The 576716-nt window shown below is 42.1% G+C and overlaps 8 protein-coding genes and 5 pseudogenes across 20 annotated transcripts in view; all 13 read left to right on the forward strand.

Annotated features, from left to right (window-relative positions):
- The first annotated feature begins 23556 nt into the window (after window positions 1-23556).
- Window positions 23557-26144, forward strand: LOC309390758 (protocadherin alpha-5-like). Its single transcript, XM_081950462.1, has one exon. The coding sequence runs from the start codon at window positions 23644-23646 to the stop codon at window positions 26017-26019; it is 2376 nt and encodes a 791-aa protein (XP_081806588.1). The 5' UTR covers window positions 23557-23643; the 3' UTR covers window positions 26020-26144.
- A 14074-nt stretch (window positions 26145-40218) lies between these two features.
- On the forward strand, window positions 40219-42858 carry LOC309390755 (protocadherin alpha-3-like). The gene has a single exon (XM_081950459.1). The coding sequence runs from the start codon at window positions 40379-40381 to the stop codon at window positions 42824-42826; it is 2448 nt and encodes an 815-aa protein (XP_081806585.1). The 5' UTR covers window positions 40219-40378; the 3' UTR covers window positions 42827-42858.
- A 17349-nt stretch (window positions 42859-60207) lies between these two features.
- LOC309392169 (protocadherin alpha-5-like) lies at window positions 60208-63527 on the forward strand (the record flags this gene model as incomplete). The annotated part of the gene is made up of 3 exons (XM_081953174.1): window positions 60208-62139; window positions 62437-62713; window positions 63447-63527. The coding sequence occupies exons 1-3, from the start codon at window positions 60353-60355 to the stop codon at window positions 63525-63527; spliced, it is 2145 nt and encodes a 714-aa protein (XP_081809300.1). The 5' UTR covers window positions 60208-60352.
- A 12673-nt stretch (window positions 63528-76200) lies between these two features.
- Window positions 76201-319403, forward strand: LOC309390752 (protocadherin alpha-5-like). Of its 8 annotated transcripts, none has more exons than XM_081950450.1 (4): window positions 76201-78590; window positions 294716-294774; window positions 297413-297501; window positions 317244-319403. In XM_081950450.1, the coding sequence occupies exons 1-4, from the start codon at window positions 76230-76232 to the stop codon at window positions 317552-317554; spliced, it is 2820 nt and encodes a 939-aa protein (XP_081806576.1). In that variant the 5' UTR covers window positions 76201-76229; the 3' UTR covers window positions 317555-319403. The 8 variants fall into 8 exon arrangements, with proteins under 8 accessions (XP_081806576.1, XP_081806577.1, XP_081806578.1 ...); XM_081950451.1 differs by lacking the exon at window positions 76201-78590 and adding an exon at window positions 91998-94529; XM_081950452.1 differs by lacking the exon at window positions 76201-78590 and adding an exon at window positions 103806-106325.
- LOC309391634 (protocadherin alpha-5-like) lies at window positions 128609-130978 on the forward strand (the record flags this gene model as incomplete). The annotated part of the gene is made up of 1 exon (XM_081952304.1): window positions 128609-130978. The coding sequence occupies one exon, from the start codon at window positions 128609-128611 to the stop codon at window positions 130976-130978; it is 2370 nt and encodes a 789-aa protein (XP_081808430.1).
- LOC309391635 (protocadherin alpha-C2-like) lies at window positions 249553-264808 on the forward strand (annotated as a pseudogene). Its single transcript has 4 exons — window positions 249553-250471; window positions 255062-256135; window positions 258354-258601; window positions 264578-264808. The product of its transcript is annotated as a protocadherin alpha-C2-like (transcript).
- Window positions 319404-353041: 33638 nt separating the features above from the next.
- On the forward strand, window positions 353042-365113 carry LOC309392170 (protocadherin beta-1-like; annotated as a pseudogene). Its single transcript has 3 exons — window positions 353042-353807; window positions 363395-363904; window positions 364752-365113. The product of its transcript is annotated as a protocadherin beta-1-like (transcript).
- Window positions 365114-365117: 4 nt separating this feature from the next.
- LOC309392172 (protocadherin beta-8-like) lies at window positions 365118-365684 on the forward strand (annotated as a pseudogene). The gene has a single exon. The product of its transcript is annotated as a protocadherin beta-8-like (transcript).
- A 57356-nt stretch (window positions 365685-423040) lies between these two features.
- On the forward strand, window positions 423041-488169 carry LOC309390759 (protocadherin beta-16-like; annotated as a pseudogene). The gene is made up of 2 exons: window positions 423041-425363; window positions 487880-488169. The product of its transcript is annotated as a protocadherin beta-16-like (transcript).
- LOC309391636 (protocadherin beta-14-like) lies at window positions 429203-431520 on the forward strand (annotated as a pseudogene). The gene has a single exon. The product of its transcript is annotated as a protocadherin beta-14-like (transcript).
- A 9626-nt stretch (window positions 488170-497795) lies between the features above and the next one.
- On the forward strand, window positions 497796-507828 carry LOC309390757 (protocadherin beta-16-like). The gene is made up of 2 exons (XM_081950461.1): window positions 497796-500193; window positions 507708-507828. The coding sequence occupies exons 1-2, from the start codon at window positions 497833-497835 to the stop codon at window positions 507744-507746; spliced, it is 2400 nt and encodes a 799-aa protein (XP_081806587.1). The 5' UTR covers window positions 497796-497832; the 3' UTR covers window positions 507747-507828.
- Window positions 507829-522785: 14957 nt separating this feature from the next.
- Window positions 522786-525215, forward strand: LOC309392173 (protocadherin beta-16-like; the record flags this gene model as incomplete). Its single annotated transcript, XM_081953177.1, has 1 exon — window positions 522786-525215. The coding sequence occupies one exon, from the start codon at window positions 522786-522788 to the stop codon at window positions 525213-525215; it is 2430 nt and encodes an 809-aa protein (XP_081809303.1).
- Window positions 525216-562339: 37124 nt separating this feature from the next.
- The window catches only part of LOC309391637 (uncharacterized protein), a 105362-nt gene continuing 90985 nt past the window's right edge, over window positions 562340-576716 (forward strand). Inside the window, exon 1 of the mRNA XM_081952305.1 lies at window positions 562340-564891. Coding sequence (XP_081808431.1) covers window positions 562474-564891 — 2418 coding nt within the window. The 5' untranslated portion in view covers window positions 562340-562473. The remainder of the gene's footprint in view (window positions 564892-576716) is intronic.

Genomic DNA, 576716 nt, shown 5'->3' on the forward strand with positions numbered 1-576716 from the left:
TCCGTTTCTTTCGTTTTGGTTTCCAAATCCAAAACCAGTTGTTCCACCTTACTATCCACCTTAAGAACAACTTCTGACAGCCCCGTGGCTATAGCTTGCATGTTTTTATCAAGCTGGTCATACCTTTTTATAGTGTCCTGGACCATTTGTTTAACCTCTTTAATCTCTTTACCTATAAAGTCCTTCAAATCCTGGAGATTTATTGTAGTGCCTGGGGGAGCTGCCCCTTGTTCCGTTGCCATTCTTAACAAAAAAAAAGGGAAAACACTTCTTTCCAACTTTCTCACAAAATGCTCTTCCAAGTGGATCAGGTTATATGAACTAACTTTAGAGTTGTTAAAGGTTATTTCAGCAGTTCCACCTTTACTCCTTTTCCACCTCCAGCTATCAGCAATCAGTTAACTTTCATTTTCTTTAGGCTTTCAGCTGTAAATTAACGCCATTTTGAAGCCTTTGTTCTGAATCCTTTGTTCTAAACCCGTGCCTTTCAGATTCAGCAGTACCATTCTTTAACAAAGTTTTTCAAACTTAAAACTTAAGATACTTGCAAATGTTTCCTTCTTGGGTTGTTCGGAGTTAAAGGCTGTTCACGGCGTCTTGCCCCACTAAAACATTAGCGGAGGATCCCAGTAGACCGGAACTTAAAGCAGCTGCAAAGGGGGGCTCTCCTTGCCCACACCCCAGAGGCTATAAATCCTTCTGGGGGCTACACAAGTGGCTCTACCCACCAGCGCTTGCTCTCTCCTAAATTCCTGAGGATTTCGGAGTGTCCAAGGCGTTTATGATGTTTAAAAAAATGCCTCTACAGGCTATTGAGTCGACAAGCTCAAAAAAAGCCTGCCTGCGACGTCCGTAGCACAACACGGAAGTCACTCCCCAGCTTTGCTTTCTTGACCGCACCCCTCACTCGGCTCCTGCAAAAGAAAGTGCCATTTCGCTAGGGGCCCACGGAACAACAGGCGTTCATGGCCCTGAAGCACGCTTTTACGAGGGAGCCGATCCTGAAGCATCCTGATCCCCATCGCCCCTTTGTAGTAGAGGCGGATGCGTCTGACATCGCGGTGGGGGCGGTGTTATTGCAGGATCACGCCCCTGAGTGTGTTCTGTGTTGGTGAGGGAAGAAGGGAGGTCAGAACACATGGCCTAGGAGGACTCCAGTGTGGCAGCAGGCCTGACTGTCCAGGCTGCTGCTGCTGTTCCAACTGAGCGGCGCAGGTCAAGTCACACCCACCAATGTGCTGCCTACCTGTGTGACTATGTCAGCTAAAATTCTTGGATTGGGTAACACTATTCTGAGAGGGGAGGGGATGTTAATAGGGAGTGAAACCTAGGGCACAGGCTTCACTCAGGTCCACTTTCCAAGAGGGAAGTGAGAAGGTTTAATTTCATTGGCTGATGCTATCAGTGGGAAAATAGAGCAACCTGAGTGGTTGGGCTGCCAGACAGCTCCCTTTAAGTGAGGGAGCTGTCTGACAGCTGGCATGCAGAATGTACCAAGCCTGAAATAAAGAGCTGTAGTCACTATCCTGAGTCCTGCCTCTTCATTCAACCCCATTAAAATTTGGATTTGGCAGAGAAATATTCAAGTAATAAACACATGGTGAGATGTCTTTGTCCATGGGAAGATAGACTATTTCTGATAGAGAAAAATGTGGGGTGGAAAGCATCACCACCAGATGAATTTGTAACTGGCTGACAAACTGTATTCAACGAGTGATCCTTAATGGTACTACATCTACATGGAGGGAGGTAAGCTGTGGATACTTAGTGTAAATAACCTAAGACAATATCTTCAATATCTTCATAAATGACTTCGATGAGGAAATAGAAGGAGAACTCAGGATCCAAAAAGATCTTGAACAATGGGCCCTATACAACAACAACAAATTCGTTATCAAAACACAAAGCAATTAAACAAGGTTTTGTTAAATTGCAATATGTATCTACACATGATCAAATTGCTGATATGCTCAACAAACCGCTTCCAGCAGCTCAACACAAGTATCTGCGGAAGAAGATGTGCCTTATTTGATGTTATCCACTCAACTGGCAAAAGAAGGGGTGTCACTGCGTTTATTTGGTTTGCCAGTTGTGCCTACATTCTGAGTTATACGGCAGAATGAACTGTCTCTTATCAGCAATGATTTACTGTGCATGTCATTACATCATATACCTTCTTCCTTCCTTCCTTTGTCTGCATGCCAGGCAGACAGAGGCTCTGCCAAAGATGTAATTAATTTAGTTAGTAAGTTTGTGTTTTTACTTTATTTACAATTAAAATGTTTTTTATTAGATTATGCCTCGAGTTTATTTCGCTTATTTCAAAGGTATGCTTTCAAGGAATGCCAAGATTCACACCTCATTAATTCAGGGCAGAATTCACACCCTGACAGTTCTTGCCTATCATTGTGTCCCAGTGACGTGCGGTGAGGTTTATGGCTGGTGAGGCTGATGACATCATCAGGAAGGCGGGGAATGGGACCACTTGTGCTGGAGGCTGAGGCTGCCTCAGCCTCCAGCACACGTGATCCCATTCCCTGCCTTCCTGAGCGTGCTCCGCCGGCTCGCACTTCACAGTCCTCAAAAGTGACTGGGGAACGACAAGAACCTTCCTGCCTCTGCTGGACTTTGCAGTCCAGCAGAGGCAGGAAGGTTCTCGTCATTCTCCAGTCGCTTTCGTGGCTTCGTCATCCGGGAGCGCCGACAATGTTTCTGCCTACACAGCTCGCGGGCGCGGACGGATGGAGGTAGCCAGAGTGGCGCTGAGGTAGTCCGGCGGGTGAGCGACCGAGGACCTCCATCGCTCTCACTCGCTCGCTCTTTTGTCCGCCCGGACAGCCTCGGCATCGCTCTAGCTACATCCGTCCGGCCGTGGCCGGGAGCTGCGGAGGCAGAAATGTTGTCAGCGCTCCCGGATGACAAAGCCATGAAAGCAACTGGGGAACAACGAGAACCTTCCCCCAGTCGCTTTTGTGGCTTCGTCATCCAGGAGCGCCGACAACATTTCTGCCTCTGCAGCTCCCGGCCGCAGCCGGGCGGATGTATATAATATTATATATATATATATATAAACATAACATAACATAACATAACATAACATAACATAACATAATATAATATAATATAATTTCATGAAGAGAGGTGAGGCTCTGCCTCCCTTGCCTCCCCTGACCGCACATCCCTGTTGTGTCCTTACCTGTCACAATGCATGTTATGGCACTATTGGAGCCCAACTCCAAGGAGGACATGGAACCTTGGCTGATGGAGGGGATGGGCATAGCCCCTATGGCCCATGAGTAATGATATGAGGATGAGGCAGTCCTGGATCCCTCGGGCCTTGGAAGAGAATGCAGGGAGGAAGAGAGGGCACAGGCAGACTGGGAAAGGGGGGAAAAGATGGAAAGAGCAGACAGTGCAGTAGAGGAGCAGCAGCATTCTGCAGAAGAGCAAATGCTTCCTTCACCTGATCCCTGAGTGCAGAGAATGGAGAGGAAGCAGAGTCAGTACAGGGCAACCCAACTACTCACGAGGATCACCTGGAGAGTAGCATGTAAGGAGATGCCACGGGGAGGGGCTTTTGTTGGGAACAAGTGTTGTATTTTGCAGCAATACTCTCCACCGTTTGCTCCAGATTTTTTGCTGTTTTTGATGGATATTTGATTCTTTGCTTTGAGGTCGGCAGGCGACACAGCTCTGCTCCAGTTTTTTGCTGTATTCCTTTAAAAAAAATTTTTTTTATTCAACCTTTTTTAACTGTGTATATGTGTATGTGTATGTGTATATGTGTATATGCAAATGTATATATACATAATACCTTTTAGCATTATTTGATATGTTTATGGGTATATACAGTTTTTCACTTTACTATTGTTCCTAGGTACTCTTTAGGTACTTATTTTGTATCTAATTTCTAGCCAATTGTACCACCTATTCCAGATCTTATAATATTCTGTTTCCTCTCTATCTTTTAATTCCATGGTTAATTTAACCATTTCTGCACAGTCAAGCACCTTTTTTATTATCATTGTGTTCGAAGGAATGTTTTCTTGTTTCCAATTCTGAGCAAAATTAATTAAACTAATTAAAAGGCAAGTTTGGTGGCCATCACTAAAAAAGGACATAGAGAGCTATGTAGTTAGCTGCCCTATTTGTGCGGCAGCTAAAAGACGCCAAGGGAAAATCCCAGGACTCTTACAGAAGGTAGCTGAACCTTCAGCACCCTGGAAAAAGTTTGCTAAGGACTTCATTGTTGGACTACCAGAAAGTGTGGGGAATACTGTCATTTGGGTTGTAACAGACCTGTTTTCAAAACAGCACATTTTATACCTTCCAAATGATCCCAACTGCCAAAAGTCTAGCCAAGTTATTCCTGATACACACTTATTGCCTTCATGGAGCCCCGCAGAGAATCATCTCCAACAGAGGGGTCCAATTCACCTCAAAATTTTGGAGGTCATTTTAAAATTTACTTGGCACCACCCAAGAGTTGAACTCATCGCACCATGCCCAAACCAACAGACAAACTAAAAAATTGAACTCAGTCCTAGAAAAATATCTAAGATATCTTATTAATTTTAAATAGGATAAGTGGACTGATCTTTTACCTTTTGTGGAAGTGGCCTTCAATAACGCTGTACACTCAAGCACTGGTTTCACCCCGTTTAGAGTAGCAACAGGCCAAGATTTCAGCCCCATGCCTGAACTACCCACAGAAGAACCCACTATCCCCTCACTTAAGGAGTGGATAGACACATTACAAAATACGTGGCCAGTAGTTAGATTAGCTTTAGAGGAAGCTAGAGTGGCTTTTAAAATGCAAGCTGACAAGAAAAGAGTGGAACCCAAACCTTTGCACGTTGGAGATAGAGTATACTTATTTACAAAATTCTTGAAGTCATTGCAGCTATCAAAGAAATTAGGGCCGAATTTCATTGGACCTTTCCCTATCACTAGAGTCATCAACCCAGTAACAGTAGAACTACTCCTTCCAAAGACACTCAGGCAAGTCCACCCAGTATTTCAGATTAGTTTACTCAAACAAGAAGTAATCTCACCACTCAGACCACCTGCACCTAACACCATTTATTCCTATCATGATAGAAGGCGAACAACATTTGAAATTAAGGAAATCTGTGACTCTAGGATCCACAGGGGGAAAACTCAATAGTTATTTGTTTGGAAGGATCTACCTTCATCCCAAAATGAATGGGTAGCTAAACACCATGTTAGGGCTCCTAACTTATTGAAAAAAATTCACTCCCAATACCCTGACAAACCTTGTTAAAATACTATGATGGAATTTTTGTTTCCATCTTTTCACAGATGGGTCTCTCCTTTTTCTAAAGAACGGCAGCATGTCAGATCCCTAAAAGTGATACTGCCATTCAACTGGGAGGAGGGGTTTTTTGGAGTCGATTTATTAACAGTGCCTGTGACAACTGATATTTTACAAACTGGTTTCCTGGCGCCAAAGTGCCTTAACCTTTTGGGAGAATGTTTATGATGGCCATGTGGGACGTTGCACTTTAATGTCTAATGGAAGATAGCCATGGGAATGAATGTTTATTCAGTTCTCAGGGTAGTTGATAAAGGAAACATCTTCACTCTTCTGTACTGGCTAAAATCTGCATTATAACTAATGGGAGGGGTCTCTACTGCTTTAATTCTACTTGCCTAAGGGGATTCAGATATTGCTTTGAATTCAATGGCTGCCATTCTACTTAATTAAAGGTTCCTTTTGAAATACTCCTTTCAAGAGTCTTCACTTTCTTAAGTTAAGAGAGGAGCACTTACACAAAGCAACATCTCTGCAAAATGGAAAACCCGGAGAAGCAACATTTGTTCTACCAAGGGGACTCTGGAAACCATGTCCGAGCACAACAGCAAAAAAGGGGAAGCTGAATGCTGGAGGGAGACATCAACCCCCTCACCCCCAACAGGAGGTGGAGGAGGCAGGACAGAGGGTAATCCAGTAGAATGCTATCACAAGTTGGGGAAAGAACTTTGGGAGATCAAAGGAGGCAGGAAGAAGGGAATCCAGTAGAAAGCTATCACTCACTGGGGAAAGAAATTTGGGAGATCTGAAAAGGCAGGACAGAGGGGAATCCAGTAGAATGCTATTACACACTGGGGAAAGAACTTTGGGAGATTGGAGGATGCTGGAAAGAGGGGAATCCAATAGAAAGCTATCACAAGTTGGGGAAAGAACTTTGGGAGATCAAAGGAGGCAGGCAGAGGGGAATCCAGTAGAAAGCTATCACACACTTGTGAAAGAACTTTGGGAGAACGGAGGAGGTTGGAAAGAGGGAATCCAGTAGAAAGCTATCATGCGCTGGGGAAAAAACTTTGGGAGATATGAAAAGGCAGGACAGAGGGGACTCTAGTAGAAAGCTATAACACACTGGGGAAAGAACTTTGGGAGATCTGAGGAGGCAGGACAGAGGGGAATCCAGTAGAAACCTATCACAAGGTGGGGAAAGAACCTTGGGAGATCTGAAAAGGCAGGAGAGAGGGGAATCCTGTAGAAAGCTATCAAATACTGGGGAAAGAACTTTAGGAGATCTCAGGAGGCAGGACAGAGGGGAATCCAGTAGATAGCTATCACATGCAGGGGAAAAAACTTTGGGAGATCTGAAAAGGTATGGCAGGGGGGGAATCCATTAGAAAGCTATCACACAGTGGGGAAAGAACTTTGGGAGATTGGAGGATGCTGGAAAGCAGGAAATCCAGTAGAAAGCTATCAAACACTGGAGCAAGAACTGGGATAGCTGAAAAGGCAGGACAAAGGGGAATCCTGTAGAAAGCTATCACAAGATGTGGAAAGAACTTCTGGAGATTGGAGGAGGCAGGATAGAGGGGAATCCAGTAGAAAGCTATCTCACACTGGTTGAAGAACTGGGAGATCAGAGGAGGCAGGATTGAGGGGAATCCTGTAGAAAAATATCACAAGGTGGGCAAAGAGCTTTGAGAGTCCGGAAAAGGCAGGACAGAGGGGAATCCAGTAGAAAGCTATCACAAGGTGGGCAAGGAACTTTGAGAGTTCTGAAAAGGCAGGACAGAGGGGAATCCAGTAGATTGCTATCACATGCAGGGGAAAAAACTTTGGGAGATCTGAAAAGGTATGGCAGAGGGGAATCCATTAGAAAGCTATCATACACTGGGGAAAGAACTTTGGGAGATCTGAAAAGGCAGGACAGAGGTGAATCCAGTAGAAAGCTATCACAAGGTGGGCAAAGAACTTTGGGAGATTGAAGGATGCTGGAAAACAGGAAATCCAGTAGAAAGCTATCAAACGCTGGGGCAACAACTGGGATAGCTGAAAAGGCAGGACAGAGGGGAATCCTGTAGAAAGCAATCACAAGGTGTGGAAAGAACCTCTGGAGATTGGAGGAGGCAGGACAGAGGGGAATTCAGTACAATGTTATCTCACACTGGGAAAAGAACTGGGAGATCTGAGGAGGCAGGACAGAGGGGAATCCAGTAGAAAGCTATCACAAGGTGGGGAAAGAACTTTGGGAGATCTGAAAGGCAAGACAGAGGGGAATCCAATAGAAAGCTATCTCACACTGGGTAAAGAACTGGGAGATCAGAGGAGGCAGGACAGATGGGAATCCAGTAGAAAGCTATCATACACTGGAGGATTCTACTTCCGGTTTCTGGATTCGACTTCTGGTTTCTGGATTCTACTTCCGGTTTCTGATGACGAAGGACATGTTGTCCTCCGTTCGCCATCTTAGTGGGCTCCCCCTGATTTAGGGGGGGGCACAGGGTGCCCTGCAGGGGTGCCCTGCTAAAGGGGCTGCTTGCTGGAGCCCCCTGGAGCGGTGGCAGCCGCAGGTGGGCTGCTGGCATTGCCCTAGGTGCCGGAAGGCGTAGGTGCATGCGCGCGCCTTCGTCCTGAGGGGATCGGAAGAAATGTTACACGTGAAGGCAACAACTAAAATGCGGTGAGAGGGGAGCTCTCCCGGGGTCTCTTCTTTTCTGAACAAATAAGTAAATAAGGATTAGCAGCTTTCTTAAGACTCTTCGATCTTGGAAAAGTGTTAAGATTGGAGGTGGGGATTTCTTCCCCCCCCCCTCGGAAAAGTGGTTTTACACGATCTCTCTCTCGGAGGAGAGAGAGAGAATTGGGAAAAAACTCTTGATATTCACTTCTTTCAAGCAATGGGACAATGACTTTCTAGAACAATTGCAAAAGAAAGAATGTGAGCTGACTTTATAAACTATACATGGAAACTTTTTGAACTGTTGTTCTCTGACCCCCTGGGAGGGCTGAACCAAAACGCCGTTTCTTCCTCCTCTTCTATTGCCGCTACAAATCAACTGTCTCTGGTGAAGATTTGAGGGAGACTATGATAACAATGTTAGCAGACTATATTAAAAGAGATAAACAATAGCTAGGGTGGGATATTGATCTGATATATAGAATTAATTCAGCATATGCTAGAACATACAATGTTCTAAGGGAAGTTCATGTTAAATTTTTTAGAAAGACTACAAGAGATGAGATCCTAAGGGTTCAAAGGGGGGAACCTTTAGGATATAAGGATAAAGAAATAACCATTTTAAAACAGATACCAAAGAAAGTAAGAGATAAGAGGAAAAAATTTTCCTCTTTAGCTAAAAAATTGTATGAAAAAAAATATCTGGTTTAGATGGCTAATACCAGAAGGGTTGTTGATTTTCTGAGAGGGTGGTAGAGTGAGAATCAATACAGTGATGGAGGCGGAAGCCTTCATGGAAAAACACAAGACTCTTCTAGACGGAGCAAGAGACAGTACGCAAGATATGAAAGGGGGAGGGGCCATGGCTCTGCCAGCAGATTGGGGAGAGGAGGCAGCAATTAGGCTCAGGTCACAAAAGTGAACTGAAATTGCACTGCAATTGTTGATACAATGAAATGGTTAGAAGTGATATAAAGTAAATAATGGAAGATGTTGAAGAATTTGAGGTAAACTTTAACTGCTAATATGTATGTAATAATGATATTTTTAATTTTTTTTAATTTTATTGTTTTAATTAGACAGATAACACACACACAAAACATTCTTCAATACATCTTCCAGCTAGCATGTCGATTGGTTACAATTAAATTCCGTGCATTACTACAATCATTCTTTATATTTCATTCAAATTGAATTGTGCATTTTAAATCAAATATCTTTAGACCGTCAAAATACCAACATTCTCCTTTAACTGCATTTGTTTGAAAGTACTTTTATCCAGAATCATTCGTATTTATATTATCCAATGAATAAGCATTTTAACACCGACAACAATCTGTAAGAGCTACCACATTCTGCTTGTTTATCGCCTAGGATTCTTATTTCTTTCCTCCATTTATCCCATATCTGATAGAATTCTGATTCTTCTTTTCCCTGGATTTCTTTAGTTAGCTTGTCCATTTCAGCACAGTCCATCACCTTTCTTATTATTTCATCTTCACTTGGAGTTAGCTTGTTTTTCCATTTCTGGGCATAGGCAATCCTTGCCGCCGTTATTATATGCAATATTAAGTACTGGGTTTCTTTTTTGTATTTTGTAGGCGGTAATCCTAGTAAGAAGATTTCTGGTTTCCATTCTATTTTAACTCCCGTTATTGCCTCCAGCCAGTTTTTGATCTTTTTCCAAAACTTTTTAGCCTCCTCATAGGTCCACCATAAGTGGTAATACGTTCCGTGTATCAATTCGCATTTCCAACATTTTGGGGATGTATTTGACGATATTTTAGCTAAGCTTGTTGGTGCCAGGTGCCATCTATAAAACATTTTATACTGGTTTTCCTTGTATGTGACTGAGAGTGTCATTTTTAAGTTTGTTCCCCAAAATTTTTCCCATTTGTCTAATTCAATATTGTGTCCAAAGTTCTGTGCCCATTTTATCATTTGTTCTTTCACAATTTCCTCTTCCATTTTATATTTCAGGAGAAATTTATATATTCTCCCTACCATTTTTCTATCTGGGCTTTGGATGATTTTATCCAATTCGTGTGATTCTGTTTCAATGTCATATAATTTGGTATCATTATTGTATTTAGTTTTGATTTGCAGGTAGGTTAACCAGTCCACTTTCATGTTCTGTTCTGCCAATTCTTCCATTGTTTCTAAGTTTCCCTGTCTATCGATTAAGTCTCTATATCTTAGTATTTTGTTCCAATCTATAAAATTTGGGTGAGTCGTCCTCTCTGTCAGTGATAGCCAATTCGGGATTTTCACGTAATGAGTTTTTTTTTTTGAGCCATTTTTGCAATAATGCTCTTCTAATTAAGTGTTTTTGAAAGTATTTGTGCGTTTTATTTTTATCATCCCATAGGAAAGTGTGCCAGCCTGTTTGCAAATCATGGCTTTCCAGGGTCAGAATTCTTTTATTCTTTAGCTCTATCCAATCCTTCACCCATGTTATTGATACTGCCAATGCGTATAAGTCCCAATTTGTTAATGCTAAGCCTCCCCTCTCTTTGCTGTCTTGCAATGACTTTAGTTTGATCCTCGCTTTTCGTCCCTGCCAAATAAACCTAGTGGTTATGTTATTTAACTCTTGAAAGAATTTTTTACCTGGGTTAATAGGTGCGGCTTGCAACAGGAATAAGATTCTTGGTAAAATATTCATTTTGATTGTTGCTATGCGTCCCATGAGTGATAGTTGAATATTTTTTCCAATTTTCTAAGTCTTTCTTTATTTGTATCACTAATTTGTTATAGTTATCATCTTTAATTGTGGAACATTTTGCCGACACCCAGATCCCCAGGTATTTCACTTTCTAAGCTATTTGCATATTGGTTATTATTTCCAGTTCCTCTTTTTGTTTTTTGGTCATGTTTTTGGTTATCATTTTTGTTTTGTTTTTATTGATCTTTAATCCTGCCACTTCACCATATTCTTCTAATTTTTGAATTAATTTTCGACTGGAATCTAATGAGTCCTCTAGTACAAATACTAAGTCATCGACATAGGCTTGTGCCTTATATTCTTCATTTTTGATTCTTAAACCTTTTATTCCCTGGTCTTTCCGAATTTCATTTAGTAAAATTTCCAAAGTCAGTATGAACTGCAAAGGAGAGAGGGGGCATCCCTGTCTGACTCCCTTTTTTATTTCGATCTTCTCTGTTAATTCTCCATTCATCAGAACTTTGGCTGTCTGGTTATTATAAAACCCTTCTATCATTTTTATAAATTTTTCACCGAATTTCATCTCATCCAATACTGTTATTATAAATTTCCAAACTACATTGTCAAATGCTTTTTGTGCATCAAGGAAAACCAGTACCATTTGTTTTTCTGGGTGAGCCTCATAGTACTCTATTATGTCTAGGATAATTCTCGTATTATTTCTAATGTGTCTGTGAGGTAGAAATCCATTTTGGTCTGGGTGAATTCGTTCATTTAAAACCTGTTTGATTCTTCCTGCCATAATTGCTGCGAATATTTTATAGTCAGAATTTAATAATGAAATTGGTCTGTAATTTTGAATTTCTTGTTGGTTGGATTCTTCTTTTGGGATTAGCGATATTATTGCTTCTGTCCATGTTTCCGGTATCTTGGCTTTTCCTAAGATTTTATTAAACATGTCTACCCCTAATTCTTCCAGTATTATTTTATTATTTTTGTATAGCTCCACCGGTATTCCATCTGGTCCTGGTGTTTTATTACTTTTCTGGTTTTTCAGAGCTGATTCCACTTCGGCTAACGTTATTGGCCTGTTTATCGCCTCCCTTTGCTCTTTTGAGATTGGGGTTATCTTTGCTGTGTTTAAGTAATGCTTTATTTTATTTTCCTCCATACTGTCTTGTGTGTATAATTTTGTGAAGTATTTATGAATAATTTTCTTCTTTTCTTCTGCTTTGTATTGAATCCTTCCCTCCTCGTCTTTCAATTGGTATATAATCCTTTTTTCTCTTTCATTCTTCAGTCTGTATGCCAGCCATCGTCCAGGTTTGTTGGCTTGTTCAAAATAGGTTTGTCTGGCTGCTTTAATTTTCTGCGCTAATTCCTTTTGATTTATTAGGTTGAGCTTATGTTTGATTATCTCTCTTTTTTCTTTTTTCTTTTTATTCTTTGGGTCTTTCTGGAGTTCATCTTCAGCTTCCATAAGTTTCTTTTGCATACATTCTTGTTGCTTTTTTTGATTTCTAGTTTTCCTCACCATATAGGCAATCGTAAGGCCTCTTATGTATGCTTTCATAGTGTCTCAGAGATTTTGTATTGAGGTATCTTCTCTTTTATTTATTCTAAAAAATTGTTTTAGTTCTTTCTCCAGCATTTGAGTGTATTCTGTTTTGTTTATGACGCTTGAATTCATCATCCATCTTTTTCTTCTTCTTTGACCTTTCCATCTTAATTTTATTGGATTATAATCTGCCCACTCATTTGGTTCTATTTCAATTTCATCTACTTTATTGCATAGTCCAGATGAGATCCAAGCCATGTCAATTCTTGATAGTGACTGATGGGGGTTCGAATAAAAATTATATTGCTTTCTTGTTTTGTGCCTTTCTCTCCAAATATCGTGTAATTTGTATTCGATTGCCATCTCAAAGAAGGATTTGGGCAGCGTATTTTTTTGGTTTTGTTTTTCTTTTTGCTTTCATAGTCCATTTTTTTGTCCGCTATTGCATAATAGTCCCCAATTAAGCAAATATTTTCATATTCTAATTCGTTTATTTTGTTGTGTAGTTACCCATAAAATTCCTCTTATTTCTGATTTGGTGCATATATGACTATTAATAGTATCGGTTTTTCTGTTGTCTCTAATTCAGTCATTAGTATCCTGCCTTCTTCATCAGCATAGACTTCTTTGGAATTTATTTTTTCCTTTATATAGGTTGCTATCCCTCTTTTTTTTCTGCTAGTGTTGTGTATAATTTCCTAGTTTTTTTATTTTCCAATAAGTTCTTATGGTCCCTTTTAATATGCACTTCCTGTATGCAGATTATATCTACCTTTAGTTTCTTCAGTTTGTTAAACATCTGCACTCTTTTTTTTGGTGCGTTCAATCCATTCAAGTTTATTGAGATAACTGTTATTTCCTGGTCCATCTTTAGATGGGGTTTTTCTTGTTACTTCTAGTTTGTATCTGACTCTTCCCTCTCTCACCTTCTTTTTCTGCTCTCTCTCTTTCTTGCCTCTGTTCTTCTTTCCTGTTTCTTTCTTTATCTTCTGATGCTTCTTCTTGGCCTCGCCTTTCCCTTTCTAGCTCCTCTTTACTTCCTTGTTCTTCTTCCCCTGTACAATATTTATCATAGAATTCCTGCGCTTCCTCTATATTCTCTATCTTATATCTTTTCCCTTGCCATGTCACCAGTACCCCTTCTGGTATCAGCCATCTGTACATTATTCTGTTTTTATTTAACTGGTTTGTTAGAAATTGGTATTGTCTACGTCGTTCACGGATTCTCCGTGGAATCTGGTTAAGTGTGATCAAATCTTTTCCCTGGTATGTAAACGTCCCTTCTCTGGTTTTTTTGTATACCTCATCTCTGGTTGTTTTTTTGGCAAATCTTACATGCACTTCTCTTGGGAGCCTGTGTCTTCTGGCATAATTAGTATGCACTTGGTAGGCTTCATCAATATCTCCTCTCAACTCATGTTCTTTCCTCTGTAGCATTTCGGCAAAGATTTCAATCATCTTCCCTTTCAGAAATTCCTCCTCTTCCGGTATGTTTTGGAATTTTAAATAGAATGCAGCTCTTACATTTTCAAGTCACATTATTGATAACTCTAATTCTTTATTCAATTGTCTATATTCTAGCTCCATTTTTCCACCTTCTGGTCTGTTTGTTCTAATTTTGTTTCAATATTCTGGATTTTCTGTTCATTGATTGCTAAGGTGGTCTGTATCTTTTCAATTTTATCATCCACGGTTTTAATATCTCCTTTTAGTTCTCCTATTTCATTCTTCACTTCTTCATGATTCCTCCTTGTCTCTTCATGGTTTGCAGCTGTCACTCCTTGGTTTTTTATAAGCATCTCTTGTATCATTTGGAGCATTAATTGCATACTTTGCAATGTTGGTGCTGGCCCTGTTGTTTCTGTCATGTTTCCACCTTTCTCCAGACCTAGTGCGCTCTCAATTGATCTTTGGTTTGAGGAGGGGGGTGTTGCCAGAGTCGTATTAGATGTGGTTTTTAAATTAGCTTTCCTGAGGTTGCCATTTTTATCCCCCTAATTATCCTTGTCCACACTTGCATATAAGTTCTACTTTGCTTCTACTTTATAAACAGTATCAATGTTATCAGTCTTATCAATCTTATCAATAATTATCTATCTCAATATTTAGTAATAATTAACCTTCCTTGATATCACGTTTCAGTATCTGCACATTCCTATGTATTATTCCATTCTATTTAAATCCTTAATTATCATATATCTTAACGTTATATTCACACCGTTTTCTTATACAGATTGATATCTCTCCAGTGTAACAGTTATAAGGGTAATAGGTAATAAAAGGTTACTAATTTTTCCAGACCGCAGGGTCCAGTTTTGATACACTAGATGTCCCCCTCTGCTCAGTATCAATGTTAGTGTCAGTCAGTTAATATAACCAGTCCAGCTGCCAGGGGAAATAAGGGTGGGTGGGTGGGAAGTGGGACCCTCTGATCGTTCCAGAAGAGCAAGAAAAAAAAGTCAGCAAATCAACAACCAATCCCAATGTTGAACACTTCTTTTGTACTTTCCAAGTCTTTTCAATAATTCCCACTTCTGTTATCCATGCCGGGATTTTGCTTTCTCTATGGGCTATTTAGTTCAAGTTATTTACACTGTCAATTCACAGTTCGTAAATCAGCTCTCACAGCTCCTCGGCAAAAGTCTAACAAAATCTCCTTCTCAGAGCCTCCTTCTTTCCAGCTCACCTTACTGCCAGATATGTGTTGTTTCTCTCTTCTTTGGGTTGTAGTAACAAATACCTCGATTTTAGCTGCTGTGTATCTTTGCTCCCATCTTATGTGGCCCCATTGTTCAGTCGTGACAAAGTGGCAGAGTGATTCTTCATCCGTTTAGTGGGTTTCTCCTGCCGCTGGGAGGATTTGCCTTATCATCCCAGCGTCTTCAGAGTTTCCCCCTTAATCTGTTGGTCCCTACAGGATCGACAGCACTCAAATATGATCCCAAACAAAGAAGTTGGAATTAAAGATCAGGAGAGCTCCCATTCCTCCACTGACGTCACCACAGGAAGTCCAATAATGATATTTTGATACATACAAAAATAAGAGAAAGATATGAGATCACAGGGGAGCACCACCTTCCGTATGATGTAGCTGTCAAAAATTTTCTCCATACCTATGTACCCTTTCCCCCAAAATATTTGTAAAAATCAACAAAAAAAAAATTCAAAAAAAAAAAAAAAAAGAAAGCTATCATACACTGGGGAAATAACTTTAGGAGATCTGAAGAGGCAGGACAGAGGTGAATCCAGTAGTGATATCACACACTGGGGAAAGAACTTTGGGAGATCCGAAAGGCAAGGTAGAGGGGAATCCAATAGAAAGCTATCACACATTTGGGAAAGAACTTTGGGAGATCGGAGGAGGTAGGACATAGGGGAATCCAGTAGAAAGCTATCACGTGCTGGGGAAATACCTTTGGGAGATTGGAGGAGGCAGGACAGAGGGGAATCCAGTAGAAAGCTATCACACACATGGGAAAGAACTTTGGGAGATCAGAGGAGGCAGGACAGAGTTGATTCCAGTAGAAAGCTATCACAAGGTGGGGAAAGAACTTTGGGAGATCCGAAAAGGCAAGACAGAGGGGAATCCAGTAGAAAGCTATCACAGACTGGGACTTTGGGAGATTGGAGGATGCTGGAAAGAGGGGAATCCAGTAGAAAGCTATCAAACGCTGGGGCAACAACTGGGATAGCTGAAAAGGCAGGACAGAGGGGAATCCTGTAGAAAGCTATCACAAGGTGGGGAAAGAACTTTGGGAGATTGGAGGAGGAAGGACAGAGGGGAATCCAGTAGAAAGCTATCACAAGGTGGGCAAAGAACTTTGGGCTTTCTGAAAAGGCAGGACAGAGGGGAATCCATTAGAAAGCTACTACATGTTGGGGAAAGAACTTCAGGAGATTGGAGGAGGCAGGACAGAGGGGATTCCAGTAGAAAGCTATCACAAAGTGGGGAAAGGACTTTGAGAGTTCTGAAAAGGCAGGACAGAGGGAATCCAGTAGAATGCTATCACACAATGGGGAAAGAACTTTGGGAGATTGGAGGATGCTGGGAAGCAGGGAATCCAGTAGAAAGATATCAAATGCTGAGGCAACAACTGGGATAACTGAAAAGGCAGGACAGAGGGGAGTCCTGTAGAAAGCTATGGCAAGATGTGGAAAGAACTTCTGGAGATTAGAGGAGGCAGGATAGAGGGGAATCCAGTAGAAAGCTATCTCACACTATGTAAAGAACTTGGAGATCAGAGGAGGCAGGACTGAGGGGAATCCTGTAGAAAAATATCACAAGGTGGGGAAAGAACTTTGGGAGATCTGAAAATGCAGGACAGAGGGGAATCCAGTAGAATGCTATTACACACTGGGGAAAGAACTTTGGGAGATCTGAAAAGGCAACACAGAGGGGAATCCAGTAGAATGCTATCACACAGTGGGGAAAGAACTTTGGGAGATTGGAGGATGCTGGAAAGCAGGAAATCCAGTAGAAAGCTATCAAACACTGGAGCAAGAACTGGGATAGCTGAAAAGGCAGGACAAAGGGGAATCCTGTAGAAAGCTATCACAAGATGTGGAAAGAACTTCTGGAGATTGGAGGAGGCAGGATAGAGGGGAATCCAGTAGAAAGCTATCTCACACTGGTTGAAGAACTGGGAGATCAGAGGAGGCAGGATTGAGGGGAATCCTGTAGAAAAATATCACAAGGTGGGCAAAGAGCTTTGAGAGTCCGGAAAAGGCAGGACAGAGGGGAATCCAGTAGAAAGCTATCACAAGGTGGGCAAGGAACTTTGAGAGTTCTGAAAAGGCAGGACAGAGGGGAATCCAGTAGATTGCTATCACATGCAGGGGAAAAAACTTTGGGAGATCTGAAAAGGTATGGCAGAGGGGAATCCATTAGAAAGCTATCATACACTGGGGAAAGAACTTTGGGAGATCTGAAAAGGCAGGACAGAGGTGAATCCAGTAGAAAGCTATCACAAGGTGGGCAAAGAACTTTGGGAGATTGAAGGATGCTGGAAAACAGGGAATCCAGTAGAAAGCTATCAAACGCTGGGGCAACAACTGGGATAGCTGAAAAGGCAGGACAGAGGGGAATCCTGTAGAAAGCAATCACAAGGTGTGGAAAGAACCTGTGGAGATTGGAGGAGGCAGGACAGAGGGGAATTCAGTAAAATGTTATCTCACACTGGGAAAAGAACTGGGAGATCTAAGGAGGCAGGACAGAGGGGAATCCAGTAGAAAGCTATCACAAGGTGGGGAAAGAACTTTGGGAGATCTGAAAGGCAAGACAGAGGGGAATCCTATAGAAAGCTATCTCACACTGGGTAAAGAGCTGGGAGATCAGAGGAGGCAGGACAGATGGGAATCCAGTAGAAAGCTATCATACACTGGAGGATTCTACTTCTGGTTTCTGGATTCTACTTCTGGTTTCTGGATTCTACTTCCGGTTTCTGAGGATGAAGGACATGTGCCGGAAGGCGTAGGTGCATGCGCGCCCCTTCGTCCTGAGTGGATCGGAAGAAATGTTACACGTGAAGGCAACAGCTAAAATGCGGTGAGAGGGGAGTTCTCCCGGGGTCTCTTCTTTTCTGAACAAATAAGTAAATAAGGATTAGCAGCTTTCTTAAGACTCTTCGATCTTGGAAAAGTGTTAAGATTGGCAGATTGGCGTTTCTTCCCCCTCTTCTATTGCCGCTACAAATCAACTGTCTCTGGTGAAGATTTGAGGGAGACTATGATAACAATGTTAGCAGACTATATTAAAAGAGATAAACAACAGCTAGGGTGGGATATTGATCTGATATATAGAATTAATTCAGCATATGCTAGAACATACAATGTTCTAAGGGAAGTTCATGTTAAATTTTTTAGAAAGACTACAAGAGATGAGATCTTAAGGGTTCAAAGGGGGGAACCTTTAGGATATAAGGATAAAGAAATAACCATTTTAAAACAGATACCAAGAGATAAGAGGAACATTTTTTCCTCTTTAGCTAAAAAATTGTATGAAAAAAATATCTGGTTTAGATGGCTAATACCAGAAGGGTTGTTGATTTTCTGGGAGGGTGGTAGAGTGAGAATCAACACAGTGATGGAGGCGGAAGCCTTCATGGAAAAACACAAGACTCTTCTAGACGGAGCAAGAGACAGTACGCAAGATATGAAAGGGGGAGGTCTGAAAAGGCAGGACAGAGGGGAATCCAGTAGATTGCTATCACATGCAGGGGGAAAAACTTTAGGAGATCTGAAAAGGCATGGCAGAGGGGAATCCAGTAGAAAGCTATCACAAGGTGGGGAAAGAACTTTGGGAGATCGGAGGAGGCTGGAAAGAGGGAATCCAGTAGAAAGCTATCATGCGCTGGGGAAAGAACTTTGGGAGATATAAAAGGCAGGACAGAGGGGACTCTAGTAGAAAGCTATAACACACTGGGGAAAGAACTTTGGGAGATCTGAGGAGGCAGGACAGAGGGCAATCCAGTATAAACCTATCACAAGGTGGGGAAAGAACTTTGGGAGTTCTGAAAAGGCAGGACATAGGGGAATCCAGTACAAAGATATCAAATGATGGGGCAACAACTGGGATAGCTGAAAAGGCAGGACAGAGGGGAATCCTGTACAAAGCTATCACAAGGTGTGGAAAGAACTTCTGGAGATTGGAGGAGGCAGGATAGAGGGGGATCCAGTAGCAATCTATCTCACACTGGGTAATGAACTGTGAGATCAGAGGAGGTAGGACAGAGGGGAATCCAGTAGAAAGCTATCACAAGGTGGGGAAAGAACTTTGGGAGATCTGAAAATGCAGGACAGAGGGGAATCCAGTAGAAACCTATCACAAGGTGGGGAAAGAACTTTGGGAGTTCTGAAAAGGCAGGACATAGGGGAATCCAGTAGAAAGATATCAAATGATGGGACAACAACTGGCATAGCTGAAAAGGCAGGACAGAGGGGAATCCTGTACAAAGCTATCACAAGGTGTGGAAAGAACTTCTGGAGATTGGAGGAGGCAGGATAGAGGGGGATCCAGTAGCAATCTATCTCACACTGGGTAATGAACTGTGAGATCAGAGGAGGTAGGACAGAGGGGATTCCAGTAGAAAGCTATCACAAGGTGGGGAAAGAACTTTGGGAGTTTGGAAAAGGCAGGACTGAGTGAAATCCAGTAGAAATCTATCACTCACTGAGGAAAGAACTTTAGGAGATCTGAGGATGTAGGACATAGTGGAATCCAGTAGAAAGCTATCACAAGGTGGGGAAAGAACTTTGGGAGTTTGGAAAAGGCAGGACAGAGGGAAATCCTGTAGAAAGCTATCACACACTGGGAAAAGAACTTTAGGAGATTGGAGGAGGCAGGATAGAGGGGAATCTAGTAGAAAGCTATCACAAGGTGGGAAAAGAACTTTCAGAGTTCTCAAAAGGCAGGACAGAGTGAAATCCAGTAGAAATCTATCACTCACTGAGGAAAGAACTTTAGGAGATCTGAGGATGTAGGACATAGGGGAATCCAGTAGAAAGCTATCACAAGGTGGGGAAAGAACTTTGGGAGTTTGGAAATGGCAGGACAGAGGGAAATCCTGTAGAAAGCTATCACACACTGGGAAAAGAACTTTAGGAGATTGGAGGAGGCAGGATAGAGGGGAATCTAGTAGAAAGCTATCACAAGGTGGGCAAAGAACTTTGAGAGTTCTGAAAAGGCAGGACCGAGGGGCATCCAGTAGATAGCTATCACATGCTGGGGGAAAAACTTTGGGAGATCTGAAAATGCAGGGCAGAGGGGAATCCAGTAGAAAGCTATCACTCACTGGGGAAAGAACTTTGGGAGATCTGAAAAGGCAAAACAGAGGGGAATCCAGTAGAATGCTATCACACAGTGGGGAAAGAACTTTCAGAGTTCTGAAAAGGCAGGACAGAGTGAAATCCAGTAGAAAGCTATCACTCACTGAGGAAAGAACTTTGGGAGATTTGAGGATGTAGGACAGAGTGGTATCCAGTAGAAAGCTATCTCACACTGGGTAAAGAACTGGGAGATCAGAGGAGGCAGGTCAGAGGGGAATCCTATAGAAATCTATCACAAGGTGGTGAAAGAACTTTAGGAGATCTGAGGAGGCAGGACAGAGGGGAATCCAGTAGAAAGCTATCACAAGGTGGGGAAAGAACTTTGGGAGATTGGAGGAGGCAGGGAAACCCTTGAGCCAAGTCCCCTCAAGGGTTTTTAAATTTGGGCTCAAAAAATATTTGGCCTCCAAAGCACCCATTTATTTGACAGCAGGCTCAGGAGTTTTCCTCCTCTGGGTGCAAAAAGCTTGATTTTTTACAAACAGCAAGATATACCATTTTTAAGCATGAAATTCCATCCTGATTGAAGTCCCCTCAAGGGTTTTTCATTTTGGGCTCAAAAAATATTTGGCCTCCAAAGCATTCTTTTTCCTGACAGGAGGCTCAGGAGTTTTCCTCCTCTGGGTGCAAAAAGCATGATTTTTTAAACAAAGATTTCAACTCTTTGCTCACTTAGGATATATTCCTCTTCTTGACTCATCGTTGAAGTATGCTGGTAGCTTCTCCTCAAACCTTTGTGAACATTGTCCCAATTTCTCCATACAAGCTAATGAATTCGGTTCCACTTGATTGTCTTATCTTCTATCATATTGGGAGAATAAGGGCACATTATTCTGTTTGGACATAGTGGCATTTTCAGTAAGAGCAGTAGTAAAGTCCTGTTGAAGTGAAGTATGGACAGGCTTCTGCTGTAGTTGCTCTCTTGACTTGTAACTTTCTTCTTCCATTTCTACTTTTATTGGCAGATTCTCCGAATTAAACTCTTGATCTCTCCATCTTGACTCCAGTTCCTCTCCTTGATACTTGGAATTTTCCACTTTGATCTCTGCTCCCAGGATGCTCTCTACAGAGGAAGGGAAAGAAATGTTAACAATGCGGTTACTTGCTCCCAAGGTGTTTCTAATTTCCTTCTGAATGGTGTTTCCGTCCAATGAATATCTTTTTGGCTCAAGGAATGTATTAAAATTCATCCTTACCAATAAGCACAAACATCTCAGCCTTCTGACCCAGACCCAGTCAAGTTAACAGAACCCAAGAAATAGTGCAATTCTATTTTATTGATCTTATTTTATAGATTTTATTGATTGACATTTCAATCTTTCCCAATCTTGTCAACTTTAAGGTATGTGGATTTCAATTCCCAGAATTCCCGCCACATTACCACGGAGACATCTTCGGACTGGGCTGGCTCTTCAGCTTTGAAACAGAGATGAACACCGCCCCCTAGAGTCAGAAACAACTAGCACTTATGTGCTTGGGGAAACTTTACCTTTTTGTACTTCTATAACCGTCTGGTTTGGTACAGCAACCAAACAGGACAGGTACAGATTTCAATGGATAGTTAGGATTGCCGAAAATCCCACCACAACTAGCCTGTTTTCCACTGAGGGCCTAATTATTGCACGGGCACGAAGAAGGACTGAGAAGGAGGACTGAGAAAGTTTCTACAGATCCCCTCACATCCTGGACATAAACTGTTCCAACTCTTCCTCTCCCTATAGTTCTAACACTATAGGCCAGTGCATGCCAAAACAACTGGACACAGTCGTTTTTTCCCCCTCATGCCATCACTCTGCTGAACATCTAATTCCCACAGCACTATCTTATACCTAAGTAGATTTACCCATGTGGTATGGCTGTATTATTTTTATCCTTCTCATTTGTTCCACCTTCTTCTCATGTTGGTATCATTATTCTGATTATTATCACTTTATTATTCTGATTATTATTATTTTATTGTTCTGCATGTACACTGATAGCTTATGCATTGAAGACAAATTCCTGGTGTGTCTAATCACACTTGGTCAATAAAGTTATTCTATACTTTCTAGTATATGACAATAGTACCAAATTAAGGCCAAAATAAATTACTCTATCCACCAGTGATAAGGTATTTGTGATTTTTTTTGCTATGAAAAATAATGTAAATTAGAATTTTGTTAGTTTTACCCTGTTTCCCTGAAAATAAGATCTCCCCGGATAATAAGCCCAATTGGGCTTTTGAGTGCATACACAAAAATAACCCCTCTGGCGAAAATAACCCCTCCCCAAAAATATTGCAACACAGCAGCAGCCATGAGGTGACCACTCTCACCGCCTCCTGCACCTCAAAAATAATAAGACGTCCCCGAAAATAAGGCCAAGCACTTAATTCGGCGGTCAAAAGAAAATAAGAGCATGTCTTATTTTCAGGGAAGCACGGTAGTGGGCATTACTACTTATTACAGCTGTTATTTAAATTATCTGACACTCTAGAGTAGATTTCTGACTTGAGGTTTTGTTCTGTTAAAAAAAAAATCTCCAGGTCCTTTACATGTAGAAAAACATAGAGCAAAGCTTATGGTTTATATTCAGGACAAAACACTGACCAAGGTGCTTCTGTTAGAAAATTTATTTTTCTTAGTTGTCACTTCATCTTTATATCAATTACTCTACATTCATTCTTTGAGCTCTGAGCTCTCCCTCTCACAAATTATTGTTTTACCATCCTGTCATAACACCAGATCCCCCCTTTCCTTTCGTATATTACTGACGAAACCCAAAACTGATTTTGGTTGCTCTTAGTTTCCTTGGAACCTAAAATACTTTTTAAATGTTAGACTTTCTTATTTTCTTTTTACAGACTTGTCTGCTTGCTAATAAACCTATATGATGATAATGCCAACATTCTATTTTCTATACATGTTCTTTCAGTCTTATTTCAGACCAAAGCTTCCTATGTATCCACAATGTTTTTCTAAATTGCACCTTTTTTTTCTCATTGGAATAGTATGCAATTGTATCAACAAAATCTTAATTTTGAGATGTTTCTAAATATCCTACACACCCTTTGACCTGAGGATTTCTTCCCATATTCTTGGGCCTACTAAATATGTGGAAATCAAGTATCTACTGTATGTATGATAAGACACACATTTCTCTCTGTAGTGCCTTGTTATTTTTTCCTCTCATTAGATACTTCTTAACAGTATTGAATCAGTATGCTGAAACTAAGCTATTACGCTTCTTGGGGCTCATTCAATGATTAGAAGAAAAATGACAAAGTTACAGTAATACAGAAATATATAAATTAACTCCAACCAGTCTATGGAAACATATATGCTTATCAATACTGAAAGTTTATTAGAAATCTGTTGTGAATTAAGAACGGAAATCTGTTTCATCCATTTGAAATTCAGTCACAAGAGGTCAGTGTTTCCTAAGGAAACCTTCTAAGTGAAACTGAAAATGCAAAGCCCCTCCCTTAAAAGGACAGACATTCCAGCCAGCTAGATCCACAAGGGAAATATCAAACAACAGAAAAATCTCAACAAGCCAAGATTCAATCTATGAACCAGTATGGCTGGGGTAGATGGGCTCTGCTCCTGACACCTTTGAGACAAGATATTTAGAGAAAAAGAGAAAAGCTTGCTGGTGTTGTGCCTCTGTCTGCAATGCTTACCTGGCTGAAGGGGCTGCTGCAGCTACTTCTACTCCACACCGCCTGGAAAATGGGGAGCGGCCAGCTCCATTATTCTGTGCTGGAGGAATCTCAACACGGCACCTTTGTGGGCCGCATTGCCCAGGATCTGGGGTTGGAGGTGAGCGAGTTGGTGCCTCGGATGTTCCGGATGCTGTCCAAAGGAGAGAAGGACTATTTTGAGGTAAACCTGCAGAATGGGATCTTGTTTGTAAATTCCCGGATAGACAGGGAAGAGCTGTGTGCCAAGAATACAGACTGTGTCCTTCATCTGGAGGTGATTGTGGAGAAACCTCTGAGGTTCTTCCATGTGGAGGTTGAAATCAAAGACATGAATGACAATGCTCCCATCTTCTCAGCCAGGGAACAGATCCTGAGCATAGCAGAATTGATAACATATAGGATACGATTCGCCTTAGAGAGAGCTTCTGATGCAGATATTGGTACAAATGCTCTGTTAACCTACAAGCTAAGCCGAAACAACCATTTTATTCTTGATTCAGGAAATAATGAAGATGTCAGCAAATCTGTAGTTCTTGTACTGAAGGTTCCACTTGACAGAGAGGAGAGCCCTGTGCATCATTTAGTACTGACAGCCGCTGATGGGGGTGATCCAAAACTCACAGGAACTGTTCAGCTAGTCATCAATGTGCTGGATGTCAATGACAACCCTCCTGTGTTTAACCAATCTGTTTACAAGATAAAGGTGCTAGAAAATACAGATAGCGGATCATTAGTTATTAATCTAAATGCTACAGACTTAGATGAGGGTATTAATAGGGAAATCTTTTATTTTTTTAGTAATAGCCTCCCTCTAGATGTCACACGGCTCTTCAGTATAAATTCTGATACTGGGGAAATCAAAGTGATTGGGAAATTGGACTATGAAGATATTAATTTCTATGAACTTCAAATTGTTGCAGAAGATAAAGGCAGTTCTCCATTATCAGGACATTGTGAAGTTTTTGTTGATGTATTGGACATGAATGATAATATTCCAGAAGTATTTGTGAATTCTCTTTCTGTGCCATTGCCAGAGGATTCCACTCCAGGGACTGTGGTAGCTATCCTCAGTGCTTCAGACAAGGATTCTGGAATCAATGGACAAGTAACCTGTGTACTACAGCCTTCTGAGCTGCCTTTCAAAATAGAGTCCACATTCAAGAATTACTATTCCCTGATTGTTGGAGCACCTTTGGATAGGGAGCAGGTGGCTGAATACAGGATGGTTCTCACAGTGGAAGATCAAGGCATTCCACCACTGTCTTCCAGTCTCACCCTTGTAGTTCCTATCAGTGACATAAATGACAATGCACCTGCTTTCCCACAGCTGTTCTACACAGTGTTTGTGAAAGAGAACAATCCCCCTGGTGCTCACATCTTCACAATATCTGCTGCAGACCCAGACATAGCTGAGAATGGTCTGATCACTTATTGGATAGATGAGAAGATTTGGCCATTGTCAAGCTACATCTCTGTACATTCAGAGAGTGGAAAACTCTATGCTTTGCAGTCCTTGGACTATGAGGAGTTGAAACTACTGGAGTTCCAGGTGAGAGCCAAAGATGCTGGACTTCCTTCCTTATGTGGCAATGCAACTGTTCAAGTCTTTGTGATGGATGAAAATGACAATGCACCTGTTGTGTCAGGATCATCAGAAGAGAACCTGATTCTTCTCGTGGTCCCTGTGATGGCTGGGCATATTGTAGGCAAGATCCATGCCTTGGATGCAGATTCTGGATACAATGCATGGCTAAGATATGAACTAGCTGAAGAAAGCATTGGTCCATGGACTGTAGGGCAGTATAGCGGTGAGGTGAGTACCAAATATTCTCTGGATGAATCAGAAGGCAGCAAAATCCAGAGTGTGTTGGTTCTTGTGAATGACCATGGAAAACCTCAACTCTCAGCCACAGCTACCCTGAGTCTGTCACTTGTGACAAGTGGTCAGACAATCAAAATGGATATTAATCTTCAAAGATCAGGGAAAAGCTTTGTGCCCCTGGTAGACTCAATCAACGTCTATCTGATCATTGCCATCTGCTCTGTTTCCAGCCTCTTCTTGCTGGCCACTCTCATCTACATGACTCTGCGATGCCACTGCAAGTCAAAGGAATCCATGGTTTATGACCCTGGCATGGCCACTCTGGTGTGCACAAGTGAAGTGGGCAGCTGGTCCTATTCCAATCGTCACAGCCACATCCTGGCAGGTGTGAGTGCAGAGGCTGGTGCCAAGAGTGACCTTATGATTTTCAGTCCCAACATTCCTATTTTTGCAAATAATGGGGAATTTAGGAATGGGACAGAATTGATCCCAGATTCAGCTAAAGAGGTGAGTTTCTGGTTTTGAAGTTGTTGATAGTAATTCAAAATTGTATTTTTGTTTTATCACTTTAGGATCAAAGTGAAAACAGAATTTTAGAAATTCCTGTAAATTTATTAAAAAGAAAACTGAAATATCACATTGACATAAGTATTCAGACCCTTGACTCAGTACTTTGTTGAAGGACCTTTGTCAGCAATTGCAGACAAGATTCTTTTTGAATATAATGCAACAAACTTTGCACACCTCAATTTGGGTATTTTCTGCCATTCTTCCTTGCAAATCCTCACATGCTCAGTCAGGTTGAATGGTGACAATCAGTGGACAGCCATTTTCTGGTCCCTGCAGAGATATTCAATAGGGTTCAAGTCAGGGCTCTGGCTGGCCACTCTAGACACTCAGAGTCGCTCCTAAGTGACTCCTGTGTTGTCTTGACTGTGTGTTTAGATCATTGTCATGTTAGAAAGTAGACCTTTGGGGGGAAGGAGGAGCCACGTCGTGATGACACAATGTGCGGTATCGACACTCTGAGACCGCTGTTGATACTTTTGCCGCTGGATGGTCCAGCTGGACCTAAACCATCCCGTAGAAACAGTGACCATGAAGACAAAGCCTTGCTGGTCTCAGGGACATAGCAAAGTCCCTGATTGACCCAAGGGAAGTTCTTCAAGCCGGCGGTAAACAGGCAGCCCCTAGGTTGATGAAGTTGGGATGCTCTGGAAGGAAGTGAAAAGAGAATGTGAGTCCATCTGGTGAGACCTTTTTTCTATTTTGGAAAAACTGCCCAAAGAAATCTTTTTTAAAAAAAGCCAAATCAGATCCTCAAACAAGAATTAAGCTGCAAAATTAATTAATACTGGATTGCATTGGAAAGTTTTTTTTCCTTGTAACCATATTTTGTGGATTGAAATGCTCATAACATTGTTGGTTTCTTCTCTTAAAGTGAACGGATCAATCTTTTTTTCCCCTCTGCTCTTTGTTACTTTATTTTTAGATTTCTGGACTAAAACCTTCCTTTTTGTCTTTAACAATCCTTCCTATTACTTGTTATTAAATTTTATTAAAGAACTTTATTTCATCTAAGCCTGAGATAGTGAAAGTGGAAAGTAGCAACTAGCCACTCGGAAGTCGGAAGCTGAAGTTTTTGAAACAATGAATCTCTCTTTTTTTTCTCTTTGTTTTCACTGACTTTGTAGCAGAAGGGTTTGTAAATTGTTTATGTTTATTTGTGCTTAAATCAACCTAAAATTTAAAAATAAAAGAGGCTTGGAAGACTAGAGTGGCAGTGGCTATTAGTTTTTCTTTTCTTTTCTTTTTTCTTTTGAAACATGGATCAACGTTCAGAGGAAGAAACCTTAAAATTTCAAAATATTTTGGCTGGAATTCTAAATTTATTGGAAGGATACGGGAGAATTGAGAAGAAGTTGGAAAAACAAGTATTTCTCACATCAAAAGATTAAGGGGCTGGAGCCCCAAAAATTAAAGGGGAGAATGAAGATATAGAAGATAAGAACAAGACAACTGATGATTTTATTAATGGAGCAAATGTGGGTGAAAGTGGAATGAAGGGAACATGGAAGAGGGATTTCGACGAATTGGAGCTCTACCCCAGATTTCAAGATACAGAAGAGGAAAAAAGGGTAATGATAATGGATTTAAGAAAAGAAACTCTTTCAGAAGCACGATTCATAACCAAACACAAGCTAATTTTAAAAATAATTGGAGGGCAACGAGATTACCTGAGTGATCTTCTAAGCAACAAAGTGTGGAGAGAAATCTATAAAAACCTTATAAAAGAGATAAAAGGAAGACTGACACCACAATTGGCAAGAGAGATAAGACTGTTTTCTTATTGGAAAGATACAGGTTGACAATGAAAGTTCTTAATAAAAAATTAATTAATCTTGGTTGAGCAATAAGTAGGAATTTAGTAATTTTTATATTGTTTTAGATTGTTATTAAATGTTTAATTGTTAACAATTAAATAACTATAATTAACAATAATGGAATGATAATGGATAGAACCTAATGATATATATTATGTACTGTTAAACTAGTAAAAGAAATCTGGAGATAGATTGCCAATTGTGACCTGGGAAAAAGACCTATAAATTTTATCAACAAACTTCTATTTAGGTTTTGTCATAAAGGTGTAATGTTTTTATTTTTTTTTTATTTTTTGGTTGTGACGAGAGGAGTTGGGATATAAATAGTAAAGGACTTTTAGCTAATTATAATAACAACAAGGAAATGTTAATGGATATTGTTTAATAATATATACATGCTTTGGTATTGGTAAAAGCAACTTGAATATAATATTCTAAACAGCGGAGGGAGGGGGAAAGCTTAGAAACTTTATTAATTGTTTTTTTTACTCAGAATATGTCATAAAAGTGTAATGTTATTGGAGGATTTTTGAAATAGCTAACAAGTGCCATTATGTGGTTGTGTTTTTAAGTATGAATAAGTTCAGGCAGAAGCACGTTCAAATAATTCTAGTCAAATGAAAATTGTGATATATTGCTGGTAAAATATATAAAGATTTTTGATTTTAAGTCTATAATCTATTATGAACTACAAATAATGATTATGGAAGAAATGCACGAAAGTTATTTGTAACCAATCGACACGCTTTCTACAAGATGTATTGAAGGATGATTCTTTTTTGTGTTTTTGTTTAATTAAAATAAAAAAGTTCTTTAAAAAAAAAAGTGGACCTTTGGCCCCGTCTGAGGTCCTGAGTACTGTGCACCACATTTTCATTGAGGACATTCCTGCACTTTGTTCCATTCAGCTTTCCCTCAATCCTGACCAGTTTCCCAGTTCCTGCTGCTGAAAAACACCCCCACAGCATGATGCTGCCACCACCATGCTCCACTGTTGGGATGGTATTAGGCAGGTAATGAGCGGTTCCTGGATTTCTCCAGACATAATGTTTAGAATTGGGGCCAAACAATTCAATCTTGGTTTCATTGAATCAGAGAATCTTGTTCCTCACAATTTGAAAATCCTTCGGGTACTTTTTTTGCAAACTCCAAGTGGGTTTTCATGTGTTTTGCACTGAGGAGAGGCTTCTTTCTAACCACTCTGCCCTACAGCCCAGATTGGTGGAGGGCTGCAGTAATGGTTGTTCTTCTGGAAATCTGTTCCATCTCCACACAGGATCTCTGGAACTCAGTCAAAGTGACTATTGAGTTTTCTGTCACCTATCTTACTAAGACCCTTCTGCCAGATTACTCAATTTGACCAGACGATCAGCTCTTGGAAGAGTCCTGGTTGTGCCAAACTTCTTCCATTTGAGAGTTATGGAGGTCACTATGCTCTTAGCATCCTTCAGTGCAGTAGAAATTTTATTGTAGCTTTCACCAGATCTCTGCCTTGCAATAATTCTGTCTCTGAGCTCTGCAGGAAATTCCTTTGTCCTTATGGCTTTTGCTCTGCTACAATATGTGTTGACAGCTGTGAGGCCTTTTATAGAGAGGTGTGTGCCTTTTCAAATTATGTCCAATCAATTTACCACAGGTCGACTCCAATCAAGGTGCATATCATATCATCAATGATCAAGGGAAAAAGGAGGCACCAGAGCTAAACTTCACATGTTGCGAAGCATCTGAATAGTTATGCCAATGTAATATTTCAGTTTTTCTATTTAATAAATGTACAAGCATTTCTAAAATTCTGTTTTCACTTTGTCATTATGGGGTACTAAGTGTAGATCACGGATGTCAAACTCAATCACATCTGGTAACGGCAGCTGAGGTATCACAATGTTTTTTGCCTTTGCGGAGCCAGGGTGGGTGTGACCTGTGTTTGATGCATCTGGGCTAAGGGCAGTCAATTTGACACCGCTGGTGTAGATTAATAAGAAAAAAAAAGGAATTTCAACAACTGTAGAATTAGGTTACAGCATAACAAAACTGAACGGGGTCTGAATACTTTCCTAATGCTATCTATCTATCTATCTATCTATCTATCTATCTATCTATCTATCTATCTATCTATCATCTATCTATCATCTATCTATCTATTTATCTATCTATCTATCTATCTCTCATTTTACATTTACAATAACAGTCGGTAATACCTAAAAATGTGAGCTTTTAACACATTTGCTAAATCAGGATATTGAGTTGCAAATCTATAGTATTTTTTGTAAGGAAATACGTTTGGAACAATAATGGTATTCAAAGAGATGCTTCAAAATCATATTTTATTTAATAGTCTGCATGATATGAATATAAATAATTTTTATTCTTCTAATGTTCTTATATTAATTCTATACGGATTCAAGAAATGTTTCTCAGACTTGGCAACATTCAAATATGTGGAATTCAACTCCCATTATTCTCAGCAACAGAAATTGGAAATGAAGCCCCTACTCTTTTAAGCTGCCAAGGCTGGAAACTGAAATACTAACCTGTAGCTCATGAAACGGTCAACCAATATATTCTAGAAATCCATGCAGAGTTTTTCAGGACAATTTTTATCAGGCTAACCTTTTTAAAAAATTAAATAACTTCTTCAGCATATAGATATGTTCTGCCACTGCCTTTGACTAAAAAGTTTTTAGCCTCCCAATTTAGCCCATAACCCAGATGTCTCCAGTTGCTCCTTAATCCAAATACTCAAAATATGCAGATGTAACAATTAGAGAACCCTTAGGCTTCCAATAGAAAATGTGTGAAATCTTGCGAGATACAGTTCCAAGACTATCTCCTGATGATTGAGGAAAATAAAATTTAAAAAGTTCTGAAAAAAGGTGGATTGAATCATTTCTTAAATAGACAAATCCTTATACAAAATGAATTGAGTACCATACAGCAGGAGGCTTAAGATCTTGGCCTTCAACAGTTAATTGAGGCAGATATGGAAGTATTACCTTTATGGTTTGCAAATCTAATTAATTTGTTGTGCCTTTTGTCAGAAGTTCATTTATTTGATGACTACAGAAGGCCAATGTTTGGAAGTAAAACCCAGCATTTGCTCAATAGATCTATTGTTGATATTTCAATTATGGAAAAAAAATTAAATGCTTTTTGGTGAAAGTTGGGACTTCTGTTTTACAAAACCAATTTCTATTTTTTCTTAAACAAGTCGAATTAAGGCTTCTAGACATCTGTGAAGGCCGACTTTGAATGGAGAAAAAATAGCAACAACCTCTGCATAGAATAGAACAAAAATAGGCTGGTGGATGAGGATAGAAGATGGAAGTTAGATTTAGAAAGAGGCAGGACTATATCTCTGGTAACACAGTAGAGAAGCAAAAATATATTGCTGATTAGCTTCTTTAAAGATAAAATGGGCAGGATATTGCTTAGTGCTTCTGCATCTGATTTGCATGAAGGTATTATCACGTAACAGCATTTTCAGCCTCAGAAGACAGTAAATTATGTAGGACAGATAGACAGAAGGTTAGCAGAGCACATCCATAAACACCAACTAGTAGTCAGAATAGAGGATGAAAAGTTCTTAATTTCACAACATATGGACAGACCCAACCATAGCTTCAACTGGGAAACTATGAACTTAAACCAAGTGAAATCCAAAAATGCTACAGAATTTGTGGAAGCTTAGCACTCAGACAAATCAGTCAAAGAGATAAACCACAATTACACACCATCACAAGAGACAACAAAAAGTACAGAAGGAAAAAGCCTAAAACACATTCTCTCCAACAGCCAACACACCCAGATACAATAAGCAGGATTAACACCAGAGAATGAAACAGAAAACAATATCTTAATCAAGGAACGACCTAGGATGGGTGTCAAACCGGCATCATGTGAAGGCCATGCCCACCCCAGCTCTGCAAAGGAAAAACATTTTGATACGTTACTATACATACAGCATATTCTCTTCTGTTGAAAGACAGTAGTCAGCAGATAAAGCAATATTCACTCTTGACACTCACTCTTGAAAACTGAACAAAAAGATACTTTCTGGTTGATGAAGGCAGGATAAAAGAGTATTTGAAATATCTGGATTACTTTAAGATGCATAGGTTTCAACTCTAGAATTCTCTAGCCACAGCTATGGGTAGAGAATTCTATAAGTTGAAGACGGCAGATGTCAAAGTTACTCAGGTTGGGAAACACTGACATAAAGGAGGGCCTCTTGGAAGACTTGAATATTCCTTAGCCAGACGATAAGTCAGAGGTACCTCTCAGATAAAAGTTCAGCCATGTCTTGGTGAGGCTGATTATCTGCCTTCAGGAGAAGATTAAATGATGGAAGATGGAAGATAGTCACTGTCTATATGGGAATCAATAATAAAATCTCCATAATAGGCAATAAGTCTTTCTCATATTAATATACAATCAAGGTAGTTGCCGCTCTGCGTAGAATAAAATGAGTGGTCTAATAATATAAAAAGAAAATGGGATGTTCAAATGTTGAAGAACAGACTAATCACTGAATTCCCTTCTAAAATGAGAATTATTGGATGCTATTATTTCGGAGTTTGTGCACTCGACTTTCCATTTGGATAGTTACTGTATTTGTGGGGCAGTCAGCAAGATGAGGAGGTTGACTTATTCTACAAAGCACCTGAGTATAGGATGAGAAGCACTGGATGGAAGGTCATCGGAGGGAAAGTCAACCTGGAACTAAGGAGCAATTTCCTGAGTGACAACAATTAATCAAGGGAATAGTTTGTCCCCCAGATTTGTGGGTGCTCTATCATTGGAGATATGCAAGAAAAAAATCAGATGACCATTTGTCCAGGATGCAATAACATCTCCTGCCTTGAAGACCTCAGGTCCCTTCCAGCCGTATGAGTCATGGTTTTCTTGCCTTGAAGACCTCCGGTCCCTTCCAGCCGTATGAGTCATGGTTTTCTATAATGGTTTTCTATAATCATAGGTACAACGGCTGTTAGAAATCTTTCTGTAAGGTAGGAAGATATACCATATAATATAAGATGCACCAAGGTTTTGAAGAGGCAAATTTTAAAAAAAGTAGGTAGGTAGATTGAGGAATAGAGAGGGAGAGAAAGAGAGAGAAATCCAGTAGGTAGATAGGGGGAGAGAGAGAGTAGTTAGGTAGGTAAATAGATAGAGGAAGAGATAGAGAGAAAAAGAGAGAAATACAGTAGATAGGGAGGGAGGGAGAGAGAATAGTAGGTACATGGGTAGATAGAGGGAGAGATAGATAGAGAGAAATACAGTAGGGAGGGAGGGAGGGAGAGAGGGTGTAGGTAGGTAGGTAGGTAGAGGGAAAGAGAGAGATAAATAGAAAGAGAGAGAGAGAGAGAGAGAAATACAGTAGATAGGGAGAGAGAGCGTAGGTAGGTTGGTAGGTAGGTAGTAGACAGAGGGATAGAGAGAAATAGAGAGTGAGAGAAATGCAGTAGATAGGTAGGGGGAGAGACAGTAGGTAGGTACATAGATAGATAGAGGGGGAGAGAGAGAGAAATACAGTAGATGGATAGGGAGCTAGAGAGAGTTGATAGGTAGGTAGATAGATAGAGGAAGAGATAGAGAAAAAAGAGAGAAATACAGTAGATAGGGAGGGAGGGAAAGAGAATAGGTAGGTACGTCGGTAGGGAGAGAGAGAGAGAGAAATACAGTAGGGAGGTAGGGAGAGAGAGAGTAGGTAGGTAGGTAGATGTTTTTAGGTGTATTTATCCATGTGCTGGAGAAGGAAATTGCTGACAATTAGCAGCACCTAAGACTTTGTTTCTGCTGGCACAGCACTTGATCAATCTAATTTTCATCAATTACTTTAACTAAAGAGCTTCCTGAAAGGAAAAAAAAGTTTTTGCACTCTGCAAACCTCCCAAAATGGCCCGTTTTTCGCGAAAATGGGCTCGTTTTTTTTCCCAAAAAAAGGCATGAATAGCCGGGGGGGCTTGCACAGTGCTCCTGAGGGGGTGCAGGGGAAACGGCCTGTTTTTTGCTCATTTCTGCCCTCCCCAGCCCCCAGGAGCTCTCTGAAAGCCCCCATAAGGGTATTCACGGCTATTTTGGTGAAGGGGGTAGGGCTTTGGGAGGCAAAAAATGTTGTATTCAGTATATAAGACGCACCCAGATTTTCAGCCTCTTTTTTGAGGAAAAAAGGTGCGTCTTATACTCTGAAAAATACGGTACATTGATTAGAAAAATATTTAGGGGCCCAATTTTTTAAGTCAATGACCAGCACTAAAGAGTCACAATGAATGAATGAATGAATGAATGCTTGGATGGATGGATGGATGGATGGATGGATGGATGGATGGATGGATGGAGATCAGGTATAGAATTTGGAGGAAATAAGAATGTTGACCTTTCCAAGAGCTTGTCTGCTTTTCTGGTTGTATGTTGCAGAGAGAAAAAATGTACAGAGGTTATCCAAGAGTTCTAAATCAAAATTGTACAGATAAAATTGGGCTCACTTTATTTAGCTTGCCAGTCTGCTATGTTCCAAGATAGTTACTGTGCAGCAAGGTAAAATGATAAAGGTCATAATTGGAGTTAGCTACATTGTTGATTTGGAGGCATCTGATATAGCTACTGATAACACTGAACTAGTTAATTGACAAACTACTTAAATGTGAGCTTGATGGGCTGCCTACCTAAGTGACTAGCTAGTTTGAAACCTTTAATTTAATAAGTTGATCAACAGCAACTCACCTGACTTGAGGCAAATATGAAAGGTTGGGCTCCTAGATCACTATTTGGCAGGAAAATAGTATTAGTATTCTCTGAAGAAGGGAAAAATACAGAATACACTGATCGAATAGTTGTTAATTTTGAGTATTTGCCATTGTAAAAGAGTAATCTCTTTAAAAATCTATAATTCTTTGTACATATAGAAATTATCAAAAGACGGGAGGGGAGGGGCCGAAGTCGCGATGGCACGATGTGCAATCTCAATGCTCTGAGATCGCAGTTGACACTTTTGCCACTGGGGGGTCCAAACGGATCTAAACTGTCCCGAAGAGACAGTGAACAGGAAGAATACATCTTGCTGATCTCAGGGAAATTGCAAAATCCCCAAAAGAAGCAAGGGAAATTTCTTCAAGCTGATGACAAAAAATCTAGCCAAGGCTATGTAAGTAAGTAAGACTATGAAACTATCAGCAAAAATATGGATAACACTGCTGACAATTAAAGATAAGTGGAATAAAGAAACAGAAAGAGGGCATTAGGATTATATGAAAGATCTTACAAGCAAGGAGTTGCTAGGAGTAGTCCATACAAAGCTGATTAAGAAGAAGCTCAGAAGATTCATACCACAAATGGCAGAGGACATAAGATTGTTTTGTTATTACAGGTTGATAGATGGAAGAGTATAATTTAAAATTACTAGCTAAACCTACTGAAATTTAGTGATAATAGGTATAGTTAAACAAAAAATTGATAATGATAATACTGTATACAATGTGTAGTGTTATGATAAGCAATAATTGGATATGAATATTGAGTGATACCCGTGAAGGGAAGGCTAGAAATCCTTTTGGATTATATATAAAGGTCAATAAAGGTCTCTTTCTTTGTCACTTTCTAGTATATCAACAATTACAATAATATTTCAGATATATTTATTTTTGTGACCTGAGCCTTTTCGATATTGCTCCCTCCTCCCTGCCCCCAGGTGAAGCCATGCCCTCCCTTCTCCATATCTTGTACATTGCTGCCTTTTTCCCCACCTACGCTATCTTCGTCCTCTGGGAGGGAAAAATGTTTTTTAATAAAGGCCTCTGCCTCATCCACTGTTTTAATTCTAATTCAGCTTCCCTCCCAGAAAATCAGCATTCCTTCTGGCAATAACCATCTTAACCAAATTCCTCTATTGTATAGTTTCTTTGATAAGGAAGAGTACTTCCTCCTTTTTTCTCTAATCTTTTTTGGAATTTGCTTAAGAATGGAAATTTCTTTATCTTGGTATTTTAGAGGTCCCTCCCTTTGGGCTCCTAGCACCTCGTCTCTCGTGGTCCTCCTGAGAAATTTAATGTATACCTCTCTTGGAACATTATGAGTTCTGGCATATGCTAAATTAATTCTATAGACCAGGTCCATATCCCACCACATCTGCTCTAAATTTCTCTTAAGATATTCTGCTAAAATTGTGCTCATAATATCTTTAAGATCTTCATTTTCTGTCTCTGGTAGATTCTGGAACCTGAGAAAAAAAGACATTCTTTCCAATTCTATTTTGGCCATAAAGTTTTCCAGTTCTAAATTTCCCTTTCGGACCTCCTTAACCCTTTCCTCCATCCCAGCTGCCCCTTCCTCTAGTACCGCAATCCTCTGTTTATTTTCTGTTGTGTTATGTTGTACCCCTCTGAGTTCATTTTTGGGGTCTGCCACTTCTTTTATCAGTTCGTTTTGTCCTCTCATAATTTCCTGAAACATTTGATTGACAGATAATTCTTTTGAACTCTCTCCAGCTGCTTCTTTTTGTAGCAATGAAGTAATTTTCGGCTGCTGGGTACTTGGGCTGGAAGTCGCCGATGCAGGAGCCGAAAGTGACTTGCCCGTTGGTGGTTTCTTAGGTCCCATTGTCTAAGTTCAGAGATGGTGAATCTTTTACAAAGAAAATGGCGTCACTGGAGCACGCAGCCGGGCTGGTCCAGGGTAGCAGGCAAATCCGAAAGTAAAAAGTTAGTTCTCCTTCACTGTTCCAAGACACAGAGGTACACCAGGAAGGGAAAAACCAAATAATCAAATCGAGAAAGTCCACGAAGCAGAAGAGATCCGGAGCAACCTCAAGGGAGATATTAAAAGATACCAGAAATTATCATTTTTTCCCCAGGGTGGTTTCAAAAGGCAGACTTCATTTATAAGTACAGAAACAAGAATGGAGAGGAGCCATCTTGACTCCTCCTTTCCGCAGGGAGAAGAGTAAAAGTTTTAATTTTTAAAAACAGCTCAGCAAGCACTCTTGCAACTGTGATTTCAGTCTTTCTCATATAGTTAATTTGAGTGGCAAGTCAGCCTTTGTTCTCTCTCCATTCCGAAATGGAGAGAGAGAGTTTGAATGCCGCTTTATCCGAGGAGGGGTTAGAAAAGAAAAACTCCCCCGTCCAATCTTCGGTTTAAAATAGATTGAATAGAAACTTACAATATCTTGCTGCTTGTCCGTTACCGATAGTTGAAGAGATTAGGAAGGATCCTCCACAAGCAACATTTCAGCCACGCTTCCTTTGATTAACTTATTTCCTCCGGAGACTATTCAGCGAAGGGGCAAGCGTGCCTCCCCTTCTGCTCCCCGGCTCCTGGGGCGAAGCTGGAAAACCCCCCACCAGCTGATGCCGAGTCTGGGGGGTTCCAACAAGCCGCCCTATGGCAGGGGTCCCCTCCAAGGCCCCCTGTGCTCCAAACGGAGCCCACCAAGAAGACAAGCAGCAGACGAAATGTCCGTTGCCTGCAGGGACCGGAAGTCAACTCCTGGATATAAGGATTTAATGTTAAGGGAGGATTTTATAAATAAGTAAATGAAATGCCAGTATGCAATTATGTACTAAATTTTGCTATATTATATGATGAAGGATGTTTAAACAATTATAGTCAAATAAAAGTGGAGGTATGATGATGGTAATATGTATAAACATTTGAGTTAAGATACTAGAGTTAATATATACCATCATTATACTTGATGACGGTAGAAGAGATGCACAAAAACCTTTTGTTACCAACTGATACACTTTCTACAGTATGTAAAGAAGGAGGATCTTTATGTTTGTTTTGTAAATTAAAAATAAATTTAAAAGTTTTTGAAAAAAAAAGAAAAGAAATTATCAAAAGACGGTATAATGGAAAATCAGATACTAAAACCATATTAAAAATAAAGTTAAAGGTTTCCCCTATCCAGTCATATCTGACCCTACGGGGCAGTGCTCATCTGTTTCTTAAGTGAGGGAGCCAACATTTTTAAAAGAAATTTCTGTGGCCATGTGACTAGCACTATTATATGACAAAGGTGCATGAAACACTGTTACCTTCCCATGAAGTGGTACCTATTAATCTACTTGCATTTGCATTCTTTCAAATTACTAAGCAGGCAGGAACTGAGGCAAGTAGCGGGAACTCACCCCATCACACAGTGCTTGGTCTTGAACCGCACCGTCCTGAAATTACTCTTTCTCAAAGCCACATTAGATAAAATATGGATATTAAAACAAAATGCAAAATACTGTGTCAAGGGAGGATGCCAACTTGAAAATAAAAAGGAATTTCCTGACAATGAGAACTATTAAGCAGTGTAACTGTGAAGTTCCCAGAAGACAACCTAATTAATTTACGAGCCTCGAGACAAAGTTCAAAAGAAATCCAATCATTTATTAGGATAGACATTCTGGTGTGAACTCCTGTGGAGCCAAAACTGCTTTCGCTTAATTGCGTTTGAACTTTACCCCTGTATCCCCCACCTTCTGTCCTGCGTCATAACTCATATTCTCCAACTAGGCTGTAGACATGAGATCTGACTCGGGCTGAAGGCATGCATGGAATTTTCCCCCTCCATGCCAGCCTGATAATAGTCATGGCAACATTTTAGAAGTTGACATCAACAGCGTCCCTCCTGGAGCTGAGGGTGCTCCATCAGCAATACCAGCAGAGGTATAGAGGAATAGATTTTACATCCCTTTGTCCAAGGTTTATTTATTTATTCATTTGTCAAACATGTACAAGTATGAACATAAACATGAACAAAGGAAGTAAATACAGATAAATGGCGACAGTCCGACAGGGACAGTAGGCACACTGGTGCGCTTATGCACACATCCTTTACGGACCTCTTAAGAATGGGGTGAGGTCCACGGTAGACAGTTTGAGACTGAAGCTGTGAGGGTTTGAGGTAATAACAACGGAGTTAGGTAGAACATTCCAGGCATTGACCACTCTGTTGCTGAAGTCATATTTTCTGCAATCGAGTTTGAAGCAGTTTACCATGAGTTTGTATCGATTGTTTTCCCGTGTGTTATTGTGGTTGAAGCTGAAGAAGTCGTGGACAGGCAAGACATTACAGCAGACAATTTTGTGTACTATGCTTAGATAGAACCTATAAAGAAGATGATATGAAAACTCTTGCCTTGGGCAGGGGATTGAATTAGAAGACCTCCAAGGTCCCTCCCAATCCTGTGATTCTAAATTAGATTTTCAGATTATTATTTTAAATTATAACACAATAAAGTCCATTTCAGACAGCTGAAAACAAAGGGGAAAAGAGAAAATTTGAACATTGTGACAGTTTAAATGATTATAAGTTGAAGTATACAAAGCAAAACATATCACATATTAAAACAGGAGAATATGTAAAGAGCATAAAAAGAAAAAAATATGACTCAGTTTATGAAAAATAAATTATTAAGATTGCTAGACAATTTTCTCAGAGCAATATTGGCTGCAAGAAATATGGTAACTATTTTAGAACATGGGACTTCTTCCCAAACATTTTTGAAGTGTGAATACCGTAGCTCTAATTATTAATTATTAATATAATAAGTTGTTCGTGCAGAAATATATTATACACAACTGATGACGAATGGGAAACCATAGTAGTTAGTGGTAACAAATTCAATTTTTAGGGCAACACAGTTCATCAGTTGTCTTAAATCTTGTCAAATAAGTTGCTTTATGTGCATTGCTGTTGAAATTATTATGTCAGTAACATATGGCAATCAAAAAAGGAATATATTTCTATGATTATTCTATTCGTCATTTTAAAATGTACTCAATGGGAGACTCATTTAGACACCAAATTAAATATTTTAGAAATCTGCTTTTCATCTATCAATTATTTCTTTTATGTACCTCTGAGCTTCTGATATTTTATTATTCCTCATGTTGCTCAAAATTCCTCAAAAGGTTTGAAGCCAATTCAGTATTCCCTCAGTGGCATCATAGTCACATCTTTGAACAATGGATGACATCATAAAAGTTGCAGATAATTACACATCTTATTCCTGTCCGTACTAATAAAAGCACTAAGCAATAAATATATGCAGTCACATTATAAAATTTACTTATTCTTTTTTAATGACTATATGCTATTTAATTAACCTTCCATATTTGATTTGATTTTTATATGTATGGTCAGGAATGTACGCAAGCACTGCATGGATCTGTGCATGAAGACTGGATAATTATTAGAAATTTGTCATGAACACAGAAGGAAAATCTGTTTGTCCATTTTGAAATTCAGTCACAAGAGGTCGCTGTTTCCTAAGAAAACTCTCTAAGTGAAACTGAAAATGCAGACCCCTCCCTTAAAGGGACAGACATTCCTGCCAACTGGATCCACAAGAGAAATATCGAACAACAAAGAAATCTCAACAAGCCAAGATTCAACCTATTAACGCATTGCCAGTATGGCTGGGGTAGGTGGGCTCTGCTCCTGACACCCTTAAGGCGAGATATTTAGAGAAAAAAGAGAAGAGCTTCCTGGTGTTGTGCCTGTGTCTGCAATGCTTACCTGGCCGAAGGGGCTGCTGCAGCTGCTTCTACTCCACACTGTCTGGAAAATGGGGAGCGGCCAGCTCTATTATTCTGTGCTGGAGGAATCTCAGCACGGCACCTTTGTGGGCCGCATCGCCCAGGATCTGGGGTTGGAGATGAACAAGCTGGTGCCTCGGATGTTTCGGATGCTGTCCAAAGGAGAGAAGGTCTATTTTGAGGTAAACCTGCAGAATGGGATCTTGTTTGTAAATTCCCAGATAGACAGGGAGGAGCTGTGTGCCAAGAATGTAGACTGTATCCTTCACCTGGAGGTGATTGTGGAGAAACCTCTGAGGTTCTTCCATGTGGAGGTTGAAATCAAAGACATTAATGACAATGCTCCCATCTTCTCAGCCAAAGAACAGATCCTGAGCATATCAGAACTCTCAACATCTGTCACCCAGTTCCTATTAGAAGGAGCATCTGATGCAGATATTGGTACTAATGCTGTGTTAACTTACAAGCTCAGTCCAAACAACCATTTTGCTCTTGATACAGGAAATGATGATGAGAGTAAATCTGTAGTTCTTGTACTGAAGGTTCCACTTGACAGAGAGGAGAGCCCTGTGCATCATTTAGTACTGATAGCCATTGATGGGGGTGAACCAAAACTCACAGGAACTGTTCAGCTAGTCATCAATGTGCTGGATGTCAATGACAACCCTCCTGTGTTTAACCAATCTGTTTACAGGATAAAGTTGCTGGAAAATATAGTCAGAGGATCATTAGTTATTAATCTAAATGCTACTGACTTAGATGAGGGGATTAATAGGGAAATCTCTTATTCTTTTCATGATAGTGTAGCTGTAAAAGTCACAAAGTTATTTAGTATAAATTCTGATACAGGGGAAATTAGAGCAATTGGAAAATTGGATTATGAAGAAAGCAAGTTCTATGAACTTCCAATTGTAGCCGAAGATAAAGGCAGCTCTCCATTATCAATGCATTGTAAAGTTCTCATTGAAGTTTTAGACATGAATGACAACATTCCAGAATTATCTGTGAATTCTCTTTCTGTGCCATTGCCAGAGGACTCTCCTCCAGGGACTGTGGTAGCCATCATCAGTGCTTCTGACAAAGATTCTGGCAACAATGGAAAAATAAACTGTTTCCTCTGGCCCACTGGAGTACCCTTCAAACTCGAATCCACATTCAAGAATTACTACTCCCTGATGGTTGGAGCACCTTTGGATAGGGAGCAGGTGGCTGAATACAGGATAGTTGTGACAGTGGAAGATCAAGGCATTCCACCACTGTCTTCTAGTATCATCCTCTTAGTGCCTATTAGTGACATAAATGATAATGCTCCAGCTTTCAAACAACCGTCCTACATAGTCTTTGTGAAGGAGAACAATCCCCCTGGTGCTCACATTTTTACAGTATCTGCTGCAGACCCGGACATAGCTGAGAATGGTCTGATCACCTATTGGATAGATGAGAAGCTCTGGCCATTGTCAAGCTACATCTCTGTACATTCAGAGAGTGGAAAACTTTATGCTTTGCAGTCCTTGGACTATGAGGAGTTGAAACTGCTGGAGTTCCAGGTGAGAGCCAAGGATGCTGGACTTCCCTCCTTATGTGGCAATGCAACTGTTCAAGTCTTTGTGATGGATGAGAATGACAATGCACCTGTTGTGTCCGGATCATCAGAAGAGAACCTGATTCTTCTCGTGGTCCCTGTGATGCCTGGGCATATTGTAGGCAAGATCCATGCCTTGGATGCTGATTCTGGATACAATGCATGGCTAAGGTATGAACTGGTTGAAGAAAGCAATGGTCCATGGTCTGTGGGACAGTATAGTGGTGAGGTGAGTACGAAATATTCTCTGGATGATTCAGAAGCAAGCAAAATCCACAGTTTTATGGTTCTTGTGAAGGACCATGGAAAACCTCAACTGTCAGCCACAGTCACCCTGAGTGTTTCACTTGTGACAAGTAGTCAGACAATCAAAACAGATATTAACCTTCAAAGGTCAGGGGAGGGCTTTGTTCCCCTGGTGGACTCAATCAACGTCTATCTGATCATTGCCATCTGCTCTGTTTCCAGCCTCTTCTTGCTAGCCACACTCATCTACGTGGCCCTGCGTTGCCACTGTAAGATAAAGGAACCCATGATTTATGGCCCTGGAATGGCCACCCTGGTGTGTGCCAGTGAAGTGGGCAGCTGGTCCTATTCCAAACGGCACAGCCATATCCTGGCAGGTGTGAATGCAGAGACTGGTGTCAAGAACGATCTCATGATTTTCAGTCCCAATATTCCTGTCTTTGCAGATAATGGGGAACTTATCAATGGGGTGGATGTGCCCCCAGATTCTACTAAAAAGGTGAGTCCAAGTCTTGGAGTCCCTGTCATCCACTCAGCATCTCATTTCTATGCTTATAATTTTGAATTAGTCTTCGGGCAATATTATTTTTGAATTGTTAGACTTAGACACTGATGGTAAATAAACTGAATTACAAATCATTCATACTTTTTTATGATGAAATATTTTTTGAATTTGAGAAACTATGGAAAAGTGCAAAGAAAGTTTGTAATTTACAGTAAGTAAATTTGTCTTATAATGAAAGTAAATAAGTAGGCTCTTCACCTGATATTATTATTTTGGCCTGCCAAGCTTTTCTTAATCTTTGTCTTGTTTACAGAAGGACATTAATGAATGATTTTTCTTTTGTTGATTGTTTTATTACTTGATGGATCAGTTTTCAATGTGATGCCTCTTTTTGTGAAAATATTTGTGTCTGCTGCATAGTAGAGAGGATTGGAAGAGGGAAATCCTTGCAATCTTCAACAAAATAAGATTTGGGAATCTAAGGTTTTGGCATTCTGACATTGGGGGCCTTAGCAGTGTTTTCCAACCTTGTCAAGTTGTAGATGTGTGGTCCTGAGCTTCCAGAATTCTCAGCAAAGGGCAGCTGGCAGAGATTTCTGCCAGCTGCCCCCTGAGTCTGCAATCCTACATAGCTGAAAATTATGTAGCTCAAGGAATTTCTCTTGTATTCTGAGAAGCTCATAGAGTGGTAAATGCTAAAGATCTGCTTGGATTTTTCAAGAACATGTTAAATGGAAACTTTATTTGTTAATAAGACAATTTTCTCAGTTTAGATGTGCCTTACCAGTCCTTTAATTCTGTGAGGTGTTTTTATCTTTGCAATCTCTTTTATAAACCTGGGATGTCTTGGTAGTCCCCCATCTATGTACTCACAGTTCAACTTTCTTGAGATCAGCCAAAGTCAGCTGGGTGTTGCATCAACTTACTGAAATTGTAGGGATGATATGAGCATCTTACATACTAATTTCACCAAGGCATTTGACAAAATATACTGTAACTTTCTGATTAATAAACTTGTTAAATGTGAATTTGATACCTTGCCAATTCAATGAATCTATAGCTGATTTGAAATGTATATTCAAAGCATGATCATCAAAAGCTCATCAAAATGTAGGCAAGTATGAGCAGTCAAACGTCTGTGGCTTATACTTGGCAACAGATCCCAAATCTCCCAACTTTACATCATTAAATTTGTTTCCCTTTAGCCAGGGAAGGAAGGAGAAAGGGATACCATCAGAAATATAACATTGACCAGCATTTATATTATACAAATAAATATGATAGATCCATATTTTAATATGATGATGAATTTATCTTTCCCACATAATTCTAGCCATCTTGAGGGCACTATTTTTTCCAAAACTATTGTATCATACATACAGACATTAAACCAAAATGCAATAATAGTGGGGTAAGCTCAAATCATGTGTACTTTGGTACCAAGTTATATATGATTGCTCATTCTTCCCTACAATGGCGTTATAAAAAAGGCCAAAAGTGATTGATGATATAGTGCCGTTTATTGTGCCCCTTATGTTGGATGGCACTCAGCAAACTACTTAGCTAGTTGAGGATCTTTTGGAATACTAATGGTGTTTATGGTGTAGCTAGATTAAAGAATCCATGATATCGAGTTGCTGATATTGCTCTGCAGGAAAAGAAATCCAATGTCTAAAGAGAAGCTTACAATGGGAACATACAACATGAGAAAAAAAAATAGTAACCTTTTTGGCATCAGGTGCCGAAACGGGAGCATGCATGCGCATGTGCCAGAAACAGGAAGAGCAGCTACCCAGTGCGCATGCACGAGGCGGGCAGCTGCTCTTCCTGTTTCCAGTGCATGCATGCACACCGACCACCTGATCTTCCAGTTTCTGGTGCATGGATGTGCACTGGCCAGCTGTTCTTCGCATGTGCATGTGCACCAGAAACTGGAAGACTAGGTGGCCAGTGTGCATGGACGTGCTGGAAACCAGAAGACCAGCTGGCCGGCGTACTGGAAAGCAGAAGAGCAATGGGCGATGGCTTGCGTGCCCGGAGAGATGGCTCTGTGTGCCACTTCCGGCACATGTGCCATAGGTTCGCCATCACGGTTTTAGGTAATAGAGAATTGAAATGAACTGCAATTGAACATGTTCAGTCAGCAAAATCATACAGCTTACTACTAAAAATATGCAAAATAGAGAAAAAGAAAGTTGCTTTCATAATCAGGAAGAATATAAGAAGAATATTACTTAATTATACTGCAACCAATGATCAAATAACATCAATTAAATGTCATGGACAATTGTTCAATGCTCATGTATGTCAACATTTGGAAAATGTCTAACTTGACAGGTCTGTTCCCCTTCCCCCCACCGCACAAAAGAGAAAAATAGTCTATCTTTGTGGTTCATCTAGGCCACCCTGAACAGTAACACGTTGCAGCAGTGCCAAGGCTGGGCTTGAAATAGAGGCCAGGGCCTCAACTTCAATTCTGGCACCATCAATGCCACTCAAAAAAGCTATCTCGTGCTGTCCCTAAGGTGATCAAAACTTGGGGAACAGTATGATTACCCTGTCACCCAGCACTTCCCAGCATCTGCCATGTGCCATGTACCTTCCAGCAGTGTTCTCTTTCTGTTGACAGGCCCCTGTGGCTGCCTAAGGCTGTTTCAGGCACACAAGACTTCTTTCTTGAGGTGATTTCAGAAAATGTTTTTCTGGACTTCCGGTTCCAGCTGCTGACCCGACGGGCAGGCTCTGCTCGCCCCACGCTCTTCTGGTGGGCCCCCCACCGCTTGGGGGGCACAGGATGCCCCATAGAGGCTCCTGCCGAAGGGGCAGCGTAGCGGGGGATCCCCTGAGTCAGCGGCAGCCGGGGGGCCCCGCATCACCCTAGGCACAGGGAGGCATGATGGGGAGGCGCTGCGGCGTCTTCGGGAGGAGGCAGCTGGAAGAACGTGCGATTTGAAGGACGCGGTTGCTGTGTGGTGAGGCGGAAACTCCCCCCCCCGTTCCCTTGCTTGTTCATAAGAAAAGGAAAGAAAAAACTGCCAGCTGTTTTTAAAGTCGTTTTCAACTTGGCTGGAGAGGCGTGACTGGAGGGAGGGGGGTTTCCCCCCCTCGGACAGGCGGCTTTAAAACCTTTTGCTCTCGGCCCTAGAGGAGGAGGAAGGGAGAGAGCCAACTAATGATTTCACGCCCATAACAAAGGCGGATTTTGGATTTTAACTTTATAAATGAGGTGATGATCTGAAAATTTTGGAAACTTTGGAAACTTTTTGTTATGCCTCTAAACCCCGAAGCTGGCAGGGCAAGATGGCACACTTCCGTTGTCTTTATAAACATTGAAAATTGACTCCACCTATAGAAGTTCAGGCTTCCTGTCTTTGTCCTCTGTGACACTCAGACAAATCTCCGGTTGAATTGCATTTCCCTGGAACAAAGGGCTTTTTTACTCTACTGCCAGAAGTAATTAGAACAATTTCCTCTCTGCTTGGACTCCTAGCCTCCTGAACTCTCTCGGCGGTTTCCCTCCTTAATTTCCTCTCTGTATTGACTTTGAACTTTTACTGCTCAATATAATGCCACCTAAAAGACCACCTCCGGGGAAGCCAGGCTTTGCTGTCTCCACCCCCACATCTACAGTTTCAAGTCCGAGCGGACAACAAACGTTAACATCATTGATGCAGCCTAAACCTGCTGAGACGGACTTTCAACAGATGTTCCAACAAATCTTAAAGGGACAGGAGGACATAAAAAGTGAACTAAAGGAGATGAGCGAACAGCTGAAAGCGAACCAAGACCAGACGAGTAAAAATACACAGAGATTGGATCTTTTGGAGGGAGGGACGGCTGAGATGAGGGGGGAGGTGCAAGGGGTGCAGAAGGGGAATCAGGAGATTGAAATCCACCAAATGAAAACAGAATTTGAAAGAATGTCCAAAATGTAGTGGAGGCAGATGATGAAGATTTAAGGGACATCATGACAAACATCTTGGCTGAATATATACAGAAAGAAAAACAACAGATGGGGTGGGAACTGGATCTGGTTTATAGAGTAAACTCAGCATATGCTAGAACACATAATGTTCCTAGGGAGGTACATGTTAAATTTCTCAGAAAGACCACAAGAGATGAGATTCTGAGTGCACAAAGAGGGCAAGTGTTGAAATATCAAGATAGAGAAATAACCATTCTGAAACAGATCCCCAAGAAAGTGAGAGAGAAAAGAAAAAATTATTCGCAATTAGCCAGAAAGGGGTGTGGTTTAGATGGTTGATGCCTGAAGGTATGCTAATTTTCTGGGAGGATACTAGAGTTAGAATCAACACAATCATAGAGGCTCAGGCCTTTATGGAAAAAAATTAAGCACTCCTAGATATACCTGATGATCTTATACCCGACATACAAGACACGGGAGGGGCCGGAGCTCTGCTGCCGGGGGGAGAAGGGGCAATACCAAGAAAACTCAGATCACAAAAATGAATAAGGAAATCAGCTTTATACAAATTGAAACTTTTATATGAATTTACATGCTGACAAATTACCACTATGTAATATTGAATTATTTGTTTAAATGAATACTATGAGTACGGGGGGCGGGGACACCCTTCACACATTGTAACTGCCAAAATTTGTAACCTACTCCAATACCCTTTTCCTTCTTATTTTTTAAAAAACCAATACAACTTTGTTTAAAAAAAATGTTTTTCTGCATTCTCTCCAGACTCCAAAAACCACACCAAAGCATGCCCCATTCTTATGCAATATTTGGAGTTTCCAAAGATTGCGCAAGTGCACTTACCTCTCACACTTCTGGAAGGTTCAAAAGTCATAAAGGAGCACACCCCATTCTCATGCAACCTCCACAGCCCCCCAAAATATCAAAAATAATTGTTGCCATGAATTGGTAATTGCTGATATGTCAACCAAAATTATGTGTGTCATCTTTGAAGACATATCATAGGTTCCCCATTGTTTCCCATTGATGATTACTCACGTTTATGCTCACAAAACTGATGCAGAAAAAGGGGAGGTTAACAAGTTTTATGGGCACATTCAATTTGAACATTCAATAGAACTTGCAAGCAAGATGTGCTCCTTGTGAACACTAATGTCAAGGTTCCAAATAGCATTCAAAAGTAAATCAGAGTCCGAGGCAAAAGATATCTCAAAGTTCCAATTTATTGAGAGAGCCATATTGGCACATCTGGGAAGCTTCCTAGTTTTCCCACCCAGTTGAAAGTTCAAGATCTTGCCCCACACCCGCAAGTCCATCACATGGTCCAATCTTCCACTGCCATGCTGGCAGTTCCACCCATCCAGTTCCAGCCAGGTGCAGAGACAAAGGAGACCTTGGCTTTCTAGAAAGAATTTTGTTATGGCTACATATCATCCAATTCCGTATAATCTCCCCTCCCATTCTTCCATTTTCCCACAATAGAAAATGCATAGTGGAATAATACAAAGTGTGGCAGGCCTGAGATCCAGATGAAGTATGCAGAGATTGAATTGACTACATCACAGATACAAGGAGGTAGAAGAGCTCAGTTATAAAAACAAAGACTTGGTCACTTTGGTGGGAAGGTAACAACATTCCTTGCACTTTTGGTGTATAGCCATGCCAGCAGCAGAAAATGACTTAGGACAATAGCAATAGTACTTAGACTTATATACTGCTTCTCAGTGCTTTATAGCCCTCTCTAAGCAGTTTACAAAGTCAGCATATTGCCCCCAACAATCTGGGTCCTCATTTTATCCACCTCGAAAGGATGGGAGGCTGAGTCAATCTTGAGCCTGGTGAGATTCCATGTCCCAGCAGAAGTAGTCTGCAGTACTGCATTCTAACCACTGTACCACCGTGACTCAGTATGCTAGCTCCCCCTGTCAATAAATGGAGAGAAGTTTTGACAAGACTGGTCAGGGAAACTTTTACTGCATTCCAATTTCACCACCTCCACACCTATATACATTGACATGTCCCAATGGAGTATGCTGAAATTGAATTGGTACAAGGAGATGGAAGAGCTCAGTTATAAGAACAAAGAGTTGGCCAGGGGCTGACTATCCTATTTAAAAGTAGAACAGAATTGCTTTGCAGCCCTGAATGTCAGAGGTACAGCTGTGTGAAAAAGTCCTGCACGCTTTACAGTTTACAGTTTATGACATTTTTTGGATAGGCCATTGATTTTATCATATTTTATACTAACTGCTATGCAAATATTGTTATGTTTAAATAAATATTGGTGATTTTTAAGTGAAAAGCAGAGGCTTTTTGCAATTTGGTGCTGTTTGGATTTTCTTGCATTTTTTTGCATGCTTACAATGCATGCTTAAAATGACTATGAAAATAGGTTAACCCAGTGGCATAGGTGTTGCAGTTACTAAGGCCGATGCTAGTGTTTTGTTAACATTTTTATTGTTTGTGGCCCTGAAAAGGACCGTTTAGGAAACCAAACATGGTTACTAATATGAAATTGGCCAGCCTTTATTGCTTATCAACTGGCGGCTTCACTTTGGCATAGACTGTATAAGCATTTGCACATGATCTTTGGTGACAATGTGGTGCCAGGCTGCAATAATGTATTTAATCAGCTCCTGCTTGGTCTTTGGATGCTTCTTGCTTATTTCGTAACCAATCTTGGCCCACAAGTTCTCAATTGGGTTCAAATCTGGGCTCTGAGCTGGCCAATCCAGGAGTCAAACACCATGCTTCTTCATCCACTGCTGGACGGACTTGGCTCGATGACAAGGAGCGTTGTCATCCTGGAAGTAAAAGTCCTTCCCTACAAGTTGCTGAGCTGAAGAAAGCATGATCTTTTCCAGGACTTCAACATAATGCTTAGAATTCATGATTCCCTGCATGATTTGTATCCCACCAATACCAGCGATACAGCCCCAGATCATCACATGCAGTGGATGCTTCACAGATAGCTTCAGGCAGTATGGCCTAAATTATTCAGCTGGAAATCTTCTGACATACTTATTGCACTGATTCCAAGTCATGTAGAAATTGCTCTTGTCAAGATGACCTTGGTCCACTGTTCGTTGGTCCACTTGGCATACTTCTTGGCTCACGCACGGTGAGTGTCTGTGAGCAAAGGTTTACTTCAAGCCCTGCAGCCTTTGAGCCCTCTGGCAAGCTGTCTGCGACACACTGTGCTTGTGTACACTTTTATATCACATGTTTCACCTCAAATTCTTGCAATCTGAGGTGAGCTTCCTGCGTTGCAGAGACCGATCTTGCCGTTTTGTCGACTTTCTTGGTCTTCCAGAGCGGAGCCTGTCATCAACTGAACCAATTATTTGGTATTTTTCAACCACTCTGCTCACCGTGGTGTGATGGCATTTCACTCTCTTGGCTATTTCTGTACCAGAGTAACCTTCTTCATGAAGCACATTGAAGCAATGTGGCTGCTCATTACTGGTGAAAGCAAAGGCCTTCATCCTCGTCCGCAGCCAGAGCTAAATTAAATTTCTTGATGCTTTTCATTCTTATTTATAGTCAGAGAGTATGACAACATTGATTGGCTCATAGATTTAGCCTCTGTGTATTTTGATTGGTCAGCCAAAGTTCGCTGCTGATTGGCTACTTTCGATCCTAACATTCTCGAAAATTCAAGTTGTATTTGTTTTAGCATATAAACTCACTCAAAACCTTTAAAAGACTTTGGTTATGTTAATAAATATTATGCATCTCAATCTGACTACAGAAATTTTCATCAAATTACTAATTTTTCCCTTGCCATATGAATGCAGAAATATATTTTTGCCACTGTTTAAATGGAGTGATGCGTGATAATATTGGTAAAATCTAAAATAAATATAACGTCGTTGGTAAGACATCAGTAAGAAAATATCACATCTTAATAAGGTCTTTTTAATATAATTCCATACAAGTACAAAATTGTTTTGAAACAGTTTGGTTTTTGTATTTGTCAATGTAACCTAATTGTATTTAGACTTTTTCTCCACCTTAAAACTTGAATCTTTTGTCAATGTTTCATGTTCTTGAGAAGCCATATTCTTAACAAGCATTTTTGTTTTCTGCATATTTATTTTGAAGCCTGCTAAACCTCCAAAATCATTTAGCTTCTTCATCTAGTGTTTTGAGGTCTTGCAAGAATCTATAACTCAGTCATCAGTGAAAGCTCTTTATTTATAAATTTCTTTTCTGATTTTTATGCCGGTTATGCATTTATCCTCTCAGATACCATTATTCAAAAAGTCCAACACTTGCACAAATAACAATGGAGATAGAGGGCATCCGTATCTCACATTCTTTTGAATATCATATGTTGTAGATAAATCTCCATTAATGATAACATTTGCTTGCTATGATGATTATATCGCATTAACCCCTTGGATAAATTTCCCCCAAAATCCATATCTTCTAAAATTTTAAACATAAAGTCCCAATTTAAGTTATCAAAAGCTTTCTCTGCATCCAAAAATATTAAGCTGCTTGCTTTTCAGTATGAAATTGTAAATATTGAATAACATTCAAAACAGTACTCACCCACTCATTGTCTCTCAATTGTCTTTCTGGCAAAAAAAAGTCAGATTGGCCTTTGTGAATGTAAGACTAGAAATTTCTTCAATCCTTCTGCTAGTATTGCAGTAAAATGTTTATAATTCTTGTTTTAATATTGAAATTGGTGTATATTTTTTTATCCCCAGAACATCTTGACTCTCCTTTGGTAATAACACAATATTAACTTCTTTCCAAGTTTGAGGCGTCTTTACATCCTGTAGTACACAATTCATTATATCCTTAATATAATCCATTATATCCTTTATTAGTTATAGGAGTTTCCCCTCAAAATACTTGTTATACTGGCTTGTGAGGCCATCTGGACCTGGAGTTTTACCCGTTTTCATTTTTTAATAGCTTCTGATATTTCAAAGGTAGTTACTGGAATCACACTGATTCTTTTTGAACTCTCACTACATTTTGCTAGCATCAACCATAGCATCCTTCTGGCCTGCCTGAAGGGATTGATGTTGGGAGGTACAAATTGCAAGGGTTTCCTCCTTTCCCTGAAGTTGGGTTCAGTTGCTGTGGACAAGAGAGATGAAATTGAATCTGAAGCCTTTGGTGGATTGGGTACCTCAGAACTCTGCTGTGTACTCTTTTCCCTTGGGTTTACCATCTACATGAAGGCACTACGTGAAGGAAGTATGCAGTGTGGCACACCAAGGCTCTGTTTTAGGCCCAGTACTCTTCAATACCATGATCAATGTTGTGGATGAGGGAATAGATGGGGAAACTCACCAGGTTTGCAGATGACACCAAGTTGGCAGAAATAGCCAACCCTCCAGAAGATAGGCTTAAGATACAGAACGATCATGACAGATTTGAACATTTGGCCCTATCTAACAAAATGAAATTCAATGGTGAAAAAAGTAAAATTCTACATTTAGGCAAGAAAAATCAAATTCACTAGTATAGGTAGTACCTGACTCAATAATAGTAACTGTGAGAGGGATCTTGGAGTCCTAATGGTCAATCACTTAAATATGAGCCAGTAGAGCGAACACAGTTCTAGGCTGCATTAACAGAGGAATAGAATAAAGATCAAGTAGGACTTCTGGTTGTACCTCTGGCGCCCTTGGAAGCCTGATCTGCAAGCTCTACAGTCAGCTCCGACCTCTCCCTGTCAGAGGGTCCAATTTTGGACAATAGCCACCCTGAAGGGGTGGTGAAGTAAGGTGGGACCACCTGGCAGGTGGAGGAGAACCGCATCTCTCCTCCCTGACTGAGAAAGCCCCCTCATCTGAAGACAAGGAGCAGCGGCAGCCAAAATGGCTGCCATGAAGCTGGAAATAGCCTGAATACCCAAGACTCTGCTGGTGAGGAGAAAGTAAATGGAGTATGATCTGGGTGAGAAAATACTTTTTATTGGAAGTTGACCCCAGAAATCCAAGGAGGAAGCATATTTAAACCTATTTGTTGAAGCTACAAATGGGCACATAGGAAAAATACTGAAGAATTGAAGAAGGAAAAAATTGCTTTTTAAATAATAAATAGAAACTTGGTTCCTCAAAGCTAAAAGGTGTGATATTGAGAGCATTTTAAAATGCTGGAATTAAAATCCCAAATTTCTCCTTACAAACATTACTCAATTATCGGATTTATAATTAAAAAATTATTTGAATAATTGAAAAATAATTGAAATCAAAACTGTTAATAATTTCACAAAGAAGTTGAAGCAAATAGAAGCAAGAGTGACATTTGCTGACGAAAAGGGAAATATGAAAACTTGGAAATAACTATTCAAAAAGACTGGAAATATGTGTTAAATACAGACCTACTCTAAGACCACTTTGGTCTTAGATTTGATTATTAACTAAGGACTTCAGTTAAGAGCCCCTGAACATCATTGAATATTATTTAACATATACGGTAATTTGAAGAGGTTGAAGATCAACCTCCTGATGAATTCAAATTGTTTGGACTGACTATTGATGAGACATTTAAAATTGTGACTTGGAAGTTTTGGCTTTTTGAATTAATGAACTCTGGACAGTGGATTAAAAAAAGAGATTGACCAAACACAGATGCAACATAAGATGGAAGTGAAGAGAACCTAAACAGAATAGAGCTTTTTCAAAGCATTGAGAAAATATTTGATCATGTAGACCAAAAATTGGGAAATTTAATACAAAGAATAATGGACAATGATCAGGACAAGGAAGAAAGAATGGAGCTAACCAGAAGAAACAGAGGGGAAAGTGGTGAGAAATCAGCAAGAAGAAGATAACAAAGATGAGAAGTTGGCAAAATGAATAGTGATTAAGGAACTAAAAAAGGAGGGAAATAATGTAAAAGGTTTAAAAAGGGAATGGGGGAAACAGGAAGAGATCTGAGGAAAAGAGATAGGAAGTAGAATGGATAGTTCTGGAATTAGACAGTGGGAAAGGGTAGAGTTGAGGGGAAAAGTTAGATTGCATAGTCAAATAGAGGGAATAAAAGACCTAATGGACAAATATGGGAGGAAAACTAAAAAGAAAATAAGATTAAAGCTTCGGAAGTGGGTAAAAGATGAAGGATAAGGGAAAATAGAGTAAAATAATATTTTCATGAATATATTTCAGTAATGTGCATTAATATCAGAACTATACAGGTTGGATTATTATTTTAGCAGTGTGATAGATATCAGGATAATATTGTACAATAAAAGGATATGAAGAATAGGAAAAATAGATTTTGAATGACTGTACTACTAAATATATATAAAAATATGAATAACAGTGGAAGGTTAAAATTTAACAATGGGATATTAGGAAAATATATATAAATATATGTTAATCTAAACATGTGTATTAATAATAGAATTATATGGATTGAAGAATTGAAAGAATATGAATAGAAATACCCTAAATGTATAAATGATCGTGATTGATATTAAAACTGTATAAGGAGTTATTGAAAAATGGAAGAATGAAGGATGGAGCTTTGATTTAACTAAGGAAATATGAACAACAAAATAGGTGGAAAAATGTCTTTGAATATTATAATGATATAAAATAGGGATAGAAAATAGTGGGGGGAAATAATAATTATATATTAATATGTTAAGATATACAAAAGGACAGAAAGATGGTTCAGAAAGGAAGGGTGATAATAAAAGACATGTACTGTATTTTTTGCCCTATAAGACTCACTTTTTTACTCCAAAAAAGAGGGTGAAAATCTGGGTGCGTCTTATACACCAAATGTAGCCACCTGGGTCATCTAAAAATGGGGCAGGCAAACACCAGTGAGGAAGAAAGCGATGACAATGACTGCGTGGATCTGTCCTTCCTCATTTCTGATAGCAGCAAAGAAGAGGAATTCTTGGGGTTCGAATAAAAACATTACAGCCTTATTTTTGTTACTTTCACTGTTTACTGACTTTACTGACTGTTAATGAGAGTAAAGATAGTTCTTAATATGTTACATGGTTGACATAAAATTGTTCTTAAACTGCTGTTAACTTTATACAGTTGATATAAAATATTTTACTACAGTATTTGGTTCAGAATCTTTTTTTCCTAGATTTTCCTCCTTTAAAATTGGGTGCGTCTTATAGAGCGAAAAATACGCTATATAAATGTATATAAATAATATGAAACAATGGAAATGAAATGTAATATTTAGGAATAATAAGACTATGTTTATGTGTACTGAAATATATATTACCCAATTACCACACCATTCACACAATGATATGTATAAAGAATATAAGAAAATAAAAATTTGATTAAAAAAAATAATCAAGTTCAAGTAAAGTGTTATCATTTTATAATGCTTTGGTAAGACCACACTTGGAATACAGCATCCAGTTTTGGTTGCCACAATCTAAAAAAGATGTTGTGACTCTAGAAAGAGTGCAGAGAACAGCAACAAAGATGATTAGGGGACTGGAGGCTAAAACATATAAAGAACGTTTGCTAAAATTTGGTATGTCTAGTTTAATGAAAAAAAGGACTAGGGATGACATGATAGCAGTCTAATATCTCAGGGGTTGCCACAAAGAAGAGAGAGTCAAGCTTTTTTCCAAAGCATCTGAAGGCAGGACAAGAAACAGTGGATGGAAACTAATCAAGGAGAGAAGCAACCTACATTGTAGGCACAATTATTAGGCAAGTGAACATTTTAACAATATCATCATTTTTATGCATATTTTTCATCTCCAAGCTGTGTAAATTTGAATGCTTAGTGGATATAAGCATATCAGGTGAAGTATATTTGTGTAATGAGGGACAGTGTTGCCTAGGAAGATCAACATTCTATATCAAGGTGTGCATAATTATTAGGCAACTTTGAGCCAAAAAAGAGATTTAACTGACTCTGAAAAGACAAAAACCTTAAAAGTCTTTCAGAGGGATTTAGCACTCCTGGAATTTGCTAAGATTTTGGGGCATGATCAGAGAACCATCAAATGTTTTGTTGCAAATAGTCAACAGGCTCGCAAGAAACCTGCTGAGAAAAAAAGGCATACATTAACTGCCAAAGATTTGAGAAGAATCAAACGTGAAGCTACAGAACTGCAACCTACTTGGAGTGCCCAGAAGTACAAGTGTTCAGTTCTCTGAGAGATAGCCAAGGTAAAGAACGCTGAAATCTGACCACCACTGAACAAGACATAAAAATTGAAATTGCAAGGCTGGCCAAGAAATATCTGATGACAGATTTTTCAAAGGTTTTGTGGACTGATGAGATTAGAATGCCTAAGACTTCCCCCACCAACACTGAAGCGGCAAGTCACTAGAATATAAACTTGACAGCAAACAGCACTGATTACTAGCACTGATGATGTTATCTAGTTAGGGTAGTGAACCATATGCAAGAAAACAAGCAAGCTCAGTGAGCACCAAGGACACCACATTTCAACCCTGAGCTACAAATATTTTCCTTTATTGTTTTAGTTATATGTGTCCATTTTTTTATATTTGATTTTTTTTTACCCTTAGTTTGTCAAAGAGCTCTTTGTGCAACCATACTAGTCTTTTATGGTGTCTTTTGTTTTTCTTTCTCTGTGGTGGTGTTTTTGCTTGGCCCTTCATTAACTCATTTTTCAGGGTTTCCCAGACAGGAAACAGCGTTTCCCTGTTTTTTTCTTTTAGGATTTCCATCCAGGGAATTATTTCTAGTCTCTCTTTTAGCTTGTTGAAGTTATCTCTTTTACAATCTAAAGCAGTAGTCTCACTTGGTTCATTTCCTTGTGCAGCAGTTGTATTATGGTGAATTCAAGTATAATATGTAGCTCTCCCCTAAAAGTTATTATAACTTCCATTCCCTTAACCATATGGTCCCTATTAGTAAAAATTAAGTCCAGTATAACTGTCCCTTTAGTTCCCTCTTCTACCTTTTTGTGACAAATTTGTCAGCTAGGCACACTTGGAAACCATTTAATCTCCCACTCCCTGCAGAGTTTCTTTCCCAATTAATGTCAGGGTAGTTACAATCCCCCATTACTATAGAGGTGTGTTTCCTGCATACTTCAGCTAACCAATAAGCTGAAACAGAATTCCCCATCTATTTCCTCTAATTGGTTGGCTGGCCTCTAGTACATATGTATATCAAAGTCACTTTTTGGTACTCCCCCTCTCCCTCCCTCCTCCCACATTTCTTTTGTTAGGCCTGTTTCTTTTGAGCAATTTATATACTTCTAATTGTGTATTCCAATCATGGTTGTATCCCACCAAGTTTCAGTAATAGTTACAATTTCATGTTTGCCTTCACATACTAGGATTTCAAGCTCTCCCTGTTTATTCCCTATTGTATGAGCATTGGTATTTAGACATTTGAGCCCTTTATGGTTGACCCCAGTGTTGATACTCTTCTTGGATTTTTTTGTCCTCTGAGTGACATGTTGCCATCAGGCCTTCTCTAGGCATTATTTTTCCTTGTTGTTGTTTCTTCTTTGCTGTATTTTGTTTAAATATAGACTTTTGAATTCCTCATTTTCATGGATGAAACTCCAAGTGGCTAGATGTGCCTCTAGACCAGTGCTTCCCAAAGTGGGCGGTACCGCCCTCTGGGGGGCAGTGAGATGGCTTAGGGGGTCGCTAAGAGGCAAGGGGGCAGCAGGGGGCGCTAAGAGGCAAGGGGGCAGCAGAGGAGTGCTGGAGGTGCCCCCCTCTAGTGAGCCATTTAGAACCAGTTCGCTCACTCACCCCCGCCCATCCAGAAGCTGCTCGATCACTTGCTCGTGCCGCCCATCGGCACTATGCTATTCCTGCCCACCGCTCACTGATTAGCTGGCTCACCAATCGCCCTGCCTGCTTAAGAGCCCTATCTAAACCCAGTTATCTTTTTTTCTGCTTGGCCTTCTATAGATAGGGCTCTTAGAGGCGGGCGGGGCTAGCAAAGTGCAGACGGGCGGGGGGAGCGAGTGATCAAAGAGAGCCCCTTTGCCTCCCTTCACTCCCATTTTGTCTTGATGAGGTTGCTGCAGCTGCCGGGCGCAAACGGACGGAGGTAGCCAGAGCGGCCAGAGAGGGCGAGCAAAGGAGGATCAGGCAGGGTACCGAGGCCCCTTCGGGAGGCGAAGGGGCCTCGGTGCCCTGCCTGATCCTCCTTCGCTCACTCGCTATTTTGCCTGCATGGGGCGCTTCAGCAGAAGCCCTTTGCTGGCAGCCAGACCTCCCCTCCCCAGGGTGATGGGCGGTGGTTTGCGCAGTGCGGCCAGCACTAGGTGGTAAGCTCCCGCCACCGTTCCCACCCCCGCGCCTATGCTTGCAGGCAGCCATGCAGCCCTGTGCTATAAGCAATCCAGGGATCGTTGCAAGGCTGCTGAATCCTAAGGGAGATGTGAATGGAACCAAAATTTGAAAAACAGGTGAAATTCTTTCTGGAGACCAGAAGCAAACACACACACATAGACACAGAGAGAGAGAGAGAGAGAGAGAGAGAGCAAAAGTGTCTGGTTTTGAATATACTCCTCCCTAGTGCTTGAGGAAAAAAAGAGGAACATTTGGATATACATTTTGAATTAACTTGGAAAGAAAATTGCTAAAATCACTTTTAGCTGTGTTCTGCATTAAGGATTCATGTAGTAGCATTTCTTGTTGAATTAGCAGAGTAATATTTACAACAGCCAGCTAAGATAGTTTTATATGTCTTATAATGTGTGTGGGTAGAGGACTTAGGCATACGTGCAATGTTTGCCTGTGATTATATAATAAATTCACAGCTTATACATTTGAATTAGATATTTTTCAATTCATGATAACCTATACTTGATATACTTGTATTCAATACATAAGGTGTTAATTATGTCAATGGAAGAGATAGGAAACTGCATTAGTGATATATATGTCAATGCGTTGATTTGTACTACAAATGTTTAGCTTAAAGAAGTTATAAGGAATCACAAATATGAGTGTGGAAAATGTAATGTAGTTGTGGATGATCCTTTGCATGAGTTGTATTGGGAAAAATTAAAAAAATCATAATAATAATAATTAAAAAAAGAAAATGATTCCCCAAAGAGGTAAAAGGCTACATTTTGCTAGAGTTATTCTTTGCTTCCAAACTGTTGAGAAAGGGGATTGGACTCCATTGTCTATATTTCCCTTTCCATCCCCATGGTTCTTTAGTGAAAATTATAACCCAAGAACATATAGATCTGTTAAAATGTTCCCATTCTCACTTTCCATATTGGGAATCCCTAGGTACCATGCAATAATCTCATCAAATAATTCAAGCAAATATTGGTGACATTGAGCTGAAGCCAAAGTTCAAGAAATCGTACCAAGAGTTTTGGTTACAGAAAGAAATTTCTGATCACTATCCTGCGCTATGGACAGTAGTTAAGAAGATCCTTGTTGCATTTCCAACATCATATTTAGTGGAACGTGGCTTCAGTGTGGTCATCCAACTTCTCTCCAAGCAAAGAAATTGACTCCAGATTACTGAACGTGGTGATTTAAGACTCCTGCTAAGTGACTTAAAACCAGACATTGGAAACTGGTATCACTTTATCAAGCCCATCACATTAAGAATTTACTGAACAGTGAAGTAGTTACTAAATTTTACTAAGTTTACTATGTTACTAGTTACTAAGTTTCTTGATAAATGACTATCAGACTTTGAAAACCTGCTATCACTGGATCATGTTCAACAATTTTGTTGAATTAACATTAACTACAAAGGTTTTTAAATTGGATTTTGAATAAATGTGCAATTAATTGTTACAGTTTTGAATTTTACTGTTACTATCTTCCTTCCATCGTGCAAACCGCCCAGTCACATGACTCCGCCAGCCACGCTCACCAAGCCACACCCACAGAACCGGTCATAAAAAATGAATTCCACCACTGGGTGGGGGGCACTGAGGATCAGTTTGCAGCACCAAGGGGGCGGTGGACTGAAAAAGTTTGGGAACCACTGCTCTAGACTATACACTTTCTCCTCTAGCAATCCCATCAAATTACATTGGATTCAGGTATAATTTGAGGTATAATCCTCCACAGGCAGGAATATAAACATAACATATATCTTGCAGTTCTTCTGCTTTCATAGCATTAAAATACCGTTATGAGTTTCTTTAGAATTAATGTTCCAATGCTTGTGATGTTGGTCAAAGGTCTGCTTCAAATGGTTTGCAACTTCTTCAACTCACCCGGTGCTCATCTATTGGGAGCAATGGGAAAGATGGCCAGAAAACCAGACAAATATCCATTCCATTATAATGCATTTCCATGGAAGCACCAAGGGATCAATATAAGATCTAAATTAATACAATAGTTAAAGAACAAAAGAAGAAGAACTGCACATCGGAGATACATGAAGGCTTCAAGCAAGCCATTGAAGCCTTAAGGAAATAATATCACAGAGGCTCAATGAAGAATGGAAGTCTGTTTCCTCATTTTGAATTTTGATCACAAGAGGTCACTGTTTCCTAAGGAAATTCTCTAAATGAAACTGAAAATGCAGAGCCCCTCCCTTAAAGGGACAGACATCACTGCCAGCAAGATCCACAAGGGAAATATTGAACAACAGAAAAATCTCAACAAGCCAAGATTCAGTCTAAGAACCAGTATGGCTGGGGTAGATGGGCTCTGCTCCTGACACCTTTGAGATAAGGTATTTAGAGAAAAAAAGAAGAGCTTGCTGGTGTTGTGCCTGTGTCTGCAATGCTTACCTGGCGGAAGAGGCTACTGCAACTTCTTCTGCTCCACACCGCCTGGAAAATGGGGAGCGGCCAGCTCCATTATTCTGTGCAGGAGGAGTCTCAGCACGGCACCTTTGTGGGCCGCATTGCCCAGGATTTGGGGTTGGAGGTGAACGAGCTGGTGTCTCGGATGTTCCGGATGCTGTCCAAAGGAGAGAAGGACTATTTTGAGGTAAACCTGCAGAATGGGATCTTGTTTGTAAATTCCCAGATAGACAGGGAGGAGCTGTGTGCCAAAAATGCAGACTGTGTCCTTCATCTGGAGGTGATTGTGGAGAAACCTCTGAGGTTCTTCCATGTGGAGATTGTAGTCAAAGACATGAATGACAATGCTCCCATCTTCTCAGCCAGAGAACAGATCCTGAGCATAGTAGAATTGACAACAGCAGCTGGTACCCGATTCCCGTTAGAGAGAGCATCTGATGCAGATATTGGTACTAACGCTTTGTTAACTTACAAGCTCAGCCCAAGCAACCATTTTATGCTTGATTCAGGAAATGATGAAGATGAGAGTAAATCTGTAGTTCTTCTATTGAAGGTTCCACTTGACAGAGAGGAGAGCCCTGTGCATCATTTAGTACTGACAGCCACTGATAGGGGTGAACCAAAACTCACAGGAACTGTTCAGCTAGTCATCAATGTGCTGGATGTCAATGACAACCCTCCTGTGTTTAACCAATCTGTTTACAGGATAAGGTTGTTAGAAAATACAGCTAGTGGGTCATTAGTTATTGCTCTGAATGCAACAGACTTAGATGAAGGGATCAATAGAGAAATCTCTTATTATTTTAGTAATGAAGTACCTTTACATGTCACAAAGCTCTTTAGTATAAATTCTGATACTGGGGAAATCAGAGTGATTGGAAAATTGAACTATGAAGATATTGAATGCTATGAACTTCAAATTGTAGCAGAAGATAAAGGGAGTTCTTCATTATCAGGACATTGTGAAGTTTTTGTTGACGTATTGGACATGAATGATAATTTTCCAGAAGTATTTGTGAATTCTCTCTTTGTGCCATTGCCAGAGGATTCCACTCCAGGGACTGTGGTAGCTATCCTCAGTGCTTCAGACAAGGATTCTGGAATCAATGGACAAGTAACCTGTGTACTACAGCCTTCTGAGCTGCCTTTCAAAATAGAGTCCACATTCAAGAATTACTACTCCCTGATTGTTGGAGCACCTTTGGATAGGGAGCAGGTGGCTGAATACAGGATAGTTGTGACAGTGGAAGATCAAGGCATTCCACCACTGTCTTCTAGTATCATCCTCTTAGTGCCTATTAGTGACATAAATGATAATGCTCCAGTTTTCAATCAACCATCCTACATAGTCTTTGTGAAGGAGAACAATCCCCCTGGTGCTCACATTTTCACAGTATCTGCCTCGGACCCGGACATAGCTGAGAATGGTCTGATCACCTATTGGATAGATGAGAAGCTCTGGCCATTGTCAAGCTACATCTCTGTACATTCAGAGAGTGGAAAACTTTATGCTCTGCAGTCCTTGGACTATGAGGAGTTGAAACTGCTGGAGTTCCAGGTGAGAGCCAAGGATGCTGGACTTCCCTCCTTATGTGGCAATGCAACTGTTCAAGTCTTTGTGATGGATGAGAATGACAATGCACCTTTTGTGTCAGGATCATCAGAAGAGAACCTGATTTTTTTAGTGGTCCCTCTGATTCCTGGGCATATTGTAGGCAAGATCCATGCCTTGGATGCTGATTCTGGATACAATGCATGGCTAAGGTATGAACTGGTTGAAGAAAGCAATGGTCCGTGGACTGTAGGGCAGTATAGTGGTGAGGTAATTACGAAATATTCTCTGGATGAATCAGAAGGCAGCAAAATCCAGAGTGTGTTGGTTCTTGTGAAGGACCATGGAAAACCTCAATTGTCAGCCACAGCTACCCTGAGTGTGTCACTTGTAACAAGTGGTGAGACAATCAAAACAGATATTAACCACCCCAGGTCAGGGGAAAGCTTTGTGCCCCTGGTGGATTCAATCAACCTCTATCTGATCATTGCCATCTGCTCTGTTTCCAGCCTCTTCTTGCTGGCCACTCTTATCTATGTGTCCCTGCGATGCCACTGTAAGTCAAAGGAATCCATAGTTTATGGCCCTGGCATGGCCACTCTGGTGTGCGCAAGCGAAGTGGGCAGCTGGTCCTATTCCAATCGGCACAGCCACATCCTGGCAGGTGTGAGTGCAGAAGCTGGTGCCAAGAGTGACCTTATGATTTTCAGTCCCAACATTCCTGTTTTTGCAAATAATGGTGAAATTAGGAATGGGACAGAATTGATCCCAGATTCAGCTAAAGAGGTGAGTTTCTGGTTTTGAAGTTGATAGTCATTCAAAATTGTATTTTTGCTTCATCACTTTCGGATCAGTTTTGATATTTCTCTATGTACAATATATTCAGAAAGTATTCAGATCCCATTCACTTTTGTCAATTTTCAATGCTGCAGCCTGATTCTAAAGTTGTTGAAAAACTTTCCCCCCCTCATTAATCTACAGTTGATATCTTATAATGACAAAATGAAAACAGAATTTTAGAAATATCTGTAAATTTATTAAAAAGAAAAAACGGAAATATCACATTGGTATAAGTATTCAGGCCTTTTGCTCAGTGCTTTGTTGAAGCATCTTTGGTAGCAATTACAGCCTAAATCTTTTTAATTATGACATGACAAGCTTTGCACATCTGGATTGGGGGATTTTCTGCCATTGTTCTTTCAAATCCTCACAAGCTCGATCAGGTTGGATGGTGACAGTCAGTGGACAACCATTTTCAGGTCCTCCAGAGCTGTTCAATAGGGTTCAAGTCTGGGCTCTGGCTGGGCCACCCTAGGACATTCACAGACTATTCCTAAGCCACTTCTGCATTGTAATGGCTTTGTGCTTAGGATCATTAGAAGATGACCCTTTGGCCTAGTCTGTGGTCCTGAGTGCTGTGGAACAGATTTTCATTGATGACATCCCTGTACTTTGCTCCATTCAGCTTTCCTCAACCCTGACCAGTCTCAGTCCCTGCTGCTGAAAAACACCCCCACAGCATGATGCTGTCACCACCATGCTCCACTCTCGGGATGGTGTTAGTCAGGTGATGAGTGATGCAGGGTTCCTCCAGATATAACATTTAGAATTGCGACCAAACAGTTCAATCTTAGTTTCATTGGATCAGAGAATCTTGTTCCACACAGCTTGAGAATCCTTCAGGTGCTTTTTTTGCAAACTCCAAGTGGGTTTTCATGTATTTTGCACTGAGCAGAGGCTTCCGTCTAACCACTCTGCCCTAAAGCCCAGTTTGGTGGAGGGCTGCAGTAATGGCTGTTCTTCTGGAAATCTATTCCATCTCCACACAGGATCTCTGGAGCTCAGTCAGAGTGACCATCGAATTTTTGGTCATCTTTCTTACTAATGCCCTTCTACTCGATTGCTCAGTTTTACTGGATGAACAATAAGGTGACCAACCGTCCTCCTTTAGGGAGGACAGTCCTTCTTTTGTAAGTTCTGTCCTCCCTCGAAAAGTGTCCTCCTACATGTCCTCCTTTTCGATATTTGAAGACTAATCTGTTGCGCGTTATGTGACGTATTTGTATTTGACATGACAATTCGTCAAGACTCGGTATAGTGCGGTATAAGACGCGATTATGAGACGCATGCGCTCCGCACGGGAGACCTTGAGAGAGAGCGCCGCATGCAAGTGGCTTCGTTTACTTTTTACCGAAACACAACACGGCACATACGCACACAGTAGACTCACGGCACGTCGGCAATTGAATGACTCACGGTAATTATTTCTTTCTCAGTGAATATTCAATTATACAAAGGTAAGTACAATTCACGTTTTATTAAACAGTTTTTAATGGTGTTTTTTTTACTTCATCGCAAGTATATTGAACAGATATTGAATCTTGTGTTGAATTTTTATCTAAAGAAATGCTAGACATTAAAATAGACGACAATTGTCTCTTTGAAGAAATTAGAAGACTGAATGTATATTTAAATTCTGAAAAATTAATACAATGGGAAAATCAACATGTGTAAATTGATAAAAGATGGGTGGATATTTTCAGCCATTTCAAAAATGAACATATTCCATGTGAACATTTATTTATACTTGTTCAATTAACGTTGTGCTGCCCTGGAACTAATGCAGCAGTTGAAAGAGTTTTTTTTTCAATTGCCAATGATTTTTCGACAAGTGAGAAATCGAGATTGAATGTTGATACTCTACCTACAGCATTTGCCGTAAAATTCAATATGAAGGATATTTCTTGTTCAGATATTTCCAACATATTATTAGAAGATGATACATTGACAAAAAATATTAATTCAATGGAAAAGTACTCATTCAAATAATAATTAAGAGGCATGTAAGCATAATTACAATATAAAATGTTGCAAATGTTTTTATTATGCATATATCATATTTTAGTGTATTATTGTTGCAATGAATAAAATATTTTTTTTTTATTTACGATATATTTTTTCCAATTTATTTGTCCTCCTTTTCATTGTAAAAAAGTTGGTCACCTTATGAACAACTCCTGAAAGAGTCCTGGTTGTGCCAAACGTCTTCCATTTGAGAATAATGGAGGCCACTGTGCTCTTAGGAAACTTCAGTGCAGCAGAAATTTTATTGTAGCCAGATCTGTGCCTTGCAATAATTCTGTCTCTGAGCTCTGCAGGAAGTTCCTTTGTACTTATGGCTTTTGCTCTGCTACAATATGCGTTGTCAGTTGTGAGGCTTTCTATAGAGAGGTGTGTGCCTTTCCAAATCATGTCCAATCAATTTACCACAGATTGATTCCAATCAAGGTGTAGAAACATATCACCAATGATCAAGGGAAATGGGAGGCACCAGAGCTAAATTTCACAACTTGCAAAGGGTTTGAATAATTATGCCAATGTAATATTTCAGTTTTTTCTTTTTAATAAATGTACAGGCATTTCTAAAATTGTATTTTTACAATTGTGTTTGTCATTATGGGGTACTGAGTGTAGATCACAGGTCAGGTAACGTCACCTGAGGTATCACAATGTTTTTTTGCCTTTGCGGAGCCAGGGTGGGTGTGGCCTGCATTTGACAAATTTCAACAACTGTAGATTCAGGTTGATAAATGTGATAAAAGTGAAGGGGGTCAGGATACTTTCAGAATTCTCTCTCTCTCTCTCTCCGTCTCTCCCCCCCCTCCGTCTCCCTCCTCCCCCCCTCTTTCTCTCTCTCTCTCTCTCTATCTATCTATCTCTATCTCTATCTATCTATATCTATATCTATATCTATATCATCTATATATCTATCTATCATCTATCTATCTATCTATCTATCTCTATCTATCTATCTATCTATCTATCTATCATCTATCATCTATCTATATCTATATCTATATCTATATCTATATCTATATCTATATCTATCTATATCTATATCTATATCTATATCTATATCTATATCTATATCTATATCATATCTATCTATCTATCATCTATCTATCTGCCTACCTACCTACCTACCTACCTACCTACCTACCTACCTACCTACCTACCTACCTACATACATATATATATATATATATATATATAGAGAGAGAGAGAGAGAGTTACAACTCCTGGTATGCCCAAATATGGGAGGAAGCATACTGCTTCCTTTCTCTGTCTATCTAGAGAGAGAAAGGAAGCAGTATGCTTCCTCCCATATTTGGGCATACCAGGGGTTGTAACTCAATACATACCTATTTCCCTGGCCTAGCTGATAAGGAAGAGAACCTGTGGCTTAGTGGCAATTACATCGGCCTAATATGCAATACAGCCCTGGTTCGATTCCCAGTAAGGGTATGGCTAGCTGATGAGACCTAAATAGATTGAAATAGATCTATACTAGTCTCCCTTTATTTATTTATCAGCACAAACGCAACATATATATATATTCGTAGATTTTCACGGGTACAGGTATGCAGGTCTTGGCATATTCGGGTAAGTTTGAGAGTATCTTGGTGATGTTTCGACGAGGTCCCACTCACCATCTTCAGGCTGGTGCCTTCGGCTTCGTGTTTATGTGAGCAAAGCGTGATCGGAGCTGTTGTCTTTCTATAAATATTAGTGTGTGTGTGCGGAGTGCTGGCTTTGTTGCTGTAAGCCAGTGCTTCTCAATTATTTTCTGTCATGCCCCCCCTAGGAAGAAGAAAACATTTCGCCCCCCCCCGCGCGACTGTAAATAGTATAATTTGTCTATAAAATTGTTATAAGTACACCTCTGCATAACATAGCACACCCGTCTTTCCTCGTCTCCCACCGTAGTCACATGCTTTCTTTCCTCTTTCCCTCTTACTTGTCTATCCTTCCTTCCACCCTCCCTTCCTCCTTCCCTTCCTTCCTGCCTCCCTTCCAGTTCCCTCCTTCCTCTTTCCCCCTGCCTGCCTGCCTTCTTTCCTCTTTCCCTATCCTCCTATCCTTCCTTTCTCCCTCCCTCCTTCCCTGCCTCCCTTCCAGTTCCATTCTTCCCTCCTTCCTTCTGCCTCCTTCCTGCCTGCTTGCCTTCTTTCCTCTTTCCCTCTTGCTTGTCTATCCTTCCTTCCACCCTCCCTTCCTCCTTCCCTTCCTTCCTGCCTCCCTTCCAGTTCCCTCCTTCCTCTTTCCCCCTGCCTGCCTGCCTTCTTTCCTCTTTCCCTATCCTCCTATCCTTCCTTTCTCCCTCCCTCCTTCCCTGCCTCCCTTCCAGTTCCATTCTTCCCTCCTTCCTTCTGCCTCCTTCCTGCCTGCTTGCCTTTTTCCCTCTTGCTTGTCTATCCTTACTCCCTCCTCCCTTTCTTCCCTCCCTCCCTGCCAGCAGCTCCTCCAGCATCCCAGCTGGAAGCAGCAGCACAACAGTCGCCGTTACCAGGGGCGAAGGGGTGGCGGTGGCAAGATCGGGCGACCTCCGCCCCTTTGTCCCTTCCCCAACAGCGGCTGTTGCGCTTCCGCTTCCAGACGGAATGCTGGCGGTGGAGCTGCTGGCGGGGAGGTGAGCTACCTGCATAAAGACGCCGCCGAGGGCATGGCAGAATATATCCCGGCTTGAAGTGGCAGCGCTGGGGACTGCTCAGAGACTCATCAGAGCCACGGGCTGGAGCTGTGCAAAAAGTCTGCTTGGGCTGGGGGGGGAGGGAGGGAAGCCTGGGACAGCCATGCTTCCCTCCCTCCCACCCCCGCCCGAGCAGGCTTCTTGCACAGCTCCAGCCCGCGGCTCCAATGAAAATCCACAGTCCGAAGTGCTGCCACTTCCAGGCGGGATATATTATGCCTCGCCCACGCCGCCGCCGCCGCCGTTGCACCCAGATGGAAAGGGAGCCTTCGCGCCAACCTTTACGGAGCCTCGCGCCCCCCCAGGGGGCGCGCCCCACTATTTGAGAACCGCTGCTGTAAGCGAATTGGTTGGCTATGTTGTAACATCTTGATTAATTGATGGAGTTGATGTTTGCAGATTAGTTGGCTGTTTTGTAACATCCTGTGTGGTTGAGATACTGGCTGTGTGCCTATTGTTCTTTTGTGTTGTAATGACCTGGGTAATGGGCTGTGTGATGACATCCTGAGCTCTATTATAGTGATATCCTGAGTCCTGTGCTGCAACCTCCTGGGGGAGGGGTTGGCTGTGTTGCAACATCCTGAGTCTTTGCGTTGTAACCTCCTGAGTTCTGTGATGTAATGTCCTGAGCAGATGGCTGTGGTGTAAAATCCTGGGCTTTGGTTTGGCTCCAAGTTTGCTGTCTGGCCATGTGTTCGTGGCATGTGTCAGTTTGCTTTGTGTGGGGGTCGGAGGGAGGTGCAGTAGTTGGTGATGCCATTGTGGTTTGGCTTCTGGATGGTGGTTGCATTTGGTCTATGGGATGGATTTGGGTTTGAGTCTGGTGAGGGTGATTGGTGATTGTGTCCTGTGTTGTTCTGGGTCCGGTGTTGGTTTTCATGGCTGGGACTCGTTTGTTGACTAGGGCTAATTTCCAGATGTCTGGTAGGCGGGAGGTATCATCACGTTTATTCATGTTGTGGGGGTGTTTCTCTATTTCGATGGCTTCCATAATTATTGTCTTGTTGAAGTATTCAGTTTTGGAGATTAATTTGGTTCTTTCAAAATCAATTTCATGTCCTTTAAGGTGCTGGAAGAGGGAGGAAGTTCTTTCTTCTTTTCTGACTGCATTCTTGTGTTCTGCGATGCATGCCTTTATTATCCTATTAGTTTGTCCAATGTATGTGGCTGGGCAGATTTTTCATGGTATTTCATAGACTCCTTGGTTTTCTAGCAGGATCTTGTCTTTGGGATTTCTTAAGATGTTGGCTATTTTTTGGTCAGTGCCGAAGGCTGTCTTGATATTGTGTTTGTGGAGAATTTTGCTGATTTTATCTGTGGTACCTTTGATGTAAGGGAGGAGGGTGATGCCGTTGTCCTGTTCTGTGTCTCGGTTCTTGGGGAGTGTCTCCTTTTGGATTAGGTTAGTAATTGTGTTTCTTTGGAATCCATTGGAAATCAATACGTTAGTGAGAGAATGTAATTCAATTTTCAGGTGGTCTTTGTTGGCTAGGCGTTTGATTCTGGAGAGGAGGGTCTTGGCTACGGAGTTGATCTGTGCAGGGTGGTGATGGGATTGTGCGTTTAAGTAGCGGTTGGTGTGTGTTTTTTTCCGGTAGATGGTGTGTCCTAGGGAGCCATTGGGTTTTTTGTAGATTAGGACATCCAGAAAGTGAAGTTGGTTGTTAGCTTCTATTTCCATAGTAAATTGTATTTTGGGGTGTAGGCTGTTGAGGAAGTTGTCCAGTTTTTCCTTCCCGTGTGGCTAAATTACGAAAGTGTCATCTACATATCTAAGCCAGAGTTTGGGTTTGTGTTCAGATTTATCCAAGGCGTTGGTTTCAATATGTTCCATGTATAGGTTTGTGATGAAGGGTGAGGGGGTGATCCCATAGGTGCTCCTTCTATCTGTTTGTATCTTTGTCCATTATGGATGAAGTATGTATTGGTTAGGCAGTGGTTGGTCAGATCTAGCATGTGCTTAGGGGGGTTGTATTTGTTTTGGATAGTTGCCAAGGCTTCTTTAATAGGCACTTGGGTGAAGAGGGATATGACATCAAAGCTCGCAAGGAGGTTGCTGGGTTGTAGGTTTTGTTTCTTTATTGTTTCTATGACATGGAATGAGTTTTGTACGTGTGAGGTGATGGATTCTGTGTAGGGCTGAAGTTGTTTGGCAACAAATTTGGCAAGATTCTGTAGAGGTGAGCCTATGGAGCTCACTATGGGTCTGAGTCGTATTCCTTTTTTGTGTATCTTGGGGAGGCCATAGAGCTTGGGGCATCTGGATGATTTCTCTCTGGGGATATTCTTTGCTGGATCTCTTCACTAATGGGAGAGGCTTTTATTTTGGATTTGGTGGTTTTTTTCCAGGTAGGTGGTGGGGTCTGTGTTTAGAAGTTTGTAAGCGGGGTCTTGGAGTAGGTTGGATAGTTGGATAGTCTGTAGGGTGGATAGTCTGACTACCAAGCCAAACTATCCAATCTACTCTTAAGACCCCACTTACAAACCTCTAAACCAATACATTCTAGAAGTCCATGCTGAGTTTTTCAGGACAATTTTTATCAGGCTAACCTCTTTAAAAAACTAAAAAAAAATAACTTCCTCAATAAATTGGTGGGAACAGGTAATGTTCTATTATGTTTCCTTGAGAACAATATAGATATGTTTTGCCATTGCCTTTGGCTAAATTTTCTTAGCCTCCCAATTTAGCCAATACCCCAGATGTCTCCGGTTGGTCCTTAATCCAAATACTCAAAATATTTAGATGTAATAATTGGAGAACACTTAGGCTTCCAATGGAAAATATGTGAAATCTCTGAGAGTTACAGTTGCAAGACTGAGGATTGAGGAAAATTTAAAAAATATGTTCTAAAAAAGGTGGATCGAATCATTTCTTAAATAGATGAATCCTTATACACAATGAATTGAGTACCATACAGCAGGAGGCTTAAGATCTTGGCCTTCAACCGTTAATTGTTGCAGACATGTAAGTATTGCCTTTGTGGTTTGCAAATCTAATTAATTTGTTGTGCCTTTTGTCAGAAATTCATTTATTTGATGACTACAGAAGTCCAATGTTTGGAAGTAAATCCCAGCATTTGCTCAATAGATCCATTGTTAACATTTCAATTATGGAAAAAATTAAAATGCTTTTTGGTGAAAGTTGGGACTTCTGTTTTACAAAACCAATTTCTATTTTTTCCTAAACAAATGTATTAAGGCTTCTAGACATCTGTGAAGGCAAACATGGAGTACAGAAAAAATAGCAGCAACCTCTGCATAGAATAGAGCAAAAATAGTCTGGTGGATGATGATAGAAGATGGAAGTTAGATTTATTAAGAGGCAGGACTATATATTTGGTAACACAATACAGAAGCAATATATATATATATATATATATTACTGCTTAGCTTCTTTAAAGATAAAATGGGCAGGCTAATGCTTAGTGCTCCTGCATCTGATTTGCATAAAGGTATTATCATGTAACAGCATTTTTAGTCTCAGCAGACAGTATTATGTAGGACAGATAGGCAGAAGATTAGCAGAGCACATCCATAAACACCAACCAGTAGTCAAAATGGAGGATGAAAATTCTTTAATTTCACAACATATGGACAGACCCAACCATAGTTTCAACTGGGAATCTATGAACTTAAACCAATTAAAATCCAAACATGCTACAGAATTTGTGGAAGCTTAGCACTCAAGCAAGTTAATCATCAACAGCCACAAAGAGATAAATCACAGTTATACATCATCACAAGGGACAACAAAAAATAAGGGAAAAGCCTAAAACACATTCTCTCCAATAGCCAACAGTAATCAGGAATTAACACCAGAGAATGAAATAGAAAACAACACCCTAATCAAGGAATGATCTAGGACAGGTGTCAAACTGGCATCATGTGCAGGCCATGCCCACCCCAGCTTCGCAAAGGAAAAATGTGATACGTTGCTATACATCCAGCATATTCTCTTCTGTTGAAAGAGAGTAGTCAGCAGATAAAGCAACACTCACTCTTGACACTCACTCTTGAAAACTGAACAAAAAGAAATGTTCTGGTTGATGAATGCACGATAAAAGAGTGTTTGAAATATCTGGACTACTTTATGCAGGGTTTCAACTCTAGAATTCTCTAGCCATGGCTATGGGTAGAGAATTCTATAAGTTGAAGATGACAGATGTCAAAGTTACTAAAGTTGGGAAACACTGACATAAAGGAGGGCCGCTTGGAAGACTTGAATATTCCTTAGCCAGACGATAAGTCAGAGGTACCTCTCAGATAAAAGTTCAGCCATGTCTTGGTGAGGCTGACTATCTGCCTTCAGGAGAAGATTAAATGATGGAAGATGGAAGATAGTCACTGTCTATATGGGAATCAATAATAAAATCTCCATAATAGGCAATAGGTCTTTCTCATATTAACATACAATCAAAGGTAGTTGCCGCTCTGCTGGCTGGAAGTAAATTCTCTCAATGTCTCCCCTGGAGTCTGCCTGTTAGTATCTAGGGCCCAAATATCACCTCCGGGTGGAATAATCTCCAACCTTCAGGCTAATGTCTTGAAGCATTGTACAATAAAATGAGTGGTCTAATGATATAAAAAGAAAGTGGGATGTTCAAATGTTGAAGAACAGACATTGAATTCCCTTCTAAAATGAGAATTACTGGATGCTATTATTTCTGAGTTTGTGCACTGGACTTTCCGTTTGGACAGTTACTGTATTTTGGGGCAGTCAGCGAGATGAGGAGGTTGACTTATTCTACAAAGCACCTGAGTATAGGATGAGAAGCAATGGATGGAAGGTCATTGGAGGGAAAGTCAATCTGGAACTCAGGAGCAATTTCCTGACAGTGACAACAATTAATCAATGGAACAGTTTGCCCTCCACCCCAAAGTTGTGGGCGCTTTATCACTAGAGATACACAAGAAAAGATTGGATGACCATTTGTCCAGGATGCAATAACATCTCCTGCCTTTGGCAGGGGGTTGACCTAGAAGTCCACCAAGGTCCCTTCCAGCTTTATGAGCCATGGTTTTCTATGCCTTTTTAATCACAGGTACAATAGCTGTTAGAAATTTTTCTGTGAGGTGGGAAGATATACGTTTATTAGAAAAATATTTAGGGGCTCAATTTTTTAAGTCAATGACCAGCACTAAAGAATCACAATGAATGAATGAATGAATGAATGAATGAATGAATGAATGAATGAATGAATGAATGAATGTATTCATGCTTGGATGGCTGGATGGCTGGATGGAGATCAGATACAGAATTTGGAGGAAATAAGAATGTTGACCTTTCAAAGAGCTTGTCTACTTTTCTGGTTGTATGTTGCAGAGAGAAAAAATGTACAGACGTAATCCGGTTCCAAGAGTTTTAAATCAAACTTGTGCAGATAAAATTGGGCTCATTTTATTTAGCTTGCATGTGTGCTATGTTTCAAGATAGTAACTGTGCAGCAAGGTAAAACAATAAAGGTCATAATAGGAGCTAGCCACATGGCTGATCTGAAGGCATCGGATACAGCTACCGGTAACACTGAACTGGCTAATTGACAAACTATTTAAATGTGAGATTGATGGGCTGTCTACCTAAGTGACTATACCTGGCTTGAAACCTTTAATTTAAACAAGTTGATCAACAGCAACTCATCAGACTGGAGGGAAGTATGAAAGATTAGGCTCCCATGACCACTACTTGGCAGGAAAAAAGAGCACTCCTGATTTTATATGGGTTAAACTAGTCTCCATTTTTAAAATTCATTTGCTATACATGAAGAAGAAAAACAATATAAAATCCACTGATCTAAGTCTGTAAATTTTGAGTACTGATAGTGTCCCCAATAGTGAGTATTCTCAGTTAAGTTGTTTTATGTGCATTGCTATTGAAATTATGACAGTATGATTATGGCAAGCAAAAAGGGAATAAGTTAAAAATATCCCCAATGAAAGATTCATTTAGACATAAAATGTTTTGGAAATTCATGTTTTTCTGCTTTTCATTTGTCTAAATTATTTAAGAACTTCATATTCTAGGCAAGAAACAAAAAAAGTAAGATGGACAGTATTTCATATGTATTTCTACCTTTTATATATTTCCTTGGTACTGATGTTTATTCTACTTCATTTTGCTTATAACTAGCTAACATGGTTTGAAGCCAATTCAATGTTCCTTCAATGACACCATGGTACTGTGCATCTGTGAACAATGGATGAGATCACAAAAATTACAGATAATATAAACCTCATTTTTTTCTTTTTAAAACATTTTATTATATGATAGAATAAAATACAAAAATAAAAAGCAAAACAATAGGACACAATGGGGAGGAAAAGGCAAAAGAAAAGTGAGGAGGAGAGGGAGAAAAGAAGAAAAAGCATTGACTTCCAACTCCCTCTGTTGCAGTAAAATAAAGCAATTAACATCAAACCTCAATTTTTTACTTTTCCATAGTAATATAAACTAGCCGTTTCTATAACTAACTGTAAAACCTATAATCAAAGTTTTTCCACCTCTAATACAAAGTCCAGAAGTAATCTCCACGTAGCAACAAAAGTACCTATATTCTTTTCTTTAAAACAGCCCACTTAGCCATCTCTTCCAACTCCCTCATCTTCTGTAGCTATTTGTCCATGATAGGAATTGAAGTGTCCTTCCATTTTTGTGCATATAGTAGTCTTGCTGCTGTTAACATATATAAGATCAAAATTCTAAAAAATTTTGCCAAGTCTTTTTCCATTAAACCCAAAAGAAAATTTATGGTTTCAGCCTTATCTTCATTTAAAGAATTTTCTGTATTAAAATATGAATCTTCAAAATTTCTTTGCTTTATCATATGTCCACCATAAATGATAAAAGGTCCTTTCTTTACTTTTACATTTCCAACATTCATTTGAAATACCTTTATACATTCTAGATAACTTATTCGGTGTTAAATACCAGTGATACCTCATCTTATATATTTTTTCTTTTAAATTATAGTTTAGTGTGAATTGTGTTAGACTTTAAGAACAGTGGAATGCTTGCTTACAGAGATTTGTAAACTGAACCAAATCAAAGTACCATATTTCTTTAAAAAGAGAATACTACATTGCAAATTGTTAATTTTTTTCTCCTATTAGTCACTTAAGATGAAAACCTTTCGTCCACATATTTTCCCTGTGGAAACCTGGAGGCCATCTTTTTCTTTGGATCTTCAGGACTGCCACACTTAGTGCTGTGGGAAACTAGGAGGGGGGGATTGCATGGAGCGGTAGAGATATCGAGCCATAACAACCTTCTTTTTTCTGGGAGTCAAGGACGTTTAGCTTGCAGCTGGAGTGGCATGACTAGGAGGCATCTTTAGTTGGGACGGTGGATTGATTGGACCATGTGATGGACATGTTTGTGCAGGGGAAGGGATTTCGGTGGGGAAAACCCAGAAGCTTTCAGAGTTGGGTTTTCCCAGATGTGCCAACACGACATCTCTAATAAAATGGAACTTTGAGGAACTTCAAGCCTTGGAGTCTTCTTCGGTTGAGGGTGTTACTTGCAACCCTGACATTCCCATTGTTCAAGCATCACATTATATCCAAAGTTTCTTGCCCACTGAATCATACAATGTTTTATAAGTTCACTTTCCAAATTCAGTTTCAGTAACATTTTGTAAACTTTAGCAATAATATGCTCATCACTACCACACAGTAAGATTTCCAATTCATTTTTAATAAAATCAAGCCAATGATGCTTTTTATCTAGTTTAATTTTTTTTCCAGTTGTTGATATGTAAATCAACAGCAAATGTAACCTTCTAAATCTAGCTCTTTCCTCAACTTTAGGGTAGGATTACCAGAGTTGAAAGATATTATTTTACCATAAATCCACCAGTCTGTCTTCATCACCATTTTTTTAAAAAAAAAGCTTCCTGGAGAGAAACCCAAAGAGGCAACTTTGTAGAAAACCCTGTTTTATATTTATTCCAAACTCTTAGTATAGTAATATCTAGCAAAATGATTATTAAAATCAACATTAACTTTAACTTTCTCATACCATAGATAACTATGCCATCCAAACTTAATTCATGGTTTTCTAAATCAAGTAGCCTCTTGTTCTGGAGGTTCACCCACTCTTTTAACCAGGCCAGACAGCATGCATCAAAATATAATTACAAATCGTACCAAAATTGTGTTTGGTAAACCCAAGCCCCCTCTTACTTTAGCATCTTGCACTAACTTGTATCTAATTCTAGGATTTTCCCTTTGCCATATAAACATGGAAATATCCCTTTCCTAATGTCTCATTCCTATCCTTACAAATAAAAATACTAAACAATGAGTACATGGAGTGACTTAATATCATAATTAATTATACTTTTTTAATGACTGCAGGGGATTGACCCCTTATGTTTGGGTTGCTTTTTATATGTATGATCATGAATGTACTCAAGCACTGCATGGAAAAGGTATATGTATCTGTCCATGAACACAGGATAATTATTAGAAATCTGTTGTGAATACAGAATGGAAATCTGTTTCACCGGTTTGAAATTCAGTCACAAGAGGTCACTGTTTCCTAAGGAAACCTTCTAAGTGAAACTGAAAATGCAGAGCCCCTCCCTTAAAGGGACAGACATTACAGCCAGCAAGATCCACAAGAGAAATATTGAACAACAGAAAAATCTCAACAAGCCAAGATTCAACCTATAAACCAGTATGGCTGGGATAGATGGGATCTGCTCCTGACACCTTTCAGACAAGATATTTAGAGAAAAAAGAGAAGAGCTTCCTGGTGTTGTGCCTGTGTCTGCAATGCTTACCTGGCCGAAGGGGCTGCTGCAGCTGCTTCTACTCCACACTGTCTGGAAAATGGTGAGCGGCCAGCTCCATTATTCTGTGCTGGAGGAATCCCAGCATGGCACCTTTGTGGGCCGCATTGCCCAGGATCTGGGGTTGGAGGTGAGCGAGCTGGTACCTCGGATGTTCCGGATGCTGTCCAAAGGAGAGAAGGACTATTTTGAGGTAAACCTGCAGAATGGGATCTTGTTTGTAAATTCCCGGATAGACAGGGAAGAGCTTTGTGCCAAGAATGCAGACTGTGTCCTTCATCTGGAGGTGATTGTGGAGAAACCTCTGAGGTTCTTCCATGTGGAGGTTGAAATCAAAGACATTAATGACAATGCTCCTGTCTTCTCAGCCAGGGAACAGATCCTGAGCATAGCTGAAGTCATAACAGCATCTGGTACTCGATTCCTCTTAGAAAAAGCATTTGATGCTGATATTGGTACTAATGCTCTGATAACATACAAGCTCAGCCCAAGCATCCATTTTGTTCTGGATGCAGGAAATAATGAAGAGGAGAGTAAATCTGTAGTTCTTGTACTGAAGGTTCCACTTGACAGAGAGGAGAGCCCTGTGCATCATTTAGTACTGACAGCCACTGATGGGGGTGAACCAAAACTCACAGGAACTGTTCAGCTAGTCATCAATGTGCAGGATGTCAATGACAACCCTCCTGTGTTTAACCAATCTGTTTACAGGATAAAGTTGCTAGAAAACACAGTCAGTGGGTCATTAGTTATTATTCTGAATGCTACAGACTTAGATGAGGGGATTAATAGGGAAATATCTTATTCTTTTCATGATAGTGTTGCTCTACATGTCACAAAGATGTTTAGTATAAATTCTGATACTGGGGATATTAGAGTAATTGGAAAATTGGATTATGAAGATATTAATTGCTATGAACTTCAAATGATTGCAGAAGATAAAGGCACTTCTCCATTATCAGGACATTGTGAAGTTTTTGTTGATATATTGGACATGAATGATAATATTCCAGAAGTATTTGTGAATTCTCTTTCTGTGCCATTGCCAGAGGACTCTCCTCCAGGGACTGTGGTAGCCATAATCAGTGCTTCTGACAAAGATTCTGGCAACAATGGACAAATAAACTGTTTCCTCTGGCCCACTGGAGTACCCTTCAAACTCGAATCCACATTCAAGAATTACTACTCCCTAATTGTTGGTGCAGTCCTAGATCGAGAGCAGGTGACTGAGTACAGAATGGTTGTGACAGTGGATGATCAAGGTGTTCCATCACTGTCTTCCAGTCTCACCCTTGTAGTGCCTATCAGTGACATAAATGACAATGCACCTGTTTTCCCACAGTCGTTTTACACAGTCTTTGTGAAGGAGAACAATCCCCCTGGTGCTCACATATTCACAGTATCTGCCTCAGACCCGGACATAGCTGAGAATGGTCTGATCACCTATTGGATAGATGAGAAGCTCTGGCCATTGTCAAGCTACATCTCTGTACATTCAGAGAGTGGAAAACTCTATGCTCTGCAGTCCTTGGACTATGAGGAGTTGAAACTGCTGGAGTTCCAGGTGAGAGCCAAGGATGCTGGAATGCCCACCTTGTGTGGCAATGCAACTGTTCAAGTCTTTGTGATGGATGAGAATGACAATGCACCTTTTGTGTCAGGATCATCAGAAGAGAACCTGATTCTTCTCGTGGTCCCTGTGATGCCTGGGCATATTGTAGGCAAGATCCATGCCTTGGATACTGATTCTGGATACAATGCATGGCTAAGGTATGAACTGGTTGAAGAAAGCAATGGTCCGTGGACTGTAGGGCAGTATAGTGGTGAGGTGAGTACGAAATATTCTCTGGATGATTCAGAAGCAAGCAAAATCCACAGTTTTATGGTTCTTGTGAAGGACCATGGAAAACCTCAACTGTCAGCCACAGTCACCCTGAGTGTTTCACTTGTGACAAGTAGTCAGACAATCAAAACAGATATTAACCTTCAAAGGTCAGGGGAGGGCTTTGTTCCCCTGGTGGACTCGATCAACGTCTATCTGATCATTGCCATCTGCTCTGTTTCCAGCCTCTTCTTGCTAGCCACACTCATCTACGTGGCCCTGCGTTGCCACTGTAAGACAAAGGAACCCATGGTTTATGGCCCTGGAATGGCCACCCTGGTGTGTGCCAGTGAAGTGGGCAGCTGGTCCTATTCCAATCGGCACAGCCATATCCTGGCAGGTGTGAATGCAGAGACTGGTGTCAAGAGTGATCTCATGATTTTCAGTCCCAATATTCCTGTCTTTGCAGATAATGGGGAACTTATCAATGGGGTGGATGTGCCCCCAGATTCTACTAAAAAGGTGAGTCCAAGTCTTGGAGTCCCTGTCATCTACTCAGCATCTCATTTCTATGCTTATAATTTTGAATTAGTCTTCGGGCAATATTATTTTTGAATTGTTAGACTTAGACACTGATGGTAAATAAACTGAATTACAAATCATTCATACTTTTTTATGATGAAATATTTTTTGAATTGAGAAACTATGGAAAAGTGCAAAGAAAGTTTGTAATTTACAGTAAGTAAATTTGTCTTATAATGAAAGTAAATACGTAGGCTCTTCACCTGATATTATTATTTTGGCCTGCCAAGCTTTTCTTAATCTTTGTCTTGTTTACAGAAGGACATTAATGAATGATTTTTCTTTTGTTGATTGTTTTATTATTTGATGGATCAGTTTTCAATGTGATGCCTCTTTTTGTGAAAATATTTGTGTCTGCTGCATAGTAGAGGGGATTGGAAGAGCGAAATCCTTGCAATCTTCAACAAAACAAGATTTGGGAATCTAAGGTTTTGGCATTCTGACATTGGGAGCCTTAGCAGTGTTTTCCAACCTTGTCAAGATGTAGATGTGTGGTCCTGAGCTTCCAGAATTCTCAGCAAAGGGCAGCTGGCAGAGAGTTCTGCCAGCTGCCCCCTGAGTCTGCAATCCTACATAGCTGAAAATTATGTAGCTCAAGGAATTTCTCTTGTATTCTGAGAAGCTCAAAGAGTGGTAAATGCTAAAGATCTGCTTGGATTTTTCAAGAACATGTTAAATGGAAACTTTATTTGTTAATAAGACAATTTTCTCAGTTTAGATGTGCCTTACCAGTCCTTTAATTCTGTGAGGTATTTTTATCTTTGCAATCTCTTTTATAAACCTGGGATCTCTTGGTAGTCCCCCATCTATGTACTCACAGTTCAACTTTCTTGAGATCAGCCAAAGTCAGCTGGGTGTTGCATCAACTTACTGAAATTGTAGGGATGATATGAGCATCTTACATACTGATTTCACCAAGGCATTTGACAAAATATACTGTAACTTTCTGATTAATAAACTTGTTAAATGTGAATTTGATACCTTGCCAATTCAATGAATCTATAGCTGATTTGAAATGTATATTCAAAGCATGATCATCAAAAGCTCATCAAACTGTAGGCAAGTATGAGCAGTCAAACGTCTGTGGCTTATACTTGCAACAAATCCCAAATCTCCCAACTTTACATCATTAAATTTTTTTCCCCTTAGCCAGGGAAGGAAGGAGAGAGGGATACCATCAGAAATATAACATTGACCAGCATTTATATTATACAAATAAATATGATAGATCCATATTTTAATATGATGATGAATTTATCTTTCCCACATAATTCTAGCCATCTTGAGGCCACTATTTTTTCCAAAACTATTGTATCATACATACAGACATTAAACCAAAATGCAATAATAGTGGGGTAAGCTCAAATCATGTGTACTTTGGTACCAAGTTATATATGATTGCTCATTCTTCCCTACAATGGCGTTATAAAAAAAGGCCAAAAGTGATTGATGATATAGTGCCGTTTATTGTGCCCCTTATGTTGGATGGCACTCAGCAAACTACTTAGCTAGTTGAGGATCTTTTGGAATACTAGATTAAAGAATCCATGATATCGAGTTGCTGATATTGCTATGCAGGAAAAGAAATCCAATGTCTAAAGAGAAGCTTACAATGGGAACATACAACATGAGAAAAAAAATAGTAACCTTTTTGGCATCAGGTGCCGAAACGGGAGCATGCATGCGCATGTGCCAGAAACAGGAAGAGCAGCTACCCAGTGCGCATGCATGAGGCGGGCAGCTGCTCTTCCTGTTTCCAGTGCATGCATGCACACCGACCACCTGATCTTCCAGTTTCTGGTGCATGGATGTGCACTGGCCAGCTGTTCTTCGCATGTGCACCAGAAACTGGAAGACTAGGTGGCCAGTGTGCATGGACATGCTGGAAACCAGAAGACCAGCTGGCCAGCGCACTGGAAACCAGAAGTGCAATGGGCGATGGCTTACGTGCCCGGAGAGATGGCTCTGCGTGCCACTTCCGGCACATGTGCCATAGGTTCGCCATCACGGTTTTAGGTAATAGAGAATTGAAATGAACTGCAATTGAACATGTTCAGTCAGCAAAATCATGCAGCTTACTACTAAGGATATGCAAAATAGAGAAAAAGAAAGTTGCTTTCATAATCAGGAAGAATATAAGAAGAATATTACTTAATTATACTGCAACCAATGATCAAATAACATCAATTAAATGTCATGGACAATTGTTCAATGCTCAGGTATGTCAACATTTGGAAAATGTCCAACTTGACAGGACTGTTCCCCTTCCCCCCACCGCACAAAAGAGAAAAATAGTCTATCTTTGTGGTTCATCTAGGCCACCCTGAACAGTAACACCTTGCAGCAGTGCCAAGGCTGGGCTTGAAATAGAGGCCAGGGCCTCAACTTCAATTCTGGCACCATCAATGCCACTCAAAAAAGCTGTCTCGTGCTGTCCCTAAGGTGATCAAAACTTGGGGAACAGTATGATTGCCCTGTGACCCAGCACTTCCCAACATCTGCCATGTGCCGTGTACCTTCCATCAGTGTTCTCTTTCTGTTGACAGGACCCTGTGGCTGCCTAAGGCTGTTTCAGGCACACAAAGCTTCTTTCTTGAGGTGATTTCAGAAAATGTTTTTCTGCATCCTCTCCAGACTCCAAAAACCACACCAAAGCATGCCCAATTCTTATGCAATATTTGGAGTTTCCAAAGGTTGCACAAGTGCACTTACCTCTCACACTTCTGGAAGGTTCAAAAGTCATAAAGGAGCACACCCCATTCTCATGCAACCTCCACAGCCCCCCAAAATATCAAAAATAATTGTTGCCATGAATTGGTAATTGCTGATATGTCAACCAAAATTATGTGTGTCATCTTTGAAGATATATCATAGGTTCCCCATTGTTTCCCATTGATGATTACTCATGTTTATGCTCACAAAACTGATGCAGAAAAAGGGGAGGTTAACAAGTTTTATGGGCACATTCAATTTGAACATTCAATAGAACTTGCAAGCAAGATGTGCTCCTTGTGAATACTAATGTCAGGGTTCCAAATAGCATTCAAAAGTAAATCAGAGTTCGAGGGAAAAGATTTCTCAAAGTTCCAATTTATTGAGAGAGCCATATTGACACATCTGGGAAGCTTCCTAGTTTTCCCACCCAGTTGAAAGTTCAAGATCTTGCCCCACACCCACAAGTCCATCACATGGTCCAATCTTCCATTGCCATGCTGGCAGTTCCACCCATCCAGTTCCAGCCAGGTGCAGAGACAAAGGAGACCTTGGCTTTCTAGAAAGAATTTTGTTATGGCTACATATCATCCAATTCCGTATAATCTCCCCTCCCATTCTTCCATTTTCCCACAATAGAAAATGCATAGTGGAATAATACAAAGTATGGCAGGCCTGAGATCCAAGAGAAAAAATGGCTGCAGGCCAGACAACTAGGATGCCAAAGTTGGAAAAATTAAGGAAGAAAATTGGGTTGGATTGTATGGCCTAGAAATCGGAAATGAAGTAGGAGAGCCAGATTTTATCAATTTCTGTCAGTCCAAAGATTTTTTTCCCTTGCTAATATCATCTTCCAACAACAGTAAAAAAATTCCTAACACTATATTCATACTTCCCAGATGAAGTATGCAGAGATTGAATTGACTATATCATAGATACAAGGAGATAGAAGAGCTCAATTATCAAAACAAAGACTTGGTCACTTTGGTGGGAAGGTAATAACATTCCTTGCACTTTTGGTATATAGCCATGCCAGCAGCGGAAAATGACTTAGGACAATAGCAATAGCACTTACACTTATACACTGCTTCACAGTGCTTTATAGCCCTCTCTAAGCGGTTTACAGAGTCAGCATATTGCCCCCAACAATCTGGCTCCTCATTTTATCGACCTCGAAAGGATGGGAGGCTGAGTCAATCTTGAGCCTGGTGAGATTCCATGTGCCAGCAGAAGTGGTCTGCAGTACTGCATTCTAACCACTGTACCACTGTGACTCAGTATGCTAGCTCCCCCTGTCAATAAATGGAGAGAAGCATTGCATCTTAGTTTTGACAAGACTGGTCAGGGAAACCTTTACTGCATTCCAATTTCACCACCTCCACACCTATATACATTGACATGTCCCGATGGAGTATGCTGAAATTGAATTGGTACAAGGAGGTGGAAAAGCTCAGTTATAAGAACAAAGACTTGGCCAGGGGCTGACTATCCTATTTAAAAGTAGAACAGAATTGCTTTGAAGCCCTGAATGTCGGAGGTACAGCTGTGTGAAAAAGTCCTGCACGCTTTACGGTTTACGGTTTATGACATTTTTTGGATATGCCATTGATTTTATGATATTTTATGCTAACTGCTATGCAAATATTGTTATGTTTAAATAAATATTGGTGATTTTTAAGTGAAAAGCAGAGGCTTTTTGCAATTTGGTGCTGTTTGGATTTTCTTGCATTTTTTTTTGCATGCTTACAATGCATGCTTAAAATGACTATGAAAATAGGTTAACCCAGTGGCATAGGTATTGCAGTTACTAAGGCCGATGCTAGTGTTTTGTTAACATTTTTATTGTTTGTGGCCCTGCAAAGGACCATTTAGGTAACCAAACATGATTACTAATATGAAATTGGCCAGCCTTTATTGCTTATCAACTGGCGGCTTCACTTTGACATAGACTGTATAAGCCTTTGCACATGATCTTTGGTGACAATGTGGTGCCAGGCTGCAATAATGGATTTGATCAGCTCCTGCTTGGTCTTTGTATGCTTCTTGCTTATTTCGTAACCAATCTTGGCCCACAAGTTCTCAATTGGGTTCAAATCCGGGCTCTGAGCTGGCCAATCCAGGAGTCGAACACCATGCTTCTTCATCCACTGCTGGACAGACTTGGCTCGATGAGAAGGAGCGTTGTCATCCTGGAAGTAAAAGTCCTTCCCTACAAGTTGCTGAGCTGAAGAAAGCATGATCTTTTCCAGGACTTCAACATACTGCTTGGAATGCATGATTCCTGTACAGGAGTAACCTTCTTCATGAAGCACAATGATGCAATGCCGCTGCTCAGTACTAGTGAAAGCAAAGGCCTTCATCCTCGTCCGCAGCCAGAGCTAAATTAAATTTCTTGATGCTTTTCATTCTTATTTATAGTCAGAGAGTATGACAACATTGATTGGCTCATAGATTTAGCCTCTGTGTATTTTGATTGGTCAGCCAAAGTTCGCTGCTGATTGGCTACTTTCGATCCTAACATTCTCAAAAATTCAAGTTGTATTTGTTTTAGCACATAAACTCACTCAAAACCTTAAAAGACTTTCGTTATGTTAATAAATATTATGCATCTCAATCTGACTACAGAAATTTTCATCAAATTACTAACTTTTCCCTTGCCATATGAATGCAGAAATATATTTTTGCCACTGTTTAAATGGAGTGATGCGTGATAATATTGGTAAAATCTAAAATAAATATAACGTCGTTGGTAAGACATCAGTAAGAAAATATCACATCTTAATAAGGTCTTTTTAATATAATTCCATACAAGTACAAAATTGTTTTGAAACAGTTTGGTGTTTGTATTTGTCAATGTAACCTAATTGTATTTAGACTTTTTCTCCACCTTAAAACTTGAATCTTTTGTCAATGTTTCATGTTCTTGAGAAGCCATATTCTTAACAAGCATTTTTGTTTTCTGCATATTTATTTTGAAGCCTGCTAAACTTCCAAAGTCATTTAGCTTTTTCATCAAGTGCTTTGAGGTCTTGCAAGAATCTATAACTAAGTCATCAGTGAAAGCTCTTCATTTATAAACTTATTTTCTGATTTTTATGCCGGTTATGCATTTATCCTCTCAGACACCATTATTCAAAACGTCCAACACTTGTGGAAATAACAATGGAGATAGAGGGCATCCTTGTCTCACATTCTTTTGAATATCGTATGTTGTAGTTAAATCTCCATTAATGATAACATTTGCTTGCTATGATGTTATATTGCCTTAACCCAGTGCTTCTCAATTATTTTCTGTCATGCCCCCCCTAGGAAGAAGAAAACATTTCGCGCCCCCCCCCCCACGACTGTAAATAGTATAATTTGTCTATAAAATTGTTATAAGTACACCTCTGCATAACATAGCACACCGGTCTTTCCTCGTCTCCCACCATAGTCACATGCTTTCTTTCCTCTTTCCCTCTTACTTGTCTATCCTTCCTTCCACCCTCCCTTCCTCCTTCCCTTCCTTCCTGCCTCCCTTCCAGTTCCCTCCTTCCTCTTTCCCCCTGCCTGCCTGCCTTCTTTCCCTCCTGCTTATCTATGCTTCCTTCCTTCCTTGCACCTCCCTCCCTTCTGCCTGCCTGCCTTCTTTCCTCTTTCCCTATCCTCCTATCCTTCCTTTCTCCCTCCCTCCTTCCCTGCCTCCCTTCCAGTTCCATTCTTCCCTCCTTCCTTCTGCCTCCTTCCTGCCTGCTTCCCTTCTTTCCTCTTTCCCTCTTACTTGTCTATCCTTCCTTCCACCCTCCCTTCCTCCTTCCCTTCCTTCCTGCCCCCCTTCCAGTTCCCTCCTTCCTCTCTCCCCCTGCCTGCCTGCCTTCTTTCCTCTTTCCCTATCCTCCTATCCTTCCTTTCTCCCTCCCTCCTTCCCTGCCTCCCTTCCAGTTCCATTCTTCCCTCCTTCCTTCTGCCTCCTTCCTGCCTACTTGCCTTCTTTCCTCTTTCCCTCTTGCTTGTCTATCCTTACTCCCTCCTCCCCTCCCTCCCTGCCAGCAGCTCCTCCAGCATCCCAGCTGGAAACAGCAGCACAACGGTCGCCGTTACCAGGGGCGAAGGGGTGGCGGTGGCAAGATCGGGCGACCGCCGCCCCTTTGTCCCTTCCCCAACAGCGGCTGTTGCGCTTCCGCTTCCAGACGGAATGCTGGCGGTGGAGCTGCTGGCGGGGAGGCGAGCTACCTGCATAAAGACGCCGCCGAGGGCATGGCAGAATATATCCCGGCTTGAAGTGGCAGCGCTGGGGACTGCTCAGAGACTCATCAGAGCCGCGGCTGGAGCTGTGCAAAAAGTCTGCTTGGGCTGGGGGGGGAAGGGAGGGAAGCCTGGGACAGCCATGCTTCCCTCCCTCCCACCCCCGCCCGAGCAGGCTTCTTGCACAGCTCCAGCCCGCAGCTCCAATGAAAATCCACAGTCCGAAGTGCTGCCACTTCCAGGCGGGATATATTATGCCTCGCCCACGCCGCCGCCGCCATTGCACCCAGATGGAAAGGGAGCCTTTGCGCCCCCCTTTACGGAGCCTCGCGCCCCCCCAGGGGGGCGCACCCCACTATTTGAGAACCGCTGCCTTAACCCCTTGAATAAATTTCTCCCCAAAATCCATATCTTCCAAAACTTTAAACATAAAGTCCCAATTAAGTTATCAAAAGCTTTCTCTGCATCCAAAAATATTAGAGCTGCTTGCTTTTCATTATGATATTGTAAACATTCAATAACATTCAAAACAGTACTCACTCACTCACTCATTGTCTCTCAATTGTCTTCATGGCAAAATGTCACATTGGCCTTTGTGAATGTAAGACTAGAAATTTCTTCAATCCTGCTGATAGTATTGCAGTAAAACGTTTACAATTCTTGTTTTAATATTGAAATTGGTGTATAATTTTTTATCCTCAGAACATCTTGACTCTCCTTTGGTAATAACATAATATTAACTTCTTTCCAAGTTTGATGCATCTTTACATCCTGTAGTACATAATTCATTAAACCCTTTAGTGGCTGTAGGAGTTGCTCCTCAAAATATTTATTATACTGGCTTTTGAGGTCAACTGGACCTGGAGATTTACCTATTTTCATTTTTTAATAGCTTCATTATATTTCAAAGGTAGTTACTAGAATCACACTGATTCTTCTTGAACTCTCACTACATTTTGCTAGCATCAACCATAGCATCCTTCTGGCCTGCCTGAAGGGATTGGCACTGGGAGGTACAAGTTGCAAGTGTCTCCTCCTTTTCCTATAGTTGGGTTCAGTTGGTATGGACATGAGAGGTGAAATTGAATCTGAAGTCCTTGGTAGATTGGGTACCTCAGAACTCTACTGTTTACTCTTTTTCCCTTTTGTTTAACATCTAATGAAGGCACTGGGTGAGGTCCTCTGCTGATTAGTGGTCAGATATCATCAATACATAGATAAAAGCCAATTATTTAACATGACCCCAGATTGATCAGGCACTATGGTCTGAAGGCTGTGGGAGACTGGATGGGGAGAAAAAGTTTAGGCTCAACCCTGATAAAACTATTTAGCTAAGAGTTTGGGGACAACCTGAAGCTGCAAATGTTTCATTTTTACAAGTGTTCACTTAACAATCATTCAGAATTATGATGGTGCTGAATGAGGGGACTTACAACCCATGCTGAAAATTTTAGTTATTGTAGCATCCCCACAGTCACATGATTGTGATCTGGGTGCTTGGTAACACATTCACACTTACAACTGATTGCAAAGTGCTCCATGAACATGTCATCACCATTTGCAATCTTTCCTGCTCTCTCCCCCAGAAATTCAATGCAAAAGTCAGAAGGGAAGGTTGCACCTACCAAGAGGATTCCCTCTCATTTCTGAGACTGGCTGAAAAAAGGTCTAACCCAAAAACCAAGTAGGATTTTTAGCCATGGAGGATTTAGAGCCCCAGAGAGGAGATACTGGTAGTAAGAAAAGGAATGCAGAGTACCTCACAGGGAGAGGGCCTGGGAGATATGGCACAGGTCTAGTGCTGGTGGCATGTGAATATCTCCCCGCTGAGGGAATGAAAATTCTCCTTGGATTTAATGGGGATTTTTTTATTATATAAAGATTTTAATTTTTTCATTTTCATAACAAATAACCACATGTATACTATTACGCAACCAACATCATATTATATTATTAAATATTTACATCAATTCATCTTACCATCAACACCCAAAAACAATTATTGGCTCTTCTGCTCTTCCTACACCATATTTGTACCTTATCCATCACTTTCTTCTCCCTCTCTCCTCCTCCCTACCTCCTTTCTTCCCTCTGTCATCCTTCTCTCTTCCCCTTCCTCTCTCCTTCTCCTCTCTCTTCTTTCCACTCCTTCTTTCTCTCCTCTTCTCCCCCCTGCCATCTCTCCTATCCCTCTCTTCTTCCCTTCCCTCTCCTCTCTACTTCACACTCTTCATTTACTTGGTGTATTTCAGCCTCTGAGTGAGCTCCATTTTATGTTGATGGTATTTGTAATTCCTTTTCAATATACATATTTAATTTTAACATGTATCTTCCTCCTTCTTTTTTAAAAGAAAAAAGTATACATATATAGTAATTATATTTTTAAACATCTCCCCCTCAGCCTATTTTCGGCTGAGATATAGACCTGGTTACAATTCCCAGCTATTCTCATCATTATATTTATATAATTATGCATCCTTACGTGCCCCAAATTTGTAGTTCTGTCTTTATAATCTCAATACTTTCCCATTGTAAGTATATTTCATGTTCCCTCTCAATTTTCCATATCTTACCTTAGGTTATCCTTAATTGTCTTTAAATAAAAATCCTTACTGTTCAATGTTCATTACAATTCCTTTAATCTACTATATAGAATAACAAGCGATACGCATCTCACTTTGTTCATCGTCTTAGGAGTTCTATATGTGTCCATATTTCATATATTTTAACCCATACTTAATTGTCCTTCCATTGTCATATTCAATCAATTAGCAACTGAGTTTAATTATCATGTATAAAAGGAATCACATACCTCTGCTTTACTTTCACCGTATAACAGTTTCATATTTGTCCCTATTCCATATATTTTAACCTTTATTTTATTATCTTTCCATTATCATATTTAATCACTTAACAACTCAGTTTTATTATCATGTATAGGAGTAAACCACATATCTTAGCTTTATATTTCCCATATAGCAATTTCTAATTGATTGATTTTTCCTAGTAAGTCTTTTGTCCCACTTCTCTATTCTTGTCTTCTCCCTTTTCTGTGTTTTGACATGTCCACCCTCTTCAATTTTCCCCAAGTAACTGTCAAACCCAGTGAAATCTTTTGTATTTCCCTTTGCTGGGGCATAACCCCCCTCTTCAGTTTTTCCTATGCCATTGTCAAACTCAGTAAGATCTTTTGTCTGCTTTTTATTTCTTTTTGTTGAGACACATTATCCCCTTTTCAATTTTTCCTATGCCACTGTCAAACCCAATGAAGATTTTTGTCTGCTTTTTATTTTCCACCATTTCTACCCCTTCATTATCCCCCCATTACTTTCTTCACTTCTTCCTTCATTTCCTGCTTTTCCTCAATATCTGACTTCAAAATTCTATTTAGATTTGATTTTAATGATTTATGCATATTTTTAATAATTTCATGTAGTTCTTCAAATTCCCACCTTTCCATAATATCCAGTTCCAAAGTTACAGTTAGTTATACAGTTATTATTTCAGAGTTCTGGTCCACCTTAAAGTTCAGCTGATGTGGAGAGAAAGGGAGACGGGAGCCATCTTGATCTTTTGTTCTTCCTTTGGCAACCAAAAAAAAACCCCGAAAAAAGCTTCGTACTTTCCCAGCTCTTAATTTTATTCTCCCCTTGTTACCTTAATGTCCAGTTCCAAAGTTACAGTTAGTTATACAGTTCTTATTTCAAGGTTCTGGTCCGCTTTAAATTTAGCTAATTCAGCTAAGGTGAAGATTAAGAGAAGTGATCCTTTGTTCTTCTTCCGGCAGAAAAAAAACCCTTCGTATTTTCCCAGTTCTTGATTTTCCCCCCTTATTGCCTTTCACCTCTACTACTTAATGACTCACAAGATTGCTTAATGACTGCAACTGGGATCCCAAGATTATTGTTGTGGAATAAAATGGTGTCATGATGTCTTGCTTAATGATTGCTTCACTCAACAACAAAGATTCCAGACCCAATTGTGGTAGTAAATAAAGAAACACCTGTAGTCCTTACCCCTTGGGGAATTTCTAGGACTCATGTCTCCTACTTAAGGATCTGGTGGCAGGGGCACACCTTAGGAGAAATCCAACTTGTATGTCAATTACCTGGTGTGCTGCCCCACTCACTCACACACACATGTAACTGTGGTTTACTGAGTTTGTTAATGTTCCCCATCAATTCCCCTTCACCAAGACTCAGAATTGCCCCAAATAAGTCTAGCCACAAGCAGGCCAAGATTAATCCAAAAAGCAATGGGTCAATAGTCCATAAAACAAATTGCTCAAACAAACAGCTCTGCCAAACGAACTTAAATCCACCAGGCAAAACTTAAATGCACACACAAAATCTCACTTGGCAAGAAAAGTTTAGAGTGTCCAAGGCACAATTCCAAACATGGTAAAACAGGAAGCACGATGATTAAACAGCCAGCAAACCAACATCTTCTTCCCAGCAACGCGTCTCCCTGCCTGCTGTCATAAATAGCCAGCTTTCTGGTACAGCCCATCAAGATGGGCAGAGCCTTTTCCTCCCAAGTAGTCTAGTTAACCTCCGTTGCCCCTGCCTTTTCTCTGCATTGTGTGCTCTCAGATTAGGTACAGAAGGCAGTTCCTTCTCCTCTTCACTGGCCATCTGCCCCTGCAAGAGTTCCCCAGCTGAAGCCTCCTCCAATTCTCTTGGCTGTTCAGAGCCATTAATCAATTTAGTTCCTGATGTGCCAGGAATGATCTCATCCTCCCTTGAGCTGAGGAAGAATCTGAGGAGTCATTCAAGGGAGACATCACACTTGGATTGGGAAGTTCTTCAGACAATTGCTCATACCTGGTTGCCTTGCATGAGGACTGCTGCAATCCAAGGTGCTGGTTATTACCTGTAAATATCTTAATCACAGTCATGGTCTGGTCATTTTCTCTGTCTTCTATCCAGCTGATATCATTACACAGATTTGAACATAGAAAATCAAACACAGAATCATGAGGCTTGAAGGTACCGCAGTGGTCTTCTAGATCAACCCCCTGCTCAAGGCACGAGACCTTATACTATACTGGAAAACGATTGTCCAGTCTATTTTGAAAATCTCCAGTCATGGAGCACCCACAACTCTGGGAAAAGCTATTCCAGAAAATCTATCCTTTTAGGTTGAATAAGCTTCCACCCATTACTTCTTATTCTGTTGTCTAGTGCTTTGGAGAATAAGTCAATCCCCTCTTCTCTGTGACATGCCTTCATGTACTGAAGGGCAGTTATTATGTCCACCCAATTCGTTTTGATAGGCTAGTTATAGCTACCTCCCTCAACTGTTCATTGTACAATTTAACCTCCAGACCCATTATCATCTTTGTTACTCTTTTCCGCATACTTTCTGGGGTCTCAGCAACTTTTTTGTATCAGGATGTCTAGAACTTTTTGCAGTATTCAAAGTCTGCCTATAATGTAAGTTGGTATTCTATCTGTAGTGATTCAGATGCTTAGCTTCCCACTTCTCATGAAACTGATTGTTGAATGTTAACATAATGCATGTGCAGAAGCATTGCACGCATGCACAAGCAAACTAGTAGTAAAATAAATTGAAACCCACAACTGGTGTGGGTGTGTAAAGGAAAAAACAATTAAAAATTCTTATTTGAGGTTATTTAATGGCATACTCATTAAGTCACTTGAAATGAAATAAAAAAGACAATGTTTGAATTTCAGTATCTTTTCCTTCTCAAAAGATTTAGTACAAAATTAAATAGGGGTCATAAGAAATACATGTTAGAACTAATTGTAATATACGTTACAATTAATCTAACAATTAGATTAATTGTAAAGTAATCTATTGTAATTGTAATCTATTTCAGGAATAAACCAGTTAAGACATCACATGAGTTTTGGGAACTTGCCCTGCTTGTCATTTGCCTAAAAGGTTCAAGAGCTGCATATCCAGTCAAGACTCAGAAATAAAACTAGAAAAGTACTTCTGCTTTCATAGCATTTGAATTAATGTTCCAATGCTTGTGATGTTCGTCAAAAGTCTGCTTCAAATGGTTTGCAACTACTTCAACTCCGCCCCCCCCCCCCATCTATCTGATGCTCATCTATTGGGAGCAATGGGAGAGATGGCCAGAGAACCAGACAAATATCCATTCCATTATAATGCATTTCCATGGAAGCACCAAGGGATCAATATAAGATCTAAATTAATATAATAGTTAAAGAACGAAAGAAGGAGAACTGCACATCGGAGATACATGAAGGCTTCAAGCAAGCCATTGAAGCCTTAAGGAAATAATATCACAGAGGCTCAATGAAGAATGGAAATCTGTTTCCTCATTTTGAATTTTGATCACAAGAGGTCACTGTTTCCTAAGGAAATTCTCTAAATGAAACTGAAAATGCAGAGCCCCTCCCTTAAAGGGACAGACATTACTGCCAGCAAGATCCACAAGGGAAATATTGAACAACAGAAAAATCTCAACAAGCCAATATTCAACCTATAAACCAGTATGGCTGGGATAGATGGGATCTGCTCCTGACACCTTTGAGACAAGATATTTAGAGAAAAAGAGAAGAGCTTGCTGGTGTTGTGCCTGTGTCTGCAATGCTTACCTGGCCGAAGGGGCTGCTGCAGCTGCTTCTGCTCCACACCGCCTGGAAAATGGGGAGCGGCCAGCTCCATTATTCTGTGCTGGAGGAGTCCCAGCACGGTACCTTTGTGGGCCGCATCGCCCAGGATCTGGGGTTGGAGGTGAGCGAGCTGGTGCCTCGGATGTTCCGGATCCTGGCCAAAGGAAAGAAGGACTATTTTGAGGTAAACCTGCAGAATGGGATATTGTTTGTAAATTGCCGGATAGACAGGGAGGAGCTGTGTAACAAGAATGCAGACTGTGTCCTTCATCTGGAGGTGATTGTGGAGAAACCTCTGAGGTTCTTCCATGTGGAGGTTGAAATCAAAGACATGAATGACAATTCTCCCATCTTCTCAGCCAGGGAACAGATCCTGAACATAGCAGAATTCATAACAGCATCTGGTACCCGATTCCCATTAGAGAGAGCATCTGATGCAGATATTGGTACTAACACTCTGTTAACTTACAAGCTCAGCCCAAGCATCCATTTTATGCTTGATTCAGGAAATGATGAAGATGAGAGTAAATCTGTAGTTCTTGTACTGAAGGTTCCACTTGACAGAGAGGAGAGCCCTGTGCATCATTTAGTACTGACAGCCACTGATGGGGGTGAACCAAAACTCACAGGAACTGTTCAGCTAGTCATCAATGTGCTGGATGTCAATGACAACCCTCCTGTGTTTAACCAATCTGTTTACAGGATAAAGTTGTTAGAAAATACAGCTAGTGGGTCATCAGTTATTGCTCTGAATGCAACAGACTTAGATGAAGGGATCAATAGAGAAATCTCTTATTTTTTTAGTAATAGCCTCCCTCTAGATGTCACATGGCTCTTCAGTATAAATTCTGATACTGGGGAAATCAAAGTGATTGGGAAATTGGACTATGAAGATATTAATTGCTATGAACTTCAAATTGTTGCAGAAGATAAAGGCAGTTCTCCATTATCAGGACATTGTGAAGTTTTTGTTGACTTATTGGACATGAATGATAATATTCCAGAAGTATTTGTGAATTCTCTTTCTGTGCCATTGCCAGAGGATTCTACTCCAGGGACTGTGGTAGCTATCCTCAGTGCTTCAGACAAGGATTCTGGAATCAATGGACAAGTAACCTGTGTACTACAGCCTTCTGAGCTGCCTTTCAAAATAGAGTCCACATTCAAGAATTACTACTCCCTAATTGTTGGAGGACCTTTGGATAGGGAGCAGGTGGCTGAATACAGGATGGTTCTCACAGTGGAAGATCAAGGCATTCCACCACTGTCTTCTAGCATCACCCTGTTAGTGCCTATTAGTGACATAAATGATAATGCTCCAGCTTTCACACAGCCCTCCTACACAGTGTTTGTGAAAGAGAACAATCCCCCTGGTGCTCACATCTTCACAGTATCTGCCTCGGACCCAGACATAGCTGAGAATGGTCTGATCACCTATTGGATAGATGAGAAACTCTGGCCATTGTCAAGCTACATCTCTGTACATTCAGAGAGTGGAAAACTTTATGCTTTGCAGTCCTTGGACTATGAGGAGTTGAAAGTTCTGGAGTTCCAGGTGAGTGCCAAGGATGCTGGAATGCCCATCTTGTGTAGCAGTGTAAAACTTCATGTCTTTGTGATGGATGAGAATGACAATGCACCTGTTGTGACAGGCTCATCAGAAGAGAACCTGATTCTTCTAGTAGTCCCTGTGATGCCTGGGCATATTGTAGGCAAGATACATGCCTTGGATGCGGATTCTGGATACAATGCATGGCTAAGGTATGAACTGGTTGAAGAAAGCAATGGTCCGTGGACTGTAGGGCAGTATAGTGGTGAGGTGATTACGAAATATTCTCTGGATGAATCAGAAGGCAGCAAAATCCAGAGTGTGTTGGTTCTTGTGAAGGACCATGGAAAACCTCAATTGTCAGCCACAGCTACCCTGAGTGTGTCACTTGTAACAAGTGGTGAGACAATCAAAACAGATATTAACCTCCCCAGGTCAGGGGAAAGCTTTGTGCCCCTGGTGGATTCAATCAACATCTATCTGATCATTGCCATCTGCTCTGTTTCCAGCCTCTTCTTGCTGGCCACTCTTATCTATGTGTCCCTGCGATGCCATTGTAAGTCAAAGGAATCCATAGTTTATGGCCCTGGCATGGCCACTCTGGTGTGCGCAAGCGAAGTGGGCAGCTGGTCCTATTCCAATCGGCACAGCCACATCCTGGCAGGTGTGAGTGCAGAAGCTGGTGCCAAGAGTGACCTTATGATTTTCAGTCCCAACATTCCTGTTTTTGCAAATAATGGTGAAATTAGGAATGGGACAGAATTGATCCCAGATTCAGCTAAAGAGGTGAGTTTCTGGTTTTGAAGTTAATAGTCATTCAAAATTGTATTTTTGCTTTATCACTTTTGGATCAGTTTTGATATTTCTCTATGTACAATATATTCAGAAAGTATTCAGATCCCGTTCACTTTTGTCAATTTTCAATGCTGCAGCCTGATTCTAAAGTTGTTGAAATTCTTTTTTCCCCTCATTAATCTACAGTTGGTATCTTATAATGACAAAATGAAAACAGAATTTTAGAAATATCTGTAAATTTATTAAAAAGAAAAAACGGAAATATCACATTGGTATAAGTATTCAGGCCTTTTGCTCAGTGCTTTGTTGAAGCATCTTTGGTAGCAATTACAGCCTAAATCTTTTTAATTATGACATGACAAGCTTTGCACATCTGGATTGGGGGATTTTCTGCCATTGTTCCTTCAAATCTTCACAAGCTCGATCAGTTTTCCCGTTCACTTTTGTCAATTTTCAATGCTGCAGCCTGATTCTAAAGTTGTTGAAATTCTTTTCCCCTCCTCATTAATCTACAGTTGGTATCTTATAATGACAAAGTGAAAATAGAATTTTAGAAATGCCTGTAAATTTATTTAAAAGATTGGCATAAGTAGTTAGATCTTTGACTTTTTTGAAGGACCTTTGACAGCAATTATTCCCAAGATTCTTTTTGAGTATGATGCAACAGGCTTTGCACACCTGCATTTGGGCATTTTCTGCCATTCTTCCTTGCAAATCTTCACAAGCTCAGTCAGGTTGGATGGTGACAATCGGTGGACAGCCATTTTCATGTCCTTCCAGAAATGTTCAATGCGGTTCATGTCAGGGCTCTGACTGGCCACTCTAAGATACCCACAGAGTCGTTCCCAGAGGTCAGTTGCTGCCGGTTTGTCTTGGTTCAGCCAAACCAGTAGTGGCCTGTAGCAGCTGAGAGCAAACTGGTATGGTGGCTCTTTTGGTCTGCCCACTCGTGCTCTATACCTGTTTTTATGGCAAAAGGCAAATTGCACATGCACGCATCGTGTGCGGTGGCTGCATGAGCCCCGACAATCGCAAGGGCAGTGGATTGTGCACACGCACGCATTGTGAGTCAGACACGCATGCTAACGGAACACATGCAGGCGTGATCAGTGAACTGGTAGTGAAATTATGTGCAATCCACCACTGGTCATTCCTAAGTCACTCCTGTGTTGTCTTGGCTGTGTGTTTAGATTGTTGTCATGTTGGAAAGTGAACCTTTTGCCACTCTAAGATCCTGAGTACTGTGGAACAGGTTTTCATTGGGGACATCCCCAATGTACTTTGCTCCATTCAGCTTTTCCACAACCCTCACCAGTCTCCCAGTCCCTGCTGAAAAACACTCCCACAGCATGATGTTGCCACCACCATGCTCCACTATTGGGATGGTAATAGGCAGGTGATGAATGGTGCCTGGGTTCCTCCGGACATAATGTTTAGAATTGGGGCCAAACAGTTCAATCTTGGTTTCATTGGATCAGAGAATCTTGTTCCTCACAGTCTGAGAGTCCTTCGGGTGCTTTTTTGCAAACTCCAAGTGGGCTTTCAAGTGTTTTGCACTGAGGAGAGGCTTCCGTCTAACCACTCTGCCCTAAAGCCCAGATTAGTGGAGGGCTGCAGTGATGGTTGTTCTTCTGGAAATTTGTTCCATCTCCACACAGGATCTCTGGAGCTCAGACTGAACATCAGGTTCTTGGTTATCTTTCTTATTAAGGCCCTTTTGCTCAATTGCTCAGTTTCACCAGGTGATCAGCTCTTGGAAGAGTCCTGGTTGTGCCAAACGTCTTCCATTTGAGAATTATAGAAGCCACTGTGCTCTTAGGAACTTACAGCAGAAATTTTATTATAGCCTTCCCCAAATCTGTGCATTGCAATAATCCTGTCCCTGAGCTCTGCAGGCATATCCTTTGACCTCATGGCTTTTGCTCTGCTACAGTAAGCATTGTCAGCTGTGAGGCCTTTTATAGAGAGGTGTGTGCCTTTCCAAATCATGTCCAATCAATTTAACTTACCACAGGTCAACTACAATCAAGGTGTAGAAACGTGTCATCAATGATCAACATAAATGGGAGACACCAGAGCTAAAATTCATGTTGTGTTGCCTTACTCATTCACACTTACACATTTGTGTGGTTTACAGGAGGTTTCATTTGTCTTCTCCCAACAGTTCTCTTCACCCGGCTTTATAACAGTCCCGACCAAAGGCAGCCACGAACTAGCGCAGATTAATTCCCCAGGCAATGGCTAATTAGTCCATAACACAAATAGCAAGCTGCTCAAACAGTGAGTCCAATAAACAAACATAAAGCTCCCCAGGCAAAATTTAAAGTACATCCACATTTGCTCACTGGTTATAGATAGCTATCTCTCCCCACTTCCCCCTATGCATTATAAACTCATACAAGTATGAGCTTATAATGCATAGGCTAAATCAGGATTGCAAATCTATAATATTTTTTGTAAGGAAATATGTTAGGAACAATAATGGTATTCAAAGATATGTTTCAAAATCATATTTTATTTAATAGTCTGTATGATATACCGTGTTTCCCTGAAAATAAAACAAGGTCTTATTTTCTTTTGACCCTGGAAATAAGCTCTTGGCCTTATTTTTGGGGAGGTCTTATTATTTTTGAGGTGCAGGAGGTGGTGAGTGTCACTTCGTGGCTGCTGTTGTGTTGCAATATTTTTGGGGGAGGGCTTATTTTGGGGGAAGGGCTTATTTTAGCGCATGTGCTCAAAAGCCCGATTGGGCTTATTATCCGGGGAGGTCTTATTTTCAGGAAAACAGGGTAAATATAAATAAAATTTATTCTAATGTTCTTATATTAATTCTATGCAGATTCTAGCAATGTTTCTCAGACTTTGTAACTTTCAGATATGTGGACTTCAACTCCCAGTATTCTCAGCAACAGGAATTATTGGAAATGAAGCCCCTACGCTTTTAAGCTGTCAAGACAGGGAACTGAAATACTCATCTGTAGCTCATGAGTCAACCAATACATTCTAGAAGTCCATGCTGAGTTTTTCAGGACAATTTTTATCAGGCTAACCTTTTTTAAAAAATTAAATAACTTCCTCAGTAAATTGGTGGGAATAGGTAATGTTCCATTAGGTTTCCTTGAGAACAATATAGATATGTTCTGCCATTGTCTTTGGCTACATTTTCTTAGTCTCCCAATTTAGCCAAAAACCCAGATGTCTCCAGTTAGTCCTTAAACCAAATACTCAAAATATGCAGATGTAATAATTGGAGAACCCTTAGGCTTCCAAAAGAAAATGTGTAAATTCTCTGGGAGATACAGTTTCAAAAATATCTCCTAAAGACTGAGGGAGAAAAAAAGTTCTCAAAAACGTGGATTGAATCATTTCTTAAATAGACAAATCCTTACGCATAATGAATTGAGTACCATACAGCAGGAGGCTTAAGATCTTGGCCTTCAACAGTTAATTGAGGCAGATATGGAAGTATTACCTTTATGGTTTGCAAATCTAATTAATTTGTTGTGCCTTTTGTCAGAAGTTCATTTATTTGATGACTACAGAAGGCCAATGTTTGGAAGTAAATCCCAGCATTTGCTCAATAGATCTATTGTTAATATTTCAATTATGGAAAAAAAATTAAATGCTTTTTGGTGAAAGTTGGGACTTCTGTTTTACAAAACCAATTTCTATTTTTTCTTAAACAAATAGAATTAAGGCTTCTATCTAGACATCTGTGAAGGCCGACTTTGGATGGAGAAAAAATAGCAGCAACCTCTGCATAGAATAGAACAAAAATAGGCTGGTGGATGAGGATAGAAGATGGAAATTAGATTTAGAAAGAGGCAGGACTATATCTCTGGTAACACAGTAGAGAAGCAAAAATATATTGCTGCTTAGCTTCTTTAAAGATAAAATGGGCAGGATATTGCTTAGTGCTTCTGCATCTGATTTGCATAAAGGTATTATCACGTAACAGCATTTTCAGCCTCAGAAGACAGTAAATTATGTAGGACAGATAGGCAGAAGGTTAGCAGAGCACATCCATAAAAACCAACCAGTAGTCAGAATAGAGGATGAAAAGTTCTTAATTTCACAACATATGGACAGACCCAACCATAGCTTCAACTGGGAAACTATGAACTTAAACCAAGTGAAATCCAAAAATGCTACAGAATTTGTGGAAGCTTAGCACTCAGACAAATCAGTCATCAACAGACAGACAAAGAGATAAACCACAATTACACACCATCACAAGAGACAACAAAAAGTACAGAAGGAAAAAGCCTAAAACACATTCTCTCCAACAGCCAACACACCCAGATACAATAAGCAGGAATTAACACCAGAGAATGAAACAGAAAACAATATCTTAATCAAGGAACGACCTAGGATGGGTGTCAAACCGGCATCATGTGAAGGCCATGCCCACCCCAGCTCTGCAAAGGAAAAACATTGTGATATGTTGCTATACATCCAGCATATTCTCTTCTGTTGAAAGATAGTAGTCTGCAGATAAAGCAACACTCACTCTTGACACTCACTCTTGAAAACTGAACAAAAAGAAACTTTCTGGTTGATGAAGGCAGGATAAAAGAGTATTTGAAATATCTGGACTACTTTAAGATGCATAGGTTTCAACTCTAGAATTCTCTAGCCATGGCTATGGGTAGAGAATTCTATCAGTTGAAGATGGCAGATGTCAAAGTTACTCAGGTTGGGAAACACTGACATAAAGGAGGGCCTCTTGGAAGACTTGAATATTCCTTAGCCAGACTATAGTCAGAGGTACCTCTCAGATAAAAGTTCAGCCATGTCTTGGTGAGGCTGACTATCTGCCTTCAGGAGAAGATTAAATGATGGAAGATGGAAGATAGTCACTGTCTATATGGGAATCAATAATAAAATCTCCATAATAGGCAATCAGTCTTTATCATATTAACATACAATCAAAGGTAGTTGCCGCTCTGCTGGCTGGAAGTAAATTCTCTCAATGTCTCCCCTGGAGTCAAGCCTGTTAGTATCTAGGGCCCAAATATCACCTCCGGGAGGAATAATCTCCAGCTTTCAGGCTAATGTCTTGAAGCATTGTAGAATAAAACAAGTGTCTAATGATATAAAAAGAAAGTGGGATGTTCAAATGTTGAAGAACAGACATTGAATTCCCTTCTAAAATGAGAATTACTGGATGCTATTATTTCTGAGTTTGTGCACTGGACTTTCCGTTTGGACAGTTACTGTATTTGTGGGGCAGTCAGCGAGATGAGGAGGTTGACTTATTCTACAAAGCACCTGAGTATAGGATGAGAAGCAATGGATGGAAGGTCATTGGAGGGAAAGTCAATCTGGAACTCAGGAGCAATTTCCTGACAGTGACAACAATTAATCAATGGAACAGTTTGCCCTCCACCCCAAAGTTGTGGGCGCTCTATCACTGGAGATACACAAGAAAAGATTGGATGACCATTTGTCCAGGATGCAATAACATCTCCTGCCTTTGGCAGGGGGTTGACCTAGAAGTCCATCAAGGTCCCTTCCAGCTTTATGAGCCATGGTTTTCTATGGCTTTTTAATCACAGGTATAATAGCTATTAGAAATCTTTCTGTGAGGTGGGAAGTTATACGTTGATTAGAAAAATATTTAGGGCCCCAATTTTTTAAGTCAACAACCAGCATTAAAGAATTACAATGAATGAATAAATGTATTCATGCTTGGATGGCTGGATAGAGATCAGGTACAGATTTTTGAGGAAATCGGAATGTTGACCTTTCCAAGGGCTTGTCTAGTTTTCTGCTTGCATGTTGCCGAGAAAAAAATGTATAGAGGTTACCCAGTTCCAAGAGTTTTAAATCAAACTTGTACAGATGAAATTGGGCTCACTTTATTTAGCTTGCCAGTCTGCTATGTTCCAAGATAGTAATTGTGCAGCAAGGTAAAACGATAAAGGTCATAATCGATTGGCCACATTGTTTATTTATTTATTTATTTATTTATTCACATTTCTAAACCGCCCCCTCTCCCAAAAAGGGACTCGGGGCGGTGTACAGTCCACTATAAATCACAGATAAAATACAAATATAAATAGGGTTATAAATATATGTATGTATGTATGTGTGTGGAGGAGGTTAAAATTAAGAGTCCTGTACAGAAGAATAAATAAATATGAAGCTAAAAGCCCTAAAAACAATTAAAACTAAAACATTACCCTTAAAATAACCAGATGAGAATATACTACCAGGAGTTCATAGATGTAACATTTATAATCATGCCAGGCCAGCTAGTCGGAACAGGTGAGTCTTCAATTTTTGACGGAAGGAGCGGAAGTCCGAGGTGGTTCTAATGTCGGGGGGAGGTCATTCCAGAGGGTTGGGCCCATCACAGAGAAGGCTCTACTCCTCGGCGCCGCCCGCTGGCATTGCCTAGTGGACGGCACCTGGAGAAGGCCCTCTCTGTGAGAGCGGATTGGCCGCAGGGATGTATGTGGGAGGATGCGATCCCGCAAGTAACTAGGTCCTGAGCCATGGAGCGCTTTAAAGATAGTAATCAGGACCTTGAAACGCACCCGAAAAACCACAGGTAGCCAGTGCAGCTCGCGCAGGAGCGGTGTTACGTGGGAGTATCTAGACCTCCCCATGATAACCCGCGCGGCCGCGTTCTGGACTAGCTGCAGTCTCCGGGCGCGTCCCAAGGGAAGCCCCATGTAGAGAGCATTACAGTAATCTAGGCGAGACGTCACCAACGCATGAGTGACTGTGCGTAGGGCATCTCGGTCCAGTAGGGGGCGCAATTGGCGCACCAGGCAAACCTGGTGGAACGCCCCCCTTGCCACGGCTGCCACATGGTCATCCATTGACAGCCGGGCATCAAGGAGGACGCCCAAATTGCGCGCCCGTTCCACAGGGGGCAGTAGCTCGTCCCCTATGGCCAGCGATGGAGTCAGCTGGCTGAACCGAGGTGCCGGGAGCCACAGCCACTCAGTCTTGGAGGGGTTGAGTTTGAGTCTGTTGTCCCCCATCCAGACCCCGACGGCTTCCAGACACCGGGACATCACTGCAACAGCCTCGTTGGGGTGGTTTGGGGTTGAAATGTACAGCTGCGTATCATCAGCGTACAGATGGTATTCAACCCCAAAACCACGGATGATCTCGCCCAGCGGCTTCACGTATGCATTGAACAGAAGGGGCGAGAGAACCGACCCCTGCGGCACCCCACAAGAGAGTGGCCTCGGGGTCGATCTCTGCCCCCCTGTCAACACATATTGCATCCGGCCGGAGAGGTAAGAGTCGAACCACCGTAACACGGTGCCTCCGACTCCCATCCCCTCCAGCCGGCGCAGAAGGATACCATGGTCGATGGTATCAAAAGCCGCTGAGAGATCTAATAGGACCAGCATAGAGGAACAACCTCTATCTCTGGCCCTCCAGAGATCATCAACCAACGCGACCAAGGCTGTCTCAGTGCTGTGCCCAGGTCGGAAGCCGGACTGGCGTGGGTCTAGATAATCGGATTCATCGAGGTGACGCGGAAACTGCTGCGCCACCACATTCTCAACAACCTTCGCCAAAAAAGGGAGGTTGGAGACTGGACGATAATTAGCTAGCTCCATTTGGTCGAGTGAAGGCCTCTTGAGTAAGGGCCTCACCACCGCCTCTTTCAAGATGGTAGGTAAGGATCCCTCACCCAACGAGGCATTCACCAGGCCCAGAAGCCAGCCTCGTGTCACCTCCCAGGATGCCAGTACCAGCCAGGAGGGACACGGGTCCAATGAACATGTGGTGGGTCGCAGCCTTCCACGCAACCTGTCTAAATCCTCGGGGGCAACAGAGTCAAACTCCTCCCAGAGTGGACTCACAAGACTCACTGTTGACGGCCCATCCAGACCACTGGAGGGGGCCCATCCGCTCCGGATCTGAGCGACTTTGTTCTGCAGATATTCTCCAAACTCCTCTGCTCTACCCTGTAAGGGTGCCCCCCGCGTTTCTTGCACCAAGAGGGAGTGGGTGACCCTAAACAGGGCGGCAGGGCGGTTATCCGCAGACGCAATAAGAGCGGCACAATGTCTACGTTTGGCCGCTCTCAATGCCACAAGGTAAGTCCGTAAATAGGCTCTTACCTGTGTTCGGTCAGACTCGGAGCGTGAGGACCTCCACCTGCTCTCTAGACGTCTCCTCTGGCGCTTCATCACCATTGTTGATTTGGAGGCATCCAATACAGCTACTGGTAACACTGAACTGGCTAATTGACAAACTACCTAAATGTGAACTTGATGGCCTGCCTACTAAGTGGTCCTGTAACTGGCTTGAAACCTTTAATTTAAACAAATTGATTAACAGCAACTCATCTGACTGGAGACAAATATGAAAGGTTAGGCTCCCATGACCACTACTTGGCAGGAAAATAAGAGCACTCCTGATTTTATATGGTTTAAACTAGTCTCCATTTTTAAAATTATTTTAATATACATAAAGAGGAAAAAAATACAGAATCCATTGATCCAAGGCAAATTTTGTAAATTTTGAGTAATGACAGTGTTCTTGGTATCGTCAATAAAGTTGCTTAATGTGCATTGCTAGTGAAATTATGTCAGTATCATGTCAGTATTATTATGGCAAGGAAAAAGGGAATAGATTTATATGGTTATTGAATGCTTCATAATTTAAAAAATATTCCTAATGAGACTCATTTGGACATAGAACTAATTATATTGGAAATTCATATGTTGCACTGCTTTTCTTTTATATGAATTATTATAACTCCATATGCTAGGCAAGAAACAAAAAATAACACAGACATTTTTTCATATTTATCTCTTAACTTTACTTGACACTGATGTTTATTATCCTTCATTTTGCTCATAACTAGCTCAGATGGTTTGAAGCCAATTCATTGTTCCCTCAATGGCACCATAGTACATGAGATCACAAAAGTTAGAGATAATTACAGGTCTCATTCCTGTCCATAAAAATAAAAGTACTAAACAATAAATATATGGGGTGGCTTAATATAATATTTAGTAACACTTTTTTACTGACTGCAGGGAATTAACCTCTTATATTTGGGTTAGTTTCTTATATGTATGGTCATGAATTTACTCAAGTACTGCATGGAAAAGGTATATGCATCTGTGCATGAAGATTGGATAATTATTAAAGATCTGTCATGAATACAGAAGGAAAGTCTGTTGCTCCATTTTGATATTCAGTCACAGGAGGTCGCTGTTTCCTAAGAAAACTCTCTAAGTGAAACTGAAAATGCAAAGCCCCTCCCTTAAAGGGACAGACATGCCAGCCAGCCAGATCCACAAGGGAAATATCGAACAACAGAGAAATCTTAAACCAAGATTAAACCTATGAACGCATTGCCAGTATGGCTGGGGTAGGTGGGCTCTGCTCCTGACACCCTTAAGGCGAGATATTTAGAGAAAAAGAGTTGGGCCAGCGTCTGCAATGCTTACCTGGCCGAAGGGGCTGCTGCAGCTGCTTCTGCTCCACACCGCCTGGAAATTGGGGAGCGGCCAGCTCCATTATTCTGTGCTGGAGGAATCCCAGCATGGCACCTTTGTGGGCCGCATCGCCCAGGATCTGGGGTTGGAGGTGAGCGAGCTGGTGCCTCGGATGTTCCGAATGTTGTCCAAAGGAGAGAAGGACTATTTTGAGGTAAACCTGCAGAATGGGATCTTGTTTGTAAATTCCCGGATAGACAGGGAGGAGCTATGTGCCAAAAATGCAGACTGTGTCCTTCATCTGGAGGTGATTGTGGAGAAACCTCTGCGGTTCTTCCATGTGGAGGTTGAAATCAGAGACATTAATGACAATGCTCCCATCTTCTCAGCTAGGGAACAGATCCTGAGCATAGCAGAATTCATAACAGCATCTGGTACCCGATTCTTCTTGGAGGGAGTCTCTGATGCAGATATTGGTACGAATGCTCTGATAACATACAAGCTCAGCCCAAGCAAACATTTTGCTCTTGATACAGGAAATGATGAAGATGAGAGTAAATCTGTAGTACTTCTATTGAAGGTTCCTCTTGACAGAGAGGAGAGCCCTGTGCATCATTTAGTACTGACAGCCACTGATGGGGGTGAACCAAAACTCACAGGAACTGTTCAGCTAGTCATCAATGTGCTGGATGTCAATGACAACCCTCCTGTGTTTAACCAAACTGTTTACAGGGTAAAGTTGCTAGAAAATACAGCTAGTGGGTCAACAGTTATTGGTCTAAATGCAACAGACTTAGATGAAGGGATCAATAGGGAAATATCTTATTCTTTTCATGATAGTGCTCCTCTACAAGTCACAAAGTTGTTTACTATAAATTCTGATGCTGGGGGCATTAGAGTAATTGGAAGATTGGATTATGAAAAAAGTAAGTTCTATGAACTTCCAATTGTAGCGGAAGATAAAGGCAGTTCTCAATTATCAGGGCAATGTAAAGTTCTCATTGAAGTATTGGACGTGAATGATAATATTCCAGAATTATCTGTGAATTCTCTCTCTGTGCCATTGCCAGAGGACTCCCCTCCAGGGACTGTGGTAGCCATCATCACTGCTTCTGACAGGGATTCTGGCAACAATGGACAGATAAACTGTTTCCTCTGGCCCACCGGGATACCCTTCAAACTCGAGTTCACATTCAAGAATTACTACTCCCTGATTGTTGGTGCAGTCCTAGATCGAGAGCAGGTGACTGAGTACAGGATGGTTGTGACAGTGGATGATCAAGGTGATCCACCACTGTCTTCCAGTCTCACCCTTGTAGTGCCTATCAGTGACATAAATGACAATGCACCTGCTTTCCCACAGTCATTCTACACAGTCTTTGTGAAGGAGAACAATCCCCCTGGTGCTCACATCTTCACAATATCTGCTGCAGACCCAGACATAGCTGAGAATGGTCTCATCACCTATTGGATAGATGAGAAACTCTGGCCATTGTCAAGCTACATCTCTGTACATTCAGAGAGTGGAAAACTTTATGCTTTGCAGTCCTTGGACTATGAGGATTTGAAACTGCTGGAGTTCCAGGTGAGAGTCAAGGATGCTGGACTTCCCTCCTTGTGTGGCAATGCAACTGTTCAAGTCTTTGTGATGGATGAGAATGACAACGCACCTGTTGTGTCAGGATCATCAGAAGAGAACCTGATTCTTCTCGTGGTCCCTGTGATGCCTGGGCATATTGTAGGCAAGATCCATGCCTTGGATGCTGATTCTGGATACAATGCATGGCTAAGGTATGAACTGGTTGAAGAAAGGAATGGTCCATGGACCGTAGGGCAGTATAGTGGTGAGGTGAGTACCAAATATTCTCTGGATGATTCAGAAGGCAGCAAAATCCAGAGTGTGTTGGTTCTTGTGAAGGATCATGGAAAACCTCAACTGTCAGCAACAGCCACCTTGAGTGTTTCACTGGTGACAAGTGGTCAGACAATCAAAACGGATATTAACTTTCAAAGGTCAGGGGAGAGCTTTGTTCCCCTGGTGGACTCGATCAACGTCTATCTGATCATTGCCATCTGCTCTGTTTCCAGCCTCTTCTTGCTAGCCACTCTCATCTACATGGCCCTGCGTTGCCACTGTAAGACAAAGGAACCCATAGTTTATGGCCCTGGCATGGCCACCCTGGTCTGTGCCAGCGAGGTGGGCAGCTGGTCCTATTCCAATCGTCACAGCCACATCCTGGCAGGTGTGAGTGCAGAGGCTGGTGCCAAGAGCGATCTCATGATTTTCAGTCCCAATATTCCTGCCTTTGTAGATAATGGGGAACTTATCAATGGGGTGGATTTGCCTCCAGATTCTGCTAAAAAGGTGAGTCCAGCTCTTGGAGTCCTTGTCATCTGTTCAGCATCTTATTTGTATGCTTATAATTTTGAATTAATCTTGGGACAATATTGTTTTTGAATTGTTAGGTTTAGAAACCAATGGAAAATAAATTTAATTTCAAATCACAAATATTCTAAAAAATATTTTACCATTTTGAGAAGCTATAAAAAGTTGCAAAGAATATAAGTAGGCTCTTCACCTGATATTATCATTTTGCCCTGCCAAGCTATTCCTGATTTTTGTTTTGTTTACAGATAGACATTAATTAATGGTTTTTCTTTTGTGGATAGTTTTGTTATTTGATGAATCAATTCACAGTGTGATGCCGCTTTTGTGATAATATTTATGTCTGCTGCATGGTTTGGAAACTTTTTAAACTTTATTAATCTGTCAGACACACAGATCTTTATACGTTTTTTCATATATTGTTGATAACTTTAGAAATGGAATGTATATTATTATACAGGGGTAAACAATTGGATAACAGTAATGTAATTGCAATACAGAAATTCTAACTGTTACCTGGGTAGTCCTATTCCTAGAATGATAAAATATCATATTATACTAGAGATATCTACTCCAAACTGGAATGGCCTTGTCAGTCTAACAACCATTAGGTGGATCCTTTTATACTTTTTCTATTGCAACACCTGTAGTGTTACATTTTTTGAGGTTGGAAGGAATCATGTAATTTTGATCAAAGTCCCTTCCAATCCTTACATTCTATAATTAAAATTTTCGAGAATGGTGACAAATTTGCATGTGTTTTGGGACTGAGAAAAGATTATGTTATATGAAAACCCAGATCTTTATCTTATGTAGCTGAATGAATAAGCCAAGAAAATATATGAAATATGAGGAAATTGGAGGAGGCCAAACTTTACAACTTTCAATAAAATAACATTACGGGTTCTATAGTTTTGACAGCCTGACATTGGTACTGATACTACATTGGTATCAACAGTGTTTTCCAGCCTTGTCAAGTTGTAGATGTGTGGTCCTGAGCTTCCAGAATTCTCAGCAAAGGGCAGCTGGCAGGGAATTCTTAGTTTGCAAACCTACGAATCTGAAAATGATGAAGCTCAAGGAATTCTTGTTGTATTCTGATTAGCTCATAGAGCAATTAAGCAATAAATACTAAAACACTGCTTGGATTTTTCAAGAATATATCAAATGGGAACTTCATTTGTTTAATCACACAATTTTCTCAGTATAGATGTGCTTTGCCAGTCCTTTAGTTCTGTGAGGTATTTTTTTTTATCTTCGCCATCTATTTTATAAGCCTGGGATGTCTTGTTGGTTCCCCATCTATGTACTCACAGTTCAACTTTCTTGAGATCAGCCAAAGTCAGGTGGGTGTTCAATTTATTTTTTTCAATGTAAATTTCAAACCTTTATTCCCATTTGTTCCCATTGTTCAAGCATTATATTATGCCACAATTTTTTTGCCCATTAAATCATGCATTGGTTCACATATTCGTTCTCCAAATTCAATTCCAATGACAGTTTATAACTGTCATTATAAACTTTAAACTTGTATTTGGCCAAGTATTTCACACCACCCAAATTCAGTCCCTATTAAAGTCTGGGCAGAGAGGCAAGACAGAGAGAGGTCAACATCAATCTTGGGAATTCCAAAATACTAACGGCCAAAGAAACCAAGCCCTCAGCTAACAAGGTTAGAAGAAGATGAGGACAATAAAAAAGAATATTTAAATCTACACAACGGAAAGTTTCAGTTCATGGATGATGAGGAAGAGCTAGTCCACCAGGTTGCCAACATTTGCCCAGGAGACCAAGAGCTGATACTAAAGAAGATTGAAATAATTAGTCTAATATTGAAATTGGCAACTAGTGCAACAGAAATCTTGAATGTTTTGCTTCCTTGTGGAATTGCTATCAAGTTAGGCTTCTGAAAGTACTCAAGCCCCAATAAATAAAAAGAGAAGGTGTACCAGTCTAAAACAAAAAGAAAAGGAAAGGGACATCCAACAGGACATAACAGTACAACTTCAAATTAACTATCCAGTAGGACAACTATACAAGGAGAAGGAAAACCAGAGTCCCCACCCACTTGAAGAAATATCAATCTTAGAGCAAAAGCAGAGGAACACAGGCAATCAAGATAAAGAGGAACAACAACAAGAAGAATTGCATCTCACGAGGAGAAATGTCAAACCTCACAATAACTGTGTCTATACAGGAAGCATAGTTAATATCAACCCTGCTCCAAAGTCAAGTTGACATCTGCATTCTTACTACCTAGCCAACCAACTAAGCCAGACCACCTTGCCTCCAAGGTTTGCACAGAGGAATCCTACTGCTGAGCACACAAGAAGAGAATACAAAAATTTTATAAAATTAAAGAAAAAAAGTTCTGCCACCTTAATTTGGACAGAACTTGAATTGACTGCTAAAAGTCATAGCTCAGCAATATTCTGGCATTCAGTAGCAGGAGTTCTAAAGGAATGGAGATTTGCATTTGATATACTAATCTCTGCTGAAAAATATGAGAACTACTATCAAAGTCTATTTGCCTGTACTGAATAAGTAGAGAAACTGCCTCTAAGCAATGAACAAGTACCCCTGAAATCCTTCCCCCTCAGCTGTCAGTCTCTGTAAAAGAGATACAATCTCTTATTAAATGTCTAAAGAGCAACAAAGTCCCAGGTGAGGATTTTCTACCAGCAGAAATATTTAAGAACTTTGCTGATTGTGGAGTCCATTATTGGCAGGTCTTTTCACATATATAAATAACACCTGCCACATTCCAGTTGGCTAAAGATGGCAATAGTGGTTCCCATATACAAAAAAAGAGAATAAAAAGGATCCTAGTAATTATAGACCCATTAGCTTGATCAATATTGTAGCAAAAATATATGCAAGGTTCCTTCTGAACAAAATGGAAATCTGGGCAGAGGAAAACCATATTTTTGTAGAAGAACAAGCAGGTTTTAGAAAAAGGTGATGTACCATTGACAACTGCTTTGTTCTGAACCATCTAATTGCCAGATATGCCTACATCAGGAGACCCCTATTTGTAGCCTTTATAGATCTTACAGCTGCATTTGATTTGGTAAGTAGAGATGTACACTGATAGCTCTTAAAATTGAACCTAGACTACTAACCCTGATTAAAGCCCTATATTCAAATACTTGTTTGAAAGTGTGGTATGGGGTTAATGGAGCCCTGACTAACAGGATTCACACAAGCAAAGGGTGTGAAAAAAACAGGGGTAGGGGCATATTTTAGCCCAATTACTATATAATTTATACATCAATGACTTGCCAGGATTAATGAAAGACCCTATGATGCACATGCCAATGAGCCTAGATTCTAGTTTCAAAGCTTGCTTGAATCTATTACTTAAATTAAAGAACACAGTTACCTAGGATTCCTAGTACCACTAATCAAAGCATATAAAGCTAAGGTAATCCCCTATACCAGCGGATCTCAACCCTTTGGGGGTCAAATGACCCTTTCACAGGCGTCTACCTAAGACCATCGGAAAACACATATTTTTGATGGTCTTAGGACCTGCGTGCCAGTGTTTGGAGCCAGGAGAGTGGCGGCAGTGGGCAGCGGCAAGTGCTGCCTTGTGAAAGGGAGGGGCTACCTGACAGGAGTGGTGGTGTGAGGACAACCGGCACCCAGCCAATTGCGACATGAGGGGCACTGGTGGGCAGATCGGATGGCTGTGCTTGATGAGGGCAGGGGAGGGGAGGAGGGAGAATGGAGTGCCTGAGCACCAGCGAGGCAGCGCCCTGAGAGGTGGCCGGGCAGAGCTCGGTCTCCCAGCAGTGAGGGGAGGGGATGCTGGGAAGAAGGAGTCGAGAACCAAGGCGGGAAGGATGGCGACAATGTCCCTTCAGTCTGCAGCCTCCTCCTCCTCAGAGACTCGGAAGTTCATGTGGGTGCTCTGCAGCAGCTGGCTCCAGACGTTCCGGTTTTCCCTTTTCTGTAAAAACTTCTGTCCATTCACAAGGAGACCTCTTCATTTCCTTCCGGCGATATCTATGAATGAATGAGTGGTTGGAAAACTTGGGGGCAAGAGGATTCCAGGAATTTAGGGGTGGAGGGGAAAAAAGGTAGCCATCACAAAACATCTTCAGGAGCCGCTTTGAAAAAAAATAAAGCACTACATCTTATTAGTTTTAGGTTTTAAGCTTCCATGCTTAGAATAGAATGGAATGGAATAGGAAAATGGAATGGGAATAGGAATGAAATAGGAATAAGATAGAATAGAATAGAATAGAATGGAGTGGAGTGGAATGGAATGGAATGGAATAGGAATAGGAATAGGAATGTTTATTGGTGAAGTGTGATAAGAGACACAAGGAATTTGTCTCCAGTGCACCAACTCACAGTGTACATATAAACAGCAAGTAATAGGTCATAGGTCATAATAATAGTTACAATCATTAATTACAAACAGCAATTGATAAATCATAAAGAACCAGTAGGCCAAGATGAAAAATAGGAGTGGATATCCAACCTAGTACTGTATTTCTCTTTGACTCATTTTTTTTACTGTCTGTCTTCTCTATTTTATTTTTATTTTGTTATCAACTGAAATGTTTCATGGACTTTTTGTAACAAGGTTAGTGGTTATATTATATTATATATATTATATTGATTGGCAAACCATTTCACAATATATAATTACATATTGTTTTTGTGATTAATCACTATGCTTTAATTATGTTCAATTTGTAATAATGAAAATACATCCTGCATATCAGATATTTCCATTATGATTCATAGTAATAGCAAAATTACAGATGAAGTAGCAACAAAAATAATTTTATGGTTGGGGGTCATAACAACATGAGGAACTGTATTAAAATATCACGGCATTGGAAAGGTTGAGAACCACTGCCCTATACAGAGCTGAGGTTTGGGTTTTACACTCTAGTACATTTTTAGAACAAACAGTGTCAGCACCTAAGATGTATTTTGGGTGTGGACCCTAAGACATCTGCTGCAGCAGTCAGACCTGTATTGGGAATTTACACAATTCACACACTGTCTAAAATTAGAGCTAATAATTACCGTATTTTTCAGAGTATAAGACGCAGTGGAATATAAAACGCACCAGGATTTTGAAGAGGCAAATTAAAAAAAAGTTTTTGCACTCTGCAGACCTCCCCAAAATGGCCCATTTTTCGTGAAAACGGACCTGTTTTTTGTCAAACAAAGAGGCATACATAGCCTTTAGAAGGCTTATAGAGTGCTCCTGGGGGATGGGGGGGGGAAATGAATAAAAAGGCCCTCTTTTTTTGCAAAAACAGGCCCATTTTTGTCAAAAAAAGGGGATACCTAGCCTTTAGGAGGCTTATAGAGTACTCCTGGGGGCTGGGGAGGGCAAAAATGGGCAAAACAATGGCCCATTTTCACTCATTTTTGCCCTCCTCAGCCCCCAGGAGCACTCTGAAAGACTCCTAAAGGCTATGCATGGCCATTTTTGCAAAGAGGGTGGGGTTTTGGGAGGCCAAAAATGTTGTATTCAGTGTATAAGATGCACCCAGATTTTCACCCTCTTTTTTGAGGGAAAAAGGTGCATCTTATACTCCAAAAATATGGTACTGGCTCAAAATTAATGAAATGGAAGGGAAGCAGCTGATGTCACAGCGAGATCTGACATGCGGGGTGAATCTCCATGCTCCTGTGCCGAATTCTCCCATTGGTGGACTTTGAAAGGAGCAAAGCCTCCCTGTAGGAGAGACGAAGCAAGGAGGGGTGCCCTGTGAGGTCCTGGAGAGTCGCAACTTTCCTGCCTGACCCAGGGCTTTTCTTTCCCTCTCAGCCATGACAAGGAGAAGAGGCAGCCTAAATGTGGCTGCCAGAAAGCTGGGGCAGCTGACGAACATCTAAGACTGGTGCTGGAGCGGAGTTAGTGAACAGTGACTGGAGCTGGGTGAGAAGATCCCTCTTTTTTGGTATTTAGTCCCTAAACTTAAAGAAAAGAAGAAGAAAATCTAGGAAAAGAGACCCTTAGAAATTACCTTTTGGAAATGGAGACAGATAATCTTCCTAAACTATGTCCACTGGAGCAGATAAAATTGCAATCACAAACCCTCTGGGTTACTAAAATATATAAAGAGTTGTGGCCCTCCTTCCCCCTGTGTTAACAGGAGAACACAAAAAAAGTTGCCCAAAGAATCAGGGATATAGAAGCTCAAAACAACTTAGCCACACTTAGTAAGGCTGGTAGTCTGAAATGGCTGAGCAAATATTCCAAATGGACAACTATTTAAAATCACAATTGCCAAAACATCTCAGGGAGAGATTTACCTGAGCAAGATTTGAACAGCTTGATACAATGGTTAGATTTGGGAGATTCCATTCTATCCCATACAATAAATGGATATATATTTGTGGAGTGGAAAGAGTTAGAAGATCTGACTCATATATTATTTGATTGCTGTCTGTATAAGGGGCTGAGAGATAAGTACCATGATCCACATATTAAACATAAGGCCCACTGGGAGGCCCATATTAGAACAACATACCTCATGTGTGATCAGAATTTGAAAACGAGATTTAATAAGCACAATTTCTGACTAAAATGGTCCGACTGAGATTGGCATATGTGGATCTGATTGGGGTAGATTGCAGGGGTGATACAGAAATATAATTTTATGTCATTTTATTCTATTTTACATATCTATGTATTAAATTATTGTATTTTGCTGTATTGTATCCTACTCTTATTTTAAATCGTTTGTACAGGATTTTATTGGTAATATGTATTTGAACCTTGTACGTTGTATGACCTATAAGCTAATCAATCAATCTATAATATATCTAACTCATCAGTGAACATTCTCAATTTATAAACTTCTTTTCTGATTTTTATGCCCGTTATGTTCTCATCTTGTCAGATGTTGCTATTCAAAACTTCTAACACTAATATTTATAACAGGAGAGATAGTCTCATATTCTTTTGAATTTCACATTTTAGTTAAATCTTCATTAACAATAATGTTTGCTTGCTATGATGTTTTTTTGCTTTTTACAAACATACAAAATACACACAGAGAGCTTAGACGTACACTACATTTACACAATACATTGGAACTTCCTGTTCCTTCTAATAGCAGTTTCAAATCGGTACAATTCTCATGTTATTTCCCCTAACATATTTCATTTGGGTTTCACCATTTTTAACCCTCTTATTTTACTCATCTATCGGATATATTGGGTGAGTACCTCTAATAAATTTAAACTCTCTTGAGTGTGTGTGTGTGTGTGTGTGTGTGTGTGTGTGTTGTATTTGTGCTGATAAATAAATAAAGGGAGACTACCGTGTTTCCCCGAAAATACGCCAGGGGCTTATTTTATTTTGACCCACGAAATATGGCCTTGGGTTTATTATCGGGGGTGGGTGGGGTGGGAGTCTTATTTGCGCCAGCCGAGCGAGTGGCCGGCACTGCTCTGATGTGTCCTGTTACCGCCCTGCGTCGGGCTGGGCTTTCTTTGCGAGGGGGACAATCTGGGGAGTGAGAGAGTTAGGAAGCCGGGGCTGGCGTGGGGCCAGTCAAGCGTCTGATTCATCCCCAGGGGTGAGCGTTTTGCCTCCTCTCTGCCCCGGCTTGGAAGCTGCAGAGGAAGCCTGCCATGCCCGGCGAGGGGGGGAGAAGAGACGACAAGAGAAGGCAGGTCTCGCTCCACACCTCTCACTTCTCCTCCACCCCACCTGCCACCCCTCTCGCTAAAGAGACGGTGGGGAAGGGAAGCAGCCTGGATTCTGTTAGCATTGGGGCGGGGTGGGAGGAGTTGGGCTGCGACATACGCGTCCTACCCAAGACTTGCAGCTCCGTCGTGTTTCTCGCTGTTTTGTCCAGGGAAGCACCCTGTAAAAAAAAATCTCGCGAGTTCAACTTCCCTGGGCAAAACAGCAAGGAACACGACGGAGCTGCAAGTCTCGGGCAGGACACATGTCTCGCAGCCCAACTCCTCCCACCCCGCCCCAATGCTAACAGAATCTAGGCTGCTTCCTTTCCCCACCATCTTTTTAGCGAGACGGGTGGCAGGTGGGGTGGGGGAGAAGTGAGAGGTGTGGAGCGAGATGTGCTCCTCTTGCTGTCATTTCTCCCTCCCCTCCCCGGGCATAGCAGGCTTCCTCTGCAGCTTCCAAGCCAGGGCAGAGAGATGACAAAGGGTGAAACGTTCACCCCTGGGGATGAATCAGATGCTTCACTGGAGAAACGGACACACGCCAGCCCAGGCTTCCTAAATCTCTTGCTCCCCAGATTGTCCGCCTTGCCAAGAAAGCCCAACCCGATGCAAACGCCGCCTCCAGCCACCTCTTCATCCTGGTGAAACTACGTTTTTAAAGGATGATCTGCGGGGGGGGGGATTTCCTGCACATTGGCAGTGGCATCTCCTCACAGGGCTTCTCCCGATGTCCCAGGGGCGAAGCAACATCCCATAAAGGAAGGCATGGAAATCCATACAACTGGGGATGTCAGAAGAAGCCTTGTGAGAAGACGCTGCTGCCAACATGCAGGAAATCTCCTCCCCCTCCCCCTTCAGATAGTCTTGTGGGCTGGCCGGAGAAGTCTTCAATGAAATTCGCTCTGTCTGTGCCTCTGCAGGCAGCAGTATCTCCTCGCAGGTCTCATTCTTCCTTCTCTTTGGCCGATTCTCATATATTTTCAAGCAAAACACTGCCAAGAGAGGGAAGTATCTCTTCTCCCTTCCTTGCCAAACTTTGAGTGTAGACGTAACGTTTCACAAAGCTCCTTAATCCGCGGCTGTTGGCTCCCTCGCTTTGTGTTTTTTATACACATACCGACATACCCACCCTTCCTGGGAATGCCGTTTCCCAGTCCCAAGATTCCGTTTCCAAGGAAAGAAGAGCGCTGGACTTTCCCCCCTGCCCTGACTCCTGTCAGCCTCAACTTTGCTCCTGAAACCCTGCGGGCCACTTCTCTGCTTGAGCTCAGCCGAAGGGGGGGTTGAGGGCAAGGGCGAGATGAAGCTGATTGCTTCCCCTTTGCCTCCTCTCCCAAAAGCAATCTCGGGCGGAGCCACTTTTGCAGCAGGAGACTCAAGCCGGCCTTCTGAAGGGTACTGTAGCAGCAGCTATCCACAATTTTTTTACCCTTATTTTGTCCCGATCCACGTGGCTCACTGGGCCACGTGGGTCGGGACGAAATAATGATTTAAAAATTGTGGATAGCTGCTGCTACAGTACCCTTCGGAAGGCCGGGGCGAGGAGCGTCGGGTGCATTATTGGCCTCCTGCTGCTTTTGTGGCCGCAATCGATGGCAAAGGCAGCTGCACCTGCCGGAGGCCACGGCCTGAGCAGCACCCGCAAATCAGCTGTTTTTTGAATGGAAGCCGGATCAGCTCAACTGATCCGATTAAGGAGCTGAGAAGCGCTGAGGTGACTAGGGAAGGGAAGGGCTTCCTTCTGTACTTGCCATGGCACCCTTTCACTTGGGCTTATTTTCGGGGAAGGGCGTATATTTACACCCACCTCAAAAACCAGGCAAAAACCAGGCGTGGGCTTATTAGCAGGACATGGTGTATTTTCGGGGAAACACGGTAGTAAAGATCTATTTCAAGCTATTTAGCTCTCATCAGCTAGCCATACCCTTACTGGGATTTGAACCTGGGCTGTATTGCATATTAGGCAGATTTGGGCATACCAGGGGTTGTAACACAAATACATATATATATATATATATATATATATATATATATATATATATGTATGTATGTATGTATGTATGTATGTATGTATGTATGTATGTATGTATGTATGTATACATACATGCATATGTATGTGTTGTGGCCCAGCCGGTGCCGCTGCCACCAGACTCCGAGAGTGATAGTCCATACGAGTCAGCTCCAGAGGAGATGGGCGATCCTGGACAGGATTCGGAGGCTGAGCAGGAATCCGAGAGTCTGGTCGGCCACCAGGTGGCGCCAGAGGCATGGAGCAGCGGTGAGAGCCAGAGGAGGAGGACTCCCGATGCCCTGCCTTGGAGCAGCGGGGAGGACAGTGACTCAGGACTTAGCAGGGCGTTTCTAGATGCCCGTTTCCGGCGCGTCCACAGACGCAAGGAGCGTGGGCGTAATTATAGGCAGTAAAGAGCTCTCAGGTGCTGTTTGGGAGACGCCCTTTTTAGGTTATAAAAGGGTTGACTCTGGAGAGGCTCTGCGTAGCAGTCAACGAAGGACTTATGCCAGCAACTCTAGTCTGGGATCCTGGCAAGCTGGATAGCTGCTTTTGTGTTCTGTCCCTGTGAGTTCTGTCTTGGTGGCTTGCTGCCACGAAACCTCTTGTCTGTTCGTGTAATAAACCTTGTTCCCTTGTACTGTTCCGGAGTGTGTGTGCTGTGTGGGCAACGGAGGAAGGGGGGTCAGAACATGTATGTACGTATGTACGTACGTACGTACGTATGCGCGCACACACACACACACACACACACATATATATTCTCCTTAACTTCTATTTTTGGGTTATATTGGCTTCTTTCATTGATCCTTGTTTCTTTCCTCCATCCACCTATACCATTTTTCACATATCTGATAATATTCTGTTTCTTCTTTTCCCTGGATTTCTTTTGTTAATTTGTCCATTTCGACACAGTCCATGACCTTTCTTATTATTTCATCTTCGCTTGGTATCAATTTATTTTCCCATTTTTGAGTGAAGGCAATCCTCGCCACCGTAATTATGTGTAAAATTAAATACTGGATTTCTTTTTTATATTTCGTTGTCAATTTTCCTAGTAAAAATACGTCTGGTGTCCAATCAATTTTGACTCCTGTTATTGATTCTAGCCAATTTTTAATCTTTTTCCAATACTTTTTAACTTCCTCACACGTCCACCATATGTGATAATACGTTCTCTGTGTTAATTCACATTTCCAACATTTTGGTGAAATATTTGCTGAGATTTTTGCTAGACTTGCTGGTGCTAGGTGCAATCTGTAAAACATTTTGTACTGGTTTTCTTTGTATGCAACTGATAGTGTCATTTTTAAATTTGTCCCCAAAATTTTTCTCATTTATCTAATTCAATATTGTAGCCAAAGTTCTGTGCCCATTTTACCATTTGTTCTTTCACAATTTCGTCTTCCATTTTATACTTCAGAAGAAATTTATATATTCTCCCTATCATCTTTCTTTCTGTGCTTTGAATTATTTTGTCTAATTCGTGTGGTTCCATTTGGATGCGGTATAGTTTAGTATCGTTATTGTGTTTAGCTTTGATTTCATGTTTTGTTCTGCCAATTCTTCGACTGTTTTTAAATTTCCTGTCCATTAATTAAGTCTCTGTATCTTAGCACTTTATTCATATCAGTAAAATTTGGGTGCGTCGTCCTTTCTGTCGGGGATAGCCAATTCTGGATTTTCACATAGTGTTTTTTTAAATTTTGAGCCAGTTTTGCAATAGTGCGTTTCTAATTAGATGTTTTTGAAAGTATTTGTGTGTTTTGTTTTTATCATCCCATAGGAACATATGCCAATATCCTTGCAAATCATGGACTTCTAAGGTCAAGATTCTTTTATTTTATAACTCCATCCAGTCCTTCAACCATGTTATTGTTACTGCTATAATGTTTGCTTGCTATGATGGTTATATTGCCTTAACCCCTTGGATAAATTTCTCTCCAAAATCCATGACTTCCAAAACTTTAAACAGCAAGACCCAATTTAAGTTATTAAAAACTTTCTCTGCATCCATAAATATTAGAGCTGCTTGCTTCTTATTATGAAATTGTAAATATTCAATAACATTCAACACAGTACTCATTCATTTTCTCTGTCAGCCTCTGTTTTGGTTACTTGCTTATTGCTGCTTTGCTACGCTTGCTTACTATCGGCTGCCATAGGAACTGGTGGGGCATGGTATTGGGGAAGGGAATAATATTGTACTGGAGGAGTCTTGTTCTCACCATCTTCTGCGCATGCTGGTGGCTGATGTTTGGACTTGGTCAAGGCCAACCGTCTCACATACCAACTTGATGAGGCTGTTTGAAGATGCACCCCACATGACACCTTGGGGAGTTGCAGATTGGACACTGGATTGGGGAATTGGGGGGAGGGTGCTGGGTAAACATTTGATATGTATATGTTCCCCTCCCTTTCTGGCTCAGATCTTGCTTTCCTTTTAGCTGCTTTCACTTCATATCTAGTAAAAGTATTTTATCTCTATTAACATGGAGTTGAGGTTTTTCTTTCTTGGATATTGAAGGAGGCATGCCTGACATTAAGCAAGATCACACTTCGCAACCATCCCGGAGTTAAAAGCTTCCATGGGGGGAACACCCAAATGTCTAACCCCTGCAACAAGCAGGAGAAGAGAATGGCAAGGGTCTCAACCATTCAAAAACCAGAAGATGACTGGCAGGCAGCGGAAAGAGAGGAACTCATGATGACCCATGCTTTACACCTTCTTCAGGAGGCTTGGGAACGATGCCGCGTCCGTGTAAGTCTCACTGGAAGGGAGAGTGGATTAGCCGAGCAGGCAGAGGGGGAGCAGAAGTCCTGGTTAGTCCTGAAACGTCCCTGGGAACAGATCCCGGAGCTGGGCAAGAGGGAGGGGCCACAGCAGCAGTAGTTCGAGCTCCCCCAAGGAGGGGGGAAAACCTCCAAAGGCACCAAATGCCTCAGATTCCTCCACTTGTAGTGAACTATGGAGGAGATCCCAAAGAACTGGGGTTTTTTTTACTGCAAGTTTGGGATTATATGCAAGAGTATGGGGAAGTTTTCTCATCGGAAGTTGCCAAAGTGAGAAGTGTTACTATGGCTTTGGGAGGCAAAGCGGCTGCCTGGATGTTAGCCTTGTATAATGATGATTCCCCCTCTGCTGAGGGATTACAAGGAATTTATGACTGCCCTGAGGAAACATTTTGATGACCCCCTCCTAAATAAAAAGGCAAGAAGCAGGATGAATCCCTTAACCCAGGAGGGGAGGCCTAAGACTGAGTACACACAGGAGTTTTGTGAGCTGTTTGTGCATATCCTGACCCCGGCTGGTGGGGAGGAACCTGGCTGGCAGCTAGGGAGATGCTGTGAAACTGCCCTGGAAGGCATGGAAGGTGCTGATGTCCTTCCTCCAGGCCAGGAGAAGAAGGAACCCTCCTCTTTCATGGGAGAAAGTGAAAATGATTCACATGATGACTACTCGGTGAGTCCCCGATCGGTCCCCATGATCATCCCAGTAGAATTAAAAAGTACCATCAAGTGGAACCCAGGGGAGGATGCTGACCTTTTTAGACTCTGGATGCACCCGATGTGTAATGAGCCCGGAGGTGGTGGAGAAAATGGGTTTAAGACTGAGGACTTTGAAAGTGCCCATTGCCTTTTGCCAGTTGGATGGGTCAACGAAGACACCTTGAGTTTCATCATGGCACCTGGGATGGATCAGCCCATCATACTGGGATTACCATAGCTACGGAAATGGAACCCTTACGTGAACTGGAGGAAAGGGTGGTTGTGCATTCATTCCACAAAACTCCCTGAAGGGGAGAGGAGGACATCCCACATAGCCAATGCCAAAATGAACCTAGCTGCCGCGGTGCAGGAAAATATTAAAGGAGAAGAGAAAATCCCCAAAGAATATTGGGACCTCAGGGAGGTTTTCAGTGAAAAGGCCTCCCACAAACTACCCCCGCCACGCCACTGATTGCAGCATTGAAATCATCCCAGGGGAGAAACTCCCTAAGCCCCAGATATACTCGATGACCCCACGTAAAATGGAGGAATTACGAAAGTTCATTGACAAAAACTTTAAAAGGGGTTTCATAAAACCAGCTAGGCCACCTGTATTGTTCAGTTTTCATGCAATTAATAAATGAAGTTTTGCATGAGCACCTGTACAAGGGCGTGTTAGTCTATCTTGATGACATCCTTATCTACACGAAAACATGTGAGGAACATGTGACTTTGGTATGCTCAGTCCTCAAGAAACTTCGAGCTGCTAAACTTTATGCAAAATTGTCTAAATGTGAATTTCATCAGGAGAAGATCGATTACCGGGATACCATATCTCCCCCAAAGGCATCGAGAGGGATGCGGCAAAAGTCCAGGCTGTTACTGATTGGGTGCCTCCTTGCACCCACAAGCAATTGCAAAGTTTTCTGGGATTTGCAAATTTTTACCATCAATTTATGCCCTCGTTCGCTAATATCATTCTGCCCATTACAAATCTTCTAAAATCTAAAGGAGAAGCAAAACCTAGGCCAGGGAAACCTTTGAACTGGACTATGGAGTGTCACCATTTTCAATCTTTCCTGCTGGCTTTCCAGAAATTCAATGGGGAAGCCAGCAGGGAAGGTTGCAAGCTTCTACTACTGGCCAAGAGGACTCCCTCTTTTTTCTTGGACTGGCTGAAAAAGGTCCATCCCAAAGCCAAGCAGGATTTTCAACCATGGAGGATTTTCAGCCCCAGAGGGGAGAAACTGGTAGTAAGATATGGAATGCAGAGTTCCTCCTAGGGAGAGACCCTGGGAGATATGGCACAGGTCTGTCACAAGGCGCATGCAAGTGTCTCTCTGCTTTTGGTTGAAAATTCTGCTTGGATTTAATAGGGATTTTTAGCTCTGAAACTGTGAGACACTTGTGCATAGTCTATGCTGTCTTTAATTACCAGGGTCTCTTTTCATTTGATGACCCACAAGATTGTTTTATGACTATAACTGCATGACTGCCACGATTACTGTTGAAGAAAAAGTTGTAATGATGTCTACCTTAATGATTGCTTCACTCAACAGATTCCAGTCTCAGTTATGGTAGTAAATAAAGAACCACCAGTAGTCCTTTACCCTTTGGGACTGAATCACAATTTGGGAGTTTGTAGGGCTCATGGCTCCTGCTTAAGGATCTGGTGGCAGATGCACACCTTAGGAGAAATCCAATTTGTGTGCCAATTACCTGGAGTGGGAAGTTCTTGAGACAATCACTCATCCTTGGTTACATTGTATAAGGACTGCTTAATCCAAGGTGCTGGTTATTACCTGTAAATATCTTCATGGCATTCATAGTATGATTGTCTTTCTTGGCTTCTGCCCAGCTGGTATTATTGGGCAGATTTGTACATGGAACACCAAACAGAATCATAGGGCTGGAAGGGATCTCAGAGGTTCAGATACAGATTACAGATTAACAGAGTTGGAAAGTATTTTGTAGGTCATCTAGTCCAACTCCTACCCAAACAGTCCCTACACCATTTCTGACAGATGGCAGTCCAGTCTCTTCTTGAAAGGTTCCAGTGATGAAACTCCCACAACTTCCTAAGGCAAGCTGTTCTATTGGTTGATTGTTCTCACTGTCAGAAAAAATATCCTTATTTCTAGGTTGAAGCTCTCCTTGATCAGTTTCCATCCATTCCATTATTCCAGTGGTGGGTTTCAAATTTCTTTGCTACCTATTTTTTTTTAATTAAAAAGTTTTATTGGTTTTTTCAAATATTTTGGGGAAAAGGGTACATAAATGTGGAGAAAATTTTTGACAGCTACATCATAAGGAAGCTGGTACCTCCCCGGAGTCTTACATCTCTCTCTTATTTTATATATATCAAAATAAAGTCTCCTGGGACTTTATGATATCCCAGATGGAATATATGGATTTTGGCACAAAATTTATTGGGGCAATTCAGGCCATATATCAAAAACAAACAGCAAAGGTATTGATTGAGGGAGATCAAACAGGGAAGATCGAGATTCACAGAGGTACAAGACAGGGTTGCCCCTTATCCCCGCTCTTATTTGTCTTGACTTTGGAACCTCTACTGAGAGAAGTAAGACGAAAAAGCAAGATAAAGGGAATGAGGATTAGATGGGAGGAGGTTAAGGTGCAAGCCTATGCTGATGATCTGGCCTTCATTCTAGAGGAACCAAGGGAATCAGGACCGCATTTGTTAGAACTAATTAGGGAATTTGGGAGCGTTGCAGGTCTACTTCTTAATGAAGATAAGACCAAAATGTTGGTTAAAAACATGACCACAAGACAGAACCACCAACTTGAACATCTAGTGGGTCTGAAGTCCGTAAAAAAAAATCCAATATTTAGGAATATGGCTGACAGGGAGATGTAGCTCCATAAAGGAGGACAACTATGTTCACCTTTACAAACAGATGGTCCAAGATGGAAGAACCTACAACTCTCCCTTATGGGGAGAATAGCAGTTATTAAAATGTGTATTCTCCCCAAATGGCTATTTTTATTTCAATTGGCTCCTGTAAGATTGGAAAAGAAATTCTTTAATGAAATGAATAAAGCCGTCTCAAAATTTATTTGGCAAGGTAAAAAACCTAGAATTAAACTGAAAATGATGCAGGAACCTAGAATTATAGGGGGATTTGGTCTTCCCAATTGGCAATTGCGATGTGTTTTTAAATCATTTCTGTGACCTAAGTCTCATTGCTGTCTCTTCTCCCCTGTCTGTTGGCTGAGCCATGGCTCCTTCCCCCTTTCTGTCTTGTGCAGTGTCTCTTGTTTCATCTAGGAGGTTCTTATGTTTTTCCATGAAGGCTTCTGCCTCCATTATTGTATTAATTCTCACTCTACCCCCCTCCCAGAAAGTCAAGGACTATCTCTATCTTCCTCTGGCAGCCTTGTCCTAGTAAACTCCTTCTCCTTTCTGGCAATTTTCCTCTCTGTTAGAAGCATCAAAATAATCCAGACAATGTAAGGTTTCCTGCTGCAGCAGGGGGTTTAACTAGATGACCTCTGAATAGCCTTCTAGCCCTAAATTGCCATGCTGTTTTCTCTTTCTTTCTTTCTTTCTTTCTTTCTTTCTTTCTTTCTTTCTTTCTTCTTTCTTTCTTTCTTTCTTTCTTTCTTTCTTTCTTTCTTTCTTTCTTTCTCCCTTCCCTCTGGGGGAAGCAAACCCCCCCCAATAAAATATTACTCCCAGAAAGGCTCATTTCACATGCCTGCCAGATAGATAATGAGATAATGAGCCTATATAAAGTTTGGCTCCATTCACAAGCAGGGAATGATCCAAACTCTTTTAGAAACACAAAGCCTATATTGCACAAACCCCAAAACTTCAAAAATATAGAACCATATAGGAATCCTACCTTTTATCCAGTTTGTTGTTCAGTTGACCCAGAAACAAACTGCTAAATGTCACTTTTCAAACTTCCTTTTTCAATTTAAAGCAGATTTCAATTTAAAGTTTGCAGCATTAAGATTTATGGACTTCAACTTCCAGAATTCCACAGCCAGCAAAGCAACCTTGGCAACTTTAAGGCTTGTGGACTTCAACTCCCAGAATTCCACAGCCAGGCATGCTCGGTTCCAATTTAAAGCAACAGCATTTTTTCTACTTTGCTGAATCCTGATTAAAAAGTGAGATTCCTTCTTTCTTTTTATTTATTTTTCTTTCTCCCTTCCCTTCCTTCCCCCTCCCCCCCCCTTTTAGTTTTTAAAACCTCGTTTCCCTTGCCTGAACCGGCAAGGAAAAAGAGCTTTTTTAAAAAAGCTTCTGATGGAGGCTCGGGGACATGGCCAAGCCACCATTACTACCGGTCCAGTCCAGTATGCCAGATTTTCACTACCTCTTCTGGTATACCGGACAGGACTGGCAGGAACCCACCTCTGCATTATTCCTTGTCTGGCCTTCAGGTGCCTTGAAAATGGCTTGACACCTTCCTCTCTGTGGCAACCCCTCAAATATTGGAACACTGCTATCATGTCTCCATGGTCCTTCTCTTCACTAGACTAGTCATGCCCAGTTCCTATAACGTTCTTCACATATTTTAGTCTCCAATCCCCTAATCACCCTGGTTGCTCTTCTCTGGACTTTTTCTAGAGTGTTAACATCTTTTTTATAGTATGGTGACCAAAACTGAATGCAGTATTCTAGGTGTGGTCTTACTAAGGCTTTATAGAGTAGTATTAGTACCTCACTTGATCTTGATTGTGTCCCTCTGTTAATGCAACTTAGGATTCTATTGGCTTTTTTGGTTGCGGCCACACACTACTGGCTCATATTTAACTGGTTGTCCACTAAGACTCCAAGATCCCTCTCACAGTTACTGCTATTGAGCCTGGTTTCACCCAGTCTATATATGTACTTTTGGGTTTTCTTGCCTAAGTGTAAGACTTTACTTTTCTATACATTGAATTTCATTTTGTTAGCTAGGGCCCAGTGTTCAAGTCTGTCAAGATCTATCTGGATCTTGAGTCTATCATCTAGGGTGTTAGCTATTCCTGCCAGCTTAGCATCATCTGCAAAATTGGTAAGTTCCCCTTCTATTCCCTTATCTAAATCATTTATGAATATATTGAAGAGCACTAGGCCTAAGCCCAAACCTTGTGGTACCCCACTGTTTACTTCCCTCCATGTAGATGTAGAACCCATTAAGGACTACTTGTTGAGTATGGTTTGTTAGCCAGTTACGAATCCATCTGGTGGTGATGCTATCTATCCCACTTTTTTATAGCTTACAAAGAAGTAGATTGTGGTCTACTTTGTCGAATGCCTTGTTGAAGTCTAAGTTTATTGTGTCCACAGTATTTTGCTGGTCTATTAATTTAGTCATTATGTTGAAAAATGAAATAGATTGGTTGGCATGATCTGTTTTTAACAAATCCATGCTGACTGCTATTTATTACTTTTCTAGTTTCTAGATGTTGGCAGATATTTTTAGTTATCTTTTCCAGTATCTTCCAGGGTATTGATGTTAGGCTGATTGGTTTGTAGTTCCCTTTTTGAAGATGGGAACCACATCAGCTCTTTTCCAGATGTCTGGTAGTTCCCGGGTGCTCCAGGATTTTTGAAAGATGTGGTACAGTGATTCTGAGATGACATCTGCCAGCTCCTTTAGAACTCTGGGATGTAATCCATCAGGTCCTGGTGATTTGTATTCATCAAGATAAGACAGGTGTTCTCTTATCATCTTTTTGCTTATTTTAACTTTTATTTCTAGTCTGTCTTTTACAGTTATGTTTTTGGTAGGTTGGACTACTATTCCTTTTTGCGTGAAGACCGATGCAAAGAATGATTGATTTAAGCAACTCTGTATTCTCTCTGCTGCCTTTTACTTCCTTGCTCTCTTCTCTCTTTAGTGGACTGACTGTTTCCTTAATTTTTTTCTTGTTATTTATATTTATGTCTTGTAGACCAATCCCCTGCTCAAGGTAGGAGACCTTATACTGTCCTGGAAAATGGCTGTCTATTTTTAAAAACCTCCAGTGATGGAGCACTCACAAGTCTGCGAAAAGCTATTCTAGAAAATTTCTCCCTGTAGTTTGGATCTCTGTTTAACAAGCTTCCACCCATTACTTCTTATCCTGCACTTTGCTGCTTTGGAGTATAAGTCAATCTCTTCTTCTTTGTGACAACCCTTTAAGTACTGGAAGACAGTTACAGTATCATGTCCCCCCCCCCCCCCAAATCAGCTTTGATAGGCTATTTATCCCTAACTCCCTCAACTGTTCATTGTACGATTTAGCCCCTAGACCCTTTATCATCTTTGTTGCTCTTCTCTGCACACTGGATTTGGGGGTGGTGGTGATTAGAAGTGTTTGCAGTATTCAAAGTCTGGTTTCACTAGTGCACTAGTGCATTATAAAGTAGCATTATCACTTCTCGTGATCTTGATACTATATGTACATTTGTTAATGCAGCCTAGGACTCCATTAGATTTTTGGCAGCCTGCTCATACTTAAGTTGTGGTCCTTTAGCACATCTATATTTTTCTCACAAGTCCAAGTATACCACAGCCATAGCACATTGCTGGTCCAGTAAATTAATCACTTGATCGAAGAAGGCAACAAGGTTTGACTGGCATGATATGCTTTTAATAAACCTATAATCATTTTGTTCATTTCTAGATGCTCACAAATCCTTTGCCTGATTATCTTTTCCAAGGTTTTCCCAGTATTGGTATCAAGAAGATTAGCCTATAATTTCCTGGGTCCACACACACCCCCTTTTGTACGTTGGTATCACATCAGCTCTTTTCCAGTTTAAGGTAAACCTGAAGAAATGGAACTTGTTTGTAATGTCTGGATAGACAGGGAGGAACTGTGTACCAAGAATGCAGATTGTGTTGTTCTTCTTGAACCGACTGTAGAGGAAACTTTGAAATTCTTCCATGTGTAAGTTGAAGTCAAAGACGTTAATGACAATGTTTCCAGGGAATAGATTCTGGTTATGGCTGAATTACTTTTCACATCATGTAGAGTACCACAAAGTTGTTTCAGTGCCAGGTAGATTTCCAGCCAAAAAGGTAAAAGAAAGTTTCTTCTGCATTAAAAAAAAATTCTAAATATAGGAAGTAATAATTGCATTACATTTAAAGCCCTCTCAAGTACTATAGCCAATGTTGGGCGATATAGTTGTCAACTCTCAAAATGAGTTTAGCTGACGCCATATTCTTTTTAGCTCGTTTCTTAGTTACCATACATTCTGCATGAGGGGAGGGGGAAATGCAAGGTGTGGGATAATTTCCTCCCAGGTGCCAGACATAACAGCAATAAGGCCCATGGGAATCAAGGTTGTCCCAATAGAAGCTCGAAATGGCTGGAGGGAGTAGCTGAGCAGCCTGCCATCTACCTGGTTGGTTAATGTGACCAGTGACACTAGGGGGGTGGGTGATATTTAGTCATTTTATTATTCTGAAAACATGGGAAATATTTAGAGTTGGTTTCACATTTGAACCGTGCTGATATGATATACCCAATAAAATGGATCTTTGAGAAAAGCCACAGCCTCAAAGTTCTGAATTGATTGGGCCATTACTCAGAACCATAACACTAGTACCTGATAAATTCAAAAAGTGCTAATAAAGACAATAAGGATTATTGGGTGGAAAGAAAAGAGAAATTAAAAAATGATTTTAATGTTGAGATAAGAAACTTGCTTTTTTAAAAAAAGTTTTTTTATTTTTCCTTTCAAATTCATTCTTAAATATATATCCTTATAATTGCTATATAACATTTGTTAAGTCATATCATTTTTCCACCTGTATATTTACATTTTCATACTTTCTTATTTCCCCTCCCCCTGATTTAATAATGTGTTGTCTGAGTTATTTGTTTTGTGCTTTGTTCCTTTCTCTTTGATAAGAAACTTGATTGTGGGCGCATTTAATAGTATCTTTAAAGAAGCTGAAGGAATATCATGCAGAAGAAACTTTTGACTTGTTTAATTGATCCCGCGGTGGAGGAAATAGTACTGTGGGTTCTGACTTCATGAATTCCCCCCCCCCCGGCTAATTAGGTTAATAGATTTGCTATTGTTTTCTTCTGAGATATGAAAATGAAAGGCAAATATTTCTTTATGATGGTTAGATGTTCAGCTTTTCTGTAGGAGTGTGTGCATAAAGGAAAACATGGAAAATTCTTATGTGAGGTTATTTAGCAACAGACTCATTAAGTTACTTGAAATAAAATAAAAAGGGTAAATGTTTGAATTTCAGTATCTTCTCTTTCTCAAAAGATTTAGTACAAAATTATATAAGCTAAACAGGGATCATATGAAATACATGGGTTAGATTAATTGTAACATATAATCTATTTCAGGAATAAGCCAATTAAGACATCACATGAGTTTTGGGAACTTGCCCTGCTTGTCATTTGCCTAAAAGGTTCAAGAGCTGCATATCCAGCCAAGACTCAGAAATAAAACTAGAAAAGTACTTCTGCATTCATAGCATTGGAATACTATTATGAGTCTTTCTTTCATAATTTCTTTCAAATTAATGTTCCAATAATATTAATGTTCCAATGTTTCTCATCTTGGTCAAAAGTCTGATTCAAATTGTTTGCAACTACTTCAACTTCCCCCCATCTGTCTTGTGCTCACCTATTGGGAGCAATGGGAAACATGGCCAGGAAGTACCAAGGCATCAGTATAAGATTTAAATGAATATAATATTTAAAGACCAAAAGAAGGAAAACCACACACCAGAGATACAGGAAGGAACAGCCCTTGAAGCCTTAAGGAAAGAATATTACAGTTTCTCATTGTGAAATTTAGTCACAAGAGGTCACTGTTTCCTAAGAAAATCCTCTAAGTGAAACTGAAAATGCAGAGTCCCTCCCTTAAAGGAACAGACATTCCTGCCAACTGGATCCACAACAGAAATATTGAACAACAGAGAAAGCCCAACAAGCCAAGATTCAACCTATGAACGCATTGCCAGTATGGCTGGGGTAGGTGGGCTCTGCTCCTGACACCCTTAAGGCAAGATATTTAGAGAAAGAAGAGTTTGCTGGTGGTGTGTCTGCAATGCTTACCTGGCCGAAGGGGCTGCTGCAGCTGCTTCTGCTCCACACTGCCTGGAAAATGGGGAGCGGCCAGCTCCATTATTCTGTGCTGGAGGAATCCCAGCATGGCACCTTTGTGGGCCGCATCGCCCAGGATCTGGGGTTGGAGGTGAGCAAGCTGGTGCCTCGGATGTTCCGGATGTTGTCCAAAGGAGAGAAGGACTATTTTGAGGTAAACCTGCAGAATGGGATCTTGTTTGTAAATTCCCGGATAGACAGGGAGGAGCTATGTGCCAAGAATGCAGACTGTGTCCTTCATCTGGAGGTGATTGTAGAGAAACCTCTGAGGTTCTTCCATGTGGAGGTTGAAATCAAAGACATGAATGACAATGCTCCCATCTTTTCAGCCAGGGAACAGATCCTGAACATAGCAGAATTCATAACAGCATCTGGAACCCAATTCCCTTTAGAGGGAGCCTCTGATGCAGATATTGGTACTAACGCTGAGTTAACATACAAGCTCAGCCCAAACAACCATTTTGCTGTTGATTCAGGAAATGATGAAGATGAGAGTAAATCTGTAGTACTTCTATTGAAGGTTCCACTTGACAGAGAGGAGAGCCCTGTGCATCATTTAGTACTGACAGCCACTGATGCGGGTGAACCAAAACTCACAGGAACTGTTCAGCTAGTCATCAATGTGCTGGATGTCAATGACAACCCTCCTGTGTTTAACCAATCTGTTTACAGGGTAAAGTTGCTAGAAAATATAACTAGTGGGTCATTAGTTATTACTCTGAATGCTACAGACTTAGATGTTGGGATTAATAGGGAAATCTCTTACTTTTTTAGTAATAAAGCACCTCTACATGTCATGAAGCTATTTAGTATAAATGCTGATATAGGGGAAATTAGAGTGATTGGAAAATTGGATTATGAAGAAAGCAAGTTCTATGAACTTCCAATTGTAGCGGAAGATAAAGGCAGTTCTCAATTATCAGGGCACTCTAAAGTTCTCATTGAAGTATTGGACATAAATGACAATATTCCAGAATTATCTGTGAATTCTCTCTCTGTGCCATTGCCAGAGGACTCCCCTCCAGGGACTGTGGTAGCCATCATCAGTGCTTCTGACAGGGATTCCGGCAACAATGGACAAATAAACTGTTTCCTCTGGCCCACCGGAGTACCCTTCAAACTCGAATCCACGTTCAAGAATTACTACTCCCTAATTGTTGGATCAGCTTTGGATAGGGAGCAGGTGACTGAGTACAGAATGGTTGTGACAGTGGAAGATCAAGGCATTCCACCACTGTCTTCTAGTATCACCCTCTTGGTACCTTTGAGTGACATAAATGATAATGCTCCAGCTTTCCCACAGTCATTCTACACAGTCTTTGTGAAGGAGAACAATCCCCCTGGTACTCACATCTTCTCAATATCTGCTGCAGACCCAGACATAGCTGAGAATGGTCTGATCACCTATTGGATAGATGAGAAGCTTTGGCCATTGTCAAGCTACATCTCTGTACATTCAGAGAGTGGAAAACTCTATGCTCTGCAGTCCTTGGACTATGAGGAGTTGAAACTGCTGGAGTTCCAGGTGAGAGCCAAAGATGCTGGACTTCCCTTCTTATGTGGCAATGCAACTGTTCAAGTGTTTGTAATGGATGAGAATGACAACGCACCTGTTGTGTCAAGATCATCAGAAGAGAACCTAATTTTTTTAGTGGTCCCAGTGATGCCTGGGCATATTGTAGGCAAGATCCATGCCTTGGATGCGGATTCTGGATACAATGCATGGCTAAGTTATGAACTGGTTGAAGAAAGCAATAGTCCATGGACTGTGGGGCAGTATAGCGGTGAGGTGAGTACCAAATATTCTCTGGATGATTCAGAAGGCAGCAAAATCCAGAATGTGTTGGTTCTTGTGAAGGATCATGGAACACCTCAACTGTCAGCCACGGCCACCTTGAGTATTTCACTTGTGACAAGTGGTCAGACAGTCAAAACAGATATTAACCTTCAAAGGTCAGGGAAGAGCTTTGTTCCCCTGGTGGACTCGATCAACGTCTATCTGATCATTGCCATCTGCTCTGTTTCCAGCCTCTTCTTGCTAGCCACTCTCATCTACATGGCCCTGCGTTGCCACTGTAAGACAAAGGAACCCATAGTTTATGGCCCTGGCATGGCCACCCTGGTCTGTGCCAGTGAGGTGGGCAGCTGGTCCTATTCCAATCGTCACAGCCACATCCTGGCAGGTGTGAGCGCAGAGGCTGGTGCCAAGAGCGATCTCATGATTTTCAGTCCCAATATTCCTGTCTTTGCAGATAATGGGGAACTTATCAATGGGGTGGATGCGCCTCCAGATTTTGCTAAAAAGGTGAGTCCAGCTCTTGCAGTCCTTGTCATCTTATTCAGCATCTCATTTCTATGCTTACAATTTTGAATTTGTCTTGGGACAATGTTGTTTTTGAATTGTTAGGTTTAGGCACTGATAGAAAATAAATTGAATTACAAATCATCAATACTTTTTAAATAAATGTATTTTTCCAATTTGAGGGGCTGTAGTGTAGAAATGGGCAAAGATAGTAAATCTTTGATAGTAAATTATAGGTAAGTTATAGAATGATTTTTGTTTGTTGATAGTTTTGCTATTTGAGGAATCAATTAGTATGTTGCCCCTTTTTGTGACAATATTTATGGGTAACATAAAGTTTACAACTTTATTAATCTGCTAGATGACACAGAACTTTCCTTTTAAGTTTGTTTGTGGAAGTTTATATCTTGTTAATATATTGTTAAATTTAAAAATAGAAAATATAATATTGTAAAGGGGTTAACAACTGGGTAGAATTAATACATTTATAATATAATATAATAAATTTTAATTGGTAACTGGATAGTCACATTCCTAAAATGATCAAATATCACCTTGTACTGCAGCTGTCTACTTCAAACTAGAATGGTCCTGTCACCTTAACAACCAATGTGGATTATTTTATTCTCTTTCTATTGCAGTATCTGCAGTTTTACACTTTTTGAGGTTGGAAAGAATCATGTATGGTTCCTAAGCCAAAGTTATACCAATCCTTACATTCAGAGGTGGGTTTCTCCCGGTTTAGCCCAGATCGGGCGAAATGGTAGTAGTGGTGGTGAGACGCTCTGCCCACCTGCCTGGATGCTTCTGTGCATGAGCATGCGCAGGAGCGCTCCCGAACCTGGAGTAAAAATATTGGCAACCCACCATTGCTTACATTCTATAATTCTCTTCAAATCTTTGAGAATGGTGTCAACGTAGCATGTGTTTTGAGAGTGGGGAAGAATTGTATTTTATGAAAACCCAGGTCTTTATGTTATGTAGCTGTATGAATAATCTGAGAGAATAGATGAAATAATCCTTGTAACCTTCAACAAAATAAGATTAGGGGATCTATAGTTTTGAAAGCCTGATATTGGTACTGGGGAGACTCAGCAGTGTTTTCCAACCTTGTGTCAGCAAAGGGCAGGTGGCAGGGAATTCTGAGTCTGCAAACCTACATAGCTGAAAATGATGGAGCTCAAGAAATAACCATTGAATTCTAAAATGCTCATAAACAGTGGTGGGATTCAAATAATTTAACAACCGGTATTCTGTCCTAAAGACCAGCTGGGCAGGCAAGTCTGGGTGGTCATGTGACTGAGTAGGGGGTTAGACTATAAGTCCTCCAAGATCTACCAACTCTGTTATTCTGTTTGATATTATCAGTTCTCACAGTGTAGATGCTATCCCTTTGTTGATGCAGCCTAGAACTGCATTGGCTTTTTTGGCAGCTGCAATACAATGTTGGCTCATACTTAAGTGATGGCCCACTAGAACACCAAGATCTCTTTCACAATTACTACTGTTGAGCCAAGTACTGACTATTCCATACCTGTGCATTTGGTTTTTCCTGCCCAAGTGTAGAATCTTACTTTTCTCACCACTGAACTGCATCTTGTGGGATAGGGCCAGTGGTGGGATTCAGCCAATTTGCACCTATTCAGGAGAACCAATTATTAACTTTCTAAGCAGTTCAGAGAACTGGTTGTTGGAAGAAATCTCATTTTGTTTTTTCCCCACTTTACATGGCTAATCCTGTAAGGAAAGCAGGAAAGAAACATTCTGGTGTTGTTTCTAGTCTAATTTTATTGCCCTGCTTAGAGAATCTGCCTCTCCAGTTAACCCTTATTACATTGTAACAGCTAAGGTGAAGCATCCATTGACATGAGTGACATTGAGTTGGCCATGCCCACCCAGTCACATGACCACCGAGTCACACCTACCCAGCTGGTCATCAGGGCAGAGAACCAGTTGTTAAATTATTTGAATCCCATCACTGGATAGGGCCCATGGCTCAAATCTGTCAAGATCCTGAATCTTGAATTTATCTTCCAAAGAGTTAGCAACTCATCAAACTGAAGACAAGTACCATATTTTTCAGAGTATAAGATGTACTTTTTTTCCCTCAAAAAAGAGGCTGAAAATCTGGCTGCATCTTATACACTGAATACAGCATTTTTTTCCTCTTGAAACCCCACCCCTTCACCAAAATAGCTTGCATAGCTTGTAGGAGGCTTTCAGAGAGCTCCTGGGGGCTGGGGAGGGAAGAAATGAGCAAAAAATGGGCCATTTCTTGCTCAATTTTGCCCCCCACCCAGTCCCCAGGAGCACTCTATAAGCTTCCTAATGCCCTTTTTTGACAAAAAATGGGCCTGTTTTTTGCTCGTTTTTGCCTCCCTCCCCCAGGAACACTCTACAAGCCTCCTAAGAGCTATTCATGCCCTTTTTTTGAAAAAAAAAGATCCGTTTTCGCAAAAAATGGGCCATTTTTGGGAGGTTTGCAGATTGCAAAATACTTTTTTTTATTTGTCTCTTCAAAACCTTGGTCCGTCTTATACTCCGAAAAATATGGGTATGTTGAATCAAATTACTGTGGCTTATATTTGCTGGTAGATTCCAAGGCTCACAACTTTATCTGGCTAAAATAGTTTTTCTTTTTGACACTTTAGGGGAGGGATGGAGTGGGTGAAAGAGAGAGCCCAGAAGAAAATAATATTTAAAACAAAGGAAAAAAGAAAATGGAAACAATATAGTTGAAACTTCAATACTTAATCCTCAATTATATAGTATATAAAATCTACCAGTTTTTATATTATGTATATAAAGATGATAAATCCACATTTCTTAATATGGTGATATATTCAGCTTTTTGTATATAGTTCTAATTATTTTTTATCCGTATTTCTCTTTCCAAAACCATTGTAAGAAAGTTACAAGTATTAAACCAAAATGCGATAATAGTGGGACAAGCCTAAATCATGTGGGTTATATGTGCTCTTCAATATTTTATCCTTTTTTGGGATATGATTGCTGCATGCAATATTGTAGTAACTTTGAATGTACATCCTCGAAGCATTGTACATGATAATTTCAGTGAGGGAGAGAAATTGTTTCATTAAAAACAGCTCCTTTAGTAAGATCTATTTTGATGCCACGTTGAAAGAAAAGTAATTGTTGTGTTATAATAATTGTTGATGCTATTGGAACATGATCAGATATTACTACATCTTTATCTATTCAATGATTTAAGAATAGGACTACTAAAGAATAACCAAGAACAAGCCTGATTTTATTTTTACAAATTATTTATTATGCATTTATTTGCTTGGACAGATGAAAAAATCACCATATATCTGTCAGATGGAACTCCATCATATGCTTTTGTAATATTTTCCATGTAGGACACTAAAACTGAGTTGGGATAGTATTATGGTCTACAAATATACTTAAACTTTATTTCTTTATTTTATTTTAATTTTAAATGTCATATGGTCTTTTGAAAAGCACCTTTGGGACAACCATGACCTGGATGATTGAGAATTTCCATAGACATTACAAAGATTAATTAAGTTATATGAAGCACCTGATGGAAGCAAGTTTGTCTTCTATCTACAGTGTTGCAAATACTTAGCTTTCCCCTTCTCATGAACTAACAAGTTCTTTGTGTAGCTCTTGGTGGCCTCCAAGTTGATTGTTGGGAGCTGATTGTTGGGAGCAGAATCTCAGTAATTGAAGCCCCTTAAATCATCCATGTGCCCAAGCGGAAAAGCTGTCTTCGGGGCTGACAGACAAACCATTCATGAATTCTTGTTTGAAGCCTTTGCTGAATTTTTAGATAATGCAAGCAATGCAAATGCCATAAGAATATATAGCTTTACTGAGAACTGTCATGACCTTTGAGGTGGATTCATGCTGTGCTTTTGAGATGATGGAGCTGGAGAGGACAAGCATACCTCCAAGTGCTTCAAGACTTGAGCAAAACAAAAAGTGAAGAAAGGAGACCATGTGCCTTGGATTGTGGAAGAGAAGGCAGAGAAGCAGAAAGCAAAGCCCATGCTTTAGAGCTGTGGTTGGAAGGAGATCTTAACAGAGAATCCAGGGTTATGCTGCACCAGCCTCAAGATGTAGCAATAAGTATGTGCAGAGAGGCAGATGATAAAAAGGTGATCAGGGAGGCAAAACAGCAGCACTAAAGGAGCCAAAAGAATTGAAATTCATTTTTAGCATGAACATAGAGCAACACCATCTGGATGCAGTCAATTGGTTAAGAAGTATGAAAAGGTGGGTCCACAGCTGGAAGGTAACATGGCTTGTAGTGCAGTTGTTCAGGTAGTGGATGTCCCTTTCCTTGTTTTGGACCTATACACAACAAACAAGTATTTGCAGATGCAAAAGAATATTGACACTTGTTAAAAGCAATGGGAGAGCATTTCACCCAATATTGGAAGGATATTGAGGTGGCTCAGAAAGGCATTAACAAATTTTGGGATGATTTTGCCTACCAATCTGTAAAGCAGCTCCCATTAAACAAATTACATTACAAAGGTGGAGCCATAGAGATCCCAACTACTATTCAATGTGACGTGTTTGAAATGGCAGACACTCCCATTCCAGCTCAGCTCTATGGAGCAACCAACTGATTGTTGAGTCTTAACGTAAGTACCAACATTAGCTGTTGGCTTATTTTTCACAGGTAGTATAGTGAAACCTTTAACTTGTTTTCTTGATCACAGGGTGGAGGAGATAGAACAGTGAACAATTACTGTAAGGCCCAGCCTTTATTCAACAAAGTAAAGACTCTTGAAATTTAGCATTTCAAAAGAAACCTTTTATTGGGTGAATTCAAAGCAGGCTCTGAGGTCACTCAGGGCATACAATTAGAAATAAAGGAATTAAAGACCTCTCCCAATAGTCCGATGTGGATTCAGCCAATCCGCAAGTGTGAAAATGTTATTCTCCAGATCGTTCTGAGAAAGAGATAAGAAAGCTTTCTTAGGGCCATCTTTGGCTCTTCTGTACACATGGCCCACCCATCCCTTACATTCCCCAAGAGGTGAGAAATAGCCAGGAAGTGGAGGGGCCACTTCCTGATCTTATAAATCAGGTGAAAGGTTATACAAGAATGCAATGCAGAACATAAGATACATCTAAAAGAGAATTGCACATAAATGTAAGACGTTGCAATTCCTCCCCCCCCTTCCTCTGAAGAATGGCAGATTCATGGATCTGACAATTACTATCTTTTACACGCATGGACAAACATTTCTTATTGGCTGGTTTCTATATTCAGGCTACTCTACCTAAGAAATAAAAAAGTAAAGGTTTGTGAAAACAAACCCAGATAGACCCCCTAGATTAAAGGTTGACTAGTGGATTGACTAATTCATGATTTTTTCCACCAGGCTAATGAGGTTAACAGGTTTACCATTGTTTTCTTCTGAGCTATAAAAAATAAAGGTACAATTTCCTTTATGATGGTTAGATATTCAGTGTGTCTGTATCAGTGGTGGGTTGTGGATCCCATTGCAACAAGTATGGTTGCAACAGGGCCCGGTGTCCTCCACATGAATGCGCACACTGCGTGCATGTGTCATACCTTCCAGCGATGCCTCCACAAGCCTCTGTGATGCTCCAGCTGCTCAGCGGAGCGTCTTGCAGGCGCTGCACATGCCATGCACATGTATGGAAGTGCCAAAGGCTTTAAATGACAGATAAAGAGCATGGGCGGGCGGGTGGGCCCTCTGGAGCACCTTACCAGAACAGTATCCGGTGCTCCGGGCAGGCTCTGGTACGCTCGTACCAGGGCATACCGTCTGCAACCCACCACTGGTCTGTATATTTATGTGTATAAAGGAAACAGCAGTGAAAAAAATCTTATGTAAGGTTATTTACTGATAGACTCATTGTTACTTGAAGTGAAATATAGAAATTGAAAAGCTTGAATGTCGGTACTTTCTTCCTTCTGAAAAGATTTAGTACAGGACAGTACATATTAAACATCTGAAAATAAGTTGTGGAAAAAAGTGATTTAAAAAATCTATGAAAGTGAACTTCCGGTGGCACCGTAGGTGTTGAAGGACGTTCCTTTGGGAACGCCAACCTCGTGATTGCGTTTAAGCTGCTAGAACAGCGTAAATCAGCTGTCAAGCAGCTTGAAAACTCTCCCCTTGGGAAAAGAGGGGGAGGAGAGCAGTCGGGCAAGGGTAGAGCTCCCCATAGACCCCAAGAGCAATTCTGGGGCTCGAAGGGTGAGAGCCCCCCAGCAGCCCGACAAGGCTCCGCATCTCAAGACCCTTCTGCTGCAGCAGAAACAAACGCCACGACCACCCCTGCAATCAATGTTTTAATCTACAATGGAATAAGAAGCAGGCAGAGGAAAGGCAGGAGCGATTATAATTGCAAGTATAAAACTTTAACTCCGATGCTGTATCACTTCCTTCTGTGAAGATTGAGGAGAACAAAGGGTAATAAAGATGATGTCTGCAAGTCAAAGGGTGTGATCAAAGTGAAACTTAAAAGGAAAGTTTCTCCTAGGCGCTGCTTGGAGTGTCCAAGCATGGGTTAACTTCAGCTTGCTGCCCAAGGACTGAGTTCAAATCTTTGTGTAGCCACGCCTCCTGCTCCCTCCAGGAGCTCAGTTTTAAAAACTCAGTCGCCCTAAAAGGATGCAATTGGAGAGTCTCCAGACCTTGAGCAGAAAATTGAACTCTCCATATAGTTAGTGTAGCCTCTTTTTAATTATTTTTGTATTAGCACTAGTTTTAGGATTATTTTGTTTAATTCTGCAAAAAGTACAATTGTGAAAGCGCGGGACAGGTGCTCAGAGCGCTGTGACCTTCTCCGCCCACTGCGGTTCAGGTACCACCGGGAGGCTCGTTAGCAGCCGCTAACGAATCCTGAGGGCAGGTAGGAAGTCAGGTTCCCTCGATTTGTTAATTGTTTGCTAACGTCGTTAGAAAACTCAAGAGCTGAAGATTAAAGAAAACAGTTTTGGTTTACTAATGAGCTATAAGTTTTAACAAGTTTGGGGACTAAGTGGACTTTTTGAATTTAATAATTTGGCTGTTGGAAAGTGTGATTTGAATATTCGGAAATGCCTTCAAAACAAATTAAAATAAGTGCCTCTGGTGCTGGAAGTCACCCGGCCCAGCCACCTAAATTGCAGTCTTTATTATCTTTAATGGATACACAAACAGTGACATTTGAAGCTCTCCAAGATGCTTTAAAGGCACAAACCTTGTTTCTGCAAGAAAAAATTACATTTGCCCTTAAAGATGTGTTTGATGAAATGTCTGAAATTAAGGACTTAATTCAAGCCCGCAATCAACAAATAAGAGACAATACAGTGGATGCGTTTAAGGTATGTTTGCTTTTGTAACATCATTGGATGACAGGGTGGAAGAAATTACTCAGTCTAATGTGAATTTGGAGAATAAAGTTGATGAGATTCAAATCAAGATTGAAAAATCAGAGGCAGAGATTACAATGATACAATACAGAGTGATGGAATTTGCTTTGAGAATAAGAGGCTTGAAAGAAGTTAACCAATAAAATTTGAAAGAAACCTGTGCAGAAGCTTTCACTCAGTTAACTGGGGAACCAAAAGCAGAATATAATTGGCAGATTGAAAAAAATTATCGTGTTAATTCATGGATTGCCAGACAAAGAAAACTACCAAGAGATAGTGTAATCTACTTTGTCACCAGGAAAACATGGAGTGAAATATTACAAGCGACTTATGGAAGCAAACTACAGGTGGCAGGACAGGAGGTGGCAGTACTGAAGGAAATTTCTTTTAAAATATTGAGATCCAGAAAAAATTATGCATTCCTAGTTGATGAACTTAAAAATCACCAGATGCAGTATAGATGGGAGGCCCCAGCCGGATTGGTGGTGAATTATTTAGAAGAAAGATATCGTCTTAATTCAGTTTGGAAAGCAAAAGATTTTTATAGTAATGTACTAAAGGCTGGATTCCCACCATCTCCAGGATAAATCCAAACGAAGAATCAGAAAAATAATAGGATGTGAGATAGTAAAAAAGGTTATCCACTTAGGACTCTATATTACAATTTTAAATGGGAGATTACATAAGTATAATTATGACCATTATGGCACAAAATATAGATAAAGATGGATAAATGAGAGAACTTATAATAGTTTTTGCTGGGAAGGATAATAGCAGTAAAATGACAGTCTTGTTTGAGTTTTTATTTTTTCTTTAAATGATACCAAGATTTTAAAATATGGGAAAAGATTTGGGTAAGAAATGGAAAACTTACGCAAGATTAAAACTTGATAGAGAGTTTTTATAAGATGTTTTATAGATGGTTTTTAGATCTTAAAAAGTTAGCTTGTGTGTATCCCAATTTATAATTTAAATGTTGGAAATGTGATTGTGTTGATGCTATGTATTATTATGTATGGTGGATTTGCAAAGAAGCTAAAGCATTTTGGATAAAAATATGGTGGATTACTTAAAATATTCTTAAAAAGAGGATAAAGTTCACTCTTCAGTTGTTTTTGCTAGGTATAATTACAGATTGTACAATTATAAAGACTAATTTGATTCTGAATTTGATAATGGCAACAAGTCTGCTGGAAGAAGGAAGAAATGCTTACTATTCAAGATTGGACGTTAAAAGTAGTTAATTTAGCAGAGACGGCTAAAATTTCAGCATATTGGAAAGACTATTCAGAGGCGAAATACAAGTTGGATTGGAGAAGATGCATTAACTGTATTCAAAATAAACATTGGACTAGGGAACTTCAATTTGTTTATGTATGAATAAGGAATGTTATACTTTATCCAAACTTAGCTTAATATAAGGGGAGTTAAAGTACAAGAGGGAGGTAAGATGTTATAGTTAGTTAGCTTATGATAGTGTATGATTGTTAAATGTTTATACCCTGTATTTTGCTCTGGGAAGCTGGGGGGAGGGAGGGGAGGGGAAGGGGAAATACCTGTAAATTCTATTAAAACTTTTCAATTAAAAAAAATCTATGAAAGTAAAAAAGTGATGCCGAATAACAAAGGGAACTAAATAAAAAAAGAGTATGCTAGTACCAAAACAGAGACATAGATACATAATTTTTATACCAATAGAATATAATTTACAAGGGCTCACACAAAAAGAATTTTGAAACTGGTTTCACCACCTAATTATTTATTGATTCTGGGGCAGGGACTTTATTGATGACATAGAATGTCTTATATAGATTGCTAAAAATAATTTTGGCAACATAATGCTGGTAAAGAATGACATTTTATAGACTTAGTGATGGCACGGAAAGCAACAGATTAATCTGGGAAAGAACCAAAAGTTACTATCCTTTGGAAATGCACTCTAATACATGGTTTAGATTCAGGGGTAGATTGCTATCGGCATTACTGTGGGTTCAGCGCACAAAAAATTTATCTAGTGCTCATCTATTGGCAGTGGGAAACATGCCCAGGAAGTACCAAGGCATCAATACAAGATTTAAATTATATAATATTCAAAGAAGAAAGGAAGGAAAACTACACATTAGAGATACATGAAGGAATAGTAAGCCCTCAAAGGAAAAAGTATCACAGACTGTCAATAAAGAATGGAGCTCAGTTTCCCATTTTGAAATTCCGGCACAAGACGTCGCTGTTGCCTAAGGAAACTCTCTAAGAGAAACTGAAAATGCAGAGCCCCTCCCTTAAAGGGACAGACATTCCAGTCAGCCAGATCCACACAGGGAATATCGAACAACAGAAAAAGCCCAACAAGCCAAGATTCAACCTATGAACACATTGCCATTATGGCTGGGGTAGGTGGGCTCTGCTCCTGACACCCTTAAGGCAAGATATTCAGAGAAAAAGAGAAGAGCTTGCTGGTGTTGTGCCTGTGTCTGCAATGCTTACCTGGCCGAAGGGGCTGCTACAGTTGCTTCTGCTCCACATCGCCTGGAAAATGGGGAGCGGCCAGCTCCATTATTCTGTGCTGGAGGAATCTCAGCACGGCACCTTTGTGGGCCGCATCGCTCAGGATCTGGGGTTGGAGGTGAGCAAGCTGGTGCCTCGTATGTTCCGGATGCTGTCCAAAGGAGAGAAGGACTATTTTGAGGTAAACCTGCAGAATGGGATCTTGTTTGTAAATTCCCGGATAGACAGGGAGGAGCTGTGTGCCAAGAATGCAGACTGTGTCCTTCATCTGGAGGTGATTGTAGAGAAACCTCTGAGGTTCTTCCATGTGGAGGTTGAAATCAAAGACATGAATGACAATGCTCCCATCTTTTCAGCCAGGAAACAGATCCTGAGCATAGCTGAATTAATAACAGCATCTGGAACCCAGCTCCCTATAAAGGGAGCCTCTGATGCAGATATTGGTATTAATGCTCTACTGACTTACAAGCTCAGCCCAAACAACCATTTTGTTCTGGATTCAGGAAATGATGAAGATGAGAGTAAATCTGTAGTACTTCTATTGAAGGTTCCTCTTGACAGAGAGGAGAGCCCTGTGCATCATTTAGTACTGACAGCCACTGATGGGGGTGAACCAAAACTCACAGGTACTGTTCAGCTAGTCATCAATGTGCTGGATGTCAATGACAACCCTCCTGTATTTAACCAATCTGTTTACAGGGCAAGGTTGCTAGAAAATATAACTAGTGGGTCATTAGTTATTACTCTGAATGCTACAGACTTAGATGAAGGGATTAATAGAGAAATCTCTTATTTTTTTACTGATAGCCTAGCTCTTCATGTCACAAACATATTTGGCATAAATTCAGATACTGGGGAAATCACAGTGATTGGCAAATTGGATTATGAAGAAAGCAAGTTCTATGAACTTCTAATTGTAGCAGAAGATAAAGGCAATTCTCAATTATCAGGGCACTGTAAAGTTCTCATTGAAATGTTGGACATAAATGACAATATTCCAGAAATATCTGTGAATTCTCTCTCTGTGCCATTGCCAGAGGACTCCCCTCCAGGGACTGTGGTAGCCGTCATCAGTGCTTCTGACAGGGATTCTGGCAACAATGGACAAATAAACTGTTTCCTCTTGCCCACCGGAGTACCCTTCAAACTCAAATCCACGTTAAAGAATTACTACTCCCTAATTGTTGGATCAGCTTTGGATAGGGAGCAGGTGACTGAGTACAGGATGGTTGTAACAGTGGAAGATCAAGGCATTCCACCACTGTCTTCTAGTATCACCCTCTTGGTACCTTTGAGTGACATAAATGATAATGCACCTGCTTTCCCACAGTCATTCTACACAGTCTTTGTGAAGGAGAACAATCCCCCTGGTTCTTACATCTTCACAATATCTGCTGCAGACCCAGACATAGCTGAGAATAGTCTGATCACCTATTGGATAGATGAGAAGCTTTGGCCATTGTCAAGCTACATCTCTGTACATTCAGAGAGTGGAAAACTCTATGCTTTGCAGTCCTTGGACTATGAGGAGTTGAAACTGCTGGAGTTCCAGGTGAGAGCCAACGATGCTGGACTTCCCTCCTTATGTGGCAATGCAACTGTTCAAGTCTTTGTGATGGATGAGAATGACAATGCGCCTGTTGTGTCAGGATCATCAGAAGAGAACCTGATTCTTCTCGTGGTCCCTGTGATGCCTGGGCATATTGTAGGCAAGATCCATGCCTTGGATGCTGATTCTGGATACAATGCATGGCTAAGGTATGAACTGGTTGAAGAAAGCAATGGTCCATGGACCGTAGGGCAGTATAGCGGTGAGGTGAGTACCAAATATTCTCTGGATGATTCAGAAGGCAGCAAAATCCAGAGTGTGTTGGTTCTTGTGAAGGATCATGGAAAACCTCAACTGTCAGCAACAGCCACCTTGAGTGTTTCACTGGTGACAAGTGGTCAGACAATCAAAACGGATATTAACTTTCAAAGGTCAGGGGAGAGCTTTGTTCCCCTGGTGGACTCGATCAACGTCTATCTGATCATTGCCATCTGCTCTGTTTCCAGCCTCTTCTTGCTAGCCACTCTCATCTACATGGCCCTGCGTTGCCACTGTAAGACAAAGGAACCCATAGTTTATGGCCCTGGCATGGCCACCCTGGTCTGTGCCAGTGAGGTGGGCAGCTGGTCCTATTCCAATCGTCACAGCCACATCCTGGCAGGTGTGAGCGCAGAGGCTGGTGCCAAGAGCGATCTCATGATTTTCAGTCCCAATATTCCTGTCTTTGCAGATAATGGGGAACTTATCAATGGGGTGGATGCGCCTCCAGATTTTGCTAAAAAGGTGAGTCCAGCTCTTGCAGTCCTTGTCATCTTATTCAGCATCTCATTTCTATGCTTACAATTTTGAATTTGTCTTGGGACAATGTTGTTTTTGAATTGTTAGGTTTAAACTCCGACGCAAAAATTTAATTATAAATCACAGATACTTTTTTTATTATTTTTTTTACCAAATTGAGAAGCTATAATTTCTAGTTTAATTGATAGTAAAATTGTCCTATAATGACAGTAAAGATAAGTAGGCTCTTCACCTGATATTATCATTTTGCCCTGCCAAGCTATTCCTGATCTTTGCCTTGTTTACAAGGGACATTAATGAATGATTTTTCTTTTGTGGATAGTTTTGTTATTTGATGAATCAATTCTCAGTGTGATGCCTCTTTTGTGACAATATTTATGTCTACTGCATGGTTTGGAAACTCTTTAAACTTTATTAATCTGCTAGATACACTGATATTTACAGTGTTTTTTTCATATATTGTAACTTTAGAAATAGAAAGTATAGTATTGTGTTAACAATCGGATAGCAGTAATATAATTGTAATACAGAAATTCTATCTGATACCTGGGTAGTCCTATTCCTAGAATGATGAAGTATCACCTTGTACTAGAGGTACTGTATCTACTCCAAACGGGAATGGCCTTGTCAGTCTAATAGCCATTAGGTGGATCCCTTTATCCTGTTTATATTGCAACATCTGCAGTGTCACACTTTTTGAGTTTGGAATTCGGAACCAAGTGATATTCCTATGCCAAAGTCTTTCCCAATCCTTACATTCTATAAATCAAATCTTTGAGAATGGTGTCAAGTTAGCATGTGTTTTGAGAGTGGGGAAGGATTATATTACAGTATATGAAAGCCCAGGTTTTTATGTTATATACTGTAGCTGAATGAATAATCTGAGATAATAGATGAAATATGAGGGAATTGTTGGAGGAAAATCCTTGCAACCTTCAACAAAATAAGATTAGGGGATCTATAGTTTTGACAGCCTGACATTGATACTGGGGAGGTTTAGCAGCGTTTCCCAACCTTGTCAAGTTGTAGATGTGTGGTCCTGAGCTTCCAGAATTCTTAGCAAAGGGTGGCTGGCAGGGAATTCTGAATCTGCAAATCTACATAGCTGAAAATGATGGAGCTTAAGGAATATCTGTTGTATTCTGAGAAGCTCACAGACAGCATAGAACAGAGCAGAACAGAACAGAACAGAATAGAATAGAATTTTTTATTGGCCAAGTGTGATTGGACACACAAGGAATTTGTCTTTGGTGCATAGGCTCTCAGTTTACATAAAAGAAAAGATGCATTCCTCATGAATCATAATGTGCAACACTTAATGATAGTCGTAGGGTACAAATAAGCAATCAAATCAATACTAGGAAACAATCAATTTAAATCCTAAGGATACAAGCAACAAAGTTATATTCATACAGTCATAAATGGGAGGAGATGGGTGATAGGAATGATGATAAGATTAATAGTAATAGTAATGCAGATTTAGTAAATAGTTTGACAGTGTTGAGGGAATTATTTGTTTAGGAGAGTGATGTTGTTTGGGAAAAAAACTGTTCTTGTGTCTAGTTGTTCTGGTGTGCAGTGCTCTATAGCATCGTGTTGAGGGTAGGAGTTGAAACAATTTATATCTAGAATGTGAGGGGTCTGTAGATATTTTCACAGCCCTCTTTTCAACTTGTGCAGTATACAGGTCCTCAATGGAAGGCAGGTTGGTAGTAATTGTTTTTTCCTGCAGTTCTAATTATCCTCTGAAGCCTGTGTCTGTCTTGTTGGGTTGCAGAACCAAACCATACAGTTGTAGAGGTGCAGATGACAGACTCAATAATTCCTCTGTAGAACTATCAGCAGCTCCTTGGGCAGTTTGAGCTTTCTGAGTTGGCGCAGAAAGAACATTCTTTGTTGTGCTTTTTTGATGATGTTTTTTATGTTAGATGTCCATTCTAGATCTTGAGATATGATAGAATCTAGAAATTTGAAGGTCTCTACTGTTGATACTGTGTTGTCTATTATTGTAAGAGGTGGTAGTATGGGAGGGTTTCTCCTAAAGTATTCTACCATTTCTACGGTTTTGAGAGTGTTCAGTTCCAGATAGTTCCGATCGCACTATGAGGCTAATTGTTCAACTTCCCGTCTGTATGCGGATTCATCGTTGTCTCGAATGAGACCATTCACTGTTGTATCATCTGCAAACTTCAGTAGTTTAACAGATGGATCATTTGAGATGCAGTCATTGGTATATAGAGAGAAGACAGGTGGAGAGAGAGCACACAGCCTGGGGGGAGGGCAGTGCTAATCGTACAGGTATGTGACTCTGCTTAGCTTCACCTGCTGTTTCCTAACTGTTAGGAAGCTTATGATCCACTTACAAGTGTGTTCCGGTAGTGCTAGTTGGTTTAGTTTAGTTAGAAGAATGTCTGAAATGATGGTATTGAATGCTGAACTAAAGTCTACAAAGAGGACCCTTGTGTAGGTCTTTGGAGATTCAATATGTTGTAAGATGTAGTGCAGAGCCATATTAACATCATCATCTGTCAATTTATTTGCTAGGTATGCAAATTTCAGGGGATCTAAAAGTGGATCCTTGATGGTTTTCAGATGGGACAGCACTAGCCTTTCAAAGGTTTTCATAACTACAGATGTTAGAGCAACTGGTCTGTAGTCATTCAGTTCCTTGATAGAGGGCTTCTTTGGCATTGGGATGATAGTAGAGTGTTTGAAGCAAGAAGAAACATAGCACTTATGATTTATTGCAGATTCGGGTGAAGATGAGGGCCAATTGGTCAGCACAAACTTTTAAGCAAGGAGTTATCTTGTCTGGGCCTGATGATTTTCCTGGCTTTTGTCTGTGAAATAGATCTTGCACTTCCTTTTCTGTGATCCCCAGGGGTTGTGAACCCAATGGGATGAGGTCAGTTGTAGGAGGTTTGGCTGTTGTTGGTGTACTTGAGGTGGGGGTTGTAGAGATAGGTGGCTGTAGTTTCCTTTCAAACCAGCAGTAAAACACATTCAGGTCATCTGAGAGTTGTTGATTTCCTTCAGCCTGGGAAGGAGGTTTGCCATAACCGGTGATATTTTAAAGAGTTTTCCACATGTTTGCTGATTCATTTGTTGAGAACTGATTCCTTAGCTTTTCAGAGTAGCTTCTTTTTGCTACTCTGATCTCTCTTGTTAAGCAGTAAATGCTAAATATTTGCTTGGATTTTTCAAGAACATGTCAAATGGGAACGTTATTTTTTTAATGAGACATTTTTCTCAGTATAGATGTGCTTTGCCAGTCCTTTAATTCTGTGATGTATTTTTATCTTAACAATCTATTTTATGAGGACCCATATGAGATTGGGTTCTCATTTATGAGATTGTTGGGGGCCATATGCTGACTGTATAAACCGCTTAGAGAGGGCTGGAAAACACTGTGGAGCGGTATATACCAGTAAGTCTAAGTGCTATTGCTATTGTTATACGCCTGGGATGTCTTGGTGTTTCCCTAGCTATGTACTCACAGTTCAATTTTCTTGAGATTAGCCAAGGTCAGTTGGGTGTTGCATCAACTTATTTAAATTGTAGGACTGGTATGAACATCTTACATACTGATTCCATCAAGGCATTTGACAAAGTATACTGTAACTTTCTGATTAAGAAGCTTGTTAAATGTGAACCTGATACCTTGTCAATTCAATGAATCTATAGCTGACTTGAAATATGTATTGAAAGAATGCTGATCAAAAACTGATAGACTCATAGGACTGCAAAGGACCTTGGAGGCCTTCTATTCCAACCAGTTGCTCAAGGTAAAAGATCATATTCTACCGTGGACAAATAGTTGTTCTATTCCTGAAATGCTATTGTGATTGAGCACCCACAACTCCAGACAGCAAACTTTTCCCTTGATTAATTTTTTTCATTGTCAGGAAATTTCTCCTTAGGTGAATATATCTTTAATAAGTTTCCACCTATACTTCCTAGTTCTTCTGTTCATTAGACTAGACATACCCAGTCCCTGGTATCATTCATCATATTCTATGGCCTCCTTTCTCCCTGCTATCCATCATCTCCTTGCCATCTCCCATTTATGGACCAATTGTTTTCTTGACTTTTTTTTCTTGTTTTTCACTTGTTGAAAGAAATGTTGAAAATTTATATTTTGAAAGAAATACTAAACATAGCCAGTTCCCTCAACCATTCATCATATGGTTTATTCTCAAGTATCTTAATCATCTTTGTTGCTCTCTTTTTCACTCCTTTTAGAGTCACAACATCTTTTTTATAGTATAGTGACATGCGGTATTCCAAGTATGGCCTTACTAGCGTGGTATTAAGTGGTATTATCACTTCTTGTGATCTTGATGCTGTCCTTCTGCTTGATACATCTTAGGACTATATTGGCTTTTTTGGCACACTGCTGGCTCATACTTGGATAGGACCACTAGGACACTTATATCCCTCTCACAGTTAGTACTGTGGAGTCAAGTATCATCTATTCTAAACCTGTACATTTGGTTTTTTTTTAAGTGCAGGACCTTACTTTTTTCACAGCATCTTGTTGGGTAGGGCCTGGTGCTCAAGTCTATCAAGATCCTTTTATTGTTACCAAATCATCAACTGAAGGCAAGTATATAGAGTGAAGCTTCTATGACTAATATAGTAGATTCCAAGGCTTGCAACTTTACATACCTATATTTATTTTCCTTTTTGTCAGTTTAAGGGAGGAAAGGAGGGAAGTGGGAAACACATCAGAAAAGAATACTTAAAAACAAAGGAAAAATGGAGAAAGGGAAACAAGCTTAACTGTACTTCAAGTGTAATAATTAATCCTTGATCATATAGAACTGGTGGCCTGCAGGCTGGATGCATCACATGCAGGCCATGCCCACTCCAGCTTTGCGAAGGGAAAAACGTTGTGATACATCACATTATGGTAACATGAAGCAGCAACGTGACAGCAATGTGACGCGGCATGATATAGAATTACATAATATTGAGCAGTCTTTATATTATGTAAATAAAGAGGATAAATCCATATTTCTTAATATGGTGATGAATTCAATTTTTTCACTATAATTCTAAATATCTTCAAACCATATTTCACTTTCCAGAACCATTGTAACAAAGTTACAAGTGTTAGACTAGAATGCAATAATAATGAGGCAAGTCTAAAACCTGGACAGTATATGTATGCCCTTCAATAATTAATCTTTTTTTTTAACAGTGGACAATTGCTATCTGTTAAATGCACAAACAAACATTATAGAAGGCAGCTGGCTTCTATATTCTGGCTACTCTACCTAAGCAATAAAAAACTACAGTAAAAGTTTGTGTGGAAAAAAAAACATCAGACCCTCTTAATTCAACATTGACTAATGGTGATTGTGTTCATGAAATTTTCTTTCTGGGCTAATGAAAATTGTTATGTGAGTTTACTCAATGAAAGACTCTTTGTAACTTAGAATGAAATGTAAAAGAGTAAATGTTTGAATTTCTGTACTTTTTTTCTTCTCACAACATTTAATACAAAATAGTACATGTTAAAAAGGGGTTGTATGAAAATCAGTTGTGGAAAAATGTGATAAAAAACCTATAAAGGAAAAAAATGTATAGTCTCCTAAAAATAATTTTGGCAACATAATGCTGGTAAAGAATGACATTTTATAGACTTAGTGATGGCACTGAAAGCAACAGATTAATCAGGGAAAAAAACAAGAGTTACTACCCACTGGAAATGCACTCTGATGCATGGGTGAGATTCTGCTTTCATAGCACTGGAATACCATTATGAGTTTCTTTGGAATTAATGTTCCAATGTTTGTGATCTTGGTCAAAAGTCTGATTTAAATGGTTTGCAACTATTTCAATTTCCCACCATCTGTCTGGTGCTCATCTATTGGGAGCAATGGGAAATATGGCCAGAGAAGCAGACAAATATACATTCCTTATAATGCAATTTCATGGCAGCACCAAGGAATCAATATAAGATCTAAATCAATCTAATAGTTAAACAATGGAAATCTATTTCTCATTTTGAAGTTCAGGCACAGGAGGTCGCTGTTTCCTAAGGAAACTCTCTAAGAGAAACTGAAAATGCAGAGCCCCTCCCTTAAAGGGACAGACATTCCTGCCAGCCAGATCCACAAGAGAAATATCGAACAAGAGAAAAAGCCCAACAAGCCAAGATTCAACCTATGAATGCATTGCCAGTATGGCTGGGGTAGGTGGGCTCTGCTCCTGACACCCTTAAGGCAAGATATTTAGAGAAAAAGAGAAAAGCTTGCTGGTGTTGTGCCTGTGTCTGCAATGCTTACCTGGCTGAAGGGGCTGCTGCAGCTACTTCTACTCCACACCGCCTGGAAAATGGGGAGCGGCCAGCTCCATTATTCTGTGCTGGAGGAATCCCAACACGGCACCTTTGTGGGCCGCATCGCCCCGGATCTGGGATTGGAGGTGAGCGAGCTGGTGCCTCGGATGTTCCGGATGCTATCCAAAGGAGAGAAGGATTATTTTGAGGTAAACCTGCAGAATGGGATCTTGTTTGTAAATTCCCGGATAGACAGGGAGGAGCTGTGCGCCAAGAATGCAGACTGTATCCTTCATCTGGAGGTGATTGTGGAGAAACCTCTGGCGTTCTTTCATGTGGAGGTTGAAATCAAAGACATGAATGACAATGCTCCCATCTTCTCTACTATGGAACAGATCCTGAGCATGGCTGAATTTGTAACATTAGTTACACAATTTCCATTAAAGGGAGGGTCTGATGCTGATATTGGTACTAATGCTCTACTGACTTACAAGCTTAGTCCAAACAAGCATTTTATTCTGGATTCAGGAAATGATGAAGAGGAGAGTAAATCTGTAGTTCTTGTACTGAAGGTTCCACTTGACAGAGAGGAGAGCCCTGTGCATCATTTAGTACTGACAGCCACTGATGGGGGTGAACCAAAACTCACAGGAACTGTTCAGCTAGTCATCAATGTGTTGGATGTCAATGACAACCCTCCTGTGTTTAACCAATCTGTTTACAGGGTAAAGTTGCTAGAAAATATAACTAGTGGGTCATTAGTCATTACTCTCAATGCAACAGACTTAGATGAAGGGATTAATAGGGAAATCACTTATTTTTTTACTGATATCTTAGCTCTTCATGTCACAAAGATATTTAGTATGAATTCTGATACTGGGGAAATCAGAGTGATTGGAAAATTGGATTATGAAGAAAGTAAATTCTATGAACTACCAATTCTGGCAAAAGATAAAGGTAATTTTCCATTATCAGGACAATGTAAAGTTCTCATTGAAGTATTCGACATTAATGACAATTTCCCAGAAATATCTGTGAATTCTCTCTTTGTGCCATTGCCAGAGGACTCCCCTCCAGGGACTGTAGTAGCCATCATCAGTGCTTCTGACAGGGATTCTGGCAACAATGGACAAATAAACTGTTTCCTCTGGCCCACTGGAGTACCCTTCAAACTCGAGTTAACATTCAAGAATTACTACTCCCTAATTGTTGGAGCACCTTTGGATAGGGAGCAGGTGACTGAGTACAGGATGGTTGTGACAGTGGAAGATCAAGGCATTCCACCATTGTCTTCCAGTCTCACCCTCTTGGTGCCTATTAGTGACATAAATGATAATGCTCCAGCTTTCCCACAGTCATTCTACACAGTCTTTGTGAAGGAGAACAATCCCCCTGGTGCTCACATCTTCACAATGTCTGCAGTAGACCCAGACATAGCTGAGAATGGTCTGATCACCTATTGGATAGATGTGAAGCTCTGGCCATTGTCAAACTACATCTCTGTACATTCAGAGAGTGGAAAGCTATATGCTTTGCAGTCCTTGGACTATGAGGAGTTGAAACTGCTGGAGTTCCAGGTGAGAGCCAAGGATGCTGGAATCCCCTCCTTATATAGCAATGTGACAGTTCAAGTCTTTGTGATGGATGAAAATGACAATGCACCTGTTGTGTCAATATCATCTGAAGAGAACCTGATTCTTCTAGTGGTTCCAATGATGCCTGGGCATATTGTAGGCAAGATCCATGCCTTGGATGCAGATTCTGGATACAATGGATGGCTAAACTATGAGCTTATTGAAGAAAGCAATGGTCCATGGTCTGTGGGGAAATATAGTGGTGAGGTGAGTACCAAATATTCTCTGGATGAATCGGAAGGAGGAAAATTCCATGCTGTTCTGCTTCTTGTCAAGGATCATGGGAAGCCTCAGCTCTCAGCCACAGCTACCTTGAGTCTGTCACTTGTAACGAATTTCCAGACCATCAAAACAGATGTTCATCTCTCCATGTCAGGAGAGAGCTTCATGCCTCTGGTGGACTCAATCAATATCTATTTGATCATTGCCATCTGCTCTGTTTCCAGCCTGTTCCTGCTGGCCGTTTTTGTTTATATGACTCTACAATGCCACTGCAAGGCAAAGGAATCCATGGTGTATGGCCCTGGTATGACCACCCTGGTGTGTTCCAGTGAAGTGGGCAGCTGGTCTTATTCCAATCGCCACAGCCACATCCTAGCAGGTGTGAACATTGAAGCTGGTGCCAAGAGTGATCTTATGATGTTCAGTCCCAACATTCCTGTTTCTACAGATATTGGGAAAAATAGAAATGGAAGTGAACTGTTTCCAGATACAGCCAAAGAGGTATGTTATCTTGCTTGAAATTCTTTCATCTTCATATTTTGCTGCTGCCAATTTTGCATCATTGTTACTACAGTATATGTTCCAAAATTTTATCATATATAATTTTTATAGTAATTCATTGCTGTAATGGTTTCCTAACTTAAGCCATTCCTTTACGTATACCTATTAGTCTTTCTGATTAAATATTTTTGAAATGGAATGGCCACAAATTGATCTTATATTTTTTTTTACAGTTAGCAAATTTGTCTTTTGTTCAACTCCGATATAAAGAAAGATGTTCATTGTTTCCCTGATTCTTTAATTTGTAGTTTGTATTGATTTTCCTTTTTATCGATACTGATTCTTTAATGAATGGAATGCAAATTTTCAGTTATATTTTTAATAAATACTGTTTAAAAATGGTTAAAACATTTGTTGTTCCATGTTTTTAAAAATTTCTCATGGTTGTTTGTACCTTTAAAAACATAATTTTTAATACAAGTAGTCCTCACTTAGACCACCAGTTAACCATTCATTTAGTGACCATTCAAAGTTATGGTATCACTGAAGGAGGAGACTTAACCACCGGTCCTCATAATTGTGGCCATTGTAGCATCTCTGCTGTGATTTGATTGCATATCTTGCACTTCGCAATGGGCTCTCAGTTATGATGACTGCAATATCCTGAGGTCATATGTTTGCTGTTTGTGATCTTCACTGTTGGCTTCTGACAAAGACAATGGGAAAGCTTGCAGGAAGCTGCTAATGGCAATCACATAACATTGTGCTTAATGACACAATAGGATTTGCTTAACAACAGCAATTGGAACAACTGCAACTGGTATCATAAGGTGATGTGAACATGTGACATTGTCCTTTCTGACTATCATGCATAGTGATGGAGTTGCTTCCCAATTACCACTGTTAAGCAAATACTACCAATATTGCAAAAGTCATCATTGACTGAAAAAAATGATTAATACCAACAATACTCACATTATATCTGTTGACCAGACTATCATATCTCTGGAATAAAAGTCATCCAAGATTACGTTGCACAGGAAGTCAATTTTTCTTCAATGAATTTAATGCACTTAAATGGCTTTCTTGAAATAAATGTTTTTATATGGATTATTTAACAGAATAACAGAATTGGAAGAGGCCTTGAAAGTATGAATTATGGTACTGGATAGAAATTTTGAAATAGACATTTGAGATTCATCCATCAGAATTCCTCCAAAGCTTTACACTCTATTCTTGTATCAAGCCTTTGCCCCCTCAAGTTCTCTGTGCTGCCTCATCATGTTAAGAAGTTGCTCTTGGGAGAAGAAGTGAAGAACACTAGCAGTTTATTCCAAGGATATATAATCCCAGTCAGGTCACTAAGGTGTGAAGGTAATCCCATTTGCCCAGCTAAAGTAAGCAGGCTCCCATATAGGGCAACAATGATGTACAGTAGGAAGTTGCAGGAGGCTGCTAATTACTTTAATGATAAGGACAAAGGCCTAATTACATACTATGCAGGAATATATCACTCTAGTATTCTACCAAAATAACCATGTAGATATAAAGTATAAAGTAATAGACAATACAATCCCAGATGCCTTAATGAGTGACATTCAACAGGCTACTGAGGAAGAGCTGAGAATCTTTTAGAACATTAATGGTGTTCATAACATAACTAGATTAAAGTTTTCAGAATATCTAATTGCTGATGTTGCTATGCAGGAAAAGAAAATCTGAAGGTGCAAAGATAGAATTATAGTGAGAACATGAAGTATAGGAGTCATACACATGAGAAAGCTTGAGATAGTGAAAGATGAAATTAGTCAACTACATATTGACATTTTAGGACCAGATAATTGAAATAAATCAGAATTGGACACTTTCAATCAGAAGATCATACTATTTACTGCTCAGAACATGAAAAACAAGGAAGGAATGATATTACTTTCATAATCAGAAAGGTTATAGTAAGAAAAGTACTTGGATACAAAGCAGTCACAATAACTGAATAATTAGGATTTGTGGAGAACTTTTTAATATGATCGTTATCCAACTTTATGCTGCAGGTATTAATGCAGAAGAAAAGGATGATGATCAGTTTTATAGTCAGGTTCAGACTGAAATAAAACAGTATTAGTAAGATGTGTTGCCTATGGTTGGGCAATGCTGGAATACTAAACTGGAAATAAGGAGATCAATGAACTGGACTATGTGGCCTAGGAAACCAAAATGATGCAGGAGAGCAACTTTTCAATTTCTGCCAATAAAAATACTTCTTCTTGGCTAATGTAGTCTTCTAGCAGTTAAATGATGCTTATATACATGAATATCATTCCATGGATAACACAGAATGAAAATTGCAAGCTCCAAGCAAAATTCAAGTTCCAAGTAAAGAAGAAGAAAGTCAACCAGTTTCCATAATATTATCATAACCTACCATTTCAAGAAGAATATCCAGAATCACTTCAAAAACTTCATTGATAAGGAAGCAGATGAACTGTTTGAATGAAATCAAAGAAGTGGTTAAAGATGAATGTGGAAAGAGACCACCAAAGACCAAGAAATATGAGAAAATATGGATATCAGAACTCTGGAAATTGCCAAAAAAGGAAGAGACGTCAAGGATAAGAAAAACAAAGATGTCAGGAAGGAACTTAACAACGAATTTCAAAAAACTATTAAAAGACACAAGCCATATTACAACAATGCCTGCAAATATGTTGAAGATGGAAAGAGATATGGAAAAACAAGAAAGTCTTCCAAAAGTTTTTTAAACTCAAAAGGAAGTTCTAACATTGAATTGGTATACTAAAGGATACTAATGAACAGTGAGAAATTGATTCATAGAAGATCAAACAAAGATGGAAAGAGTCTATTGACATTCTTGCAAGAGAAATGTCTACATCCAAGATATTCTTTACTTCTAAGAATCTCTAGTATTAGAAAATGTAGTTAGATCAGCAATCCGTTCATTACAAATTTGGAAGGTTACAGAAATATTTGAAGAGTCTACAGAAATACAGTAAGTGACAGAAGATGAATATATAAAGATTCTAACAAAACTATAGCAGCAACTCTGAAGAATGACACAATGGCCAAGAAATGGGAAGAGAGCAGTCTGTTTATCAATGCCAAAGGGAAGAGACTTAATAGAGTGGGCAAACCATTGTGCAATGTCATTTAATTCACATGTTAGGAAAATCATGCTTAAACAAGTCTAATCTGACCCAGATTAGAATCTTAAATGGAAAGGGAGATGCCAGATGTTCAATATGGCTTTAGAAAAGGCTGAAAAAGAGAGACATTATTGCTGATACACTCTGGATAAATGAGAAAGCAGAAAATATATTTTAAAAAGGCAACACTTTTGTGTTCCAAGGCTGGTGGATCGGCTCAGTACACAACAAACACGTTCTTCACTGAACATAGTAAAAGCCTTACGTTATGTTTACCTGTGGAATGTGCTTAAGAAAATGGGAATATTTTAGCCATATGAAACCTATACAGGTCAGGAAGCCACAGTCTGGAAGGAGCATTGGTGAAACAGAGTCATTCCAGAGTAGCAAAGAAGTGAGACAAACCTGTATATTCTCCCCTTCTTTTTAAAATCTATAGACTGAGTGTCTATTATTGGAACCAGACTGAAAGAACACGAATGCAGTTTTAAAACTGGAGGAAGAAACATCAATAACCTGTATTATGCTGATGATACTTACTCAACAGCTAAACAGCTGAATGATCTGAAAATTCTGGCAATAAAAATCAGATTGAAAAAATTGGTCTATAGTTAAATATAAAGAATACCATGACATGTACATTAACCAGGCTTGGAATTGATAATGAAGATTTTGACACGGGGGGGTAGCTTTAACCTTTTAGGACTGACTATTAACAAAAAGAAATATGCAGTGAAAAAATATGCCATTGTGATAGTGTGTGGGAATAATCTTAGGAGACAGATAGAAGAGCTATAGATTAGACAAAGGTCAGACAAACACCAATTGAGTTCCCAGAAGAAATGGGGCCATGACAAATGTCTCAGAAGGGATCCCCTCAAATTTCTTGGATTGTAAAGGCAAGGGGGGGAGAGATTGTACTTTCAGACTTGCAAGAGATATGTCATTCTTACAATGTAATCCAGATAAGAAGCATACCCAGAAGTATTACCATATTTTTCAGAGTATAAGATGCACCAGAGTATAAGACGCACCAAGGTTTTGAAGAGGCAAATGAAAAAAAAAGTTTTTGCACTCTGCAAGCCTCCCCCAAAAGGCCAGGTTTTTTTGCAAAAACGGGCCAGTTTTTTTTTAAAAAGGACATAGATAGCCTTTAGGAGACTTGTGGAGTGCTCCTGGGAGGTGGGGGGGGGGCAAAAATGAGCAAAAAATGGCCCGTTTCTTATGAAAACGGGCCCGTTTTTGACAAAAAATGGGAGGCTTATAGAGTGCTTCTGAATTATTTTTGTTAGGAATTATAAAAGGAAATTATGAAAAAAATATTAAATACTTAATTCTACACATAATCATGACAGCGAGAATTACATTTGCACAAAAATGGAAAATAATTATACACCAACAAAAGAAAATGTAATAAAAAAAATATTGGAATGTGCAGAGATGGATAGGCTTACAAAAGAACTAAAAGAGAAAGAAGAATCTTAATATTACTCCATATGGGATTTATAGTATAATTGGCTGGAGGAAAGAGGGAAAAAAGTAGGAAAGCAAAAAGAAAGGAAGAAAGATCAACAAATTAATAAACAACTACAAAACCGGAAAATGATTAAAAGATAGAAATACAATACAATACAATACAATACAATACAATACAATACAATACAATACAATAGTAGAGTTGGAAGGGACCTTGGAGGTCTTCTAGTCCAACCCCCTGCCTAGGCAGGAAACCCTATACCGTTCCAGACAAATGGCTATCCAACATCTTCTTAAAGACTTCCAGTGTTGGGGCATTCACAACTTCTGGAGGCAAGCTGTTCCACTGATTAATAGTTCTAACTGTCAGGAAGTTTATCCTCAGTTCTAAATTGCTTCTCTCCTTGATTAGTTTCCACCCATTGCTTCTTGTTCTGTCCACAGGTGCCTTGGAGAATAGCTTGACTCCCTCTTCTTTGTGGCAATCCCTGAGATATTGGAACACTGTTATCATGTCTCCCCTAGTCCTTCTTTCTCTTAAGCTAGACATACCTAGTTCCTGCAACCGTTCTTCATATGTTTTAGTCTCCAGTCCCCTAATCATCTTTGTTGCTCTTCTCCGCACTCTTTCTAGAGTCTCCACATCTTTTTTACATCGTGGCGACCAGAACTGAATGCAGTATTCCAAGTGTGGCCTTACCAAGGCATTATAAAGTGGTATTAACACTTCACGTGATCTTGATTCTATCCCTCTGTTGATGCAGCCTAGAACTGTGTTGGCTTTTTTGGCAGCTGCTGCACACTGCTGGCTCATATTTAAATGGTTGTCCACTAGAACTCCAAGATCCCTCTCACAGTTACTACTATTGAGCACGGTACCACCTATACTGTACCTGTGCATTCCGTTTTTGTTGCCTAAATGTAGAACCTTACTCTTTTCACCATTGAATTTCATTTTATTAGATAGTGCCCAATGTTCAAGTTTGTCAAGATCCTTCTGTATCTTAAGCCTATCTTCTGGAGTGTTGGCTATTCCTGCCAGCTTGGTGTCATCTGCAAATTTGATGAGTTCCCCATTTATTCCCTCATCCAAATCATTGATTAAGATGTTGAAGAGTACTGGGCCTAAAACAGAGCCTTGGGGTACTCCACTGCATACTTCCCTCCATGTAGATGCAGTTCCATTGAGGACTACACGTTGAGTGCGGTTGGTCAGCCAGTTACGAATCCATCTGGTGGTGATGCTGTCTAACCCACATTCTTCTACTTTATCTAGTAGTAGGTTATGGTCTACCTTATCAAAAGCCTTACTGAAGTCCAAGTAAACTATATCAACGGCATTCTTCTGGTCCACTAATTTTGTCACATTATCAAAGAATGCAATAAGATTAGTCTGGCATGATCTGTTTTTGACAAATCCATGTTGACTTTTGGCTATTACTTTGTTTGCTTCTAGGTGTTCGCAAATTCATTGCTTGATTATTTTTTCCAGAATCTTTCCTGGTATTGAGATAGATTGTAGCAAATAAATATTATACAAAATGACTCAAATGTAGTAAAGGCTGTTATACATAGAATATATAGAATATTATATATAGAATGAAAAAAAGTATGAAATAATATAAATGCACATATATAAAGTTATAGTTATAAAGATTTATTTGTATAGATAAAAGAATCACAACAGATATGTAAAAAAAATGTAATGTGTTGCAAAGATGTGAAGTTTGTACAAACAAAGTAAAAAGTGGTTCATTTTTGCTCATTTCTGCCCTTCCCAGCTTCCAGGAAACCTCCTAAAAGCTATGCACTGCCATTTTGGTGAATGGGCGGGGTTTCAGGAGGCAAAAAATGCTGTATTCCGTGTATAAGACCCCCCAGATTTTCAGCCTCTTTTTTGAGGAAAAAGGGTGTGTCTTATACGCCGAAAAATACGGTAGCTCTAATTTTATTAGGAAACAGTAAAAGAAACTTGCAATTGTTGCAAGAAACTTACTGATTAGTGATTTAGAATGTCTACTAGAATCACCTAAAAATCATTTTAGTAATATAATAGTGGCAAGGAATATTCTAACATTTTTTAGACCCAGCAATAGCTGGATGATGGTAAAAAAAAGTGCTGTAACAGGTTAATCAATGGAAAGAACAAAAAATCACTACATTTTGGAAACACAAACTAGTGCAGGAAATTAATTATCTACTTCACTAGTATATATAATTGTATCAGGAAAAACTGCTCCTTGTTCTAAAATTTGTCACATTGCTAAGGCTTATCAGATACTTGCCTTTGTGAAATATTATTCACAGGATTATTGCAAAAAAATGGAAATGCACCTCTAAATTCAGAAAAGTGCACTTAGTTAAAACAAATCCGGTTTTCAATGGAAGACTAAACCAGACCCAGATTTTTGTCTTAATATGAAAAATATATGTCAGTTAAGATATCACATGAGTTTGAGAACTTGCCCTATTTATCATTTGCCTAAAACAGGGGTAGTCAACCTTTTTATACCTACCGCCCACTTTTGTATCTCTGTTAGTAGTAAAATTTTCTAACCTCCCACCGGTTCCACAGTAATGGTGATTTAAAAAGTAGGGAAGTAACTTTACTTTATAAAATTTATAAAGCAGAGTTACAGCAAATCCCTACCTCCCACCATGAAAGCTGGAACGCCCACTAGTGGGCGGTAGGGACCAGGTTGACTACCACGGGCGTAAAAGGTTCAAGAGCTGCCACAACTCAGAAGCAAAACTAGAAAAGTAATTCTGGTCATTGCCCTCAAAGGAAAAAGTATCAGATATCAATAAAGAATGGAAGTCTGCATCTCATTTTGACTTTTGATCACAAGAGGTCGCTGTTTCCTAAGGAAACTCTCTTAAGTGAAACTGAAAATGCAGAGCTCCTCCCTTAAAGGGACAGACATTCCAGCCAGCCAGATCCACACAGGGAATTTCGAACAACAGAAAAAGCCCAACAAGCCAAGATTCAACCTATGAACGCATTGCCAGTATGGCTGGGGTAGGTGGGCTCTGCTCCTGACACCCTTAAGGCAAGATATTTAGAGAAAAAGAGAAAAGGTTGCTGGTGTTGTGCCTCTGTCTGCAATGCTTACCTGGCCGAAGGGGCTGCTGCAGCTGCTTCTGCTCCACACCGCCTGGAAAATGGGGAGTGGCCAGCTCCATTATTCTGTGCTGGAGGAATCCCAGCACGGCACCTTTGTGGGCCGCATCACCCAGGATCTGGGGTTGGAGGTGAGTGAGCTGGTGCCTCGTATGTTCCGGATGCTGTCCAAAGGAGAGAAGGATTATTTTGAGGTAAACCTGCAGAATGGGATCTTGTTTGTAAATTCCCGGATAGACAGGGAAGAGCTGTGTGCCAAGAAAGCAGACTGTGTCCTTCATCTGGAGGTGATTGTGGAGAAACCTCTGAGGTTCTTCCATGTGGAGGTTGAAATCAAAGACATGAATGACAATGCTCCCATCTTTTCAGCCAGGGAACAGATCCTGAGCATATCAGAACAGATAACAGGTACCCGATTCTTCTTAGAGGAAGCTTCTGATGCTGACATTGGTACTAATGCTCTGTTAACGCACAGGCTTAGTCCAAACAAGCATTTTATTCTGGATTCAGAAAATGATGAAGAGGAGAGTAAATCTGTAGTTCTTGTACTGAAGGTTCCACTTGACAGAGAGGAGAGCCCTGTGCATCATTTAGTACTGACAGCCACTGATGGGGGTGAACCAAAACTCACAGGAACTGTTCAGCTAGTCATCAATGTGCTGGATGTCAATGACAACCCTCCTGTGTTTAACCAATCTGTTTACAGGGTAAAGTTGCTAGAAAATATAACTAGTGGGTCATTAGTTATTAATCTAAATGCAACAGACTTAGATGTGGGGATTAATAGGGAAATCTCTTATTTGTTTAGTAATAAAGCACCTCTAGATGTCACGAAGCTATTTAGTATAAATGCTGATATTGGGGAAATTAGAGTGATTGGAAAATTGGATTATGAAGAAAGCAAGTTCTATGAACTTCCAATTGTAGCAGAAGATAAAGGCAGTTCTCAATTATCAGGGCACTCTAAAGTTCTCATTGAAGTATTGGACATAAATGACAATATTCCAGAATTATCTGTGAATTCTCTCTCTGTGCCATTGCCAGAGGACTCCCCTCCAGGGACTTTGGTAGCCATCATCAGTGCTTCTGACAGGGATTCTGGCAACAATGGACAAATAAACTGTTTCCTCTGGCCCACTGGAGTACCCTTCAAACTCGAATCCACGTTCAAGAATTACTACTCCCTAATTGTTGGAGCACCTTTGGATAGGGAGCAGGTGACTGAGTACAGGATGGTTGTGACAGTGGAAGATCAAGGCATTCCACCACTGTCTTCTAGCATCACCCTCTTAGTGCCTATTAGTGACATAAATGATAATGCACCTGCTTTCCCACAGTCATTCTACACAATCTTTGTGAAGGAGAACAATCCCCCTGGTGCTCACATTTTCACAGTATCTGCCTCGGACCCGGACATAGCTGAGAATGGTCTGATCACTTATTGGATAGATGAGAAGCTTTGGCCATTGTCAAACTACATCTCTGTACATTCAGAGAGTGGAAAACTTTATGCTTTGCAGTCTTTGGACTATGAGGAGTTGAAACTGCTGGAGTTCCAGGTGAGAGCCAAAGATGCTGGACTTCCCTCCTTATGTGGCAATGCAACTGTTCAAGTCTTTGTAATGGATGAGAATGACAACGCACCTGTTGTGTCAAGATCATCAGAAGAGAACCTGATTTTTTTAGTGGTCCCGGTGATGCCTGGGCATATTATAGGCAAGATCCATGCCTTGGATGCGGATTCTGGATACAATGCATGGCTAAGATATGAACTAGCTGAAGAAAGTAATGGTCTGTGGACTGTGGGACAGTATAGTGGTGAGGTGAGTACCCAAAATTCTCTGGATGAATCAGAAGGAAGCAAAATCCAGAGTGTGTTGGTTCTTGTGAAGGATCATGGGAAGCCTCAACTCTCAGCCACAGCTACCCTGAGTGTTTCATTGTTGACAGGTACTGAGGGCATCAAAAACTATAATCAACATTCAATATCAGCAGAGAGCTTCATGCCCTTGGTGAACTCAATTAATGTCTATCTGATCATTGCCATCTGCTCTGTGTCCAGCCTATTCCTCCTAGCCTCTCTCATTTACATGGCTCTGAAGTGCCACTGCAAGGCAAAGGAACCCATGGTTTATGGCCCCGGCATGGCCACCCTGGTGTGTGCCAGTGAAGTGAGCAACTGGTCCTATTCCAATCGCCACAGCCACATTCTGGCAGGTGTGAGTTCAGAAGCTGGTGCCAAGAGTGACCTTATGATTTTCAGTCCCAATGTTCCTGTTTTTGCAAATAATGGGGGACTTAAGGGTGGGACAGAAATGCCCCCAAATGCATCTATGGAGGTGAGTTGGACTTGTTTTAGAGTTTTTGACATTTATTCAAATCATATTTTTGGGCTAACAATTTTGGAACATCTCTATACAAAGCATTTCTTTTGATAAATGTTATCCTTAAAATCACAATACATAAGTAAATGGATAGGTAATTCTTATTTCCAGGGAAACATATTTGAATGGGATGGTAGAAAAAGAACCTTTTCAAAAGTGTATTTTATTTAACAGTGACTAGTTTTGTCTTTCAAAAGAGTAAAAAGTAAATAAGATCTTCACTGCTATTTTAATTTTTTGTTTATAATTCACCTACTGAACAGATGATGCATCATTAATTTCTTTTTTTAAATTATCATTTCTATTTTTTTATAATTTTAAAAAAATAAATTAGATAATTTTAATATGTTTAAGTAATTAAAGTATTTTTTAATACATTAAAGTCCTTCAAATTAAAAAACCCAATCCTTTTCAATCCAAATGGGAACACAGTTTCTGGTTTTGTCCTCCAGGGAGTCCTCGGTGTCTGTCAAATGCAATGACCATTTGCAGTTACAACAGTGATGAAAAAGTAATTTTGTGACCAGTCCTCACATTTATGACTTTCACAGGTCTGTAAGGAAAGGAAAACTGAAGGAAGATCATAAGCACAGTAAGTTTTACTTAGCAACCACTTCATTTAATGACTGAGTTGCTGGTCCCAATTTGGTTGCTAAACAAGGACTACCTGTACACATTTGTATAAAGTCTTGATAATAAACAAATAGCCAAAATTGGGTGTATCAGTTCTTTTCTAAATCAAGAAATTGATTTGTACATTAATAATCATTCTTCTGTTTATATTTCCTTTAATAAACAGGTGGGATATTAGTAATAATACCCTTTCTTCTTTCAATTCTTTACGAACTCCCAGTAATGCTATAGATCAGGTTTGTCAAACTGGCAGCCTGCGAGCCAGATACGTCACACTCAGGTCATGCATACCCCAGCTCTGCGAAGGGGAAAAACTTCATGATACGTCATGATGGTAGTGTGATACCGCACGTTTGACATATGTGCCATAGATAGTTCATTCAGATAAGATACTTCTTCAGAGACAATAATGCCTCTTTTTAAAACAATATTTGTATCTGGACATGGATTCATCATTGCCATTAGGTCATGTGTGAAGTACATTGGGTAGCAAGTGTTTTCCAGTTATTTTGGTCATTCACAGCATCCTCAGCATTGCCCCAGGGACATTAATAATCTTAATATCTTCCTTAAGTGTTTGGTACCCGGTTTTCCAAGGCTAGCCTGGTTTCCTCCTTTTTCTAGAAGGTATCCAATATAGTGCAATTTTTGGATGCCAATCTTTAGGCATGCCTAAGATATGGCCAATAAGCTGCATTTGAAATTCATTCACATTTCTCAATAGGCGTTCTAAATCTGCTGGTTGTAATACCTCTTCATTAGTCAGGTGGTCACAATGTGAGATGCGGAGGATTACATACTTTTAAAATATTATTGAGTTGCTAGGTTTAATAAGTTTAGTTAATAAGTTTAAAATCATATCTTAGTTGAGGAATATTGGTTTCTTGGAAATGTGTAATAGTCAAATGTTATTGATACCTTTCTTACATGGAAAAATATGTGGTAGTAAGTCTTAAAAATACAAAAAAAATGCAAAGCATAAACCAAAGAGAGAAGCTAAAAACCAAAGAACTAATTCTACATTGACTTCAAATATATTGAATATATAGTGTAGAAACCCTCCCTGCGACTACCCAGGTAGTCTAATACACAGGGGGCTCTTTTTTATTGCAATGGCTGAGACCAATAAACTGCTCTGGACAAAGAACAACCTTTTCAGAATCCAGGAATAAACAATAATCAATAGAGAAAAATATATGTTTGATATATTTACACGTTTTGTTAAGTCCTGGATTGCTGAAAAAAAATCATCATCTTTAAATTTTACTGAAAGTTCCAACTTTCTTAGAAAGAAGATATGATCCCATATTATAGATCTTAAAAATCTATCCCAAATAAAGCTGTGTTTCTGTACAAATGGAAGCAGACATATATCTAATAAGCAGTTTCAATTCCCAGCTTGTATTCTAGTTGTAAGTGAAAAGAAATAGAAATTCCTACATGATAATTATAGATGGATCTTGGTTGGCATTGTAAGGAATATTTTAAAATAATAAATTATTTCCGGGAAGTTATCATTGTAAATATGTCATTTATTTATTTTCAATTGTGACATATTGCCTACAGAAGCATTGAGATGTATGATTTCTTTTTTTAATTTAAAACTTAATTCTGCCATTATGTGAAAGGATTCTTTGCTTCATCTACAAAACAATATTTCCCTTATCCAGTACAGTTTTTATCTGCATTAATTCTGTCTTTTTCAAAGAGTGTAAATAAGCAGAAACAACTTTTACAGACGTATGCGGCTCTATACAGTTTCCTTCTGTGTAACTCTATACAGAGTTACACAGTTTACTTCTGTGTAACTCTCTTATGTTCTGTTGTGAGTTAGAAGTTATCCATATATTTCTTCTTTCAATTCCAACTGTTTGTATGCTCTTGGATGAATGGAATGACTTTTATTTTATTTCTCTTCTTAACTTCAGGTCCTAAATTTATCTCTACAGAGCGGTAATTTAAAGAAAGACAGACAAAAGGAAGTAACTCCCTAAACCCATAGAGGACCCTGTTCCTAAATTTGATATATCACCATTATCAAGTAAAAATTCCTATACTTATTTCCTAGGAAAGAACTTAACAAAAGCATCAGTCACATTTCATCTAGACAAGAACTTAATTGCAGACAATAATAATGATCTATAAAGCTGTGCAGTCAACTGTTGTAGATATTTATATAACTTCAACTCAGCCCTAAGAAATGCTGAAATATGGCTTTTCACATGAAGGATGGTACAGTAACACCAAGTTTGAATGTGGGTCTACTACTTTTCAACATTTTTGTTAATGATCTGAACAAGGGGGTGAAAGAAAACAATAAAATTTGTAGATGATTCAAGTGAATATTAGAGGTCAAAAATGTGATCAGTGAACATGAGATAATAGTGTGTCAGAACAAAAAGAGAAATATAATTTTAGACTGCAATAATATAAGTTTAGTTTTCAAGTTATAAAGTAATACTACTTTATTCTGCATTGGTCAGACCCCCTTCAAGGACTACTGTATGTAGTTCTGTAGAAAACACTTACCCTATTTTTCAGAGTATAAGATGCACCTTTTCCCCTCAAAAAGGCTGAAAAACTGGGTGCGTCTTATACACTGAATACAGCATTTTTTGCCTCCCGAAACCCCGCCCCCTTTCACCAAAACGGTGATGCAGAGCCTGTAGAAGCCTTTCAGAGAGCTCCTGGGGACTGGGGAGGGCAGAAACGAGTGAAAAACGGGCCTTTTTTGCTCAATTTTGCCCCCCCCCAGCCCCCAGGAGTACTCTATAAGCTTCCTAAAGGCTATGCATGCAATTTATTTTGACAAAAAACGGGCCTGTTTTTGTAAAAAATGGACAATTTTTGCTCGTTTTGGGGGCCCCAACCCCCCAGGAGCACTCTGCAAGACTCCTAAAGGCTATTCATGCCTTTGGGGGGTGGAATGGGCCCGTTTTCGTGAAGTGCAAAAACTTTTTTTTTAAATTTGCCTCTTGAAAACCTTTGTGTGTCTTATACTCCGGTGCGTCTTATACTCTGAAAGATATGGTATCAAATTTGTGCAAATAATGTAAATGAGAATTATCAAGAGACTTGAAAGAAGACTTTAGGAGGAAAGATTGAAGAATGTGGGTAAAGTTTAACCTTAAGGAGGTTTAGGTTTTCCTATAGCTCAAGGCCATAATTGAGACATTGCATCCTGATAATGGCATATTCCAATTTCCATACATAATTTAGGCCAAACATTTGACATAAAAAATTGTCAGCTGCTAAAACTATTCACCTGTTATAAATAAAAAAATCTTTATCTTGATAGCAGATTTAGATATAGTTGCTTATATAGTTGTCTGAATATGTATGGGTGCTCCAGATCCCATTACAGTGGAGTATATCTCCTTGTTATTTGAAATGATATTGCTGATTTATCTTGTTTGCTGTCCACTATTTAGTTGTATTTTTTTAGTTCTGTTTGCAAACATTACTTTGTTTTTTTGGAAATTAATAGTTAGACTGTGTTCTCTGCAATAGGTTTACAATATATTTTTAAGTTGTATTGGGACAGAGATGATAGCTGCATCATCCACATATAGAAATTGCAAAACATTTTTTCTTCACCCATAACAGTGAATGGTAGTCAGGAATTAATATAAAAATTAAGCAATAAGGGTCCCAAAATACATCCTTGCATAACTTTTTGATTTGATGAAATTGATCTTGAAAGAAACCCCTGGGGGGTTACATCTCAATTCAAGGTTGCATTCGTGTGCAATTTCTGTCTTAAAAAGAATAAGTCATTTGTGGTAACTGTGTTTTCCTACAGAATAACTCTAGAGATTGAATCAAATTTGAATTTGAAACTGGGGAAAGTTATGTAAAAACACATCTGGATATACATCTACAAGTTAATTTTTAAAAAAAACAAAACAAAACATTTTTTCTACAAAATAATTCACAACTAATATATTGCTTGAATGTTCCTAGCTAAATCTTGCTGGTTGCTTCCCAAGTGTACATTTTTTTAAATTCCAGACAATCTGCTAATATGTGGCTCAGATCTTTGCATATAGTTTACTAACTATGACACCTGAGTTCTTGGTGTGGATGCTATTTTTTGGGGTTGTTTTGCTTAAGCCTGGGCTTCAGGGGGAAGCACAGAGAATCGAGGTAGGTCCTGAGGGCTGAGAGGCCAGACGGGAGACCTGCCTCTGCCCAGACTTGTATTGTGTGGCTTTGCTTCTCTTTTGTTCCTGTCTGGTTTTCGTCATTCTTGCCAACCTTTTTTTCTCTTTTGCCTCTTTTTTTTTTCTTGTTTTAATGTTTTTATTTGTGAGCCATCTAGAATCTTGGGAGTAGAGTAACATACAAGTTTAATAAAACAATGAATTATACTTAGGAGGCTAAGTGGGTGATAGTTAGAAATTGTTGTTTCTATTTTTTTTTTGTATATTGACATTCTAACGGTTCCACCCAAAACCTTGGAAATACATGAGTGGTAAAAGAGATATGATCAGGCAGGTCATAATTCAGAATTGATTTTTTTAGTTCAGATAATCCAGTCAGTTTTCCAAATGAAGAGCACACGTTTTACAGCAGTGGAAAAATATACATTGAGATGTATAAAAAAAGCTACTCATTACTTCTGCTGATTAGTTAAGCTGTTAGCTCCTATTTGAGGAGAACTGTAACCCACTATAAACTTAACCCTAAACCTCTTGTGTATTTTTGCCTGGAAAATGTATTAACACAGCATCATCAGAAATGTGATTTGTGAAGCAACTTTTATTTCCTAAGGCTAGCTCGGAAGCCAGATAAAGATATGCTAGTTTATTTAGTGGCACAGAGCTCATGCAAGATCCAAAACATTTCTTCCCAATATATATATAATATTTATACACTGTGCATATGCTCAAAAGGATATATCAGCCTATTTGATAATGTATAACATAAGATCTCTATGTAACATTTGTCACATATCTAAGTACTATGGTAAGTAAGAAGGAAATGAATCCATATGCATAGACAAGTGACCTGATCATTTTTTACACTTCCTGTAGAAGCCTGAGACTAATTTGGATTTGGCACTATCAATAGATTCTTCCTCATCTTGATTGAAACTATGGTTCAAATGTTTCAAGCCAATCCAATCTTCTTTTAATGGCATCACAGTCACTTGAGCAATGGAGAAGGGAACAAGTACACTTGCCATCACTATATATAGAAATGAAAATACTTATCCAAAAAACCTACAAGGTGAATTAATATAATGTGTACTCAGTGAAAGCAGAATAAATGCATGTATGAGATCTATAAACTCTATGTAAAAGTCTCTTTACTTGAGAATGAAGATGGAATGATTATTAGAAATTTGTCATGAATACAGAAGGAAATCTGCTTCTACATTTTGCAATTCAGTCACAAGAGGTCGCTGTTTCCTAACGAAATATTCCAAGTGAAACTGAAAACGCAGAGTCCCTCCCTTAAAGAGACAGAGATTCCTGCTATCCAGATCCACAATGGGAATATTAAAAGAAAAAAATATCAAACAACAGAAAAAACTCAACAAGCCAAGATTCAACCTGTGAATGCATTGCCACTATGGCTGGGGTAGAGGGGCTCTGCTTCTGACACCTTTAAGGCAAGATATTTAGGGAAAAAGAGAAGAGCTTGTTGGTATTGTGCCAGTGTCTGCAATGCTTACCTGGCCGAAGCGGCTGCTGCAGCTGCTTCTGCTCCACACCGCCTGGAAAATGGGGAGCGGCCAGCTCCATTATTCTGTGCTGGAGGAATCCCAACACGGCACCTTTGTGGGCCGCATCGCCCAGGATCTGGGGTTGGAGGTGAGTGAGCTGGTGCCTCGTCTGTTCCGGATGCAGTCCAAAGGAGAGAAGGACTATTTTGTGGTAAACCTGCAAAATGGGATCTTGTTTGTAAATTCCCGGATAGACAGGGAGGAGCTGTGTGCCAAAAATGCAGACTGTATCCTTCATCTGGAGGTGATTGTGGAGAAACCTCTGAGGTTCTTCCATGTGGAGGTTGAAATCAAAGACATGAATGACAATGCTCCCATCTTCTCTACCATGGAAAAGATACTGAGCATATCAGAACTGATAACAGGTACCCGATTCTCCTTAGAGGAAGCCTCTGATGCAGATATTGGTACTAATGCTGAGTTAACATACAAGCTCAGCCCAAACAACCATTTTGCTGTTGATTCAGGAAATGATGAAGATGAGAGTAAATCTGTAGTACTTCTATTGAAGGTTCCTCTTGACAGAGAGGAGAGCCCTGTGCATCATTTAGTACTGACAGCAACTGATGGGGGTGAACCAAAACTCACAGGAACTGTTCAGCTAGTCATCAATGTGCTGGATGTCAATGACAACCCTCCTGTGTTTAACCAATCTGTTTACAGGGTAAAGTTGCTAGAAAATATAGTCAGAGGATCATTAGTTATTACTCTGAATGCAACAGACTTAGATGAAGGGGTTAATAGAGAAATTTATTATTTTTTTAGTAATAACCTACCACAACATGTCAGAAATACATTTAGTATAAATTATGATACTGGGGAAATCATAGTAATTGGAAAGTTGGATTATGAAGATATTAGTTTCTATGAACTTCAAATTGTGGCAGAAGATAAGGGTACTTTATCTGCACATTGTAAAGTTCTCATTGAGGTATTGGACATAAACGACAATACTCCAGAATTATCTGTGAATTCTCTCTCTGTGCCATTGCCAGAAGACTCCCCTCCAGGGACTGTGGTAGCCATCATCAGTGCTTCTGACAAAGATTCTGGCAACAATGGACAAATAAACTGTTTCCTCTGGCCCACCGGAGTACCCTTCAAACTCGAATCCACATTCAAGAATTACTACTCCCTGATTGTTGGAACACCTTTGGATAGGGAGCAAGTGGCTGAGTACAGGATGGTTGTGACAGTGGGAGATCAAGGCATTCCGCCACTATCTTCTAGCATCACCCTCTTGGTGCCTTTGAGTGACATAAATGATAATGCACCTGCTTTCCCACAGTCATTCTACACAATCTTTGTGAAGGAGAACAATCCCCCTGGTGCTCACATCTTCACAATATCTGCTGCAGACCCAGACATAGCTGAGAATGATCTGATCACTTATTGGATAGATGAGAAGCTTTGGCCATTGTCAAGCTACATCTCTGTACATTCAGAGAGTGGAAAACTCTATGCTTTGCAGTCCTTGGACTATGAGGAGTTGAAACTGCTGGAGTTCCAGGTGAGAGCCAAAGATGCTGGACTTCCCTCCTTATGTGGCAATGCAACTGTTCAAGTCTTTGTGATGGATGAGAATGATAATGCACCTGTTGTGTCAGGATCATCAGAAGAGAACCTGATTCTTCTCGTGGTCCCTGTGATGCCTGGGCATATTGTAGGCAAGATCCATGCCTTGGATGCTGATTCTGGATACAATGCATGGCTAAGTTATGAACTGGTTGAAGAAAGCAATGGTCCATGGACTGTAGGGCAGTATAGTGCTGAGGTGAGTACCAAATATTCTCTGGATGAGTCAGAAGGAAGCAAAATCCAGAGTGTGTTAGTTCTGGTGAAGGATCATGGGATGCCTCAGCTCTCAGCCACAGCTACCCTGAGTGTTTCATTGTTGACAAATTCCCAGGCCATCAGGACAGATATATATGTCCACCGATCAGGGGAGAGCTTTGTGGCCCTGGTGGACTCAATCAACGTCTATCTGATCATTGCCATCTGCTCTGTTTCCAGCCTCTTTTTGCTGGCTATTCTCATCTATGTGGCCTTGCGATGCCACTGCAAGGCAAAGGAAACCATGGTTTATGGCCCTGGTATGGCCACCCTGGTCTGTACCAGTGGAGTGGAAAGTTGGTCCTATTCCAATCGCCACAACCATATTCTGGCAGGAGTAAATACAGAATGTGGTGCCAAGAGTGACCTCATGATTTTCAGTCCCAACGCTCCTGTTTTTGCAAATAATGGAGAACTTCAAAATGATACAGAACTGTCTCCCAATGCATATAAAGAGGTGAGTTTTGGTCCTTTTATTAGTGCTTGACATTCAGTCCACACTCTATTTCTCTGATTCCGATTTTGAATCACTACTTTTTTCATAATGAAGTGTTAGATTTGTAACAGAAAGTTTTTAAATACACGGGTAACTAAAATATAGCATTGTACATTACTGTTTATGATTTCTTTTTAACTTACGCAGTGTTTGTGAATGAGTTGCAATTGGGAGTACAGCATTTTGATTTGTTTGTTAATATTAGAATCAGAATAGAGCTGGAAGGAACCTTGGAGTCTTCTAGTCCAGCCCCCTGTTCAAGCAGGAGTTCCTGTACTATTTCAGACAAGTGACTGTCCAATCTCTTCTTAAAAATCTCCAGTAATGGTCCACCCATAATTTCAAGCTGTTCCACTGGTTAATTATCCTCGCTGTTAGGAAGTTTCTCCTTAATTCCAGATTGCTTCTCTCCTTGATTAGTTTCCATCCATTGTTTCTTGTCTTATCCTATGGTGGTTTGGATAATAAATTGATGCCCTCCTCTTTATGGCAGCCTCTCAAATACTGGAATACTTCTATTATGTCCCCCCTACTTCTTCTTTATCATTAATAAAGAATAATATTTTATTAATAATAAATTATTAATTATTATTTTTATTATTAATTATTATTTTTATTATTAATTATTATTTTTAATAAATTAATAAATATCATAACTCTAGGTACTGGGTCAAGTGACAAAGGTAGTTTGGAACTATAGAATTGTAAAGTTGGATAGGGTAGTTCAGGTCATCAAATCCCCCTTCCTGTGCAGAAATCCAATGTAAATCATGATTTACCTAGATGGCTCTCTGAAATACAGTATACCTTGGTACTCATCTGTTTTGAAACTCATCAAATTTGGTAGTCAATGCATTTTGATATAAAATTTTTGCCCAGGTACTCATCATTTGTTTGGTACTCAATACAGAAGCTAGAACTTGTCATTGTCAGTTGCCTTGTGACTCACTACATTATTCTTACCAAAAATATGTTTGTATTTATTGTTTTTGGAACTCATTGCACCTCCCAGAATCAATGAACAATGAGTACTGAGGTACCACTGTACGCCCATATTTATATATCCTATAAAGAAAAAACTATTTATATACTATTGTAATATTATTGTTGTCTTCAGTTTCAGAGCTAGATCAGGCTTGTCAAACTGGCATGTCCACCCAGCTTCGCAAAGGCAAAACAATCACAATACGTTACGATCCAGCCTGTGACGGGATCGAATTTGACACCCTTGCCTTAGATCCTCAGATCTTATTTCTGCATTCTTTTTTTAATCTAATAGTTGAAGAATTCAGTTTGTCTCTATCAAAAAGTGGTTTTATATTTCAAATAGCTCCCGTTTATTGAACTTTCAAGTCATAAGTGATTACTAACAATGCATTTTCTTTTTTATTTGATGATATGGTACATGTCAATGATGCCTTTTATATTATTCTTTTTTTAACCTTTAAAAATTTTAGTCTTCCTTATGCTATTTTAAATTTCAAATACAATATAGTATCTTAGTGCAGGAAATAAGAGTATAAAATATTTTTGCAACTTTATGTTGCTTTATATTTCATACATAATATAGAAGTTTCCATACCTAACCTTATTTTTTAATACTAGTTTGATTTTGATATTAATTGAGAGAAATCTGTATTGATGTTAATAGATCCTAGAAATAATTCTGATAAATTTATAGTGTATCATTTGTGTTGTTTTTTATTTTAAAAATGTCCAGTGCAATGATTCCTACAAAATTTCTTGTTCTGAGACATTTAAATTTAGTTCCACTTTTGGTGGAAATGCAACAAGTTTCATTTGAATGTTTCCAACAAGGCATTCTTAAACTACTTAAGCTGGCTTGATATTAAATTGGCTTAACCAATTTAATATCAAGCCTCCATCTGGAAGATTCCTGCTCTTTGTTTGATATCTGCTAGCAGCTCTTATTGGATATCTCCCATGAATGGAAAAATGATGAAACATTGTATCAGTGTCAAAGAAAACAAAAGAAAGAGAAAAGAAAAGAACCAAGCTTTTTAGTTGGTAGCTAGGGAATCAATAATAGTAATTTTTAAAAAACTGCCAAGGATATAATTGCTGAGTTCAAAGGAATTTTTCTTCTACTCCCTTAACAGATTGATTTTATGGATTACAAAATATAATTGGCTTTGAAGAAATACTTAGTGACTGAATGAATTGGACTTTGGTGCTTTCTCTTTGGTGCCTTAGCTTTCTGGACTGCTAGAGCATTGTGGCCTGGATGGGCTCTTTGGAATTATTGGGATTATTGTCTTTTCTTCTTTCTAAACTTTTTTTTAACTTGTAACTTTTTATTGTTTTATTTTTAAAAAGTCCAACAGCTTTAAAATTGATCCAAATGTATTAACTTTTCAAAAAAAAATACTCAGAGGTACAGATTTAAAGTATATTCTCCTTAAGTACAAACTGATTTTCTTGAGATGCATTGCATCAATTTTTCGCATCTAGCTTGATGAAAAAGGTTTGTTCGCTTGTTTTCATTGCATCCTGGCACAAACACAGGATAGTTCTCAGCATACAGCTTCTTTCAGTCTTCTCCAACCTGGTGCCCGTGAGATGGATTGGGCTACTACAATGGCCCTAAACCGATGGGGGATGATAGAAGCTTCTCCAACCCGCCTGGTGGGCACCAGATTAAAGGAAGGTCGTCTTCTTCATTTTTAACAAAGTTCCAACAGAATTTTTAGTACACATTTTTTTTTAAATGTCCCAAACTTTTCCCACTGTAATGTTATAGAACAATGTTTCTCAGCCTTGGCAATTCAAAGACTTATGGACATCAACTCCCAGAATTCTCCAGCCAGCATAACCCACTCTTTTATAATCCCTTCCTTTGCAATCTCACCAGGTGTAAGAGAAAAAGAATCAGGCATAGCTGGCTGGAAAATTCTGGGAACTGAAATCCATGCATCTTAAAGTTGCCAAGGTTGAAAAACACTGATATAGGTTTTTTTTTAAAAAATCAGAAATAAAGAACATTATCAGGGGCCATAGCTATTTTAAAAAATGCACTAAGGATTACTCAAATCTTCTTTGCTTTGAAAACCACAGTAAAATAAAAATAAAAATCACTGTAACTTCTGACACTAGGCCAACTAATCAGGATCCTCTTATGGAAATTTAAAAAATTAAATGGAAATATTAAAGCACAAATTAAATCTAATGGAAAAAGAAGAATTGGCACACAAATCAAAAGAGCAAAACAATTTTTTTGAAAATGCCAATAAACCAGGAAGATGGTTAGTATATAAACTGAAGAAAGAAAAAGAGAAGAAACTGATAAGTAAACTACAAAATGAGAGAAGAACTTTACAGTACCAAAACAAATCCAAAAAGAAAATAATTCAGGAGTTCTATGGGAAATTACAGTATATGATCAAGAAAAAAATTCAGAGGAAAAGATAAAGCAATATCTAGAGTAGCTAAACTACCAAAAATATCTGAAAACATAAGAGCGATGTTAAATGAAAGAATAATGATGATAGAATTAACAAAGGCAATAGATAGACAAAAGAATAATACAACACCAGGGCCAGATGGGCTACCTGCAGAAATGAATAAATACCTTCAGGATATACTAAATTTGCCAAGGCTGGAGGTTTATAATGAAGTATTATTGAAAGCTAAAATGCCAAACTTGTGGATAAAAGCAAATATTATCGGAATACCAAAAGAAGACTCAGATTTAACACAGGTAAAGAACTACAGGTCTATATCACTATTAAATGCAGATTATAAAATATTCGCATCAATAATCACAGAAACACTAAAAAGATTTTTGAATGAATTTATCCATTCAAATAAAAACAGATTTTAACCAAAAGACAAATTCATGCTACAACAAATAGAATGTATGGAGTGTGGTGAGAAGTTTATGAATATGATTAAGACAATATATCTCATGCATCAGTAGCCTGACCAAGAAAACACAGATACAGGTTTAATGAGACCAAGGTCTTACATGAATGAGACCTTAGCAGTTGAAAAGTGCTGTAAATAGCCATCGTCATGCCTACAGCCCAGCCCCACCCCTGTTATCCAGCTTCTGGTGTCGTTCAGTCCTCCTTCTGTTTTCCTCCCAGTTACTGGCTGCTTTGCTGCAATCGGTGTGAGTCAGCTGTTCCGGCCATCTTAATTTAGCACCAGTAAAATGTAGTTGGACGAGGGCATGCTGGTATGGACGAGCAGGCAGTTATTGGCCATGTCACAGGAGCAACCAGGACGCCATCCACTGGACTCACACAGTTTCCGCAGCCATTTCTGTCTTTCCCCCCTGCCCCCCAGGTATGGCAAGCCGGTCAAGACAGGTTGCTCCCCCTACCAGGGCCACACCTGGAAGACAGTAAACAGATATATGTTAATTATGGTAAGCCACAGGTTCTTAGGTCCTGCCCCTCCCTTTTGGTTTATGGAGATAGGCCTTATGGAATTTGCGGATCAGCTGGGCAGCCTACATGCCTTTCTTTGCCACCCAGGTGGCGTCTGTCGAGGGATGCCCTTTCCATGAGGTATTGTATCTGGTCTCTGTGGCCCCAGGAATCTAGTATACAATCTCATAGTGGTTGCCACTAATAGGTCCGGGCGGCTGTGGTGATGTCCTAATGTGAGTGTCATCTACTGCTTTTAAAAAAACTTAAAAAACCTTTTTAAACACAAATAATACAAACAGTACATATACAACCGAATACATAAAAAAGAAAGACAAAGGGAAAAAACACATATTATAGTGCAACCCATCCCCCTGGAGACCTTTCTCCCCCTTATATTTCTTAGATATACAATATATTCCAATTGTGCCCTTATACCTCCCAAAATAACATATATTCTTGAGAAGGTGTATTCCCTTTGCCTTCCAACAGTGAGTGTCATCTACTGACTTGAGCAGAGTGCTATTGTCAGCCTCTGTTTTGCTATTTGCTTTCGGCTGCCATTGAAACGGGGAGGGGGGGGCTGGTATTTGGGAGGGGAAGCTTTAGTACAGGAAAGATTGTAGAATGGGAGTTTTGGACTCACCGTCTACTGTGCATGCTGGAGATTAGCGCTTGGTGTCGGTCAAGGCCAACCGTCCGCATACCCACCTGATGATGCTCCTTGAAGATGGATCTCACATGACACTTAAGGGATTTACAGATTGGACAGTGGGATGAGGGTTACCAGGGGAAGGGGATTGGTCACATATTGATATGTATGATTTTGCGCACTTTTGCCTCAGATCTTGCTTTGCTTATCTACTATCTTTTCATAACAAGTCAAAATACTCTTAATTCTGCAAAACGGAGTAAGTGGTTTCTTTCTTGGTTACTGAGGGAGGCCAGCTTGACATTAAGAAAGATCTCACTGAAGACAGAGCGGATGGCAGATCTGAATTTGGAGGAACAATCCGTCCGTCCCAGGTGGTTGTTGGGAGTGGGACAGAAGTATGACCCTGAGGAAATTTCAGCTGGAGTTACCACAAGGCGACATCGGCAGCCGGTAGCTGCTTGGCAGTGCACCAACGAGGAGAACCTTATGATGTCCCAGGCTATAAAACTCTTTCAAGAGGCTTAGGAAAGGCAATGTTTACATGAGAGCGGTTGCGAAAGAGAAGCTGATCTCCCAGACCTAGAGGAGAGAACTGCAGAAGCCCTGTTCCACCCAAGGGGGGCCTTGGGGGCAGACAGTGAAGCTCATCAGGATGGGGAAGCCCTGGCAGTAGCAGCGGCCACGAGAGCCCTTCCAAGAGGAGGACCCCCCCCCGCAAATGCCGGATGGCAAAAGTTCCTCCGGTTGGTGTGAAACTTGGAGGTGACCCAAAGGAGCTAGGATTTTTCCTGATCCAAGTCTGGAATTTCATCAACAGCTTGGAAGGGATCTCCCCACAGAAGAAGCCAAGGTAAGAGTGGTTATCATGGTGCTGGAGAACAAGGCAGCGGCATGGATGGTTGCCCTGCACAACAATGACTCCCCCATGCTGAGAGACTATAATAGGTTTATGGCCGCCCTGAGGAAATGCTTTGATGACCTGCTCAAGGAGCGGAAGGCCAGAACCAAAATGAAAACCCTTACCCGGGGGAAGAACCCAGTGGCTGATTACATACAAGAGTTTTGTGAATTGTCTGTTTATATGCGGGGGTTGGTCGGAAGAAGCTTGGACAGTTTTATGGATGACTTAAACAAAGATATATACCAAAACTGTGTAAATGCCCCCCCCCCCGTAACTTGCAATGCTGGTACAAATTAGCAGCAGACGTGGAGATCAATCTAGCCAGGGACAAGTACCGCGAAGAGAGTGAGAAAGAGAAAGCTACCCCTCCCAAACCACCCCCCCAAAGAAACTCCAAAAGGAAGAAAAATTTGGTCTACAAGCAAGCCCGGTCTACCACCTGCTTCCATTATGGAAAGGAAGGGCACTGGGCACCAGGGGGGGAGGAGAGGAAGCCAGACAAACAACCCAGGAAGAGAAGGGGTGGAACCTGTTGCGCAATTCCCTCCCATCCAAAGAGAAGAAGACCCGTCCTCCTCATCGGGGGAAAATGAAACCGAATCCGATGACGACTGTCTGGTAACTTCCTGATTGGGTCCCATGACCATCCCAGTAAAACTTAAAGTGCCTTCTACTGGTGCCCAAGCAAAAATGCTGGCCCTTTTAGACTCGGGATGCACACGTTGCATTGTTAGCCCGGAAGTGGTGGAAAAACTGGGTTTGAAACTGAAAACTTTGAAATTTCCCATTGCTTTTTGCCAGCTAGATGGGTCTATAGCTGGGGTGGGGGCTGCCCATTTTGTGACTGAACCTATAGACATGTGGATGGGAGATCACCAGGAAACATTAAGTTTCATTGTGGCACCAGGGATGAACCGACCTCTCATACTGGGCTTACCCAGTAACTGGGCTTACATAAACGGAACCAACACATCAACTGGAAGAAAGGGTGGTTGCGCATCCAATCTGCTAAACCCCCTGAGGGGGATGGGAGGGTTTCCAATATTACCAACACTGAATCTAACATAGCGGCCATGGTGCAGGAAAAAATTGTGGGGGAGGAGAAAATCCCAAAAGAATATTGGAACCTAAAGGACGTTTTCAGTGAAAAATCCTCTGATAAATTACTCCCTCACCACGTGACGGATTGCAGCATTGAGATCCTCTGAGGAGTAAAAGTTCCAAAACCCCAGATTGACTCGATGACCCATGCGAGATGGAGGAATTATGGAAGTTTATTGACAAAAATTTGAAAAGGGGGTTTATTGAAACTGCTAGGCCACATGTGGCCGCCCCAGTGTTGTTTAGGGAAAAGAAAGAGCTCCTTTCATTTCTGTGTTAACTATAAAAATCTTAATAGTGTGTGTGTGGAAAATGTATACCGCCTCCCTCTGATGAAGGATATGCTGGCCCAATTGGGTAAAGGGAAGATCTTCATGAAATTGGACCTAAGAGAGACTTACTACAGAGTCAAAATCAAAGAGGGAGATGAATGGAAAACTCCTTTTAACTGGCCACTTGGTAGTTTTCAATTCAGAGTACTCCCATTTGGCCTACAGGGGGTGCCAGCTGTCTTCATGCAATTAATAAATGAAGTTTTACATGAACACCTGTACAAGGGCATGATGGTCTACCTTAACGACATCCTTATCTACATGCAAACACGTGATGAACACGTAACCTTAGTACGATCAGTACTCAAGAAACTCCGGGCCGCAGAACTTTCTACCAAATTGTCTAAATGTGAATTTCATCAAGGGAAAATTGATTACTTGGGCTACTGCATCTCCCACAATAGCATCAAGATGGACCCAGCAAAAGTACAGGCTGTAACTGAATGGGCACCTCCTCGCACCTGCAAACAATTACAAAGTTTTTTGGGATTTGCAAATTTTTATCGTCAATTTATCCCCTCATTCGCCAGCATTGCTCTGCCCATTACAAATCTCCTAAAGTCAAAAGCGAAGGCCAAGCCTAGACCGGGTAAGCCTTTGACTTGGACTATGGAGTGTCAAGCCGCTTTCAAGAAATTAAAGCGGCTCTTTGCAGCTGAACCTGTTTTGAAACACCCAGATAGGCACCATTTATCATTCAAGCTGATGCCAGTGATGTGGTGGTGGGGGCAGTATTACTTCAACCGAACGCTGATGGAAAATTGCAGCCATGCGCTTACACCTCTCGCAAACTGACAGAGATGGAGAGATGATGGGCTATATGGGAAAAGGAAGCTTTTGTGGTCAGATGGGCTTTGATGACCTGGCAACATTTCCTAGAAGGGGTGAAACACCCTTTCGAAGTATGGACTAAACATAAAAATTTGGAAGCTTTGAAGATCCTACGTAAGCTATCTCCTAAACAGGTGCGTTGGGCACAACATTTCGACCTTTTCAACTTTATCCTCAAGTACATTCCAGGGGGGGGGGAGAATTTCATGGCTGATGCTTTGTCTAGGCTTCCCCAATACAACAGCTCTAAGCTGAGCGTAGTTCACCCAGTCATCCCAGCTCAAAGTCTAGCTGCCCCGGTGGTTACTAGAAGCCAAGGCATTTCGAATTTAGAGGTCACGACGGACCTCATGTGCAAATTCAAGGAGGGCCTTGAGTCCGATGACTGGTTCAGGGAACATTGAAACGAATGCACTATGAAGGATGGACTGGCTTGGGTAGGAGCTAAATTATATGTTCCTGCTGACCTGAAAACTATTGTTCTTCAACGGGCCCACGATTCAAGAATGGCAGGCCATTTTGGATTTGTAAAGACTTTACATCTGGTTAAGAGACAATTTTGGTGGCCTTCATTGAAAAAAGACATTGAGTCCTACATAGCCAGTTGTCCCATTTGTGCTGCCGCAAAGCGCCCACCGGGAAAATCCCAGGGCCTTCTCCAAGGTGTGTCCCGCCCTCAGGCCCCATGGAAGGAGATATTGATGGACTTCATTGTCGAATTGCCAGAGAGTCTAGGCAACACCGTGATTTGGGTAATTACTGACCTGTTTTCCAAACAAGTTCATTTTGTACCCTGTTCCAAAATCCCATCAGCTAAATTGTTAGCTAAGTTGTTTATTTCACATGCATACCGGTTACATGGAGTACCTGAATGCATAATTTTGGATAGGGGGTCCAGTTCACCTCCCCTTTCTGGAAGGAGTTTCTGAAGCTAATTGGCTCCGCCCAGGGCCTAAGCTCTGCCCACCATCCTCAGACTAACGGGGCTTGTGATCGGACTAATTCTGTTCTGGAACAGTACCTCTGGTGTTTCATCAATCCGGGGAGAGGGGGCGGTCTAGAAATATAAATAAATAAATAAATAAATAAATAAATAAATAAATAAATAAATAAATAAATAATAAAATTATCAACAGGATAACTGGGCTGAACTGTTACCATGTGCTGAGGTGGCATACAACAACTCGGTGCACAGGAGTACCAGCTTGACCCCTTTTAGGGTTGTGTTTGGACAGGTCTTTGATTAGCGCTTCCTGAGTTGCCTCGAGAAAAACCGCAAATTTTGTCCCTCTCTGAGTGGAGTGACCAGCTTCGCCAAATTTGGCCCATGACCCGCCAGACATTGGAGGCTGCTCACCGGGCGCACAAGAAACAGGCTGACAAAAAGAGGGTGAAGCAAAGGGAGTACAAAGTATGAGATCGAGTATTTTTGTCCATCAAGTTTCTACAAACCACGCAGCAATCCAAGAAACTGGGACCGAAGTATGTTGGTCCTTTCCCTATCGTAAAAATCATTAATCCTGTTTCTGTACGTTTGGAGTTACCAAAGCATCTTAAACAGATTTATTCTGTGTTTCATGTCAACCTGTTAAAACCAGAGACACTTCTTCTTTTCGTGCGTCCCTACCTCCACCCCCTGTCCCTCTTCTTATTGAGGGAGAGCAACACTTTGAGGTTAAGGAAATCTTGGATTCCAGGAAACATAGGAATTGAATTCATTATTGGTATCCTGGAAACATTCCCCCCCCCCTCCCAGGCTGAGTGGGTGGATAAATCTCATGTTAGAGCTCCTAGACTCTTACAGAAGTTTTACGCTAAGTACCCTATTAAACCTTGATCATATTTGCATCATACATGTCTTATGTTCTTTTCTATTGTTTTATTTTCTTGCAAGGATGATTTCTTTTCCTGAAGGAGGGACGGATGACAGCCTCTGTTTCACTATCTGCTTTCGGCTACTATTGAAATGGGGAGGGGGGCTGGTATTTGGGAGGGGAAGCTTTGGTACAGGAGAGATTGCAGAGTGAAAGTTTTGGACTCACCGTCTACTGCTCATGCTGGAGATTAGCGCTTGGTTTCAGTCAAGGCCAACCGTCCACATACCTACCTGATGATGCTCCTTGAAGATGGAACTCACAAGACACTTAAGGGATTTACAGATTGGACAGTGGGATGAAGGTTACCTTTTACTTTTACCAGAGTAAAAGTACTCTTAATTCTGAAAAATGGAGTTAAGTGGTTTCTTTCTTGGTTACTGAGGGAGGCCGGCTTCATAGCTATGGAAGACAGGATGAATACGTCCCAACATGTGAAGCAACTGTAGCTCCACCATAACTGGATTTATTACCCATCCTTCTATTCTTTAAAGAGCACTGGAGCCGTGACCCTTGTCTGTGCTGGCTGTATGAAACCTCTGGCCAGGTTCTTGTCGATGTAATGCCGCAACTCATCCATCTCTTTTGGCATCATGAAGTACATACGCAGCTTCGGCAATTTCACCCCAGGGATGAGTTCGATAGCACAATTGGTGGGGTGGGGTGAATAGATGATGCACTCCCATTCACTAAAGACCTCCTCTAGGGTACATAGACCAAGGGATTGGAGGGGACACTCTCCTTTCTGACCCCATCAGCCTTGGACCCCCCTCCCCCCCGATTTCCTCCTATTGTGGAAGCCTAGGCCCGACTCCTTTTTAAAAAAATGTTTTTTATTAAACACACAATAAAACATCAGACACAGTGTAATTGTCCTGGCAATGATGGCATACTAAAATATAAAGTTAAATATCATCACCACCTTGCTTATTTGCATTTGGTCCATCCATTTACAAATATAAAGGCATCTCACTTCCATTCATATTACTTTGATCTTGTCTTACACATTTTTACTCTGTTATAGTTACATACGTAATTCTAATTTTCCATTCTATAGATCCTAGTCATTTCTAATTTTCCATTCTATAGATCCTAGTCATTTCTTATTTTGGGTCCCTCTTTTCTGTTCCAACCATTGATTAAATTTATCCCAGATCTTGTAATATTCTATTTCGTCTTTATTCTTCAATTTCCATGTCAGTCTATCCATTACAGTGCAAATCAAAATTTTCCTAATCACTTCCTCTTCTTGTGGAATTTCCCTGTTTTTCCAGTTTTGGGCAAAGACCATTCTTGATGCCATTATAATATGTATTGTTAAGTAGATTACCCCCTTGTTATATTTGTCATTTTTAATTCCCAACAGAAATAATTCTAGTTTAAATTCTATTTCAAAGCAAGAGTCATCATGAGGTCCTCTTGTTTGGCTTCCTGCCAGGCAGTCTCAGGTCGCCAGTGTCAGCTGGTGGTAACTCCGACAGGAACCTCCTCAGGATCACTCCTCTGTCCCACTCCCAACAACCATCTGGGATGGATAGATCTTTCCTCCAAATCCAGTTCCCACCTGTTCCATTTCCAGGGGGTATGAGGATCTGGTAGCCCCCATGTCCTCCTGGTCACTCCCTGGATTGGACATTGTTGGAGGGTTCTTAGGTTTGTTTTTCTTTATGTGCACTTCCCTCAGAAGGTGTTAGCTCCGGGAGGAGTGCAAAAGGTGATCTTGCTTAATGTCAGGCATGCCTCTTATCAATAACCAAGAAAGAAAACTCTCAATGGAAATTAAAATACTTTACTGGTTATGAAAAGATAGCAGCGAAAGAAAAGTAAGATCTGAGCCAGAAAAGCATGAACAAGTACATATCAAATGATTACCCAGCCTCCTCCCTCCAACAACCCCACCCCAGTGTCCAATCTGTAACTTCCTAAGGTGTCATGTGGGTTGCATCTTCAAAAGGCATCATCAGGTTGGTATCCAAGACGGTTGGCCTTGACCAGGTCCAAACACCAGCCAGTAGCACCTGCAAAAGATGGTGAGAAGAAAACTCTCTTCTTCATATCTCCTCCAGTACCATATAATTCCCATCCCAAATACCATGCCCCCTCCCATTTCTATGGCAGCCGATAGCAAGCAAGCGAAGCAGAGGCTGACCCTATCATTCCAATTCTACCCCTTGCTCTTTTAATTCTTGCCTCGATTTCAGTCTCCCTTCTTTGTTTATTATATCCTTATAGGTAACCTGTTTTCCCTGATTGATAAGGTTTGGATGCACTAACACTTCTAATGTAGATAACTAAATTGGAACCTTGCTATAGTTTTTTTTGCTTAAATTTATTCCATATCTCCAATAACACCTATCTTATAAAATGTCTTTGAAAATATTGATGTGCTATTTGTTTCCCATACCACAAAAATGCATGCCATCCTAGATGTAAATCGTGGTCCTCTAACATTAGCAATCTTTTATTTTTAACTCTATCCATTCTTTTACCCAAGTAAGCATTGTTGCTTGGTGATATAACTCCCAATCTGGTATGCCAAATCCTCCTCTTACTTTTACATCTTGCAAAAGTTTAAATTTAATCCTTGGTTTCTTCCCTTGCCAAATATATTCTGATGTCATTTTATTCAGTTTTCCAAAATACTTTTTATCCAATTTAATAGGGACATTTTGAAACAAGAAGAGTTTCATATTCAGTAGAATATTCATCTTGATCACCGCTATTCTTCCCATTAAAGAAAGTCTCAAATTTTTCCACTTCTCCAAATCTCCCTTTATATAATTTGTTAGCTTAACATAATCATCCTCTTTGATTGATGTGCATCTTGCAGTTATATAGATTCCTAAATGTTTCATTTTCTTCACAATCTGTATGTTTATTCCCTTGGCCAATTCCTCCTCCTGTTTATCCATCATATTTTTAATTATTGTTTTAGTTTTATCTTTTTAAATTTTAAATCTGGCTGTTTCTCCATAATCTTCTAATACCTCCATAAGCCTCAACCCAAAATTAGTGGTTCTTCAAGAATAAAAACAAAGTCATCTGCAAATGTTTGCAATTTATAAACTTCTCTACTAATTTCCAATTTGTGTCCAATTTTCCAATTCTTTAATTTGTGTTTCTTTCCGTATTATCCTTGTTAACACTTCTAAAGTCAATATGAATAGCAATGGGGATAAGGGACGCTCTTTCACATACCTTTCTGTATTTTGAACTTTTTTGTCACCTCTCCATTCACTATTACTTTGGCTTCTTGTTTAGAGTATATTGGCTGGAAAATATTTAAAACTTTGTTGCCAAATTCCATGTATTTTAATTGATGTAGCATGAATTCCCATTTAACATTATCAAAAGCTTTTTGGGCATCTAAAAATAACAATGCCACCTGTGTTCCACTGTGTATCTCATAATATATAAAGAGATCTAATATTATTCTCATGTTATTTTTCATTTGTCTTTTTGGTAAAAAACCAGTTTGGTCAGTGTGTATAAACTTATTTAGGAATCTTTTAAAACATTCGGCTATTGTTGATGTGAATATCTTATAGTCTGTATTTAACTTAACTTAACTTTATTCAATTTCTAGACCGCCCCTCTCTCAGAAGAGACTTGGGGCGGTGTACAGTCATATTAAAACAATAAAATAATAAATTTACATAGTATAAATATAGAATAAATATAGGGCTGGAGGAGGTAACAATAGTTCACTGTACAAATTAGTTTAAGTTAGATTAAAATTTTAAAAAATTAAAATACATTAACCCTTAAAAACTATCCCAGATAAAATATCCGCCAGGAGGTAAAATGGAACTATAGATGGGCCAGGCTGGCTAATTGGAACAGGTGAGTCTTAAGTTTTTGTCGGAAGGAGCGGAAGTCAGTAGTAGTTCTAATATCAGGGGGGAGGTCATTCCAGAGGGTTGGGCCCATCACAGAGAAGGCTCTACTCCTAGGCGCCGCCCGTTGGCATTGCTTGGTGGACGGCACCCGGAGGAGTCCCTCCCTGTGAGAGCGAATTGGTCGCAGGGATGTATGCGGTAGGATTTAGAAGAGATATACAGCTGTGTGAAAAAATCCTGCACGCTTTCAGTTTTAAGCTGTATTTACATGTTAAATCAACTTTGCACTCATAGAAACCACACAAAATTAGTACTTTGGTGAAAATTTCTGTAGTCGGATTGAGATGCATAATTTTAATTAATATAACCAAAGTCTTTTTAAGGGTTTGAGTGAGTTTATGTGCTAAAACAAACACAACTTGAATTTTTGAGAATGTTAGGATTGAAAGTAGCCAATCAGCAGCAAGCTTTGACAGCCAATCAATATGCACAGAGGCTAAATCTATGAGCCAATCAATGTTGTTATACACTAGGCATGAAAAGCATCAAGAAATTTAATTTAGCTCTGGCTGTAGACAAGGATGAAGACCTTTGCTTTCACTAGTACTGAGCAGCGGCATCGCATCATTGTGCTTCATGAAGAGGGTTACTCCTGTACAGAAATAGCCAAGAGAGTGAAATGCCATCGCACCACAGTGAGCAGAGTGGTTGAAAAATACCAAATAACTTATTCAATTGATGACAGGCTCCACTCTGGAAGACCAAGAAAGTCAACAAAATGGCAATATTTTGTTCTGCAATGCATTTCAATGGCTGACAGGAAGCTCCCCTCATCTCAGATTACAAGAATTTGGGATGAAACATGTGATGTAAAAGTGTGCACAAGCACAGTGCATCACAGACTGCTTGCCAGAGGGCTCAAAAGCTGCAGGGCTCGAAGTAAACCTTTGCTCACAGACACTCACTGCTCTTGTCAACATGCGTTGGGCAAGAATTATGCCAAGTGGACCAATGAACAGTGTGCCAAGGTCATCTTCAGTGACAAGAGCAATTTCTACTTGACTGGGAATCAGTGCAATAAGTATCTTAGAAGATTTCCAGCTGAAGAATTTAGGCCGTACTGCCTAAATTCTATATTTGAAGCATCCATTGCACGTGATGATCTGGGGCTGTATCACTGCTTCTGGTATTGGTCAGATACAAATTGTGCAGGGAATCATGAATTCCAAGCAGTATGTTGAAGTCCTGGAAAAGATCATGCTTCCTTCAGCTCAGCAACTTGTAGGGAAGGACTTTTACTTCCAGGATGACAATGCTTCTTGTCATTGAGCCAAGTCCGTCCAGCAATGGATGAAGAAGCATGGTGTTCGATTCCTGGATTGGCCAGCTCAGAGCCCGGATTTGAACCTAGTTGAGAACTTGTGGGCCAAGATTGGTTATGAAATAAGCGGCCAATTCGCTGTCACAGGGAGGGGCTTCTCCTGGTGCCGTCCGCTAGGCAATGCCAGCGGGCGACGCCAAGGAGTAGGTCCTTCTCTGTGATGGGCCCAACCCTCTGGAATGACCTCCCCCCCGACATTAGAACCACCACCGACTTCCGCTCCTTCCGGCAGAAACTAAAGACTCACCTGTTCCGACTGGCTGGCCTGGCATAATTTCAACGCCTATCTCCTGGCATTTATATTTTTACTGGTTTTTAAGGGGATTATTTTGTAGACTTAATTTTATTGGGTATTGGGATTTTAATGTCTGTTTATTTTAATTATTTATTAGCAATACAGTCCTGCACATCTTTTATCCTCCTCTTATCCATCTATTTTATATTTGTATATGTATACTGTCCATTTAGTAATTTTAATTGTTTTAATTTTGTTCTTTGACATGGACTGTACACCGCCCCGAGTCCCTTTCGGGAGAGGGGGTGGTCTATAAGCGCTAATAAATTGAAATTGAATTGAAGAAGCATCCAAAGACCAAGCAGGAGCTGATTGAATCCATTATTGCAGCCTGCACCACATTGTCACCAAAGATCATGTGCAAAGATTTATACAGTCTATGCCAAAATGATGCTGCCTGATGATATGCAATAAGGGCTGGGCAATTTCATATTAGTAACCATGTTTGGTTACCTAAACGGTCCTTTTCAGGGCCACAAACAATAAAAATGTTAATAAAACACTAGCATCAGCCTTAGTAATTGCAACACATATGCCAGTGGGTATGCATCAGTTTATCGGTTTCATAGTCACTGTAAGCAGGCAAGAAAATTCACAATCCCTATCCAAACAGCACCAAATTGCAAAAAGCTTATGCTTTTCACTTAAAAACCACCAGTATTTATTTAAATATAACAATATTTGCAATATTTCTTCTGGGATTTTTGGCAATTCCGCTTTCTCAAGACATTGTAGTATTTTCCCTTCTACCTGGCAATTGGTCTCTTTGTATAGTTTCTCATAAAATTCCTGGTCTATATTTTTCTTCTCCTTGTTTTCATAACGTATATTCCCCTCTTCCTCTTGTAATTTGTTAATCCATCTCTTCTCTGTCTGTTCTTTCAATTTATATGGTAGCCATCTCCTTGGCCTGACTCCTATGCACATCTTCCTATACCCATCCTCCCACCAGATCTTAGGGTCCACTTGTCCAGCCAGGCCAAACCCAGGATGAGGGACTTGGTCATCGTTGGCACTACTATCAAACGGATCATTTCCCAGTGCTCACCCATCTCCAGGCTCGGTTATGTGAGTGGCAGGAGCCCCCTCCAACAGGAAATCGTCAACCTGCTCGAATTTGATGGGATGGGCCGCTTCACTGGTAGCATGAGCTCATCAGTCACTGCCTAGTTGACTAAACACCTTGTGCAAACTGTATCTATTAAGGCGCCGTACTTCTTGCACTGACCTGACTGGGGACCTGTCATAATCACGGGAATGATGAAGGGATGGATAGGACTGTTTACCATTAGGTCCTCAGATGCATCGTCCTTGCTGTTGTAGAGCGTCTCCGGGTATTTCACTATTGCTGGTGCCTCACGCCTCCTCGGGCTCCTGTAACCCGGACCTGGCTGAATTAATGGATGGGCCACTGTACCAGGCCTCCCTCCTCTGGATGCTGCATCCCCCACTGGTGCAGTCCCAGTCCATGGTGGTCCTGAGCTCTAATCCAATATCTTCACTTGCAGAGGCTCCTAGATGTACCAAGGTGCAGCGTCCCACTGCAGTCCAGGGCTAGCCAGCCGGAACCAGGTCTGAGGCACCAAGCCTGACTGAGAACCCAGCCACTGGCCCTGCCAACTCCCAGCCACTTCAGGAACTGCTTCCCAGGAAGGACAGACCAGGAAGGAGACAGACCAGGAAGGAGGATCCCAGAAGCTGGCCTCTCCGAACCGCTCCCGTAACACCATGGTGTAATTTCATGAAGCCATTGAATAATTCCACTGACCATTGTCATCATTTGTCAGCTTCCTCTCCCTCCACTCTGACTGCTTAGCACCATGGGGTTAGGTGGCTTACAAGCAGTTCCCCTTGCGATGGCAGAGCTGTGCCACCAATCTCCGGAAACACAGGACTCTGGTACCACTTCCGGGGCTGGCCGGCCTTCAGCAGGCTGCATGATGGCCTGTGTGTCCTGTATGTTTGGCCTTACCATGGGCTGCCCACTGACCTCCCCCGCCTCTGGCACAGGCCCCTTCACTGGCACGGGTCTCTCCGGCACTCTCCCTCAGTGCCTACATCTGTCATGGGCTCCAACCCCTCCGCCATCCCCAGTCACCTGCGTTTCAATTCAATTCAATTTATTTGATTTCTAGACCGCCCCCTCTCCCCAAAGGGGACTCCTCTCATGTGTCTGTAGCCAGGCCAAGAAAATGCAGAAACAAGCTTGCTTGATACAAGTTTAATGAGACTGAGGTCCGTCATGAATGAGTCCTTAGCAGTTGCAAAGTCAGCGCTGGGAGCTATCACCTACCACCACTGTAAATAGCAATAGTCATGCCAAAGGCCAAGCCCCACCCCCGTAGCCAGTTTCTGGCATCTTTCAGTCCTCCTTCCAGTTTTCTCCCAGTGACTAGCTGCTTTGCTGCAACTGGCACCAGTCAGCTGTTCCTGCCACCTCACATTTAGCATCAGTCAGCTGTAGTTGGATGAGGCATGCTGTTATTTCAACAATCAGCAAGCAGCCATCAGCCACATCACGGGAGCAACCAGGACACCATCCACTGGACCCACACCATTCCCACAGCTGTTTCTGCCTCTCCCCCCTTCCCCCCAGGTATGGCGATAACTGATCTGCGGATCAGTATGGGTCTATGCCTGTTGGGAATCGGGTCATGCAAGTGGTTGGTGAGTACATGAAGCTTCATTTGTGTAAGCATGGGATCTAGGTTACATGTGCAAAATCATCCCCTTGCTTCCACCACCAGCAGTCCGTGAAGCCAGGAAGATTGGGAACCGCTGCACTAATGGGAAAAAACAGCAAAATGTCACGATGTTAAAAAGTTTGCTAGACATGAACTGACTGAAACTGACACTGAAGAGTTAAACTGAGAAAGCTTTATTGCGCAGGTCATAAAAAAAAGTTATCTGAAAGTGATTTATTGCGCATGTCTTCACACATTCCAGAACTTTCCTTCTGATCTTTTGTCCGCTTGCCAGAAAACTGGCAGACGGAACATTCTTATCAAAATGTAACCATTAGTTAGTTTTGTTTTATTTACTTTTATTATTTTCGTATTAAAGTTTGTTTATTAATTAGAATATACTTCTCAAAGACTTTTCTTTTCTTTTCTTAACATCTTAATGATATGCTGCTGGGAATCAGCCTGGTCCATAGACCTCATTTTTCATCAGGGTGTTTTTCCCCTGACAAAAAAGATGACTGGCAGCATGAAGAAAGTGGAACTGTTTCATTCCCTCTTGCATCTGTAACCCAACCTATCAAAAGCAGCACCTTGGAAGACAGAACAGGGATGCAGATCAAAATAGGTAAGAAATTTGTAAAAGAACACCTATCCACTTTAGATGAGTTCAAATCATATAGACCACATGCTTTGTGTCCCAGAGTGCTTAAGGAACTGGCAAATGTGATCTTAAGACAAAATCTTCCAGAGCTCCTGAAATACAAGGGAACTCCAGAGGACTGGAAAAGAGCTGATCAGGTTACAATCTTCAAGAAGGGGAAAAAAGTGGAATCAGGAAACTGCTGACCAATTAGAATAGAATAGAATTAGAACAGAAGAGAATTTTGTCACTCTAAATGTACACTAATCAGCATACATTAAAATGAAATTTCATTGCATTCAGCTCTCAAAGGATAACCATTATGCATATACCCACATACATACACATATATGACACAGAGAAACATTACTGTCTAGTTCGAATGTATACATATACATGGTGAAAAAAAAGAATCCTGCAAATTTACAAGATGGATAACATAAGGAACACAGCTGTTACAGAATCTAGTAATCCTGCTATAGTAAAGTAAAGGTTCCCCTAGCACATATGTGCTAGTCATTCCCGACACTAGGGTGCAGTGCTCATCTCTGTTTCAAGCCAAAGAGCCAGTGCTGTCCGAAGACATCTCCGTGGTCATGTGGCTGGCATGACTAAATGCCAAAAGCGCACAGAATATTGTTAACTTCCCACCAAAGGTGGTTCCTATTTTTCTACTTGCATTTTTACATGCTTTCAAACTGCTAGGTTGGCAGAAGTTGGGACAAGTAATGGGATCTCACTCCATTACGAAGCGCTAGGGATTCAAACCGTCAAACTGCTGACCTTTCTGATTGACAAGCTCAGCATCTTAGCCACTGAGCCACCACGTCTCCTTAATCCTGCTATAAATACTATGAAACCTCCTCTTAGAGGGGAGCAACAGAAACAGATCATGAAGTGGATGTGTGGTGTCTCTAATAATGCTTTGAGCTCTAAACACATAGCACTTATAAGCAGTATCCCAAATAAAGGGAAATGAGCTTTCTGTAATCTTCTCAACTGTTCTTACCATTCTCTGTATGGACCTTCTGTCTGAGGTACTGCTACCACCAAACCAAATAGTGTTAAAATGCTTGACATCAATACTTGGGAAAATCCTGGAAAAGATTACCAAGCAGCAGATTTGTGAGCACCTAGAAGTAAACAAATGAACAAGCAAATGAGTTTGTTAAAAACAGATCCTGCCAGACAAATCTTATTTTCTTCTTTGATGAAGCTGGGGGTATAGTTTACTTGGACTTCAATAAGGCATTTGACAAAGTAGACTGCATCCTACTTCTTGGTGAGAAAGAACAGTATGGGATAGACAGTACAAGTACCAGTACCAGATGGATTAAAAACTGTCTGATCAATCACATTCATCATGTAGTCCTCAACTGAACTACAACTTCATGGAGGAAGACATGCAGTGAGTATCTCAAGGTTCTGTCTTGGACCCAGTGCTTTTCAACACCTTCATAAATGATCTAGATGAGGAGTGGAAGAGGAAATTATCAAAGTATATAAGTATGAGCAGCAGTGTACTATAGCTGCCAAAAAAGCAATGCAGTCCTAGGTTACCTCAACAAAGTAATAACAGCAAGATCATGAGAAGCGATAGTACCACAGGGTTACTGTCCTGTTCCGATTACCACAATAGAAAAAGATACTGAGATTCTAGAAAGAGTGCAGAGAAGACCAGCAAAGTTGATAAGTGGTCTCAAGGCTAAACTGTATGATGAATAGTTAAGGGAATTAGGTATGTGTAGCCTAACAAAGACAAGAACTACAGGTGACAAAGTAGCTTCCTTCCAGTACTTGAGAGGCTGACATCATGTGAGCACTTAGCAATAGAAATCCCAGTGGTTGTTTAGGCAAGGACCTATCCTAATTCACGTCAATCTTGGTTACTCTTAACCCCAAGCCTAAGTAAGGTAAGAGTCTGCCTCCTCTTTCTTGTCTTGAACTCCCCCATCTTTGCCTTTTTGGCCACCTGCCTGCCCATTCCCACCAGATGCCTTCACTGCCCAGCCCTACCTGCTGCCACTGTGCCCCCCACACTGCAAATCACTACTGTACCAGTCAGAGTTTTCTTTTGTATAGCTTTCTTTTGCATCAGTGCAGTTAGGGCTTCTCTCACATACCAGCCAGGGACTCCATTCCTATCCTAACAAGGCCTTTGTTCATGCTGTGCTGAGGACCTTCATCCATGCCCTTCCAAGGCCTCCATTTGCACGCCAGGCAGGACCTTCTTTCCCAAAAAGGCTGTCAGGTAAAGAAGATCCTGGCTGCACCAGTTCAAAAGAAGGTCTGTTATAGCTGTGTCCTTCTTTCGACTAGTGCAGCTGAGGCTTCTGTCACATGCCAGCCGGCCTTCTTTTGCAAAAGAAGACTAGCATGTGAAATAAGTCCTCAGTCACTGCAGCAAGAAAGAAGAGCTACTGCAACAACTGGAGTTTCAAGGACTGGGTCATAAGTCATTTCATTCAATGTTGTAACTTTGAATAGTTGCTGAATGAATGGCTGTTAAGTGAAGACAAACTGTTATATTACCAGCATTCCCACAGTCAACTACAGAATTTACATGATTTAAAAATGAGTTTACATAAATGAACTATAAATTGATATAAATGAACTACCGTGTTTCCCAGAAAATAAGACAGGGTCTTATTTTCTTTTCACTCCAGAAATAAGCACTTGCCTTATTTTCGGGGAGGTCTTATTATTTTTGAGGTGCAGGAGGCGGCGAACATGGTCACCTCATGGCTGCTGCTGTGTTGCAATATTTTCAGGAAGGACTTATTTTAGTGCATGCGCTCAAAAGCCCGATTGGGCTTATTATCTGGAGAAAAAGGATATGGAAACAACTTAGTTAAAAAAAACAATTGTTTGACCATGAAAAAAACAAAATATTTCAAGTTATACATTGATGATGAAAAATTATATATTTATTAAATTTGTTTGCTGTTCATCTCGCTGAAAGGCAGCTCCAGGCAGCTTACTACATTAAAAATAAATCTTTTGTGGTCTAAGGCACTATCGTTAGTGTTTCATTTTTCTTGTTACATTCTCAGGTTCTGAGGCTGCTGAAGTATTTACGCTCTGCTAATTTACTTATGTATTCCCATAGGCATTATTCCTAACCAAAATGTCATTATAATGATGAAGCATGTGTCTTGACATTGTGATGCAAGCTCCACCCTTTCATACTTGGGCCATGATGTCACATGCAAGTATGGAAGGGTCAGTCTCCATTGTGACACCATGTTTTGTTAGCTCCTCCCACCCTCTGGATATCTATGGTTGTTATTCTCACTACGTTCCTATTGGTATAGAATAGATCAGTATGAAAAATATTATACATGAAAAGCTGACATAAGATAATAGAGAATCAGAAAGTTGTTGGTAAAATATTCTTTGGAATAGCTTTTCATGATTTTATTAATATAGTCTAGTGCTATATTAGAAGCATTTTTTAAAAAGTTAGAATTTAAAATGCGTTACTTCAGAATACTTCTTAATAATTTATTTATTGTAAGTACTACATTACTTAGACTCTTTGGCTCTCATCGTTGCTTCTTTTGCAAAGCTATTTGTATTAAAATATTGTATTAAACTATTTACTAATCTGAAATAGAAATTAAAAGAAGTAAATTAAAGTGGTATTAATTATTTAAGTGAACTTTAAAATAACACATTGGGATTCTTTTAAGTAGAAGGTTTATTTAGTAAATATTGCTTATATTGTTGTAAATGCAGTTCAGAAGTTAGAACATTTTTATTTCAATATTTTGCTCTGAAATACATAGAATTATTTACATAACTTGGCTTTGTTGTTTCTTTGTCATACTGTAAGTTATCCTTGGGTATTTTTTTATATATCAAACTTATATGGCTATTCATCTTACAGAAAATGACTCTGGGTGGCTTACAAGAAGATAAAGTAATTAAAGTACTTTTTGAACAATATTAAAGATTAATATAATATTAATCAGTGTTGTCTGATTATGCCTCTAGCACCGTGATGGTGACCCTAAGGCACATGTGCCAGAGATGGCGCACAGCCCTCTCTGTGGGCACATGCACCAACCAGCTGCTCTTCTGGTTTCCAGCGCACTTATGTGCACCGGTCAGATGATCTTCAGGTTTCTGGTGCTCCAGCGTGCGCATGCATGCATGAGTTCCAGTTTGGGCAATTGATGCTGAAAAGGTTCGCCATCACTGCTCTAGCACCTGTTCATCTTTGGTCCCAAACAAGAATTTCTCTTTGAAAGTAGCAGTATACAATAGTTATAGCAATGATAAAACAGCAAATCTCTAGAGGTTTTGAGGCCATGTTATGACATTTAAACTCTAAAAATAGTTCATTAAAAACATGAAGTAGATGCAGTCAAAAGTGGCTTAGGATAACCTTTTTAAAATTTACATGAGATGGAAGGACTTTCTCCATGCTCCAGTACCTGAGTGATACAGTGGGGGGGGGGGGGGGGAGACCATGGTAAAACCTATTAGAGCTGTTTGTATTTAGATCTGTAAACAAAAAAAAATAGGAACAGAGCATTTTAAAATTGTATCTTTTTTTAAAAAAAATGCTGTCTGGATTTCAATAAGAGTAGATTTCAAATAAACAGCTTGTACCAAGGTTTAATGATCAGTTGGAACAAACAAACAAGCACTCTCCTCCCAATACCCCCTAACTATTCCAATTAAACTGACTGTAGCAGTAACCTTGGGGAGGGGGTTTCAATAAAGTGAAGCTGGTGGTCACGGCAGTGCAATTGAACCCCAATTTGTTTTGTACTTGTGTTTCATATTGATGCACATACAAATGGGTGAGTCTCAATCAAATTGCCACAAAACCCAGTTCAACTATTATTTGTCTTATTCAGATTGCTTCTGAATCATTCAGAAGCATTTTTGTATCTATATATTTTGGAGAAGTCCAGTAGGAATGTAACAACTACAGCAAGATAAGAACTAAAGCACTACTAACCTCCAATCAAAAGTGCAATGCAACTGAGAATTCCTATGGTTCCTGTCCAGAATTTTCAAAACCTTTATGCCACTGCAAGTTACCATTCTTCTGATCAGAACATGAAAGACTGGTATCACTAATTGGGAACTCTGGAGATAGATATGAACTGCTTTTAACTGATTGGAACTGTTGTCTCAAATTCAAATCTCGCCTGAAAAATTAATTACTTAGAGGTCTAACTTTGGCCCTGTAAATCTTTTGCAGACATGAAAAATATTATCTTATTGAAAAGAGACAATGGAAACATTAAGCAAATGTCAAAATGCTGCATTAATGTAAGACAATGAACTAGACAAATTAATATAAGTGAAGAAGAAAGATGTATAAAATGAAATATATTGCATAACATTAGCATAATCTTATTACTTGAAAAGTTTACAACATTTATAAGTATTATAAAATGGTTGTAATAGTTGTATTAAAATAATGAAAGAATATCAAAAGATGAATAGCTAAGTAAGGCTGAAGATGCAGAGCTCCACCCTCCTGATCTCCTCCTCATGGAATCATTAAAGAGACACCGTATAAGGACCTGCCTCCTCCTCCCCCTTCAAAAAGCCTAGACTCTTGAAAACCTGGTATTTCAAAAGGAATCTTTTATTGAAAAGGAATGAAAGAAAATCAACATTAAAAACAGGCTCTAAGACCCTCCCCCTTCAAAAAGCCTAGACTCTTGAAAACCTGGTATTTCAAAAGGAATCTTTTATTGAAAAGGAATGAAAGAAAATCAACATTCAAAACAGGCTCTAAGACCCTCAGGCTATACAATCCACGATAAAGGGACTTAGGGACCCCTCCCAATGTGGATTCCCACCAATCCGCAGGTGTGAAGATATTTTTGTATTGGCCTCTCTGAGAAAAAGATAAGCAGGGATTCTCAAGGATCATCTTCTGGAGTTTCAAACCACATGGCTTCCTTCCCCCCTTCCTTTATCCTCCAAGAGGTGAGGATTTTCCGGACCTTTGAGGTACCAGCAATGGTTATAAATTGGGCAAAAGGTTATATAAAGAGGCAAGGCAAGAGATAGAAAGGAGAAAGAATATAATGCATCAAATCCAACCCCCCTCTCTTTGTCCTCTGAAGAATGGCAGATACACGATCTGACATATTGCCCTCCTCAGAAAAATGGAAAGTCCGCCTGGAAAGACATAAAACGTATAATACATTACGACTTAGGATGGTTTTTGAGGGTATTTCAGGTGGAATTTCCTTAATAATGTGGGAGCTTTTACATGTTTTTTGGCTACCCACTTGTTCTGAGAGGGTGGTAGGTGTTTCCATGCCACTAAATATTGCTTGGAGCCGTGGTGAGTGTGGGAGTCCAGTATATCTTTAATTTCAAAATGTTGTTCTCCTTCCATCATAATGGGGGTTGGGGTGTGGGCAAAGGAGATCTCACCTTTGAAATGATTTCTGGTTTGAGTAGGCTGCAGTGAAACACTGGGTGAACCTGCCTAATTGTTTTAGGAAGAAGGAGTTCTACATGACAGGGTTAATGATTCTGGTGATGGGGAATGGGCCAATGAATTTTGGTCCCAGACGGTTGTAAGGACTGTAGAAACTTTGTGGATAGATATACACAGTCCCCCACTTTGAATGGTTTGTGTTCACAGTGTTTCTTGTCAGCTTGAACTTTGAAAATTGCTCTAGCTTCTTGTACAGTCAGTCTGACCACTGTCCAAGTGGATTGTAGATTGTTTATCCACTTCTTAAGGGAGGGGATGTCAGGTTCCTTAGCTGGTAGCTCTAGCATGGGGTTGAATTCTTGTCCTGTGGCAACCTGAAATGGGGTAAAGCTAGTGTTGCTGTGTACAGAGTTGTTGTAAGCTACTTCAGTAAAAGGTAACAGGTCAGTCCAGTTGTCCTGTTGGTAGTTAATAAAACTTCTTAAATATTGTTCCAATACACTGTTGGCCCTTTCAACCCCACCATTTGTCATGGGATGATGCAAAGAGGATAGCTCCCTGGGTGGAGCTTAACAGGTTTAAGAAAGCCCACCAAAATTTGGAGGTGAATTGGACACCCCTGTCTGAGATAATCCATGGGGGAGCTCCATGGAGGCGATAAATGCAGACTAAAATCATTTTTGCTAGTGCCTTGGCTATTGGGATCTTCTGGCAGGGTATGAAATGAATCTGTTTTGAAAAGAGGTCCGTTACAATCCAAATAACTGTGTTTCCCATGCTTTCAAGCAGCTCCTCTATAAAATCCATATAAATCTCTCTCCAGGGTGCTGAAGGTTCTGCTACCATTTGTAAAAGTCCTGGTGATTTTCCATGCTGTCTTTTTGCAGTTGTGCAGGTGGGGCAGCTAGCAACATAGCTCTCAATGTCTTTTTTAAGGGATGGCCACCAGTATTGTCTTTTGATGAGGTGTAGAGTTTTCACAAATCTAAAATGTCCAGCTATCCTGGAATCATGACATCGCTTCATGAGATTCAATATTTGGCTAGCAGGGATGTAAAGTTTCTTTTCTACGCAGGCTAAGTCATCTTTGAGCAAATAAATGTTTTTGCGTGTTTGGAACCAGTCATCCTTAAGAAGAGCCTCCTTAAATTTGGAGACTGTTGCATTGTCAGCAAGCGGTTCTTTTTTGGCTTGTGCTCGGTAATTACTTTGGTGGCTAGCTGGGGTGTTTGGAGCATAGGTTTAACAATTTCAGTCTTTTTGTTGTTGTACTGGTGTTTTCTGGATAGGGAATCAACTAAGATGTTTTTCCCTCCTGGGAGATATTTGAGGGTAAAATTAAAATGTTTAAAATACTGTGCACAATGTATTTGTTTGGGGAGAGTTTTTGTAGGGTCTTCAGAACTGCTAGGTTTTTATGATCAGTCCAGACTTCAAAGGGGATTTTGTTCCCTTCTAAGAATTGTCTCCATGTGAGGAGGGCACATCGTACTGCATAAGCCACTTTCTCCTATATGACCCATCTTTGCTCGGTTTCTGTCAATTTTTGTGGAGGTGTATACACACAGTTGCAATTGTCCCTGTTCATTGTTTTGCAGTAGGATCACTCCTACTGCCACATCAATGGCGTCTGCTTGGATGACAAATGGTTGTTCTGGGTCTGGATGTTTAAACCAGGACCTCTTTGTATAAATGTTCATGGAGCATCTCGTTAATTAGTTGCATAAACACAGCAGGGGGCCCTTGAGTCCGAAAGGGAGTACTTTAAATTGGTAACACCCCAGCAAGGTGTTAAAAGCAGTCTTCCACTCATCCCCTTTCCTAATTCTGATGCAGTAGTATGCCTCTCATAAATCTATCTTTGAAAATATTTTTCCTTTAGAGAGGTGGGCCAGCATGTCCTTCATGCAGGGAAGTGGGTACATATTACCTTTATGTTGGTAAGTAAAAAATGTTATTAAAGTGATGCCATCAGATATGTCTTTGATGGGGATGGGAATGCAAGCTTAAGCAAGCTTTTCCTTTCCTAAAAAATATATAAATTGTTAGAGCATCTCCTGATATAGATATAGGGACTTAAAAGCTGATAAACATGGACAATACTCTTGTATCAATGTCTAAATATTGTCTAAATATAGACAATACTCTTGTATCAATGATGGATGATGAGAAATTATGAAAATTATGTTGTCATCAAAGAATAGAGGAATGACAAGTATAGAAGAACCAGCAGGTGGGGAAAATGATGCGCTATTTCCTTTCAAGTCACTGGACCTTATCATTTGTATGCTTTTATAAAACATTTATTAATGAAAGCCAGCCCATACCTTTCCCCTTAAGAGAAAGCGATATTCATGGATATCACTGAATCTTTAACCTGGTATCTAGAATCAAGTCTCCTCCTAGTTGTCTCTGTGTCTTTCTTTATCTGAGTCACCTTACTCAATCACATGTGACTAAGTCAAACTGCAACAAGTCATTAACTGACTAATTAATTTTCAGTTACTGAATATATTTTATTCATGAATAATTGAACCTATTACAAATGGAAAGTTTTTAAGCTATAGGAAGGATCAAACTGATAAAAGGAGAGATCTCTTTTTATCTTCCAGTGTTCCAGGTCATATCCTCAACCCTTCTTATTTGAAAAGGAAAGATTGTCAAAATCTCTCTTGGCTTCTCAGTAAACTTTCTAGCAATGACTAGGGTAATGAAGTTTGGATCCAAGCATATGTATCAGCAATGGTTTGCTGATTTATTTTTTAACAAATTAGCCCTTTATTATAAATGTTGTGTTTTAAACTTCATGCAATACACAATCGTTTTGCTAAGTAAATAATACAAATAACTAATTGAATATGAGTTACAATTTAAAAGAACTAGTTTTATATAACTATGCATACTAATATTTGAAGCATGTTGTTAAAAATAATTCATTGACATCATTTGGAGTTGTGTTATTAAGATTCATTGGGCTTTGAACTGCATGATACATAGAACATAGAACACAGAATAATAGTGTTGGAAGGGACTTTGGAAGTCTTCTGGTTCAAACCTCTGCTTCAGCAGGAGACCCTATATCATTTCAGACAAATGGTTGTCTTGTCTCTTTTTGAAAACCTTCAGTAATGCAGCACCCACAACTTCTGATGATACATTGTTCCATTTTTTAATTGTTCTCACCATTAGGAAATTTCTCCTTAGTTCTAGGTTACTTCTGTCCTTGGTTAGTATCCAAACATTGTTTCTTGTCTTGCTTATTGGTGCTTTGGAAAATAGTTAGACCCCCCCCCCCCATCTTTATAGGAGACCTTCAAATATTGGAACATTGCTATCATGTCCTCCCTACTCCTTCTTTTCATTAGACTACATACCCAATTACTATAACTGTTCTTCATATGTTTTAATCCTAATCATTTTTGTTGCTCTTATTTGCAATGTTTTCAGAGTCTCAATATCTTTTTTGTATTGTGATGATCAGAACTGGATGCAGTATTCCTTTTTTTAAAATATGTTTTTATTAGGTTACTAGCTGATAACCCGGCATTTCCTGGGTATTTATTTATCCCAATCCTGTATTAGACAGAAAAAGAAATGAATTATATGTATAGTGTCAAATCAAAGTAATCTTATTTACAGGCATTTGAAAGTATAAGAAGAGTATACAAATTATAAAGTAAAATGTTTACTGCCGAGTTGCAGTAATGTTTTATTGATCATGGCCATACATTTGTCTTCAAGAATAATCAAAGCCTTGTTGAAAATGTCCGGACTAAACGTAATTTCTAATGTTGGATTTTCCGCCATACCAGAGGGGGAACTGTGGAGTACTCCTTATGGAGTACTGTGAAGCCGTTACCATGGCAACTCCACTACACTGCACAGTAGAAGTCATTTTAAGGCAGTACAGTAGAGCCCCGAGTCCCTTTGGGGAGAGGGGGCGGTATAAAAATCGAAATAAAGGTAAAGGTAAAGGTAAAGAAGTCATTTGAAGGCACAACTGGCTGTATCTTAACAGAACACACACCCCGAGGGGTTTTAAGGGTGTCTTATCCCCACAGTATTTTTTTCCAGAAAGTAAGTCATGTGTGTAAATCACTGGTAGTGGTAATTGGGCATGGGTCACCGAACCAGTAATGATGGCTGGCTGGCTACACCCCTAAACTGGTACACTTGGACACTTGCCCTGCCTCATCTTCGCCACATGCATCCACACAGCTGCCTCATCGTGCCTACACACAGGTAAGCAGCATCACGCTAGTCTAGCCCCCCTGGCCAGTGTCTCCCGAAGCCACTGCCATTGCAGCCTAGCAAGCTTTGCATGCTGGAGAGGGCGGTGGGAGGAGAGAGCAGTGGTGGCAGGAGGAGAGAGCAGTGGTGGCAGGAGGAGAGAGCAGTGGCGGCAGGGAGGGCAAGGTTAGTGTGCTCCCAGCTGCACCCTGCAGTGCCTCCATCCGCTGGCTCAGGGCAGCGGGCTCAGCTGTAGCCGGATGAACCAAGGAAGTGTGTGGAACCTCCCACCTGTTGCAGAGAGGGGCTAGCCTTCACCCATGCCTCCGCACTGGGCAGCATCTTCCAAAGCCACCACTGTTGTAGCTGCGATGGACATGGGGGCAGCCTGGAAAGTTGGATGCCCGAAAAGCACCTGGAATGGTCCATGTACGCAGGGCACCCAGCTGGCTCCAGCTGTGCCCGAACTGGAGGAGGTGGTGGTTGTGAAACCTCAGGCTCCCAGAGCAGCCCATGTGTGCAGGGTGCTCAGCTGGCTCTGGCTGCACCCAAGCTGGAGGAGTCAGTGGTTGTAAAGCCTCAGGGCTCCTGATGCCGCCCATGTGCATAGGGTGCCCAAGCTGAAGGAGGCAGTGGTTACGAAGCCTTGTGACTCCTGGTGCCACCCATGTGTGTAGGGCACTCGGCTGGCTTCAACTGCGCCCAGAGGCATTGCCGCAATGAACCGCCTCCTCCAGCTAGGGTGCCTTGCGCACATCGACCATTCCAGGAGCCCGGAGGCTTTGCAACCACTACCTCCTCCAGCTCAGGTGCCCTGCACACCTGGGCCTCTTTGGGAGCCCCAAGGCTTCACAACCACCACTGCCTCCAGCTCGGGCAGTGTTGGAGCAAGCCAAGCGCACTGCGCACATGGGCCGCTCTGGGAGTCCCGAGGCTTCACAACAACCGCCTCCTCCAGCTCAGGCACTACCAGAGCAAGCCGAGTGCCCTGCACACATGGGCCGCTCCAGGACCCCAAGACTGCCTGAATGGCCATTTCCTTCTTTCCCAGCTCCATCTCCCAGGCATATGGAGCAAACGGAGCTTCCTGGGTAGATGGAGTGAGAGCCCAGGGCCAAGCTCATCCGCCACAGCCACCACTTCAAGATCAGGCTGTTCAGCTCGCCCCCAGCGCTACCCGGGAGACAGCAAAGAGCTCCAGCCTGGCGCCCCCTCCATTTTTTGCCACTGTTTCAGTGGGTGTGGCTTGGTGGTGGGGATCATGCGACTGAGTGTGCGTGAGTGATGTCAAGTTGGCCATGCCCAGTCACATGCCCCCCACCTAGCCATGCCCACTAAACCAGTAGTAAAAATCTTTGACACCCCCACACACAGCCATGTATGTATGTATGTATGTATGTATACACACACATTATTATTATTATTATTATTATTATTATTATTATTATTATTATTATTATTATTATTATTATTATTATTATTATTAGGTTAATCTTTGGTGAGATTCACAGCCTTTGGGGCTGGTTGGTAGCCTAACAGCTCGAGTCCTAACCAAGGACCTAGGAACTGTTAAGGTAACGTTGAAGGATATAAGCCCGTGATGGCAAACCTATGGCATGCGTGCCACAAGTGGCACGCGGAGCCATTTGTCAGGGCACGCGAGGCGCTGCCCTGTCAGCTGGCCAGCGCACTGGCCAGCTGAGTTCACCTTTTTAAAAGCTATTTTTCGCCTTCCCCAGGCTCCAGAGGCTTTATAGGAGCCTGGGGAGGGCGAAAACAGCCTCCCCCCCCCCCGGATGGTCCCTGAAGCCTTCGGAACGCTTAAAACCACCCTCCGAGCAACCCGGAAGTCACTTTTAAGCGCTTTTAAGGTTTTAAGCGCTCCGAAGGCTTCAGGGAAGCCTCTGGACAGTCCCTGAAGCCTCCGGAGGGCCTCCGGGGGGTCGGGGGAGGCTCTTTTCACCCTCCCCAGGCTCCTATAAAGCCCCTGGAGCCTGGGGAGGGCGAAAAAAGCATGTAAAAATGGGGGGTCGCGCGTTGTGCGCGCATGCGCACTGGGGGGTTGCGCATTGCATTATGGGTGCAGCACACCCGCACTCGACCCCCCTGCGCTCCCCCCACTTGTGGCACGCGAGCCAAAAAAGGTTCGCCATCACTGATATAAGCTGTTCCAAGTAGGGTGGTTTTTTGTAGAGACAGAATGTTCAAGTCAGGTAAATTTAGAATTTTCAAATAGCTAGGTAGCCCTTTAGGTATTGATCCAAGGGCTCCAATTACAATTGGGACAACACATGATTTCTTTTTCCACAGTTGCTCAACCTCAATTTGCAAATCCCGGTATTTTGTGATTTTTTTCTTGCTCTTTATCTTCAATTCATGCATCACTAGATATTGCAATGTCAATGAACCATACTTTTTTCTTTTCAATTATTGTTATGTCAGGTGTGTTGTAGGCCAAGTGCCTGTCAGTCTGGATTCTGAAGTCCCACAAGATTTTGCCTTTCTCATTCTCTAAAACATTCTCAACCTGATGGTCCCAGTGTTTTTTGCTGTACTCAAATCCAAACTTTTGGCACAATTTCCAATGAATAATCTTAGCAACCCAGTCTTGGCGTTGTAGGTAGTCAGTTTGTGAATTTTTGCTGCACCTGCTGATCAAGTGGTCGACTGTCTCATCTTTCTCATTGCAGAGGCGGCATTTGCTGTTGGTGGTAACATGTAGAATTTTTGCCTTCGTGCAGTTTGTGGCTAAGGCTTGTTCTTGAGCTGCCAAAATGAAACCTTCTGTTTCTTTTTTCAATATTCCTGATCTTAACCAGTTCCAAGTTAGTTTTTGGTCAGCTTTGTCTTCAATACTTTTCAAGTATTGGCCATGCATAGCTCTGCTTTTCCAATTTTCAGCTCGCTTCTCAATTACTTCTTTCTTATATTCAGCTTTTAACTTAGTTGTCTTCAAAAGGCCTCCTTTATTTACTTCCTTAATCATTGGTTCTTCACTTTTCTGGATGTAATCATTCAAGCTGTGTCTTTCTTCTTCCACAGTCTGCTTTACTTGTAGGAGTCCTCGACCACCCTTTGCTTTTGGTAGATACAATCGGTCAACATCACTTTTAGGGTGCAAAGCATGATTCATTGTCATAAACTTCCTTGTTTTTCTGTCCAAATTGTCCAACTCCATCTGGGTCCAGTCAATTATTCCTGCAGAGTATCGAATTACAATATAGCCCAGGTATTTATGGCTTTTATGATGTTTCCTCCACTCAGTTTGGACTTTAATATCTTGCGAATTCGTCAAATGTACTTGGCAGAGGTAATTCCTTGACTTTATTATGCATTAAGTCACAGGCCTCTAAAATCCCCAAGTACTTGTAGCCTTCTTCTGGTTTTACTGCCTTTATCATTTCTTCATTATCAAGTTGTATTCCATCATCTTCTAGGATCTTGCCTGCCTTGGTTGCCATTGTTGCACATTTGTCAATTCCAAACTGCATACTAATGTCTTGGCTAAATTCTTTTGTGCTTTCAATTAATAAATTCAGTTCAGCTTTTGTTTTACCAAACAGCTTCAAATCATCCACGTACACCAAGTTGCTTGTGTACGTCGCCCCGAGTCCCTGTGGGGAGAGGGGGCGACTAATAAGTTCAAAAAAATAAATAAATAATAAATAAATAAATAAATAAATAAATAAATAAATAAATAATAAATAAATAAATAAATAAATAGTGAAATTTTCAATCCTTTCTTTGCAAGTTCATGTCCACAATTCACTTTCTTCAAAATGGTTGTCAGTGGTAGCATTGAGAGTATAAAAAGTAGGGGTGAAAGGGAATCACCATGGAAAATACCTCATTTAATTTCAACTTCACCCAGTTCTTCTCCATTAGCCATAAGCTTCGTTTTCCAGACATTTGTTGAAGTTTCCATGAATTTTTGTATGTTGCTGCTAATGCCAAAGATTTTCAGGCATTTCTTGATCCAGCTGTGGGGAACTGAATAAACGCTTTCTTATAATCTATCCAAGCCATTAACAGATTATTATTATTATTATTATTATTATTATTATTATTATTATTATTATTATTATTATTATTATTATTATTATTATTATTATTATTATTATTATTATAATATTGTATCACAGTGGCCAGTTGTTTCGCCGGATTTGGCATTGATTACTAGTCGGGCCCCACCCAGGGGCCTAGGACATCGTAACGTAACGTATTTTCATAATATACGTGCGGATCCAAGCAGTGCAGCTTTTTGCATTTGACTGATGACAGACCATATTCAAGTTCGTTTTTCTTTTCTTACAATTTTCTAATATCATTTTATCAATCAAGAGCTGATCTTTTGTACCCCTGCTCCTTCTTTTATTGCCTTTTTGCTCTACTGGCAAGATGTTGTTTGTTTCCAAATAATCCATAGTATTATCTGCAATAATGCCTGTGAGTAATTTGAAGGTTGTTGGCAAGCATGTTATTGGTCTGTAGGTTTCAGGTATTGTTCTGAATCAAGTATGTTTTTCCAGTTGTCAACCATTCATCAATTTGACCATTTTGTAAAATTTCATTCAGTTGCCTGGCCAATATTGCATGTAAACTGGTCATATATTTGAGCCAGAAACCATGTAATTGGTCATTTCCAGGTGATATCCAATTCTTTACTTTTTTTACTCGATTTTTGACCATCGCAGTTGTTATTTCTAATACTTGCATTTGTTTGTTACCAATGCTTTTCTCAAAGTCATGTATCCACTTTGCTTCCTTATTGTAGTCCTTTGCATTCTCCCACAAACCTTTCCAGAATTCAGCTGTGGCCTGCTTTTCTGGTTTTTCACTTTTGGTGTCACCATTCACATTAAGACTTTGATATAAACGCCATTGGTCTGATCGAAATTGTTGATTTTGTTTGTATTGGATGATTTGTGCCTCATATCTCTCAATTTTTCTAGCTGTTGCTGTTATCTGCTGTTTTACAATCTCTACAGCTTCATTGATGTTTCTTGTATCCAATCTATATCTTCTGATCAGCTGATCTATGATTTTGCTGTTTTTAAGCCATTGCTCATGCATGTTCTTTAAGTTGCTAGCATCTGCCCTTAATTTTTTGACTTTTTGTTCTAATCGGATTTTCCACTTTGGCTTTGATGCTTTTTCCATTGTGTGCTTAGGTGCTTTGATTTTAATGCCTAGTTCATTAGTGACTATTACAGCTGCACTGTACATTAACTGATTCATTTCCAAGATGGATCCCGATTCAATTGTTAAAAGCACTGCATTAACCATTTTCATGATAGGACCCAAAATTTTCTTAGGGAAAGTTTTTAATGATGGTAAACGTTGCCTTTCCTCACTAGCCAGAAAATGCTCCATGATCTTGTCCTTCAGTTCTTTTTGTTTTTGAGTTGGTTCATCAGTTGGTTCAATGGTAACTGGTTCTGGTGGTAGTGTTGTTATTTCCTCTCTGACAGCTTCCTCTGGGAGTTCTACTACTATTTCTTTACTTGTGTCTTGAGTATCAGTTAATTCCTCTTGTGGTGTTGGCTTTTTTGTTTTGCAATTTGCCTGAATTTCCTCAAGTTTAACTTCGCTAAACACTTTATTCCGAATAATAAATCGCCTTTGATCTGCTAGTCGTTGTTCACTAACATTTAAATCTGGATATTGTTGTTTCCATAAATCATACATTCGCTTTAAGTAGCCTCTTTTTTTTTTGGCTCTGAGTTGTAATAACAGGCCATTATGGCACGATTTTCATCTGCACTATGTTTTTGTCGTTTTGTTGGCTGGTCCACTTGTAACCCACTTGTCGACGGATGCCCAGGGACCTCAACATCTGCTGTGGCCCTTGTTAACCTGCGCAACGACCAATGCGGTATAGAATTTTTAGTCGTTTCTTTCACCATATTGTATGGGTTGTTTTTAACAACCCTCCTCCTTTCTCATCTGGGCTTGGGACCGGCAACGGCGAAGTGTTGTTGTTGTTGTTGTTGTTGTTGTTGTTGTTGTTGTTGTTGTTATTATTATTATTATTATTATTATTATTATTATTATTATTATATACAAAACCAGTTGTTAAAGTATTTGAATCCCACTGCTGGAATAAGGCATTAACAACAAATCCATACTTTTTGTAGTACGAGCCAGTCATTTCTAGAAAAGTCTATCAGCCTAATCTGTAAAACCCAGAATCAAAGTTTCATTCTTATCCACCTCAAGCACGAAGTTCAGAAGCGGTTTACATGTGGAAACGAAAGTACTTATGTTCTTTTCTTTGAGCAGAATAGTCAATTTTGCCATTTCAGCCAACTCCATCAGTTTCTGCAACCATTCTTCTATAGTAGGAATCGAAGTGTTCTTCCATTTGTGTGCATACAGTAATGTTGCTGCTGTCAACATATATCATAACAAAGTTCCAATTATTTCCCCAATTCTTTTTCCATTACACCCAAGAGGAAAAGTTCTGGTTTCATATTTATCTCCATTTTCTGTATTAAGATATGGATCATAATCCAAATATTTTTTGCTTTATCACATGTCCACCATAGATGGTAAAAGGTCCCTTCTTTATTTTTACATTTCCAACATACATTTGACATACCTTTATACATCTTAGATAACTTATTTGGTGTTAAATACCAATGATACATCCTCTTGAAAAATTCTCTTTTAGATTATAATTTAATGTACCATATTTTTTGGTTTGTAAGACACACTTTCCTCCACCCCAAAAGTGGACTGATGTCCATCATCGCCATTTGCCTTTCACCGCCTCCATGGGCCCCATTTTTCGCCTCCGTGCATGCTTGGCATCTTGAAATATTATATTTAATTCTTGGTTTTTCTCCTTGCCATATAAAGTTAGTGATATCCTTCTGCCATTGTTTAAATGGGTTATCAAATATGAGTATTGGTAACATCTGAAATGAAAAAAAGCATTTTTGGTAAAATATTCATCTAGTTATTTTCAAACAGTTTTATATTTGTGTTTGTCAATATAACTAATATAACTTTTTCTTTACCTAAAACCTGACTTTTTATTCAATATATCACTGTCCTGAAAGGGCATATTCTTAATCAACATTTTTGTTTTCTGTTTATTTATTTAAAAACTTGCCAGGGCCCCAAACTCATTCAGTTTCCTCATCACATGTTCTATATTATTTTTGGTTCTGTAGAAATATAAACAAGTCATCCTCAAAGACTTCCAATTTATAAACTTCTTTCTTTATATCCCTTATTTTATCACTCTGTCTAATATCTCTATTCAAGACTTCTAAAGTCAAAATAAACAACAAAGGGGACAAAGAATAACCTTGTCTTGTACTCTTTTGAATTTCACGTGATTTAATTAAATCACCATTTGTGGCAATTTTAGCCTTCTGTGATGTGTAGATCACTTTAATTTCTTGAATAAAATTCACTTCAAAGTTTATTTCTTCCAGCACTTAAACATAAAACCTCAATTCAGATTGTCAAAGGCCTTTTCTGCATCCAGAAAAATCAATGTTTCTCATTATCATATTGTAAATATTCAATGATATTTAAAACAGTCCTCACATTATCTTTTAACTCTCTTTTTGGCAGAAAGCCTCTTTGATCTTCATGTACGTATACCTATAAAATCTTCTTTAGTATTTCTGCCAAGATAGCAGCAAAAAGTTTATAGTCATTGTTTAATAATGAAATCAATCTATAATTCTTTGTCTTTGTAACATTTTAACTCTCCTTTGGGAGCAACACAATATTAGCTTCTTTCCATGTCTGGGTTGTATTTCCGCCCTGTAATATACCATTCATTGTATCTTTCAGTGGTTGAAGAAGTTCATCCTGAAAGCACTTATAATATTGACTTGTAAGACCATCTGGGCCTAGGGCATTGCCTGGCTTCATTTTTTTTATAGCTTCTGATATCTCAAAAGCTGTTATCGGTCATTCATGAGTTTTTAACTGCTTTTTAACAGATTAACAGAGTAGGTCATCTAGTCCAACCCCCCACCCAAGCAGGATACCCTACACTCTTTGTGACAAATGGCAGTCCAATCTCTTTTTGAAAGCCTCCAGTGAAGGTAAGGCCTCAAATAAATGAAGCAGTCATTGGGCAAAGCATTGTATGACATTGATCATGGGACCATGGGACTCTGCAATGGTTGCAAGTGCAAGAACAGTTGTAAAGTTACTTTTACAGTGCTCTTATAACTTTGAACCATCCCTAAACAGGGCAATCATTAAGTGTGAACTACTTGTACAATTTTGTTATATTGCTTTTACTCTGTTTTTGAATATTGTTAGCTGCCCAGGTTTTGGTATTTTGAGATGGAAAGCCATACAGATTTTATAAATACATAAATAAAGATTAAAAATTAAAATTAGACCCAGAGAATTTTGGTCCCATTGAGTAACAATGTCTGTCCTAAATTTGGGGCTACTAGTAATAATATGGATGTCAGGTTCTGAAGGATTAAGGAAAACAGCCAAACACAGAGACGGATTGAAAATGTAATTTATCTTCCTCTGGCACAAACTGACCAACAAAGCACTTAAGGCAAATAATGAATTGTCAGAGCTGACATCAGGTGCTCCCCACCTCCTTTTATACTTTATTATGTATTTAGACTAAACCCCATCCCTGCACACACGCACATCCATCACCTCATGAACCAGAGTGAAAACCACCCAGCAATCAGTCATGGCTTGTTCTCAGTCAGTTATCAGTTATGGAGAGTTCTCAGCTGGATTGCATGTGGAGAAGGGAGATCCCCAATTGGTAAGCACAATTCCTGGCAGCAGTGCCCACAGCTCCACCCCACCCCACCCCCAAATGGCAGCTCCAGGCCTGTGGGCTCGCTGGAGCTGACAATGGATGGATGTCCTTTTATTCAGTGCCTGTTTCTCTAAAACATGAATCTACAACATTGGGAGGCCCACTGTATTTTCTACAATATGACAAGTTCAGAAATGTTGCTGGAATGGAAGAAGAGGAAATGTTAGTGGTAGTAGTAATAGTAGTACAGTACATTTCTCTTATCGATTACAGTAATAGTATATTTCTGCACTGGGCAAGAGGTAGGACTAGGTTGTCTCCAATTCCAAGCCTTTACATTCTGTGATATTATATTCATTTCATTTGACTCAATTAGGTTTTCACCAAGTATTTATGAATACTTGACAACAATTATCTCAGGATAAAATTAATATAAAATTGTAAAAACTGAATGTTACTAATAAGGTTTTAAAAAAATGTATTCAAAAAATATCTACATCAGATGAATTACAAATATGAATTTTTGGCAGTAAAACCAATAAAGATATTGTACTTTCACAGCAATAAGGTGAAGTATCAGGAAAGGGAATTTCTATAGCAACTACAGGCCAGCCTGTGAAAAAATGATGTTATTATTTAGAATGGGCTGTAGATAATTGATTATGCATTTGAGTGTCTTAAGTTGACAGTGGTGTCTAATGCTTGTAGCAAGATAACTTGGTAGTGTGAATATGCTCTGAAAGGGAAAAAGAGAACCCCTGGAAAGTAATGTATCTCATACACATATCTCCCAGAAATCCAGAAGAATAGCACAATTAGTTATACTAAATGCCACCAAAAGCTCAAGAAGAGAAGTATGCCAGAGTCATTGTAATTAAGTTTAATAAATATATGAAATATATAATATATAAGTTTAATAAATAAATGAACACTGAACTCCAGATAAAAATAATCCACCAGGCTGTAATCTGAATCCCAAAATCTGCTCCAATACCATTTTGGAATGGGTCTATTTGCTTTCTCCAGGGTTGCCTCTAAAAGAAAAAATTACCAATTTCAAGATCACCTTATCCAACATAGGCAGTTGGAGATTATCTATAGTTGCCCATTTCTGAAAAGTTCCTTAAGATAAGTTTGAGTGATCATCTCCTTTAACCCAAAAGGAAATATATACCTCCTATTCATCCAAGAGACATTTATAATACTATTAACATATATCTTACAATTTGTTAACAAAGTTTAAGGCTATGTTAGGCAAAGACCAGCAGCACAATGTATAACACTCCATGGATTGACACTTGAGTGTCATACATAAAAATTGATCCAGCCTAATCATAAAAACCCCTTCATGGATCAGCTGCCTTGTCATGCTGAAGGTGCTTGCATAACTCAATGAAGCTATGAGCTATGTCATGCAGAGCCACCCTAGGTGGACAGGTCATAGCAGAGAGGTCTGACAAAACATGATCAGGAAGGAGAAGGAAATGTCAAACCCATTCCAGTATCTTTGTTATGAAAACTCCATGGACAGTACCAAAAGGCAAAAAGATATGATGCTGGAAGATGAGCCCCTCAGGTTGGAAGGTGTCCAATATGCTACTGGGGAAGAGCAGAAGACTAGTACTAGTAGTGCCAGAAAGAATGAAGTGACTGGATCAAAGCTGAAAGGACACTCAGCTGTGGATGTATCTGGTGGTGAAAAGAAAGTCCAATGCTGTAAAGATCTATACTCCATAGGAACCTGGAATATAAGATCCATGAATCAAGGCAAGCTGGATGTAGTCAAACAAGAGATGACAAGACTGAATATCAACATCTTAGAAATCAGCGAACTAAAATGGACAGGAATGGGTGAATTTAATTCAGATGACCATCAGGTATACTTCTGCGGGCAAGAATCCCTCAGAAAAAATGGAGTAGCTTTCATAGTCAATAAAAGAGTAGGAAAAGCAGTACTGGGATACAATCCCCAAAATTTCAGAATGATCTCAGTTCGAATGGATTATCTAAGATAAACCATTCAACATCACAGTAGTCCAAGTGTATGTCCAAACCACTGGTGCTGAAGAGGATGAAGTTGATTGGTTCTATGAAGCTCTGTAACACCTTCTAAAATTAACACCAAAAAATAATGTCCTTATCATCATGGGGATTGGAATGCTAAAGTAAGAAGCCAAAAGATAACCGGAATAACAGGCATGTTTGGCCTTGGAGTACAAAATGAAGCAAGGCACAGACTGGTAGAATTTTGTCAAGAGAATATGATGATCATAGCAAGCACTCTTTTCCAACAATCCAAGAGATGACTCTACACATGGACATCACCAGACGGTCAACACAGAAATCAGATGGACTATATGCTCTGCAGCCAAAGATGAAGAAGCTCTATATAGTCAGTAAAAACAAGATCAGGAGTTGACTGTGGCTCAGATCACGAGCTTCTCATTGCAAAATTTAGGGTTACATTGAAAAAAGTAGGGAAAAGCACTAGACTACTCAGGTATGAACTAAATCATATCCCTGATGAATATACAGTAGAGGTGACAAATAGATTTAAGGAATTAGATCTGATAGACAGAGTGCCTGAAGAACTATGGAAGGAGGTTTGCAACATTGTACAAGAGGTAGCAACTAAAACAATCCCAAAGAAAAAGAAATGCAAGAAAGCAAAATGGCTGTCTGAGGAAGCTTTGCAAATAGCTGAGGAAAGAAGGGAAGCAAAAGGCAAGGGAGAAAGAGAAAGATACACCCAATTGAATGCAGAATTCCAGAGAATAGCTAGCAGAGATAAGAATGTCTTCTTAAATGAACAGTGCAAAGAAATAGAAGAAAACAATAGAATAGGGAGGAGGACCAGAGATCTCTTCAAGAAAATTGGAGATATGAAGGGAACGTTTCATGCAAAGATGGGCATGATAACAGAGATAGAAGAAATTAAGAAGAGATGGCAAAATTATACAGAAGAACTATACAAGAATGAACTTAACGTCCCTGATAACCATGACCTCAGGCCAGATATCCTGGGATGTGAAGTCAAATGAGCCTCAGGAAGTCTGAGCAACAACAAAGCTAGTGGAGGTGACACTATTCCATTTGAGGTATTCAAAATCTTAAAAGACGATGCAGTAAAAGTGCTACACTCAATTTGCCAGCAAATTTGGAAAACTCAACAGTGGCCATAGGATTGGAAAAATTCAGTTTACATTCCAATTCCAAAGAAGGGCAATGCCAAAGAATGGTCAAACTATCACACCATTGCACTAATTTCACATGCTAGCAAAGTTATTCTCAAAATCCTATCAGCTAGGCTCCAGCAGTATGTGGATCGAGAACTACCAGAAGTACAGGCAGGATTTCAAAGAGGCAAAGGAACTAGAGATCAAATTGCCAACATACCCTGGATCATGGAGAAAGCTAAGGAGTTCCAGGAAAACATCTGCTTCTACCTCATTGACTTTGCTAAAGCCTTTGATTGTGTGGGTGACAACAAATGTGGCAAACTGTTGTAAACCAAGGACTACCTATAATTAGGGCCTACAGAAGTGGAAAGAATTATTTCAAGTATCACCATTGCCACCTGTGAACTTGATCCCTGCCTTCCTTGGATACTTATGGGGCTGGAAGAGGGAGTGAATTAGCTGAATTATATCTCTCCATGAAGAGGGTGTGTTGGTTATAGTATTGAAAAGGGTGGTTCAATAATTTCCATAGAAGAAGCTATCTCTGGATTCAGATGTTTTTGCAGTCATTCTATTGAGGGAACATTTTAGAGGTAGATGGTAATGAGCTAAAAGGATTATTTGGTTCTTTTCAGTCATGATTAAAGAATGGACATTGGATTGAGGTACTATGGGTTGGTAACCTCTGCTGTTACATGCCCAGGATAGGACCTCTTAGTTATATTAGACCTTTTAACAACATTTTGCATGATCAAATAAAGTATCCTTCTAGCTCATCCATTAGGGTTGATGATAAAAGACACTGTTCTGCAGTGCTTCTGCTTCAGTTCCAGTGATGGTGGGGGTGGGAGAGAGGAGAGAGAAGCAGTTGGCCAGGCAGCCACCCTAATGCAAAGTGCAGTAGGGTTTAATCCTCTTCCTCCTGCTTTTCAATATGTATATAAAATTGCTGGGGGGGGGGGAATCATCTGTCAATTTGTGGTGTGGTTTTATGAATATGGTAAGATAACCAGCTAAACATCACCAACTTCCAGCTCAGAGAACATTTGGGTCAACTGATTGAAGCTGCTAGCTATATTTATTGGTTCTGGGAGGAGTTTGACTTGGTTGCCATCGAGGATTTGGACAGAATGCGTGGACGACTGCGACCCACCACATGTTTACTGGACCCGTGCCCCTCCTGGCTTGTACTGGCATCCTGGGAGGTTACACGTGACTGGCTCCTGGGCCTAGCGAACGCTTCGTTGGGTGAGGGGTCTCTTCCGGCCGCCTTGAAAGAAGCGGTGGTGAGACCCTTGCTCAAGAAGCCTTCCCTGGACCCTACGGAGCTGGCCAATTATCGTCCTGTCTCCAACCTTCCCTTTTTGGCGAAGGTTGTAGAGTGTGTGGTGGCTTATCAGTTTCCATGACATCTGGAGGAAAATGATTATCTAGACCCGCGCCAGTCCGGCTTTCGCCCCGGGCACAGCACGGAGACGGCCTTGGTCGCGTTGGTGGATGATCTCTGGAGGGCCAGAGATAGGGGTTGTTCCTCTATCCTGGTCCTATTAGATCTCTCGGCGGCTTTTGATACCATCGACCATGGTATCCTGTTGCACCGACTGGAGGGGTTGGGGGTCCGGGGCACCGTTTTGTGGTGGTTCGGCTCCTACCTTTCCAGCCGGACGCAATGTGTGTTGGCAGAGGAGAAGAGGTCGACCCTAAGCCCCCTTACTTGTGGGGTGCCACAGGGGTCGGTCCTCTCGCCACTCCTGTTCAACACATATATGAAGCCGCTGGGTGAGATCATTCTTGGTTTCGGGGTGGGATATCATCTGTACGCTGATGATACTCAGCTGTACATTTCCACCCCGAACCACCCCAACGAGGCCGTCGAAGTGATGTCCCGGTGTGTGGAAGCCGTACGGGTCTGGATGGATGACAACCGACTCAAGCTCAACCCCTCCAAGACGGAGTGGCTGTGGGTTCCGCCCCCCCGGTTCAACCAGTTAATTCCATCTCTGGCCATCGGGGGCTTACTACTTGCCCCCGTGGAGCGCGTGCGCAATTTGGGCGTCCTCCTGGATGCCCGGCTGTCCATGGATGACCATGTGACAGCCGTGGCAAGGGGGGCGTTCCACCAGGTTCGCCTGGTGCGCCAATTGCGCCCCCTATTGGACCGGGACGCCTTACGCACAGTCACTCATGCGCTGGTGACATCTCGTCTGGACTACTGTAACGCTCTCTACATGGGGCTTCCCTTGAAATGCATTCGGAGACTACAGTTGGTCCAGAATGCGGCCGCGCGGGTGATTATGGGGAGTACAAGGTACTCCCATGTGACACCTCTCCTGCGCGAGCTGCACTGGCTTCATGTGGTCTATCGGGTGCGTTTCAAGGTTCTGATAACGATCTTTAAAGTGCTCCATGGCACAGTACCTAGTTACTTGCGGGATCGTATCCTGCCCCATACATCCCTGCGACCAATTCGCTCGCACAGAGAGGGACTTTTCCAGGTGCCGTCCACCAGACAGTGTCGGGGGGCGGCGCCTAGGAGCAGAGCCTTCTCTGTGGCAGGCCCAGCCCTGTGGAATGACCTCCCCCCAGATATTAAGACTACCTCTGACCTCTGCTCCTTCCGTGCAAAGCTCAAGACCCACCTTTTCCAAGTAGCTGGCCTGGCTCAACCATAGTTTGATCATATCGCTCCTGACGGGTTTTTAATTTCGTAATTTTATTTAGGGGATTTTAAATTGTGATTTTAATTGTTTCCATTTATCTGTCTACCTCCTCCACGTATACGTCTATATGTTTATGTATGTACTGTCTACATCTGTATTCTATGTGTTTTTTATTGTACGCCGCCCCGAGTCCTTCGGGAGAGGGTGCGGCTAACAAATAAAAATTTTATTATTATTATTATTATTATTATTATTATTATTATTATTATTATTATTATTATTATTATTATTATTGTTATAACAGAAAAATGATTGGTGAAAACGACGTAATTAGCAGAGATGGCAAAATTCAGTTGTCTGATTACGGAAAGAAAAATAAATAACTTTCATTATAAGTACAATACATAAATAATAAATAGCAATAGCACTTAGACTTATATACTGCTTTACAGTGCTTTATAGCCCTCTCTAAGCGGTTTACAGAGTCAGCATATTGCCCCCAACAATCTGGGTCATCATTTTACCCACCTCGGTAGGCTGAGTCTATTAGAATATTCATGCCTGGGAGAGACATGATAAGGTCAGCCCATGACTAGGCATAGCCACAAGGGGCCAATGGGAGCTGAAACAGCTAGGGACCAGGGCGTGGTTTACCCTGCAACCTTCTTAGTCTGTGCAAAGAATTGAAACAGAAACTTAAGATCCTGTCCGCTCTGAACTCTGGAAACAAACTGTTCTCTCCTGCTTGTGTTCTGCTTGTAACTTCTACCACATTGAAAGAATCTACTATTGGTATTGTACATTTATTAATCTATGTATATAAAGAAGTTAATGAATCCAGCTGAATCAGTTGTCTGTATGTGCTTTCTGGATTTGATTTTTCTGCAACAAACTCTGACAGAGTCCACTTTGAGCCTGGTGAGATTTGAACTGCCACACTGCAGGCATCCGGCAGGCAACAGAAGTAGTCTGCAGTACTGTACTCTAACCACTGTGTCACCAAGCCTTATTATTATAAGACTGAAAACCTGTTATGGAATTTTTTTTCTATATCACAAATTAACTTGTGATTTATGGATTTGATTAGAAAGTATAAAGAGAAGGTAAAAGGTAAATGTATTTGTCACTGCTATTAAGATTGGAAACTGCTTCTTTATCATTTTTTTCCTTTTTTTGTATATCTTTCTTTGAATATTTTCTTAGCAATTTTTAAAATTTACTTATGACTTTATTTCATTTTGTATTGTTTATATACTTTTAAAAATAGTTAATAGAATTAGATAATAAGCAAATAAATAAATATACCTATAAATGTAAATTTTAATCCTTTAGTACAGAGTTCCCCAACATTTCCGGCTTTGCAGACCCCTGCTTTAGTATATCCCTGTCGGTTTGGACTATAGAGATGTGGTTTTAATCAAAGGGCCTAACTGACCATGATAGATTTTATGGTATGATTTACAATAAGAAAAGATGTATAACAATCAGTAGGTTTTCTATGTAAGTTGGTATTTATCTGATAGTTGTATTTTCCCCAAATCACTCATGCCACTGGCACAACAATAATTATGGTGAATGCAAAGAGGCTGAGCATGAAGGCCAGATTTGTGGTATATATGAGGCAGTGGTGGGTTCTGGATCCCGTTCCAATTGTCACCCACATGGACGCATGCAGCATGCCCACACATGCGCGTGGCACACACATGCATTGTATCTGACAGCAATGCTTCCGAAAGCCTCCGCAACGCTTCAGCTGCTTGGTGGAGCATCGCGCAGACGCTGTATGCACCATGCACATGTACGGAAGCACCGAAGGCTTTAAAGGATAGGTAAGGAGCTTGGGCAGGCGGGTGGGCCCTCCGGAGCACCGTACCGGAATGGTACCCGGTGTTCCAGGCAGGCTCCGGTTCGCCCGTACAGGGGCGTACTGCCTGCAACCCACCACTGATATGAGGGGTAATGACCCTCATATCTGGTATTTCATCTGTCTTATAGGTGGCTGGACAACATAACCCTGAAATGGAAAATTAGCTGGTTCAAAAACAATACTCAAAAAGTTTTCATCACCCCATTGAACTGAACTGAGTTAACGTGTGGAGAGCAACAAGATTTAGCTCTGAGTTCTTTATACTTCAATATTTTTATTAATATCATTGATAAACAAATGGAGATAAACATTATTGGGTGAGATAGGTAGTACCCTAGAAGTCAGAAAGAAAATTCAAAATGAATTTGATAGTAGAGAAAAACCAGCTGAAAATAACAAATATAGACATATGCTTAAATACCTCCGGGGGGGGACGTTGGCATTTGGGCTTTTAATTATTCTCTTCTTTTTTAGAAGCTTGCACCCAGTTTGAGCTCCTTTTCCTATTAGCATCTGCTGCCACAGAATCCTACTGTTCGGACTATATTAAAATTCAATTTCTTGAGCTCCAAGATCCATGTTTAACTACCCTTAGTTTTAATTTCCTTTCAAAATCAAGAACAGCAGTTTCACATGGTTACTTTTTAAAAATATGCCTGGAAAAAAATGTGAAATCCAATGTGAAGCTTTAAGAATTTTTTTTCTATGAAAAATGTTCCTACTCTGCTGCCCATAAGTCTCTAACCTCGTAACCTGGATTTATATCTAACATCCTCAAAACATACCCAGGAAACATTTTTCTATAATTTGAAATTTATCTTAAAGTAAAAAAAAAAAACATTTAATGGACTAAAATACTGCTTTGTTTAAGCAGGATGGTTTTTTTTCTTCTATCAAAAGATCATTCTACAAGGGAGAACAAGAAACAGCCATTGGACATAATATACAATTACTGGACTCAAGCCCATGTAAAACTAGACTTGGAAATGATTGTGAAAGAAAATAGAAAATGTAGTGGCCTTAAAATTATTTGAATATGTTGCTTCTTCTGTTATATTATTTAGAATACTAAATAGATCTTTGAAATGGAAGAATAGATGTGGGATTGGAGTGCTGGCCCCTTGGACTGCAATGATAGGGAAGGGATGGAAATCCCTTCTCTATCTAGCTCTGCAATTAGAATAGCAGCCCTTGTTTAATGACAGCCTGTCTCTGTTCTGTGATATTCATGTGTAATTAATTGCATTAATGATACAAAAAAACCCATTTCCTTCTTATATGAACCTTAGTGCCAATATTAACATCTGTTCCAACATTTTTAGGAAGTTAAAAAAAATATTTGAATTTTCAGGAAAGAAAAATTGCTAACTCACTCATCTCAAAGCAGTGCAAAGGATTTTGCATCAAAACACCAAATGAAAAAAAATGAAAAGAGTTAATAAAAATAATTAGATATTGATAGTCATAAATAAGCCAAATTATAGGACAAGAGGATAGCCCTAAATACAATCAGATGAACTGCTGGAGAGGTTATTGCACCAGAAAAACAATGGGATTCCTGGTAAAGCCATTCAGATTAGATATTTCTCCTTCCTCATGCATCTCCCTCTCCATATGATTTTGTTCCTGTTTGCTCTGAAAATAAAAGTACTCTGTTCTAGGAATCTCACTACAACAAATATGTAAAATTTCACTTCCCAACCAATTCACTTAACCTGAGATACTAGCAGAAAGCTCTCTATTTGCTACCCTTATTCCATCACCTGGTCTTGCATGTAGCCCTTGGGATAGAAAAGGTTGAGCACCTGTAAAACTAAAGAGAAAATTTTAATGGATGAGATTTAAAAATATGAACAGGAACTACATTTATACAACTCAAAATCAAAATATAATAATTTTTTTTTGTTTATAAAATGTTGGAGCAAAAGTATAATATAACATAAATAAAGGTGCCTGTTATGTCACTAACATAAATTTTTAGAGATAAATTTTCAAAACAGAGAAATAAGATAACTAACATATCTAAAATATAATCAACTGAATGTTCTTTTAACTTCCTCTAGCTTAAACAATGCATGCAAATTACCAGAAGAGATTTGATTATTTCTTTTTTATAAATTAATCACAGGATTAATATGGTTTGCAAATATTTTTGTTGTGCATTTCCACTACACAGTAACATTTTTTCCATGCTTGTTTAAAAGTAACCTCACAGTGATAGGTGGAAATGGACTTTCAGGCAGCTATCTCCCTGTTATTATGCATATATATAATACATTGTTCCAGCCAGGGAAATTGCATTACAATTTTTTGCCCATCCTTCTATTCTCAGAGCCATCCTAACATTTGTGGTGCTCACATCTAACATTCACTGTGGACATATTTATTAATATTTATTAATTAGATCAGTTCACTGGCTTAAAAAACATTTGTACAGGTTGTTTATCAATGGATTTTAACTGAATTTGAATGCACTATCAAATATGGAACCATATTTGACATAGTGGGTAAGGAAGTGAAAATAATGCATATCAAGGAGCAGATAATTCAAAACTGAACAGTATAACTAATTCTGTGGAGACAGAAATAAAATCTTCATTTGATTAATTTAACCAATTGTAAGTTTTTAAAAGTGAAATAAAGTAAGAGAATGAAATTTTATAGAGAAAAATAAAAATTCTTAACTAAGAGAATGCAGAAATACAGGAGAATACCTGCATATGTGAAAAACCTTTTGGAGTTGTAATTGATTGTAAACTGAATATTGATTGTAAACTGAATACTGTAGTTGTGAAGACAAATGGAGTTTTAGGCATCATTAAAATAAATATGATTTCCAAATTATGGAACCAATAATTCTACACTATTTTTCATTAATTAGATTATCTCAAATACTGTGGCCACTTCTAAGGATTTCATATTGAGAGGGATTAAGATAAACTGAATGCAAAAAAAGGTAATGAAGATCATTAGTCACTGGAAAGTAAAGGTGCATCCACACACTATTACTTACAGTCTGAGTTCCTCAAAATGAAATTAAAACTGTACTACAGCCATCTTCTTTCCTACCAATCTGGAAATATGAGCCAAACAATGTTCTATTGAGCTAACCAACAGGAAAATGCAAAGGATATCATTTAGTTAGTGTTCCACCCCAATCTAGTTTTGAAGCAGCAGAAACGAAGAGAATTTAAAAAATTAGTATCTGTCCTTCCAGTTCTTGTTTCTGATAACAATATGTCCATTTATTTGCTTTGTAAAAACAGAAACAAAAAACACACCCTCAGTCAAGTAAAAAAGGAAGATGGATGGATGTCTTAAACATCCATCCCTCCTGCATTTAAAATCTCTTGCAAACTATGAAAGTAAGATGATAGTGTGTCAGCAATTTAACAACCAGTTGCTATGAGAATATTTAGGAAACAATGTTGAGATGAAATTTGAGATGAGATACCTGTCAAACTCAATTTCAATGAGGCCACATCAGGGTTGTGTATGACCTCGGGGGAGGGGGGAGGGGCATGGCCAGCTAAGCACTCTGCTCCCGAGCTCCATTTTTGGCTGCGATGGTGCCTTACAACCCTCTGCCAGCAAAAATGGAGCTCAGGAGGGCTGCCCACATTTTTGCTGGCAGAGGCACTGCGGACCGCTCCTTTGCTATTTCCAGGGCATCCCCATGGGCCAGATCTAGGCACCCCATGGGTCAGACCTGGCCCCCAGGCCTTGAGTTTGACATCGCTGAGATACCTGTTCAATTCAATGACCTATTTCAGAGTGCAGGACACAGAATGATGGTCTTCAAGTACAAGTGACAATGCCACTTAGAAGACTAAGGACTCTTCTCATGAATTGATTGAAAAATGCTAACTTTAAGCTGGCCAAAAATTACATTGGCATAATATTCATTACTCCACTGGCAATCCCTATCTTTTCACAGCATAAACCAACAAAATGTATTGTTCTTCTTTGCTCTGTGCAGGGCATATTAAGGACAGACATTGGTGACTTTCTTTGCCTTTGTTTCACTTTCCTCATATTAAACTCACCAGCTAGCTGGAAAATATTCCCCATATCTTTCTGCTTAGCATGGGATTAAAGTAGAATAAAATATGGATTAAAATATAAGAATGAAGACATGGCATAAAAGGGACAGTTAGAAGCTTGCTTAAAGGGACAGGGAAATGTCATCAGCCTTCAACCACAACATGTTCCAGTAAATGTCCCTATGTCAAAAGTCCAAAACCACAAGGTTCAATTAAAGTTCGTTAATGGCACGTAGTCCATATCTGTAACAAAAGGAGAAGTAAGACCCCCATCTCCTTATAAGGCTTTTTCCTCAAGGTAACCAATAAGAAATGAGTTAAGTGTTTCCGTGTTATGCTGTCTTTGAGAATGTATAAGAATGCGTGCTTCGATAATGAAGGTCGTTCAGAAATTCGCAACGTTAGCCATGGGCTAACTTTTCTAAACCTGGCTGCCAAATAAACTACTCCTGTATACTGAGAAATCTAATGCCTGTCATTTTCTGCAACAGGATGGCTAAGTTTTGATGAATGGCCACATTGGTGAGTTACTCTGGTTCTGTGCCAATGTTTTTTTCTGTGTTTTTTTGGTGTGTGTGTAAGTGCATCTGGAAGAGCAAGTAGAGGAGTTTCATGTCAGCAGAAAAAAAAATAACACTTTGCAGAAGCTGTGTTAGGTGGAAGTGGGAAAAGACCCCAAAACTTGTTCTGTTTCATTTTGTTTGGTAGGATATAGAATGATGTATTTTAAGTTACAGAACGATAGACTGTGATTGAACATTGGCTGGATGTGCTTATAAATGTAGACTCATAAAATACAGAATCACTGGGCTGGAACCTCCTGTGTCTGGAAACACTGGAGTCTGGACAGTCATCTGTCAGGGACACTTCAATTTCGATGCTTGAGCTGAATTCAGTGGCTTAAAGGGACAATTTTTAACTCAATACAATCTGTTTTTCTAAATAATACAGCAAAAGTAGCAATCCAATCCAACTAATTTTATTTCTGTGGATAATTTCAACCCATTTCAGAATCATGTTTATGTTTTATCAGCAGTTCATTTTTGGCAGTTAAAATGAGTGGACTATTTTTCCCAGCTGCTATTATTTCCTATGATCTTTTTTGGCTTTCAAGCTTAACGTGTAATTACTTAGGCGTCAACTATATGCCGCAGACAGTGGAGGAAACAGAGAGACTCTTTATTTTAAAAATCCGTTATTTCTTCAGGCAGGTTTTCTGAACGAAGCCCGTTCAGAAGGCTGATCTTGGATCTCTTTCGCGCCACTGCTCCTTCGAGATAAGCGTCCCTTTTACATGCCGCTCCGCCTGCTTTGGCTGGTCAATTTCCAGCTGAGGAAGCAACTAGGAGCCACGGTCGGAGAAATGTTTTCCTTTTCTAAAACGGCTCCATTTTCGGTCAATTCCGGAGAAGAAGATGAAGATGTTCTCTCCCGCAGCCCATGATTTTGCAGATTTGGCGATTCCGCTCCCCCCGTTCTGCTCTGGAGCCTCTCCATTTCCTGGAGACCTCGTGATATACAGTAGAAGGCTACGGATCTCGCCGTTGTGGAAGAGGCCTCTAAGCGGCGCTGTGTCCCAGGGTGGTGCCGGCTCCGGTACAGATCCTCTTTGCACATGATCTCATTTCGAGCCGGCAGCGTCAGCGGCGGCTGCCTTGGCGGAGGACTAGTTCGAGCCGGATCAGCACGGGAGGGCCAAGGGCGAGCCATGTCTTCGGCCGGCGCCTGGAAGAGCCCCTGCATTCTTCTTGCGTTTAAGCAAGCGGGCTTCATGGCTTGGCCTTTTCTCCCGTCAGCTGCGGCATCGCTTACTTCAGCTCTTTGTTGAAAACGGGAGATTATGTTACGACTGAGACGATCTGCAGGGAGGTGAGCGGGAAGGAAGCCAGGGAAAAAGAATGCGGGTCTATTTAATGGTGTGCTGCCTTATTTTCTACACCGTGCGTGGACAAGTAGAGTACTCAATCGCCGAAGAAACTGAGCGTGGCGCGCCCGTCGGGAACCTAGCACAGGATTTGGGTATCGATGCGGCTAGGCTGCCCTCCCGCAGATTCCGCATGATCACCAGTTCAAGTAAGCAATATTTCAACCTGAATGCGAGCACCGGAGCTTTGTCTGTTAACGAGCCCATCGACAGAGAAGAAATCTGTGCACAAGAACCTACCTGCTCTCTGAATTACGAACTCGTGTTAGAAACCCCCCTGGAACTTTATAAACTGCAGTTTAAAATATTGGACGTGAATGATCACACTCCTACTTTTCTGCTAGAGGAATATCATGTGAATGTTGCCGAGTTCCTGGCTCCGGGAGTTCGGTTTACTCTCCCGGTCGCCCAAGATCTCGACGAAGGCATTAACAGTGTCCAGAGTTACATTTTAAGCCCCAACCAGCATTTCAGACTGGAAATGCAGACTCGCGGGGATGGGAGCCGATATCCTGAACTGGTTCTAGAAAAGCCCTTGGATCGGGAGCAGCAGGTCACACACAGGCTTACTATCACAGCTAAAGATGGAGGAAGCCCCCAGAGGTCTGGAGACACCCAGGTTGTGGTAACTGTTCTGGACACAAATGACAATGCCCCTACTTTTGAGCATTCTGTCTACAGGGCGAGTGTGTTGGAAAACTCTCCTAGAGGCATTCTGGTCACTAGGGTACAAGCCACAGACTTAGATGAAGGTCAGAATGGAGAGGTCTTCTACTCCTTTAGCAACAGCACATCCCCCGAGCTACAGAAGATGTTCAGCATTAACCCCCAGAATGGGGAGATAAAAGTCAACGGTGCTTTAAATGTCCAAAAGCCCCTGCTCGAGATGTTCATTGAGGCAAGGGATAAAGGAGTCTTTGGCATGTCCACTGTAGCCAAACTGTTGGTGGAAATTACTGATGTGAACAACAATGCCCCAGAGATTACACTCACTTCGCTGTCCAGCCCCATCCCAGAGGATTCTTTGTTGGGCACGGTGGTGGCTCTTTTGAGTATTACTGATGAAGATCCTGGTGAGAATGGGAAAATCATTTGTAAGATTCCTGTTGACATCCCCTTCCAACTCAAGTCCTCTTTTGATAATTACTACAGCCTGATCACAAGTGGTCTTCTTGATCGAGAACAGGTCAGTGAATACAACATTACAGTCACTGCCTCTGATCTGGGTTCCCCTCCCATTGCCACTCAGAAAGCACTGTGGGTGCAGATTGCAGATGTGAATGACAATCCTCCCAAATTCCTCAACCAGATGCGTGAAATCTACATAGCAGAGAACAATAAGCCTGGGGCATCTGTTTTCCAGATGTCAGCTTCTGATCCAGACCTCCGGGAGAATGGTCGATTATCTTACTTTCTCAGGGACATTGACATCCAGGGCAGCTCCTTGTCCAGATATTTAGCCATTAATGCAGACAATGGAATCATCTATGCAAAAGACACTTTTGACTTTGAGCAACTCCAAAATTTTCATTTCCAAGTAGAGGCAAAGGACAATGGCTTCCCAATTTTGACTGCTACTTTTATTGTCAGTGTTACCATCTTAGACCAAAATGATAATGCCCCAGTCATCTTGTATCCAGATGTGAGAAATGCTTCAGTGGCAGTTGAAATTGTGCCACGCTTGGCAGATGCGAACTATTTAGTGACCAAGGTGGTAGCCCATGACCCAGACAGTGGACAGAATGCTTGGCTTTGTTACCACCTTCTGCACTCTTCTGACACAAGCCTATTTCAGGTTTTACCAAATTCCGGGGAACTTAGGACTAGTCGTTCAATGAGATCTAGTGACCCCATCAAGCACAAAGTGGTGATCTTGGTGACAGACAGTGGGGATCCTTCCCTCTCCTCTACTGTAACTTTGGGCATTCTACTAGCGGACACTTTTCCACAAGCACTCCCAGACTTTGATGACAGCCTGGAAACACATGGGCAGCAGCTGTCTAGCTTGAACGTCTACTTGATCATTGCTCTGGGCTGCCTTTTCCTTGTCTTTTTTGGATTTATCATTTTCCTTTTTGCTGTTCGACTTTTCCACTGTAGGACTAGCCCCTCTTGCAATTGTTGTTGCCCCACAGATGAGTATGAAAAGTACCGGTACAATGTGCGCATGCTCCCAAGCTCTCATTTTACCCCAGAGATGGTTGAGATTGCAGGGATGGGGAAACTTACGCACACCTATTTATATAGGGCAGCCCTAGGTGTAGGGACTAGCAATAACAACTTGATATCCAACAGAGATGCCGGGAACCTTTCCAAGGGGGCGGGATTATTGCAAGTGCCAGCATCCTGCATTCAAGTACAGAAGGTGAAGAGTGACCATTTTAATGCCATTCTGGTGGTAAGCAGCTCTTTCAAATATCTATTGTCTTTCTTGGTATTGGGTGGGATGGGAAAGTAAATCTAAAAAGTATGCCTTGATCCAACAATGAAAATTAAGAAAATGATTTAGAGAAAAAAAGCCTGGAATGGCTGTCATTTTATTCGCAAAAGGAAGATGGTTTGTCCTCCCAACTTAAAAACAAAATAAATGAAATGGGGTAGCTTGAAGTCCAATGTTCTGCAGTAACCAATACCTAAAATGATAATCCAGGAAACAGGATGGACATAGGTACAGCCTATGAGCTGACGAGTCATGATGGAAGTGCAACTTTTCCCTCAGTATATTTTCTTATTTTTAGAAATGTTTCATAGGAAAGGGCTGGGTATTGGGGAGGGTCAAAAACAGAGTGATTAAAGAAAAGCTTATGATGAACAGTGAACTTGAAAACAAGAAAATTGGAGAAACCTAATAGCCATCTTTCTGTTTCTGAAAGTTTCTTATCATATTGAAAATGGGGTATAATTGTTCAGAGTTATTCCAAGAGAACAAAAAACCAATCGCTTTAAATTATAAAATAAAAAATAGTATTGGGGGGGGGGTATTTTTTGAGATGCTGGAATTTTCTTTTCCTGGAGATGTTTAAACCCAGGTTGTATTATTGTCAGTTGGAAATGCTATAGTATGGGGTTCCTTCACTGGGCAAAGAGTTGGAGTAGATGTTCTTCCAATATTTACGTTTGATTATTCTATAATGAAAAATGCTCATTTTAAATATTTATTCTTTCTGCAACAAAAGTGTCTATTTGCAAATGAAAAAAGCAAACTGGAATAAGATCATTAAATGTAGGGCCTAATGTTATCATTACTCTACTGACCCAGTGATGAATAGAATAGGGCAAAGGTTCCCTTCGCGCATATGTGCTAGTCGTTCCCAATTCTAGGGGGCAGTGCTCATCTCCATTTCAAAGCCGAAGAGCTAGTGCTGTCTGAAGATGCTCCATGGTCATGTGGTCAACATGATTAAACGCCAAGGGTGCATGGAATGCTGTTACCTTCCCACCAAAGGTGGTCCCTATTTTTCTACTTGCATTTTTTACATGCTTTCGAACTGCTAGGTTGGGAGAAGCTGGGACAAGTAATGGGAGCTCACTTCGTTACGCAACACTAGGGATTTGAACCGCTGAACTGCCGACCTTTCTGATCGACAAGCTCAGTGTCTTAGCCACTGAGTAACCGCGTCCCTTTTCATGATTATAATATGCTCCTTTATATTCCTCTCCCCCCTTTCATGATAGTACTGTTTAGGATATTAACTGATTCCATCTCAAAGGAATAGCAGCTGGTTAGAAAAGTGGAGGAACCATTTTATTCACATGCTGTTTATGAATTGCCATATACCCGTGATGGCGAACCTATGGCACGCGTGCCACAAGTGGCACCCGGAGCCATTTGTCAGGGCACGTGAGGCGCTGCCCTGTCAGCTGGCCAGCGCGCGTGTGCGCGCTGGCCAGCTGAGTTCACCTTTTTAAAAGCTATTTTTCGCCTTCCCCAGGCTCCAGAGGCTTTATAGGAGCCTGGGGAGGGCGAAAAGAGCCTCCCCCCCCCCCGGAGGCTTCAGGGAATGTCCCGAGGCTTCCCTGAAGCCTTCGGAACACTTAAAACCAACCTCCGAGCAACCCGGAAGTGACTTCCGGGTTGCTCGGATGGTCGTTTTAAGCGCTCTGAAGGCTTCAGGGAAGCCTCGGGACGGTCCCTGAACAGGCACGAGACGTGCGTTTCCATCGCCCGGGCCCGGATCGCCTCCACTGCGCGGCGCCTCAGGCTCGGCGTCCTTGCGCCCGGCCTTCACATCGCAGCCGCCGCCGCCACCGCCGCTAGGACGCCGCCCTCGCCTCCTCCTCCTCCTCCTCTAGCTGCGCCATCGCAAGGATTAAGGCGAAAGGGGGCGGGGGCAGGGAAAGCGAAGGGGGCTTTGTTGTCCTCCTTCTCCTCCTCCTTTCCCCCACCGGCTCGAACGCGGCGCCGGGGCCCGGCAGGCAGCGAACGAGTCGGAGCCTGCCGACTGGAGGAAGAGGGTGAGAGGCGGGTCCTGTGAACAGGGGCAGCAGCGGCGACAATAGTCGTAACTTGCCGGCTGGCCGCCCCGGCTGGGAGACAAAGGAGGGGAAAGGCGGCAGGCAGCCGAGTTGCGACTATTGTCGCCGCTGCTGCCGCCATTCACAGGACCCCCCTCTCACCCTCTTCCTCCAGTCGGCAGGCTCCGACTCGTTCGCTGCCTGCCGGGCCCCGGTGCCGCGTTCGAGCGTTCCGTGAAGCCTCCGGGGGGGCGGGGGGGGCTCTTTTCGCCCTCCCCAGGCTCCTATAAAGCCTCTGGAGCCTGGGGAAGGCGAAAAAATCATGCAAAGCCCCCTTCGCTTTCCCCGCCCCCTCCCCCTTTCGCCTTAATCCTTGCGATGACGTTCCCTGAAACCTCCGGGGGTGGCGGGGAGGTTTTAAGTGTTCCGAAGGCTTCAGGGAAGCCTCGGGACGTTCCCTGAAGCCTCCGGGGGGGCGGGGGAGGCTCTTTTCGCCCTCCCCAGGCTCCTATAAAGCCTCTGGAGCCTGGGGAAGGCGAAAAAATCATGCAAAGCCCCCTTCGCTTTCCCCGCCCCCGCCCCCTTTCGCCTTAATCCTTGCGATGACATTCCCTGAAACCTCCGGGGGTGGCAGGGAGGTTTTAAGTGTTCCGAAGGCTTCAGGGAAGCCTCCGGACGTTCCCTGAAACCTCCGGGGGTGGCGGGGAGGTTTTAAGTGTTCCGAAGGCTTCAGGGAAGCCTCCGGACGTTCCCTGAAACCTCCGGGGGTGGCGGGGAGGTTTTAAGTGTTCCGAAGGCTTCAGGGAAGCCTCCGGACGTTCCCTGAAACCTCCGGGGGTGGCGGGGAGGTTTTAAGTGTTCCGAAGGCTTCAGGGAAGCCTCCGGACGTTCCCTGAAACCTCTGGGGGTGGCGGGGAGGTTTTAAGTGTTCCGAAGGCTTCAGGGAAGCCTCCGGACGTTCCCTGAAGCCTCCGGGGGGGGCGGGGGGCTCTTTTCACCCTCCCCAGGCTCCTATAAAGCCTCTGGAGCCTGGGGAAGGCGAAAAAATCATGCAAAAATGGGCGCGTTGTGCGCGCATGCGCACTGGGGGCGCGTTGCATTATGGGTGCGGCACGCCCGCACACACACCCCCGCGCTCCCCCCACTTGTGGCACGCGAGCCAAAAAAGGTTCGCCATCGCTGCCATATACCATCTGGCTTGCAATTTGAAATACTAATTTAAATGAAACCTCGTTCTAGTCCATCCAGGCTGTTCTTGCCTTGGTTTTTACTGAAAAAGCTGTATTCTATGCCATTTTATATAAAAATTGATGGTTATAGTTGCGTAAAATGTTTGTGTATTCTTAAATAAAATTTACAAAATGAATATACCATAGGTACCACAGATTCTTTAGAGAGTTGGTTTGATATGTGGGTTAAATCATCAGGCTAGAAAATGGGAAACTTGAGTTCTAGTCCTGCCTTATGCGTGAAACCATCTGGGTGATTTTCAGCCAATAACTCTCCCTCTGCCCTAGGAAGAAAGCAAGGGTATGCCACTCCCAAAAACATTGCCTGGGTTTTGTTTGTAAACCTACGTCCTTCCCTTCCTTTCCCCCAAAACCCTAGATATATTCTAGCACAAATCAGGCATCTTGCAATTCCTTGAGGGACTTTGGGTATTTGTAGGCCTTAAGACAAAGCCTGAATTCAGAACAAATGTGTACTGTCCAGTGACTAAACAAATGACACCTTGCCCTGCCCCAATAAAAAAAAACTTGTGCATGATAACTTTGGTTTTTCTGGTGCTACAGGACTCTGAAAAGGGAGAACATGAAGATTTTGGTATGTGTTTATCAAAATTCCTTGGTGGGAAGGCAGGGGCGGGCTGCTGCCTCTTTTATTACCAGTTCACAATCTGTGCGCGTGACTAAAATCCAAAATGGCAGCAGCCCAGCGGTGGCGAGGGAACTGGTTCAGGGGAATGGCAGGCCTGGGTCTGGGTAACTCAGACCTTTAGGATGGCTGGTGAGATTTTGATAATAGAATTGATATTGGGTAGTACAGGAGATCAACTAGCAAACCTTTCAGAAGACCAGTCAAATTGCACTCAAACAATTACTGATTGCTTTGAAAAGGTTGTGGATGTGATTCAAGCGTATTAGTTCTTGTGGCCAAAGAGCAAGGAAATATTTCAGTACAAGATGTTATGAGAGATTGTGCAACACTCATGCTGAAGATTTAGAAGACTTTTCCTAATTTAAAAAAATGGGTACGAGTATATGACTGCATATAGCAACTGGGCTCCAATAATTTCTCTTGAAGAATAATGTAAAGAAAGAGCTCTGAGGGACGATGGGTTTTTTTAAATTATATGTCAAGAATCCTCCCAGCAAGGACAAGGCTGCATTTTTCTAAATTTAAGTTCCAGAAATGGGAATGAGTTTACTAAAACTTTGGACAAAAGGTAAAATATGTTTCATCAATAAAGGGCTTGAATAAAACAAAAATTGGTTGTCCTTCAATTTTGTGTTGTCTTGGTAAAATCATGTCTACTAACACTAACTTTACAAAATTAAAACATAGTTTAAGATAAAAATCAGGGCTTTTCCACATTTGCACCAATCTAAGATTGGTGTTTGAGTTTTCATCCATCAACAGAGATAAAAACTTAAATAAAATCTAATAATTAATACTCTTAGTTTCTCAGACTTCCTTAAAGAGTCTGTTTTGTGACATCCACTGAAATTGTCATCTTGTTGAACAAGAGAATTGATATAATCACAGTCCATACAACTGAAATCAGTTTGTGTTAATATTCACACAAAATATGATACTAGATTACACTAACAATAAGAATTATCCTCAGTACTGTTGTAGCATTGAAATGAAGGTGTTATAATACATTTCATTCAAATTTTCATTCAAAGTTAGCCACTTTGGCCTAGTGATTAAAACATCAGGCTAGAAACTGGTTTAGCCTTAGGCATGAAATCTGGCTGGGTGACTCACTTCACCTCCCAGGGAAGTTGTTATGGCGAAAATGGGAAGGTGTATTAGATATGTTTGCTACTTTAATAATAAAGATAGGATTTTTAAAAATCTTAATAATCCTTACTACTGCAGTCATAAAAACTGGTCAAAATTAATGCCCACCCACATTTTATAAACTTAGGCAAAGAAAATAGATTTCCAAGAAAATTCATAATTGATTTGACTCATAAATTTGTTTTTAACATGTATTGCACTTGTTATTTACTCATATAAGACATTTTAATATGTTCTTGGTGATTTATTTATTTGTTTAACTGATTGCAGTTAAATTAAAATAGTATACACCCACTTCTATTCTTCAATTGTAGATTTAAGGCTAATCCAAGATTAACAAGATAATAAGAGCAACATAAAAGGCCATATGCCAGCGATGGCGAACCTTTTTTGGCTCGCGTGCCACAAGGGAGGGAGTGCAGGGAGGTCGTGTGCGGGCGTGCCACACCCATAATGCAACATGCGACCCCCCCCCCATTTTTACATGCTTTTTTTGCCCTCCCCAGACTCCAGAGGCTTTATAGGAGCCTGGGGAGGGTGAAAAGAGCCTCCCCCGCCCCCCCCCCCCGAAGGCCCTCCGGAGGCTTCAGGGACCGTCCGGAGGCTTCCCTGAAGCCTTCGGAGCGCTTAAAACGACCCTCCGAGCAACCCGGAAGTGACTTCTGGATTGCTCGGAGGGTCATTTTAAGCGCTTCGAAGGCTTCAGGGAAGCCTCCGGATGGTCCCTGAAGCCTCCGGGGGGGGCGGGGAGGCTCTTTTCGCCCTCCCCAGGCTCCTATAAAGCCTCTGGAGCCTGGGGAAGGCGAAAAATAGCTTTTAAAAAGGTGAACTTAGCTGGCCAGCGCGCGCATGCGCGCTGGCCAGCTGACAGGGCAGCGCCTCGCATGCCCTGACAAATGGCTCCGCGTGCCACTTGTGGCACGCGTGCCATAGGTTCGCCATCACTGCCATATGCTGATATTATTGCAAGATAATAGTAGTCTCTATTATAGTCATTAATAGCAAATACAGTGAATCATGATGGTGGTACAGTAAATCTGTGTAAAGGTATTCAAGTAATAAAGATTCCAAGTGTCTTTTGTTGCCGCTACTCAGTATCTTTGTTGCTATATCATTATAGATATCTGGCACTGAAATGATACAGATAACTTTATTTATTTATAATTTATATATTTTAGATTAATAACTTTATGTATTGTTATATTTCTTGTTTAATTCCAATTGTGTTTGTTTACATTTGTTATAGTCTGTGATTGAAATAAATCTTTTGAATCTGACTGATGAGCTATGTGGTCATGTACATTTAAATCTCTCCAAGAATCAGGGTATTCATTTATTTTTATTTTTTATTGCGTTGTGGGGCAGATTTTAGCATGTGCTCTTCTCTTCCATGAAAATAAATGGGAAATGCATTTTGTTTTGCATGGATTGTACAGTTTTTATACCTTTACAGACCATATATTTCTAGATGAATTATTGATTTATTCTTGCTATTATTCATTGCCAAAAGACAATTATGATAAACAGATAAATAAATAAATATTATTAAACATGCCATTTGAAGAACTATAAATAAAAAGAATGAGTTTTGTTGATAGAGCATGTTCCTTGCCTTTTTTTTTTTTGGTGCCTCTAAACAATTCATAGTGAGGTTTTCAATGTTTGCACTTAAATGTCCAGATACAATTTATGACCTTATTCAGTGCTAGACTTCCTTATAGCTGTATGAAGGAAGAATAAAGCATATTTATTCCAGATATCAAATAAAAAGAATTAAGTAGTCTGGGGTTTCCATTTCTTCTGGACGGAAGTTTTAAACAATTGAACAATAACTCTTGGATAGATTTTGAACTTGCAACACTGCTTGCATAAATTGAACGTTTTTAACCTGCAGGGGTTTTTTTTCATGAAGTTTGAACTATTTCTTCTGAACTGCATATCAGACATTTTATTTCAGTGTTTATTATTGATTGATTGATATCCCTCCTTTATTATTTTTACAAATAACTTGAGGAGGTGAATTATAAACACACTTTTCTCCTTCTATTATGTACACTAGCAAACACAACACCTGTATAGATGTCCTTATTTACATAAAAACAAGATTACATTCAAAATGAATATATATCTCATTCGATATAGTATGCACCTATTATGAAAAAGCTGGGTCATAATGTATACTTTTTTGATGAGTAAAGGATTAAAATGCTAATCTTGTTTTGTATATAAAGCACTTTCACTTATTCACCTTTTATTATCTACTGTAATCATATTCAGGAACTGTGCAGAAATAGGACTGTAAAAATTAATAATTTTCCAAAAATGGTTATTTTGCGGGGGGGGGGAGGGAGGGGAAGAAATTGAAATGGCATATTTTAGTGACTTTGTAAGGATTGCTTTTCCTTACTAACTTAAGAAAGTGAAAACTCTTAAAATGAAGTATTTCAAAAGGAACCTTTTATTAAGCAGAAGTGACAGCAATGGATTCAAAGCAACATCTGAATCCCCTTAGACAAGACAAGTAGAATTAAAGCAGTAGCGACTCCTCCCTTTAGCCAAATGCAAATTCAGCCAACCCACAGGTGTGAAGATGCCATCCGACCAGCCACCCTGACAAACAGAATAAGCATACATTCCCATGGCTATCTTTCATTGGCTATCAAAGTGAAACAACCCATATGGCCATTCCTCCTATACATTCCCCAAGAGGTGAGAAGATCTCAGGGTGCTTCAGAGCCAGGATAGAAGTTATAAAATACCAGTTGTCACAGGCAATAGTAATGAATTGTATCCAAGCCTTCCCCATCTCCCAATTGAATGGCAGTATCACTTAGGGATATGATATGCTGCATTCCTTAGAAAAAAAAGATCCACCTGTGAAAAGATAGAAACAAAAAAAATCCATTATAGTATATTAAAAAGGTTTGTTAGGTTATTTGGAATGGATTTTTTTCCAGTAAGGTAGGAGCCCTAATATGGTGTTTAGCAACCCATTCATTTTGGGATGAGGGTAAATGTTTTCAAGCAACTAAGTATTGGGTTTTTCCTCTATGGATCCTAGAGTCAAGGATTTCCTTAATTTCAAAGTTTTGTTCACCTTCTATTATGATGGGAACAGGTGGTGTAGATGCAGGTGGTCTGAGGGATGAGATTACCTCTCCTTTGAATAAACTAACATGAAATACTGGGTGGACATGCCTGAGTGTCTTTGGAAGGAGTAGTTCTACTGTTACTGGAATGATGATACTAGTGATAGGGAAAAGTCCAATGAACTTCAGCCCTAATTTCTTTGATGGCTGTAATGATTAGATTAAAACTAATTAGATTAGCTTCAAAGGAAGCTAATTAGATTTTGTAGATAAGAATACTCTATCTCCAACCTGGAAAGGGTTGGGTTCCATTCTTGTCAGCTTGAATTTTGAAAGACTCCCTAGCTTCCTTTAAAGCTAATCTAACTACTGGCCATGTGTTTTGTAAAGTATCCATCCACTCCTTGAGTGAGGGGACAGTGGGTTCTTCTGTGGGTAGTTCAGGCATGAAATCTTGGCCTGTTGCTACTCTAAAAGGGGTAAAACCAGTACTTGAGTGTACAGAATTATTGAATGCAACTTCAACAAAAGGTAAAAGTTCAGTCCAGTTATCTTGTTGAAAAGTAATAAAACATCTTAGACATTGTTCTAGCACCAAGTTAGTCCTCTCAGATTGGCCATTAGTACACATGTGATGTGATGAGCTCAACCATTGGGCGGTGCCAAGTAAGCTTAAAAATGCCCTCCAAAATATGGAGGTGAATTGGACCCCTCTGTCAGAGATGATTCTTTGAGGGGCTCCAGGAAGATGATAAATGTGTATTAGGAATAATTTGGCTAGACTTTTGGCAGTTTGGATCTTTTGGCAAGGTATAAAATGTGCCTGTTTTGAAAGCAGGTCCATCATGACTGAAATGAAAGTTTTCCCTGCACTTTCTGGCAGTTCTACAATAAAGTCCAAAGCAATCTCTCTCCAGATGCTGAAGGTTCGACAACCTTCTGTAAGAATCCTGGGGTTTTCCCCCTGTTGTCTTTTTGCTGCAGCACAAATGGGGCAGCTAGCTACCTCGGTCTCTATGTCCTTTTTTAGTGATGGCCACCAAAACGTCTTTTAATTAGGTGTAAGGTTTTCACAAAACCAAAGTGCCCAGCTAATTTAGAGTTGTGGCACCAAATTCATCAGACAACTGGCTTTGTGGCTCACAAACCATTCATCGTTTGCCAAAGCTTTTTAAAAAGTTGGGTGGTGTCATTGTCCGTCAATGTTTCTTGTTTTGCTTGGGATCTGGTGATTACTTTAGCAGCCAGTTGATTGTTTTGTACTATGGGCTTCATTACATCTGGCTTCACACTATTGTATTGCAGTTTTCTGGATAGTGCATCTGCCAGAAAAAATTTCCCCCCAGGGAGGTATTTGAGAATAAAATCAAATTGTGTAAAGTACTGAGCCCATTGTATTTTTGGGGGGGAGAGTTTCCTTGTGGTTTTTTGAGGGCTTCTAAATTTTTGTGGTCAGTCCAGACTTCGAAATGGAATTTACTCCCCTCTAGGAAATGCCTCCAAGTTAAAAGTGTCCACCGAACTGCATAAGCCTCTTTCTCCCAAATGGCCACCTTTGCTCAATTTCATTCAACTTTTTGGATGTGTAAGTGAATGGTTATAGTTGGTCCTGCTCATTTTCCTGAAGCAGGACTGCCCCTATTGCCACATGACTGGCATCTGCTTGTATGATGAATGGTTTCTCTATGTCCGGGTGCTTTAGAATTGGATTTGCTGAGAACAGCTGTTTAAGTTTTTCAAATGCAGCTTGGCATTCCATTGTCCAGTTCAAAGGCTGTTTCCGTTTTGGGTTGCCCTCCCCCTTCGTTTTTAAGAGGTTGGTAATGAGGAGGGCAATCTGAGCAAAAGTGGGGATAAACTGGCGGTAAAAGTTGGCGAATCCCAGGAAGCTTTGTAACTGTATACGTGTGTGGGGTGGTTCCCAACCATGTACAGCCTGTATTTTTTGAGGGTCCATTTCTACGCCCTGCTGTGAACAACTTGTTACTCCAAATAGTCAATTTTTTCTTGGTGAAATTCACATTTAGAGAGTTTAGCATAAAGTTTAGTGGAGTGGAGTTTGTTTAAAACAGCCCGGACTAGTTTTACATGTTCTGCTTTGGTCTCGGTATATATTAAAATGTCACCCAAATAAACTAGGACTCTCTTATACAAATGCTTATGTATCACTTCATTTATTAATTGCATAAACACTGCACCCTTGTAGCCCAAATGGGAGCACTTTGAATTGGTAGCACCCAAGGGGAATGTTAAAGGCCGTTTTCCACTCGTCCCCCTCCTTAATTCTGATTGGTAGTAAGCCTTCCTTAAGTCCAGCTTTGAGAACATTTTCCCATTAGCGAGGTGTGGTAGCATATATTTCATAGGGGGGGGGGAGGATACATGTTCTCCACACTGATTGTATTTAACTTTCTAAAATCCATGCAGAGACATTTTGAGCCATCTTTTTTCTCTCTCTAAATAACTGGGGCTGCGATTTTGATCGGGCTGGCTCAATGAAACCCCTTGCTAGGTTTTTCTCAATGAATGCCCTCAGTTCTTCCAGCTCATGCAGGGACATGCTATACATCTTGGGTTTAGGGAGTTTGGCGCTGGGTAGAATTTTTATCACACAGTTAGTGGAGCGGTGGGGAGGGGGAGCTCATCAGAGACTTTTTCACTGAAAACCTCAGCCAAGTCCTGGTATTCGTTAGGTATGCCCTGGGTTGGCATGGTGTAACCAGGCATTGCTGTTTCTTGGTGCTCTGCTCCATCAGTTTCTTTATGTAGATTCTCAGCAAAAATCACATGCATCTGGAATTTTATGGTGCCTTGCTTCCAATTAATTTTGGAGTTCCATTTTTTCAGCCATGCAAACCCCAAGACGAGCGGCCATTCCATGCCAGGAGCCACTATAAATGTAAGTATTTCTTCGTGGCTCCCAATGCCTATCTGTAGAGGCTCAGTGGCAAAAGAAGCTGGCTCCCCTTCTGTTATTGACTCATCTAGTTGACAAAAAGCTTCCTCATGTTAATTCTCAACTTTCTTATCAGGTTTGGGCTGATCAAACAGCGGGTGCATCCTGAGTCCACTAAAGCAGAGTTTTTAAATCTCCCTGTCCCTGTTGGGGATAAACAGTCTTAAGGGGAAGATAAGCGGTTTAATTGGCTTGCTTACCAGTGATTCATCCTCTGAATCGCTCCCGAATGAGTTTGGTTCTTCCTGCTGAGGTGCCAGAGTTTCCTCCCCAAAGATGTTGAGGGGATGGAAACTCTATGGTCTCCCTGCTCCTCAGGGCAATCTCCTTCCCGTGCTTGCCAGGTTTTACAGGTTTCTCCCCCGATGGGCATTCTGGTTTCTGGGCAGGTGTTTGAGAATGACATTCTGCAGCTTGGTGGCCCCCCTTTCCACACTTGAAACAGGCTGAGGATTTCGGTGAAATTGTGGTTGAATGGCTCTTCCTTCCACTGGGGTGGGGATTTCTTCCACACTCGTCCTGCTCAGTACTGGTTTCTGGCTATATCGATCTCAGCTTCTTCGGTGGTGGGGTACCATTTATGTAGGTGATTTGGTGCACCTCGGGCTATGCAGGCATTGTAGAGGTCATCATTCAGCCCACCCTTCAAACAGCTTACCAGGATATCCTTGGGCCAGTTCACCCGACATGCAAGATCTCAGAATTCTTCCGTATATTCTACCTCTGGCAGAGTATATAGGGTCATCATCCATCTGGCAGCGGTTCCCTCCAGGGCTAGGATAACAACTTGCACTCAGGATCCTTGGGTTTGGAAATCACGCCCGTACTCTTGCATGTAGGTGAGCATGTATGCCACAAAAAATCCCAAATGTTGCAGATCCCCATCAAACTTCACTCCAAGGGGGGCAGTTTTTCTTTTGAGTTGCAGGGCTCATGGGGAATGGGCCCCAGTGTGTGTGCTGCCCATGGGAGGGGTTGCTGGGGGCCCTGTTGCTGCTGCTGCACCATCTGCTTGATCGGCAGATCCCGGAAGGGAGTGCCCCCGCGGCATCATCCATGGTTGCTGCCCTTTCAGCACTCCTTTGCTGCCGTTCTTGTCCCCCTCGGATGCTGAGATTTTCCAAAGTCTCCATCACCAACTGGGTTATATGTCTCTTCAGACGATCCTCTCTCAGTGATGCTTCATTTACTTCCTCCTGGTCAGTGAGGGCTTCTAGCTCCAATTTCCACCCCAGTTTTCGGTTACCGCAGGTAACCATCCCAGCTGTCTTTCTTTCTGATGCCAATCTACCAGCAGGGCTTTTTGGGGTCCTCCAGGTTCACCTCATCTTTTCCGATGGGGTACAGGAAGCAGACATTCAGCTGGGTGGTGGTTGATGTCTCCCCCCAGCATTTGGCTTCTCCCTGCTCACTGTTTTGCTCAGACATGGTTTGCCAGATCCCCTCGGTAGAACGAAGATTGCTTTTCCAAGTTGACCATTTTGCAGATGTTGCTTTCTGTAAGGATTGCCTCGCCTCCTAACTTAAGAGAGTGAAGACTCTTAAAATGAAGTATTTCAAAAGGAACCTTTTATTAAGCAGAAGTGACAGCAATGGATTCAAAGCAACATCTGAATCCCCTTAGACAAGTAGAATTAAAGCAGTAGAGACCCCTCCCTTTAGCCAAATGCAAATTTAGCCAATCCACAGGTGTGAAGATGCCTCCGACCAGCCACCCTGAGAAACAGAATAAGCATGCATTCCCATGGCTATCTTTCATTGGCTATCAAAGTGAAACAACCCAGATGGCCATCCCTCCTATACATTCCCCAAGAGGTGAGAAGATCTCAGGGTGTTTCGGCGCCAGGATAGAAGTTATAAAATACCAGTTGTCACAGGCAATATTAATGAATTGAATCCAAGCCCCCTCCCCTTCTCCCAATTGAATGGCAGTATCACTTTTAGGGATCTGACAGACTTAGTATGATTCCTGCCAATGATAAGTTGAGATCTAGAGCAGAAACACAATGGAAGGTTACTAACAAATAAGTACTGAAATTAATATATTCAAGGCTAGTATGGACATCAAGAAACTATTTGAAAAATTGCATATTCCAGAGAAGCTGACATTTTCAAGAAAAACAAGACATAGAAACAGTTTGGGAGATACAATAAAGCAATAAAAAGGAACAAAGCAGAAATGTCAATATAATCATCATTATCATAATCATCTCCAGCAATATAGTTAATTTTATTATAAATGAGCTTACATATTATCATGGAGCTGAAAGGGACCTTGGAAGTCTTCTAGGACAAATCCCTTATAAAAGTTAATTTATATTCAATCCCCCTCTAGGTTTTTTAAAAACACAATTAGCTTCCATTCTATCAAATCTTTTAATAATATCTAAAGAGATTAGTGGAGTATATTTCCAGAAAAATATTAATAGGACATTTTGATATATCAATGTTTTTAAATATGTAGCAATAGACCACAAAAATTGAGAATATTGCCTTTTTTCATCATTGATATCAAAGAGGAAGCTATTTTAAATAATACAATTTAATTAAAATTAAGTTGAAATACTTGAGAAATGTAGTGGGTTTTCAAGGCAATTTTTTGGGTCTTTTAATGAGCCCATAATCCCTTACATTAGGTTGGAGTCAGGGCAGCTGAATGGAGCTGAGTGTTTACTGGCGGGATGCTGTTCCTGTCGCCAATGCAGAGTTCGCAATTATTCACTGTGCCCAGAGAGAGAAATAATTGCCACTACCTAGGATCGAAATCACCAGTAGTAAGGCTCAGTTCAAAGAATAATTTATATTTTTATCATTTAGATTATCACCAGGTAAATTTACAATTTCAGATGTCCTAAAAATAAATGCAGAGGTTTTGAATTTCATTCTTTACGATCTGGTTTATGAATACTCTACCTCCATAGTCTTTTTTTGCCTGTTGTTGCGAACTCCGCATAGGTATCAGGAAGGGCAGGAGATGAAATCTTGCTAACAGGAGATGAAATCTGCAAGAAAGATTTTTACGTAAGATATTTATGAGAGTGGAAAGGTTCTAGATTGTATAGAAATCAAGGCAGGGATTTAAAAACAGCCATCATAACTGAGGCTTGTTCAGATTATTGTTATAGTATTCTCAGTAATCTTTCTGCCAATGAAAGACAAAAGAACGGTACGGGAAACTAAATTGTTAAGCAATATTTGATGGCAATATTTGATGTTTTATGATTACATTTAAATTTGTAAATAAACAGTACATTTATTTGTAATATTCTACTGGTACTTTTTGACTAGGAAAATTACTGTAATTGTTTTTCATAATTTAAACAATTCATGTCTCATGACCGAAACTACTATTGCCTTCTGTACTTAGTTCCAATAAGCTATGTTTTATCCTTAATGCAACCAGAAAATGAATGTAGAGCACCACATGACCTGAACAAGATATGTGAGAAATAGGTTGAAGAAAGGAACAGTAAGACAGTAGAGTTTTAGAGATAGTTATCTTCTCTTTCAAATGCTTTTTATTGCAGCATTGCAACTCATGACAGGCTTATATTTTATAAATTCTGATTCTATTGCTTATAACTGAACGCTTAATTTATAGTTAGTGGTTAAGCTAAACCTTATATATGCTAAACATAAGGGTTGATACATGTAAGGACAAGAGCATGGAATCGCCATACTTAAACTATAAAAGGATTTCCCAAAATGAATAATTTACATTGTAACTAGTGATTTGTTTTCAGGTTCATTGCAACTTTAATAAGTAAAGATGAGCTTTGAGATAAAAAAATAAAGAGTAAGAGATTAGTGCTAATCCACAATTTAAGAGGAAAGAATTGAGATCAGATACTTTGAGGGAAAAGGGTTGAAAAAAGATATAAATAGAAAGAGAAAGGAACAAAATATGAAATAAATATTTCAGATGACACATTATTAAATTAGGGAGAGTGGAAATAAGAAAACATTAAAATGTAAATATTCATGGAAAAATGACATAAGTGGAACTAATATTAGAAATAAAATATATAAAACATATTTATATGAAAAGATAAAGTTGGGATTGCTGAAATGCCACCCCGAGAACCCATCAGAGAAAGTAAATAAGCAAGGACAATAACAAAAAGGAGAGGGGATGAAGAGGGAAAAGAAGAAAGGGTAAAGCAGAGAAAGTAAGGGTGTTGCAAAACAAGATGGAGGCACGGGGTGGCAAGAAAGTGATCCAAATATTATATATATATATATGTGTGTGTGTGTGTAAAAATGAATATAGAGACTATGATGAATAGACAAATGTTAAATAGTAATTATAAGAATGTATATTTATGAATGAATTTGAAAGGGAAAAATAAAAAACTTTTAAAATCAGATACTTTGGGGGGGGGGAATGATGCAACGATTCTATAATGCTAATATAAGAAACTTTTTAGTTCCAAATTTAATTTGTGCTGCTTAATATGGCTGAATCTTGTACTCTACAATAACTTCTTAAACACAATCTTAATGAAAACCATCATTATTTACGACACTTTGAAGCTATTTAGATTCATTGGGAAACAGACTTTTCTCCATTTTTTCTCTGAAGTGTAAACCTTTGTTTCAGATATATGTAGAAAGGAACCTGGAAAATAATGGCATGCAAACAATTCATTACTGATATAGTAATGAAGTAAATAATACAATAGAGAAAGGAAGAATATTGCCAAGGAAAAGCTAACATATATCTCATTCTATTTTCTAAGTGGAAGAGCATTTCTGTGTGGTTTTACCTAACAAAACCTTGATAAGATAGGTGCAGATACTGTATGCCATCATAGTAGGAACTAGTTAGTTAGTTTACTTTATTGTCATTGCACATGATATAACGAAATTAAATGCCATCTTCAGTGTACATTACAATTATAAAAATAAAAACACAAATATACATCCTTTACATTCCATAAAATTGAAATTGAAAACTCGATATTGCACTGTACTGTAGAATTCAGTATGGTTATTGCCCTGGGATAGAAGTTGTTTTTCAGCCTGTTTGTCCTTGTTTTTATTATCCTGCACCGTCTGCCAGATGGTAATAGTTCAAAAGTAGAAAGTGCCCAGGATGAGATGGATCTTTGAGAATGTTTTGAACTTCCTTAAGACAGTGGGAGCTATAAAGCTCTTCCAAAGAGGAGAGAGGGCAGCCAGTGATCCTCTGGGCAATGATGTTGACCCTCTGGAGTGTTGTCCTATCTGCCACTGTGCAATTGGAAAAGATGCAGTAAGTTCAAATACTCTATGGTGCAGCGGTAGAAAGTCAATGGTTTTTCATTCAGTTGTTGTTTCCTGAGAAGTTTCAGGTAGTATATTCTCTGCTGGGCCCCTTTGATCAGTGCTGCAATGTGAGTACCCCAGGTCAGGTCCTCTTTTAAGATAACACCCAGAAACTTAAAACTTCCCACTTGCTCCACTCGGTCTCCATTGATAAGCAAGGACTGGATGTCTGATCTATTCCTTCTATAGTCCACTATAAGCTCTTTGGTCTTATTTGTGTTAAGGATCAAGTTATTGTCTCCACACCATGAAAGCAACTGTTCCGCCTCATCACAATAGGCAGACTCATCCTAATAATAATAATAATAATAATAATAATAATAATAATAATAATAATAATAATAATAATAATAATAATAATAATAAAATTTTATTTGTTAGCCGCGCCCTCTCCCGAAGGACTCGGGGCGGCGTACAATAAAAACATATAAAATACAAAATATGGACAATACATAAACAAAATAGACATATACGTGGAGGAGGTAGACAGATGGATGGAAACAATTAAAATCACAGTTTAAAATCCCCTAAATAAAATCACAAAATTAAAAAACCCGTCAGGAGCAATATGATCAAACTATGGTTGAGCCAGGCCAGCTACTTGGAATAGGTGGGTCTTGAGCTTTACACGGAAGGCGCGGAGGTCAGAGGTAATCCTAATATCCGGGGGGAGGTCATTCCACAGGGCTGGGCCCGCCACAGAGAAGGCTCTGCTCCTAGGCGCCGCCCCTCGGCACTGTCTGGTGGACGGCACCTGGAGAAGTCCCTCTCTGTGTGAGCGAATTGGTCGCAGGGATGTATGGGGCAGAATACGATCCCGCAGGTATCTAGGTCCTGAGCCATGGAGCGCTTTAAAGATCGTTGTCAAGACCTTGAAACGCACCTGATAGACCACAGGAAGCCAGTGCAGCTCGTGCAGGAAAGGTGTCACATGGGAGTACCTTGTACTCCCCATAATTACCCGCGCGGCCGCATTCTGGACCAACTGCAGTCTCCGAGTGCATTTCAAGGGAAGCCCCATGTAGAGAGCGTTACAGTAGTCCAGGCGAGACGTCACCAGTGCATGAGTGACTGTGCGCAAGGCGTCCCGGTCCAGTAGGGGGCGCAATTGGCGCACCAGGTGAACCTGGTGGAACGCCCCCCTTGCCACGGCTGTCACATGGTCATCCAAAGACAGCCGGGCATCCAGGAGGACGCCCAAATTGCACGCCCGCTCCACGGGGGCAAGTTGTACGCCCCCGATGGCCAGGGATGGGGTTAGCTGGTTGAACCGGGGGGCCGGAACCCACAGCCACTCCGTCTTGGAGGGGTTGAGCTTGAGTCGGTTGTCATCCATCCAGACCCATACGGCTTCCACACACCGGGACATCACTTCGACGGCCTCGTTGGGGTGGTTCGGGGTGGAAATGTACAGCTGAGTATCATCAGCGTACAGATGGTATCCCACCCCGAACCCACGGATGATCTCACCCAGCGGCTTCATGTATGTGTTGAACAGGAGTGGCGAGAGGACCGACCCCTGTGGCACCCCACAAGTAAGGGGGCTTAGGGTCGATCTCTGCTCCCCTGCCAACACACGTTGCGTCCGGCCGGAAAGGTAGGAGCCGAACCACCGCAAAACGGTGCCCCGGACCCCTAACCCCTTCAGCCGGTGCAACAGGATACCATGGTTGATGGTATCAAAAGCCGCCGAGAGGTCTAATAGGACCAGGATAGAGGAACAACCCCTATCTCTGGCCCTCCAGAGATCATCCACCAACGCGACCAAGGCCGTCTCCGTGCTGTGCCCGGGGCGAAAGCCGGACTGGCGCGGGTCTAGATAATCATTTTCCTCCAGATGTCGTGGAAACTGATAAGCCACCACACTCTCTACAACCTTCGCCAAAAAGGGAAGGTTGGAGACAGGACGATAATTGGCCAGCTCCGTAGGGTCCAGGGAAGGCTTCTTCAGCAAGGGCCTCACCACCGCCTCTTTCAAGGCGGCCGGAAGAGACCCCTCACTCAACGAAGCGTTCACTAGGCCCAGGAGCCAGTCACGTGTAACCTCCCAGGATGCCAGTACAAGCCAGGAGGGGCACGGGTCCAGTAAACATGTGGTAGGTCGCAGTCGTCCACGCATTCTGTCCAAATCCTCGATGGCAACCAAGTCAAACTCCTCCCAGATTGATTTCTCAAGACTCGCCACGGACGTCTCCACTGGGCCACTGAAAGGGACCCAATCCTTCCGGATTTGAGCGATTTTATCCTGCAGGTATTTCCCAAATTCCTCTGCCCTACCCTGTAAAGGGGCCTCCCGCGGCCTCTGAAACAGGAGGGAGCGGGACACCCGAAACAGGGCGGCAGGGCAGTTTTCTGCGGATGCAATGAGAGCGGCACAACATTGACGTTTGGCCGCTCTCAGTGCCACAAGGTACGTCCTTAAATGGGCTCGTACCTGTGTTCGGTCAAATTCGGAACGGGAGGATCTCCAACGACTCTCTAGGCATCTCTTGCGGCGCTTCATCACCCTTAGCTCCTCGGTAAACCAAGGGGCCAGGGTGGATCGTTGCCGCCGGAGAGGCCGCAAAGGCGCCACCCGGTTCAAGGCCCCGGTAGTTGCATTGTTCCACGCGACCACCAGGTCCTCTACCCGAGGGCGGGTCAGGGCTACAGAAGGTGGCCCAAGCTCCATCTGGAACCTCTCTGGTTCCATTAGGCGCCTGGGGCGGAACCATCTAGTGTTTTCCGGTTCCGCCTCCCCGCAGTGGGGGGTAGCACCAGGGAAGTCAAGTCGGAGGAGTGAGTGATCTGACCATGACAGGGGAGTGATGGTTAAGTCCCCTCCTCCCAGATCACTCAGCCACTGGCCAGAGACAAAAACAAGGTCCAAGGTGTGACCTCCCTCGTGTGTCGGGCCCTGAATCAATTGAGTCAGGTCCATGGCTGTCATGGAAGCCATGAACTCCCGAACCCCCTCAGATGCTTCTCCCACCGATGGCAGGTTAAAATCCCCCATCACTAAGAGTTTGGGGGTCTCAACCGCCACCGATGCGATCAGCTCGAGGAGTTCAGGCAGGGCCGCTGATGTATAGCGAGGAGCCAGGTATACTATCAGCAGGCCCAACTGTCTCCCAGGGCCCCATTTCACGACAAGGGATTCACACCCGGACGTCTGTGGCACAGTGGACTCCCTCAGCTCTAAATCCTCCCGAATAATCGCTGCTACCCCACCGCCCCTTCCCTGGGCCCGGGGCTGGTGAAATGCTCGGTAACCTGGTGGGCACATTTCCACGAGGGGTAAACCTCCCTCGTGGCCCAACCAGGTCTCCGTTATTCCCGCGAGGTCCGGCTCCCCCTCCAAGGTTAGATCGTAAATGAGGGGGGCCTTATTAACAACGGACCTCGCGTTGCATAGCAACAGCCTCAGGCCCTGGGTCTGCAGCTCCTGACCACCTAGAATGCGGGGGTTGGTGCAAGCGACCGGGTGTAACCAGCACCCACGGTCTCCCAACCGACTGCGAGATCTCAATCTGTCTTCGTATCTGCCCCTCCCTATGACCGTTGGAATCAAAGAGCCCTGTATTGGATCGATATCCTCCCCCTCCTCCTCCCTTCCGCTCCTTCTGCTCATGACCACACCTGGTGACCTGGCTCTGTCATTGACCTGGCTCTGTCAGAGATTAGTCCCACCACGGTTGTATCATCTGCAAATTTAGTAATAGCGTTACTAGCGTGAGTGGAAATGCAGTCATGCACATAAAGACTATAGAGTAAGGGACTCAACACACAACCCTGTGGTGTACCAGTGTTAAGAATAAGGGCTGAAGAAATATGATCTGAGAGCGGCCAGACAGGAAATCCATAATCCAAAGGCAGATTGAATAAGAAAGCCCAAGATTCATAAGTTTAGACACTAGTCTAGGTGGAATTATTGTGTTAAATGCAGAGCTAAAATCTACAAAAAGCATCCTCACATAGCCTCCCCCCACTGTTCCAAACGTGTCAAGAGCAAGGTGAAGAGTGATGGCTATAGCATCCTCTATAGATCTATTTCTTCTGTATGCAAACTGCTATTTATCAAATGTATGCGGAAGACCAGAAATGATGTGCCAGCAGACAAATTTCTCAAAGCACTTCATGATGATAGGAGTGAGTGTCATTGGTCTGTAATCGTTGAGATTATTGATAGGGAACTTCTTTGGTAGTGGAACAGTGGTGGAAGTCTTCAAACAAGATGGAATAGTGGACTGAAATAAAGACTGATTGAAGCTTTTGGTAAAGACTCCAGCACAGTCCATCAGCACAGTCTTTAAGCACTTGGCCAGGACCAGCAGCCTTTCCAGTGTCCACAGCCCTCAAAATGCTCCTCACCTCCTCTTCCTCCACAATGAGGTGGGGGCTACAATGAGCTGGTGGCTGTATTATAGCTGTCTCGGATGTCTTCACTTCAAAGCAAGCAAAGAAATGATTCAGCACTTCTGCCAATGAAGCATCCCCTTCAGCAGGAATGCCAATGGTTGTTTGATGGTTGGTAATTTGTTGAATCCCTCCCCACACTTGCCTTATTACTATAAAAATTATCCTCAATCTTCCTCTTATAATCAGTCTTGGCCTTCCGAATACCTTTCTTCAGACTAGCTCTTGGAACACTGTATCTTGCCCCATTACCTTGGAGTGAGAGGCCTTGGTCCTCTCACTCAAAAGGTGCTGGACTTCCCTGGTCATCCAGGGCTTCTGATTGGGATAGATCCTAATAGGTTTATATACAGTGATAGTGTTCAATATAGCACAGAACAGTTGCAGTGTGCTCCTCTAGGTCAGGGTGGTAAAAGATGTCCTAATTTGTGTTCTCAAAACAATCCTGAAGTTGTTGGGAAGCATCTTCTGGCCAAAATTTCACTGTCTTTATTATAGGCAGAGCCCGTCTCCCAAGAAGGATGTATGCTGGTGCTAAAAGCTGTGATGTATGGTCTGATTGTCCCAAATGTGGTAATTGTATAACCTTATAGCCATGTGTAATGTTGGTATATACTTTGTCCAATATGTTTGCTCCTCTAGTAGCACACTTAACATGCTGATCAAATTTAGGGAGCACTGCTTTTAGATCAGCCTGATTAAATTCCCAGGCTATAATATGCACAGTATCAGGATACTTATTCTGCTGATTACTAACAATGTTATACAAGAATCCCAAAGCTGTGGTAGTATTGGCATCAAGTGGGATATAGAACAGTAATCAAAACCACGGTGAACTCCTGTGGAAGATATATGGGTCTACATTTAAGAGTCACGTACTCCAGATTTCTCCATGGAGCAGTGCTGTTTACAGTATTTATATTGATATACCAGTTTTTGTTCACATAAAGGCTTAAACCTCCCCCTTTGCTCTTTCTGGATTCACTATTCCTGTCCTGTCCATGAGCTATGTAGCTTTCCAGCTAAACAGCTGCATCCAGAGTGAGTGAATGAAGCCAGGTTTCTGTGATTAGCAAAACATAGCAGTTCTCGATGTATTTAGTATTTGCAATATGTAGCCTTAATTCATCCATTTTGTTAGTAAGAGATCTTGCATTAGTAAGAAATATACTTGGAATTGAAGGCTTGTGTGGAAACCTACTCAGCTTAAAAAGAACATGACATCCTCTCTTTCTCTTCTTGTCCCTCCGTTTTCTCCGCCTCCTCCTCCTCCTTCCTGCAGGGATAGTAATCCATGGCTCCCCCAGAGGCCTAGCTGCCTTCTCCGGTATTTTATGAGAATGTTTAAAATTGCCTGTAATAGTCTTTTTACATTTCAATCCAATTTGTAACAAGGCTTGTTGACTATAGATGCCCCTTGTCCCACAGGGTTCATCCATGTGCGCAGGCATCTTGAATGGCAGTTGGAACTCACTTAACTTCATTAAGCTCTTCTGTGTGTTCTTCTTCTAGAGATATTAAAGGATGATGTTGTGGCCAGCTTTTCCAAAGGCTAAATAAAGGCTTGCCGACTACAGATGCCCCTTGCCCCACAGGGTTCAATCAATCACACTATACACTGAAAAAAGGAGTGCCCAGCCTCAGCATCCATGTGTGCAGCCATCTTGAATCCTCTAACCCTTTAGACTAGTAGTACCAGTCAACTAGATCATAAAATGTGCAATATTACTCCCTGTAAAACAGTATATGGCCAAGAATTGCTTCTTCACAAGCTGCTTCTCATTTCTGATAAAGTACATATAGGGAAAAAGAGAAAATAATCAAGTATATTATAGGAGCTAACTATAAATATAATAATTTGTTTTAGAAAAAATATTCATTGATAATTAGCATTTTAATAACATCATAAATAATGTACTTTTAAAATGTTATTTATAAAAATTACATGGTTGCTACATGTAATGAATATATTTGGACTGCATTATTCTCAATATCAGTTGATAGAAATTTGGTTGGGAGAAAGCTGTTATGATACTTTGTTTGCCACTACAGTATGCTGAACTAGATAATTTTGATTTCTCTGAATTCTTAAAACACGGGGCCCATAACTGGTCAAATACTTTGGGAGGACCATGCACAATAGACAAATAATTTACAAATAATGAATTTGTATTTCCTATTAACTACATTGATTGTACTAGTATTTGCATTTCTGGAAGCCACATTATATTGTTGACTCACACTCTGTTTGTGATCAACAGAATCAGTTCAGTTTTTACAGTAGAAGTTCAGTAGAAATATGAAACCAGGAATCCCCTGTCCCTGATCTGTACCTGTGAATTTGATTTCCTAAATGAAGAGTATTACATTTTTCTTTATAAAAATCTAATTCTATTATATTCAGCCGTTTCTCTAATTCATCAAGATTGCTTCCCATTTTATTTCTAATTTCAAAAATATTAGTTACACCAGCCAGCACAAACTGTGAACATTTGTTTCCATCTTTAATCCAAATAATTAGTGAAAATGTTTGATTGTAGCATCCAGATATACCTCCATCTACTTTGCTGAGGATGCATCATTGATCTTAATAAGGTTTTCTTATCTTAATAAGATAATATTAATAGGATGATAATCTTCATCATCTTAATAAGGTTTTATTTTTAAAAAATGATCCAATTATTAGGAATGCTATTCCTGTTGATAATGCAGTTTGTAAACCTATAAAAATCTACCTCTTTCTATTTGCCCTTACCTATTTTAATTTCATAAAAATATTTCTGTGTTTTAGAACATTAACTCTCCCACTCACTTTTGTATCACTTGCAGGATTGATATGCACCACTCTACCTCTTTATACAAACCAAATAAAAATGTGGAAAAATCTTAAAATGATCATAGAAAAGTTAGAATGGCAGTAGAAAACAACAAACTTGTTTATCTTTTATAGATTTCAGGATTATTAAGAGAGTAAATGAGATCTGGGAGGAGAGGAATCTATTTCCCAAGTATATAGTAAAGCAGACATTCAGTTTGAATATGTCAGTTTTTTTGTATTCTGACAGAATACAAATCTCAAATACTTGCAGTTTAAGTGCTAGGGGGTGGCTTTCGCGGTCCGGGGCAGGGAGTTGCTATATCTAAAGCTCTCGGTAGGCAAGGATTCCGCTTCAACTCTTGCTGTTTGTAGCTTAAAAGCTTCCCAGGACCAAGGCTAGGAATAATTTGGCCTGTGAGGTGCAGTGAGCGGAGAGACAGCATCTTATAGATCATGTCGAGTATTTTTTTGAGAGTGAGAGTGCCTCGCCTGCCTTTCCTCCGCGTGTCTCGACTGCGCACTGCCGGTCTGGATCTCGGTCGCTGTTCCCAGACCAAGTGCTGAAACGGAGTCAGCCGACTCACCCCACCTCTCCGCACACTCCTGATAAACCCAGCGGTAACAGCAGCAGCAAAAGAACAAGCCAGCGATCGCGTCACCCGCCGAGGAAGGAAGGAAACGGAGAGCAGCCAGGCTGTCCTCGAGGGATTAGAGGCTATTACAGCTGCGGGCCGGACTGAGAGACCTGGGCGGATCAGCGCAGAGCGGCGTTGGCGGCGGCGCCAGGGGCTGCAGACGGGGCTCGGTAATGTCGTCCTCCCGCTGCTCCCGGGCAGCTGAGAGTGCGCCTTCCTCTCTTTTATGATGTCCGGCTCCTGGTGCCGCCGTCGGGCGGAAACGCGTAGGCTTATCCTGCTGCTGCCGCAGCTGCTGCACCTAAAACTCGCTGCTGGGCAGCTCGTCTACCAGGTAAGGGAAGAGCTGCTGCGAGGCGCTGTGGTAAGCAAGGTAGGAGAATATTTGGCCCTGGAGCCTCGACGTCTGGCGTCGGCTGACCTCGGGAAGTGGGAAGCAGTACTTATCTCTGGATCCTGGCCGCGGACTCCTGGTGGTGAAGGAACGAATCGACCGGGAAGTTCAGGGCTTCCTGCTTCCTTTAGCTTGGAGTTAGCGATCAAGCAGCCTGTACACGTTCACGATGTAGAAGTGGAGCTGCTGGACATCAATAACAACGCCCCCAGGTTCCCCCGGCAGGTGTACAGCTTGGAGATCAGTGAATCTGTTATGCCGGGGTCTCGCCTTTCTATGGAGAGCGTGTAAGATCCCGACGTGGGTTCCAACTCGGTGCAAAATTACCAGCTCACCCCCAGCGAGCATTTCGGGCTGGATCTGCAGAACTTGAAGCTTGGCAGCAAACTCTTAGAGCTGGTACTGCTCCAACCCTTGGACCGAGAACAGAGCACTCACCAGCAGTTGATGCTGGTTGCCTTGGATGGAGGCAATCCTGCTAAATCTGCCATTGCTCAAATCTCTGTGGGGGTTCTAGATATCAATGACAACAGGCCAGAATTTGATCTTAGCATTTATATGGTGATCCTGTTAGAAAACATAGAGCCAGGCATGCTAGTTGTAAAATGGGAGGCCTTGGATCCAGACGAGGGCTCCAATGGTGACTTGCTGTATTCTTTCAGCAGTTACACTCCACAAAAAGTGTGTCAACTGTTCACTGTGCATCCAGTATCAGGAGAGATGAGGGTCAATGGATCTTTGGACTATGATAATAATAATAATAATAAATTTAGATTTATTAGCCGCTCCCTTTCCAAGTAGGACTCGGGGCGGCGTACAATGGAGCATATAACATGAAACATATATAACAACACCAAACGTACATACATACACAACACACATACATACACGGAGGAGGAAGCAAAGTACATCAATAGACAGTTAAAAATCTGCTTTAAAATACCCCAATTGTAAAAACCCAATAAAATTAATATTTAAGAACAATTTAAAAAACAGTTTGGAGGAATGGGAAAATTACGATTGCGATTGAGCCAGGCCGGATAATTGAAAGAGGTGGGTCTTCAGCTGTACACGGAAGGAGCGGAGATCGGAAATCATCCTGATGTCACGGGGGAGGTCATTCCATAGGGCTGGGCCCATCACAGAGAAGGCTCTGCTCCTGGGTGTCGCCCCCCGGCACTGTTTGGCGGACGGCACCCGGAGAAGTCCCTCTCTGTGTGAGCGAATTGGTCGTAGGGATGTGTGGGGCAGGATGCGATCCTGCATATAACTAGGCCCTGTGCCATGGAGCGCTTTAAAGATCATAATCAAAACCTTGAAACGCACTCGGTAGACCACAGGCAGCCAGTGCAGCTCGCGCAGGAGAGGTGTTACAGGGGAGTATCTAGTCCTCCCCATAATCACCCGCGCGGCCGCGTTCTGGACCAATTGTAGTCTCCGAGTGCATCTCAAGGGAAGCCCCATGTAGAGAGCATTGCAGTAATCCAGGCGAGACGTCACTAGCGCATGGGTGACTGTGCGTAGGGCATCCCGGTCCAATAAGGGGCGCAATTGGCGCATCAGGCGAACCTGATGGAACGCCCCCCTTGCCACGGCTGTTACATGGTTATCCATGGACAGCCGGGTATCCAGGAGGACGCCCAAATTGCGCACCTGTTCCATGGGGGCTAGTTGGACGCCCCCGATGGCCAGAGATGGAAGCACCTGGTTGAACCGGGAGGCCGGAAGCCACAGCCACTCCGTCTTGGAAGGGTTGAGTTTTAGTCGGTTGCCATCCATCCAGACCCGTACGGCTTCCAGACACCGGGACATCATTTCGACGGCCTCATTGGGGTGGTTCGGAGTGGAAATGTATAGCTGAGTATCATCAGCATACAGATGATATCCCACTCCAAAACCACGGATGATCTCGCCCAGCGGTTTCATATATGTGTTGAACAGGAGAGGCAAGAGCACCGATCCCTGTGGCACTCCACATGTGAGTGGCCTCCGGGTCGAACTCTGCTCCCCAGTCAACACACGTTGCGTCCGACCAGAGAGGTAGGAGCCAAACCACCGTAAAACGGTGCCCCTGACTCCCAGCCCCTCTAGCCGGTGCAACAGGATACCATGGTCGATGGTATCGAACGCCGCCGAGAGATCTAATAGGACCAGGATAGAGGAACAACCCCTATCTCTGGCCCTCCAGAGATCATCAACCAATGCGACCAAGGCCGTCTCCGTGCTGTGCCCGGGTCGGAAGCCGGACTGGCGCGGGTCTAGATAATCATTTTCCTCCAGGTGACGTGGGAACTGCTGTGCTACCACACTCTCTACAACCTTCGCTAAAAAAGGAAGGTTGGAGACTGGACGATAATTGACTAGGTCCGTTGGGTCCAGGGAAGGCTTCTTGAGCAGGGGCCTCACCACCGCCTCTTTCAAGGCGGCCGGTAGAGACCCCTCACCCAACGAGGCGTTCACCAGGCCCAGGAGCCAGTCACGCGTGACCTCCCAGGATGCCAGTACAAGCCAGGAGGGACACGGGTCCAATAAACATGTGGTGGGTCGCAGACGTCCACGCAACCTGTCCAAATCCTCGATGGCAACCGAGTCAAACTCCTCCCAAAGCGGTCCCTCAAGACTCGCAACGGGCGTCTCGACTGAACCACTGAAAGGGGTCCATCCCATCCGGATTTGAGCGACTTTGTCCTGTAGATAATTCCCAAACTCCTCTGCTCTACCCTGTAAAGGGGCTTCCCGTGGTCTCTCAAACAAGAGGGAACGGGTCACCCGAAACAGGGCGGCAGGGCGGTTATCTGCAGACGCAATAAGAGCAGCGCAATGTTGACGTTTGGCCGCTCTTAGTGCCACAAGGTACGTCTTCAAATATGCTCGTGCCTGTGCTCGGTCAAATTCGGAACGGGAGGATCTCCAACGACTCTCTAGGCGTCTCTTGTGGCGTTTCATCACCCTTAGCTCCTCGGTAAACCAAGGTGCCAGGGTGGTTCTTCGCCGCAGGAGAGGCCGCAAAGGCGCCACCCGGTCTAGGGCCCCGGTAGCCGCACTATTCCATGCGACTACCAGGTCCTCTACTCGGGGGCGGGTCAGGTCCACAGGAGGTGGCCCAAGTTCCGTCTGGAACCTATCCGGTTCCATCAGGCGCTTGGGGCGGAACCATCTAATACCTTCCAGTTCCGCCTCCTCGCGGCGGGGGGTAGCACCAGGGAAGTCCAGCCGGAGAAGTGAGTGATCCGACCATGACAGGGGAATAGTGTCTAGATCCCCTATTCCCAGATCACTCGTCCACTGGCCAGAGACAAAAACAAGGTCCAGGGTGTGGCCTCCCTCGTGAGTAGGGCCCTGAATTAACTGGGTCAGGTCCATGGCTGTCATGGAAGCCATGAACTCCCGAACCCCCTCAGACGCTTCTCCCATCGACGGCAGATTAAAATCCCCCATCACTAAAAGTTTGGGGGTCTCGACCGCCACCGATGAGATCAGCTCAAGGAGTTCGGGCAGGGCCGCTGAAGTATAGCGAGGAGCCAGGTATACTATCAGCAGGCCCAACTGCCTCCCTGGGCCCCATCTCACGACGAGGGACTCACACCCGGATGTCTGCGGCACAGTGAACTCTCTCGGCTCTAAGTCTTCCCGGATAATCACTGCTACCCCACCGCCCCTTCCCTGGGCCCGAGGCTGGTGAAATGTTCGATAACCTGGAGGGCACATTTCCACAAGGGGTAGACCTCCCTCGTGGCCCAACCAGGTCTCGGTTATTCCGGCGAGGTCCGGGTCCCCCTCCAAAATTAGATCGTGGATGAGGGGGGCCTTATTAGCAACGGACCTCGCATTGCATAACAGCAGTCTCAGGCCTTGGGTCTGTAGATCCTGACCACCTAGTATGCAGGGATTGGTACAAACGACCGGGAATGACCAAAAACCCCGGTCTCCCAACCGACTACGTGCTCTTAAACTGTCCTCGCACCTGCCCCTCCCTACGACCGTTGGTATTAAGGTGCCCTGCATAGGAATGCTATCTTCCCTCTCCTCCCCCACTCCGCCCCCTCCTCTTTCGACCACACCTAAGTGCCTGGCTCTTCCATCCCTCCTAACCAGTTCCCCCCCCCCCATCCCTACAACCCCTCCCCCCCCCATCTTTATAACCCCTTACAACTTTTAAAAAACATTTAATTAAAAAACCCCTTAACGTGCGCTTCCTCCACCTCTCTGGGTTAATGAACCCGTCCTCAAGGTGGGCCCTCGAGAGGGCTGGAGGCCAGACCTGCGAGAGAGGGGACTCCCGCAGCTGCAGTAAATCCGACTTCGTGTACATAAAGATCATATAGAAAAAATCATAGGGGCAAAGTTAGTTAGTTACAGATGCTGAAGATGTATCCTGGTTTGTCGTAGATATTGTCCTAACCCTAGGTGGAAAGGGTAAGTTAGTGGGCTAGTCGATGGTAAAATAGATTAATGAGGTTTGAAGCTGTGGCAAGAGAATCAGTACTCGATAAAGGCAGGAAGGAAAAAGTCACACCTTCAGCAACTGTCCACCTATCCCCCTGGTGTCTCTCCTCCATGACCAGGCCCAGGAAAAGATGGACACTTGCCTTCTTGGGACCCCTGCTGCTCATCTTCGCAGGGGCTATTGTTAGATGTTAGACATGTTAGATGTTAAACATGTTAAGTTCCACAACCTTAGATTTCAAGCTTTCCATTCCAGTTGTCTTTGCTCTGATGTGGTTCACTCAGCTCCCCCTCCACCAGCCGCTTCGTTTAGCTCTCCTCTCTTCTCCTCTCCTCAACTCCATCCACACAACGAAGCGGTCTTCCGGCTTTCCGACCAGCGCCCCGGCCAACACACCAACACGCCAGACACCATCATCGTGACTCCGCACGTCTCTCCACCTCTCCACGCCTCTCGCCTTTCGCCATTTGTCTCTCCGCTTTCGCCTTTCGCCATTTGTCTCTCCGCTCAGCGCCTAGCGCTCTGCTCAGCGTCTGGCGCTCCCACCAGCCAGACGAACACCCCACTACACACCTCTGCTCGCCTCTCGCTTCTCCGTTCCGCTCTCCGCCGAGCGCTCAGCGAAAGGCAAACGGCGTTCGGCGCTCTCACATTCATTCTGAGCTCGGCGTCCTCAGCGTTCCCGGTTTCCTGCCGGCCAGCCGACCACCCAAGTGCCCTGCCCGACCCATCATAGCTAGGCAGAGCCGGGGGGTGGTCACCGACAAAGCCCGACCCTCAGAATGATATTGAGGGTCGGCAGCACCTCTCCCAACTGGGAGGCCCCTCCGCAATTCTGCGGAGCTTACACGACAGCCGCCATTCGCCCCGGAAGCTCCTCCTCCTCCTATGAGGAAGACATCTCCTATGAAATCTATGTGCAAGCCATGGATAAGGGCTCTGTTCCTATGACTGGTCACTGCAAGGTGCTCATTAACATTGTGCCAATGATAATGCCCCTGAAGTGGTGCTGTCTTCCTTGTACAGCCCAGTCTCTGAAGATGCTCAGGTTGGAACTGTAGTAGCTGTGCTGAATGTTATTGACTTGGATTCTGGCCTAAACAGGCAAATCAATATAAACATTCCTGCCAACCTTCCTTTTAAACTTAATTCTTTCAAAAATTCTTATACTCTTGTCACTGAGGACTTCTAGTTACAACATTACAATCACTGCCACCGATGCTGGAACACCTCCAATCTCTTCCCATAAAATAATTAAAATAGATGTTTTGATATCAATGACAACTCACCACAGTTTGAAGAACTCTCTTATTCTATTTATATACCTGAGAACAATGCTCCTGGATCTACTCTATGCTCAACAAAGGCCATTGATTGTGATGCTAATGCAAATGCCTACATTTCCTACTCTTTGATAATGGAAGAAATCCAGGGGCTACCTGTGTCCTTCTATGTCTCTCTTCAGTCTGAAAGCAGCAACATTTATCCTTTGACTATGAAACACTGAGGGAATTCCAGATTGTTGTGCAGGCTAAAGACTCAGGGATGCAATCTCTCAGCAGCACAGCCACTGTACACATCTATGTGCTGGATCAAAATGATCATGTGCCACAAATTGGGTATCCCATCTCTATGAATAATTTAACAGCCATAGAGATGATTCCTCACTCAGCCAGTTCTGGATACGTAATCACTAAAGTGATAGCCATTGATGGAGACTCGGGACAAAATGCATGGCTGTTTTTTCGTCTAGCCTAAACATCTGTTCCAGACATCTTTAGATTAGAGGTTCACAGTGGGGAAATTTGGACTACTGAAAAACTGAGGGAGGCAACAGATGCTACATTCAATCTTACCATCATAGTGAGGGACAATGGAGAGCCACCCTTACTGTATCTTCCTCTGTGTCAGTCATCATTGCAGTGAACAGGGCTTCCCAAATCATTCCTGACTTTGGAAGACACATTACAGGTTCCAAAAATTATTCTGAAAAAACTTTGTTCTTGTTGTGATGAAGTGCCACAAAGACAGTCTATATATTAGCCCTTGTTGTGCAGGTTTCTGCGGGTCTTCTAAGGGAAGGTGTCCATTTGAAGCAGACAAGCAGACAAACAGCAGTGTTACTACTGGAATGCCACAATCTCATTTGGTTGAAGTGAGAGGCAATGGGTCTCTCTCCAAGACTTACCGCTATATAAAACCTATGTGTCAGCTGGCTCAGAAAGTGACACCTTCATGTTTTATCATCCAGGGGAGGCCACAGGAATTAACCCTCATGCTGTAATGTTAAGAGACACACCTAACTGGAGAAAGTGGACTGAGCTCTCCAAATTTTATCATTTTTAAAAGTGATCTCATTGCTCCAAATGAGGTGAGGTTTAAAGATATATATGATATTTTCTTAATTAAATCACTTTCCTTTGAAACATTAAAAATGAATGTTCAGGATTTAATGAGTTGTGGGAAAATTGGAAAGTGGAAAAAAAATTAAGATTGCCTTTCATCATTTTGGTAAGCAAAATTTTGTCAGGGTTTAAATTTCTTCTAATATGTTAGCTCAGAGAAATGACTTCTCAGCAGTGTAACATATAGGTAAAAGGAAAACAATACAGGAACAGCCAGGCAATGAATATGCAGTATAATGAATCTACAGTATAAACTATTTACTAGCAGGGTTTATTTCTAGGGATATGTACATAGCAGTATAGCCTTGGTTATTTATTTCAAATTTTGGTTTCTAGGTCACAATAGGGACAGATTAGGCTTTGTGGTTGTGTATTTAAATGATCCTGAATTCTAATGCATTTATTCAACTTGGTGCATATCATTTTTCTTCTCTTGTCTTTCATGTTCCTTTCAAAATAATCACATATTTCAGCATCTGTGCTGGTGAGTCCTATGCCATATAGTAACTTGAAACTGTTATTCTGGTTTAATACCAACAGCTGGTCATTAATTGATCGAGCTCTTCTGCAGTGATACGTACTGGTGAATTTAATTCTTGACAATATATACTACACTTTCTACAGCAGTTCCATTTTAAAGAGTCTTCTTCTGTTTCTACGATACTAAACAGTAACGTTTGTTGTTACAACTGTAGCATTGAGTTCAGTGAATGGAATGATAATCACTGATTTTAGGCTGAAGTCTTACAGTCACTTATTAAAATATAAGGATCATTGAAATACTTGGCATTTATTTTAGAACAGACTATAGGATTATAGTCAATCAATTGTTTATAATTAATTATTTAGAACCCGTTTTTTTACACGTAGTAGAAAATAAAGTCTGTTCAATATCAATATTTTATATAATTATAGAACCAATAAAAGTAATGCAATTGAAAATTAGCAGTCTACAAAAAAGTAAGTTCCTTGTCCACAACTCTCCAAATTAAATATTCTGTAATGAAATTGTATCATTGTGGCACATTTTCTAAGAAAACTTCCTTTTAAAAAATAATTTAACGCACATATACCCAAACTATACTGAGGGCCAGTTTGGTCTAATGCAGGGGTTTGCAAACTTAAACATTCAAAGAGCCATTTGGTCCCATTTACCACAGAAAACATAGGGAGCCTCAGAACCTGGGTCGCCACCGCTAATTCAACAACACTCCCACCCAGTCACATGACATCCCCCAGTCATGCCTACCCAGCTTTGTGGTTCCCGGTGTTTTATGTGGAAAATAGGTCTCTCTCTCTCTCCCTCCCTCCATCTCATTTCTGTTTTTCTCTCTTTTCCCCCCTCCCCCTCTTCTTTCTTTCTTTCATTCATTCTTTCGTTATTTCTCTTTATTTCTTTCACCCTTTTCTCTTATTTATTTCTCTTTCTCTCTTTCTCTCCCTTCAGCTCTCTCATCCCTCTCATCCCGCTTCCTCTTCTCTCTCTCATTTGTTTCTCTTTTTCCTCTCCCCCTCCATCATTCTCCCCCTCCATCATTTTCCCATTTCTCTCTTTCTTTTTCTCCCTTTTCTCTCATTTATCTCTCTCATTTGTTTTTGTTTTTCGTCTTTCTTTCTCTTCCTTCTCTCTCTCATTTGTTTTCCCCTCTTCTTCCTCTCATTCTCTCCTTCCTGCTCTCTCTCATTTCTCTCTCCCACTCCCCTTCTCTCTCTCTCTCATTTGTTTCTCTTTCCTCTCTCATTCATTCCCTTCATCATTTTCTCATTTCTCTCTTGCACCCTAGTGCCCCTGGGGTTTGCAGAGAAAACTGCCTGCAATCAGCTGCTTTTTGCGATTTTGCGTCCTTTGCGGGCAGCTAAGTGCCAGCTGTGGTCCTCTTCGTGCTGCCTCAGGAAGGGTGGAGCAGCTGCCGCTGCTGCTGAATACAGGAAGGGAAGAGCTCTGGCTCTCCTGTGCAGCATGGCTAGCTACTCATCTGAGCATGCAGTAATGGCAGTGGGAGGAGGACTCGCTATTGTCACCTCCAGGAGGGTATCCTGCTTGTGTGTGTGTGCACGCGCGTGCGCACACATGAAACATAGAGAGGTGAGAGAGAAAACGGGAGAAATCCCTTTTCTCTCTCTCATCTCTCCCCTTCCCCCTTGTGCGGCGGGCGGTGAGGGTTGCCTTGAACATGTATAAAGGCAAGTACAGGGCCACTTCGCTCCTGCATTAAGGCTCCAGTGATCCTCCTCTCTCCTCCCCCTCCTTCTCTTCTCACGACCTTCTGTCTGGCTGTGGCGAGGCCAGGAGGGTGCGCACGACCAGGAGACCCTCCTCAAGTGAGCAACCAGGCTCAGCCAAAGCACAGCAAAGGCGTGCGCAGAGCATGTGTGCACTCGCTTGAGGAGGGTCTATCCACTTGTGCGCACCCTCCTGGCCCCCCCACAGCCGGCCAGGGGGTACACACACACACACACACACACACACAGAGCGCTTACATTGAAAAGCGTCCTCTGGGCAGTGAGTCCCCCAAGCATGTTTTAAAGCCGTGGCTGGGTGCTGCAGGCCCCTTTCTGTCATTCCGTCCTCCTGGATCCCATTGCCACCCTGCCAACCCTCGTGTTAGTGAGGTCGGTGTTGATCATGGCCAGGTCGGGCCAGTGTCTCGGGGCAGAGAGCAGGTTGCGCATCACCCCAAGTGACTGAGGCATACCCAGCACCAACAAGGGCTGGAAAAAGCTCCAGTAACAGTGAGGCACCAGAGAATCAGCTCCAACTGCTTCTCCATCCCCCACTGTCATCCTTACCTTCTCAGGCCAGGCAAGAGTGACTGGGAGGGGAGGGCGAGGGGCAGAGCCAGCCAGTGATGGGATCACCCAACAGGGAGCCACAGCAGAAAGCCACAGCTAAAGAGTCACATGAGGCTCCAGGGCCGCAGGTTTCCGACCCCCAGTCTAGTGGTTAAGGCACCAGGCTAGAAACCAGGAGACTGAGTTTTAATTCCACCTTAGGCATGGCTGGGAGATTTTGGGCCAGTCTCTTATTCCATAACATCAGGATCAGGCAACAAACTGGTTTCCCAATTCCTGTCACAACTAATGATTCAACACTTGTTGATCTGAAAAAAAGTAAATATTGCAAAACAGGAACATTAAAAGACTCAGGGGAAGTTTAACATTTGCAGAAATACAATAAATATTTGAGGAAACCTCTCAGGAAGCAAAACAAAACCTAAAAGCAACCCCCCAAAAAAGTTAACTTAAATTTTTTGGCCATAGGGCACTCTGTGTGGAAAACCTTGAAAACTAATGGATGGAGTGGGAATGAAACTGAGTATCTTGGTGTCTGGTTGGCTGAAATCCTAAACAAGGATATTCTGCATTAACATTTGTTGCAGGTACAGCATTTAAATGTCTTTGAGGCCTGCACACACCAAAACAGAGCTGCGGAGCTTTGGGGCTGCAAAGGCTTTTTGCAGAGAAGGCAAAAGGCTTTGCAAATGGAGGAAAAGCTTCAATGTTTCAGGCCTTCCCTTCATTTGCAAAACCTTTTGCTGCTGATCTTTTGCAGGCATCTGTTTGCAGAGAACAGAGGCCTAAAGTACCATGAGACCATGAAAGATCAATAGTGTGAGATCTCACGCTACTGATCACATATGATCTTGCAGTACTTTAGGATTCCGTTCTCTGTATACACACCAAAGGCCTGAAGCATCAAAACAAGTCAAGAAACTGAAGGATCTCTAGATATTCACAAGATGAGCACAGTATTCACTTGCTGGGGGGAGGAGAATTGGCAGGGTGAACGTTGCAGAGCCTCTGTGGTCATTTGTGATGGTGAACAGCTGCCGTGATGCTGCAACATTTGTAGCTCCGGCATTTATTCATAAGCGTTAGGGAGTGCTTATAATAATAATAATAATAATAATAATAATAATAATAATAATAATAATAATAATAATAATTGAATTTATTAGCCGCTCCCTTTCCAAGTAGGACTCGGGGCGGCGTACAATGGAGCATATAAAACATAGAAAATGTATCAAAACACATAAACGTACATACATACAAAACACACATATACGCATACACGGAGGAGGTAACAAATTACATCATTTAGACAGTTAAAAATCAGCATTAAAATACCCCAATTGTAAAAAACCCAATATGCAATTAAAAATTTGACATTTAAAAGACAATTTAAAAAACAGTTAGGAGGAATAAGAGAAATTACGATTGCGATTGAGCCAGGCCAGATAATTGAAAGAGGTGGGTCTTCAGCTGTATACGGAAGGAGCGGAGATCGGAAGTAATCCTGATGTCACGGGGGAGGTCATTCCACAGGGCTGGGCCCATCACAGAGAAGGCTCTGCTCCTGGGTGTCGCCCCCCGGCACTGTTTGGCGGACGGCACCCGGAGAAGTCCCTCTCTGTGTGAGCGAATTGGTCGTAGGGATGTGTGGGGCAGGATGCGATCCGCATGTAACTAGGCCCTGTGCCATGAAGCGCTTTAAAGATCATAATCAAAACCTTGAAACGCACTCGGTAGACCACAGGAAGCCAGTGCAGCTCGCGCAGGAGAGGTGTTACAGGGGAGTATCTAGTCCTCCCCATAATCACCCGCGCGGCCGCGTTCTGGACCAACTGTAGTCTCCGAGTGCATCTCAAGGGAAGCCCCATGTAGAGAGCATTGCAGTAATCCAGACGAGACGTCACTAGCGCATGGGTGACTGTGCGTAGGGCATCCCGGTCCAATAAGGGGCGCAATTGGCGCATCAGGCGGACATGATGGAACGCCCCCCTTGCCACGGCTGTTACATGGTCATCCATGGACAGCCGGGCATCTAGGAGGACGCCCAAATTGCGCACCTGTTCCATGGGGGCCAGTTGGACGCCCCCGATGGCCAGAGATGGAAGCACCTGGTTGAACCGGGAGGCCGGAAGCCACAGCCACTCCGTCTTGGAAGGGTTGAGTTTTAGTCGGTTGCCATCCATCCAGACCCGTACGGCCTCCAGACACCGGGACATCATTTCGACGGCCTCATTGGGGTGGTTCGGGGTGGAAATGTATAGCTGAGTATCATCAGCATACAGATGATATCCCACCCCAAAACCACGGATGATCTCGCCCAGCGGTTTCATATATGTGTTGAACAGGAGAGGCGAGAGCACCGATCCCTGAGGCACTCCACATGTGAGTGACCTCCGGGTCGAACTCTGCTCCCCTGCCAACACACGTTGCGTCCGATCAGAGAGGTAGGAGCCAAACCACCGTAAAACGGTGCCCCTGACTCCCAGCCCCTCTAGCCGGTGCAACAGGATACCATGGTCGATGGTATCGAACGCCGCCGAGAGATCTAATAGGACCAGGATAGAGGAACAACCCCTATCTCTGGCCCTCCAGAGATCATCAACCAATGCGACCAAGGCCGTCTCCGTGCTGTGCCCGGGTCGGAAGCCGGACTGGCGCGGGTCTAGATAATCATTTTCCTCCAGGTGACGTGGGAACTGCTGTGCCACCACACTCTCTACAACCTTCGCTAAAAAAGGAAGGTTGGAGACTGGACGATAATTGACTAGGTCCGTTGGGTCCAGGGAAGGCTTCTTGAGCAGGGGCCTCACCACCGCCTCTTTCAAGGCGGCCGGTAGAGACCCCTCACCCAACGAGGCGTTCACCAGGCCCAGGAGCCAGTCGCGCGTAACCTCCCAGGATGCCAGTACAAGCCAGGAGGGACACGGGTCCAATAAACATGTGGTGGGTCGCAGACGTCCACGCAACCTGTCCAAATCCTCGATGGCAACCGAGTCAAACTCCTCCCAAAGCGGTCCCTCAAGACTCGCCACGGGCGTCTCTACTGAACCACTGAAAGGGGCCCATCCCATCCGGATTTGAGCGACTTTGTCCTGTAGATATTTCCCAAACTCCTCTGCTCTGCCCTGTAATGGGGCTTCCCGTGGTCTCTCAAACAAGAGGGAGCGGGTCACCCGAAACAGGGCGGCAGGGCGGTTATCTGCAGACGCAATAAGAGCGGCACAATGTTGACGTTTGGCCGCTCTTAATGCCACGAGGTACGTCTTCAAATAGGCTCGTGCCTGTGCTCGGTCAAATTCGGAACGGGAGGATCTCCAACGACTCTCTAGGCGTCTCTTGTGGCGTTTCATCACCCTTAGCTCCTCGGTAAACCAAGGTGCCAGGGTGGTTCGTCGCCGCAGTAGAGGCCGCAAAGGCGCCACCCGGTCTAGGGCCCCGGTAGTCGCACTATTCCATGCGTCTACCAGGTCCTCCACTCGGGGGCGGGTCAGGTCCACAGGAGGTGGCCCAAGTTCCGTCTGGAACCTATCTGGTTCCATCAGGTGCTTGGGGCGGAACCATCTAATACCTTCCAGTTCCGCCTCCTCGCGGCGGGGGGTAGCACCAGGGAAGTCCAGCCGGAGAAGTGAGTGATCCGACCATGACAGGGGAATAATGTCTAGATCCCCTATTCCCTGATCACTCATCCACTGGCCAGAGACGAAAACAAGGTCCAGGGTGTGGCCTCCCTCGTGAGTAGGGCCCTGAATTAACTGGGTCAGGTCCATGGCTGTCATGGAAGCCATGAACTCCCGCACCCCCTCAGACGCTTCTCCCATCGACGGCAGATTAAAATCCCCCATCACTAAAAGTTTGGGGGTCTCAACCGCCACCGATGAGATCAGCTCAAGGAGTTCGGGCAGGGCCGCTGAGGTATAGCGAGGAGCCAGGTATACTATCAGCAGGCCCAACTGCCTCCCTGGGCCCCATCTCACGACGAGGGACTCACACCCGGATGTCTGCGGCACGGTGAACTCTCTCGGCTCTAAGTCTTCCCGGATAATCACTGCTACCCCGCCGCCCCTTCCCTGGGTCCGAGGCTGGTGAAATGCTCGATAACCTGGCGGGCACATTTCCACAAGGGGTAGACCTCCCTCGTGGCCCAACCAGGTCTCGGTTATTCCGGCGAGGTCCGGCTCCCCCTCCAAAATTAGATCGTGGATGAGGGGGGCCTTATTAACAACGGACCTCGCATTGCATAACAGCAGTCTCAGGCCTTGGGTCTGTAGATCCTGACCACCTAGTATGCAGGGGTTGGTACAAACGACCGGGAATGACCAAAAACCCCGGTCTCCCAACCGACTACGCGCTCTTAAACTGTCCTCGCACCTGCCCCTCCCCACGACCGTTGGTATTAAGGAGCCCTGCACAGGAATGCTATCTTCCCTCTCCTCCCCCACTCCGCTCCCTCCTCTTTCGACCACACCTAGGTGCCTGGCTCTTCCATCCCTCCTGACTGGTTCCCCCCCCCCACCCCTGGAACCCCTTACAATTTTTAAAAAAGAATTTATTAAAAAACCCCTCAATGTGCGCTTCCTCCACCTCTCTGGGTTAATAAACCCGTCCTCGAGGTGGGTCCTAGAAAGGGCAGGAGGACATAACTGCGAGAGGGGGGACTCCCGCAATAAAATAAGGTCAGACCTCGCATACATGACAAATGATAAATAGTAAATACACCGGGCTAAAGATGGATTCTGGGTGCTGAGGTGTTAAATAAGTCTACCCGTAAAAATCATAACAGAACGGCAACCAAGATAACAAAATGAGAGAGAGAGGGATGGGGAAAGAAATAGGTAGAAGTAGCTAAAAATAAATAGGGCCCATAGTAGGGGGTTAGGCAGTTCTTAAAAATCCATAAGAGGGTGAGCAGATGATTCATAGCGGCGGGGGGGGGGGAGTTCAAATAGCTCCCCGCAGTTCTTCCAAGCCCCAGATGGTAAGAGTTCTCAGAGTCTATACGAAGGCAAGTGGATAATCCCTAATGGGGAGGGGGGGTGTCAACGGCTCACCGTGCACCTTTCAAGCTCCAGCGTCGCCTCCGCACCATTTCAAGAGGCCTCTGTTATTCACTCCGGCGCCCTCCAACAAATCCAACAACTCCGGCGACTCAGATGTTTCACAACTCAGATGTTTCACGCCCAGCTCCAATCTCCCACGATCTCCACTGGGCTTCTAGAAGGCTCGGGGCTCCCGGCGGGTCCAGCGGGTCGGGGGACTGATGTTTAAAGCCCCCGATGGTCTTCCGGGCCGCCTCTGCCAACCAACGCCTCCCTCCGCCTTCTCTCGTATGGGACGCCATCGTGTCCCCGTCACTAACGCCCGCAAACGCCGACCAAATAGATCGAAATATCAAAACGCCAAGGCGCCAGCTCCAGCAGCCGTCGACGCCTGCAATCCCCCGGAGTGAGCCGACACGCCCGAACGCCGAACGCCATTTCCCAGCTCCCTTCAGATTTTCAAAAACCGATTTACTTTCTTCCGCTCCTCTGTGCCGTCCGGCCACCCTGGGGGTCCACTAGGGTCCAGAAATAAGCCAGGGTGGTCATTGGGCAGATTTGTGGTCCTCCAGTTCGTCCAAGGGCCAGCAGCACCCAGCCCAGGTCAAAAAGAGCCCCGAGAAAACACGGAGCTCAGAGGCCGACCGCCATCCTCCAGGAAGCTCCTCCTCCAATCATGAAACTTCCATCATTCACTAAGGGAAAACTTGTAACGCAGGGATTATCTGCATTATATATGTGATGTGATGCACTGCTGAAATCATTAATTGGACACAAGCTGAACTGGACAGACTGGATCATAAGATGGTGTCCTGTCGTGTTTGAGGAGAGCTTTGGGGAGATGATTGTCCTTCTTGAGGCTTGCAGGGGGTACCCTATCCCATCGTTGGTTCCAGGTCCAGCTATGAGAACTTCCTGGGACCTCGGGAATACCCTTCAGCTGCGATATCCTGCCTTGTAGCCGGAACATCATGAGTGAAATGGGGCGGTTGGCGGTGAAAGGAAAATGGAGAGCTTCGTCGGCTGCCAGCATGGGTGTGGTCAGCAGCTGTGGCGAGACGCCCGGCCTGGGGTCTCTGCAGCTGGCGTGGGTATGGTTGGTGGCAGCGGCGGGATGCCTGGCCTGGGGTCTCTGCAGCTGCCGCTCCCCACATCGTGATGTTGCTCCCCCCCTCCACTTTGCTTATGGGCATGATAAATTGGACCAGTGGGGAGTGGCTGAGGCAGCTGGCATGGATATTAACGCCAGTGGAAGATGGCTTCAGTAGTTGGCATGGGCGTGGTTGGAGTGGGGGGGGGTCCTTCGTTGTGGCCTCCGGTATCACCACCGTTGCCTGGGCCACCGTACTGTGCCATTTAGCCATTTGGCCCCTCCTCCTGTGACACTATGGACTGGGTCAATGGAGTGCGGCCCTGGTGACGTATATGAGTGCAGTTGTCGTGGACGGAGCTTAGCTGTTGGAGTCGTTGGAGTTGGAGCAGCTGCCAATGCCGCCGCTGCCCTCACCACCGCCATCACTGGCAGCTTCACCACATCACAAGTTAGCCTCGGCTATGATTTTGACAGCTGGCCGTTATTCTTACATATTATCCTTTTTTAAAAAAAAACAAAGTTTTATTGGTTTTTTAATATTTTACAAAGGGAAAAGGTATGGGAAAGATTACAAATTTTGGCAGCCGCGAAATGCGGTAGGTGCACCCCCCCCTCCCGACTCATAGTATACATTTGCATAAAGTTCAAATATTACATAATAGCATATAGTCAGTGTGGTAAACTGGACCGGAGTGACAACGACATGGGGTCGACATGAAAGTACATACTTTTGCAATTTTAGGACTATGGCATTTAGGGCCTGTAACTGCTTAAATTTAACCGAGTCAGCTATCTGAGGGGTAGGATTCATTTGCAGAGCAAGGAGGTTAGGCACCCGCCCGTACAAAAGTTCAAAGGGCGAGAGGTCAAGATCCTTACTCGGTGCACAACGCACCACCAGGAGGGCCATACTGAGAGCATATGGCCATTTTAGATGGGCACCTTGGCAAATTTTAGCTATTTTTTCTTTAAGTGTGCGATTCGTCCTTTCAATTTTCCCACCAGAAGCCGGATGAAAAGTACAATGCAGCTTCCAGGTGTTGCCCAGGATTGTAGCTACCTTTTGGGTGGTCTTGTGAATGAATTCACGGCCATTGTCCAACAAAATGTGGTAAGGCAGGCCATACTGAGGGATAACGAGACACAGTAGAGCTCAGGTTACCTCAAAAGCCTTTTTTGTCCTGGTAGTGACACATTCCAGCCACCCTGTGTACGTGCAGACTATGACCAGCATGGCTGTATATGGACCTGATCGTGGCATGTCAGTGAAGTCAATCATAAGGGAATCAAATGGGTAGGCCCCTTTTGGCTGGTGACCCTGGGGGAAGCAGGGGTCCCTGACAGGGATTGTTAGCAGCATAAACCTGGCACCAGGCACACACACTGGCTGCTATACGAGACAGATTGTCAGGGGAAATTTCACCCTGAGCTAATGAGGTTTAGACCGTCGGCTTTCCTAAAAAGCATATCTTCAGAAAAAGTGAAAATAAGACCCGATAACATGTTCTAATTAAAAAACAAACTTTAATATAAAAATAAAAATGAAAACAAATCTATCTAATTGTTACATTTTGGCAAGAGCAATTGTCATCCACCTTCTTGGCAGACGAACAGAAGATTAAAAAGTAAAGAAGTCTCTGGAATGTGTGATGTATTAAGAAACGTGTTAAGAAGCATGCACAGTAAATCATTGCTGATAAGGCCTATGACCTACGCAGTAACTATTCAGTTCAGCTAGCAAACAATTAACGCAGTGACAGACCTCCCTAGACAAGGCCTTCTGTAAGGCTGTTTTACCCAGGTGTAGGGTTTTATGGAGTGAGGATACTGCGTCCCGAGCTAAGTGTTGTGGGACAAAAACACAGTGGTCCGGCAGCACCCACCACCCATCCTGAAGGTTTCCTCCTAATGCTTCAGCCTGTTGTTTTTCTCTGTTTGTTGGCTTTAGGAGCCTTTGGAACAGTAATGGGTTCTCTCTCTGAACCAACTCTCTCTGGGCCCGTGCTGTCCCTTTTTGGAGTTTGCATACTTGCCTGTGCTTTTGGCTTTAAGTAATAAACACCACCAATCAGCATGGTTTCAGCAACAACATCTCCATCTTTAACTATGTAACTTGCTTTCTCGAGGTGGTGAACCTGGAACTTTAACTCTCTAGACAAGTGACTTTGACTAAGCAAGTTACTGGTTGCTGAAGGTATGTAATAAACATCAGGGATGTGTCAGGCCTGTAGTTATATTCTTTTTAGGATCTTTGGCCTGCCACACTTTCTTATAATTTTCTATGCTGTTTCAATAGTGTAGTAGTTGGGAGGGGGGAATAGAAAGGAGTAGGATTGTAGTATGGATTGTTGACATTCTTTTATAGAAGCCAAAGTCATCTTTTGTCTCCGCACCTCGACACCTGACTGGAACCAGAGGGGTGTAGATGCCAGCGTGGAAGATGATGATTGGAACATGTGATGGATTTGTGGGTGTGGGGATAGATCATGAACATTCAACTGGGTGGAATTTCAGGATGTAATTCAGAGTTGGAATTTTTCCATAGAGGTGCTAAATTGCTTGTAGAATAAATTGGACCTTTAAGGATGTTTTGCCTTGGACAATGAATTATTTCTGCATGGTATTTAGAACCCTAACAGATGAATGTATCGACCTCTTCAATGTAAACAGTTCCTTTTCCCACGACCTTGCAAGTGTGGTTGGAGAAGGAGTACAATTCTCGATATTCGGGCTCCGGGTCGCCCATCTCTGTGAAAAGTTCCTTTCTGCAGGTAACGTGTAAAGCTGCTCCACTATCTAAAGTCCACAAAAGACGTCTGTCGTATTTTGGATCAGGTTGTGGAACGTTGGTTATGGCCAATGTTGCGAGTGGAGCTTGTGGATCACGCCTTGGACCACGACGAACTTGTCTTCCGCCTCTACCTCTGCCTCTGGAGTCTGTTCCTCTGGGCTGGTATGTGACGGGAGCTGGAACTCGTTGGGGACAATCCCGGGTGTCATGTCCCATACGGTTGCAGATGTAGCATCTTGGCATCCTTGGAGCGTAGCCTCTTCCTCGGAAGGGATGTCTAGCTGGAGCTTTTGACACTGGGGTCGTTGCAGATATGGTGTAGCTAATTTGATAGCTTCCTCCTCAATTAAAAGTCTGCATACATGATTAACAGTGAGTTGAGCAATAGCACATGGTTAATCTTTGCAATGGCATCTTTCCATTCATAATTCAACGAGTTAATGATGACGCTGATCATTTGAATATCATCAATAACATGGCCACTTTCTCTCAATTCACTTCTCATTCCTTTCAGTTTGGTCAAATGTCCACCAATTTGTTCACCAGGTTTCAACTTTGAACCGTGGAACTCACACATGAGCAAACATGAAGATTCAATTGAAATGGGCTTGTAGCAATCTTCCCAAATAGCCCAAATTTGTTGGGCTGTTGCATCAGGTGGAAAGGTAACCTGCAATTCAGTATCCATGGACATCAACAATGTTGTGGAAGCCCTAGTCTCTAGGTCTCTTATTGCAGGAGTCCATGGTTGGGCAGGAGGATTAAACACTATGCAATGGGTACCTTCTCTGCGAAGCAAGAGTGCAATCTTACTGACCCAGGCTTTATAATTCTGTCCTGACATTTTTAATTTTGACTCACCAGTCAAAGGAGTGACAGAAAATGCCTGCTGAGGGATATGCATTTGAACAACTTGCTGTGCAGGTTGAAAAGCTTGTTGTTGAACCAGAGGAGGCTGTATTACAGGTGCAGTTGTAGCTTGGCTTGCTTGAGAGGCTGGCATTTGCCTTTGCCGCATTAGGTTTTGCCTTGTTCCATCTAGGGAAAATCCAACACCACCAGGGGGAGTTGAAGATTTAACCTTTGGAGGCATTTGCATTGTTGCTTGGCCATCTGGACGAACTACTGATAGCCAAGACTGTTGCAATTTCTTTAATTGTTGCTCTAATAAATTACTTCCGCCATGAGATGGCAGTGCAGCATCACTTTTCAGCCGTAACAGACCTGTGTAGGTGGCAGAATCTGAAGAACAAAGAAGATCACGTGACCTCGGTGACGTGTACATATCTCTCTGTTCTGATTTGCCTGAGGCAATGTCCTCTAGGGTGTGTGTCTTAGGTTGTGAAGATGAAGGCAAGATGGCATCCTCAGACATTTTGGAAATGGGGAAACCCCTCCTACTTGCCTCTAATCTTTCATAGTGTTTTCTAGCTTGAAAAACCTGTTTTTCAAAAAAGTCTATCTGGTCACGATAGCTTTTCATATCTTCCCCAAGGCCTGAGAAGGATTCATAAGTTTCACTTTCTGCGTGGGGGTGATATTCCTCTGCCAGCTGTTGCTGCGAGAGCTTTGGCCAGACATCAATTGTTTCATAATCTCTAAGAGTTTGGGAGTGAATTTGCTCTGGCAACGTGGAACGCTTTGGTTTAGCCCTGAGCATTTCATAATCTCTTGGAGATATTTGGGAACATGCATAATCAGAAGGAAAATTAACTGACCTCGGTCCGTAGATTTCACCTCTTGGAGCAGTTTTATCTCTTTCTCCCATAGCAGATTTTTCTTTTGGCCCGGCTGTTGAAGAAATTCGGAGCTTTGGAAGCCAGCTTGAGAAATCTTCCAGTTCTGTGTCAGAGGGAAGGGAACCCTCAGAACGTGCTTCATTTCTGCCTTTTTTCTTTTTCTTCTTCGGCATGGTTAGAAAATTGATTTTAAGCGTACCTCAGTAGCTATAGTTCATTCTTTCTAATTAGCCTGGTCGCTTATTTCTTGAAGATAACTAGGAAGGAAAAAGCCGTAAATCATGACCATCCTTCTGCTACCATTTATTGTCAGGGGAAATTTCATCCTGAGCTAATGAGGTTTAGACCGTCAGCTTTCCTAAAAAAGCATATCTTCAGAAAAAGCGAAAATAAGACCTGATAACATGTTCTAATTAAAAAACAAACTTTAATATGAAAATAAAAATGAAAACAAATCTATCTAATTGTTACATTTTGGCAAGAGCAATTGTCGTCCACCTTCTTGGCAGACGAACAGAAGATTAAAAAGTAAAGAAGTCTCTGGAATGTGTGATGTATTAAGAAACGTGTTAAGAAGCATGCACAGTAAATAATTGCTGATAAGGCCTATGACCTGCGCAGTAACTATTCAGTTCAGCTAGCAAACAATTAACGCAGTGACAGACCTCCCTAGACAAGGCCTTCTGTAAGGCTGTTTTACCCAGGTGTAGGGTTTTATGGAGTGAGGATACTGCGTCCCAAGGTAAGTGTTGAGGGACAAAAACACAGTTGTCCGGCAGCACCCACCACCCATCCTGAAGGTTTCCTCCTAATGCTTCAGCCTGTTGTTTTTCTAGGGGTGTGTAGGATGGAGGTTGTGGCTGAGGTAAGGCAAGTGGCTTGCATCTGTAAGGGCCGGAAGGCTGCTGCACGAGCAGTTCGATCGGCCCTATTGTTGCCTCGTTCAGCCTCTGTGGCTCCCTTCTGGTGTTCCCTCAGATGCATGATCGCTACTTCCTTGGGGGCCCACACACTGTCTAACAGCCTCAAAATTTGGGGGCCATACTTGATGTCCTTTCCACCTGCAGTTATGAGTCCCCGTTCCTTGTAAAGAGCCCCATGGACTTGCACTGTGAGAAAGGCATATTTTGAGTCTGTATAAATGTTAACTCTGAGGCCACGTGACAGCTCAAGGGCCCTTGTGAGAGCATGCAACTCGGCGAGTTGAGCACTAGTGCCTGGAGGGAGAGGTTCGGCTTCCCATACCTACTCTAAGGTGACTACAGCATAGGCTGCTTTCCGTATTCCCTCATGTAGAAAGCTGGTGCCATCCATGTAGAGGGCTACATCGGGGCGGGAGAGTGGTTCATCCTTCAAATCCAGGCTGCTGGCATAAGTCTCGGCAATGGTCTGCAAACAATCATACGTGGTGTGCACGGCGGGTTCCGGCAACAGGGTGGTGGAGTTCAGCGAGTGGGACTGGACCAGTTTGATCAAGGGGTTGTGGGTAATTAGGCCCTGATACTTGAGCATTCTGGGATTGGTGAGCCATTGATGGCCTTTTTGATCCAAGACAGCTTTGAGGGCGTGTGGAGTATAGATGTCCAGTTCCTGGCCAAACGTCAACTTGTTGGCTTCTTGGGTTAGTAGTGCAGTGCTGGCCACTGCTTTAAGGCAGGCCGGCCATCCTCTTGCTACTGGGTCCAACTGTTTTGACAGATAGGCCACCGGGTGGTGCCAATTCCCAAACCTCTGGGTCAGAACCCCCATGGCCATGTTGTGCTTTGTGTCAACAAATAAATGAAATGGTTTGTTTAAATCAGGGAGGCCCAAGCTAGGGGCCTGAGTGAGGGCCTGCTTAAGTTTGAGAAAGCTGGCCTGTTCCTCCTTTCCCATTGCATGGGCTCCTTTTCCTGACCCCTAGTGGCTTCATATAAGGGCTTGGCCAGTAGAGCAAAATTGGGGATCCAAATGCGGCAGAAACCAGCTGCTCCCAAAAGCCCTCTAAGTTCCTTCTGGTTCTTGGGGATCGGCAGTTGGCATATGGCGTCCTTCCTCTCATGCACCCTCATTCTTTGTTCTTGTTGTATATCATACCCCAAATTTCTAACCTCTGACTGGACTAACTGAGCCTTCTTCCTAGAAGCCTTGTACCCCTTTTCCTGGAGGAGGTGCAACAGAGCCGAGGTGTTCCAATGACAATGTTCCCGGGTGTCGCCGGTAACCAACAGGACATCCACATATTGAAGCACTAGATCAGGCTGGGGGATTTGCAACAGTTCCAAATCAGTGGCTAGGGCAGCACCAAACAGAGTAGGGGAGTTCTTAAAGCCCTGTGGGAGCCGGGTCCAGGTGTATTGTTGTTTATGGCCAGTAATAGGACTCTCCCATTCAAATGCAAACAAATGACAACTCTTTTGGTGTATGGGGATGGCGAAGAAAGCATCCTTGAGGTCAATGATGGAACACCACTTAGCTGTCGGTGGAATTAGGCCCAGTAAAATATAACGGTTGGGCACAGTTGGGTGAATTGTGACTGTGGCTGCATTCACAGGGCTCAGGTCTTGGGCCATTCTGAAACGGCCTTCTCCCTTTGGAATAGGTTTATTTATTTATTTTTATTTGATTCAATTTATCAGTCGCGCCCTCTCCGCGAAGGGACTCGGGGCGACGTACAATCAAATATAAAGGTATGTGGCATGGAGGAGGTAAATACATCAACAATTAACAATACAAAAAGTAAAAGCCACAAAGTTAAAATAAATAACAATAAAATTAATACAATTAAAACAATTAAAATACCCAAAAGATTTAAATATACAGTTTAAAATTTGCCAGGGAGGTTAGAAGTTCTGATTAAGCCAGGCCGGCTAGTTGGAACAGGTGGGTCTTGAGTTTCGTGCAGAAGGAGCGGAGATCCGTCGTTATCCTGATATCACAGGGAAGGCCCTACTCCTGGGCGTCGCCCGCTGGCACTGCCTACTGGACGGCAGGAGTCCCTCTCTGTGAGAGCAGATTGGTCGCAGGGATGTATGGGGCAGGATACGATCCCGCAAATAACTAGGCCCTGTGCCATGGAGCGCTTTAAAGATGGTGATTAACACCTTGAAGCGCACCCGGTAGACCACAGGGAGCCAGTGCAGCTCGCGCAGGAGAGGTGTTACATGGGTGAAGCTCGTTCGCCCCATAATTGCCCGCGCGGCCGCATTCTGGACCAGCTGTAGTCTCCGGGTGAGCCCCATGTAGAGAGCATTGCAGTAGTCCAGACGGGACGTCACCAGCGCGTGAGTGACTGTGCAAAGGGCATGCCGGTCCAATAGGGGGCGCAATTGGCGCACCAGGCGAATCTGGTGGAACGCCCCCCTCGCCACGGCTGCCACATGGTCATCCATAGACAGCCGGGCATCTAGGAGGACGCCCAAATTGCACGCCTGCGCCACGGGGGCCAGTTGCTCACCCCCGATGGCCAGTGATGGAGTACACTGGTTGAACCGGGGGGCCGGTAGCCACAGCCACTCCGTCTTGGAGGGGTTGAGTCTGAGTCTGTTGTCTCCCATCCAGACCCGTACGGCTTCCAAACACCGGGACATCATTTCGACGGCCTCGTTGGGGTGGTTCGGGGTGGAAATGTACAGCTGCGTATCATCAGCGTACAGATGGTATCCCACCCCGAAACCACAGATGATCTCACCCAGCGGCTTCATATATGTGTTGAACAGGAGAGGCGAGAGGACCGACCCCTGCGGCACCCCACAAGTGAGCGGCCTCAGGGTCGACCTCTGCCCCCCTGCCAACACACATTGCGTCCGGTCAGAGAGGTAGGAGTGGAACCACCGCAGCACGGTGCCCCCTACCCCCAACCCCTCCAGCCGGCGCAATAGGATACCATGGTCGATGGTATCAAAAGCCGCTGAGAGATCTAACAGGACCAGGATAGAGGAACAGCCCCTATCTCTGGCCCTCCAGAGATCATACACCAACGCGACCAAGGCCGTCTCTGTGCTGTGCCCAGGTCGGAAGCCGGACTGGCGCGGGTCTAGATAATCAGATTCCTCCAGGTGACATGGGAACTGTTGAGCCACCACACTCTCTACAACCTTCGTTAAAAAGGGAAGGTTGGAGACGGGACGGTAATTAGCTAGCTCAGTTGGGTCCAGCGAAGGCTTCTTGAGCAAGGGCCTCACAACCGACTCTTTCAAGACGGCTGGCAGGAACCCCTCACTCAATGAAGTGTTCACTAGTCCCAGTAGCCAGCCTCGTGTGACCTCCCAGGATGCCAGTACAAGCCAGGAGGGACATGGGTCCAATAAACATGTGGTGGCTCGCAGTCGCCCACGCAGCCTGTCCAAATCCTCGGTGGCAACAGAGTCAAACTCCTCCCAGAATGGTCTCTCAAGACTCGCCTTGGGCGTCCCCTCTGGAATACTGAGGGGGACCCATTCCCTCCGGATTTGAGTGATTTTATCCTGCAGGTATTCCCCAAATTCCTCTGCCCTGCCCTGCAAAGGGGCTTCCCGCGGCCTCTGTGACAAGAGGGAGCAGGTCACCCGAAACAGGGCGGCAGGGCGGTTCTCTGCGGACGCAATAAGAGTGGCGCAATGTCGACGTTTGGCCACTCTTAATGCCACAAGGTAAGTCCTTAAGTAGGTTCTTACCTGTGTTCGGTCAAGTTCAGAACAGGAGGATCTCCATCTGCTCTCTAGGCGTCTCTTGTGGCGTTTCATCGCCCTTAGCTCCTCATTAAACCAAGGAGCCAGGGTGGTTCGTTGCCACTGGAGAGGCTGCAGAGGCGCAACCCGGTCTAAGGCCCCAGCGGCCGCACTATTCCATGCGGCTACCAGGTCCTCCATCCGGGAGTGGGCCAGGTCTACAGGAAGTGGCCCAAGCTCCATCTGGAACCTATCCGGTTCCATCAGGCGCCTGGGGCGGAACCATGTAGGACAATCTGGTTCCGCCTCCCCGCGGAGGTGGGTAGCACCCGGGAAATCGAGCCAAAGAAGTGAGTGATCTGACCATGACAGGGGCGTAATGACTAGGTTCCCTACTCCTAGATCACTCATCCACTGGTCGGAGACAAAACCGAGATCCAGTGTGTGGCCTCCCTCGTGCGTGGGGCCCTGAATTAATTGGGTCAGGTCCATGGCTGTCATGGAAGCCATGAACTCCCGAACCACCTTGGATGCTTCTCCCTTCGATGGCAGGTTGAAATCCCCCATAACTAGAAGTTTGGGGGTCTCAACCGCCATCTCTGCGATTTGCTCGAGGAGTTCAGGCAGGGCCGCTGATATATAGCGAGGAGCCAAGTATATAATCAGCAGGCCCAGCTGTCTCCCTGGGCCCCATCTCACGCCCAGAGACTCACACCCGGATATCTGCGGCACAGTGAACTCTCTCGGTAGGATTTGCGTATTCCATTTAGAGTCTGTGGGGACTAGGATGTGATGATCTAAGTAGAGATCGATTACTTCCTTTTTTCTCATATTTTTTTTATATTTAATCATAAAAGACAACGTTAAAAAATTTTCATCCATTGCATACAGTATGTTTGGTTACAAGTGTTTTTGCATCCGTATTTTCGATTACATATACAATCACAGATTTTCCATCCAATATAACCAAAAACCTCACTTTCATTGTACAGCATATATTCAATTACGATTAATATTTCTTTCTTTTCAATAAACTTAATTCTCTTACATTCTTGATTGTCTGCTTAACAACAACCAGTGACGTGCGGTGAGGGTTATGGCTGGGGAGGCTGGTGACGTCATCAGGAAGGCGGGGAATGGGACCACGTGTGCAGACCACGTGTGCAGACCACGTGGTCTCGTTCTCCGCCTTCCTGAGTGAACATTAAGGGGACCGCGGCGTAGCATTACTTCCTCTACCGGCACCAGTCCCTTTCACCCCGCTCAAGCCTTGCCGCCTGCAGCCACCGCCCGCCCTCACTGCTCCTTTCGTTGCTTGCCCGCCTGCCTCTAAGGCACGCCAAAGCCTCCTTCGTCCCCCCCCAGCGCGCGCCCTTTTTATTTCCCGCGACACCCCACCCCATTTCGGGAAAGCTTTCCCCATTGCCTGGGGGTTGAGGGGGGCGGCTCCTCTCCCCCCACTCCCTCCGTCCCTGCCTCTCTCCTCAGCCACAAAGCTCCGTCCGCGCGACTCACTTCCAAGGCGATGGCTGCTCCATCCCGCTCCGGCTCTGGAAGCAACCGAAGATCAGGCTGCATCGCTCGCTCGCTCGCCGGACTGCTTCGGCGCCATTCTGGCTACCTTCGTCCATCCGCACCCGGGAGATGCGGAAGCAGTCCGGTGGACGAGTGACCGAAGATCTCGCTGCCTCGCTCGCTGCCTCACTCGCTCGCTCGCCGGACTGCTTCGGCGCCATTCTGGCTCCCTTCGTCCATCCGTGCCCGGGAGACGCGGAGGGAGAAATGTTGTCGGCGCCTCCAGATGACGAACCAGTCGCTTGCTTTCGTCATCGGGAGGCCGATAACATTTCTGCCTCCATGTCTCCCGGGCGCGGATGGACGAAGGGAGCCAGAATGGCGCCGAAGCAGTCCGGCGAGCGAGCGAGCGAGGCAGCGAGATCTTCGGTCACTCGTCCACCGGACTGCTTCCGCATCTCCCGGGCGCGGATGGACGAAGGGAACCAGAATGGCGCCGAAGCAGTCCGGCGAGCGAGCGAGCGAGGCAGCGAGATCTTCGGTCACTCGTCCACCGGACTGCTTCCGCATCTCCCGGGCGCGGATGGACGAAGGGAGCCAGAATGGCGCCGAAGCAGTCCGGCGAGCGAGCGAGCGAGGCAGCGAGATCTTCGGTCACTCGTCCACCGGACTGCTTCCGCATCTCCCGGGCGCGGATGGACGAAGGGAGCCAGAATGGCGCCGAAGCAGTCCGGCGAGCGAGCGAGCGAGGCAGCGAGATCTTCGGTCACTCGTCCACCGGACTGCTTCCGCATCTCCCGGGCGCGGATGGACGAAGGGAGCCAGAATGGCGCCGAAGCAGCGAGATCTTCGGTCACTCGTCCACCGGACTGCTTCCGCATCTCCCGGGCGCGGATGGACGAAGGGAGCCAGAATGGCGCCGAAGCAGTCCGGCGAGCGAGCGAGCGAGGCAGCGAGATCTTCGGTCACTCGTCCACCGGACTGCTTCCGCATCTCCCGGGCGCGGATGGACGAAGGGAGCCAGAATGGCGCCGAAGCAGTCCGGCGAGCGAGCGAGCGAGGCAGCGAGATCTTCGGTCACTCGTCCACCGGACTGCTTCCGCATCTCCCGGGCGCGGATGGACGAAGGGAGCCAGAATGGTGCCAAGACAGTCCGGTGGACGAGTGACCGAAGATCTCGCTGCCTCACTCGCCGGACTGCTTCGGCGCCATTCTGGCTCCCTTCGTCCATCCGCGCCCGGGAGATGCGGAAGCAGTCCGGTGGACGAGTGACCGAAGATCTCGCTGCCTCGCTCGCTCGCTCGCCGGACTGCTTCGGCGCCCGGGAGACGTGGAGGCAGAAATGTTGTCGGCCTCCCGATGACAAAAGCAAGCGACTGGTTCGTCATCCGGAGGCGCCGACAACATTGCTCCCTCCGCGTCTCCCGGGCGCGGCCGGACGGATGTATATAATATTATATATAGTATATAATATTATATACTATTATTCCATGAAGAGAGGTGAGGCCCTGCCTCCCCTGCCTCTAGTGACCGCACGTCACTGACAACAACGTATCTTTATGCAATCATTGTCTCATTTTAAATATTTTTACAGTCTAAAAGAATTTACCAACTGTTTATGTTTATATATCTATCACTATTTTCAACAGGATATCTTTATAGTATGCACTTAGAGTTATATATTATATTACCAATCCTCTATCAAATGTACATTAATTCATTTATTATCTTTGTCTTTCATTTTATAACAAAAGTTTCTAAATTATTCATATATATGTCAGTGTTTCATTGTATTATTATTAATCTAACAATTATATTTTCGCTTTTCTCCTTCAATTAAAACATTGTATCGTTATTAGTCTATTTAACAACATTATTGTATTCTCACTTTTCTCCTTCGATTAAAACATAAGTAAAACATTTTTCATGTCCAGGTTCTTTTTTCCAGCCACTGATAAAACAAATCCCATATCTTATAAAATTGCTCGTCTCCTTGTTCTCTAATTTCAAATGTCAATTTGCTCATTTCAGCGCACTCCATTATCTTTCGAATAACTTCTTCCTGTTTTGGTATCATTTAGTTTTTCCAGTTTTTTGCAAATACAATTCTAGGTGCTGTTAAAACGTTTGCAATCTGGTATGATTCCCTGTAAAAAGATCTCTGGTTTGAGGTCTATGTGTTTGTGTAACATTTTCTCCAACCACATGTGGATTTTAATCCAGTATCTTTTAGCTTCAATACAAGTCCACCACATGTGGTAGTATGAACCCGGTATCTGATGACATCTCCAACACTTTTCCGATTTATTCTTGGACATTCTTGCAATTCTCGTTGGGGGTAGATGTGGCATCTTATAGAAATTTTCTCTATATGCAGTTGACATTGTCATTTTATAATTCTGAGACCACAATTTCTGCCATTTTTCTAAATTTATCCCATACCCAAAGTTTTTCCCCCAAGCTATCATAGTTTCTTTAACTTGTTCCTCTTATAATTTAGTCTCTAATAAATATCCATATAGTTTTTAAATTACTTTTTCATCAGTACCTATTAAAATTTTATCTAACTCGAGACTTCCGGGTTGTGCTACGGACGTCGCGGGCAGGCTTCTTTTGAGCTTGTCAACTCAATAGCCTGTAGAGGCGTTTTTTTTAAGATCGTAAACGCCTTGGACACTCCGAAATCCTCAGGAATTTAGGAGAGAGATACAGCTGTCGGGTAGAGCCACTTGTGTAGCCCCCCAGAAGGATTTATAGCCTCTGGGGTGTGGGCAAGGAGAGCCCCCCCCCCCTTTGCAGCTGTTTTAAGCTCCGGTCTACTGAGATCCTCCGCTAATGATTTAGCGGAGCAAGACGCCGTGAACAGCCTTTAACTCCGAGCAACCCAAGAAGGAAACATTTGCAAGTATCTTAAGTTTTAAGTTTGAAAAATTTTGTTAAAGAACGGTATTGCTGAACTTGAAAGGCGTGTGCTTAGAACAAAGGATTCAGAACAAAGGCTTCAAAATGGCGTTAATTTATAGCTGAAAACCTAAAGAAAATGAAAGTTAACTGATTGCTGAAAGCTGGGGGCAGAAAAGCAGTAAAGATGAAACGGCTGAAATAACTATTAACAACTCTAAAGTTAGTTTATATAACCTGATCTACTTGGAAGAGCATTTTGTGAGAAAGTTGGGAAGAAGTGTTTTCTTTTTTTTTCTATTAAGAATGGCAACGGAACAAGGGGTGGCTCCTCCAGGCGCTACAATAAACCTCCAGGATTTGAAGGACTTTATAGGTAAAGAAATTAAAGAGGTTAAACAAATGGTCCAGGACACCATAAAAAGTTATGACCAGCTTTATAAAAACATGCAAGCTATAGCCACGGGGCTGTCAGAAGTTGTTCTTAAGGTGGATAGTAAGGTGGAGCAACTGGTTTTGGATTTGGAAACCAAAATGAAAGAAACGGTTCTGAAATTTGTGGAAATGGAGGGGAATATGCAAAGGATGGATAATGAGATTATTATGATACAATTTAGATCTATGGAGTATGCTATCAGACTGAGGGGTTTAAGAGAAAACCCTAGAGAGGATTTAAGAAAAGTTTGCACTGATGCTTTGGCCACGTTATTAAAAGTGGATGATCCCCGTGAGATTTCGGCTAAGATTGATAAAATTTACAGAGTAAATTCACGTATAGCATTACAAAGGCAATTACCAAGAGATGTTGTGATATACTTTACTGAGAGAAATTTTAGAAATGACATCTTGCAGAAGTCTTTTTATTCTTCTCTTCAAATAGACGGGAACATGATTGGTGTTTTCAAGGAGCTACCACCAGCGATGTTAAAGTTTAGAAGGGATTTTGGATTTTTGGTAGTGGAGCTGAAGAAAAGAGAGATACAGTATAGGTGGGATGCTCCAATGGGTGTTCTATTCAGATATGATGGGGTGAGGTACCGTTTGAATACTATAGACAAAGCAAGAGACTTTTATTATGGAATACTGAAGGCAAGTGCAACGCCCCCAGGTACATCTACAGTAACACCAGCAGATTTGGATGTCTTAGAGCAGAGGCTGTTTGAGAAAGAGACAGAAGAACAAATAAAGCAGACGCAAAAAGAGAAGGAAGCTCAGGATGCTGTAGGTGGATCACAAGTGGACCCTTCTGGATTTCTTTTCAGTTCTTTCTTGGAGGAACCGTCCAACACCCTCATTGAAATGCCATTACTTAAGCCAGTGGAACAACGTGTTACTAGATCTACGACTAGACAAATGCAAGAATCTCTGAAGCAGGGGAAGCCCCAAGTACAATGTGCCAAGAAGGAAGGTAAGAAGCAAATTGGAGCCATGGGAAGAGCAGGGCCGAAGATTAGTCTTGTGGAGAGAGATCTTCAGCAAATGCTTTCAACGCTTCAGATCAGGCCAAAAGATGTTTAAATTATTATCTTGGAATGTGAATGGATTGAATTCTCCACAAAAAAGGAAAAAAAATATTTTATTATTTGAAGCAATTTAATAATGATGTTGTTTGCCTTCAAGAGACTCATATTAGGTTGCAAGACCAGAAGTATTTAGTGAATTCAAAATTGGGAACATCTTATGCTGCCTCTAATTTGGTAAAGAAAAATGGAGTGGTGATATATATAAATTTTCAACTAAAGTTACAGAGGCAGATGACAGTGGTAGATATATAGCAATTGAACTTGATACAGATTTTGGTCCTATTTTGGTGGTAGGAATATATGCACCTAATCAACAACAAGAAAGCTTTTATAAGATGCTTCATTTAAAAATTTTGGATTGGAATTTTAAGAGTATTTTAATTATGGGAGATTGGAATGGAGTGATTTATCCAAGGACAGAAAAGAGAACAATGACTAAATTTACTACCAAATTACCAAAGGTTTTTTTTGATTTACAAGACGACTTGAAACTAAAAGATGTTTGGAGGATACAACATCCAAATGAGATGGACTTTTCTTTCTACTCAGATAGACGTAAATCCTTTTCAAGGATTGATTTTTTATGTTAACACCGGATTTACTTCCTAAAGCTAAGAAAACCAAGATACTCTCCAGGACACTAATCGACCATAGCCCGGTGTGGTTAGAAATGGAGCTAGGGAAGAGGCCAAGAAGGTCTTGGAGAGTAAACGAAAATTTATTTAGATATGAAAAAAATGTTGATGAACTTAAAAAACACATGAAGGAATTTTTTAGTTTTAATCTGAATAAGGGTACTCCCATTGAAACAGTTTGGGATGCAAGTAAAGCTTATATGCGTGGGGTCCTGATACATATGAATTTTAAACATAAACAAAACAGACAGAAAAGGAGAATGGAACTGGAAGATGAAATAAAAAAGAAGGAACAGTTACTTATAGAAACCCCAAAAGACGAGGCACTTCAGATGGCGATAAAGCTGTTGAAAGATCAATTTCAAATGCTTATATCAGAACAAACAGCAACCAACTTACAATTTGCCAAACATAACACCTTTGCTAATGCTAACAAACCTGGTAGGTGGTTGGCTTATACCTTGAGAAAGATCATGAATGACAGAATTATTGATAGAATCGAGTATGGAGGGAAAACGGTATATCAACAAGACTTGATTAAAAAATCATTTGTGGACTATTATGCTAAGTTATATGTACAGGACAATATACAGAACAAGTCAGTAGATGACTTTTTGGAAGGAAAAAGGGTTACTAAAATATCCGTGTTTCAAAAGGCAAATTTGGAACGTCTGATAACTGCTGATGAGATTATTTTAGCTATAAACCAACTTAAACTAGCCAAGGCTCCAGGGACTGATGGTTTGACTGCAATGTACTATAAAACTTTACAATTGGAAATGATTGAATATCTTACAGAACTGTTTTGCAACATACAGAAAGGAGGTAAAATACCTTTCTCATGGAAAGCGGCTTTTATATCATTGATACCCAAAGACAAAGATGGCCCTAAGAAACCAGAGGATTACAGACCGATATCTCTTCTGAACACAGATTATAAAATATTTGCTAAAGTACTAGCCAACAGATTGATGCCAGTTATCCAAGAGGTTATTCATCATGATCAAGCAGGATTTATTGAAGGCAGACACATGAAGGAGAATGTAAGGCAACTCATAGACTTAATTGATTATCTTGATAAGAATAAGCAGATCTCAGCAGTGCTGGTTTTCTTGGATGCGGAGAAGGCCTTCGATCGAGTGAATTGGAACTTTCTAACCAAGACTTTGGAAAATATGGATGTGGGACCACGATTTCGGCAGGCGATTGGAGCAATTTATCAGCAACAAAATGCGCAACTCATTATTAATGGAAATCTGTCAACAACCTTCGAGATACAAAAAGGTACAAGACAAGGTTGTCCATTATCTCCATTGTTATTTATTTTAACCTTGGAAGTCTTGTTGAATACAATTCGGGACTCAAACTCCTTAAGTGGCATAGCTATTAGGCAAAAGGAATACAGAACTAGAGCATTTGCCGATGATCTGGTTGTTACCCTTTCACATCCTCTGAATTCAATAATCCAGATGAAAAACATCATAGCAGAATTTGGCATGGTGTCTGGGTTTAGACTAAATCAAAATAAAACGAAAATGATGGTTAAAAACATGACAGAGACTCAAAGAAAGAGACTTGTAAGTTTGGCAGGCTTCGAAATAGTTTCCAAGGTCAAATATTTAGGAATACAAATTGCAGAATGAAATACAAAACTTTTCTTAAATAATTATGAAGTGTTGTGGCAAAAGATACAGAAAGACCTTCAAGTATGGAAAAAGCTACAACTATCTTTGCTTGGAAGGATTTCAGCAATTAAAATGAACATTCTACCTAGATTCATTTTTTTATTTCAGATGATACCGGTGCTTAAATCAGATAAAATTTTGTCAGAATGGCAAGCAACATTAAATAAATTTGTTTGGACCCACCTGTTCCGACTAGCCGGCCTGGCTTAAATTTAGAGCTTCTCCACCTCTTGGGCATTTCTAATTGTTAATTTTAATTTTTACATTTTAACTGTCATTGGGGTTTTAATTGTCTTAAAGTACTGTAATTTATTTATTCATTTTCTACCTCCTCCATATTATATTGTTGTGATTGTTGCTATTGTACGTCGCCCCGAGTCCCTGGGGGGAGAGGGGGCGACTAAGAAGTCAAATTAAATAAATAAATAAATAAATAAAAAACCGAGAGTAAAGATGAAGATTATGCAAGATACTCGTGAAAGAGGTGGCCTCAGACTCCCAAACCTCCGATTGTATTATGAAGCTGTGGTATTGACACATGTAGCAGATTGGTTTGGGAAAACAAAAACGGAACTGTTGAATATAGAAGGTCATGACCTTGTTCTGGGATGGCATGCATATCTTCTTTATGAAGATAGGGTGGATAAAGTGTTTAACAATCATGTTCTCCGAAGTGCCTTGATGAGAATATAGAAGAATCACCGGCCTAATTGGGATTACAAAATACCGCTTTGGTTGGATCTTGCAGACACCATGTGGATTACGAATACTAAGTCACTCGGGGGGTGTTTATATAAAGATGTGCTTATTGCTGATGGGGACGAATGGCAGTTGAAAACTTTGGAACAACTGTTGGAAGAAGGAATTACTTTAAATTGGTTACATTATATACAGTTACAGAAGAGATGGAAAGAAGATCGTAGGGTCGGCTTTATGGATAAAGAAGTGGAACTGATTAAGCAGATAAAAGAGACTGGCCCGAAACAGGTTAAAAGAATGTATAATGTATTGTTAGAAAGAGACTCAGAAAGTGAATTGGTTAAGGATTGTATGATTAAATGGGCTCAGAATTTTGATGAATCGGTTATGTTGCATAGGTGGGAAAAAATATGGGTTCAGAATGTTAAATTTACACAGTAACAGAATTTAAGGGAGAACTTTTATAAAATGTTTTACAGATGGTATTTAGATCCTAAAAAATTATCATGCATGTACCCAAATGTTCAACCAAAATGCTGGAGATTCGGGTGCCTAGATGCTACCTTTTTTCAGCGAAAAGAAATTGATTCACTAAGTAGTGCAGAGGTGGGTTTCAGGCAGTCCTGTCCGGTATGCACGTACCGGTTGAAAGAATTTAGTATGCCTTCCCGTACTGGGGCTTCCGGGATCCCGGTACTGGAATGGACCCTCCCCTGGCCTGGCCCCCCCTCTCCCACCAGCAGAAGCTGGCAGCCGCACATAGGGAGGGTGGGGAATCGCAGAGGTAGGAAATTGCATGGATTCCCCACCCCCTTCATTGGAAATGAGGCGGCTTTCAGAGGAGAGAGCAGCGCAGGTCCGTGGGCTTGTCCAATGAATCCTCCCCTCCTGTTCCTTCTTCTGCTGTTTGAACAAGCTGTGTGGGTCGTGCTTCCTTGTCTTTCACCGCCACCTTGTTTCCAATTGAGGAGGGGAAGAAATCGATCTTTTCCATCCCTCTCCATGGATCCCCACCCCAATTGGAAAGGAGGCGGCTGTGAAAGACAAGGCAGCGCGACCTGTGCGGCATGTACAAACAGCAAAAGAGAGGAGTTCCGTGCAGGGCTTTTCAAACAGCTGAGCTCCTCTCCTGTTCCTTCTTTTGCTGTTTGTACATGCCACACAGGTCGCGCTGCCTTGTCCCAGCTGCCCTGCTTCCTTTGGCTTCCCTCCAAGAGTCTCCATTCTCCAGGGCTGTAATTGTGCAGGCTGTGCGCATACGCCTATGTTTTCCAAGGTGTGGAGCGACTCCGGAGCCCATCCGCAATCCCCAATGGAAAACATAGGCGCGCGCACACAGCCTGCACAATTACAGCCCTGGAGAGCGGAGACTCTCGGAGGGAAGCCAGAGGCAGTTGGGTAGCTGGGTCCCTCGCCCTCAGAGGGAGGAAGGGCCAGTTGGGAGAGGGCCTTTGGTCCTGCTGCCTCTGGCAGACGGAGCATTACTGTCCCGCGGAGAAGATTCCATCCCTCATCCCGGAGCCTTTATAACTTGTTCTCACTCGCCCGGGCTTGTGCAGAGGCTTCACTCTCCAGGCCTGTAATTGTGTGGGGCATGCACGCGCCTATCTTTTCCACAGTGTGGGACTGCGGCCGCAAGACAAGGAACGTGAGGGGGGCCAGTGGGGTCTCGTCCTTCTGAAGAGGACCTGTTGAGAGGTCAGATGTGGTGGCATTGGTCTTGGGATGTTCTACGGAGCCCTCCAGGGAAAAACACCACTGTCAAGTACTTTGAACCATATATTTTGGTCCTAGGACTACAGAATTCTGCAAAAAACCATAAATACAGGCTAGTTGTTGAATGTTTCAAATGTGATTGGAACACTCAACAAGGTGATCACAGTATGTGTGTGTATGTGTGTGTGTGTGTTTCTGTGTGTGAGTGTGTGAGTGAGAGACAGAAGACAAACAGAGAGAGGCACAGAGAGAGGGGGGAAGTGAGAGACAGACAAACACATACACACACAGAGGGAGGGAGGAGAGAGAGACAGACAGACACAGAAAAAGAATGACAGAGAGAGACACAGAAGGAGGGAGGGAGAGACAAAGAGCCACAGAGAGAGAGAGAGAGAGACAGACAGACACAGAGAGAGAAAGAGAGACAAAAGGAATGAAGGAAAAAGAGAGAGAGAGAGAGAGAGAAAGAAAGAAGAAAGAAAGAAAGAAAGTAAGTAAGTAAAAGAGAACTTATGACAGTTGAGCCCAAAATTTTGGTTACTAAGCAAGATCATTGTTAAGTGAGTTTCACCACATTTTCCAAGTTGGCCAGACTCACCCTGTCACATGACCACCGAGCCACCCCCACAAAATAGGCCACACTTACTGAATAGGTTCTAAAAAAAATTGAAACCCACCACTGAACTAGTGGATGATGAAGGAACTCTTAACAATCAAAATGATATTAAAAAGAAAGTGATTCAAAACTACTATGGGAAACTATATAATCGAGAGTTCATCTCAGAAGATAAAATAAAACAAAATTTAGAAAAAACAGAACTACCTAAAATATCTGAAACAGTGAAAGCAATACTAGATGAACATATATCAATGATGGAATTAACAGAAGCAATCAAGAGGCAAAAAAATGGAAAAACATCAGGTCCAGATGGACTACCAGCAGAATTATATAAAGACTTACAAGGTACTTTAAGTACCCCAGTGTTGGAAGTATTCAATTAACTTTTGTTAGAAGTGAAGGTACCAAATTCATGGATGGAAGCATATGTTACTCTCATACTGAAAGAAGATGCTGATTTATAATGGATTAAAAACTATAGACCAATATCTTGAATGCTGACTATAAAATATTTGCTTCAATAATTGTAGAAAGGCTAAAAAGATTTCTAAATCAATTTATACATCCAGATCAAAATGGTATTTTACCTAAGAGACAAATTAAATACAATATCAGAATAATTTTAAATTGGACTATTATGAAGTGCACCTAGAGAAGCAAATGGCACTGATCTTCTTAGATGCACAGAAAGCATTTGACAATTGGCAATTTATGCTAGCACAACTAAAAGATATGGACTTTGGAGAGAGATTTATGAACATGATTAAGGCAATATATTACAAATAAACTGCAAAGTTTACTGATGGTAAATGGAGATATGATTGAGAAAGCTAGCCTTAAGAAAGGTACCAGACAAGGATGCATGTTGTCACCTCTATTATTTGTATCGGCATTGGAATTATTAAATAGAAATATCAGACAAGATATAGAGATAAAGGGCATGGAAATAAAAAAGGAAAAGTATAAATTACAGGCATTTGCAGATGTTTTAATCTTGGAAGATCCACAAGAAACAGGGGCTAAATTAATAAAAAAATATAAGACTGTGGAGAAGTGGCAGATCTGAAAATAAATAAAGAGAAAACTAAGAGTGAAAATTACTTTACAGATAAGCAAAAAAAGAGTTAATGAAGAGAATAGATATTCAGATCACAAGGAAAGTAAAATACTTAGGGATTCAGCTGACAGCAAGATGTGTAACGATTAAGGAAGATCAATTGTTGCAACAAATTAAAACAAATCTGGAAAAATGGGAAATTCTGCAATTATCGTTGATAGGAAGAATAGCTACAATCAAAATGAACATATTGCCCAGATTATTGTATTTATTTCAAGCAATTCCGATAAAATTGAAAAAAATACTTTGAGGAACTTAACAAAATAATATTAAAATATATTTGGCAAGGAAAAAAAATAAGAATTAACTTTAAAATGTTGCAGGATTCAAGAAGTAGAGGAGGTTTTGGATTACCAAATTGGGAATTATATTACCAGGCCACAGTATTAACATGGATGAAAGAATGGATTGTATTTAGGCATACAAGATTATTGACTCTGGGAGGACATGACATGGTTACTTTCAAAGACATTATATAAGAAATATATTTCTGTTGGAGATGACTTCCAGCAGCCGAAGGCGACGGTCGCGTACGTCCGCCTTCTCGCTGTTTTGGTGGGCTCCCCTGAAGTCTAGGGGGAGCACAGGGTGCCTTGGAGGGGCGTCCTGCTGTAGGGGCGGCTTGTTGGGATCCCCTGGAATTGCGGCGGCTGTGGGGGGGGGTCTCCAGCTTTGCCCCAGGAGCCGTAGGGAGCACGCGGAATGCCACCGTGCGCTTCGCGGAACGCAGCCTGGAAGGAAATGATCAATCTGAATGAAACAGCTGAAGTGCGGTGAGGTGAGGGGTCTCCCCAGGTCTTTTACTGTCTTTACTCTATTGACTGTTCTGCAATTTTTTGGGGGGGACTCTGTTTCAACCTTTGGAGGAGTTAAGATTGGAGGGGGGGGAATTTCCACCCCCCTTGGAAAAGCGGCACTTGGAAAATCTCTCCCTTGTATGGGAGAGAGAGAAAGTTTAAAATCTACTTTCACTTCCCTTAAATAATGGGGAAATTTTTTTTTCTTTTTTGACCACAACTGCGAGAGAAAGGATGGTTGAACTGATTCTTCTCTAAACTATGCATGGGAACTTTGATCTTGTTGTTTCCTGACCAACTGTACTGGCTGAGCCAATATGGCTAACTTCCTCCTTCTTTCTTGTCTTTATGAATGAGACTCCTCCCTTGGAAAACTTTATGGCTTTGAACTAATTTCCACCCCAGAGACCTCCAGGAGCCTCTTCAAATAAGTTTTTCCCCTGGATTTGGAATATTTTGATCCACCTATCTGCTCTAGTTTTGGATTAGACGATTTATTCTCCTTTGGACTTGCTTCCCTGGTGATCCCTACCGGCTGTGCTTTCCCACAGACACCATTTCTTTGTATAGAACAATAACTATCTCTGAGCTTCATGATGGGTTCAAAGAAGTTACTGCCTGGTAAGGCCTCATCGGCCCCGACATCTTCTACATCCAGCCCTATTGCTCACCAGTCACAACTGGGATCTTTTTTACAACCTAAAGCCCCTGATGAGAGTGCAAAGGATTTGTCCATTCATCAGATGCTTCAATCCATCTTAAAGGGACAGGACGAAATGAAAAAACAACTGCAGGACTTAAATGAACAGCTCAGAGAGACGAAACAACAAACCATATGGAATGAACAGAGGATAGGTGTATTGGAGGAGGGTGCAGTTGGGATGAGAGATGAGCTGAAGATAATCCAAAGGGGGAATGTAGAATTTGAGAATCATGTGATAAAAATGGAATTTGAATGGATGTCTTTTTTCCTTAGGTTCCAAAACTTGCCAGAAGTTGAGAATGAAGATCTTAAGGAGATTATGACCACAATATTAGCAGAATATATTAATAGAGATAAACAACAGGTTTGGTGGGATATTGACCTGATCTATAGGATTAATTCAACCTATGCAAGAACACACAATGTTCCAAGGGAAGTTCATGTTAAATTTCTTAGAAAAACTACAAGAGATGAGGTTCTAGGAGCTCAAAGGGGAGGACCATTAAAATATAGGGATAAAGAAATAACCATTCTTAAACAGATCCCAAAGAAAGTAAGAGATAAGAGAAGGAAATATTCCTTCTTAGCAAAAGAAATTATACAATAATGGGGTCTGGTTTAGGTGGCTGTTACCAGAAGGCATGTTGATTTTCTGGGAGGGCAGTAGAATTAGAATCAACAAAGTTGTGGAAGCAGAGGCTTTCACTAAAAAACACAGTGCTCTCTTAGGTGAAATGGGAGATGTTACACAAGAAACAAAGGAGGGAGGGGCTGAGGCTCTGCCAGTGGATGGGGGGGGGGGAGGATGCGACAACTAGAAGACTCAGATCACAAAACTGATTCGAAATATTATTGCAAATGTTGTTACAATGTACCTTTATGGAAGTGATATAAAACAAAATGATTGAAACATATTGATGATTTTGTGTTAAACTCAAAACTGCTAATACCTATGTAAATGTTGATAATTTTCTATTTTTTTGTAAAAGTTGTGAGACCTTGGGGGGCTTCTGCCCCCCCGCACGATGTAGCTGTCAAAATGTTCTATAACCTTTTAACCCTTTTTCCCTGTAAAACCTCTAAAATCAATACAATTTGGACAATAAAAAAAGAAAAAAGAAAAAAAAGAAATATATTTCTGTTAGTATGGTATTCACAAATGCAGATACATTTTAGATATGAGAAAGATGCTAAATTATATGGTTTCTATAAAGAATTAACAAAATTAGATACAATACACAATACGCAAGATACAATACACAAGGAACACAAGAAAGATTGATAAATAAATTGTACAGATACAGTACCTATTGGGCATAAAACTGGAAGACGAACAAGTGAAGGAGACAATGATAGCATGGGCAAAAAAAAAATGGACATACAATAGAATTAGACAAATTCTATTGTGGGACAGGAATTACAAATTAACGATGTTAACTGCATATAAAGAAAATTTGCACAAGATGTTTTATAGATGGCACTTTGTACCGAGGTTGCAAAGATGTTTACAGATAAATCAGCTAAGTGTTGGAAGTGTCACCAGATACCTGGGTCTTATCATTTGTGGTGGACATGTGCAGAAGCAAAAAAATATTGTACAAAAAGACATACATGGCTGGAAAATATGATAAAACAGCAAATTGATTTAAAGCCAGAAATATTTCTGTTGGGGATGTTATCAAAATTCAGATGTTTGGCAACTGAATCATATTTATGATAGTTGCAGTGCCTTGGCGTTTGTGACTTTCTGGCAAGCAAAGTCAATGGTGAAGCCACATTCAGTTAACAACCGTGTTATTAACTTAATAACTGCAGTAATTCACTTAATAACTGTGACAAGAAAAGTCATAAAATGAGGCAAAATTCACTTAACAAATGTTTCCCGTAGTGACAGAAATTTTGAGCTCCATTTTGGTCATAAATTGAGGAAATAATTATTTCAAGACTGGCAGAGTAGCACTCTAGATATATTTTATTCATCAAATTTATAGGCTGCCCAATTCCCAAAAATTCTGGGGCTAGAATAATTTCTCTCTTTGAAAATTGTGAGGAACCTACTGCTAACTTTGTGTGTGTGTGTGTCTGATTAAACACTGGTCAGAGCAGCCAATGGCAGAATATTAGCAGGATAGCTAATATTCTGGACGAGAGAAACAAATTATAAAAAATCCGGATAGGCTGCAGAATGAAAATTTCTATAAATATATGGTCAATTCTTGGGAAAAAGAAACCAAATTCACAAGTATGGCCTTGGAAGGGGTGCTTTGCAGCTTGTAAAGCACTTCTAGCATTTATTAAATGTGATGCCATCTATCCTATGCTTACATTATTGTAATCTGGATGTTTGGCAAACTGTTTGGCACTTGCAACCTGTTGCCAAGCACCCTATGATTACTTGATTGCTATTTGCAATCTTTTCTCTTGGCCTCCACAAAGAGTGCCAGTGGGGAAGCCATCAGAGAAAGTTTCAAGCTGCTGCTGCTGCCTGCCAAGAGAACTCCCTCTTCTCTCTGTTGGCTAGGTAAAGCAGCTGCTTACTGACCACAGTGAACTCCTCTGGCAATGTGGAGAAAAGGAGCTCAGATCCTAAAGGTTTTTGCTTTTCTGTAGCCCACCAGAGCAGTTCTCTTTGGTGCACACAGGGGAGCCAAATTCCTCTGGTAGAATAAAGAAATAGATCCTGAAGATCCAAGCTCTGTTCCTGGATCCTCTCAAAACAGTTGTCTTCTGCACCCAGAGGGAAGCCAAATTTCTCTAAAGGGGTGGAGAATCCAAAGATCTGAGTTCCATTCCTGCAACCCCACTGCATCCACACAGAGGGGAACTGAACACAACAGGCAGCCCTTTCACTCTATCTGCTTAATGACCTAGGAGATTACTTAATGACTAGAACCAGAGGCACTGGGATTGCTGAGTAAAGCAGTCATGTGGGAGTCTTAACGACTGCTTTGTTCAATGACCAAGATTCCAGTTCCCATTGTGATCATAAATTGAGGACTATCTGTATAGGATTAATAATATGTTTGAAGGGGATCTTGGAATTGTAACTAAATGAGAGTTAGCAATATAACATCCCTACTAAAAAGCTTGTCTCAATTAAAGGCTCATTTCCAAATTGTGGGAAGTGATAATTCTATTCTATTTTGCATTAGTCAGACCCCACCTTGAATCCTGTGTTCCAGGAGGCGGAGCTGACGTCGCGATGGTACAATGTGCGATCTTGAAGCTCCAAGATCGCTCTTTCACTGGATGGTCCTTTTGGACCTAAACCGTACCGTAGAGATGGTGATAGAGAAGGTCACATTCTGCTGATCCCAGGGACATTGCAACCTCCTTGGTAGATCCAGGAGAAGCCCTTTTTCCGGCAACAGAGAAGCAGCCTTTGAAGCTGCTCAAAGTTGGGACAGCTCCAGAAATGGAAGGCAAGCTGGAGGGAAAGTGTGTCGAATTGGTGAGATAATTTTTATTATTAGATGAGAGAACACCCCAAAAGATTAAAAGTAAAGTTAAAATTGAAGACAGAAGAGGTCAAGCAGTGAGATTAAACCTGACTCAAACTTAGTGTGTTATTTTTCTGTAATCCTTTTACTGCTGGAATTTCTACAAATGCTTTTTATTTTTTTTAAACTGGATTGATTTTATTTTTATTTTTTGTAAGACTTGTTTTTTTCAATGCCTTACAGTATTTTCTTCTTAAAGATTTTTTTTCTTTCCTTCCTGAAATATAAAGAGGGAAGTGAAAGCAGATGAAAAGAAGTAACACTGCCACTTAGAGGCTTGGAGGCTTGGAAATATTGTTTTTTTCTTTTGTTTGTTTGAGCATTCGATAATTTTGTGCAAAGTAAGACATTTCAAGGACTCTGAGCTTGTTTATTGAAAATGATGGTGGGATGAGCACGGATTGTTTATACAGGTGCTCCACTGGGTACTATCAGTAGCTGGAGTGGAGTGAAAAGCTTGGAGTTGAAAGATTGCAGTGAACTTGGAAAGAGAACTGTTAACTTTGTTTGGGAAAGAGTCTTGGATTCTTTATAGTGGCAGTGTTTACTATCTGAAGGAAAAGATCAATACAGATGATGTTGCAACAGGAAAAAGAAAAGGAAGTGACATTACAGATGATTATGCATGTTTTAAATTTCTAAAAAATTCTAAGAAATTTTTAAATTCTTACTCTATGTCTTTATTCCTCTTTATCCTAGACCTTACAGGTACTCCTTGACTTACAACTGTTTACTTAGCAACTTTTCAAAGTTATGACAGACCTACCTTGGGTCTACATACAACGCAGATTCAGTATTACGATGGTCACAGCCCCCATGGTCACGTGACTGACTTTTGGGCCCATGGTATTCTGAATGTTTGTGGCATTCCATGTCACATGACCATGTTTTACAAGTGTTTTGTTGAGAAGTGGCATTTACTTCTAATTTTCAGCAAAATTGACAAGTTTGATTTGCTTAATGTCTGCCACAAACAAGGTCATAATATCAGATCAGTCATGTAACAATCACTGTGGTAAATTGAGAATTACCTGTACCTATGATCAAATTGCAAAACAGGACCCTGATTTAAAAAGAAAAAGAAATTATACTTTGAGTATAATTCTTATTATTTTCTTAAACAAAGAAACAAACAAACAAAATAAAATGGTATATCTGATGTAGGTTCTTGATGAGTAAAACCTACCACTTTAAAAGATCTGCCTGGATCTCTTAGCAACTTCCTTTCTGAAAACAAAATCATAACACATAGAAATAAAAACTTGAAGGCACGCTTTGGGGGACCTGAGCTCCAGAGCTAAACTGAGTTTCATGCAGAATATTTCTGGCAATAGTAAGGAAATGTTTTTTGCCTGGGGTTTTCTTTTTCCTTTTGTCCATTTAGTGTGCAATTTTGGAATCTGCTGGTCATCGCTATCCAAATGCTAATCATGTCTGACCTTGTTTTTTTCCCTAAGATCAGCTAAATTGGCTAGATCAGTTATGGCGAACCTTTTTATTGTTGGGTGCCAAAAATGCAAGGGCACATTCGCAATAGCATGCGTGCGTGCTGGCGCCCAAAATGCAAAGCTTGCCCACACATGTGCATGCCTGCACAAACTCCCCCATGCTCCCTCCATGCGAGCCACAGTGCTTGCCTCCAAGCTGAGCTTGCTTTTTCCTCTGGGAGCTGAGGGAGGCCTTTTTCGGCCTCCCCAGAGCCTGGGGAGGGTGTAAAATGGCCCCAATGGGCCAACTGGAAGTTCAGAAATGCATCGAAAATGTCATCCCCCGGCCCTCCAGAAAGCTGAAAATCAGCTGGCCAGCCCATTCATGCGCGCTGGAGCTGATGGCTCGTGTGCCAGCAAATATGGTGCCATAGGTTCGCCATCACAGGACAAAATGCTGATTGTCCTTTTTAAAGTTATTCCCGCTTTTAAATATTCTGTCCATTTTCAAATGTTGTTACAGTAACTCTTTTTATGTACTTCGAAAACCACTTCAGAATGGAAAGAAATAGTTTAATTAATTAAAGAAAGAAGGACTAGGGGAAGACATGATAGCAGTGTTCCAATATCTCAGGGGTTGCCACAAAGAAGAGGGAGTCAAACTATTTTCCAAGGCACCTGAGGGTAGAACAAGAAGCAATGGGTGGAAACTAATCAAGGAGAGAAACAACTTAGAACTGAGGAGAAACTTCCTGACAGTTAGAACAATTAATCAGTGGAACAGCTTGCCTCCAGAAGTTGTGAATGCCCCAACACTGGAAGTCTTTAAGAAGATGTTGGATAGCCATTTGTCTGAAACGGTATAGTGTTTCCTGCCAAGGCAGGGGGTTGGACTAGAAGACCTCCAAGGTCCCCTCCAACTCTGCTATTGTATTGTATTGTATAAAGAATTTTAAAAATTAGAAAAGTTGCTTTTCCCCCCCTTTTCCATCTTTTTTTAACCAATTAAATCTAAAAGCATTTTTAAAAACATCTGTTTTTCTCTGTTAAATGAATTGGGGATGAGGGGATTGCAGATTTTACTGCATTCAACTAAGTAAGTACATTTGTTTGATCTTTTGGCAAAGAAAAATTGAAACAAGTGATCAATTTGAAGTGTGCTGTACATGGCCTTTAAAGCATGTTGAGGAAAAATTAACACTGATATGTGTGTTCTTTTCACTTTGCAGCCAAAACCAACCAATCCTGATTGGCGTTATTCTGCATCTTTACGAGCTGGAATACAAGGGTATGTACAATAACAATATTTTGGGCTATTGTGTTGCTTTAAATGAAATAATTCTCTAGATAGTTCTTCTATCTGTGGTTCTCTGGAAAAGTTTGGAAAATTAGAAGTGTGTACCAATCATCAGATTCAGTACAAATGTGAAATATAATAGTTTGGAAACATATTTTAATTTGAGGCCACCTAATTCAGAATTAAGAAATCTGAATTTATGTGCTTCCAGCTGGTTAACACTGAAGTCAAGAATGCTGTAGGGGAGTCCTGTTAGTCCTGTTAGTGGCAAAAAATCAGATGGAGGTGCTACAAGATTGCTTCTTAAGTCAACAACAGTGTTTTCCCCCCTGAGTTTTAAAACAAAAGTAGCTACAAAATACCATTCTGCATGGATTAATCCTGTACATTTCAGATGAATAGCTTGTAGCAAATTTTATAAAACAAAGTGTTTAAAAAACAGTGCCATTTCATAAGCACAACAAAGAGCATAGAAGATGACCAATAGATTGTAAAATGTACAAGCAACAGCCTTGTGAAAGAGGCTGTTCTTTATTTCTCTTTATTCTTTATTTTTCTCTTTATGTGTAATCTTTTGTATTTGTGTAAAAATATCAAGAAATATCAAGATACAAGAAAGATGCTTGCTTCATTCTTCACTTGCATGTGCAGGGCAAGAAAAGTGGTTTATGGGACTACTTCCAACTTCACAAGCTCTTTCTTTTTTTTGCAAGAAGTTGGAAAGTATTTTCTGTAGAGGAAAAGAAAGTATTTTTACCATAGTCGCACAGACTACTTTTCTTGTCCTGCACGTGCAGCAGAGAACGGGGCTGGAAAGCAAGTTAGTGAAGGGAGGTGGCTGCCTTGGAGGGAGTGGGGTTATGTGAGATATGTGTGTTTGTGTGTGGGTGTAAGAGAGAGAGAGAGAGAAGTCCAATCCAACCTCGGAGAATTACCATATACCAGGGCTGGCGGCAGTGTACTCTCTCTCTCTCACACACACACACACACAGAGGTTTGATCTTTCACTCTCTCTCCCTTCCTTCCTTTCACTGTGACGTTTTGCGTGGAGGAGCAGATTCCTTCCTGCAGGATTGGCCTCAGCATCCGCTTTGGATGACAAACAGAAGAGCTTTGCTCTTTTTCTCCAGGTCCTTTGAAAACCCCCCCCCCTCTCTTTCCTGCCATAAAATTCTGGGTTCTGGCAGCGGGGTTGCTTCATCCTTTCCACGGGATAGCCTTCCCCTCCCCCTGCACAGTTCCCAGGGAGGGAGAAGGGGCGAGAGAGGAATGGGGAACAAACAGAAAGGACATCTGGACTCGCGGCACTTTATTTTGTTTGCACGTTGTGTCTCCTGTGAGGCCTCATAGAGAAGCAGTGCTGCCAGGAGAGCAAAGAGCCCCCATGAGGCCAGAGCAGCACAGTCAGCTGTTCGGCAGCCAGCTAGCAGCAAGACTAGCAAGCAGGGCAGGTGAAGGCCAGGGCACACAGAGAACCTGGGTTATTGCAGCCGCAGGCAAGCAGGTAGTGAGATGGAGAGGGTGGGGCCAGTGGGCTTGCTGCCTCCTGCACCTGAAAAATAATAAGACCTCCCCGAAAATAAGGCCAAGCCCTTATTTCGGGGGTCAAAAGAAAATAAGACCCTGTCCTATTTTGGGGAAAACATGGTAGACTTAGAGGATAATGGTTACAAATGTGATGTTTATATGATGTTTATAATGTTTGATATTATTAACTAATTATAGACAAAAAGGAACAGAGCATTTAATTAAATAACAGAAAATGTTTAATAAGGATAAGTGAAGATAATGGTGAATAGACTTTGAGAATAATGGTTATAACTATTGTGTGTATAAGATTTATTATTTGTATTTAAAAGAGATTGTACCCAGACAGTACACTGCCATTATGGATATGGAAATTTTATATATAACAAAGGAAATTGCATAATAAAAATAATAATAATAATAATAATTTAAAAATAACAAGAAATATATTGTGCTAGAAATTTGAAATGCTTCAGATCTTTGGAGACATGGTATTTTCATAAATGAAAACCAGTTTTACAGATTTTTATTTTTGTGGTCTGACAGCTTTTATTTCTGCTGGCATGCAGGCTAGGTCTCTCCCTCTCTAATTTTCCGATGAAGTTTAAGAAGTTTGAAATTGTTTCAGCCTGTTTAATTGAACCACCATTTAGTGCACTTCCAGCTCCAAATTCCTTGAAAGCACTTTGAAGATAATCTGTAATAGCCTTTGAATCTGCCATTCTTTAAATTCTGGAACTGCTGGTCCTGCACTGAGAAAAATCCTTCAGCTCCACTCCACCTAAAATGAAAATTATTGCACACTCCCTCCCCATTTTTATTGCATGCATTTGTCTGGTAACATACAAAACTAACTCTTGTGAGGGGAAATTATCAAATCAAAGCACCTTTCCATTTGAAGATCTGAATCCCAGGAGTCAGAAAAGGTGGTGAGAGAATAATTCTTGCAAGTTGGGAAATGTGCTCTGTACATGCTCTAGAGAGCTTTGGTGAAAGTGATCAGCTGTTGATTCACAGAGTTACTGAGTACAAATTGGTTATTTATATTAAAAGGAACTCTTTTTCTGAGAACTGTATAATTTAAACCTTGTGATTTGTTTAGTGCTGTACATATGGAAGAGACAGGAGGCTTGCGTGTTGGATCAGGAGGACCTGAGCAACAGTGGCCAACAGTATCCAGTGCAACAACAGGTAAGGAAATAACAATATGATCTCTCTCTCTCTCTCTCTCTCTCTCTCTCTCTCTCTCTCTCTCTCTCTCTCTCTTTATTTATTTGTGTGGTATTTGTGCTGATAAAAAAATAAGGGGAGACACAAATATATATATTATATATATAATTTGTTTTCTGAGGTTTTCGCGGGTGTTTGTATGTACATCTTTGGTTGTTCGGGTTTTCTCCCGCATAGAATTGGAAGTATCTTCTTTTAGGTTAAGTAGTGCTGTCTGTTCCTCTTTGGATAAGTTGCTTTTGGGGGGCTTGCTGGTGCAGAGGATGTTGGTGATTTCGAGTCTGATTCTGTTAGCGTCATCGGGGTTGATTTTGGTCAGGCTGGTTTCAACTCCGCAACTTACCCAAAGAGGAACAGACAGCACTACTTAACCTAAAAGAAGACACTAGCATAATAATCCTACCAGCAGACAAGGGGAACGCCACGGTGGTTATTAACACATCTGACTACCAAACCAAATTAACCAACCTACTCCAAGACTCCACTTACAAACCCCTAAGCACGGATCCCACCACCTACTTAGAAAAAAACCACTAGATCCAAAATAAAAGCCTCCCCCATCAGCAAAGAGATCCAGCAAAGATTCATTCCCAGAGAAAAATCATCCAGATGCCCTAAGCTCTATGGTCTCCCCAAGATACACAAAGAAGGAACCCCACTCAGACCCATAGTCAGCTCCATAGGCTCACCTCTACAAAACCTAGCTAATTCGAGCTAATTAGCTCTCATCAGCTAGCCACACCCTTACTGGGATTTGAACCTGGGCTGTATTATATCTTAGGCAGGAGTCTTAGCCACTATGCCACAGGCTCTCCTCCTTATCAGTTGAGCCAGGGAAATAGGTATGTATTTGTGTTACAACCCCTGGTATGCCTAAATATGGGAGGAAGGTCACTACTCCCTCTTTCTGTCCTTCGGCTTATCACAGAAGACCATGCAGGCAGAAAACCATATTTTTTATTTTTTAATGTTGCCTTTTTATATTTGTGTTGTATTTGTACTGATAAATAAATAAAGGGAGACTAGTATAGATCTATTTCGAGCTAATTAGCTCTCATCACCTAGCCATACCCTTACTGGGATTTGAACCCGGGCTGTATATATCTTAGGCAGGAGTCTTAGCCACTAAGCCACGGGCTCTCTTCCTTTTCAGTTGAGCCAGGGAAATAGGTATGTATTTGTGTTACAACCCCTGGTATGACTATGTATGGTTCAAATCCCAGTAAGGGTATGGCTAGCTGATGAGAGCTAATTAGCTCTAAATGGATCTATACTAGTCTCCCTTTATTTAGTACTTTTGAACAGATTTAGAAAGCACGCACTTGTTTGTTCATAAATGAATAACTACAGGTGGTCCTCGATTTATAACCACAATTGAGCCCAACATTTCTGTTGATAATCAAGAGTTATTAGGTGAGCTTTGCACAATTGTATGATCTTTCTTACCACAGTTGTTAAGTGAATCACTTCAGTTGTTAAGTTAATAATTATTGGTTATTAAATTAATTAAGTTAAAGATTGAAAAAGGTGTTCACATGACCCTAGGACCGTGATGGCGAACCTATGGCACGCGTGCCACAAGTGGCACACGGAGCCATTTATCAGGGCATGCGAGGCGCTGCCCTGTCAGCTGGCCAGTGCGCATGCGCGCGCTGGCCAGCTGAGTTCACTTTTTTAAAAGCTATTTTTCGCCTTCCCCAGGCTCCAGAGGCTTTATAGGAGCCTGGGGAGGGCGAAAAGAGCCTCCCCCGCCCCCCCCCCCCGGAGGCTTCAGGGACCGTCCCTGAAGCCTTTGGAACGCTTAAAACGACCCTCTGAGCAAACAAGGAATGACTTCCGGGTTGCTCGGAGGGTCGTTTTAAGCATTCCAAAGGCTTCAGGGACCGTCCGAGGCTTCCCTGATGCCTTCGGAGCGCTTAAAACGACCCTCCGAGCAACCCGGAAGTCACTTCCAGTTTGCTCGGAGGGTGGTTTTAAGCGCTCCGAAGGCTTCAGGGACCGTCCAAGGCTTCCTGATGCCTTCGGAGCGCTTAAAACCACCCTCCGAGCAACCCCGAAGTCACTTTGGGTTTGCTCGGAGGGTCGTTTTAAGCGTTCCAAAGGCTTCAGGGACCGTCCGAGGCTTCCCTGATGCCATCGGAGCGCTTAAAACCACCCTCCGATCAACCCGGAAGTCACTTCGGGTTTGCTCGGAGGGTGGTTTTAAGCGCTCCGAAGGCTTCAGGGAAGCCTCTGGACAGTCCCTGAAGCCTCCGGAGGGCCTCTGGGGGGGTCGGGGGAGGCTCTTTTCGCCCTCTCCAGGCTCCTAAAAAGCCCCTGGAGCCTGGGGAGGGCAAAAAAAAAGATGTAAAAATGGGGGTGGTTGCGCTTTTTGCGCGCATGCACACTGGGGTGGTCGTGCGTTGCATTATGGGTGCGGCACGCCCACACTCAACCCCCCTGCGGTCCCCCCACTTGTGGCACATGAGCCAAAAAAGGTTCACCATCACTGCCCTAGGACATTGCAACTGTTAAAGCATCTGAATTTGGTCATGTGATCATGGAGATACTACAAGGGTCGTAAGTGTGAAAAATGGTCATAAGTCACTTTTTTCCATGCCATTGTAACTTCGAACAGTCACTAAATGAATGGTTGTAATGCAAGGAACAGGGTAGGAGATAATAGGTAGTAGATACTGGCTGAATGAAGTCTCACTATCTTATTAAGGTGATAATTTGGGGAGATTCAGGGCAGGAATTTTGGCTTGAAGGAAACATTTTTATGGTTGTAAACTTATTTTGACTGAAGACCCCCTTCCTACAAATTAGCATTTCATTTCTTAAATGTGAAATTATTTTGTGAAAGGAGCCAAAATAATACAATATTACAAATAATTGTAATTTGGATTGGATGGAACAGAAATATTTTCTTGTTTTATTAGCTCAGGTGGAAACATTTCTCTCATGTTAGAAAAGATTTAAGGGCAAGGGAATGTGATGTTACCATTGAAATCTAATTTGATTTGTTTCAAATAAATACAGGGCAATTTGAACATTACTAACCTAAACTCATTTTAGAGCATTATGGGTCTACATATAGTGTTTAGCTATCATTATCCTTAATCTGTAGTCATGTGAAGGTAGGAGTTGGAATCCAGTCATATGGGAACCATAGGTTCCCCATTGACATTTCACAATTTTTGGAGATGATTCAAATTTAGATGTGTAGTTTAGAGGTGGTATTAAGCCGGTTTCGGGTAAACCAGTAGGGGAAATTTGATCTGGTTCGCCGAACCAATAGCGATCTCCAGCTGGCCCCGCCCACCTGGTCACCACTCGCTCGCCCTGCCCACCTGCTTGCCCCACCCTTCCCAGCCCTATAAATGTTCCCTTCACCACGCGGCCCAGCTAATTGCCTTGCCAGTCTCCTCTGCGCCTCATCCGCTCTGCTCAGCTCACCAAAAGTTAGCATGCCACCGCTTGCCCTTTGCCTTGGTTCGGGGGCCAGGGTCCAGATACTCACCATTCCCTGAGGTCCCGGAATCTTCACCTGCTTGCCATTTGCCTTGGCCAGGTCGGGGAATGTGCCATTCCCTAACTCTGGCCTTCCTGAGGCCTCCTCCGGTACGCTGCCCACTCTCCCTTTGCCAGTCCTGTTTCCACTCCTTCAGAGGCCCTGGCCCTAGAGCCGCTTCCTCCCCCACAACCACCTCTTTCTTCAGGCTTACCTTCCTCCCGCAGCAGCTGGTCCAGACTCTGGAAGGCAAGCTCTCTTTTTCGGTGCAACTGTGAGAAGCCTCCCAGCTGTCGCTTCTTTGCCAGCCGCTTCCCAGCATGGCAGCTGGCTGAATGCACTGAAAAAGCCACTGCCATTGCTGCCCTGTTCTTCACACTGGAAACGGACAGGAGCCTGGGAAGGAAGCCATTCCACTACCACCCCCGACAGCTGGACAAACCTAGACAAAAAAACAGTCCTCTCTGGCACCTAGCTTCTACAACAGCGGGCTTAGAAAGGGCAATTGTGAACTTCCACCTGCATCAAGCTAGACTGGGAAGATAAAGCACAAGCAGCGGGAAGAGGAAAGCCTGGCAAAGAGGTGAGCGAAAGGCATTCACAGCATGTCATAGCACAAGAACTTTCCCTCAGCCTGACAGACGTTCTACGGGAGGGGGAGAGGGAGCAAAGGAGGGAGGGGAAAAGAGAGAGGGAAAGAGAGAGGAAGAGGGAGGGAGAGAGAGAGATTCAATCCAAACTTTCTGTCTGTGTGCGTATGTGTGAGCGAGTGAGAGAGAGAGATCCAATCCAATCTTGGAGTTATATCAGGGCTGGTGGTGGTGTATGCTCTCTCTCTCTCTCTCTCTCTCTCTCTCTCTCTCTCACACACACACACACACACACACACACACACACACACACACACACGCACAGAGGTTGGATCTTTCTTTCTTCCCTCCTGCACTGGAGGCCTCTGGATTCCCTTCCCAACCCCGCCTGGCCCATACAGGCACCACCCACGTGACTGACATAATGTTGGCCATGCCCACTCAGTCCCATCACCACCCCCACCCCCAGCCATGCCCACCCAGCCACTCATTAGGAAGAACCAATTGTTAAATTACTACAATCCCATCACTGAATAGGGAAATTTGTGTATGACAGAATGAAGTACAATGGGTAAACTAAATTGCTGTGCTTATGTCAGAAGAGGATAAAAAACAGTTTGGTCTATAACCAGAAAACTGGGTAAATATTGCCTTCTTATTGGGCTAGGGGTAGGCTGAGAATGTTATCCATATCTGCTCTCCCAAAATGGTGGCCTGTTCTTGTGCAAAGTGTGGATCAGTCATTTGTCTCTCATTAAAATGCACCTTCTGCCATTTTTATTTCCTGCTGAACTGGGACCAATATTGGCTGAATGATTGCAAAGAACAATTAAACAATTGCCTTATCTTGAACAGGCAAGATGAAGACCTTTGTTCTAAAAATGTCTTATTTGGATCTTTTAAGCCAAATTGTCAGTAGTTGTCACTGGAAATAATATGGGAAGTTAGATCCAGCATGTTATACTCTATTTTTCTTTAATTGAGGGAATTTTACTGATATGCTATTTATGCATCTTTTGAAAATACACTTATGGGTTTCAGAATTTCTGTGGTTCTTTCTATTTATTGGCACCATGTAAATGAGATGATGAAATAAAGCCAGGGAATTATAAAACTCTGAATAACATCAGAACAAAGAATCTAATAATTCTGAATTAAAATCATTAATCAGAATTATAAATTTGCTTCATTTAATTACACATCTGTTTAAATGTCTTTGAAATTTATTAGAACATAAAATATAGAATAGCACGGTTGGTGGAAGACTTCTACTCCAATCCTCTGTTTAAGCAGGAGAACCTATACCTTTCGGGAAAATGGCTGTCCAATCTCTTCTTAAAAATCTCCAATGATGGAGTACCCATAGCTTCTAGAGACAAGCCATTCCATTGATTGATTGTTCTCACTATCAGGAAATGTCTCCTTACTTCTAAGTTGTATCTCTGCTTGATAGGTTTACATCAGGGATGGTGTGAAGGTTCCAAGAGTTGCCCTAATTAATTTACGAGCCCCAAGATGAAATTAAAAAAAACCCCATTCGTTTATTAGGACTAACATCTTAGCACAGACTTCCTTGTAGCTGAAACTAAATCACACTTAATGGCGTCTGACCTTTACCCCTGTGTCCCCTCCCCACTGGCTGAGGTCATCAATCACATTCTCCAACAGGATGTTATGGCAGGGTTCTGGACATGCACATTCACATCCCAGTACAGAAATATGAGACTTTTACTCTGGCTAAAAGTATGCATGGAATTTCACCCCCCTTCTCAAGTTGATAGTAGTCATGGAAACGTCTTAGGCATTGACATCCGGCTCCCCTCACTTCCTGAAAGCAACCTGTATAAAACAAAGCAATTTGAATACAGGTGTATAACTTAGGGGTGTGTCCCTCCCCCAGGCTTTCTTGGATTTTCTGCATGGAATTTTGCTATAAGGCGATTGGCCTGGATATTTCTACTTTTCACCCAAGATGCCTCTCTTAAGGGGTAGCCCTTCCACTTGATTAAGTATTGGAGTTGTCTCCTGTGCCACCTTGAATCAAGGATATACTGAACTTCATAATGGGTTTGGCCTCCTATGACCATAGGGCCCGGGGGCTCCCGGGGTAGTAGTCTCAGAGTGGATCCAATCACGGGTTTCAAGAGGCTGCTATGGAATACTGGGTGTATCTTCCCCAACAATCGAGGCAGTTTCAATTGCACTGTGACTGGGTTGATGATCTTTACTATGGGGAATGGTCCCATAAACTTTGGCCCCAGTTTCTTGTTAGGCAGTTTTAATCTCAAATATTTTGTGGAGAGGTAAACCTTCTCTCCCACCCGGAATGGCCGTTGTGGAGCCTGGTGTTTGTCTGCCTGTTTCTTATAGGTTTGTGCCGCTTGAGCCAGTGCCTTTTTGACATTTTCCCAGGTCACTTTCAGCATCGACATCCAGTCAGCCAAGCTGACTGAGGAGGGGGAATCCCTTGGATACTCAGGCATTGGGACAAAATCCATACCGCTCATTATTTTGAATGGTGTGAGTCCTGTGCTACTGTGGACAGCATTATTGTACGCGATCTCAGCAAAAGATAAAAGGTTTCCCAATTGGACTGCTGATAGTTCACGTAACACCTCAGGTACTGCTCTACCATGGCATTCAATCTCTCTGCTGCCCCATTGGTGCCCGGATGAAAAGCTGAACGAAGACCCTGAGATGATCCAATGGACCGCAGAAACTCCCTCCAGAACCTAGCCATGAACTGGACCCCTCTGTCTGAGATAATTCTTCGAGTTACTCCATGCAGTTGGTAGATATGCTTCACAAACAGTTTAGCCAGCTTGTGAGCTGAGGGTAGTCCGCTACAGGGTATGAAGTGTGTCTGTTTGGAGAACAGGTCTATTGCAGTCCAAATCACTGTGTTTCCCCCACTTTTTGGCAACTCTACTATAAAGTCCATTGCGATCTCCTCCCACGGCCTCGTTGGCTCTGCTACTGTTTGCAGTAGTCCAGGGGGTTTTCCTGGTTGTCTCTTCATTGTGGTGCAAATGGCACAACTTTTCACGTAACTGTCTACATCTTTCTTCATTCCAGGCCACCAGAATTGCCTCCGGGCTAAGTGTAAAGTCTTTAGGAACCCAAAGTGGCCTGCTGGTTTGGCATCATGACTCCTCTGGAGAACTATGGTACGTAGGGATTCTGGGACATAGAGTTTTGTCCCCTTCCATGCAAGGTCATCTCTCTTTATCAAGATGTGTTGGGAACCAGGGGTCTGCCAGCAGTTCAGTTTTGAGCCTCATGATTAGGTCACTTGCAAGTTGGTCTTGCCCATCACGGCGTTGCCGTCTGGTGGTCACTTGGGCAGCGGGTTGGGTAGAAGGAATGATGGCGTCCACTATGTGCTCCCGTTCACATTTGTACTGAGGCATGCGGGAGAGGGCGTCAGCTAGAAAGTTCCTCCTGCCTGGAATGTGCTTTAAGACAAAATCAAAATGGTTGAAGTATTGAGCCCATTGGACTTGTTTTGGTGATAGTTTGCGTGGCATCCTAAGCGCCTCCAGACTTTGAATGGTTTATGGCTCCCTTCCAACAGGTGTCTCCAGGTTAGCAGTTCCCATCTCACTGCGAAAGCCTCCTTTTCCCATGTGGCCCATCGTCTCTCTGTGTCTGTGAGCTTGTGGGAGGTGTAGGCGCAGGTATGCAAGCTTCCTTGGTTGTTTCTTTGGAGTAGCACTGCTCCCACTGCCACATCGCTGGCGTCTGCCTGGATCACGAAAGGTTGCTTGGGGTCAGGATGCTTCAGCACTGGCTCCTTTGCAAACATTTCTTTTAGTGTCTCGAACGCCTCTTGGCAGGTTAGGTCCCATGGTGGGGGTTGTCCTGGACAGGGTTTCGTTCCTGGCCTTCCTGTCTTCAGGAGGTCTGTCAGGGGTTTGGCAATCTGTTTGGCGGGAATGAATTGCCTGTAGAAGTTCACGAACCCTAGGAAGCTTTGTAGCTGTCTATGAGTGCGAGGGGGATGCCAGCTTAGGATGGCTTGCACTTTTGCTGGGTCCATCTCTATTCCCTCATTTGACACTCGGTAACCCAGGTAGTCTAACCGTACATGGTGGAATTCGCACTTTGATACCTTGACATACAGGTTGGCTGCCAGAAGTTTCTCCAGTAAGAACGTGGTCGTCCATGGTCTCCGTGTAGATAAGGATGTCATCTAGGTAGACGAGGACCCTCTTGTAGAGGTGCTCGTGCAACACCTCGTTTATTAACTGCATGAATACCGCTGGGGCTCCCTGCAGTCCAAAAGGCATCACTTTGAATTGAAAGCTCCCTAGGGGGCAGTTGAATGCTGTTTTCCATTCATCTTTCACACTGATTCGTACTCGGTAGTATGCTTCTCTGAGATCTAGTTTGGTGAAGACTTTTCCCTTGGCCAGATGAGATAGCATATCTTTCATGAGGGGGAGGGGGTATAGGTTGTGTACACACACCCCGTTTGTCCCTCGAAAGTCCACACACAGCCTCATGGTGCCATTTTTTTTTTTTGAAGAGGACTGGTGCCGCGACCCGTGGCTTGGCTGGCTCAATGAACCCCCTTGCTAGGTTTTCGTCTATATAGTTGCGCATCTCTTGCATTTCCCGGGGTGTCATGACGTACAGTTTGGGCTTGGGCAGTTTTGCCCCGGGGATGATTTCGATGGCATTGTCTGTGGGGAGGCAGAACATCACACTCGGCCTCGCTGAATACTTCTGCGAGGTCCCGATATTCCATTGGAATCAGTTCGGCCTCTGGGGTTTTGTCGGCTGTGGTTGCTAGTTGTTCTTGTGGCCTCTTTTGGGGAGTTTCTGGCATGGGCGGTGTTTCTGTTTGTTGGTGTGGGAGAGGTTGGGGGCCCCTTGATATCCTAAGTCTGCGGGTACCCCCTTGCCACCAGATGGTTGGTCCCCACTTTTCTAGCCAGGAGAGTCCCAGTATGACTGCATCTGTCACATGTGTGCATGCGCTGCATGTGCACACACCATGTGCGCATGCACAGCATGATTAAAATTGTTCTGTGCATGCGCAGAACCAAAAAACAAGATGTCGCTGCCTGGAAAACCAGTTCGGGGCCGTGGCAGGCCTGGGTCGCTGCCGGTTCCAGCGACCCAGGCTGCCAAACCACTACCAGTTTGGTCGAACCGGTCCAAACTAGTAGGAACCCACTACTGGTTTACATCTGTTATTCTTGCCCTGCCATCAGGTGGTTTGGAGATTACAATATCCTCCTCTTCTCTGTGACAGCCCCTTACTAGAAGATAGCTATCATGTAACTGCAACCTTTCTCTTCAATAGACTAGACATATCTAATTCTCAACCATTCATCATACAATTTAGCCTCCAAACACCTTATCATCTTTATCGCTCTTCTCTGCATTCTTTCTAGAGCTCAGCATCTTTTTGTATCATATCAACCAAAACTGGATACACTGTTTCAAGAATGACTTTAGTAGTGTTATCGTTTCTTATAATCTTGATGCTATCCCTCTGTTGGTGCAGTCTAAGATAGTATTGCCTTTTTTGGCAGCTGCCATACTCTACTAGCTCCTACCTAAGTGGTGCTCCACGTAAGTGGCACAAAGATCCCTTTCACAGTCATTAAGGCTGAGCCAGGTACCATCTGCTTTATACCTGTATGTTTGGTTTTTCCTATCTAAGTGCAAAACCTTTCTCATCACTGAACGGCATCTTGTTGGATAGGGCCCAATGGTCCAGTCTGTCTAGATTCTCTTGAGTCTATCTTCTAAAATGTTGGCAATTCCCCTTAGCCTGGTATCATCTGTAAATCTGACAAGTTCCCCTTCCATTTCCTCATCAAAATTTATGAAGATTCATTTATGAAGTTATTGAACAGTACTGATACAGAATTCATTTACCTACCCAGAGGCTTTGGTGATAAGTATTATAGATATCTAATTTATTCATGGGAAAAATTCAGGGACTGGGTGTTTTTTTATCATAATGGAATGAAATTTGCAGGAAAGAGCAAATTGTAAGGGGCCAGTTCCGCTAAATAAGAGAGCAAGTTTGTTCTAGCACTTAAGGTACTAGGCTGGAAACCAGAGAACTTCAAGTTCTAATCCTGCTTTAGGAAAGCTGGCCAGGTGATCTTGAGCCAGTCACTCTCAGTTCCCCCATTTTTGTTGAAAAAAAAAGGAGGAGTAAGGAGTGGGAGATAACTCCCTGCCTTGAACTATTTATGAACATAATAAAGATGGAATCTAAATAAAATAATAAAATTCCATTAAAATAAATTGAGATAGTCCCTAGCAATCTGACGTTTAAATGTGCCATGTCTCTTTTGTTTTTTTGATGGAAATTGTTTTGGAAAACCTGATCATTATGAAAGGAATAATCACTTCAAATTACAAAGTAATCGTTCTGGAAGTATTGAAGCACTTGCTTTAGAAGTCTAATCTAAATCTCTGTTATAAGAATTATTATTAAATGGAGTGTAATGAATTTACTATGATAATAGCTTCCTAGAGTGAGCAATAATTCAGATATTTCAGAAGGTTTGGTTGAGGGAAACCGTTTTTCTTTTCAGTTTGTATTCTCCTCCTTTTTGAACACCATATAGATCTTGATGATAACTGACTGACCTTTCTGTAACCCCAGAGTTGAAATGGAGTGATGCCTAATAAAAATCTGTGCCAAAGAAGCCACTCTAGTTTGAACCTTAAGCTTCATTCCAATCCAATGCACGCTGCTAATATGAAATAAGTAGAACATTTTGTTTGGAGAGAATGAGGCAAAGAGAGGCTTGGAAACTGTTTAGAAATATTATTTTCATAATATTTTAGATATTATTTCAAATATTATTTATTGAAATAGAAACATCACAAAGATGGTCTTCCGTGAGGACAGTGAAAACCTAACTGATGGCAGGCTCTAACCTTTGCCATCCTTGCCATGAAAGCTGATCCAGATGGTTTACAGAGGAGAAATTCCATGAAATCCCATTAGCATCTAAATGACCTCAGAGCATCTGTCAGTCAGGGAACAAGACATGAGATCACAAGAGAGAAGAAACTATTTGCTTTTAAAAAGGAAGGCTGAGTGAATAGATTGCAGTGTAATATGTTTAGCTACTTTTCTGTTATTTGCAATACTTTTTTATAAACTAGTTTTTATGGAAAATTTAATCCAGAAAAGGCTTTTTAAAAGACTATTTTTAATATTTGCAGAGAAAGTCATCCACCGATTTGCATATTGCCCACATACTACACACACACACACACACACACACACACACACACACACACAAACAGCTATGTTTATGCTCTGCAAGCTTTTCAGAATTAATGCAGACAATCTATGACTTCTTTGAACAATAAATATTCATCATATCAGTCAGAGGAAAAAACAGCAACCAGCATAACATAAAAAGGTAGGAAAATCAGGTTCTTGCAATTTCCTGCCAGCTCGCCTCCTCCTCTGTGATTTAAAAATGCCTTTTAAATTGGCATATTTTCAAATGGTTATGGTTTAACCTAATATAATTCTAGATGTAGCTTGGTAAGAAGGTGATAGCCTTTTGGAGCTATATCAAAAATATAAGAGACAGAGAAGAGAATACAATGTAATGACTTGAAAAAAGATGTGGAGACGTGCATTCTGGAATAAAATCAATGAACTAAAGAATATATCTGCTTGGAATGGCAGTTACATGGTTCCTGATTCTTTCAGATTTTCAAAAGCTCAATTTTTTAACAGAGAAAGGTATTCATAGAAAACCAGAGGGCTCTGAAGCAGAATTTATGTGCTGCAGCCTCACCTTATTTAGGAAATAACAGACTGGATTTAGGATTGTGCAGAGATGACAAGTATATGCCCTGTTCCACCCCCAAGAGACAGATTCAGGAGGGAGGGAGAGCAGCAGGGAAAAAAATCTATTTCTGGCATTGCTCCCACAACCCTGCAGTGCTAACCCTCTGCTTCTTCATTTGTTCTTTCTTTGATAAGCAGCCATCTTGAGGTAGGGTTTCCAAGGCTGGGTTGCAGAAATTGAGACTACATAGCATCAAGTAGCCACAAAGAGACATAGAGGTCTGTAACTCTTTGCTGCCTGCTTTTGCCCAATTTGTACTTTTTCAAAACAGATAATTAACGAACTACATTTTCACAGAGCCTATCTATTCCGTGCTATCTATTCATCTTCTATTCTTGTTTTTTTTTTAATTCCTTCCCTTCTCCTATCATTCTTCCCTCATCTTTTCTGCTGATTTTGTGAATAAAGTAGTTAGCTAGAATCTGCCACATAAAAAAGATTATACTAAAGTAAATGTGTTGTTGGCACATAAAAGAAGGATCAGGTACATGATCTCAGCTATTGTGAGCAATTTCATCAAGCCTCCTTCAGAGGTGGGTTGCTCCTGGTTCGGTAGTTGTAATTGGGCATGGATCGCCAAACCAGTAGTGACAGCTTGCAGGCCGCGCCCCCTAACCAGCCCACTTTGACACTTGCCCTGCCTCGCCTTCGCCACATGCAGCCACAGAACTGCCACCTGCCTACACTGATAAGCATTTCCACTAGCCTAGCCCCCCCTTCCCACCGGCCAGCGTCTCCCAAAGCCACTGCCATTGCAGCCACGGCGGGGATGGGGCAGCATGCTGGAGAGGGCAGTGGTGGCAGGAGAGGGCGGCATCCCAAGTTCTGGGATGAGAAACCAGAAGAGACACCTCCCTTGTGTTCTGCTCGCTCCCCGCTGGAAATGTCTGGATTTAGTTTGGATCTGGGGCCCGCCAAGAAGCCGCTCAGCTTCATCAAATTCCTGCAAGGGGTAAGTTGAGCAGTGGCAATGGGAGGCACCCAGCCAAGGAGGGTGCAGGCGAGCTGTACAGAGCCAGAAAAAGCGATAGGTTTCCTAGAAGGAATTGAAGCATTCAACTTTGCAGCCAATGGGACTCAACACCGGATTGCATGCACACGTTTGTGCCCTGCAGTCACACATGGTGCCCCCACCCCACATGGGTTCCCCCTTTTGTGTTCCATTTTCGTGCCTTCGGTTCAAACAGAGCACAGAGCCAGAATGCCACGCAGGGCCCACTTCCCTCCACCTGAAGGCATGAAAATGGAATGCAAAAGGAGGAACCTGGGGTGGGGCCACTATGCAGGATTGCAGGGCACAAGTGCACACATGCAATCTGGTGTCGCCCCCACCCTGGGTTCCTCCTTTTGTGTTCTGTTTCCGTGCCTTCGGATGGAGCAGAGGGCAGAGCCAGGATGCCATGCAGGGCCCACTTCCCTCCACCTGAAGGCATGAAAATGGAATGCAAAAGGAGGAACCTGGGGTGGGGCCACTATGCAGGATTGCAGGGCACAAGTGCACACATGCAATCTGGTGTCGCCCTCACCCTGGGTTCCTCCTTTTGCATTCTGTTTCCGTACCTTCGGATGGAGCAGAGGGCAGAGCCAGGATGCCATGTAGGGCTCGCTTTCCTCCACCTGAAGGCATAAAAATGGAATGCAAAACGAGGAACCCAGGGGTGGGGGTGGGGGCAACACCAGATTGCACGCACTTGCTTGTGCCCTGCAATCATGCGTGGCGGCGAGCAAAGTGAGAGCCTGCAAATGCCGACAGCACTTCTCTATCAGTGGGGTGGGGAGTTTTGACATCTGGGCTCTGCAATTTCCCTTGGCCCCCATCGCGCCTGGGGGTGTTTTGGGGGGTTGCAGCTGGTTCCTCCTACCCCCTTGTCCCGAGCCAGGATCGGGCGAACTTTCCTCCCTCTCTCCTGCCCTGCTTGCACAGTTCAACGCATCCACCTAAATTTTTTCCTATCTCCCATCCTTTCCTTCCCATTGTTCTCTTCTCCTCCACACTCACCTGCTGGATTTAAACACAGGCATGGCCTCTGGGCTGCAGAGTTGAATGCTTCGATTCCTTCTAGGAAGCATATGGCTTTTCCATACCCTAAATCCACTGGAGGTTTATTTTTGGGAGTTTTCCCTCTCTCTTCCCCCCCTTCCCTCCGTCGGAGTCCCCAAAAATTTTGCCACTGTTTCAGTGGCCGTGGCTTGGGGGGGGGGTTGTCATGTGACTGAGTGTGTGTGAGTGATGCCAAGTTGGCCACACCCACTCAGCCACATGCCCCCACCTAGCCACACCCACAGAACTGGTAGTAAAAAAAATTGAAACCCACCCCTGGCCTCCTTATATGTGGGGATGATCCTGGGAGACCAGGCAAAGAGATGCTGCTTAGGGAACGGTCAGATAAGAGAAAGCATAGCTTAGTGCATAGTGGCTGGAGCAAAGGGCTCAGGAGGGACCCTCTGTACATTATCAAGTTGTAAAGGTGATGACAGTGGAACAATTACACTTTCAGAATTGCAAGATTCTGTTAATGTAGCTTTTCAATAAGGTATTTTTAGCTTATGTGGTTGTTTTTCCTGTCTGGTTCACCTACTGACACTCCCTTCTTCTTAAACAATGGTGGAGGGAATTTTGCATCTTTTTTTTTCAATTTTTTCAATTTTATTAACAAACATGTAAAATACACACACACAAAATGTAGACGTACAACACATTTACACAATGCAATACAAACAGGAGCTTCCTGTTCTTTCTAATAGCAATTATCAATCGATACCACTCACCTTATATTATTTCCCCTTCTATTGTATTTCATTTGAATTTCACCATTCATAACTCTCTTATTTTACTCATAACTATTATTTTTTATTCTTGTTTCTTTCCTCCATCCACCTATACCATTTATCCCATATCTGATAGAATTCTGATTCTTCTTTTCCCTGAATTTCTTTGGTTAGTTTGTCCATTTCAGCACATTCCATAACCTTTCTTATTATTTCATCTTCACTTGGAGTTAGTTTTTTATTCCATTTCTGGGCAAAAGCAATCCTTGCCACCGTAATTATATGTAGTATTAAATACTGGATTTCTTTTTTGTATTTCGCAGACATTATTCCTAATAAAAAAAATTCAGGTTTCCATTCTATTTTAACCCCCGTTATTGCCTGGAATTTTGCATCTTAATCTTCTGAATGGATGTTTATATTCAATAAGAAAAAAAAATAATATTGGGTTTTCCGAATATCACTAGTCATATTTTTCAATGGAAAAATATTGAATTGAAACAATGTACAGCAAAGGCTGAATATATTATGACATAATTTGAATATTAAAATAAGTTCAGAAACACTGGACTCTTTGGAAAGTAATATTAGCAAAAATTAAATGTTATATTACAAAAGAATTTCTGTAGAAATTCATATTGAAACACAAAAAGAAATATAATATTTATTTGTAGAGGAATTAGTTACAATTATTCTCTTACAAGAGGAATGCAAAATTTTAAATATTGTAGTCATGTCTTTATAATGTTTAGAAAACCATCCTTTTTCTTATTTCTCATTAGCATATTTATGTAGTTTTGTGGCAATTCTGTAACACATATTTCACTCTGTTCCATGCAGCTTCCATGTTTCTTTTTCATTTTTTATTCGTTCTGCAATATATATATTTTTCCATACAGGACTTGTATTTTCTTTTCCTGCAGTCATTCTATTTTTACAGTTTTCTTTTTTTTTCTTCTGTTCCATTTTTCAACCCCACAAGACTTCCATTTCATACAACCCAAAAGATGATCTGTCCTACATTCAGAATTTTCCATCGCCTTTGTATCTTTTCACTCTTTTATTAAAATCAATCAAATAAATCATGTTTTTAGATTCAACTCCATTTCATTATTATTCGTATGTTTGAGTAGACCTATGTTTAAACAACTGTTTGAAATAAATATTCCTTTTTCTAAGTGAATAGTTGTCACATAATCATCATTCTCATTCATGCTTGGGTTTCAATTTGGCTGCATTTTTCTTGCTCTCTTGCTCCATCCCAACCACTGGGCAAAATTATATACAATATGCCAGAATAATGGTATATTCCCACCCTCCATTTTTATAATCCAGTAAAATAGTATACATGTACATTTTTAAAAAATCAGAGAATCATATCACAAAAATTGGAGATATATAAACACTGGGGAATAAAGCATGTTTGTATCATGTACTAGTTCAGGATGTAAGATACAACCTGAATTAATTCTCGCCATTTATAGCCTAATGACAAATAATAGAGCAACTACTTAGTTTTTTGTTTTAATCCAAGTCTGTCAAGCACAAAGAGCTAAGGCAAATAATTGTACTTCTTTCAGTCTTGCATTTTGTATTGATTTGATTTCTAACTAATCAGCTATGGAAGATTACAAATAATAGCAATAGCACTTAGACATATATCGCTTTACAGTGCTTTACAGCCCTCTCTAAATGGTTTGCAGAGTCAGCAATTGCCCCCAACAATTTGTGTTAGATATTAACACTAGCTACCATGGTTTCCACTCTGGTCCTCTGTTCCAGCGGGAACAGAGATTTAATCTGATTGGCTAAGAGGTCTGACAGCTCCCTATAAAAGGAGAGCTGTCAGACCGAACAGTTGCTGGATTGTACATACTTGACTGATAAAATAAAGAGCTGTTGTTGCGTTAAGCCTGAGTCTGCCTTCTCATTGCCCTATCTAAAACTGGCGACGAAGGTGGGATTGAGATGCAGATAGGCTAAGAACGAACAACGAGACATCCAGCAAGTAAATCCAGCCCGGAGCATTGGCGCGGCATCGAGCGACCATTTCAAGCAGCAAATTCGAATCGCCTCAGACAAGAATGGCCATGCACACCCCGCCAACTCCGTATGACACGGTGGCCGAACACTGGGAATCGTATATGATGAGGTTCGAATGCTTCCTTGAGGCAAACGACCTCATGGGGGTTCCCGACTCCCACAAGAAAAACCTCTTCCTGGGCTATTGCGGCTGAGAGGTCTTCGAAACGGTGAAGGATCTATCGGAGCCAACTCCGATCCAAGCGGTCCCTTGGGCGGCGTTAAAACAGACTCTAAAAACTCACTATGCGCCCAAACCTTCAATGCACGTTCGCCGCCATGAATTCGATGTGCAGAACCAAAAAGAAGGAGAGTCCATTAACCAATACATTGCGGCCCTGCGAAAAGCAGCAACATATCACGACTTCCGTGGACGACCAAATTTTGGACCGCATGCCCAATGGAAGGGAAGCCCCCATCACTTTCTACTCGCGAACCTTGTCTCCCGCTGAAAGAAACTATAACCAAATGGACAGAGAGGCTTTGGCTGCTGTTTTGGGAGTCAAGCGGTTCCACAAGTACCTTTATGGCCAAGACTTCGAATTTATGATGGACCACAAACCTCTGCTGGGGCTACTGGCTGGGGACCGACCTACCCCAGTTTCCTTGTCTCTGCACATGACCATGTTTTCCTGGCTGCTTACTCCTACAAACTGATTCACCGCCCTGGTTCCACGTTGGGACATGCCGACGCTTTAAGCCGCTGTCCCCTACCCGAACTGCTGGCCGACCCCACTCCCGAGACACCAGTCCTTCTTATTGACTGCCTGGACCTGTCTCATCCAATGACGTTGCCCGCTTTTCTGCTAAGGACTCTGTTATTAAGCAGATTCTGTACTGGGTGTGGAGGGGGTGGCCCAAGGGGCCTGTTGGGGCCACATTTAAAATGTTTTTTACTAAACATGATGAGTTGTCAGTAATCAAGGGCTGTTTACTGTGGGGGGACCGGATGGTTGTTCCAAGCAAACTGCGAAAGGCAGTATTGGAGGCATTACATGTGGGGCATCCTGGCATCATCAGGATGAAGTCCTTGGCTAGGAGCTACGTCTAACATGGACAGCGAGATACTTCTATCTCCCTGTCCATGCACTCCGTGTCAGGAATCCAGACCAGCTCCCCCTTAGCCGCCTGCTAAGGAGTGGGAGTGCCCTCAGGCACCCTGATCTAGGGTGCATATTGACTTTGCAGGCCCCGTTCATGGCCAAACGTTCCTAATAGTTGTGGACGCATATTCGAAATGGTTAGAGGTAACTCTGATGACCTCTACCACAGCAGAGGTGGTCATCAAGGTGCTACAGAGACTTTTCTCCACGAACAGCCTTCCTGACGTCTTGATCTCAAACAATGGGCCCCAATTCACGGCCATGCAATTCGAGACCGACTTAGCTAGCCAGGGAATTCGGCATGCCTGGTCGCGCCATTCCACCCGGCCTCCAATGGTCAGGTGGAGCGGATGGTGCGATCGGCTAAAGAGGCCCTCGCCAGAATGGGCCCCGGGTGATTGGCAAACACGGGTTGATCACTATTTACTAATCCAACACATTACGCCAAGCGCCACCACGGGGAGAAGCCCCTCCGAGCTTCTCATGGGTCGCCTTCTAAGATCCCACTTAGACCGACTACACCCAAACTACTCTGCCACATTGCCCCCAGACTCCACAAGCAAAATTCAAAACTTTAGCATAGGGGATTCAGTATACGTCGACAATTATGCCAGGGGAACGCTATGGATTCCTGCTACGGTGATAGGCATCACCGGGCCTCGCTCTTATTTATTAGAGCTGGAGAATGGTAGAAATTGGAGGAGGCATATTGACCAACTCCGTTGTCGCCTCTCCCACTCCAATCTTAGGGCACCAGATGAAATTCCAGAACAAAGCAGTCAAGGCCCTACCCAAAAGGAGCAAACATTCACTCCTTCCACAGCCAGCTCAAACCCGCAAGATCCAGAAAACTTATCTGAGTTTGTTGCAGGCCCACAGCAAGCTCCAAGTGAGCAAAGCCAAGGATAAGTTCCATCAGGTTCCAGACAGTCCGTCCGACCTGCCTGAAGAACTGGTTCCAAATGAACTGCGCAGGTCTGGTAGAGCAAAACAAAGACCCGCCTACCTCAAGGACTATGTGACCAATAGAAACATCCCAACCGAGAGGGGAGGGGTGTTAGATAATAACACTAGCTACCATGGTTTCCACTCTGGTCCTCTGTTCCGGCGGGAACAGAGGTTTAATCTGATTGGCTAAGAGGTCTGACAGCTCCCTATAAAAGGAAAGCTGTCAGACCGAACAGTTGCTGGATTGTACATACTTGACTGATATAATAAAGAGCTGTTGTTGCGTTAAGCCTGAGTCTGCCTTCTCATTGCCCTATCTAACAATTTGGGTCCTCATTTTACCCATCTTGGAAGGCTGAGTCACCTTTCAGCCTGGTGAGATTTGAACTTGCAGGCAGCCGGCAGTCAGTACTGCACTCTAACCACTGTGCCACCACAGCTCTTAATTCAAATGAAACAGCTTTGATCTTTGTGAGGTAGTTTTAATGTGCCGTAATATTCAACCTATTGGACACAAGCCTTTGTGGGCTAGAATCCAGTTTGATAGATGCATGAAGTGGTTATTAATATAAAATCAATATAAATATAAAATTAAAAATATCATTTTTAATTGTAATTTGGCAATTCAAGTTATAGATTTCCAGGGTTTTGAAAAAAACATTAAGGAAATGTGGTTTCTTTTGATTAGAGAAGATAAATCCCATCGGTGAAAACTTGATATGTACCTGTAGCATCATTTTGACCCTTATTTGAAATAATTCTTAGAACATAGTGCTAACAGGTGCAAGTTACCTGCATGTATTTCTAGCTGAATAATATTTTAATGCTTTATTGTATTGTATTTTATTGTATTTTATTTTTTCCCCCTTAGAACCTGAAGCTGGTGAAGTGTCCCCTCCAGTGGGAGCTGGCGTGAACAGCAACAGCTGGACTTTCAAATATGGGCCTGGCAATTCCAAGCAGCCAGGCCCAAGTGAGTTGCCAGACAAGTTCATTATCCCAGGATCTCCTGCCATCATCTCCATTCGTCAAGATCCACCAAATAGCCAAACTGATAAAAGTGACTTCATAACCTTTGGCAAGAAGGAAGAGACCAAGAAAAAAAAGAAAAAAAAGAAGGGAAACAAGGCTCAGGATAAAAAAGAAAAGACCAACAACACCACTGACAACAGTGATCAATGAGGGGTTTATACTGAACAATTGATTTAGCCAATTTTTGCAATTTGGAAGAGCTCTCCCATGTAGCAACTCCCAACTTCTTCCTACTGTTAATAAATTTTCTGTATGTGCAAGACTTCAAAAATCTGCAGGGAATTCACAATGTCTTTTGCTTAACAGTTTTTTTTCTTGAAAGCTTTATCACACCTGACATTAACTATTATTCTCTACCCTGTCTTATTTTCAGATTATAAAAACGCAGATTTGTTTCTTTTCTCCTACTCTGGAAAAAGAAACTTCACAACATAGCCCAAGCAAAAGTGGAGTCTGTAATCCTATCCTGATGACATATATGTGGGTGGAGAGTTAAACAGTTTTGTTATTGTGCACCCTGTAGCTGATTGAAAACGCCTGTGCACTGATGGCTGGCTAGGTGATGCAAGGTCAGGTTAATAAGATGCAAAAGCACTCATAAAACATGAACAAATTACTTGTTAAATCAATGTGCCCGGAGAGCTACCTTAAATTTGTGATTATTTTGTATTCCATCAGATGAATCCATGTATGTTGTGAGTGCAAGCTTTTCTATATTTTATATGCACACTCCAGCAAAAAAAAACCAAGTTTAACTCAGACAACTCATATGAGAAACCATGAGGTATGTCTGCTTCCAAGCCATTGACCATATTGCTGCAACAAGGCCTTTGATCTCCTAGCAAGGATGTCCCTCAGGGAACGTCTACATGGCAACCTCCCATATCCTTAACTCACTAGTGTAGAGCTAAACAAGGTGTGTGGAAAATCTCCCTCTTGGGGAAAAAATAAAACACAAGTAAGAGTGTGTGAGTGGGGATTCCTTATTCATATCTTGTGTGCAGCTGTGTGGATAGAGTGTCTATAATCCAGATAACTGAATGTCCCGCTGGGGACATTGTCCAAGGCTGTTATGAAACCACCATGCTGAAAAGCTCTCAGAGTTTAACAAAGGAATTAAAGGCTGGCATCTCAGGACTGTAAATGACTGTGATGTTTCCTTTATGCCCTTGTTTCCACTCTATTTAACATTCCTTTGCACAGAGCATCTCTGAAAATATCAGAGTATTTCCATAAAACATATGCAAAAATATAGAAGGAAGTAGTCTTATCCATGCTATTAGTGATTTAATATATTTATAAAGGGAGAATAGCTGTAAATGAAGAAATATGATGTCCTTTACCCTCAAACCGAAGTAAATTTACAGCCATTAGAAAATATAATTGCTGCTAATAAAGTGCTTTAGAAAAAATGCCTGAAACACTGTATTATATCTGCCAATCACCGCTTTATTATATCAGGTCACTAGATTGGGAATGGGGACTGCCTCTTGCATGCATAAAGAAATACAAGATTTTCTTGCTCTCATTTTGCTTTCCTTATTCTGCACTTTCAAGTACACTCCTTTTGTAAAAATAATAATAATAATAATCAGGGGAAGTGGAAATAAATTCTTTCTCACCAAGCAACTTTACTAATCTGCTAGCTCTGTTCAGTGTCTTGATGTATTTGCCTACATGATCTTGGGTTTAGTTTCTCTAAGATTTTATGAATTTCTGACCCTTCAAATTATTGCTTATTATGTAAAATTAAAGTACTGTATGTATGCAACATGCTCTTATAAGTATCCTAAAATATTTATTCTGTGCTTATGTATGTGAATGTCAATGCAACTATTATCTAGTGTGGACATTAAGCTTTAGTAGTTGAATGTAAATCTATTATTTTTTGTACATTTGTGAACAAGTGGAGTAGCGTTAATATTTTTAAGCACTGTTAGTAACCAGTTTTTGTGTATGAATTGAAACACAAGTAAAATACCTTTCTTAAATCAAGAAATCAGTAAGTTGCAGGGTATTATTTTGAGCTCAGACCATTATACCATTATATGAACTGTGACTATTATGTAAACTAAACAGCAAACAAAATAAATTTCCTGGATATTATGCTGCACACAAAGCTGCCTAAAACTCCACAAGGAAGGCAAGAATACTCTATAAAATATATCATTAATAAAATATGAGAAATCTATACAGGTAGTCCTCACCTTACAATGAACAGTTTATTAGTGACCATTAGATGTTATAATGGCACTGAAAAAAGTAGACTTATGACACTTTTTCACACTTCTGACCATTGCAGCATCCTCATGGTCACATGCTTTATATTCAGATATTTGACAACTGACTCACATTTATGAGTTGCAACATCCTGGGATCATGTGATCACCTTTTGCAACTTTCTGAGAAGTCAAGTCAATGGGAAAACCAGGTTCACTTAACAATCGTGTTACTAATTTAACAATTGCAGTGATTTGGTTAACAAATGTGGCAAGAAAAGTCGTAATATGAGGCAAATCTCAGTTAATGAATTTCTCACTTAACAACATAAATTTTGGGCTTAGTTGTGATCGTAGGTCAAGGATTGCCTGTACTGTTACTATTAGAGAAGTGCATGTCTATTAATAATTGATAGCAATAGGTGAAACCATACCTCTCTTAGCCAACACATTCACCAAACATTTCCTGCAGTTTTTAGATATATATTTTACCAAACTATTTTTACTACCCAATTGAAATTTAATTTAGCCATTTCAAAAAAAGTTTTTTAAAATAAATTATTTATTTATTTAAATATAGGCTCTGGTGCCCCATGCAATGAATTTTTATATTTGGCCATCTTACAACTTTCCTTTTTTGGTTTAAGCAAATCCACAATGAAGTACTTTTAGGTTTCCTTTAATTGTCTTACTAGGCTTTCTTTTCCCCTCACTTAAGATTTCAAATTCAGATAACCTGAGTTGATACTCTATGAGAGGTATCCTTTGTATTAATTAAAGTTTCCATAACATTGTATTTGTAATTTAACATCGTGCCATTATCATAGTTACAGTTCTGTAACTTTTAGAGCTCCTCTATACCATTGCATCTTCATGCTGAAGAGAAGCCAATTTAAATTAGGACCCTGGCATTCAAAGGGCAGAAATGCTCCTCAGAATCCAATAGACCACCAGAGGACTTAAACATAACATAAACAACATAACCTACTGCAACATGACATGTTTACATTAGTTGAACCTTTCAGTATCAATCTGTTCAGTCACATGGTCCCCCAAATCTGCACAAACTCTGTGATTGTATATTCTTAGAGGATATGTAATGCAGAGGTGGGTTCCTATAGGTTTGCACTGGTTTGGGCAAACTGGTAATGGAAATTGGGCCTGGGTCGCCAAACCGGTAGGGACGGCAAGCTGGCCATGCCCCCGAACCAGCTCGGATGTTCGCCCTGCCTCGCCTTCGCCACATGCATCCACAGAACTGCCTCCTCCTGCCTACACACAGGTAAGCATTTCTGCTAGCCTACCCCCCACACACACCATTGCAGCCACAGCAGGGATGGGGTCAGCCCGGCAAGCTTCACAGCCATATGGCTACAAAGCTTGCTGTGCCGGACGGCCCCCCTCCCCGCCGGGATAGCATCTTCCGAAACTGCCACTGCTGCAGCCATGGTGGGGATGAGGGCAGCCTGGCAAGCTGGGTCCTTGAAAATGGCACAGCGGCATGGGCAAAGGCTGGGATGGGGTACAGCACCCGGGAGGCTCCCCGAAGTTCCTCCATCTCTTTGCTTGCTCGCTTCACCTTACACAGTAAAGAAAAACTTCTCATGAGTGTGAGGCAATTAACAACTTCTCACACTCGTGAGAAATATTTCTTTATTGTGCAAGGTTTTTCTCTGCACACAATGGCTAAGAGACTCTCAGAGTGGAGCACAATTTGGGGGTGGCAGGATGGGGTGGGGTGGGATAGGCCACTAGATGCGCATCTTATTGGAGACTGGCAGCTCCGGATCTTGTGACTTTTTCGGGGTTTTCTTTTTAAAAAACCGCCTCTCCAGATGAGCTTGAAAACCTCCAAGGTTGTTTTGGGAGGGGGCAATCGGGCAGTGTTTCCCCCCCACTCCCCCCGGTGCCTGCAGCCTCAGAGCCTGCAGTCTTGGAGCAACTCCCGGCCCTTGCACAGTAAATAAAAACTTCTTGCGAGTGCAAGAAGTTGTTAATTACTTTGCAAAATTTCAAAAAATGTCCTACCTTTTCCTGTGGACATGGCTGAGTGGACATGGGCCTGAGTGACATTAAATTGGTCACTCCCACTCAGTCACATGCCCCCCCCCCCCCGGCCACCTAGCCATGCCTACCAAACCGGTAGCAAAAATTTTTGAAACCCACCACTGATGTAATTGTTGTATATACATATTTATTGCATTCATTAGCAACCTGTATTCTAGGAACCCAATTCAGCATGTATGCTAATTTAGCACTGTAACAGTACTATAACAATCCTAGGAAATTACAGTACAAGGGACTAAAACTGATTAACCTAAAGGTGATCAGGGTTGAGTGCATACTTGAGGTCTAGTGTCACACAAGTCTTCCTCCAATGTTTTAATCACTGCAGCACATGGAGCCAATCTGTCATATATGCTATTGCTTGCCGGCTATGTTCATGCAAATCTCACTGGAAAAAAATAAAATTCTGCATACCGGTAGTTTGGGATTTTTCTCACCTGTCCATCGCAAAGTTTTCTCATTTTATACAGTTTCTAGTTTCTTTTCAGATTATATAAATCTTACTATAGTTTTCCTATACTATTTTTTTGGTCATGTATGTTCAAAAATAAATCTTTTTTTTTAAAAAAAAAAATAATGTGAGAACTGAACAGGATTTGTGTAGCAACATAGTTTTTCCTTTGAAATTTTAATCAAAACCACTCATTTTGTGCAGTGCTAAGCCCTATTGACACCATAACATATTTTTAAAATATCACCAAAGTGATACTAATCTAAAATAAGAAATAGGTGGTTCCTATTGCAAGAGAAGCTACCAGATGGAGTGGAGATAATACAGTACATTTCAGAAACAAAACGGAGGTTGCACCTTTTCCTCCCTGCCTTTTGGACATGATCAGGTTTAAACAGTAATTTCCTAATCCTATCAGACCCAATTGGCCCTTGGTGCCCCCAAACAAAGCCCCTCCCGCAAGGGGATTTCTTTGTAATTTTTTTAAAGAGTCTTAAATTTTCAATACTTTTTCGAGTAGAGTTCTGTCCACATTTTATTATAACATTTGTAAGTGATAAATTATTCAAATACTTTTACAGTAATTGAAATTTTAGCTGCCAACAGTTAAAAATATAATAATTTTTAGCTGTTTAACAGCATATACTCTTCATCAAATCTACATAATAATCCAATTTTTTTGAAAATGTAATTCTCTGCTTAAGCCATTAACATTCAATTTATCAAATACTCCCTCCCTCCCGTGATACTTTTTCATTATCCACTAAAACACAAAGAATATTTCTCTTTATAACTCATCCAATATTTATCTGGATAATTGTGGGGAAAAAATATGCAATTTTTATTGGGGGTCAAATTTCACCAGTAAAAAAACTTCAGATAGATTTGTGCAGAAACCAACAAAACTAATGCAAATAACATTTGCCATGTACTATGATCTGGTTCTTTCCCCAGCTCAATCAATCACCCAGTTTCTTTGAAATTGACACAGGGAAAGTTTGATTTGGTTTGGTTTATTTGGATTTATATGCCGCCCTTCTCCAAAAGGACTCAGGGCGGCGTACAACATTAAAAAACACACATCCCAAAAGTTAAAAAAGATTAAATCCATATCCAAAAAAACAAACCGAATTAAAAAAAAACAATACATTTAAAATAAGTTAAAACAGGCCAGGCCGGCTTGCTGGAAAAGCCAACTTTTTAGGGTGCGTCGGAAGGACCGGAGGTCGGGGATTATGCGAAGCTCCGGGGGCAGCTCATTCCAGAGGGAAGGCACTCCCACAGAGAAGGCTCTCCTCCTGGGGGTCACCAGCCGACACTGCCTGGCCGACGGCACCCTGAGGAAGCCAACTCTGTGGGATTGTACTGGACGGTGGGAAGCTACTGGTGGCAGTAGGTGGTCTCGCAGGTACCCTGGGCCTAAGCCATAGAGTGCTTTAAAGGTCATAATTAATACCTTGAATCGCACCCGGAAAACAACCGGCAACCAGTGCAGGCCGCCTAAAAGGGGTGTAACATGGGAGCACCTAGGTACCCCCATGACAACCTGTGCGGCCGCATTCTGGACCAGCTGAAGCCTCCGGGTGCTCTTCAAGGGCAGCCCCATGTAGAGAGCATTGCAGTAGTCCAGGCGAGAAAGGATGAGGGCATGAGTGACTGTGCACAGAGCATCCCGATCCAGGAAGGGGCAGAACTGACGTACCAGGCGAACCTGGTAAAAGGCCCCCCTGGTCACGGCCGTCAGGTGTTCTTCTAAACTAAGCGGCGCATCCAGGAGGACTCCCAGATTGTGAGCCTTCTCTGAGGGGGCTAAAATTTCTCCCCCTATCGTCAAAGATGGAACAAGATGTACAAATCGGGATGAGGGAAACCACAGCCACTCAGTCTTGGAGGGATTGAGCTTGAGCCTGTTCCTCCCCATCCAGATCCGCACAGCCTCCAGGCATCGGGACATCACGTCGAGGGCATTGTTTGGGTGATTTGGGGTAGAGATGAAAAGTTGGGTATCATCAGCATATTGATGATACTGTACTCCAAAACCACGGATGATCTCGCCCAGCGGTTTCATATATATGTTGAACAGGAGGGGTGAGAGAACCAACCCCTGGGGCACCCCACAAGTGACGCACCTGGGGGTCGATCTCTGCCCTCCAGTCAACACAAACTGTGACCGATCCGACAGGTAGGAGGAGAACCACCATAAAACGGTGCCCCCCACTCCCAACCCCCCGAGTCGTCGCAGTAGGATACCATGGTCAATGGTATCGAAAGCCGCCGAGAAGTCTAATAGGACCAGGACAGAGGAACAGCCCCTGTCCCAGGCCCGCCAGAGATCATCGACCAACGCAACCAATGCCGTCTCCGTGCTGTACCTGGGCCTGAAACCCGACTGAAACGGATCCAGGTAGACAGCTTCATCCAGGTACTGGGGAAGCTGACGTGCTACCACACTCTCGACAACCTTTGCTACAAAGCGAAGATTGGAGACCGGACGATAGTTGGCTAAAGAAGCTGGGTCCAGGGAAGGCTTCTTGAGGAGGGGCCTCACCACCGCCTCCTTCAAGGTGGTGGGAAAGAACCCCTCTCTCAATGAAGCGTTGGTAATCACCTGGAACCAGCCTCATGTCACCTCCCGGGAAGCTGAAACTAACCAAAAGGGACATGGGTCCAGCACACAAGTGGCAGCACTGAGCCTCCCCATAATCCTGTCCATGCCTTCGGGGGTCACAGGGTCAAACCCATCCCAGATTGTCTCCTCAAGATTCATCCCCGTCGGCTCGCCCAAATCTACCCAGTCAGAGTCCAAGCCTGTCCGGATCTGAGCAATTTTATCCTGCAGATACTGAACAAATTCTTCAGCCCTACCCTGCAAGGGGTCTTCCCCAGTTCCTTGGTTAAGTAAGGAGCGGGTCACCCTAAACAGGGCGGCTGGGCAGTTATCTGCGGATGCGATAAGAGTGGGAAAATATTGCCGTTTTGCTGCTTCTATCGCCACTAAGTAGGATTTAATATGAATTCTTACTAGTGTTCGATCAGATTCGGACCGGCTGGCCCTCCAGCCACTCTCTAGGCATCTTTTCCGGCGTTTCATCTCCCGGAGCTCCTCGGTAAACCAGGGAGCCATCCGGGATCTACACCAGGTCAGAGGCCGCAAAGGCACAACACAATCCAAAGCCCCAGCGGCAGCCCTATCCCAGGCTTCCACTAGGGCTTCGGTCGAGTTGTGAGCAAGGGATTCAGGAAAAGTCCCAAGCTCCATCAGGAACCTTTCGGGTTCCATCAGGTGCCTGGGGCGGAACCATCTAGTCAGTTCCGCCTCCCTGTGCCGAGGGGTAGCGGTATGGAAGTCAAGCCTGATGAGGAAATGATCAGACCATGACAAGGGTTAAATAGAAATGTCCCCTAGATCTAGATCATTCATCCACTGCCCAGAGACAAAAATCAGGTCGAGCGTGTGTCCCCCATTATGGGTGAGGTCTTGAATTAACTGAGTTAGGTCCATAGCTGTCATGGAAGCCATGAACTCCCGAGCTGACTCGGATGTCTCGCCAATGGAAGGCAGATTGAAATCCCCCAGGACCATGAGCCTGGGGAAATCAACGCCAGTCCAGCTAATACATCCAGCAGCTCCGGCAGGGCCGATGAAACATAGCAGGGAGACAGGTATGTAACAAAAAGGCCCACCTGAGCTCCAAGGCCCCACTTCACAAAAAGGGACTCACACCCGCCTATCTGAGGCACAGTGACCTCCTGAGATCTGAGACTTTCCCTGATAACCACCGCCACCCCCACCCCGCCCCTGCCCTGGGCTCTCGGCTGGTGAAATGCCCTGGTGGGCATAGTTCGCTAAGGGGCACCCCCCCTCATGGCCAACCAGGTCTCCGTAATGCACGCCAGGTCCGCTCTACCCTCTTGTATGAGGTCGTAAATGAGGGGAGCCTTATGTACCACGGACCTGGCGTTAAGCGACATCAGCCGGAGACCAGGGTCTGTAATCCCGAGCACCCGGGGGTGCGAGAAGGGCGATGAGGGTCGGAACGCACGATCGCTCTTAAACAGCAAACCTGCATCCTCCAAACATCATTTGGACCTCGGCCCCCACCATATCTGCCTCTCCCACAAACAGTAGAGATGGTGAACCCCCCAATGGAATGGCTTAATGTCTCCCCCGGAATCCCAACCCTTACTAGCCCTCCCAACCCACGCCCATTAGTTAGCTCTGGCCTGTGCCCTGGCAGACTCCCCCCCAAGCCTGTCTGAGCCATCTGAATCAACCCCCTCCCCCCCTTTAAATTTGGTTTAAAACCCCCTGTAAAAAACCCTTAAGAAGTCTCTTTTTCGCATGCCACCTCTCAGGATCCCAAGATCTGTCATTAAGGAAGCGTCTTGATAGGTCAGAAGGCCATCCCCGGGAAAGGGGGAGTTCCTGGAGGGAATAAAGTTCTGTCGCAGTATAGCATAGAGAAGAGTCTGGCATCAACGAAATGGGATGACATCATGGGGAGATGAAGCAAGGAGATGACATGTCCATGGGGCGGCAGCTGGCAGTGTTCAAGGGGGTAGCAGGAAGCTTATGTCCATCATAAAAATAGTCGATGTTGGGGACAATATGTAAGGGTAACGGACAACTGTCCAAAATCGCAGCAGATGGTAGCTTGCGAGGTGGTGAAGCGGCCAGTGATGGCGGCAACGAGGACACTGGCGGCATTGGCAGCTGCTCCAACTTCAACTCCAACAGCTAAGCTCCGCCCACTCACATCCATCGCCAGGGTCGCACTCCATTGACCCAGTCCATAATATCACAGGAGGGGGGGCCAAATGGCCAAATGGCACAGTACGGTGGCCCAGACAACAGTGGCAACACCAGGGGGGGCACAGCAAAGGACCTCCCCCCCACTCCAACCGCGCCCACGCCAACTCCCGAAGCCATCTTCCACTGGCATTAGTATCCATGCCAGCTGCCTCAGCCCCTTCCCGCTGATCTAATTTATCATGTTCATTACCAAGGAGGGGGGGAGCAACCGGGATAACACCACGGCGTGGTGGGGCGGCAGCTGTAGAGGCCCCAGACCGGGCATCCCACCGCCACTGCCGGCCACACCCACACCAGCTGCAGAGACCCCAGGCCGTGTGTCCCGCCGCAGCTGCTGACCACACCCACGCCAGCAGCCGCTGGCGCTCTCCATTCTCCTTTCACTGCTAACCGCCTCATTTCACTCACAATGTTCCGGCTATAAGGCAGGACATTGCAGCTCAAGGGTATCCCCCGAGGTCCCAGGAAGTTCTCATAGCTGGACCTGGAACCAACGATGGAATAGGGTACCCCTGCAAGCCCCAAGACGGACAATCATCTCCCCGAAGCTCTCCTCAAATGCGGCAGGACACCATCTTGGGCATGCGTAGTAGGAAGTTCCCCATAGTAGAAAGTGGGAGAAGCTGCAACAAGCTAGATAATTGGAAAATGTTCTGAGCAAAAAGAAACTAAGACAGGCAGTCTTAGCTGGTTGAGAGAAATTAGCTTGGGTCAAAGGTGAATAGTGATCACCTAAGGAAAAACAGAACAGGAAGGGAAAGGCAGTAGTAATAATGCAAGGCTGCAATAAAAATATTAAGCACACAGTTGCCATTAATAAGCAGACCAGAAGATTTAATAGGTGTGTGAGAAATTTTATATCAAAATATATTTTACTCTTTATACTGTTTCCATCTTCCCTTAAAATATTAACGGAATCCACAATGGTCTGAGACTCAATGTTTCCACTAGAAAATTGACAGTCAAGCTAAAATTAAATTAATTAAGTAAAAATAGCAAAGGGGAAAATCCCTTTTCAAAATGTTCTTAATCCCCCAAATAAGTTATCCAGACCTAATTCACCTATCAAAGGGTAATGTCTGCAAACACAGTTACTTAAATTATGTCTCCCAAAGAAACTGCATGTTCAAAGAATAAACACACACACACACGCACATGCACACACCTACCTGAAGTATTACTCTAGAATCAGGACATGACACCGTGGACAAGCTCCCCCTATAAAAATCTGCTACTGTACCCCATTTCTCTGTAGCTTGCCCTTGGGTGCAAACTGTTTTGCTTTTAGGAATAAATATTTCTTCTTTCCTTACAGGTGTCTGAGTCTCTTTTTAATTTATTTTTATACAGCCCCAGCTCCAGTTGGAACCCCAACTTATTTTTTCTGACAAATGGTTGGCAATCAATTTAAGGCTAGGTTCTGAAGACAGGTTTTTTCTCTCTCACTCAACTGTCAATTCATCTAACTTGAGAGCCTGAGAAGCTCCTTCTTTCCTTCTTTCTGTCAGGTCTCATAGTGGGAGATATCATCCTCGAAGACCACTAGCAGATTGGAAGACCCATGACTGGATCAGAACTGTGAATTGCTGGGCGGTAGCCAAGTACACTGAGGAGTTCCGAGACCTCGCCAGCCAGAAGACATCCTGGTGAACTGGTTTAAAGACAGGCTAAATGATGACCTCTACCATGCCTGGCACATGGAGCCATTTGTCAGGGCATGTGAGGCATTGCCCTGTCAGCTGGCCAGCATGTGCGCGCACACTGGCCAGTTGAGTTCAGCCTTTTTTAAAGCCATTTTTCACCTTCCCCAGGCTCCAGAGGCTTTATAGGAGCCTAGGGAGGGCAAAAACAGCCTCCCCCGCCCCCTGGAGGCCCTCGGAGGCTTCAGGAGCTTCCCTGAAAGCTCCGGAGAGCAAAAAACCGGCCCTAAGGGGAAACCGGAAGTTTGGGAATGGACTTCCAGTTTGCTCATAGGGTCATTTTTAGTCCTCCAGAGCCTTCAGGAAAGCCTCCGGGGTGGCAGGGGAGGCTGATTTCGCCCTCCCCAGGCTCCTATAAAGCTTCTGGAGTGTGAGGAGGATGAAAAAGCATGCAAAAAATGGGGGGACTACCTGTCATGCGCGCATGCACACTGGGGGGTTGCACATTGCATAATGGGTGCAGCACGCCCACGCACAACCCCCCTGCACTCCCCCGGCTTATGGTGCATGAGCCAAAAACGTTCGCCATCGCTGGCCTATGTGATCTGACGAGCAAGGCAAGCAAACGACCAAAGCAGACGAGGCAAGAATAGAAGTGGATGTAAGAGGCGGGGTGGGCGGGGTGGTGAGAGGCAGTTTGGGTGGGGCAGGTGACAAGGGGTGGATGGGGTGGGACCAGCCAGTGGTGGAATTTGCCGGTTCACCGAACTGCGCATAATTTTCAAAACTGGTTTGCCTGAACTGGTCTAAACCAGCTGAATACCACCTCTGTAGGTAGGACCTTACAGTATATTTGCTATATCTCCTACTTTGTAACTAGGATTTCCATCCTTTCCTTCATTCTCTACTTCATTATGTTTTTCTTTTTCATTTCTTCTTTCTCTCTACCCCCTTCCTCCTTATGTGATTAGTTATCTAGTGGTTTTTGCTTGGAATTAAGTTCTAAAGGTCGTGAAGATATCCCCCCTCAATTTTAGTTTAAAGCATTTCTGATAAGATGAGCCAGTTGTTTTCCGAATACATTGTTTCCAGTTCTTAATCAGGTCAAGCCTAAATAATTAAATATATAGATATAACTTTACATAAATAATATATATTTAAATGATAAAAGCCATACTTGGAATTCTGCATCCAGTTCTGGCAACAATAAAAAAGATGTTGAGACTCTGGAAAGAGTGCAGAGAAGAGCAACAGGAATGATTAGGGGGCTGCAGGCTGAAATATATGAAGAATGGTTACAGGAATTGGGTATGTCTAATCTAATGGAGAGGAGGACTAGCAGAGACATGATAGCACTGTTCCAATATCTGAGGGGTAAACTGCAAAGATAAGGTGATCAAACTTTTTCCAAAGCACCAAAACATCTTTTTTATATCGTGGCAACCAAAACTGGATGCAACATTCCAAATGTGGTCTTACCAAAGTATTATAAAGTGGTACTAATACTTCATGAGATCTTGGTTCTATTCTTCTCTTAATGCATATTAGGACCGCATTGACTTTTTTGGCAGCTGCAAGACACTGTTAGCTCGTATTTAAGTGGTTGTCATGATGGCTCCTAGAATATATATATTTTCTATACAATCATTAATTTCACATGGAGCCAATTATACCACCGATTCCATATGTTATAATACTCTGTTTCCTCTCTATCCCTTAGTTCCATGATGGTGAACCCATGGCACTTGTGGAGCCATTTCTTAGGGTACGTGAGGCATTGTCCTGTCAACTCCAGCATGCATGCATGCGGTGACCAGCTGATTTTGCCCTTCATTTTTGACTGTTTTTCTCCCTTTGGAGGCTTCCCTGAAGCCTCCGGTGGGCGAAAAACAACCCAATGCGCAAACCAGAAGTTTAGGAATGGACTTCCAGTTTGCACATTGGGCCATTTTTCTCCCTCCAGAGAAAAACGGGCAGCCTGGAAGTCGTAAAACAGACAGCCCGGAAGTCGCGTTTCTGGCCTCTGGAGGGCCTGCAGGAGGTGGGCAAGGCTGTTTTTTTGCTCTCCCCAGGCTCCAGAGGCTTTTGGGAAGCCTGAGGAGGGTAAAAAAATGGGTCCACCCTGCCATCGTGCGCTAAAAGCAGGGGGCAGGAGGCAGGGGGAGGTTGCATGTGCAGGTGTGGGGGCAAGGCATGGTGTGCACGACCCCCCGTGCTCCCCCCACTTTTGGACGTGATGGCAAAAAGGTTAGCCATCACTGCCTTAGTTCCATCGTTAATTTATCCATTTCCGTGTATTCTAGCACCTTTTGTATGATTTCTGCATTTGAAGGGATCGTTTTTTTATTTCCAGTTTTGGGCAAATGAGATTCTGGCTGTGGTAATTATGTTGCAGAAAATGACTGGCTTTAGACTTCTCAGGATACAGGAAGAGTTTATTTGGCAGCCAGGTTCAGAAAGTTAGCACATGGCTAACATTGCAAATTCTGAACAACCTTCATTATCGAAGCACACATTCTTATACATTCTCAAAGACAGCATAACACAGAAACACTTAAACTAATTTCTTACTGGTTACCTTGAGGAAAAAGCCTTATAAGGAGATGGGGGTCTTACTTCTCCTTTCGTTACAGGTATGGACTACATGTCATTAATGAACTTTATTTGAACCTTGTGGTTTTGGACTTTTGACATAGGGACGTTTGCTGGAACATGTTGGGGTTGAAGGCTGCTGACATTTCCCTGTCCCTTTTATGCCACGTCTTCATTCTTATGTTTTAATCCATATTTTATTCTACTTAATCCCCACCCCTTCTAGACTCTATTAAGGCCCACAATTGAGTCTAGCCTCTTAGATTAACAATATAAGCATGCAGGATACAGAATAGCAAAAAGCAAGAATACAAGCAATACACATCTTAGGGCTTATCTTCCAAAATCACTTTCTCTACTTCTAAGAGTGCAATTTGAATATACGAGCTAGTATCTGAAACTTCATCTTTCTTGAGGGTATGTGGGATTAGGCTTTCCATTAACATTAACTCCTTTTCAGTCTGTATTTCTTTTACAGACCTCATAATGAATTGTTTAAGCAAGGGCATTATGCAAGGGAGGAAGACTAAACTTGCGATTCCACATAATAAAAGAAATAGCATTTGGTTGATCCAACCTGTTCCCGGTAGACAAGAGAACCACACATCTGTTCCTTGTATTTTTTGACCAATAGAGGAAGCTCAATCTCGTAGTTCTTGGACCCCCCCCCCAAACTGCTCCTGATCTATTCATATAGAAACAACAATCTTCTCCCAGGAATACACATAGCCCACCCTTTTCAGCAGTTAAAAGATCTATGGCACGCCGGTTCTGTAACACTATGGCTGCCAAGGAATTTATCTGGTCCTGGACTTCAACCAAGGTGCCAGCAATTTAGTTCAGGCTTTCTTGGAATTCTTCCGACAGTTGCATGAACTGTGTAATGGAATGGGTCATTCCACCTACACCTGTTCCAACTGCTGTCCCTATTCCCAAGATTGCTAATAGTGGAGCGGCACTCTTTTCTGGACACGTCCCATGAGGGGTACACTTACCATCCCCATTTTGGGGAGGAGGTGTACTAGGGTGCATGTGCCAGTCCAATTAGTGGGCAAGCACAGATAGGCATTTCTCCCACATAGAAAGAAAACTCAATTTTCTCCTACACATACACCAATGTTCATGGAGAAGGCATGGGCTCGGAGGATCCTTTCATTAGTCCAGATTGTAAGGTTCCTGCTAGGAACATACCAGTCAGGGGCTGTAATAGAATTTCTTGATTAGGGTCCATTAGCTTATTCCTGAGGACTGGTCCTTCAAAGAGATATTGGGAACTGGTGTTTCCAGTGGGAAAGTAAACACAAACTCCCATAATGGATTGTATTGAAAGCCAAACGGGAAGTTGGGGTGGTTGGAATGGCCTTGGGCATCTTCCAGTAGTCAGATTCCCCTCCCATCGGTTAAAAACATGTGGAGGTGGGAGCGAGAAATTGACTTTCTGTTGAAAGAGCTTGTGAGCAGAGGGAGATATGTTGCGAGTCAATTTTAGGTCTATAAGGGTTTTCCTGGGGACAAGGTACATTTCAGATGGGCATTGTTCCTCTGATAGTGACCCCACAGGAATGCCAGGTTCCTGATATCGTTTGATGCACAAAGAGGGTGACCCTATAATTTCTACACCAACTGCTATGGGGCCAACGATGGGGAGACGGCTCCTCCCCAGTCTTTTAAGTGCATCATACAGATTGCCATGTAGCTGGGCTTCTGCCCTTTTGGTTCCCTGTCTACCTCCCTTGTCAAAGAATATCGTAGCTTTGTTGTTGTTGTTGTTTTTCAAAGATCTGGCTCAACTGAAATAGCGTGATAAGGCAAAGGTCCAGCAGACAGACACAACCAGTATTTTTGACCCAGGGCAGGGTCAGTCTGATTGATTAAGCTGTGACCTAACTCGAGCACTCTTAACATATAGTCCCCTTTTCTTAATTGTTGCAAAGGTCCATTTTCCCTATGCTTTGCCCTTTTTCTTATAGGGTTTGTCAGATAATTGACTTTAGGTGTTGGGATTAGCTTATGGTTCCATCCCCAAGCATAAATGATGCACCATTGGTGGGAGCAGACCTGTTCCATATCCTGTAATGTGATTCCACCCTGTCTTCTGGAATTTTTAACATCGTCAGATCTTTCTTCAAGAGCAAGGGGGGTTGCTCGGGTATTTTCGCAACATTGGGAACTACTGTTCAAGACATTATCACTTAGCATGCCCGTTGCCAATAACATCCAGAGCTACAAAAGGCTCATAATTGTCCCTCACACAAAACTTCTCCTAACACAATTCTTTTAGCCTACTGAATCACCGCGTCAGGGAGAAAGCAGGGGTTATATATAGTTTGAGGAATGGCAATATCAGCTTTGGGCAATCCACAAAACCAAATCTTATTTGCTAAACACCCACAATCCGAAAACTCCTATTATACTGCAAAGAACCCATTCCCATGGTTCCTCAAACATAAGTGTCATCAGATGATTTGTTTTCCTCTTGTTTCCAATTAATGATCTTAGCCTCAGTAACTGTCTTCCTCTGGAGGGGACAATTCCTGAGGGATGAATATGCAATACAACAAATAAGTACATTCACTAAAGCGAGAGATGGTATAGTTATGACTATGAATACTTGGCTTGCCATTTCCTGACAGGTGCTCAAACTTTCTAATACATGGAATGTTGTCTTCCTCCTCCAAATCTTCAGCCATACATCGAGAAGTCACCTTCCAGGGGGTGACTTCAGTAGGGCCTCTTCTGCCCCATATATTCTGTTCATTGCTGGCATGGCAGTTTTTAGTGGGCGTTTCTTTAAGCATATCACTACAGGACGGGCTTCATCCTGGTCTGCCTCCCAATACTCATCAGCAGCTGGCTTAACTCTAGTCCAGTGAATCCAAAACTTGGATTCCAACACTTTTACTGCAAGTGGAGAACACATGACCACAGTATACAGGCCCTTCCATCTAGGTTTCAAATTCTTCTCCTTTCCAGTGTTTTACCTACACTCTGTCCCCCATCTGAATATTATGACTGGAAGTTGTTAAAAATGGTGGGGTGAGGGAAACACAATACTGTTGTATTTCTTGTATTTACTTATTCAATTCTCCCATCATTTGATTCACCCATGAGGACCCCAGCTGTCCTAGGTCCCTTATATTATTTTTCAAATTATGGCTTGTAACTGGTGGCCGTCCAAACATCATTTTAAAAGGAGATAATTTAAGTTCTTTACATGGAGTACATCTCACAGACCACAGAGCTAAGGGTAAGGCGTCTACCCATTTAAGGTGGGTTTCAAAACACACCTTATCTTTTCCTTAACAGTGTGATTCACACATTTGCTTAATTTCTTTCTTGAGGCTGTTAAGAGACCTCTTTCCTTATAATCAGCAGTATTGATATGCAAAGTAACGAAGGCATACAGAGTCAGTTCAGATGTTCACCCTTTCATTCTTTGCCCTCTCTAATGCACGGATTAAAGCCCATAATTCTGCTCCTTGGGCACTAGTGCCTTTTGGGAGAGGTCCACTCTCAAAGACTTGGGCAAGAGGTCCACTCTCAAAGACTTGCCCCCTCCCAGCCCGCGGCTTCAGTGAGGGAAGGCCTGAAGGCCTTCCGTCGTGGAAGTTAGCCTCCCGCCGCCCCCCCTCATGCTTAGTTAGCTAGCCTCCCGCTGCCCCCCTCGCGCTAAGTTGCTTACCTGAGGGAAGCAGCAAGCTCCTGGAAGGCGAAGGGAGTTTTGAAATGGAGGACCCGGTCAGCAAGCATGATGCGATAGCTGCTCGGGAGGAATGTTGGCCGTTGGCGCCACGCTTTTAAACAGGTCACCTCCAGCCCGCTCACTGGTTGGCTGGACTCCAGCCAATCAGTGAGTGGCGGGCTCGGCTAGCCTAGTTTAATGCGGACGGCTGGGGGAGCGAGCGAGCTGTGATGGGACAGCAAGGGCAATCGAGTGACAGGGCCGGTGCCAGTTCCCAGAAGTTACTTCCGGGTCCGGTTACTTCCGGGTCGGGTCACGAACTGGTTCACTCGAACTGGTGCAAACTGGCAGAAACCCACCACTGCACAGCATGTGGGCGCTCCTAAACTACTCCAGAGTCGGTTATTCCATAACCAATATCCACATAAACCATGGAACACAAACTAACCACTTTCTATCTCTCTCTTTCCAGGACTAATGTCCCTGTGAAGGGGGGCAGCATATCAGTCTGCCCGCCCCATTGCTTGTGCTGCAGCCTTCCACAATCCTGAGAGGGAGTGGGATGGAGAGTAAGAATGCTTGTTGTAAAAGGGAGGAGACCAGTATGACTTTGAAAGAAATTGTATATTTGTTGTATATTTGTCTTTGTTTTGTCTCTGTGTCTACCTCTCTGTGTGTGTATGTGTGTAAGTGTGTATGTGTCAGAGGTGGGATTCAAAAATGTTTAGAACCTCTTCTGTGGATGTGGCCTGCTTTGTGGGAGTGGCTTGCTGGCTATGTGACCAGGTGGGAGTGGGTTGCCGGCCATGAGACCAGGTGGGAGTGGCTTGCCAGTCATGTAACTGCGTGGGCATGGCCAACTTGTAAAATGTGGTGAAACTCACTTAACAATGCTCTTGCTTAGCAACCAAAATGTTGGCTCAGAAACTCTGGCATTTGAAGCATGCAAGTCTTAAAACTGTCAAGTTACAAGACCCTTGCACCCCCAACCTTTTAGAAAAAACCCAGGGGTGTTCAAGATTGACAACTTTAAGACTTGTGGACTTCAACTCCCATAATTCCTCCTCTCGCTCTTCATCTTGATGATGTGCAGATGGGCGGGGGGAAGGAGCTGGAACTGGTTCTAAACAGCACTGTAGATTTGTGGAACCTCTTTTATAGAAGAGGTTAGAACGGGCAGGACCTACCCCTGGTATGTGTGTATGTGTATTCTCTGTATAACTCAATTGCTTGTACTACATCAAGCTCACAATCTGTATCACAAAATACATCTCTTTGTGTACTGCACATAACTGTGATGTATCTGGGCAGAAACAATGGGTTTGGCAAAGTAGTAATTGGGAAAAGCAGGAGAATGTTACCTCACTTCATCTCCACTGAGTGGTCTCCTTTCTGCCCCTTCCAAAGTAGCTGCACCTTTCCCTCACCTTTCCTTTGTTCTAATTTTGTAGTTTTATTTTGCTGTTTTTCCTTAAAGGAACTAAAGTTTTTAATAAATATAATTGTAGAAAGCAGAAATAAATGCATGTTGTTCCCTCATAACTTATTTTATAGAATAGAATAGAATAGAATAGAATAAAATAGAATGGAATGGAATGGAATGAAATGGAATGGAATGGAACAGAACAGAACGGAACAGAATAGAATTCTTTATTGGCCAAGTGTGATTGGACGAACGAGAAATTTATCTTTGGTCTGAGTGTACATAAAAATACATTCATCAAGAATCATAAGATGCAACACTTAGTGATAGTCATAGGATACTAAATAAGCAATCAAATCATACTAGAAAACTATATGCTAGAAAATATAAGCACAAATTCAGAGCTAGAATGGTAATCATCTTTAAAATACTTTCCTAATTACTATTTTTAAATGTTGATTATCTTTAATACTTTTATATAAATTAGAAGAGAATTGACTTATTTTACAATTAGTGTAAACCTCCGGCTGTATTATGACTGGATTAGTGAAGTCAGGAAAGGTGCCTGCCACCTTGTGGTTCACTACTGGATTTTACTCTATGCAGCAATCAGACTTCAAATCCAGTAGAGGTAATGGCTTTTGTTGATAATGTATTCTTGATAAAATCTGATCACAATCTTCATATTTGCCTATATTTGTGTACAATTATATATTTGTCAAGAGGCAACTAATTCCCCTCATTCATCCATTCATAAAGTGTTTGGTTTATATTTCAATTTAAATTATAACACCACAGTCTAATACAGAACATCTCATTTTACATTTACATTATATTTTACAATATATGTGATTATCACAATCATACTTATATCATCGTATCATATTTACTTATTGTAGTATGTTGTTACATTGTTTTATGGATATTTTCAAACAGAAACTTTCTGGGCATATGCAACTTTCATAAACATTTGTTTCTTCTTCTGCTTTTCCTGCTATTAGTATTATTTCCTCAAAGAATATTGTAGAAAGTAGACCTATTCAGAAGTCAGCCTATAACTATGAAATTAACTGAATTGGAACTCAGTAAATCCAAAGACATTTTTAGGCAAGAACTAAATATCCAAAACTTTGTTCTCCCATAACCTTAAGGACAAATGTTTTCCTTTCCTTTTTATCAGCACGGTGGTATGAAAGTTTCAGTTTTTCATTTTGGAGATAAAATAATGTCAGAGGAGTCCTTTTACCCAGCTGGCTGATTCTGTGCTCAACTGATAATCCACTGCGGAATGGCCCTCACCACAAGATTATCTCTGGGGTATATGTGTCAAGAAGTCTAGATGGTATCTGTCAGCCTCTGTTTCGCTATTTGCTTTCGACTGCCATTGAAACGGGGAGGGGGGCCAGGTATTTGGGAGTAGAAGTTTAAGTACAGGAGAGATTGTAAAAAGGGAGTTTTGGTTTCACCGTCTACCATGCATGCTGGAGATTAGTGCTTGGTGTCAGTCAAGACCAACCATCCTGCATACCAACCTGATGATGCTCCTTGAAGATGGAACTCACATGACACCTAAGGGATTTGCAGATTGGACACTGAGATGAGGGTTACCGGGGGGGGGGGGGTGTCACATATTGATATGTATGATTTCGCGCGCTTTTGCCTCAGATCTTGCTTTGTTTAGCTGCTATCTTTTCATAACCAGTAAAAGTACTCTTAATTCTGCAAAATGGAGTTAAGTGGTTTCTTTCTTGGTTGCTGAGGGAGGCTGGCTTGACATTAAGCAAGATCTCACTTTCACACTCATCCCGGAGCTAACACCTTTTGAGGGGAGTGTAAATAAAACCAAAACCTTCAAAGGAATGTCTTACCCAGGCAGCGACCAGGAGGACGACATGTGGGGGGGGGTTGCATCCTTGTGTCCCTTGGAGATGGAATGGATGGCAGATCTGAATTTGGAGGAATAATCCATCCGCCCCAGGTGGTCGTTGGGAGTGGGACAGAAGTATGACTCTGAGGAAATTCCATCTGCTTGGCAGGACACCGACGAGGAGAACCTTATGATGTCCCAGGCTATGAAACTCTTTCAAGAGGCTTGGGAGAGGCGATGTTTACGCAAGAGCGGTCCCGAAAGAGAAGCTGATCTCCCAGACCTAGAAGAGAGAACTGCAATAGCCCTGTTCCTTCAAAGGGGGCCCTGGGGGCAGACAGTGGAGCTCATCAGGATGGGGAAGCCCCGGCAGCAGCAGCAGCAATGAGAGCCCTTCCAAGAGGAGGAGGGCCCCCCCACAGACGCCAGATGGCAAAAGTTCCTCCGGTTGGTGTGAAATTTGGAGGTAACCCAAAGGAACTAGGATTTTTCCTGGTCCAAGTCTGGAATTTCAAGCAACAGTTCGGACAGAATCTCCCCATAGAAGACGCCAAGGAAAGAGTTGTTACCATGGCGCTGGAGAACATTATGAAATGCCCTGCATAATGATGACCCCCCCCCCCTGCTGAGAGACTATAATAGGTATCAGCCTCTGCTTTGCTGCTTGCTTTTGGCTGCCATTGAAACAGGGAGGGGGAGATAACATGGTATTTGGGAGGGGAAGCTTAAGCACAGGAGTGAATGAAGAAGAGAGTGGTTTTCTCACCATCTACTGCACATGCTGCACATAGTGGAATTGCCGCCAAGGCCAACTGTCCAGCATACCAACCTGATGATGGGTTTTGAAGCTGCAGCCCACATGACACCTATGGGGTGTGCGGATTGGACTGGGGGATGAGGTTACTAGGGGGAGGGAGTTGGGTCACATATTGATATCAATGATTACGTGCGCTTTGCCTCAGATCTTGCTTTGCTTAGCTGCTATCTTTTCATAACCAGTAAAAGTACTCTTAATTCTCCAAAATGAAGTAAGTGGTCTCTTTCTTGGTTGCTGAGGGAGGCGGGCTTGACAGTAGCTATGACAACTTGAACAAAACCCAGCCCCTTTTTTGTGCAGCCACCATTTTGACTTTCAACCCCTTCTCCCCAAATCTACAGACACGCTATATTGAGAGCTGAGGTCACAAAGGATGGACCATGTAGTACCAACATGGATGTTGTAATATTATTGTACTTGCAAACAGTTATTTTGTATTTCAATTTGACTTATTTTTTTCTTTTTACATGATGCTAATGGTTTGATTGATAACTTCTAACATTCCTAAATTTCAAATTTAAAAATGTCTTTGTTTTCCAGGTTAGGATAGGATGGAATATCTGGAATTTGTCTCCTTATAACCTGTCAGTGCTAATTGGTATCTGGTTCATCTTCTATTAACATGACACTGTTTCCTCATTAACATCTTAAATTTTATACCCCTGCTTACATTAGACTTCATGTAGATGGACATGTGTGGTCCAGTGGTGGGTTTTCATTTTTTTAAACTGGTTTACTCATGCAGGCGCTCTCATGTGCGTTTGATGCTTCTGCACATGCACAGAAGCATCCGGGTGGGTGTGCAGAGCCTCCCGCCACTGCCACTGCCGGTTCACCTGATCTGGGCTGATCCGGGAGCAACCCATCTCTGGTGTGGTCTCATGTAATATGTTTAACACCATGTAACTGGTTGTTAGCCAGATCTCCAGCATGGGTTTCTGCAACATGTCTGCTATCCACTGTCATAGAAACAAGGAGGAGACATTTGGGATGGGGAAGCAAGCTGATGTGTAGTAGTCCCATGAAAACTGGCAGGGAGGTTTGTACTCATGGTGCTGCTGAGAGGAATTGCTTATACTCTGTCAAGGCCGACCACCCTGAGATTTCAGATGCGAGAAATATCTGAAGAGGAGCTTTCCTGTAACATCATACTGGACATTGATTGGATTCTCTGTGCTGAACCCTGGTGGGAAGGATTTGGGTTGACTTTCAGTGTGTAACTTTCAGGCACTTTGATTCAGATCTTGCCTCGCTTTTGCTGCTATCATTTCAAACTTAGTAAAAGCACCTCTTCTCTAATTCAATGGAATTGGGGGTTTTCTTTCTTGAGTTTGAATGGAGGTAGGCCTGACACTGGTCTTCTATGCTAAGGAAGGGTTACATTTGTCTTATCCAATCAACTTTTCTCTTGCAATTTCCTTTGATGCATTAACTATAAAAGGGATTGAAAGCTCAAATCCCAAGTTCTTTGAATGAGAAGAATCCTTTTTAATCAGAAAGTTCTGAATACATTAGATGGCCATCTAATGTACTAGATACTACTAGATACTAGACAAATCATTAGATCGTAAGAATATTTCACAGTTGGTTTTAATGCTGTAGATAGAGGCTTTCCACTGGAACAACATAGCTTTTGATGTTTTAGACATTAATGATAATTGTCCTTATGTTGAATAATCAGGTTACTAAGTGAAATTAAGAGAAAACAATTGGATATCTTTGTTGCTAAAGTGGAAGCTGGCAACACAGGCATCAAAACCAATATCATATTACATATTCTTTTGGCCAAATATCAGAAAGAGTACTCATCATTTCAGTTACACAGAAATATTGAGAACTTATTCTTGCTGGAACAATTGAAATGAAAAATATAGTAGACTTCCTGCGGTGACGTCGTGGTGGAGCGGGAGAAGGAATGGTAGAGCCACTAGCTTTGCTCGAGTTTCTGTGGTGAAGATCCTGAAAAAAGGACAAAATTGAACCTGGAGGGATCAACAGGAGAGAGGGGGAGCTTGAGTGATGGTGAGGAGGCAAGCAACTTCCCTACCAGATGAGAGAAACCCCTTAGAAACATCGGAGAAGAAATCAGCATCCATTTTCTGCTGAAAAATAGACAAGAGCAACTTGTGGTTTCCGAAATCAGATTTTAAAAAAATTGAAAGACACTGAAAGAAGAAATATAAATGTAAACTAAATTGTGGTGAGATGAAATATTGATGAACTATATTGAACCATATTGTATTTGGAAGAGAGAGTGTAGATGATATATGAACTATTGGTGATACTTTGAAATTGTTAATGTTATAAATTCACGGACGATATGGTACTTATATTAGAGGAACCATTAAAATCAGGAATTAAATTTATCCAAAAAATAGAGGAATTCGGTAGGGTAGCAGGACTTAAAATTAACAAGAACAAAACAAAGATCATTATGAAGAATTTCACCAAAAAACAAGAACAAGAATTAGAGGAAAACATGGGAATGCAAATAGTAAAAAAGGTAAAATATTTAGGAATTTGGCTGACAGGGAAATGCTCAACAGTTAAGGAAGACAATTATGATAAAATGATTCAGAAAATTAAGAAAGATTTGGAAAATTAAAGGAAACTACAAGTATCATTAATGGGAAGAATTGCCATTGTTAAAATGAATAGCCTACCAAAATTTTTATTTTTATTTCAAGTGGTACCAATTAGCCTAGGGAAAAACTTTTTCATAGATTTAAACAAATTAATTGCACAATTTATTTGGTCAGGAAAAAAACCATGAATTAAATTAAAATTGTCACCTGGTTAAGGGACTGGATCAATCTAAAAAATAGAAGATTACTAACAATAGAAGGTTACAATCTGGAATTGGATTGGTATCAGTGGTGGGTTGCAGATGATATGCCCCGGTATGTGTGTACTGGAGCCTGCCCAGATCCCGTTCCGTTCCGGTACTCTGGAGGGCCCACCTGCCCACCCGAGCTCCTTACCGATCTTTTAAGTCTTCAGTGCTTCTGCACACAGCACATACAGCACCTGCGCGACACTCCACTGAGCAGCTGGAGCTTCACAGAGGCTCACGGAAGTGGTAAGATGCATGCGCGCGTTGTGCGCATCCATGTGGACAACACCGGTTGGAACAGGATCCAGAACCCACCACTGGTTGGCATGCCTTTATCTGGGATGGGAAAGACAAAACCCATAGCTATTTCCAAAAACATTTAATTAGAAAAGTTCTACTTCAAATATGGTTAAAAATCAAAACAAAACGTTACAACAAAATCCCAATCTGGCTATCCGCCATGGAAGCTCTGATATACCCGAATGTATTGGATATAAATAAGATAATAAGATATGAAGACATATTAGATAACCAAGAAAGACTAAAAACTAGGCAAGGGAATAGACATAAGCTGGTGGCCATATTTACAAATACAGACAAGGTATAAAAAAGACAGAGAAAGGGATGGATTTTATAAGGATCCACAAGAACTGGATAAAATTTATACAGGGAACTGAAGAAAAATTGAATTAAAAATATCACTATTTATTAAAATTTAAAATGGAAGAAGGAATGGTGAAAGAAACGATGATAACACATGTGACAAATTTTGGGTATACTATAGAATTAGAAGGATGGGAAAAAATTTGGGAAATAAATTACAAATTAACGATGGCAATGGCATATGAGAGAGAACATGTACAAGATATTCTACAGTTGGGGGATTTGACTTCCGGTCCCTGCAGGCGACGGACGTTTCGTCTGCAGCTTGTCTTCTCGGTGGGCTCCGTTCAGGAGCACAGGGGGCCTTGGAGGGGTCCCCTGCCATAGGGCGGCTTGTTGGAACCCCCCAGACTCGGCAGCAGCTGGGGGGGGGGTTTCCAGCTTCGCCTCAGGAGCCGGGGAGCAGAAGGGGGGGCATGCTTGCCCCTTCGCCGAATGGGTTTCAGGAGGAATAAGTTAATCAAAGGAAGTGTGGCTGAAATGTTGGTCATGGAGGATCCTTCCTAATCTCTTCAATTATCGGTAACGGATAAGCAGCAGACTATTGTAAGTTCCTGTTCAATCTATTTAAAACCGAAGATTAGAGAGGGGAGTTTTTTTTCTTTACCCCACCCCCCTCGGACACAGCGGCATTTATACTCTCTCTCTCTACATTGGAATGGAGAGAGAACAAAGGCTGACTTGCCACTTGAATTAACTATGCGAGAAAGACTGAAATCACAGTTGCAAGAGTGCTTGCTGAGCTGTTTTTAAAAATCAAAACTTTTGCTCTTCTCCCTGCGAAAAGGAGGAGTCAAGATGGCTCCCCTCCATTCTCGTTTTGGTATTTATAAATGAAGTCTGCCTTTTGAAACCACCTTGGGGAAAAATAATAATTTCTGGCATCTTTTAATACCTTTCTTGCAATGTTCCCTCTAATTTTTTTTCAGTGTGAGCAGAAAAGTATAGTGTTTGAGCAGCACATTTTCATGCCTGAGCAGCACCTGAATTTTTTTCACAGGTGTCACCTAAGACAACAACGAAATCAGTTTTATTTGAAACTCAAAGTTATGTTTATTCAAGGTACCCGCTTAATTAAAAGTGTTATATAGTATCACTTAACAACGCTCTTGCTTAGCAACCAAAATGTTGGGTCAGAAACTCTGGCATTTGAAGCACGCAAGTCTTAAAGCTGTCAAGTTACAAGATCCTTGCATCACTAACCCTTTAGAGAAAAAAACCCCAAGGGGTCTTCAAACCTGACAGCTTGAAGACTTGTGGACTTCAACTCCCAGAATTCCTCCTCCAGTCATGTTGGCTCAGGAACTCTGGCATTGAAGCATGTAAGTCTTAAAGCTGTCAAGTTGCAAGATCCTGGCACCACTAACCCTTTAGAAAAAAAAACGCACTGGTCTTCAAACCTGACAGCTTGAAGACTTGTGGACTTCAACTCCCAGAATTCCATCTCCAGTCATGTTGCGGCGACGTCATCTGTGTGGATCTGCTCCATCTTTGGTTTTTTTCACAGGGGGCAGGGCTGCTGCTGAAGATGCCGACGAGCCCCTGCCGCCACAAGAATAACAGCCGCCTCCTCCTCCTCCTCCTCCTCCTCCTCCTCCTCCTCCTCCTCCTCCTCCAACAGCACCACCACATTTGCTGCCCGGCGCTGCGGCTGAGGTGAAGCCGGCAAAGCTCCCGCTGGCGCCCCCTGCCCGTGGCAGTGGCGGCGGTGCGTCCCCCCTCCACTCGGAGCACCTGAGCTGGGCACCGCGTTACCCCTGCTGCCTTCTCCTTCTCTGCCGTGCTTTTGAGAAGCCATGAGGCCTTTTCCCCCCTGCTCCCGCCCCCTTCCGCTGCCTTCCTACTGGCTCCCATGGCCTCATGGCTCCTCAAAAGCACAGGAGAGGAGGAGGGGGCAGGGGTAACGCGGGGCCCAGCTCAGGTGCTCTGAACGGAGGGGGAGGCACCGCTGCCACGGGCGGGGGCGCTGGCGGGAGCTTTGGTGGCTTTCACCTTAGCCGCAGCGTCGGACAGCAAATGTGGTGGTGTTAGAGGAGGAGGCGGCGGCAGCAGATATTCCGGTAGCGGCAGGGGCTTTGGGGGTTTACTTTAGCCGCAGCGCCGGGCGCAAGCAGCTAGGATTGGCCGCCAACAAAGGACCTCCCCGGGCTTGCTTTGCTGAACTCAGTCGCCCCCCCCCGCTCATCAAAACAAGTCCGGGGAGATCTTTTGCGGGTGGCCAGTTCTAGCCATCTGCAAAGGACCTCCGGCGCCTGTGACAGTAGAAATCACTGCGCGGCAGTTGGAAACTGCTGTGCAGTGTTTTCTTGCCACGTGTGCGGCTGCGCAGCCACGCACCTTAGAGGGAACAGTGCTCCCTTGAGGGTGTTCTGGATCTCTTCTGCTACGTGGACTTTCTGGATTTTGATTATTTGGTTTCTCTCTTTCTGGTGTACCTCTGTGTCTTGGAACAGTGAAGGAGAATTAACTTTTTACTTTCAGATTTGCCTGCTACCTTGGAGCAGCCCGGCTGCGCGCTCCACTAACGCCATTTTCTTTGTAAAAGATTTACCATCTCTGAACTTAGACAATGGGATCTAAGAAACCACCAACAGGCAAGTCACTATCGACTCCCGCCTCAGAGACTTCCAGTCGAAGTATCCAGCAGCCGAAAAGTACTTCATTGCTACAAAAAGAAGCGGCTGGAGAGAGCTCAAAAAAATTATCTGTCAACCAAATGTTTCAGGAAATTATGAGAGATCAAAACGAACTGAGGAAGGAAGTGGCAGATCTTAAAGACGAACTCAGAGGGGTACAACATAACATAACAGAAAATAGACAAAGCATTGTGGTGCTGGAGGAGGGGGCAGCTGGAATGGGGGAAAAGGTTAAGGAGGTCCGAAAGGGAAATTTAGAACTGGAAAATTTTATGGCCAAAATAGAATTTGAAAGAATTTCTTTTTTTCTCAGGTTCCAGAACCTACCAGAGACAGAAAATGAAGATCTTAAAGATATTATGAGCACAATTTTAACAGAATACCTTAAGAGAAAGAAAGAACAGATGTGGTGGGATATGGACCTGGTCTAAAGAATTAATTCAGCATATGCCAGAACCCATAATGTTCCAAGAGAGGTACATGTTAAATTTCTCAGGAGGATCACGAGAGATGAGGTGCTAGGGGCCCAAAGGGAGGGACCTTTAAAATATCAAGATAAAGAAATTACCATTCTAAAGCAAATTCCAAAAAAGATAAGAGAAAAAAGGATGAAGTATTCTTCCTTATCAAAGAAACTATACAATAGAGGAAATTGGTTTAGATGATTATTGCCAGAAGGAATGCTGATTTTCTGGGAGGGAAGCTGAATTAGAATTAAGACAGTGGATGAGGCCGAAGCCTTTATTAAAAAATATTTTTCTCTCCCAGAGGACAAAGATAGCGCAGGTGGGGAAAAAGGCAGCAATGTACAAGACATGGGGAAGGGGGAGGGCTATGGCTCCACCTGGGGACAGGGAGGAGGGAGCAATAACGAAAAGGCTCAGGTCACAAAAATAAATATATCTGAAATATTATTGTAATTGTTGATATACTAGAAAGTGACAAAGAAAGAGATGATTGACAATGGTTGATATAAAGTACGAATTCTGTTTATGCTTATCTTTTATATATTATTTTTAAAATTGTAGAAGCGTGAGATTTGGAGGGATTTCTACTACTAACATGGGAGCTACCAAAATTTTCTATGTACCCTTTTACCTTTTCCCCATAAATGTTTTAAAACCAATACAATTTTTTACCAAAAAAAAAAAAAAAAGATGTTCTGCAGTTGGCATCTCCCACCAGCAAGAATTGCAAAAATGTTCCTGGAGTGCTCACCTATCTGTTGGAAATGCAACCAACAACACAGAACATACTACCATAAGAGGTGGAAATGCACAACTGTGAAAAAATATTGGGGGAAAAAAAGATTGGCTGGAGGAGATTACTATACACCAAAATGACCTAAAACCAGAATTATTTCTGTTAGGAATTATAAAAGGAAATTATGAAAAAAAAATTAGATACTTAATTCTACACATAATCATGGCAGCGAGAATTACATTTGCACAAAACTGGTAAAATAATTACACACCAACAGAAGAAAATGTAATAAAAAAATATTGGCACGTGCAGAGATGGATAGGCTCACAAAAGAATTAAAAGAGAATAAAGAATCTGAATATTATTCCAAATGGGATTTATGGTATAATTGGCTAGAGGAAATGAGGGGAAAAGCAGGAAAGGAAAAAAGGAAGGAAGAAAGATCAACAAATTAAAAAACAACTGCAAAACCGGAAAATGATTAAAAGATAGACATACGAAATAGACTGTAGAAAATAAATAATAGGAAATGGATACAAAATGAGTCGTGTATGAAATCCTATAAATGCACATACAGTATATAAAGTTATAGTTATACAAGACTTATATGTACAGATAAAAGAATCACAACAGATACGTAAAAAAGTGTAATGTGTTGCAAAGATGTGAAGTTTGCATAAACAAAATGAAAAGTTTAAAAAAGAAGAAATGAAAAATATAGTAATTATAAACTGAATATCAAAGCCATAGCTGGAGGAGGACTCTGCTTATTGTAAGGTCCTTGTGAATATTGAGGATGAGAATAATTCTCCACAAGTGATCATATCATCTTCAACTAACCTTTTATCAGACAACTCTCCTGAATGGTGACTTTCTTCAGTGTCTGAAGACAATGGCCTAACTTTCTGCAACATTGATGCAAACCTAGCTTTTCAGCTGAAACCCACAAAGGAAAATATTACCAGTTTGTGACACAACAGCCATTGGACAGAGAACAAATGTCACAATATAACATGACAGCTGCTGACCAAGGTTCTTCCAGACTCACTTTAATGATAATATTTATTTTTCAAATTTCACTGATAACCCTCCAATGTTTGAAAGAGACTTCCATGATTTGAACTTATGAGTAAACAATATTCAAGGTCAGCTCATTGGATCAGTCCTTGCTGTGACACAGAACAAAATGCCAAAATTTATGTATTTCCTTTTGTCTACGAAGATTGGGGATGGTTCTGTATCATCTTACATCTCCGTCAACTGTGAAAATGGGAATCTGTATGACATTAGATTTATGGATTATGAGGATATACAAGATTTCCAGGTGATGGTTAGGGCTGTAGACAAGGGCTCACCTCCTTTGAATTCAGAAATGATGGTCCAAGTTCTTATCACAGATGAAAATGACAATGTCCCAGTGGTGGGTTTCAAAATTTTTTGGAACCTACTCTGTGGGTGTGGACTGCTTTGTGGGAGTGGCTTGCTGGCCATGTGACTGGGTGGGAGTGGCTTGCTGGCCATGTGACCGGGTGGGAGTGGCTTGCCACCCATGTGACTGGGTGGGAGTGGCCAAGACGATGTCACTGAATTCTTTGCCCCAATGAATGAACTACAATAAGATTAAAATAAGTACAAAAACAATAAAAGAGCTACTTACAGAAGGAAGATGACTGTTCTTACCAGTCTTCAGTATAACTGACTCCAATGAATGGGCTGCACAAAGAAGAGACACAGAAATGAACTCTTTCATTGCATGCACTGCATCAAAACCAGTACTCAAAACAATAAAGACAGCTACTTACAGAGGGAAGATTACTGCCTTGCTGGTCTTCTGCACCACCACCTCATCACCTTGCTCCAATAACCTGCACAAAGGAGAGACACAAAAGCAAGACTTTAATTGCATGCACTGCATAAGGATGAAACAAGCACAAACAATAATAGAAAAGGAGAATTAATGTCCTTTTTTGCGTCTTCTGCACCACCAACTCACCACCTTGCTCCAATAACCTGCACAAAGGAGAGACACATAAAGCAAGACTTTACTATCTCAAGGATGAACCCAGCACAGAGCACACCCAGCAATAAATACAGCTACTTACAGAGGAAGGATCTCACTGGCTTGACGGTCTTCTGCACACCACCTTATTTCCTTTTCTGAAATTTAGTTCTCAGTTCCAAAAAACAGGAATATATGAATTAGGTCAATCCAAGTAGCTATTCAGAAGTTAGTGGTTAGAAGCAATGGTAAAGCAAGATATGGAATTAAAACCAGAAATATTTTGCTGGCTATTTGAAAGGGAGTACAATATATATTTAATTTTACACATGTTAGCAGCTGCTGGAATTGTGTTTGCACAACAGTGGAAAAACAGAGATATGAAAATGAATAAATATTACAATGTGCAGGGATAAATAAATTGACAATTAAAATCAAGAAGGCTTTGAATGCTTTTTCATGTGGGATTTGTTTTAGCAATTGCTAACTAAAAGAAACAGAAATTAGAAATCCAAAAGTATGAAAGAAAACACCAATTGTGTAAGGAAAGGTCACTAAAATGTATAAGGAAATATTACTAGATGATTATTAATGCGTAGATAACTGCAGGACATTACACACCCATACCCACACAAACTATGACAGTGCCAGGAAAACACCAAAAAATAAGATTCACCCCCCCAAAAGACTGCAAATGAAACCAGTTTTTTCCCCCTAACCCTAAGGACAGGAAAGACAAAGCCACTGGAATAAAAACCATCAAGGCATTGTGGGAAATTATAAAGGACAGTGCCAGGAAGATCACAGAACCAGCAACCACCTCAGAATTACCTAAACAACGAGGGTGAAACACACAAAATCTGGCAAAGCTGCCTTGCACCAACCTGGCCTGCCCATAGAAAAGCAGCCACTTTGAGACACATAAACCTGGTCTGAACACTTAAAAGCAACATATTGCATCACAAAGAAAACATTTGTAAAAAGGAATAACATTTCTTGTAGTAAATATATTTTATAAACAATTAAAAATAAAAATGCCCTAAAATAATTTTTAAAAAAGATATTCTATAAATAAAAAAATCCTTAAAAACCATTGTTAAGTATTCCACCAGCAATAATTTATACTGTAACCATTTTAAGGGTACAGCAATAATTTATACTGTAACCATTTCAAACTATTCCACACACAATAAATTAAATTGAAACCATTAAAATATTCCATACACAATAAATTACAATAAAATGATTTAAAACAATTCTATGCACAATACATTTTAAAGTATTGAGTATAGAATTTTAAAAAATGGTTTATTTTAATTTATTTTGGATAGAATCTTTTTTTAAATAGTCTAAGACAATTTAAAAAAAGAATCCACACACTATAAATTGAAGTAAACCATTTATAAAATATTCTGTACTTTTAAGTAAAATTATTTTTAAAAATTCTATGCATAATAAATAAAATATTATTTTAAAATACATTAAAAAAACAAAAGAAAAAAACGGGTTACTTACTAGCAGGCAGAATCAGCAGCACTCTGATGTGATGGATGTGACTCCGATGCAATGGATGGATGCAACAGGGAGCAGACAGGCAGAGAGGCAGCAGGACAGGTAAGACACTGGACTGGAGGGACAAGGCCAGCGTTGTCACTAAGCAGGTCACCTGGCAGGCTTAGCCAGCCAGGTGAGGCTGCAGAGGGAGGGCAGGGGGGCTTTCGCCCTTCCCTCGCGGAAGCCAAACGCCAGCCACCCCCGCCGCCCCCGCCGCCCCCGCCGCCCCCGCCGCCCCCGCCAGCCCGCGGCTTTATCTAGGGAAGGCCTGAAGGCCTTCACTCGTGGCAGCCAGCCTCCCGCCCCCCGCGCTGCCCCCGCCAGCCCGCGGCTTTAGCTAGGGAAGGCCTGAAGGCCTTCCCTCACAGAAGCCAGCCTCCCGCTGCCCCCGCCACCCCCGCCACCCTCGCCAGCCTGTGGCTTTAGCTAGGGAAGGCCTGGAGGCCTTCACTCGCGGCAGCCAGCCTCCCGCCGCCCACGCCACCCTCACCAGCCCACGGCTTTAGCAAGGGAAGGCCTGAAGGCCTTCTGTCATGGAAGCTAGGCTCCCGCCACCCCCCCTCGTGCTTAGTTGCTTACCTGAGGGAAGCAGCAAGCTCCTGGAAGGCGAAGGGAGTTTTGAAATGGAGGGAGGAATGATGGCTGTTGGCGCCATGCTTTTAAACGGGTCACCTCCAGCCCGCTCAAAGATTGGCTGGACTCCAGCCAATCAGAGCGGCGGACTGTGCTAGCCTAGTTTAGTGCAGATGGGTGGGGGAGTGAGCGAGCTGTGACAGGATGGCAAGGGCGATCGAGCAACAGGGCCAGTTCCGGTTCCCAGAAGTTACTTCCGGGTCCGGTTACTTCTGGGTCCGATCACGAACCAGTTCGGCCGAACCGGTGTGAACCGACAGAAACCCACCACTGCAATGCCCCCTTCATCTTCTGAACTTTCTGTTAAATGATCTGGTTCCCAGGGGAGCAGAGGCGGGCTGCCTAATCACCAAAGTGGTGGCAATAGACAGAGATTCACGGCAGAATTTTTGGCTTTCCTATCAGTTGCTAAAGGCCACAGATCCAAGTCTCTTCACTTTTGGAACTCAGAGTGGGGAGGTGAAAACCATGAGGCCGGTGAACATCCAAGACAGTTTCAAACACACTCTTATTGTGGCTGTTAGGGATAATGGGTATCCTCCTCAGTCTGCCTCTGCGATCCTAAGAATTCTTCTAGTGGACAGTTTCTCTGATCCTTACATGAAAATTATGGATAATCTCACCGGTGAAGTCCCACAGGAGGGAGATCACACTCTAACACTGTATTTGATTATCTGCTTGGTTGCTATCTCATCCATTTTTCATACTTTCTGTTTATTGCATTCTAAGTTCAGAAATGGCAGAAATTCATGGGCAGCACTAATTCTGTATCTAATGGAATTTTGGAACACAATTTGCAAGAAAATGTTGGCAATCCTAGTTCTGACACAACTATGAGGTAGGTTTCACTGGTTGATTTTTAATGATCCAGTTTCCTAGGTTTTTTTTTAAATGGATCCTGTTTGCATCCAAATGCATACAAGAAATTCGACAGATTCCCATAAAATCAAAACTCATATTAAGGAAGATAAACTGATGACCAAAGTGGGAATAGTATTAAAACATTTCAAACAGTTTTACATTTTAATTTATAATATTTTATTATTTGAATATGTTATCAACTATAGAACAGTTTTCTTGTGATTAATTCTACAAAAGATTTATCTGTGAGAAGATTGCTTTGTCTGGTATGCATTTCTCAATAAATCTCTTTGCTTTGCTTTGCTTTGCTGCCTTTTTCTTTTCCTTCCTCACTATTTCTCTGTATTTTGCTTTTGTAATCTCCATTCCTGTCCATTTTTAAGGAAGTCGTAATCATATTTCATGTGATTCTTTGAGTGTGAAAGATTACTTTGAAAGAAAAGTGCAACAGATAGGGAGCATAGAAGCTTTGAATAAAGTAACTCTTACTTCAGAAATAATCCATCCTATCTTCTCTTCCTAGATCTAATATTATGATCAGATTCATATTTTTTTAAATTTAAACTCTAATAATTTCAAAATAAGGATTCCCTATAGTTACTTATAGGGACTTCATTCATATTTTTCTGTGACTGAAATTAGTTAAATCTAAATGTAAAATGTAATCTATGTTAAATCTATTAACATAGATCCTTTCCTCTTATTGTTCTGTTCCGATATAATTTAAATAATTTATTTCTAGGCACCCTCAGGGAAAATTATATTGCAATGCTAGAGTTGTATCCCTCTTTCTCAATGTGCTGTTGAACAATAATATTATTTTTTGTGGATGAAGTAACTAGAATCTCACCAACCTTAAGAGACATCATTTCCTGTGGAATCTTCATATTTTGAATAGGTAGAGAGCCTTCAAAACTATTATTTATTGCCTTTCATTTAAAAGATCATGAAAGCAGTCCTAGAGGTCTAATACTGTTTTTAACATTAAAAATCTAATAATAAAATTCAATAAAATTAAATGTCTAATAATTTTACAATAAGGTTACCCTACATACCCTGTCACCTTTATTCATATTTTTCTGTGACTGAAATTAGTTAAATCTAAATGTAAAATGTGATCTATGTTAAATCTATTAACATAGATCCTTTCCTCTTATTGTTCTGTTCGGATATAATTTAAAAATTTATTTCTAGGCACCCTCAGGGAAAATTATATTGCAATGCTAGAGTTGTATCCCTCTCTCTCTCAATGTGCTGTTGAAGAATAATATTATTTTTTTTGGATGAAGTAACTGGAATCTCACCAACCTTAAGAGGAATCTTCCTGTGGAATCTTCATATTTTGAATAGAAAGAGAGCCTTTAAAACTATGATTTACTGGTTTTAACAGTAAGGCCTTTACTGCCTTTAGAACAGATTCATGAAAGTAGTCCTTAGAGGCAGATTCCACAAACAGCCACATGGTGACAGAATAGGCAAACATATTATTGGGAACTCAGAATTTTGGTTTGAGCGGAAAAGAACAAAGAGTAGGGTTCTGCAAGGAGACAAGAAGATTTTAACCAACGAAAAGATGAAAACTGTCAGGTAAAGCAGCAGGAAATTATCTCTTTGTGAGAGACAAAAACTGGATGAAAGTAAGGAGATTTATATTCTGTTCAAGAATTAAGGAGAGTCCTGAATGATGGAACAATGCATTAGGAGTAAACAAGGTATGTATCTTTTTTGGTTGCTTTGTCTGCCTGGGGCATTATGTATTTCAATCTACTATTCTACACCTGAACAAACCAAAGTGGTTCTAACGTGGCTAATGTGTTGAAGGATTTCAAACTGGAAGTACAGGAATTCATTGATTGCAGAACCCATGTCATTTCTGAAAGCACTAAGCAGTATTTCTCCCTTGATATTCATTCTGGGGATATATTGATAAATGATAAAGTAGATCGGGACATTCTGTGTAGCCAGACAGATGCTTGCATACTTACATCTCAAATTGTGCTTGACAACCCTTTGGAATCATACAATATTGAAATAATAATAGAAGACATAAATGACAATGCTCCCAAATTCTCTAAAAATGAATTTGAGATAGAAATTCCTGAGAATGTTCCTACAAATATGGTACTTCCCTTAGAATCTGCAGATGATGAGGATCTAGGAGAAAACAGCATCCAAAACTATACACTCAGCACCAATGAATATTTTGGCTTCATGTGCAAAGGAACAAAGACAGAATTAACAATGTGGATCTTGTTCTAAAGAGATAACTAGATAGAGAAAAGGTGTCATGTCTCAATATCACCCTAATGGCTGTTGATGGTGGCGTACCACAGAAAACAGGCACTGTTCAAATTAACATTGATATTCTCGACATAAATGATAACCCTCCTCAATTTTCCCAATCTGATTATAAGGTAAAAATGAAGGAAAACCTTCCTACGGGCACTGCAGTGGAAGCTATAGATCTTGATTTGGGTTTAAATGTGTCATGTCCCATATATTTCTATTGGGACACTGGCATGTAGTGGGAAAGGGAGGATTGGAGGGATCTCTATATGAAGTTTCTGTTTCTATTTCCTGCTTGTAGAGATCTCTATATAAGTTTCTGTTTCTGGGTCGTGTATTGTGAGTTTCTGTTTTCTGCATTGCTGTACTGTGGGAGGAGTTTTGTTTGCACTGCTTTAAATTGTTTTTTTAAGTGGGAAATTTTAGTTCCTGCCTAGACCTCCTGCTATCACAAGCGTTCAATAAAAGCTCCTTTTGGAACAACTTTGGTTTCAAGAGTCCTGCTTTCTTGGGAAGATTGGTGAGGTAAGACCTTACATTAGGCAGGAACTGCAAACTGGTCAACCTGGAGAGGTAACAGCCCTATCATGGGGACTGTGCACACCAAGTCTGCCCAGGGGAACAGCCACAAAGAGGCTGAATGCTGGGCAAGAACCCCTCAAAAAAAAAAAAACCAAGGAGAGGAGGCCCTCAATGCCTGGATCAAGACCAACATTGCCTCAAGCACCATTGCCAAGCTGAGGTGGTCCATCAGCGTTGAGAAGAAGGAAGGCTAGGGCGGAAGGACCAAAGATGCCACTCTCACCTGTGGGAGCCACCAACCTGGCTGGAAGCAGGAGATGGAAGAGCTGTATGATGACAAAGAACCAGAAGAAACCCAGACCAATCCAAACAACTCCTGAGGGAAGCATGAACCTCATGAGGGAGGCCATCCATGGCATGCAGATACAAGGTGCCCTGGCTTCCGCTGCAAACAAGGCAGGAGTACAAAAAGAGACATCTCAATGCAAAGCAAGGTCTACAACTCAATGGGAGGAACCTTCCACCCTTAGAATAACATCAAATTTGATGGGAATTCCCAGCATACATGGGAATTTTTCTTCACATACAGGCTGACCTATATGTAGGAGCATGGGAAGTACCTCCCTACAGAAGTGGCCAAAGTCAGGGTTGTCACACTGGCTCTAGAAAGATCAGCTGCACATTGGATGGTGAGCCTCCATAATGCAGATGCAATGGAGCTCTGCAACTTCAACTGCTTCATGACAGTCCTGAGATGGAGATTTGAGAACCTCCTAGCCAACTGCAAGGCTAGAGACTGCATAAGTCACATCAGACAGGGACACAGTCCAATCACCGAGTACATCAGGTTTTGTAATCTGACTTGCCATGTAGATTGGCCAGATGAAATACTTGTGAGTTGGTCAAAGATGGCTTAAACAATGACCTGTACAAAGTTTCCCGTGAAGGCCCAGTCCACCTGCATGGCTGGTGTGTCCTGGCTGATGAAGCTGAAATTGACCAAACTCTAAACCAGTACCGTGCAAGCCACTCCTGGAAGTGATCTCCACTGGAAGGGAGAAGGGAAGGAACCAAACCTTGCTCTACCCCAATGTGCTCAGCCACCTGCTTCAATTGTGGAAAGGAAGGCCACTGTGCAGCTGAGTGCCATGTGAAGATGCCCAACCAGGAGAGAAAGAATTAGGTCAGAGGAAGACCCTAAAAGCTACCACTGCATTCCAGAAACACCGCCCTAAAGACCCATGCGTTTGTTGAGTTCCCACCAAAATTAATTATGGTATGAGGAACTCCGACTCCTCCGGTGGAGGAACCTGATCAATAAGAGAGTGAATATGAAGACCCTTTGGTAAGTGGGGTTGTCAAACTCCTTACAACCCCTATAGAACTGTTAATTCCATTAATGGGGAGAAAAGTGAAACTTAAAGCATTGCTGGATTCAGAGTGCATCAGAAGCCTAATAAGCCTGACTCTGGTTGCAGAACTAGGCATTCAACTAAGGCCACTAAAAAACCCAGTGTCATTTTGCCAACTTGATGGGTCCATTGTGAGGGGGAAGCGCCCCGGCCACATTTACCATTGTACCACTCGAACTAACAATGGCAAATCACTCCAAAACCATTGCTTTCATTGTGACACCAGGCATGGACTGGCCCCTAATTCTGGGACTAACCTGGTTAAAGAAGTGGAACCCAAGGCTGCACTGGATACAGGAGACCCTCCAATTCCCTAATAATGAATTAATCTGGAGTGAGGAACCCCACCAGACTGGAATACCACAGAGTGAGGAGGTAGCTGCGACTGAGGCGAATGGACCCCTACTGGGCATCCCCAGGGAATACTGAGACTTGATGGATGTTTTCAGCGAAGCAGTCTTAGATGAACTTCTCCTCCATAAGTCTACAGATTGTGCCATCGAGATTTTACCAGGGACCAAACTACCAAAGTCAAAACTTTATGCCATGACTCCTCAGCAACTGCAACAATTTATAAAAAAAAACCCTAGAGTGTGGGTTCATTGGGCCAGCGAGACCCAAGGTGGCCACTCCAGTCCTGTTCCAGAAGGATGGCTCATTACGATTATGTGTGGATTATAGAAATTTAAATACTATTTGCAAGGAGAATCTCTATCCCCTGAAGGTCATGCTGGCCCATCTGGCAAAGGGGAGATTTTTTTCCAAACTAGACTTAAGGGAGACTTATTACTGGATCTGGATCTGGGAGGGGGATGAATGGAAAGCAGTGTTTAATTGTTTGTTGGGATGTGTTCAGTTCAAGGTTTTACCATTCAGGCTCAAAGGGGCTCCTGCCATGTCCAACATGTTAAATTGGTGCGGGAGATCTTGAAGAAACCAAGGGCAGCTAAGTTGTTTGCCAAATTCTCCAAATGTGATTTTTGTCGATATAAAATAGATTACCTAGGGTACTGAATCTCTCACCAGGGGGGTGGAAATGGACTCCACAAAAGTCAGAACAGTCCTCGAATGGGAAACCTTCCCCCCCACTCGCAAGCAATTGCAGAGCTTCCTGAGGTTCACTAACTTTTATTGGCAGTTTATCCCCTCTTTTGCCCAAATAGCATTGCCGATTACAAATCTGTTAAAAACCAAGGGGGTAGATAAACCAAAACCTATCCAACTGAAGTGGACTATGGACTGCCAAGTGGTATTTGAGAAACTGAAAATGCTCTTTTCAGCTGAACCTCTGTTAAAACACCCAGACCCAGGGAAACCATTTGTAATCCAGGCTGATGCCAGTGTTGTGGCAGTCAGTGCGGTTTTACTCCAAGAGAATGAAGAAGGAAAATTACAACCATGTACATACACCTCTAGGAAAAACTGAAACTGAGATGGTCAATTTGAATTTGAATTTGAATTTTATTGAATTTATAGACCGCCCCCTCTCCCCGAAGGGACTCGGGGCGGTGTACAGACAGTAGTTAAAAAAACCATATACAAAATAGAAAATCTATTATGGGGAAAGGAAGCTTTTGCAGTCAGTGGGAACTCCTAATGTGGAGACATTTCTTAGAAGGAAGTAAAATACCTTTCCAAGTATGGACCGACCACAAGAACTTGGAAGCACTAAAAGCCCCATGGAAATGTCCCCAAACAGGTCCGATGGGCACAGTACTTACAACACTTTAATGTCACATTGAAGTATTTACCGGGAGGGAAAAACTTTTTGGCAGATGCCTTGTCCAGACTACCACAAAACAACTGTGTCAAGGTGGAAGTAATTAATGCTTCCAGCCTCCCAATTAGTGGCTAAGGTTGTCACATGCTCTCAGGCAAAGAACGACCCCTCCATCTTAGACAATGCCACCACCACAGAATTCAAAAAAGCCTTGGAAGCAGATGAGTGGCTTAGTGTCCATAAACATACGTGCATAATAAAAGATGGGTTAGCTTGGTTGGGAAATAAGCTGTATGTGCCAGCTAGGGAAAGGCTGAAAACTATGTAAGCTTGTCATGACTCCAAATTGGCTGGTAACTTTGGTTTTGTAAAAATGTTACATTTACTGAAACGGTAATTCTGGTGGCCCTCATTGAAATAAGCCATAGAAAGCTATGTAGCAAGCTTCCCCATTTGTGCTGTTGCTAAACACAGGCAGAGGAAAAACCCTGGTCTACTGCAGCCAGTGGTCAACCCTTCAGCATCATGGAGAGATATCTTCATGGCTTTCATTGTAGAATTGCCCGAGAGTTCTGGAAACACAGTGACCTGGGTTTTCACAGACATTTTCCCAAAGCAGGTTCACTTCATCCCATGCCAAAAGTTCCCTACACCCAAAGCCTTGGCTAAGCTGTTTTTGGTCTACATATACCACTTGCATGAGGCCCCATGATATATTATTTCGGACAGAGGGGTCCAATTCACATCCAAGTTCTGGAAAGCCTTTTTGGAGGTACTTGGAACTGAACAGGGACTTAGTTCTAGTCATCATCCACAAACTAATGAGGCTATAGAATGAACAAACTGTTCTGGAACAGTACCTGTGGTGTTTTATTAACTGTCAGCAGGACAACTGGACCGAGCTATTGCCTTTTTCAGAAGTGGCCTTTAATAATGCAGTTCACACTACCACAGGTTTTACCCCATTCAGAGTGGCCACAGGGCAAGAATTTAATGCTATGCCTGAGTTACCCTCACATGAACCAGAAATCTCCTCCTTGAAACAGTGAATCAGTCATTTGCAAACCATTTGACCAGTGGTCCGCAAAGCCTTGGATGAAGCCAAGGCTGCCTATAAACCACAAGCAGACAAGAAATGTATAGAACATAGATGTTACAAACTGGGGAACAAAGTTTACCTTTCCACCAATTTCTGAAATATTTGCAGCAGTCTAAATAGCTGGGCCCTAAATTCATTGGGCCTTTCCCCATCATTTATTCTGTCCTCATCATTAATTCTGTCATGGGGAAATTGCAACTCCCTAAATCATTATGGCAAGTCTACCCCATTTTCCATTGTAGCTTGCTGAAGCCTGAAGTCACTTCTGACCTTCATCCGGCTACTACCCCGTTCCATCCCCTAGTATGGTAGAGGGTAAACAATATTTTGAAGTTCAAGAAATTCTAGACTCTAGAAAATTTCACAGAGCTACTCAGTCCCTGGTGGCTTGGAAACACCTCCCCTTCTCACACAATGAATGGGTTCACAAAAAACATGTCCATGCCCCTAAATTGATACATAAATTTCATCAATTCTACCATGACAAACCTCATTGATTTTGTTTTCTTTGGCTCTCTTTCCCTCTTTTTGTTTTCTTTCAGGAGAACTTCCTGTTTTTCTAGGGTGGGCAGCATGTCGGATCCCACCCTAGAAAAACAGGAACTCCTGCTGTTTTTTTCCATCATATCCTGGCTGCTCCCAATGCCCCTATGCCCCCCCCCAGGCCTTGTCGATGCCAGCAGGGGATGCCAAACACTAACTTTAAGTCTCTGTGGACCTCTAGAAGTTTGGTAAATTTCTAGAGAGGACTACCCTAAACTTCACCCTGCATTTTTGGAGAACCCTGGAACACCGGGTGGGAGCCTCTGGAACCATCCTGAACCAGTGCGAATAGTCTCCCACCTTTGGGTCATCCTGCCATGGAACATCTTGAACAATCTTTCACCTTGTGGTCATCTTCGTCATTCTATGTAATTCTATGTAATTAAGGGTATTTGATCATTCCCACCCCCTTCTTCTCTATCTAAATATTTTAACATCTCCTTCCTCCCTCTAAGACCCCGACTCATCAGCTATCAACTTTTATCAACTTTTATCAACTTTCTATCAACCTTTATTAGCATCCTGATCCCATGGGGCTTTTAACGAACTATTTATTCGAGGTCAGACCTGCTCCGCCTGCGGGAGGCCCCTCTCTCGCAGGTATGGCCCTTGGCTCTCTCAAGGGCCTGCCTTGATGACGGGTTTGCGAACCCCGAGAGGTGGAAGAAACGGAGGCTGAGGGGCTTTTTATCTAGATGTTTTTTATTGCTATTAAGGGGTTCCAGGGAGGGGGGGTGTGATAACCAGGCCGGGAGAGGAGCCAGTGCCAGTGCCAGACGGACAGGTGAGTCCGGGAAGGAAGTGAGCGGAGTGGGGGGGGAGAGGGAACAAGTTATTCCAACAGAGGGTTGTTTGATTACAACGGTCGCGGGGAGGGGGGGATGCGAGGACAAGAGAAGATCACAAGGTCGGTTGGGAGACCGTGGCTGTTGGCTACGCCCGGTCGTTTGTACCAACCCCTGCAACCTAGGTGGCCAGGAACTACAGAGCCCGGGCCTACGGCTGATGCTTTGCAATGCAAGGTCCGTAACCAACAAGGCCCCCCTCATTAATGAGCTGATCTCTGAGGGGGAGCTGGACCTTGCAGGGATAACGGAGACCTGGTTGGGCCACGAGGGTGGTTTACCCCTCGTGGAAATGTGCCCACCAGGTTTCCGTGCATTCCATCAGCCTCGGGCCCTGGGTAAGCGTGGTGGGGTGGCGGTAGTTATACGGGAAGGTCTAGAGCTGAGGGAGTTCACTGTTCCTCAGATATCCGGGTGTGAGTCCCTTGGTGTGAAATGGGGCCCAGGGAGGCAGTTGGGCTTGCTGATTGTATACTTGGCTCCTCGCTATACATCAACGGCCCTGCCCGAGCTCCTCGAGCTGATCTCGGAGACGGCGGTTGAGATCCCCAGGCTTGTGGTTATGGGGGATTTCAACCTGCCGTCGATGGGAGCAGCGTCTGAGGTGGCTCGGGAGTTCATGGCTTCCATGACAGCCATGGGCCTGACCCAGTTAATTCAGGGCCCCACACACGAAGGTGGCCACACATTGGACCTTGTTTTTGTATCTGAGCAGTGGACGAGTGATCTGGGTATAGGGGACCTTGTTGTTACACCCCTGTCATGGTCAGATCACTCATGTCTCCGGCTGGACTTCCCTGGCGCTACCCCCCACCGCGAGGAGGCGGGACCAGATGGTCCAAGCTGGTACCGCCCCAAGCACCTGATGGAGCCGGACAGGTTCCAGACGGAGCTTGGGCCATTACCTGTAGCCCTGACCCACGCTCGGTCAGAGGACCTAGCGGCCGCCTGGAATAGGGCGGCAGCTGGGGCCTTGGACCGGGTTGCGCCTTTGCGACCTCTCCTGCGGCAGCGACCCGCCCGGGCTCCTTGGTATACCGAGGAGCTGAGGGTGATGAAGCGCCATAGGAGACGTCTAGAGAGCAGGTGGAGGTCCTCACGCTCCGAATCTGATCGAACACAGGTAAGAGCCTATTTACGGACCTACCTTGTGGCATTAAGGGCGGCCAAACGTAGATATTGCGCTGCTCTTATTGCGTCCGCGGATAACTGCCCTGCCGCCCTGTTTAGGGTGACCCACTCCCTCTTGTCACAGAGGACGCAGGGGGCACCCTTGCAGGGCAGAGCAGAGGAGTTTGGGGAATATCTGCAGGATAAAGTCGCTCAGATCCGGAGTGGATGGGCCCCCCTCAGTGGACCGGACGGGCCGCCAACAGCGAGTCTTGTGAGACCATCCTGGGAGGAGTTTGATTCTGTTGCCCCCGAGGATTTGGATAGGTTGCGTGGACGGCTGCGAACCACCACATGTTTAATGGACCCGTGTCCCTCCTGGTTGGTACTGGCATCTTGGGAGGTGACCCGAGGCTGGCTTCTGGGCCTGGTGAATGCCTCATTGGGTGAGGGATCCTTACCAACCACCTTGAAGGAGGCGGTGGTGAGGCCCTTACTTAAGAGGCCTTCACTCGACCCAATGGAGCTAGCTAATTATCGTCCAGTCTCCAACCTTCCGTTTCTAGCGAAGGTTGTTGAGAAGACCAGTGATGGCAAACCTTTTTTGGCTCGTGTGCCACAAGTGGGGGGAGCGCAGGGGGGTCGTGTGCGGGCGTGCCGCACCCATAATGCAATGCGCGACCCCCCCAGTGCACATGTGTGCACAACGCCCCCGGGGGGTGGGTGGGGGAGGCTCTTTTCGCCCTCCCCAGGCTCCTATAAAGCCTCTGGAGCCTGGGGAAGGCGAAAAGTAGCTTTTAAAAACGTGAACTCAGCTGGCCAACGTGCGCATGCGCGCTGGCCAGCTGACAGGGCAGCGCCTCGTGTGCCGTGACAAATGGCTCCGCGTGCCACTTGTGGCACGCGTGCCATAGGTTCGCTATCACTGATCTAGACTCACGCCAGTCCGGCTTCCGACCCGGGCACAGCACAGAGACAGCCTTGGTCGCGTTGGTTGATGATCTCTGGAGGGCCAGAGATAGAGGTTGTTCCTCTATCCTGGTCCTATTAGACCTCTCGGCGGCTTTTGATACCATCGACCATGGTATCCTATTGCGCCGGTTGGAGGGGATAGGAGTCGGAGGTACCGTTTTGCGGTGGTTCGGCTCCTACCTCTCCGACCGGAGGCAATGTGTGTTGACAGGGGGACAGAGGTCGACCCCGAGGCCACTCACTTGTGGAGTGCCACTGGGGTCGGTCCTCTCGCATCTCCTGTTCAACACATATGTGAAGCCGCTGGGTGAGATCATCCGTGGTTTTGGGGTTGAGTATCACCTCTACGCTGATGATACTGGTGACGTCCCGCCTGGATTACTGCAACGCTCTCTACATGGGGCTGCCCTTGGGACGCGCCCGGAGACTGCAGTTAGTTCAGAACGCAGCCGCGCAGGCTGTGATGGGGAGTACGAGGTACTCCCACGTAACACCTCTCCTGCGCAAGCTGCACTGGCTACCTGTGGTTTTTCGGGTGCGTTTCAAGGTGCTGATTACCATCTTTAAATCGCTCCATGGCACGGGACCTAGTTACTTGCGGGATCGCATCCTCCCACATACATCCCTGCGGCCAATTCGCTCACACAGGGAGGGACTTCTCCTGGTGCCGTCCACTAGGCAATGCCAACGGGCGACACCAAGGAGTAGGGCCTTCTCTGTGATGGGCCCAACCCTCTGGAATGACCTCCCCCCCGACATTAGAACCACTTCTGACCTCCGCTCCTTCCGGCAAAAATTGAAGACCCACCTGTTCCGATTAGCAGGCCTGGCATAATTACAACTGTCCCTCCTGGCAAATGTATTATCATCTGGTTATTTTAGGGGTTTTTTAATTTATTGTGTCTATTTTAGGGGTTTAAAACTTATATTTATATTAGCTTTGTACAGTTCTTTTAATTGCATTTTAACCTCCTCCATGCCAACTGTACATATTTAACTTTTTTATTGTATTTTGTTATATTTTGTATGGACTGTATACCGCCCCGAGTCCCTTTTGGGAGAGGGGGCGGTCTAGAAGCATCAAATATAAATAAATAAATAAATAAATAAATAAATAAATAAATAAATAAATAAATAAATAAATAAATAAATAAATAAATAAATATTTCTATTGGGATGTTAGCATTCTGGTGGGTGGAGGGAAGATTGGAGGGATCTTTATATGAAGTTTCTATTTCCGCTTCCTGCTTGGAGAGACAGCTATGTAGGTTTCGGTTTCTGTTTCCGTTTCCTATATTGCTGTGCTGTGAGTTTCTGTTTCCTGCATTGCTGTACTGTGGGAGGGGTTTGTTTGCACTGCTTTAAATTGCTTTTTTTAGTGAGAAAATTTTATTCCTGCTTAGACCTCTTGGTATCACAAGCTTTTCAATAAAAGCTCCTTTTGGAACAAAGGGGGACTCAGTTTCAAGAGTCCTGCTTTCTTGGGAAAATTGGTGAGGCAAGGCCTTACAAAAGGCCTTACACTGCGGTGGCTAAAGTAGAAGCTACAGATCTTGATTTGGATTTAAATGCACTAGTCATCTACTCATTCCATAGAAAACCTGAAAGAATAAATTTTCTTCCATTTAAGTGAAAGATCTTGAAAAATCATTCTTAGAGGACAGATTGATTATGAAAAAGAAAGGAGTTATAGCATAAATATCTGAGCAACAGACAGAGGAGGACTTTCAGGGCACCTCAAGATACTTATAGAGGTTGAAGCTGTAAATGACAATGCCCCAGAAGTGTCCATCATATCTCTAACCAGCATCTTAAAGGAGGATTCAACTTTGGAGAAGGTGGTGGTCCTCTTAGAGACCAAGACTCTGGAGATAACAGCAAAATGGTCTGCTCCATAGAGATTAACCTTCCTTCTGTGCTGAAAGCCACCACAAACGAATTTTATCAGCTTGTGCTCCAAAGTCCCCTAGACACACAGAGAGAGAGAGTCTCTGAGTACAAACATCACCATCACTGCCATTGACTGAGGATCTCCTAGGCCAGTGATGGTGAACCTATGGCACGCGTGCCACAGGTGGCACGTGGAGCCATTTGTCAGGGCACGCGAGGCGCTGCCCTGTCAGCTGGCCAGCGGCATGTGTGCGCTGGCCAGCTGAGTTTACCTTTTTTAAAAGCCATTTTTCACCCTCCCCAGTCTCCAGAGCCTTTATAGGAGCCTGGGGAGGGCGAAAAGAGCCTCCTCCCCCGGAGGCCCTCAGAGGCTTCATGAGCTTCCCTGAAGCCTCTGGAGCACAAAAAACTGGCCCTATGGGCAAACTGGAAGTGCAGGAATTGACTTCCAGTTTGCTCGGAGGGTCATTTTGATTGCTCCGGAGGCTTCAGGGAAGCATCCTAAAGGTTCCTCAAGCTTTCGGAGTGCTCAAAACGACCCTCTGAGCAAACCGGAAGTCACTTCCAGTTTGCTTGGAGGGTCATTTTGACTGCTCCGAGGCTTCAGGGAAGCGTCCTGAAGGTCCCTCAAGCCTTCGGAGCACTCAAAAATACCCTCCGAGCAAACCAGAAGTCACTTCCGGTTTGCTCAGAGGGTCGTTTTGACTGCTCTGGAGGCTTAAGGGAAGTGTCCTGAAGGTCCCTCAAGCCTCCGGAGGGCTTCCAAGGGGGGCGGGGGAGGCTGTTTTCATCCTCCCCAGGCTCCTATAAAGCCTCTGGAGCCTGGGGAGGGCAAAAAAAGCATGCAAAAAAGGGGGGAGCACCTGTAGTGCACACATGCACACTGGGGGGGTGTCGCACATTGCATTATGGGTGTGGCATGCCCACACACAACCCCCCTGCACTCCCCCCACTTATGGCACGCGAGCCAAAAATGTTCGCCATCGCTGTCCTAGGCTCACTCCAACAAGATTGATTAATGTTCAGATCTCTGATGTCAATGATAACCCTCCCCTTTTTGAAAAGTCTTCATATGATATGAAGATCCGGGAGAATAATAGTCCAGGCTTGCTCATCAGCTCAGTCCATGCTCTGGATCTGGACACAAAGCTGAATGCAAAAGTGACTTTCTCACTTTTGCCTGGGAAGAGTGATGGCCTTGTGCCCTCTTACATCTCATTCAACTCTGAAACTGAAAAAAATGTATGCCCTTCAATTTCTGGACTATGAACAGATAAGAGGCTTCAGTGTTACTGTGAGGGCATCTGATAGTGGTTCTCCTTCCTTGAACTCAGAAGTTATTGTCCGAATCTACATCATAGATGAGAGCACAGGATGTGGAAGTAAAAATTAGGAGAGCCCTGAATGAGTGAGACACAAACAAGCAGAGGCTAGTCATACTGGTCAGAGACAATGGCCTTCCTCCACAGAGCAACATGGCATTGTTCATTTTGTGGATGGCTTTTCATATCTCTTCCTGAAGAAGGTGGATGTGAATGTGCAAGAACCAGAAAAAGATAAAACCTTGACCAAGTATTTGGTAATCTACTTGACTGCAGTCTCCTTTGTGTTCCTGGTCTGTATTGTTGTGCTTTTTGCAGTCAAAGTGTTCAAGAAGGATCCCCAAAGCCAATTTCCTGCTATTCATCCTCACTTCCCACAGTGCTGATACCCAAGAGAACTGTGCTGATCCACAGACCAGGTTGCTTTTGAAGACTTACCATTATGATGTTTGTTTGACTGATGGACCTTTAAGTAGCTTGTTCCATTTTCCCAGGCTTCTCTTTCTGGTCTTTTTGGTGGGAGATGTAAATATTTCTGGGTACCACAAGAATTCTTATTGTGAAGATATCTCTGAGCAGGGTGCAGATAACCAATTACATGAATAGGTAAGTTACCTTTAAGTATTTATATGTTTTTTTCATATGATTTCACCAAGATTCTTTTCTCTGGTTTCTGATTTGGAGGCTGGGTTTTGACAATGTGCTGAATTTGAATAAAATGACATTCAGTAATTTGTAATTTAGAGCATTGTAGCAATTGAGTTAATTTCTGAGCATATTATATTATATGAACATAATCATCCTATAAAGTAGCTACAATCTTTTACTGATGTTACTTTTGCTCCAAAGTTCATATATGAAAAAGATATGCCTTGCCCAATAATAATATGCAGTCCTAGTAAATATTATGAACATTACTTGCAAACTCCTGGCACTGACATTGTTTGCATGAAGCCCAACTCTAGGCAACAATTATTCTGCTTACTCCATTTCTATTGTCCATGATTAGACTAGTTCAGTAGATGAACTAATCCATTTCAAAGATCAACTGAACTATTTTTTAAATTAAATTTTTAAATAAATTTTACAATTATCACCCCTTCCCTCTTCCCGCCCTACCTCCCCCCGACCTCCCAGAGCAAAGTACAGGGTATAAACATTTAACAACCATACGCTAACGTAAGCTAACTAATTTTAACATGTTACTATTCTTGTGCTTTAACTCCCCCTTTATTAAAATAACTTTGAATAAATTGTAATGTCCTTTTTGCCTTCATTCATAAGCTAACTGAAATTTTTTAGTCCGGTATTTGTTTTGAATATAGTCAATCCATCTTGTCCAGTCCAGCTTGTACTTCTCATCCGAATGATCTTTCAAATACGCTGAAATTTTGGCCATCTCCGCTAATTTTGCTACTTTTAACGTTCATTCTTGGATAGTAAGCAACTCTTCCTTCTTCCAGTATTGCGCCACCAACAATCTTGCTGCCGTCATTAGGTTCAATATCAGATTAGTCTCTATAACAGTACAGTCTCGAACTATACCTAACAAAAACAACTGGGGTGTAAACTTTATCCTCTTTTTCAGCATATTTTGAATAGCCCACCATATTTTTATCCAAAATGCTTTAACCTTTTTACAAGTCCACCAAATATGGTAGTACGTGGCATTAGCACAATCACATCTCCAACATTTAGATTGTAAATTCAGATACATACAGACTAGCCTTTTTGGATCTAAATGCCATCTGTACAACATCTTGTAGAAATTCTCTCTCAAGTTCTGAGCTTGTGTAAATTTTACATTTCTTACCCAAATCTCTTCCCATGTTTCCATCACTATTGGTTCCTCGAAATTTTGTGCCCATTTTATCATACAATCTTTAACTAATTCTGTTTCTGAGTCTATTTCTATCAATACATTGTACAGCCTTTTTATATGCATTGGACCCTGATCCCTAATTTGTTTTATCAAGTTATCCTAACTTTGGATAATACCGAATTTTTGGTCTTTTTTCCATCTAGCCTGTAACTGACCATACTGGGACCAGGTTTGAATTATCCTTTTGTCTCTTAATATATTCAAAGATTTCAGCTGCAGCGCACCTCTATCCATACTAAGGAGTTCTGCATATGTAGTTAGATCTTGTTTTTGTTCTATACTTATATTCTCTATAGCATGTCTAGGCACCCCCCACATAGGTATTTTGTCGTTTAACCTATATTGATATTTTTTCCAAACACGCAGTAAGGCATTCCTTAAAATATAACTTTTAAAGATCTTATCAACCTTCTTGTCATATATTAAGTAAGCATGCCAGCCATATACCAAATCATAACCCTCAATATTCAATATTCTATCCTCTGTTAGGTTGATCCAATCGCTAATTGTTACTAAAACTGCTGCTTCATAGTATAATTTTAAGTTGGGCATTTTTAAGCCTCCTCTTTCACATATATTTTGCATTATTTTAAGTTTTACTCTCGGTTTCTTCATGCCCAAACAAAGTTGTTAATACCTTTCTGCCATTCTTCCAAATTTGCGTCTTTTTAAATAATAATAATAATAATAATAATAATAATAATAATAATAATAATAATAATAATAATAATAATAATAATAATAAATAATATTTATTTCTTAGCCACACCCTCTCCCGAAGGACTCGGGGTGGCGTACAATAAAACATATAAAATACATATCTGGACAAGACATACATATAACAAAGACGTGTATTAAGACGTGTACAAGGAGGAGGTGGGCAGATGGATAAAAACAATTAAAATCACAATATTTAAAAACCCCTAAATAAATAAATAAATTCCATTAAATTACACAAATAAAAAACCCGTCAGGAGCGATATAGTTAGATCATGGTTGAGCCAGGCCAGCTACTTGGAATAGGTGGGTCTTGAGCTTTACACGGAAGGAGCAGAGGTCAGAGGTAGTCCTAATATCCGGAGGGAGGTCATTCCACAGGGCTGGGCCTGCCACAGAGAATGCTCTACTCCTAGGCGCCGCCCCTCGACACTGTCTGGTGGATGGCACCTGGAGGAGTCCCTCTCTGTGCGAGCGAATTGGTCGCAGGGATGTATGGGGCAGAATACGATCCCGCAAGTAACTAGGTCCTGAGCCATGGAGCGCTTTAAAGATCGTTATCAAAACCTTGAAACGCACCCGATAGACCACAGGAAGCCAGTGCAGCTCGCGCAGGAAAGGTGTCACATGGGAGTACAAAGTACTCCCCATAATTACCTGCGCGGCTGCATTCTGGACCAACTGTAGCCTCCGAGTGCATTTCAAGGGAAGCCCCATGTAGAGAGCGTTACAGTAGTCCAGGCGAGACGTCACCAGCGCATGAGTGACTGTGCGTAAGGCGTCCCGGTCCAGTAGGCTTCATATATGTGTTGAACAGGAGTGGCGATGCTACAAAACTACCAGTCTTGCATTCACCAAATATTTCTTGTCCTGCGTTCTAATATGTGTTTCTTGTAAGCAAATTACATCATTTTTAAATTGTTTCAAGTAGTGAAATATTTTTTTCCTTTTTTGTGGTGAATTTAAACCATTGACGTTCCATGTTAGAAATTTAGTTGTCATCTTTGGCACACTGGAGCTTTTTAAGAGCTGCCTGGAAATCTTGCTGGGACTTCACCTTCGGTCTAGCTCCTCCCACTGCTTCTGTGCTCATGCTTATATTGTCTTGAATTACGATCTGGGCTTGTTGGGACATTAATTCTTGTTCTTTACGTTTGGTAGCCATGCAGGTTTGTCTCTGTTCCATAATTTCTTCTGCTTCTTGCAGTAAACTCACCACCCTAATTTGTTCCTGGTTATCTTGCTGTCTGGGATCCTCTGTCTCTTTTCTTTCTTTGGGACCTGGAGATGGAGGGCGTCCTGCCTTTAGTACCATACTATAGAAATCTTTTGCCTTCCAAACAGAATTGAGACAATGTCTTTCTCCCTTGTAGTTCACCACCAATCCGGCTGGGGTCTCCCATCTGTATTGAATCTGGCGCTTTCTAAGTTCGTCCACTAGAAATGCGTAATCCTTTCTAGATCTCAACATTTTGGGGGGGATTTCCTTCAGTACTATCACATCTTGACCTGCCACTTGCAATTTGTTTTTGTAAGTTGCTTGCAATATTTCATTCCTAATTTTTCTGGTAACAAAATAAATTATGATATCTCTTGGCATTTGTCTTTGTCTAGCAATCCATGAATTAACACAGTAAATTTTGTCCATTTGCCAGAGACATTCGGCCTTTGGTTCCCCAGTTAATTGGACAAGAGCGTCAGCAAAAATCTCTCTTAAATCTTCTTGAGAATGTTCCTTCAACCCCCTTATCCTCAGGGCAAATTCCATTGTTCTGTATTGCATCATCGTAAGCTCCGCCTCTGACTTATCAATTTTAGTTTCTGCCTCCACAAGTTTGTTATCCAGCTTTATATTAGCCTCATTAATTTCTTCCACCTTCTCATCAAGAGATGCCACGTAGCCCAATAATCCTTTAAATGCCTCGACTATATCCTCCCTTATTTCTTGGTTACCTGTTTGGATTAAATCCTTAATACCAGATATTTCATCAGAGACATCTTTAAAGGCACTTGTAATTTTCCCCTCCATGACAGCTGCCTGTTCTTTTAGTGCATTTTGTAAGTTATTTTACAAAGCCTCCAGTGTCAGGGTTTGTGTCGGGGTTTGTGATTGTGTTTCCACCGGAGATAATAAAGTTTGTAGCTTTGAAGTTTGTGCCGGTGAACTCCCCGCACTTTTTGAAGTATTGAATTTAGTCTGCTTAGAGGCCATTTCAAAATATTTAGATCAGGCTTTCAGACAGCCAACTTATTCAGGCCAGAAAGTCCAACTACTCTTTGAAGTCTATCGGCCACACTAACAGGCACTTAAGTGCTAATCAGTTTCCCACTTCACTTTCATTTTCAACACACCCTCTGTTCCTCCGGCGCCATTTTTTTGAAAAGTTCCTTTTAAGTTTAAAGAAAGAAATATAATCTACGGAGTTAAGGCCAGTACTTGCAATTTTGTTGACCTCCTGGTTTGTTCTGCCAGCTTCTTATTCAGATGTAAAATAGACTGAACTATTTCAAAGCATTTCTTTCTGCAGATTTCCTGTCAGTACTGTAAGGTTTGGTTTGCACAACTTATTAAATTAAGATAACATGCAATAAAATAATTTGAATTCAACATAAAATATGTGTGTATGATATAGAAAGGATTATAAGCAAAAAAGAATTAAAGGTAAATTAAGTAAGGTGAATAAATATAGTAGGCCAGCAATATCAATAATGGAAGGTGAAATGATTATGCCGGGTTACAAATAAGAAAAATATTAGTTGGGAAAGTTATCAGAAGAGGGGGGGAAATGGAGGGAAAATGTGGAAATACATCTAATAATGTATAGTTAAAATTACAAGATGAAACAAAATAGGGGTGCTTAATGATGTAAATATATGTAACAGCATGATGAAGATAGTGGGAAGTTTGAATCCGTCTTGCACTGTATCCAAAAAAGAAGTTGTTAGGGGGGAAGGGGAGAGGAAACAATTGGAATTTGTATAAAGATATACCTTTAAAAGAAAAACTAGCAATATGGAAAACATTCCCCCCCCCCACTTCTTTCATTGGGAATATAATTATCAATTCCATTGATATTAAATGGGGTTTGCTAAAAGGTGGAAATATACCACATAAAATAGAGAATGGAAGGGAGATAAAGAGAGGGAAAGAGGGAGAAAACAGTCAAGAGAGAGGGAAGTAGAAGAGAGGGAAAGAGCAGGAGAGAGGGAAGGTGTGGAAAGAGGGGAGAGGAGAGGGAAAGAGCAAGGGAAAGTAGAGAAGAGAGAGAAGATAGAGGGAAGAAGAAGGTAGGGAGGAGAAGAGAAGAAGAGGAGAGCTGAAGATGAAATAGACTATAATATGGTGTATGGAAAGCAGAAGAGCAAATAAAAATTGAAGAGGCTTAATAGCAAAAAGAATTGATATACTTTGAATACTCAAAACATGTTTGTTAAGATGTATAGGCATGCTTTGGATTATATTGCATGTATGTTCAAAAATATGTGTGCATGATATAGAAAGGATTATAAGCAAAAAAGAATTATAAGTAAATTAAGTAAGGTGAATAAAGATAATAGGCCAGCTGATACATATCAATAATAGAAGGTGAAATGATTATGCCGGATTACAAATAAGAAAAATATTAGTTGGGAAAGTTATCAGAAGAGGGGGGAAAATGGAGGGAAAATGTGGAAATACATCTAATAATGTATAGTTAAAATTACAAGATGAAACAAAATAGAAAAAAACATTTTTCAAAAATAAATTTTAGTTAAAAGAAAGTAAAAATAAAGTCATGAAGGGAATAACGCATCTGCATTTTAAATCAGGCTGGCAATGATACCAGGAGTATTGTGGCTTACTGAGTGCTTGCTGGTAGAATTAAGTCAGATTCCAGCTGAAGACAATTCCTTTCCTTAGTTTTTACACAAGTCAATGAACAAAATGCCTTCTTGCACAAGTGTTGGAACCAAATGGCAGTAACTCTATGATAGCTTTTTCTCACACTTCCAAGTACAGTTTTGCAATGTAACTCCAGAACTCGATCAGTGTTTATTCATTAAAAAGTTCCTTCAAATTGTGATCTGATGTCAATTCCAGAAGTGCTTCTTGCTCTTGAGAGGAAAGGTCAGAGTTCACAGCATTATCCATAATGTAGGCAATGCAACCAATGAATTCTAACATCACATCCTCTTGATACAAATGGAAACTACAATGCAAACTTGGTGTGCAATTTTTCCAAGTGATTTTTGATGGCAGTCAATGTCTTCAATGTCAACAACAGAATTTACTTCAATAAAGTCTGACACATTGAGAAATGATGCAATATTTCCTTTCTTTCTTCCTATCTACAGTGAGATTTTCTTGTAGAATGCACAAACTTTGTCTTCCATGATAAATCAAATATAGTAGTCAAGACTGAAAATATAGCAGCCAAGATGGCGGCAACAGAGAAAGTATTGTTACATTGCATGGAGAAAAATTGCTATTAAACTAAGATAAAATAGTAGGAGGAGAGGTGGAAAGGGAAAGATAAGTTAAAGAAAAAGAAAAAAGACTGGAGAAAGGAAAAGGAGAGGAGAAATTAGGAGGAAAATGCAACCAAGGGCAGCATCCCACAGTGAACTTTGTCTGTTGAGAGAATCCCACCTGCATCCAAGAGACCTACCCAAGAGACCAAGGCCCATTGAACTGAGGTGACTGGAGAGGTGAGCCGACTTCAGGCAGAAAAATCCACCAGCGGAGAACAAAGAGGCAAGTCAGTGAGCAAGTGGGGCCAGCTGTGGAACAGAGAGAAGAATCAGTTATGGGCCAGAGAGATGAGCCGACTGAGGGCAACACAATGACTGGCACAGAACAAAGAGGAGAGCTGGTGAAATGGCAGAGCAGGGAGGAGGAGAGCTAGCTGTAGAGAGGAGAGGACAGCTTACTGTGGACCATCTATGTGGTCCTGTTTACTGGTGGAAGCAGCATACTGGCATGATGGACCAGCAAGTGGAAGCTACATGGCTGTGGAGTAAAGAGCAGCAGCAGCACAGCAGGAAGGCAAGCCAGCAGCAAGAGGCAGTACAGTGAACTAGAGCCTGAGAGCAGTGCAGAAAGCAGCATGGAAAGCAATGAATCGGAGGTGTCGTTGGCGGTGGAGCATTGCAGCACAGTTTGCTGCTGGTGACTGCGAATGGCAATGGTAGTGGCAGGAAAAAAGCAAGTAGGAAGAGAGAATAAAATGTCAACAACTACAGAACACAAGACAAAAAAAATCAAAGACAATAGCAAGGTCAGAACATATAAAGGTAGAGAAGAAAGGGATAAATATAGTTCATAAGAAGGCAGAGAGGGAAAGGGTCACAAAAAGGCAGGGAGGAAAGGAACCTTGCATTTAAGCCCTACTCAACACTGAAAATTTTAAAACTTGATATTTTAAATGAACTGCTAAAACTTTAAAATTTAAAGCTAGATATTTTCCCCTAATTTTTTAAATGATCTGTTAAATATCAAATTTCTAAATTGGATATTTTTCCCGTTTAAAAATATGTGATAAAACCTTCTACATTTTCACAAAAAAAATAATCTTGGAAATCTCATGGAAAAAGAAACTGAGACTATTATGATTTGGTAAATGTGTTCCATGTATACACTTATGCCTGTAGAAGACCCAAACTATATATGTACCAAATGTAAACTAATTGAGTTACTAGAAGAAAATGTAAAGGGTTTAGTGCAGTGGTGGGATTCAATTTTTTTACTACCGGTTCTGTGGGTGTGGCTTGGTGGGCATGACTAGGTGGCCATGCTTGGTGGGCATGGCTAGGTGGGTGGGTGTGGTCAACTCAACATTACTCACATTGAGAGGTGCCTCGCCCGGCCCCTCCCCTCCCAGTTACTCCTTATCACATCTGGCCTCAACGTATCTATAGTTCTGTAAAAATGTTGTTCACTTTTTTTGACTTTATTATCTGCATCTACATACTATAAATATACTTTCATGGACCACTGAAAGGAGGAAATGGCTCACATGCTTTGCCCAAGAGTGTGATAGGTTGCCAAAAAGAAGGGGGGCAATATATTTTCTGAAGAAGCAGAAGGCAAAATAAGAAGCAATAGATAGAAACTGAACAAAGAGAAAAACAACCTAAAACTAAGGCGAAACTTCCTGACAGTGGGAACAATTAACTAGTGGAAGTACTTGTCTCCAGACATTCTGAGTGCTCTATCACTGGAAGTTTTAGAGAAAAGACTGGACAGCCCTTTCTCTGAAATGGTATAGGGCCCTCCACAAAGTCCCTTCTAAGTATTATTCTGTTATTCTGATGCCTTTCTCAGGCCCTCCACTCAGATTTTGGCATCCTCAGTGGGGTTGGACTAGAAGACCTCAGAAGTCCCTTTCCACTCTGTTATTCCATCATCATCATCATCATCATCATCATCATCATCATCATCATCTTCATCATCATCATCATTAATTATCATTATACTTTATTCATTAAACATGAAACTCAGTCAACTGAACATTCAAAAACGCATCACAAATACCATTCACTGGTGCTAATGTTTGATACGGGTTGCTGCCAGCGTCCTAGGTATCAACCAAGTACCTTCTTAAAACATACAATGTTCCAAGTAGTGCATTTTTTTTTTGCATTTCCACTGGTGTTATTGCAGGAAGCTACAATTTGTTGATGTATCTTATAAAATTATTGGACATGGTACCAAGTGCCCCAATGACAATCGGTATCACTGTTTCACGTTTCATCCATAGTCACGTAGTTTCGATGGCCAGATCGTGGTATTTCATGATTTTTTCTAGTTCTTTTTCTTCAACTCTAGCATCTCCTGGTACAGCGATATTATTGTTATTGTTACTGTTACTGTTACTGTTACTGTTACTGTTACTGTTACTGTTACTGTTACTGTTACTGTTACTGTTATTAATACTTTATTCATTAAACATGAAACTCAGTCAACTGAACATTCAAAAACGCATCACAAATACCATTCACTGATGCTAATGTTTGATACGGGTTGCTGCCAGCGTCTTAGGTATCAACCAAGTACCTTCTTAAAACATACAATGTTCCAAGTAGTGCATTTTTTTTTTTGCATTTCCACTGGTGTTATTGCAGGAAGCTACAATTTGTTGATGTATCTTATAAAATTATTGGACATGGTACCAAGTGCCCCAATGACAATCGGTATCACTGTTTCACGTTTCATCCATAGTCACGTAGTTTCGATGGCCAGATCGTGGTATTTCATGATTTTTTCTAGCTCTTTTTCTTCAACTCTAGCATCTCCTGGTACAGCGATATTATTGTTATTGTTATTGTTACTGTTACTGTTACTGTTACTGTTACTGTTACTCTTACTCTTACTGTTACTGTTACTGTTACTGTTACTGTTATTAATACTTTATTCATTAAACATGAAACTCAGTCAACTGAATATTCAAAAACGCATCACAAATACCATTCACTGATGCTAATGTTTGATACGGGTTGCTGCCAGCGTCCTAGGTATCAACCAAGTACCTTCTTAAAACATACAATGTTTCAAGTAGTGCATTTTTTTTTTGCATTTCCACTGGTGTTATTGCAGGAAGCTACAATTTGTTGATGTATCTTATAAAATTATTGGACATTTCATTTCATTTCATTTTATTAGATTTATAAGCCGCTCCCTCTCCTTGAAGGGACTCGGGGCGGCGTACAATCAAAGATATATATTACATGTTGCGTGGAGGAGGTATAAAAACTCATAACAACAATATTACATTTCATAAAATAATACAATAATAATAGGATTAAAATAACCTTAAAAACTACCCCAAAATTTAAAAAATTGCCAGGAGGATTAGAGAATAGAGTTGTAGTTAAGCCAGGCCAGCTAGTTGGAACAGGTGGGTCTTGAGTTTCTTGCGGAAGGAGCGGAGATCAGTGATAGTCCTAAAGTCGGGGGGGAGGTCATTCCAGAGGGCTGGGCCCATCACAGAGAAGGCCCTACTCCTGGGCGCCACCCGCTGGCACTGCTTAGTGGACGGCACCCGGAGGAGTCCCTCTCTGTGAGAGCGAATTGGTCGCAGGGAAGTATGGGGTAGGATGCGACCCCGCAGGTAACTAGGTCCTGTGCCATGGAGCACTTTAAAGATGGTAATCAACACCTTGAAACGCACCCGGTAGACCACAGGGAGCCAGTGCAGCTCGCGCAGGAAATGGGAGTATCTAGTACTCCCCATAATTGCCCGCGCGGCCGCATTCTGGACCAGCTGTAGTCCTCGGGTGCATTTCAAGGGGAGCCCCATGTAGAGAGCGTTGCAGTAGTCCAGACGGGACGTCACCAGCGCATGAGTGACTGTGCAAAGGGCATCCCGGTCCAATAGGGGGAGCAATTGGTGCACCAGGTGAACCTGGTGGAACGCACCCCTCGCCATGGCTGCCACATGGTCATCCATCGACAGCCGGGCGTCTAGGAGGACGCCCAAATTGCGCGCTCACTCCACGGGGGCCAGTTGCTCACCCCCAATGGCCAGAGATGGAATCCACTGGTTGAACCGAAGGGCCGGTAGCCACAGCCACTCCGTCTTGGAGGGGTTGAGCTTAAGTCTGTTGCCTCCCATCCAGACCCGTACGGCTTCCAAGCACCGGGACATCATTTCAACGGACTCGTTGGGGTGGTTCGGGGTGGAGATGTACAGCTGCGTATCGTCAGCGTACAGATGGTATCCCACCCCAAAACCACGAATGACCTCACCCAGAGGCTTCATATATGTGTTGAACAGGAGAGGCAAGAGGACCGATCCCTGTGGCACCCCACAAGTGAGCGGCCTCAGGGTCAACCTCTGCTCCCCTGCCAACACGCATTGCCTCCAGTCGGAGAGGTAGGAGCAGAACCACCGCAAAACGGTGCCCCTTACCCCCAACCCCTCCAGCCGGTGCAATAGGATACCATGGTCGATGGTATCAAAAGCCGCTGAGAGGTCTAATAGGACCAGGATAGAGGAACAACCCCTATCCCTGGCCCTCCAGAGATCATCCACCAACGCGACCAAGGCCGTCTCTGTGCTGTGACCAGGCTGGAAGCCGGACTGGCACTGGTCTAGATAATCGGTTTCTTCCAGGTGACGTGGGAACTGTTGTGCCACCACACTCTCTACAACCTTCGCTAAAAAGGGAAGGTTGGAGACAGGACGGTAATTAGCTAGCTCAGTTGGGTCCAGAGAAGGCTTCTTGAGTAAGGGCCTCACAACCGCCTCTTTCAAGGCAGCCGGTAAGGACCCCTCACTCAGTGAAGCGTTCACTAGCCCTAGGAGCCAGCCTCGTGTGACCTCCCAGGATGCCAGTACAAGCCAGGAGGGACACGGGTCCAATAAACATGTGGTAGCTCACAGTCGCCCACGTAACCTGTCCAAATCCTCGGCGGCAACAGAGTCAAACTCCTCCCAGAATGGTCTCTCAAGACCCACCTCCGACGTCCCCTCTAGACTGCTGAGGGGGACCCATTCACTCCAGATTTGAGCGATTTTGTCCTGCAGATATTCCCCAAATTCCTCTGCCCTTCCCTGTAAGGGGGCTTCCCGCGGCCTCTGTGACAAGAGGGAGTGGGTCACCCGAAACAGGGCGGCAGGGCGGTTGTCTGCAGACGCAATAAGAGCGGCACAATGTCGACGCTTGGCCACTCTTAATGCCACAAGATAAGTCCGCAAATAGGCTCTTACCTGTGTTCGGTCAAATTCGGAGCGCGAGGATCTCCATCTGCTCTCTAGGCGTCTCTTGTGGCATTTCATCACCCTTAGCTCCTCGGTAAACCAAGGGGCCAGGGTGGTTCGTTGCCGCAGGAGAGGCCGCAAAGGCGCAACCCAGTCTAGGCCCCCGGCAGCCGCACTGTTCCATGCGGCCCCCAGGTCCTCCATCTGGGAGCAGGTCAGGGCTACAGGAAGTGGCCCAAGCTCCATCAGGAACCTATCCGGTTCCATCAGGCGCCTGGGGCAGAACCATCCAGGACGTTCTGGTTCCGCCTCCCCGCGGTGGGGGTAGCACCAGGGAAGTCAAGCCGGAGAGATGAGTGATCTGATCATGACAGGGGCGTAATAACTAGGTCCCCTATTCCCAGATCACTCGTCCACTGGCCAGAGACAAAAACGAGGTCCAGCGTGCGACGTCCCTCGTGAGTGGGGCCCTGAATTATTTGAGTCAGGTCCATGGCTGTCATGGAAGCCATGAACTCCCGAGCTACCTCGGATGCTTCACCCATCGACGGCAGGTTGAAATCCCCCATAACCAACAGTTTGGGGGTCTCAACCGCCATCTCTGCGATCAGCTTGAGGAGTTCAGGCAGGGCCGCTGATGCATAGCGAGGAGCCAAGTATACAATCAGCAGGCCCAACTGCCTCCTTGGGCCCCATCTCACGCCAAGAGACTCGCACCCGGATATCTGTGGCACAGTGACTTCTCTCGGTTCCAGACCTTCCCAATAATTACCGCTACACCGCCACCCCTACCCAGGGCCCGCGGCTGATGGAATGCTCGGTAGCCCGGTGGGCACATTTCCACGAGGGGTAAGCCCCCCTCGTGGCCCAACCAGGTTTCTGTTATTCCTGCGAGGTCCGGCTCCCCCTCCAAGATCAGGTCATTAATGAGGGGGGCCTTATTGACAACGGACCTCGCGTTACATAACATCAGCCTTAGGCCCTGGCTCTGTAGATCCTGGCCACCTAGAATGCGGGGGTTGGTACAAATGACCGCGCGTGTCCAACAGCCGTGGTCCTCCAACTGACTGCAAGGTTTTCGTCTGTCTTCGCATCCACCCCTCCCTACGACCGTTGGTATAGGAAGGCCCTCTGCTGGAATATCATTCTCCCTCCCCTCCCCCACTCTGCTCGCTCCCCTCTCGACCACACCTGTTCACCTGGCACTAATCACACTCTTGGCCTGGTTGACCCTCCTCCCCACCCTGGAACCCCCTAAAACAGCTAAAAGACATTTAATTAAAAAAACCCTAGCTCTCCGCTTCCTCCACCTCTCTGGGTTAATGAACCCGTCATCAAGGTGGGCCCTTGAAAGGGCAGAGGGCCATACCTGCAAGAGGGGGGACTCTCGCAGCTGTAGCAGGTCTGACCTCAAATAAATAGTGATCTTATGGCTACAACAGGGCTAAGCTCGTTAACAGGGTGCTGTTATGCTGGCATAAGTTAGGAAATTTGCAAGTCAGGTGAAAGTGGGTAAGCAGATGTCCAAAAACCACATCCTAGATGGAGAGGATGGTAAACCAGTCCGCTGGTCCATAGATGGGGACTAGGAAGCAGTTCGTAATGGGCAATAAGGGCGGAAAGCCCAGAGTTAGAGTAAGTGAGTGAGTGGAGAAGGCAGATTAACAGCAAAAGGGCAGGCTAAAGATGCCAAAAAACCTCAGGCGCTGACCTCCAGCGTCTCATCCCCAAGGCCCACCTCCGTTCCGGTCAGCCTGCGCTCTTCCTGCTGATCTTCCATCGGCCTCCAGCGCCTTGGGCCTTGCTCCACCCTCTCGCGGCCCCCGCATGGCCCTCGCCAGGCTTCCCATTGATCTGAGGCTCACTGCGGCCGGGAATTTGGCATTCGGCGTCTCTCGTCGTCCCCGCCGTCGCCGCCACCGCTCGGGTTGCCGGGCTGAGCGCCGCTGCCGCTTGGGTCGCTCGGGTCATCGCTGCTGCTCCTCCAGCCATTTCTCTGCCGTTCTGCTGCTCAGGCCGCCGCCCAGGCCAACGCTGTCCCTCCGCTGCTCGGGCCTTTGCTTCCAGCTCCATCTCCAGCCGGTACGTTCTCCTCTTTCCCCCTGGCTTTCCGACCACCCTGGAGGACCGACTTGGGTCCTGAAAAGAGCCAGGGTGGTCGCTAACTGAAATCCCGGCCCTTGGGATGGAAAAGAGGGCCGGCAGCATCCCTGCCCCGTCGAAAAGCCCCCGTAGTCATACGGAGCTTAGAGGCAGACCGCCATTCCTCTAGGAAGCTCCTCCTCCCCCTTGGGACATGGTACCAAGTGCCCTAATGACAATCGGTATCACTGTTTCACATTTCATCCATAGTCACGTAGTTTCGATGGCCAGATCGTGGTATTTCATGATTTTTTCCAGTTCTTTTTCTTCAACTCTGGCATTACCTGGCACCGTGATGTCAATAGATTGTAAATTTCAGTTTTAGACAACTGTGATTTCTGGGGTGTTGTGTTCCAAATGACAATTGTATTCTAAATTATTACTATTATTATTTTATTATTATTATTTACTTTATTCATTAAACATGTAACTCAGCCAACTGAACATTCAAAAATGCATTACAAATACCAGTGACTGGTGTTAATGGTTGATACAGTTTGTTGCCAGCATCCTAGGTATCAACCAAGTACCTTCTTAAAATATAAGATGTTCCGCATAGCGCAGTGTTTTGTAATTCTGCTGATGTTATTGCCAAGTACCCCAATGACAATGGGCATCACTGTTACATGCTTCATCCATAGCCGTGTAGTTTCGATGGCGAGGTCGTGATATTTTATTATTTTTTCTAGTTCTTTTTCTTCAACTCTGGCATCTCCAGCAACAGCAATATCAATAAACTGTACACTTCGTCCCTCTACAACCGTGATATCTGGCATGTTGTGCTCCAAATGACAATCCGTTTGTATTCAAAAGTCCCACAAGCTCTTCATCTTCTCATTTTCGATAACTTTTTCCACTTTATCTTCCCATGACTTTCTGGATACAGGTAAATCATATTTTTCACATAATGACCAGTGGATTAATTTAGCAACTTGGTCATGTCTAGCTTTGTAATCAGTTTGTGCAATTTTGCTGCATTCACATATTAAATGTGAAACAGTTTCAATTTTGTTATTGCAAAGTCGGCAATTTGGGTTGTCAGTGGATTTTTCTATCTTCGCTTTCATGGCATTAGTTTGTAGTGCTTGTTCTTGAGCAGCCAGTATTAAACCTTCCTTTTCTTTCTTGATAGTTCCCATCTTAAGTCACGTCCATGTCAATTGTCATCACATTTTCCTTCAATGTTTTTCAAGTGCTTTCCATGCAAAGCTGTGGTTTTCCATCTATTTAATCTATCATCCAGCTGTTTTTCCTTATATTCTCCCTTTGTTTCTGTTGTTTTATGCTGTTCTCCATTTTCACAGCCTGCAGCAATTTTTCTGTACTTTGGTTCACATAATCACTCAAACTTCGTTTTTCTTCTTCTACAGTTTGATGGATTTGCAATAGCCCTCTGCCCCCTATTTTTCTTGCCAGGTACAACCTGTCGATGTCACTTCGTGGATGTAAAGCGTGGTGAATATACAAAGGTTTGTGTGTTTTCTGGTCCAGGTTTTCCAGTTCAGCCAGAGTCCAGTTGATGATTCCAGCTGAGTAGCGTATCATTGGAACTGTCCATGTATTAATGGCTTTAATTATGTTTCCAGCATTCAGCTTTGATTTTAATATTTTGCAGACCCTCCTGAGGTGTTCCTTTTGCGTTGACTCTTTGACTTTTCCATTCAATATGTTATCTGCTTCCAATATGCCTATAATAATAATAATAATAATAATAATAATAATAATAATAATAATAATAATAATAATAAAATTTTTATTTGTTAGCCGCACCCTCTCCTAAAGGACTCGGGGCGGCGTACAATAAAAGCACATAAAATATACTAATGAACAATACATATACAGATAAAAATAAACACATACACGTACATACACATATACATGGAGGAGGTAACAAATATATAAAATAGAATTTAAAATTAACAATTTAAAACACCCTCAATTAAATTACAAGATTTAAAAAACCCGTCAGGAGCGATAAGGTAAAACTATGGTTGAGCCAGGCCAGCTAATTGGAAGAGGTGGGTCTTGAGCTTTGCACGGAAGGAGTGGAGGTCAGAGGTAGTCCTGATATCAGAGGTCATTCCACAGGGCTGGGCCCGTCACAGAGAAGGCTCTGCTCCTAGGCGCCACCCCCCGACACTGTTTGGTAGACGGCACCTGGAGAAGTCCCTCTCTGTGCGAGCGAATTGGTCGTAGGGATGTATGGGGCAGGATGCGATCCCGCAGGTAGCTAGGTCCTGTGCCATGGAGCGCTTTAAAGATCGTAATCAGAACCTTGAAACGCACCCGATAGACCACAGGAAGCCAGTGCAGCTCGCGCAGGAGAGGTGTCACATGGGAGTACCTTGTACTCCCCATAATCACCCGCGCGGCCGCATTCTGGACCAACTGCAGTCTCCGAGTGCATCTCGGAGAGCATTGCAGTAGTCCAGGTGAGACGTCACCAGGGCATGAGTGACTGTGCGTAAGGCATCCCGGTTCAATAGGGGGCGCAATTGGCACACCAGGCGAACCTGGTGGAACGCCCCCCTTGTCACGGCTGTCACATGGTCATCCATGGACAGCCGGGCATTCGGGAGGACGCCCAAATTGCGCGCCCGCTCCATGGGGGCCAGTTGTATGCCCCCAATGGCCAAAGATGGAAGCAATTGGTTGAACCGGGGGGTCGGAACCCACAGCCACTCCGTCTTGGAGGGGTTGAGCTTGAGTCGGTTGCCATCCATCCAGACCCGTACGGGTACAGGCCTAGGTACTTGTACGGATAATATAGCACATTTTTCAAGCCCAAAGTTCATTTTGATGTCACTGTTGAACAGTTGAACTGTGTTGAGTATTGATTTAAGTTCAGTGGGGTTTTTCACATACAAAGTCATCCATGCATAGTAGATGGTTTATCTTGCCATGTTGGCTTGAGATTTGCTATCCCAGTTTTGTGTTTCATAGGATTATTGTCAGTGGAATTAATGCAAAGTTGAACAGTAGTGGTGAAAGTGAATCCCCTTGGAAGATTCCGTGTCTGATGTTGACTTCACCAATGTTCTCCCCATTTGTTGTTAGAACTGTTTTCCATTTTTGCATATTTGCTTAAAAAAATGTACAGATATTTTGTACCATAACTATCATAGACTGGTGCTATTTGTTGATGTATCTTATAAAATTATTGGACATTGTACCAAGTGCCCTGATGACAATCGGTATCACTGTTACATGTTTCATCCATAATCGCATAGTTTCGATGGCCAGATCGTGGTATTTCATGATTTTTTCCAGTTCTTTTTCTTCAACTCTGGCATCACCTGGTACCACAATGTTAATAGATTGTATGTTTCAGTTTTAGACAACTGAGATATCTGTCATGTTGTGTTCCAAATGACAATTGTGTTCCAAATTATTATTATTATTATTATTATTATTATTATTATTATTATTATTATTATTATTATTATTATTATTATTATTATTATTATTATTATTATTATTAAAAACACATTTTGAAAGTCTCCCAGCTTCCTCTAAAGCTAATCTAACTACTGGCCATGTGTTTTGTAAAGTATCCATCCACTCCTTGAGTGAGGGGACAGTGGGTTCTTCTGTAGGTAGTTCAGGCATGGGGTTGAAATCTTGGCTTGTTGCTACTCTAAAAGGGGTAAAACCAGTACTTGAGTGTACAGAATTATTGAATGCAACTTCAGCAAAAGGTAAAAGTGCAGTCCAGTCATCTTGTTGAAAAGTAATAAAACATCTTAAGTATTTGTTCTAGCACCGAGTTAGTCTTATCTGTTTGGTCATTAGTATACACATGATGTGATGACCTCAACTCTGGACTGTGTCAAGTAAGCTTAAAATTTTGGAGGTGAATTGGACCCCTATGTTGGAGATGATTCTTTGAGGGGTTCCATGAAGACAATAAATGTGTATTAGGAATAATTTGGCTAGACCTTTGGGATCTTTTGGCAAGGTATAAAATGAGCCTGTTTTGAAAATAGGTTCGTCATGACCCAAATGACAGTATTCCATGCACTTTCTGGAAGTTCTACAATAAAGTCCATAGCAGTGCTTCCAGTCACTGAGAGCGACGGACATGTTCGTCCGCCCTGCGCTCTCTTGGTGGGCTCCCTTGGCTTGGGGGGAGCACAGGGTGCCTCGAAGGGGTGCCCTGCCTTAGGGGCGGCATGCTGGGGGTCCCCTGGATCGGCGGCGGTCATGGGGAGGTCTCCGGCTTTGCCCCAAGAGCCAAGAAGCGAGAGGGGGTGCGTGACAGAGCTTTTACGCTCCCGCACGCTTTCTCTGCGAGGCGGCTGGATGATCGGCAATTTGAAGGCTACAGCTGAAGTGCGGTGAGATGGGAATCCTCCCCAATTCTCTTTTTGACATTTAAATGAAAGAATATCAGCTTTTTATAAGACTTTCAATCTCTTTTTGGGAAGTGTGATTGGAGGGGGGGATTTCCCCCTTCCTCGGAAAAGCGGCTTTGGACTTATCTCCTCTCTCTCAGAGGAGAGAGGGAGAGTTTTAAAAAAGAATCCCACTCTTTATAAGCAATGGCAAAATGACTTTCTCAATGCAATTGTGAAAGAAAAGTGGTGATCTGATCCTTTAAAAACTTTGAAAACTTTTGATCTGTTGCTTCCTGATCTCCGGTGCTGGCAGAGCAAGATGGCACACTTCCTCTTTCTTCATGCTTTTTGAAATCAGATTCCTCTTTTGAAAAATCTTGCTGGCACTGTACTTACACCTCCGTGACTCCCAGAAGCATCTCTTGTTGCATAGTATCTTGAACTTGGAATAACTGATTTAATTGATTGGATTTGAACTATACAGAAGGTCTCTATTCCTGTCTGGACTGTCTGCCTCGTGGCCTCTCTTGGTTGTGCTTTTCCACAGTCGCCATTTCTTTATATGGACATAAATATCTCTGAGTTTTTATGATGGCTCCGAAGAAACCACCGCCTGGGAAGCCAGGATCTGCTCCAACATCTTCAACATCCAGCCCAATTGGACAACAGCCACTGACTTCATTTTTACAACCAAAAGCCCCTGAAGGGGACTCAGTAATTCACCAGATGCTTCAAAAGATTTTAAAAGGGCAGGATGAATTGAAAAAACAATTGACAGAAATGAATGAACAACTCAGAGAAAATCAAAATCAAACTGCACAAAATAAACAAAGAATAGACATTCTGGAGGAGGGGGCAACTGAGATGAGGGGGGAGGTGAAGGTGGTTCAGAGAGGAAACTTAGAACTTGAAAACCACATGATAAAAATGGAATTTGAAAGGATGTCTTTTTTCCTTAGATTTCAAAACATAATTGAGACTGATAATGAAGATTTGAAGGAGATTATGACAACAATGTTAGCTGAATGTATTAAAAAAGACAAACAACAGTTAGGGTGGGATATTGATCTGGTGTATAGCTTATGCTAGAACGCACAAGGTTCCAAGAGAGGTTCATATCAAATTTCTTAGAAAGGCTACAAGAGATGAGATTCTGGGGACACAAAGGGGGAAACATTAAAATACAAGACAAAGAGATAGCCACCCTGAAACAGATCCCGAAGAAAGTAAGAGACAAGAGGAAAAAATATTCCTCTTTAGCAAAAAAACTATTTGATAAGGGTTTTTGGTTCAGGTGGCTATTGCCAGAAGGTATGTTGATTTTCTGGGAGGGCAGCAAAGTTAGAATTAATACAATTATGGAGGCGGAGGCCTTCATGGAAAAAAATAAAGCACTCCTAGACAAAATAGAGGACAGTACACATGATATGAAGGAGGGAGGGGCCGAGGCCTTGCTGGCAGGCGGGGGGGGGGGAGGAGGCAACAATGAGAAGACTCAGATCACAAAAGTAAGCTGGAAAAATATTGCAATTGTTGATACAATGAATTTTTTGTTAGATACAAAGTAAATGATTGAAAAATCTTCCCTTTAGTGAGGTGTGCTAGCATATCTTTTATAAGAGGGAGAGGATACATGTTCTTTAAATACGATTGTATTTAAATTTCTAAAATCCATTCAGAGACATTTTAAGCCATCTTTCCCCCCCCTAAATAACACTGGGACTGAGATTTTTGGTCAGGCTGGCTCAATGAAAACCCTTGCTAGGTTTTTCTCAATGAATGCCCTCAGTTCTTCCAGTTCCCTTGGGGACATACTATACACTTTGGGTTTAGTGAGTTTGGTGCCAGGTAGAATTTCTATTGCACAGTCAGTGGAGTGGTGGTGGGGAGCTTGTTTCTTTATGTGGATTCTCAGCAAAAGTCAGGTGCATCTGAAACAGTCAAAGTCTTGCAGTTCTGGTGCATTGGTGTTATGTAGAGTCACCATCCATCTGGCAGCGGCTCCCTCCAGGGCTAAGGTAACAACTCGCACTCGGGATCCTTAGTTTGTCAATCATGCCTGTACACTTGCATGTAGATGAGCATGTGTGCCACAAAAAATCTCAAATGCTGCAGATCCCCATCAAACTTCACCCCAAGGAGGGGAGTTTTTCTTTCCAATTGCAGAGCTCAGGGCTGGTTAGGAATGGGCCCCAGTGTGTGCACCGCCTGGGGGAGGGTTTGCTGGGCCCACTGTTGCTGCACCATCTGATCAGCAGGGGGGTGGCTCTCCAGCATCATCCACAGTTGCTGCCCTTTCAGCGCTCCTTTGCTGACATTCTGGTTCCCCTTTCATGTTGAGATTTTCCAAAGTCTCCATCACCAACTGGGTTATATGTCTTTTCAGACAATCCTCTCTCAGCACTGCTTCATTTAGTTCCTGCTGGTCAGAGAGGGCTTCTAGCTCCAATTTCCACCCCAGTTTTGGGTTCGGTTTGGGTAACTTCTCTGGTTCTTCCATCTCAGCTGTCTTTCTTCCCGATGCCAATCTACCAGCAGGGTTTTTTGGGGTCCTCCAGGGTCACCTCATCCTCTCCAATGGGGTACAGGAAGCAGACACCTGGTTGGGTGGTGGCTGATGTCTCCGCCCAGCATTTGGCTTCTCCCTGCTCACTGTTTTGTTTGGACATGGTTTGCAGGGGCCCTTCAGTAAAGCGAAGATTGCTTCTCTGGGTTGACTGTTTTGCAGATGTTATTTTCTGTAAGGATTGCCTCTCCTCCTAACTTAAGAAAGTGAAGACTCTTAAAATGAAGTATTTCAAAGGAACCTTTTATTAAGCAGAAGTGACAGCAATGGATTCAAGCAACGTCTGAATCCCCTTAGGCAAGAGAAGTAGAATTAAAGCAGTAGAGACCCCTCCCTTTAGCCAAATGCAAATTCAGGCAATCCACAGGTATGAAGATACCATTCAACCAGCCACTCTGAGAAACAGAATAAGCAAACATTCCCATGGCTATCTTCTGTTGATTATCAAAGTGAAACAATCCAGATGGCCATCCCTCCTATACATTCCCTATGAGGTAAGAGGATCTCAGGATGCTTTGGCACCAGGATAGAAGTTATAAAATACCAGTTGTCACAGGCAATACTAATGAATCAAATCCAAGCCCCCCTTCTCCCAACTAAATGGAAGCATCAGTTTTAGGGATCTATCCTCCCCCTCTCCCTCCTTCCCTCCCTCCCTCCCCCCTCTCTCTCACACACTCAATTTAAGCAAATTTCCTTGTTTTGAAGACTTTAGAATCAGAAGGTACCTTGGAGCAGTGGTGGGCTGCAATTTTTTTTAACAGCCAGTACTGTGACCTAATGACTGGCTGGGTGGGTGGTTGTGGATAGGCATGACAGCACTTAGCCTTCTGCAATACTATGCCAGTCAAAATGGGATGTGTGGGTTAATTACAAAAATGTGGGCTTTGCTTTGTGACATCCAGTCCCTTTGAGCAAGGGTTGTGAACTGCACAGAAAATACACGTTTGTTTGGTTATGAAAAAATATCCCTAAAGTCAGATGTACACTAAATGTAGACTGACTTTTAGCTACACATCTTCCTAGGAAACAGCAAAATTTGAAGCTCCAAATAAATTTTAGGATGAGTAACCACAGTTTGCTTGTTGGAGGTTCCTAAAGGAATGCTGGGAAACTCTGTATTTTAAGGAACATGTAAGGGAGGGGTGCAGAATAGTCTTTCTCTACCTAAGGCTGTAGAGACCTGGCACCAATCAAAACACTGTTTGTAAAGCAACTAATCAACACTGAAAGGGGGAAGCCACTAGTATATGAATATAAGAGAAAACTCCACTCCCTTCTAATACTAATGATGTTACTTAGTTGGTAATGAAACATCTACAAAAAAACCATCAAGCTCAGAGAGCACTAAGGACCCCACTGTTCAACCCTGGGTTACAAATATTCTCTCCTATCAATAAACACTTTTTGGTTAGAAGGACTCAGAGCTTGTGTTATATGAGATGGCTCCCAGTGGATTTCATTCTAAATTTTGATATGATTTCTGTAAACAAGGAATGTAGAATTATAATGGCTAAGAATTTGATCAAAAAATACAAAGCTAAGGGATAACAAATAAAAAACAGATTTGAAAAAAGAAAAGTCTTAGGAAAGAAAAATAGTGAAAGTGTAAGGAAGAAAGAAGGAAAGAAAGAAAACTGAAAAAGAATGACTTCCAAGTTTCTTTGGTATAGATATAAGTCAAAATATATCAAATCCTTACTCTAAGATTAACATTTGTCTATATTATTTCCATAATCCCATATCTAACCATCAAAGTACAGATCAACTTTTAATTTCAGTTTCTCACAAAAGGTCCAGTAATGTATTTGTTAAAGAAACCATAACTGATACACCTGAAGCATTGTGAAATACAATCTGACCAGAAACAATAAATTTGACAAGCCTAATGTACAATGCTTGATAGTAGCATTATAAAAAGACTTTTCCATGAAATATTTAAACACTCAGAATTTTTAAATCTGGTAATCATATGTCAAAAATGGCTAAAATGATATGAATACTTTGAAACATTGAATTCTGTGACATGGATTTCAAGAACTACAAGAAGACAAAACTACAGTAGTTGTTCAGTGAAGTCTCATTTTGTGACTTTCAGCCTGTAACAGGCTGGGGGAGTCCAGGAAGGCTCAGACAGGGCCTGTGAGGGTGGATTTGGGCCAGGAACCCTTCATTTCAGCCTGTAACGGGCCGGAGGAGTCCTAGGAAGTCACAGACAGGACCTGGGAGGGCAGATCGGGCCCAGTAATTCTCCATTTCAGCCTGTAACTGGCCAAGGTAGTCCTAGGAAGGCCCAGAAGGGGCCTGGGAGGGCAGATCAGGGCCAGGGACCCTCCATTTCAGCCTGTAACAGGCCAGGGGAGTCCTTTGAAGGCCCTGTAACAGGCCATTTGCACTGGCAAAGAGGCGAAGGAAACCTCACCAGACAGGTAGGTAGCTGGGCTGTGTTGGAGGCAGTGGAGAATGGTGAAGGAAGGCTCGGCAGGGATCTGGGCTGTGTGGGAGGCCAAAGCAAAGGCAGACAAGCTGGCTGGCCCCTCTCATGAAGAACATGCTGTCTCACCTAGCCAAGGGAAAAGTCTTACTAAATTAGACCTCAGAGAAGCATACTACTGAGTCTGCATTAGGTAGGGAGATGAATGGAATACAACATTCAACTGCCCCCTACAGTGCTTCCAATTCAAAGTGATCCATTTTGGACTGCAGGGGCCAGCGGGGGTGTTTCTGCAGTTAATAAACAAGGTGCTGCATATATACCTCTATAAGGGGATCCTTGTCTACTTGGATGACATCCTCATCTACACTAAGACCATGAATGATCACATACTACTAGTCCGCCAGGTACTGGAGAAACTTCTGGTGGCAAACCTTTATTTCACTATGCACGACTAAACTACCTGGGCTACCAAGGATCAAATGAGAGCATAGAGATGGGCCCAGTCAAAGTACAAGTTGTCCTAGGCTGGCAACTCCCTCGCATCTGCAGACAGCTACAAAGTTTCTGAAGATTCACAAATGTCTACAGGCAATTCATCTCCTCTTTTGCGAAGATTGCCAAACCCATGACAGACCTCCTAAAGACAGGGGCCCCAGGGACAAAGCCCCACCCAGGACAACCCCTACAGTGGGACCTAACCTGCTGAAAGGCATTCAAAAATTAAAAGAACTTTTTGCAAAAGAACTGGTGCTGAAGCATCTTGACCCCAAATAACCCTTTGTTATCCAAGCAGATGCCAGCAATGTGGCAGTGGGAGCAGTGCTATTCCAAAGAAATAGCAAAGGAAAACTACAGCCCTGCAGCTACACCTTGTGCAAACTCATGGATGCAGAGAAGCAATGGGCCACCTGGGGAAAAGAGGCTTTTGCGGTAAGATGGGCAATGCTAACCTGGCACCCCCTGCTGGAAGGAGGGAAGAAATAATTTCAAATCTGGACTGACCACAAAAACCTTAGGACCCCATGAAAACTATCACTCAAACAAGTCCACTGGGCTCAATACTTCAACTGGTTTGACTTCATGCTAAAACACATCCCAGGGGGAAGGAATTTCCTAGCTGATGCCCTCTCTTGCATGCCCCAGTACAAATGCAAATGGGAGGAGGTAGGATGGAGGTAGGAGGTAGGACTGGCAAGATGGACCAGCAAGCGATCTAATCATGAAACTTAAAATACAACTGCTAGCAGAGCCCTGGTTCTGTGACAACCAACACATCTTGACAAAAAGGGATGACCTAGCATGGAAGGGGATGAAACTCTGTCCCAGAGTCCCTATACACCTTAATCCTCCAGAGTAGCCACAACATCAAATCAACAGGCCACTTCGGGTTCCTAAAGACTTTACACTTAGCACGGAGGCAACTCTGGTGGTTCGGCATAAAGAAAGACATAAACAGTTATGTGAAAAGTTGCACCATCTGTGCCACAATGAAAAAGTGACCAGGAAAACACACACACACACACACACACACACACACACACGCTGCTGTAACCGGTGGCAGAGCCAATGAGGCCATGCAAGGAAATCTCAATGGACTTTATAGTGGAGTTGCCAAAAAGTGGGGGGGGGGCACAGTGATCTGGACTGTAATAGACTTATTCTCCAAACAGGCACACTTTATACCCTGCAGCGGACTGCCCTCAGCCCACCAGCTAGCCAAACTTTTCTTGAAACATATCTATCACCTGCATGGGGTGCCACAAAGAATTACCATATTTTTCGCCCTATAAGACGCACTTTTTTACTCCAAAAAAGAGGGTAAAAATCTGGGTGCGCCTTATAGGCCGAATGTAGCCACCTGGGCAGTGGTGGGTTTCTGCTGGTTGGTCAATGAACCCGGAAGCCCCGCCCCTGTCACTCACTCGCAAGTCCTTGGCATTTTTTTGCATCGGGGCTTGCTGCAAGAGAGAGGGAGCAAAGACCTTTTCCGGATTGGTGGTGGTGGAGGTGCGGCTGCCTTGCTTGTGTGTCTGTCTGTCTTTCACTCTCCCTCCCTCCCTCTCTCTCTGTGTGTTTCTCTCTCCTCCCTTCCTCTCTGTCAGGCAGCTATCAGAGAGAAGAAGGCAGCGCAGCTTGTGCAGCAGCCGAAAATCGCCTGCTTAAAGATCGCCTGCTTAAAAAGAAGGACGAGGCTCCGCTGGTTCAGAGCCAATCTGCGGGGGGGGGAGGGATCCCCCTCGCGTTCCTCATCTTCCCGGTTCTCCAGTTGGGACGGAGAGAGGGACAGACAGACAGAGACACAGAGAGAGACACACATACACACACACACACACAGAGTGATTGAGTGAGTGACAGACAGACAGACAGACAGACACACACACACATATACACACAGAGTGACAGACAGAGAGGAAGGGAGGAGAGAGAAACATAGAGAGAGAGAGAGAGGGAGGGAGGGAGAGTGAGAGACAGACAGACACACACATACAGAGTGACAGATGGAGGAGGGAGGAGAGAGAGAGACAGAGATACAGAGACAGACAGACAGACACACAGAAAGAATGACAGAGGGAGACAGAGAGGGGGGGAGGGAGAGAGAGACAAAGAGCTACAGAGAGAGAGAAAGAGAGACAGACAGACACACAGAGAAACAGAAAGAGAGAGAAAGAGAAAGAAAGGCAGAAAAAATGAAAAAAGAAAAAAAAAAAAAAGAAAGTGGGAGAGAGAGATGAAAGAAACAAACAAAGAAAGAAAACTTATGACCACAATTGAGCCCAAAATTGAGTGGCAATTGAGCCCCAAAATCTTTTTTTTCTAGATTTTCCTCCTTTAAAATTGGGTGCGTCTTATATTCCGGAGCGTCTTGTAGGGCGAAAAATACGGTATCTCAGACAGAGAGGTCCAGTTCATGACTAAATTCTGGAGGGAGTTCCTGTGATCCATTGGGTATTCCTAAGGCCTTAGCTCGGCCTTTCATCTGAGCACCAATGTGGGGGGGAGAGACTGGATGCTATGGTAGAACAGTACTTAAGGTGTTATGTGAACTATCAGCAGTCCAATTGGGCAGGTTATGTACAATGGTTGTGGTCTGCCAGCAGCCCATGGAGCTGGAAGCAGATTCGGACAGTGAAGAGGTTGGGGAGGAACATGGGTCAGTCTGGGATCTGGGGAAGGCTCGGATGAGGGCTTTGCATTGGAGGCAGAGAGGGGGCCAGGACCATCTGGGAGTTATGTGCTGCATTCAGAGCCTCCAGAGATCAACATCAGTAAGGTAGAGGAACAGGGGTAGCCTGTACCCAGTGCGCGCATGCGCAGAGCTTCCAGAAGGCAAGAACAGTTAAGACAAAAGGGATAACTCAGAAGTAAGGCTTTGAGATGATTGGCCCCTCCCTTAAGACATAAAGGAGGAGCAAAGCCTTTGCAGGAAACAATTTTATTCATTCTGGTCGGATTAAAGTCTGAAGCTCCATTTTGACTCTGTGCTCTGTGTGGCCTTGCAAAGCTAAATGCCAATTGGGTCTTTGGCAGCGGTTCAAGGGAGATAAAGATGGGTGCTTATCAGCCTTATCTTGAAAGACTTTGGTAGACTTCTGTTGGACTTTTTACAAACTGTTTGTCAGGCCTGCAGCCATATTCCTTTTGGATCTTTGGCCTGCCACACGTTCTATTATTCTACTATGCCATTTCTATGGTGGGAAGATGGGATGGGGGATGGTTCAGAGTGTAATGCTATGTAGCTAAAATAAAATTCCCTTCTAGAAAGCCAAGGTCATCCTTTGTCTCTGCACCTCTGCACCTGACCAGAACTGGATAGGTGGAACTGCCAGCATTGCAATGGAAGATTGAACCATGTGATGGACTTGTCGGTATGGGGGCAAGATCATAAACTTTCAAGTAGATGGAGAAAACCAGGAAACTGTCAGATTAGAGTTTTCCAGATGTGCCAACATGGCTCTCTTAAGCAACAGGATGTGTTCTCCAGGGGGCTCTCCAAAGAACTATCAGACTCCTTGCTGTGCTGTGGGGTATTTTACCATAGCTGCTTTGGGGGAGCAGTGGAGAGGTGGGGCACAGGTGGGTGTGGTTGGGAAACCTGCAATTCCCCTAAAATGCCTGCAAAATTGCTTGAAATGCCCCTGGACCTAAAGCAAGGAAGGTAGCCATTATGAGTCTTCACTTTTTTAAGCTAGGAGAGGAACCGTTACGGTACCACTATGAACTCCTCAGATTCATCATAGCTCCAAAGATGCATGAATCAGTTATCTTGGGGCTTGCATGGTTGGACAAGTGGATACCTACCATAAACTGGGAGGATGGCATTTGGAAATTGATTATAAGCTTTGGGCCATTGCCACCCGTGAAGCCAGAAGGCCACCTGGGTACTATCAAACCCAATAAAGCAGATCACCCAGAGCCTGCAGCCCCTGCAGCAGACAAAAAAAAAACAAAAACCCAGGCATCCAGCAAGTGCCAAAAGAGTACTGGGACCGGCAGGGGTCTTCAGTGAGGAAGATTGTAACTATCTACCCCCTCATTGGCCCACTGATTGTGTGATAGAGTTCATACCAGAGGCTACCCAACCAAAGCTGAAAATGTACTCCATGACTCCTAAAGAGATGATAGAATTGAGGAACTACGTTGACACTAATTTGAAGCGGGACTTTATTAAACCAGCTAAGTCAGAAATAGTGGACTTCCGGTTGTGCCACGAACGTCGTGGGCAGGCTTTTTTTGAGCTTGTCGAATCAATAGACTGTAGAGGTGTTTTTTTAAGACCATTAACGCCTTGGACACTCCTAAATCCTTAGGAATTTAGGAGAGAGAGATACAGCTGTCGGGTAGAGCCACTTGTGTAGCCCCCCAGAAGGATTTATAGTCTCTGGGGTGCGGGCAAGGAGAGCCCCCCTTTGCAGCTGTTGTACGCTCCGGTTTATTGAGATCCTCCGCTAATGATTTAGTGGAGCAAGACGTTGTGGACAGCTTTTTACTCCGAGCAACCCAAGAAGGAAAACATTTGCAAGTATCTTAAGTTATAAGTTTGAAAAATTTTCTTAAAGAATGCTACTGCTGAACTTGAAAGGCGTGGGCTTAGAACAAAGGATTCAAAATGGCATAAATTTATTGCTGAAAACCTAAAGAAAACGAAAGCTAACTGTTTGCTGACAGCTGGGGGCGGAAAAGGAGTAAAGGTGGAATGGCTGAAATAACTATTATTTAACTCTAAAGTTAGTTTATATAACCTGACCTACTTGGAAGAGTATTTTGTGAGAAAGTTGGGAAGAAGTGTCCTCCTTTTCTCTGTTAAATATGGCAATGGAACAAGGGGTGGTTCCCTCAGCCGCTACAATAAACCTCCAGGATTTGAAGGACTTTATAGGCAAAGAAATTAAAGAGGTTAAACAAATGGTCCAGGACACCATAAAAAGGTCTGACCAGATTGACAAAAACATGCAAGCTATAGCGACGGGACTGTCAGAGGTTGTTCTTAAGGTGGACAGTAAGGTGGAGCAACTAGTCGTGGATTTGGAAACCAAAACGAAAGAAACGGATCTGAAATTTGTGGAAATGGAGGGGAATATGCAAATGATGGATAATGAGATTACTATGATACAATTTAGATCTATGGAGTTCACTATCAGACTCAGAGGCTTAAGAGAAAATCCTAGAGAGGACTTAAGAAAAGTTTGTGGAGATGCCTTGGCTACGTTGCTAAAAGTGGATGACCCCCGTGAGATTTCGGCTAAGATTGATAAAATTTACAGAGTAAATTCACGCATAGCATTACAAAGGCAACTACCAAGAGATGTTGTGATATACTTTACTGAGAGAAATTTTAGAAATGACATCTTGCAGAAGTCCTTTTATTCTTCCCTTCAAATAGATGGGAACATGATTGGTGTTTTTAAGGAGCTACCACCAGCGATGTTAAAGTTCAGAAGGGATTTTGGATTTTTGGTAGCCGAGTTGAAGAAGAGAGAGATACAATATAGGTGGGATGTCCCAATTGGTGTTATATTCAGATATCAGGGGGTAAGGTACCATTTGAATACAATAGACAAAGCAAGAGACTTTTATTATGGAATACTTAAGGAAAGTGCAACGCCCCCACATACATCTACACCAACACCAGCAGATTTGGATGTCTTAGAGCAGAGGCTGTTTGAGAAAGAGACAGAAGAACAAAGAAAGCAGACGCAAAAAGAGAAGGAAGCTCAGGGTGCTGTAGATGGATCACAAGTGGATCCCTCTGGATTTCTGTTAAGCTCTTTCTTGGAAGAGGAACCGTCTAAGACCCTCATTGAAATGCCGTTACTTAAGCCAGTTGTTAGATATTAACATATATCGTGGCAAGTCTCCTCTCTGGTCCGCTGCTACAGCGGGAAACAGGTATCGTTCTGATTGGTCGAGGGGCGTACCCGATCCCTATAAAAGGGGAACCCTCCGACCACAGAGCAAGCTGGATCACTACTACTATTAATAAAGAGCTGTTAAGTCACTTCGTGTCCGCAGTCTGTTCTCTCGTTGCCCAGATCTAACATTGGCGACGAAGGTGGGATCGAGAGGCAGATAGGACGAAGAACGCTACTCCAGAATCTCCGGATTTGATCCAGCCCAGGAATTCGGCAGAAATTCCGGCAGCCATCTCGGTCACCGCAGCGTGGCAAATTCAAACGAGAGAAGATGGCGATGCACACTCCCCCCGCTCCATTCGACCCAGCGAACGACGAGTGGGAAGCCTTCATGATTCGATTCGAGTGTTTTCTCGAAGCGAACGAATACACGGGGATCACCGACGCCCGGAAGAAAAACATCTTCCTCGGCTACTGCGGGAAAGAAGTCTTCAACACGGCCAGAGACCTCACCGCGCCTACTCCGATACAGGCAGTATCATGGACGGTGTTGCAACAGGCTCTACAGACTCATTACGCGCCAAAACCTTCCCACCATGTTTGCCGCAAGGAATTCAACACGCGGAACCAGAAAGCGGGAGAATCAATCAATCAATATGTTGCGGCCCTGCGTAAAGCAGCAACTCACTGCGAGTTCAGGGATCTGGATGAGCATATCTTAGCGCAGCTTATCTGTGGGTTAAGAGACATTTCACTACAAAAGAAGCTGTTGGCAAACCCAAATTTAACCCTACAGATAGCTCTAAACGAAGCAAGAGCGTCAGAGTCAGCGGAGAAATCATCGGTAACCATACAACGCGGTTTCAGCGCAAACCAGCCAGTACCAAGGCAAACCAGAGTTCACTACGAGGACACAAGCCCCGACTACGAGGATCCCGAGTTCGAGGACAGTCACCTGATGCGGAGCAGTCACTTGAGGCCTGGGGGGAAACCCGGATTCCGTTTGCCGCCCTGCGCAAGCTGCGGAGGGAATCACCCCAGGTCTACCTGTAGGTTCAGGAACGTTGTTTGTTCGCACTGCAACAAACTTGGGCACATCGCACAAGTGTGCCGGAGCGAAGTCCCTGCCTCACGGCAGCCACCCATGTACCACCAACAGAAGCCCAACCCAGGGGCTTGGCGAAATCAAAAAGGGCGCCCAGAGAGAAATCCACAAGTGTTTACCCAGAGAGAAAATTCCCAAAGAGCTGAGCGAGCGTATCCCCAGAGAGATTACACACAAGGAGCTGAGCGAGCGTATTCCCAGAGAGACTACACACAAAGAGCTGAGAGAGCGTTCTATCAAGACGCTCAACGAGAGTATTTTCAGGATACAGATGCTGAGATAGAGTTGACCCAGAGAGAGGAATTGCGAACGTATCTCACAACAATAAGCCAGGTCCGCACCAAGCGGCCTAAAAAGCTGAAAGTCACAGTCCTCTTGGAGGGCTCACCTTGCGAGCTGGAAGTTGACACAGGGTCGTCCCTGATGATCATTTCATGGGCATCCATGAAACAGGCTATCCCTAGCCTCAAAAAGAGCCAACTACGCGCTCCAGACATCCTGCTACGAGACTACCAGGGGAACCGAGTCCCCATCGTGGGCCAAGGCACGTTCCAGATCCATTTCAAGGACATTGTAGCCCAGCTGCCCGTGACCATCGCCAGCGCACCATTGCAAAACCTCCTAGGACTGGATTGGTTTGAATCCTTGGGGCTAGAAGTCACCGGAATCAACGCCGTGGAAAACAGCAGCGCTGAACAGATTTTTAAGGAGTTCGAGGATGTGTTCAGCCCCGGTCTTGGTAAGTATGTGGGTAAACCGATCTCATTCAATTTAGACCCCAAAGTGGCGCCAATCCGACTTAAACCGAGACGAGTGCCTTTTGCACTCTGCCCAAAAATAGATAAGGAAATAGATAAGTTAGTGGAGCAAGGAATCCTTGAGCCGGTGGATCACGCGCGCTGGGAAACGCCCATTGTGACCCCAGTCAAACCAGATGGATCAGTCCGCATCTGCGCGGACTATAAATGCACAATTAATGTCGCGCTACAACAAAGCGCATATCCTGTGCCTGTAGTACAGCACTTATTGCACTCGTTGGGGCCAGGAAAGGTATTTGCTAAATTAGACATGGCACAAGCTTACCAGCAGCTGCCCGTAGATAGCGCCACAGCGGAGGCCCAAACTATAGTGACGCATAGAGGAGCATTCAAATGCAACCGGCTACAATTCAGTGTGAGTATTGCTCCAGGATTGTTCCAGAGCGTCATGGAACGGCTTTTGCAAGGGATACCGGGAGTCGTCCCCTATTTTGACGACATCTTGGTGTCCGCTGCAAACGAGGAGCAATTAAATAAAAGAGTCAGAACTGTTTTGGCCAGAATCAGAGAAAAGGGTCTCCACCTCAAAAAGGAAAAATGCCAAATTAACGTGCCTAGCGTAGAATTCCTGGGTTATAGAATCGATGGTCAGGGAATACACCCCACTTCAAAGAAAATTAAGGCGATCCAGGACGCCCCCACACCACGGAATCAGACCGAGTTGCAGGCCTTCCTCGGACTACTTAACTTCTACAGCGTTTTTCTGAGACAGAAGGCGACCGTTGCTGAGCCACTACACCGTCTACTCCAGAGGAACACACCATGGAAATGGGGACGATCCGAAGCAGCAGCTTTTGCCGGAGTAAAGCGTCTGCTCACCACTGACTCGCTGTTAGTCCAATACAGCCAGACACTACCACTGGTATTGACCTGCGACGCATCACCTTTTGGAGTCGGCGCAGTCCTCAGCCACCGGATGCCAGACAGAAAAGAAGCACCCATCGCTTTCTACTCCAGGACTCTTTCATCGGCCGAGAGGAATTACAGCCAGATGGACAGGGAAGCGCTAGCTGCTGTAGCTGGAGTAAAACGTTTCCACGAATACCTCTACGGCCGCGATTTTGAACTAATTACAGATCACAAACCGCTGTTGGGACTTTTGGCGGGAAACCGCCCCACTCCAGTCTCCCTATCTCCACGCATGACCAGGTGGACTGTTTTCCTGGCTGCGTACTCATACAAGTTAATTCATCGACTGGGCTCCACTCTAGGACATGCAGACGCACTCAGCTGTTGCCCACTACCGGACCTTTTGCCAGACCCCACTCCCGAAGTACCGGTGCTGCTCATTGATTGTTTGGACTCAGGACTGGTTTCTTCCTACGATGTTGCAAGGTTTTCTTCTAAAGACAATTTAATAAAGCAAGTTCAAACTTGGGTTTGGAGGGGGTGGCCGAAGGGAAACGCGGGCCCGGAATTCAAAGTGTTTTGGTCAAAACGGGACAAACTCTCAGTGTTACAAGGTTGTTTATTGTGGGGGGATCGAGTTGTTATTCCGTATGCTTTACGTAGGAATGTATTAGATGCTTTACATGTTGGTCACCCGGGGATTGTTAGGATGAAGGCGTTAGCAAGAAGTTACGTTTGGTGGCCAAACATGGACAAAGAAATAGAGGAATGGGTGGCCACTTGCGACCCATGCTAGGAATCGAGACCAGCACCCCCGGAAGCGCCCGCCACAGAATGGGAAAAGCCTAAAGCACCCTGGTCGAGAATACACATCGACTTCGCAGGGCCAGTTCAAGGTCAGACCTTCCTCATAGTTGTGGATGCATACTCCAAATGGCTAGAAGTAGTCCTAGTGACTTCAACCACGGCAGAGGCAGTCATTAAGGTTCTACGCGACTTTTCGCCACTCATGGCCTGCCCGACCTCCTGGTTTCCGATAACGGGCCCCAGTTCACGGCCATGCAATTTGAGACATATCTAGCAGGTCAGGGAATCCGGCACGCCCTCGTCGCGCCATTCCATCCGGCATCAAATGGACAGGCGGAGAGAATGGTGCGATTCGCAAAAGAGGCCCTCGCTAGGATGGGTCCAGGTGATTGGCAAACACGCATTGACCATTACCTATTGATCCAACACATTACCCCCAGCGCAACGACGGGTAGGAGCCCCGCTGAACTACTCATGGGCCGCCGTCTACGGTCTCACCTGGACCGTCTTCACCCAAATTACTCTGCCACAGCTCCCCCAGACTCTACAAGCAAAATTCGGAGTTTTAGCATAGGGGATTCAGTATACGCCCACAACTATGCAGGGGGGACATTGTGGATGCCGGCAAAGGTCATTGGCATCACGGGTCCACGATCGTATCTGTTGGAACTAGAAGATGGGCGGAACTGGAAAAGGCACATCGATCAACTACGGGGTCGCCTGGCGCACTCAGATCTACGAACAGAGAACGAGAGCTACCTGCCATTGCAAAGCCAGCCACTCGAGAGCCCCAACACAGAGAACTACGACACCTGCGAGCCAAGGACAGAACAAGAGGTCGAGCGCGAAACGGAACAACCCCCAAGCAACGAAAGCGAGCAGATCCCCGAACGCCAAAGCAACAAGAGCCTGCAAATGCCCGGAAACGAAACACAGAAAGAAACCGATCCTACAACTACTTCTGACCAACCCGAACTGCGATGCTCCACCCGAGTAAGGCAAACACCAACGTATCTTAAGGACTATATTACTAACCGCAACGTTCCGTCTAAGAGGGGAGGGGTGTTAGATATTAACATATATCGTGGCAAGTCTCCTCTCTGGTCCGCTGCTACAGCGGGAAACAGGTATCGTTCTGATTGGTCGAGGGGCGTACCCGATCCCTATAAAAGGGGAACCCTCCGACCACAGAGCAAGCTGGATCACTACTACTATTAATAAAGAGCTGTTAAGTCACTTCGTGTCCGCAGTCTGTTCTCTCGTTGCCCAGATCTAACACCAGTGGAACAACGTGTTACTAGATCTACGACTAGACAAATGCTAGAATCTCACAAGCAGGGGAACCCCCAAACACAATGTGCCAAGAAGGAAGCTAAGAAGCAAATTGGAGCTATGGGAGTAGGAGCAGGGCTGAAGATTAGTCTTGTGGAGAGAGATCTTCAGCAAATGCTTTCAACGCTTCAGATTAGACCCAAAGATGTTTGTTATTATCTTGGAATGTGAATGGATTGAATTCTCCACAAAAAAGGAAAAAAATATTTTATTATTTGAAGCAATTTAATAATGATGTTGTTTGTCTTCAAGAGACTCATATCAGGTTGCAAGACCAGAAGTACTTAGTGAATTCAAAATTGGGAACATCTTATGCTGCCTCTAATTTGGTAAAGAAAAATGGAGTGGTGATATATATAAACAAAAGATTTTCAACCAAAGTTATAGAGGCAGATGACAGGGGTAGATATATAGCAATTGAACTTGATACAGACTTTGGTCCCATCTTGGTGGTAGGAATATATGCACCTAATCAACAACAAGAAAGTTTTAATAAGATGCTTCATTTAAAAATCTTAGATTGGAATTTTAAGAGTATTTTAATTATGGGAGACTGGAATGGAGTGATTTCTCCAAGGATAGATAAGAGAACAATGACTAAATTCACTACCAAATTACCAAAGGCTTTTTTTGACTTACAAGATGACTTGAAATTAAAAGATGTTTGGAGGACACAACATCCAAATGAGATGGACTTTTCTTTCTACTCAGATAGACATAAATCCTTCTCAAGGATTGATTTTTTTTGTTAACACCGGATTTACTTCCTAAAGATAAGTAAACTAAGATACTCTCCAGGACACTAACCATAGCCCGGTGTGGTTAGAAATTGAGTTAGGGAAGAGGCCAAGAAGGTCTTGGAGAGTAAATGAAAATTTATTTAGATATGAAAAAAATGTTGATGAACTTAAAAAACACATGAAGGAATTTTTCAGCTTTAATATGAATAAGGGTACTCCCATTGAAACAGTTTGGGATGCAAGTAAAGCTTACATGTGTGGGGTCCTGATACATATGAATTCTAAACATAAACAAATTAGACAGAAAAGGAGAATGGAACTTGAAGATGAAATAAAAAATAAGGAACAGTTACTTATAGCAACCCCAAAAGATGAGGCGCTTCAGATGGCGATAAAGTTGTTGAAAGATCAATTTCAAATGCTTATAGCAGAAACAAACAGCAACCAACCTACAATTTGCTAAACATAATACCTTTGCTAATGCTAATAAACCTGGTAGATGGTTGGCTTATACCTTGAGAAAGAATACGAATGACAGAATTATTGATAGAATCGAGTATGGAGGGAAAACGGTATATCAACAAGACTTGATTAAAAAATCATTTGTGGATTATTATGCTAAGTTATATGTACAGGATAATATACAGAATAAGTCAGTAGATGATTTTTTGGAAGGAAAAAGGGTTACTAAAATACCCGTGTTTCAAAATTATTTAGATTTTGAACGTCTGATAACTGCTGATGAGATCACTTTAGCTATAAATCAACTTAAACTAGCCAAGGCTCCAGGGACTGATGGCTTGACTGCAATGTACTATAAAACTTTACAACTGGAAATGATTGAATATCTTACACAACTATTTTGTAATATACAGCAAGGAGGTAAAATACCCTCCTCATGGAAAGCGGCTTTTATATCATTGATACCCAAAGACAAAGATGGCCCTAAGAAACCAGAGGACTACAGACCGATATCTCTTCTGAATACAGATTATAAAATATTTGCTAAAGTATTAGCCAACAGATTGATGCCGGTTATCCAAGAGGTTATTCATCATGATCAAGCAGGATTTATTGAAGGCAGACACATGAAGGAGAATGTAAGGCAACTCATAGATTTAATTGACTATCTTGATAAGCAGATCTCTGCAGTGCTGGTCTTCTTGGATGCAGAGAAGGCCTTTGATCGAGTGAATTGGAATTTTCTAACCAAGACTTTGGAAAAGATGGATATGGGACCACGATTTCGGCAGGCGATTGGAGCAATTTATCAGCACCAAAATGCACAACTTATTATTAATGGAAATTTGTCAACAACTTTCGAGATACAAAAAGGCACAAGACAAGGTTGCCCATTATCTCCATTGTTATTTATTTTAACTTTGGAAGTCTTGTTGAATGCAATTCGGGACTCAAAATCCTTAGATGGCATAGCTATCAGGCAAAAGGAATACAGAACCAGAGCATTTGCCGATGATCTGGTTGTTACCCTCTCACATCCTTTGAACTCAATAATCCAGATGAAAAATATCATAGCAGAATTTGGCATGGTTTAGACTAAATCAAAACAAAACAAAAATGATGGTTAAAAACATGACAGAGATTCAAAGAAAGAGACTTGCAAGTTTAGCAGGTTTTGAAATAGTCTCCAAGGTCAAATATTTAGGAATACAAATTGCAGAATTAAATACAAAACTTTTCCTAAATAATTATGAAGTGTTGTGGCAAAAGATACAGAAAGATCTTCAAGTGTGGGAAAAGTTACAATTATCTTTGCTTGGAAGGATTTCAGCAATTAAAATGAACATTCTACCTAGATTCATCTTTTTATTCCAGATGATACAGCTGCTTCACTGCCATAGAAACGGGGAGGGTGGGGGCGTGGTGTTTGGGATGGGAATAATTGGTGCAGGAGTGAATGGAAAAGGGAGTCAACCATCTTGCATACCAACCTGATGATGCCTTTTGGAGATGCACCCCACATGACATCTAAGGGAGTTGCAGATTGGACACTGGGGTGGGGACATTGGAGGGAGGGGGCTGGGTTGTCATTTGATATGTACTTGTCCGCACCTTCCTAGATCAGATCTTGCTCTGCTTTCTCTGCTATCTTTTCATAACCAGTAAAAGTATTTTAATTCCACGAACAATGGAGTTAGGTGTTTTCTTTCTTGGTTATTGAGGGAGGCATGCATGACATTAAGCAAGATCTGACCTTGCACCCATCCCGGAGTTAAAAGCTTCCATGGGGGGAGCACCCAAATGCCTAAACCCTGAAGCAAGCAGGAGAAGATGATGGCAAGGGTCACAACCAGCTGTAAACCAGAGGATGACTGGCAGGCAGTTGAAAGAGAGGATCTCATGATGACCCATGCTTTAAACCTTCTTCAGGAGGCTTGGGAATGATGAACCATCCGTGTAAGTCTTGCTGAAAGGAAGACTGAATTAGCCTAGCAGGCGAAGGGGGGGAGCAGAAGATCTGGTTAGCCCGAAATGTCCCTGATAACAGCTACTGGAGCTGGGCAAGAGGGAGGGGCCCCAGCCACAGCAGCAGCTGCAGTTCAAGCTCCCCCAAGAAGGGGGGAATCCCCCTGAAGCCACCAAATGCCTCCGATTCCTCCACTTGGAGTGAAATACAGAGGAGATCCCAAAGAACTGGGGATTTTTTTACTGCAAGTTTGGGATTACATGCAAGTGTATGGGGAGGATTTCTCATCGGAAGTTGCCAAAGTGAGAAGTGTTACTATGGCTTTGGGAGGCAAAGCAGCTGCCTGGATGGTAGCCTTGTGTAATGATGATTTCCCCCTGCTGAGGGATTACAAGGAGTTTATGACTGCCCTGAGAAAATGTTTTGATGACCCCCTCCTAAATCAAAAGGCAAAAAGCAGGATGAAACCCTTAACCCAGGAGGGGAGACCTAAGACTGAGTACACACAGGAGTTTGGGAGCTGTTTGTGCATAGGTGGGAAAGGTCCGAGGAGGCACCAAAAACAGGAAAGGAGGGGCATTGGGAGCCCAATTGCTATGTTAGACATGGCCCAAAACCGACCCCAATTGGTAGGGTGGAACCTGGCTGGCAGCTATGGAGACGCTGTGAAACTGCCCTGGAAAGCATGGAAGGTACTTATTCCTTCCCCCAGGCCAGGAGGAGAAGGAACCCTCCTCTGCCATGGGAGAAAGTGAAACTGATTCAGATGATGACCACTCGGTGAGTCCCCAATCGGTCCCCATGGTCATCCCAGTAGAATTAAATGTGCCATCAACTGCACCCGATGTGCAATCAGCCCAGAGGTGGTGGAGAAAATGGGTTTAAGACTGAGGACTTTGAAAGTGCCTATTGCCTTTTGCCAGCTGGATGGGTGCCCCTTCCCATTTTGTAACTGAACCAATAGAAATGTGGATGGGGGATCACCAAGAAACCTTGGGCACCTGGGATGGATCGGCCCCTCATACTGGGATTACCGTGGCTACGGAAATGGAACCCTTACATGAACTGGAGGAAAGGGTGGTTGCACATTCGTTCTGCAAACTCCCTGAAGGGGAGGGGAGGATGTCCCACATAGCCAATGCCAAAACGAACCTAGCTGCCGCAGTGCAGGAAAAGATTGAAGGAGAAGAGAAAATCCCTAAAGAATATTGGGACCTCAGGGAGGTTTTCAGTGAAAGGGCTTCCGACAAACTACCCCACCACCTCGCCTCTGATTGCATCATTGAAATCCTCCCAGGGGAGGAGACGACTTCCGGCAGCCGAAGGCGACGGATGCATGCGCCTGCCTTCTCGCTGCCTCAGTGGGCTCCCCTGGATCTTAGGGAAGCACAGTGTGCCTTGGAGTGGCGCCCTGCTGTAGGGGCAGCTTGCTGGGACCTCCTGGAACGTCGGCGGCCACGGGGGGGTCTCCAGCTTTGCCCAAGGAGCCGTGGAGCGTAGGGAGTGTGCAGAATGCCAATGCACGCTTCGCCGAGCGCAGCCGGGAAGGAAATGACTAATTTGAATGCAACAGCTGAAGCGCGGTGAGGTGGGGGCTTTCCCCGGGTCTTATACAATTTAAAACCTTATTGACTGACTTGCAGTTTTTTTTCTGGACTTTGTTTCAACCAGTGAAGGAGTTAAAAGTGGAGGGGGGGAGGGAATTTCCACCCCCCTCGGAAAAGCGGCACTTGGAAAATCTCTCCCTTGCGAGGGAGAGAGAGAAAGTTCAAAAAAGTTTAAAATACTTTCACTTCCCTTAATTAATGGGGGGGGGAGGAAAAGAAACCCCCTCTTTTTCTTCTTCTCTCTTTTGACTACAACTGTGAGAGAAAGGATGGTTGAACTGATTCTTCTCTAAGCTATCTATGGGAACTCTGATTTTGTTGTTTCCTGACCACCGGTGCTGGCTGAGCCAAGATGGCTCACTTCCTCTTTCTTCTTTGTCTTTGAGCATGAGACTCCTCCCTTGAAAAACTTTCTTGCCTTGATTTAATTTCCACCCCAGAGACCTCCAGGAGCCTCTTCAAACAAACTTTTCCCCTGGATTTGGAATATTTTGATCCACCCATCTGCTCTGGTCTTGAACTAAACGACTTATTCTCCTTTGCATCTGCCTGTTTGGTGGTCTCTACCGGCTGTGCTTTCCCACGGACACCATTTCCTGTATAGAACAACAACTATCTCCGAGCTTCATGATGGGTCCTAAGAAATTACCACCTGGAAAGGCCTCATCGGCCCCGACATCTTCTACGTCCAGCCCCATTGCCCACCAGTCACAGTTGGGGTCTTTTCTACAACCTAAAGCCCCTGAAGAGAGTTCAAAGGATTTCTCTACCCAGCAGATGCTTCAGGCCCTCTTAAAGGGACAGGATGAAATGAAAAAAACAGTTGCAGGACTTAAATGACCAGCTCAGAGAGACACAACAAAAAACTACACAGAATGAGCAGTGGATAGGTGTCCTGGAAGAGGGTGCGGTTGGGATGAGGAGCGGCCTGGAGGCAATCCAAAGGGGGAATATAGAATTTGAGAATCATATGATAAAAACGGAATTTGAAAGGATGTCTTAGGTTTCAAAATTTACCAGAAGTTGAAAATGAAGATCTTAAAGAGATTATGACCACAATGTTAGCAGAATATATCAACAGAGATAAACAACAGCTTGGGTGGGATATTGACCTGATTTATAGGATTAAATCAGCCTATGCAAGAACACATAATGTTCCAAGGGAAGTTCATGTTAAATTTCTTAGAAAAACCACAAGAGATGAGGTTCTAGGAGCTCAAAGGGGAGGACCATTAAAATATAAGGATAAAGAAATAACCATTCTTAAGTAGATCCCAAAGAAAGTAAGAGATAAGAGAAGGAAATATACCTTCTTAGCAAAAAAATTATATAATAATGGGATTTGGTTCAGGTGGCTGTTACCAGAAGGCATGTTGATTTTTTGGGAGGGCAGTAGAATTAGAATTAACACAGTTACACTTCCGGTTCCGGCGGCTGACGGCGACGGGCAACTCGTTGCTCACTCCGGCTCCCCGGTGGGCTTCCCCACTTCTTGGGGGGGCACAGGACACCCCGTAGAGGCGTTCTACCAGAGGGGCAGCATCGTGGGGGATCCCTGCATCGGCGGCGGGCGGCGGGAGGTCCCCTGCGTGCTCAAGGCACCGGGGAGCAGATGGGCGGGCGCGTGGGCGCGTCTTCGCTGACAGGCCGTTCGGAGTGAAAAAAGAAAGCTGAAGGATGTGGCGGCAGAGCGGTGAGGTGTAGACTCCCTTCATTCCTATTACCAACTTTAAAATCTGTCAGCTGTGCAAACTTGAACTTTTGGCTTGATTTGGAGAGGTGCGGCTGGAGGGGAGGGGGATTTCCCCCCCCCTCTTGGACAAGCGGCTGGAAACAAGTGAGCTCTCAGCCCCAAGGGAAGGAGGAGGGGGAGAGCCAAACCAAAGATGTCACACCCCTATTAAATGGATTTTCAGATTTAAACTTTTAAGGTTTAAGACAATGAGATCTGGAAGCCCTGGGAACTTTGAATTTTGAAAACTTTATTTGTTGCCTCAATACCCGAAGCTGGCAAGGCAAGATGGCACACTTCCATTGTCTTCATGAAATGTGAAACTTGACTCCACCTTTTAGCTTCAGGCTTCCGGTCTTTGTCTCCATGCTACCTGGATAATTCGCTTGTGGATTGTTTGCTTCTGAACCCCCTGGAGTGAAAAACGACTGCTCTTTTGCCAGGGTGATTAGAAAATTCCCCTGTCCCTGGACTCTCTGTCTCCTGGACTCTCTTGGCTGTTCTATCTCTCTGATTGATTCTTTTTTATACTGACTGGACTCTTTATTTTATAAACAATGGCATCTAAAAGACCACCTCCTGGAAAGTCAGGCTTTGCTGCCTCTGCCCCAACATCTGCAACCTCCAGTCCTAGCACACAATCAACGTTAACAGCCTTCAAGCAAACTAAATCTACGGACCTGGAGCTTCATCAAATGCTTCAACAACTTCTAAAGGGACAAGAGGAAATAAAGAGACAATTGAAGGAGATGAAAGAAGAAATTAAAGAGAACCAGGATAAAATTAATAAGAACTCACAGAGACTGGATCTTTTGGAGGATGGGGCGGCTGAGATGAAGGGGGGGATAGAGGATGTGCAGAGGGGAAACAAAGAACTTGACACCCAACAAATGAAAATAGAGTTTGAGAGAATGTCTTTTTATCTTAGATTTAAGAACGTGATGGAGACAGATGATGAAAACATAAGGGACATCATGACAACCATTTTGGCTGAGTATATTCAGAAGGAAAAACAACAGATGGGGTGGGAAATAGACCTGGCCTATAGAGTGAACTCAGCGTATGCTAGAACACACAATGTCCCCAGGGAGGTACACATTAAATTTCTTAGGAAAAGCACAAGAGATGAAATCCTGAATGCACAAAGGGGGCAAGCCCTGACATACAAAGATAAGGAGATAACCATTCTGAAACAGATCCCCAAGAAAGTGAGGGAGAAAAGAAAATTTTATTCGCAATTGGCGAATAAACTATACCAGAAGGGGGTGTGGTTTCGATGGTTACTGCCTGAAGGTATGCTAATATTCTGGGAGGAGACAAGAGTTAGAATTAATACACCCATAGAGGCGCAGGCCTTTATGGAAAAAAATAAACTACTCCTAGAAAAACCAGAAGACACTTCAGTAGATGTACAAGACACGGGAGGGGCGGAGCACTGCCAGCTGGGGGAGATGGGGCGACATCAAGAAAGCTCAGATCACACAAATAAGTAAGAAAATCCATGTGATATAAACTGACCGAAATTACCAATTGAATTTACCACACTGACTATATGCTACTATGTAATATTTGAATTCTATGCAAATGTACACTATGAGTTTGGAGGGGGGGGGGTGCACCTACTGCATTTCGCGGCTGCCAAAATTTGTAACCTTTCCCATACCTTTTCCCTTTGTAAAATATTAAAAAACCACTACTAACAAAAAAAAGAATTAACACAGTTGCGGAAGCAGAGGCTTTCATGAAAAAACATACTGCTCTATTAGGTGATGTGGGGGATCCTACACAAGATACAAAGCAGGGAGGGGCTGAGGTTCTGCCAGTGGACGGGTGGGGGGGAAGAGGAGACAACAAGAAGACTCAGATCACAAAAGTGAATTGAAACACTATTCCAAATGTTGTTACAATGTATTTTTAAGGAAGTGACAAAAGTAAAATGATTGAAACATATTGATGATTTGGTGTTAAACGTAAAACTGCTAATATCTATGTAAATGTTCATAGTTTTCTATTTTTCCTTTTTGTAAAAGTTGCAAGCCCCGGGGAGCTTCTCCCCCCCCCTTGCACGATGTAGCTGTCAAAATGTTCCATAACCTCTTAACCTTTTTCCCTTGTAAATTTTTTTAAATCCAATAAAAATTTTAAGAGCAAGATATCCTCCCAGGGGAAAAGTTCCCTAAGCCCCAGATTTATTTGATGACCCCACATCAGATGGAGGAATTACGAGTTCATTGACAAAAATTTAATTAGGGGGTTCATACAACTGGCTAGACCACGGGTGGCCGCACCTGTATTGTTCAGGGAAAAGAAAGATGGCTCCTTTCATTTGTGCATGAATTATAAAAATCTTAATGCCATTGTACAAGGTGGTATTGGTTTACCTGGGCAACATACTTATCTACACAGAAACATGTGATGAACATGTGACTTTGGTATGCTCGGTTCTCAAAAAACTCCGGGCCGCTGAACTTTATGCCAAATTGTCTAGGTATGAATTTCACCAGGAGAGGATCGATAGATGGGATACTGTATCTCCCACAAAGGTATCGAGATGGACCTGGCAAAAATCCAGTCACTGAAAGGGCACCTCCTCACACCCACAAGCAACTACAAAGTTTTTAGGGATTTGCCAATTTCTATCGCCAATTTATCCCCTTGTTCGCGAGCATTGCACTGCCAATTACAAATCTCCTAAAATCAATAGGAGAGGTTAAACCTAGGCCGGGTAAGCCTCTGAATTGGACTATGGAATGTCAAGCAGCTTTCGAGAAATTGAAGCGATTGTTCGCTGGTGAGCCTGTTTTAAAACACCCAGATATGGATGCACCATTTGTAGTTCAAGCTGATGCCAGTGACATGGCAGTGGGGGCAGTATTGCTCCAAACAAACACAGAAGATAAATTGCAACATGTGCTTACACTTCATGTAAGTTTACAGAAGCAGAAAAAAGGTTTGCCATATGGGAAAAGGAAGTGTTTGCTGTCAGATGGGCCTTGATGACCTGGCAACATTTCCTGGAGGGGGCTTAACACCCTTTTGAAGTTTGGACTGATCATAAAAACCTGGAAGCATTGAAGACCCCGTGTAAGTTATTACCTAAACAAGTGTGCTGGGCACAGCATTTCAACCAGTTCAACTTTACCCTAAAATACATCCCAGGAGGGAAGAACTTTATGGCTGATGCTTTTTCCAGGCTTCCCCAAAACAACAGCATCAGACCAAGCATGGTTCATCCAGTCATCCTGGCTAAGTACCTGGCAGCCCCAATGGTTATTAGGAGCCAGGGCCCAGTGGATTTAGATGTGACCACAGACCTAATGGACAAACTAAAGAAAGACCTTGAGTCCGATGACTGGTTCAAAAAACATTCTGATGAATGCACCATGAAAGGTGGACTGGCTTGAGTGGGAGGTAAGCTATATGTTCCTGCCAGCCTAAAAACTTGTCCTTCAACGGGCCCATGACTCGAGAATGGCAGGTCATTTTGGATTTGTAAAAACTTGGCATTTGATTAAGAAGCAATTTTGGTGGTCTTCCCTGAAAAAAGACATTGAGTCCTACATAGCCAATTGTCCTGTATGTGCAGCTGCAAAAAGACCACAAGGGAAGTCCCAAGGTCTCCTTCAAAGTGTTGCCCATCCTGAGGCCCCATGGAATGAGATATTGATGGATTTTATTGCCGAGTTACCAGAAAGCCTTGGAAATACTGTCATTTGGGTAATCACCAATCTGTTCTCCAAACAGGTCCATTTTGTGCCTTGTTCCAAAATCCCATCAGCTAAGTCATTGGCTAAATTGTTTATCTTACACGTGTATAGATCACATGGAGTGCCTGAATGCATTATTTCAGACAGGGGGGTCCAATTCACCTCCCACTTTTGGAAAGAGTTCCTGAAATTGATTAGCTCTGACCAGGGACTAAGCTCCACCCACCATCCTCAGACTAATGAGGCTTGTGAACAGGCTAACTCGGTTCTGGAGCAGTACCTTCGGTGTTTTATCAATTATCAACAGGATAATTGGGCTGAACTCTTGCCACATGCAGAGGTGGCGTACAATAATTCAGTACATAGCAGTACCGGAATGACCCCTTTTAAAGTTGTGTTTGGCCAGGATTTTGTACCGATTCTTGAATTGCCTCAAGAGAAATTTCAAATTTTATCCTTGTCTGAGTGGAGTAATCAACTTCAACAGTTTTGGCTGATGACTCGCAAAGCCTTAGATGCGGCTCACCATACTCACAAAAAACAGACAGATAAAAAAGGGCTAAGCCTAAAAAGTACCAAGTTGGAGATAGGATGTTTTTGTCCACTAAATTTCTACAAACCACCCAGCAGTCGAAGAAACTGTTTTTCCATTTTTCATCTGAACTTACTGAAATCAGAGCACACTTTTTCCATTCGTGCACCTCAACCTTCACCCCCTGTTCATCTTCTTATTGAGGGAGAACAACATTTTGAGATTAAAGAAATCTTGGATTCCAAGAAACATAGAGGATGCATCCAATATTTGCTGTCCTGGAAACATTTTCCCCCTTCCCAGGCTGAATGGGTAGATTAATCGAAGTCAGAGCTCCTAGACTCTTACAGAAGTTCTACATCAAATATCCTGATAATCCTTAATTTTAATACTGCTTTTGGTTGCTGTTGTTGTTGTTTTGTTTCTTCTTTTCAACAAAAGGTTGATGTCCTTTTTCTGAAGGAGGGCCGGATGTCAGCCTCTGCTTCATTTACTTACTATCGGATGCAATAGAAACATGGAGGGTGGTGGCATGGTGTTTGGGATGGGAATTATATGGTACTGGAGGAGATATGAAGAAGGGAGTTCTCTTCTCATCATCTTCTGCGCATGCTGCTGGCGGTTTTTAGACCTGGTCAAGGCCAACCGTCTTGCATACCAACTTGATGATGCCTTTTGAAGATGCAACCCACATGACACCTTAAGAAGTTGCAGATTGGACATTGGGGTGGGGTTGTTGGAGGGGGAGCTGGGTGATCATTTTTTTTTATTAAAAGAGTTTTATACAAACAAATTTTCCCCCTTTTCACCCCCCCCCCGCCATACAATGTAAATCTCATACAGATGCTATGCCCCCCCCAACCCCCCCAAGAATTTTCTCATTCAATTATTATACTATACACTTTACCCCCTCCCCTCCCCCATCTTAAAATAGATTACTCATTCACATATTATACCCCCTCACCTCTCAACAAACATAATATAAGTTTCTCTTAAACTAACAATAGCCCATTGATCCCATCTTCTAAGTTAGTTGAACATATATAAATCATAATATAAATTTCTCTTAAAATAACAATATTTCATTAATCCCATCTTCTAGTTTAATTATGCATATATATTAGCCCACCCTCCACCCTAACCCACCCCCACCTCCCACTCAAGCCCCCCCCCCAGCTTCCACTATACACCACTCTAACATTTCCAAGCAACCCATGTATTATTTACTCGAATCATCTATCAGTCTAAACATTCTTACCTAAAGGCTACATAATAACTCCTAGTCTGGTATTTATTCTGTATATAATCAATCCATTTTACCCATTCCTGTGTATAATCCTCCTGCTTCTGAGCTTTTAAGAAAGCTGAAATTTTTGCCATTTCGGCGAACCCCGCCACCTTCTGAATCCATTGATCAATTGTCGGTAAAAATCTTTTTTCCAATGTTGCGCAATCAACAACCTAGCTGCTGTGACCATATGCAAGACCAATTTTGTTTCCCCTTTGGTAAAATCCTTAACTATACCCAATAAAAACATTTGCGGAATGAATTGTATTCTTTTCTTAAATACATTCTGCATAACCCACCATATTTTTATCCAAAAAGCTTTAACCTTATTACAAGTCCACCATACATGAAAAAAGGTAGCATCTAGGCACCCGCATCTCCAACATTTTGGTTGAACATTTGGGTACATGCATGATAATTTTTTAGGATCTAAATACCATCTGTAAAACATTTTATAAAAGTTCTCCCTTAAATTCTGTGACTGTGTAAATTTAACATTATGAACCCATATTTTTTCCCATGTTTCCAACATAACCACTTCACCAAAATTCTGAGCCCATTTAATCATACAATCCTTAACCAATTCACTTTCTGAGTCTCTTTCTAACAGTACATTATATATTCTTTTAACCTGTTTTGGGCCAGTCTCTTTTATCTGCTTAATCAGTTCCACTTCTTTATCCATAAAACCGACCCTACGATCTTCTTCCCATCTCTTCTGTAGCTGTATGTAATGTAACTAATTTAAAGTAATTCCTTCTTCCAACAGCTGTTCCAAAGTTTTTAACTTCCATTCGTCCCCATCAGCAATAAGCACATCTTTATATAAACAACCCCCGAGTGACTTAATATTCATAATCCCCATGGTGTCTGCAAGATCCAACCAAAGCGGTATTTTATAATCCCAATTGGGCCGGTGCTTCTTCCATATTCTCATCAAGGCACTTCGGAGAACATGATTGTTAAACACTTTATCCACCCTATCTTCATAAAAAAGATATGCATGCCATCCCAGAACAAGATCATGGCCTTCTATATTCAGCAAATCCATTTTTGTTTTCCCAAACCAATCTGCTACATGCGTTAGTACCGCAGCTTCATAGTACAATCGAAGGTTTGGGAGCCAAATTCTACTATGATATTTTTCATCTGGATTATTGACTTCAAAGGACGTGAAATGGTAACAACCAGATCATCGGCAAATGCTCTAGTTCTGTATTCCTTTTGCCTGATAGCTATGCCATCTAAGGATTTTGAGTCCCGAATTGCGTTCAACAAGACTTCCAAAGTTAAAATAAATAACAATGGGGATAATGGGCAACCTTGTCTTGTGCCTTTTTGTATCTCGAAAGTTGTTGACAAATTTCCATTAATAATAAGTTGTGCATTTTGTTGCTGATAAATTGCTCCAATCGCCTGATGAAATCGTGGTCCCATATGCATCTTTTCCAAAGTCTTGGTTAGAAAATTCCAATTCACTCGATCGAAGGCCTTCTCTGCATCCAAGAAGACCAGCACTGCAGAGATCTGCTTATTCTTATCAAGATAGTCAATTAAATCTATGAGTTGCCTTACATTCTCCTTCGATCATTTGATATGTACTTGTTCGCGCCTTCCTGGCTCAGATCTTGCTTTTCTTTCGCTGCTATCTTTTCATAACCAGTAAAAGTATTTTAATTCCACGAACAATGGAGTTAGGTGTTTTCTTTCTTGATTATTGAGGGAGACATGCATGACACCGCAAAAGTGAGATGTGTTACCATGGTGTTGGAGGGTGCTGCAGCTGAGTGGATGGTGGCCCTTCACAACGATGATTTCCCACAGCTGAGAGATTATGATGGTTTTATGATGGCCCTGAGAGCATGCTTGCACTGATGGACAGCTACAAAGATGGCCTTAACGATGACATCTACCAGAACTGTGTTGACCGAGGGGCTCCCCGAGACCTTCAGCACTGGTATGTGCTGGCTGCAAATGTGGAAATTGATCTGGCCAGAAATTGACACCATGGGGGCAGCAGATGGAGCAAAAAGCCCTCCTCTGCTTCGAGAGAGGCCCCCAGAGCAACAAAGGGAGGGCCAGCAACCAAGCCCAGGTTGACGGCATGTTTCAGATGTGTGAAAGAAGGGCAACTGGCTGCCGAATGCTACTCTAAGCCTGGCCATAAATCAACCTCAGCTGAAGGGGAAAAGGCCAAGAAGCAGTCAGTAAACATTGCAAAACAGCTCTGAAAGGTGAGGAATTCATTGAGTTCGCACCTCCACGCCTGGAGGAGTTGGGAATTCCAGCCACTCCAGGGGAAAGTGAAACTGATTCTGATGATGACCCCCTGGTAGGTCCACATGTGGGCCCCCTGACTATCCCAATAGAATTAAGGGTACCCACAACTCACACACAAGGGAACATGCTGGCCCTTTTAGACTCTGGTTGCACCACGTGTGTTATTAGCCCAGAGATGGTGGAGAAAATGGGGCTAAGACTGAGAACAATGAAAGTACCCATTGCTTTTTGCCAGCTGGATGGTTCAGTAGCGGTGGGGGGGGGGCATTTTGTGACTGAACCAGTGGAGATGTGGATGGGAAACCACCAAGAGGCTTTAAGTTTCATTGTTGCCCCAGGGATGAAACAGTCCCTCAAACTTGGATTATCCTGGTTATGAAAGTGGAACCCTCAGGTGAATTGGAGGAAGGGACTGCTATGCATCCGTTCCAACCAGCCAGGAAGGAGGGGTAAGGAAAACCTCCTGCATAGCCAAAGCCATGAAGGAACTGGCAGTGGTCGCATGCGAGAGAATTGAAGGGGAGGAGAAAATCCCCAAGGAATATTGGGACCTCAGGGAGGCATTCAGTGAAAGGGCTTTGATAAACTACAGGTCATCTGGCCTATGACTCCTAAAGTGCTAGACGAAGCTCATCAAGCACATAAAAAACAAGCTGATAAGAAAAGAGTGAAGCCAAAAGAATACCAGGTTGGTGATAAGGTTTTCTTGTCCACAAAGTATCTTCAGACTACCCAAAAGTCGAAGAAACTTGGACCAAAATACATGGGTCCTTTCCCCATTGTGAGAATTGTCAACCCAGTTATGATGCAGTTCGAATTACCCAAAACCCTTAGGAGAATCCACCCAGTGTTTCATATTAGTTTACTGAAACTGGAACATACCTCCTCAGTTTGGCCAGCCCACACCCATCCTCCTGTCCCCCTCCTTATTGAGGGCAAACGGCATTTCGAACTAGAAGAGATCCTTTTTTATTTTGATTTTTTTATTGATTTTGAAAGTTTTACAAGGAAAAAGGGGTTAAGAGGTTATGGAACATTTTGACAGCTACATCATGCGGGGGGGGGAGAAGCCCCCCCCGGTCTCGCAACTTTTACAAAAAGGAAAAATAAAAAGCTATGAACATTTACATTGATATTAGCAGTTTTGGGTTTAACACAAAATCATCAGTATGTTTCAATCATTTTACTTTTGTCACTTCCTTGAAAATACATTGTAACAACATTTGGAATAGTGTTTCAATTCACTTTTGTGACCTGAGTCTTCTTGTTGTCGCATCCTCCCCCCCCCCCGTCCACTGGCAGAGCCTCAGCCCCTCCCTGCTTTGTTTCTTGTGAAGCATCCCCCACGTCACCTAAGAGAGCAGTGTGTTTTTTCATGAAAGCCTCTGCTTCCGCAACTGTGTTAATTCTGACTCTACTGCTCTCCCCAAAAATCAACATACCTTCTGGGAACAACCACCTAAACCAAACCCCGTTATTGTATAATTTTTTTGCTAAGAAGGAATATTTCCTTCTCTTATCTCTTACTTTCTTTGGGATCTGCCTAAGAATGGTTATTTCTTTATCCTTATATTTTAATGGTCCTCCCCTTTGAGCTCCTAGAACCTCATCTCTTGTGGTTTTTCTAAGAAATTTAACATGAACTTCCCTTGGAACATTATGTGTTCTTGCATAGGCTGAATTAATCCTATAAATCAGGTCAAAATCCCACCTAAGCTGTTGTTTATCTCTGTTAATATATTCTGCTAACATTGTGGTCATAATCTCTTTAAGATCTTCATTTTCAACTTCTGGTAAATTTTGAAACCTAAGAAAAAAAGACATCCTTTCAAATTCCGTTTTATCACATGATTTTCAAATTCTGCATTCCCCCTTTGGATTGCCTCCAGGTCGTTCCTCATCCCAGCCGCACCCTCCTCCAGTACACTTATTCTCTGCTCATTCTGTGTAATTTTTTGTTGTGTCTCTCTGAGCTGGTCATTTAAGTCCTGCAACTGTTTTTTCATTTCATCCTGTCCCTTTAAGAGGGCCTGAAGCATCTGCTGAGTAGACAAATCCTTTAAACTCTCTTCAGGGGCTTTAGGTTGTAAAAAAGATCCCAGTTGTGACTGGTGGGCAATGGGGCTGGACGTAGAAGATGTCGGGGCCGATGAGGCCTTTCCAGGTGGTAATTTCTTAGGACCCATCATGAAGCTCGGAAATAGTTGTTGTTCTATACAGGAAATGGTGTCCGTGGGAAAGCACAGCCGGTAGAGACCACCAAACAGGCAGATCCAAAGGAGAATAAGTCGTTTAGTTCAAGACCAGAGCAGATGGGTGGATCAAAATATTCCAAATCCAGGGAAAAAACTTGTTTGAAGAGGCTCCTGGAGGTCTCTGGGGTGGAAATTAATTCAAGGCAACAAAGTTTTTCAAAGGAGGAGTCTCATGCACAAAGACAACGAAGAAAGAGGAAGTGAGCCATCTTGGCTCAGCCAGCACCAGTGGTCAGGAAACAACAAAGTCAAAGTTCCCATTTATAGTTTAGGGAAGAATCAGTTCAGCCATCCTTTCTCTCGCAGTTGTAGTCAAAAGAGAAAAAAGAGGGTTTTTTCCCCCATTAATTAAGGGAAGTGAAAGTATTTTAAACTTTTTAAACTTTCTCTCTCTCCCTTGCAAGGGTGAGATTTTCCAAGTGTCGCTTTTCCAAGGGGGGGTGGAAATCCCCCCCTCTAATTTTGGCTCCTCCACTGGTTGAAACAAAGTCCAAGAAAAAACTGCAAGTCAGTCAATGAAGTATTAAACATAGTAGAAAATACAGTATCTAGTTGCTTGTAATCATTTCTCTCCCTCCCACTCTGAGTGAGTGAATAAGTCAGATGTCAGGGCCCCAAAACTTTTGCAGAGGTTTCATTCTAAATACCCTGATTGACATTGATTAGATTGTACTAATGTTCTTGCTGTTTCTGTTTTTCTGTTTTTTGTTTCCCTCCAGGGCTAACACCTCTTCTGCAAGAGAGCCGAATGTCAGTCTCTATATTGCTTGCTTGCTATTGGCTGCCATAGTAATGGGGGAGGAAGGGGGTTTCAGCATTTGGGAGGGGAATCATGCTGGAGGAGATATCTCAGGACGAGGAGGGAATTTTGTTCTCACCATCTTTTGCACATGCTGAATGATCATGTTTAGGTCTTGTCAAGGTCAATCATTTCTGCATACCAGATGAATGAGGCCACCTGAAGATGCACTCCACATGACACCCTTGGGGGCTGGAGATTGGACATTCAGCTTGGAATTGTTGGGGGGAGGGATATGTACAATTTCGCACCTTTAGCCTCAGATCTTGCTTTTCTTTCAATGCTTTCACTTCATATTCAATAAAAGTACCTTTTCTCTAAAACAATGGAGTTGGGAGTTTCCTTTCTTGAACTTTGAAGAAGGCATGTCTGATAATAAGGGCAATACGGAAAAAATAGCCAACGCTATAGCCTTATTGGTGGAAGAGCTAAATAGCTTCTTTGTCTGCTTTGAGGTCAAGAGACCTCTGTGGCTTTAGCCCAGAGGCCCTGTAATCTCCAGTCATTCACCCTGGATGAACATCAAGTGAGAGCTGTGCTGAAGGCTGTAAATCCCAATAAAGCTGCAGGTCCAAATGGGGTTCTGGGGAAAGTGGTAAAAACCTGTGCTGACCAATTAACAGGGGTCCTGACAAGGATTTTTAACATCTCCCTTCAACAGGCTAGAGTCCCATCATGCTTGAAAGCAGCCACAATTATCCCAGTTCTGAAGAAAGCAGCCATAAACATACTGAATGACTATAGACCCATTGCACTGATGTCTATAGTGATGAAGTGTTTTGAGAGACTGATCCTATAACACCTCAGGTCCTGTCTTCCACCAAATTTTGATCAACACCAGTTCATTCATAGAAGCAAAAGGTCAACAGGGGAAGTCATCGCCACTGCTCTATTGTAATCTACTATATTGCACTTGAGAAATCTGGGAATTATGCTTTTTATAGACTATAACTTGACCTTTAACACCATCTTACCAGGCATTCTCATTGAAAATCTGTCTGACCTGAATTTCCCTCTCCTCACTTGTGACTGGATCAAAGACTTCCTGATGGATCGTCCACAAACAGTAAGGGCTGTATCCTTTACATCTTCCACCCTGACACTCAGCCCCTACCTGTACTCACTGTATACACATGACTGATCAGAGTATTCTGATCCATCCAACATCATAATAAAGTTTGCAGATGAAACAAAGGTGCTGGGTCTCATATCTGGAGGGGACGAATCAGCATACAGGGAAGAAGTCCAGAAAGTATCCACATGGTGCTCAAAAAACAACTTACATCTAAATGTTAGTAAGACAAATGAGATGGTGCTAGATTTCCAGAAACACAGAGAGGAACCTGCCCCACTGTATATCGAGGTGGGCTGTGTGGAGAGTGTTTCCTCTTTTAAATTATTGGGAGTGCTTATTAGTCAAGATCTCATCTGGAAAAACAACAAGTCCTTGGTGATTGGCAAGGACCAACAGAGACTTCATTTCCTTAGAGTCCTGCGAGAAAAAATCAGGTGGAACAACGGCTCTTTCTATCGGTCCATAATAGAAAGTTTCCTCACATACTGCATTACAGTATGGCACACTGGTTTAACTGCAGAGGACAGGAAGGCATTACAGAAAGTGATCAATTCGGCTCAAGAAACCATTGGTGGCCCTCTAACACTGCTGGATGACACCGCTAGGTCTCACTGCTTTAGCAGAGTAAGGAAGATGCTCAGAGATGTTTCACACCCTAGTCAGTGTCTCTTTGCACTTCTACCATCGGGCAGAAGACATTGAAGCACAGCCAGCCAAACAAATAGATTTAAAAATAGTTTCTATCCTTGGGCTGTCAGACCCTTCAACACAACCACAATCACTCCATGCACATGCAGAAACATATGACTTGTTTTTCTTTTTCTTTCTTTTCCCCCCAATTACTTGCATAGGGATTATTCTTTATACTATTTATGTTGTTTGTATTTTTTGTCATGGATTGCACCAGTGAGACTAAAACCAATTTCGTTGTATACATAATGTACAATGATAATAAAGGCTATACTATAAAGCCTAATGCAGAATGATACTTATTTGTGTCACTTCAGTTCAGCTTGGATTTTACCTAAATGGGAAAAATAAATTATATGGATTCCAGATTCACTCTGTAAGGGGAAATACAGAATATCAACTCTCAAAGTTGATCTATTTGGTAAATATAGCAATAACAATAGCACTTAGACTTATATACCACTTCACAATGCTTTACAGCCCTCTCTAAGCAGTTTAGAAGTCAGCATATTGCCCCCAACAATCTAGGTCCTCATTTTACCCACCTCAGAAGGATGGAAGGCTGAGTCAACCTTGAGTTGATGAGATTCAAACTGCCAAACTTCTGGCAGCTGGAAATCAACAGAAGTAGCCTGCAGTACTGCATTCTAACCACTGCGCCACCATGCAACATGCTATCCAGGCCTGTTTTCTGATACCATCAAGCTTCTATTTATGAAAAATAAAAACTGAATCCAAATACATGCAATTCTGGGATTCCTATAACATTTATTATGAAGAATAGTGATTCAGTTAACAACTGTGACAGGAAAGGACGTAAAATGAGGTAAAATTCACTTAACAATTGTCTCGCTTAGCAATAGAAATTCTGAGCTCAGTTGTGGTTGCCACCTGTACCACAAAACTTCTTAAATAAAACTAATGATATATGTAAAAATAAAGTGAGTACCAACCCTGGCCGACTACATCCATTTCTCCCTATCCAATTTGGAAAAAAAATCTTGCTGCAACTCACCATTCACTAAAAGATTTCCACCCCTCTTTTCAATATGAAAGGGAGCTTCTGTTTTGTATTCACAACCTTCCAGTCATCCCTGTTCTCTCTAGTCTCCTCTCCCAAAGCCTAGAGAGTGATTTCCAGTCAGGGTAAACAATACTATTATACTACTATACTAGTTTTTTAATTATAGAGGATTTGTAAGTGAAGGATCATATTGTATCACAAATGCAGCACAAGGTGGTGCTATTGCATAACAGAGAACAATATCCAAAAGCCAAATGCTTTTCTGGTGGCCTGCAAAAATAAGACATTATTATGCACACAGACCTCAAAGACAAAAGCAACAGATTTTGTGAAAAGCAGACTTAAGAAATCTGGGGGGAAAACACATGCAGTTCAAGATACAGAGATAGGACAAAATAAAGATTTATTGGGAGGAATAACTATGGACAGTGATTCCTGTGTTTTCATTCTGCATTCAAGTGAACCTATATCTGTGATGGCGAACCTATGGCACGCGTGCCGGAAGTGGCACGCAGAGCCATTTCTCCTGGCACGCGGAGCCATCTCCAGTTCCTCTTCTGGGTTCGGGTGCAGCAGCCAGCTGGTCTTGACACGCATTGGCGTGCCAGAAAGCAGAAGTGGAGCCGCCCGGTGCGCATGCGCACACTAGGAAAATGATCTTTTTGTTTCCAGGGTGCACATGCACACAAAAAACCAGCAACAGGAAGAGCAACGGCGGCGCGTGCCCAAAGACACAGAGCGGGGTTCCTGGCCATCGCTTCTTAGTAGAGCTATGGTCGGGGCTTCCCTCCCTCCCCCGCGTGAGTGGGCTTCTTGCATAGAAGCAACCGGGAAGCCACCGGCTGGAAGCAGCAGCACAACAGTCACCGTTACCAGGGGCGAAGGGGTGGCGGTGGCGAGAACGGGCGACCGCCGCCCCTTTGTCTCTTCCCCAACAGCGGCTGTTGCGCTTCCGCTTCCAGGTGGGATGCTGGCATAGGAGCTGCTGGTGGGGAGGCGAGCTACCTGCATAAAGACGCCGCCGAAGGTCTGGCAGAATATATCCCGGCTGGAAGCGGCAGCGCTCCAGACCGTGGATCCTCATCAGAGCTGCAGGCTGGAGCTCTGAAAAAGTCTGCTCAGGCGGGGGGGGGGGGACGCCTGGGACTCCCCGTCCTTGCCATCACTACTCCTTTGCTGTTGCACTGCTTCTTCCAGCTGGGATATATTCTGCCAGACCCTCGGTGGTGTCTTTATGCGGGTAGCTCTCCTCTCTGCCAGCATCCCGGCTGGAAGCAGAAGCGCAACAGCCGCTGTTGGGGAGAGGATGAAGGGGCGGTGGTCGCCCGTTCTCTCCACCACCACCCCTTCACCCCAGGTAACAGCGATTGTTGTGCTGCTGCTTCCAGCTGGGACACTGGATGAGCTGCTGGCAGGAAGGCGAGCTACCCGCATAATGTCGCCACCGAGGATCTGGCAGAATATATCCTGGCTGGAAGCGGCAGTGCTCCAGACCACGGATCCTCATCAGAGCTGCAGGCTGGAGCTCTGAAGAAGTCTGCTCAGGTGGGGGGGGGAAACCCTTGCCCATCCTTGCCTCCGTCGCCCCCTCACCCCCAGCGGCTGTCACAGTGCTGCTTCTGGCTGGGATGCTGGAGCAGCCAGAAGAAGGAGAAGCTGCCGTGGGGGAGGTGGGCGGGGCAGACACCGATTGCAAATGCTTCTCCCCCAGTGCAGTCCGAGAGACAGCAAAGAGCCTCGGGAGGGTGGGGGAGGCTGTTTTCACCCTCCCCAAGCTCCTTGAAAGCTTCTCGAGCCTGGGGAGGGTGAAAAACGGGTGTATCGCTTGCCAAAAGGGAGGGGTCCGTCCTTGCCATCGCTACTCCTTTGCTGTTGCGCTGCTTCTTCCAGCCAGGATATATTCTGCCAGACCCTCGGTGGTTTCTTTATGCAGGTAGCTCACCTCTCCGCCGGCAGCTCCTCCGCCAGCATCCCGGCTGGAAGCAGAAGCGCAACAGCCGCTGTTGGGGAGAGGATGAAGGGGCGGTGGTCGCCCGTTCTCTCCACTGTCACCCCTTCGCCCCTGGTAACAGCAGCTGTTGCGCTGCTGCTTCTAGCCGGGACGCTGGATGAGCTGCTGGCAGGGAGGCGAGCTACCCGCATAAAGACGCCGCCAAGGGTCTGGCAGAATATATCCCAGCTGGAAGTAGCAGCGCTCTGGACTGTAGATCTTCATTAGAGCCGCGGGCTAGAGCCGTGCAGCAGCCCGCTCGTGTGGGGAGGGAGGGAAACCCTTGCCCATCCTTGCCTCCGTCGCCCCCTCATCCCCAGCGGCTGTCACAGTGCTGCTTCTGGCTGGGATGCTGGAGCAGCCAGAAGAAGGAGAAGCTGCCGTGGGGGAGGTGGGTGGGGCAGACACCGATTGCACATGCTTCTCCCCCAGTGCAGTCCGAAAGACAGCAAAGAGCCTCGGGAGGGTGGGGGAGGCTGTTTTCACCCTCCCCAAGCTCCTTGAAAGCTTCTCGAGCCTGGGGAGGGTGAAAAACGGTTCTATCGCTTGCCAAAAGGGAGGGGTCACACGCATGCGCAGGGCGTGTTTGCGCGCATGCGCAACGAGGGGGTGTCGCGCGCATAGCATTATGGGTATGGCACGCCTGCCTACGACCCCCCTGCGCTCCCCCCGCTTTTGGCACGGGAGCCCAAAAAGGTTCGCCATCGCTGACCTATATCAATGGAAAGAGGTTGCATTAAAAGGCAAGTTCTGGCTTTTTTTTCTCTGTCTAAATATTCTCTGTCTAGAAATGTGTGAGTCTTTGTGCTATTCAGTGCCTGAAGAAAGCAAACTGGGTTTCTTGTAGCTAATGTGCTGAAAGATTTAAAAATAGATGTAAAGGAATTATCTGCTAGAAAAGCCCAGCTAGTTCCAAATGGCTCTAAAGAGTATTTCCTGCTGGATCTTCATTCTGGGAACCTAATATTAAAGGATACAATCAACAGAGAGGTTCTTTGTGGCCAAAATTGTGCTAGAAAATCCAGTACTGCTACATGGAATTGAAGTTGAAGTAGAAGATGTGAATGATAACGCTTCCAAATTCTCTAAAACTGAGTTTCTTTTTGAAATATCTGAGCACATTCCAACAAAGACCAGATTCCCTTTGGAAAGGGCTGAAGATTTAGACAAAGGAGAAAACAATGTTCAAAATTATACACTTACTCCTAATGAACACTTTAAACTAGAAGTGCAAACTCACACTGATGGTAGCAAATATACAGAACTGGTTTTAGAGAAAGCATTAGACCGTGAGACGATTCCTCAGATTATCCTAATTCTACAAGCAGTGGATGGAGGGTTCCCAAGGAGAACTGGTATAGTGCAAGTAATAGTTGATATTTTAGATGCAAATGATAATGTTCCTCATTATCATTCTGTTGTTCTCATACAGAACAATCTGTATACAAGGTACACAAAATAGCTCACCAGGTTTATTAGTTACTAAAGTTGCAGCCAGTGATGGTGATAAAGATGTCTATGCTCACATTACTTACACTTTTAGCCAAATACCAGGAAATGTGCTCAGATCATTCAATTTAAACAATCATAATGGAGAAATTACTCTTGTAGGGAAAATTGATTATGAAGAAAATAGCAAATATGAACTGAATATCAAAGCCACAGATGGAGGGGGACTGTCTGCTTACTGCAAAGTCCAGGTGGACATTGAGGATGAGAATGACAATGCTCCAGAAATAACCCTATCATCTGTCACTAATCCCATACCAGAAGATTCTCCTCCAGGAATAGTGGTGGCCATCTTTGGTGTCAGAGATCAAGACTCTGGGGACAACAGCAGAACTATTTGCAACATTAATTCAAACCTGCCCTTTATCCTAAAATCCACAAAGAACAATTATTACCAGCTTGTGACTCAACAGCCATTGGACAGAGAACAAATGTCACAATATAGAGTCACCATCATAACCACTGACCAAGGCTCTTCCAGTCTTACTTCAATAAGAATTATTACCATTTATATTTCAGATGTCAATGACAACTCTCCAGTATTTCAAAGATCTTTCTATGATTTCCACTTGAGAGAAAATAACATTCCAGGTTTGCTCATTGGATTAATTCATGCAATTGATTTGGATGCAGAGCAGAATGCCAAAGTAAGCTACTCTCTTTTGTTTGGAAATATCAGGGAAGAGCCTGCATCATCTTACATCTCCATCAACTCTGAAACTGGGAACTTGTATGCCATTTGATCTATAGATTATGAGGATATACAGGATTTCCAGGTGATGGTGAGGGCTGTAGACAAGGGCTCACCTCCCTTGAGTGCAGAAAAGCTGGTCCGAGTTCTTATCATGGATGAAAATGATAATGCCCCCTTCATCCTCTGCCCCCTTCAGAACAACACTTCTCCATCAAATGATCTGGTTCCCAGGGGAGCAGAGACAGGCTACCTAGTCACCAAAGTTGTGGCAGTGGACAGAGATTCAGGGCAGAATTCTTGGCTTTCCTATCAGTTGCTGAAGGCCACAGATCCGAGTCTCTTCACTGTTGGGACTCAGAATGGGGAGGTGAAAACCATGAGGCGAGTGAACATCTGAGACAGTTTCAAACACACTCTTATTGTGGCAGTTAGGGATAATGAGCATCTTCCTCAGTCTGCCTCTGCGACCCTAAGGATTCTTCTAGTGGACGGCTTCTCTGATCCTTACATGAAAATTATGGATAATCCGAAGAGTGAAGTCCCGCAGGAGGGAGATCATACTCTAACACTGTATTTGATTATCTGCTTGGTTGACATCTCATCCATTTTTCTGCTTTCTGTCACTGTGTTTATTGCAACCAAGTTTCAGAAGTGAAGAAAGTTCTTAAGAAGTTTTCATTCTGCATTGAATTTCCCGGTGAAACAAAATGTGCAAGAAAACTGTGAAGATTGTATTTCTGACACATATTGTCAGGCCTACAATTATGAAGTATGTTTAGCTAGTGGGTCTTTAAATAGTGAGTTCAGATTTCTCAGGCCAATATCCTCTATTTTTTCAATGGATCCAAGGAATTCAACACACTCTCAGGATACCAAAACTCATGTCAAGGAAAATGAATTGATGTCTCAGGTAAGAATAATGTTAAACCTTTCCAACAGTTTTTTTATCTTAAATGTCTAATATTTGATTATTTAAAGATGCCATAGGGAGCAGCTTTTCTATGGTTAATTCTAAAACGATTGTATCTATGGATAGACTGTATTGTTCTGCATTTATTTCTGAATAACTCCTTTAGTTTTGCTTTACTTTTTTAAACTTTCCTTTGGGTTTTTTCTCACTATTTTTCTATTTGCCGAAAGTTTTTTATTTTTAACATACATATAATATAATCCAAAGTATACCATTACATCTTAACAAACATTTTTTGACTATTCGATAAAATATCAATTCCTCTTGCCATTAAGCCTCTTCAATTTTTATTTGCTCTTCTGCTTTCCATGCACCATGTTATAATCTATTTCATCTTCTAAAATGAGTTCTTTCTGGTAGAAATGTAAATGTAACCTTTAACTCCACAAAGATACAAAATGCAAATTGTAGCAATGGAGTAGGGGAGGGGATTTCTTCTTTGGTTTTGAATTGTCTTGAGATCGTGTTGAAAGCAAGGTCTTTGTTGTTACACTCTGGTTACCAGCTTTTTCAAGTCCCAATTTCATCTCTGCCTGGTGATGGTTCTTCTTTCTAGTAGGTGCCTCCATTTCTTAGCTTTTTTCCCCCAGTTAAATATCTTAACTCTTGAATGGAATCTTTAATCTTTAATGCCACAGGAGCACAGAATACAAATTCTAGAGAGAAGCAGGAGGGGGTATTCTTCTTCAATTTTAAATCATTTTTCCTCCCCCCCTTCAACTCCTTCTTGACGTTTATGTGGAGTTTGGGGTTTATCAATTACCTGCCATTAAAGCAAAGCCATTTCCAGGTTTCACATTCAACTAGAGAGAATATTTTTTTCTGTATTAATAAAATATCCAGTCCTTCTTTTAGTTTTACCTCCTAAGCTAGGTAAACAGTCCGTTCTCTTTGGGCTTTAATGTTTTTAAAGTGCCATCTTTTTTTCCTTCTCTTTGTTTTACCATGCAGTTCCCAATTCCTCCATTTATGCTAGTTTACATTTGAATTCCCTCCTAATCACAACTCCACTCTTATTCTATCAATGGGTGTTAAATCTTCTCACCCGATCTTCTCACTTTATCCAGCCATTGCTCCTACTTGTGCTTAGCCCGGTTGCCTCCAACTTTAGGACAGACATTTTGCCATATCAGCCTCCCCCATCGCAGGTCATAGAGCTAGTCTTTGGCTTTTGAGGAACCAGTTTCTTCCCTCTTGGCCATTCGAGATGCCACTCTTTTTTCACCTTCTGTCCAAGAAGGCTCTGGTCTAAAAGACCCCCCAGCAATGGTTTGTCAGTCCTGGATTTCACGCAGTCCCTAGGGAGCCCGCTTTTCCAGTCTGTCTCGTTGTGGAGCTAACCGGAAGTCTCTCATTATTTTTCTGTATTCGTCGTTTGTAATGTTCATTTCTACCCATCATTTGAAGAAGTCAAAATCATCTTTCCTATTTAAGGTAGTGAATTTTCATATGGTTCTTTGAGTCTAAGAAAGGCTGGAAAGAACTGCAGCTGAAAGGAAAGTTAAAGGCTTTGAATAAAAAAAACCTTTCACTTCAGAAAGAACGCTTCCTATGTTTTCTTCCTCACTTATGCATTGATGGTCAGAATGTATATTCCGTTTCACATTATTTTCTGGTTAAAATAGAAAAAAGGCATCTAAATGCCAGTATTTTGATATGAAATTGGGAAGACTGGTGTTCCAATTAAAGCTAGATTCCCTGCAAATGCTGTTATTATATTAACAATTGTTGTTATGATGTTACAATATTTTATTTGAAAATACAGAGGCATTTATAAATAGGTGGGCAATATGGGTATACTGATCATGATTCGAACGCTTTTAGATGTTGATCATATGAACTTCTTTATACATCTTATACAAAGAGCTGAATGAGTCCAATCTGAACACATTGGCCCCAAAAACTCACAAAGGTTTTTGCCTATCAAAATGAAAGTCCAGTGTGTAAACTGGTGTCCCCCATCACTTCAGAGAAGAACTTGGAAGGAGCACTTTGCAATGCTCTCCAGCTTTAAACGAAATCTTCCATACATAAACTCACTAATCCTTGTTAGTGCCATCATTCAAATGGTGTCACAGGTATAGAATAGTGATATCTGGTTCAATAGTAGTAACTGCAAGAGGACTCTTGGACTCCTAGTGGACAATCACATAAATAGGCTGCATTATCAGAGCAATAGGATAGGATAGGATAGGAAAGGAAAGGAAAGGAAAGGAAAGGAAAAGAAAGGAAAGGAAAGGAAAGGAAAAATGAGCTGGAATCAAGATCAAGTGAAGTGTTAATACCACTTTATAATGCTTTGGTAAGAGCACACTTGGAATATTGCATTCAGTTTCGCCACAATATAAAAAAAGGTGTTGAGACTCCAGAAGAAGTGCAATTAAGAACAACAGAAGATGATTAGAGTACTGGAGGCTAAACCATATGAAGAATGGATGTGGGAATTGAGTATGTCTAGGGGTGTAAGGAATAGGAGTAGGGGTGGATAGAAATGTTCCAATTTCTAAGAGCTGCCACAAAGAAGAGAGAGTCAACCTACTCTCCAAAGTACCAGAAAGTAGGACAAGAAATAATGGATGCAAACTAATCAAGGAGAAAAACCAACCTAGAAACTAAGAAGAAATTTCTAACAGTTAGAAAAATTAATCAGTGGAATAACTTATCTCCACAAATTGTGGGTGCTCCAACACTGGAGGTTTTTCTCAAGAAATTGGGCACACATTTTTCCTGAAATGATTCTTCTGCTTCAGCAGGGGATGGACTTGAATACCTCCAAGGTCTCTTCTGTGTTATTCTCTTGAGTAGTGAAAGAAATGTCAGTACATCATAATATATACATTTCGTAGAAAATTGCATTATCATTAGAGTGACATCAGACTTTAGTTTTTATCAACAGCCTTCCTGTGCATTCTAGTGGATGGCAAAATCTTAGATCTTCTTTGCTTCTCAGTATAAATTTTTCTATCTACCATGTTGAAGCTATCAACTTCAATTCAGTCCTAATATATTTATGGTTATGTAAAGGAAAATAAATTATTTAGCCAGGTCTAATACTGTTTTTAACATTAAAAATCTAATAATAAAATTTAATAAAATTAAATGTCTAATAATTTCACAATAAGGATACCCTACATACCCTGTCACCTTTATTCATATTTTTCTGTCACTGAAATTAGTTAAATTTAAATGTAAAATGTGATCTATGTTAAATCTATTAACATAGATCCTTTCCTCTTATTGTTCTGTTCCGATATAATTGAAACAATTTATTTCTGGGCACCCTCAGGGAAAATTATATTGCAATGCTAGAGTTGTATCCCTCTCTCTCAATGTGCTGTTGAACAATAATATTATTTTTTGTGGATGAAGTAACTGGAATCTCACCAAGCCACCATTTCCTGTGGAATCTTCATATTTTGAATAGAAAGAGAGCCTTTAAAACTATGATTTACTGGCTTTAACAGTAAGGCCTTTAGAACAGATTCATGAAAGCAGTTCTTAGAGGCAGATTCCACAAACAGCCACATGGTGACAGAATAGGCAAACATATTATTGGGAACTCAGAATTTTGGTTTGAGCGGAAAAGAACAAAGAGTAGGGTTCTGCAAGGAGACAAGAAGATTTTAACCAACGAAAAGATGAAAACTGTCAGGTAAAGCAGCACGAAATTATCTCTTTGTGAGAGACAAAAACTGGATGAAAGTAAGGAGATTTATATTCTGTTCAAGAATTAAGGAGAGTCCTGAATGATGAAACAATGCATTAGGAGTAAACAAGGTATGTATCTTTTTTGGTTGCTTTGTCTGCCTGGGGCATTATGTATTTCAATCTACTATTCTACACCTGAACAAACCAAAGTGGTTCTAACGTGGCTAATGTGTTGAAGGATTTCAAACTGGAAGTACAGGAATTCATTGATTGCAGAACCCATCTCATTTCTGAAAGCACTAAGCAATATTTCTCCCTTGATATTCATACTGGGGATATATTGATAAATGATAAAGTAGATCGGGACATTCTGTGTAGCCAGACAGATGCTTGCATACTTACATCTCAAATTGTGCTTGACAACCCTTTGGAATCATACAATATTGAAATAATAATAGAAGACATAAATGACAATGCTCCCAAATTCTCTAAAAATGAATTTGAGATAGAAATTCCTGAGAATGTTCCTACAAATATGGTACTTCCCTTAGAATCTGCAGATGATGAGGATCTAGGAGAAAACAGCATCCAAAACTATACACTCGGCACCAATGAATATTTTTGGCTTCATGTGCAAAGGAACAAAGACAGAATTAACAATGTGGATCTTGTTCTAAAGAGATAACTAGATAGAGAAAAGGGGCCATGTCTCAATATCACCCTAATGGCTGTTGATGGTGGGGTACCACAGAAAACAGGCACTGTTCAAATTAACATTGATATTCTCGACATAAATGATAACCCTCCTCAATTTTCCCAATCCGAATATAAGGTAAAAATGAAGGAAAACCTTCCTACGGGCACTGTGGTGTCTAAAGTCGAAGCTACAGATCTTGATTTGGGTTCAAATGCACTAGTCACCTATTCATTCCACAGAACACCTGAAAGAATAAACAGTTTGTTCATTTTAAATGGAAAATCTGGAGAAATCACTCTTAGGGGACAGATTGATTATGAAAAAGAAAGGTGTTATGGCATAAATATCAGAGCAACAGACGGAAGGGGTCTTTCAGGGCACTGCAAGATACTTATAGAGGTTGAAGATGTCAATGACAATGCCCCAGAAGTGTCCATCATATCTCTGACCAGCATCTTAAAGGAGGATTCGGCTTTGGAGAAGGTGGTGACCCTCTTCAGTCCTAGAGATCAAGACTCTGGAGACAACAGCAAAATGGTCTGCTCCATGGAGATGAACCTTCCTTTTATGCTCAAGGCCACCACAAACAACTTATATCAGCTTGTGCTCCAAAGTCCCCTAGACAGAGAGAGAGACTCTGAGTACAACATCCCTATCACTGCAATTGACTGGGGATCTCCTAGGCTCACTTCAACAAGATTGATTAATGTTCACATGTCAGATGTTAATGATAACCATCCCATTTTTGAAAAGTCTGCATATGACATGAAGATCCAGGAGAATAATAGTCCAGGCTTGCTCATCAACTCAGTCCACACTCTGGATCTGGGCACAAAACTGAATGCTAAAGTGATTTATTCACTTTTGCTTGGGAAGGGCAATTCCCCTGTGACCTCTTCCATTTCCATCAACTCTGAAACTGGAAACATATATGCCCTCCGATCCCCAGACTATGAGCAGATAAGAGGCTTCAGAGTTACTGTGAGGGCATCTGATGCAGGTGCTCCTTCCCTGAGCTCAGAAGTGATTGTCCGAATCCACATCATAGATGAGAATGACAACGCTCCCTTCTTCCTATATCCCTTCCAGAACAACACATCCCCATGCAATGAGCTGCTTCCCAAGTCAGATGAGGCCGTCTATTTGGTCACCAAGGTGGTTGCAGTGGATGCAGATTCTGGTCAAAACTCCTGGCTTTCCTATGAATTGCTGAAGGCCACAGACCCAGCCCTTTTCAGCATAGGAGTGCAGAATGGGGAAGTGAAAACCAAGAGAGTCCTGAAGGAGTGAGACACAAATAAACAGAGGCTGGTGATACTGGTTAGAGACAACGGCCCTCCTCCACAGAGCAGCACCGTTTTGTTTAATGTTCTTCTTGTGGATGGCTTTTCGGATCCCTTTCTGAGGAGGATGGATGTCAGTGTGGAAGAACCGGAAGAAGATAAAACTTTGACCAAGTACCTGGTGATCTGCTTGGCTGCAGTCTCCTTTGTGTTCCTGGTCTGCATTGTTGTGTTTATTGTGGTCAAAATCATCAAGAAAGACCCCCCAAACCATTTTACTGTGGCTGTTCCTCTCTTCGTACCTGCCAGAGCTGATACTGCAGAAAACTGTGCTGATTCACAGAATGTGTCACTTTCTAGGACTTACCGTTATGATGTTTGTTTGACTGGTGGATCCTTAAGTAGTGAGTTCTGATTTCTCAGGCCCCTCTTTCCAATCTTTTCAATGGGAGAGCTAAACAACCCCTAGGGCCACAAAACATGTTCTGATTTCCAAGATGCTGCTCAGCAGAGTGCAGATAGGTAATTAAAGGAAGAGGTGAGTTAACTTTAGATGAAAGTACAGATTTCTTATCTTTCTTTTTCTATATTCTTTTCTATCACTTTTTCTGTGAGTATCTTCTAATTACTTAGGACTTGTTTATATAAAACAATGAAGTACAATAAATTGGGACAGCGCTTACTGTCTTTTTATAACTTTGCATCACTTGGGATCATGATACATTTTATCCAGTATAAATACAAACATTAAGTCGTGTTATATATAATAAATAATATATGCTGGTTTTGTTGTATTCGGGTCTTCTCCCGTGTAGGATTGAGATTGTCTTTGCAACGTTTCAGCGAGATCACACTCGCCATCTTCAGGCTGTGGTATGTCTATCTTTTTTTTTTTTTACTTCTCTTGGATTTTATTTGCTTAATTTGTGGGATGACTTTTTTTATAAAGAATTTTTTTTGAATAAACACAAACAGACAAAACACACGCACACACACACACACACACACACACACAAAACCATCTTCCATTACAAGTTGTAGAAAGTATGTCACTTGGTTACAAAAACTTCTGTGCATCCCTTCCATGGTCATCACCTACAATTCATATCAAAACATCTATTTTAAATCAAATATATTTTTATATATTACTATCATCATAGCTCAATCTTCATTTGACTATAAATGTTTTTACATTCTTTTATATAAACTATTCCAGATTTAAAGCAAAACCACATAATGGCATTCCATTAGCTCTTCCCAATATCATCCGGTAACATTACATCTTTATAACATGTTCTAAATAAACATGTTTAGTCACCATTTGCAATTTATATCAAATTTCCTCTTATCAAACCAATACATATATATATGCATTATTATTATTATTATTATTATTATTATTATTATTATTATTATTATTATTATTATTATTATTATCATTATCATTATCAATCAATTATTTAACTGTATCCATTATCACTTCATTTTATACATATTGCTGTAAATTTAACTAAATTTGACTTAATTTTTTATTATAAGCTTTCATTACATCAAGTTGTGTCTTTCCAGTAATAGTGCAGTCTTTTTTTTAATTGCAAAATTTTTATTGGTTTTAAAATATATAGGGAAGGGTAAAAGGGTATACAGAAATTTTTTTGCAGCTTCCACACTGGTGGCGAGAATCCCCCCAAGAAACTCACAGATTTAACAATCTTAAAAATAAGATATAAAAGAAAGCATCAGAACAAATTTAACCAATATTGTCAAACATGTGCTCTACTATTTTTTCTTTGTTACTTTTTGTAGTATCAACAATTACAATTATTCCAAATACATTCATTTTTGTGATCTAAGCCTTTTTGATATTGCTTCTTCTTCCCTGCCCCCCGGAGGAGCCTCAACGCCCCCCCTTCTTATCTTGCGTCTTGCTGTCCTTTTCCCTACTCCCACTAAATTTCTCCTCTGGGGGGGAAAGATTCTTTTTAATAAAGGCTTCCGCCTCCTGAATTGTATTAATTCTGATCCTATTTCCCTCCCAGAAGACCATCATCCCCTCTGGTAACAGCCACTTAAACCAGACCCCCATGTTGTATAATTTTTTTTGATAAGGAGGAATATTTCCTCCTTCTCTCTCTTATTTTTTTGGGGATCTGTTTAAGAATGGTGACCTGTTCCTCTTCGTATTTCAATGGTCTCTCCCTTTGGGTCGCAAGCACATCATCCCTTGTGGATCTCCTGACAAATTTAACATGTACCTCTCTGGGAACGTTGTGACTTCTGGCATATGCTGAGTTTATCCTATATGCTAGATCCATATCCCACCATAATTGTTTCTTATCTCCCTTAATATAATCTGCTAAAATTGTGCTCATAATCTCTTTAAGATCTTCGTTTTCTTCCTCTGGCAGATTCTGGAATCTAAGAAAAAAGGACATTCTTTCAAATTCTATTTTTGTCAGAAAATTTTCTACATCTGCGTTTCCCTTGCGTGTTGTTTTAAGCTCCTCCCCCATCTCCGCCGCTCTCTCCTCCAACACTATAATTCTCTGCTAATAATAATAATAATAATAATAATAATAATAATAATAATAATAATAATAATAATAATAATAATAATAAATATTTATTTCTTAGCCGCACCCTCTCCCAAAGGACTCGGGGCGGCGTACAATAAAACATATGAAATAAATATATAGACAAGACATACATATTACAAAAACATATACCAAGACATGTACAAGGAGGAGGTCGGCTAATGAATAAAAACAATAAAATACAATGTTTAGAAACCCCTAAGTAATTGAATGCAATTAAAATACCCAAATAAAAACCCGTCAGGAGCGATATAGTTAGATCAAAGTTGAGCCAGGCCAGCTACTTGGAATAGGTGGGTCTTGAGCTTTATACGAAAGGAGCGGAGGTCAGAGGTATTCCTAATATCCGGAGGGAGGTCATTCCACAGGGCTGGGCCCGCCACAGAGAAGGCTCTACTCCTAGGCGCCGCCCCTCGACACTGTCTGGTGGACGGCACCTGGAGGAGGCCCTCTCTGTGCGAGCGGATTGGTCGCAGGGATGTATGGGGCAGAATACGATCCCGCAAGTAACTAGGTCCTGAGCCATGGAGCGCTTTAAAGATAGTTATCAAAACCTTGAAACGCACCCGATAGACCACAGGAAGCCAGTGCAGCTCGTGCAGGAAAGGTGTCACATGGGAGTACCTTGTACTCCCCATAATTACCCGCGCGGCCGCATTCTGGACCAACTGCAGTCTCCGAGTGCATTTCAAGGGAAGCCCCATGTAGAGAGCGTTACAGTAGTCCAAGCGAGACGTCACCAGCGCATGAGTGACTGTGCGTAAGGCGTCCCGGTCCAGTAGGGGGCGCAATTGGCGCACCAGGCGAACCTGGTGGAACGCCCCCCTTGCCATGGCTGTCACATGGTCATCCATGGACAGCCGGGCATCCAGGAGGACGCCCAAATTGCGCGCCCGCTCCACAGGGGCAAGTTGAATGCCCCCAATGGCCAATGATGGAATTAATTGGCTGAACCGGGGAGCCAGTACCCACAGCCACTCCGTCTTGGAGGGGTTGAGTTTGAGTCGGTTGTCATCCATCCAGATCCGTACGGCTTCCACACACCGGGACATCACTTCGATGGCCTCGTTGGGGTGGTTCGGGGTGGAAAAGTACAGCTGAGTATCATCAGCGTACAGATGGTATCCCACCCCGAAACCACGGATGATCTCACCCAGCGGCTTCATATATGTGTTGAACAGGAGTGGCGAGAGGACCGACCCCTGTGGTACCCCACAAGTAAGGGGGCGTAGGGTCGACCTCTCCTCCCCTGCCAACACACGCTGCATCCGGCCAGAAAGGTAGGAGCCGAACCACCGCAAAACGGTGCCCCGGACCCCCAACCCCTCCAGCCGGCGCAGCAGGATACCATGGTCGATGGTATCAAAAGCCGCCGAGAGGTCTAATAGGACCAGGATAGAGGAACAACCTCTATCTCTGGCCCTCCAGAGATCATCCACCAATGCGACCAAGGCCGTCTCCGTGCTGTGACCGGGGCGGAAGCCGGACTGGCGCGGGTCTAGATAATCATTTTCCTCCAGATGCCGTGGAAACTGGTAGGCCACCACACTCTCTACAACCTTCGCCAAAAAGGGAAGGTTGGAGACAGGACGATAATTGGCCAGCTCCAAAGGATCCAGGGAAGGCTTCTTGAGCAAGGGTCTCACCACCGCCTCTTTCAAGGCGGCCGGGAGAGACCCCTCGCTCAGCGAAGCGTTCACTAGGTCCAGGAGCCAGTCTCGTGTAACCTCCCAGGATGCCAGTACAAGCCAGGAGGGGCACGGGTCCAATAAACATGTGGTGGGTTGCAGTCGTCCACACATTCTGTCCAAATCCTCGATGGCAACCAAGTCAAACTCCTCCCAGGTTGATTCCTCAAGACTCGCCACGGACGTCTCCATTGGACCACTAACAGGGACCCAATCCTTCCAGATTTGAGCGATTTTATCCTGCAGATATTTCCCAAATTCCTCTGCTCTGCCCTGTAGAGGGGCCTCCCGCGGCCTCTGAAACAAGAGGGAGCGGGACACCCGAAACAGGGCGGCAGGGAGTTTCTCTGCGGATGCAATGAGAGTGGCACAATATTGGCGTTTGGCCACTCTCAATGCCACAAGGTACGTCCTTAAATGGGCTCGTGCCTGTGTTCGATCAAGTTCGGAACGAGAGGATCTCCAACGACTCTCTAGATGTCTCTTGCGGCATTTCATCACCCTCAGCTCCTCGGTAAACCAAGGGGCCAGGGTGGATCGTTGCCGCCGGAGAGGCCGCAAAGGCGCCACCCGGTTCAAGGCCCCGGTAGTCGCATTATTCCACGCGACCACCAGGTCCTCTACCCGGGGGCGGGTCAAGGTTACAGGAGGTGGCCCAAGCTCCGTCTGGAACCTATCTGGTTCCATCAGGCGCCTGGGGCGGAACCATCTAGTGCTTTCCGGTTCCGCCTCCCCGCAGCGGGAGGTAGCACCAGGGAAGTCAAGACGAAGGAGTGAGTGATCTGACCATGACAGGGGAGTGATGGTTAAGTCCCCTCCTCCCAGATCACTCAACCACTGGCCAGAGACAAAAACGAGGTCCAGAGTGTGTCCTCCCTCGTGTGTCGGGCCCTGAATCATTTGAGTCAGGTCCATGGCTGTCATGGAAGCCATGAACTCCCGAACCCCCTCTGATGCTTCTCCCATCGATGGCAGGTTAAAATCCCCCATCACTAAAAGTTTGGGGGTTTCGACCGCCACCGATGCGATCAGCTCGAGGAGTTCAGGCAGGGCCGCTGATGTATAGCGAGGAGCCAGGTATACTATCAGCAGGCCCAACTGTCTCCCAGGGCCCCATTTCACAACAAGGGATTCACATCCGGATGTCTGTGGCACAGTAGACTCCCTCAGCTCTAAGTCCTCCCGAATAATTGCTGCCACCCCACCGCCCCTTCCCTGGGCCCGGGGCTGGTGAAATGCTCGGTAGCCTGGTGGGCACATTTCCACGAGGGGAAGACCTCCCTTGTGGCCCAACCAGGTCTCCGTTATTCCCGCGAGGTCCGGCTCCCCCTCTAAAATTAGATCGTGAATTCCCAGCAATATGTTCTTTAACATCTCTGAGCTCTTCTTTAACCTCTGCCATTTCTTTCCTCATTTCATTCTGCCCCTTCATAAGTTCTTTAAACATTTCTGTAAGAGATAGTTCCTTTGTGTCCTCTCCAGCCCCTCCTTTCTGCAACAATGAGGTGATCTTAGACTGTTGCGTTGTGGGGCTGGGGGCAGCAGATGACGGCGCTGAGTGCGCCTTGCCAGTCGGTGGTTTTCTTGCAGCCATTGGTTAGTTTCAGAGATGCAAATCCTTTCCAGGGAAAATGATGTCCGGGGATTCCACAGCAGAGGTGGCCTCAAAAGGCAAACAAAAGCAGGGAAACCCACAATTCCAATAGAGAGATAATCCAAGAAGTAATTCCAATAATCAAAGCTCAGAAGAGCCACATACAGAGAGGTCCCAGCTTCCCTTTGAGAGAGTGCAGCAAACAATCTACTTTTCTTTACTTTCTCTTTGGGAGCAGTTTCAAAGGACAAGTTTCATTCATATGTAGACAAAGGAAGGAGGGCAGGCACCATCTTGGCCCTCCCTTCCGAAGGGAGAGAAGCCACAAAAAGTTTTTCTTTCCCTTTTTTTTAAAGGCGAAGGTCAGCTTTAGAATCATTTCTGGCAATTGTAAAAAGCCATTCTCATTCACTGTCCAAGTAACTAATCAGTCATTATTTTCTCTCTCCAAGAGAGTCCCTTTAAATGCCACTTATTCCGAGGGGGGGGGTAATAGATGAACCACCCCCTCTAATTTCCATTTCAAAAGCCAGAGCACACCAACTCACGCACATCTGTAGCTTTCTTTCAAAGTAAACAAAGAGCACCACGTGGGATCCGCACCTCCAGCCTTCAGCCATGCTTCTCCTTTGATCTGAAACCTCCCAGGGCCATCCGGCGAAGAGGCGATGTCACTCGCCCCCCCCCCCCTGCTCCCTGGCGCCTAGGCAAAGCTGGGAAAAACACCCCCATTGGCTGCCGCCACTGCAGGGGGGTCCCAGCAAGCCGCCCTTCGGCAGGAGACCCTTTGTCCGAGTCTCCTGTGCTCCTTTCGGAGCTCGCCTAGGGAGCGATCGGCAGACTACACGTCCATCGCCATTCGGTCCCGGAACTGGAAGTCAATAGTGCAGTCTTATATCTCTTGCCATTTGTGGCATTAGTATTCTGGTTATTTCCTTAGAAAATTTTGTATGGACTTCTCTTTGCAACTTATTGCTTATTGCATATCTTGTATAAGCTTGAAACCCTCCATCTGCTTCTTCAATCAGCTTATCTTTGGTTATCACTACTGCTTCTGACAAGATTTCTCTCCTTAGTTCCATCAATTCGTCTCTCTTTTCTTCTTCTATACTTTGAAATCTGGGGTAGAGCTCCAGTCCATCTATCTCCCCTTTCCATATTTCACTCTTTCCATTTGCAACCACACTCAGTTCACTGTCATTATCAACAGTTTTCTTGTCTCTTTGTTTATTTTTTCCTTCAGTTTTTAGAACTCTGACCTCCACTTTTTTCATTTGATGAACATCCTCAATTTTTCCATCAAATTTTACTGTTCTATGATCTATGTTCTCCAATCTCTTCTCAATTTTCTGTTACTTCTAATAATTTTTGAATTTCAAACATAATCTTTTGCAATGTTAAGGCTTCTTTTTCATGTTGTGCCATTCTTCCAACTTGTAAACACTGCCACTCTGGCATTCAAAACTTTTTATTAAATTTAAAGCAAGTTCATTTATAATCTTTCAAGACAAGGCTTTGTTTTCACTCCACTCCAGCTGCCAATAAAGCTCCTGAAGAGCACCTGTATAAACAACCCATGCTCTTCTCACTATCACTCTCTGTAAACAAGCTGAAGAACCTTGAAATGCAAAGTCAAATGATCAAAGAGAAAAGAGAAAAGACAATATTTCCAAGCCTTCCAAGCCTCCAGCCTCCAAATGGTAGTGTTACTTCCTTTCCCTCTGTTATTACAGCCCTCTTTGTATTCCTTTTGTATCTTCTTTGCATTCCAGACTTAAAGAAAACAAAATTCTTAAGTGGAGTAAAAAAAAAACCATCGAATTCAGCATTATAAAAATAAGGAAAAAGATTTTAATCCATAGGTATAAAAAAAGAATATAAATGTAGAAGAAAAACTAATCTGTTCAATTTAAAGAATAGGAAACATTTGCAAAAGTTCCATCCATAAAAGAATTTTTTTTAAAAAGGTTAACACACTATCTAATGTAGCTTAATTTCACCGCTTGTTCTCTTCTGTTTTCAAATTTAATTTAGCTCTATTTTTTGGGGGTAGTCTCTTTTATAATAATACAATTTCCTCACCAGATGGACACACTTTCTCTTTCCGTTTTCCTCCCATTCTGGAGCTGTCCCAAGTTCAGCAGCTTCAATGGCTGCGCTTCTGTCGCCGGCAAAAAGAGATTCTCCTGAATCAATCAGGGACTTTGCTGTGTCCCTGAGATCAGCAGGACATACTCTTCCCTGTCACTGTCTCTTCTGGACAGTTTAGGTCCAAAAGGACCGTCCAGCAGCAAACTTACCGACTGTGACCTTGGAACTCCAAGATTACACATCGTGTCGTCGTGACGTCATCTCCCCCTCCCAGAGGCTATCTGAAAAGCTTTTAGTAATCAAGTAGTCTTCTGTATGTAAGAAAAATTGAGGCCTGTTGCCACAAGCCGTCTTCAATTTCTAACTCAGCTTATGATTCCTTGGGATGGTATTTCCGCCAACCCAAATATAATTTAGTATAATTTCTTATTTCCTTATCTTTGCTAGTCTACCCTAGTTATGTTCCCCCCCCTTTATATCTCACTCTTGATTATATACTTATATATTTAATATTTTCTTTTCTATTCCTCCCCCCCTTTTTTTTCTATTTAATAGTGTGTTGTCCAGGTACTTTATCTTCTCCCTTTCTTTAACTAATCATAAAATCTTCCCCTTGTCTTGAAGTACTCTGATTCCTCTTTATCCTTTATTTTCATTGTTAATCTATTCATCTCTGCACAATTTAATATCTTTTTTATTATCGCTTTGTCTGTTGATAGCTTATTTAATTTCCAATTTTGGGAAAATACAATTCTTGCTGTTGTAGTTACATGTATAATCAGATAAGTATCCTCATTCTTGAATTTCTCTGGGATAATGCCTAGTAGAAATATCTCTGGTCTAAATTCTATTTCTTGTTGTAACATTTTTTTTACCATACTCTTATTTTAGTCCAATATTTCCCTGCTTCTGCACATGTCCACCACGTATGATAGTATGAACGTATTGCTTGTTGACATTTCCAACATTTCGCTGACTTGTCTTTAAACATCTTTGCTAATTTTCCCGGTGACATGTGCCATCTGTAAAACATTTTGTATAAGTTTTCTTTGTAAGCTGTTGACATGATTAATTTATAATTCCTTTCCATAAATTTTTGCCACTTTTCTAGTTCAATCGTGTGGCCAAAATTCTTTGTCCAAGTTAATATTGTACCTTTAACCACTTCTTCTTCTTTTTTAAAATATTTTTTTTATTTTTAATTTTAAAAACAAACACAGCACATCTTTCTTTAGACTGTAGAAAGTGTATCAGTTGGTTACAAAAAGATTTTGTGCATCTCTTCCAACAGTCAACAAACATAATTCATATTAATTCAAGTATTTTAACTCAGATATTTATACATGTTACCATCATCATACCTCCATTTTCATTTGACTATAATTGTTTAAACGTCCTTCATCATAAAATACCAAGATTTCATACATAACACATACTGGCATTTCATTTACTATTTCTAAAATCCTCCAATAACACTGAATCCTTATATCCTATTCTAGCTAAACATCCATAATATTTAATAACAAAGTTTTCTAATCCTCCTTTCCAAATCACTGTTCACAATTTATATCCAGTTTCCTTACGTTGTACCCATACCTGTATATACATTGTTATCATTATCCCTCCTTTATTTGACTATATCCTGTATCATAACATTTTCTCCCTAATAATCAACACTTAACTCTATCTAACTTAGTTCTTTTTTATTAACCTTTATATACAATCCAAAAGGATTTCTAATCTTCCTTTCATGGGTACCATTCAATATTCATATCCAATTATTACTTATCATAACACTACACATTGTATACATTATTATCATTATCAATTATTTATTTAACTATATCTATTGTTACTAAATTTCACTAAGTTTAACTAGTTTTAAATTATACTCTTCCATCTATCAACCTGTATCTTTCCAGTAGCAAAACAGTCTCATATCTTCTGCCGTTTGTGGTGTCAGTCCTCTAATCATCTCCTTAATCAACTTTGTATGAACTCCTCTTAGCAACTCTTTGCTTATAAAATCTCTCATGTAATTTCGATGCCCTTCTTCTGTTTCCTTAATCAGCTTATCTTTGATTGTCAGTAGTGTTATCAATGATATTGCTAATAAAATTTCTCTTTTTAAATCCATAAATTCTTTTGTTTTTTCTTCTTCTGCATCTTGCATCTGGGGTTCCCTTCCATTTAATTCTTCTTTCAGTATCCCACTCTTTCCATTTTCAGAGACAAACCAATCACCATAAATATCAGCAATTTTAATTTCTTTATATTCATTTTCCTCTTCGATTTTTAGGATTTCAACCACCATTTTTTCCATTTGATAAACATCTCCAACTTCTTCATCATATTTTACTGTTAGATACTCTAAGTCTTCCAACTTCTTCTCTATCCTCTCATATGTGCTTGATAATTTCTGTATTTCTGAGAATATCTTTTGCAGACTTAAAATTTCTTTCTGCTGTTGAAATTGTGCCATTATTGCCAGCTAAGAAACACTGCTGCTCTAGCTTGGAAGGTTTTAACAAGATTAAGCATAGATTCGCAATAACATTTCATTTTCACCTTTCTCTGGTTAAAGATATACTTCAAAGGAACATCTATGTGCTTTTCTTCTTATTACTCTCTATAAACAAGCAGTGAGCCCTTGGAGTGTCAAGCCAGGATAATCAGTAAGAAAAATAAGAGTGTTTCATTTCCAATGCACAAACCACCAGACTCCGAGTAGCAGTGTTATTGTTGCAATCTTCTTTGTTTCTTTTTGCATCTTTTTTGAATTTCAAGTAAAAAGAAAAAGGTCCGATTCTTGAATGAGTTAGAAGAACACCCACAGTAATGAAAGAGGAGAATTTTAGTCCATAGGTTACAAAGAATAATAAAAGAAAAAAAATAGAAGAAGAAAACTCAATCCATTCATTTTAAAAGGCTTGCATAAATTCCATCCATGAAAATAGCATTTAAAAAATAAGATAACACACTGTCCAAAACCAGTCCAAATTTAATTCCGCGCTTATTTCTTCTGTTCTCTAATTTAAATTAAATGTAAGTTTTTTTATAGGCAGTCTCTTTTAAAACGGTAAAAATTCCTCACCAGCTGGAAACACTTTCTCTTTCCGTATCCTTCCGTTTTGGAGCCACCCCGACTTCATCAGCCTAATGGCTGGATATTTTGTCGCCGGCTTGAAGAACTTCTCTTTGATCGATCAGGGACTTTGCGATGTCCCTGAGATCAGCAAGACATATTCTTCCTGTTCACTGTCTCTGTGGGATGGTTTATGTCCGTTTGGACCACCCAGCGGCAAAAGTATCAACGGCGATCTCAGAACATTGAGATCGCATGTCGTCTCATCATGACATTGGCTCCTCCTCCGCCTAACCACTTCTTCTTCTAACATAGTTCTTAATAGGTAGCTATATAGTTCCTTGATTATTCTTCCTTCTGTTCCCATAAGTATTTTATCCAACTCTGAACTTCCTAAGTTAAAACCATACTCCCTTTTATCTTTTTCATATCTTGATTGCATTTGCAATTGTGAAAACCATCCTATATCAATCCCTTGTTCTCTTTTCATTTTTTCTGTCATATTTTTCACCAGAATTTTTGTTTTATCTTTATTAATCTTCAAGCCTGCTACTTCTCCATATTCTTCTATTATTTTAACTAGTTTTGGCCCTGTTTCTATTGGATCCTCCATAATAACCACCAAATCATCTGCAAACACTTGTAATTTATATACTTCTTTCTTGACCCTTATACCTTTTACCTCTTTATTTTGTCATATTTCTCTATTCAAAATCTCTAGTGGCAGTATAAATAATAATGGTGATAGTGGACATCCTTGTCTAGTTCCTTCATAATCGCTATCTTTCCTGTCATATCACCATTTACCATTACCTTTGCCGATTGGTTATTATATATTGTTTTAATCATATTTATAAGTCCCTCACCAAATCCCATCATTTGAAGTTGCATTATCCATGCCCACAGAACCAATAGTAATTTTTTTTGAGGAAATAGAAAAAAATTAATAAAAGAATACATTTCCACTTTATTTATTTATTTTTCCAAAAGAATTATTGGTTTTTATACATTTATGTGGAAAGGTAAGGGGGATATATAAATTTTTTTGGCAGCTCCCACAATGGTGATAGAAATCCATCCAAAACTCACAATTTTTACAATCTTAAAAACAAAATATAAAAGATAAGCAGAAAACAAGGTCTTATTTATATTGTCAACCATGTGTTCATTCATTTTCCTTTGTCACTTTCTAGAGTATCACCAATTAGTGTTATTTCAAATACTTTTATTTTTGTGACCTGAGCCTTTTCGATATTGCTCCTTCCTCCCTGTCCCCAGAGGAAGCCTCAGCCCCCCCTCTTATCTTGTACCTTGCTGTACTTTCCACTACCTTCTCTGTATTTGTCCTCTAGGAGGGAGAGATGCTTTTTTAACGAAAGCTTCCGCCTCCTGCACTGTATTAATTCTAATCCTGCTTCCCTCCCAGAAGATCAACATTCCCTCAAAGGTTGTATAATGTATTGATAGAAATAGACTCAGAAACAGAATTAGTTAAAGATTGTATGATAAAATGGGCACAAAAGTTTGAAGAACCAATAGTGATGGAAACATGGGAAGAGATCTGGGTAGGAAATGTAAAATTTACACAAGCTCAGAACTTGAGAGAGAATTTTTTTTTAATTGAAAAAGTTTTATACAAACATATTTTCCCCTTTTAACCCCCCCCCCCACCATACAGTATAAATCCCATACAGATACTATACCCCCTCCCCTCCCCCCAGCCCCCCCTAAAAAAAGGAAATTCAAATATTATACCAATTATTTTACCCCCTCCCCCTGTCTAAAAGTAAATTACTCATTCACATATTGTACCCCCTCTCTTCCCAGCAATCACAATATAAATTTCTCTTAGAATAATAATAGCCCATCAATCCCTTCTTCTAAACTAATTTAACATATATAAATCATAATATAAATTTCTCTTAAAATAATATTTCATTAATCCCATTTTCTAGTATATTTATACATATATATTGCCCAACCCTCCACCCTAACCCACCCGCACCTCCCACTCAACCCCCCCCCCCTGACTTCCACTATACACCACTCTAATGATTCCAAGCATCCCATGTATTGTTTACTCTGATCAACTATCAGTCTAAACAATCTTACCTAAAGGCTACATAATACCTCCTAGTCTGGTACTTATTCTGTATATAATCAATCCATTTTGCCCATTCCTGTGTATAATTCTCCTGCTTCTGATCTTTTAAAAAAGCTGAAATTTTTGCCATTTCGGCGAACCCCGCCACTTTCTGAGTCCATTGACCAATTGTCGGTAAAAAATCTTTCTTCCAATGTTGCGCAATCAGCAGCCTAGCTGCTGTGACCATATACAGAACCAATTTTGTTTCCCCTTTAGTAAGATCCTTAGCTATACCCAATAAAAACATTTGCGGAGTAAATTGTATTCTTTTTTTCAGTACATTTTGCATGACCCACCATATTTTTATCCAAAAAGCCTTAACCTTATTGCAGGTCCACCATACATGAAAAAAGGTAGCATCTAGGCACCCGCATCTCCAACATTTTGGTTGAATATTTGGGTACATGCATGATAATTTTTTAGGATCTAAATACCACCTGTAAAACATTTTATAAAAGTTCTCCCTTAAATTCTGTGACTGTGTAAATTTAACATTCTGAACCCATATTCTTTCCCATGTTTCCAACATAACCACTTCACCAAAATTCTGAGCCCATTTAATCATACAATCCTTAACCAATTCACTTTCTGAGTCTCTTTCTAACAGTACATTATATATTCTTTTAACCTGTTTTGGGCCAGTCTCTTTTATCTGCTTAATCAGATCCACTTCTTTGTCCATAAAACCGACCCTTCGATCTTCTTCCCATCTCTTCTGTAGCTGTATATAATGTAACCAATTTAAAACAATTCCTTCTTCCAACAGTTGTTCCAAAGTTTTTAACTTCCATTCGTCCCCATCAGCGATAAGCACATCTTTGTATAAACAACCCCCGAGTGAATTAATCATAATCCCCATGGTGTCTGCAAGATCCAACCAAAGCGGTATTTTATAATCCCAATTGGGCCGGTGCTTCTTCCATACTCTCATCAGGGCACTTCGGAGAACGTGATTGTTGAACACTTTATCCACCCTATCTTCATAAAAAAGATATGCATGCCATCCCAGAACAAGATCATGGCCTTCTATATTCAGCAAATCCATTTTTGTTTTCCCAAACCAATCTGCTACATGCGTTAGTACCGCAGCTTCATAGTACAATCGAAGGTTTGGGAGTCTAAGGCCGCCTCTTTCACGAGTATCTTGCATGATCTTCATCTTTACTCTCGGTTTTTTCTCCTTCCAAACAAATTTATTTAATGTTGCTTGCCAATTTAACAAAGTTTTATCTGTTTTAAGCACCGGTATCATCTGGAATAAAAAGATAAATCTAGGTAGAATGTTCATTTTAATTGCTGAAATCCTTCCAAGCAAAGACAATTGTAGCTTTTTCCATACTTCAAGGTCTTTCTGGATCTTTTGCCACAACACTTCATAATTATTTAAGAAAAGTTTTGTGTTTGATTCTGCAATTTGTATTCCTAAATACTTGACCTTGGAGACTATTTCAAAGCCTGCTAAACTTTCAAGTCTCTTTCTTTGCGACTCTGTCATGTTTTTAACCATCATTTTCGTTTTGTTTTGATTTAGTCTAAACCCAGACACCATGCCAAATTCTACTATAATATTTTTCATCTGGATTATTGATTTCAAAGGGTGTGAAAGGGTAACAACCAGATCGTCGGCAAATGCTCTAGTTCTATATTCCTTTTGCCTAATAGTTATGCCATCTAAGGATTCTGAGTCCCGAATTGCGTTCAACAAGACTTCCAAAGTTAAAATAAATAACAAGAGAGAGAATTTTTACAAGATGTTGTACAGATGGCATTTAGATCCAAAAAGGCTAGCCTGTATGTATCCAAATCTACAATCTAAAAGTTGGAGATGTGACTGTGTTGGTGCCACATACTACCATATTTGGTGGACTTGTAAAAAAGTTAAAGCATTTTGGATAAAAATATGGTGAGTTATTCAAAATATTTTGAAAGAGGATAAAGTTCACACCCCAGTTGTTTTTGTTAGGCATAGTTTCAGATTGTACTGTTATAGAGACTAATTTGATTTTGAACCTAACGACGGCAGCAAGAGTGTTGGTGGTGCAATATTGGAAGAAGGAAGAGTTGCCCACTATCCAAGAATGGACGTTAAAAGTAGTAAACTTAGCAGAGATGACCAAAATTTCAGCGTAGCTGAAGGACCACTCAGATGAGAAGTACAAGCTGGACTGGAGAAGATGGATTGATATATTCAAAACAAATACCAGACTAAAAAATTTCAGTTAGCTTATGAATGAAGGCATAAGGAATGCTACAATTTATTCAAAGCTAGTTTAATAAAGGGGGAGTTAAAGCACAAGATTAGTAACATGTTAAATTTAGTTTGCTTATGTTAGCATATGGTTGTTAAACCCTGTATTTTGCTTTGGGAGGTCGGGGGGAGGGAGGGTGGGAAGAGGGAAGGGTAAGGGGGTTGATAATTGTAAAACTTATTTTAAAAATTTAATAAAAAAAGCATTCCCTCTGGCAATAACCATCTAAACCAGATTCCTTTATTGTATAATTTCTTTGATAAGGAGGTGTATTTCCTCCTTCTCTCATCTTTTTTGGAATCTGCTTAAGGATGGTAATTTCTTCATCTTTATATTTCAATGGTCTCTCCCTTTGGGTCCCAAGCACCTCATCCCTTGTGGTCCTCCTGATAAATTTAACATGTACCTCCCTTGGAACATTATGACTTCTAGCATATGCTGAATTTATCCTATAGACTAGGTCCATATCTCACCACAGCTGCTTTTTATCTCTCTTAATATAATCTGCTAAGATTGTACTCATGATATCCTTAAGGTCTTCATTTTCTGTCTCTGGTAAATTCTGGAATCTAAGAAAAAAGGACATTCTTTCAAATTCTATTTTTGCCAAAAAGTTTTCCAAGTCTACATTTCCCTTCCGGATTGTTTTAATCTCTTCCCCCAACCCAGTCTCTCCCTCCTCCAGCGCCACAATTCTCTTTTTATTTTCTGCAATATGATGTGTAACATCTCTGAGTTCCTCTTTAAGCTCTGTCATTTCTTTTTTCAATTCATTTTGGCCTCTCATAAGTTCTTGAAACATTTGGGAGACTGATAGTTCTTTTGGGCCCTCTCCAGTCCTCTCTTGCTGCAACAATGAGGTAATTTTCGTTTGTTGCATACTCGGACTGGAGGAGGTAGATGAGGGGGCTAAAAATGACTTGCCCGTCAGTGGTCTCTTAGGCCCCATTTGTTTAAAATTCAGAAATGTATATAAGTCTTTTCCCAAGAAGATGGCGTCCGAGGATTGCACAGCTGTGCTGATCCCAAGAGTCAAAACAAGTCCTAAAGTGAAGTGCTAACTCTCCTTCAGAGTTCCAAGGCACCGAGGTAAACCAAAAGAAGGGGATCAAATAGTTAGAGTTCAGAAAAGCCACATAGCAAGGAGGGGTCCCAGTTTCTTTCAGAGAGAGTAATAAGGCAGCTCCAAAAGGGTTTTCTTAAGGTAGTTTCAAAAGGCAGACTTCATTTATAAGTACACAAACAAAGAAAGGCGGGTGCCATCTTGGCTCCTCTTTTCACAGGGAGAAAAATGGAGATCTCTATAAAGCTTTTTAAAGTAAAACGGCTCAGCAGTCATTTCTAGCAATTGTGATAATGATCTTTCTCAGTTAGTTGGTTCAAGTGTCGAGTCAGCCTTTGTTCTCTCTCTTCAAGAGAGATAGTTCAAATGCCGTTTAGTCCGAGGGGGGTAGAAGGAAGAAACATCCCCCTCTAATCTCCATTCAAATAGGTTGAACACAAAACTTACAGAAGTCTGCTGCTTTTCTTTTAATGCCGATCGAAGAGTTCAGGATGAATCCCCCACCACCAGGATCCAGCTGCGCTTTTCCAAGTACACTCTTTCCTCCGGAGCCATTCGGCGAAAGGGCGGACAGCTCAACGCTGTCCCTCGGCCCCCCTCTACTCCCCGGCTGCTAGGCGAAGCTGAAAAGCACTCCCGCTGGCTGCCGCCGATTCTGGGGGGCCTCAGCAAGGCGCCCTTCAGCAGGGCCCCCCTCCAGGGCCCCCTGTGCTCCTCACAGAGCCAACCGGCGAGACGAGTGGCGGACAACATGTCCATCGCCAGCAGAAACTCGAAGTCGTCTCAATACATTTCCACTTTAGATGAATTCAAATTGCCAGGACTAGACATTCCAGGGTTCTGAAGGAGTTGGCAGATGTGCCTCACAACCACTGAACAAAATCTTTCAGAGCTCCTGTAGCACAAGGGAGCTAGCAGAAAACTTGAAAGAGCTGATGTGGTTCCAATTTACAAAGGTGGAGGGGAAAAGATCCAGGAAACTACAAACCAGTCAGCTTGGAAAAACCCTAGAAAAGATAATCTGGTAACAGATTTTTGAACATCTAGAAATAAACAAGGTGATTAATAGGTTGATGGGATTATTAAAAACAAATCAGACCAAATAAACTGTATTGCCTTCTTTAATAAATTGATTAATTACTGGATCAAGGAAATGTTGTGGATATAGGACACTTAAACGTCAGTAAGGCATTTGACAAAGTAGATCATTGTCCTTGAGTAAGATAGAACAATATGGGATTAATAGTATCACCTATGGATTTGCAGTTGGCAGACCAACCACATTCAGCATATAGCCCTCAATGGAACTATATATACATGGAGTAGATGTACATGTACATCTACATCTTGTGCAGTGGTCCCCAACCTTTGAGGCTTGGAGGCCTGGCTTAGGGAATGAAGAGCAGAACAGGGTGGGGCCACGTGGTGGGCTCCATTCACCACACAACTCCATTCACACAAGAGAGAACAGAAGCCTTTGCTTCTTCAGGCTTCTTCACGCCTAACCTTTTGCAAAGGGATGGAAGGCCTGAAGCAAGATCACCAAAGCCTTTCATCAATTTGCAAAAGCTTTTGGCACAGAGAAGAGAAGACTTTGGGGGCATAGTCTCATTCTCCTTCCCAGTGCTCCAAAAGCAGATTGAGTGTCCTGTGCAGGCAGCCTCGGTGAGTCAACAAAGCTGAGCAGGTCACATTCATCCCACTGAGCCTCTACTCTCACCACTCCACTTTTTGATCATCGGGAGCAGACGGCTAGGTGGCCTGCATAGGGAGTGAGAGGGGAACCAGGAGTGAGAGAGGAATGAGTGGCAGGCCAGCATACACACACATGCAGCTCCACTCGCCCATGAGAGAAGAGGAGGCTTTGGGGTGCTGATCATGCACGTGGAGCTGCATGCATGCACTGGCCCACCTTTCACATGGCCTGGTTCTGAATAGTAATTCAGTAATGGACATGCCCCGGGGTTTGGGGACTCCTGATCTAGTGGACCACCACTTAAGTATAGCTAGCAATGTACTGCAGCTGCCAAAAAAGCCAATGCAATCCTAGAGGAATAACATGAAAATCATGAGAAAAGATACTACTGCTCTATACTACACTAGTCAGGTCACATTTGGAATACTGCATCCAGTTCTAATTGACATGATAAAAAAATGATGTGACCCTAGTAAGTGTGCAGAGCAAAGCAACAAAAATGATAAGGAGTCTGGAGGCTCAACCATATGATGGATGGTTTAGGGAACTAGGTTATGGCTAGCCTAACAAAAAGAGAAAGATTAGGGTGGCATGTCTTTCAATACTTAAGCAGTCACAGAGAGGAAGGCGTTTTGTCAGGTCCCAGATATTTCTATAGGGATGCTGGCATTTGGGTTGGAGGAAGGAATGGAGTAATCTGTATATGAAGTTTATTGTTATGTCCTCGACATACGACCTGGCAGCCGGCAACAGCCAAGCTGCGCCTGATTGGCTAAGATGCGGCTTGGCTGACCACAAGCTATCAGACCATTTTGATTGGCTGCCCTGCTTGACAGCTCCGTATAAATAGCTGTCAAGCAGGGAAGGTGCGAAATCGCTCTTGTATATAGTTCTGACTGTGCCTGTTGCAATAAAACCGTTCTAGTTCTCCTCAGGATTGTCTCGCCTCATTCCTTCGTCTAAATTCACTAAACTGGCAATGAAGGTGGGATCCTGAGGCTGCGGACAACCACCTCAGAGCGTAGCAACAAGGCACTGACAATTTCCTCACAAGAAACATTTTTTTCTTTGTTTCTCGCATGCAACACTGCCATGGCGTCTATGCCGCCTTTCGCTCCATTTGGAACAGCCGGTGAATCATGGGCCGGGTTCCTGGAGCGGTTCGAGTGCTTTTTAATAGCCAACGGGAGCCGCAACCTGCCTACTGACCAGAAGTGCAGTTTCTTCCTCAGTTGTTGTGGCCCGGCTATGTTCAATTCAGCCAGGGCTCTTGCTGCACCTCTTCCTGTCCACACGCTGGATTGGGACACTCTCATAGCCAAATTGAAAAATCAATACGCACCCAACACTATGCGTTCCGGCAGTGTGTCCAGAAGGCTGAAGAATCGGTCAGCCAGTTCCGCCAGTCCCTGAGGACCGCCACCACACAATGCGAGTTCACCGATCTGGACAACTCATTTGTAGAACAGTTTGTGTGCGGCGTCAGGGACCCCTGACTAAAGCGGCGACTTCTGGCTCGGGTGGAAGGGGCCAGGGCTGCGGAACTCTCTGAGCAATCCACGGCGGAGATGTTCAGGAACCAGCTGCCACCTCCGCCAAACCGCACCTGCTTGATCGATGAACTCGTACCCTTGGACGAGCCTGACCATTTCGACCAGGTGGCCCGCTTGCGGGCAGTGCCCAAGTGCCCGGCGCAACAACCAGCCCATCAGGCGGCAACTGTGTGCCTCGGCTGCGGAGGCAGCCATGCCTGCTACACCTGCCCGTTCAAGGCGTCCGTTTGCCGTAGGTGCAAGAAGAAGGGACACCTGCCTCAGGTCTGCCGGGCCTCCCTCACAATGCCGCACCTCCTCGCTTCTCTGGTGCAAACCTATGGCCAACAGGCGCAGCTGCGCCTCCCTCAGCCCCGCTGCCAACAGCCCAGCAGAGACGACTGCTTCGCCGTTGACAAGAGCCTTCCGGACACCCCTGCAGAGTCGGTCAGCCACGCGTCTGCCGTCTCCAAGAAAGTGACCATCTCCCTTTTGTTGGAAGGGTCGCCCTGCTCCATGGAGATCAACTCGGGGTCCTCCCGCTCCCTCTTGTCTTGGCCCACCTTCACTCAGCTCTGCCCCACTGTTTCTCGTGCCCAGCTAGCTCCACCGGACACTAACTTAAAAGATTACCAGGGGACTCTAATTCCCACCCTGGAATGCTATTGTGTGCGGGTGGAGTACAGGGATTTTAAGGGCCGTCTCCCTGTTTTGGTAGTGGAAAAGCCATTGCCAGCCCTGTTGGGCTTGGACTGGTTCACCCCTCTGGGTTTGTCCCTGATGGGGGTACACCATACCGCTGCCTCGCCCTCCGGCATTGAAGACGTCATCACTGCATACGCTGACGTCTTCGATGGTAAACTGGGGGAATACAAGGGGACCCCTATCTCTCTAAGCTTAGACCCCCAGGTTGCTCCAATTTGGCTGAAGGCCTGCAGGGTGCCTTTTGCCTTGAGGCCAAAGGTAGATGCGGAAATTGACAAGTTGTTGGCGCAGGGCGTCCTAGAACCTGTCGACCACTCAAGATGGGAGACCCCCATAGTGGTCCCTGTCAAGGCCGATGGGTCCATCCAGATCTGCGCTGACCATCAACCATCAACCTTGGCCTCCAGGCAAACCCCTATCCAGTCCCTGTAGTGCAGCACCTGCTCCATTACCTGGGGCAGGGCTGCATTTTCACCAAACTGGATATGGCGCAGGTCTACCAGCAGCTCCTGGTGGATGACGAGGCTGTGGCGGCCCAGACCATCACCACCCACCGTGGGGCTTTCCGTTGTCGTCGCCTCCAATTCGACATTTCCGTGGCCCCAGGGATCTTCCTGAGCCTCATGGAGCGTGTGCTCCATGGGCTCCCTGGCGTGGTCCCTTACTTTGATGACGTCCTGATCGCTGCAAACAGCCACTCAGGACTCATCGAAGTCTTAAGGAAGGTCCTCGACCATTTTAGGGGCGCGGGTCTCAAATTGAAGCCCAGCAAATGCTCTTTTGCTGTGCCAAGGGTGGAATTCCTGGGCTTCATGATTTTTTTCCCCAAAAAAGTTTTATTGGTTTTTTAAAACATTTATAAGGAAAAGGGTAAGTGGAATGGTTACAAATTTTGGCAGTTGCAAGTGTGGCAGACGCCCCCTCCCTCCAAACTCATAGGATACATCTAAATATAAAACATTAATACATAATCATAAAAAATCAGCATATTAATTCTAGAAAAAATAGTTTTCAATCAGTTTATATAGTTATGATATATAGTCTAGATATAATTTCATTAGTACTTTCGGTCTGCTTATAACATTGTGGTTTTCTTATTCATTTTTGTGATCTGAGCTTTCTTAGTGTTGCCCCTTCACCCCCCGCTGGCAGAGCTCCGGCCCCTCCCGTGTCCTGTGTGACCATTGTGGTGTCTTCTGTTTTTTTCTAGGTTCACTTTATTTTTTTCCATAAAGGCCTGTGCCTCTATGGGTGTGTTGATTCTGATTCTTGTCTCCTCCCAGAATATCAGCATACCTTCAGGCATCAACCATCTAAACCACACCCCCTTCTGGTATAGTTTATTCGCCAATTGCGAATAGTTTTTCCTTTTCTCCCTAATTTTTTTGGGGATCTGCTTCAGAATGATTATCTCCCTGTCATGATATGTCAGTGTTTGCCCCCTTTGTACACCCAGAATTTCATCTCTTGTGCTTTTCCTAAGGAATTTAATATGAACCTCCCTGGGTACATTGTGTGTTCTGGCATATGCTGAATTCACTCTATAAACCAGATCTATCTCCCATTCCATCTGCTGTTTATCTTTGTGTATGTATTCAGCTAGAATATTAGTCATAATGTCCCTTATATTTTCCCCATCTGCTTCTATTACATTTTGAAATCTAAGATAAAAGGACATTCTCTCAAACTCTGTTTTCATTTGTTGGATATCAAGTTCTTTGTTTCCCTTCTGTAAAGCCTCTACCCCCTCTCGCCTCCGCCACCCCACCCTCCACAAGGTCCAGTCTCTGTGAGTTCTTATAAATTTGGGCTTGGTTCTCTTTAATTTCTTCCTTCATTTCTTTTAATTGTTTCTTAATTTCTTCCTGGCCCTGTATGAGTTGCTGGAGCATTTGTTGCAAATCCATCTCTGTACTCTTAGGTTGCATCAGTTCTGTAATCTTTGACTGTGTGGCAGGACTGGATGTTGCGGATGTCGGTGCAGAAGTAGCAAAGCCAGGTTTTCCCGGGGGTGGTCTTTTTGGAGACATGGTTTATAAAACAAAGAGATCAGTCAGTGTAGAAACTGGGCAGTTGGAGAAGTAGAGCAGGCAGATGAGTCCAGAGGGCAGAGGATCCAAACAGGTGGGAGTTTCTTTAGTCACTCTAGCAATAGATGAAAGTTTTTTCTCCAAAGAGTTCAGGAAATAACAATCCACAAGAGATTCCTCTGGGTGACACGGAGACAAAGACCGGAAGCCTGAATTTTAAAGGTGGAGTCAGGTTTCACAGTTCATGAAGACAACGGAAGTGTGCCATCTTGCCCTGCCAGCTTTGGGCTCAGAGGCATAAGAAAAATTTTAAAAGTTCAAAAAGTTCTCAGGTCATCAATAAGTTCTGGAACTAAGTCCCATGAAAAACACTTTTACTGGGGTGAGGCATCATTAGTTGGCTCTCCCCCCTCCTCCTTCCCCTGGGGGCGAGAGCAGAATTTTTACAAGCCGCTTGTCCAAGGGGGGGGGGAATCCCCCTCCCCTCTAGCCGCTCCTCCAAGAGTAAATCCGAAAGATTAACTTTTAAAATTGCTGAAAAGTCTATCAATTCAAAAGTAAGGGGATGAAGAGAGGAAGCATCTCACCGCACCGCCGCTGCTTCCTTCAGTTTTGCATTCTCCGATCGGCATGGGGCGAGATGCAGGCGCGTCCTCCAAAACTGCTCCCCGGTGCCTGGAGCAAAGCGGAAAAGCCCCCACCAGCCGCCGCCAGTGCCAGAGCCTTCCGCGAGCCGCTCCTTCGGCAGGGCGCCTCTTCGGGGCGTCCTGTGCCCCCCCGAAGATGGGGGAAGCCCACCGAAGAGCTGGAGCGGGCAAAGTCCTTGCCCGTCACCGTAGCCGCCGGAACCGGAAGTCCTGGGCTTCATGATTGATGCCCAGGGCATCCACCCTACACCCTCCAAGGTTGCTGCCATCAGGAACGCCCCCACGCCTGCCTCTAAGGCAGAGATCCTGGGCCTTTTAAATTTCTACGTGCCATTTTTTCTGCACAAGGTGTCACTAGCCGAACCGCTGCAGCAGTTGCTCGACTGATCTGCAGCCTGGCACCGGGGCAGCCGCAAAGTGCATGCATTCGTGGCTGTCAAAGACATGCTCACGTCATCGGCTGTCCTAGTCCAATATAATGACAGGCTACTGCTGAAGCTGGCATGTGACGCCTGCCCTGTTGGTCTGGGGCCCGTTCTGAGCCATGTCCTCTCAAATGACTTGGAAGCCCCCATGGCTTTTTATTCCTGGACACTCTCTCCGGCAGAAAAAAACTGGCTCTGGCTGTTGTGTCTGGGATTAAAAAATTCCACGACTATCTTTACGGTTGGCATTTTACGCTTTACACAGACCACAAGGCTCTCCTTGGGCTTCTGGCCGGTGACCGACCTACCCCTCCCATCCTTTCTCCTAGGATGACCCGCTGGACGGAGTTCCTTGCAGCGTATTTGTATACACTCGTGTACCGTCCTGGAAAGCAGTTCGGGCATGCTGATGCCCCTTCCTGGCGCTGACCCTTCTCCAGTGCCCTCTATTTCAATCCTTTCCATTGCTTCCCTTGACCTTCTGCTGACAGCCTCGGACGTGGCGACCCACACTAAGGCTGACCCTATTCTCTCCCAGGTGGTCTCTTGGATTCTAAGGGGCTGGCCATTGGGCAAGGTCCCTGAGGAGTTCCGCCCATTCAAATCTTGCCAGCATGAGCTGGCCATCCATAGCGGGTGCCTACTCTGGGATGATAGGGTCATCATTCCCCTTCCCCTTTGCCACCAGGTGCTTGCTCGTCTCCACGGGGACCACCCTGGCATAGTGCGTATGAAAGCATTGGCACACAGCTATGTCTGGTGGCCCCTCTTGGATGACGAAATAGCAGCCTGGGTGGCGGGTTGCTCCATGTGCCAGCTGTCACACCCCGCCCCACATGCTGCACCTGCCTGGCAATGGGAGGCTCCAAGGGGACCATGGTCAAGGGTCCATGTAGATTTTGCGGGGCCCTTCCATGGCCAGGTTTTCTTGGTGGCTGTGGATGTGTACTCTCGCTGGGTGGAGCTAGTCCTCATGGTGTCCATCACATCTGAGAGTACCATCATGGCCTTACGATGCCTCTTTGCCACTCACGGGTTGCCAGACGTCCTCGTGTCCGACAACCGGCTGCAGTTTGCGTCCAAGGCCTTCTAACAATTCCTGGCCATGCAGGGCATCCGCTATGCACCCACTGCCCCCTACCACCCTGCCTGCAATGGCCGGGCGGAACGTGCTGTCCATTCGGCCAAAGAGGCATTGGGCAGGATGGAACGGGGTGATTGGCCGGCAAGGGTGGCAGCTTACCTGCTAGGTCAGCACTTCACCCCTTGCCCCATTGACAACAAAAGCAGCCGGCGCCTGCGGACACCCCTGGATAGGATGCATCCGCCCTATTCAGAGGAACAGCCTCGCAACCTGGGGGCCCCTCCCCGTTCATTCGGGGTGGGGGATTTGGTCTGGGCTAGGAGTTTCACGGGGGATCCTAGGTGGGTGCCTGCCTCCGTCTCTGAAATAACTGATCCCTGTTCTTACAGGATCCACCTATCCGATGGCACTGAGTGGCAGTGCCATGTGGATCAACTAAGGCGCCGCCACCCAACCGAGGCTTCCGCTCAAACCGACCCGCAGAGTCTGGCCCCTGGCGGTCTGCAGCCAGCCTCGATTCCAACACAACTGGCAGACACAAACCCCTGTGTGGCCTTCCCCCAGTCAGGCCTCACCTACCCTGGTGCCACCAACTGGCCGCCGTGCCTCTTAACAACTCTTTCCGTGTGTGCCCCTCCTGGTTTGCCCCTTCCTGAGGCCTTCCCACAATCGGGCTTCACCTACCCTGACACCGCCTACTGGCATTTCTCCTCTACCCTGCCTCCTGCGGGCATACCCCCTTGCCCCATCCTACCTGAGCCTTCAACTCCACCCTCTGGTGCAGGCCCAGGTGATGTCTCCCGGAGCTACACTTCCTTCAGGGAGGAGCTTCCACGGGCACCTCTTCCTCCGCCGAGGACTCCCCCTCGACTAAGAAGATCAGGGCGGCTCCGGCGTCGCCCCGCCTACCTCAGCGAGTACACATGTGCAATTTACGCACCTGTGTCCTCGCTGGGGGGGAAGGAGTGTTATGTCCTCGACATGCGACCTGGCAGCCGGCAACAGCCAAGCCGCGCCTGATTGACTAAGACGCGGCTTGGCTGAGCGCGGGCTGTCAGACCATTCCGATTGGCTGCCCTGCTTGACAGCTCTGTATAAATAGCTGTCAAGCAGGGAAGGTGCTGAATCACTCTTGTATTTAGTTTTGACTGTGCCTGTTGCAATAAAACCATTCTAGTTCTCTTCAGGATTGTCTCGCCTCATTCCTTCATCTAAATTCACTAAATTTATGTTTCCCTGCAATGATGTAGTGTGGGAGAGGTTTGATTAGCATTGCTTTAAATAGCTGGTTTTAAGTAAGAAGCTTCAGTTCTTGCCTAGATCTCTTGTTATCACAAACCTTTTAATAAAGGCTCCTTTTCGAACTTCAGTTTCAAGAGTCCTGCTTTCTTGGGACATTTGGAGAGGCAAGACCTTACAGGTTCACTTATTCTCTCAAGCACCTGAGGGCAGGACAAGAAGCAACGGGTGGAAGCTTGTTTAAGACAGATACAATCTAGAAGTAAAGATAATAGTTTTGGCAGTGAGAACAATAAACCAATGGAATAGCTTGCTTCCCAGACTTGTAGGTGCTCTATTACTGGAGGTTTTCAAGAATAGACTGGACAGCCATTTGACTGAGATGGTATAAAAACTCCTGCCTTGACCAGGAGGTTGGACTAAAAAAAACCTCTGAGGTTTCTTTCAGCCCAATGTTTCTGTGTTCTAAGGACTTATGCCTTGAGCAGGTGGTTAGACTAGACCTCCAAGGTCCCTGCCAGCTATATGATTCTATGACTTCTAACACATGACTGATGGTTTTCCAGCCACTGAACTCATTCAGATACCTCCTCTGTGGGCAATTTGTTGCCCTGTCAGGAATTTGGAATATTGCATCCAGTTCTGATTGCCATGATAAAAAAAAATGCTGTGACCCTAGTAAGTGTGCACAGAAAAGCAACAAAAATGATAAGGAGTCTAGAGGCTCAACCATATGATGGATGGTTTAGGGAACTAGGTTATGGCTAGCCTAACAAAGAGAAAGATTAGGGTGGCATGTCTTTCAGTACTTAAGCAGTCACAGAGATGAATGGGTTTTGTCAGGTCCCAGATATTTCTACGGGGATGCTGACATTTGGATGGGAGGAAGGAATGGAGTGATCTGTATATGAAGTTTCTGTTTCCCTGCAATGATGTAGTGCAGGAGGGGTTTGATTAGCATTGCTTTAAATAGCTGGTTTTAAGTAAGACGCTTCAGTACTTGCCTAGATCTCTTGTTATCACAAACTTTCAATAAAAGCTCCTTTCGGAACAACTTCAGTTTCAAGAGTCCTGCTTTCTTGGGAAGATTGGAGAGGAAAGATCTTACATTAGGCAAGAACTGAAAACTGGTCAACCCAAAGAGGTAACAGCCCTACCATGGGGACCACGCACACCATGTCTGCCCAGGGCAGTGACCAAGAAGAGGCTGAAGACTGGGGGAGACCCCCATCCCCCCCAAATCTCATTTGAGGCCCTCAATGCTTGGGTTGAGGAATACATTGCCTCAAGCATCACTGCCAAGCTGAGGTGGTCCATTGGTGTTGGGAAGATGGAAGGCTGGGGTGGCAGAACCAAAGATGTCACCCTCACCTATGGTTGGGTGGAAACAGGAGATGAGAGACCTTTACAACAATGATTAATGGAAGGAGCCCCAGACTGGCTAAACCAACTCCTGAGGGAAGCCATGAAGCTCATTAGGGAGGCCATCCATGGCATGCAGATCCAGGACGCCCAGGCTTGCGCTGCAGGCCAGTTAGGAGTACAGAAAGAAACTACCAATGAATAAAAGAGATCCCCAACACCAGGGACATTGGCTGAAACTGTGGGGGCTACTGATCAACCCTTTTCCACCATGGAAGATATCCCCAGGAGTCATCTCAATGCAAAGCAAGGCTTGTGACTCGACAAGAGGTGGCTTCCACCCTTAGAATGGAAGTCACCTCTTGGCATCAAATTTGATGTGGATCCCCAGCAACTGGGATTTTTCCTCGCACACATACTGACCATCATACAGGAGTATGGAAAGGATCTCCCTACAGAAGGCGCCAAAGCCAGGGTCGTCACCCTGGCTCTAGAAGGATCAGCTGCACGTTGGATGGTGAGCCTCCATAATGCAGATGCACTGGAGCTCTGCAACTTCCATTGCTTCATGACAGTCCTGAGATGGAGATTTGAGGACCCCCTAGCCAACTGCAAGGCTAGAGACCACATAAGACACATTAGACAGGGATGCCATCCAGTCACCGAGTACATCAAAGAGTTTCGTGATCTGTCTTGTTATGTAGATTGGCCAGAGGAAATGCTCATGAGTTGGTTCAAAGATGGCTAAAACAATGACCTGTAGAATGCCTGCATTGCCCGTGGAGCCCCAGTCCATCTGCATAGCTGGCATGCCTTGGCTGAGGAAGCAGAAATCGACCAAGCTCAAAACTAGTATCGTGCAAACCGCTTCTGGAAGAGATCCCCACCAAGAGGGAGAATGGAGGAAACCAAACCTTGCTCTGCCCCACTGCACTCAGTCACCTGCTTCCATTGTGGGAGGGAAGGTCACTGTGCAAAGTGCTATGTGAGAATGTCCACCCAAAAGGGAGAGAAGCAGGTCAGAGGGAAACCCTCAAAGTCACCACTGCATTCCAAAGATATCACCCTGAAGAACCAAGTGGTCGTTGAGTTCCTGCCGGAATCAATTATGGTGTGAGGAACTGTGACCCCTCCTGTGGAGGAACCTAGTCAGTCAGAGAGCAACTATGAAGACCCTTTGGTGAGTGAGGTTGTCAAACTCTTTACAATCCCTGTAGAACTGTTAATTCTGGTAACGGGGAGAAAAGTGAAACTTAAGGCATTGCAAGATTTGGGATGCACGAGAAACCTAATAAGCCTGACTCTGGTGGGGGAACTGGGCATTCAACTAAGGCCACTAAAAACCCCAGTCTCATTCTGCCAACTTGATGGGTCCATTGCAGGGGATGCCCCAGCTATGTTTGCTACTGAACCACTCAAATTAACCCCGAAACCATTGCTTTCATTGTGACACCAGGGATGGACTGAGCCATAGTTCTGGAGCTAACCTAGTTAAAGAAATAGAACCCAAGGGTGGACTGGACAGAGGGGATCCTCCAATTTCCTAATCATGAATTAATTCAGAATGAGGAACCCCACCAGACTGAAAAGCACAGAGTGAGGAGGTAGCTGCAACTATGGCAAATAGACCTCTACTGGACATCCCCAGGGAATACCAGAATTTGATGAATGCTTTCAATGAAGAAGCCATAGATGAACTCCACCCCCATAGGGCACAGATTGTGCCATCAAGATTTTGCCGGGGTGGGGGGAGCTACCTAAGTGAAAACTTTACACTATGACTGGAAACTGATGAATTGTGGCAATTCATAGACAAAAACCTTGAGCATGGATTCATCAAACCAGCAAGACCCAAGGTGGCCGCCCCCTGCCCCATCCAGGAGAAGAAAGAGGGCTCATTACGTTTATGTGGGGATTATAGGAATTTAAATGCTATGTGCAAGGAAAATCTTTATCCCCTACCCTTAATGAAGGACATGCTGGCCTATCTGGCGAAGGAGAGAATTCTTTCTAAACTAGACTTGCAGGAGGCTTATTACCAGATCAGGATCCAAGAAGGGGATGAATGGAAAACAGCATTTAATTGTCTGTTAGGATGTTTTCAGTTGAAGGTTTTGCCAATTGGACTCCAAGGGGCTCCCGCTTTCATGCAACAAATTAATTAGGTGCTTCATGAGCACTTGTATAAGGGAGTTTTCGTTTATCTTGGTGCCTTACCATTTTTTTTGTCTTTTAATTCCCTCTGTTACTTCCATCATTGTTATCCTTTCTTCAAATGCCTTTTTATATTTTTCTGGTATTTTAGGTAATTCTGCTTTTTCTAGATATTGTTTTATCTTTTCTTCAAAGACTTCCTCTTGTTTGTATAATTTTTCATAATATTTCTGGACAATTCTTTTCTTTTCCTCATTTCGATAACATATCATTTCATCTTCATTCATCAGTTCATTGATTAGCTTTTTCTCTCTCCCTTTTTTCATTTGTATGCCAACCATCTTCCTGGTTTATTTGCATTCTCAAAGATACTTTGCCTATAAGTCTTTATTTTAAATGTCAAATCCTCTTCTTCAATTAAATTTAATTTATGTTTTTTCAAATCCATTTGATTTTTAACCCTTTTGTAATTCCATCTCTAACTTCTTATACTCTCATACTCTCCTTCCAATTCTTTTTGAATTTGTCTTTTCTTTTTATTCATTTTTCCCAAATAAGTCATTGCCAACCCTCATATGTATGCTTTAGCTGTATCCCACACATTTTGTAGTGAAGTATCTTCTTTTTTATTTTCTCTAAAGAAAAAAGTAAATTTCTTCTCCATATGTTGTTGAAACTCCTTTTCATTTAATATTGTTTGATTTAATGTCCATCTTAATCTTTTCTTCCGTCCCTTCCAAACCATTGTGATTGGGTTATGGTCAGCCCTTGTATTTGCTTCGATGTTTATACCTTGAATTTTAGCTAATATATCTGTTGACATCCACATCATATCTATTCTGGACCATGATATATGTCTACCTGAGTAAAATGTGTATCGATTTTCCTTCAAATATCTTCCTCTCCAGGTATCATGAAGACCTACTGTATTTTTTGGAGTATAAGACACACCTTTTCCCCCCAAAAGGAGGGTGAAAATCTGGGTGCATCTTATACTCTGAATGTAGCCACCTGGGTCATCTGGAAAAGGGGGAGGTGAAGCGGACGTTGCGCAGGAGGCACATGGCAAGGTGGCTCACTGCTTGGCCTCCCACTTCTCCAGACAACCCAAGTGGAGAGCAGTCAGCTTCTGGTCCTGGCCCAGGAGATGAATCCGGCCAGGAGGAATGCACATCCCATTTTTGTAATTGGGGAGGAAAAAGAGCATTTCAGGTGGTGGGCGGTTCCAGGCTGTGCCACTATGCCCACAGCTTGGAACCACCCATCACCTGAAATGCTCTTTTTCTCCCTGATTGCAAAAATGGGGCATGTGTTCCTCCTGGCCAGATATATCTCCTGTTCCCAGCAAGCCCCTGTGTCTTTGCTGCTTCGGTCGTAGGCTGATTCTGCATCCCCCGTTTTTGGAAAAGGGAGGAAAAAGAGCATGCCCTTCTCCACCTTCTCCACCTTCTCTTTCCTCCTGGCCAGATATGTCTCCCAGGCCAGGAGCAGAAACCAACTGTCCTCTGCCTGGGTTGTCTGGAGATGGGGGAGACTGAGCAGAGGCTTGCCTTACACTTCTCACACAGTGCCCACTTCACCTGCCCCTTCTCAGGTGGTTCCAGGTGGTCAAAATTGCCATGCTGCCACCCAAAAACACTGTTACTGTGATCTCTGCTGCCTGGAACTGCTCGAGAAGGGGCAGGTGAAATGGGCACTGTAGAGATCGCAGTGGCTGGAAAGGAGATATTTCGCTTTGGGGATGCCACTCGGCTCGGCTCCCAGGAGGCTTAGGTTGAGGTGGCGGCTCCTCACATTGCTGGGGAGTGAAGTCATCATGGCCATTGTCTCCCCTGGGCTACATGCCGAGTCTCTGAGACACCTCTTGCTTGCAGGAGGAGGGCAAGGGCAGCATATATGAAAGCGTCTGATTAACTGGGAAAGAAAGTTGCACTTGGAACCTGCTGAAAACTGCTGCTCGAAAAGCACAGCTTTCTTTCTCAATTACTCAGAGGCTTTTGTATGTGCCACCCTCCTCCTCCTGCTGCAAATGGGATGTGCCTCAGAGACACTATATTTCTCAGGATGCTAGATTTGGAAGTTAAAAACCTGTAATGGGGTACAATCAAGCTTGATTCAAAGGCCTTGATTCAAAGGCTTTGGCGCTGTCACCCAAAAATGCTGTTAGTGCGATCTCTGCAGAGCCCACTTCACCTGCCCCTTCTCGGGCAATTCCAGACAGTAGAGATCATTGTAACAGCATTTTCAGGTGGCAGCAAAGCGATCTCAGAATCTTGATTGTATCTCATTCCAGGTTTTTAACTTCCCAATCTAGCATCCTGAGAAAAGCCTTTGTGGAGAGGATATCATTCCTCTTCTCTTCCTCCACCACCCCCATCAATTTTTAACTTCCCAATCTAGCATCCTGAGAAAAGCCTTCATGGCGAGGAGACCGTTCTTCTTCCCTTCTCCCGCCCCTCCATCTACCCGGATCTCTCATGCAGCAAAGAGATATGGGCGCAGTAGCAGCAATAGCAATAGTAGCAATTGCAATAAGCACTGCATGACAGATCCAGAGGGATGTGGGGGGGGGGTGGAGGAAGGGAAGAGGAATGATCTCTCCATGAAGGCTTTTCTCAGGATGCTAGATCTCCACTTTCTCTCTGGAAAAAGCTATTGGCATTGTCAGGATCTTGGCTAGTGGAAGAAGCGTGGGATGGAAAGGAAACTTCAGAATGCAGGAGCACTAGATCAGGAGTCTCCCTGGAGCCTGCCACCTGCGTTTGCCCTGAGACTAAGAAAGTGGGATTCTAAAGACGGCTGTGAACAATCTTGGTTGTTCAAGGAGGCATACTTGCCGGGTCATCTTCTTTGGGCTTCCCTTTTGTTGTTCAGGCACCACCACGAGGAACCATTAATCCAAGTGGAAGGGATCCCCACCCCTCATCGCCCAATGGGCCATTCCCGATCAAGCACAGTGGTGGCCGTTCAGCAGCCCCCATGTGTCTTTCCCTCCTTGCTGAAGAGAAGAAGTAAGCCAACTGTCGCTCCTTGGGCCAAGTGGTTCTGTGTGGTTGCCAGTCAGAGGGAAGGGGGAAAAATAAAGCGTGGAGAGATGTGTTTAATCCTGCCCTGCCATGGGAGGGGTAGAGAAAAGTGGATTTGAGATCAATAAAAGATCTACCCTTTAGGAAGATTGAGCCCCCACAAATTGCATTTTTGCCCTCCCTCGCCCCGAGAAGCACTTTGCAGGCCTCCCAAACTCTCTATATGCCCCATTTTTCACAAAAAGTTTGGGAGGCCTGCAGAGTGCTCCTGGGGGCTGGGGAGGGCAAAAACTTTTTTAAATTTACCTCTTCAAAATTTTGGTGCATCCTATACTCCAGTGCATCTTATACTCCAGAAAATATAGTAATTCCTCAACTAATGTAAAAAAAGCTTTTGGAAGAATTTCCCTGGGTTTCTTATTGTTCTTTGTGGTTTTATAGTCCAAATCTGCATCGTTATTGCATTGAAGTCACTTATCATATATATATTCTCAAACTCAAACTCTATTATTTTCCTGTGCAATCTTCTATAAAAATCTTCCTGGTTATTATTAGGTGCATATATTGCCACCCAAAGGATTTGTTTATTGTTCAATATTACTTCCACCATTATCCTTTCTTCTTCATCAAGAATTTTTTTTTAGATTCTATTGTCTTTTTGATATATAATGCTGTGCCTTTTACTTTTGTATGTCAACGCAGTATATAATTCTCCCAATTTTGAATGTCCCAACAGTTTTTTGTGTTGTTTTCAAATGTGCACTTCTTGTAAACATATGTCCATTTTTAATTTGTCCAATTTAGCAAATGTTCTTTTCCTTTTTATTGCCAAATTTAATCAATTTATATTTATCAATATAACTTTTATTTCTTCTTCCATTATTTACTTTTAATGTGTTTCACTGACCTGGTCATTCTTGGCTCTTTTGATCTTTAACCTCCTTTGCTCTTGCCCCTTGTCTTGTTGCTCTTTCCTCCTGTGGTGACGTCAGCGTGTCTGGAGTTGAGGAACGGGAGCTCTCCTGATCTTTATCTCCAACTTCTTCGCTTGGGCTCATATTTGAGTGCTGTCGATCCTGTAGGGACCAACAGACTAAGGGGGAAACTCTGAAGACACTGGGACGATAAGGCAAATCCTCCCAGCAGCAGGAGAAACCCACTAAACGGACGAAGAAGCACCCTGCCACTTTGTCAGGATGGAGCAATGGCGGCCACATAAGAAGGAAGCAAGTATTTAGAACAGCTGGGACAGAGGTAGCTGTTACTACAACCCAAAGAAGAGAGAAACAACAACACATGCCGGGCAGAAAGGTGAGCTGGAAAGAAGGAAGCTCTGAGATTTTTATCAGACTTTTGCCGAGAAGCTGTGAGAGCTGATTTACGATCTGTGAATTGCCAGCGTAAATAACTTGAACTAAACAGCCCAGAGGAGGAAGCGAAATCCCGGCATGGATAAATAGGACTGGGAATTTTTGAAAAGACTTGGAAAGTACAAAAGAACTGTTCATCATTGGGGCTGGTTGTAGATTTGCTGACCTTTTCTTTATTGCTCTTCTGGAACAATCAGAGGGCCCCACTTCACACCCACCTTTACTTCCCCTGACTGCTGGACTGGTTATATTAACTGACTGATACTAACACGGATACTGAATAGAGGGTGACATCTAGTGGATCAAAACAGGAACCTGTGGTCTGGAAAAATCAGTAACTTTTTATTACCTATTACCCTTATAACTGTTACACTGGAGAGATATTAATCTGTATATGAAAACTGTGTGAATGTAACGTTAAGATATATGATAATTAAGGATTTAAATAGAATGGAATAATACATAGGAATGTGTAGATATTGAAACATGATATTAAGGAAGATTATTACTAAATATTGAGATAGAAAATTTATTGATAAAATTGGTAAGTCTGATAACATTGATACTGTGGATAAAGTAGAAGCTAAGTAGAACTTATATGCAACTGTGGACAAGGATAATTAGGGGGATAAAAATGGCAACCTCAGGAAAGCTAATTAAAAAAACCACAGCTAATACGACTATGGCAGTGGTGGGCAACCTTTTTTTTTTCAACTGAGCCAAATCTCGCCAAAACCACGATTGAAATTTATTTTGAGAGCCACATTTTTAAAACCGAAAATACATAGGATGGTACACTGTTTTTAGTTTCAATAAACTCTGGCATTTGAAGCACGCAAGTCTTAAAGCTGTCAAGTTGCAAGACCCTTGCACCCCTAACCCTTTAGAAAAAAAAAACCCAGGGGTCTTCAAACCTGACAGCTTTAAGACTTGTGGACTTCAACTCCCAGAATTCCTCCTCCAGTCATGTTGGCTCAGGAACTCTGGCATTGAAGCATGCAAGTCTTAAAGCTGTCAAGTTGCAAGACCCTCGCACCCCCAACCCTTTAGAAAAAAACCCAGGGTCTTCAAACCTGACAGCTTGAAGACTTGTGGACTTCAACTCCCAGAATTCTGAGAATTGAAGTCCACCAAGAGCATCAATCATATTAGCCCAGGGATCTGCAAAATTGGCTCTTAAGACTGGTGGACTTCAACTCCCAGAATTCTGAGAATTGAAGTCCACCAGTCTTAAAACAGCCAACTTTGCAGACCTCTGTGTTAGCCCAAAGCCTGGCACTGGGCGGGCCTTGCTCCCCCATTGGTGGAGCCCCAAGAAGCGAGGAGGGAGAAAAAGAGACGGAGGCTAAGGAGCTTCCCCCCGCCCCCTCCCAGCAAAAATCTAACCGGGGAGCCGGGCAGGCAGTAGCAAATTAGCCGATCACGCACGCAGCGTGATCGGCTAATTTGCTACTGCCTGCCCAGCTCCCCAGTTAGATTTTTGCTGGGAGGGGGCAGGGGGAACCTCCTTAGCCTCCGTTTCTTTTTCTGCCTCCTCGCTACTTGTCCCCGCCCTACTTCAGGATCCTCTCTAATCATTGTGGGTCGAAAAGAAAAAAGGGAAATGGGCGCTTGTTTTGAAGTGCCCGAGAGGAGGGAGGGGAGCGGGCGCCCGGCACACAGAAGAGCCGCATTAAAGAGCCACATGTGGCTCACGAGCCGCGGCTTGCCGAACACTGGACTATGGCAACACCTCCCTCATCAAACCAAAGATCAATTGAGAGTGCACTAGGTCTGGAGAAAGGTGGAAAGATGGCAGAAACAACAGGGCCAGCACCAACTTTGCAAAGTATGCAATTAATGCTCCAAACGATGCAAGAGACGCTTATAAATAACCAAGGAGTGACAGCTGCAAATCATGAAGAGACAAGGAGGAATCATGAAGAAGTGAAGAATGAAATAGGAGAACTAAAAGGAGATATTAAAACAGTGGATGATAAAATCGAAAAGATACAGACCGCCTTAGCAATCAATGAGCAGAAAATCCAGAACATTGAAACAAAAATAGAACAAACAGACCAGAAGGTGGAAAAAATGGAGCTAGAATATAGACAATTGAATAAAGAATTAGAGTTATCAATAATGCGACTTGAAAATGAAAGAGCTGCATTCTATTTAAGATTCCAAAACATACCGGAAGAGAAGGAGGAATTTCTGAAAGTAAAGATGACTGAGATTTTTGCCGAAATGCTACAGAGAACAGAACACGAGTTGAGAGGAGATATTGATGAAGCCTATCGAGTCCATACCAATTATGCCAGAAGACACAGGCTCCCAAGAGAAGTACATGTAAGGTTTGCCAAAAAAACAACCAGAGATGAGATATACAAAAAAAACAGAGAAGGGACGTTTACATACCAGGGAAAAGAGTTGATCACGCTTAATCAGATTCCACGGAGAATCCGTGAACGTCGTAGACAATACCAATTCCTAACAAACCAGTTAAATAAAAACAGAATAATGTACAGATGGCTGATACCAGAAGGGGTACTGGTGACATGGCAAGGGAAAAGATATAAGATAGAGAATATAGAGGAAGCGCAGGAATTCTATGAAAAATACTGTACAGGGGAAGAAGAACAAGGAAGTAAAGAGGAGCTAGAAAGGGGAGGGCGAGGCCAAGAGGAAGAAACATCAGAAGATAAAGAAAGGAACAGGAAAGAAGAACAGAGGCAAGAAAGAGAGAGAGCAGAAAAGGAGGGTGCGAGAGGGAAGAGTCAGATACAAACTAGAAGTAACAAGAAAAACCCCATCTAAGGATGGACCAGGAAATAACAGTTATCTCATTAAACTTGAATGGATTGAACGCACCAAAAAAAAAAGAGTGCAGATGTTTAACAAACTGAAGAAACTAAAGGTAGATATAATCTGCATACAGGAAGTGCATATTAAAAGGGACCATAAGAACTTATTGGAAAATAAAAAACTAGAGAAATTATACGCAACACTAGCAGAAAAAAAAAGAGGGATAGCAACCTACATAAAGGAAAAAATAAATTCCAAAGAAGTCTACGCTGATGAAGAAGGCAGGATACTAATGATTGAATTAGAGACAACAGAAAAACCGATACTATTAATAGTCATATATGCACCAAATCAGAAACAAGAGGAATTTTACAGGAAACTACACAACAAAATTAACGAATTAGAATACGAAAATATTTGCTTAATTGGGGACTATAATGCAATAGCGGACAAAAAAATGGACTATGAAAGCAAAAAGAAAAACAAAACAAAAAAAATGCTGCCCAAAGCCTTCTTTGAGATGGCAACTCAATACAAATTACATGACATTTCGAGAGAAAGGCACCAAACAAGAAAGCAATATACCTTTTACTCGAACCCCCATCAGTCACTATCAAGAATTGACATGGCTTGGATCTCATCTGGACTATGCAATCAAGTAGATGAAATTGAAATAGAACCAAATGAGTGGGCTGATCATAATCCAATAAAATTAAGATGGAAAGGTCAAAGAAGAAGAAAAAGATGGATGATGAGTTCAAGCATCATAAATGAAATAGAATACACCCAAATGCTGGAGAAAGAACTAAAACAATTTTTTAGAATAAATAAAAGAGAAGATACCTCAATTCAAAATATCTGGGACACTATGAAAGCATACATAAGAAGCCTTACGGTTGCCTATATGGCAAGGAAAGCTAGAAATCAGAAAAAGCAACAAGAAAATATGCAAAGGGAACTCATGGAAGCTGAAGATGAACTCCAGAAAGACCCAAAGAATAAAAAGAAAAAAGAAAAAAGAGAGATAATCAAACATAAGCTCAACCTAATAAATCAAAAGGAATTAGCGCAGAAAATTAAAGCAGCCAGACAAAGCTATTTTGAACAAGCCAATAAACCGGGACGATGGCTGGCATACAGACTGAAGAATGAAAGAGAAAAAAGGATGATATACCAATTGAAAGACGAGAAGGGAACGATTCAATACAAAGCAGAAGAAAATAAGAAAATTATATATAAATACTTCACAAAATTATACACACAAGACAGTATGGAGGAAAATAAAATAAGGCATTACTTAAAGAAAGCAAAGATAAACCCAATCTCAAAAGGGAAAGGGAGTCGATAAACAGGCCAATAACGTTAGCCGAAGTGGAATCAGTTCTGAAAAACCAGAAAAGTAATAAAACACCAGGACCAGATGGAATACCGGTGGAGCTATATAAAAATAATAAAATAATACTGGAAGAATTAGGGGTAGACATGTTTAATGAAATCTTAGGAAAAGCCAAGATACCGGAAACATGGACAGAAGCAATAATTTCGTTAATCCCAAAAGAAGAACCCAGCCAACAAGAAATTCAAAATTACAGACCAATTTCATTATTAAATTCTGACTATAAAATATTTGCAGCAATTATGGCAGGAAGAATCAAACAAGTTTTAAATAAACGAATACACCCAGACCAAAACGGATTCCTACCTCACAGACACATCAGAAATAATACGAGAATCATCCTAGACATTATAGAGTACTATGAGGCGCACCCAGAAAAACAAATGGTACTGGTTTTCCTTGATGCACAAAAAGCATTTGACAATGTAGTTTGGAAATTTATGATAACAGTATTGGATGAGATGAAATTCGGTGAAAAATTTATAAAAATGATAGAAGGATTTTATAATAACCAGACAGCCAAAGTTCTGATGAATGGAGAACTAACAGAGAAGATCGAAATAAAAAAGGGAGTCAGACAGGGATGCCCCCTCTCTCCTTTGCTGTTCATACTGACTTTGGAAATCTTACTAAATGAAATCCAGAAAGACCAGGGAATAAAAGGTCTAAGACTCAAAAATGAAGAATATAAGGCACAAGCCTATGCCGACGACTTAGTATTTGTACTAGAGGACCCTTTAGATTCTAGTCGGAAATTAATTCAAAAATTAGAAGAATACGGCGAAGTGGCAGGATTAAAGATCAATAAAAACAAAACAAAAATGATAACCAAAAACATGACCAAAAAACAAAAAGAGGAACTGGAAATAATAACCAATATGTAAATAGCTAAGAAAGTAAAATACCTGGGGATCTGGGTGTCGGCAAAATGGTCCACAATTAAAGATGATAACTATAACAAATTAGTGATACAAATAAAGAAAGACTTAGAAAATTGGAAAAATATTCAACTATCACTCATGGGACGCATAGCGACAATCAAAATGAATATTTTACCAAGAATCTTATTCCTGTTACAAGCCGCACCTATTAACCCAGGTAAAAAGTTCTTTCAAGAATTAAATAACATAACCACTAGGTTTATTTGGCAGGGACGAAAAGCGAGGATCAAACTAAAGTTATTGCAGAACAGCAAAGAGAGGGGAGGTTTAGCATTACCAAATTGGGATTTATACGCATTGGCAGTATCAATAACATGGGTGGAGGATTGGATAGAGCTAAAGAATAAAATAATTTTGACCCTGGAAGGCCATGATTTGCAAGCAGGCTGGCACACTTTCCTATGGTATGATAAAAATAACACACAAATACTTTCAAAAACATTTAATTAGAAGAGCATTATTGCAAAAATGGCTCAGAATAAAAAAAATCCATTACGTGAAAATCCCGAATTGGCTATCACTAACAGAAAGGATGACTCACCCAAATTTTATAGATTGGAACAAAATACTAAGATATAGAGACTTAATTGATAGACAGGGAAACATAAAAACAGTTGAAGAATTGGCAGAACGGAACATGAAAGTGGACTGGTTAACCTACTTGCAAATCAATAATAATAATAATATAATAATAATATATTTATTTCTTAGCCGCACCCTCTCCCGAAGGACTCGGGGCGGCGTACAATGAAACATATGAAATAAATATGTGGACAAAACAAACATATAACAGAGACATATACTGAGACACACACAAGGAGGAGGTCGGCTGATAAATAAAAACAATTAAAATACAGTATTTAAAAACCCCTAGAAATTAAATATAATTAAAATACCCAGTTAAAAACCCGTCAGGAGCGATATGGTTAGATCAAAGTTGAGCCAGGCCAGCTGCTTGGAATAGGTGGGTCTTAAGCTTAATACGAAAGGAGCGGAGGTCAGAGGTATTCCTAATATCCGGAGGGAGGTCATTCCACAGGGCTGGGCCCGCCACAGAGAAGGCTCTACTCCTAGGCGCCGCCCCACGACACTGTCTAGTGGACGGCACCTGGAGGAGGCCCTCTCTGTGCGAGCGAATTGGTCGCAGGGATGTATGGGGCAGAATACGATCCCGCAAGTAACTAGGTCCTAAATCAAAACTAAATACAATAATGATACCAAATTATATGACATTGAAACAGAATCACACGAATTGGATAAAATCATCCAAAGCCCAGATAGAAAATTGATAAGGGAGAATATATAAATTTCTCCTGAAATACAAAATGGAAGAGGAAATTGTGAAAGAACAAATGATAAAATGGGCACAGAACTTTGGACACAATATTGAATTAGACAAATGGGAAAAATTTTGGGGAACAAACTTAAAAATGACACTCTCGGTCGCATATAAGGAAAACCAGTATAAAATGTTTTATAGATGGCACCCACCACCAACAAGGTTAGCTAAAATATCGACAAATACATCCCCAAAATGTTGGAAACGCGAATCGATACACGGAACATACTACCACCTATGGTGGACCTGTGAGGAGGCTAAAAAGTTTTGGAAAAAGATCCAAAAGTGGCTGGAGGCAATAACGGGAGTTAAAATAGATTGGAAACTGGAAATTTTCTTATTAGGATTACTGCCTACAAAATACAAAAAAGAAACCCAGTACTTAATATTGCATATAATAACGGCGGCAAGGATTGCCTATGCCCAGAAATGGAAAAACAAGCTAACTCCAAGTGAAGAGGAAATAATAAGAAAGGTGATGGACTGTGCCGAAATGGACAAACTAACTAAAGAAATCCAGGGAAAAGAAGAATCAGAATTCTATCAGATATGGGATAAATGGTATAGGTGGATGGAGGAAAGAAATAGGAATCCTAGGCGATAAATAAGCAGAATGTGGTAGCGCTTATAGATTGTTGTCAGTGTTAAAATGTTTATTGATTGAATAATATAAATACGAATGATTTTGGATAAAAGTACTTTCAAACAAATGTAGTTAAAGGAGAATGTTGGTATATTCTTTTATTTAAAATGCACAACTTAATTTGAACGAAGTATAAAGAATGACTGTAGTAATGCACGGAATTCAAATGTAAGCAATCGACATGCTAGCTGGAAGACGTATTGAAGAGTGTTTTGTGTGTGTGTTATCCGTCTAATTAAAACAATAAAAAATTTTTAAAAAAGAATTTTTTTTAGATTCTATTGTCTTTTTGATATATAATGCTATGCCTTTTACTTTTGTATGTCAACGCAGTATATAATTCTCCCAATTTTGAATGTCCCAACAGTTTTTTGTGTTGTTTTCAAATGTGCACTTCTTGTAAACATATGTCCATTTTTAATTTGTCCAATTTAGCAAATGTTCTTTTCCTTTTTATTGCCAAATTTAATCAATTTATATTTATCAATATAACTTTTATTTCTTCTTCCATTATTTACTTTTAATATGTTTCACTGACCTGGTTATTCTTGGCTCTTTTGATCTTTAACCTCCTTTGCTCTTGCCCCTTGCCTTGTTGCTCTTTCCTCTTGTTCTTTTAGCATTTCTCTCATTTGTTTCTCTTGTTTGTAGATTCCTCTTGATTTTTAATCTCTCTTTCCTCTCTCGATCTCTCCTCCTCTTGCGATCCCAAGTATTGATCATAGAATAATTTTGCTTCCTGAGCTTCCTGAGTGGAATCCAGTCTGTGACTTTGTTCCTGCCTTTTCGCCAATATTCCTTCTGGTATTAACCATCTGAAGTTCACTCTTCTTTTAATCAAGCATTTTGTCAAGAATTAGTACTCTTTTCTCAGATCTCTAACTCTTCTTGGAATCTGTTTCAATACCATTATTTCTCTCCCTTTGTATTTTATTGGATTATTTCTTACTGTCTGCAGGATCTCTGTTCTTATTGCTTTCTTGGTAAATTTTACATGGGTAAATTATGTCTCATTGCATATCTGGCTTCTGATCCTTGTCCTTTTATTTCCAAATCAAGTTTTCTTTTAAAAAAATTCTTTTTCCGCTGGGCCCGCCCACTTTTTTCACTGGTGTACTACCAGAGGTGGGGTGGCATAGATACACCCACTCTCACCTTTTTTCTTTATGCTGTTTTCTTCTCTTTTACTTAGTCCAAGGAGATTAGAAAAGAAACATCTTTTCTCCCTTAAAATAAAGCAAAGATCTCACCCAGATGATTCACACTTTCTTTGTTTCAAATCTTCCATTGTGACCGCCCCAGCTCAATGGCCATTTTTTCAGTCATTAGGTTGAGAGGCTTCTTCCAGCCACACTAGGGATTTTGCAATTTCCCTGGCTTGCCGGTCTGTGCCTCACTCGTTCACAGTCCCTACAGGACGGTTTTGGTCAAAGGACCCCCTGATGACTGTGATATCAATGATACCTCAGGAGCCCCTGAGGAAAGCATCATTCTGCCATCATACTGGCCATGCCTCCCTTGAGTATTGGTTTATCTTGAAGATATATTAATTTATATTGAAACTAAGACTCAAAATTATAGACTTCTGGGGTGACGTCACATTGGTGTGGTACAGGAGAACGAGACTCTATTCTCCCTGTCTGAGTTTTCATGTCTGGAGGCTGGCAATGGCAAATCTGGACCTTGGAGGGGACAGTGATAGAGAGGGGAGAATCCAGGGGTGATGGGGAGAAGAGTGATCCCCCATTGCAAAGGGTGGAATCCCTGAAATCTGGCATGGAAAAGACTAGCTGTCATAGCTTGGTCAATAACCAACAACCACGAGGAAATGAAAGGTGATCTAGGATAAGTGAAGAAAGATATTAAAAAATTGGATGATAGAATGGGGAAGATACAGGAAACAATAGCCCAAAATGAGCAGAAAATAAAACTGGTAGAAGCAAGGAAAAGAGATGGGAAACAACAGAAGAAAGACTGACTGCAGCAAATAGAGAATTGGAGGACACAATAGTCCATCTGGAATTGGAAAGATTCTATTTTTATTTAAGATTTCAAAACATAGCAGAGACAAAAGAAGAGGACCTACCAAAACTCATGATGGAACTGTTAGTTGACTCACTGCAAATAGACAAATGTGAACTGCAGAATAATATTGATGAAATTTACAGAGTGCATACTAATTATGCACAATGACACAGGTTACCCCATGAAATAAATATAAGATTTGCAAAAAAAAGCTGTCAGAGACAAAATCTACAAAAGAACAAGGGACGAACAGTTGATCCATAAAGGAAAGGAAGTCATAACCGTCAAACAGATACTGAAGAGAATCAAAGAGCAAAGAAGGAACTATCAATTTATCTCCACAGAACTGATAAAATATAAAATAATGTTTTGTTGGTTGATGCCTGAAGGCATGCTAATATCCTGGCAAGACAAGAAAATAAGGATTGTCATCATAGATAAAGCCCATGAATTCTATGAACATTATATAGAGGAAGAATTGGACAGCAGAAATGAGTTGGAAATTAAAAGCCAAGAGGAGCAACAGATGAAGGAAAAAGGACTTGACCAGGAAGTGAGAGAGAGGACTGATACAGAGGTTCAGGAAGGAGAAGGATTGAGAACAAGAAATCAAAGGGAAACAAAACTAAGGAGAGGAACAAGGGCAACAAAAAATTAATAGAATGGAGGAAGAAGTGAAATTAATATCAGCCAATATAAATGGATTAAATTCACCTATAAAAAGAAGACAAACAATTTCTAAACTCCAAAAACAAAACATGGATATCACATGCCTACAGGAGGTCCATATTAAAAAAGGAAAGGGTAGTATCCTGGAATCTCCAAAGTTAGGGAAATTATATTTGGCCTTGGCTGAAACAAAGAAAAGGGGAAATGCAGTATATATAAAGGAATGGCTAAAGCCAAACAAGTATACACAGATGAAGAGGAAAGAACACTATTAATTGAAATATCTATAAACAAAAAAGAGTACTAATTTCAGTTATATATGCACCAAATACAAACCAGAAGGGTTTTTACAGTAAATTATATAAGCAGATTGCAGAATTGGAACTGGACAACATATATTTACTAGGGGACTTTAATGCAGTGGTAGATCCAAAGAAAGACTATAAAACAGATTTTTTAAAAAAATTATGTAGAACACTACCAAATGCATTCTTTGAAATGGCCCAAGAATTAAATCCAAAAGATGTCTGGAGAGAAATCAACCCACAGAAGAACCAATACACATTCTTTTCAAACCCCCATAATGGATGGACCCGGAAATGGAGAAGGATGTAGAGGAAGTAGAAATAACACCAAACATTTGGGCAGACCATAACCCATTAACAGTCAAATGGAAAGGCAAGGCAAAAAGGAAAAAGAGGTGGACCATGAATCAGAGGGTTGTAAAAGAAAAGAACTATGTTCAATATGTGGAAAACTGGAATGACATTAATTCCCAAAGACAGCACTGAAAAACAAAAGATCCAAAATTATAGGCCAATCTCACTGCTAAATGCTGATTATAAAATATTTATGACAATAATGATGGAAAGAATTAAAAATATACTAAACGGAATCATACATCCAGACCAAAATGGATTTCTACCCAATAGGCACATAAAAAACAATATACGAATGATAATGAACATATTAGAATACAATGAGACACACCCAGAAAAACAAGCAGCATTGATATTTATTGACGCAGAAAAAGTGTTCGATAACCTGAATTGGGATTTTCTTATAAATCAATTAGCAATAATGAACTTCGGAGAGAAATTTAACAAGATGATCAGAGCAATATATTTTAATTAGATGGCAAAAATAATACTAAACGGAGAAGCAACAGAAGCTTTCAGCATAACTAAAGGAATGCCGTTTATCCCCCCCCCCCTGTTATTTATCCTCTTAATAGAGATGTTGATGCTACAAATTAGACAGAACCAGAAGATAAAGGGATTGAAAATTAGAACACAGGAATACAAAGTGCAGGACTTTGCGAAGGGCCTAGCATTGATCATAAAAATACCCCTGGAAACTGGATGAATATTATTACAAGGTATAAACTAATTCAGTAAAGTGGCAGCGCTTAAAATAAATAAAGAGAAAACCAAAATATTAACTAAAAATCTAACCAAAAGACAAAATGAAGAACTGGAGGAGAAATTGGGAATTTTGAGAACCAAGAAAATTAAATACTTGGGAATATGGTTATCGGCAAAATGTATTATGATAAAAGAAGACAATTACAATAAATTGCTATGACAAATACAAAATGATCTGGACAATTGGACTAAACTACAGATATCACTAATAGACAGAATCTCAACAATCAAAATTAATATACTACCCAAAGTACTTTATCTTTTTCAAACAATGCTGATTAAATTAGAGATTTTTTTTTTGAACAACTAAATAAAATGATATCCAAATTTATCTGGTCAGGGAAAAAACACATTATTAAATACAAACTTCTACAAGATAGTAGAAACAAAGGTGGCTTTGGCCTCCCAGACTGGGAGCTTTATTATCAGGCTGCAGCCTTGACATGGCTCAAGGACTGGATTCAACTAAAAGAATAGAAGGATTCTTGTGATAGAGGGCCATGATCTCCAACTTGCCTGGCATGGCTTCCTCTGCGAGGGAAAGAACAAATCTCATTCATACTTCAAGAGACACATAGTAAGAGATGCCTGTTTAAGGTCTGGGGGAAAATAAAAAAAGAACCATTACATGAAAATCCCTATTTGGTTATCATCGATGATGGCAATGACATATCCAAATACCATAGATCTCAGTAAAATGGTAAGCTATGCAGAACTCCTAGATGAAAAAGGAGAACTAAAATCAGTACAAGATCGGAATAAATATGGAATGGTTGCCTTATTTACAAATCAAAACAAGATTCAAAAAAGATTGGGAACAATGAGAAGCAATTGGAATTAGATAAAATATTATTAGGAAAGGGAGGAAAAATGATTACCAAATTATGTAATTTTCTTTTAAGATATAAAACAGAGGAAGAGACAGTAAAGGAGACAATGATTAGTTGGGCTAAAAACTTTGGTCATAATATAGAGTTAGAAAAATGGGACAAACTGTGGGAAAGAACTTATAAATTTACAACGGCAGTAGCCTACAAAGAAAAGCTTTATAAAATAGGTTTAGGTTTATTAAATTTATAGACCGCCCTCTCTCCCCGTAGGGACTCGGGGACTATATGTTTTATAGATGGCACTTGCCCCACCGAGATTGCCCAAAATATATCCAAATCTATCCCCCAAAGATTGGAGATGTAGCCACAAGTCTGGGACATTCTATCATATGTGGTGGACATGCCCCATCACAAGGAAATATTGGTGCAAAATTCAGATGTGGCTGGAAGAAATTACGGAGCAAAAGATAGAACTGAAACTGGAATTGTTCTTATTAGAAACATTAGACCCGAAAATGGACAATAAATCTCAATACATAATACTACACATACTCACTGCAGCTAGGATTGCTTTTGCACAACCATGGAAACAAATCAATACATCCACAGACAAAACAATAATTAGAAAGGTACTCGAATGTGCAGAGATGAACAAAATGACCATAGAGTTAAAAGAAAGAGAAGAATAGGATTATTATAAAATATAGAATAGAATTTATAAGTAGCTAGAAAACAGAAGCCAAAACAGAAAATAGGATTACTATCAAACTTAAAGTATTGACCATAATGTAAATATAATGGTGATATGAACAATTAATATTATTGCAATTGTTAGTACAATTGTTATTACACTATTACAGATGTTAAAATCGATAGGAAGGCAATGTAGAATAGAGAACTACAAAGCTAAACATATATGTTGATACAGAAGGTTGTAAAACTATAGATATCATTATGTTTGTCTTGTTTTTTCTGTATTTGTTTTCCCCCCTGTTTTTAAAGGTAAAAATATATAATAAAATATATTTTTAAAAATACTCAACATGTTAAATTGGTGCAGAAGGCCTTGAAGAAACTAAGGGCAGCTAAGTTGTTTGTCAAACTCTCCAAATGTTAGTTTCGCCAAGATCAAATAGATTACCTAGGGTACCGAATCTCTCATCAGGGGGTGGAAATGGATCCAGAAAAAGTCAGAGCAGTTCTTGAGTGGGAAACTCCCCATATTCTCAAACAATTGCAGAGCTTCCTGGGGTTTGCTAACTTTTATAGGCAGTTTATCCCCTCTTTTGCCCAAATAGCATTGCCAATTCCAAATCTGTTGAACTGCCAAGCGGCATTTGAGAAACTGAACCGACTCTTTTCAGCCGAACCGGTGTTAAAACATCCAGACCCAGGGAAACTATTTGTAATCCAGGCCGATGTCTGTGATGTGGCAGTCAGTGCTGGGTTTTTTTTTTTTTTTTGTAAATTATTTATTTATTTTTCTTTTAAAAAGACAAAACAACACATACAGAGCAAGAGCAAGGAGAAAAGAAAAAGAAAAACAATTTCATCAGGCATGTCGTTTGGTTACAGGTTTTTGTACAGCGGTTTTTACAGTTAAGAATAAAGTCACTGGTTATCCATTAAACATAACTAAATATTTCATTGAGCATTGTGTGTTCAGATTACCATTAGTATTCTTTCATTTGTGGCAGCCCTTATTTCCTTACATCCATAATTATCTATTAGATAACAGTAAGTCTTTATAGAATTATAATATCGCCTATCTCTAAGAAATAAGAATAAGGATTAAATCAAAAAAAATCCCATTAGTTCATATCACACATTTCTACTTTCAATTAACCATAAAATTTTCAATCATCCACTACTCCAAATATAATTTTCCATTGTTAATTATCAATCCATGTAGTCATTAAGTGTTTCAATTTATATATATATCCATTGTTCATTACATCATCATTAATCCATTTTATATTATAAAAAAGTCACTACCTAAACATTAAATATAGCTTTCTATTATTACATATAAGATAAGATAGGAAAAAAAACAATTTCATTTCCAGGTTTTTTTATCCAGCCATTGGTAAAACAAATCCCATACTTTATAAAATTGCTCATCCTCTAGTTCTCTAATTTCAAATGTAAGTTTACTCATTTCAGCACAGTCCATTATTTTCCGAATAATTTCTTCCTCTGTTGGTAGTTTCTCATTTTTCCAGTTTTTGGCAAATACAATTCTAGCAGCTGTTTACACATTTATAATCAAGTTCCCTTTTAGCTCCCTTATACCATAAATATGCATGCCATCCCAACAACAGGTCGTGACCCTCTAGATTCAAAAGCCTAACATTTCTTAGCATTATCCATTCCTTGATCCACATCAGGCTAGCTGCCTGATAATATAACTCCCAGTCGGGTAGGCCCCACCCTCCTCTTGATTTAGCATCTTGTAACAATTTACGTTTTATTCTTGCTTTTCCCCCCTGCCATATGAATTTCAACACCATTTTATTTAAATCTTCAAAGTAGTCTTTCCCCAAGTTAATTGGAATAGTCTGGAACAAATATAGAATTCTAGGTAGGATATTCATTTTGATTGTTGAGATTCTTTGAAGATGCTCCCATTTCGCCAGATCTATTGCAATTTGTTGCTTCAATCTAAGATAATTATCTTCTTTAAGGGTGCTGCATCTGGCTGTTAGGTAAATCCCCAAATATTTAACTTTATTTGTAATTTGCATTTCCAAAATTTCCGCCAATTCTTCTTTTTGTTTTGAGGGTATATTTTTTGTCAAGATCTTTGTTTTGTCTTTATTTATTTTCAAGCCTGCAACTTCTCCATATGCCTCAATTTTTTCTATCAATTTAGGTGCATATTGAAGTGGTTCCTCAAGAATAAAAACTAAATCATCTGCAAATGCTTGCAGCTTATATTCTTCCTTTTTAATAGTCATTCCCTTTATTTCTTCCTCTTCTCTAATCTTTCTGTTTAGTACTTCTAATGTTAAAACAAAAAGTGGTGGTGATAGTGGACAGCCTTGTCTCGTGCCTCTTTTTATTTCGATGGGATCTGTCAGTTCTCCATTTATCATTATCTTAGCTGTTTGCTTGTGGTATATCGTTTGTATGGCTTGAATAAAGTTCTTACCAAAGTTAATTTGTTCCATTTGTTGTATCATAAATATCCAATTCACATTATCAAAGGCTTTCTGCGCATCCATGAACATCAAAGCCATTTGCTTCTCAGAGTGGGCCTCATAATATTCCAAGGTATCCAAAATTGTTCTTATATTATCTCTAGTTTGCCTCTTTGGTAGAAAGCCATTTTGGTCTGGATGAATAAACCCATTTAAATATTTTTTCAGTCTCTCCGCCAATATGGAAGAAAATAACTTGTAATCTGAATTCAACAAGGAGATAGGTCTATAATTCTTAATTTGCGTATGGTCTGCCTCCTCTTTGGGTAACAATGTAATATATGCCTCCAGCCAGGAGTTAGGTATTTTGCTTTCAGTCATTACTTCATTCATAACTTCTAGCAGGGGAATGGCCAAGGATTTCTCTAGTGTTCTATAGAATTCCACAGGAACGCCATCCGGTCCTGGGACCTTCCCATCATTTTGTCTTTTAAGGGCTTCAGTTAACTCCATCATTGTTATTTTATCTTCTAATATAGTTCTAGTATCACTTGGTATTTGGGGGAGTTTGGCATTTTGTAAATATTGTTTCACTTCTTCCTCTTTTATATTCTCTTGTTCATACAACTTAGCGTAGTAGTCTTGTATAATTTTCTTCTTTTCCATATTTCCATAGTGCAATTGTCCTTGTTCATCTCTTAATTGTTGTATTTTCTTGGTCTCTCTTTCTTTTCTCAGTTTATATGCCAACCATCTGCCTGGTTTATTTGCATTTTCAAAGTAGTTCTGTTTAGCGCCTCTGATTTTTCGAGCCAAATCCTCCTTTTCCAGTAGGTCCATTTTGTGTTTTATTGTATCCATTTTTATTTTAATCTCTTTCTTTTGTAGAGAGTTCTGTAATTCTTTTTCCAGTCTTTTATAGACTCTTTATAGTCTTTTTCTAGGTCCTTAGACACTTGTCTTTTCTTTAAATTTCTCTTTCTTGCATAGTCTATTATCAAACCTCTAGAAAAGGCCTTCATTGTATTCCAGAGATTCTGCAAGGACGTATCTTCTTTTTTATTTTCTTTAAAAAAGAAAGTCAATTCTTTTTCCATTTTCTTTACAAATTCTTTCTCTTTCAATATCATATTATTTAGTGTCCATCTAGATCTTGTTCTTTGTTGTCTCCATCCTATTGTCATTGGGTTGTGGTCCTCCAAAGTATTGGACTCAATTTCCACTTCTTGTGCACTGCTAGATAGGTCCGTTGAAGCCCAAATCATATCAATTCTAGAGAATGATAAATGTCTATTTGAGTGGAAGGTGTATTGTTTTTTAGTGGGATTTCTTTCTCTCCAAACATCTTTTAGGTTTATTTCATCCATCATCCTGAAGAAGGACTTTGGGAGTGTTTTTCTATTTGATTTTGTTGTTTTATGGGTTTTATAGTCCATGTTCTGGTTTATAATGCCATTAAAGTCTCCCATCATACAAATATCAGCATAGTCTAAGTCAGAAATTTTCTTATGGATTTTTAAATAAAATTCATCTTGTTTTTCATTAGGTGCGTAGATTGCAATTAAAAGTATTTTCCTAACATTGTCCATTATTTCCACCATTAAAATTCTTCCATCTTCATCTGTATAAATTTCTTTCACAGGAATTTTATCTTTAATATAAAAGGTCACTCCTCTTTTCTTACAGTCCGCTAACGAAGTAAAAAATTTTCCCCAGTTTTGGTTGTACTAATAAGTGGCCATTTCTTTGCTGGATATCTACTTCTTGTAAGCAAATTATGTCTAATTTTAACTTTTCTAATTTATGAAATATTTTCTTTCTTTTATTTGGAAAAATTAAGTCCATTTATATTAATTGAAAGTAATTTTATTCCTTCTATCCGTATGTTTTATACATACGGATTTATAGCTCTAGTTGATCTTGGTTCCCATTGTGCTCTAATCCCTACACCCCCAACAGCACCTTCTTCAATATCAATTCCACCTACAGCACCCTCTATCTTCTCAGTTTCAATTATAGGTGTATCTAACAATTGCACCGGTGGTTCTTCATTTCCAGGCTTCGCTGCCTTTCCTCTCAAATGTTCTGCATAGAAAGCTTCTGCTTTCTCAATTGTATCAATTCTGTATCTCTGTCCTTTCCATAACAATATTAGACCTTCCGGAATCAGCCATCTATAGTTAACTCCTATTTTAAGTAAAACTGTAGTCAAGAATTGGTATTTTCTTCTCTTCTCTCTCACCCTTCTTGGTATTTGCTTTAGAATTACAATCTCCTTGCCTTTATATTCCAGTTTTCTATCTCTTGTTTTTTGCAAGATTTGTAGTTTTAGTGCTTTTTTTTGTAAATCTTACATGGACTTCCCTTGGGAGGGAGTTTCTCATTGCATATCTTGTATTTACTGGAAATGTCTCATCTATGCCGTCCAGCATCTTCTCTTCAGGTATCTCTAATATTTCTATGAGGATTTCAGATATTATTTGTGGCAAATTTTCTCCCTTTTCTTCTACTATATTTTGAAATCTTAGAAAGTATTCAGAACGCTCCATCTCCCATCCGATTATTGCACTGCTTTCTATTTCCACTTCACTCAGTCTAGCGTCAAATTCTTCATCCCTCTTTTCTCTTTGCTCCTCTCTTTCAGCAATTTTTTGCATATTATCTTCTTGTTTTTTGACCCACTGTTGTATATCTTCTATTTTTCCCTCTGCTTTATCTGTTGTTTTTTCTATATTGCCAATTCACTGGTCCATTGTCTCCATCTTCATTTCCAAATTGTCCAATTTCTTTAAAAGTGTATCAAATTTTTCATCGGAGCTTGTTTGAAGTTTCTGTATCGATTGCATAATTGAATCTAATGATATAGTCTTCTCTTTTTCCTGCTGAATCATATATTGTATTGATCTTTGTCCTCCTGCTGGTGAAAAGGTAGGGGTTGTTGTTGTGGAGCCCACTGGTGTTGGCTTTCTACTCATCTTGCTAATTTATTCTCTCTTCTTCTTCTTCTTCTTCTTCTTCTTCTTCTTCTTCTTCTTCTTCTTCTTCTTCTTCTTCTTCTTCTTCTTCTTCTTCGTTTTGTAGCTCAATCCAATTGCAATAAACTCTAGGGAAAAAAAGATAGAAAAGGGAAAAGAAAAAGAGGGTGAAAGGAGAAGAAAAAGTATGTAGTAATTAGATAAAAATAGTAAGCAGAGAGGTCAAGATTAAAATAGAAAGAATATAGATAGTATGATGAAGAATACGGAAAAGAGGTAAAAGAAAGAAAAGGGCATCAAAAAAAAGCAATCTATATAAAAAAAGAATAGGGTGGGTGAAGGGAAAGGGAGGAGAGGAAGAAAAAAATTGTATCTCTAATATTTCAAAAAGGAGAGAAAAAAAGGAAAAAAATGAAGACCAAAAAGAAAAAAAAAAGAAAAAATTATTCAGCGCTTCCAGGCTTCAGGACTTAAAAAAAAAAAAGGAAGTTTAGAGTATAACAAACAGCACACGCACCAACAAGGAAAAAGAAAAACCATCACATCCCCGGCAGAATAGTATAAACACTTGATGTAGTTTCCAAAGTCACTCCAATTTTCTCTTATAAGTTTTCATTCATCTTCCAAGATAGGTTTCCAGACCTTAAAGCTCCACAAGAAACAGCCTGCAGTAAACAGCTGTACTTCTTGTCTCTTATCAGGTCTTGACCTTGAGTAGGAGGTTTTTTCTCAAAATAGTTCCAGCAGTAAGAATTGGTGACAATGTTTCAAAGTCCACTAGATGGCAGTGTTAAAATGTATCCAGTCCCTAGCCCCTTAAAGCGCTGCCTTTAGTAAAAGGGAGAGTTAACTAAGCAAAATAATCTTTAAGGCATTGAAAAGAATAAAGTGAAATAATAAGGAAAAAAAATAGCTCTAATCAAGTCACTTCTAAAAAAAGAAAGTTAAAAGTAAAGAGAAGGCTTCAACAACAATTGCAACAGCTGTAACAAGAGTCCAGTCTGGCTTCCGGTAAATAAAAGGGAAAAAAACCCCAAATGGTTTCAATTAACACTATTCAAACCCGCCGCCAAGTCTCTAGTTATATTCTGTTTTCCTTAAGTCTCCAATTTTAGGGTGTCCTCTGTATAATTTAAACAAAAAAAACTTTTTCAAATAGTCTCACCAAAAAACGTCATGCTTCTTTCTCTCCGGCTCTTGCTTTCCGGAGCTGTCAGCAGCTTCGGCAGCCTGGGGGCTGGCTCTTGATCGCCAGCAAAAAGGGGTTTCCCCTGGGTTTCCAGAGACTTTGCGGGTGTCTCTGGATCCCCCGGAATTTCCCCTTACCTCCCACCGTCTCTTCAGGACGGTTTGGGTCCAATTGGACCATCCAAACAATCGGAATTCAGCCGCTAATCCGGAGTAACCAGAAAAGCCACGGTAACGCTGCGACACGTAGCTCCTCCTCGCAGTCTGTGCGGTTTTACTCCAAGAGAATGAAGAAGGCAAATTACAACCTGTGCATATATCTCTAGGAAAAACAGAAGCTGAATAGAGATGGTCAATATGGGAAAAGGAAGCTTTTGCAGTCAGTGGGAACTCCTAATGTGGAGACATTTCTTAGAAGGAAGTAAAATACCTTTCCAAGTATGGACCAACCACAAGAACTTGGAAGCACTGAAAACCCCACAGAAAATGACTCCAAAAGAAGTCCAGTGGGCACAGTACTTCCAACATTTTAATTTCACATTGAAGTATTTACTGGGAGGAAAAAACCTTTTGGCAGATGCCTTGTCCAGACTACTGCAACATAACAGTGTCATGGTGGAAGTAATTAAGCCCATGACCCCAACCTCTCAATTTGCAGCTAAAGTTGTTACATGCTCTCCGGCAGAGAACGACCCCCTCCACCTTAGACAATACTATCACAGATTTCAAAAAAGCCTTAGAAATGGATGAGTGGTTTAGTGCCAATAAACATACTTGCATAATAAAAGATGAGTTAGCTTGATTGGGAAATAAACTGTATGTCACAGCTAGGGAAAGCCTGAAAACTATCTAAGCTTGTCACGACTGCAAATTAGCTGATCTTTTTGGTTTTGTAAAAATGTTACATTTACTTAAATGACAATTCTGGTGGCCCTCATTAAAAAAGAACATAGAAAGTTATGTAGCAAGCTGTCCCATTTGCGCTGCCACTAAACTCAGGCAGGGGAAAACCCTCAGTCTACTGCAACCAGTGGACAACCCTTCAGCACCATGGAGAGATATCTCCATGGATTTCATTGTTGAATTGCCTGAGAGTTCTGGAAACACAGTGATCTGGGTTGTCACAGATCTTTTCTCAAAACAGGTTCATTTCATCCCATGCCAAAAGACCCCTACACCCAAAGCCTTGGCTAAGCTGTTTTTGGTCCACATATACCACTTGCATGGGGCCCCACGACATATTGTTTCAGACAGGGGGCTCCAATTCACATCCAAGTTCTGGAAAGCTTTTTTGAATCTACTTGGGACTGAGCAGGGACTTGGTTCTAATCATCACCCTCAGACAAACGGCCGTAGAATGAACAAACTCAGTTCTGGAACAGTACCTGCACTGTTTTATTAATTAACAGCAGGACAACTGGACAGTTTTAAGACTTGCATGCTTCAAATGCCAGAGTTTCTGAGCCAACATTTTGGTTGCTAAGCAAGAGTATTGCTAAGTGAGTTTCACCACATTTTACAAGTTGGCCACACCCACCCAGTCACATGACTGCCAAGCCACTCCCACTCGGTCACATGGCTGGCATGCCACTTCCACATGGTCACAGGCCCAGCAAGCCACTCCCACAAAGCAGGCCACACCTACAGAAAAGGTTCTAAATTTTTTTGAAACCCACCACTGTTTGCAAACTATTTGGTCAGTGGTCTGCAAAGCCCTGGATGAAGCCAAAGCACAAGAAGACAAGAAACGAACAGAACCTTATAAAATGGGGAGAAAAGTTTACCTTTCCACCAAGTTTCTAAAATCTTTGTAGCAGTCTAAAAAGTTGGATATTAAATATATTGGGCTTTTAGTTGGTATTAACTAACGCTCTCTACATGGGGCTTCCCTTGAAATGCACCCGGAGGCTACAGTTGGTCCAGAATGCGGCCGCGCGGGTAATTATGGGGAGTTCCAGGTACTCTCGTGTGACACCTTTCCTGCGCGAGCTGCACTGGCTTCCTGTGGTCTATCGGGTGTGTTTCAAGGTTTTGATAACGATCTTTAAAGCGCTCCATGGCTCAGGATCTAGTTACTTACGGGGTCGTATCCTGCCCCATACATCCCTGCGACCAATTCGCTCGCACAGAGAGGGACTCCTTCAGGTGCCGTCCACCAGACAGTGCCGAGGGGCGGTGCCTAGGAGTAGAGCCTTCTCTGTGGCGGGCCCAGCCCTGTGGAATGACCTCCCTCCAGATATTAGGACTACCTCTGACCTCCGCTCCTTCCGTGTAAAGCTCAAGACCCACCTATTTCAAGTAGCTGGCCTGGCTCAACTATAGTCTGAACATATCGCTCCTGACGGGTTTTTTATTTTTGTAATTTTTTATCTAATTTATTTAGGGGATTTTAATATTGATTTTAATTGTTTCCATCCATTTGTCCACCTCCTCTTTGTATACGTCTTTGTATACGTCTTTGTATACGTCTATATTATATGTATGTTTGTCCATACTTGTATTTTTATGTTTTTATTGTACGCCGCCCCGAGTCCTTCGGGAGAGGGTGCGGCTAAGAAATAAATATTATTATTATTATTATTATTATTATTATTATTATTATTATTATTATTATTATTATTATTATTAACCCTGTCATGGTGGAATTGCAACTCTCAGTGATGGTGAACCTTTTTTGGCTTGCATGCCATAAGGGGAGAGTGCAGGGGGGGTCATGCACAGGCCTGCCGCACCCATAATGCAATGTGCGACACCCCCCCCAGTGTGCATGTGCACATGAGAGGCGCTCCCCCCATTTTTGCATGCTTCTTTCACCCTCCCTAGGCTCCAGAGGCTTATAGGAGCCTGGGGAGGGTGAAAACAGCCTCCCCGCCCCCCGGAGGCCCTCTGGAGGCTTCAGGCACCTTCAGGAGGCTTTCCTGAAGCCTCCAGAGGACTCTGGAGGCATCCTCCAGAGGGCTTAAACCGACCCTATGAGCAAACCGGAAGTGACTTCCAGTTTGCTCGTAGGGTTGTTTTTAGTCCTCCGGAGGCTTCAGACAAACCTCCTGAAGGTCCCTGAAGCCTCCGGATGGCTTAAACCAACTCTATGAGCAAACTGGAAGTCCGTTCCTGAACTTCTGGTTTGCCCATAGGGCCGGATTTTGTGCTCCGGAAGCTCTTGAAGCCTCTGGAGGGCCTCTGGGGGTGGGTGGGAGAGGCTCTTTTCGCCCTCCCCAGGCTCCTATAAAGCCTCTGGAGCTGGGGAGGGTGAAAAATGGCTTTTAAAAAGGCTGAAATCGCCTCGCATGCCCTGACAAATGACTCCGTATGCCACCTATGGCACATGTGCCATAGATTCGCTATCCCGGCTCTAAGTCATTATGGCAAGTCCACCCTGTTTTCCATATTAGCTTGCTGAAGCCTGAAATCACCTCTGATCTTTGTCTTTCTACTACCTCTCCCCCCCCCTCTATTATGATAGAGGGTAAACAACATTTTGAGGTTCTGGAAATTCTTGACTCTAGGAAATTCCACAGGACTACTCAGTACCTGGTGGCTTGGAAACACTACCCCTTCTTATACAATGAATGGGTTCACAAAAAACACGTGCATGCCGCTAAATTAGTATGTATATTCCATCAATTGTACCTTGACAAACCTCATTGATTTTATGGTTATTTTGTCTCCCCTTCCCTTTTTTGTTTTCTTTCAGGTGGACTTCCCATTTTTCTAGGGGGGGGCAGCATGTCAAGTCCCAGATATTTCTACAGGGACGCTGAAATTTTGGTGGGAGGAAGGGGGAGGAATGGAGTGGTCTGTATATGAAGTTTCTGTTTCTTGCATTACTGGGTTAATCTCTATATGAAGTATCTGTTTCTGTTTCCCTGCAATGATGTAGTGTGGGAGGGGTTTGATTAGCATTGCTTTAAATAGCTGGTTTTAAGTAAGAAGCTTCAGTTCTTGCCTAGATCTCTTGTTATCACAAACCTTTCAATAAAAGCTCCTTTTGGAACAACTTCAGTTTCAAGAGTCCTGCTTTCTTGGGACATTTGGAGAGGCAAGACCTTACAGGTTCACTTATTCTCTCAAGCACCTGAGGGCAGGACAAGAAGCAATGGGTGGAAGCTTGTTAAAGACAGATACAATCTAAAAGTAAAGATAATTGTTTTGGCAGTGAGAACAATAAACCAATGGAATAGCTTGCTTCCCAGACTTGTAGGTGCTCTATTAGTGGAGGTTTTCAAGCATAGACTGGACAGCCATTTGATTGAGATGGTATAAAAACTCCTGCCTTGACCAGGAGGTTGGACTAAAAAAAACCTCTGAGGTTCCTTTCAGCCCAATGTCTCTGTGTTCTAAGGACTCATGCCTTGAGCAGGTGGTTGGACTAGACCTCCAAGGTCCCTGCCAGCTATATGATTCTATGATTTCTCACACTTGACAGATAGTTTTCCAGCCACTGAACTCATTCAGATACCTCCTCTGTGGGCAATTTGTTGCCCTGTCAGGAATTTGGGGAGGGGAGTAGACTTTAAACTTGTCAATTCAATTGTGTGAAGGAAACATGTATTTTCTTATCAATTTGCTAAGTAGAACAAAGGGCACCAAATAATTCCTATATGGTTCTTTCTAGCTGATTCCACCTTGTCCTCCTTTGTTATTCTATATAAGTCATGGTTCTCACAAACTAGTCCTCACACTTGATTTAGCCTTTTTCTTCTTGCGGATGTATTCAGTTCCCTTCTCAAATAAAGAAAGCATCGAATGTCTTTGTTTATTTGTACTGGCCATGAAATCATGATATACAGTACATAGCCATTGTTTCAATTTACCACTTATCTGATTGTTGTAACCAGCAGTCTTCATCTCTTTTATCCATCCTTTCCTTGTGCACTTTGATTTTAGCCCTCTGCTGGGTAATAAAATAGAAAGTGGGGTTGGTGGTTCAGTGGTTAAAGATGCTGAGCTTGTCATCTGGAAAGCTGACAGTCCGGATTCAAGACTTGAGTGCCATGCAACGGGGTGAATGCCCATTACTTGCCCCACTACTGCTCATCTAGCAGTTCGGAAGCATGCAAATATGAATAAACTTGTACCATTTTGGTGGGAAGGTAGTAGCATTCTGTGCACCTTGGTCATATAGTCATGCTGGCCACATGACCATGGAAATGTATTTGGACAATGTTTCCCTCAGCTAAGAAACAGAGATGAGCACTGCCTCTTAGATTCAGAAATGACTGGACAGGGGAAACCTTTACCTTTATAATGGAAGAATATATCTGGAGAGCAGAATAGATAATAAAGAAATTCTCTTTTTAAATAAATCTCAGTGTAATGTTGCTTTGGTCAGTGACCAGTTACAGATACAAAGAAAAAAAAACATAATCATGCATTTTAATGGTTTTAATATTGTTGGGGATATTAGCTGTCTTCCCCAATTGTGTGTCCTTTGAAGACCTGAAAACAATCCTTCCTCTTCCTCACCCTTGCACTCAAAATGTTGAAGAGTGTCTTGTGGCTCAAAACTTCCCATCAATTTCCTTTATGAGGAACCAGCAAAAGTTTATTAATTCTCTTGCATTGATGGGTGAATGGATGGATAGATTCAATAGTATCTTTATAATTCACCAATGTTAGATAGATGATATTTTGGTCAGTGACCAAACAAAAGAAATCATATATAAATTAAATGCAAGAGCCAGCAAAGAAAAGGCAAACCAATGAACTACCTAGATAGTCACAAGATAACAGATAGGATACCAGTCATATATAGCAGTCAGTTATTTGTGCACATTCACAGCACCTTTACATAAATTCACTGCATATGGATTATATCACTTTTCTTGTCTAATAGAAGGACTTTATAAGAAATACTGATGAAGCTACTAGTTAAAATCATTATACAAGATTGTCAGATTTGTTTTAGGAATCTTGTATCGTGTTTCTAAATGGGTAATTTCATTATTAATTCATTTCTCATTTTAGGAAAACCAAGCTGATACCATAATTATTATGTTCTTTTTAACAATGATCTCTGTACAAGATCATTCATACATCATACCAGACATGTTAGGCGTGATTTACTTGCTGCATTTTTGGATCCTCCTTTCCCCACATTATATAAATGGACAAAATGTTGACACTCCTCCCCCAGTCATCTAGGACTTTGTCTGTTTTTGAAATATAATATGTAATATCACTAGATAACTTTTGCACACTTTCAACTCTTAATAGAAGGTATGCTGTTAAGAGGTTTCCCTTCATCTGGAACAGTGGGCCGTCTCCCTCTCCAAACCAAAGATGTCTCCTACTCTCATGACTGAATGCTGAATAGATGTTTGATGCTTTATGAACATGGAGCCATTAAGTATAATTTAGTTTAGAGTGGGGCTGTCAAACTCCTGGACCGCAGGCCAGATTCATCACATGCTGGCTACACCTGGTTTAGTGAAGGGTGGAAAAGTCCTGATATGTCACATGATGCCGTGAGTTTGACACCTCTGGTTTAGAGGGTTATGCTATTATTGTTATATTTCAAACTCTTATATTTTTAATTATTATCCACAATTAATAGAGTTGGAAGGCACCTTGTAGGTCAACTAGTCCAACCTCCCACCCAAGCAGGAGACCCTACACTATTTTGACAAATGGCAGTCCAATCTCTTCTTGAAAGCCTCCAGTGATGAAGCTCGCACAACTTCCGATGGCAAGCAACCAAACAATTGGTTCATTGTTTTCACTGTCAGAAAGTTTATCCTTATTTCTAGGTTGACTCTCTCCTTAATCAGTTTTCATCCATTATTCCTGGTCTAGCCTTTGGATGCCTTGGAAAATAGCTTGACCCCTTCCTCTTTGTGGCAACCCCTCAAATATTGGAACACTGCTATCATGTCTCCATTGGTCCTTCCCTTCACTAGACTAGACTAGCCATGCCAGGTTCTCCATATGTTTTAGTCTCCAGTTCCCTGATCATCCTGGTCTTCTCTGCATATTTTTCTAGAGTCTCCACATCTTTTTTATAGTGCAGTGACCAAAACTGGATGTAGTATTCTAGGTGTGGTCTTACTAAGGCTTTATATAGTGGTATTAGTACCTCACTTGATCTTGATTGTATCTCTCTGTTAATGCAATTTAGGATTACATTGGCTTTTTTGGCTGCCAACACATCCTGCTGGCTCAAATTTAACTGCTTGTCCACTAAGTTTCCAAGATCCTTTCATAGTTACTGCATAAAGAACTCTTTGACAAATTGAAAGACAAAAAGGACAAGTATAAAAAGTGGAAAGAGGGACACATAACTAAGGCAGAATATCAGCAAATAGCCCAAGCCTGCAAAGATGAAATGAAAATGAACTAAGAATTGCAACAAAAGTAAAAAAAAAACAAAAAGCTTCTTTCAACATGTAAAAAACTAGAAAAAAATCAATGACATGATTGGTCCAGTAGTAGGAGAAATTGGCAAGAAGGTGACAAGCAACAGGAAGAAAGCAAAACTATTTCACTCATTTTTTGCATCCATTTTTACACAATGGGAAAAACAGTCCAACCTATCAAAACAGTACTGTAAAAACAGATTAGAAACAAGTTAAAATAGATAAGAAAATGTAAATGAGCACCTGTCCACCCTCAATGAGTTTAAATCACTGGGACCAGATGGATTACATCCCAAGGTTCTGAAAGAACTGGCAGAATGTGATCTCAGAACCACTGAATTATACAGCTGTGAACGAATACTTTTGGCAATATAGTGTATCTTCCAAAGATCTTGGAGCACTAGGGAACTACCAGAGGACTGGAAAAGAGCTGATGTAGTTCCCATCTTCAAAAAAGGGAAAAATAGATCTAGGAAACTACAGACCAATCAACGACTGACCTCAATACCTGGGAAGATTCTGGAAATGATTATCAAGCAAAGAATCAGCAAACACCTAGAGGCAAACAAAGTCATAACCAAAAGCCAACATGGGTTTGACAAAAACAGATCATACTAGACAAATTCTATTCCACTCTTTGACAAGGTGACAAAATTAATGGACCAGAGGAATGCTGTGGATATAATTTACTTGGATTTCAGCAAGGCATTTGACAAAGTAGACCATAATCTACTACTTGATAAGATAGAAAAATGTGGGTTATACAACATCACCACCAGATGAATTTGTAACTGGCTGACCAACCACACTTAATGAGTAGGCCTCAATGGGACTGCATCCACATATGGAGAGAAGTATGCAGTGGGATACCCCAAGGCTCTGTTTTAGGCCCAGTATTCTTCAACATCTTCATCAATGATTTGGATGACGGCATAGATGGGGAACTCATTAAATTTGCAGATGACACCAGACTGTCAAGAATAGCCAACATTTCAGGGAGGGAGGAGCTGATGTCAAGAAGACAGCACCTGCGATCTCAAAGTTCAGAGATCGCAGTCGATACTTTTGCCACTAGACGGTCTGTATGGACCTAAACTGTCCCGCGAGATGGTGATCGGGAAGAATACGTCTTGCTGATCTCAGGGACCCCGCAAAGTCCCTGACTGATCCAAGAGAAGTTCTTCTAGTCAGAGGCAAAAGTGCAGCCACAAGCTGATGAAGTTGGGACAGCTCCGGAATGGAAGGAAACAGAAAGAGAAAATGTGTACAGCTGGTGAGGAAGCTTTGCTGTTTTAAAAGACACTGCTTGAAAAAAAACCTTAAAGCTAAATTAAATTTAAGAACAGAAGAAATAAGCGGCAAAATTTAGCTACACTGGATTGCATTGGACAGTGTGTTATCCTTCTTTTTAAATGTTATTTTATGGATGGAATTTGCGCAAAGCTTTTTAAAGTGAACGGATTAGTTTTTCTTCTACTCCTTTTTTATTTTTGTAACCTATGGATTAAAATTCTTTTTTTCTTTTCTATGAGAGTTTTTTCCTTTTTGATTTTGTTTCATTTAAGAATTTCACTTTTTTTAAAACCTGGAATACAAAAAAGATACAAAAGCAGTACAAAGAGAGCTGTAATATTAGAAGGAAAGGAAGCAACATTGCCACTTGGAGGCTGGAGGTTTGAGCCTTGGAAACATCGTACTTTCACTTCTCTCTTTGATCATTCCGACTTTGTGCTTTATGACCTTGCAGCTTGTTTACAGAGAGTGATAAGAAGAGTATGGGGTGTTTATGCTGGTGTTCTTTTGAACCTTATTGCCAACAGGAGAAAAGTAAAACAAGGTCTTATTGTGAGAGATTATAAATGAATTTGTGCTTAATCTAAGAAAAAGCCTTGAAAGCCAGAGTGGCAGTGTTTACCAGTCAGAAGAATGGCACAACATCAACATCAAAAAGAAACTTTAACATTGCAGGAGATAATGTTTGAAATTCAAAAATTGTTAGAACTATCAGAGAATTAAGGAGAAACTGGAAAATCTAGAGCATATAACAGCAAAATATGATGGAGAATCTCAATTGGAAAAAGTGGAGGCTAGAATCCTAAAAATTGAAGAGAAAAACGAGCATAAAGACAAGGAATTTGTTGGCATCTACGGTGAATGGAGTGTGGTTGGAAATGCAGAGAGTGGAATATGGAAAGGGGAGCTAGATGGCCAAGAACTCTACCCCAGATGGAAAGGTACAGAAGAAGAAAAAAGAGAAGAATTGATGGATTTAAGGAGATAAATCTTATCAGAAGCACCATTGATGACCAAAGATATGCTTATTAAAGAAACAGATGGAGGTATCAAGATTATATAAGAGATGCAACAAGAAATGAGCTGTGAAGAGAAGTCCGCACAAATATTATTAAGGGAATAATCAGAACATTAATTCCACAAATGGCAAAAGACATAAGATTGCATTATTACTGGAAAGATACAGGTTGATATATGAAAGCATATAATAAAAAAATTAGTTAAACTTAGTTAAATTTAGAGCATTATGTAAAAAAAGGAAGTGATAATGGATATGGTTAAATAAATAATTGACAATGAAAATAATGTATACATATGTAGTGGTTTGATAAGAATTAATTGGATATGAATGGTAAATGGTGACTATGAAAGGAAGATTAGAAATTTTGTTATGACACAAAAACTAATAATAAAAAATTGAATTGAATCTAGTTAAACTTTGAATATTAGGTCAAAAAATGCTATGATAATGGACATAGTCAAATAAATGTTTGATAATGATAATGTTTTTGTGTTACAACCCCTGGTATGCCCAAATATGGGAGGGAGCTCACTCCTCCCTTTCTGTCCTTCGGCTCATCACAGAAAACCATGCAGGCAGAAACCCATATTTTTATTTTTAATGTTGCCTTATTATATTTGTGTTGTATTTGTGCTGATAAATAAATAAAGGGAGACTAGTATGGATCCATTTCAAGCTATTTAGCTCTCATCAGCTAGCCATACCCTTACTGGGATTTGAACCTGGGATGTGTTACATATTAGGCAGACTTGCTAGCCACTACACCACCGGTTCTCCTCCTTTTATCAGCTAAGGGAGAAAAACGGAGATCTCCATAAAGTTTTTTGAAAAAGAACAGCTCAGCAATCATCTCTTGCAATTGTGATAGCAATCTTTCTCACATAGTAAGTTCAAGTGACGAGTCAGCCTTTATTCTCTCTCCATTCCAATATAGAGAGAGCTAATTCAAATGCCGCTTAATCTGAGGGGGGGTAGAGAGAAGAAACACCCCCTCTAATCTTCAGTTTCAAATAAGTTGAACACAAACTTACAATAGTCTGCTGCTTATCCTTTAACGAGAGTTAAGGAGATCAGGAGGCTCCCCCACCACCAGCATTCAGCCGATCTTCCTTGTATTAATTCCTTCCTCCCGGAGCCCATTCGGCGAAAGGGCAGACAGCCCAAAGCTGTACCTTGCCCCCCCTCCACTCCCTGGCTCCTGGGGTGAGGCTGAAAAACACCCCCGCCGGCTGCCGCCAAGTCCGGAGACCCCTCAAAGGCCCCCTGTGGTCCTTACGGAGCCCACTGAGGAGACGAGCGGCGGACAGCGAGTCCATCGCCTGCAGGAACTGGAAGTGATCTCCAGACCTGGGGGCTGTTGATTCTCCATCTGAGGGCTGACAGGCAGCCCAGGCTCTGCCTCTGTCTCTCTCTCTCTCTCTGCCAGTTCCATTCCCTCTTTCCCCTCGGATCTCTCAAGTTGCCTTGATGTTGACCCTGATTCCTACACCACCTTCTCCTCTGATTCAACTGCTGGATGAGTCGATGGCCGACAGGCCACAACAAAGTATTAATACCACTTTATAGCAATAGCAATAGCACTTAGACTTATATACTGCTTCACAGTGCTTTACAGCCCTCTCTAAGTGGTTTACAGAGTTAACCTATTGCCATCAACAATCTGGGTCCTCATTTTACCCATCGTGGAAGGATGGAAGGCTGAGTCAACCTTGAGCCTGGTAAGAATCGATCTGCCAAACTGCTGGCAGCCAGTAATCAGCAAAAGTAGCCAGCAGTACTGCACTTTAACCACTGAACCACAGTGGCTTTTATATACTTTTTACTGTCTTGGTAAGGCCACATTCGGAATACTGCATCCAGTTTTGATTACCATGATATAAAGAAGATGTTGAAACTCTAGAAAGAATGCAGAGAAGAGCAACAAAGATGACTAGGGAACTGGAGATTAAAACATATAAAGAATGATTGCTGGAATTGGGTATGTCTAGTTTAATGAAAAGAAGGACTAGGGGTGACATGATAGCAATGTTCTGATATCTCAGGAGTAGCCACAAAGAATAGGGATTCAACTATTCTCCAAAGTACCTGAGGGCAGGACAAGAAGCAATGGATGGAAACCAGAGATGGTATTCTGCCAGTTTGCCCCAGTTCAGGCAAACCTCTAGTGGTGGCAGTGGGAGGCTCTGCCCCCCAGCCTCCAACATCATCATGGATGCTCTGCGCAGAAGTGCTACACATGAGCGCTCCCTGTTCAAAACTGGTAGCAAAGATTGGAGCATTTCATGCATGGTGGAAACCTATCAAGGAGAGAAGGAACCTAGAACTAAGAAAAAATTTCCTGACAATTAGAACAATTAACCAGTGGAACAACTTGTGTCCAGAAGTTGTGAATTCTCCAACACTGGAAGTTTTAAAGAAGAGACTGGATAACCACTTGTCTGAAATGGTATAGGGTTTCCTGCCTGAGCAAGGGGTTGAACTAGATCCCTTCCAACTATTCTATTCTATTCTTCTATTCTACATTCTACTCTACTCTACTCTACTCTACTCTACTCCCTGGATATTTATTTGGCTGAATTCAGTTCAGATTTCAAGGAACTATAGTATCTGGGTTGCAAAATGTAGACTGAGATGGCCGTAGCAGTTACATATCAGAGTGCATTTGCCCTGTGGATAGCTGAGATAGGCATTATGAAAGGTTTGTACATCAATTTTGGATTTGTTTATTTTCTGCTCATAACTATATAGTGGCTAGATTAGTGATGCAGGAATGGGAGAATGATATATTGACAAAATGCATCAGCCATATATTATTCTATAACATCTCTATCCAGTGATTGAAAAAAATCCATATATTCAATATCTGCTTCACTATTTGATATCTGCTAGAATACTCACTATCCCTGAACAAACTGAAGAACCTTGAATGAGAAGCGAAATGTTTTCAAAGAAAAAAAATCAAGAAAGTCCAGTTGCCTTTTTTGGGGGGGGGAACCATGAACTGGATACCTGAGAATCTTCATAGACATCCCAGGACAAAGTTGATCTGAAAAATGAAAGCAGATTTAGTTTTGCAAATCCTGGCATACTGGTCCTGGCGGAAAGGTGGAAGCAATGTAATAACTGATGAGGTTTCTTGGATGAGAAGCAAAATGTCTTCTTCTTCCTTATGGAAAAACCAGTTCAGTTGACTTTTGAAAAAGCACCTTTGAACAACCATGACCACGATGACTCAGAATCTCCACAGATGTTTCTATATACTTTTACAGTACAATCATAATAAAAGTTGTAGCTTGTACCAGTGAGAATCTTTTTTCTCTAGATTGAAAGCTATTAATACATTACTTTGATATGACAAACGACACAAGTAAAAATAAAACACACAAGTGATATTCCTCTCATCCTTGTATTTACGGTATTTTATACACACATTTATATCACAACTATACCAAAAATTATAGCTCTTATATTTTGGGAGAAATATTTTTTCTCTAGATTTAAAGCTATTAATATATTATTTTGATATGACAAAAGACATCAAGATTGTGTAACATTTTGTTCTTTTGAAAAGATGCACACACTATTCTATATACTACAGTAAATGCCCTTTTCAAAGGAGCTTCCTAAATTCAGTGCTACATTTTACTTTACACACAAGGTGGTGCTATTGCACCAAACAGTAAAAAGAGAGATCTGTTTACTTCAGAGTGATCCAGTCATTAGACAAAGGAATCTCAGAACAAAAGGCAACAGCTTTCAATTACATCTTGAGAAATTTCCGAAGAAAATATTCTAGTGTGAATACAAAAAAATAACTCCTACTGTATTCTGATCACAACTATAATGGAAATTACAGCAGTTGCTTTACAAAGAATCTTATTGAATGTATGACCTTCCCTGAAAGAGGCTGAGAAAATGGAAGCATCTCATACTAGCAGGCAAGTAGCCTTGTTCTTTATTTCTCTATGTAGCTCTGGTATGTTGTGTGAACCATTCCGCTATTCAGTGCCTGAGGAGAAGAAAGCTGGATCAATAGTAGCAAATGTGCTAAAAGATTTGAAAGTGGATGTGAAGGAGCTCTCTGCTCGCAGAGCACAGTTGATTTCTAAGAGTTCCAGGCAGGATTTCCAGCTGGATCCTCATTCTGGAAATATAATATTGAGGGATAAAATTGACCGCGAAGCTTTGTGTGGTCTAAGTGATCCTTGCACTCTATTCTCTGAAATTTTGTTGGAAAATCCTCTTCAATTCTTCAAAATTGAAGTTCAGGTAGAAGATGTCAATGATAATTCCCCTATTTTCTCTCAGAATCAATTCCTTTTTGAAATACCTGAACAAACTCCTATAAATGCACGTTTCCCCTTGGAGACAGCCCATGATTTAGACAAAGGAAAAAATGCTATCCAGAACTACATACTTAGCCCAAGCGAATATTTTAAGCTGGACGTACAAAGTCAAAACAATGGTAGGAAATATGCAGAACTGCTTTTGGCAAAACCATTAGATCGTGAGGTGATCCCTCAACTTATCCTCACTCTGGAAGCTGTGGATGGAGGGATCCCAAGGAGAACTGGCATAGCACAGATAATTATTGATATTCTGGATACCAATGATAATGTGCCCCAATTTGAACAAACAGTGTATAAAGTGCAGCTAATGGAAAATAGTCATCCAGGTTCATTGGTTGCTAAAGTTGAAGCTACCGACAAAGACATTGGATCCAACGCTCATATCATTTACACTTTTAGCCAAGCACCAGCAGATGTACTCCGATCATTCAGGTTAAACAATCATACTGGAGAAATTATGCTCGTAGGGAAAATTGATTATGAAGAAAATCATGATTATGAACTCAGCATCAAAGCCACAGATGGAGGAGGATTGTCCGCTTACTGTAAAGTTCTTGTTGACATTGAAGATGAGAATGATAATGCTCCAGAAATAATTGTGTCATCCGTCACTAATCCTTTACCAGAAAATTCTCCCCCGGAAACACTGGTGGCACTTTTTGGCATCAGAGATCAAGACTCTGGAGACAATGGCAGAACTAACTGCAACACTGAGAAAAACCTGCCTTTTATATTGAAACTGACTGAGAACAATTATTACCAGCTTGTGACTCAACAGCCATTGGACAGAGAACAAATGTCACATTATAACATCACCATCACAGCCACCGACCAAGGTTCTCCCAGACTCACTTCAATGACAGTTATTAGCATTCAACTTTCAGACGTCAATGATAACCCTCCAATGTTCGAAAGAAGTTTCTACAATTTGTACTTACGAGAAAACAACATTCCAGGACTGCTCATTGGATCAGTCCATGCTGTGGACGTGGACACAGAACAGAATGGCAAAGTAACCTACTCTCTTTTGTTTGGAGAGATCAGGAAAGAGCCTGCATCATCTTACATCTCCATCAACTCTGAAACTGGGAACTTGTATGCCATTCGATCTATAGATTATGAGGATATACAGGATTTCCAGGTGATGGTGAGGGCTGTAGACAAGGGCTCACCTCCCTTGAGCTCAGAAACGATGGTCCGAGTTCTTATCACAGATGAAAATGACAATGCCCCCTTCATCCTCTGCCCCCTTCAGAACAGCACTTCTCCATCAAATGATCTGGTTCCCAGGGGAGCAGAGACAGGCTACCTAGTCACCAAAGTTGTGGCAGTGGACAGAGATTCAGGGCAGAATTCTTGGCTTTCCTATCAGTTGCTGAAGGCCACAGATCCGAGTCTCTTCGCTGTTGGAACTCAGAATGGGGAGGTGAAAACCATGAGGCCGGTGAACATCCGAGACAGTTTCAAACACACTCTTATTGTGGCAGTTAGGGATAATGGGCATCCTCCACTATCTGCCTCTGTGACCCTAAGAATTCTTCTACTGGATGGCTTCTCTGATCCTTACATGAAAATTATGGATAATCCTAAGGATGAAGTCCCGCAAGAGGGAGATCATACTCTAACACTGTATTTGATTATCTGCTTGGTTGCCATCTCATCCATTTTTCTGCTTTCTGTCACTGTGTTTATTGCAACCAAGTTTCAGAAGCAAAGGAAGTTCATAGGAAGTTCTCATTCTGCATCGAATTTCCCTGGGGGACCAAATTTGCAAGACAAGTGTGTGGATCCTAATACTGGGACATCTTCCCAGGCCTACAGCTATGAAGTGTGCTTAGCTGATGGGTCTCTGAGCAGTGAGTTTAAATTTCTTAGGCCTTTCTTTCCTGTTTTTACTACGGAGCATCAAAAAACTCTATTGAATCCACAGATTCGTAATGATTGCCATGATCTTCCTAATCAATTGGAGGAAAGAGAGCATATATCCCAGGTGAGAACAATTATTAATGTAATTAACATAAATCTATATGGTTTGAGTAATTCAGAAACTATTAATTTCTAAAAATAAAAGTTTGTCTATTAATGTACTTTGCTATGCATTTCCAGAAAACTAGTTCGTTTAGGGCCGTGATGGCGAACCTATGACACACGTGCTGGAAACCAGAAAAGCACACTCCAGGAAGATCTTTCTGTTTCCAGCACATGCACACACATTGGCCACGGTCTCCTGGTTTCTGGCACACACATGTACGGAAATCAGTAGTCGCAATGGCCAGTGTTCCTCCTGCACAGCTCCCCCACCTTAGAAGTGCAGCAGCAGCGGCAGCTGCAATGGAAAGGGAAAGAATGACTCGCCGGCTCGGGTTCCCGGGGGAGCAGGGCAGCATTTGCTGGCTGGGCAGCCGTCTGCCCTTCCTGCTGCTCCTTCCCCTAGCCATGTTGGACTTCGACAAATTCGAGTGGCAGCTAGATGATAACAAACAGGGTAAACACACGTGGTTGGGAAAAGCAAGTTGGTCGGGTTCAATGCCAGAGGGAGAAAAAGAAGGGTTGGGAATCCTTGTGTGTCTGGCCATCACCTCTTCTTTACCATCCCCATCCCTGCGCCTAATTTAGAATGAGTCTGAAGTGGTTTGGGAGGAAGTGAGGCCACAGAAGAGCAGCAGCAGCAGTGGCAGTAGCTGCAAGGGGAAAGGCAGGAGCAACCAGCTGGCTCAAGCTCATGGGGCAGCAGGGTGGGGAGGGAGGCAGGAGCGAGTGACTGGCTTCTCCTCTTCCTGCCAGCTTTTTGCTCTGGGCAGTATCCAGCATGGCAAATTTCAGGAAGTTTCAAGGGTTGCATTTGCAAACTAGGGTGCGTGTTATGGTACTGTTTTGGTGTGGACACGATCTAGTCTGGCTTAAGCTGCAGCGCTCCGAGATTGCAAGCCACCATGCCATTACTTGGCCCTGCTCAAGAACGGCAAAGACCGCTAGGTCTCTTCAAGAGCCCTGGAAATGCCCGGCTTCCTGCCACTACACAAGAAACAAAGGCAAGTGGGCCGCCTTTCCAGTGCTCGGCCAGCTCCTCTGTTTTCCTCTGAGTGTGGGCCCTTGCTCCAAGGGCAGTGTGCCAGCAGCAGCAGGCTGTGTGATTTGCTCCTTTGCGGTCCTGCCCGCTGGCATGGCTGGCTGGCGGGATGCTGCCCAGAGCGAGAGGCTGGCAGGAGGAAGAGGAACCATTGCTGCCTCTGCAAATCAGGCCATTCGTGCCAGCAAAGGTTGGTCCAAAATGGGAGGCGCATGCAGACATAGGGTGGGCGTGGGGGGGCTGTGTGCATGCACAGGGCTGCACATTGCATTATGGGTGCCAGCATATGGAACTGCTGGCGTGCACACATGCGCATACTTTTGGCATGCAACAACAAAAAGGTTAGCCACCACTGGTTTAGTATAATATACTGAGAAATTTGTATTGGTTTAACATGTTTTAGTTCCTATATGGGTATTTATCCTGTGTTGTAATTGTAGCAAATGTAATCTGGTAAGTAAGAAGCTACAAAATACATTAATATAAAATATTAAGTACACTGCCTAAAGGAAAATCATACAATGATGATGGAAGGAAACAATTTATAAGGTTTTCCAATATGGCAGCTGCAGCTGGTGCAGCATGTGCTGGCATGGGCAATTCTTGGGGCCTGACAGATGACCCATGTAATACCATTGCTCTGCAATCTGCATTGGCTACCTGTCTGCTTCCGAGTCCAATTCAAAGTATTGGTAATCACCTTTAAAGCCGTTCATGGCATGGGTCCAGGCTTAGCTGATGGATCTCTGGGCAGTGAATTCAAGTTCCTTAGGCCTTTCCTTCCTCTTTTTGCTATGGAGCATCCAAAAGGTATGCTGAATCCACAGAATAGAAATGATTGCCATGATCTTCCTAATCAATTTGAGGAAAGAGAGCATGGATCCCAAGGGAGTATAATCTGTTAACAAAGAAATTTTTGTTTAGAACATTGAATATTAGAGTTCATAGGGGGCTTTAAAGTCTTCTAGACCAACTCCCTGGTTGAGCAGGAGATGTTTTACCATCTCCTGACAAATGGTCAGGAGACAAATGGTTTTCCAGTCTCTTTTTTAAAGTCTCCAGTGATGGAACACCCACAACTTCTGAAGGCAAGTATTTGATTGGATGTTTGCTCTCACCGTTAATGGTTAATTTCCATCTATCGTTTCTTGTCTTGCCTTTTGTTGTTTTTGGAAAATAGTTTGACCTTCTCATATTTATTTATTTGTCAAACATGCACAAGATAACAAATATTGGTATGAACATTAACAAAAGAAGTAAATACAGATAAATGGGGACAGTAAGACAGGGGCAGTAGGCATGCTGGTGCACTTATGCATGCCATTATCTTTGTAGTAGCCCCTCAGACATTGGAACACTGCTACCATGTCTGTCACTCCTTTTCATTAGACTAGACATACCCAATTCCTCAGGGGTTAGTTCTGGCTGAGACAACTGCTGGTTTGCTCAGGGATGCACTGCACACATGTGTGCTTGATGCACGCTGCATGTGCATGCGCAGTACAACTAAAATTGTTCTGCGCATGCAGAGAAGCAAAAAACAAGATGGCACCACTGGGAAAACCAGTTCAGGAGCATGGCAGGCCTGGGTTGCTGCCGATTCCAGTGACCCAGACCGTCAAGCTACTACTGGTTTGGTCAAACTGGTCTGAACTGATAGGTATGCACCACTGCAATTCCTGTAACCGTTCTTCATATATTTTAGCCAGAGGTGGGTTGATGCTGGTTTGGCCTGATTTGGCCAAACTGGTAATGGAATTCAGACCTGGGTCACAGAACCAGCAGCAAACCAGGTCTGACCTGCCCCCAAACCGGTTCCCTCACTGCTGCTTGGGTGCCGCCATTTTGAATTTTAGTGACTGTGCATGCACAGTTCACTGTAAATTGTTCTGCATATGTGCACAGAACAATTAACACCGAACAGCACACACATGCACTTTACGCACGGGTTGCAAACCAGCAGTAATGGCATCAGCAACCCACCCCTGGTTTTAGCCTCCAGCCACCTTTTTTTGTTGCTCTTCTCTGCATGCTTTCCAGAGTCTCAACATCTTTTTTTATTGTGGTGACCAGAACTGGATGCTTTTTCCCAAGAGCTGTCTTACTAAGGCTTTGTAAAAAGATGCTAGTGTCAGGCCTGCAGCCAGTGCTGTCTGTCCCACATTTTACTAGCTTGCCAAGAAATAGTGATCTACTTTATTAAATGCTTTACTGAAATCTAAATATATTATGTCCACAGCATTTCACTGATCTACTTATTTGGTCACTTTGTCAAATAATGAAATAAGTTTTGTTTGGCATGATCCATTTTAGATTAACACATGTTGGCTTCTGGTTGTAACCTTGTTTGCATGTTCACAGATTTGTTACTTGATTATTTTCCAAATTTTCCAAAATTTTCTCAGGTATTGATCTCAGGCTGATTTGTCTGTAATTTTCTGGATCTGTTTCTCTCCCCCCCCCCCATTTTTTAAGATGGGGACTACATCAGCTCTTTTCCTGTCCTCGATAATTCCCCGGTGCTCCAAGAACTTTGAAAAATATGGCTCAATAGTTCTAAGATTATGTCTGCCAGTTCCCTCTGGGATGTAGTCCATCAGCACCCAGTGACCTGAATCCACCTAGACCTGACAGGTGTTCTCTTACTTTATTTTTGCTTATTTTATTTTAATTTGCATTCCTAACCTGTCATGTATGCATCTATTAAGTAGTATTTTCTTTTTTGCATGAAGAATGAGTTAAGCTCTCTACTGCCTGTTACTTCTTTGCCATATTCTCCCATTAGTGGACTCATTGTTTCTTTGACTTTTTGTTTTTTATGTGTTGAAGGAAACTGTTTTGATTGTTTTTGACATTTGTTGCAGATCTTACTTCTGTCTAAGCCTTAGCTTTCCTAATTTCATCTTTGTAGATTCAAGCTATTTGTTGGTATTCTGCCTTAGTTTGTATCCCTTTATTTTTTGTAGTTATCCTTTTTATTTCTCAGTTGGCCTGAGAGCTTTTTGTGTAATCATGATGGTTGTTTTCTTGATCTTCTTGGTCTTCTTTTTTAGTGCATTGAACTGGATTGGGCTTTTAATGTACATTAATTTAATTTAATCCTTTAATGTAAAATAAGGCCCCCCTCATCCACGATCTAATTTTGGAGGGGGAGCCGGACCTCGCCGGAATAACCGAGACCTGGTTGGGCCACGAGGGAGGTCTACCCCTTGTGGAAATGTGCCCGCCAGCTTATCGAGCATTTCACCAGCCTCGGGCCCAGGGAAGGGGCGGCGGGGTAGCAGTGATTATCCGGGAAGACTTAGAGCCGAGAGAGTTCACCGTGCCGCAGACATCCGGGTGTGAGTCCCTCGTCGTGAGATGGGGCCCAGGGAGGCAGTTGGGCCTGCTGATAGTATACCTGGCTCCTCGCTATACTTCAGCGGCCCTGCCCGAACTCCTTGAGCTGATCTCATCGGTGGCGGTTGAGACCCCCAAACTTTTAGTGATGGGGGATTTTAATCTGCCGTCGATGGGAGAAGCGTCTGAGGGGGTTCGGGAGTTCATGGCTTCCATGACAGCCATGGACCTGACCCAGTTAATTCAGGGCCCTACTCACGAGGGAGGCCACACCCTGGACCTTGTTTTCGTCTCTGGCCAGTGGACGAGTGATCTGGGAAGAGGGGATCTAGACATTATTCCCCTGTCATGGTCGGATCACTCACTTCTCCGGCTGGACTTCCCTGGTGCTACCCCCCGCCGCGAGGAGGCGGAACTGGAAGGTATTAGATGGTTCCGCCCCAAGCGCCTGATGGAACCGGATAGGTTCCAGACGGAACTTGGGCCACCTCCTGTGGACCTGACCCGCCCCCGAGTGGAGGACCTGGTAGACGCATGGAATAGTGCGACTACCGGGGCCCTAGACCGGGTGGTGCCTTTGCGGCCTCTCCTGCGGCGACGAACCACCCTGGCACCTTGGTTTACCGAGGAGCTAAGGGTGATGAAACGCCACAAGAGACACCTAGAGAGTCGTTGGAGATCCTCCCGTTCCGAATTTGACCGAGCACAGGCACGAGCCTATTTGAAGACATACCTTGTGGCATTAAGAGCGGCCAAACGTCAACATTGTGCCGCTCTTATTGCGTCTGCAGATAACCGCCCTGCCGCCCTGTTTCGGGTGACCCGCTCTCTCTTGTTTGAGAGACCACGGGAAGCCCCACTACAGGGCAGAGCAGAGGAGTTTGGGAAATATCTACAGGACAAAGTCGCTCAAATCCGGATGGGATGGGCCCCTTTCAGTGGTTCAGTAGAGACGCCCGTGGCGAGTCTTGAGGGACCGCTTTGGGAGGAGTTTGACTCGGTTGCCATCGAGGATTTGGACAGGTTGCGTGGACGTCTGCGACCCACCACATGTTTATTGGACCCGTGTCCCTCCTGGCTTGTACTGGCATCCTGGGAGGTTACGCGTGACTGGCTCCTTGGCCTGGTGAACGCCTCGCTGGGTGAGGGGTCTCTTCCGGCCGCCTTGAAAGAGGCGGTGGTGAGGCCCCTGCTCAAGAAGCCTTCCCTGGACCCAACGGACCTAGTCAATTATCGTCCAGTCTCCAACCTTCCTTTTTTAGCGAAGGTTGTAGAGAGTGTGGTGGTACAGCAGTTCCCACGTCACCTGGAGGAAAATGATTATCTAGACCTGCGCCAGTCCGGCTTCCGACCCGGGCACAGCACGGAGACGGCCTTGGTCGCATTGGTTGATGATCTCTGGAGGGCCAGAGATAGGGGTTGTTCCTCTATCCTGGTCCTATTAGATCTCTCGGCGGCGTTCGATACCATCGACCATGGTATCCTGTTGCACCGGCTAGAGGGGCTAGGAGTCAGGGGCACCGTTTTACGGTGGTTTGGCTCCTACCTCTCTGATCGGACGCAACGTGTGTTGGCAGGGGAGCAGAGTTCGACCCGGAGGCCACTCACATGTGGAGTGCCACAGGGATCGGTGCTCTCGCCTCTCCTGTTCAACACATATATGAAACCGCTGGGCGGGATCATCCGTGGTTTTGGGGTGGGATATCATCTGTATGCTGATGATACTCAGCTATACATTTCCACCCCGAACCACCCCAATGAGGCCGTCGAAATGATGTCCCGGTGTCTGGAGGCCGTACGGGTCTGGATGGATGGCAACCGACTAAAACTCAACCCTTCCAAGACGGAGTGGCTGTGGCTTCCGGCCTCCCGGTTCAACCAGGTGCTTCCATCTCTGGCCATCGGGGGCGTCCAACTAGCCCCCATGGAACAGGTGCGCAATTTGGGCGTCCTCCTGGATGCCCGGCTGTCCATGGATGATCATGTAACAGCCGTGGCAAGGGGGGCATTCCATCAGGTTCGCCTGATGCGCCAATTGCGCCCCTTATTGGACCGGGATGCCCTACGCACAGTCACCCATGCGCTAGTGACGTCTCGCCTGGATTACTGCAATGCTCTCTACATGGGGCTTCCCTTGAGATGCACTCGGAGACTACAGTTGGTCCAGAATGCGGCCGCGCGGGTGATTATGGGGAGGACTAGATACTCCCCTGTAACACCTCTCCTGCGCGAGCTGCACTGGCTTCCTGTGGTCTACCGAGTGCGTTTCAAGGTTTTGATTATGATCTTTAAAGCGCTTCATGGCACAGGGCCTAGTTATATGCAGGATCGCATCCTGCCCCACACATCCCTACGACCAATTCGCTCACACAGAGAGGGACTTCTCCGGGTGCCGTCCGCCAAACAGTGCCGGGGGGCGACACCCAGGAGCAGAGCCTTCTCTGTGATGGGCCCAGCCCTGTGGAATGACCTCCCCCGTGACATCAGGATCACTTCCGATCTCCGCTCCTTCCGTGTACAGCTGAAGACCCACTTCTTTCAATTATCTGGCCTGGCTCAATCGTAATTTCTCTTATTCCTCCTAACTGTTTTTTAAATTGTCTTTAAATATTAATTCTTAATTGCATATTGGGTTTTTACAATTGGGATATTTTAATGCTGATTTTTAACTGTCTAAATGATGAAATTTGTTACCTCCTCCGTGTATGTGTGTTTTGTATTTATGTACGTTTATGTGCTGTTATTTATCTTCTATGTTTTATGCTCCATTGTACGCCGCCCCGAGTCCTACTTGGAAAGGGAGCGGCTAATAAATCCAAATTATTATTATTATTATTAAAAGAATTGTCACATATATTTTATCTTCCATTGTCTTATGTAATTAGGAGAGTGAGAAATTCTTTAATAAACCCTGCCTCTTAAAAAAAATCTTCAATTTTCCTGAAAGAAAAGAAAATAAATTGCAAAGAAATTATTGCAAGTGGTTGAATGGGAAGGAATGTGGACTGAATGAAAAAAGTTTTTCTGACCAAGTAATGATTTATTTTCCTTCCTTCTCCAAATTGATGAAGTACTGTATCTTCTACCATTCACAGGTGAAAGACAGCAGCAGGGAGATCAATTCGAATATTTGATTATCTGCTTGGTTGGCGTCTCATCAATTTTTCATCCATTGCACCCAACGTTTTACAGCCTTTGCATCTGGGAAAGGGAGCAAACCTTCAATTTTCTTGAAAATAAAATAATTTTCTAGACATTTGAAATATTGCAGGGGGTTGAATGGGTGTTCCTTCTTTAGGAATGTGGGCTGAGTGAAAAACTATTTAAGTGAGATTTGAGCACATTGATCAGAAACAGAAAGTTCATGATCAAGACTCAAATCTGACTATTGGATAGTGGTACAAGTGATTAAATGCTTAAACAGGTCAGGATTTGGGAAACTATATGATGAAGATTTCCAGAAACATGAAAAATTGTCAGAAAACAACATCTGCTAAAATAGCTACAGAAGGGATATGAAATAGCTGAGGGTTTGATGCAGAGTGGTCAATGAAAAATTGAACTTTCTGCAACATGGAAAGATAGAGGCGGATGGGATACCAACATACTAAGATATTTACTGGATATTACCAGTTTTCAAGGATGACCAGTACATTTGGTATAAGCAGCTCATTTCAAAGAAATGGTTGTAAACTTGATTTCCAGACACATTTTCCCAGTATAGTTTGAAAGTGGTCTTCCTCCTACTGTGAGTAATCTTGACCATTTTGGCTGGAGTATTTTATGTCAGAAAGAATTTATGAACTGGAATAACCATGGTAACGATCCAGCCAATGGGAACTGTTTTTTGACTGAGACACAGGATTTGCTGTTAGAGCCACGTGAGCCAGCTTCAGTCTGGGTGTGGCTTAGCTATTCTGTGTTCAGAGTTCATTCTTCTCTCTTGCAAGAGATGCATGGGTATTGTGTGTATCATGTTTTTGCATTTTGTAGATAAAAAAATTCATGATCTTTTCCCCACACCCATAAATCCATCACATGGTCCAATCTTCTTCGGCCATGCTGGCATCTCCACCCAGCTTGTTCCGGTCAGGTGTCGAGGTGCAGAGACAAAAGATGACCTTGGCTTCTAGAAAGGAATGACAACAACACATTCCATAATTCTACTACTACTCTAACGAAACAGCACAGTGAAATAATAGGAAGTGTGGCAAGCCAAAGATCCTAAAAGGAACATAACTACAGGCCTGACAGGCGGCCTCTCCTCAGAAGAAAAATGTTGCCTGGAAAGAGAAAAGCATAAAAGTTAACATAACAAAATTAACCACCTCTGCCTCCCCCAGGGGGACCCTTTGGCTTATCAAGGAACTTCTCATGGAATTGTTTCACTAATTTATCCACTTTTAGATCCCAAGTTTTCACCCACGTAGCTTCAGACAAAGTACCCCTTCCAATGCACTAAATATTGTAAGCGACCTCTATGCAGCCTGGAATCTAAGATTTTTTTCACCTCAAAATGTGTTTCCCCTTCTACCACTACAGGAGGAGGGGGAGCTTGGGTGGATGGCCTTATGCCATCCCCATTGAAACCCCATTACTGGTTTCAACAAGCTACAATGGAATACCGGATAAATTTTCCCTAGAATTCTGGGTAGGCTGAGTCGAACTGTAACTGGGTTAATTATCTTTTCTATTGGGAAAGGACCTAGAAATTTTGGACTCAGTTTCTTACTAGGCATCTTATGTATTTGGTAGATACAAAACCTTTGTCCCCCACCCAAAAGGGTGGTTGGAGGCAGCAATGTTTATCAGCTTGCTTCTTGTAGGCTTCTGCCACATCTGCTAGAACCTTCTTCATATTTTCCCATCCCTTCTTTAGTGTGTCCATCCATTCATTCAGAGACATGGAGGAGGGAGGTTCTTTAGGCAGCTCAGGCATGGGAATGAATTCCATGCCACTGGTAATCTGGAAAGGAGTTAATCCGGTACTGCTGTGGACTGCATTGTTGTATGCCACTTCAGCAAAGGGTAGCAAGTCCGACCAGTTGTCTTGCTGATAGTCCACATAACACCGGATGTATTGTTCCACCATCACATTGGCCCTCTCCGCTGCGCCATTTGTGCTGGGATGAAATGCTGAGCTGAGTCCCTGTGTGGACCCAATCGATCTGAGGAACTCTCTCCAGAACTTGGCGGTGAACTGAACTCCGTGATCTGAAATGACCCTTTTTGGCACCCCATGCAGGCAATAAATGTGTTTCACAAACATTTTCACTTTCTTTGCGGAGGGCAGCCCCGAGCAAGCGATGAAATGCACTTGCTTGGAAAACAAATCAATAACTGTCCAGATTACTCTATTATCGCTGCTGTCTGGAAGCTCGACGATGAAGTCCATTGCGATCTCTTCCTATGGTCGGCTAGGGTTAGCCACTCGTAGTAGTCCAGGGGGCTTCCCCGGCCAGGTTTTCATTGTGGCGCAAGTAGCACAGCTTTTTACATAATCTTCCACCTCCGATTTCATCTTTGGCCATCAAAGTTGATGCCACTTGCAGCCTCATCCCTGCAGGGACGTGAAGTTTGGACTCCTTCCAGGCTAAGCCATCATTCACCGTTAGGATATCCTTGTTGTTGAACCATGGGTCTGTCCAGAGTGCTGTTTTCAGCTCAGTCGTCAGCTTATTTTGGCTTCGGGTGGTGACTTGAGCTGCCTTTTGGTGAGAAGGAGATCTGATGGGGTGGATAACTTCTTGCTTCTTACTGTCATATTGCCGTTTTCTCGGCAGAGCATCTGCTAACAAGTTCTTTCCTGTGGGGATGTGTTTAATTTCTTTTTTTTTTGTAAACAAAGTTTTATTGTTTTTTTTAGAAATTTACAGGGAAAAAGGTAGTAGGAAAAGTATACAAATTTTGGCAGTTGCGAAGTGCGGTAGGTGCCCCCTCCCTCCATACTCATAATATACATCTAAACAAAAATCATTAATACATAGTAGTATATAGTCAGCATGTTAATTCAATTGGTAATTTCGATCAGTTTATGTCAAAAAGATTTTCTTGTTCATTTTTGTGATGTGAGCTTTCTTGGTATTGCCCCATCTCCCCCCGCCGACAGAGCTCCGGCCCCTCCCGTGTCCTGCATGTCTGTTGTAGGATCATCTGATTTTTCTAGGTGTGCTTTGTTTTTTTCCATAAAGGCCTGCGCCTCTATGGGTGTATTAATTTTAACTCTTATCTCCTCCCAGAATATTAACATACCTTCAGGCATCAACCATCTGAACCACACCCCCTTCTGGTATAATTTATTCGCTAATTGCGAATAACTTTTTCTTTTTTCCCTCACTTTCTTGGGGATCTGCTTCAGAATGGTTATTTCCCTGTCTTGGTATGTCAAGGCTTGCCCCCTTTGTGCACTCAGAATTTCATCTCTTGTACTTTTTCTGAGAAATTTAATGTGTACCTCCCTGGGTACATTGTGTGTTCTAGCATAAGCTGAATTCACTCTATAAACCAGGTCTATCTCCCACCCTATCTGTTGTTTTTCTTTCTGGATGTATTCAGCCAAAATACTTGTCATGATGTCCCTTATGTTTTCATCATCTGCCTCCATCATGTTTTGGAATCTAAGGTAAAAGGACATTCTCTCAAACTCTATTTTCATCTGCTGGGTATCAAGTTCTTTGTTTCCCTTCTGCACCCCCTCCACCCCCTCCCTCATCTCAGCCGTCCCACCCTCCAAAAGATCCAGTCTCTGTGAGTTCTTATTAATTTGAGCCTGATTCTCTTTAATTTCTTCTTTCATCTCCTTTAGTTGTTTCTTTATTTCCTCTTGTCCCTGTAAAAGTTGCTGGAACATTTGTTGAAACTCTGTCTCAGTACTTTTAGGTTGCATCAAAGCTGTTATCGTTGATTGTGTACTAGGACTGGAGGTTGCAGATGTTGGGGCAGAGGTAGCAAAGCCAGGCTTTCCAGGAGGTGGTCTTTTAGGAGACATTGTTTGTGGAATAAAGAGTTCAGTCAGTGTAGAGAATGGTCAGTCAGAGCAGCAGAGCAGCCAGAAGAGTCCAGGGGGCAGAGGGTCCAGGCAGAAGAGAGTTTCTCTAATCACCCTGGCAATAGAGCAAAGTTTTTCACTCCAGGGAGTTCAAAAGGTAGCAATCCACAAGAGATTTGTCTGGGTAGCACGGAGACAAAGACCGGAAGCCTGAGGTTTTAAAGGTGGAGTCAGGTTTCACAGTTCATAAAGACAACGGAAGTGTGCCATCTTGCCCTGCCAACTTCGGGTTTAGAGGCATAACAAAGTTTTCAAAGTTCAAAGTTCCCAGATCATCAATATATTATGGGATTAAGTCCAAGAAAAACACTTTTAGTAAGGGCGTGACATCATTTGTTGGCTCTCCCCCCTCCTCCTTCCCCTGGGGCTGAGAGCAGAATTGTTCCAAGCCACCTGTCCAAGGGGGGGCGGAAATCCCCCTCCCTCCAGCCGCGCCTCTCCAAATCAGCCGAAAGGAAAAGTTTTAAGCTGCTGGCAGTTTCTCCAAGTTTGTAAAGGGAATGGAAAGAAGTCTGCGCCTCACCGCACCGCAGCTGCGTCCTTCTTGTTGTTCATTCTCCGCACAGCCTCGCAGCGAAGACGCCGGAGCATCTCCCCATCATGCTCCCCAGTGCCTGGAGCGAGGCAGGGGGCCCCCCACCGGCTGCCGCCGATCCCTGGGATCCCCCGCGGTGCCACCCCTCCGGCAGGAGCCTCTACGGGGCGTCCTGTGCCCCCCAAGGAGTGGGGAGCCCACCAGGGAAGCGCGGGGCGAGCAAGGCTTGCCCGTCGCTGTCAGCCGCCGGAACCAGAAGCCCACCAGAACTGGAAGCAGGGGATGTGTTTAATTTCGAATTTAAACCTTTGGAAGTATTGTGCCCAGCGAACTTGTTTGGGGGATAACCTCCAATGGGCTAGGAGAGCTTCAAGGTTTTTATGATCAGTCCAGACCTCAAACGGTATATCCCCCACTTCTAGGAGATGTCTCCAGGTGAGCATGCTCCACCTGATCGCAAATGGCCCACCTTCTTTCAGTAGCGGTGAGTTTCTTGGAGATGTAAGCACATAGCAAGAGGTGGCCTTCTTTACTCTTTCGCAGTAGTACCACGGCTATTGCTACATCACTGGCATCCGTCTGGCTTATGAATGGTCACTTTGGGTCGGGGTGTTGCAATATGGGCTCTTGGGCAAAAAGCTGTTTTAATTTCTCAAAGGCTTTTTGACAGTCCATTGTCCACTTTTGTGGTTGGTTTACTTTTGGCTTTGTTGGGGAAGGGCCCGTCTTTAATAGCTCAGTCAATGGTGGGGCAATTTCTGCGTAAGTCGAAACGAACTGTCTATAAAAATTTGCAAATCCAAGGAAGCTTTGTAGTTGTTTGCAAGTACTTGGAGGTTTCCAATCTAACATCGCTTTCACTTTTCCTGGATCCATTTCTACCCCTTTGTTGGAAATACGATAGCCCAGGTAATCTAGTGAGGTCTTGTGGAACTCACACTTTGACAATTTTGCATATAGTTTGGCAGCCAGAAGTTTTTTCAGGACTTGCCGTACAGTTTCACATGTTCTTCCAGGGTCTCAGAGAAGATCAAGATGTCATCTAAATAAACGAGTACTCCGTGGTACAGGTGGTCATGTAGCAATTCATTTATGTACTGCATGAAGACTGTGGGTGCTCCTTGTAGTCCAAAAGGCATGGCTTTGTACTGGAAGCTGCCCAGGGGAGTGTTAAAAGCAGTCTTCCACTCATCCCCTTTTTGGATTCATATGCGGTAATACGCCTCTCTCAAGTCCAGCTTGGTGAAGATCTTGCCTTTAGCCAAGTGGTTCAACATAGCTTTCATGAGGGGGAGGGGATAGGTGTTCTTTTCGCATACCGCATTCAATCCTCACAGATCCACACAGAGGCGAACTCCACCATCTTTCTTTTCTCTGAAGAGCACTGGAGCACTACTTTCGACTTCGCTGATTCAATAAAACCCTTTTTAAATTGGTGTCAATGTACTTCCTCAATTCAATCATTTTCTTGGGAGTCACAGAGTACATTTTTGGCTTTGGTAAGGTTGCCTGAGTTTTGAAGACTATTGCACAATCTGTGGGGCGGTGAGTGGAAGGTAGTTTCCGTCTTCCTCACTGAACACCTCCGCCAAATCCCAGTAGATCTTTGGGACTCATTGGATCCCCGGAGGTTTGGTGTCTTCTGTGGGTGCTGCAGGTTCTGGATGGTTTGGGCTGTTGGATCCAATCATTCCTGGGTGGCCTTTTGGCTCCACCGGTGGTAACGGCCCTAAACCAATAATCAATTTTCTAACGCCATCCTCCCACTTTATAGTAGGTGCCCACTTGTCCAGCCATGCAAGTCCCAAGATAATTGACTCCTGCATTCTAGGGGCCATGATGAATCTGAGAACTCATAGTGGTGGCCTATCACCAACTTTACTAACTCGGTGATCTTCCCCTTCCACTCCAGTCTCTGGCACTTGGAGGTTGCATTTAATTGTAAAGGGGCAGATGGATGCACTAATCATTGGGTCATCTTCGCCATTTCCCTCCTCCGAGGCTTTCCCCTTGGTAGGACTCTTTGTCACCTTAGGTTGGGGATCCTCTTCCGGAGGTTGTTGGCCCAGATGACTCTTCTGTGGTAGCTTCTGGAGCCTTCTCTTTACCGCCTTGGTGGTTGGTGCACACGTTTGTGATATTGGGGCTGGAGCCAAGCACTCTGATGCTCTGTGGCCAAATTGACAGCAACACTGGCATTTGATTGGCTTCCCCAAGGGACAGAACCTAGTTGCATCTCTAAACTTAGGAACCACCTCATCACATTGTTCCGTTATCCATCCTATAGCTTCCCCCTTGGTAATCCCTTCTTCCATTGTTGAGAATTTTTCTCTGTAGGAAGGTGGGGTAAGAACCTGTTGTGGCATTTCAGGTACACATTGTCCTGCCATCTATCCTGCAGCCTTCCCCTCATTCATCCCTTCTTCCATTGTTGAGAACTCTTCTCTGTAGGAAGGTGGGGTAAGAACCTGTTGGGGCATTGCAGGGGAAATGGAACCAGTGGGGAGGTCAATCCCTCGATTGGCCATTGCCCAGTTATCTGCCATGGTGCCATCTGCTGAGGGAGAGCAGGTGCCCATTGACATCTCTCCCATCCAAGACCTGGGGTTAAGACCCATCCTGGGGTTTCCTGATTCACAGGTTGCAGTTCAACCACCAATGGCTTGCAGGGGGTGGTGGTGTGCCAAGGCCCCCTCTGATGGTTTGGAGTAGTTATGGGCCAATCACCCTTCTGCTGGCTTGGAGAATTTTCCCATGCTGATGGCCAATTAGGTGCCCACTGGCATTTTTTCCATCCATATTCTGGGAAGAAAGCCCAATTTTGTGGTGCTTCATTCACAAGCTGCAGCCCAATTTCTGGTGGCTGACAAGTGAAAGATCCTGGCCAAATCCCTTCTTCCTGGCTGGATTGAACTTCCCATTTTGATAGGGAATATGTCTTCAACTCAGTTGCAGGGTAATGGGTCATTTCATATATCGCTGTTTGGAAAAGTAATTATCTCCACTCCAGTCTTCCAGTGCATTGCAGCTTTCACTACTGAAGGGGGGAAAGATTGACTCACATTTGGCTGAAGAGGTTGGTCTGGGAGCCCCCTCCATCTATCCCCCTCCGGCTGTACGTGCATCTTCCCAGATGCTATAAAGATGAAAATTTCCTCCCACGCAAATTCTTTTGCATTTCGGAAGAACTTCAGAGAAACAATTCATCATTAGCTTCTTTTCTCTTAATTGTTCACTGATATTTTACACTGATATGGTCAGCATTGGAAAATCAGCATCCCCCTCATCAGCCCCTCTCCAGGGTGCTGGTGATTTATTTTAAAGGCAGAATTGGGATAATGTCAGTGTTCCAAATATCATGCAGAATTAAATCAGAATCCAAGGCAGAGCTATCCTTAAAGTTCCAATTTAATAAGACAGACATGTTGGCACATCTGTGAAATCCCAATTCTGAAAAACTTCCTGGGATTCCACCCAGTTTAAAGTTCATGATCTTTCCCCCTCACCCATAAATCCATCACATGGTCCAATCTTCTTCGGCCACACTGGCATCTCCACCCAGCTGGTTCCAGTTAGGTGTCGAGGTGCGGAGACAAAAGATGACCTTGGCTTCTAAGAAAGGAATGATAACAACACATTCCACAACTCTACTCCTTTCTATTCCCCTCTCCCAACTATTACTCTAATGAAACAGCACAGTGAAATAATAGAAAGTGTGGCAGGCCCATTCCTATGGGATGATAAGAATAAAACGCACAAATACTTTCAAAATCATTTAATTAGAAGAGCGTTATTGTAAAAATGGCTCAAAATAAATAAAAAAAACCACTATGTGAAAATTCTGAATTGGCTATCACTGACAGAAAGGACGACTCATCCAAATTTTATAGATTGGAACAAAATGCTAAGATATAGAGACTTAATTGATAGACAGGGAAACTTAAAAACAATTGAAGAATTGGCAGAACAGAACATGAAAGTTGACTGGCTAACTTACCTTCAAATCAAAACTAAATACAATAAAGATACCAAATTATATGACATTGAAACAGAACCACACGAATTGGATAAAATCATTCAAAGCCCAGATAGAAAAATGATAGAGAGCATATATAAATTTCTCCTGAAGTATAAAATGGAAGAGGAAATTGTGAAAGAACAAATGATAAAATGGGCACAGAACTTTGGATATAATATTGAATTAGACAAATGGGAAAAATTTTGGGGAACAAACTTAAAAATGACACTCTCAGTTGCATACAAGGAAAACCAGTACAAAATGTTTTATAGATGGCACCTGACACCAACAAAGTTAGCTAAAATATCATCAAATACCTCCCCAAAATGTTGGAAATGTGAATCGATACACGGAACGTATTACCATTTATGGTGGGCCTGTGAGGAGGCTAAAAAGTTTTGGAAAAAGATCAAAAATTGGCTGGAGGCAATAACGGGAATTAAAATAGAATGGCAACTGGAAATCTTCTTATTAGGAATAATGTCTGCGAAATACAAAAAAGGCCCATTCCTATGGGATGATAAAAATAAAACGCACAAATACTTTCAAAATCATTTAATTAGAAGAGCGTTATTGTAAAAATGGCTCAAAATAAAAAAAAAACCCACTATGTGAAAATTCCGAATTGGCTATCACCGACAGAAAGGACGACTCATCCAAATTTTATAGATTGGAACAAAATGCTAAGATATAGAGACTTAATTGATAGACAGGAAGATAACAAGGTTAGCTAAAATACCTCCCCAAAATGTTGGAAATGCGAATCGATACACGGAACGTATTACCATTTATGGTGGACCTGTGAGGAGGCTAAAAAGTTTTGGAAAAAGATCAAAAATTGGCTGGAGGCAATAACAGGAATTAAAATAGAATGGCAACCGGAAATCTTCTTATTAGGAATAATGTCTGCGAAATACAAAAAAGAAATCCAGCATTTAATACTACATATAATAACGGAGGCAAGGATTGCCTATGCCCAGAAATGGAAAAACAAACTAACTCCAAGTGAAGATGAAATAATAAGAAAGGTTATGGACTGTGCTGAAATGGACAAACTAACTAAAGAAATTCAGGGAAAAGAAGAATCAGAATTCTACCAGATATGGGATAAATGGTATAGGTGGATGGAGGAAAGAAACAAGAATCAATGAAGGAATGTAACAAAACTTAAAAATAATAGTTATGGGTAAAATAAGAAAGTTAAGAATGGTGAAACCCAGATAAAACATAATTGAATGGGAAAAAAATAATAAAAATAAAAATAAAAACTTAGTTCATTTTTGGTGATTAATAAGTAGAACGTTGGAGATGCTTATAGAATGTTTTTGCTTTTAAAATGTTTATTTGTTAACAGATAACCCATCATGACAATAATAATGAAATAATAACTCTAACTGGTAAAAACAATTTGGATATAAACTATAATATGGGACATGTGGAAAAGATTTACTAATTTTATTAATATTTTTTTTGTTTAGATTTTGTTATAAAGATGTAATCTCTCCTGGGTACTTATAAATTCTAGTAATAATTTTTTGTCTAGATTTATTATAATATAAATATAAATGATTCTAGACAAAAGCACGTTTAAACAAATATAGTTAAATGAGAATGATGGTATATTGATGGTATAAAGATTTTTTATTTAAAATGTACAATTCAATATGAATGAAATATAAAGAATGATTGTAGTAACACACAAAATTTATTTGTAACCAATCGACATGCTTTCTGGAAGATGTAATGAAGAATGTTAAAAAATAATAATAATAAAATACACACACAAAAAAAAAAATAGAAAGTGTGGCAGGCCAAAGATCCTAAAAGGAACATAACTACAGGCCTGACATAAGTTTTTTCTGTATTATGAATCCTGCTCAATTATTTGAATATGTGCTGAGTGATTCTCAAATAAACTAACAGGTTTTGGACCCAGATCCCACCCAGCCAGTCCATGAACACAATCAAATGGAAGAAAAAGGATTGAACTTCAACATGGAACTATAATCAAGCTGAGAGACTTCCTGTGTTATAAACACAAGGAAACGAGAGAGAGAAGGCTTGAAGGATGGCTGTTGATTTCAAGAAGAGCTCTCTGCCTCAATTGGGACAGAAGAATTATCTTATTTGGGCTGCAAAAATGGAATGCTTCCTGATGGCTAAGGAGCTCTGGGATATCATCATTAATCCACTCAGGAACCATTAGCAGCTGCAGATCAATGGCAGCATGATATAGCACTGGCTTACATCATTTTCAGTTTGAACAATTCTTAAATGTAGCTTATTTAAAAACTGCAAAGGAGGTTTGGTTGAAATTGAAAAGTGTGCATGTGAATGTGTCAGAATGCAATATTGTGCAATTATTGAGACAACTGTACAGAGCCCTGCTGCTGCCACAAGAGAGCATAGAAAAGTATCTGCTGCAGACACTGTTTGTTGAATTAGAACAGAGTGGTATGCAAATTCCTCAATCTCAGAAAGTGCTGTTGGTAGTAAATAGTCTTGATGAAATGTGGGATATTGTTTCAGTCATTTTTGAATGTAAACCAGAACAGGAATTACACATGGAAGCCCTTAAAGTCTGTTTGATTTCAGAAGAACAAAAAGCCAATTTTAGAAGAAACCACAAGGAGAAATTCCTGAGATGGAGGTCCAAGGAACAGACAGAGTAAAGCAACAGATTGGATGTCTGCAAAGAATAGAGCAACAGAAGAGACCAGATTACATCCCAGCGAAGAATTCCCAAGAAGAAAGAACAGGAAAAACAGAGATGTTTTATATGTGGGGATAAAATTCATTTAAAGAAAGATTGTTTACAAGGAAGAAAACAAACAAATGGACAAGCTGCTATTGCAAAACTTAGTTATTGTAATAGCAGAGACAAATGGTTAATAGATAGTGGGGCTAGTCAAACAATTGTTAATAATTCTAAGTTGTTTTTCAGATTGGATCCAGCTAGAGGAGATGCAGTAGCCTTGGTGAATGGCCAGAAGGCTAAAGTCATAGGAAAAGGCAGGGTGCTGATTCCTGGAAAAGTTTAATAATACATTATGTGTGCCTGAAATGGAGCATAATTAACTGAATGTCTCCAGTCTAGACAAACAAGAGTTTGAGATCACATTTCAAACTGACAGAAGTTCAGAATTCATGTCAGCAAGTTTTCAACAGCGGTTGGGGCAGTTAGGAAGAAGATATAGACACACTAATCTGTACACAGCAGCTGAGAATGGCGTAGCTGAAAGAAGTAATGGAGTCTTACAAACAATGAAAGTTTCATTGCTGAAGGATTCTGGCCTGAGCAGGTCGTATTGGGGTGAAGCCATGTTGACGGCTAATTATTTGATCAATAGGCTGTAGAGTTCCTCTATTAATGATATTCCATATGCTCTGCTCTGGGAGAAAGCTATCTTTGGCACATTTAAGGGTGTTTGGAAGCATGTTCGAAAGGCAATTGGGAGAAAAGGACAACAAAAAGCTAGAAAGGTCAGGTTTATGGGCTATGAGCCTGGCTCAAAGTTCTATCACTTTAGCAATGGGAGCAGAAGGATAGCAATTTCCAGGAATGCTGGCTTTGCAGAGCAAAATTGGGGCAGAATTGATGCCAATTTTAGGGATGACCCACTTAGTGATGGTGAATCACTTAGTGACAGTGTCAGCATTCAGGGAGGAGAAGCTGAAAAAGGACAAGAAAAAGAAGATGATGACTCTGATATGAAACAATAAAGAGTTGACACACAAGAATAGTCAATGCCACACAAGTCAGAGCGATGGAACAAAGGGATTCCACTGACAGGTATTCTGCTAGTAAAATAAAGTTGTGTAATGTGTGATATGAGCCAAAAAACTATCAGGAAGTATTGGCACTACTCAAAGTTGAGCAAGTGAAGTGGAAAGTAACCACGGACAAAGAAATGAAATCCATGAATGGACATAAAGTGTTCACATCTATGACTTTGCCAAAAGGTTACAAAGCTGAAGGATGTAAATGGGTATACAAAAAGAAAGTACTGCCCAACAATGAAGTCCAATATAAGACAAGTTTAGTGGCACAAGGGTTTTTGCAAAAGAAAAATGAGCACTATGATGAGGTGTTTGCACCAATTGTAAAAAATGAAAAGTTGGCACTAGCTTTGGCAGCAGCACATGACCATAAAATTTAGCACTTTGATAAAACCACAGCATTCCTCAGTGCAGAATTAGAGGAAGAAATTTATATGGTTCAAGCACCAGGGTACCAAAGTAAAAAAGGCTGACACTGTGTATAAACTGAACAAGGCCATTTATGGCCTGAAGCAGTCATCCAGAAACTGGAACATCAATATTGCATTGAAGGGTCTTGGGTTCAAGGGTTGCAAGACTGATGGTTGCATATATACTGCAAGGTTACATGGTGGGATTGTCAATTATTAGCTTTTGTGGATGATCTTTGCTTCATTGCAAAAGATCTGATACAGGTGAAGAAATTTGCTAATCAGTTGGGAAAAAGTTTGAATTGAAAAATTTGGGTGAAATACAAAACTATTTTGGTGTAGAGATACAAAAAAACTGAGAAAGGTGGTCATGTTCTCAGTCAAAGAAGGAAAATTGAACCGCCGTTGGAGAGATACAACATGAGGGATTATAAATCTGCTCCAATACCTATGAGCACACATTTTCACAATTATTTGGGTGAGGATAAAAGAGAAGCCTGTGATCAAGAGATATATCAGTCAGAAATAGGGAGCTTGTTATGTCTGTCACAGTGGTCCAGACCAAACATAGTTTATGCAGTAAGCATCTTAAGTCGCTTTACTGCTGCACCAACGCAGTTGCATTAGATGGGTGTAAAAAGAATTCTCAGGTATTTGAAGGGAACTGTGAATTTAGGTCTTCAAATACAGATCTCTGAAGATTTAAAGTTAAAAATTTATGTTGACAGTGATTATACCAATGATGTGCAAACCAGAAAAACCAATTCTGGGATTGTAGTATTATTTGGAGAGGCTTTAATTAGATGGATGTCCAGAAAACAAACCACTGTAGCCATTTCTACTGCAGAGGCAGAATTTCTTGCTCTATCTGAAATTTGTTCAGAAGTAACTTGGTATGTATATATGTTAAACGATTTAAACATAGAAGTTAATGAAGCTATAACAGTGTTTGAAGATAATGCTGCTTGTATTAAAATGGCAATAGGTGACAATGAAAAATAGAAGCAAGTATGTGGACATTAAATATGTAATGTCAGAGAAGTTATCAAAAATAAATTAATCCGCTTGCTTCACTGTTCTTCAGAAGACAATCTAGCAGATGTAATGACCAAGTCATTCGGTGGAGTGCACATTGAGAAGAATATTAAATTATTTGGTTTTATGGCTATTCCAGTCATAAAGGGAGGTGTGTCAGTTTATAAAGAATTTATGAACTGGAATAGCCATGGCAATGATCCAGCCAAAGGGAACTGTTTTTTGACTGAGACACAGGATTTGCTGTTAGAACCCTGTGAGCAGGCTTTAGTCTGGATGTGGCTTAGCTGTTCTGTGTTCAGAGTCCATTCTTCTCTCTACCACTTTGCAAGAGATACTTGGGTGTTGTTTGTATCATGTTTTTGCATTTTGTAGATAAAAAGGTTTTTTCTATATTATAAATCCTGTTCAGTTCTTTGAATATGTGCTGGGTCATTCTCAAATAAACTAATATTTTACATCCCTAGTGGCTAATCTCAACAGTAAATGGGCTACTTCAAAGAGGAAGGAAGGTCAACTGAGGGAGTAAAGGGAATGATGAAAAATGGAACCCTGAATTTCCTCCTCCCTCCTTCTCATTGCTATGGGAAGCCCTCAGTTAGCTAAGGAAACTTAATTAGCTAAAAGAAAAAATAGTAATTAACTATATAAATATAAGTTAGATAAATATTTTTGTAAAAATATTCCAACTCATCCAAGACAAATTTCTCAGCTGTTTTGGTCACGATAGTAAAGTTAAAATTTAGAATTTTTTTTGCACTACTAAAGAGCAGAAAAAACAGATTATTAATATTAAAGCTGTTGCAAGTGTCTGCATTGAGGTGCATTTTGAGATTTCTACTTGGTATATGACTTCACTATGCATAGCTATATTAATATATGTACTTATAAAGCTTACAGTGTATTTATGTCCAAGATGATCCAATTGCAGTAAATAAAGCAACAAAAGAATTGCTTTTCTGGGACCGTAAATTGGGAAGTCACAACAGCAAAGCAATTGACCAAGTTAAAATACACTTTTGCCTAGTTGACCACATGGTGGCGATATTGACAAAGACAATTAGTCTGTTCTGCATCATGATCAACATTGGGAGAAGAAACCTAGTTAAAAAAATTGAAAAAGAAAGGGATGTGATTTTTTTTATCGTGAAACACATGTAGATTATAAGATGGCAAAAGACTGAACAATTAAATACGATTTCAACAATCAAATCATAAAGGAAGGAAAGAAAGACTGAATTTTGGGGCAGAATTTGAGCCTACAAGGAAGAGACTGGAATCATGGAGAATTGCTTTTGGAAAAGGCAAGGTCTGTATGTCCTCCTATCTTTCTCATTCCTTAGAGTAATGTGTGCTTCAATTCGCTTTTCTGTCCCTGAGGAAAAGAAAAAGGGGTTTCTGGTGGCTAATGTGCTCAAGGAATTGAAACTGAAAACAGGGGAGCTCACCACACGCAAAGCACATTTAGTTGCTGAGGGCACTCAGGAATACTTCCACCTTGATATTCAAAGTGGGAATCTGTTGATTAATGATAAAATAGACAGAGAAGCTTTATGTGGTCAGAATGATCCTTGTGTACTTCTTTCTCAGCTTGTTTTGGAAAACCCCTTGGATATATTTAATATTGAAATCAAGATAGAAGATGTGAATGATAATGCACCCAAATTTTGGAAAAGCGAAGTTAAGGTGGACATTCCTGAAAATATTCCAATAAATATGATATTTCCCTTAGAATTAGCTCAGGATGATGACTTGGGAAATAATAGCATCCAAAATTACATTCTCAGTTCCAATGAGCATTTTCAGCTTGATGTACATAAGAATGAAGATGGAAATAACAATATATACCTTGTTTTGAAGAAAACATTAGATAGGGAGAGGATGCCGCACCTTGAATTGATTCTAATGGCTATTGATGGAGGAGTTCCAAAGAAAACCGGCACAGTTCAAATTAATATTAATGTTCTGGATAATAATGATAACTTTCCTCTGTTTAGTAAGTCTGAATATAAGGCAAGAATAAAGGAGAATCTCCCTAAGGGCACTCTTGTGATTAAGGTGGAAGCTACAGATCTGGATTTGGGTTCAAATGCGCAAATCCTCTACTCGTTCCATCAGGTGCCTGGAAGAATAAACAATTTGTTTCATTTAAATGAAATTACTGGTGAAATAACTGTTTGGGGAGAGATTGATTATGAAAAAGAAAAGAGCTACAGCATGGGCATCAGAGCAACAGATGGAGGGGGTCTTCCAGGTCAGTGCAAGATACTGATAGAGGTTGAAGATGAGAATGACAACCCCCCAGAAGTGTCCATTATATCTCTGATCAGCACTTTAAAGGAAGACTCTCCCCCGGACACAATGGTGGCCCTCTTCAGTGTGAGAGACCAAGACTCTGGAGACAACAGCAAAACGGTCTGCTCTGTGCAGATGAATGTCCCCTTTGTACTGAAAGCCACCACAAACAACTTTTATCAGCTTGTGCTCCAAAGTCCCCTAGACAGAGAGACAGTCACTGAATACAACATCACCATCACTGCTATTGACTGGGGAGCTCCTAGGCTCACTTCAACAAGATTGATTAATGTTCAGATCTCCGATGTCAATGATAACTCTCCCCTTTTTGAAAAGTCTTCCTATGACATGCAAATCAGGGAGAATAATATTCCAGGCTTGCTGATTGGCTCAGTCCATGCTCTGGATCTAGACACAAGGCTGAATGCTAAAGTGAATTACTTAGTTCTTCCTGGGAAGAGTGATGGCATGGTGACTTCTTACATCTCAATCAACTCTGAAACTGGAAACATGTATGCCCTCCGATCCCTGGACTATGAGCAGATAAGAGGCTTCAGAGTTACTGTGAGGGCATCTGATGGTGGTTCTCCTTCCCTGAGCTCAGAAGTGATTGTCCGAATCCACATCATAGATGAGAATGACAACGCTCCCTTCTTCCTGTATCCCCTCCAGAACAACACATCCCCATGCAATGAGCTGCTTCCCAAGTCAGCTGAGACTGGCTATCTGGTCACCAAGATGGTTGCAGTGGATGCAGATTCTGGCCAAAACTCTTGGCTTTCCTATGAATTGCTGAAGGCCACAGACCCAGCCCTTTTCAGCATAGGAGCGCAGAATGGGGAAGTGAAAACCAGGAGAGTCCTGAATGAGCGAGACACAAGTAAGCAGAGGCTGGTGATACTGGTCAGAGACAATGGCCTTCCTCCACAGACCAGCACGGCATTGCTTAATGTTCTTCTTGTGGATGGCTTTTCAGATCCCTTCCTGAGGAGGGTGGATGTCAGTGTGGAAGAACCGGGAGAAGATAAAACCTTGACCAAGTATCTGGTGATCTGCTTGGCTGCAGTCTCCTTTGTGTTCCTGGTCTGCATTGTTGTGTTTATTGTGGTCAAAATCTTCAAGAAGGATCCTCAAAGCCAATTTCCTACTACTCATCCTCACTTCCCAACTGCCAGTTCTGATACTCCAGAGAATTGTGCTGATTCACAGAATGGGTCGCTTTCCAGGACTTACCGTTATGATGTTTGTTTGACTGGTGGATCCTTAAGTAGTGAGTTCCGATTTCTCAGGCCTCTCTTTCCGGTCTTTTCGGTGGGAGATGTTAACATCCCAGGGAACAATAGCATTTCTGCAGGCATCCAAGATACTTCTGAGCGGATTGCTGTAAATGGCGCAAAGAAAGAGGTGAGGAAAAATTTATTCAGCCTCTTCCTATTCATTCTTCCTCTATTCTTTTTGCTCTATCAGTTATTCATGGACTAAATGCTTTTTTATTAATGAAACAGGTAATTTTACTTTAATTTTAGTTGAGAACGTAGATCACAATTCTTTTATAGGTAACCCTTGGCTAACAGCTGTTCCTTTAGCAAAGATTTATATTATAATGTGCTGAGTGGTCATTACGACCAATCCTAGAAGTTCCACCTGTCCCAGTCACTTGATTGCGATCTGGGTGCTCGGCAGCCAGCTCACACATAGGATGGCCCTGCATCCCATGATCTTGTGGCCACAATCTGCAACCTTTGACAAAGGTTTCCCACAAACAGTTTCAATGAGGAACCTGGCAGGCAGGGTTGTAAACTGCTCAGGTAAATCTTACCCAGCCACATGCCTTCCCCCAGCCTCTCTGCAGTCATGTTTGGGGTGGAGATGTAAAGCCAGTGCATTCTGATGTGGCTATTGTCTTAATCCAGTCAATACTGATTGTTTTAGCTGAAACCAAAGGGTCTGCTCCGGCTGCATTCCTGTGGTTTTTCTTATCACAACAATGTATCCTCTTGGTAAGTGGTTCTTGACAGTCTGCCCAGGACTTTCCCTAGAGTCCTAGACTGAGAGGTGGGAGCTTTTATTCTGGTGAGCTTTTATTCTGCAGGTTTTATTTTTACTAACTGCTTGGCTTAAAGAGAAAATAACTGTATTTTCTATCAGAGTCTTTTTTTTCCAGACAGATTTTTTTTTTATTCTTAAATTTTTTAATAAGTTTTACAATTATTACCCCCCTTACCCTTCCCTCTTCACACATCCCTAGCCCTCTTCCCTCCCGACCTCCCCCCTACCTCCCAGAGCAAAATACAGGGTATAAACATTTAACAACCATACGCTAATATAAGCTAACTAATTTTAACATGTTACTATTCTTGTGCTTTAACTCCCCCTTTATTAAACTAACTTTGAATAAATTGTAGCATTCCTTATGCCTTCATTCATAAACTAACTGAAATTTTTTAGTCCTGTATTTGTTTTGAATATAGTCAATCCATCTTCTCCAGTCCAGCTTGTACTTCTCATCTGAGTGGTCCTTCAGATACGCTGAAATTTTGGCCATCTCTGCTAAGTTTACTACTTTTAACGTCCATTCTTGGATAGTGGGCAACTCTTCCTTCTTCCAATATTGCGCCACCAACAATCTTGCTACCGTCGTTAGGTTCAAAATCAAATTAGTCTCTATAACAGTACAATCTGAAACTATACCTAATAAAAACAACTGGGGTGTGAACTTTATCCTCTTTTTTCAAAATATTTTGAATAACCCACCATATTTTTATCCAAAATTCTTTAACTTTTTTACAAGTCCACCAAATATGGTAATACGTGGCACCAACACAGTCACATCTCCAACATTTAGATTGTAGATTCAGATACATACAGGCTAACCTTTTTGGATCTAAATGCCATCTGTACAGCATCTTGTAAAAATTATCTCTCAAGTTCTGAGCTTGTGTAAATTTTTCATTTCTTACCCAAATCTCTTCCCATGTTTCCATCACTATTGGTTCTTCAAAATTTTGTGCCCATTTTATCATACAATCTTTAACTAATTCTGTTTCTGAGTCTATTTCTATCAATACACTATACAACCTTTTTATGTGCATTTGACCCTGGTCCCTAATTTGTTTTATCAAATTATCCTCATTTTGGATAATACCAGATTTCTGGTCTTTTTTCCATCTAGCCTGTAACTGACCATACTGAAACCAGGTTTGAATTACCCTTTCGTCTCTTAATGCATCCAAAGATTTTAACTGTGGTAAACCTCTAGCCATACTAAGAAGTTCTGCCTATGTAGTTACATCTTGTTTTTGTTCTATACTTATGTTCTCTATAGCGTGTCTGGGCACCCCCCACATAGGTATCTTGTCATTTAGCCTATATTGATATTTTTTCCAGACACGCAGTAAAGCATTCCTTACAATATGACTTTTAAAGATCTTATCGGGCTTCTTGTCATATATTAGATAACCATGCCAGCCATATACCAGATCATAACCCTCAATATTCAATATTCTATCCTCTGTTAGGATAATCCAATCGCTAATTGTTGTTAAAACTGCTGCTTCATAGTATTCTTTTAAGTTGGGCATTTTTAAGCCTCCTCTTTCACGTATATCTTGTATTATTTTAAGTCTTATTCTCGGTTCCTTCCCTGCCCAAACAAAATTGTTAATACCTTTATGCCATTCTTCCAAATTTGCGTCTTTTTTAAGTATTGGTATCATTTGAAAGAAGAATAGAAACTTGGGCAAAACATTCATTTTAACTGCTGCTACCCTTCCCAGCAAGGACAATTGTAATTTTTTCCATTTATTCATTTCTATCTGTATTTTATGCCATAATGGTTCATAATTGTACTTATATAATTTCCCATTTGAGGTTGTAATATAAATTCCTAAATATTCAACTTTTTTTACTATCTCACATCCTATTACTCTTTCTAATTCTTTTTTTTTCTTCATAGTCATATTTTTAGCTATCATCTTTGTCTTCCCTAGATTTACTTTGAACCCAGATACTTGACCATATTGATTAATTATATTCATTAAACCTGTAACTGATTTCCCCGGCTGGGTTAAAGTTACAACCAAGTCGTCCGCAAATGCTCTTACTCTGTATTCGTAGTGCCTAATCTTAATTCCTTGTAATTCATCAGACCCACGTATTCTGTTCAATAACAATTCCAGGGTTAAAATAAACAATAATGGAGACAAGGGAGACCCCTGTCTTGTACCTTTTTCAATTTTAAAAGATTCTGTAAAGCCTCCATTAACTATAATTTGTGCTGTCTGTTTCTGGTATATTGCTTTGATAGATTGCATGAAATGCTCTCCGAACTGCATCTTTTGTATTATTGTAGTATTTTTATTAAAAATTTCCAATTGACTTGGTTGAATGCTTTCTCCGCATCTAAGAATAAAAGCACTGCCGGGACTTGGTTATACTTTCCCAAATATTCCATTATATTAATGATTTGTCTTACATTACTTTTCATTTGTCTCCCCTGTATAAAACCAGACTGATCATTGTGAATCGTTTGTTGCGCAATTGGCATTAACCTGTTTACCAATATTTTAGCACAAATTTTATAATCTGTATTAAGTAATGAAATAGGCCTGTAGTTGTTTGGCTGGGTAGGATCCTGATCTTCTTTTGGAATCAATGAAATAAAAGCTGTTTTCCAGGATGGTGAAACCCTGCCTTCCATTTGGATTTTATTAAATAGTTCCCTAAGAGGTTCCATCATTTCTAGTTGTAACTTTTTATAATAAACTGCTGTCAAGCCATCTGTGCCAGGAGCTTTGCCGATTTTTAACTGTTTAATTGCCAGGAAGATTTCCTCTGTAGTTACAAGTTGATTCAATCTTCCCCTTTGCTCATCTGTAAGTATAGGAATTTTCTCTTTCTCCAAATATCGGTCTATGTCTGACCCTTGTATTTTATCACCAGCATACAATCTGGTGTTAAATTCTAAAAAAGTCTTTTTAATCATATCCTGTTGGGAAACTTCTTTCCCTTTGTATTCTACTTTCTCTATATTATGAGATCTTTGTTTTTTCCTTAACATATATGCTAACCATCTACCTGGTTTAGTGGCATTGCAAAAAGTGTTATGTTTAGCATATAGAAGATTAGTGGTTTTCTGGTCTGACATTAACATATTAAACTGCCCTCATAATAAAGTAATTACCTCTTTTGTCTTCTTATCATCTGGTTTAGACATTAACTCCTGCTCTTTTTTTTTTAAACAGAAAATTTTTATTAGTTTTACAAAAAATTTCAGGAAAGGGGATAATGGATAAAGTTACAAATTTTGACAGCTACATTATGCAGGAAATGGCACTCCCCCAATTCTCATAACTTTCACTTATTGATACATTAAGTAATTACTACTTAGTAATATTTTGACAGCATATTTTACCTTATATCTTCAAGTAATTTCAATCTATTTTATATCAAACAGAAAAAATTCCCTGTATTAGCAATTGCATTATTTTTCTAATTCACTTTTGTGATCTAGGTTTTCTCAGTGTTGCCTCTTCTCCCCCCACCAGCAAGGCTCCGGCACCTCCCGTGTCTTGTATATCCCGTGTGGTATCATCAGTTTTGTCTAGGAGCACTTTGTTTTTTTCCATGAAGGCCTCGGCCTCCATAGTTGTATTAATTCTAACTCTAGTGTCCTCCCAGAATATCAGCATACCTTCTGGCAGAAGCCACCGAAACCAAACCCCTTTCTGGTATAGTTTCTTCGCTAAAAGCGAATATTTTTTTCTTTTATCTCTGACTTTCTTTGGGATTTGTTTCAGGATGACTATCTCTCTATCCTTGTATTTTAACACTTGCCCCCTTTGTGCACTCAGAATCTCATCTCTTGTCGTCTTTCTAAGGAATTTAATATGAACCTCCCTTGGAACATTGTGTGTTCTAGCATAGGCGGAATTGACTCTATAGACCAGATCAATATCCCATCCCAGCTGTTGTCTGTCTTTTTTAATATATTCAGCCAATAACTTTGTCATAATTTCCCTCAAATCTTCATCATCAGCCTCAATTACATTTTGAAATCTAAGGAAAAAAGACATTCTTTCAAACTCCATTTTTATCTGATGGTTCTCAAGTTCTTGGTTTCCTCTCTGGACCCCCCTCACCTCCCCCCTCATCTCGGCCATCCCCTCCTCCAAAACTTCCAGTCTTTCCATATTTTGAGCCATTCGGTTTTGATTTTCTCTGAGCTGTTCGTTCATTTCTTTCAGTTGATTCTTCAATTCCTCCTGCCCCTTTAAGATCTTTTGGAGCATCTGTTGGGTTAGGTCCTCCTCCGGGGCCTTAGGCTGTAACAGAGATGTTAGTGTCTGTTGCCTGCTGGGACTGGATGTTGAGGATGTTGAAGCAGAACCAGCAAAGCCTGGTTTCCCAGGTGGTGGTCTTTTCGGTGCCATTTTGATAAAGAGAGCTCAGAGATGTCTGTGTCAATACAGTGAGAAGGCAACGAGGCAGGCAGTCCAGGCAAATAAAGACCTTTTCTATAGTTCAAATCCAGACAATAAAATCCATTGTTCCAAGTCCAGAATATAGTATATCAAGAAATATCTCTGAGTGTCACTGAGACAAAGACAAAATGCCAGCAGTTTCCATGGGTGGAGTCAAATTTCAGAGTGCATAAAGACAGCGGAAGTGTGCCATCTTGCCTTGCCAGCACCGGGATCAGAAGGCAACAAACCAAAAGTTTTCAAAATTTTCAAAAAAGTCAGACCATCACTTCATTTTCACAATTGCAGCAGAGTATTCATCTGCTGCTTGCTAAGAGTGTGATTTCATTCCAGAGCTCTCCTCCCCCTCCTCCTCCGGGGGTAGAGAGCAGTTCAAAGCCACTTTTCCAAGGGGGGGGGGGAAGTCCCCCTCCCTCCAATCACACTTCCCAAGAGCAGATTGAACGCTTTAAAAAGCTGGCAGTCCTTTTTTAACAGTCAGAAAAGGGAACGGGGAGAGTTTCCACCTCACTACATTGCAGCTGCAGCCTTCCAATTGTCGAATTCGCCCAGCTGTCTCGACGCAAAAGCGCGCAGGAGCGTAGGAGCTCCTCGCACCCCCCCTTTAGCCTCCTCGTGCCTAGGGCAATGCAGGGAGCCCCCCGCGGCCGCCACCAATGCAGAGGACCCCCAGCTAGCTGCCCCCTCAGCAGGGGCTGCTACAAGACTCCCTGTGTCCCCCCCGATCAGGGGGGAGCCCACCAAGAGCGCGCGGGGCGAGCGGAACACGCCCGTCACTCTCCTGCTTTTTTTTTAATCTCTTCCTCTAATTCCCTTTGTTTCTCCCTTTGTCTGTGTCTATAAACATTATTCAGATTTATTAAAACACCTCTCATGTATGCTTTACTTGCGTCCCAAACCATTTCCATAGATATCCCCTTATACATATTAAAAGCAAAATATTCTTTCAATAGTTTTTTACATTCCATAACATTTTTCTCATATCTAAATAGATTTTCATTTAATCTCTAAGACCTCCTAGGTCGGTCTCCATATTCAAATTCCATCCAAACTGGGTTGTGATCTGTTAAAGTTCTCGGGCATATCTTAGTCTTCTTTACCCTGGAAAAAAAGTCATTTGTAATTAGTATAAAATCAATTCTGGAAAAGGATTGGTGCCTATCAGAAAAGAAAGTGAAATCCTGTTCTTTAACATTCCATTCTCTCCAGATATCTCTCAGTTCAAAGTCATCCATCAGATCAAAAAAGGATTTAGGTAAACTTGTTCGTGTTTGGGTATTTTGTAAAAGCCTCTTCTTGTCTTGAACGGGATCCAGTACTCCATTCCAATCGCCCAGTAAAACACAGGATCTGTAACCCCATTGTGTTAATTTATTGGGAAGCAACTTATAAAAATTTTCTTGTTGTTGATTGGGAGCATATATTCCTGTTAAAAGTATTTTCTTTCCTTCATTAATAGTTCAATTGCAATATATCTACCTTGAGGATCTGCTTCAATTAATTCAGCCTTTAAGTCTTTTCTTAAATATATGACTATACCATTTTTCTTCTCCGGAGCAGATGCTATGAAATGCGATCCCAGTCTTGCGTTCATCAACTATTTCCGATCCTGTGTTCTAATGTGTGTTTCTTATAAGCAAATTACATCATTTTTAAATTGTTTCAAATAGTGAAATATTTTTTTCCCTTTTTTGTGGTGAGTTTAAGCCATTGATGTTCCATGTTAGAAATTTAATTGTTGTCTTCAGCACGCTGAAGCTTTCTAAGAGCTGCCTGGAAATCTTGCTGGGATTTCACCTTTGGTCTAGCTCCTCCCACTGCTTCTGTGCTCGTGTTTATATTATCTTGGACTATCATCTGGGCTTGTTGAGACTTTAATTCTTGTAGCCACACGGGTTTGTCTCTGTTCCATAATTTCTTCTGTTTTCTGCAATAAACTCACAATCCCAGTTTGTGCCTGATTATCTTGCTGCCTGGGGTCCTCTGTCTCTTTTCTTTCTTTGGGACCTGGAGATGGGGGGCATCCTGCCTTTAATACTATGCTATAAAAGTCTTTTGCCTTCCAGACAGAGTTGAGACAATGTCTTTCTCCCAGGTAGTTCACCACCAATCCGGCTGGGGTCTCCCATCTGTATTGAATCTGGCACTTTCTAAGTTCATCCACTAGAAATGCATAGTCCTTCCTAGATCTCAACATTTGGGGGGGGGGGTGTTCCTTCAATACTATCACATCTTGACCTGCCACTTGCAGTTTGTTTTTATAGGTTGCTTGCAATATTTCATTCCTAATTTTCCTGGTGACAAAATAGATTATAATATCTCTTGGCAGTTGTCTTTGTCTGGCAATCCATGAATTAACGTGGTAAATTTTGTCGATTTGCCAGGCGCATTCGGCCTTTGATTCCCCAGTTAATTGAGCAAGAGCATCTGCAAAAATCTCTCTTAAATTTTCTTGGTTATGTTCCTTCAAACCCCTTATCCTCAGGGCAAATTCCATTGTTCTATATTGTATCATTGTAAGCTCCACCTCCGACTTATCAATTTTACTTTGTGCCTCCATAAGTTTATTGTCCAACTTTGTATTAGACTCATTAATTTCTTCCACCTTCTCATCGAGAGATGTTACGTAACCAAATAATCCTTTAAATGCCTCAACTATATCCTCCCTTATCTCTTGGTTACGTGTTTGGATTAAATCCTTAATTCCAGATATTTCATCAGAGACATCTTTAAAGCCACTTGCAATTTTCCCCTCCAAGACAACTGCCTGTTCTTTTAATGCATTTTGTAAATTATTTTGTAGAGCCTCCAGTGTCAAGGTTTGTGGTTGTGTTTCCACCGGAGGTAGTAAAGACTGCAACTTTTGTGACTGTGCTGGCGAACTACCAGCACTTTTTGAAACATTGAATTTTGCCTGCTTAGAAGCCATTTCAAAGTATTCAAATCAAGCTTTTTAGCAACCAATTTGTTCAGTCCAAAAAATCCACCTATTCTCTCAAGTCTTCCAGCAGCACTAACAAGCACTTAACAAGTGCTAATCAGCTTTCCGCTTCACTTTCGTTTTCAACACACCCTTTATTATTCCGGCGCCATTTTTTTTAAAAAAAGTTCCCTTTAAATTTACAGAAGGAGATATAATCTACGGAGTTAAGGCTTGTACTTGCAATATATTGACCTCCTGGTTTGCTCCGCCTGTGTCTTGTTCAGATGTAGAATATGCATTGAAACAGCAGGGGTGGACGCTGCCTTTTGTTTCTGCAAAGGCAGAAGTGTCCCTAGATGAGGAGATTGTCGAGCTTCCTGGGGAGTTCACACGCTTCACGCCACAGAATTGCTTCTGGGGCCGCTGGGGGCCTCTACCCTATGCCAGACAGCTCACCTCCCCCTCTTTTCCCAAGGGGGGGTTCAAACTGCTGGACAGCTGATTTATGCTATCTTAGCAGCTTGTTACTCAAACACGGGGCTGGCGTCCCCGAGGGAGCGTCCTCTAAGGGCAGCGGCGCCACTGGAAGTCTCTATCAGAGTCTTTTAATTAATTCTAACACCCCCTTGTCTTGTACAAGGGATAACATTTCCTAATTTTAGCCCTCTGTATAAACTGAGTTTTGGTCCATATAAATCTTGTATTCATGATCAGTTTGGCTCATCTTTTTTGAGACCTGGTTTCTCCTTTTATTGTGCTTTGAATGGAAAAAAGACAAGTCTTTAGGCATGGGGAAATACACTGGGAAAGACAGCAAAGGAGGAATCCCACTATGATTGACCTTTAGCCAATATACATCTGGCAACTAGCAGAAGAGCCAGGGAGGATTTGTTGTATCCAATGTTTCATTCCAGCTGTTTTAGGTGTTGGATATCTTCCTCTATTTACTCTGAGTCTTTGGTCAAATTAAAACAACAAAATCTACAAAATTCTTCACAGTCATAATTGTGTCATAATAATCAATGGCTGCTTGATTTTCCAGGGTAGCTTCTCTGACTTGCCTTAGCTCTCTATTAGAGTGAATAGGGAATGGGAGGTGTTCAGGCCTATAGCGTTATGTACTTCAAACCCTGGCACTCCCACTAGCGAAACAGCCAATGTTACATATTCAGTTTTTTGATGGTAGGGAGACCTTTGAATTGCAATTTGGGATTAATACTTGAAGTTTAAAAGTAAGCTTTTAACCCACACAGTAGGAACCATCCCGGAGAGAGCCTTAAGAGAATGGTCTCGGTGAGATTGCAGGTCAATTGAATATTGTTAAGACTTTGACATCTAGGGACCTTGGGGGCTTGGCACCTTGTTAACCTGAAATATGTGGTTGTATGGCCTATGGCCCTGGTGCTATCCCAATAGGCACATGGTCAGAATGTCTTTTACAGACCTTCATCCTGCTAGGCAAAAGTCAGTGGTACTGAGTATCTATCATGTTAGGTACTTCCAAACATTCCCTTTATCTGGAAAAAGGCTTGGTTCTAGGAACCCGATGGCATAGATTATGAACATAAACATACAACATAGCTTACAATATATTTTAATAGATTTTGCCTTACTTCCCTTTGCTGTCCCTTCCCTCATTTCCTTCAATTTTAAAAGGAGTCCATAACAGTCCACTCCTCAGTCTCTGGATCCTTCCTGGGTTACAGGGGTGGCACCTTTTATGTTGTCATAGTTTCTGAGTTATGGTCCAGCACTGCTAGATTTACATGAGTCCCATGATCCAGGAGCTCTTTTCTACTACTTTTGATTGCTGTCTACATGATCAGTAGAATCTGTTCTTATTTATAAGCCCCTTCCTCACCCAGCTACAGACTTGCTCAGCAGAGAGGCCATAGGTTTTTGCTTTTGGTCATCAGGGAAGGGAGGGGTGGTCAGTGCTGACTTGTGGTTGTCCTAGAATTGGATCTTCTGACCTAAAGAGTTCAACCCAGGAACACTAATAGGGTATCTGGGTCGGCTTTTATTTGGGTTTAAGTGCTTTTTTGATATTCAAAAGTACTGCTTCTGGCCAAATTTATCTTCTGGAGTTGTCCTTAAGCAAAGCCCATTCCTTACATATCTCCCTTGCTTGTTTTCTGTTCATACCAGCTAGGATGGGCACTCACCTCTCATCCCATGCCATGAGCAAGGGGACCTGGGCATAATCCTCGAACTATAGCTTCCCATGTTCTCCTTCAGATCTGGGGTTCAATTGGCTTAGCCGGTCCTTCCCCTGCAACTTACCTGCCACCCCACCTGTCATTTTTTGGACCAAAGGGGGCTCCAGAAGAACTCTGGTTCCCTGGCAGAATAAAATCACCACCTTTCCATCTCCATGTCTGTTATCAAGTTGACATTGGAGGAAAGGGGAAGAGAGAATTCCACGCATACTTTCGGCTAGACTCAGATCTCAGATTACCACAGCAGGCTTGTGAGGCACAAAATTTTACAACATGCTGCATTGGCAAATGTGATTTATGACCCAGACTGAGGGAAGGGGAGAAACAGGGGCAAAGTTCAGCCATAATTATACTGAGGTTAGATCTGACTCCACACAGGTATTGCCGAGACGTTGTTCCTAATAAATGATTGGATTTCTTTTAAAGCATGGCTCGAGGCTCATAAGTTAATTAGGGCATCTTTTGGAAACCTGACACTTGTATTTTTTATGTGCTTTCAAACTGCTAGGTTGGCAGAAGCTGGGACAAGTAACAGGAGCTCACTCCATTACATGGCACTAGGGATTTGAACTGCCAAACTGCCACCTTTTTGATTGACAAGCTCAGTCCCTTAGCCACTGAACCACTGTATCCTTGTGGCTTACCCACAGACAAAAGAGATTTGTTACAGTCACAGTATTGGCCCTGTACCTCCTATAGCTGGGTTGGCTGGGAGTCCCTTTGTGGTTGCCAAGTTGGTGGAAGAAAGATTTGTCCCTCGAGCTGGGATGAAGCTGTCAGCACTTGAGAGCAAATGGACAAGGAAGCAAGCTGCTGGAAAGAAGTTTATTTTAGGAAGCCAGTGACATCAACAATGGGTTCTGAGCTAGCCAGTTGATGTGTGAAGCAATTATTGGAGTTTTAATACTCTTTTTAGCTTTTGTGATTCAGATATTTCAATAAGGTCCGATGGTGTGCCTTTTGATAGGATAATTTCTTTGGGTGTGATCATTCAGGAAGCAGGTGGTCAATCCTAGCCACTGGAAGGGGAGGGAGATGCAAAGCCAGGGAGTTGGGATGTGCCTATTGTCTTAATCCTTTCAATACTGATTGCCTGAGCTTTCTTGTGTTAATCCTGTCAATAATGATTGCTTTAGCTGAAAGCAAAGGGCCTGTCTCGGGCTGCATTCCTGTAGTTTTCCTTATCACAACAATGTATCCTTTTGCTAAGTGGTTCTTGACAGTCTGTCCAGCACTTTCCCTAGACTGAGAGGTGGGAAGCAGTGTTTCTTGGTGAGCTTTTATTCTGCAGCCTGTGTTTTTACTCACTATTTGGTTTAAAGGGAAAATGGCTGCATTTTCTATCAGTCTTTTGGTTAATTCTAACAGCCCAGAGCAAATGTTGATAGAACTATCATTTTGTCAAGACAAGGTTGCCTTCTACATTCCTTTAAATTTCTCTGAGTTGTAATCCAGTTTCAGAAACTATGAAGCCCTAGTGGGAAACCCATTATAAGTTAACCTTAGTCCTTTGGAACAGTGCATGCCATCCAGTATGGGATTCCAAATCTTTTCTTACCAGTTCTATGAGAGAATGCTTTGTGCGTGCATGCAGCACTCTAAGACTGCCCTCAGTGAAAGTGTTGGTGAGCTGAACTGTTTCTTATAGCTCAGCTGAGATGCAGCAATCTGCTCTGCTGTGTAAATCAGCTGAGCTAAAAAACAAGGGAATATAGGACAGGGAACAGCAGGGGCAGGAGGGCGGGGCCAGCCAGAGGTAATATTTGCCGGTTCTCCAAACTACTCAAAATTTCTGCTACCGGTTCACCAAAACCAGTTCAAACCAGCTAAATACCACCTCTGATACCATCTTGGAAGGCACAGCTTTTCATCACTCTTGTGTCTCTACGCTCTACTCCCATAGAAGTTTAATCAAACTTCCACAATGACAGCCTGGATTTGGAGAAAATAGCATATAAGTTTGTAAGTGTTAGTATCAGGTTTGAAAAGGACCAGAGCAGTTCAGTGTCAGAGAGTATTTATTTGGGTTTTTTTTTTTAAATAAACAAGGGGCCCAGATTCAATTCCTGCCCATGATTGAGGATAAATTTATGGTTTGTTTAATATTTGCTCAGGGGATTCAGAGGTTGCTTTGAACTGAATGTTTTCATTTCTGCTTAATAAAAGCTTCCTTTTGGAGATCACTTCCGGTCACTGAAGGCTGTCAGGGGAAGATTTATTTCACCCTGAACTAAACGAGGCTTGGATCGGGGCTGTTTCCAACAGGCATATTCTTTAAGGTGCGAAGAAGAGAAATAAACATTCTGGAGAAACATATTCTAATTAATAAACAAACTTTAATACAAAAATAATAAATGGAAATAAAACAAAACTAACTAATCGTTACATTTTGAAAGAACAGCTTGTCTGCCAGTCTCCTGGTAGATGGACAAAGATCAGAAGGAAAGCTCTGGAATGTGTGAAGAGCAGGCGCAGTACATCATTGTCAGATAAGACCTTATGACCTGCGCAGTAACTGTTTTTCAGTTTAACTATTTAGTGTCAATTCAGTCAGTTCAGGCTAGCAAACAATTTAACGCAGTGACAAAGGCGACGGACATTGTTGCCCACTGTTCGTCTCTCTGGTGGGCTCCTTTTAGGAGCACAGTGGGTCTCGGAGGGGCCACCTGCTGCAGGGCGGCTTGCTGGAACCCCCCCGGATTCAGCGGCAGCCGGCGGTGGTGTTTCCAGCCTCGCCCCAGGAGCCGGGGAATGGAGGAGGGCATGGAACAGCATTTGGCTGTCTGCCTTTTTGCTGAATGGGCTCCGGGAGGAAGGAGTTAATTAAGGAGAAGCGGCTGGAATGTGGGTGGCGAGAGATCCATCCTAATCTCCTTAATTATCGTTAATGGATAAGCAGCAGACTATTGTAAATTCGTGTTCAATCTATTTGAAGCTGGAAGATTAGAGGGGGGTTTCTCTTTCTCTTTACCTCCCTCGGATAAAGCGGCATTTGAATTATCTCTCTTTATATCGGAATGGAGAGAGAATAAAGGCTGACTTGTCACCTGTATTAACTATGTGAGAAAGACTCATATCACAACTGCAAGAGGTGATTGCTGAGCTGTTTTCTTAAAGGAAAAAAAAACTTTATGGAAATCTTTGTTCTTCTCCCTGTGAAAGGAGGAGCCAAGATGGCTCCCCTCCGTCTTCATTTTTGTACTTACAAATGAAGTCTGCCTTTTGAAACTACCTTTGAAAAAATCTCTGGCATTGTATTATTACCCTCCCCTGAAGGACCCCTGGACCTCTCTTGTTATATGGTCTTCCTGGATTTTGATTATTTGATTTTCCCCTTTCTGGTGTGCCTCCGTGCCTTGGAACTGTGATGGAGAACTGACTTTTCACTTTCGGATTTGCCTGCCTCCTTGGATCGGCACAGCTGCGCACTCCACTGACACCATTTCTTTTGTAAAAGATTTATACCATCTCTGAACTCAGATAAATGGGGCCCAAAAAACCACCAACAGGCAAGTCATTCTCGGCTCCCACATCTGCCACCTCCAGCCCAAGTATGCATCATACGAAAATTACTTCATTGTTACAACAAAAGAAGGGACTGGAGAGAGCTCAAAAGACTTATCCATTACCCAAATGTTTCAGGAAATTATGAGGGGTCAAAATGAGTTGAAAAAGGAGGTGACAGATTTCAAAGAAGAACTCAGAGGTGTACAACACCATATAACAGAAAACAAACAAAGAATTACTGCGTTGGAGGAGGGGGCGGCTGGGCTGGGGGAGGAGGTTAACGCAGTCCGGAAGGGGAATTTAGAATTGGAAAATTTTATGGCAAAGATAGAACTTGAAAGAATGTCCTTTTTTCTCAGATTCCAGAAGCTACCAGAGACAAAAAATGAAGATCTTAAGGATATTCTGAGTACAAATTTAGCAGAATATATTAAGAGAGACAAAGAACAGTTGTGGTGGGATATGGATCTGGTTTACAGGATTAATTCAGCATATGCTAGAACACATAATGTTCCAAGGGAGGTACATGTTAAATTTCTTAGGAGGACCACAAGGGATGAGGTGCTGGGGGCTCAAAGGGGGGGACCACTAAAATATAAAGACAAAGAAATTACCATTCTTAAGCAAATTCCGGAAAAAAAATAAGAGAGAAAAGGAGGAAGTACTCCTCCTTATCAAAGAAATTATATAATAAAGGAATTTGGTTTAGATGGTTATTGCCAGAGGGAATGTTGATTTTTTGGGAGGGAAACAGAATTAGAATTAATACAGTGGGGGAGGCAGAAGCCTTCGTTAAAAAAGAAATATGGGAGGTAGTGCAAAAGGTAGTAATGTACAAGATATGAAGGAGGGAGGGGCTGTGGCTCCATTTGGGGACAGGGAGGAGGGAGCAATATCGAAAAGGCTCAGGTCACAAAAATAAATGCATTTGAAATATTATTGTAATTGTTGATGCACTAGAAAGTAACAAAAAAAAGAGATGATTGAACACATGGTTGATATAATGTAGAACAAGATTCTGTTTTTGCTTATCTTTTATACGTTGTCTTTAACATTGTAAAAATTGTGAGATTTGGAAGGATTTCTACCACTAGCACGGGAGCTGCCAAAATTTTCTATGTACCCTTTTACCTTTCCCCATAAATGTTTAAAAACCAATAAAATTCTTTTTTAAAAAAGCTTCCTTTTGAAATACTTCATTTAAAGAGTCTTCACTTTCTTAAGCTATGGGACGGTTCACTTTAATGTCTAATGGAAGATAACCATGGGAATGTATGATTATCCAGTTCTCAGGGCAGCTAGTAAAGGAACCACCTTCACACTTGTGTATTGGCTAAAATCTGCATTCTGACTAATGGGAGGGGTCTCTACTGCTTTAATTCTACTTGCCTTGCCTAAGGGTATTCAGATGTTGCTTTGAACTGAATGTTTTCACTCCTACTTAATAAAAGCTTCCTTTTGAAATACTTCACTGCAAGAGTCCTCACTTTCTTAAGCTAGAAGGAGAGACAATCCTTACAGTTGCCTTGACTGATGATGACTTTTTCAATGCCCATGGTTTTCAAGTGATGTTCCAACTATTTTACGATTGCAACCAAGGTGTCTATTATATTGGTACCTTTGCTTTCTTTTCCCACAGTTGTTCTATTTCTATTTGTAGACCTTTGTATTTTGTTATTTTCTCCAGTTCTTTCTCTTGTATTCTGCTGTCTTCAAGTACTGCCACATCCACTATCCTGGTGTTGTTGTTTTTTGTCTTTCTTAACAACAATTATTAACTCTCAGGTGTTATGTGGCAGGTTCTTGCCTGTTTGAATTCTAAAGTCTCAGGGCACTTTAGCTTTTTCATTTTCTATTATTTTCTCCATTTTATGATCCCACCAGTTCTTGCTTGCAAGCAAACGGTATTCTTGCAGCTCTTCCAATGTGTGTTGTTGTTACTTTGTCATGCTATCGTTGTTGCTACTTTGTCATGCCATTATTTGTAATCAATCTGTGCGATATTCTTGCAGCAGATAACTAGGTGGTCCATGGTTTCTTCAGCTTCTTTGCAGAAATGGTATTGGCTGTCTGTTGCTATCTTCTTAATTCTGGCTTATTTCATTGTCATTATTTTTCTGGTCTTCCTAGCCAAGGCTATGAAGTTCTGCTTGAGTCAAATCCACTATTCTAAGTGTTATGAATCTAATGATTGGGATTGGCCAGGTGTTAATTGCCTTGATGGTATTTCCTATACTGAATTTTGACTTAAAACCTTCTTCACTTTTTTGATGTATTCATTTCTGATCTTTTTCTTAACTTCAGTGTGCTTGAAAGATTCTCAGCTTGAAGAATACCCAGGTATTTATAGTGATAGTCTTCCTCCAGACTCTTGATGCCATTTCCATAGGGCATCTTAATTCCCTATGGAATTAAAATGGTTTTCACCATTTTTCCCCTGTTGGTGGTGAGAGTGGAATATTGGTTGAGCCCAAATTTCATTGCAATGTCTTGATCTTATATATGGACAATGATTCTATTTCAGATAGTGCTTTTCCATCCAGCTTCATATCACCCATGTAAAGGAAATGAGATAGTCTGGCAGATATTTTGGATGTTTGATAATGATGGTCTGACCTTTTCACTATAGTCGACAGGAGAATCAGTGCAATAAGAAACATTGTAGTGAAAGATCTCCTTGAAATATTCCTTTCTTGACATTATTATCACGGTTGGTTGCACAATCAGCTAGACGATCGGACTGGATTTATTCACCTATTGTGCCCCCCCCCCCAAGAAGCTGGGATAGGCAGATGTTGTTTGATGGTGTTAACAATTTCATTGCACAATGTAAGCTGTTCCAAAGAAAATTACCCCTTGCAATTGCTATTGTTGTAATTCATCACAGTCAGCTTATTATTATAAAAAAAAATCTACACTCCATGGAGCTGATTAAGTCAGCTCTAAGCCATGAAAGGTATACAACATTGCATATTAAGGTGGTAGCCCTTAAACCTTTGCTAGATAATTTATTAAATATATACCTCTGGAAATTTGAAAATGATATAGGTTGACTGTCTACATCTTAGCTTCAAAGATACATTGAAAATTTCTGAAATTTTAGATATAAAATATAAGAATACAGTCTCCATCACTCTTCCAAGATGGTTTAACATGATAGTCAATTGTTCATTTCTGTTCTTCTGTTTACATCAAATTTGTTATAAAAATGAAAAAAAATCCAAAACAAAATATTAGACAGACAAGAGAGGTAAAAAACCTCTAGAAAGTAATAAGAAAAAAGAAAGAAACAAATGCAGTGGCAACTTCTGCAAATTGAGACTTTTTAATTTAAATTCCTGTCTGCTTAATTTCCTTCTGAAAGGAAATATGAAATATCTAGATATGAGTGGAAGTGAAAATCCTGATTGTATCCAAATATAACCTACATGGTCATTACAAACTTATGACAGGAAAAGGTGCAGGTAAAAATAAAGCACACAAGTGATATTCCTCTCATCCTTGTATTTACGGTATTTTATACACACATTTATATCACAACTATACCAAAAATTATAGCTCTTATATTTTAAGAGGAATATTTTTTCTCTAGATTGAAAGCTATTAATATATTATTTTGATATGACAAAAGACATCAAGATTGTGTAACATTTTGTTCTTTTGAAAAGATGCACACACTATTCTATACACTACAGTAAATGCCCTTTTCAAAGGAGCTTCCTAAATTCAGTGCTACATTTTACTTTACACACAAGGTGGTGCTATTGCACCAAACAGTAAAAAGAGAGATTTGTTTACTTCAGAGAGATCCAGTCATTAGACAAAGGAATCTCAGAACAAAAGACAACAGCTTTCAATTAAATCTTGAGAAATTTCCGAAGAAAATACTCTAGTGTGAATACAAAAAAATAACTCCTACTGGATTCTGATCACAACTATAATGGAAATTATAGCAGTTGCTTTACAAAGAATCTTATTGAATGTATGACCTTCCCTGAAAGAGGCTGAGAAAATGGAAGCATCTCGTACTAGCAGGCAAGTGGTCTTGTTCTTTATTTCTCTATGTAGCTCTGGTATGTTGTGTGAACCATTCCGCTATTCAGTGCCTGAGGAGAAGAAAGCTGGATCAATAGTAGCAAATGTGCTAGAAGATTTGAAAGTGGATGTGAAGGAGCTCTCTGCTCGCAGAGCACAGTTGATTTCTAAGAGTTCCAGGCAGGATTTCCAGCTGGATCCTCATTCTGGAAATATAATATTGAGGGATAAAATTGACCGTGAAGCTTTGTGTGGTCTGAGTGATCCTTGCACTCTATTCTCTGAAATTTTGCTGGAAAATCCTCTTCAATTCTTCAAAATTGAAGTTCAGGTAGAAGATGTCAATGATAATTCCCCTATTTTCTCTCAGAATCAATTCCTTTTTGAAATACCTGAACAGACTCCTATAAATGCACGTTTCCCCTTGGAGACAGCCCATGATTTAGACAAAGGAAAAAATGCTATCCGGAACTACATACTTAGCCCAAGCGAATATTTTAAGCTGGACGTACAAAGTCAAAATGATGGCAGCAATTATGCAGAACTGCTTTTGGAAAAACCATTAGACCGCGAGGTGATTCCTCAATTTATCCTTACTCTGGAAGCTGTGGATGGAGGGGTCCCAAGGAGAACTGGCACAGCACAGATAATTATTGATATCCTGGATAACAATGATAATGTGCCCCAATTTGAACAAACAGTGTATAAAGTGCAGCTAATGGAAAATAGTCATCCAGGTTCATTGGTTGCTAAAGTTGAAGCCACCGACAAAGACATTGGACCCAACGCTCATATCATTTACACTTTTAGCCAAGCACCAGCAGATGTACTCCGAACATTCGGGTTAAACAATCATACTGGGGAAATTATGCTCGTAGGGAAAATTGATTATGAAATAAACAGTAAATATCAACTCAGTATCAAAGCCACAGATGGAGGAGGATTGTCTGCTTACTGTAAAGTTTTTGTTGACATTGAAGATGAGAATGATAATGCTCCAGAAATAATTGTATCATCCATCACTAATCCTTTACCAGAAAATTCTCCCCCGGAAACACTGGTGGCACTTTTTGGCATCAGAGATCAAGACTCAGGAGACAATGGCAGAACTAATTGCAACACTGAGAAAAACCTGCCTTTTATAATAAAACTGACTGAGAACAATTATTACCAGCTTGTGACTCAACAGCCATTGGACAGAGAACAGATGTCACATTATAACATCACCATCACAGCCACTGACCAAGGTTCTCCCAGACTCACTTCAATGACAGTTATTAGCATTCAACTTTCAGACATCAATGATAACCCTCCAATGTTCGAAAGAAGTTTCTACAGTTTGCACTTACGAGAAAACAACATTCCAGGACTGCTCATTGGATCAGTCCATGCTGTGGATGTGGACAAAGAACAGAATGGCAAAGTAACCTACTCTCTTTTGTTTGGAGAGATCAGGAAAGAGCCTGCATCATCTTACATCTCCATCAACTCTGAAACTGGGAACTTGTATGCCATTCGATCTATAGATTATGAGGATATACAGGATTTCCAGGTGATGGTGAGGGCTGTAGACAAGGGCTCACCTCCCTTGAGCTCAGAAACGATGGTCCGAGTTCTTATCACAGATGAAAATGACAATGCCCCCTTCATCCTCTGCCCCCTTCAGAACAGCACTTCTCCATCAAATGATCTGGTTCCCAGGGGAGCAGAGACAGGCTACCTAGTCACCAAAGTTGTGGCAGTGGACAGAGATTCAGGGCAGAATTCTTGGCTTTCCTATCAGTTGCTGAAGGCCACAGATCCGAGTCTCTTCACTGTTGGGACTCAGAATGGGGAGGTGAAAACCATGAGGCCGGTGAACATCCGAGACAGTTTCAAACACACTCTTATTGTGGCAGTTAGGGATAATGGGTATCCTCTTCAGTCTGCCTCTGCGACCCTAAGGATTCTTCTAGTGGACGGCTTCTCTGATCCTTACATGAAGATTATGGATAATTCTAAGGATGAAGTCCCGCAAGAGGGAGATCATACTCTAACACTGTATTTGATTATCTGCTTGGTTGCCATCTCATCCATTTTTCTGCTTTCTGCCACTTGGTTTATTGCAACCAAGTTTCAGAAGCAAAGGAAGTTCATAGGAAGTTCTCATTCTGCATCAAATTTCCCTGGGGGACCAAATTTGCAAGACAAGTGTGTGGATCCTAATACTGGGACATCTTCCCAGGCCTACAGCTATGAAGTGTGCTTAGCTGATGGGTCTCTGAGCAGTGAGTTTAAATTTCTTAGGCCTTTCTTTCCTGTTTTTACTATGGAGCATCAAAAAACTCTGCCGAATCCAGAGATTCGTAATGATTGCCATGATCTTCCTAATCAATCGGAGGAAAGAGAGCATATATCCGAGGTGAGAATAATTATTAATGGAAGTTCATTATAAATCTATATGGTTTGAATAACTCAGAAATTTTTAATTTCTAAAAATAAAAGCTTGTCTATTAATGTGCATTGCTGTGAATTTCCAGAAAACTAGTTTGTTTAGGGTAACGTACTGAGAAATTTGAATTGGTTTTACATGCATTTTAGTTTCTATATGGGTATTTATCCTGTGTTGTAATTGTACTAAATGTAATTTGGTAGGTGAGAAACTATCAAATATATACTGCCTTAAAAGAAAATCATACAATTCTCCCAGAAGGAAACAATTTGCAAGGTTTTTCAAATTTGGAAGCTTCAGCTGATGCAGTGTGCAGTGTCATGGGCAATTCTTGTGGCCTGAATGATGGCCCACGTAATACCACTGCTCTGCAATCTGCATTGGCTGCCTGTCTGCTTCTGGGTCCCATTCAAGGTATCGGTAATCACTTTTACAGCCCTTCATGGCATGGTTATATGAGGGACCATCTTATCCCACTGGGATTGGCCCATCCCACCCATGCCAGGAGAGGAGGCCCTGTCATTGTGCGAGCCCTGTCTGCCTTTTCTGCTCTTGCATCTGTCCTCTGGAACATCTTGCCCCTGGTGTGAAGTCAGCCCCAATCCTATCATTTCACAAGGGCCTGAAGAACTGACTCTACCAGTTAGCTTGGGGCCCCAATAGGGGAGCATCACAGTGGAGGTGGTTGATCAATTGACAACAGATTCCACCTCCCCCACATCCTGCCCCCCTCCCCATCTGTAATTAATCATAGTGTTTGTGGGTATTAATTGATGTTTTTAATATTTTTACTTTAATTATTTTATTTTATTTCTGTTTTTATTTCTAATTCTGTTTTTATTTTCTCTGATTGTAACCCACCAAGTATTACCTTGTGGTAAGATGGATGGCTAATAATTTTTCTTTCTTTCTTATAATCCCTTTATTCCGGGTGAAATTGGGGGTGGAGTTGTGGTGACTGAATGAGCGTTTACTGGCTAGATTCCCTTCTTGATGCCTACACAGAGTTTATAGCAGATATTTTCTCTTTGTGCCCTGATAAAGAAACATCTGTCACTGACTAGGACTGAACTCTCAACCTTCCCAATTGGAGGCAAGCATCTTCACCTCTAGGCCACCATACCACTTCAATAAATTTTATAAATAAACAATAAAATTTTGCGGGGGTTGAATGGGAGTTTGAGCAAAAGAATGTGGACCGAGTGAAAAACTATTTAAATAAAATTTGAGTATATTGATTAGAAACTAAAGGTTTTATTATGCAGCTCATGATCAAGGCTTGATCTGATTGGTGGAGAGTGCTACAAGTGATTAAATGCTTAAGTGGGTCAGGATTTGGGGAACTATATATTAAAGACTTCCAGAAACATGAAAAACAAATTGAAGGAAAGAAGGAAACAAATACCTCAAAGGAACACCACTAAAATTGCTAAAGAAGGGGTATGAAATAGCTGAAGGTTTGCATAATGCAGAGGTGGTCAGTGAAAATCAATCAATTTATCAAAAAAGGTTAAATCATGGCAACTGTATCAAAGTTTATTAAAGTTGAGACATTTCATTACTCATTCAAGTAACTTCTTCAGTCAAAATGAAAATTTTGGGTAGGCAGAGAATTGTTGGACTGAACAAACTCTTGCCGTACGGTCTACTGGAGGTTTCTGTTCAAAATAAATCAATCAGAATAGAGCTGGAAGGGATCTTCTAGTCTAACCGTCTGCTCAAGCAGGAGACCGTACACTGTTTCAGACAAGTGACTATCCAGTTTCTTCTTTAAAACTTCCAGTGATGAAGCACCCACAATTTCTGATGGCAATCTCACATTTTTCTAGCTTACCACGAAGTAGATTGTGATGTACTTTACCAAATACTTTACTGAAATCTAAGGATACTGTGTCCACAGCATTTCGCTGGTCTACTAACTTAATCACTTTGTCAAAGAATGAAATAAGATTGGTTTGGTGTGGTCTGTTTTTAACAAACCCATGCTGGCTTCTAGTTTAAAGATTTGTTTTTAGACTTTCGCAGATGTTTTTTTATTATCTTTTCCAGTATTGTCCAAGTACAATGTCCAATTATGAGATGGCCTTTTGTTATGAGAATGAACCATCTCTTTCTCAAGCACCTGCAGCAATGACCTTGCTGGCTCCATGCTCTCATGATCTTTGCAAACATTCTCCACATTCCATTTCCCTCCCACTAGTTCACTGAGAAATTGAAAAGCATTAGGTTTGAAAGACGCAAAAGGGTTCAATCTTGACACAAATTTCCATAGGTACAAACCTATATCATACAAGGCGAATCTCTAGGGTATTTTAACCATGAGGATAAAGGAAGGTTTATAAGTTATTATATTGACAAAGGACAAAGAAGAATGGGCATTTTTGTTTTAAATCTGTTTGCAAGTGCTGAATATAGAGATGCTTTTTCATGCTTTAATAAATTAATACAGTTTTCACTCAAGGCACAGATTGCCAGGCTTAAATTATCTTTCTTTGGACAGATAATGCATAGACTACTTGGAAAGATGGAAATAAAGAGTAGATATAGTCACACACCCAGAAAGGAACATAACAAACAATTGTTTTTCTGAGACAGTAAGGTAGAAATGTGATCTTGGGTGAGTCTCTCTCTCTGTGTCTCTCTGATACCTAGGAAGGAGGCAATGGCAAGTCACTTATGAAAAAGTTCATAAGAAAAGTGCAGGGACTTGCCTAGGCAATTGACAGAAGCCAAAAACTGATCAAAGATTCACTCTCTCTTTCTCTCTCTCCCTCCCTCCTCCCCTTTCTCACTCACTCTTTCTCCCTTATACACACATACTCAAGCACCTGCAGCAGTGACCTTGCTGGCTCCATGCTCTTGTGATCTTTGCATACATTCTCCACATTTTCCTCCCACTAGTTCACTGGCAAATTGAAAAGCATTAGGTTTCAAAGAAGCAAAATAGTTCAATCTTGGCACTAATTTCCATAGGTACAAACCTATATGCAAATCTCTAAGGTAACCCTACCTAACCCTAGCCCGCCTCCCCTTTCTCGCTCTCTCTTTCTTCCTTACACACACATAAACACCCAAAGTAGGAAGGCATAATAAGAAAAAAAAGAACAGAACAGAAATAGAGTTCTTTATTGGCCAAGTATGAATTTGTCTCTGGGACATAAGCTCTCAAGAATACATGCAAACAACAAAGTGATAACTCAGAGATGATAAATCATAAGGTACAATAATAAATAATAAGATATGAACAATTGATAAATCATAATATACCAATAGCATCTGAAACATCCATACAAAAATATATGTGATAATAACAGAATAACAGACTTGGAAGGGACCTTGTAGGCCATCTAGTCCAACCTTCTGCCCAAGCAGAGAGATCCAACCTAAGCAAACTAAGGATAAATTTCATGACAGTGAAAACAATTAATCAAAAGAACGTTGGTCTTACCTGAATGTGTCTTTTCAGTGGAATAGAGGGAGGGTTGCATGGGTTTTGTCACAGCCTGATTGGTCCATAGTCTGAGGGAAATTTATTTAATATTCCTCCTTTCCCATTGGCTCCCAGTTTCCTCGATGTTGACGGACTGCACTCGCCCTGAATAATACAAGCAGACCAGGGGACGTCCCGGCCCTCCCCCTGGCCACTCTCTATACCAATCTCCCTATACTAACCAGGGTGGGTCATAACCCCTCTGCCTATTCCACTGAAAAGACACGTTCAGGTAATACCAATGTTCTTTTTCCAGTGGAATCAAGGGAGGGGTTATGCGTGGGACATACCCAAGCTTAGTCCCATGGGGGGGATCTAGGTACCAGGGGGAGGAACAGCTGCCACCCACTGTAGGACTCTCTGGCCAAAGGAGGCTTCCACCAAGGTGAATACATCCAATTGGTAGTGACATATAAAGGGGGTTGGGGATGCCCAAGCTCGGCAAATGTCCTTAAAAGGGGCCCTAGTGGCCGATGCTGCCGTGGTAGCGGCACTTCAGGTGGAATGGGCCGTAATCCCTAATGGGGGGGATGACCAGATGTCTCATAGGCCATAACTATGGCCTGACATAGCCACCAGCCGATGGTGGCTGAGGACACCCTGGCTCCAAGGGAACCTGGCCGAAAGGAGACAAAGAGCCTCTGACCTGCACACACTTGCCGCCTGCCTGAGGTAGATGTGCAAGGCGCGGCAGACATCCAGACGGTGCCAGAGGTGCTCTCTGCCATGCGAGGGCGATGGGCAAAAATTGGGCAAAATTATTTCCGGCACCCTGTGGAATGGAGTGTTCACCTTCAGGAGAAAGGTGGGGTCCAGTCTAAGGACCACCTATCCTGGTGGAACTGACAGAGATTGTCCCTGGATGACAGCACGCCCAGCTCCGAAATATGCCTGGCTGACGTAACTGCGACCAGGAATGCCACCTTGATGGAAAGCAAACGAAGGGAAACTGTACGAAGGGGCTCAAACGGGTCTCCCGTTAGGGTGTTAAGGACAAGGGGCAGATCCCAGGTTGGAAACCTATGAATAGGGGGAGGCCTGAGGTTAGCCGCCCCCCTTAGGAATCGTTTAATAAGGGGAAGCTGTGAGAGAGAGAGGGAACCCTCCCCCCACATGATGGAGGATAATGCGGCCACCTGGTGATGTAGGGTGTTGTGAGAGAGGCCGCTATCTAACCCTTTCTGCAAGAACTCAAGGATGTGTGCCACTGAGGCCTCGGTGGGATTGATGCTCAGTGGAATACACCACCTAGCAAACGCCAACCAGGTGGAGTTGTATATTCTGGTGGTCGATGGGTGCCTGGAAGCCTCAATGGTTGCTATGACCTTGGAGGATAAGTTGGCTTCCTTTAGGAGTCTCCGCTCAAGTGCCAAGCGGTCAAGTGGAGCCACTGGGGCTCCAGGTGGAGTAGGACCCCTTGGCACAAGATGATCTCCTCCCAAGGGATCCTCCATGGGGGGAGACTGACAGCTGGACTAGGTCTGCAAACCAGAGCCTCCTGGGCCAATAAGGGGCCAGCATGATGGCTTGCGCCCTCTCTATCACTACCTTCCTGGGGGTCCCCAGGATAAGAGGGATGGGAGGGAAGGCATAGAGGAGGCCCGGAGGCCATCTGCTCCTGAGGGCGTCCGTGCCCTCTGCAGTTCAGGTCTGGAACCGGGAAAAGAATCTCGGTAACTGCGAGTTCTTTGGAGAGGCAAACAAGTCCACTCACGGGTTCTGAATCCCTGGCAGATCTTCCAGAACAACTCGGGTAGAAGTTGCCACTCGTCATTGTCGAGGGTCGCTTGGCTCAGCCAATCTGCCTGATGATTGGAGGTGCCTGATATGTTTTTGACACCAGTGATGACAGGTGTCTCTCTGCCCAAGAGCCAATCTTTAGGGCCTCTAGCCAGAGAGCCTGGGAGTGTGTACCTCCCTGACAGTTTATGTGGGCCTTCATGGCTGGCTACATTGTCTGTCAGGAGAAGCACGTGATGATCTACAATCAAGTTCTTGAAGTGTTGGAGGGCCAGGCGAGCTGCCTTCAGCTCCAGCCAATTGATGTTGTGGCGGAGATCTGAGGCAGTCCAACGACCTTGCGCCAGCCTGGAGTCCATCAAGGCCCCCCAACCAAACAGACTCGCATCCGTTGTCACTGTCACTCTGTCTGGCTCCCAGAAGGTGCAACCCCATCGCGGGGCCAGGGAGAGCCACCACTGGAGGGGCAGTCGGACCTCTGCCGGAAGACGGATTGTTGGAGAGAATTGCTCATCTTCTTTCTCTGGAATGGAATCAGAGTCCACTGGAGGGGGCATAGGTGTAGCTGGGCCCAGGGAACTACCCCTATACAGGAGACCATCTTGCCAAGTAGCTGAGACAAGGTCAGGATGGAAACTGACTGACTTCTGTGAACCTTGGCTGACAGTTGGCGGAGGCTGACCAGATGGTCTGGGGAGAGATGAACCATCCCTGTCACTGAATCTATTACTGTCCCCAGGTGTAATATTCTCATGGATGGAGAGAGATGGCTTTTGGGGAAGTTTACGGAGAACCCCATGGACTGAAGGCACTGGATAGTGAGTTAAAGGTCGCTGATTGCCTGAGGGAGAGACCCCGCTTGAACTAACACATCATCCAGGTACATTGGAGTTTCATCGGGATGGAGCATAGGTCAGCTGCCAATGCCGTGAGGACCTTTGTGAAGGTGTGAGGAGCGGAAGCCAAGCTGAAGGGAAGGGCCTAGTATTGAAAGTGGAGATCCCCATGGGAGAATCTCAAGTACCTGCAGTGGGCTAGCAGGATTGGAATGTGAAGGTAGCCCTCTGTTAAGTCCCCTGAGGCCAAATAATCCCCCCCCCCATGGATTCCCTGGAGGATGGACCTGAGGGAGGACATTTTGAAGTGCCTGTAAACCAGGAATTTGTTCAGGCGCTTAAGATCCAGAATTGCCCTCCAGCCCCCGGAGCTCTTTGGTACCACAAACAGGTTGGAGTAGTGGCCCAACCCGTATTCCGCCAGCAGAACCAGTTCTACTGCCTGAATATCGAGAAGATGTTTTATGGCCTGATCCATCAGACAGTGGCATTCTGTGTTCCGAGAGGCGGGGAACATCCTGAAGAGCTTCAGGGGGGTGGAGAGGAACTCCAGCCTCAGGCCGTGCCTGACAGTGGATCTGATCCAGGCGTCCATGGTGATCAGATCCCACTGGTCCGCATAATGCATCAGGCAGAGGATCCAAGTTGAAGTCATTTCCCCCTGTGGAAGGGACAAAATGACTCCAACTTCCCCCCCCCCCCCGGCGAAAGGGCTGCCTGGACTGGCCCTGATATCTGTTACGGTCCTGGTAAGAAGAACGTGGGAACTGTCTGTCTGACCTGAAGGAATTGTACCTCTGCTGGTGCTCGTGCTCAGGAGCCCTATAAGAGGGCCTATGATAAGGATTGGGACGAGTGTCTGACTTTTTGGAATTGGATGGAAGGACCTTTCTCTTATCTTTATTTTCTATTAGGATAGGATCTAGGGCCTCCCCGAAAAGCTTGGCGCCTGTATAGAGGGCCGCCGCCAGATTCCATTTGGCCTTGTTATCCATCTGCCAACTTTGCAGCCACAGTAGGCGCCGGAAGGTTACTGACGTGGCTAGGGTGCTGGAGACAAATTTAACTCCGTCCAGGGTTGCGTCGGCTTAAAATTGAAAGGCAGCTATGATTTTTGTTATTCCTGATGCAGCCGCTCGTCCTGGATTGGGATGCAATCCTGGAGTTGTCGGAGCCATATGACGGTCATGCGGTTAAAGTAGGAAGCCGCCACTGCCGATTTAACTGCCCAGGCGGAGGCGTTAACGTTCTTACGCAAGGTAAGTTCCGCCCGTTTGTCCTCCGGCTTCATTTTATCAGCCACGTCCTCAGAGACTACGCTGGAGGAGGCAACCAGTGCTGCCACCGGGTTATTGATAGCTGGCAATTGCAGGGCCTGAGCAAAGGCCTGCTCTACATGTAGAAGCAGTGATCGCTGCTGCCCAGATTGGAGAAGGTGGAAGGGTGGGCCCACTGGTTCTTCACTGCCTCTAGGAACAGAGGAGGAGCAGGGATTTCTTCCTTATTAGTTGCCGTGTTAGAATACATAGCCAGATTGGGGTCCCTAGGTTGAGGGATCACAGGATCCCCAGTACCAATCTTAGTGGTTTTCCTGGCCTTGTGTAACAGAGGCTTGAACATGGCTGGTGGAAACAGGCCTGGAAAGGAAGGAGGATCTGGAGGCACTGAATCCTCATCCTCCGAAAAGCCCCAGTGGTAATGGTTGTCCTCCCCCAAAATGGAGCCTTCGCTGACCACGGAGGGGGAAAGGAGCCTGAGGTGTTGCTGTCTATGCCCCCCTGGGACCCTGGAGAGTTGAGGGGCCTTGTCTCTCTGAGCCATGCTAGCGATGCCTCGTGAGATGGCCGTGGAAATGAGTCCTGCTTTCGGGCAGGAGATCCAGGTCTTCAAGGTCCTCCTGCAAAGGGCCAGGTAAGGGAGGTTCCTGTGGGGCTAACCCTGCAGAGGGGTGATATGCCCTAGAGGATCCTTCCAAAGGTTCTGCCTCCGCCCGCCCCCCACGGGCCTCGGGGAGATAGAGGGAGAGGGGGAAGCTGCATGCCTGGAGTACCCCTGGGATCTAGAGGGGGAGACTGAAGGAGAAGAAGGACTAAAGCCTCTAGGAGGAGAGCCTGAGTGGATGGAAGAGGGCCTGATTGGGGATCTAGACCTGCTGACTTGGGCCTGCTTTTCTGCCCTGGCTATGGTCTTTTCCAGGGCCTTTTGCCTCCTAAGCTCATCTCTTGTTGTGGCCCTGGAAGGGCGCTGAGCTGCCATAGGCTTGGAGGCTGCAGCCCTGGTTCTGGGTCTATCTGCCAGGTCATCCATGCCTTCAGTGGGAGCCTCTGGTGAGGCCTGAGGAGGCTCAGGTCTTGTTGCCATTGCAGCACTCAAATGTCTGGAGATCAGACTACTGTAGGTTCCACTGGTGTCTGGGCCTATGGGAGCTGTGGGGCTGCGGTCAGTGCGATGTCCTGCCGGCTTCGCTTTGTGGCCACGATGCAGGGGCTCGAGGGGATTTCTTGGTTCCTGGAATGAGGTGCTCTCAAAGTGGCCACCAGAACTTTCAACATTTAATGGCCTCCGGAGCCGTCAAGTTGCCGCCTGAGCCTTTCCCGCGGCTGCCCGAGCTGCCAAAGATGTTGTCAAGGGATAGTGCGGCCATGGCTGGCTTCTTTTAAAACGCCGCGGCTCACTCTGTAAGCGCCATAGTCCCCTTTGATCTGGGATGGCGCGGCGAAGGCAGCAGTTCAATTACGGAGGGCAGCGCATCTGAAGCCTTTGTTCGCTCCGTAGAGGGAAGGAGCTTTGTTAAATTGGGTCGTGGTAAGCTCCCAGGAGCTGCGATTGAAGCCTGTCACCCCTGCTGGCCCGGGGATCAGAACAGAAGGAAGGCTGTGCCCCAAGGGGCTCTCCTACACCGTGCGAGACAGAAAATACTGCACCTGGGGATGCAGCTGCTACAATTTAGAATTTAAAGAGACCAATCAATCGAATTAATTAGTCAATTAAACAATCTATAAAAAAACTTCCTACCTAAGAGCCAAAGCAGTGCTTGGACCAAAAGACTGAGAGGAAACTGGGAGCCAATGGGAAACGAGGAATATTAAAGAAATTTCCCTCAGTCTATGGACCAATCAGACTGTGACAAAACCCACGTGTAACCCCTCCCTCGATTCCATTGGAAAATGTAGCAGTTTGCCTTCCCAAGTTGTAGGTGGCCCCATCACTGCAGGTTTCAAGAAAAAAAGTAGACATCTATTTGTAACAGAATACAGAGATTCAAGGGACTTTGTCCATAACTGTCAAACTGGTGACCCATGGGTCGAATGTGTCACATGCAGGTCACACCCAATCTAGCTCTGTGAAGGAAAAAAACATTGCTAAATGTCACGTAATGCCACCAGTTGCCCATGTTCTAGTCCAGTAATGGTGAACCTTTTTCACCTCGGGTGCCAAAAGTACACGCGCATGTGCTATCACACGGACTCGAGTGGCAACCACTCTAATTTAATACCCCCTCCGCACTGTGCCTCCTGCATATGTGCACATGACACACACACACCCCGCTGCCCCATGCATGCACACACGGTTTTCTTGGAGCCTGGGGAGGGTGAAAACAGCCTCCCCACCCCCCCAGAGGCCCTCCGCAGGTCAGAAACGGACCATTTTCCAACTTTCAGTGGACCCAGTAGAACCTTTTGTTGCCCTCCCCAGGCTCCAGAGGCTTTCTAGGAGCCTGGGCAGGGTGAAAATGGCATTCCCCACCCCCCTGGAGGCCAGAAACAGCCCATTTTCTGACTTCCAGTGGACCTGGCAGATCTGTTTTCACCCTCCCATGCTCCAGAGGCTTTCTAGGAGCCTGGGCAGGGTCAGCCCAACACGCAAATCAGAAGTTCTGGAGCAGACTTCCGGGTTGCCATTGGGCCATTTTTCTCCCTCCAGAGGCTTCAGGAGGCTACCCTGAAACCTCTGGAGGGCGAAAAACAGCCCAAAGCACAAACTGGAAGTCCGTTCCCAAACTGACAGGGCAACACCTTGCATGCCCTCAGAAATGTGCCATAGGTTCGCCATCACAGTTCTAGTCTAACCCCCTGCACAAGCAGGAGACTATACTATTTGAGACAAAAGTCCATCCAATCTCTTTTTGAAACCCTCCATGATGAGGCACCCACAATTTTCTGAAGTTCCACTGGTTTATTGTTCTCACTGTCAGAAAATTTCTCCTTCGTTCAACTGGCTTCTCTCCTTGATTAGTTTCCAACCATTTCTTTTTTGTCTTGCTTTCTGATGCTTTGGAAAATAGGTTGATCCCTTTTTCTTTGTGGCAGCCCCTTAAATATTGCAACACTGTTATCTTATCTCCCCTTGTCCTTTTCACTAGATTAAATATACTCAATTCTTGCAGCCATTCTTCATATGTTTTAGCCTCCAGGTCATCTTGTCCAACCCCCTGCCCAAGCAGCAGACCCCAACCCATTTCTGACAGATGGCAGTCCAGTCTCTTCTTTGAAAGCTTCCATTGATGAAGCTCCCACAACTTCTGAAAACAAGCTTTTCCATTGGTTGATTGTTCTCACTGTCAGAAAATTTCTCCTTATCTCTAGTTTGACTTTCTCCTTGATCAGTTTCCATCCATTGTTCCTTGACCGGCCTTCAGGTGCTTTGGAAAACAGGTTGACCCCTCCTCTCTGTGACAGCCCATTAAATATTGGAACACTGCTATCATGTCTCTCCTGGTTCTTCTCTTCACTAGACTAGCCATGCCCAGATCCTGTAACTGTTTTCCATATGTTTTAGACTCCAGTCCTCTAACTATCTGTGTTGCTCTTCTCTGTACTCTTTCTAGAGTATCAACATCCTTTTATAGTGTATTGAACAAAACTGGATGCAGTATTCTAGGTGTGGTCTTACTAGTATTAGTACCTCATTGATTGAATCCCTCTGTTAATGCAGTTTTGGATTGCATTGGCTTTTTTGGCTGCCACCGCACACTTTTGGTTCATATTTCATTGATTGTCCACTAAGACACTTATCTAAGTGTCAGATCCCTAAAAATGATACTGCCATTCAATTGGGAGGAGGAGGGCCTTGGAGTCAATTTATTGGCAGTGCCTGTGACAACTGATAATTTACAACTGGTTTCCTGGCCCCGAAAGGCTTGAGATCCCATCACTTTTTGGGGAATGTTTATGATGGCTGTGTGGGATGTTTTACTTTAATGGCTAATGGAAGATAGCCATGGGAATATATGTTTATTCAGCTCTCAGGGCAGTTGATAAAGGAAACATCTTCACACTTGTGTATTGGCTAGAATCTGCATTCTAACAAATAGGAGGGGTCACTATTACTTTAATTGTACTTGCATTGCCTAAAGGGATTCATATGTTGCTTTGCCTTTAACAGCTTCCATTCTTCCTAATTAAAGGTTCCTTTTGAAATAATAGTTTCAATAGTCTTCACTTTCTTAAGTTAGGAGAGGAGCCCTTATATTAAGATCCCTCTCACAGTTACTGCTATTAAGACGTTTCACCCAATCTATATATGTACTTTTGGTTTTTCTTATCTAAATATAAGACTTTACTTTTCTCTACATTGAATTTCATTTTGTTAGATAGGAAGCATTATAAAGCATTACTAAACTTCACATGATCTTTGTTCTAGCCCTCTCTTAATGTAGCCCAGGACTCCTCAGTTGCATTTTTCTTGGTCTTTACTCATGGATCATCATCCATGTGATGGTGTGCTCTGAGCCACTTTTTCACTGCAGGAATTGGGTCCCATCTCTCAACAGGCATGCCAACAATGCTTATCATCATCAGATTATTTATGTTTGGAACAATTAGGCGGGTTCTTTGCTCTGAACATATGAGGTTCATTTTTGAGAACCCCCTTTCCGCCTCTGCTGAACTAACAGCAAGTGTCCTGACAATATCTCTACCTTTTCTGATACCGTCAGGAATTTTGTAGCTGTTTGGATTTTTGAGTACATTTTCCAAAAAATCTCTGTAGTCATTCAAATTAATTTCGTAATTAAAAATTTCACCAAATTCAATCAATGCTGCCTCTGCTTCTGCCCATGGAATGACTACATCTTCAATGTTCCAGTAATCCAGCTCCAAATATGTGATAAAGTGTAATTTGTATGCATCTGGCAATTGGCTACCTGTTTTTAGATGGTTGCAATCCATCAGCCTTTAATTCAAATTGTTGATGATGCTTGCCAAAAGGTTTTCATGAGGAAGGACAACAAATCATTGATTTGAAACTAATTTTATGTTTTTGAAGGCTTTTGAAACTACCATTGCATCAACATTTTTTTCATATGGGCCCTTTCCCCATCTAAGCATTTCAAATGCTTTAATTGATTACAATACTCATTTCTCAGCCTTGATAATATCTGTGTTTCTCCCCTGCAGGGCATTTGATAGAAGAGAAATCTCATTTGGAATATCGATCATGAGGGCCAAATCCTTCAAAAATTTTAAATTTTCAAAATGGGAAGCCATGCCTGGGAATCTTTCATTGCCTAGAAAAAACTGATATAGCACTGGATAAGCATGCCACACAGCTATGGTTGAACTTAAAATACAGGCAGCCCATCTTGGTCCCAAAACTCTGCCAATCTTCACAATTTCAATGCCCAGTTGTTCAGAGATTTGGAAAAGGTCATTCTGGCTCTTGCAGGATTTTTGGAAAGTGGTATGTACCTTATCAAGGAATATCTTGAAGTGGTTAACTTGTTTTATTTCTTTTATCACATCATCAGCACAAGTTGGAGGTGGTGGTTCAAGCAGTGCAAGATTGCAATGTTTGGGAAGTCTTGAGCTATTCTGGTGCTGACTCTAGGTTTTCTCCCAAGCATAATGTTGGCACCACCGGAGCAGAAAGCTATTAAATTCTTCTGCAGATATTCAGTGTTAAATCCAACTTTACGTAAGCTTCCCATCGCTGCAGAACATATGTTCTCCGCATCTTGTTTCTCTAATTCCAAGAGATCAACAAAAATGGTTGCTGGGCATTCTGAATCCTCAACTTTAACAAAAACTATCAGAACTGCTTTCATTGATAGCATTGAGGCTTCATCAATTATTAAACACATCTTTAGATTTTTTGCAATAATCCTGGAAAATACGGTGGTTTTAATTTCGTTTGCAATGAATTCAACTATTTTCACTGCAGATCTCCATGAATGCAAGCCTACTCCCACATCTACTCCAGCCGTAGTTAGCAAATTTACCTGCCCTTCAATGTCTGAGAATGATTTACATCTTTGTGCCAGATTGTAAACAGTAAAAAAATGTTTTGCTAGTACTGGATAAATATTTGTCAGTTGACTTATCTATGGATTTGTTAAAGCATCCTGGTCCCATTGTTTACTGTTCTCTCTACAAATAAGGTGTGCTTTTGATTGAAAATGTTCCTTCAATTTTTTTCTGAGAGAGGATTGTTAATTCTCCTCAGTTGTCCTTGCAGCCTCAACCTGGACATTTTTCCACTCTCTAGAAACATGAATACATTTTCTCTAATCAGAACATGGGTTTCGCACAGTACTCACAACCTAACTTTTTGTCGGATACTGCCAGTCCATCATACTTCTTGAAGTTTCTGTGTTACTCCAAACTCCAGCAGTCAGAAAGTTTTGGAACTTCAGTGGAGGAGATGGACTTGCTGCTTTCTCTGACCTCAAGTGGTGGAAGTGGTGATGCTGGTGGTACTGGTGCTGGTGGTTCTGGTGACAGTTGTGGATCAGCTGATTGCTCCTCTCTTGCTTTTTTGGAAAAGAAAGTGGTCATACACTGTTGCCTCTTCATCCTGTTAAATAATATTAACTGCAAAAGAAATAAAACAATATTGGATTCGATTGTGGTTGTAAGCTGAGGACTACAGGTAACAGAAGGGACCTCTGTTTTCACCCAACAATGTACAGTCTTTTCAGGAAGAATGTTCCCCAACAAACAGGAAAGATATAGTTTTTCATCTAAGAAGTTAGATCAAGAAGAATGAATGTCATAGGTAGATTCACAGAGCAATACAGTAAGCCATGCTTACTTGCAGCCACGTGGTCTAAGCCAGGGACCTTTCTACCCTTCTTTCCTATATAACCTGTACCATGTAATTAATCACTTTATAACTGCTAGCCTGGCATTTAGAGGCTGAGCACTTTCTCACTTTTTGGTGAAATGATAGGGGGGGGGGGACAAGCCATGTGGACTGCATCATTCAGGAAGCAAGCCTGAGAAAGTATTTTTATTACTTTCCCAGAGTGTCCCTTACAAACAACATCTTCACACCTGCAGATTGACTAAATCCACATTGGACAGGTGGGAGGAGATTCTAACTTCTTTCATTCCTATTGTATTGCCTTAAGGACCCCAGACCCTGCTTTGCCTTAGCCAGTTATCACCACTTTTTCAATAAAAGGATCCTTTTGAAATGCAAAATTTCAAGACTCTTTACTTCCTTGATTAAGAGAGGCGGGCCTTATAGATGTGGGGATAGGATGCCAACATACAGGAATATTTACTGCCTATTATTGTTATAAAAAATGAAAAGAGAGACAAGAAAATAAGGCAGAATACTAGCATATACCTCAAATCTACAAAGCTGAGGTCAGGAAAGCTAAAGCTGAGAATGAACTAAGACAGAACAAATATCAAATATAATTTAAAAACTGTTTCTTTCAACATGTGAAAAACAAGAAAAATGTTAAGGAAACAATCAGTCCACTAATGGAACAAGATGGCAAGGAAGTGAAGGGCAGCAGGAAAAAAGTAGAGCTGCTTAATTCTTTCTCTGCATCTGTCTTCAGAAAAAAATAACCCAACCTACCAAAAACATGTCAGAGTATGTTCATAGACTGGAATAGACATGCAACAGGTCAGCCAAGGGGGACTGTTTGAATAGACATAGTAACTGGTCAGCCAATGAGGGCTGTTTGAAAAACTGAAACAGTATTTGCTATATGAGCAACGAGGCAGCTAGAAACCAGGGTGTGATTCGGTCTGTATCTCTGAGTGTGTGGTGAGCTCAAATAAACTAGTCTGCTGCTCTGAACTGGAACTCTTCTCCTCTGCTTGTGTTTTGCTTCTTTTTGCTACCACATTGGAAAACCTACTTTTGGTATTGTATATTTACTTCATGTGTTATATTATATATAAAGAGAAATTAATGAATCTTGCTGAATCAGTTACCTGTGTGTGCTTTCTGGGTGTGATTGCTGCAACAAACACTGACAAAACAGAATCATAAAGGACAGACAAGGAATACAAATTAAAATCGACAAGACAATGGTAAGAGAATACTTGATCATGCTAGAAAGTTCAATTCACCAGGACCAGATGGATTATATCATCACTGTTACTACCACTTTATAATGCCTTGGTAAGGCCACAGTTGGAATTCTGCATCCAGTTTTTGTTGCCACAATATAAAAAAGATGTTGAGACACTGGAAAGAGTGCAGAGAAGATCAACAAAGATGATTAAGGGCCTGGAGGCTAAAATGTATGAAAAATGGATGCAGGAATTGGATATGTCTAGTCTAGTGAAAAGAAGGACTAGGGGAGACATGATAGTAGTATTCCAGTATTTCAGAATTGCCACAAAGAAGAGAGGGGTCAACCCATTTCCAAAGCACCAGAAGGAAAACAAGAAACAATGGATGAAACTAATCAAGAAGAGAAGCAACCTGGAACTAAGGAGAAACTTCCTAACTGTGAGAACAATTAACCATTGGAACAGGTTGCCTTCAGAAGCTGTGGGTGCTCCATCACTGGAAGTTTTTAAGAAGAGTTTAGACAACCATCAGTCTGAAATGGTATTGGGTCACCTGCTTGGGTTGGACTAGAAGATCTCCAAGGTCCCTTCCAACTCTGCTTTTCAGTTAGCTTTCACGTATGACCAGTATATTTAGTATAAGTAGTTAATTCCAAACAGATGGTCATAAACATGACTATCAGGCACATTTTTCCTAGTGTAGTTTGAAAGTAATAGTCAGACCTGGCCCAGCTTAATCCCTTGGGAAAGAAACACTCTTGATTCAATTGGTAGCAAAAAGGTTACTTTTACTAAAAGCCAAGTGGTTACAGTAAACAAAGTCAGAACTAAGAGTTTGCGTGTGAAGATTCCCTAGTTAACATTCCCTTCTCTGGTCCATCCCTGTTATCTCCTCATTGTCCAGTCATATTCAGAGAAGATGCTTTGGTAATGATTAGGTAGATGGCTAGGTGTTGCATTCCATTCCCTGGTCTGTAGCCTTGGGATGTCTCAGAATGGCATGAAGATTGCTTTCGTTTTCCCCCATCTCCCCACAGCTCCATCCCTCCATGGCTAATGACAGATTGGCATCTAAGGAAGCACTAGGTGTGAGCGAAGGATGGCAGCTTTAACAGTAATCTTTCTTCTACTGCGTAATCTTCACCATTGTGGCCGCAGTATTTTACTTCTTTACGGGCTAACCTCAATAGGCAATGGGCTACTTCTGAACCCTGTTCCCTAGAGAAATGATGAAAGAGTAAGGGCAGTTGACAGAAGCAAAAAACTGATTCAAAACCCCCCTCTTCCCCAAGTGGGACAAGACGCAGCAGCAAAAAAAATGTGGAAGGATGTTGTCACTGGTAATCCACATAAAGTGTCACTATACGCCCACAGTCATTCAGAACTCAACTGCGAAAGGACTGGGTTACAGTCTTTATCAATAACTTTGATTTTTTTGTGCAGATTGTCACTCTGTTTCCTTTTCTATATAATCAAACAGTTCATGAGATAATCTGCTTGGTAGGGTAGCTAGTGGATAGATAAAAATGGATTCAATGTGATTACTGAATCTAAACCATGCAAATATAATTTTTGCCTAGTTCACCACATGGTGGCGATATTAACAAAGAAATTTAGTTCTGTTCTGCTTGCTCAGAATTAGGGCAAACAGTAATACAAAACTGAACAAAAGGAATCTGACTGGCAGCGAAATGTTGCAGATTAAAAGATGGCAAAAGACTGAACAATTAACTAGGGTTTGAACAATTAAATCATAAAGGAAGGAAAGAAAAAGTGAATTTTGGGGCAGAATTTGAGCCTACAAGGAAGAGACTGGAATCATGGAGAATTGCTTTTGGAAAAGGCAAGGTCTGTATTTCCTTCTCTCTTTCTCATTCCTTAGAGTAATGTGTGCTTCAATTCGCTTTTCTGTCCCTGAGGAAAAGAAAAAGGGGTTTCTGGTGGCTAATGTGCTCAAGGAATTGAAACTGAAAACAGGGGAGCTCACCACACGCAAAGCACATTTAGTTGCTGAGGGCACTCAGGAATACTTCCACCTTGATATTCAAAGTGGGAATCTGTTGATTAATGATAAAATAGACAGAGAAGCTTTATGTGGCCAGAATGTTCCTTGTCTACTTTTTCCTCAGCTTGTTTTGGAAAACCCCTTAGATATATTTAATATTGAAATCAAGATAGAAGATGTGAATGATAATGCACCCAAATTTTGGAAAAACAAAGTTAAGATGGACATTCCAGAAAATATTCCAATAAATATGATATTTCCCTTAGAATTAGCTCAGGATGATGACTTGGGAAATAATAGCATCCAAAATTACACCCTTAGTCCCAATGAGCATTTTCAGCTTGAAGTACAAAAGAATGAAGATAGAAAAGACAATATATACCTTGTTTTGAAGAAAACATTAGATAGGGAGAGGATGCCGCACCTTGAATTGATTCTAATGGCTATTGATGGAGGAGTTCCAAAGAAAACCGGCACAGTTCAAATTAATATTAATGTTCTGGATATTAATGATAACTTTCCTCTGTTTAGTAAGTCTGAATATAAGGCAAGAATAAAGGAGAATCTCCCTAAGGGCACTCTTGTGATTAAGGTGGAAGCTACAGATCTGGATTTGGGTTTAAATGCGCAAATCCTCTACTCATTCCATCAGGTGCCTGGAAGAATAAACAATTTGTTTCATTTAAATGAAATTACTGGTGAAATAATTGTTTGGGGAGAGATTGATTATGAAAAAGAAAAGAGCTACAGCATGGGCATCAGAGCAACAGATGGAGGGGGTCTTCCAGGTCACTGCAATATACTGATAGAGGTTGAAGATGAGAATGACAATCCCCCAGAAGTGTCCATCATATCTCTGATCAGCACTTTAAAGGAAGACTCTCCGCCAGACACAATGGTAGCCGTCTTCAGTGTGAGAGACCAAGACTCTGGAGACAACAGCAAAACGGTCTGCTCTGTGCAGATGAATGTCCCCTTTGTGCTGAAAGCCACCACAAACAACTTTTATCAGCTTGTGCTCCAAAGTCCCCTAGACAGAGAGACAGTCACTGAATACAACATCACCATCACTGCTATTGACTGGGGAGCTCCTAGGCTCACTTCAACAAGATTGATTAATGTTCAGATCTCCGATGTCAATGATAACTCTCCCCTTTTTGAAAAGTCTTCCTATGACATGCAAATCAGGGAGAATAATATTCCAGGCTTGCTGATTGGCTCAGTCCATGCTCTGGATCTAGACACAACACTGAATGCTAAAGTGAATTACTTAGTTCTTCCTGGGAAGGGTGATGGCATGGTGACTTCTTACATCTCAATCAACTCTGAAACTGGAAACATGTATGCCCTCCGATCCCTGGACTATGAGCAGATAAGAGGCTTCAGAGTTACTGTGAGGGCATCTGATGGTGGTTCTCCTTCCCTGAGCTCAGAAGTGATTGTCCGAATCCACATCATAGATGAGAATGACAACGCTCCCTTCTTCCTGTATCCCCTCCAGAACAACACATCCCCATGCAATGAGCTGCTTCCCAAGTCAGCCGAGACTGGCTATCTGGTCACCAAGGTGGTTGCAGTAGATGCAGATTCTGGTCAAAACTCCTGGCTTTCCTATGAATTGCTGAAGGCCACAGACCCAGCCCTTTTCAGCATAGGAGTGCAGAATGGGGAAGTGAAAACCAGGAGAGTCCTGAATGAGCGAGACACAAGTAAGCAGAGGCTGGTGATACAGGTCAGAGATAACGGCCTTCCTCCACAGACCAGCACGGCGTTGCTTAATGTTCTTCTTGTGGATGGCTTTTCGGATCCCTTCCTGAGGAGGGTGGATGTCAGTGTGGAAGAACCGGGAGAAGATAAAACCTTGACCAAGTATCTGGTGATCTGCTTGGCTGCAGTCTCCTTTGTGTTCCTGGTCTGCATTGTTGTGTTTATTGTGATCAAAATCTTCAAGACCGACCCACAAAGTCATTTTACTGCGACTGTTCCTCACTTCCCACCTGCCAGTTCTGATACTCCAGAGAATTGTGCTGATTCACAGAATGGGTCGCTTTCCAGGACTTACCGTTATGATGTTTGTTTGACTGGTGGATCCTTAAGTAGCGAGTTCCGATTTCTCAGGCCTCTCTTTCCGGTCTTTTCGGTGGGAGATGTTAACATCCCAGGGAACAGTAGCATTTCTGCAGGCATCCAAGATACATCTGAGCAGGTTGCAGTAAATGGCGCAAAGAAAGAGGTGAGGAAAAACATGCAATTCAGCCTCTTCCTATTCATTCTCCCTCTATTCTTTTTGCTCTATCAGTTATTCTTGAACTAAATGCTTATTTATTAATTAATAAAACAGGTAATTTTACTTTAATTTTAGTTGAGAACATAGATCACAATTCTTTTATAGGTAATCCTTGGCTAACAGCTATTCCTTTAGCAAAGATTTATATTATAATGTGCTGAGTGGTCATTACAACCAATCCTAGAAGTTCCACCTGTCCCAGTCACTTGATTGCGATCTGGGTGCTCGGAAGCCAGCTCACACATAGGATGGCCCTGCATCCCATGATCATGTGGCCACAATCTGCAACCTTTGACAAAGGTTTCCCACAAACAGTTTCAATGAGGAACCTGGCAGGCAGGGTTGTAAACTGCTTAGATAAATCTTACCCAGCCTCTCTGCAGTCACGTTGCACCTCACCAATCACTCACACATCCTTGCACCCTCTCCCCAGGCTTCATTGTGCTCATGCTGTGTATCCTGGCCTTTGTACTCTTGTGCATCCTCCTCTACCCAGAAACTTCTACTCCAAGCTCTGTTGTGCTCACACTGAGCCTTCCTTGCCAATTACTAAGCCTCTTTAAACCTCACCGCAATCATACCGAGTTTCCCCAGCTAGAGGTGCACCCTCCCTCACATAGCAGTAGGAACCCCAAGCTCTGGCATGCCTTTCTGGCCACCTGTGCACCTCTTCACTCCCTTCCAACCGAGTAGTAGCCGCTGATTTCTCTGCTAGCCAGCTTCTGAGCGGCCTAGATGTCTCTCAGCTTCCCCACTGATTTTGGTTGTTGGAAACTGTCAGGAAGTTGCAAAAGGTAACCTGTCATTTTCACTTGTTATTGCTAAGCGATATAATCACATGATTTATGAATGCATTGCTTAATGGCAGAAATTCCAGTCCCAACTGCTGTCGTATTTTGAGGATTCCCTATACATTGATTTATAATTTATTCATTAGTCAGACATAATTATACCTAAGATAATTTCTGATTCATGTATTTCAAGAAACAAGTCACTGTCCTAGTATGGCCTAGTAAAGCAGGCCATAATTTAATCCATAACCGTTGTTTGGGAACAGTAAATAATGTGAAGATTTGTACCAAGCCTGACTGGCAGCCAGACACAATGTTTCAGCTTCTTATGCAAGTCTAGGGATACTTTATTTGCAAAGTAACCAATTTAAATTTAATCTGAATCACAGGAATGTTATATGTTGCAGCATAGAGCAAAGTGCTCCAAAAATCATCCTAAAAGGAGAAATATTGAAAATCTGGAGTTAAAGTTTCTATTACAGTTCCCTACAAGAGCATTTTTTCCTACTATAATTATTTTTTATTCCTGTCTCCTAGAATTTTTGAGCAATAGATTGTATTTTATAAAAAATAAACACTATGAGTATTTCCCCATTTAGAGATTGTCAAAGCAACTTAACACCTGGAATTCAAAGATTCTATTTCCAATATTAAATTTAGGGAACTTGTATGATGATCTGACAGCATATCAACTTAAATTATCTTTTTAAAAAATGTTGCTTTAATTTCTTCATATTTTCCTATCACAAAGGGTATCTACTGTATTTTTTGAAAAACATATATCAACTGGTCAAAGATGTTATCATCTTATTCTCTGATTAATCCATAGTTAGGTGAATTCACTTTTAATATTGATGGAGGAGAGAGGGGGGGAGGGAAAGAGGGAGGGGGAGTGAGAGATGGAAATATTATATATATATATATATATATATATATATATATATATATATATATATATATATATATATATATATATATATATATATATATATATATATATATATATATATATATATATATATATGTGTATATATGATAAACAATATCAGTATTTTGGAGCAGTACAAGTAGATTGTTCATGTTCTGAACAATTTATTATAATTTAGAAAGTTGAAAATACTGGACAATATTTTCACTAAAAATGTATTCTAGAGTTTTTCTGATAGTCAAGATAGACACAGCTACCAACCCATCCAAGCATTCAAGAAACTTATTCTGATATTTAATATTATTAAACTTATTTCTGTAATGCACCTGCCAGCTCTTTGCCGGGCCATCAGGAACTCCCTCTCTGCTGCATCTCTAACAGAGACTGAGAAAACCATTTCTTGGCAATTTACCAGGCGTCAGCAAGTTCAACCGTGCCTGATCCACAGCTGTCTCCTGTAGCCACTGACTGGCAACCTGTGACCCATGCTGAGATCACCGAGTTTATCTCCGAACTCAAGTCAGGCAAAGCTCCTGGCCCTGATGCTATTCCCCCTGATCTGCAAAATCCAACTCTGAATGGTGGATTCCTCTTTTGGCAAGACTCTTTACGTATATTAATTCCTCTGGCAGGGTACCTTTCTCCTGGAGCTTAGCAATTATTGTGGCAGTTTTTAAATGAGGAAATAGAAACAACCCAGCTGACTATCGCCCCATAAGCCTGCTCTCTATTATTGGGAAATTGTATGCTAAATATCTCCATCACAGAGTCCTTACTTGGGTTGAGGAATCCAATATTATTGGTGCTGAACAAATTGGGTTTAAAGCAGGCTGTGCCACACTGGATCACTGCTTTGTCCTAGCGCACCTGGTCAACAAATATACTACTATACCAGGTGGCAAACTTTTCACTGCTTTCATTGACCTAAAGTCAGTGTTTGACTCAGTCCTTAGAGGTCTGTTGTGGTCAAAACTGCTTAAAAGTTTTATTGACAGACGTTTGCTGTTCTTAATTAGGTCCTTGTACAATCAGACCTCCAGCCAGGTCAGGTGTAGTCTGCAGGGAGAACTTTCTAATCCTATCCAGATTAAGAATGGAGTAAGGCAGGGATGTGTTCTGGCTCCTCTTCTATTTAATATATTTTTATCTGACCTGGCTGGTTACATTGGACATATTGAGTCCCACGCCCCGAAGCTGACAACTACAAAGATCCCGCTTCTTCTTTACGCTAATGATGTGGTTCTCCTTTAATTGTCAAGGCCAGGACTGAAAAGATTACTTTCTGCATTTGGATCTTACTGTGCTGAAAACCATTTGGCTATTAACTATGATAAATCGAAAGTACTAGTGTTTACTAGAGCTTTACTAGAGAAATTGTATAACTGGGATATCAGTGGCAATGCTGTTAAGCAGGTTTTCCATTTTAAGTATTTAGGTATTCAATTTCAGAACACCGGTGCCTGGACTAGACATCGAACCCAGGTACTGAACTTGGCCTCCTGTAGTCACCAGCAGATTTTAAGATTTTTTTATACCCAGGGTGGCCAGTTCATTCCTTCTGCCCTACGTATTTACAAAGCCAAAACGTTGGCCCAAACCCTTCACGGTATTCCCATATGGATACGAGACTTCAAGGATTGCATTGAAAGAACCCAGGCTGCTTTTCTTAGAAAACTTCTGGGTCTTCTTCCTTGTATTGGTTTTGCCCCGATGTACCTGGAACTGGGCATTTGATCGGTGGAACGTATGGGCTGGATTAACACCTTTAAATGGGGGTTTCAGGTGCTTTTTGTGGCAGTTCCTGGCAGCTACCTCTCCCTGGCATTCATGGACTCCCATATTTCTCGCTGGGAGAAAAAGCTGTTGAAGAAACTTCATCTGCTAGGTTTTACGGAGGATGCCTTGGGAAACTACGACCTCAAAGATGCCCAATTTAGGATAGTCCAACGGCTTGTGGATATTGATTTGCAATATCTACGAGCCAGAGCCAACAAAACTTGCTCCCCCCTGACTCTCAACCAACTTAATAATTATGGATTGATGATGGCTTCCTATTTTTATACTCTAACCATTCCCAAATATAGAAGTGCTTTTTCCCTAGCTCGCTTTAATGTCTTGCCCTCAGCACTTTTGGATGGTCGTTTTAAGAGGCTTCCGATTAACGAGTGGCTATGCCCTTGTGACAGAGCCGAGGTTGAAACAGCGGAGCACGTCCTTCTATTTTGCCCCATGTATAATGCAGACAGATCTAAGTTACTGTCTCTTCTGAAAATTGTCCCTTCTAGACCTAATGGCTGTAATTTGTTTGTATATTGCCTTGGAGATGTCTCCTCATACATCACCTCTCAGGTTCCCAAATTTTTCTTAAGAGCTGTAATTATTAGAGGAGAATGCTGTAACCTCCCTTAGTTAAGCTTTTGGAGACTGACTGTTATGATACTATGATCAATTCTGCTATGTCTCTTTTGTAGTAGTCGTGTTTTGGTCTGTGACCTTAAATAAAGTATTATTGTTGTTGTTGTTATTGTTGTTGTTATTTAGAAAGTTGAAAATACTGGACAATATTTTTACTAAAAATGTATTCTAGAGTTTTTCTGATAGTCAAAATAGACACAGCTACCCACCCATCCAAGCATTCAAGAAACCTATCTGATATTTAATATTATTCAACTTATTTCTGTAAAGCACCTGAGCACAGCACAATGAATGGAAGCTTGTTTTTATTTTAAAAAATTAATAGGTTTTACAGTTATCACCCCCCTTACCCTTCCCTCTTCCCACCCTCCCTCCCCCCGACCTCCCAAAGCAAAATGCAGGGTATAAACATTTAGCAACTGTATGCTAACATAAGCTAACTAATTTTAACATGTTACTATTCTTGTGCTTTAACTCCCCCTTTATTAAACTAACTTTGAATAAATTGTAATGTCCTTTATGCCTTCATTCATAAGCTAACTGAAATTTTTTAGTCCTGTATTTGTTTTGAATATAGTCAATCCATCTTGTCCAGTCCAGCTTTTACTTCTCATCTGAGTGGTCCTTCAGATATGCTGAAATTTTGGCCATCTCTGCTAAGTTTACTACTTTTAACGTCCATTCTTGGATAGTGGGCAACTCTTCCTTCTTCTAATATTGCGCCACCAACAATCTTGCTGCCATCGTTAAGTTCAAAATCAAATTAGTCTCTATAACAGTACAATCTGAAACTATACCTAACAAAAACAACTGGGGTGTAAACTTTATCCTCTTTTTCAAAATATTTTGAATAACCCACCATATTTTTATCCAAAATTCTTTAACTTTTTTACAAGTCCACCAAATATGGTAGTACATGGCACCAACACAGTCACATCTCCAACATTTAGATTGTAGATTCAGATACATATAGGCTAGCCTTTTTGGATCTAAATGCCATCTGTACAACATCTTGTAAAAATTCTCTCTCAAGTTCTGAGCTTATGTAAATTTTACATTTCTTACCCAGATCTCTTTCCATGTTTCCATCACTATTGGTTCTTCAAAATTTTGTGCCCATTTTATCATACAATCTTTAACTAATTCTGTTTCTGAGTCTATTTCTATCAATACATTATACAACCTTTGTATGTGCATTTGACCCTGGTCCCTAATTTGTTTTATCAAATTATCCTCATTTTGGATGATACCAATTTTCTAGTCTTTTTTCCATCTAGCCTGTAACTGACCATACTGAAACCAGGTTTGAATTACTCTTTTGTCTCTTAATGCATTCAAAGATTATAACTGTAGTACATCTCTATCCATACTAAGAAGTTCTGCATATGTAGTTACATCTTGTTTTTGTTCTATACTTATGTTCTCTATAGCATGTCTGGGCACCCCCCACATAGGTATCTTGTCGTTTAGCCTATATTTATATTTTTTCCAAACACGCAGTAAAGCATTACTTAAAATATGACTTTTAAAGATCTTGTCGGCCTTCTTGTCATATATTAAGTAAGCATGCCAGCCATATACCAAATCTTAACCCTCAATATTCAATATTCTATCCTCTATTAGGTTAATCCAATCACTAATTGTTGTTCAAACTGCTGCTTCATAGTATAATTTTAAGTTGGGCATTTTTAAGCCTCCTCTTTCGAGTATGTCTTGCATTATTTTAAGTTTTATTCTCGGTTTCTTTCCTGCCCAAACAAAGTTGTTAATACCTTTCTGCCATTCTTCTAAATTTGCGTCTTTTTTAAGTATTGGTATCATTTGAAAGAAGAATAGAAACTTGGGCAAAACATTCATTTTAACTGCTGCTATCCTTCCCAACAAAGACAATTGTAATTGAGGTTGTAATATAAATTCCTAAATATTCAACTTTTTTTACTATCTCAACTATCTCCTGTTACTCTTTCTAATTCTTTTTTTTGGGGGGGTTCATAATCATATTTTTAGCTATCATCTTTGTCTTCCCTAGATTTACTTTGAACCCAGATACTTGACAATATTGATTAATTATATTCATTAGACCTTTAACTGATTCCCCCGGTTGGGTTAAAGTTACAACCAAGTCGTCCGCAAATGCTCTTACTCTGTATTCATAGTGCCTAATCTTAATTCCTTGTAATTCATCAGACCCACGTATTCTGTTCAATAACAATTCCAGGGTTAAAATAAACAATAATGGAGACAAGGGAGGCCCCTGTCTTGTACCTTTTTCAATTTTAAAAGATTCTGTAAAGCCTCCATTAACTATAATTTTTGCTGTCTGTTTTTGGTATATTGCTTTGATAGATTGCATGAAATGCTCTCCGAACTGCATCTTTTGTAGTATTGTAGTATTTTTATTAAAAATTTCCAATTGACTTGGTTGAATGCTTTCTCCGCATCTAAGAATAAAAGCACTGCCGGGACTTGGTTATACTTTCCCAAATATTCCATTATATTAATGATTTGTCTTACATTACTTTTCATTTGTCTCCCCTGTATAAAACCAGACTGATCATTGTGAATTGTTTGTTGCTCAATTGGCATTAACCTATTTACCAATATTTTAGCAAAAATTTTATAGTCTGTATTAAGTAATGAAATAGGCCTGTAGTTTTTTGGCTGGGTAGGATCCTGATCTTCTTTTGGAATCAATGAAATAAAAGCTGTTTTCCAGGATGGTGGGACACTGCCTTCCATTTGAATTTTATTAAATAGTTCCCTAAGAGGTTCCATCATTTCTAGTTGTAATTTTTTTATAATAAACTGCTGTCAAGCCATCTGTGCCAGGAGCTTTGCCGATTTTTAACTGCTTAATTGCCAGGAAGATTTCCTCTATAGTTACAAGTTGATTCAATCTTCCCCTTTGCTCATCTGTAAGTATAGGAATTTTCTCTTTCTCCAAATATCGGTCTATGTCTGACCCTTGTATTTTGTCACCAGCATACAATCTGGTGTAAAATTCTAAAAAAGTCTTTTTAATCATATTCTGTTGGAAAACTTCTTTCTCTTTATATTCTACTTTCTCTATATTACGAGATCTTTGTTTTTTCCTTAAAATATATGCTAACCACCTACCTGGTTTATTGGCATTGCAAAAAGTGTTATGTTTAGCATATAGAAAATTAGTGGCTATCTGGTCCGACATTAACATATTGAACTGCCCTCGCAATAAAGTAATTATCTCTTTTGTCTTCTTATCATCTGGTTTAGACATTAACTCCTGCTCTTTTTTTAATCTCTTCCTCTAATTCCCTTTGTTTCTCCCTTTGTCTGCGCCTATAAACATTATTCAGATTTATTAAAACGCCTCTCATGTATGCTTTACTTGAGTCCCAAACCATTTCCATAGATATCCCCTTATGCATAGTAAAAGCAAAATATTCTTTCAATAGTTTTTTACATTTCGTAACATTTTTCTCATACCTAAATAGATTTTCATTTAATCTCCAAGACCTCCTGGGTCGGTCTCCATATTCAAGTTACATCCAGACCGGGTTGTGATCTGTTAAAGAATGGAAGCTTGTTAAAGAGAGATCCAACCGGAGAGAAATGTCCTGGCAGTGAGAGCAATTAATCAATGGATCAGCTTGCCTCCCAGGCTTTTGGATGCTCCATCACTGGAATTTTATAGAGAAGAATGGCTATCCATTTGTCCAGGATACAGTAAGGTTTCCTGCCTTGGGCAGGGAGTTGAACTAGAAGACCTTCAAAGTTCCTTCCAACTCTATGATTCTATGATGTATCAGACAACTGTGTCCAAACATTTTTAACAAAATGTCCAAATATTTTAAACAATGATTTGCAATGGCTGTCAGTTTAAAATTGAACATGGTTTGGTCTACTAATTTCCAAAATTTAATCACTATATCACAGGAGTTCTCTTTGCAGTAATGCGGTGACCATTGTGGATTCTGCAGTCAGAGCAAGGTGTTAGGCCCAGAGTAAATGTTGATAGTACTATCATTTTGTCAAAACAAGGTTGCCTTCTATATTCCTTTAATTTCTCTGAGTTGCAATCCAGTTTGAGAAACTATGAAGCCCTAGTGGGAAATCCATTATAAGTTAACCTTAGTCCTTTGGAACAGTGCATGCCATCCGGTGTGGGATTCCAAATTTTTTCCTACCAGTTCTGTGAGAGAGCGCTTCGTGTACACATGCAGCACTCAAAGACCACCCTTGGTGAAAGTGCTGGTGAGCTGAACTGTTTTTTTAGTTGAACAAGCTGGCAGGGAAACAGTAGCTGATGGTCCAAAAAGTCCGTCGCACTTTCTGTTTTCGCGAGCAACTTCCCGTAAACCTGCCATTGCTCAGTGCGAGGAAGGGAGCCGCACGTGCATGCGCATTCGCCCTGGAACATGAGCTCCGGCGTCAGAACCCGACAGAAGGAGGGGAATGGGACCACATGTGCAGGAGGGAGGCTGAGGCTAGGGGAGCCTCCTGCACCTCCCTCTGTCCTGCACACGTGGTCCCATTCCCCGCCTTCCTGAGTCAACATGAAGGGGAACGCGGCTCGCACAGTCCCATTCCCCGAGGCTCCTCAGTGCCTTTTCCCTTTTTTTTCATGATGAGCGGGGAGGCTCTGCCTTCCCTGCCTCCCCTGACCGCATGTCCCTGCTCCTAACCTAGCACAATACAAAATTCCAATTCTCCTGTATTCCAATGCTGCTGCTATTATTTCACAAACTCCTGTAGGACTGAAGAGAGCAATTAGGGCAACACTTGGCTATTGCAAGCAAAACAAGCTGGTTCTTAACTTTGATAAATCAAAGATTTTACTTTTTGCTAAAGGACCTAACCAATACTCCTGGAAAATGGAAGGGCATAGTTTGGAACAGGTAAGAACATTTAGATACCTTGGGGTGGTTTTCCACTCTCAAGGAACATGGAAGGCACACCTGGATCATACATTGCAAGCAGCCAATAGGTTGTCAAATGCAATTAAACACTTCTTTTACACAGGCGGAGGGCAATTAGTACCTGCTGCCTTAAAAAATTGTTGAGGCCAAAACATTGGCACAAATTCTATATGGGGCACAAACAGGAATCCTCGCAAAGAAAGACTTGCTAGAAACCATACAAACCAAATTCCTGTGAGCGATCTTAGCTGCACCCAAAGGAACTCCAAATGCCCAGTTAAGAATTGAGATAGGCGTGCCTCAAATTCAGGTAAGAGTCTGGAAGATGATGATCATTCATTGGCTTAAAATGCAATTCTTTCCAGAGGGACTGTCCCCACTAGTGTTGACTGACAACTTCCCCTCCCCCTGGAAACATGCAATAGATCACAAGCTGTGTGCTTATGGGCTCTCACCAGTATTCTTAATGTCCCTAGGCTTTGATCAAGCAAAGCAAATAGAAATCAATAGAATGAAGGACATGGAGTTCCAAGAAGAACTAAATAGGTTGCCTCTTCACAGTACGGACAGAATCAAACAGCGTGTGTGGGAATCAGCAAGATATCTAAATAATCTGATCTTCCAAAACAAGGAATAGCTTTCTTCAGAGCCAGATTTAACATTCTTCCTTCAGCACTCCTCCAGGGCAGGTATAAAAGAACTCCAATAGCAGAATGGGTATGTATATATGGTAAAGGAGAAGTTGAAGATATCTCACATGTTTTATTGTACTGTGAGCTATACAGAGTTCATAGGTCTGCATATATTCTCCCCTTACTAGAGAGATGTCAGGGAGGGCAGACAATTTTTATGTAGACTTTCTCCTCCAGGACTCAAACCCATCTACCACGCAGGCAGTGGCAAAATTCTGTGTTGCTGCAATGCCCACAAGAAAAAAAATGGTTACAGAATTATAGTTGTCATCTTGTACCAATTATTTGGACATATCTCTAACAATTTCTGGACCATTATATTTACTCCCATACTTATTGGCTTTTCACCCACATAAACCAGGGAGTGACCTGAACAGTTTGAGAGCATGTATGTTATTATCCACTTTTAATGTAAGTACTTTAAAAATATATTTTAATGTCAGTACTTTTTAATATATTGTAAAAAGTAATGTCTATTGCTGCTTTTTGACCGTAATAAAGACACATCATTATTATTATTATTGCGTGGTTAATCTTTGGTGAGATTCACAGCCTTTGGTGCTGGTTGCTAGCGCAACAGCTCAAGTCCTAACCAAGGACCTAGGAACTGTTAAGGTAATGTCGAAGTATATAAGCTGTTCCAAGTAGGGTGGTTTTTTGTATAATCAGAATGTTCAAATCTGATAAATTTAAAATTTCCAAATAGCAAGGTAGTCCTTTAGGTATTGCTCCAAGGGCTCCAATTAGAATTGGGACAACACATGATTTCTTTTTCCACAGTCGCTCAACTTCAATTTGCAAGTCCCGGTACTTTGTGATTTTTTTCTTGCTGTTTATCTTCAATTCGTGCATCTCCAGGTATTGCAATGTCAATGAACCATACTTTTTTCTTTTCAATATTGTTATGTCAGGTGTGTTGTGGGCCAAGTGCCTGTCAGTCTGGATTCTGAAGTCCCACAAAATCTTGACTTTCTCATTCCCTAAAACCTTCTCAACCTGATGGTCCCAGTGGTTTTTGCTGTACTCAAATCCAAACTTTTGGCACAATTTCCAGTGAATGATCTTAGCAACGCGGTCATGGCGTTGTAGGTAGTCAGTTTGTGAAATTTTGCTGCACCCACTGATCAAGTGGTCGACTGTCTCATCTTTCTCATTACAGAGGCGACATTTGTTGTTGGTGGTAACATGTTGAATTTTTGCCTTCATGTAGTTTGTGGCTAAGGCTTGTTCTTGAGCTGCCAAAATAAAGCCTTCTGTTTCTTTTTCAGTGCTCCTGATCTTAACCAGTTCAAAGTTAGCTTTTGGTCAGCTTTGCCTTTTCAAGTATTGGCTATGCATAGCTTTGTTTTTCCAATTTTCAGTTCGCTTCTCAATTACTTCTTTCTTATATTCAGCTTTTGACTTAGTTGTCTTTAAAAGGCCTCCTTTATTTACTTCCTTAATCATTGGTTCTTCACTTTTCTGGATGTAATCATTCAAGCTGTGTTTTTCTTCTTCCACAGTCTGTTTTACTTGTAGGAGTCCTCGACCACTCTCTGCTCTTGGTAGATACAATCAGTCAACATCACTTTTAGGGTGCAAAGCATGATTCATTGTCATAAGCTTCCTTGTTTTTCTGTCCAAATTGTCCAGCTCCAACTGGGTCCAGTCAATTATTCCTGCAGAGTATCGAATCACAGGTATAGCCCAGGTATTTATGGCTTTTATGATGTTTCCTCCATTCAATTTGGACTTTAAAATCTTGCGAATTCGTTGAATGTACTTGGCTGAAGTTAATTCCTTGACTTTATTATGCATTAAGTCAGAGGCCTCTAAAATCCCCAAATACTTGTAGCCTTCTTCTGGTTTTACTGCCTTTATCAATTCCATCATCTTCTATTATTATTATTATTATTATTATTATTATTATTATTATTATTATTATTATTATTATTATTATTATTATTATTATTATTATTAAACTTCTGAAAGGAAATATGAAATATCTAGATATGAGTGGAAGTGAAAATCATGATTATTTCCATATATAACCTACATGGTCATTATA

This window comes from Natrix helvetica (assembly GCF_964273705.1).
Source record: "Natrix helvetica genome assembly, chromosome: 4".
Taxonomy (NCBI): Eukaryota; Metazoa; Chordata; class Lepidosauria; order Squamata; family Natricidae; genus Natrix; species Natrix helvetica.

What these genes read in the sequence shown, in the direction of transcription:
- LOC309390755 (XM_081950459.1), top strand. Translation starts at nt 40,379, where the DNA reads ATGCTTACCTGGCCGAAGGGGCTGCTGCAGCTGCTTCTACTCCACACT.
- LOC309390752 (XM_081950449.1), top strand. Translation starts at nt 222,616, where the DNA reads ATGCGGGTCTATTTAATGGTGTGCTGCCTTATTTTCTACACCGTGCGT. An exon ending in TTACGAGCTGGAATACAAGG is followed by an intron (nt 294,775 to 297,412) that starts GTATGTACAATA and finishes TGATTTGTTTAG; the next exon opens with TGCTGTACATATGGAAGAGA. An exon ending in AGTATCCAGTGCAACAACAG is followed by an intron (nt 297,502 to 317,243) that starts GTAAGGAAATAA and finishes TTTCCCCCTTAG; the next exon opens with AACCTGAAGCTGGTGAAGTG.
- LOC309390758 (XM_081950462.1), top strand. Translation starts at nt 23,644, where the DNA reads ATGCTTACCTGGCTGAAGGGGCTGCTGCAGCTACTTCTACTCCACACC.
- LOC309390757 (XM_081950461.1), top strand. Translation starts at nt 497,833, where the DNA reads ATGTTGTGTGAACCATTCCGCTATTCAGTGCCTGAGGAGAAGAAAGCT. An exon ending in AAAGAGAGCATATATCCCAG is followed by an intron (nt 500,194 to 507,707) that starts GTGAGAACAATT and finishes TACCATTCACAG; the next exon opens with GTGAAAGACAGCAGCAGGGA.